Here is a 576,716-nt window from a genome sequence, read left to right as displayed (position 1 = left end):
AGTTTTGCAGAATGAACTATTTTTGTTTTTAATAGTCAGTCTCGTGCGCGCATCGCTAAGCGAAGTACGTGTGATCGGTTGCCGCCCTGTGCGCGCGTTGTTGATAAACAATGGCGGAGAATTTCGTAAAATGTAGCAGCTGTAACATTGTTATTAGTGAAGTTCTGGCGTTTATACAAAATCAAGCTGATGTGATGAGCGAAGATAGTATTGTACGGTTGTGTGTAACGACTTTTTCTTTGCAAGAAGTGGAGACTGCGAAGAACTTACTTTTTGGGTCTGTTCAGACAAATGAAAAGAAGGTGAAGCGAAAAGGCAAATCGGATCTTAAAGTGCAGCGGGATCTGGAGGATATTCTTTCTCTCATTAAAAGTACACCGGCAGAGCAACTTCCTATTTTCGTGGCACGAGAGTTGCGGCGCTTACCACCTGTCACGTTCGACCATCTGGACGCATCTAGGCTCCTTAAAGATATAATTCAATTGAAAAATGAGCTACAAGATGTTAAAAATCAATGTGCGACCGTTAAACAGTTGAATGATTTGAAAATTGAACTTAACAGTCTTAAGCAAGCGTCTCTGATAAATTGTTATGAGAATGCTAATTTTGTCAACACGAACAGAAGAGGAAACCATAATCTAAATATTGGAGATAGTTACGAGACAAATAGTGGCCCATTCGGCATTTTAAATATAAATATGGTGGAGCAAAATGAAGCTGAGCGGGTACCTTTGAAATCAGCTGATTACGTCAAAAGTCCGTTAACTTCATGCGCGCAGTCAGAGCCTGCAAACACACCGTCTCTTTCGCACATGCAAACCCCACAGAAGGCTATTACGCTCGCACAACCGGCTGCATCTCAGCCGGGGAGCTCGAATGACAATAACAACAAGGTGGAGAGTACGCAGGCACAGGTCAGCGTTCCGAAGCGGCCGGCTTTAGAAATAACCATTGCGGCTTCGAAGCAATCTAAAACTTCACCTCACGTAACAAATGCAGCATTGGATACTGAGCACATAGAACATACCTCGTTTGCCGCCGTTGCTCGGCAGGGTGGTGAATTTAAAATGACTGATAGAAAGGATGATTTTAAATTAATTGAAAGAAAACGGTATAAAAATCGTTTTATTGGAATACAGGGACAATCAAAGGGCTGTAGCGGTAATTTTAAGGCGGCGGCAATAAACATTCCTTTGTTTATAAACAATGTGAACTTGGAGACATCGCCTTATGATATTTCGGAATATATATTGAGCAAAACAAATGTGTCTGTTAACTTAGTTGAGATTAAGATGAAACTTAAAAGAACATATAAGGCGTACAAAGTTTTTGTACCTAAAGATAAATTAAATATGTTTTTAGATGAGAATCTGTGGCCAGAGGGGATTACTTTTCGTCGTTTTGTCAACTTTAACGATAGTTCTCCTAGCAAGGAAAAAACAGAGGCTAACTTAATTATATCACATTAATGGGAGATATCAATTTTGTAACTTTTAATTGTAAGTCAGCATCAAGGTCAATAGAGGGGATTAGAGCATTATGCAAAACAGCTCATGTAATTGCGCTGCAAGAAACTTGGGTGCTGCCTCACACCATTAGTTTTATAGGAACTATAGATATGGACTTCGAGTACACAAGTAAGTCAGCTGTTGATACGACAGCCGGTATTCTGCGCGGCAGACCTTTTGGAGGAGTGGCCTTGATGTGGAAGAAGAACACATTCTCTTCAGTCAGCGTCGTTCCGTGTAAGAGTACCAGATTGGCAGCTATAATAGTGAGTGTTGGGGGTGCAAGTTCGTTAGTATTTTCAGTGTACATGCCTACGGACAGTGCGGAAAATCTTACGGAGTTTATCGAGGTTTTGAGTGAGATACACGCGGTCATAGAAAGCTATGAAATTGAGTCGGCTATTATGTTGGGAGACTTTAATGCACATCCAGGTGAACTTTTCTATAGAGAACTGGTTAGTTTTTGTGACGAACGGGAATGGCGCTGTGCGGATGTCCTTAAACTGGGTGTGACGTCGGCCGCGCATACATATATTAGTGATAGTCATAGTAACTGCAAGCGTTGGTTAGATCATTGTTTGGTCACAGAAGCTGCGTGGAAGTCAATTTCGTTTGTTAACATACGTTATGATGTGTACTGGTCAGATCACTTACCTTTAGTTGTAAAATTTAACCTCGGTAGTATTTCTGTTAAATATGTCTGTAATAGTACTAAAGCTTCTTTTAACAAAGTAAAATGGGGTGACAGGAGCGCTGATCAAATTATAAAATATAATGAATTATGTACAAGTAGACTAAGAAATATTGACTTCCCTATAGAATTAAGACATTGTGCTGATAATATATGTAATTGTATAGAACATAGAACAATTATTGACAATTTATATATTACAATAATTAATATTCTACGAGAGTCTGCCGCTTGTTGTCATGAAATAAATAATGATAATGATTATGCTAAAAAACGACGTATAATTGGATGGAACCGACATGTTAGGGAATTACACCAGGAGGCTAGGTTGTGTTTTCGATTGTGGCTCTCACAGGGTAAACCGTCTAGCGGCGAGGCCTATTCTAGGATGTGTGATTCCAGGAGGCGCTTCAAGTCCAAGCTGAAATGGTGTCAAGATAACGAGGAACAAATAAAAATGGATATGTTAGCAGCTCGCCATAAAGCAAAGGACTTCAAGCGCTTCTGGAAGCACACTAAGAACCTAGAGGGACCCCCGCGGGTACCTGCGAGCGTGGACGGCGTGTGTGAACCGGAGCAGATTGCTAAACTGTTTGCTAAACAGTTTAAAGTTGAGTCGCCTCTAGGACCTTCCCGGCAGATGTTTGATGAGGAGGTGCGACTTGATGGTGAAATTGTACGTTTTACAGTGAAGAATGTGCATGAGCTAATCAAACATATGAAACGTGGTAAGTCACCGGGTCATGACGACCTCAGCATCGAACATCTGCAGCATGCGGGGGTCCACTTACCTAGGGTGCTTGCTTTGTTTTTTAATGTATGTATAGGGCACGGGTACCTTCCAAGAGATCTCCTAAAGACAGTGGTGGTGCCTATTGCTAAAAGTAAAACGGCGGATGCCTCCGACAGGAACAATTATAGACCAATATCCCTGGCAACTGTCATCTCAAAGGTGCTGGACGGTTTGCTTGATCGATGTATAAGTAAACATATTGCGCTAAATGAAGCTCAGTTTGGTTTTAGACCTGGGCTCTCAACTGAAACAGCAATACTTCGACTAAAGCATACCGTTCAGTATTATGTGACTAGAAACACTCCCATTTACGCCTGTTTTTTGGACCTGTCGAAGGCATTCGACCTCGTGTCGTATGATGTACTGTGGGCAAAGATGAATAGTAGAACCAGCATACCTAAAGAAATTATAAAATTGTTTCGCTTTTGGTACACAAATCAAACGAATATGGTTAGGTGGGCTGGTTCTCTTTCTGAGGAGTATGGGCTGGAATGCGGGGTGAGGCAGGGGGGGCTGTCCTCTCCTCGACTTTTCAACCTGTATGTAAACGACCTTCTCGAGGAGCTCAGCAGTGCCGGCGTGGGCTGTTCTATAGATGGAAAGTTCGTTAATAATATCAGTTACGCCGATGATATGGTGCTGCTGTGTCCCTCGGTAAGGGCTCTTCAGATGTTAGTGGATATCTGTGAGGGGTACGCGGCGGCCCATGGACTAAGGTACAATGTTAAGAAAAGTGAACTTCTCGTTTTCAAGGCTGGAACTAGAAAACTGAGAGCAGTGCCACCAGTAAAACTGCTTGGAGTCCCCTTGAAAAAGGTCACCGAGTTCATGTACCTTGGTCACTGGGTTACCGAGAGCCTCTCCGATGACGCGGACATCGAACGTGAACGAAGGGCTATGGCGATGAGAGCTAATATGTTGGTTCGCAGGTTTGCTCGGTGCTCACGTGACGTAAAAATCACATTGTTTAAAGCGTATTGCCAGACCTTTTACACCTGCAGCCTATGGACCAACTACACTCGAAAAACCATCAATAGTCTAAGAGTCCAGTACAATAACGCCCTCAGGATGCTGTTGGGGCTGCCTCGCTGGTGCAGTGCGTCGCGCATGTTTCTAGAGGCTAACACGGATGGCTTTAATACGATACTGCGGAAACGTGTTGCCTCCCTGATGCGCAGAGTGCGAGAGAGTACCAATAGCCTCCTGAGTGCTGTTATTGAAAAGTGTGAGTGCCCTGTTATGAGGCATTGGAACTATTTGCATACAGGCGACAGACCTCTCATTTTTAATGTAAAATAATTAGGAATTTAATTGTTTAATTTTGATTTTAATTTTAATTTTGATATATTATTATTACATGTTAATTAGTTTTGTGTCGTGGATATTATAATAATTATTAATTATTTTAATGTATGTTTAGTATGTAGGCACTAACTCTTAAATGTAAGTACTTGTAATACTAACAATTTTATGGACCTATGCAGTCTGAAATAAATATATTGAATTGAATTGAATTGAATAGTGCCATGTTATCGGCAAATTATGTAGGTACCTACAGTAAGTCTTGATGTTCTCCTCTACAGGTCGCAATTCTCAACTATTCGCATTTTCGTGAAATTTTGTGAGCAGGTTCTGTAGCTACATATAATTTTTCTGTCGTTTATTTTTTTGGAAAATGTTCAAAATGGTGGAAATTGTCATAAAGGACTTAAGTGCCATTAGAGTCTAGGGCGCCATTGTGAGTAGGTACGCTGTGATAATGAGTATAATGACTCAACGAAGAAGTAAGTAGGTATTTTTTGTTTTTACATGTTTTAAGCTTACTCGTGGAGTTAGACCAAGAAAAGTCTGCAGAGATTTTGATAGCCCACGCAGTTCAAGTGTCATTTTAAATGTCAAACTTCTATGAAAATATGACGTTAACAGTCTTTACCATAAGGGCACACGGGGCCCGTGCCCAGGGCCCCCTTCCTCAGGGGGCCCCGAAGGACAGACAGTAGAAGTATATTTGATTAGGTACCCATAATAAATAGAAGATCATAGTAGAAAAATGTTAGTTTAATTCGATTTCATTACTTTCCAAGAGGGCCCCAAATTCTTATCTGCCCAAGGGCCCCAGCATAGTTTAAGACGGCCCTCGGACGTATAGCTATACTACGCAGCGATGCCATTTTCCATAGCGCTGACTAGATATCGACGCTCAAAATACGCTAGTGTGGGGTGGACCTAAGCACTACAAAGAAAATAAAAAGAAACAGACATTAAATACACACACCTGAATGTTTCCTACCTTTAACTTTATATTTATTGAAACATAATCACGATCATAAAACGAATTTCAGCAAACGATGGCGCCACAAACATAGTCGCATTTAAAACTTATAAATGCAACCAATAAAACATCAGCAATCCGAAACGGGCTTACTCAAAACTTAATCACAAAACCAACATAACTTTAACGAATAACATTAAAAAACGAACCTTATATAAACCGCTATAAAGTCCAAGCAATCGACATATAATCTTCTTAATCAAATAACCAAGTTAAATTAAAAAATAATTAACAGAAAATCGACTTTAGGATAATAAAGTTAAGGTTCATAAGGATTGTATGAGTTTGTTGGTATTTCCAAGCCACCCAAGGGGTTTTCTTCGAAAACGAGCCGTAAAAATTACTGGACGTTTATTCCGCTGAGGGCATCCGATGAGAGCTAACTTAATTATCTGCTCGTATTATAATTATTGTCGTGTGTGAAACTTTAACGGGCTTAAATGTATATTCGTCACACAATAGTTGACCACGAAGATGCAAAACAAATATTGACCCATTTGTAGTCAAAAGTGGCTATCATTGTCTAATAGTTTTACATACAAGAGTAGAGATAATACCTGGGAGACCGAGCTTTGCTCGGGAACTGTGCTCGGAAAACATAATCATAAAAACTCAAAAATGCGCGTTTTCCCAGAGATAAGACCTAGCTAGATCGATTTTTCGCCCCCGAATATCAAATTTAGCAAATTTCATCTAACGATGAAATCTCGCTTCCGAGATCCCCGAAATAAATAGGTATAATTTATAAATATACAAGAATTGCTCGTTTAAAGGTAGGTATTAGATAGATAATGTATCTATATGTGAATCGTAACATCTCGACTTCGGTCCATAATTATTTTCACCACACCGGCTTGTAAAGGCTCTCCTGATTATTCAAAAACTGATGAGAAAGTATAAAGTTGCATTTTATCCACATATCCACAAAGTAATCAAATGCAAATTTTGAGTTATTTCCTTATGTTGGCTGGTACAATTGACTTTTAATTGATATTTTGAATTATAAATATATATTTAATAACATCCATTTTGAATTAATTCGCTTTGATTTTGTTTAATATTTTACAGTAAGCACATAGTATTTTCCTTGTGTTGGTGTGGTGCAAAATTTAGTGTTTAATTTAGTCGGTGGCAAATATTCCTTAGAAGTACTTATATTTCGTTAGCATAAGTGAAAATATAACTGCGCACAGAAAAAAAAACTTACCTTTTTGCTTTGTAATAAAATAAGATCAATCAATCGTTGGAGTGGTCCGCTATCCACCGACAGATGGCGCTGACGTAAGGAATTAGAGTATGGCAAACTAGAGTTCGTCTAATCTGAGGTAACATTGCATAGATTTGAATGAAACAAAGGGAAGTAATTATAAAAGTTATAAACGTCGTATTTTCATGAAAAATCGACATTAATAGACAGACTTTACCACGGTACGACTCTATTAAATTTCTCTTAAAATCTATTAAATTGAACATACCTAACGATATATTTAATACTTTATCTTATACTTTTTTTAATAATTTATATACTTTTCTGTTAATGTAAAAAAAGAGGCTAAATTTTACCGGTTTGTAAGTTACACGTATCAATATATTTAAGCAGGTATTTAAATAAGGTGGTGGTACTGGTATATTCAATCTGATATTCATAACTTTACCTAGATAGGTATACTATATTCAAATGCACTCAATGTAAAGATAATTAAAAATATGCAGGTACTTCATATTTCAGGGTGAACTGACATTTAAAAACATATCATGCTAGATACAACTTGCTAAGAAAGTTAATATTATCAATAAAACCTGTAAATTTTTAATGAATTAATCCGTTAATAAAAAAAATGTTTAAACAATAAAATGTCAATAAAATCTTGGTATTCAACTATTTGTAAAGTGTGTTCAATTTACGTGTCCTATCAATCCTATTATGTAAACAAATGTGACGTCAAAGTGTCATTCCAACAATACGATTCATAGACAATCTAGGCATCGTAATGTCAGATGTTTTTAAGGTGATCCGTTAGTTAATTAACTATGAAAATCTCATTAGAAATGATATTATTCAGTAGTTATTTGGTCGATTTCAATACTTTGTGAGTTTCTTTAAGTATACAACAACATTTCTAGTGATGATTATTGTGGAGTAATTCCAGAGAAAAGTGTGATAATGTCTTCGAGAAGTGTTTGTTTACTTGATACGAGTAGGACAAGAGTAAATATACTTTAAATACTTATACCTAAGTTTCGAACGTTTAGTTTAGAACTTTAGACCATACCTAGTTGTATTAGTGGACTATTTATTAGTCGAGTGGATTTTGCGGTACCTATTGGAACTTTAATGTCTTTCAACAAAGTGGTCCTTCGAACAACATTTTGGACGAAACTAACTCTACATGACCAGAGATCGGCGGGGGTGAGCTGTTTACCTTATAATTTAACATGTCTTACGTCATATTACAGTAGAATCCGCTTATAATGACATCGAAGGGAAGTGACAAATACGTCATACTAAGCGGATGTCGTATAAAGCATAGCTGATTAACTTCTTATTTTTGTAATTTTTTTTCAAATTAATTTCTAATTCCGTTGTGAGAGATGAGTTTTATTAACCATGTACCAATTATTAACTTGTCACCGAGAATTAAAACTAAAATAACTTAAACTCCACGCATGCACCAAACGTCCTCGCAGGGAAAGACGTGGGGACGGCCACGAAAACCAACAAATGTGTGAAATGTGTCAGTATAACCGGACATAATTTCATGAAAATAGGATTTGTAGGTCAGAGTAAGCGGTTTGTCACTATAAGCGAAGTCATCTTATCCGAATTTGTCCCAAAGAATTTATATGAAAACCAAACTTCGCACAGTAATTACGTCATAGTAAGCGGTTGGTCAGTATATGCGGAGTCATAATAAACGGATTCCACTGTATAAGGCGAATAGCTCACCCCCGCCGATCTCTGTACATGACACTCGCAACGAGAAAGTTACCTAAGTGTTAGCAATGTCATCATTAATTTCTAAAATAATATGACGTTAAGCGCCACTTGCACCATTCCACTAACCCGGGGTTAACCCGGTTAAACTTGGAGTTACCATGGTTACCAGTAGGTACAATTTGACATACGGTTTAACCGCTTAACGCCGGGTTAGTGGGATGGCGCAAGTGGCCCTATAGATTTCGATTTATTTATTTCATAATATTTAAACGATTCACTTTTAAAAATCAAATATTGAAGTATGTACCTACATTGCTCACTTAGAAAAAAAAAACTATTCAATAGATTTTTTTATAACTTACGTTTCCCAATTTATTTTAAGTAATTAGTAAAAAATAATGCATCAGTCAGTTCCATCCTCGCATTTTTCTCATGGCTAGAATACCATGATTGTCACAAACTCATGAGATGTGTCTAAAAGAATTTGGTTATGATGTGATTTGGCTTAAATTGCAAACAATCATGAAAAGCTACAAATAAGTAGAGCATGATTTTTGAAATTCACTATTAAATCTTAATTTTTAAAGATTTTTCTATGTGCTGAAAGTAAAAAGCTAAAAAACGCGTTTAACTGATTTGCAAGACCGAAGTGATCCCATAAGTAGGTATTCCGTGAACAAAGTTTTGCACGGAACACTAAAAAATTTATAAAACAATGTGTTGATCCCTATCTAATTAGATTTATAAATCTACTAGAGGTTAAAGTTGAAACAGATGCCTGCAATGCGAACGCTTTAACTATTTAAGTTAAATATTATATAATTTAAAAGTATATAAAATTTATAAGTAATAGGCGTAACAAATTTTCCTTTACGTCCGTAACTCTGCGAAAAATGTACGTTTTACACCGGCCGTTTTATTATAGGGGAGAGTCGGCTATATCGTACCGCCGGTTAAATCGTACGACCTCCAGTTTTCCCATTAAATAACCTAGTGCATTTGTAAGGCACCAAACAGTGCTCTAATGGAATTAAGCTCAACAATCTAATCAGGAAAAGGAAAGAAAGAGTGAAAAAAATCGATTTTCGTCGGACTTGATCTAACTTTTGTGTTTGTATTGTAATATTATAACTTGTGACGTAGATAAGTTAAAAATACGCAATTAATAGTATTTAACCACAAATGTAAACGGGTTTATTAAGTAGTTGTTAAAAATTGAAAACCTATTTTGTTTTCATTAAATCGAATGGCAATGTAAATTTATGAAGTCTCGCATAATAAACTTAGAAACTTACACTTAGAAAATAAAACTACACGAAAAGGAAGTGAGTTCTTATAATAATAAAATGGCAAACATAAGAACGTACATTCTTAATTCCTTATCATAAGGAAAAAGATCACAATCGAATTGTTAGGTAATTGCTTGTTGTTTTGATAAGCGTGATTGTGGTCCGCCACAAAGACACCGGGCTGTTTGTTCAGGCCGAGCTCGCGGCAGCAGCCAGCACTAGACGCACAAAAGATACAGCGAGTAACGAGCTCAATTGATGAACGAACGGAAACGTGTCCAATTAGAAGGAGACGGCGGCGGTGGCGAGTGTAGTGTGGTGTAGTGTCGCCCCCGCGTATTAACGAGATTAGCGGCGCGGGGCGCCCGCCGCCGCCCTCGCCGGTCGGCGCGCGAGGTGTGGCGGCGGCGGACACCTCGCCCGCGACGAAAAAACAACGCTCGTGGCGCCGCGGCCCCGCCTGCTGCGCGCGGGGAGCCGCTCGGCGCGCCATTGGGCGGGCGCGCGGAGGGGTGTCGGAGCCGGCGCCGCCGGCGGCCAGTCGTTTGACGCCTGCCGCGCGAGCGGGTGTCGCCACGAGAGCGAGTGACGAGCGAGCCGCCGGCCGGTTATGGACGTTGCATGAGCGGCCGCGACCGCTGGAGCCGACGGGACCGCTGGAGCGCGCGCCGTGGGTCCCGGGCGGCGCGGGCATGCGCTTCGAGGGCACTGAGCGGCGCGACGCCGTCGCGTTCCACCCGCTGCTGGTGCCGCGACCGAGCGATTTCTCGGTATCGGCGCTGCTGACGGCCGGCGCGCTGCCGCCGCCGCCGTATCTGCCGGCAGCCCTGGCCGCCGCCGCCGCGCTGTCCGCGCCCTGCCCGCTGCTGAAACCGCCGCCTCCGCATTACGCGCCTCTGCCACCGGACGACGACGGCGTCGTCGACGACCCGAAGGTGACGCTCGAGGGCAAGGACCTCTGGGAGAAGTTCCACAAGCTGGGCACCGAGATGGTGATCACCAAGAGTGGCAGGTCAGTACGGCCGTCGCGTTCCCGTTGCTCGTTGTGATCGTGTCATTAACGTGTACCAGTGATGTGTGTGATATTGCAAATGAAACCGTCTAAGCGTAACACGTGTATCGAAGAGGTAGGGTAAGTAGCGAGTGGCTTAGGCTAGGCATCAAGAAGTTTTGTTTTGATCGGTTACAAGCCGAGAGCGCGGATTTGTTTACCTACAAACTGGCGGAACTACTTTGAAACTGATAAGAAACATTTACTTAACTATTAACTTTTGCGCTAGAGTAATAATCAGAAACCTATCCAAAAACAAGTGACTTAATTTTTTTTTAGATAACTGAACTAATTATTATTTTTCAATTAAAATAAATTCAAACTTACCAGATAGGTATAGACGGTATAGTGGTCTGTGTTGAAACTTTGAATAATTTTGACTTAAACAACTATTTACCTATTCTCCTGGCTGTCCTCTATAGTTGTATGGAATACGCTTTCTAAATTTCAATTTAATTACAATCAAATATTAAAATTACTTCACATACCTACTAACTTAAACATGTATTTGTTTAATGTTTGTGCAGTACAAACACAAGCTTAAACGATGGGTACAATTATTTTAATTTCAGTCACTGTATTCATATGCAATTTCAAATGATAGTATTTTTCAAAACTTGCAACGCAAATTTCACCGATTTTCAGTAAACGAGCATATTCAAAACAAATGACTTACATGCCTCTTCTATTATTTTGATAAATTAACAATCAATTGAGATGAAAACATGTTAAACAAATAAGATATCCAACATAACCTAACCTTAGTTATGCACGCCGAATGAAGTGCAGGCGGCGTCCGTGTTGACAGATGCATAGAGTAGGCGCTTTTTTTCGCCAAAACACTGCACCGACGGGACGTGCATTCGCATTAATTACTCTCTGGATTTAGAAATGGCTTCGTTTCGGATGCTGAGAATTATGCACTAATTATTATTTTTATTTAGAAAATAGTCTATAGCGGTAGATTGATTGAAATTTACTTGGTTTGTTTGCATTTTTTCCTTTGCAAAGCAAATGCATTGCTCTTAGAAAAAGACTTTTTTCTACGAGATATAAAGTATTATCTTACCTTTAACGTAATCAAGGTGTGATAGAGAAATTGAAATTAGTGATGAAAATTGAACAAGCTAACGAATTAAAACCAGGTTTGCGTTAATAAATTTGTCATTGTTAGGTTAGGTTGGTACTTCAAAAAATTTGCACCTATTTAACAATAATATTGTATGTTTCTAAGTAGGTACTTACAATTTCTGCAACTTATAATTTTACATTGTCGCTTTAATACGCTCCTTTATCTTCAAGTCATGGAAAATATATTTCCATGTTTCCTTTTCTATTCTTAGTTAGGATTTTACGAATCTTTAATAAATAAAATCTCACAAACCCAGTATAATGTAGGTACTTATATTATATCTAGTAATTTTACAGGTTTATCTTATACTCTATTGTAAAAAAAACTTTCGTGTGTTTTTACTCATTTGTTTGTCAATATTACTAAAGACAAACGAATAAATAGGCCTCACACATGCTCGTAAAGTTCGGTAACGAGAATATTGCTTCGCGTTGCTGTTGTCAATATTTATTAAAATGTTCAACTATTTTTATTGTAAGGGAAAATCGACTTGCTTTTTTCTTTCACTTTTTATATCCTTAATAGTAACTTATTTTGTCAGTTTTCCGTACAAGAGACAAGAGTTTTGTATTGATATTTTAGGGCTTAGTAGGTAGTACCTTTACGGTACCTACTAGGTACCGTAAAGGTAGGTAGAGTATCGTGTAGGTACAAAAGGCAATATTATATTATGTGGTACGATAGGGCGCATATGAGCAAGATTTTTAACGAAAGAGAAATAAAAACCTGACATTTACCTATGTACAAATACATATAGGTATATCGGGTTCTTAAATTACCTACTTGTCTCATATTCTACAACATCAATACTATAATACCTATTTAATGTCGGTAAAGCACTAAGTAAAGTTTATTTTACAGTTCCTTACTGGGAATTATTAGGTAGGTATATTGTACATAATTGGGAACATAATGATGATGATAATGAAAAAAAAATGCGCTTTTAAATTTGGAACTTTAGACTTCTATAACAGTTCAAAACTCAAATTGAATTTGTACTTATACGATATTAAAGGGACAAAAATCTAAATAGGACACTTAAAACAATAACTACTATAGAATTTTAAAAGTTAGACAATTGCCAATCAAATACAATTTAGCTAAAGCTACATGTAGAATCATATAGATACGTAGATATTTTGAGTACAAACACTTCAGGGGTGCCGGTGCCAAATTTAGAGGGTAACAGAGATGAAAGAGCGGTGTTATAAAAAGAAAAAGTTCGTGAGAAAGAAAATAAAAGGGTTTCCGACGAACTTTTCTCGAAAATGATATTTGGTAGACAGTGTCAATGGAAAGGGGAAACACTTGACTTTCAATTATTGTGATTCGGTGAAATTTACACGAATTTTAATTACTTTTTAGAATTGAGTGAACGATTACTGAGGGTCCTACCGCAAAAACCGAAAATGTATCTACCTCCCTGTCACTTGCTTTTTAAGAGTTAGGTAAAGGTCGATTTTTAAAGGTTTTAATAGTATGACCAAACAAGGCAATAAAAAAGAAAGCTTTTTATAAGTACCAAATTCTTTTTTATCATCCTGTCGTCAATCAGTCTAATGGGTAGATAAAGATATCTAATAAGATTTAAAAAAAGTTCTCATAAGTTAGACTCAAACAAGAAATTTAAAAAAAGCACCTAAAATTTCATATCAATAGAATAGATCAATGACAAGTTCACCGATTTTACTTAATACTCGAATTTCTCTACCAAAGAAAAATAATTGTCTATAAATTGTGCAACAAAATCACTTACAAAAATATTGCAATGCTGAAAAACCAAAGTTTGCAAGTTGTTTCGCAATATAAAACTTAAGCAAAATCAATTGGAAAGGTTATTTCAGTTATAAATTACAAGCAGTTTTTATTGTGATAAAAATAATACGGGGAGCAACATGCCAAGAGACGGCAACCTACAATTTATCAATCGTGCTACCGAGTAAAATTCAATCTGGTTCGAAAATGAAGGTCCGCGGAACATGATGTTTTTTTAAGCCAAGCGCACTGTGGGGACCAAATTGGTATCCAATGAGTTTCGAATTAAAATTTAAGAAGGTGAGCTATTTTATTAAAAAAAAAAATATATTCTTACACAAATTTCAAAGTTGTTTTCAGGTTTTAATTTTAAGTTGGTAAATACTCCTTATTTTATTTTTTCGAAATTTTATGCTATTTCTACTCTGAATCACGATATCTTCCGATCGTTTTAGAAGAAAAAAATGTCCAAAAGTTTCCATAAATTTTTCGATCCTTCCATTCCGTTACAGTCATACAAAGACTATGAACAATAGTAACGGTATTTAAATAACAATATTGAAACACTTTTTTTCTCCTATTAGGATCGGAGACCTCGTGATTCTGAGTTCAAATAACATAAAACTTTTCTAAAAAAAAGTGTAAGTACAACTTTAAAAAATGGCCAGATATTTAGGTGTAATTTATTTTATTTGCAGTTGTTATGCTACTTATGCTTAATTAATTATGTTGTAATGGAAATAAAAACTTGAGTTTCCAGTAAAATAAAACGGGCACGAGAGCCAATTTCGGTATATCCTCCTAAGGCCCAAGGTACCTATAGTACCTACTTATTCCGTTCGATTTAATTTAAGTTATATGCAATTGGAACAGAGTTGCATTTGCTTTGTTTCGTTAAAATTTCGAACAAAATATATTTATTTCAAGAAATTAGCATTCCAAGAGAGACAGTACTACAGTGATCCGGGGACTAGGCTCAATTAGTAGGAATGTTGTTCTAAGATTATTTCATTTTCCGTAGAGTAGGTACACGTTCAACATTAGAACCTATCACGCGTGTCCTCATTAGCACTATCATTCATAATATCGCGCTTTTATAGTTAGTATTTTCGTATCAATAAAGTGTTCATTTTCGGCAATATTGTGAGTTATGTTAGTTAGTTATATGTATCTCCTTAGATAACACGGGCCTATAAATCCCGGTCTTTTGATAGGCTTGCGTGGGGATATAGATCCAACACGTAGAGGCCCTTTGGAGAGCTTAAATGTCATGTAGAACGCCTGCTGGAACCCGTTCACAGGCGCAACAATAGACACCCATGAACCGGTCTCAGCAGGCATTGGGACTATTGTAGAAAAAGTGAACAGTATGCCGGTCTATGGATTGATGTTTGGGTGGACAATGAGACTGGGCTATTGTAAAAGAGGTCCGGACACCTGCCATAACAATGTTAACACCGTCATCGAGGCAGGCGGTGACTCGCCGCTGACTAGATGGGCCCCTGAAACTGCCGTCGTAAAGACGACCAGGAGCAACACCGGTGTGAGCGGCTCAGGGGTGTCGAGAGGTGTGCGCCGCTTTCTACCCAGTGGCTGTTACCAGCCACTGTGCCAACTCGCGTCTTATGCATCTTTCACTTCCACCCCTGGAGCATATAGCTCTAGCGACTCCTCTCTGGACGGCCAATGAAGGCAAGCCAGAGCTGAGAGTCCTGCGGGTCCCCTTGGGGTCCACTCCGACCGACGAAGACACGCCGGAGACGGAGACCCTGACCGACTCTCGGGAGCACTCGGGTCCGTGGGGTCGTTACTCCCCAACAGCTCGCCACAAGCTGCCCTGCGGGCATTAGTTATATTATCATTATGTCAAGCAACCAACAGAATGTATATAATTGATGTATGTGACACTTGCAGCCCATACATCAATTTGGTTACCATACAACATTTATAGAAGAATATTTTTCTTGGTTAATATTTTCAAGTAGAATATGACACAACATGAGACAAAACGGGTTCCAGGGCGAATTGGATCAAATTTAAAAGTCTGCCGATGTTTAAAGGCGCCCACTGGTTAAGTCCGCCGGACGGTATCGGCCTGTCAGTTGTTCGGAACTGTCAACATTTTGTTCTAACTGACAGGCCGATACCGTCCGGCGGACTGTTAATCAGTGGGCCCCTTAAAATTTTAATATATATTTCCAGTGTAGAGTCGCACCAAGCTAAGCTTTCTTCCTTTCTTTCATTACATTTGCAATGGCAAAGTGTCGTGAATTTCTATGAAAATATGACTTTATATTTACACTTCCTCACCTTGCTATGTTCAAGACGGTACAGTTAGCTTAGATTAGAGATGGACTCTAAGAGGAGAGAGGAACAATGCAAATTTAGTGCTCATGCGTCATGCGTCAATGCAATACCTATTTTAAACACCAAAGGATTTTTATCTTTCTTCTTCTCATTTTTTCCCTGTGGTCCGATTAGCCTCGGTTTACCCTATGTTATATTATATAAAGCAACCTCGGTAAATTTCTTACCTATTTACTTACAACGTGATTAAGACATTACATCAATTATAATATATGTGGGTACCTATATAGTACTTATACTAAATTACTAGTTATTGAGCTTGAGGTAAAATCTGATCAATTTGCATACACTTGGTATATATTATTGAAAATTATTATGCGTTAAATATGTACTAGATGTAGCATGGTAATTATGAAAATCGTTCAGGTCAAGCCATACCAGAGTGTTTTGATAATCATTTACCTACAAGTTAAATTTAAATTTTCTGAGAAAATATTATAGTAGTTAATCGTACCTAAATAATTGAAAAACAAGTTTAATACGTCCTACCTATAATTAGCTATATCTAATTTAAAGTATTTCGAATATCAAAGGATTTTTATCATGTTCCGATTTGCCTCGGTCTACCCTCGGTCACTCCTAGGCCCAACATATATAAAATATAGTTCTCAGACAGCTTATCCGCGATTATATCTGTAACACTGTTTATTTAGCACATCATACGACATAGCCCAGGGCTTATCACTGTTAATTATGCCTAATTAACACATAACGAGAGCATTTTGTCACGCAAGCTTATGTAACTTATGTGCCTACGTACATTGTTGTGTTTTATTTTGTATTCGTGCCTTGCTTACAATATTTTTTGGATATTTGGTAGTGAAGCAAACACTGATGATTTTAATGAATTTGACCATTTTTTGTTGCATTTCCTAGTCAAGAATAATAATAGGGGCTCATCCGGTTTTGTCCTAGCCCTTGCATATGTTTATTTAATTTACTAATCAACGCTATGTGTATTATATATGGATTTTTATTAATCTGTAATAAATATTACTCATTTATTCATCCATTCATTCATAATATCATATTGGTATTGGATTTAGGTTTCGAAAATTGTTTTTAAATAGTTTTTTCTTAAGTTTTTTTTTAATCGAATTTAACCTATCGCGAGACTTAGTGAAGGCACTTTAGACTTACTATGGGCAAAGACATATGTAACTCCGTATAAGATGAATAAAGTCTAAGGAAAAAACGTGCCTCGGAAGACAAGAAAAAGTCATTCTCGGACAGATGGCGCATACACTTTTGGCCTATCCTCGGCTAGATGGCGGTGACGACATCGTTTCATATTTAACAATTTTAACACATAGGTATCAGTGAATGAACATGGGTCAAAATGATATAAAAATAATAAAATCATTTATCCATATATATTAATTTTTTGATAGTTTTATACGTTTTCATTTTGAGTTTTGGTCGTGTGTCGATAGATGGCAGTAAATTTACTGTGACTACAAAATGTATTATGACAGGACCCCTCTATACTATCTATTCTCTTTGCTATGGGTAATATTCCGTACTATTTCACTTTATAAATGTTTATTGTGTTTGTTACCGATGTTATCATAGGTTCAAACTGTTTAGAAATAAGACTACTTGAACTGTGGTATAGTCAATTCTAGGCGGTATTGAAATTAGGTATCAAAACGAGTCACTGACGTTCGTAAGTCGAAAATTGTCTTCGTCGCGTCGTCAAGCCTACGTGAATCGCTCTCGGTGAAGCTTCTCGGTATGGCCTCCTGAGTCCCCCTTGTCATTATTGCAGTTTTGAATTTGGAACCTTCTTGGATTTCATTTTAATTCGAATTGGATTAAATCCTTTATAATAAGGGCCTCCGGGACTCGGGAGGATAGAGCGAAATACTAGCAATTTTTGGCTTTAAAATACGAGTGACGTCTATGTGTCATAACCGTTTTCCTTCATAGGCAAACTGGGGGCCTAGTCAAGGTGACAATCGTTGATGACTCCAATCGAAACATAGATAAAATACGGAAAATAGTCACGTCACTTTCGTAGCATCTATCATTCCGATACATTTATTTCCATCTTTGGATAGGCCCCCTGATTATGTTCTATGAACGCTTCGCAACTATTCTAGTCATCATTATAGTCATTACTTATTATCGCTGTAAGTGTTTCAGTTAGCTCCGGTAATGCTTCTGGTCGTTACCGACATTACCAACACACGATTTGATCGTTATAGTCCTGTAAATAAGTACAAGGTTTTATAGTTTTTTCTTTTTAGGCCCACCTAGTAGGCGGTCACTCACTGTAGTGAGATTCTTGCAAGTCTTGCAACTCTTAATTGCGTTGCTGGTTTTGCAAATAAAATATAAATCCCTTTCCCCCCATTTTGATCTTCTAATTAGAATTTGAAATGTTGTCCCCTCATATTGGGAATTTTCCACAGTGAAAAAAAAATATATTAAATACGTCTGGGAACCTTGTTCATATTTATTTAAAATTTCAAAGCCTAAGTAGTTTTCGAAATAGACATACCTACAGACAAACGGACAGTGTCGCACCGTAAAGTTCTTTTTAGGGTTCCGTACCCAAAGGGTAAAAGGGGACCCTATTACTAAGACTTCGCTGTCCGTCCGTCCGTCCGTCCGTCTGTCTGTCACCAGGCTGTATCTCACGAACCGTGATAGCTAGACAGTTGAAATTTTCACAGATGATGTATTTCTGTTGCCGCTATAACAACAAATACTAAAAACAGAATAAAATAAAGATTTAAACGGGGCTCCCATACAACAAACGTGATTTTTGACCAAAGTTAAGCAACGTCGGGAGTGGTCAGTATTTGGATGGGTGACCGTTTTTTTTTTTGCTTTTTTTTGTTTTTTTTTTTTTTGCATTATGGTACGGAACCCTTCGTGCGCGAGTCCGACTCGCACTTGCCCGGTTTTTTTAACTTTTTGGTAAGGAACTCTAAAAACGGATATTTACTTAACGCGTAGGTATCTGTTAAGTTCAAGTATGACATAGGCTATGGTTAGCTATAATAGTTAAAGTTAGGTATTAGTATTACCTACTAAAAAACGAAAAAAAATGCTATTTTAATTTGTAACATTTTTGACACAACCTCCTTACCTAAGAGGTGATTTTTATTATTTTCACAGTCAACTAAAAAAGATGACTCTATTTGTTCAAAATGTTTAAGTAGGTAAAGATAAAATAGTTGGTAGCAAACAGCATAAGTAGATAATATTTTATTACATTGTTTTTATCAATTACTCGTTGAAGTTGAGATAAGGCTTTCGGACCACCGTGACGGATACTTTTAACTAACTATGAATTATTTCTCCACATGACAAACAAATATTATTGTGAAAAACTCTGTCAGTACAAATAGGTACTTATCGATTTTTACGGTACTATTTGATTTTGTTTGATTTTGTTCTTTAATTTATACTTCACCACAGCACTATGAAATTCGAATAATACCTACTAATAATAGTCACGCCTAAAGGAAGATACTTATTCGAATTTTAGAATTAAGAAAGAGAGAAAGTTAACAAATTGAGACTACATTTGGGAGCTTTTAGATTTGGGTGGTTAAATAGGTACTAGTAAAGAGTTTCAGATAACAGGTAGGCACATTTATATTCGAAATATAATATTCCGACTAATTATTTGACATGACATTTGTTCCGAGCACCAAAGATTCCGCTGGCGCTGCGGAGTCCACAGCCGAAAGCCTCAAGCGCCGCAAATATGCCGCACTGGGTAGTAGCTAGCTACATATTTGCGGCGTTTGGTGTCGAAACTTTGGGGCCATGGGGGCCAAGTGCGCGCCGCCTGTACAAAGACTTGTCGGCGCGCCTGATAGAGGCTTCTGGTGACCAGAGGGCTGGCCACTATTTCGCCCAGCGAATTAGTATCGCCATACAGCGGGGAAATACGGCCAGCCTTCTGGCCACCTTGCCCGTTGACGGCGATCTGGGCCAAATTTTTTATCTGTAAGTTTATAAGTTTTATTATGTTTGTTTTTTCTTTCTTTGTTTTTATCAATAACATTTTAATTTCAATATAATGTCACGTTTTTTTACAATTTTATTTTGACATTATTATTGATATTTAAACGAATAGGCATTTACGTGACAAAAAAAATAGTAAACTTTATTTGTATACAGGTTAAAGCGATGTAGGTAGGTATTCAACTGGCAAAATCGCTCGATCGAGGCACCTTTCAACGTTTTTGCGATACTAACAATTATCATCTGTAAAACGATGCTAATTTGTTGCGATCGGTGTACATATATGTATGTATAGGTAAGTAATATATGTACCTATATTATGAGGTGTTAACACACTTAATGCTAGTTAGAGATTATAATTTTCAGTCTCGATATACTTCATGATTAGAAACATCAGAAATGCATAACAGAGCCCTTGAGGCCTACTTGCAGAATATTTTTTTGCATTTGAAGTGAGAGTTAGAAGTCTTTACAGTGTGATTAGATGTCTGACTGTATGAGAACTGAGAGAGAGAGAAACTGTCGCCCGCGATATTTCCGGACCGATACGGCCTTCAAACCGTCAAGAAAAGAGTATACTCCCATCTTAAATGCAGGTGTCCATTGGCGACGGCAATTGCTTACCATCAAACAATTCGTCTGCTCGGTTGCCTCTTATATTGCATAAAATAGCATATCCGCAGCCTGTAAGTGCTGGCTGGACGTTGCGCGGGATGCCATGCGTGCCCATGGTCATACTCATACTAGAGGATCATGAGAGAAAAAACCCGGCCAAGTGCGAGTCGGTCTCGCGCACGAAGGTTTCCGTACCATTACGCAAAAAACGGCAAAAAAATCACCCCCAGGTCTTAAAACAATTAAATAGTTAAGTATTTTATTTTTCGTATTTGTTGTTATAGCGGCAATAAAAATACATCATCTGTGAAAATTGCAACTGTCTACCTATCACGGTTCATGAGTTACAGCCTGGTGACAGACAGACGGACACGGACAGACGGACAAACGGACAGTGGAGTCTTAAGTAATAGGGTCCCGTTTTTACTCATTGGGTACGGAACCCTGAGCAGTAGCTAAGGATACGTGATGCTAAGATGATAGACCAATACTCCACTCTCTGTAGGTGGGCGCGATCCTCTTCCAATACATTGCCGGCAAACCTCAATTACTGGACACGCAACAGCAATGTATATGCTAACTCTCGGATGCGTAACGCGTGTTCGCGCGTGAAATGCCCGTCTGTTGTCTATGGAGCTAATTAATTGCTGGTCCGCATGCCAGCTTGCTGCAAATTCGTCAATAATTGCCAATGAAGTGGCACTATTGGTATAAGATTGGGAGCGGGAATCTTTCAGAGTTGGACTGACTGCAAAAATAAGTAGGACCTAGTGAACGCAATAGTGTATCAATGAAAAAATAAATGATGGTGTGCAAAATCTGCATAGTGAAAAAGTCAAGCGAGCGAATTTTTGGTCTTTTGTGTGGTGTTGTGTGCTGTGGTAAATTCTTCACTACCACACAAAATAGAAATAAATCACTCCAGGGAAGAAGGAGAGAGGGGAGGTTATGAATTTGATTTGGATTTGTTATGGATACGATAATTGGTCAGTCTCGAAAGTGCCTTTTTTTACCAGAATCAAATCAAATTCATACAATAAGAAAACGTCTCCCATTCTTCACAGTTCGATTTTGAATATCAGCTAAAATTGTAACAAAACCTCGATAATCCGCAGATTGTTTACATATATGACGTGTCGCCCCGCCCACAAGATGGCCGACAAATTAAAGTTAATGGCTAGCCTAGGTCGGGCTAATGGACTCACCGTCTTTAGGGAAACCACTTGTGCTATCCCATTTCCCATACCAGTTTGTAGGTTGTCCAATTTACACTCTTGCCTATCTTAGCTAGAGTCTGTTCGGAAAGAGAAGAGTCGTGGGAATATATTTGGCCCCCATACATTCCACGACTCTTCAGTTTCTGCACAGACTCTAATAGTAAACCTAAAAGTCACATCCGCATTCAGATTGTGCCAGTTACGCTGTATATGCTACGAAAAAAAAAATATTTTTTGGTTGTGTTTGATTTTTCTCAAACAAATTAAAAATAGAGAGTTGGAATGGAGAGTTAAATATCAGAATGGACATTGTATAGGTAATAAATCCTTGTAAAATAAAAAATATATTTTAGAATTTTGGTAAAAAAAGAGTACTATGTACTTTTTTATAATGACAAATACGTGCGAAATGTGCATTTAAAAAATGTCGTCACTTCTGTTAAAATAAGTGGAACATTTAGCCATGTTTTATTTCCAAAATTTCATATTTTCTCTAAGCTATTAAGTATGTATTTAAAACTATTTAACGATTCCTCGAGATTAATCCAACCCAATAATTTGATTGGTGTGTTTAGAAAAAAAAATACATTATGGACAAACAAAATAAACGTTATTCCAACGAGTAAACCTAATATGTATTATATATGTGTATAATATGTATATATTATTATATTGCAGGCCATAGGTTTTAATTATTTACTTGCGTAATAATTGAACCATAGTTTACTTTTTTGTACATAGTTTTCGTTTGTCTATCATGTTTGTTTTAATTTACTCTCAATTGCTCAAAGGTTGACTGGAAGAGATCCCTTATAGGGATAAGTTCGCCTTTGTACATTATATATATTTTGTTTCATTGTAATTTAACCTGTCTTATGTACATCAAAGTGTTTACATACATACATACATACATACATAAACCTACGTTCTAAATTATTCCAGAAAAGTAGAGATTCAAAACCTCGATTCAAAGTTGACCGTGCCATAATCGACCATTAAGAACTTTTTAGTCTTATATAAGGTCATGTAATTAGGTAGTTGTTTAATTCTTGTTGTTTATTAAATTTTATAATGAAATTAGGTTACATAAATGTTTTGGAAAAATACATACCTACGTCATGCAAGACGAGCATTATTCCAAACGAAACCTACGTTCCCAAACTCAAAGTTGACCGTGCCACAATCCACTAGAATATTCCGGTAGCCCCATTTGACTCAATCACTTCTCATTGACGTGTACACGGCTCTGGTATGTCGTTTTTGCTGTAATGTAACTTTCAATGACTGCTATTCAGCATTATATACGGTTTGGACACGCGAAGCCAATAAATCAGTATTACTTGCCACCTTTCCGATTGTTCTAACTGCTGGCTGACATGAAGGCAATACTAATAAGTAACACTTGTAGAGTGATTTGCTGCTTAAGGTCCCGTACTACTTCACGAGCAGTTACTGATATTGTAATATGTTCTATAGTTCTATTGTATTGTATTATTTTAATTGTGGAATTTATATTTATTCGGCTCATAGACCTCAAATCTTTTGTTTATTGTTTATTTTGTTTATTGTTTTTGTTCTTTTCATAGCGACTGTTATAATTGCTGCACATACGGCCTTAGTTCCTTTAGTCGTTTTTAGGGTTCCGTACCCAAAGGGTAAAAATGGGATATTACTAAGACTCCACTGTCCGTCTGTCTATCTGTCACCAGGCTGTATCTCATGAACTGTGATAGCTTGACTGTTGAAATTTTCAGAGATGATGTATTTCTGTTGCCGCTATAACAACAAATATTAAAAAATATGGAGCCCTCGGTTGGTGAATCCGACTCGCACGCCCGTTTTTTTTTCTTTTTTCTTATATTCGTTTCTGAATTTTTGCATAAACAGGCCTAACTAATACTACGGCGCGTCAAAACTATTTTAAACAACTTTAGGAAAAAGTGCTCAACAATAGGCAAGCCGTTGGAAATCGAGTTCTGTGAACGCTCCGCCGTATTAAAAACAATTAGTTAAAAATGACATAATATTCTAGTATATCAATAGTATCGTAGGTACATATTATGAATTTTAAATCATTGTTTGAATCTTGAAAATGTGTTAGAAACACGTTTAATAATAAACTCGAGCGTCCGAAATCTCAAAAGACGCAAAATGGCGCTCTAAAAAGCCAAAGTCAATAGTAAATGTATGTAGCACGCTTCGTAAACGCCGTCCCGTGGTAGTCAAGGAGAATAGGTAAGTAGACCGTTTGCGGAGATCGCGACGCCTCCAGGCGCCGCTGTCAAATGTTTAAAAAGAAAAAAGAGTTTCGGCGGGAGGTGTTTTATTGTCCGTTCGCGAGGGTTGCTTTTGGTGCGTTTGATGTTGAGGTTTTTTATCGGGAAAATTTTGAAGTAAATGTGTTTGAATTATAAATTCAACAAGTTCAACAACTGATTTTTTCAGAAGCCTTTCGCACCTCAGTTTTATGAATTAAAATTAACTGTTACAAGGATTGAGAATACAGCAGATTTGCTGCAAAAAAGGCACATACCTAATTTTATTGAGTCACTCATTTTAAATTTGGTTTTATACCTAAGTATAAAATAAAAAATATTTAACAAGTCAATAAATTTAAATTTATAACAGGCATCGTACAATTTGGCTGTCTGGTTTAAAATATAGATTTAATTTGTTTGTTTTAAAAGGAAATCAAATGGCTAAATGAAACCCATCTGTCAATCATAACTAGACCAGGTACACTACAGCCACATAATCTATTGCTTTAAAGAAATGGTTCTGAGAAACTCAGCCTTCCTTTTAGGGTTCCGTATCAAGTTAGCCAGAACCCTTAGGTATAGTTTAGTCATATCCGTCTGTCGTGTACACTGTACAGCCTTTTGCTAGTATGACTGTTTTATATCGTATGAAGATACGGAACCCATCATGATGCTTGCTTGACTTGTTTTTTTTTTCTTATTAATAACTAAGCACTATATTAATAACTAAGCACTATATTAATAACTAAGCAACGGCTCCAGAATGTAGTCTGCCATCCACAGGCGTTAGCGGGAAGCGAAAAAACTCGCAATTAGTAACGTAGCTTATTCCTTGAAAGATGAATATTCATGCGCGCCGGCGCAGCCATAAGAACCGCGTAGTGACCGCTAACCTAGAAGGTCAATAAAGGTGCCGTTCGGATTGAGACTGCACCTGCGTTTTTGCTGCCGACTGCATTGCTGCCGACTGCATTGCTGCTGAATATGTCAAAAATAAGCAGCAATAATAACTTTGACATTTGTGGCAGCAATGTCGCACTGCAATAATGCAGGAGCTATGATGCCTACTGCATTACTGCAACAAATTTAGTATGTCTTTATAAAAGTCGCAATGACAAGTTTTATTTATTCTTTGCATAAATGGGTTTTTACATTACACATTCTAACATAATAAGCAACATATACACATATTATAATTAACTATACTTGTATCTTTAGGTGTTTAAATAAAAGTAAACAAACAATTTAAACATTTTCGGGTAGTTATAACATTTATTGGTTAACCAACCATATACAAAACCGCCTGGATCAGTCACTGAACGACCTGACTTTAACCTACATTATTTGATCATGTAATGTTTTCATCTACCCTCAACTGGCTTAAGGAGCCATTTGAGGGTGGATTTTGTTTACTTTTATTTAAATACCTAAAGGTACAGAGTATAAGTGCTGACGGCATTGCTACACTGCGAATGTCAAAATAAATGGCAACGGATTTATTACATTAGCGGCAGCAATGCCGCGCCGCAATACTGCACCAGCCGCTGGTGCAGTATGAACCTACACGATACCTTTAGGAAACATCGCGCCCGCGCTGAAAGGTCAATAATTATGTCAATTAAAATTATGATCAGCTATTTTATGGGAGAATTATACGGACATGAGCATTATAGTGTTAGTGCGGATAGAAAAAGTTGTGAAGAACAGAGTTATTAGTATGCCAGGTGGGAAATGTCAGATAGCGTGACAGATATACATAAAATTATGGTAAGATTGCTCATCACGACGTAGGGCTAAGATGGTCGCCTTTTTATCATCTATCACGTTCTAACAAATATGAATGTGCGAAAGTGACGCAATGACATAACAGGTAATAAAAATGCGATCATGACATTTGTGCTGTACGGATATGATGGTCGTTCTAGTCTACGTGACAGCGTGATAAAACGGTATCCGTCACTTTCAATCGCGCTCTATTAAAAAGTTCCGTACCCCAAGGGTAAAAATGGGACCCTATTACTAAGACTCCATTTTCCGTCTGTCTGTCTGTCACCAGGCTGTATCTCATGTACCGTGATAGCTAGACAGTTGAAATTTTCACAGGTGTATTTCTGTTGCCGCTATAACAACAAATAAAAAAAAGTACGGAACCCTAGGTGGGCGAGTTCGACTCGCTCTTGTCCGGTTTTTTCAATTGAATTTATAGGTTGCGGTTCCCACAGTTATCTAATAATCATTTAACGAAAACCCTTTAAATTCCATTACACTAACAGTGTAAGATTTGGCATTTGAGCCCCTAATTCCAGGGGCGGCCAATTAGGGGTTCCTACCGAGCCTTTAATTACATAGTGTGGATCCGTGGCAATTGGCGATATTTTGATAACCCTTTGATGTAAATATAATACCTTTGAATTATATTTAATTACACAAACGGGTCTACCGCGATATAATTTCATTATTTTTATCTTAAATTCCGACGTTTACTACTGACATTTGCTGGGACGTCAATCTTTCTGTGACCACAGGTGGTGCAACTCAGCTGAAACGTCGGAATTTAAGGTAAAAACAATGAAATTATATCGCGGTAGACCCGTTTGTGTAATTAAATATGTGTACAAAACGCGAGAGTTTACCTTTGAACCTTTGTTATTATACCTTTGAATTAATTTGTGATATGGGGTTTGCCTATTACAATCTCCTAGTGAGTATTATATTCTTTTTAGATAGCTAAAAATAAAAACAAACATCTTGGCAGTGAATTGGTTGACTGGTAAAGAATGCCTTAAGGCGTTTAGTTCGCCATTTGTACTTATTTTTATTGTCCAATAAAGTTTAAATAAAAATAATCATAATACTGTTTTTTTTTTTAATTATGTAAGTACTTGAATGTTCATTGTTCGAGTTTAACTTCATGGTATTTCAATGTAATTTTAAGACAAGAGTTCGATTGTATGGTGGCGTTTATATTCGTCTCACTATTAACACTAGGTACATTTTAGTTAAACTCACTTGTACTACCCAATACCCAACCCCAATACCCAACTTTTTATTAGGGTTCCGTACCCAAAGGGTAAAAACGGGACCCTATTACTAAGACTCCACTGTCCGTCTGTCTGTCTGTCTGTCACCAGGCTGTATCTCATGAACCGTGATAACTAGACAGTTGAAATTTTCACAGATGATGTATTTCTGTTGCCGCTAACAACAAATAGGTACTAAAAAGTCCGTACCTTTTAGAAACTACTATTACTAACTAACTAGGGTTCCGTAACCCTCGGTGGGCGAGGCCGACTCGCACTTGTCCGGTTTTCGTGTCAGGTACTTGTTGATAATGCTGTGCGGCTTGTGGTTTTAAGAAAACCTTTCTCACGTCAAAATTACAAATTTCACATCCAAAAACGTATTAAATATCTGAGACATCTTAATCACTTGCACTTACATTGTTACAAACACCAAAACACGAAACTGCACATCGATGGACCTTATTACAAAAGGCATAAAGGTCCACGATGTACAGTTAACAGTGTGGGCAATAAGTACCATACAGTTGCACTGTCGTGCAAAATTATAAGACAGTGAAACTTACATGCTTCTTCTACTTACACCCCTCTGCTTCTCTGCGGCGGACAAATAAAAAACCGGCCAAGTGCGAGTCGGACTCGCGCACGAAGGGTTCCGTACCATTACGCAAAAAGTGGCAAAAATCACGTTTGTTGTATGGGAGACCCACTTAAATATTTATTTTATTTTGTTGTTATAGCGGCAACAGAAATACATCAACTATGAAAATTTCACCTGCCTAATAGCTATCACGGTTCATGAGTACAGCCTGGTGACAGACAGACAGACGGACAGTGGAGTCTTAGTAATGGGTCCCGTTTTTACCCTTTGGGTACGGAGCCCTAAAAATATGCGGCTTGTGGTTTTAAAACCTTTCTTACATCAAAATTACAAATTTCATGTCCAAAAATGTATTAAATATCTCAGACATCTTAATCACTTGCACTTACATTGTTACAAACACCAAAACACGAAACTGTACATCGATGGACCTTATTACAAAAGGCATAAGGTCTACGATGAGTTAACAGTGTGGGCAATAAGTACCATACAGTTGCACTGTCGTGCAAAATTATAAGACAGTGAAACTCACATGCCTCGAGTTGAATTGATACACCCTTGGGCTTGTGCACAAATCACGCGAGGTTCGACAGGGGGAGGGGGGTCACGAAAAAATCACGATAGATCACGTTGGGGGAGGGGGGGTATAAGGAAACATCACGTGTATTTTCCTACAGTGAACGAAACTAAGAAAAAAACCTACCACATGAGTAGATACTTTTTCTCGGTTTCGTTAAACATAAATCTTCACTCTGCACTTCAAAATAGCGAGTCTATTTAACGAGAATAGAAAAATAAACATTTTCTATATACAATACTATTTATCTTAAAATTAGGTCGATGAAAAAATTTCAAAAAATACACGTGAGGTTGTGTGGGGGGAGGGGGTAGCCAAAAACCTCACCAAATTTCACCAAGGGGGAGGGGGGGTCAAAAAAAGACCGAAAATACTTCGCGTGATTTGTGCACAACCCCCTTCCGATTCTCTGCGGTACTGTGGCGGACAAATAAAAAGGGATACAAAAAGTAAGCGAATTACGTCTCCGCATCGTGTATTCGACCCGCGTCTTATTGATTGGGTCCCTCGTTACAAGTGTAAACTAACCGAAAATACCTACTGGCATTTTGTTGTACTTTTGATGGATGTACTGTGTATTGTCGGCATTTTGTGTGTATTCGTTGAAAAAACTTGGAAAATGTTTTATAAAAAAATCATTTAAAATTTTCACGTTTTACAATATACTTATTCATACTTTTCAGGATAGAAAGGCTGCCACCCTTTTATGCGACATACGTTTTATAAAACAGTCGATATATTTTTTTTTCTTCATATTAACAGGGCTAGAACTAGGTGAATAATAATAGGTGTAAAGTCGACCGGGATAAATACAACTATGGGTTTATTGCGTCTATTTGAGTTATTTACAACGTGAATTACAAGAGATCTCGTCATCTAGTGATAAAAGATAGATATTTGAATATAATATACCTAACGTAAATAAATTCTAGAAATAAAATTAGACGCCATAATTCTATAATTGCATTTAGCCCGGTTAACCTTTACCAAATAAATAGTGAACCAAAACGCCAGCGAGTGTTTGATTAAAAAATAAGTGTTCCGTGAACAAAGTTTTGTACGGAACACTAAAAATCCACTGGACGCAAACCCGCTGTGCCCTAAAAGGGCCCACTGATTAACAGTCCGCCGGACGGTATCGGCCTGTCAGTTAGAACAAAATTTTGACAGTCCCGAACAACTGACAGGCCGATACCGTCCGGCGGACTGTTAATCAGGGGGCCCCCTTAAAGTTAGGCCCAGTAGCTTTTAACCCTATATAATACCTACTATATATCTAACAAAACGGATGGTACGTAATTTTAACACAAGCCTACCTGTATTTTGATGAACTCATGTCACTATTATCAATGACAATACATTTGACAGTTCACCAATGACTTTGATGCATGATGTCAATTAATTTAACCTTCAAGGTTCGGTGACATTGCGAACGTAAAATTGACAGGCAGACTTATTTCCTAAAGGCATATAAATCGAGGCAGTTGGTGGACGTATAGCTGGTCAAGCAGATCTTGTCAGTAGAAAAAGGCGCGAAATTCAAATTTTCTATGAGACGATATCCCTTCGCGCCTACATTTTTCGAATTTGCCGCCTTTTTCTACTGACAAGATCTGCTTGACCAGCTATAGTAATTATGGATGTGGTATTAAATTTAATATGCCTTTATTTAACAATCTTATCAACTAGTTTTACAAAATATAATAGAGAAACATCTTATTTCTCTCTTATCTTAAAAAGTTAAAATAAAACTATAACATAGGTACTATATTTTCGCTGTCAGACATCGGAGTCAAGATTGTCTTGCTTTCCAGCACCAGGATGTGGTATTAGAGGAAGTTAAGAAAATTTTACTTTATAATATTTTATCGTAAAACTATAGTCCAATCTACAATTATGGTTCACAGTATCAAACCGTAATTGAGTATCAAAACCCATGTTATTTTTTGTTTTGTCTAAGTACTTATTCCTCTCATCTATGAAAATATCTTCCCTTAGAACTGCGTCATTCAAATAATAGTCAAGATGACACAATCATTTTGAACCTTAGTGGGGAGATTTTGGACTATTGTTGGGAAAACTATACTCATCCTTTTCTTTTGGGTGCTAGTACCAGTGTAAGACAAAGATAGTATGATTCTCTCTGTCTATGATTGAAATGAGACATTCCTTTGACAAACTATAGCTCATTATAATCATTATGATTATCGTATCCATATTTTTTAGTAGATCTTGTCAAGCCGCCATATTTCACTCCTAGATTGACGCCGTTTACGACCTCCTTGATTACTGCGACAAGACAGTTGAATTATTTAGCTCTTCTATTATATTCAGTTATTTATTTAACCACACAGAAAAAAATACAAATGGCGGACGGCCTTACTGTCAATAGGCTCTACCTACCAGTCAACTATTGAGACAAACAGGGACATATAATACCGTTTTTTTGTAATTCCCGGTCCGCTAATCTTACGTTTTAAACATTCAAGCCGGCCGTTAGCAGCCGCTACGAAAAGTGGTCACAAATTTCATTTGTAGTCTGTCTATTTCGCACTCATAAAATGTTCATACATCCATCGATTCCCTTTTATTTAACTCTAAGCCCTGTGCACACCGGATGCGTGTGCGTAGACGTGCGCGTTGTAGTATACAGATCCTTATGGGAGACGGCACACGCTTGCGTGACGTGTGCGTGTGCGGCTCCAACATTTTAACGCAGGCGCACGTGCACGTCACGCACACGCAGCCGGTGTGCACGGGCCTTTAAGCGTAAGCATCATTCTAGGTCTGTGCTAAAATCAACTAAAATGGTGCTTTATCCATACCCACGTATTTCGTGTTGCATCATATAACGCGCTAACCAATCACAAAGTGAATTGTTGACACCAGATCTCGAGTCTTTAGATTTGAAAACGTTCCAAAATCCGTTAGTGAGTTAAATAAGAAATCAAAAATTGGTGCCCACTTACCAGAGGGCGCCGAGGGTACTCAAACTTGACTTTTGGGGTGACCGAATTCGGTATTAAGAGTCAAGAGACCGAACGATCTAAGCAGGTGTATTCAGATTTATAACACACGATCTTGTTTTGATATTATTTATCTCGCCCGTACTCTTGTAAGTATTTGTGTAAGGGACTCGTAGGGCATATCAAATCTATATAGGTTTTTTAATTCTGCATACGCCTCTAAGCGACAAGCGCGCTCGAATGGTAATTATTTTCAAAGATTAATAATTGCAAGTTGATTTTGAAGTTGATATCAATATTTGTGAGACACGTTGCATAGTTATTGATTTACTTACTTTTAGATATGAGATTTTCTTTCTATAAACAAATGAAATTAATTGCATTTATATACCGCATTGCATATATATAAAGGCTTATATACTCACCGATTTTATTCATTACCTACAATTACAAGACAGCAAATTGATGTAACTGAATAGGTATATTAAACATATGTAAAGTAAACGTACTAGTGCTCGACATGCTAATGCCCAATAGATGACACCTTGCTCTCACCTCTATTGACAATGACTTAAGTTTCAAGATGACTTGTACTGAGACCGCGTCGAGCACCTGCATGCGTTTACCTTAAATCGTTTACCTACCTACATAAGTAACTTACAAATCTTTTTAGGCACTTGTCAATTGGGTTCCTAATTTGTATTTTTTTACCGTATTCTATTTTTGTCAACATGATAATTATAAGGAACAATTAGAAAATCTTACAATAAATCATCTTCATAATGTGACTGTCATAAAAAACAGGCGCCACCCGTGACCCGGTTCACATAATTCAACTCGACCTAATAATTTATCTATAATAATTTATAAGTTATCTTCCTAACCTTAAGGTCACTTTCAAAGCTCCTTTCATGCGCCGAGAAGGAATCCTTGTATCCAGTAATCACTAAGATAATGTCCACTTAAAAAGTACTAAAATTTTAACGATTTATGCACAAGAGTAAGATAAGTTTGAGTTATAGTTGAGTTCTTCATTTGGAATGTTTGTATGGATTTTGTTTTACTGCTGCTTTTCAGGGTTCAGTACCCAAAGGGTGAAAACGGGACCCTATTACTAAGACTCCGCTGTCTGTCACCAGGCTGTAGGTAACCGTGATAGCTATACAGTTGAAAATTTCACAGATGATGTATTTGTGTTGCCGCTATAACAACAAATAGTAAAAAGTACGGAACCCTCGGTGGGCGAGTCCGACTCGCACTTGTCCGGTTTTTATGTTTATCACTATTGAAATTATGTGAGAAAAACTTTACGACTGTGGGTATACGAGAGAAATATTAATATGGTCCTTCCTTGCAAGTATGTGTGTGTGTGTGTGTGTGTGTGTCTGTCTGTTTATTTAAGCTTTTTCTGCGTGTATTGATGATGATGATTGATAAAAACCATCCTATGTCCTTTCAAAGGCCTCAAACTATCGCCATACCGAATTTCGTCTAAATCGGTTCAGCCGTTTAAGCTTGAAGATCCGAGTTAACAGATAGACAAGAAATACTTTCGCATTTATAATATTTGTAGAGATAATAAAACCTATACTCATTATAAAATATGTGTTCAAAACTAAAAGCTATTTAAAAGGGTAATTGAACCAAGATTTTTTTCTCCGATACTTCCAACTCTTCTGGCCTCGGCAAAAACTATAATTAAGTTTATGAAAACATTTGCACGGCACCTTAAGCTCCCGAGGACGTGCCTAGACTGCAGACGAGACCTAGTTTTTGTCTAGACTTCTAGAAAAACCTGGTTTAATGACAGGTTATTAAAAGCTTTACGCGTAAAATTGTTTGAAGACAATGTCAGAGATGTTTAGTTTAGGAGCGGACTTTGTGCTAACTGCAAATATCTCGACGATGACTATTTTGAATTAATTGACCGAGCTTCGCTTACGGTCTCCGTTTTAGCTTGGGGCAAAAATGATTTCGTATGTCCGGATATTCTTCTCTCATCATCATCATATCAGCCAGAGGACGTCCACTGCTGGACTAGGCCTCCCCCAAAGAGTGCCACAATGACCGGGTCTTGCGTGGTTTATTCTCCTCTACAAGTTGCAATTCTCAACGAATCTCGAGAAATTTTTAACACATCAGTTAATTATTTTTTTTCAAAATGGCGGGTATTGGGTTTGCGAGGCCTACAGCTCACAGAGCCTCTAGTTATAATCTTAATAAGTAGTAACTATATACCTACCTTTTTTCTACGGCGTTTTATTGATTTACCACCCCTCTTTCTATTACTTATATAGATTTCAAAATTGACTTTTAACTCATGGGCAAAAATATTTAGGTACCTAGTACAGGAACTGGTGAATCAATACGTGCTTATTCCTTGATGAAAAGTTTTAAGTAACTCGCTTTCTGACATAAAAACGTCTTTTCGCAAATCTACCCAGGTACCTACTATAAACTCTGGTAAACTATATTATATTACTCATGCGAGTATGTGAACGTTTACAAAAATGAAATATTCCCGGCGCGTAGTGACAGCGATTACGTTGTCCAAACGTTGGATATATGAGGCGTCGATTGAAGAGCTCCAAGATCGTGACGGGAATGCGATCCTGCGCAGCACGGACGATCATATTTGGCAATGGAGTTACGGAAAATTTTTAAAAAGTTGGAAAAGTTCTCGGTAATTTCCAGAAAATTTAATATGAATTTCAGGAGACATTCATTTTGGAAAGTGTTTTTTTTTATCTCCAATGAGAAGTTTTTGAATTTTGTCAAATATGTCAAATATGGAAAATTCACAATTATGGAACAAGGTATTTTCTACGAGCATTCGACCGCTGCGCTTTCCCTTCAAATCCATCGTCACCATATTTATTAAAAGTCATTTAAATAACAAGATCCTCTATTTCGACCGCAGAATTGTCCCCCATAAATTATTCATTTCAAAAGGAATAATTTATTATTCCATTATTCCTTCGTCAATTATTTGCCAATATTCCGCATCCTACGAAAGTGAGATAGGATCGTACTTGACAGAACATGCGACTCGAGAATTGTTGGATCGAGCTCTAGCGTTTCCTGTTGTTAATAAAATATTAATATTATGACGAAAGTGGACTACCGCCTTGTTTCATACAAACGTAGTCCCGCATTCTCCTCTCTGGATATTAACATTATATAAAATATTTTGACACGTATTGATGTAGATTGTAGGTATATATAAAATTATAAACCATAGCTATGCCCTTTGGTTTGTTTTATTTCGAATTTGTAATTATTAAGGTGGTGGAGCACTAGTAAGTGCTCGACATACTAATGCCCAACAGATGACACCCTGCTGTCATCTCTATTGACAATGACTTAAGTTTCAAGATGACATGTACTGGGACCGCGTCGAGCACCAGTACCACCACCTTATAAGAGTTAGGAGCATTCAAGAGTAGGTATGTATGCATTATGCAATTTGTTTTTCGCTCCTTACTTATGTAAGTAATAATCAAATAATAAATAATAAATAAATATAAATAAATAAATATTATAGGGACATTCTTACACAAATTGACTAAACCCCACGGTAAGCTCAAGAAGGCTTGTGTTGTGGGTACTCAGACAACGATAAATATAATATATAAATACTTAAATACATAGAAAACAACCATGACTCAGGAACAAATATCTGTATCATCATACAAATAAATGCCCTTACCAGGATTCGAACCCGGGACCATCGGCTTCATAGGCAGGGTCACTACCCACTAGGCCAGACCGGTCGTCTATATATAGTCTAATAAACTCAAACGAGGGGGCATAGCTATTGTCAATATACACCAAATTGTGTAAACATACTTACTATAAGTAATCCAGAGAGGAAAATGGGGACTATGTTTGTATGGAGAAGCGGTCGCCCCCTTTCCTCTTAACAACCTAAGAATGATACATAAATAACTAAGATTTCTCAGCTTGTAATTCTAGAAGAACTGAATTGGGTCGTCCTATAACAAAATTTATTTCTTACTTTTATTTTCTACTATGATAGTTAGTTACAGAGTTGGAAGTTTTCAAAGTCCACAATTGGGTGCTGGCCAAAATAATGTTACTTGTATCTAAGGTAAAAGTGGGATAGTTGCACCACTTTTTGATATGTCTAATTATCATGCAAAAGTAAGCTTAACTTCTTAAAAGTTTGGTTTGTAACAAATAGCTTTCGCGCCTGTGTGAAAATGTATTTTTCATTGTTATATATTTTTCTTAGGTAGTAGGTACCTAATACGTGCTAATACGTACAATGATTAGGCTGTAAAATAATTTCAAATTCTAAATTCATAGATAGTGACATTCAAGCCTGACGGATCATTCTGGGCGTATAGGATCGCAGTTATAATCTTTGAAATAAAATAAAAATCTAGTTTAGTAGTTAGTACCTCCTTATTTCAAAGTCGGTTAATATCCAATGAATCATCCAATTCACACACCTAACCTACTAAAACAAATGACATGCTAATTCTCTTTATCTTACCTCATAGAACGCCGAAACGCGTGACACGCACACCATTACGTTTTTTCTGGGTTTTTCTCACAGAAAATTAGTATTCCGGAGTGATTGCCATGATTCTATACGAGGAACGCACTGGACGAATTTCTTGAAACGGAACCGGGGTTAACCAAATTAGCAGAATGATGTCTCAAGGCTCACTTCTCGTGACGGGACGCAAATAGAATGATTTAAATTCTTTTTTTGCGTTAATAGTGGATTTATCGCGTCTGGTGTGATTTGGGGGCTGCATACTAAGTGGTTTCAGAGATGGATTGCTCATCAACGCCTGGGTCACGGCCGTGAGACCTGAATATCTTAGTGCCAACACTAAGATATTCTAAAGAAATATTCAGAGTTTTTTTAGTACACGTACTATAAGATGATACCTAAATATTTAAAAATACACCCAATATTCCTATTCCTATTTTTCCCAAAGTTATCCAAAATTTGACCTGACCTTAGATATATAAAATTGGCTTGTAAGAGTATTATGCGTTATTTGGTATATTACTTAGTCCTACGTAAGTTTAAGCTTTTGTCATAAAAAATATTAGGTACATGTGTATTATCTTACGCAACATTTAATTTAAGAATGAATTTGATATCAAAATCAACTGTCAAATAAAGTAACTAATACTTTTATAAGTAACACGGGACTAAATCGCGTAAAACTTACGTTTATTTATGGTAAAGTAACTAAGTCTTTAAAATAATTAACGAAAATTGAACGGAGCCCACCATTAACAATCCGATTACTGTATCAACCTCGTATTTTATCATCGCGTTTTATAGAAAATTCAACTTTACTAACTGTAACTTTAAATTGCTTTTCCAATAACATAAATAAGTAAGATGTCAATAAAGAGTACGGCTTCGATCACTTTTATTTGCATCGTTTAACCACACGCGATTTTGAATTATTTATTTGAGTCGGACATGCTGTTATTAAAGGCTTTATTAAACCTCGTTTCGTTATATTGATATTTGATCCGACTACTCGAACACTTTCGATACTGGTTAACACTATACTATTTGCACGTCAGTCGTGCTAATACCATCCCTTTCAGTAGCGCTGGGTCTGAACAAGCATGAAAGAGGTAGAGATATGACTTCTGTTGCCAGTTGGTATTGCGGTTAGCATAGTAATAAGCGCAAATTAATATAATGTATTGTCTTGAACTTGAACTTGAACTGAGCGACGCGAGACCTTAACCCATGCATTTTGACAAAAGTAGTTTTCTTAGTTGTTCTAACAATTTTTTTTTTATAGGACATTCTTACACAGATTGACTAAGTCCCACGGTAAGCTCAAGAAGGCTTGTGTTGAGGGTACGCAGACAACGATATTTATTATATATAAATACTTAAATACATAGAACACAACCATGACTCGGGAACAAATATCTGTTATCACACAAATAAATGCCCTTACTGGGATTCGAACCCAGGACCATCGGCTTCACAGGCAGGGTCACTACCCACTAGGCCAGACTGGTCGACAATTATATCTACAAATAGGGTGAGTCCGGGAGACTTGCCGAGTTGATAAATCATATTTAAATAATCAAATGCAATTTATGCAAATAAAAGGGTGGCTTAATTTCCAATGTAACACTCAATTATACTATTGGATTATTTCTACTCAGAATCAAGGGGACTAACGATTTAAAAAGGAAAAAAAAGTAACCGCAAAAAGGGAGTTTTGTGACGCTTTCTCACTTACATTTTGTATATGACCGCCACAAAACTGACACCCAAAATTTTTATGATTAACTGCGGACACTTATTTTCTTTGTTTCGATCAATAATCCTCGCGATTCTGAGTCATACAAACCGATACCAAAAATTGACACTTTTTTGAAAACAAAGTTAATGGTACCTACACTTTGATAAACCTAATATACGTGACAAAACTCAGTTTAAAGTTTAAGCTTAAAAATATCTACGACACATAATAATTACCCCAAACCCGCACACCACCTCAATTAGTTAAAAATCAAGCCCATTTACATTATAGCCCGTCAAATGAGACAAGTTTTTTATGCTTTAAGGTCAATTTTCCGAATCGGCAGCCATCTCGGACAAAAAACGGAGGCTGTAACTCATAAGTTCATGTCGCGACGCATTCTTCGGGGCCAGTTCGATCTTCTATATCTGCCAAATACAGGATGGATTTAGACTTCGCAATTTTGTTTCAAATTTGATGGTTGGAAAACGTTCGGAAGAACTGGCATCTTTTATGTAGACATTACAAAAGCTAACGATTTAGGTATTTAAATTTAAATATGTTTGAGACTTTATCATACAACTTGTAAGAAATAAAAGGACATGTCTATAAGAATAAAGTAAGAAAATCAAGCGTTATAGTCAGTTTTTTATTATGAATACAGAATACAGATCTTTATTGGTAAAAGCAAATTTTACGGGTCACACACACATAACCAGTGATCGTACATTTTCCAGCCTTTTTGGTGCAGCAGAGGGTGTTAAAGGAATTGGTATAGATAATTTCAACGGAAATGGTAAATTAAGGTTAATATTAACGCTAATTAATCATTAGGGTTGAAATTATTTATACCAATTCCGTTAACAACACTTCGCTGCACCAAAAATGCTGGAAAATGTACGATCACTGCACATAACACAGAAAAGACACACATAACTTTAACTCGTACTAAAAATGTTTTTACCCAACCATTCCTACTCAATAATGATGTCGGAGCTTGCACGCAGACTGTAATAGGTAGGACCTACTGAATGTAGGAATGGTTTTGCATAGTATATCTTTAGAAGAGCGTAAATTGTATGAACATAAAAAATATAGATCATATGGGAATGAATCTGTCTTTTATACTTAACAAAAGATCTTGTGAATATACAATACATTGTACAAGGTACACCTTTAAACAGTGTATCTAGAGTAACTTTATTAAAACCCCTAAATTTACCACAACGATGAGTTTAAAATCGAAACATTATGTATAAAAAATAATGGCAAATGTCTTCATAGGTACCTATCTAAAAGTCTCGTTAACTAATTAGATCCTACCTAAAGGTATTTGAGCCAAAAAAGATCAAGGATTTCACCCCCTTTATTCCAGATGATAAAATATTCAAAAAATCCAGCGCGCATCATCCTGTATCCCGGTTTCGGTGGCGCCGTCCCGAATTCTCAGGCGGTCGCGATCTCGAGATAGGGACCCTACATGTATTATGTATAACAAATGGTAGACATCCAAAATAAAACAGGAGTCGCAGTCGGCCGAATTCGTGGGGTGAGCCCACGTGGCATTCTCTGCATTTCGTCGTGGCATAGACCGCCATTTGCTTTTTATTTTTGGCTCGCGACTTACTTAGAACTGGTTTTTATTTGTTACTAGGAACTAGGCTTTTTAGGACTTATAAGGTTTTGGTCCTTAGCTTCGCGATCGAAAACTAGTTTTGAGTCTTTACTCAACTTACTTTAGAACATTTTCTACGATCTGAATTTGCGCAATTAACTGTAAGTACATACTAAATTTCCAACATTTAATTTTTTATGTAGGTACTTATGTAGTTCAAAAGCTCCCAACTATTGTCCAAAATTAAGTGAAATATATATCGGATTCGGTGTTAATATTATTACAATGTTGCAGTTCTGAGGCAAAATATTTTCATAAAAGAAAGAAAAAACTTACAACAACAAAAAGAAGACTGGTTTTGATATTTAATTACCTTATGATAGTTATGATTTTCTACCGAGCCACTGTCCCCTCCTTGACCCTATTGTTTCCTAGAGTTGAAGTATTGTATCCCATTGCTGGGCAAAGGTTTTTCCACTTCTCTGTTAAACGTACAGTTAGCTACATACTTACATAGAGAGGTGACACCCCTGCATAAATTGATACACAGTCAGCAGCAGAAGTTGCTAAGCGGGCGAGGTGTTCACAAGTACCTTGACACGCTCTTATTAACCTTAACAATAAAGTCGCGTCAAGATCATTTTGAACACCTCGCCAGCTTAGCAACTTCTGCTGCTGACTGTATGCAGGGGGGGGTCACCTCTCTCTCAGCAGCTGACTGTACCACCCGTATAAAGATAACAATAGTGTGTTGCTACCTTTACACTTGCAAACTATAGGGAATATCACGCGAAACTCTGCGTAGGAGGCGCCACTATAACTATCCGTCACAATCTGGGGGTCTACTGCGAAACAAGAAAATCGAAATTTCGTTATCTAACCTCTCCATCACTCTCGCTTATTCGAGCGATAAAGAGGCAGATAACTAAATGTCGATTTTCGCGTTTCCCGGTAGGCCCTTGTTAACAAACCGCCTTGATGCATCATTGTCATATTTTATTGTCTGTGAAAATTTGACAATAATCAGTTTAAGGCACAGTATGTATAAGTTACTCTATGGTTTACTAGAGGAGCTAGTGCTGCACTCTGGCGGCAGAACATTGCAGTAATACCCCTGCTGCGGGTTTCCAAACCGTTTCTCACTCGTAGGCGTCTTTACCGACATAAACGACATTACTGCAAACTTCAACAGGTTATAAATTGCCATAATAGCTCCTAAACATAAATATTATTGTCCTCAAACATCATATAAGTCAAAGCAATAATATCGGCAACTGAATTCCCCTTTGCAATACTTTTTCAAGCTATTCTCCTTCTTATTATGAACAGTGGAAAGCCCAGTTTTGCCTGCCGTTATTAAAATCGGTGACATACCAACTTGGGTTGCAAAATACGATCAAATTAAATATTTTTTAATCAAACTTCGAAATACAATGCCATCAATAAGAAACGTCATCAGATCGTTTTGTAAAAAATACTCAAAAGTCTCAAAAGCGGGACTTTTGATCGAACGGATGCTGCCTTAGGGTTGACAAAGAAGCTTAAAATAAATAATTATTGACATATTTAAATGTTTACAGCAGAGAAATTAAGAAACAAACGAAAGGCCGTTTACGACAATGTCAAGCTGCCAAAAAGTAGTAGAAATAGACCAGGAAAAGTCTCCAGCGCTTTTGATAGCCCACGCAGTGCAAGTGTTATTTATACGTCATAATTTCATAGAAGTTTGACGTTTAAAATAACACTTGCACTGCGTGGGCTATCAAAATCGCTGCAGACTTTTCTTGGTCTAACTGTAACACAGAGACAATTACCTACTCGTACAGTAAATGTGTACAAAGGCGAACTTATCCCCTTAAATGTTGTGTTAGATTTTATATATCGTCACAAAATATATACATATATCCGATCAGAGTATAAATATTTTTTTATGAGATGCTTTAGAATAAGGTTTATTTTGACTATGGCAAGAGGAACAGAAGTTGTTAAATTTGATTATGACTAAATAAATTAACAAAGTTAAATTAATAATATCTGGGAGACTGAGCTTTGCTCGGAAAACATATAAAAACTCAAAAATACGCGTTTTCCCAGAGATAAGACCTAGCTAGATCGATTTATCGCCCCCGAAAACTCCCATATAGCAAATTTCATCGAAATCGTTAGAGCCGTTTCCGAGATCCCCGAAATATATAAATAAACAAGAATTGTTCGTTTAAAGGTATTAGAATAATACAATTTTTAAAGCGTCGAAAAATCTGTCAACCCTATATTCAGTTGTCTCAGCCGACAAGGTGTCGATTAGTAGCCGCGACAAAAAGTCGACAGTTACATCTTGTCGCTGTCACGTCCCTGATCTGGCGATAGCGGCCGAATAATTATTCAAAACGCTAACTCGTTCGATTGAAGATGGTTTTGATAACAGTTTGGAGATTTCTGGCTACTGTGTTGTTCAAAAATACCTATGTAAAAAAGTCATTGTAGGGCATTTTCGCTTAAAAGTGTACCAATTACTTTTTTTCGAAAATCCATCAACTTTTGGGTTATTTCTACTCAGAATCACGAGGATTATCGATTTAAAAAGAAAAATAAAATTGTCGCAAAAAATGACAGTTTCACGTACATGTTGTATGGACCGTTACAAAACTGACACCCAAAATTTGTATGAAAAACTGGGGACACTTTTTTTCTTTGTCTCATTCAATAGTACTCGTGATTTTGAATCTAAATAACCCAAAAGTTAATGGTTTTTTGAAAAAAAGTAAATGGTACCATTTTTTCTGAAAACTTCCTGTAGTAGGTATTCAGTCGACGAACGGCCTCCTAGCCTAGTAGTGACCCTGCCTATAAAGCGGGAGGTCTCTGGTTTGATTCCCGGTCACGGCATTTTATTCTCAGCAAAAAAATAGCAAAGTTTCTCAAAATCTCTCGTAAATCATGGGATTCTTCAAGCAGCGGGTATAGGGTTCTCAAGGGTCGGCAACGCTTAAGTGGCTCCTGTGATGTTGCTTTATGTCCATGGGCGAAGATGACCGCTTCCCATCAGGCGGCTCGTCTGCTCTTTTGCTATCACATACCAAACGCGTAGTTTGCGTTTGGTATAGTTTAAATACCTAAATTAAGTAAAATAGCCTAAAAACAGTATATAAAAAGAGGAGCCTATTTCTGCCAACAAACTGTTATACAGTTTGGCGGAGCTTGTACCTATCATGTAAAAGTATGCTGTTCCGTGAAATAATGGTTTGTTTATTTTTTGTTTTTACATAAAAAAACAACCACTATTAACCGATTTCACTTCAAGTCAACGACTCCCCGTTTTACCTCCTCGAGAAAGGATATATACCTACACTACTAAACTGAATACAAATCGGCAATCACAGCCTTACAAATCTTATGCACCTCACGTATGGAGTTTCGTAAATCCACTAAAGGTAATCTATCAATTAGATTAATTAGAACACAAACAATTAGTCGAAATGCGGTGATACACATGCGTGTTCTATTTACGTGAGAAGTTAGTTAATTGTAAGAAGTTTGGGCGTGCGAGAATTTAGAATGTTCTGGATCAATTCTATTGATTGAAGTTTTGATGTTTCAAGAATTGTTAAATAGGGAACTTGAGAATAGGTACTGATGAACTGTATATCTAACTGTTGACATGTAAAATATTACTTTTTTTTAGGGTTCCGTACCCAAAGGGTAAAACGGGACCCTATTACTAAGATTCCGCTGCCCGTCCGTCCGTCCGTCCGTCTGTCACCAGGCTGTATCTCACGAACCGTGATAACTAGACAGTTGAAATTTTCACATATGATGTATTTCTGTTGCCGCTATAACAACAAATACTAAAAACAGAATAAAATAAAGATTTAAGTGGGGCTCCCATACAACAAACGTGATTTTTGACCGAAGTTAAGCAACGTCGGGCGGGGTCAGTACTTGGATGGGTGACCGTTTTTATTTTTTTGCCGTTTTCTGCATTATGGTACGGAACCCTTCGTGCGCGAGTCCGGTTTTTTACCAATAAACGCTATCTATCTATCTTGTATCTGACTTGACAGATACCGTAATACCACTCAACTATAATAGTTCAGCAGGCCTATTATGGATGGCTTTATCCACCTGACAAAATATTCGTCACTTTTTAACAGAGCGCGATTGAAAGTGACGGATACCGTTTTATCACGCTGTCACGTAGACAAGAACGACCATCATATCCGTACAGTACTACATCTAGGGTCCACAAATTCAATACTTAAGTATCAATATCAATATGTTCTTTTAGTTTTTGTGTGAGTTTATAATATTATAAACTCAGACAAATTCAGAAATATTTTGCCTTAGCCATCTTGGCAAAGATATTTGAGTTAATTTTGGACCATAGTCAGGTGATTTTACGGTACATTTATTCTGCATAGCTGCCTTAGTAAATAGTTGTTTATATTATGCAGATTATGCCTTTCGCTTACTTCTACTTCCCTAATGCTAATTTATTTGCACTTGAACTTCCTTGACTTTCCACTCCAATTGACTTTCCACATTTGATTGTGCTCTAATCTCTCGAAATCTCTGGTACAAGTTTTTGTACATAACTATTCCACAAATATTTTGAACTTTTATTAGGTACTTAACTACACGTTCCAAATTAAAAACAAAAAAACTGCCTCTGGATCTAAGGAGCCCAAAAAGGTTTCTCTACCAATGGTTAAAGTCCGCTTTTACCCTAATAACGAACGGGGCGAAATCCTTTTAGAAAAGTGTATTAAAAATATGGCCAAATATGGTAACATTTACAAAGTATGTAGTCGCAATGTATGTTACCACCCAACACCAAACTTGTTCGTAATACCTTACGGTACCGAAATATTTCATTTATCAGAAGCTCATCACATAGCTATACGATTATCCAATTAGACGTACGCAGCGGCGATAAGTAGGTGATATGCATCCTATTATCACCAAAAGGACGCATATCATTGGCGAGTTATTGGGGGTTATGACGGTTCGGATCTGAGGGGTTAGATAGGACAAAGGTGGCGCCGAGAGCGGGCTTACGTCACGTCTCGGCTTATCTCTAGTGTGGATACAGTGGGATCCTGAATTATGTAGAAAAAACGGAGTTATTTAAAAAATATGAGTAAGTTCTGCCTGTAACTTCGTCTGCGTGCAATGATGGTAATGATTGATAATTATGAGGGAACAAATGAACATACATATATACATACCCACATACATACCGGTCAAAATCATAACCCCTTCTTTTGCGTTGCCGTAGTCGGGTAAAACTATCCTATGTCTTTCTCCGGGTCTCAAACTACAGCGGTACCAAACTTCATCCAAATCGGTTAAAGGGTGAAGAGGTAACAGACAGACACACAGACAAGAGTTACTTTGCATTTATTTATGTTAGTAATAGTATTTAGGGACTTACGTATTGCACCGAAAATTCACATTCAGATTCAGACTACAGGGATTTTGAACACTTGATAGCTATTTAAAGCTGCCGGCGTATTATGGATGGCTTTATCCATCTTTATCCACGTGATAAAATAACTGTCACTTTTTAAAACAGTGGGATAGAAAGTGACGGACACCGTTCTATCACGCTGTCACGTAGACAAGAACGACCATAATATCCGTACTGGTGATGTTAAATAAACTGTGATAAATGTGATAGCAAACTACACAATTTTGCAAGAGTGCCATAAATTTCCAAAAATAAAAAATCGTCTCCACAGCTTCCTTGTTCCCGCTACCTCAGACCACCTTAGATAAGGATTTTTTTAAATAGCTATTTATTTTTAACCTTCTTAAATCACGTTAGGGCTATTAGGAAAGCGGTGCCTTTTACTTAACGCTGACACTTTTTAGTGTTTTTTTGTGGAGCTTTGTTTTACGACTTTGACCTTAGAGTCAGTGGTTATTGAAGATGACATAGTGTTAGGTGATCATTCTTATCTTAAGATTTTTGAGTTGTAATTTTGGTGGCACTTGCTAGTAAACGTGTTAAAGATTAACCCCCTTATTCATAAAAATTTACGGGTCTTTTAGTTAAATTATGTTTTATCCCTTTCTTACAAATATATAAGTCAAAATGACAGATAAAGATAAACGATTATTAGCTAATTAAGGTTTGTAAGCCTAAAGGGGCCCCTTTAGGCTCGAAGGTAAAACAGGGGCCACAGGTTACCAGTTCACCGGACGATATCAGCCTGTCAGTTGTTCGGAACTGTCACCTTTTACGATTAACTGACACGCTGATATCGTCCGGCGAACTGGTAATCTGTGGGCCCCTTTAGAAATTTAGATGATACTGTTTTTAGTCGAATGTCGAATTGTCGATTTTAAAACCGTAAATACACAAAGCCTCGCCAAAACATTTCCCTCCACAAATCCCTGTATTTCTACAAGCTGTTGCCGTCACAGCTCGTTCCACCATTTTATACGCTAAAAGAATTATAAAATGCAGCAGTATTGCATTCCGTGCTACTTTTGACACTCCTAAAGTGTCTGTCGCATTTTGTTCTGAGTACAGTCGGCAACAAAAGCTCAATTCTCACCTTAGTATTGTTAGAGGGCTGTTGTTGCCGGGTGTATTTTGTGAGTTAGTAGGGTAACCTAGATTTCGTGTGGAATATTTTACAGTGTTATTGGAGTACATGCAGGCTTGCAATTTTATACAATTTTTTTATATTTAGTATTAGGTTTCTACCATGGACACACAGATAGGTATATCTGTTGTGTGTAGTTGAGAGCTTAAAGTAGTTACTAGTAAGCGTTTTTGTGCATAGGCCGGCAAACTTGTACGAATAACCATTGCATTAGCTTCTATCTCATTTTTAGGGTTCCGTACCTCAAAAGGAAAAAACGGAACCCTTATATAGGATCACTCGTGCGTCTGTCTGTCCCTTTATCTCTGAAACTACTGGGGCTAAAATTTTGAAAAAATACACAAAATAGTACTTTACCTATAGATGACAGGAAAACCTATTAGAAATGTGCAGTCAAGCGTGAGTCGGACTTATGTACGGAACCCTTGGAACGCGAGTCCGACTCGCACTTGACCGGTTTTTTTTCTCTCTGGGCACGTGTCGTTTTTAATTCCGTTATTACTTTTATTAATTAGTTAGATGGTGTCCGGTAGCGGAATTTGTGGTTATCTTTATAGTCGATCGCTCTACATTACTCTACGTGGCTCTAAAATACGGTAGAGCGTAGGACGCATGAAGTTACTTGGAAGTAGAGCACTGGAAGTGACTGTTCTGGTTACAATACTTTACAATCTATACATGTTATATGTATTATTAGTAAGTAGCCTAGCTCTTAAACATAATCGATTAGTAATTCAAAAACTTTTCTTATAAAGATAAAATAATTTCTAAAATTATCGCCAAAAAGCTGTTCAGTACGGATATGATGGTCGTTCTTGTCTACGTGACAGCGTGATAAAACGGTGTCCGTCACTTTCTATCCCACGTGTTAAAAAGTGACAGTTATTTTATCACGCGGATAAAGATGGATAAAGCCATCCATAATACGCCGGCAGGATTCTAAATAGTTCAATCTATTAAAAATTAAACGAAAAGATTCTTTAATTAAGTACCTACACTGTACTTACTTTTGAGGTTTTACCTAATGTATATTACGAGTAAGTATGTAGGTACCTATCGAACTATAATGAATCTATATCAATATAAAACATTATAAGAAAACAAAAAAAAATATTTTTAAATAATATACGTTACTTAAACAAAAAAAATATGCTCGGATTAGGCATTAAAAAGTATCTAGTTCCAGGTATGTTTGACTTACTTTGACTACGGCAAGTACTTAAGTAGCAAGCACATTGTGGTCAAGTCCTACTACACAACATTTACTGGACTAGTTTATTTATTCACAAATCCTGGCTATAACTTACAATTCCTATTTCAAATTCTAACGCGTTCGAAATCAACCGTTCTCCATCTGACACACCCACGCGCCTATATCGCTGGCGACATAGGTAACACAGAAGAGAAAAGACTTAAGTAAGAACAAAGTTATATCATTCTTGAAATTAAGAGGAACGCTTAATTTAAAAACGACTTAAGGGCCTATACCACTCGTGGCTAATGGTGGTCCTAATGACAGGTCATTTTTATATGGAGTAGCTGTAGAGAATTTATGTAGAAATTGACTGGACGTTCTTGGGCTCATTCTACTCAGAATCGACAGCATTCTCCATCCCACCATTAAAAAAAGATGTCCCAAAATGTCCATTCCATTACGTCACGTTTTAGTATGAAAAAATATTTCACTTGTATGTGCGTGACGTAGTGGAATGTACAATTTTCATACAAATGTTTGGGACATTTTATTTTATCATCTGAATTGAATATGCTAGTGATTCTGAGTTGAAAGAAACCAAAAACACCGGGATCTGTGAGAATCGGGTTTTCGATATTTATTTCTGAAAACGCCCAAAAACATATTTCTTCAATTATTTTTTTTCACAAAGCCCAATAAATGAGACTTGAACTGTCATAGGGGCCTTCATTCGACAGGAGAGGTAGCGACGGTAGAGTAAATGTTATGGTAGTTAAGTTGTTTTAGTTAGGAGATTTAAAGCTTCATGCAGCTACAGGCGCCATATAAAAATGCCAGTTGTTGAAATGGAACTAAAAAACCGGTCAAGTGCGAGTCGGACTCGCGTTCCACGGGTTCCGTACACTACCCAATTTTAAACAATGTATTTATTTATGTGGAAGAACTATTTTGTGTAATTTTTTCAAAATGTTAGACCCAGTAGTTTCGGAGATAAAGGGGGGGGGGGGTCATTTTTATGCTATTTTCTTAAATTACAAAAATAATATACTTATATGAGATTCTCAGAATGAGCTCTTTCATTTGTTTTGTAACACAACACCATATAGTTTAAAAAACATATTTTTTTATTTTTCTCATTTACCCCCCAAAAGTGGCCTCCGTGTTTAAAATTCATTTGTTTACGTAAAATGTCCGTCTTTGGGTCACGAATTTACATATGTGTACCAAATTTCAACTTAATTGGTCCAGTACTTTTGGAGAAAATGGGCTGTGACAGACGGACAGACAGACAAACAGACGCACGAGTGATGCTATACGGGTTCCGTTTTTTCCTTTTGAGGTACGGAACCCTAAAAATTCATTATAATCATGACGCCATGTTGGTTCGGAAAGAATTTTAATTTGGTAGGTTAATGTTACAATTTTAACTACTTAATACACCTGTTCTGTTAACTTGGTGTATGTCGTATAGATAACGCATGTTGATTTATGTGAATAAAATGTGTTTTAATTTCGGTGAAATTAATTTCACAATCACAATTAAGGTTCTATTTAGGCTTTCGTAGTTTACAAACTTTAAAAAGTACTAACATGAGACGTAGTAAAAAACAACGGGTTGCACTCCGGAAGTGCCGACAGAAGTGAAAACTCAATAACTAGTCCAAAATGTTTGCAGCACTATGTATAATTGACCCATCCTCCTTTCTATTGAAAAACTTTAGTTCCGAAATTGCTGGCCAGTGAACTTAAATTTGTAGCGTTAATTGTTTAAAATTCGAATAGAAATTGTAAAGTTACCTTGCAGACCTCGCATCTAAATATATTTGGTCATGATATTTTGAGTTTTATTCACCAGTACTAGAGTTCACTTTTATTAGCGATTTCATCAAGATGAGACTTTATTGAATTATTGAATTATATTGGAGTGATATAAAGTTAGAATGTAACTGTGAGATCCTCGTATTTCAGCCCGTACAAGATTAGAACATTGAGCTTCATTGCTTAATATAAAAGTCCAGTTTTAAATAATTGACCTGATTATGATACGTTATGACTAAAGTTCTTTGGTGAATAACATTGTCCGTCACACATGACATAAGTCACGCAAGCGCCCTGCGCCGCCTACATGAAACAGCCGGCTCAGGCATACATTTTCGCCGTGCGGTAGAAAGAGAGGAGAGACGCCTTCGCGTTACGCGTTACGCTGTCCCGAGTTTATCATTTTTTTCCCACCTCAAAAAGTGCTCAGCGCCGCTAAAGAAGTTTTCACTTCAAAAATGTGCCAAGTAAATTGCGAATCAGTAAAATAATCATTTTTGATTGTTGATACTGAAATGTTTAGGTATTCGCTATTCATAAATGTTTGTCAAATCTAACAAACCGTTGATAATCGTAAATAAATATAAATAAAGATAAATCCCTATGTCATTTTGACGTTTCTGTTTGTAAGAAATGACATAAATTAAGAGAGCTTTGTAAGAGGTTGCTGTTTTATGTATAAGACAAAACTAACTGATCTGCACCGTATTTGTTGTGACAAAGTGTGAAAGTGCCACAATAAACGTTTTACATATTATCATAGAAATTTGACGTTTATGCAACCACTTCCACGCGTTGTTTTTGTAAAGTCTGTTTCTGTGCAAACTGTAAGTCGGTACTGTACTGTAAGTGCATACATACATATGCACTGTAATCCATAATCACTTATATTATACTTTACTGAAACTACGGATTACTGTTCTGCAACCAAACGTATTACTTACATACACTAGATGTGACAATCACTTAATACCCGCTAATTCATACAAACAATCATCAATTCAGTTTTGCAAGCCGGTGTGAACCACGTTCGACGCCTCTCTGTCGCACTTGTAAGTTCGTACGTAAGTGTGACAGGGAGGCAACACGTCAACACTAGGTCCTCAGTTTTGCAAGCCGGTGTGAACACTATGGCCTCTGCTCTTACACTTCAATTAAAGTGTTATTAGCAAAATGGCCGGTCATTTTTAGTGTCCACAATTGTTTTGTCCGTATCAATCTAAAATGAACCTTATCTATTGAGTGCCAAAGTCTATTTTCAGTTAAACTGCTGCGGAAAACAGCGATTGTGATTCATTGTTCAAAAATATACTTTAGCTCTGTGTTTTAAGGTTTAATTTTCAGTGTGCTGCTCGAATGAAAAGTTCAAGTAAAAATGCAATGTTACATTGTGGTATGAAGGTTCTAAATCGTGTGTTTCTTAATAAAGTACATAGTATTCGGTAGGTATAGAAGTGGCAACCAGTCATATAATTACAAAGACGTTTAGCTGTTGTTTGAATACATAAATATAAACGCAATTGTATCGTCACTTTGTAACGTAATTTTTTCTTATTATAGCAAATGTGTTATGATCCTTTTTGTAACCGTTCATTTAATTGATGTACTACTTTAACACATATCTACAATGAATTTACAGATGTAGTGCGTAATTGTTTTCCATCGTATTTTCTCGGAAACGTTCGTTTTTGTCATGCCATTTCAGTCAACCTCAATACTTTTTGTACCCAGACTGACTGAAATAGCAAGCACGTTCGTACGTTTCCGTGAAAATACGAAGGAAAATAATTATGCACAGAGTCTGTAAAAGATTGCCCGTCTAATATCAAAAGTGCGACCAAACTCGGAATGATGTCTTGTCATTGGAAGTATTGAATTCAGGATATTGTATGTGATTGTGTAAATTATTCCAAGATAATAATCACTAACCGTAATACCTGTTCTGTCGCACTTGTAAATTCGTACTAATAACAAGGAAACGCACTAGGTCTTGAGTAAACGATTTATTCTTGGACTGAGTATACGACAATGCATAGACCGACGCTACCGTCCTTTCCGCGGGAATCCATCTTGACAGAGAGTGTGGGGATGACAGCTACGCTGTCAATACGCTGTCAGTTAGGGCACGTTCAAAACCCCGCTAACAGTACGTAAATGTGACAGGGAGGCAACACGTCGAACGTGGTTCGCGGACTTCACGGTAGGCCCTCTGAACACAGCTTTTACCACAAGAAGAATAAAATATATACTTAGTTCATTTAAAAATCAATCAATCTACTACTTAAGCAATAGGCAATAAGTCGAGTAAAACCTGCTAATCGTTTAAATCTAAACCCTAAGGTATTAGTACGGATTCTAACGTGTAAAAATCTAGATTGGTGAGTTCAATACGCTTGCAAGCTAGGCGTGTACTAGGTATGCTAGGTATAGAGATTCGTGTGAAAGGCGAGCCGTGTCGATGACTGACGCCCGGTGGCGTGGAGTTAACTGGCGGTTACAATCAGCGTTAATTAATGACTTCTGACTATGAAATCGCTTTAAAAAAAGTCCTAACAAAATTCTAGAAAAAACGAGACATTGTTATTATATTGCTATTTGCTAATTTTGTATGATCTTACAACTCGTTTGAACAATGAGTTGTCTAGTTCTATACGTTTGGTGATATGCTTCCTCTTTTTCCGTTGGGGCAAAACAGTTTTCACCAATTGGTCCAACAATGTACCTATTTAATAGAGTTTATTTTGGCGAAGTTACATAAGAATTTAATCAAATTCTAGTAAGATTATTTTTTGATGTTGCTAACAAATTAATGTAAATAGCAAACAAATAAAAATAAACAACATGTGTACTACACTAAACTATTCAATATTTGCTCAAGTTCTACACATGTCTGCTTAACCTTATAACAGGCATAAGGGTGTCTGAAATTATGCCCTTTAATTGAAACCTATCACTTTGCAATAAAGTTCAAAATCATAATGATAGGAAATATATTCCCTCCGCCTTAAGGCTTGAGACAATAATTCTTCTATCTAAAGGGGCCCACTGATTAATAGTCCGCCGGACGGTATCGGCCTGTCAGTTAGAACAAAATTTTGACAGTTCCGAACAACTGACAGGCCGATACCGTCCGGCGGACTGTTAATCAGTGGGGCCCTTAACCGTCGTTTAAGAACTGTACAACCGGGCGCTACCCGCCGAAGCCGCAAGAATGCGTCACCGCGAGCAGATGCGCCCCTCCCCCCTTTAATCACCCCCGTCGCTTAGCGAATTACCTCCTTGACCCCCCCAATTAAGACCCAATTGGTGACACTACACTTAGGATAGTTTTTTAAGATCGTTAACTGTCTAGTTGTGAAAAAGGGATGCTTTAATTTTTTTTTTAGTTATTTGTGATAATTAAGACCCAAGACGTGGCCCTCTCGCACTTTGTACACGTACAGTCAGCGGCAATATTTGCAGAAACAACGCGTCAAAAGTATCTTAAACCCTGGAATAAGACAAATCTCTACAGTTTTCTGTCCAAAGTATCTGTTACAGTCTAATTGTTTTACATACAGGGTGGCCAAAAAATAAGTGCATTCCCTTTGCCAGGGACGTTTTGGGATTATACTGAGCAACTTTTACTATGGGATCAACCGCGATAAAAAAATTTGGCTGTTTCATACATTTTGCCTGGTCCATTTTCTATAAACAATAATAATTTCAGCCTATATACGTCCCACTGCTGGGCACAGGCCTCCTCTCATGCGCGAGAGGGCATGGGTATAGTATTTTTTGGCCAACCTGTATAGAGAGATATCCGTTTTTGTTACGCTATTAGAGATATATTATATTATTATTATACATAGATACTTTTGACACCAACCAACTTACTAAAGACATTAAACTTTGTGCTTCAACTAGAAATATAGCTCCCATTAAACAGTAAGAATTCTTCAGAAGATTCCGCAAACCGAACAAATAAATTAAGCACTGACTCAAGCTAAAATGTTTCTTCTTTTTGCATAAAATGAACTTATCCAGGTTTTATGGTACTTTATAAAAGTATACCACATAGCAAAAGACGATGATTCTCAGTCGTATTAGCATGAGTTGCGTTTTCGCGCGCGACTCCATACATCTAGCGCGACTTCAAGTATATGGACTCGCGCGCGAGAACGCAACTTATGCTAGACCGCCTGATGTGTCTTTGTACTTAGTTGCGATAAAAAATGTTCACTTTTTCCCGATCATTAATCCTGCACGGATATTATGGTCGTGTATGGCTACGTGACAGCGTGATAAAAACTGTGTCTCTTTCAATCACGCGGTGTTAAAAAGTGACACTTATTTTATCACGTGGTGGATAAAGCCATCCATAATTCGCCTGCTGAAGCCTATTTAGGACCTCAAATACTACCTATAAATAATTCTAAAACGAGATGTTAACTTTAGTCGATAAATCTAATAGGTATAACCTGTCAAAGTGACTGTTCATTCAGTAAATAAAGTTAATTACCAGCAATAATCATACCCAGGCAAAACAATCGCATCTAAAGACGATACTTAATCAGACCACTCTTTGTTGTCAGTCAGATATATCGGAGCGGTAGAGGTGCTCAAAAATGTCTGAACACGCACTCTAACGACTTGACAATAGAGGCGTGTTCAGATATTTGTGAGCACCTCGGTCGCTACGGTATATCTGATCGCGACTGTATATCATAGAATCATTACCTACTTATTTCTTGACCAACATCTTATGATTCTTAAAGCAATTTGTACCTTCTAGCCTAGATCGCAAAGTCGCTATTGGAATGGAAATTTCTAATGCAAATCGGCTTAAATATTTCCAAACAGATACCTACGATAGGTCCTTCTCTACAATACAAAATAGTCTTTATCACTTATCACTTATAACTGTTTTATATGAGACCTTCTTCTTCTGAGCTGATAGTGTTATCAAGTAGTTAAAGTCCTGACAAAGGCGCCTTCAGTTTGAACGATTTGTGAAGCAAGCTCTGTCTTCTGATTGATGCCTTGTATTCTGTACAATTTATGAATTTTATGATATGTACATACGGAGCAGAACACTGCGCTGCATTCAGCGCGTTCACGCGATCAAAAAGCTTGTGTATCATTGTTAAGCAATTATGTGATTTAACTAAAATATCTGGGAGACCGAGCTTTGCTCGGAAAACACATAAAAACTAAAAAAATGCGCGTTTTCCCAGAGATAAGACCTAGCTAGATCGAATTTTCGCCCCCGAAAACCCCCATATAGCAAATTTCATCGAAATCTTTAGAGCCGTTTCCGAGATCCCCGAAATATATATATGTATAAATAAATAAATATACAAGAATTGCTCGTTTAAAGGTATAAGATAAAAAAAAACACCCATAAGAGCGTTTTCACTTTATCCAATCCGATATCGGATGTCGGATGACCTTTGAAGAAAAACAGCTGCTAGAAAGTGCCCTATGGCAACAAGTCCTTTATATTTTTGTATTAACGCTTTCTTTTGAACAAACCACAAACAATAATTAAATGTATAAAAAATATAAAAAGGAACTTTTTGCTTGTTTGTAATCGTTTCCGACATCCAATAACAGACGGTCTAGCATGAGTTCCTTCTCGCGCGGGACTCCATACATCAAGCGCGACTTCATGTATGGACTCGCGCGCGAGAACGCATCTTATGCTAGACCACAACAACGTATGCTAGACAATGTGAAAACGCTCTAAGAAGTCTAAGGCGTAGAACACAAGGTAATGCGTTTTCGCACGGTTTACTGACTCTGCGTGATGTATGTACCGGTGCGTGTGTAAACAGGTCGAGCGATTTGCCTACAACGCAGTCAGAAACGATAATGTGAGGCGACTATACAGCTCTATTCCCATCGGCTTACTAAAGCTCTATTTTCCTAGGATAGCGCTGCCGTCATTTAGCGGCCGTCTCCATACAAAATTATACGGCTAACTATGGATGGTGTAATATTTTGTATGGAGACGGCCGCTATATGACGGCACCGCTATCCTAGGAAACCAGAGCTTGAAGGATATGTTTAAAAATCTGTTTGCCATATCGTCTCTCATAGAAAGGTACGACTGCATATTGCTGTCTATTTATATTCTGTGTAGGTACACTGACGTAATCAAAAGGTAGACTAGTCAAACGATGTAAAATACTAATGGTCGTATATTGTAGTACAAATAAAGTACCTATGCAAGTAGAAACTTAAATATAACACGTGTCGTCCAATGTCAAAAAGCCCCTACACGCCTGACATTTACATGCAACCCGTTCACATGTCAGGTATCAACTTAAGTTGGCATATGTCATGTCGATGTATTAATTTATCATCTTATTCATGTTACAGTGACACCTTGCGGTTGTGGCTTGATACGTTAACTACGAACAGACGTATGTTTGTTAAGATTTGACTGTACATAGACTCTTTATTTGGCACAGTGTTTCAATGTTAACCACGGACGCAGTAAGGCTTGTATTGGCGCAGTTTTATAGCAAATAAACAATAGGAGAACAATTGAAACGGGTAACTTGCTATGAAAAATGAGTGTAATAAAGGAAATACATACTTGTCAGTTAGACATTAAGGCCGCAAAGCATACAAAATATGTTATCCGTCTTTAAGATCTCTTGCAAAAAGCATTAAATAGAGTGACAAAAAAGTTCTTCTGTAAACAATGTCATAAACACATAAAATAATAAGTCACTATTTATTGTTAGGTATCGAGATATTCTCACGCGTTTGATTTAAATACAATAAAAAACCTAATTTAAATCATCACGGTGGTAACCAGAATTTCAAGCTAATAAAAACAAATTCGGATTGTGCTAATGTTATACAAATAAATCGGCTTTTATAGGCATCTATAAAAGCTACACTAATGGCATTATAAAAGCATAAAACGCGTAAAAATCATTGACGCCTAGTCGCTTTGAATTCGAGATGGGATGTCGATGACCTGTCAACAGAAGGCTTAAGGCAAATAGATTTTTCACCACACCAGCTCGGAAAGGCTTACTTTGCACTTCAAAAACTGATAGCAAAGTTGCATTTTATTCACATGTGAGGCAAAGTAATCAAATGCAAATTTTGAGTTGTTTTCTTATGTTTGCTGGTAGAATTGACTTTTAAATGATGATTTTGGATGATAAATATTTAATAACTTTCATTTTAGATTTGATTTGGTTTGATTTTGTTTGATATTTTACATTTAATATTTGCTTCGGGTTGGTGTGGTGAAAAATTTTGTGTTTCACTCCGGGGCAAATTTTGTTTAACCCTCGTGCTTTGAAACCCTCGCAACGCTCAAGATTCCATTTATCGGACCACTCGCTATGCTCGTGGTTCAATTTTGGAATCTTTCGCTTGCTCGGATATCAATATTAGCACGAGTGCGGTTAATGCGGTTAAACAACAACTTTGCCCCCTTGTAAAACAAATAACTATTAACAGGGTTTATATCGTTACCTACTTAAATACTTAATTACTTACCAATGTTATGCACGTTAACCTAAATCTTAATAAATCAGAATTCTTATTGTGTAATATTAATTTGCTTCCATATATAGGTTTTTATTAAATCTTTTACTTTACTTATACATAACAATTCAGGTGCTACAGATAGGCAAACAATGTTTTTTTTCAGTAAATGACAGAAAAGATAATATTTTGTAGTAAAAAACATAATTATGTTGGCAATTAAATCCTTTGCCTTCAACGCGTTGTAGCTAATAAACTGAAAGTTAATTTTGATAAAAAAAACTAGCTTGTCTCAAAAAGTTGCATATGGTTGCCGAGAACAAAATGAATAAATATGATAATTCGCTATTTATAATATATTTATGTATATTATACAATAAAGTTTAATTAAATAAATAAACGCAGATTCAACTTTTTAAGTGCCATTTTTACACAAGGTCTTGAGCCTTAAGGCTCATTAGGCATCTTATTTATGGCGCCTACGTGACGACGGACGGTCGCTGATGGATGTCGTGTCTCGAAGTACGGGCAAGGCATACAAAACTGTTTGTTGACTTAAGTTAGATGACGTGATAAATAGACAGGGTCTAAACTTGGTGTTTTTGCTACGATTCTGATAGCAAGGGATTTTAAATGCTCGCAGGATCCTAAATTATCGTTTCTGGTCTTAAAACGGAATTATAGTAGATTACGAAAATAGTGACGATCAAGGAACCTGTTAGTACCTAGTGTTGAAGTTCTATCTTGCTTACGTGACACACACGCAAATGCTTATACATTATGAATGTCAAAGCAATCCTTCGTCACTCCAACAGATATAGGTCTTGTTATTCAGTAGGAGTGTACCTACACTATGCATATGATTTCACGGATGAACTAATGATAAGATAACAATAAATGTAATCGTCAGTTGTCGCTAAAAACTATTGAGCAAATCATACACAACTCAGTCTAAGTAAACAAACAAATGGTTCTACAAATGATGCTTAACTAACTAAATATGTAGCAATTAATATCGTGTAAGCAAGAGTAAGTGGCATAACCTCGTGCCTTGTGCAACGCCCGATGACATGACAGATTGCACTCTCGCACGTTTCTGGCGCAGAAAGCAGTTGATTTTGCATTTACACGAGACAGTTTACATAGCTGATGCTTCTTGGGCATGTTTTTCAAGTTTCTGTGTCATTTGAAGGTTATAGTCACTTGACTTGCCTATCAAACGCATTCAACTGCATGTATTTTCGTTTTAAAATAAAAATTCAAATGTGGCGCGAGACTGGTAAAAAAATAACAGGCCAAAACTAAATTGTAAGTCCAGTAACCTACAAATAATGGCTTCTTCCTTCATTTGCAATATCACACATCACTCAGAAATGAATCAACGAGCAACAAGGGTTTTTTTTAAATACTGTGTAATAAGTAAGTGTGTAAGTGTGTAATTAGAATAAGTGTGTACTTACCGCAGAAGTAAATTTTGTATCAATATTCACGTAGGAACTTCTTTCTTCCCAATATTTAACCACAACACATTGGCTCAAAGCATCGATTCTACAGGGACCATTTCCGATTTACAGACAAATGTTCCCTCAAATGAAGTTCCGCGTATCCGGATTGGACGCAAAGGCCAAATACATCCTCCTGTTGGACATCGTCGCCGCTGACGACTACAGATATAAGTTCCACAACAGGTAGCTTGCCTGGTCATCCATTGCCTGTACCATCACGACTTCACCCCGCCGACCAAACAACGCCACCGAGAACCTGGCGTTGCTACACCAGATTCTCGGAGCTATTTGACATTCACGTCGATTGAAGACTTACAAACACTTTGTTAGCTTAGCTTCTGGTCCCCACGCTACACTTAATCACCGTTCTTTAATTGCGGACAAACTATTTGATACGAAGCACGCTTAATTTTAAGGGCAACGACATGTCGGACAAGTGTACGATCCAAATCGCCCGACGATTAAGGATTCAACTCGCATCAGATGGGTAATATCATTAAAATATCTTTGTCTCAAACACCGCGGCGGTGGAGTAAAAAGCGAACCGGCCGACACCAGAGGTGAGAAATACCGACGCGACTCGTTGTGTTCTACTAAATTAAATCGAAATTGGAACTAAATGCGGCGACAATCTGGTCGGGAGATCTCGTTAGGAAAAAAATAGAGATCAACCTTCCGGGTCAGCTACGTGAGGATGCAACTGCGGACGTGTACCGAAGCGCCGGAGATCGATAATTATCGTAAATGATCGTGTACATTGTTTAATTCCCGATGACAAGAGGCGATAAGAACGACTCGTCCGCTTTACGTCAGTCCGATCGACGGCCAATATCAAAACCACCGACACGCGGGTTTGGCAAGTCGAGATTTGGCCGATAAACTCAGATTTAATATCCGTTAATTAATACGACCCGGGCATTCCGGCCGAATATGCGACTGTGATTCAGCCATAAAACGGTATCGAAGCCGACAAAAGCCTCCAGCTGCCTAACTCTGCTAATACGGTCATAAATTACTCGAAATCTGTGAGACTCATCGATTAACTCGCCATTACCATCGGGCCGTTCGTTTCCGAACTCCGTTCGATATGTCAGGGGACAAGTTTTTTGCTAGACGGTGTTTGGAAGGCGTGTTTTGAGTTACTGGGTTTTCGTTTAACACTGCATTTACTCACGTCTGGTGGTCACGATGTTGCGCGACGGCATAAAATCGCACAATGGGCGCGTACCTCGCCATTTTTGGTCGTCTGTGGCGGAAACACGGCCTTTTTGTCTGTAGCGAATACTCGGTAACACCTCATTGCGCCGCGCCGCTGATTAGAGCTCGCATTGATTCGTGAAAACTCCAAATATAGGACGAATTGCGCTTTGTTCTTCACCTTTTAACCTTCTCAGCTTAACTAGAGTGCAAACCTTATAGGATACTTGGTTACAATGCAGCGTAATTAGGACGGGTGAGACCATAAGCTAAGGCAGTCGTTTCTCGCCACTAAAAGGACGTAAAAAGTGAAACTAGTCCGGCGGCATGTCACACAATCGACGTGATGTCAAATCGTTGTCGCAAAGAATGAGTCCCAATCCATGTTTTTCTCTCGTATTGCTTGCAGACGTATGTTTCCTGCCTACAAAGTTCGCGTTTCTGGTCTTGATAAAAAAGCAAAGTACATTTTGCTAATGGACATCGTAGCTGCCGACGATTGCAGATACAAATTCCACAACAGGTATAAATAAACTGAAGGAATTAAATTAAAATAAGAGTTTACTGGTAGCGATTGTGTCGGGAGCCGCTTAACGGTCGGTAGCTGATCTTATTTTAATGTAATTCGTAATATTGAAAACAAAAGGCAAGAAGCATGCGTATTTATGTACTGATGTGAACCGATAGGGGATCTGCGCTTTGCTAAACATTATGTCCCTTTCCTTAGCCCGCGGCTCCGAGGGAGAACCTTCCAAAAATCGCTCATTGATTCTTAAATAAGGTAGCCCATTAAGCCAAAGGAAGTTCGCGCTTGAAGCTCTACGCACCCCAATTCTGACCCTTATCTTCTTAAGAATTACTCTCCATTCAGTTATTTGCTGCTTCACACCGCAACTTGCTTTGGTTTTGTACATTTTTTTGTTCCGCAGATCTCTTTTCACTCACATTAGGTTTCATGCATTGTTTATTGTTATACCATTATACTTAGTTAGTTGCTTGTTTATTGCCATTTAATAACCGCATTATGGGGGTTCTTAGAGCACATTGCGTGTCAATTATGCAGTTGCTTTCATTAATAAAATAAAAACTTGTCCATGCATGCGGTGTTGGCCGTTTTTTCGCTAGTATCGATTTTCATGCTTCAATACATGCATAGAATTAACGTTAGCTTTTAATTTAGTTGAAATGTAAACTATAATTATAACCGACCACCTGTCTTGAGCATGCTCATAAATAGTTCCCTCATAAAGTATTTAATTAAAACAACTTGTTTAATCGCGTTTAGAAATCTGTCAGTTTTACATTAGGTATAAAAAGCTGTAGTTTCAAATTTCATAAACGTCTTACTCACGTACTTTAATTTCATTTGTCTCTTTCTTTGCTTTGGCTTTGAATTTCCTCAATCAGACTTCTGTTTATAAATAAGGGGGGTTAAGGGTCCTCTCCCTCACTAACTAAGGGGGTTCTGTATCTTCTCTCTCTGTTCCCGGAGCCGATGGATGGTCGCCGGCAAGGCGGACCCCGAGATGCCGAAGAGGATGTACATCCACCCGGACTCGCCGTCGACGGGAGAGCAATGGATGCAGAAGGTGGTCTCCTTCCACAAGCTGAAGCTGACCAACAACATTAGTGACAAACACGGATTCGTGAGTACCGACTTTTCTTTGAGGTTTTGGTGTTGGTGATATTCTTTTTAGCAATCGAATTTTTATATTTTTTTAAATATTTTTGGTTAAGGCAAAGATAAAAGCACATTGGAATTATCATATAATCTATGAAAATTAATAAAATCGATACAGATGGGAATCTCAACATATTAGAACTGCACAAGGATTCAGGAAGGGAAAGTCAGTTCCGATTTAAAACATGAAAAGTCTACATATTGTATTCAGATTCGTGTCTGCAGAGCCCTGTTTCACCAGATTATCCAAAATGCCTTACTTATACATTATACTTATAAACTAAACACATCCTCATATTAATTTCCCCGGTGTGTCTCTTCGAAACACCCCGGCGTCCACTCTAAATTCCATAAAACCTCGTAAAAAGATATTTAATTTTGTGTGCCAAGGAAAAATTTTCACGCACCGTTCTGACGCCAATCAAAGAGTAAAAATTTATCGGGGTGACAGATGCGAACATAAAGTCACGTGATCATTTCCATACATTATTAAAGCTATTGCCGTATACCATAAACGATTCTCACTTAGTTAAGCCTCTTGATGTAATGATAAGACCGAAGATGAGTTAAGGTTATCTAAGTGTTGATTTTTATCTTTGCCTGTAGGTACTTCAATTATGTGGTCCATGTAATCCACAACCCATAAAGATTACGCCAACACCAAAACCCCCGCTTTTGTATTGTGTAACGCATTGTCATTGCTGTTCCGATCGACAAAACCTCGAGATTCCAAATAATGGGGCTCATGTCAAAACTGCAAAAAACGTCCCAAAAAGTAGCAGTCGAGTCGGAGCAAAAAGTTTATAATGTGGGTGATATTATAATTAAAAAGAGGTTCGTGGGTAGGACCCCTGTCGACGGCCAGCGGGGGAGCATTGTGCCTTTTACGGTTATTATGGCTATTTACTTTGGGCACCCATCAACTCGAGTCTTTGCTTCAATGCCGATAGATCGGCGCTTTCAACGGCGCCGTTACAAATTGGGAGTTTTAGACTACTACTTTTAATCTTTTTTTTTGTTTGCGTTGAAGTTTATCGTATGTTGAGGGTTCCAATACAGTGGAAAAATCATTTGAACGTCACCACAATAACTTATTCTAATTTATAATATATTTTTGATAAGATACAGGCTTGCTCGAGACGGTTATGGACCTTTTTCAAGCTGAACAAATCATATCACCGTCCACTATTAAGTTCGAAATCGATTATTTATCTCCTTGAACGTTGTCCAAGTACATTTTGAAGTCGGACACAAAATTTCAAGCACGTACGCCCGTAATTAAAGTCCAAAAACTTAATTAGAAGTCCGCGGCCCACCCGAGAACCCATGCCGATTGGCTATAACGAAAAAACGCAAAGCCCAGCTTCGATTTCAAAAACGCTACTGAAGAAAGCGGCCCTTTAAACATAATACACTTGAGCGCATTTACACGACCGCGATCCAATCATAGATAAGGCGATTGTTTTTTACTTTTTTCCGATGCGCGTTTGTTTCTTTTTTTATTTCTTTCGTGTCAGGTCTTTTGTCTTTGACGAGGGGTAATTGAAATAACGACGTCGCCGCGAGGTATGCGTAGAATTTTGACAACAGCTGACTTGGTACAGGGCGATGCGTTTTTATTTAAAAATTCAGTGGGTTATTAATTTTTATGTCTTCCGATAGCATTTACTATGATGTGGTAATAGCAGATGTTTGTTGGCTGTGCAAGTTTAATTACTGCATTTGATGCTATTTTCACAATAGTCCTCGACGATAATAAATTTAAAAATCGTACTATTGCTTAACTTTTATATTAGCGTTGCTACTGAATCTTCGTCTGCATATGAAATCACTATTAGTACCTATCATATTTATCACCAAACTACATGATTTATGAAAAAACAAGACAACGTTAAGTGAATAGAAATTGTAGAAAATTATTAAGGGCGCCACTTCCTGCGTAACTGTCACATTTTTGACGTAAAATGCTTAAACATGGTACAGGTAATTACAACACACTATCTAAACTTAAGCATTGTTGATTAAGTTTAGATATTGTGTTGTAATAACCTGAATAAAAAACAAAAAACAATTTAGTGAGTGGAAATATTTCAGTTCCATTTTACTTAATTTCTACTATTTTATGTCGCACTATAAAAAAACTTTGATAGGCGTTTTTAAACGGCTCGGCTGTCGACTAATTTTGTATCATAGGCGTACCGTGACAATATGTGATAACGATAAAGACCTTAGCGGCAACGAATAGCTGTATCTAACGATTAAAGTATTAGTTTTGATTACTTAATCAAGCCCTTTGAATAATTGATATGACTTGAGCTCTATTAGTACGTCAAGTTGCGTAACCTTCGGACTGTTTTGTTTTTGTCTGCGTTTTGTAAGTACCTTACTTACATTGTGTGTTGTAGAAATTTTCAATACAAATGACGATGTTTAAAATTTTTAGTAGGAAAGTACTTAAAGTACGTAAATTTGTATGTACATACAAATTGACCCATATCATATCAAACGGTGAAAATCTTGTTAGATTAAGTTAGATATTCAATATATTCATGCAGCGGCTTTTATACCCTGCATCATTACATTACTCGAGGGCTGCGCGGTCAAACCCGATAAATCAAGATATTTTTTTATTCAAATAAGAAACTCCATGTCACATAACATACCTATAGGTCGTTCTAATTTCAAAAACACTTATGCTCGAGTTACTCGTATCGGGTTTGACCACTCACCCCTCATACCTACTGATATCATGCATTTGACAAAGTGTGCCGTTGTTTTGTCATCTTTTTTGTCGTCTATCAAAATTATATTATGATAACAGAGAAACAGTGCTAGTCCTACTTATTAAACTAAATAAATAGTTATTTTTTAGCTGACCTATTCATTATAATTTAATTATGTACATACTTATCTATGCACGAGGGTTCAGATTTCGCTTTATCTAATCTGCCTGCGTTTTAATCAAAGTGTATTTCAAGAAAACAAAATAAGGTATTTAATCAGAGAACGAAGTAAATAATCCTCAAGTATAAATCAACCTTTTAGTTTAATTTTACAACGCGCATAAAATCCGCATCTAATTAGGGTTCAATGCAGAAACTATAAAAAGCTGACAATCCCAAATCAATCTGTGCGTTAGAGACTTTAGACTTTAATTATCGGGTCTATACCAACCTCACCCCTAACAGTGCTGCGACGTGTTAATTCAACAATTTATTCTGCAAATAGGCTTGTAGAGGGCTATTTTAAAAGTCTGTAAAACGTTTACATTGAGTCATATAGTGGCATGAAAAATACAGCAAATTCCTGGGTAAACATTTCATTATAATAATCTTAACACATTCACTGCCCCCGACGCACATTTGCGTCCACCGTCATACAAGTTTGTTCCTAGGCCACGCCCCCTGGCAGTGAATGCGTTAACAATAAATCAACTATGTACTACCTACAAAAAAACAGAGACGCATAGACGCGTAGTCTCGCGTAGTCGCGTGTGATTATTGTCTAATAGGTAAGTACCTACATAAAATTTGGAGATGTAAAAAGTTCCCAAGGGTGTTAATATTTTACTAACACTAGTAAGATTTGGAGGTTTAGAGACTCTCCAAGCGTCAAAATGAAATATATATGAAATAAATGTTTCGCGTCAGAAAACCAATGAAATCTGCACGCCATCAATCGCAGTTTTAACGCAATTCGGCTATGTGAGCACTTAGGTTACGTTTTTCGTGTACACAACAGTAGAATAAAGAAATCTATATACTCGTCCATCTACTAGTAAAAAAAAAGAAAACGACAGTGGCCTTTTCCAAAACTATAGGTATCTAGCCAGACCCCATCTGGTCTGTGTAGACCCGACTCAGTATTTACAGCGGCGCAGGAGTTTATGGACATGTTAATGGCGGATCGGCGTGTCTGTCGCCAAAGCGTTTATTAGCGTCCGTGTGGACTCGCGTTTATTAGCGGCGGTGTGGACTCGCCTTTATGCGGCTGTAAATTTTACGTGTGCCTTTGTTTATACTGCGGTTCTCGATGAAACTACGTTGCTTATATCTTAACTCATGTATATTTTTGCCTTGTTTGCTATATTGTTCTGCGGTATCGGTACCATGGTCGCGTTTTTATCACCTTTCATGTCATGCGTCACTCTCGCACTTACATACTTGTTAGAACATGACAGGCATGGTGACAAATGATAAACAGCCGGCCATCTTAGCCCTTCTGGATTTATTTTGTTTTATTCGAAGGAAAGAGAGGTACAGTCTAGTTCATAAGTATGTAGAGCCGTGGCAAAATGCCGGGACAACGCGAGGAAGAAGAAGAAATATGTAGAGTCAGTTTTGGCAAGCCACAAAGTGAGTAGTGCCACCATAGACATCAAATTCCTGAAAATGTGACGTTCACGTGGCGTTTGTCACTGCAAAGTTGGCGAAAATGAAGTTAGCTCGAAGCCTTAGACGAAGCGGAATTGAAAACTTCTGTGGTCGAGTCGGACTCGCAAAAAAATCACGCTTGTTTTATGGGAACCCCACTTAAATATTTATTTTATTCTGTTTTTAGTATTTGTTGTTATAGCGGCAACAGAAATACATCATCCGTGAAAATTTCAACTGTCTAGCTATCACGGTTCATGAGATACAACCTGGTGACAGACAGACAGACGGACAGACGAGTCTTAGTAATAGAGTCCCGTTTTTACCCTCGGGTACGGAACCATAAAAATCATTCGCGAAAACAGATCAAGGACTTTAAAATTCATTCCTACTCAACTTGAACTCAAAAAAACTTTTCTAAACTTTTTCTGTTCAAGAAATATGGGTCCCAATTATAAAGACATCAAAATGTTTAGTATCAATTACGAATAAAGAGGTACGGACAAGCATGAAATCCCATTGAAGGGAGGCGAACCAGCACTAATCGGACGGTTTACCAAAACATCTTGAGTTGGGGGCCTTCTGAATGCGGTGGGCTTACGTTGCCTCCGAGTCTGCATGTACCTCTATACTTGCCGTAAAACTAACTGCCCAATAGGGAATATTAGGCAAAGCTCTGCGTAGGTGGCACCTTTGTGGCACATACAGTAAACAAACCACATTGACACATCACACGTCACGTCAATCACATGGCCTACCGCGAAACAAGAAAATCTAAATTTCGTTATCTAATCTCTCTATCACTCTTGCATATTCGAGCGATAAAGAGGCAGGTAACTAAATTTCGATTTTCGCGTTTACCGGTAGGCCCTTGTTAACAAACCGCCTTGATGCATCAATGTCATATTTTATTGTCTGTGAAAACTTGTTAAAAAACAGTTTAAGGCACAGTATGTATAAGTTAGTCTATGAATTTACTGAGTCGGTAGTGCTGCACTCTGGCGGCAGAACATTGCAGTAATATCCCCTATTCGAACTTTAAGATACGTCAAATATTACGTCTATAGATACGATATGGATTAGATATACGTTTCTTCAAACAAAAACGTCACTTTTGACACTGACATATCTAATCCATATCGTATCTAGCTGTAATATTTGACGTATCCAAAAGTTCGTATCGGGCAGTAAGTGGCGAGTCAGGTCATAATGCCATCTCTTTCACTCCTGGTTGGTCTTAACAAGAGTAAAGGAGCATTATGATCTCAGTCGCCAGTTGGTGTTGCGGCAAGTATAGTGTAAATTTTATTCGATGTGTGACTTGACGTACGCGGTGTCATTTGTATGGGGTTTTGAGTTTCCAAAACGTCCCGCTTGGCGCGCTGTTCAAAATCCCATACAAAAATAGACATAAAGCAAAGTCACGCTATCGAATAAAATGTACACTAGGGGTACTGGAGCATTTCACAAAAAGGTCTAATTTGTCAGGAACGTAACACGTATGGCAGCTACATCCAGTACCGTCTTCATCATAAGGGCACACGGGGCCCGTGCCCAGGGGGCCATCCTCAGGGGGCCATCCAAAATAAATAGATCATAGTAGAAGAATGTTAGTTTAATTTGCTTTCTTTACTTTCCAAAAGGGCCCCAAATTTGTATGTGCCCAAGGGTCCCAGCATAGTTTGATACGGCCCTGGCTACATCAATAACCTGCAGAAATATGTATTAAGGAATTTATGTAGCGTTGAATTTAAAGCTAAGTTTTTTTTTTTTTAACAATATTGCACAATACATGAAAGTATAATTAGCGTACTTAATGTCTGAAGGCATTCTCTACCTGCAGTCAAACACGGGCTAAATCGAAAAAAATATTTGGTGCAGGGGTCATAACATAATACTTATATGGTTACAAGACCAAGAAAAGTCTGCAGAGATTTTGACAGCACACGCAATGCAGGTGTTATTTTAAACGTCAAACTTCTATGAAATTATGACACTTACACTGCGTGTGCAATCAAAATCTCTGCAGACTTTTCTTGATCTGACTCTAAAATAAAATTTAAATAGTCACTTAATGTAGCAGGAACGTTGAAACGTTGTTCTACGAAAAGTAACTGCGGTGAGGATGCACCTTTTGCCATATCGCTTAGTTAACTATAGTAGAATTTAAAAAAAATTCAACTTCATGAAACTAGTAAGCGGTGTAAGCTTACATTTTAAACGCCAGAGACGGCGAAAGCTTTAATTGTGAAGGGCTAATCCGAGGCCTGATTCCGAACAATTCCTACAGAGCTATTGTTCATCAGAATACAGCTGCGGCAAAAACTTCCTGTGTGTGTGTTGGGCCTAAACTGTAGGTATACACACTAGAGTTGAAGTCACGCACACAACAATTTTATGTAATGACAGCGAGATTTGAAAATTATACCTAGTTGGTCAAATTTGTCAGTCAGTAAGAACCACGAAAACTATACTCATCCTTTTCTTTTGGGTGCTAGTACTATAGTTCGTTTTTTTAGCATTAGATATAAGGTAAACAATCTTGATGTGTCTTTTAATTGAAAAACACATTTTAAAAATAAGTTACGGCAAATATGTAACAATTATGAATCTAATACGATCATTTATATTCTTCTGCTTTCATAAGTAATAGTTACTGATTTTTAAAAAGCGTTTTTCAATTAAAAGACATGTCAAGATCGCTTACCTTCTTTCAAGTTCTTTCTAATGCTAAAAAAACGAACTACAGTATATGGCATGGGCACTGTATGTCAAAGCAATATGGATTGAACTAAGAGGACTTTTCTTCATTCGAATTTAAGCCATGTCACTTTGACATAGAGTGCCCATGCCATATACTTGTACAGCGTCGAGCATTCGGACTTTTACCTTATAAGGTTTAAATTTTTAATTCAGTTTATAGTTACGTTATTATTTTATTATTAATTATGACGTAAAAAACCGGACAAGTGCGAGTCGGACTCGCTCACCGAGGGTTCCGTACTTTTCGTATTTGTTGTTATAGCGGCAAGAGAAATACATCATCTGTGAACATTTCAACTGTCTATCACGTTTCATGAGATACAGCCTGGTGACAGACAGACAGACAGACAGACAGACGAACAGACATACAAACGGCCAGACAGACATACGGACAGTGGAGTCTTATCTTATCTTATTGTTTTCGGGGGCCATTGCGGATACACTTCGACCCATAGGGATCTTTTGTGCAATTACCCCCTAGAGAAGATCCGTCAACTACTCAAGAGCTTTTTCCACCATATCCAGATAGTGGAGTCTTAGTAACAGGGTCCCGTTTTTACCCTTTGGGAACGGAACCCTAAAAAACGTTTTCGGAGTTGGAATTTTACCAATGAAAATACAAAAAAGTATTATTGTAGGTACTTACACTTTACAGTTACTGTACAGTTTTACCATGACGTAAAGCTGATCGAAGTATTTCAAAATTCGCAATAAACGAAAAGAAAAACAAACTTCTGTCCAACTTTTGGTAAAATATCACTTAGCCAACAATATCTTTAACTCATTACAAGGCTGCTTCTAAACTTTTTTCAGGGGCTTCAAATTATTTTCTATTTACGCCGATATTTGGCAACTACGCATTTCGCAATGTTTTTACAATTTAATATTTATTATGGTTTTGATAAATTATCATGAGTAAACGTAGGGGTATAAAATAAAAATAGGTTCTTTTTAAAACTATTTTAAGCTATAGATGTAGTGCATAATTGTTTTCCATCGTATTTTCTCGGAAACGTTCGTTTTTGTCATGCTACTTCAGTCAACCTTAGTACCTTGTAAGTTTCCGTGAAAATACAAAGGAAAATAATTATGCACTACATCTGTAATTAATAATTGAATGGGGCATTATCTATGAAAAGGGACCTTATTGTCGATGGCGCTTACGCTGCACAGCGTCGCGCGGCATTGTATTTATATCGGAGCATCGTTAATAATGGCGTAAGCGCCATCGACAATAAGGTCCCTTTTCATAGATAACGTCACATATTCAAGAAAGTTTGTAAAAAATAAAGTAAAGTTCAGTTTGGTTAGCTATATTTTTTTATATGCTGAAATTTGCCAAGACACAAATTCGATCGCGCCAAAGGTCGGCTAGGTTGAAACGTACAAAGCAACTCAACCGGTGCGCTTACCCAAGCAAGAAAGGGCATATGCCTTGTAATTTATATACAGTTATTGATCAAAAGATGTCCTTTTGAAGCCATCGGAGCGGGCAGGGTCGGTGGGGTGATAAAATCTCGTAAGTGTCTCCGAAGGGGTAATTATCGAATGGTGCGGTTCACAGGAGAGAATAGGGTCCTTGACGTTCATTGGGCATTGGACTCTGATTTGCTGAAGGGTGTCTGGAGGTTTTGAGATTTCGATATTAAGAAATGACTTCCAGTCGGTATAGCATGAGTAAATAGTTGCGTTCGCGAGCGCGACTTCAAGTATGGACTCGCGCGCGTGAACGCAACTTATGTTAGACCGCCGGTTTAGCTTAGTCAATAGAACTCTATTATTGATAGTGACTACTGCCCGATTCGAACTTTAAGATACGTCAATTAATAGATCTAGAAACGATATGGATTAGATGTGTCAGTGTCAAAAGTGAAGCGTTTTTGTTTGAAGAAACGTCACATTTGACACTGACATATCTAATCCATATCGTTTCTAGATCTATTAACTGACGTATCTTAAAGTTCGAATCGGGCAGATAGTGACTGTCGAATCATGACTATCGTGACGTGAAATCCTGAAAGGGCCCGGAAGGCATGTGCTATCACTACTATCTTACTATTCTTAGATTAGGTACAGTCATCTTGCAATATGTTACTCTTTGAAGGCCGCAAAAATAATGACACTTTTTCACTTTGTACTATGAAGTTGGTGCAAAGATAGCTTAGACGGATTCTAATAAGCCCTTAGGGCAGGGACCGAATACCGGTATATTTTTCATACAAATTAACCGGTATTTAATTTCGGTATCTTGGTTGTTTATGTATATTTTTGCACATAATTTAGCTAATCTGATCAATCATTATCCTTACCTACATACTATTGTATAATATCAAAGAAATAATGTCTGGTTGACGTAACTGGTGACCGAAGAGCTGGCGGCTACCTCGCACAACGTATCAGCATTGCGATACAGCGAGGAAATGCCGCCAGCATCCTTGGTACAATGCCTCAAGGGCCTATTTTAGATTTAAGCTAGTTATTAATTTCGTTTAGTAGTACCACTGTATATATATTGTATGTAAATAAATGTTTTAAATTTAAGGAACTTAAGTTAGTAATAAAGCTATTATGTTATGTGAAAGCTATGAGATATTTTGATTTTTAGTTATACCGGTAACGGTTCCTGCCTTAGGGGCACTCCACACTATAACTTATAGTGTCTTTTGTGCGTCAGCGTCTAGTCAACTCTACATATGCCTGCTGCTTGACGCAACGTTGGCGCAGTGACGCCATTTCCCATAGCGCTGACTAGACACCGACGCTCAAAAGACGCTAGTGTGCAGTGACCCTATAGTCTGTATCTTTAGGTATTTAAATAAAAGTAAACAAAATCTGCCCTCAAATGGCTCCATAAGCCAGTTGAGGGTAGATGAAAACATTACATGATCAAATAATGTAGGTTAAAGTCAGGTCGTTCAGTGACGGATCCAGGCGGTTTTGTATTTAGTTGGTTAACCAATACATGGTACAACCAGGTACCCGAAAATGTACAAATTATTTGTTTACCTTTATTTAAATACCTAAAGATACAGAGTATAATTATTTCTATCACCTGCGCAATACGGCTGCTAACTTTTTTTATTAATCCTAATTGAAAAAAGCCAGAAGCTCGCAAAAGCTCAATCCTTTAACACAAAAACTGATAACAGCCACCAGACAATGCGGCTTTTGTCGGCAAAGGTTCTATCCCAAGTTGGGTAAACTTAATCCTTTTTACGTACTTGACTGCTTGCTTTATACTTTTACTGAGGCGCCTAAACTGTAAAAAAAAGTAAAAAGGCCTAACAGGCATTTTGCTTGACTTGTTAATTTTTTTCAGTGTTGATAAAAAAAAGTTGCTATAAGAGCGTTTTCACATTGTCCAATGCGATATCGGATGTCGGATACGACCCCAAAGAATTTAAAAATTAAAAAGGGTCTTTTTATACCTATTTATTTATTCATTGTTTAAATGTTTATTCTTCAAAGGATAACAAATAAGAAGGGACTTGATGTCATAAAGCACTCTCTAACAGCTGATTTTTTCCAAGGATCATTCGACATCCGATATCGTACCGGACAATGTGAAAGGTTCTTAAAGATTGACTCACGCTAGACCGGGTCGGGGCCGGGCAGGAGCTTCGTTTTCTATGGAAGCACCACGTGATCACCGATCAGCCGTCATAGAAAATGACATGTCGGCAGTAGGGTTGCCAGATCGAAAGGTGCTTTTATCGGGAAAAAATATAAATTTTTCGGGATTTTGGGACTTATGTCGGGAAAAAAAAACATTCAAATTAAAGTAATTGTATTAAAAACAACGATATTTTACATTATGGGCACTAAGCTCGACGTGGGTCACTCGCTCGCTCGACGACAGTTCGGAACTTGAAATTATTGTTTTATAACGTGAAGCTGTTTTTCGGGACAGTTTTCACTTTGTCGGGAGTCGGGAACACATGCTAAAAATCGGGAGAATCCCGCCAAACGCCGACCATCTGGCAACCCTAGTCGGTAGTAACTATTTATTAATCTGTGATGTCGGTCGGACGCCTCGGCCCGGGCACGGCCGGTCTAGCGTGTGTCGACCTTAATTCGTTGCAAAAACTAAAGAATTTGCGTCTTAACAATAATTGGTTGCTTAACTGGTTCTTATGAGCCAACTACATTGTTCAAAGTACAAAGAATCAATTGACCCTAGTATCACCTGATGTAGTACAGTCGACGTCAAAGATATGTTTACACTTTTCGCCTTATTACAAAGGAGTAAGGTGCAAAAGTGTAAACATATCTGTACAGTCAGCATCAAAAGTAACGGATGAGACTACGCGTCAAAAATATCTACCATTCTCTAATAACTGTAATAAATAAGATACCTAGATATGTCACCATGTGTAGAACACTTAGATACTTTTCAACGCGAACTGTAGAGATATGTATACAGGGTGGCGTATGAAACAGCCAAATTTTTTTTCGAGATTTTGGGGTTGGTCACATCGTAAAAGTTGCTCAGTATAATCCCAAAACCTCGCTCGCGGGAATGCAGTTATTTTTCGCCACCCTGTGCATATATCTATTTGGAAAATAATTCCAGGGTAGCAGTTACAAATACCTCCTGGCTTCTTGTTAAGCTGGTGGTACTGGTGCTCGACGCGGTCCCAGTACACGACATCTTGAAACTTAAAGCTACTGTTACACATGCTGATTACTAGCACGAAAGCATGCCACTATTGAGCAATTGCTACTTAGTAGTATGTGTGTCGAAACATTGCTAATAATGAGCATGCTCATTTTGAGTTTGCTCAAAAATCAACGGTCGTGCGATTTTTGGTCATGCTACCTGCAGCGCGGGTGCCCGGGGGCGTGCTTTTAGCGCGTGTGAACGGGTTTGCTTATTGAGCATGCTAGTATCTTGTTTCTGTATAGCGCTTTCAACAGTTTCAACTTGAGAGAGTAAAAAGTCAAATTGATGCGGTAGCATCCGCAAATAGTTTTTATAACCCGCAGCATCTTCTACTCGCTTGTCTTCTAGATACCCAATCACGGACCCAAATCTTTCTCTTTCTTTTCTTTTTTTGCCGAGCTGATATAAGCTTCTGGATGCATTGCATTGCCAGCAAAAGGATGATCTTATTCAGCTCCATACGGATATCTGTTTGATTGTCCATGTCTTTGTTTGAACTGACAGAGAGCGAGAGAGCACGCTATAAAATAGCATGTGTATTGGAGTGTTTGCTTTGAGCATGCTTATTCAGGAGCATACTTAAAACTAGCATGCCTATTGCTAGCAAATGTAAACTGCTCATAAGCATGCTCGTATTGAGCATACTCAATAGCACGCTTTTTAGCATGTTATTTTAGAGCATGTGTAACAGTAGCTTAAGTCATTGTTAATAGAGGTGACAGCAGGGCGTCATCTATTGGGCATTAGCATGTCGAGCACTAGTACCACCACGTTAAATTGTTTCTAGTTCACATTTTACATATTCAAACATTCTTACCCTATACTAAAACACTAACTAGGTGTATTAAGCTCAATAAATCACCAAAATTCTGGTCACGCTTACAACTCACTCACTAACTAACCTAATCATAAGAATCTTTGATAAAAAACGCCGTCAAAAACCAATTCACATGACCTACATAGCTTCTAACACTTACCTAGCGTAGAACGGAACACATAAAAAGGAATAACACGTGAAACCATTAGTTTGGCACCCCTGCTTAATAATAGGTGATTTGCCCCCCCTTCTATGTACAAATAACCAGTTTAACGCTGAGCTCCGTACTTCTAACAACTGCGAAGGAGTGTTATGGAAATCAGGGGTAGGAATAAGCTGGTTTGTTTTATAGATGCGTGTCTTCAAGCCATCCCGGTGCGTTCCTCCTAGCGCCTCTTGTATCGGACCATTTTTATTGTCACACGCCGGCAGTTTCAGCTGAGTTGCGAGCTTAGTGGGAAGTAAGTTCCCAGTGACGGGTTTATAGGCTCTTAGGGCAAAATAAAAGGTTTCAAGTGGCTCAAGTTTACTTTATTTGCGTTTTGAGTGGGAAAGTTTTTACGCGTGAAAATGGGAAATACATAAATGCGTGTATTTTTTCCTTTTTTTTTGTTTCATAAAATATGTATCTCATCAATAATTTAATTAATGATTTACCTCATAAAGTTAAGAAATTAATTGCAATCAATTATCATATTTCTGGCAAATAAGATAATCATCGGATCGTAAAACAAATAGCCATTATATTAACTAAGTTCATATCAGCCATCAAAATAGTTTCCGAGAAGGCAAAAATACCGAAGTATTTAATAGACACATCAAACCTCGAACTTTTCTGACGTAGACCATAAAGTGGGATCATTATTGGGCGCGTTCAGTTTCGTTCCGAATTCGAATTTTCTTGTTCCATTTTTGAAAGGTGCCGAACTAGGAGCGTAGACATAAATAAACAGACATCCATTATGTCGTTTTGCCATGATTATTTGAGAAAAATGGCGTTTGAAAAAATCAACTTGTGTTGTATGTACAATGAATTTGGCTTTCTTTTCTAATTTATAACATCTGAATAGTAACAAAAGATCCCAACTATGAATCAAAATCAGCTTAAATATCTTCGTCCATGTGTATTTTACTAAATTTGAATTTTGTAGTTATAGGGCAAAATATGCCTATAAACGGAAAAAAACACTCAGACAAAACCTAAAAGAACATTGGTACAATTACCTACCTTTTGAACTTGTGGACTAATACATACAATATTGGTCTACAGGGCTGGTTTTACGGTGCCAAAAATTTATCCTCAATTATTCACACTGTAAGTCCATAAGATTCACGTCATTGGCTTTCTCCGGAACTGGTGCGAGCACGGCGCTCGTTTGCATACATTTGGAGGTTATACTTGGAGTGTTGTTTTTCCAATTTTCTGGCCAAAATGGCGGCAGTTAGGGCCGGTGCGACACGCGTGCCACGCACGCGAGGGTGCCGGATTTTGAATTTGGAATTATACAAGATGGCTGTGTTAGCTGCCAGTGCGTGGTCTTATCGTAGGTTTTATCGTTTTTTAGTTTGAAATTCGATTTATATAAGCATTAGAGCCGGCTATCGTTCTGTTAAGTGTTAAAACTGGTGCTCGAAGGTTAAAACGGTTTTGTTTATTTATATTATTGATGAATGATGATTAAATAACTGTAAAATAGTTATAAATCAGTCGCCGTATGGACAATGTGTTATCCACATTTTATTGACACTATTGATAGACTAAGACATTGTTTTATCGCGCTGTCTCATCGATAACGACGATCATCATATTTAAACAGTGCTAGCTGAATTAAGCTGCATTTTTAGAATTTCTCGTCATGATCCTTACAATATTTTACCTACTGTCTACAAGTGGGCGAAAACTGGAGCTGGACGAAAACTAGCGCAATGACCCTATTACATTTTTTGTTTATTTTACAGTTATATTCCAGTATTTTGTTCTATAAACCCTAATTCGTCTCTGGCTCGGTGTTGGTAATATACTGCCATTTCGACACTCTTACTAACTTCAGGTGTCGACCGTCGCCCGACACGCCACCCCACACTAACTACTTTTCTAAATGTTCACACTGCCTTCCTATACCTACTTTTTTGTATATTTGAAGGGCTATTATAGCTTTAATAGTTTTAGTTTATTAACGTTTGGTGTTACTTCAGTCATCGGTACAAAAAATATCAGTCGGTCTTGAAACTCTTGAAGCTACATAGTAGGCCTTAACCTAAAAACCGAGGTAAACATGAGTACAGTGCAAGACGATGAATAAAGTTTCATGTTCTTTTCTTGTATTTCATAAAGCTCTTTCAAAGTTTTCAATAATTAACTATTCGAAATACACACAAACTTCAACCAACATTTTATTAATAATCGGTCCCTAACCTGCCTTAAACGAGTTCTTAATCTTAAACTTAGGAACGTGCCTTGCTATTTCAGCCAGTCTCGGTACAAAAAGTACTGACATTGGCTCAACTAGCATGACAAATACGCACGTTTCCGAGAAATTACGATGGGAAAGAATTATGCATTAAATCAGTATAGTCTGACTGACTGTAGGTAGGTACCTACAATGTTTCTACCCTTTAACATGAACAATTGAACATGAGGAAACATAAAACGTCGAATTTAAAAAATAGCCCTCGGACACGTTTAAATAAACCCTACGATAAAAGCACATACACATGGCCACTCAAGTTCCATTGATTAACGGGAAATCAGACCGGATCAAACAGTGCCAAGTGCAAAACTCAAATATTTGCGCGCAAACAGCCCGGCGAAACAGCATAAGTATCGTTTGACACTTTGTCGGGGGACGGGCAAATACGGTAAATGGATTAGCAGTGTTGCCATTGTTTGGTTTAAATGTGTGTTACATTCGATTACATGTGTGTTGCTAGCTCAAAAAAGCTATTTAAGAATAGGTAAACTTAAGGGATCATCGGTGTTACGTTACCTATATTTAAATCTTCATTCACGGATGACTCTGGTATAGCTATTTAACAATAACGGTAAAAAATTAACATGAAAACTTTCCTGATATGTATCAAACATTAACTAATTACGCCGGAAATCTCTAAAAACCATATTTGTTAGGCACCAACCTTGAAAACTGGTTTTGGATAAATTAGCGGCTAATAAAGGGAAAATTGAAATCGTCCCTATGAGAAAAGCAGAAGAAAACAACTCGCTCTTTCTCAATTATACTTTCTCGCCATATTTCTAGCCTGAAATACAGGTCATCCTAGTTCAGGCACATGTAAACCATCACTATTTTTAAGTCTTTGTTTTATATGAATGTAACCATGAAATACGTGTTTTTAAATAAATTATGTTTAATTGTTTACGACCATCTTTTAGATCTTGGTCCTATGTTTTCAAGATTTAGGTACATTAGCCAGTCTATAGTGCAACATAAAATAGTAGAAATTAAATAAAATGGAACTAAAAAAAATCCATACTAAATTGTTGCCATGTTTAAGCATTTTACGTCAAAAATGTGACAGTTACGTAGGAGGTGGCGCCGTCAATAATTTTCTACAATTTCATGACGGACTATCGGCGCGATTCGGGAAATGAATTACTTATAGATTCACTAGATATGAAATAGTAAAGATATGTGACGTTCCACGGCAAAAGGTCGACGACGACGCTTACGTCGCATAGCGCCGCAGTAATATTGGAGCGGCGTTAATAAGTTAAGTTAGCGTAAGCGCCAACCGCCATAAGGTGCCTTTACCCGTGGGACGTCACATATCTATACTATTTCATATCTAGTGAATCTCTAATTCATTTCCCGAATCGCGCATATATATATATCTTGTGCATATTGATCTGTGCTCAAACTTACGCTTAATCAGGTCCAGTGGGAGTGTGAGATTTATAGAATAAGTAACAGTTACTCATACAGCTGTGTCCGTTCAGTACAATGGGTGCAATCGATCCCACTCGGCGTTCGCAAATATTTGGCCGTCCGTCCCGTGGGAACGGACAAGTGGTGGATACTTTTACTGGAAGAATTAACCGTCAATTAGGTTACAATGTTTTCCAATACGCTGAAATGACTTTTCCTGCAAGAATCGTGCAAAAAGTTAACCTCATTTAGAAGCCACTGCAACGTCGGCGTGCAGTTTCCATACAAATTGCAGTCCGTCTGTACTGGCCCTTAATGTCAGCACTTATAGTGCGACATAAAATAGTAGAAATTAAATAAAATGGAACGAAAACTTTCGATACTAAATTGTTGCCATGTTTAGCATTTTACGTCAAAAATATGAGAACTACGTAGAAAGTGGCGCCCTCAATAATTTTCTACAATTGCTTATCTTACTATATCACTTATATTACATAAAACTTAGGTACGCCAAGTATGGCGCTCCTATAGGATATGTAATAATATGTATGCGTTAAGTAACGCTTTGAGTAACTATATTCTGAGCAGAGCAAACTGTGCTATCGAACTAGAAATTATCAAATCCGTGTGAAAGAACAACAGTTTAATTGACAAACAAGCAGTTAGTTAAGTTGCAGTGGTTAAGACAGTTCTCATGACCCTTGGTTGAGAAAATATGTTGGTCTACTGAGTATAAGTACCAACCTACTTTTAGCGTGGAATAGGGAAGTGGGGGCTCAATATACAAACTGAAATTAATCAAACGAAATGCGGCATCGAATGTCACCGGCCTACAATCCTACATGCCCCAAAATTGTCGCTTACGTCACCCCTGACGTATGGGTCCCAGCCATACAACCTCATTTGCATGGATAACCCATAAAGCTGTCAGCTTTGACGTACTAGTCCGATATGACAGCGTTTGTGGGTTTTGGGTTTTAAAACTGCCTTTAGCTTGATGTTATGTTTATTTACTGGCCTATAAGGCAGTGTTGGTTATGAGGTATTCTAGCACTATAAAAACTGTAATGGGACAATAATGTAAGCTAATAAGCCTATCGTGATGCGAGAAATTACTAGTAAACATTGTAACGCAGTGTAGACGATACATTTGAGTTTTTGCCCTTTACAATTAATAGTTCAGACTTTTAAGAGCCAACGGGAGTGGTCATTTCTCCATACAAACGTACTCCTCGTTTTCCTCCGTGGTTTTTGAAGCTAGAGCAATGATTTTTTCAACACAGATTAATATTGTTAATATCTGTGTCGGACCGTTTTGCTTTTTTTGATATTTTAGTTTTTTAAGGCGCTAGAGCCCTTCAAAAATGGCCAAAATGGCCTAATTGACTATGCCGTAATGAGAGGCGTGGCATTCAAAACTGATATCAATTAGCCGAAAAAGCAAAACGGTCCGACACAGATAATTTCATAATCATTTAGATTTCCAAATTTGGTTACGATTGGTTAAGTTTTGGAGGAGGAAACAGAGGAGTACGAAACCTCGATTTTTGAGATTTTTACGCAGGATTTTTCGCCTTGTCCTTATCGCACTCCTTTTACGTGCCGCTTCCGTTAGCGAGACGGGTATATTTACCTAAAATATTTAAAACTCAGCTCCTGTTTCGTCTTAAGCGGTAGACTTGTACATAAAACTGCTATATCCCATATAATACTGTATACTAACAAATTGTATGAGTCATGTTACTTGAATAAATGAAATTTATTTATTATTTATTATTATTTATAGCAGTTTTATGTACGTATAATATAAGTAGCGATAAATACCATTGATATTGTATTCTTATAATATTATTATGCTTAACTTAAGAGATGGGTACCCTATTAGTATTTACGGGACAAAATTTGGTTTGCTTTCGTTGTTTATCTAATATAGTGTATATCGTCGGGTGACAAGCAAAAGTCACTAACTAACATCATTGAAATTATTGGACAATAAACCGTGTTACAAGTGTAATAAAGTGCATTGTTACTTTAATTGTTTGATAGTACTTAGTGAGTTTTGCTTGTCACCCGATGATATAAGCTTAGCACTAAATTGCTATACAATTACATAGAGTGCACTCAATTTATGTATAATTTTTGGTAAATTGTTTGCACATTCAATTCAATCAACAAAAACAATTGCTACCTACTCGCTAAAATAATCTCCTCAAGAATTCCAATTTCAAATTCACCATCGCGCCGTTATCGCGTTCTCACTTCGCAATAATATTTCCTTCAAATAAAAGAAATTCTTCATACGGTATTATTTTTATGACTCGTGAGGCGTCGGTATTTTCTTGTCGCGACACCTGTCCCCTCAATCGTGAAAACGCCAATTTTGACATTTTCCGCATACTTGTAACGTATTTGATAGGTATTCTGTTTGAGTGAATACGGAGACAACTACTGTTGTGTTTGCCCTATGAAATGGCATTGCAAACATGCTTATGCTTTCCTGTTATCTTTTAGCGATAATATTTACGCGTGAAATATTTTCTTCTATTTTGTTACGAAAGGTTAACAATAAACTCATATTTTTTTTAAATCGAGTGCAGTTTTATAAAGTAGGTACATAGGTAGGTATCTATAATTATAGAGTTTACAATCGGGAATAATTACAAAATATTGTTTATCATATTTTCAAAATATAATATAATAGTATCATTTTAACAGTTAAATAAATAGGGTGATTGCGCTAGTTTACGTCCAACTCTAGTTTTCGTCTACTTGAAGGATTTGAATAAATGTACCTTACTGCACAAATATAGGCTTATTGCCAACCCTGCGGGCTCAGCACGGTTCCATTTTTATCGACTATCACTATGCGCGTCCCTTTCGCACTTACATACTTTTTAGAACGTGACAGGCATGGTGACAAGGGATAAAAACGCGACCGTGCTAAGCCGCCTGGTGTCTAAATAATGGGTCTATATTAATTCGCATAACTTAATACTCCTAATTTAAATTGGCATAACGTATATTACGCATAACTTTGAAATCGCATAACATTATTCCGCATAACTAAGTACGTATAATGTTAATGCGCATAACGTAAATTATCATATCAATTACTTGGGATAAATGTAACAAGCATAATGGTACTTTGCATAATTATTAAATGGTATATAAATAAAAGGAAGAAAAGAAATGTTACGTACCCAAAAAGCAGTTCTATTTACCAATTCAGGTACTGACAAATAAATGTAATTTTGATTGTGTATATTGTTTTATTTTTATAATTAGATCTGAGGAGGTAATCGGAATTTCGTTATCTTACTCTTGCATTTTCGAGCGATAGAGTGGCAGATAACGAAATTTCGATTTTCTGGTTTCGCTGCAGGCATAAAATGTGAAAATTTATTGGGCTGTTAGAAAAAAATACCTAACATCGAACTGGACCTAACCTAACCGAGTTGGCTTTGCCCTGATCCATCTAATTCGGTTGCTTTATAAAATTATGCTAATTCATTTTGTGACAATTAAAGTTATAGTTAATAATGTTATGCATATTTCAATTATGCGAATTCATTGTTATGCACAATAAATATTATGCTTTTTAATTATTATACCTGTTCAATGTTATGCACAATTATGTTATGCCAAATCTGTTATGCGAATTCATATTATGAAAATTAATGTTAGGCGTATTAAGGGGCACCCCTAAATAATACATCTCATCTACATAAAAATAATATTTCGGAAGTAACGATTTAAAAATAAAATATATTAGGGAAGTCGTTTTTGTCTAGGTATCCAAACCAAATCCAAGGGCACCCAAAACCAGGGTAGCTTTTAAAATCTGCCCAGCAAACATTTTTGGTCAATATTCCGATAAAGGCACCTATTTGCGACCTAAAATAGGTGCCTTTAACGGAATATTGACCAAAAATGTTTGCTGGGTGAGGACATTAAGACCGTCGCATACGTATAACCTTTAGGAAAACAGCAATTCTCCAAAATGAAACCGTAAAGTGACATTAGTGTAAGTCGGGGCCGTTCCGCGTGAAATATGTCCATGTCGGGACCGCCTACAGGGCGTGTATAGGACGGGCGTAAGTGACAAATTGTGTCATACCCTAGTTATGTTCCTGTTGTTTGTGACTTTTGTGAGACGAACGTTTAAGCGACCAGTACGGTTACCATCAGTTTGTCACTGACATAAACGCCGACGAGAACGTAATTTACTTTCTATACATCTCGCTCGCACTCGCATATTAGTGCAAACGGGATGTATAGAAAGTAAATTACGTTCTCGACGGCGTTTATGTCAGTGACAAACTGATGGTAACCGTACAGTACCTACCCCTAGTGTACATTTAATTCGATAGCGCGACGTGACATACGCGTTTGCGTTAAGTGTCATTTTCTATGGGGTTTTGAGTTTCCTACACGTCCCGCTTGGCGCGCTGTTCAAAATGCCATACAAAAATATTAGACATTACGCAAACGCGAACGCACATCACGCTCTCCAATGAAATTTACTCTAGGGAGTCTAGGGGTTCGGAACTCTGATCCACAGAATTTTAAGGAGTGGAGGAGGGAACCAATGCTATTCTTTAATAAGGAGTAGTACTGCAATATTCTGCCGCCAGAGTGCAGCACTAATTTGTTTAGTAAACCATAGAGTAACTTAAACATACTAGGCCTTAAACAGTTTTTTGACAAGTTTTCACAGACAATAAAATAGGACATTGATGCATCAAGGCGGTTTGTTAACACGGGCTTACCGGGAAACGCGAAAATCGAAATTTAGTTATCTGCCTCTTTATCGCTCGAATAAGAGTGATAGAGAGGTTAGATAACGAAATTTAGATTTTCTTGTTTCGTGGTAGACCCTCAGATTGTGATGGATTGTGGTAGTGGCGCCCCCTACGCAGAGTTTCGCGTAATATTCCCTATTGGCATGTGTAAGCGTGCGTTCGTCTCCGGCGTGGCAAGCCAACGGAATACTGCACTACTACGTCCGAAATTGCCCAAATATAAAACCCTTTTAGCGAAGGGCGTATATAACGCATTTAATTAAGGAAGGGTTAACCCTTTGACTGCGGGCATGTCTTAGATGGTATTGTTGGTTTGTTATTGAATTCTCCGAGTTAAGTTTCATAATATATGTCTACCGTTTACCTGAGGTTGGTAAGAAATTAATAAGGCTAATACAAACTGGTTGATGACTTAATTTCATTCAAAAATGTACATTTCATTCATGTCTTCAAAATATTGACTTCTTGGGCTCACTTTAACTCAGAATCATTTGTACATTCACGCCTCATACATGAAAAAATGTGTCCCAAGACTTCCTTTCCAGATCGTCACATTTTTGTATGAAAAGTTTTTTTATTTGTATGAACGTGATGCACTGGAAAATATTTTTTCATACAAAATTTTGGGACAAATTTTTTCATGTATGAGGCGTAAATGTAATGTAATGTGAGGTGTAATGTGTGTGAGGTGTGTATGTACCTAATGTGTATATTCTGAGTAAAATGAGCCCAAAAAGTCAATATTTTAAAGACATGAATGAAATGTAAAAAAAATTTGGAAAACGCTCAAAAACTCTTTTAAAAAGTGTAGCGCCACTCTCCCCCCTTCTAAATTCGATCAGAAACTGTAAATATTGTCACAAACTCTGTCACATTACGTATCATAAAGTTATAGACGTCATAAAGACGTGATATAACTTTTTGACACGCAGTAAAAACTTTCCTCGATAAGCTTTCATATTGTTTATGGCTTTACAAGTCATTACATTCGAGTGTATTTGCTTTCGTTATCAAAAATGGAGGAAAACGTTTCGCATCCTTGATCAAATATGTGACGTTCCACGGGTAAAAGGAACCATATGGCGGTTGGCGCTTACGCTATTATTAACGACGCTCCAATATTAATGCGATGCTACGCGACGTAAGCGCCAACAGCCATAAGGTTTTACGGGTATAAATACTATAAATAGGTAAGTATATGAAGTAATATCATATTTCCAACTACGTAGGTAGGTATAGGTATGCTACAGATTTTGAACAAAATAATCGTAATTATCTCTACCGTATTATGCGTGTGTAAAACAACAACACAGCGTCATACGAAAAAGAACCTTATTAAACTACATAATACCTATTCATTTTGAAAATTCAATGTAAATGCCAAAGTAGAACTAGTACAAGCTTGTTTTGTTTTAAATTTAAAAGATGGTTCATTTGAAATGGCAAAAATAATACGAAGACAAGATGCGTAACACGGCAGCCTTGCAGAACCTCATCAAAGCAATTGTCAACTCCTAAATATCGTATTTACGCCAACGCGAACGCATCATATTAAAAAAAATTTAAAAAAGAACGCTCACTTGGTATAAACCAAGACCGGTAGCTCTTTAATACCGTTAAGATAAACTTGGATGTAATGTATTTAAGAGCCCTTATAAAAAACGAATTAACCCGAGTAGCGTTCCGTGTTTCGGCCACTACGTAAAGTGACGAGATATGGCAGAACGCCTCGGTGTCACCGCCTCGGTGGTCCGATTAAAAAGTTTGTACGTCAATTTATTGTTTATGGTTCACAATCGGACAAAAAGGGCGCCGATTTTGGAAGGCGTTTTCAATTAGGTGACATGCTTTTGGTTTATTTGGGGTATCAATCCTGTGAGACTTTTCTGGGCCGGAGAATGGTTAAATACGTCAACACTTATATTAAACATTTAAGAGATTATTAGGCTTGCCCCTTAAATACCTAAGAAATCTAACCATGGACTCGTCAAGAGTGAAGGAAAGACCTCTCTTTTAAAAAGTATATGAAGCAATGAGCATACATATAAATCAGAATGGCCAAGTTTCATTGCCTTTTCCTGGTTAACCAGGAGGCCAATTCCAACTTACCTACATTCCGATATCAAAATGTTCATTTTGTTATAATTCACGCGTGCATTTTCTCGGACTTTATCGTATATGAATTGACGCCAGCAAGACGTGAAGGATAACGAAATGACATCATTTCAGAATATTAGTTCGAATTGGCCTGGAGTCTTCAGTCTTTTAGTCTACCAGTTTGTACTTAAAGCAAAATGTGAAGTCGCATCTAAAAAGGCGGTTAATTCCTAAGTTATCGCATGTCTACCTTTATCGGAGCCTTCTAGTGTTGGTGTGGGTGTAATAGCCCCGCCGCGTGTGTGGGGGCCTTAAGACGCTGATAAGGCGTAATAAAAAATTGAATTTAAACACGTTATCGGCATCAGGTATTGGTTGGGCTTTGAGAACAGGAGTGGCGTGGAGACGACAAGGAAACTTGTTTTAAAAACTTTTTGTTCGCTCATTAGCATTTTCATTTAATTAATTAAATAACTACTGAATGTTTTATAATCATCCTTAAATTTTCATGCTTTGTCAAATCAATATTTACTTCCTTCATGATGACTGTGATATTGCATGGGTAGCTACTTAGGTAGGTATTTAAAGAAATATACAATTTAATTGGTTTATATAAATAGATAAGTGACAATAAATCAAGAACGTGTTACATTATTAATTATTATTCACTATCGAAGTGTCACTGACTTGCTATTTATAAATTATAATAAAATCTATAATAAGTTATGCGACACATGTCTCAGATAACAATAAATATCTCATATTTATTCGTTAGAGGTTAATTACGAAGTTCCTGACATTCCATAATGTCAGTAATAAAATTATGAACACTATAAAATCAATTATATACCTACAATTGACATATACCTACATCTCAATGTACAGTCCAAATGTCAACAATTCGTGTAGGTAGATTTTATTTGAGGTTCATAGTTAATAAAATTAAAATATAAATTGTACAATTTACACCAGTTATTATTAAAACAATAACTAGAATTAGATAGAAATGTTCAAGAAAACGAGAGGTATACTGAAAGCTGAAAATATTTGTAGGTATACATTTTCGTTATTGTTTGTTATCGTGCCAACTTTAATCTTTTAAGGTTTTGATTGGAGATTGGAGATTTGATTTGACTGTCCTATAGTCTTTTTTCTATATGGTCTTTATTAAAACGTGTAAAAATTAAATATAAACCCTAGTATTATGCTTTAGCCCCCAATTAAATTCAGGGAACAAGGCGTATATAACACATTCTAAAAATATAATACAGATATTAAATTTAAACATCACTCCCTGCATCCCCAGTGCTATATAAGTAGTCGGCGAGATGAAGGCAGCGATTGCGTTAAAACACTCATTTTTATTGTCACCGCCGGGCTACTGCGCGCGCTAATCTTGACAACTTTAATGCTATTGTTTTAAACTATAAAACATTCAATACACACACAGCTACAGGTTTTGATTTCGTAATTATTCCGCCCAGAATGAGGAAAAACTTCAAACCAGCCAAAATTTCCAAATGTAACGAAAAAAAAAACAACGTCATAATAAAACTTGTCCCAATAACCACTCCTGGCGTCTCCAGTGCTAAGTAGCCGGCGAGATGAAGGCAGCGATTGCGTTAAAACACTCATTTGTATTGTCACCGCCGGGCTACTGCGCGCGGTAATCTATACAACTTTAATGTTATTGTTTTAGATGCTTTTATGTGGACATTTCGGCTCGCTGGCTGCAGGAAGACGTTTCATATTATTTTATTACTAGCGTCCCGCCCCGGCTTCGCACGGGTTACCCTTAACAAATTATACAAACCTTCCGCAAGAATCAATCTATTGATAGGTTTCGAGATCTCGCACGAATTTTCGAGATTCAATCTCGTTGACAGGAAATCTAGATTTTTGTAATCTTGGTCGAGATCTCGATTAATATTTTCGAGATCTCGACCGAGATTAAAAGATTGATTCGTGTGAATTACTTTCTTTTAAGTAATCTTTTTGACGTTAGATTCATGTTGTTACGGCAGTGCTATTGTGTGGGGCCGGCTTTAGCTGACGATGTGAAAGCACTGTGGCGCGTTCTGTGCGGAATGTCAAAGTAGATAGCTATATATTTCATTTTTGTTTTTTAATAAAAGTTTATATTTTATTCAATGCAGATCTAATTAGTTCTTTTTATTTTCAAAATATAACATGACGTACCCTAAATAAGTTGTATGTACAGAATCCTTCGAGATTATTGATCAAAATAACACATTTTTAATTATTTTGTTAAATCTCGATGCGAGCCAATCTTGGTGCGAGATTGTATTCCCTATCTGCCCGTTTGCCTCCTATAATCATTAAAAAATACCTATTTTATGATGGTAGGTATATCACGAGCTCGCACCAATACCAATGAGTTTTTCGGAACTTACGTACAAAATATGTGACGTCCCACGGATAAAGGAACCTTATGGCGGTTGGCGCTTACGCTATTATGAACGCCGCTCCAATATTATTGCGGCGCTATGCGACGTAAGCGCCAGCCGCCATAAGGTACCTTTTGTCGTGGAACGTCACATATCATTTGATATTCACCAGTCGCTTTTCGGTGAAGGAAAACATCGTGATGAAACCGGACTAATCACAATAAGGCCTAGTTTCCCCTCTGGGTTAGAAGATCAGATGGCAGTCGCTTTCGTAAAAACTAGTGCCTACGTCAAATGATGGGATTAGTTTGTGGAGCCCAGGCTCCCATGAGCCGTGGCAAATGCCGGGATAACGCGAGGAAGAAGGAGGTACGTGGGGCATACTGAAAGTTTCTGGATTCTGATATATGAGAAGACTTATATTTTCTAAGTGGCCAGTTCCAGAAACTTTCAGTATGCCCTAAGTATATCACGAGCTTTGATTATAACATGTGAAGCCCAACCAGCACTTCAATGGAGTCCGCTCGCAATAACCGTACAAAAACACTTAAAGTCCCGGCCGCCGATATAAACCTTCCTTTTAATTTACTTAAAAAAATCGCTTTAATTTCTCTACGAAACCTGACCGACGTAACTTCCATATCAAAAAGTCGTATCTCCTTTACACGCTAAGAGAACGTAAGCCTTTTCGAAAGTTACTGCACATCGATATAATTTGAAAAGGTCGCATGACTGCAGAAATCGTAAACATTTTTATCCGTTTGATACGACGCAACTCTTTCATATTAAAAACTCGTATCTTCTATACACGGTAAGGGAACATAAACCTTTCCGAAAGTTACTTCACATCGAACTAGTTTAAAAAGGTCGCATGATTGCAGAAGTCGTGAACATTTTTATGCCGTTTGATAAGTGACAATTGTCGCTGCATTAATTGAATCGCCGTATCAGCGGTCTCTTGTACTACTATAAAGAGCTCTTTATGCCTAACAAATCGGTCTCCTTTGAGCGTACAAAGGTGCCGCCGGCGTTTGTCGAGGGCAGATGTGGTCGTATATAGTCCACGCTAACTTTGCATGGCCTTTGCGATGACAAAGTGGCAATGGCATTATTAATGTCTATGAAATTATGACGTTTAATCATTAGAGTATCATTATACTCCCCTACTTTGGTCTTCAAGTTGGTACAAAGTTAGCTTAGGGTGGTATTCCACCTGTCCAATTTCTTGGTCCAATGTCATTGCGTTTCGCTCTCTCATTAAGCAAAATGTGAGACAAAATACACATTGGACAGATGGAATACCACCCTTAAACAGACTACTATATTTTTTTTTATGTGTAGTATGGGTAGCACATCGTAACTGGTGAATTTCCAATGTAACTTGGAACTCCGGTAGCCGTTTAAGAAGTGTAACACTCTTAAGGTAGATGTCGCTAGGGTCCCCTTGACCCGTAATATGGTGGAAAGATTTGCTGGCTATGGCTATGGTCTTGGTGGCTCAGATGGCAGAGCGCTGGAGTATCGATCCAGAGGCCGTGAATTCAAGTCTCACCCAAGACAGTAATTTTTCCACTTTTAAATTTAGACTACTATATTGGCACGTCCAGAGCCTCTACCATCAGTTTTGACATTGACATAACGCTCACGTCTACGTAATTTACTTTCTGTACATCTCGCTTGCACTAATATGCGAGTACGAGCGAGATGCATAGAAAGTAAGTTACTTAAACGTGAGCGTATATGTCAATGTTAAAACTGATGGTAGACGTACAGATCTGTCGAATGCGAAATGCGACGTGTAGGACAGTAGTACAACTATATGTAGATATTCGCTCGCAAATGGCGAGGTGGCGGTATTCGCGGAGATTTCACCAATGTGGACGTACCTACATAATTGTATTTAAGGCTAAATATGTAATACTGTTATACTGGTAATTAGGTACATTATAAGTTATAAAATATGTAAGGTGCATTAAGGTAACGCGGGATAATTTTGAAACGTGCATAATTATATCCAGTAAACTAGAAGCACTTTCTACTGTAGCAACAGTGCAAGTACCTAGCTTAAGTGTTGTGCTTCATACTCTGGCCTAGCATAGCCAACGTGCCAAATTGCCAATCGTTAACGCTCCGTAGCATAGCGTCATCTCTCTCTATCAGTCTTCCATAGGGTTTGCACGACGGATCCGAAATGTATGGGAAGATCCGCGGATCCGGATCCAGATCCGGATAATTTCATACATTTCGGATCCGGATTGCAAACCCTAGTCTTCCATATTAGTGCAACAGAGACAGTTGCGTTTTGTTCGCTATGGAGCGCAAACGATTGGCACATTGGCTACGTACCCTGGTGTAGGTATTAGCGGTTTTTAAAATTATTCCGCTTTCGAAGTAACCTAATTGCACCTTAATAGTTGTACCTATTATAATACGTAAAAGAAGTAGACATAACAAAGGTATAAAACGATAGGTAACTCTCCAAACTTAGGACCTATTGTACAGACGCCATCAGATATATCGGAGCGGCCGAGGTGTTCATAATATCTTAACACGCACTCTAACGCCCTGACAATAGAGGCGTGATCAGATATTTGTGAGCGCCTTGGCTGCTTCGATATATGTGATGGCGTCTGTACAATCTTGATCTGAGACCGCCCGCATCCATCGGCCCGCATATTAGTTCGCGTCTTGTTCTTTCATAATGATCTTGTTTTTAGAATAAGATTTTATTCATTATTTTAATAATGTTATCAGGTTGAGTAGCTTCTATTAAAACATTCCGAAATGCCATATTTAACTAGTACTTGCATGCGGCCCTCGAGCCTCCGGCTATTTTGTATGTAATATTGACAAACGACAATGTCTGATAAAGTCATAAATATTAACAAAGTGCGGCCCGCGTCATCTTCGGTAACTACTATTTGGCCCTTGGCTGCTAAAAGGTTGCCGACCGCTGAACTAGTGTGTCACCGTAAAATTGTAAACTACTCGTCAGTTTATAATCTCGTTAGTTAAATTATAAACTGACGGTAGAGAGATTACAAACTAACCTAATCTACGTTAGTCCGTCTGTCCGTCTGTCCGTCCGCCTGTCTGTCACCAGGCTGCATCTCATGAATCGTGACAGTTGAAATTTTTACAGATGATGTATTTCTGTTGCCGCTATAACAACAAATACTAAAAACAAAATAAAATAAATATTTGAGTGGGGCTCCCATACAACAAACGTGATTTTTTTGCCGTTTTTTGCGTAATGGTAAGGAACCCTTCGTGCACGAGTCCGACTCGCACTTGGCCGGTATTTTAATACAGAACATAACATCGATCTAGACATCATTTTCATTGAAATTATCACAGTAAAGAGATTGGGTAACAACGTACTAACAAGAATACTGTCCGAAGTTAACCCTCTGTCCCCAGTTACCCCTTGACTACTATCGTATCTCATAACTTAATCGTCCAATCAAGAACATGTCGGGACCACCGGCGCTTTATCCGAGAATTTAATTGCTCAGGTTAATTGAGTCTCCTGCTCAGATTAGCCGATAGTCGATTTACGACCTACGACCGAGACGGCTCGAGCGTGACTTTCGATCGAGAACACTGAGTTACCTGTGTGGTCTGGATTCACTGCTTTAAGCAGGGGTGCGAAACTCCTCACTTCGGGCATTCTCGGCTTCGGCTCAGCATCGGCTCAGCATTACTCCGAGCAATTATTAGGGTTGGCATAACTTGACGTCCCTTTGCGTGCACGACCACAGATAAGATAATGGCTTGAATTTTGACAACCCTAAATAGCCGAAAGGGATAGTGCCATATATATTTTTAATTTTTTTATTCATGATACACTAAAATAGGTACATTTTATAAATTACATAAAACTCGCCAAACTGTGAAGTTTGATGGCGAGGTACGCTCTTTTTTATGCTAGTAAGCTCTTTTTTATATTAGAAAGGGACAACATGATTCGACCCTGAACCGCTGTCAAACTTCGGTTTTGTAGGAAGTTTCCTTTCTGGCGGTAGTACTTAGGTACTATTATTTATTCTGTGCTTTAAGAGGAAAGGGGATTGCTGCTTCTCCATACAACCGTAGACCCCATTTTCCTTTCTGGATTTTTTACATCATTTGATGTTATTAACTATACTCATAGCTATGATGATTATTGTAAAAATTAGGAGCGATTTCATATTAATTTTTAAATGTTCCTTGCTCTTATAATAGTTAACATTTCGAAAAAAACAGACACCTAGGGGCTGTCGTGAATATATAGACTATCGTTTATAATATTTCACTTACACCCATCCCCCCTCTCCCACCCCTGCACAATGTATTATTTCGCATGTTTATTGACAGGAACTAAAAATATAACTTCAGAAGAGCACAACTACAAACTTCCCACACATGTTCCTGCACAGAAATTCGCTTTCCATCTCTTTCCCTTGGCAAAAATGACATAATGTATTTTAAAATAGCGTATCTTCCTCCCTATTAAAGCGATTATTAATAAAAACACGGCTAAGCACTCATAATGCCCGATATTATTTAATAATAACAAAATGGCGACGAGGCAAGGCGTGACGTAATAACTTAAGCCCCTTTTACACTACATTTTAATCCTTCCTTTATCATAACACCCTTAGTTATAACACCCTAGTTATTTAAAGAGTTTTATTGAAATTTTAACTCTATGGACACTGTACTAAGGTGTTTTTTTGATATAATAGAGATTTAGCTAGTGTTAAGTGGACTATCGGTTTGTACCATCGATTTTTATTATTATTGGGGACATATTCACAAGTACTCGTACCTAAATATTCGGTAAACAGTGAAATAAAAGTTTACGACCATTATTACTTATTAGTTTTGCTCTAAAACTGTCAACTGTCAAAAAATTGAGACCTACAGCCTCGTGGCGGATTGTTTCATAACAATAAAATCTGGAAAACAAGACAATTAGCACTTTTAAATAACTCGTTCCGTGTGTATGTAAATATTTCAGTCATCAACTGAATCTCAAGGATTGCCTTGCCTCGTAACACCCAGGGCAATTTTGGAATATTCTTTTGTAGGTAAGTATCTATACCTACGGGTTCAAAACTAGAATAGAATGTGTACTTGTACAAGTTCGCGGGGACGTGGTCTTGAGAAATTGATTTCAAACAGATTCTAAGTGACTAAAACTGCAATCACAGCACGGAGGTGACATATCGTGGTAATTACCGATATCGGCACAGACTTAGCTATACAAATACACCGGACATGGGCGGGACATCACCGGCCAATGGCGTCACGCCCGTGGCCGATAGGTCACGGTTCGCTCATTCTAAATCATAGACGGATTGTCGTGGTCACAAAGGCACCATCGTTAACTGCTACAAGATAAAACGCTAAAACAAGATACTTTGGCAGAAGATATACCTATAATAACTGATATACAGTCAAAGGTCAAAATTATCGGTCCCGACAAAATAATGTGAACATGAACTTTGTTTTCAAAAGCGTAAGGATGTCTAAATATTAATTCCATGTGTGGATTTTTTTTTTATATTTTGAATAAACAATTCATGACTGCAAAACACAAACGCAACTAAAGTGTCATTCTATGGAACTTGCTAACTATGTAAACAAAAGTCACTATAGTAAATTCATCATTCTTTGACAATTTCAATATGGCGGTTTGTTTACATAGTTTGCAAGTTCCATAGAATGACACTTTACCTCATACAACACCTAAGACATATCTATTCAATAATCGTGTACCTATACTTACATAAACAAATATCACTCGCATCGCAACTCGCAAAAAAAATCATGATAAAAAGAAAGAATTAACTCTTGGAAAGAAAGCAATTTTTTAAGAAGTACAAGCGTAGGTACGTGACACTGGTGCCCTAACTTGGACTTGGCAATTTTTTTTATCTTCAACCTTTACTTCCATAATCCCAGTCTATAGCCAAACGCCTAGCCCGTAGCCCGCATTCCCCAGATATCTCGACCACGACTGTGGATTAGGCCACCGTGCCATAATTGGGCCCTGGCGCCCGTCTGCGCGCTTCTTTCCTTTTTTAGCCGCGAGCGATTTTCTTTTTTTCTCTGCTTGTTGGTTTTGTGAATTAGCATGTCTTATTACCATAACTGTGATAAGGCTTGATTGCTGTTTTAACGGCTACATGATCATCTTTTTGTGGGTTTATAAGCCATGCGGAACGCTGGTTATAATCGTCTTGTGGACTCGTTAAGATGTTATAAGTCTTCTATATTACTATAAGAGTAGTATGGTGACGAGTCCATAAAAAAAAACCTTTGTTTTGATGACTTAAAATGCCAATGAACGCATCAAAATGTTTAACTTTAAAAGCGCAATTTTATATCAGAATAAAGCCTTCTTTAATCTTATAAGAGTCGTACACGAATACAATCGCTCCCAAGCTGATATACCGAACATTTAAACGGTTAATCTTGAAACAATCGCACCGCTAACTTATAAATCAGCTGCCGAAGGGCACACAAAGTCCAAGATATCCACGATAAATGGTAATATTGTTAACATGGATAGTGCAGCCACACAGGAAACCAAAAAGAATTATGCATCATCTTGAGAATTTCTCAATAAGAGTTGTGCGCGTGGGGCCGTCGCGGGCGCCGCCCCGCGGCGCTCCGGTGGCGCCTCTATTGATTATTCCTCCATCTCTTTCCAATCTGTAGCCGTGTCTCGCTTGGGCTCGCGGGTGGCGGCCGACGCGTCACCGCTCGCGCACGACACCACTGCCAACTTCAAAACGAAAAGACTTTTCAAACCATCGTACTGTAAAAGATACAGCGTTCTGCTTTCGAGCCGATCTTTTAGCTACAAGCCGATTGTATGAGCATCATACATTGTTAGTTCGTTTTTCTTTCGTTTAAACACGGCGCTGGCTCGTATCATTAATCTATTGCGGTGTTTTTTCGTCCCGGCTAGTCGGTGAAAGGTAACGACATGGCGATATTCGGTTAAATATGTTGCTTAATTAGGCGGCTCCATATATGTCTAACTTTATTGGCCGATACGATATCTCGAGATCGGAGATTCAGGCTTGTAGTCTCTTAGATGTCAAGCTAGTCGTTTTTATAGAATTATCGTGACAATAGAGTTAGCTTGGAGCTGAGAGCTCAGGTAATTTGATTACGTCGCTCCGTGTCCATATTTGGGGTATAATCTGCATCGGTCCGGTTTATGACAGTACAGTCAACCGAGTCAACGACCACATTTACATGTTAGTGGACTTGATGTAGTTTTGTAACAGAAAATCTGCGGTCAACGATTATTTCCCCTCATGTTGATATTGATACGGGTTGAAAATATATTTCTCTCCGTTTTCATCGGCTACAACATTACAAGAAAACAATCGCGCTTAGATGTCATGATCAACTCCTTCCGTATCTCACCGAACATTACCTTACTATAATATAGGTAGTACAATAATTGTACACTCTAAAAAAAATTTGGTTGGCCCTATCAATATTTTGATAGTCGTAATCAAGCATCTTGATTCCATACGAGCCTAATAAGGACTTCGACATTTCAAATAAGGTAATTCTGATTGATTTTACTATTGCTATGTAACTGAACCAACTAAGATCTTGTTCAATATATACATGAAAAAGAATTATGCTAACTAATTGACCCTAGTAAAATCAACTAAGCTTGATATTTATTGAATCAACCTACGTTACATAATTATGTCAACAAGTTAATAATAGATGCAAGGTATACAATTGTTAGGATTAATCAATACCTACTTTATTAGTTCAATCACAGATACACTTATTGTTTTAAGTAATCAGCTTTCTTTGATTTATATAAGATCGTAATTGTTGTAATTAATTTAACGTCAACTAAGAAGAAACTGCTCTTAGTTGGTCTTCATTTTTTAGAGTGTACCACGATATTCTTGGATGGAATCTTGAAGCATTGTAAATTTTCTAAAACCCGTTGATTTTTCATTATTACTCACGAATATCTAGAAGTAGCCATGGAAAAATAATTTGTTACTTATTATATTCTCTTCCGAGTAAAATCGGCCTGGTGTTTCAGTCTCTGTGAGGTGAAGAAAACATGTCTTCCTTTCTCTGAGAATTCTCTGCCGACTGTACCCGCCTGGAGGCGCAGGCGCCGACTCTCATTCATATTTGTACAGCGACACTAATTGCGGCCTGCCCGACTCTCGCGTCGCTCCACGCTGATTAAGTTCTTGACATTATTATTATTTCCTCGTAAATCACTGTTTCAATTGTGGTTACGGCAACCGTTTTATTTGTTTAAAAGTATACAGTTTTTGTACTTTTTGTCTGACTGACCCCTAAAGTAGGAGTCGCCGAAACAGATCCAAGGAGGGAACAGGGATCGGTAGAACGTAGCCGTGTACAGTGGCTGAGGCCATATACGCGTACCTACATATATAGAGATACTGCAAATTTCAATCTAAGAATTCAAGCTACTGTAAACAAACTTTTAAGTCTTACAATTTAGCTATACAAAATTATTTGCTTACAGTATGGAAATTATTACTTTACCAACTACCTATTCTGGCAAGTAACATTAGACGTTTAGTTAATTTACGCTTTACTTTTAACCTATTTAACCTAACCTAATTTTGTTTTAATGGCGATATATGTATTTGTATACCAATGTCCAATACCGTATTACTCCAATTCATCGTAACCGACAACAAAAATCGTATTCCGTACATTTTTCATCCATTCTATTGATTTACACATCTAACGACAGCGACACCACATCATTACTTGTTTGTTGTGATTATTAGTTTTCAATTTTCATTCCCCCACCCTGTAGTCAGTAGATCGCTGGAATCCAAGACATTACTCGGGGCGTGCGACCAGCAATCTGCCGTAAACACAGCTCCGCAAGTTGTAAATTAAATTCTGATGTCTTAGAATTAAGCTGTAAAGCATGGTAGGAATTAGGGGAGTGCGGTTTGGATCATTTTCTCATGGCGCAATCTAAATCTGAACAATGCTTGCAGCACTACGAGTACTTAAAACACGGAATAATAACAGCGTTTTCAACGTCGCCAGTCGCCATAATAAGATTTGAATAACTTTGGCTACCTTCTAATTCCGAAATCACAGAAAGGCGGTTGAGCATTTTGTTGAATTCAGAGGCCCTAAGACGCCGAGAAATTTCGATATTGATTTTTCGCGGTAGGGCCAACCTTTAGGTAAGTTTGGTAACAACATTTTTTTGAAATTTGGCGTTTGATCTCAAATTATTTCAGTATATAGGTAATATTCATATATTTAGTAAATTCTAATTTAGCTAGGCTAATGTGCTCTGATTCCATCCGTTGGGATACTTAGGATATATTCAAGTAATTTGAATAAGCATATAAAACGTTGGTAGACGTTAATATATACTTACTTAATAAATTATCTATACCTAATCATATTAAATAGGAACATGCCCGCAAACGCTATTATAGCCAGGACTTTCAAACTTAATAAAATTAACTTTCTACATTTAAAATCCATACACATGGGTGGTCAAAAGTTTCATCTAGGTATATCTATTTTCAAACATGGCGGACCAATATGGCTGATAATCATCGGCTTACGACTCCAGCTCATTAAAGTACAAGTGCAAAGAAATTTTAATTAGTTTATATCATTAATTTATACTTAGTTTACTTACAGTTAAATTACGAAGCGGACTTGAGTTAGTTTAGTTCCCTTGAATGATTTATTCATGAAGCTAATTTAGCTTTAGGCCAAACGGCAATGCTCACTATATATGTGTACTCAAAGTACATACAGTATGTAAATAGGTAGGTAAGTAGGTATTAAATGCATAAACTCCAAAGGCAGGTCTTACCTGCTACTCTGCCTACATCAAGCCTTGTACAAAAAGTCTTAAATTACGATTTATAATATAAAAAATGTCTATTTTAATGTTATCCTATCCACAGTTCTGTTTTGTAGGTAGAAATCAAGAGTCTAAAAATGCGAAAGTTAGAAAGGTGACTCGTTCATTTCAGTTCGTTCAGTTTTAAGTCAAAAGTAAAATGAACAAAAGTAACGAAACTTTAAGGTCTCTTGAGAAACGCTAGTAAATAGCACGTAGCAAATGTATGTACTCGCAATAAACATGTGTAAACAGCAGATTCAATGTGAAGGCCAGACACACTTACCCGGCAGTCACTCTTATCCGTATGGAGCTTATATAAAAATATCAATATCTGGGAGACCGAGCTTTGCTCGGAAATCACATATAAAAACTCACAAATGCGCGTTTTTTCAGAAATAATACCTAGCTAGATCGATTTATCGCCCCGAAAACCCCCATATAGTAAATTTCATCGAATTCGTTAGAGCCGTTTCAGCGATCCCCAAAATATATCGTTTCCGAGATCCCCGAAATATACATATATAGGTAACTTATACATAAATAAACAAGAATTCCTCGTTTAAAGTTATTAAATAGATATGATTCCTAATACCTTTTTATAATCGTGTAATATGTACTTATATTATTAATAAATGAGTATGACTATGAATAATCCATAAAAATCCCACACAATTACCCAGTTCAGGTAGCAAGACATAGTACCTTGTACCAACATAAGTAAGCATCTGGTTAACCCTCATTGGGGACGGACTGGTTCGCCGCGCCGATATGCGCGCGTGATAAGTGCATATTATTCTGACAGCTGTATTAATGCCGATAAGCATCGATCATTGCCGTAATTTCAAGCTCCGGACCTTCACAGATCAATATAATAACAGATATATACTTTGAGGATTATGTAAATGAGAATAACGCGTAAAGGTCAACGCAGATGGCGCTGCTATTGCAAATGAGTGTTTTCCAAAAAAAATTACATTTCATTCATGTCTTCAAAATATTGACTTCTTGGGCTCATTTTACTCAGAATCATTTGTACATTCACGCCTCATACATGAAAAAATGAGTCCCAAAATTTTGTATGAAAAAATATTTTTCCAGTGCGTCAGGTTCATACAAATAAAAAAACTTTTCCTACAAAAATGTGACGATCTGGAAAGGAAATCTTGAGACACATTTTTTCATGTATGATTTGTATGAGGCGTGAATGTAAGTACAAATGATTCTGAGTAAAATGAGCCCAAGAAGTCAATATTTTTTAAGACATGAATGAAATGTACATTTTTTTTTGGAAAACGCTCAAATATATGTCTTTAAATTTGTCGAATTCAAAGAAACAAATTAAACAAACCACAGACGGCGGACTTTTTAGGTTGGTGAAAGACAGTAACTAATCTTTAGCGAGCACTCAGATTGTTAAATGAGCTTTCTGCCGAGTTTTTCTCGAGAGACTACAGTACGTTCAATAAAGGAGTATTACTACTTACTTACTTATATAGATACAGTCATACAAACATTGATAAGTTATTAAGGTAATTTGCGTTGAAAATTTCAAATATCAATAAAACTAAAAGCACTTCTGTGGGAACAGTTAAGCCCGATTTAGACGATGCGCGAACTCGCATGCGAGTTTCATACCATTGCGGGTTTTAATCAGTCGGTTGAATTGGACGCAAACAACAGTCCGCAATGTAACTAAAATCGCATGCGAGTTCGCGCGCCGTCTAAATCAGCCCCTGCATGAAGTCTTGGTAAACGTTGCAGTAGCTTAAGTGTTGCCAAAGATGAAGTGCTTCTGGTAGATATTAGATATAATTTTAAAATTAGTCCGATTTCTAAATGATCCCAATGCACCTTATTTAGGTACATTTGTTTGCCTTGCCATGCACTATACAAATGTACAAGTTTCCAAAACGTTGAAATATTCTCGGAAAATTCTGGAAAATTTCACAGGAAACAAAAGAAAGCTTTCCTTTTGGAAATTTAAAATTTTGATTCCTATACATTCCCGATTTTATAAACGTTCGTATTTTCTCAGAAACGTTCGTATTTGTCATACTACTTCAATCAACCTCAGTACTTTTTGTACCGGGACTGACTGTAACTGACTCCGTGTAAATACGATGGAAAATAATTATGCACTACTACATCTGTTACATCAGTACTTGCCACCATTTTTTTTTGCCACTATTATCATTATTATAAAAAAATATCGAACCATTTCAAAACTTTGCAGGTGCAATTTTTATTAACCACCTGTTAAACTTTCTCATTAAAAATTAATTGATTCATAGATCATTTTAATTAATAACTTATTTATGCGGGTATGGGGGTAATCCGCGCTTGAATAACTTTTCTTGAACTAAATTGAAAAGATATTAACAGGGTATCAATTAATAAAATTACGAATCCCTAATTTATGCCTTTATCAATGAATTATTTAGTTTTTAGTCATACTCACAACCTTTAACAGTCATAATGTACACTACTTATAAATGTTGTTTAAAGCAACTAAATTATTATTAACATTAACAGGACTTAATCGCTTATACTTTAGCTTTAAAATTACCTCCGACGTTTCGAGAACGGCATTATCCCTGTGACCTCGGAGAAAGACTGGTTACTTGACAATGACATCAACATCTAGCTGCGTAAGTTTTTCAAACTACCCACACTTGGTCGTATTTATCAACTTGAACGTTTTACCACAGAATAAATAATAGTACTAGGTACAGAAGACTCACTCTAACAAAACGCGTCTGTTACGATCAGGACAGATATGGCCGCTAGGTGGCGACAGCGCCACGCGCGGCTTATGGCCAGCCACCAAAATTGGTGTGAAACGGATGTACTTTTAGCTACCTGTAGCAAAGCGACGAAATCGCGGAGTGAGCCACGCCTGGTTCTACACACCGATGTCACTCGGTCGACAAAATACTAACGACATATACTCGTAAACAACCAAATAACGAAACTTAAAATCAAACACCTCAATTAAACGCCAAATCATAATTCAGACCCGAATACTTTAAAAAAAGGTTCCAAAACATAAATCAAAGTATAAAATGAGTCAAAGTGTTCTCTCTGCGCTCGCCTGCTCTGTCGACCGTGTTTGTTTTGCGGGCGCGAAGTTTGCTCAACCTATTATTACTGTCTCGTTATACTTTTTAACCAGTCAGCGGTTGCCAACACTCGGTTTGGAAACTTCTAAATGCAGGGGTTAGTTGTTACGTGGTACGGATTCCGGTACCGTAAGTTTTACCCAAGTTTTGTCCCAAATTTCTCAACTACAGTCCTAAACTAAACTAAGACGAATGTCTATGTTTAGGTGTGATTTTTATTTGAATCACGCAGTTCTGGCGCAAAATATGTTCATGAATGAAAGAAAAAACCCAGATAAAACCATAAAGAACATTGGTATCCCTACTTAATTACTATTGTATTGGACTTGTGAACCATAATAGTTGTAGTATTAGACAGACTACATATATATACCCAACTATGTGGGTGGTTTTACGTTAGCTAAGAAAGTCAGCTCTGTAGAAATTGAATTCGCTTTCGTTTGACATCGCTTTTTTATAGACGTGGAAAAAAATCGCTTGAGTTTGAATTTAGCACTTCCTTAATACTTAGATACAAAAGGTCAGAACGTACGTTATCTCATCAAGATTATTTCCTACATAAACAAAGATAAAAAAAATCTTAATGTACCTAGATAGTTGCGTAGTTGTTAAATACCCAAATTGTGGTGTAAGTAATCATGTTTACTAAACAAAGTGGAAACATAGCGGGGCCATATGCTTAATCACCAGATCTAAATACAGTCTTAGGTAATTTAAGATCACTTAGAGGATAGTTTTTATTAAGCCCTGTAATTAACTATCCATATAAACATCCATAATGTCCGTAAAAAATAGGGGAATTACGGTATCTGTTTTTATACGTGTTTGTTTAAGGAGTTAATAATGCTTAGCGGTTTTGTACAGTTGTTTAATTAAAGTGTGAATTTTAGATTCGAAGGTAAAATTATACCTACTCAAATGCATAACCTAACCTCTGTTATGTCTATTTTGTGTAACCTTGTTTATGTGCAATAAAGTGACATACATACATACCTTCAAACACTCGTAGGTAAGTACTTACTTGTATTGAATTTCTTACATAAGCAACATGCCCAATGGCATTTTTTAACAGTGAGATATAGTAGGACCAATCATTACATAAACAAAAAATAAAATCAAAAAATTATTTCGATGATTAAGAGAAATGTAAACTTGAACCAACCGTTACTTTAGTGCCTGGGGCCTAGCCAATATGACGATTAGGTATTGATAGAAAACTACAATCGAAACATAAATAAAACTTTGCGCAGAGGCAATATCGTAACCAATGAGGTTAATCCGAGGTGCGATTATTGCTAGTTGAAAACTTTACCAAGGGGCTATTCATAAATTACGTCATTTCAAATTAGGGGGGGGGGGGGTCTGGACATCGGATGACGGTAGCATGAAGTAGGAGGAAATGGGGTCATTTGAAGCATGATTTTTGGATGATTATAGGGGGGGGGGGGTCAAAAATCGTCAAAAATCGATGACGTAATTTATGGACAGCCCCCAAATAATATATGGAAACGGTCACGTGACTTCGTAGCATCTGCCTGTTTTTCGATGTACCACGTTTGTCATGTTGGCTAGGCCCCTGCTACCTATAAGAGCACGCACTCAAAGAAAAGTTTCTGAGCTCAGCTGTGAATGATCAGGCCAAAGGTTGTCGACTAGCGTTGTCCATATCCCGGCGCAGACGCCGCCGGCGCGGGCGCTGCTCGAAAAAACGTGTTATTATTATTAATAATCGCTCTTATTCAACTCCTTCGTCCAGTATCGGAGCTATGGGCCGTTCTGAGAACAGACCCCCCCGTGTAAAAACGTATAATTGTCATATATTTAATTGTAGCTGGGCTACAATGTAGGTTACTTACTTACAAGTACAACACCTGCCTATATAGACATACGTTTTATTTCCCTGTGACAGCTTTCCTTAAAAACATATTCTATTTGTAGGTATACTTGTATATTGACTAACACAATCTTACGTATAAGTGGTATAACTTATTATTTTTATCAAATATCGAAGGCGTTATTTTACATTCTTAATTTTAGTATTAATCTCCTTGTCATATTTTTTTTATTTCTATCCAAATTAAACTTTCGTGAGACATATTTTAAACTGTTTGTAATAGCGACTAAAAATTCAAGTGAGTGAAACCGCTGTCGTCTAACTAAACAGTTTATTTCTACCCAAATGCAAAGAATACACAGTTACACACAGTTATGTACTAAGCACCACAAAAAATTCACAGATTTCGTGCCTCACACGACTATCGAGCACATTGGAAATGAATCTACGGAATTCGAAAAAATATTGTCGCTGAGCGACGAGATAGTCTGGATAAGGAAAAAGTTACAAAATAAAACTACAACGTTGAATGATAATTATTTTATTCTTAGACTAACACAAGTATCCTGGACATAACGCATGTGAACAAACAAATTGCAAAATTTCCACACGCGTATCCAAGTTTGAATAATTGTCGCCGTGGCGCATAAGTATAGGTACATATTTCATTTTTCGATTAATAAGCAGGATATTAAATGTTCAAAGTACAAGAAAATTATTACACGGCAAATCCGTAGTCAACTCGAGAAGTGGTCATGGTATAATAATATACTCCGCCTGGTACTCCATTCCGAGATTCGCGTATGACCTAACTGACACGCGCCTACGTCATCATGCTGTTTACAGGTTCTCAAACTTTGAAATGTGGGAGAATTTTAACCAACGGTGAAAATTATTTTAACGGCATTAATTTTAAGTTATTCATGTAGAAACATAGTAAAATAAAACAAATCTAATGTATTAAATTAAACTTTATTTATCTATACAAGACAAACGTTTAAAAAACTAATTCACAGTTACACATTAATTACCAAGCTTACGACGTGAAAAGTTTGGAAAACACTGCGACTGCTGACACTGAGCGAGAAGGAAATAACAATTAACACGCGTTCGACAAGGATGACGGTCAGGGCATGAAGTTATCTAGATCCGAATTGTCAAATGTGCACAGCGCTATCCTGTGTTGCCAGTAGTATAAACAGAATTACCCGAAAGTCTGAAATTTCTTTCGTGAATCGGAAGATATTGCTAACGAGTAATTAAAAATGACGTGTTTTTGTAAAAAGCTAAAATACATATAAATGAAAATTATAAAATTATAAAGAAATATTTTAACTTATTAACCATAGGTATAATGTACCCATGTAACATGTTATGTTGAAATAAAGTGGCAATGTTATTGTGACGTAGGCCCGTGTCACTCTGGGAATGGAAGACCATGTTTTATTAGACCATGGAAGTGGTGATCGGCAGCGGCCCATTTGCTGCAAGATATGAAATTTTCTTGACAGCAGTTTGACGCGACGAGAGATGACTATAACAGCGTTTGTCTATGTTGCACCAAACCTGAGTTCCAATAGGTACTACCAGGGTTCAGCATCAGCTATCTTGGGTAATGCTCTACCATGTGCTCATCATGACGAATCGGGTGTCCAAAACAGCGTGTGCCTATGTTGCACCAAACCTGAGTTCCGCTAGGTACAACCAGGGTTCAGCATCAGCTCTATCTTGGGTACTACTCTCCTAAGTGCTCATCAAGACGAGTCGGATGACCAAAACAGCGTGTGCCTATGTTGCACCAAACCTGAGTTCCACTAGGTACAACCAGGGTTCAGCATCAGCTCTATCTTGGGTACTACTCTCCTAAGTGTCCGTGTTTCTCCCTCTCCCTCTCCCTCTCCCTCTCCCTCTCCCTCTCCCTCTCCCTCTCCCTCTCCCTCTCCCTCTCCCTCTCCCTCTCCCTCTCCCTCTCCCTCTCCCTCTCCCTCTCCCTCTCCCTCTCCCTCTCCCTCTCCCTCTCCCTCTCCCTCTCCCTCTCCCTCTCCCTCTCCCTCTCCCTCTCCCTCTCCCTCTCCCTCTCCCTCTCCCTCTCCCTCTCCCTCTCCCTCTCCCTCTCCCTCTCCCTCTCCCTCTCCCTCTCCCTCTCCCTCTCCCTCTCCCCCTCCCCCTCCCCCTCCCCCTCCCCCTCCCCCTCCCCCTCCCTCTCCCTCTCCCTCTCCCTCTCCCTCTCCCTCTCCCTCTCCCTCTCCCTCTGCCTCTGCCTCTGCCTCTGCCTCTGCCTCTGCCTCTGCCTCTGCCTCTGCCTCTGCCTCTGCCTCTGCCTCTGCCTCTGCCTCTGCCTCTGCCTCTGCCTCTGCCTCTGCCTCTGCCTCTGCCTCTGCCTCTGCCTCTATCTCTATTTCTATTTCCACCACCACAATAATGCATAGATTGTCGAATAGTGCGTTATCTACGCCCGTCTCAAACAGGATAGATAGAGTTAGACCAAGAAAAATCTGCAGCGATTTTGAAAGCCCACGCAGTGCAAGTGTTATTCTGCCGTCATAATCCCGATAATTCACAACAAACATCGATAACGAACTCTGCGAAACATGAAGTCATAAATGTCCTGTGAAAAATGTCGTTCTGACTTTTTGACTATTTTAAGGTTAGGCTACAGGGCAAACCCTTAACCCGATCGTCTTTGTTTTAGGCTCAAATTGTAGCTGACTAAATTGTCCAGAGCCGTTTTTTTCAAATTTTTGATATCATTCTTCGTTTCCAAATTATCGAGCACCAAAAAAAAAATTCGGAAAAAAATTAATTTTATTTTCACTATTTCGACCATAACTTTTTTGTTTTTGACTTTTTCGAATAATTATTTTTGCACCTTACAGCTCTCGTGATTATGCGTCTTTTGAGCCTATTTTTTAATATCATATCTTCACAACTTTCCGAGATATAAGGGGATCGCACTTTTTCGTGAAATCGGACCGTATACTGGAGCGAACGAAAAGACATTTCCAATGTCAAAATAACACATATTAATTAGAAATTAAAATACAGGAAGTATATTTCTTAAATTCAGTATTAATATGTTGGGATGATCATATACAGTGTGTTTTTTTTAAGTGGGACAGTATGGGGAAATCCCAAAGTATAAGAGATACAGGGAAACTGTCTTAGGAAACATTAGGTACTTTTTTGTGAAAAAAAAAATGGTATAGTCAAAATTTTGGTCAAGTGTGAGTTGTCCCTAAAAATGATTAATTTTGATGAAATTTTTTTTTGACGCACATCTACTCAGTTTCATGAGGGGATCATTTTATTGTATGGGAAGAAAAAAATCGGGACAGCAGAAGTTAGTCAAATTTAAGAAAATCGTTTTCATTTTTACAACCCGTGTAAATTGAAAACCACTGCCCACTGCAAGGTTTTTATTTAAAAAATATTGCCTATTCCAGTTTTACATTTGAATTTGGAACACTTTATTTGGTTTAAAAAGGATTAAAATACTTTAAGATATTCTTACGCGAGCCTTACCTTACAAATCTAATTTAAAAAAAAAACTAATTTTAAATTTGGAACTTCTTGAAACAAACAGTATTTTACTTGATATTTCATTGTTTAAAGTTAACATTATGTTAAGTTTTCGTCATGGAATTACCAAACTCGCATAAAGTAGATTTAATTGAAGCGTATTTTGTAAATTATCGTAGCTCTGTGAATGCGTTACAGTGGTATCGGGAACGTTATCCGGACCGCGATCAACCGGACCGCAAAATTTTTGACAAACTGGTGAAAAATTTAAGAAAGGGAGGCTGTTTTAAATTAAAACGGAAGAGACGAGCCACAGTAATAAATGAATTTACAACTATCGCAATCTTAGGATATTTTGAAGCCTACCCAAAAGCCTCATTGAGGGAAGCTGCTAACACTATCGGTGTGCATAAATCTACAGTACGAAAGGTATTGAAGGCTTACAAGTACAAGTGTTACATAGAAGGTCATCTTGTACAAGCATTGCTTCCAGGAGACACTGACCGGAGATTAGCATTTTGCCAGTGGTTTGTAGCATGCTCGATTAGAAACCCGTCTTTTCCAAGCCGGATTATTTGGACAGATGAATGCAATTTTTCAAACAATGGCATGTACAATAGAAAAAATAATCATTTTTGGGCACGTACAAACCCCTTCCGAACTACGGCAACCCATAACCAGGTCCGCTTTTCCTTTAATTGTTGGTGTGCAATATTAGATAATAAAATCTTTGCCATTAAAATTTACCATGGAACATTGAATAGTCAAAAATATCAGGAAATATTAAACATGGCTGTGGATTTAGTAGATATGGCAATTCCATTAAATAATTTGAATAATATCATCTACCAACAAGACGGCGCCCCTGCCCACAATAGTATCGCTACGAAACAGTTTTTAAATGAACATTTTCTTGATCGCTGGATGGGCACAAATGGCCCTATTAAATGGCCACCACGTTCACCCGATTTAACACCGTTGGATTTTTTCATTTGGGGGTACCTTAAAGGTCGAATTTATGCAGATACTTACAACTCGGTACAAGAGTTAAAAGACGCAGTGCATTATCATTTGAACAACATACATCACAACGCCTTGTCTAAAGCTACCAGAGGTGTTCTGAAACGCGCTCGTGCCTGCATTCGACAAGAGGGAGGCCACTTTGAACATTTACTTTAATGTAAAATTATTTTATTAAATTTACCTAACTTCTGCTGTCCCGATTTTTTTCTTCCCATACAATAAAATGATCCCCTCATGAAACTGAGTAGATGTGCGTCAAAAAAAAATTTCATCAAAATTAATCATTTTTAGGGACAACTCACACTTGACCAAAATTTTGACTATACCAATTTTTTTTTTCACAAAAAAGTACCTAATGTTTCCTAAGACAGTTTCCCTGTATCTCTTATACTTTAGGATTTCCCCATACTGTCCCACTTAAAAAAAACACACTGTAGAGATCGACCTAATCTCAAACAAAGCAAAGCAAAGTAGGTACTATTTAATAATACAGTTACTTAAATAGATACTTAGTCTTACTTACATAATATACCTGCAATATTTATCAAAAGGCACAATTCCATATATGACTATAAACAAAATAAAAACCATGGGACAATTTTACACACATCGACCTAGTCCCTCAGCAAGGCTTGTGTTATGTGTAAGTACTAGACGGATATGTATAATTATATATTTATATAAATAAATAAAATATAATAAATAAATATTAGGGGACATCTTACACAGATCAAACCTAGCCCCAAACTAAGCAAAGCTTGTACTATGGGCACTAGGCGACGATATACAACTTGTATAGATAAATACATACTTATATACATAGAAAACAACCATGACTCAGGAACAAATATTAGTGTTCATCACACAAATAAATGCCCTTACTGGGATTCGAACCCAGGACCATCGGTTTAGCAGACAGGGTCACTATCCACTAGGCCAGACCGGTCGTCAAATACTTAAATACTTATCTACAAACATCCATAACAAAGAAACAAATATTTGTGATAACAAATAAATAATTGTCCTCACCAGGATTCCTCCTGCTTCGTAGGCAGGGTCACTACCGACTAGGCTAGGAGGCCGTCAATTCAATATATCACCCACCTGAAAAGGAAATGCTATTAAAATAACAAAAATTATGTATCCCCCTAATACAGGCTTATGGTGCCCATTTCCAGTTACTAAAGTACTTGTTTCTCCTTCGTAGGAGCTCATCTATAACCAAAGTCAACGGATGTTGTCCAAACTGCTGTGGCCCAACCCGGCCCCTAGTGCGCCCAGAGACCCCCACTCAGATCATTTGGTTAGTAGACATTTTGTTTTATTTACTTATTTTTAGGCCATGAGGCCTGCGGTTTTGGGTGACTTAGTCTGGTGTCAGTTATAAATATGAATGGTTTTTTTTGTTTGTTTGTAATAAGTCTTAATTCTTAAGTATTAGGTTGATAAGTCGAGATATAGAATTGAAGAAATTTGAACTTAAAATAGAATTACATAAGGTACAAATTTCTTCAATTTTTTCCCGTCAGTTATCAACTTTTTCCTGCCGTGTACGGAATTATAAGCGGCCATTTACTTGGCTTTCTACTGCAGTTTTCAGGATAAAATTAATTGATAATACATCAGTCTACTATTATATACTAAACACACAGTGCGAAATCTTAAATACCTATACAATTCTTACCTATAATTATGTGTACAATTCTTACCTATACCGCAACTTAAGAACGAATCCTAATACGCTGAAGCGTAATTAATTGATTATTTACACATACGTCAATTTATCCATAATCTAGCATTTATATTTTACTGGCACAATTCTAGGTCTACCCGACTTTTAATTAGCTCCTACATTAAGATCTAGATCTGAACTTTAAAGTTCGCATTAGCCAATAAACTAGCCATCCAAAGTTAATTTCGTAACGGAAATTAAAAAAGAATAGCGCAAGAATAACCGTCAAAACACGTCTCCCGCCCCCAAGAGCCTGTACAAACTACAACTTTCGTCAAAAAAATTGATGATCCAAATCATAGCGGCAGATGTTAATGATTCTATTATTTATGACCGTTCGTCTACTTTTTTTGCCTTTTTTTCTTGTTTATGCTCGTTCGTAAACGAAAGGTTAGTCGGCCGTGTTATTTTCCGTTTTTGGGATGATTATCTTCGAATACGTCAATGTTACGGGTTTAATTCAATTTTGATGTGTAAACTTAAGCAATTGTGTAGTTTTTTTAATGATTAAAGGTCGTTAAATAAAGTAGAGTAGTATTTAGAATAAGTTTTGTCATGTGGCATATAGTAGAATTGGGATTTTATTTAGACGTGTTATTGAAAATTTTTCAACAAAACTAACGTAAAGCTTGAAATAAACCTGTGTTTACTAAAATCGTCGTGGGCGATCGAGGGGGCATAACTAGGTAGATATATCATAATTTCAGTCGTTATAAAATTCGGTAGAAATACTTTATGAACTTGTTACCCACCTGCTTGGGCCTCGGGCTACACTGGCTTGTTACCGAATCAGTAAAAAATATTGATAGAGATACCATACTAGCGTTTATTGGAAATTTAACTATGGTGACCATGATGAAATAAGATTTAAAAACAGTTTTATCTCTTTAATTTTTTTAAATAAAAAATAAAAACACAATAAGGCTGGAGCCCCACTGCTGTGCACGCTATGTAAGTACACGACCCACGTTCCTATACAAAATTTCGTGGGCTTGCCCACGGTTTGTATTAAAACATGGGCCGTGGATGTAGCGTGCGCAGCAGTGGGGCTCCGGCCTAACTGTGTTAAAATTAATTGCTGGAATTAAAATGCTTGCTATTTTCTTAATTGTACATTGTAGGTACAAGTATTTTAGAAATAAATTTAAGTACCCTACTTTATTACAAACACCCACATTTTTAAATCAAATAAAATATTGTTATATAGCTTCCGTGCTTGTCTGTGATAATGATAACCTTGTAGTTACCTATACTGTGAACTTAGGTACGTTCACATAATAATTTAATGAATAAACAGTAAATGTTTTGAAGTAAAATAATGACATAATGTTTATTATAAAACAGTTACATATACCTACTGTGGTGTTAAAAACTTATATAAACACACGCAATAAATATTGATTGATTGAAACTTCCTTTTCTGTAACCGCCGTTTGACGTTCGACAAGTCAGTAGTGTCAAGTAACATGACATGTTCATGGTTTAATCATGTGTAATGTACAGCACAGCCGTCACTCCCTCGTGTGGTATCGCCTATGATCTGTTGCGAGATGAAACATCAATTGATGCGTCAATAAGTATACCTACACCTACCTACTGACCTTCATATCAGATTTATGTCATCAATTCTATAATAGTCTTGCGGAAAGAAAGGAGTAGTGGATTATATGGGAACCAATACATTCAACGATTCTTCTCTTTCCGCACAGACTCGTTTTTTTGTGTACCCTGTTTTATAGTTCGTTTTTTTTAGCATTAGAAAGAAAGTAAATCACCATTGAAAAATAAGTCACACCAAATATGTTAGAATTATAAATCATATACGATATTTTACATTCTTTTGCTTTCATAAGTAATATAAACATTTTTTTAAAGCGTTTATTAATATTTTTTCATAAAAAGACATGTCAAGATTGTTTACCTTCTTTCTTAGTTTTATTACAATTCTATTAAGACTTTGTTTCCATATCAGAAATAATATATCGACTAATTGACAAATATTATAAATAGTTCAACAAAATCGTGGCTACTTAGTTTATATTTACTTGCATTTGATTACTTGTAAACTGGACATAAATAGATAAGTAAATTTCATAATTTATACTACAAGAAAACTTATTTTTTTACTTATTAAGGTTAACTAGCTGCTAAAGTTAGCTTTACCAGTATTGAGGGAAAAAATAATGTTTTCTCGGATCAAATATGGCTCTTTTCCTTTTATGTGTAATTTAATAATGTAATAGTATTATGTCGCATTATCTGCAGTATTTATCGAGTTAGCATTACTTAACATATATTTATTAGGAAGCCTTGACATGTCACTTTTAACTTTGTTTTACGATATTTGCTATTACATAATTGCACCACTTTTATAAGTCATTAAACTCATAAATCGCTTGAATATGACATTATCGATCTATCTCTACTAAAGCATTTATTTTATATATAAGTTCGTTTTTTGTCATGTATAAATCATTGCAATAAACGTATACTACCTACCATTTATTTTTATAGAGTAGATATTTATATATTATTCTTACTTTCTATTTGAATGTACACTTACTGTAATTTGTTTATAATTTATAATAACTAGATCGTAATCAAAACAATAAACATAAGGACAGAGGAAATATAAAATTAAAATGACAGTACTCATTAAAAGTCCTGATTTAAATCCCAAACCGCGGTCACCCTACACGGCCCAAGGCGCCAGTGGTCATCTCACCAAGGTGTCTGCAGCCTAATTATATGGAGGAAGAACACCTCACAAACTCAAATATTTGACCATCGCGCCTACTAACAAATTAGCACCTTACTCGCTTGAGATACGTTACATAATGCTTTGATAATGACTTGCAAAGAAAAAAAAAGTTTGACGATCGGAACAAGCTAGTTTAAACTTTATGTAGCTGCGTGATGGCTCATTTTCGATTGAAGTTGAGAGCGTAGAAAAAACGTAGAGTCGAGAATTAGCGTAAAAACGAAGTTAATTACAATATGATTAGGGGTTTGTTTCACAAAACTAACAAGCGTTTGTATTTAATTAGGGCAATAAATAGTTATATTGTCGTTAGACAGCTGGCGTTTTATAATAATATTATAAAACAGGTATGTTTGTTTAAGTTATCCTAGTTAGGAGTGACATGTGTGGTCATTATTCATAGTTTTTTGCATGTGATAATTCGGTTTCCGACTGTATCATTTGCAGTCATATTTATAATTACGGATGCGTTAGATTTCCGGTACTTTTTTCGACGTAAGCGCATGATTTATCGCTTTTGTAATAGATATTTCATTCATACGTCAATAGTTATTCGATTTATCATGTGATGAGTGGCCTAAAGGTGGATCAGAGACTAGTGAGTGAAAAGTACAGTCAATCTGTATACAAACTCTCGTTACTCCTCATGTTGTACAGTCAGCATCCATTGTAACGAATGAAACAACTCTCCAAAAGTTTCTAACACTCTCGAATAATTTTCCAAATAGAAATATTTTATGTTCTAATACTAATCAACAACGACTCATCAACAATCAATCGACGACAATTAAAATATTAAGGACTAAAGTAACCTTCAGACTATTTTTTTAAGGCGTCAACCGTGCGTCAATCTCATTCGTTAAACAAAGTATTTTAGACCTCTCATATAGGCTCACTAGATGGCGTTACGTAATATTCAGGGGCCAACGCTCCCATAGATTCCATTATGAAAATGCTCTTAACAATAGGTCTGGGGGCCGATTTTTAAATTTCGATCGCTCGATTTCGTCACTCGAAAATCGGTCAAAAACGGCGAATTGCTAATTTTTGAAATATGCTGAGCGATAGAAATTGGGAATCGAGTGGTATTGACCACTCGTTTTCAATTCTGTTAGTAGAATTTAAACGCCTAGTAGTGGAGATATTATTGAACGAAATACACGAAATCGAGCGGTCGAAATTCAAAAATCAGCCCCCTGAGCGGAAACCTATGTAAGTGCGGCCTACAGTCAGCATTAAAAGTTGCCTATCAGACTATGCGCCAAAAATATCTAGATACCGTTTTCTAACAGCTTAAGAGGGAAGTCTATAGCTACTTACAGGCAAAAGTAACTTTTTTCATACAATTTCCATTTCGGGAGAAAACGTTTTCCACTAACTAAATCTTAACATATCACTTTGATTTTGATGTCGATCGCTTCAGCATAATATATTCTAGGTTTATAGGTTTCGCTTTTTTTGAAAGAAAAAAAATGTTGTCCTTATTGCAAATTTTGAAAAAAGGAAAACCTATAAACATAGTTTTTCATTGTGTCAGTAACATACTAAAAAATCATCGAGAATGGAAAATATTTAGAAGTGGAAAAACCTTCAATTTGGAATCAACCTTATCGACAACCGACAATGTGGTACCTTTTGGATGAATACGTCACAAATATTCCATTATTTAGCATTAAAAATGAACTATATCGCAGTAAAACAATATCCTTTCCACACATGACACTATTAAACATATCTATTGCCTTCAACTAATGCATTTTAAACTAAAGCTAAAATTTCACAAACCTTTAAAGTCATCAATCACGGGGCAATCAATTATCTCCCCTCCCCTCCTTAACCCCTCCCCCCTTATCGCGTAACCCCCCTTACAACCGCGTATCGCGTATTGGCGATGTCTCACGGGATTTGCACTCAAAGAGCCGTACTTCAATTTTAAAAAATCACAACTTGAATTGATATTGATTTGATACGCTCGCAGTGCATCTCTCTCGTACTTATTTATTGATATGTGATGTACTACGAATAATATCGAATCCAGTACAGTTTTTCAATTCGAATCCGTCTCAATCAATTCATAAAGCATACACAAGCATTGTGGACTGACCATTTAGATTATAAATACTCATACGCTAAATTGTATGAGTCTAGGGATCTTATTATACTGCCGTTCTAGTCTAAAAGGCAGTTTTTCGACAAAAGCTAGTTTCGAGATAATCGCAAAAAACCAACCCAAACATCTTTCTTGAATTTCTACGAAACGGAAAAACTTTTTCCGTTTTTTCTTTTTGTATGTGGTAGGTATATATATGTACTTATTTTAGGTATTTATAGTATGTTTCTAAACAGCTCAGTTTTTTTTAATTTTATAAAAAACACTTTAGTTTAGTATTAAGCTTAAAAATGTGTAGGTCGTACTAGTCAAGAAGGCGGTAAACATGCGTTATGCGGCGTTCTAACTTAGTTACGAAGTAGAAACTAGGTAAAAACGCCGTATATGTCACATGCTGCCTTTTTGCTTAGTAACAATGAATAATTCCCACTTGAAATCCTAAGTTAAAAGACCTTATAGCAGCTATTCGGCCTTTTTGGTTAGTATACTAGGAAAAATTAAGATTTTGTCCAGATTTTCGACTAGCGTGCTAGTATAAAAAAATGTATACCACCAAAAACACCGAATATACGGTTTTATAGATTAGTATTTATGGAAGAAATGGGAATAAAAAATAGACACGTAGTTTAAATGTTTATTTATATACGAACAAAAAACGCCATACTACTAGGCTATTATTAAAAAAACGAGATCCAGCGATTACTTTTTGGATTATAATCTTAATTACCATACAAAATTAACACATAAATTGGGTCATTCCCACTAGTTACCATCAAGTTGTTACCAGTGGTAACTAATGGGATTTGTTTCCCAGTAGTTACCACTGGTAAAAGGTTGGATTTTTTCCCCAGTAGTTACTACAATTTTGTTAGGGTTCAATAAAGCCTCTATTTTTATAGTATTCTACTTATACTGTTTTTATTACTATTTAACTATAACAACTTGATGGTAACTAGTGGGAATCACCCGATTTATATGTTAATTTTGTATGGTAATTAAGATTATAATCCAAAAATAATCGCTGGACCTCGTTTTTTTAATAAAAGCTTAGTAGTATAGTGTTTTTTGTTCATATAATAAAAGACATTTAAATTGTACTGTAAAAAAATGTTGGTGGTAACTACTAGGGAAAAAATCCCACCATTTACCAGTGGTAACTACTGGAAAAAAACTTTCCAGTAATAACCACAAAACTGAGTTGATGGTAGCTACTGGGAAGAAAGGTGGGAAATAAATTCCCAGTAGTTACCACTGGTAACAACTTGGTGGTAGATACCTAACTGGTGGGAATAACCCATAATATGTACAAATTTTTAATGTGTACAGTCTTTCTGATTTTATTTGTATCATAGGCTAGATTTACTCGACTCTACTAATGACATTACATGTACTTCTAATGAGCATGAGCAACGAAACTTAAAAGAGTCCGCAATAAGCTCAGCCGAATTATTACTTCCCATAAAAACGGAGATTCGTACTCATTTTAAAACAACGTGTTGTATTGTAATAAATTGCACATACAATAACATAAGGTATATCTATACCAGTACCTAATTAGTTTATATTCCAACAAAACTAATGAAATAGAGGAAAAATAAGTTTTGTATGAAAAACTTATATTCGCTGTATTTTTTTTATTATGGTATCTGAAGCTGCACATTAATTACAGGCATAGATATACCTTATCCTTTAGTGAGTACAAAGTTTTAGAACAATCTACCTAATCGTTTTAAAATGAGAGCGTAACTACGTTTGTATGGAGATCCCAGCTTGCTGCTGACTTAAATCTTAGCAACCATCTATCTTTGTAGGTGAGCAGTTTTCGCATACACGTAACTCACAATAATACATAATGTTTTACCGAATTCGTGGCATCTCTAATAGTTATTTTAGTTTGTTATCAATAGGCATCGAATCATCGAGAGTTTCATCGCACGGTAAGACGTTAGCGAGTTGTGTAGTCTACATTAGCAATAAAATTAAACTCGTATTAATTCCTGCACATACTCTGTCATTTATTTAATTCTAAAACGCATTTTAGCGGTTGTACCTAATTAAAAATCAGATTCAAATTTTAATAAAATTATTTTTCTATTAGATTACAAACTCATAGCTTTTACTATTTTAACATACAACTATTACCTAATACACAAACATACCAACTTATTTTAAGATACATATTGTTTTTTTATAAAACCCACTTAGGTATTTAATGGCCTAATATATATATAACTCTCAGTTGGTTTTTGGATGGACCCAGGTTCCATACAAAGATGCCCATGGTCCTTTGTCCTGGTTATCTAAATACTTAGGCGGAAAATGTTATTCTGTCCATAAGAATTCTCATTAAATTTCCCTTTAAAACATTTTTGAATAACATTTAAACTCATCGTAATGTCAAATACCTACTTGGCTTATAGGGAATTAAACCCGATACAATTAGCTCTAATATAAATTTGATTTTATTTAAATAAAAGCAGTCAAACCGTCGAATGAAAAAATAAAACTTAAACAACGTTTGCTGTAGAAAAGTACGTATGAACAATTTCATCATCACAAACTACGCTAGAAAGACGTTTTTGCTGTCGAGCGTAAGTATTTGCGAGGCAATTTTAAAGTATATACCATGATAAAAATGATAATACTCGAAGGTACTGATTGTAAACACTACATATTATTGATAACATATGATGGTAATGTAATAATAAAGTATTTTTCTTACTTTGACGTTCGGTCAATATTTCGCGCGCAAAATGCCACCTCCGCTCGCATACCGGCAGCCACAAGCCTGCGCTTGCGGCTGACGGCTTTTACTTAGCATAAGGGTGTCTTTCGGCGCGCGGGGAGCATGACGAAGGTTGGAGCATATACTGCGTTATAGACTAGTTAGACGCACTTTCAACCATTATAAAAGTTTGTTTGCGTTTAATACGACGTCCATACAAAATAAGAAGAACGTATAACATTTATACGTTTCTAAAGACTATTATGGTGACGTAAAAAAGTTAAGTGATACTAGGCTTAAATGACGTATGAGACATTTAAACAAAAAAAAATACTATACGATTTTTTAGACTAGTATCAGATCTAAAATTTTGCTAAAGATCCTAATCTTAAAGCGCGTATAGCGTCTTTTACGTATTTTTAGCCTAGTTTTTGGCTTATACGTTATTTTAGGCTAGACATGGTGGATAAGATTTTACGCAAACCAGAGCGTAAAAAAACGTATAGCTGCATATACGTTGTTTTAGCCTGGCTTTGTCAAATAGTCGCTTTTTAGACTAGGAACGCTTAGAAAATTGGTGCAAATACGGTCTTTTGACGATATTTTTCTCGAAAACTAAGCCACTTATCGGAAAACGGGCCAAAGTGGTCGATGCATCTCGATCTCTACATTACGAATATCACAAAAAGTCAATTTTGGCAAAATGTCGAAAAACTGCCTTTTAGCTTAGGAGGGCAGTATACTGGTTACAGCCACAGTGGAGTGGAATGTCTAAGAGGGGTGAAATCAGGTATAAGAGGTATAAGAAGTTCAAATGCGGCTTATCGTTTTTAATTCGAGATGATCTTATTTTCAAAGGTTGCTTAGGTATGTGGTTTTCAAAACAGAAGTCTGCAATTAGAATGTGTTTTTTTCTTATCACTACACTTTATAAAACAAAGTCCCCCGCCGCGTTTCTCTGTTTGTGTTTATGTATGTTCGCGATAAACTCGAAAACTACTGAACGGATTTTAATGCGGTTTTCACTTATCAATAGGGTGATTCTTGAGGAAGGTTAAAGGTGTACAATTTGTTAAGGTTTTGTGAAACCCGTGCGAAGCCGGGTCACAAAAAGTCATAAAAATTAGCAAACTTTTACTAAATTTAGTCCCTTTCTAACAAACACAAATCTGAAAATGACGTTATGATAACTAAAACTCATTCCACGTTATATTATAGATGTTTTACTTTATATTAAAATCTCATTCTACTCTGTACTTAGCTAATAATTCAATAATAATATCAATGAATACCACCATTATTAAATGTTAAACGCATCAACAAAACTGTAGTTCTCCTATCCGATAACAGGTGGCGCTAATTGTAAAGTTTTACTGCCCATACTTAGCGCTCGTATAAATTGTCAGTTACGACCTCCCTTTGTACGGTAACGACTTTTACGACTCGAACACATCGATGATAGTTGCTTATTTAATACTTTATACCTGGGGAATGGATAAATACAAATACTACAATAGCAAATAGATATTTTATGGCTATTTAAAATACAGGGTAGGTAGTTATGAATTCACGCATTTAAAGGTAGGGGTAATATTACCTACATGCCTGTTTAGTCCGTGACCAAAGTTACCTAAATAAATAATTAAATTAATATTATGGGAGAATCTTACACAAATCTACCTAGCCTCACTGTAAGGCTTGTGTTGTGGGTAGTAGACTACGATATACATATATAAAAGATAGGTACATAGATGTTGATTAAATACTAGGTATATTTCTATTTGTGGAAACTTGTAATTGGCTTACTGTTTCTATGTTATTACCCAATTTGTTACTCTAGCTGTAAGTTTTCCTAAGAAATAAGATAAAATAAAATAAAATGAGTACTAAGTTCAAAATTCTTATGACGTCACGAATCATGTCCGTCTCTAACGCATAACACGTTCTCTTCCTCACACAATTACTGCTCCGAACAGTCGCGAGTCGCGAACCGATTGAGTGACATAGGTAGGTACTACTACCGGCCGGCGGCGGTACCTATCATGGTCGCATTTTTATCACTTGTCATGTCATGCGTCACTTTCGCACTTACATACTTGTTAGAACGTGATAGCCATGATGACGGATGATAAAAAACCGACCATCTTAGCCCTACTGTACGCATATGATGGTCGTTCTTGTCTACGTGACAGCGTGATAAAACGGTGTCCGTCACTTTCTATCCCACGGTGTTAAAAAGTGACAGTTGTTTTATCACGTGGATAAAGATGGATAAAGCCATCCATAATACGCCGGCTGGATAGATCATCGATCTAGTCAAGATCGCAGAAAATCCACCAGATGTAGTGATCGTCGGTCTATCTTGTTTGAAGTCCAAGTCTTCACACGGTGCGCTTCCCATACAAACATGAATAATATGTCTTTCATATCGACAATACCTATACTTCTATCCACTTGTATTTTACTAAAACCATTTGTAATGAAGCATGCATTAAAATGTGGAACAACTTCAAAGACAGTGGCGCCTCTTGCAATTACGGCGCCCATCTGAACCAAATACGACCGATTTAGGAAGACCCCTCGCTTCAAAGAATCGCTTCGCGGAGAGAGCTCCGAATATATTGTTTTAGAAATAATGGATGATTTTATACTTGAGGTAGAGCGCCTAGTATAAAAGGTTTTATAGTTCAAAACCATCACTCTACAATAGAGTTGCCTATGAATTGCTAGGGATGGTGGTGCGAGCGATTTTGGGTTTTAAGTAACTAGTGTTAGAGTTTTTATTTGTTTGTACTTTTGGTTTGTGGATATTCGTTTTATTGTTTCCCGGTTTTCAATAAGGAAGTAATGGCGTAATATGTGGTTTCTTTAACTCATCGTAAACCACTGAGATAGTTTTACATTAAAGTAACAAAAATGAGAGCTACTATTTTTTTTTAACTTTTTAAATATACTATCAAATTAACAACTACTTATAGTGCGACATAAAATTGTAGAAATTAAATACAATGGAACTAAAAAATTCCCATACTAATTGTTGCCATGTTTAAGCATTTTACGTCAAAATTGTGACAGTTATGTTAGAAAGTGGCGCCCTATTTTATGTCGCACTGTATGTTATGAGTTTTTAATTAAAATATTGCGTAACGTTGTATTGAATTTAAATGTTTTCATGTCTAGAGAATAAGTTCACAGCGCGCTCAGTGCGGTGCTGCCAATGCCATCTATCGGACCAGCTTTGAACTAAAAGTTTAACTTTGTACGGTATCTTAATTGAAATAGTTATGAGACTGTTATTAAATCCATAACGAGGTACGCATGTTTCCACGGAAATTACTCTCTAATGGCGCATTTTATCCAAGAAACACATTGAATAGACATTTTCGCACATAATAACAAAAACAAAGCTGCAAGAGTTATTCAGACATAATTATTTGAAACCCATGTAACATCAATTCAAAGTCCACGTAAGTCGCCTACGCCAGGCTTCGGCACGGTTACCAATCACAAATTAATCCAATGCGTTTTTTAAAACAGTTGATTTTTTAAGGGTCACCAATCTAACCTTAAATAAGTAAAATTAACGGTTTTGACGTGATAACGTCTTATAAATCGATGAACACCGGTAGCATGCACGAAAAAGTGTCACGTTGTGGACATATCTCCATGGTAACGTTGTGGACGGATCTCCATGGTAACGTTACGGCCACGTTTTCTTATGACGTTATCACGCAAAACTACCGTCCGTAAACCGACTTTACAGACAACCATATTTTTTGAAGAGAAATAGGCGTTCGGTGAAATGAAAATTTGTCTAATGAAACATCGGGCAAGCATACCTACTTCAAAGTTGAGATACTGAGAGATAATACCCTTCAGTAGTTCAGTACTGGAGTTGCCACACTTGCCACTGCCTAAAACATAATTAAAATTGCAAAACTTTCTACATGGAAAAGTCTAAAATTTGTTTTACTGTGACCTCATACTTTTTTAGCATACTTGCGACTTGAGTACCTAAAGGCCTAACTAAAGAATATAAGCGTTGCGTTTCCAAAAATGTCGCGTTTTGAGATTAACCTTACAAATCAAATGCGATTACATTTTGTTACGAATCCATTATCAAGAATAAAGCAAGCTACATTCCAAAATGTCTTAGAAGCATGGCAAAACAGCGTACATAGAGCCTTTAACTAACACAGAAATTCTTACACCTTTGTTACACGATAACAGCACTTATGTCTTTGATATAAGGGCTTTTGCAATTGCACTTAAAATGCACAAGCTAATTAAAAGTTTTCTCACACATTTAAACAATTACTTGTTTCTGTCGGGTTTAAAACACTTTTACGCGCTCGGTATTATATTGTTGCATTCCTAACTAATGATAATAACTGAGGGCTATGTCTTGAATCCTGGCCACAGGTTATCTTAACTAGTTGGTGTAAATAAGAATAAGACAACTCACAGTCACTACCCATCGGCGCTCTAATGCTAAATAAATATTTGGAGACAAGCTTACACAGATCTACATAGCCCCTAAGTCCCCTAACGAAGCAAAGCTTATACTATGGGTCAGATTTAAAAATATCTACAACAAAAATTGAGTTCTATGGGTACATACATACCATACCATACATACCATGGGTATACATATTATAATGTATTAATAAGACAGCTATAATGAATAAAGCCTGTATCTATTAAGGTCTCCCTTGACATGTTTTCATTGTTCGCTAAATTACATTTTCTGAGAACTTTTCTTAAAGAAATTTGGCAACTTCGGAAACTTTTCTTTGGTATAATGCTAGTAGCGCTGCTCAAGCCGTAGAATTATACGAGTAATTCATAATGCGGTGTCTGTGTAGCCTGTGATCCTGTGTAACTTTATATATTAGGAAAAATATGTCTTTGTGTGTTATTCCGCTTAGTGTGAGCTATGCGATATGTGAAATTTCAATTGAACAATCAGCGGAAGAGGACATTGATAATTTACTGACACTACCGTGTATACTTGAGTGCAATTAAAACTGGTCACCTTGTTTGGGAATTTTCAAACAAAATGTCTCTTTTATCCTTTATTCGACATTTACGTCGACGATTTTTTTTAAATACTTAATATAGGTTATAGGTTCTCGCGGGCTTGGTTTCCGCACCTCGACGTCATATTATTGCGCCTATTTTGCGTGGTGGGTTGGCGGCACTATTCTAGCCAACCCAACTCTACCAAGAAGCCTAGCAGACCCTTGACGTTGCCGACGACTTCTGGGAGAGACCCCGGTGAACCGAGGTGTTGTGCCCGGTATTCTGCCACCCCTGGGCATTCGAGAATGACGTGGGCGGCTGTCTCCTCTGCCTCCATGCATGCTCTGCAAATACTTCATATTCAAACCAACAGAAAAGACACCGGTGTAGTAACCAGAGCCAAACAGAAGTGTCAAGTAGGTCTGTACTCTGTACACAGCGCTCGCGTTACGTGGAAACCGATACGCACGCCGCCGACACACAAAACCAATTAACATTAGGTAGCTTTACCGATCGGTCAATACTTCTTTATGAATGGCTTTTAAAATTATTTCGTTTAAAGCACAGACCACACAGACACCGCACAGACCAAAAGGACGGTCAAATTGACAACCTCCTACTTTTTTGGAGTCACTTATTAAAAAGTTACCTACGGTTTGAAAGAAGAATGTAGTTTTCGAGCCGTTTGAGGGATCTTACTCATGAGCCGTGTGCGCTGGTTGATCGTTGATCGACGTTAATCGTCGTAAACTTTTTTAATTCGTATTGTATTTAAATAAAAAAAAAACCCTTTAACAAACATGATGATGATGGACTGTACCTACACGTGAGATTTCGTGATATCATAAAATAAATGAACGCGCATTCTTGCAATTATCAAGTCAAATTATGTATTTGCATGTATAAAAAGTATTTTAATGTTATTAACGGTGAATTTGCCATACTTATCGGTTCGAATTTTCGATACTTTCAGTAAGAAAATATGACCGAAATAAATAAAGGAGCATATGGAAGTTTGACCACACAAGTCGGTACAGTTATTATTGCCAGTACGATTTGACAAGTCAATTTAAGGTGTCATTCCATTTCCGAATGGAGGCAGTGACCGCCTCAAACCTTCCGCTGCGATCCAAATTTAATCGTAATTGTAAAGATATAAGTAAAAGGCTCAATTTAAAATGTCAAGAAAAGTAATGCGATCGCACGGAAATGCAACCGATAGCACTTCAAATAGGACCGTGAACCGTGTCTCTAAGGTTCAATTTCGAATGCGAATGATCAGAAATGCAATGTCACTCGTAACCTAAATTCGCGTGCATATTTTAATTATTTTTATGACGTAATTAGCAACCCTGTAAGCCATTCGGTTAGGCGATACAGATAATCTCGGCGTCGTAACTTCTGATTGGGTCGTACAACGAGGCTTTCTCAGGCCATCCGATTTGAGTTTGTAATTATTGTGTATAATCCTGCACGAAAGGTTTACATAAGGAGTTATATTTTCATTATAGAAGTGTAAAGTATCAGGCCTTGGTTGAAATCGTATAAGATTACAATACCTACTTACCCGACCCGAAGTGGATCTTGGCCTCCGACGCCATAGACCGCCATGTTTCTCTGTCTAAAGCCGTTTCTGTCCAGTCGACGGCGCGGAGTTGGCTAAGGTCTTTTTGCACTTCGTCTCTCCAGCGGTACCTAGGGCGTCCAGACGGTCTTCGGCCATTTGGTACCTTCAGGAGGGCGTACTCTATCTGATCTATAAAAACGTCCCCGTCTTACCATTCAATATTACTCTGGATATTTCATACGGCGGCATCCTAGAGTTTAGTCTTTCTTCAAATTTTGAGTGATATCCTCAAATCGGGTCTTGCACTTCAGACAATTCCGTGCCAGGTCGCGTAAGACGTCGTCTATACTACGTACAGTACGAAATAGTAATTAATTGGTAGGTAGTGCAAGAGAACTACCTAGTAACATGAAGCCTAACTAACCTTTTAAAGAATAATTTATTCAGTTATTCTATTAAGTTACTTAGATAATATTACCTGATCAAAATAAAACCAATACCTAACTTGTTAATAGTCATATCCTCTACTGTTTCATAGTTACTATTATTGTTCATTAGTATGTACTTATATTATAATAGATAAGCAGCCTTCCCATATTTAAAACCAAGACACGTATGGGTATCGTATATCATAGTAGGTACAGTGGTACAGACGGTGCCAATGCGCTCTAATTAGGACAAATTTATCTTATTATCCAAAGTTTTCTTTATAAGGACGATAGTACTACACTACTATTAAAATTCACTTAGAGTTAGACCAAGAAAAGTCTGCAGCGATTTTGATAGCCCACGCAGTGCAAGTGTTATTTATACGTCATAATTTCATAGAAGTTTGACGTTTAAAATGGCACTTGCACTGCGTGGGCTATCAAAATGGCTGCAGACTTTTCTTGGTCTAACTCTGTCACTCAGGCCATCTCTACGATATGAGTCGATAGAAAATGCAATGGGAGAATGGGACTAAGAAAAGAAGACATGTCCTTTAGCTTAAATGGAATGGTGTTAAGCAAAAATGTGTCAACCCACATTTATTTTGCAATAAAATGTCAACTTTAAGCGTCAGTTTTTTGAGTTGACATCTTATTGAAAAATGAATGCGGGTTGAGACATTTTTGCTAAACACCACCCGTACTATTTTCTCCATTTGGATGTTAGGTAAATCAATGCCAATTTTTTTTCTAGGACTGTGTCAGATGGCGGTAGCTTCCATAAAATTAAGTAGGTACCTGCGCTATTATTGATTAGGATCCGACCCTAAGATTTAAGGACTTAATCAAAACTAGATCAAAGATGAGGTACAATTTGATGTTGCTAGACCAGGGGTCGGCAAACGGTTTGAAAAGTAGAGCCAACCGCAGTAGAAATCATCAATTTTATGCATCTTAAAAAGCCATAAAACTTTATTTTAGTGTGGTCTAAGCCCTAAATGGTTGAATATTTTTGGTGTCTTAGAGAGCAATAGCAACTCCACGGAGCCGCATGCAGCTCGCAAGCGGTTTGCCGAGCTCAGAGGGCCTACCTCGAACTACGTTCGACGTGTTGCCTCTCTGTCACACTTGTAAATTCTTACGTAAGTGTGACAGGGAAGCAACACGTCGAACGTAGTTCGCGGTAGGCCCTCAGACCAAGACCAGGCGTGGCTCACTCCTCGATTTCGTCGCTTTACAACAGGTAGCTACAAGTACATCCGTCCCACACCAATTTTGGTGGCTAGCCATAAGCCGCGCGTGGCGCTGTCGCCACCTAGCGGTCTTATTATTATTGGGAGCCTATAATGTCCCACTGCTGGGCAAAGCTTTTCCAGTCCTCACCTTTTCCACTTCCCCACTTTTTCCAGTCCTCCCGATCCTGTGCAGTCTCTGGCCATTCCTTTAAAAAGGAGACTAACTCGTCTCGCCATCGCCGACGTGGTCTGCCAAATCCTGGTTTTGATCTGGGCTGCCATATCTGTCCTAATCGTAACAGACGCGTTTTGTTTGAGAGTGAATCTTCTGTACAGTACTATTATTTATTCTGTGCCTAGACTAAGAATTCCGATCGTCTAGCACTCGCGTGCTCGAGCGTACCGCGGCACCTGTGTCGGCAACTTGAAAGCGCCGCGCGCGGGCGCAAATATTTATTTTAATTTAGACCCCGGCGGCGATCGCTCGTTAATCGCTAATGGCCTCCTTGCGATTGTTTCAGTAGTGACGTCACAACTGTGACGTCAGCTGAATAATCCTATTGGCTAGAAACGCTATCATGTTTTATTCTGATTACTCATCATCTTCCTAGCGTTGTCCCGGCTTCATGCCAAGGCTTATTAGGGAATTCTGGTGTCCGATTGATTATTGCATGTAGATATTTAAGTTATTTAACTTAAGTAAAAAACCGGGCAAGTGCGAGTCGGACTCGCGCACGAAGGGTTCCGTACCATACTGCAAAAAACGGCAAAAAAAAAACGGTCACCCATCCAAGTACTGACCCCGCCCGACGTTGCTTAACTTCGGTCAAAAATCACGTTTGTTGTATGGGAGCCCCACTTAAATCTTTATTTTATTCTGTTTTTAGGGTTCCGTACCCAAAGGGTAAAACGGGACCCTATTACTAAGACTCCGCTGTCCGTCCGTCCGTCCGTCTGTCTGTCACCAGGCTGTATCTCACGAACCGTGATAGCTAGACAGTTGAAATTTTCACAGATGGTGTATTTCTGTTGCCGCTATAACAACAAATACTAAAAAACCGGGCAAGTGCGAGTCGGACTCGCGCACAAAGGGTTCCGTACCATAATACAAAAAACAACAAATAGCTATCACGGTTCGTGAGATACAGCCTGGTGACAGACGACGGACGGACGGACAGCGGAGTCTTAGTAATAGGGTCCCGTTTTAACCTTTTGGGTACGGAACCCTAAAAACGACACGATACATTGAGAACCAACCTACACCACAGAATAAATAATAGTACTAGGTACAGAAGACTCACTCTCTAACAAAACGCGTCTGTTACGATCAGCACAGATATGGCCGCTAGGTGGCGACAGCGCCACGCGCGTAGGGTTACCAGATGACAGGAATTTTCCTGACATGTCAGGAATTTTGGCCTTTTGTCAGGAATAGGGACGGAACACGAAAATGTCAGGATTTTTTTAAATTGATAGACTTTTTTATAAAGTACCTTTTTATTTACTTAAGTTAATGCAAATAATAAATTTAATACAACTTAAATTAATATAATGCAGCTATCGGCTCAATCGGGTGGCCATCGCTAACGGCTAGACACCCACCCCACCCCCGTCGTCGTCAAAAATATGAATGTCAGGAAAAATATTCCGAAATCAGGAATTTTGTCAGGAAATTTAAAATTTGTATCTGGTAACCCTACACGCGCGGCTTATGGCTTTCCCCAAAATTGGAGCGGAACGGATGTACTTTTAGCTACCTGTAGCAAAGCGACGAAATAGCGGAGTGAGCCACGCCTACACTTCGAAAAGTCGTGTTAACCTTCTGTCATTTTTCAGCAGGGTTTCAAAATTAGATAGCTTAATTTTAACTTCATGAGGCCTATGTATACCTATATATACTATGTGTAGGCCGCGGGTCGTCAGAAGGTTAAAACGAGTATGATATAAGTAATTGAATTTAAACTGTTGTGAGACATTCTAACATTGAATCATTTTACGGTTTAGACTCACTTGTTTTATTTAAGTCACTCGCGCGACTACTTTCGGAGAGCCTAAGGTCTCCTTTATCGTGCGAGATGTCGCGCGAGTGACTTAAAACAAGTGAGTCAAAACCGTAAAATTATTCAGAGTATGATATATAATAGTACTGTGCTATAGAGAGTTTCGCAGGCGAAAAGAAAACAACGCTTCCGTAAAAACTTTAACATACGTATAAATAAGTGTCAATTATTCTCCTAGACCATATAATTGCTTATCAATCTCATCCACAACAAGCTCCCAGCGTGTTTGCCCAAATATTTGCCCGCGCTTTTTGTGGTGAAAAGGGCATTAGTGAACCCTTCTATTGACACGGCTAAGGCGGTTTGCGTGTCAACAGCCACGGCAAATATTGGTCGGCGGCCTCCGGTTTTGTTCTTTTACACTTTAAAGAGATATCGGCTTCCTCTGTTTATGGGATTAATAGCTCACCTGCCGGCGTATTATGGATGGCTTTATCTATTTTTATCCACGTGATAAAATAACAGTCACTTTTTAACACCATGGGATAGAAAGTGACGGACACCGTTTTATCACGCTGTCACGTAGACAAGAACGACCATCATATCCGTACTGCTTTGCTTTGAAGTAGGTAAATTGTTGAAAATTTATTGTAAATTTTATTTTCCGAGTTAAAATTGTACGTGATACAATTTATTAAATAGCAAAACTTATAAACTATTATTCAAATTAAGTTTAAACCAAATAAATTAAAACTAATAAAATAAGTAAATAAATAAAACTGACCCATCTATCTTAGGTTCCCCAGATTTGTCCCCTGCGGAAAGGTGCCCATAATATGGCTGGTCCATTCCCACGCTTAATAGGTCTATTCTTTGGCCTAGGAATGAGCCAGCCCTAGGTCACCCGTGGTTTCAAACAGTATAAGGCCCTGAAAAAGATTCTGAGCGTCACGACTCCAAATGTTACTCAAAAGTAATTTTTACCAGAACCCCTAGTGAATAGAAATAGAATAGAAATACATTTATTATATAGTGTAGGTAAATTTCATTCCGTTTTGGAAACGGGACGTTTTGGAAACTCAAAATCCCATACAAAATGACACTTTACGCAAATGCAAGGATAACATTCCATTTCTGACCGCAGCTGCACTACTAGTACGAACGCGTCGGTGTTATTGTCAATTTCCATAGTAAAATGAATGGTAGTGCTGCTGTCGTTGGAAATGGACTGTCACCTTAATCCTTTATCATCGTATTTTCACGGAAACGCACGATCGTGTTATGCTATTTCAATCAGTCTCAGTACAAAAAGTACTGAAGTTGACTGAAGTAGCATGACAAATACGAACGTTTCCGAGAAATTACGATGGCAAAGGATTGTTCACTACATTTGTAACTCCATGGATACAAAATATAGTAGGTAGGTATCTGATTGACCGAATGACCAAATCATGTGGTTTTATAGGTACAAAATTAACACTAGGGCCACTAGGGGTACAGTTGGCATTGGCAAGACACACGAGCGTATAATCCATACATTTAATATTGAATCCCAGCCATTAAGTAGGTAGAGTTAGACCAAGATAAGTCTGCAACAATTTTAATAGCACACGCAATGCAAGTGTTATTTATATGTCATAATTTCATAGAAGTTTGACTTTTAAAATAACACTGGCACTGTGTGGGCTTTCAAACTCGCTGCAGACTTTTCTTGGTCTAACTCTAGGTATTTAGTTTTTCACTGGCTACCCAACCTACGATTGTGTAGTGTATGGAATAGGATATTTGACTACTACTCAAATCAGTTTCTTTTTTCGAACTGTCAAAACGAACTGCCTACTCTTTATAGTTTTATACGGGTTTTAAAATATAAATTGTGTCTAAAGTAACTGCTGTCTACGTTTCTCTATTAATCTTCTGGTGCTTTATTTCTTGCTTGGTGTAAAATAATTTATTTGAAATACAGTCAAATACCCTATTGACTATATTGATGATATGGACACACAATGAATGGAATTCATTCGTAAAGTGGCCATGCACTTTTGCAGCTGAGGGTTAGTCTTATTTAATGTTGAGGGATTATTATTGGTCATATAAAACATAAGGTACCTATTATTCGTTATACGAATGTGAAGAGTTTATAGAGTTAGATCATGAAAAGTCTGCAGCAAGTTTGAAAGCTCACGCAGTGCCAGTGTTATTTTAAACGTCAAACTTCTATGAAATTATTACGTATAAATAACACTTTCACTTTCATAGAAAAATTTGGATCTGAAGACGGCTGTGGAATACCCATCCTTGAAGATTAGATTTCTCTTCTTTCTACCGCACAACTGTATTGAAATAAGCTTAAAATTGTATTATTTAACGTAATAAATGTGTTATCACTTTTATTTACTTACTTTTACTTAAATACACGACGCGCTAGTAAAAAGTGACACTTTCACTGCGTGGGCTATCAAAATCGCTGCAGACTTTTCTTGGTCTAACTCTATCACTTTTATTTTTAGAGACCACAGAGTGGAATGTTTGCGATGATCAGACATCGGGTTTTAAAGGGCACGAATGGAATAAAAGTACTAAGTTTATTAACAACAAGGCTCTTTATATATTTTTTGGCATTACATTGAGGAACTACAATATAAACAAGCCTCTTAAACGAACAGATAAAAATATGTACGCGAAGACTCTTTTAATCAAACTCAAAAAGCAATCAGATTTAACACAAACACAGAATAACCGTGACTTATTCACAAAAAAAGCCTATAACTTAACTACTAGAAAATACTGCCGTTTAGTATCGCTTCGATATTCGAAATCAAATCGATACGATGCTTTGCCGAAATCCCGTCCTTGCTTCGGCGAATTCCAAACATCTGCAATAAAAAAGTTTTCCTATGGACTCGAATCACGTTTCAAACCGTTCCTCGAATTAAAATTACAAAAAGCGAGAGCGAGCGAGCAACTTATTCGCAGGTGTGTTGGAAGGAGAGGTCGGATATGCGACAACTGCAACGCCCCTGTACGAAGGAATAAAATTCAAAATAAGATTTGAAAGGATCTAAAAGGAAAAACAAACAGTTGGATTGGATTTCTCTAGGTTAGAGGGAGAGGGGTATGTTTCTGGCGGGTGGGTCGTCGAGATATGGAGTTATGCTGTGAATTAGCGAGTGTGGGGCGGAGATGAGCCATCGAGCTATTGATAAGCATGCGAAAAACTCTTCGAAGTTAATCAATCGGTTCTTTAAATAGTTTCTTTAAATCGATATTTCTTATTTTCCTACTTTATCATCACTAAATAAGCACACTTTACCCAACTTCGATTTGTATTTAAAAACGACTACCTACTATTTTATCTTTAGTTATTATTAATTAATTTTTCGAATATATTCATGCGGAATAATGACAGTTAGGTACCTATTAATATTATAATATAACGCCTGATAATGTAATGACAGCCAATTAGCATAATTGAAAGATAACTTTCGTCATTAAATTTTTTAGAAGTCGAATCGAATGTCAGCTTTACCAAAAAGAATAGATAGTATAGAGGGGTCCTGTCATGGTAAATTTTGTAGTCACTGTAAATTTACTGCCATCTATCGACACACGACTAAAACTCAAAATGAAAACGTATAAAGTTATCAAAAAATGTATATATATGGATAAATGATTTTATTATTTTTATATCATTTTGATCCATGTTCATTCACTGATATCTATGTGTAAAAATTGTTAAATATGAAACGGTGTCGTCACGCCATCTAGCCGAGGATAGGCTAAAGGTGTGTGCGGCATCTATTCGAGAATGACTTTGACTTGAATTCCGAGGCACGTTTTTTCCTTAGACTTTATTCGTCTTATACGAAGTTACATATGTCTTTGGCTTTACAAACGTTGCGTAGTAAGCTCTCAGATAGTGTTAAGACGTGTGACGCCATCTAGTGGTCAATAGCGGAACTTCACCATACGAAGTACGCTTTGTGGTACTGTTTTTTTATTTATTTATTATATATTGGATTGCGATGGTAACATTAATTTAGTTACTTTTAAATACGAACGTCGTAATAATTAAAGTTATTAATTATAGCACCTGTCACATTAATTAAAAAACAGTTATTTATATGTGACACAGAAGTCAATGTAAATTTATTAAGTACCCTTGAGACGTCATTTTTCACTTAAGTAGTTTGGTATTTGTAGGTTAGAAGTTGAACTGTATAGGTATATAGGTAAGGTTTACTCGGGTAATTCCGAATGTCGAAAACTGTCGGATAATTCCGAAAGAGACTTTTATTATGATGGAATTAAGGGTGATTTTCATCTGAATTTCGGAATTATCCGACATTCGGTAATACCCGAATACACCTTACTTTATGAAAATGTAAATATAGTGATCTATTTAAAATCTCGGAATTTACTATGTATGTACCTACAGGAACAGAAGTAACGTAGGTACGTTGGTTCTCTGGCAATAATAAAAGGTTATAGTATGTACCTTACCTACACACGATTGAGTCCCGTTTAAATAAACAATAATGTGTGAAAATTGGTGTAACTTTGAACATCACGAATTATGGAGCAATTCTACCACCTACGCTCTCCATACGCACAAAAACTGAAATGGAAATGGTGTGGCCACGTAGCACGCTCAAACAAGGAAAGATGGGCAAAAATAACCACCATAATTTAAATATCTGTACAAAATACTGTAATCTCGTAGAGAATTAATAAAGGCTTTTATTTTATTTTATTCTACCACCTAGGTATTCAATACGTAAATGCGTTTTTTGGACTTGAATGCATATTTCCATGGAAATAGCTCAGTCTTTTCAACAAAGTAATAAGCAAGGAAGTTCATATCCATACAAATGAGGCACAAATCTTCACGTATTATCTGCATTGTGGCCTAGAGCATTCTTGTATGCGTTTATGTACAAAGGTGGACTTTAACTCAACTGCATAGAAACTATATTTGAATGACCTCCGATTGTTATGTTTGACAAGGTATAGCAAAAATGCGTTTGTATGCAAAACATACATTAGTATTCTAAAAGCACGTCGTGAATAATACATCGGAAAACCGCTCTTATTGTTTAATGTATAAGGTCGTGTTGTATCAATATTCAACGGATTTGATTCATTTGATTTCGTTTTTGCTGTATTGGGAATAAATAATTTGATTTTGTGATTTTTATCTTGTTTATTGCAATATATACCTACCCCCTTATTCATAAAACTTTAAGGGCCTGATTTAGTTAAATTATGTTTTATGCCTATCTTACAAATACATAAGTCAAAATGACAGATTATTAGAATGATAGATGAGAAACGATTATTAGCTAATTGAGGTTTGTAGCGCGTTTATGTAAGGGGGTTAGTGACTAACCTAGCCGCCGCCAATCGAAGTTAAAAGCCTGACCAGGAATATATGATCACGCGCCATGTTGCGGAATTTCACTGGAACTAATTTTTTCATACTATACTGACCTGTCACCCTATACATGAGAATAACAGCGCCCTCTTGACAATGATCATATATTACTGGTCAGGCTTTACGCGTTCTATATTCCCAGAATGTTGCATGAGGCAATTGAGATTGAGAGATATCCAAACCTTTATAGGGAATATGGCTGTTCTCTACCACCAGCTTGGGATCCAGTGGTCCGTCTAATAAAGGAACAAGCAAGACCATAGGTACTGTAAGACCGTACTGTTCAATATTGTGGACATTTCAATAGTAATGTTAGGTACTTAAAATAATTGTAATGTATAACTAGCTTTATGAATCATTATTCGCATGTTTTTTTTTTAATTTATTTACACATCACAAAAACATAATACAAAGAACTTAAAACTAAGATGCGCCACAGAAACTTATGAAAGTTTATGCGACTTATAAAAGTATGTATAACTAGCCTTAAAATTTATTTCCATTATTTCTGAGGTGAGGTGAGGTTTTTCCTCATTCAACCGTTGACAACGAACGCTGTAAAGGGTTCGAAACGTCGAGATGTGTTTTAAATTCATTATAATTGAAATTCAAAGGTGTATGTGAAGTCCCCAATCCGCTTTGGGCCAGCGTGGGGACAATAGCCCAAGCCCTAAGAGGAGGCCTGTGCCCAGCAGTGGGACGTATAGGTATCGGCTTAATATTTTATTTTATAAGCGATATAATCCGTTTAATTCCTTTTATTTCATGAATAACTATCGCGAGACAATATAATAAATAGACTAACAATAACACAGCCAGCATATATCTCGGCCCGTAATTGCATTAAACATTTTATTACATAATTGCGTCTCCCCCATACAAATCGCTGCTTGATTCGTTTAAATTGTTTTAATTTTGACAAACCATTTGATTACGGTACGGCTTCCGTCCATTTAAACGGTGTTGCGTTTCTTATTGTGTATGGAGTGATGGTGGGAAAGAAACTTTGGTAAAAGTTGTTATACCTAAGGAGAATTTTCCTTCACCATGTGCAATAGGGTATTCTCCTAGTCAAATCAGTTTCTTTTTTAGAACTGTCAAAACGATTTTCAAATAAGGAATTTATCTTAAACTAATAACGCATAGACGGATAGTCTCCATACGGCTAACCTGCCAAAAGTGAAGCCGAAACACGATCGATGTGTGCGTGGAACGCTCGTGTTTTACGCTGAGCAAACACACACATATATACAAAATATGTTGCCAGTATTCATTTACTTCTCTCAAAGTAGGGGAATTTTAACAACATCACACTTGGTTATTAATAATTTGGAAGTGTGTAGATTCGATTTTGTAGCAAAAGCTTTTTGTTTATTTTGGGATTTGTTGCATTTCTGTACTTTGTGAAATAAGGATTAAATAAATAGCTGATAAGTTTTTACTATTTTTATTTATTTAACAAATGTGCATAAAATAATAAGAATAAATTTAAATAGGACAGAGCATATTCGACTGTGTTTAGTCCGTTTCCAATGTTTCCATATTGCGTCATTCCGATTTAGTCTATTTTTTTCCTTCCATCTCGCAGACAGAAGTAGATCAGTCAGAAAACTGAAACGAACATGACACAAAATAAAAATAAGAAAAAAGTAAATACTTACCTAAATAATTAACTTAATTATAATTTTCTATAATTATACAATGAAATTTAATGGAGCGTATTTATTTTAGAATGTAGACGTCATGTCCCATTTGGAGGAAAAAATATTCACTACACTGGCAACATTTAGAAGAAATGGCGGCTGACGAAAATTTGGATTTTTGTATTTACGATTATGTAAAAATATCACATTAAACTCGATACTTACGCGTGAAATGTAATATTAAGCGGTTTGTATTTATTATATGATGTGTTGTGACACCCATTCACTGTACAAACAACCATCTTTCCTGTAGTTTTTGATTTTTAAACGGGAGGTGTACACACACCGATTTGACTTTGAGTACTGCGAGGGCCGTTCGAATACGATGATGCGAGTGTGACGTGACGTCGCACTTGAAATGGCTTCACTGGGGGTGTACGAACTAGGAATCTATGCCTTATAAATCTATGGAATTTATATGAAACATTACACAATGACGTCACGGTCCACTCACCTACTTTTTAATCTTTTTATATTTCTATCGTTCTTCTTCCCCGCGTCATCCCAGCATTTCGCTGCCCCAATATTACAGGGTTCTATGTTACATTTTCAAGATAGTTTAAATTCGACTTAATGTCACTATGATAATGTTCAATTTTCAGTTCGATAAAAGTGAAACATAGAACCCTGTAATATTTTGCCACGGTTCATGAGAGCCTGGGGTCCGCTTGACAACTAATCCCATGATTTGACGTGGGCACTAGTTTTTACGAAAGCGACTGCCATCTGACCTTCCAACCCAGAGTTTTTAGAGTTTAATCCCACTGGAAAATAATCGAACAATACCCAATAATATCCATTCAACACTCGCCATTTCATACACCACCGACAATATGACATCACTTTTTCCTCTAACGAAGCGGCGACTTCATTCCAGCCAGCATTAAAATATAAATAATTACGAGTATCGTGATAGAGTTTAATCGTTCGGGTCTCATCTAAAACATCGTATGTCTTTTAAAGTCCTTGGCATTTAAGTCCTTTCAAAGGCACTGCTCATTCCTCCAATTTCTTTATTTTACGGTTGGACAACATATTAAAATGTAAATCGAGCGGCGGTGTGGTCCGCTATCGATGCTGAAGTATCGATTAAAAATAATCACTCGGTTCTTAACGTCGGAATGATTTAGAAGAATGATGAATAGCGGGACTAGTTTGTTAAATTTGTTGTTATTGTGATCTGATTTGTTTTATTGTGGCTTGTTAATTAGTTAAAGCAATTAAAAATACGCAGTAGGGGACAAAATTCAGTTTTACATATGTCACATTAATTTTATTCATTACCAATAATTAAATTTAATTAGGTATTCTTCTTGCAATGAACAAATGTACCTAATTTGTATAAAAGGACGTTAAATATTTACAAATCTTGACTATGCAATTGCAGTCCCGTCATATCCGGTGTTTTACATAAATAAACAAAATAAAATAAAAATAAAATATTTCAATATGTAAATAAACACAGAAACTATAGTTAGGTACTTACTTCCATTAGTTGGAACTACATAGTTCTCACACACAGTATCGATACTCAAAGCAATAAATAAATACATATTAAAGGACGTTATTTCACCCATTGGCTAAGCCCCGCAGTGATCTCAACAAGGCTCGTGAACAGTCTGTCTGGTCGTCTGTCGTTGTAATGTCTAATTTTGAATTTAAATGTCCATAGTTCCAAATATGTACATATGTCAGTCAGTCAGTCAGTCAGTCAGTCGGTCTATGTCAGGTCGCCACGGAGGTCGGAAGCCACGACAGCTCGTGAAGTCAAATACATAACTGTTGATAAATACTTAAATACATATAAAACACCCATGACATAAGAACAAATTATCTATGCTCATCACAAAAATAAATGCCCTTACTGGGATTTCATAGGCAATGTCTCAAAATTAAATTACCTCAATTATCGATATCTCTTCACCCAGCCCTAAGCCAATAAGACAGATTACGTGTAACTGGCCAGAGATGGCGCCAGCGTCGGCACTTCACTGAGCTTTCGATACGCACACGGCTCATAAAAGAATTACCAAACTTGTCTCTAATTAAGATGACGCAAGAATGAGTCAGACGCGGCGGGTTAGATGTTGGAAAAATATGATTTCATTTCATCCGATTTGGTTTAATTTTGCGCTTTTACATAGAGCTTTTATTATTGCGAGTAGCTAAATTTAAATTTTAAGTGAACTAAAATTTGCTAGAAAGATCACAGTGACATTGTTGTCGTATCGTTTTTTTTACTTTTGCATGTGGCTTAAAATATAACTACACTATACATTGTACTTGTAGGTGAGGTACTTAAACTTTTTTAGTATACTTAGGTACACAATTAAGTCCCGTTAAAGTAAAAAATAATCTTAAGAGTTAATTATGTATATCATAATAATTACAAATATTACAAGTAGGTAAGTAACATAAAAGCATGAAAAGTATTACAAATATTATGTATTTTGTAATTATAGTTTTAAGAAATGCTTAAGTACAAAAGATGAATGTGTTCCAGCTAAAACTAGCGCCATCTAGTGGCAAGTAGCATAGCTATTAAACTTATATATAAACAAACGTTATCTCTCAAAAAATATTTTTATTTTAACTTAAGCTTATTATATATTCTAGAAATCAAGTAGATTAACGAAATGGTGGCTATGTCATGCCCTTTATATGAGTTTTTTACTGAAAATTGTCTGTGTCCTGACCGAAGGTTTATTATTAGTACTTAAGTAATATTTTTCGCGAACGATACAGCATAATCGAAACCACGAATCTTAAGCACCACACATATTAAAGATTAATTTCACAAAAAAATATCTATATGCAACTTTGCACCCCAACACATCTTCCGTATTCCGCGTAAGTACATGACACTCCCAACCCTGTATTACGGCAAGGCCTAATGCACTATAATTTGAGCCACACCATCATTACCGAAACCGCCGAGTTTCGGACGTATTGTACGTAATACGCGGTGAATATTTTATCAGTAGTCAGAGGTTAGATAAAGTGTGGCAGGAATTAGGAATATCTATAACATTATGAAAACTACACCCGGCGCTTACGGAAGGGTGGGAAAGGCCCCACATAATTTTACTTTACGAGGCAGTTTTTCTTGTAAGTAGGTAGTCCAATTCAATAAGCTACTTAGGATTGTTTAACTTGATATTTGACCGACCCGATAACGTACAGTCGAGTTCAAATGACATCTTTACAATCCAACGTTCCAAAAATACATATATTTATAGTGCGACATAAAATAGTAGAAATTAAATAAAATGGAAATGTTTAAACTAAATTGTTGCCATGGTTAGGCATTTTACGTCAAAAATGTGACAGTTACGTAAGAAGTGGCGCCCTCAATAATTTTCTACAATTTCTTGTCGGACTATACACGCATCTTATGCAGAATTTTATGGTTGAACTATAGATTTTATTTATTTGGTCCGCTAAAGTATCATAAAGCACATTATAGATGCTTTCATGCATTAATTTCGTTCGACCACATGTAAAAAATATCGCTTTTGTAAAATAAGAATGCCTCATAGCATTAAGTCCGCCTTTTGTACTGTAAGGTTTTCTTTTGTGCAATAAAGGTTAAATAAATAAATAGTTGGGCGTGTATTGTTTGGTTAATTGACAAAGTTTCATTCGCCGTATTCGTTTCTTAATTAATAGCAACCTAAATACCAATGACAATCCAATCGATAACTGCAATTGGAAAGAAATTGCGATGCACTATAATAGGGCAATTAGGGCTAGCTTCCTATAACGGCGGCGCCGGCGGTAGATGGTCATCGCCTCATGTAACATTCAACAGCGTACGCGATAATCACCTTTAATAACCTGGGTGCTTAGCCAATATGCCAATCGTTAACGCTCCGTAGCGTAGTCATCACTTTCTATCTTAGAGCATTTAGTAACTGGAGACGTCATGGCTGTCATTTTCTGTCCGAAACAAGTCTGCCGATTTTTGCGCGGGAGGGGACGTCAAATGTATTGCTATTTCTACATGATTTGAACGTAACGTACAAATAGCCATGTCAGTCCATACAAAAGTTTGCACAATTGTGCAAGTTTTTCGGCAGAGGGGCATGCTCTTGAAGACGACTCCAGTTATTAAATGCTCTAAGCTCACTATCAGTCTTCCATCGGCCCAATTCGAATAATAACTGCTGTACGATACCGATCTGTCAGTGTGAAAATTGACGTTTTTGGTTGAAGAAATGACATGGACAGATCGTTATCGGACCGCAGTGATCTCTTAGAAGCATTGTTCGAATACGGCCGCATAAGTGCGACAGACAGCTGCGTTTCGTTCGCTACGGAGCGTAAACGATTGGCATGTTGGCTACGCACCCTGAGGTGCTCAGGGCGCCTTCGATTGTAAATTGCGATGCGGGTATTATAGAGATGTCTGTTAAGTTCGCGCATTATAATAATTCTCTCTATAATTATTAGAATTGTGAACATCTTGACAAGTAAAAAATATTTTATATCAGCCGGGCTTTATAATTGGTTCTCATTTTATAATTGTTTTTCAGTCTAGGACGGTATGTTACTTATTTTACGACAGGTGACATAAGACTTCCGTTTTTGTAGGGTGTCTTTCTACGATAAACATATCAATGGCCTCAAGCAAAATAGAAAAATTATGCAGAACAGCTCAGTCATTTTCAAGAGAAGTTGACTTAAGTTTTGCTTTGTCACTCGATTATTACAACAGCGATACAGGGGCCTACCGCGAAAACCGAAATTGCGGGGATCTTTCTCTTTTACTCCAATGAAGGCGTACCTAATTAGAGTGACAGAGAAAGATGTCCCCAATCTGCGAACTTCGATAGCCCAGACTTTCAATTTGTATGTTTACATGTAGACAGCTACAAAGTACAGTTTTTTGTATTACCTACATTAGTCACTTAGTATGTTTTTTTCTTTTGATATATTACTTCAGTGTCTTAAAAACATGAACACTTAATTTTCACGTCAAAAGCGCCCAACCACAATATTTCAATTATCACCCCACCCGTACGTTCGTCGTAAGTCAAAATAATCGCGCTCCCTTCACCTTTCCAGTGACGAACGGCCTTAAACACTGCAATTAATTAAAAAAGTAACATGTAATCGTCAGTTAAATAAAGTGTGGACTCACATGTACTTTTTTTTCTGTGCCCAGTTGAGTAGAACGCATAGATAAAGCCGTCAGTTGAAAAACGTAGTTAATGTATGAAGTTCATAAATGTGAAGTTTTGCGGCGTATTAAAAAAAAGAATTCAGGGGACATCTTACACAGATCAACCTAGCCCCAAACTAAGCAAAGCTTGTATTATGTCTATTGTGCTATTAGGCGATGATAAGTATACATACTTATATAGGCTGGCCAAAAAATAAGTGTATTCCCGATGCCAGAGAGGTTTTGGGATTATACTGAGCAACTTTTACTATGGGACCAACCCTGAAATCGCGAAAAAAAAATTTGGCTGTTTCATACTTTGGCTGGTTCATTTTCTATGGCAGGGTAAATAATTTTTCGCGATTTCGGGGTTGGTCGGTTGGTCCCATAGTAAAAGTTGCTCAGTATAATCCCAAAACCTCCCTGGCAACGGTAATGCGTTACCGCGTTGAATTGCGATGGACAGCCTTTGCACCAGGAAAAACCCGGAGCGCGGGTCAAGGTTCCTTTCTGATGATAATGATAATAGGATCTAGTTAATAACCAACCTCCTCTTTTGGAAGTAGGTTAAAGCAGTTAAACCTGATCTTATATTGAAAGAATCGTAGATATAGGTGTCTTGCCGACAGCTTTCCTTATATATCTCAGTAAATAAGACCAATTTTCGTCTCAAGTTATGTATAATTATAAATACATAGTGGAGGTAATTATAGTACACGCCCTCGCATATCGGCCACTTAATAGCCTTCGTGTGCGATCGAACGCAATTTGACGACGATTTTCAACTGGAAATTAAGTGTCGGTGATGAAATAAAATTGTAGGTGATCGATTATACACTGTCGTAAGGTTACTTCGTATATGGGTAGAAGTCGAAAGGTGTTATATAAGTATATTAACTACTAGCAGTACTAGCAACAGAACCCCTAGTGTAAATTTCATTCGGTAGCGTGACGCGTGACATGACGTCTGCATTTGCGTTACCTACGCCTCATTTTGTATGGGATTTTGAACAGCGCGCCAATCGGGACGTTTCGGAAACTCGAAAATCCCATGCAGAATAAGACTTAACGCAAACGCGTACATCAAGTCACGCTATCGAATGAAATTTACACTAGGAGTACAGAGTAGATGAAAATAACTAGAGCGGTCCATCATATCATTAAACAGAGTTGACATGCGAGATTTGTGTGGGTGGCGAGAGTTGGTGAAATAAAGAGAAATGTGGCAGACATCGATTATGTAGTGTTACAAGACTACTGCGAATATAGGTAACAGTCGAAACGTGTTATATGATTAGGTAGTACTAGCAACTCGGTGGATTAATATCATCATTCATCATATAAATACAGAATCGACATTCGTTAGTCAGAGAGACGTGCGTTGGCTGTGAGGAAACGTTTGAATTAGCTTTTTTGCAGTTTTGGCATATTTTAAAAACTTCAGTCCCAATATCTAACTATTAGGTATTATGTGATAATTTTGTTACCACTGTAATATATTTAGGGTATAATTAGTTATGTTATAAGCCACAAGAAAGGTTTTTGCCAGATATTTACAAAGAGCATATCTTGTCTCGTAATTTTTTGACAAAACATTTCATTCTATTTTAGTTTCTATAAATGGCCTCTTCGTGCGAAGCAATGCTAAAACTTCTAATAAATGAAATATCAAATTATACATTCCTAATCTTAAATTACATTTGATATCTAGTGCAAAAACCTATTCTCAAGTAAGAGACAGAAAAAGTCATACCTACCACAGAGGGTCTAGCCAAGATTACAATCGTACTTACACCGCCAAATGCCAAACGAAAAGAAACAATGTATCGGGATGGCAGATGTTACGAAAACCCACGTGACTATTTCCATACCTACACTATTTATGGCGTGTTCTATCAACGATTGTCATCTGGACTGGGCCCTTCAAAATACCACCTGTTCCAATTATAAGCCCTCCGATCAAGTTCCTAAGCTGTTTGAAGTGTGTCACGCAGACGATCCTGAACTCGATGCACAAGTACCAGCCGCGGTTCCACCTGGTGCGAGCCAACGACATCCTGAAGCTGCCCTACTCCACGTTCAGGACGTACGTGTTCAAGGAGACGGAGTTCATCGCGGTCACCGCCTACCAGAATGAGAAGGTCAGTTTATACTACTGTTTGAAGTGTCTCATCGTCCGTCGAGTGGAATGGGTCGCCTACGCGCTGGACAGACCTGGTAAAAGCTGCGACATAAACTACCATAGTCCTATGTTCCCATGACGTTGAAGACCGTAGCAACTGGCGGAGGGCTGCATTATCCTCAATGGATACATCACATGCAACCATGACCGCAGTGTCAAGAGTGAACGACTGAGGAAGTGTGTCACGCAGACGATCCTGAACTCGATGCACAAGTACAGCCGCGGTTCCACCTGGTGCGGGCCAACGACATCCTGAAGCTGCCCTACTCCACGTTCAGGACGTACGTGTTCAAGGAGACGGAGTTCATCGCGGTCACCGCCTACCAGAATGAGAAGGTCAGTTTATTTTACTGTTTGAAGTGTCTCATCGTCCGTCGAGTGGAATCGGTCGCCTACCCGTTGGACAGAACTGGTAAAAGCTGCGACACAAACTACCATAGACCATCATATCCCATGTCATATTCCTATGACGCTGAAGACCGTATCAAGTGGGGGAGGTCTGCATTATCCTCAATGGATACATCACATGCAACCATGTGATGTATCCACCGCCTACCAGAATGAGAAGGTCAGTTATGTTTTTTATCAAGCAGACTATACGACTATATTACAAATATTTTATTTTAAGGAAAATTGGGAAATATCGCCGCCTAATTGCGACCTTTTGGAACACCGGCCCAATTGCTCTTAGCTACCGAAGTCGAAGTTTCCATTTCCATTTTTCGTTGAATTTAAAAAAGCTTCTTTAAGCTTAGGTTTTTTTTTAAAACTTACATTAATTTAGCAATTTGAAGATCAGTTATGGTTAAACGTAACTTACTGAAAAAAACGACCCCACCTTGCACCAACCCAATTTGAATTTGGAATTTGTTGCACGAAAACACTGTAACCATTGGAATTAGTTTTACATCAGATGTAACTACAGAATTTACACAGGTGCGACTGAGGAAAGTTTAAATAAAGTTAAACAAGTTTTCGGAAATTTCAGGAAAACTTCATTAAGAAATTAAGGAAACTTTCATTTTGAAAACGGCACTCATACAATTACATAGAATTAACGCATTATATTACACACCTTAATAGGTACAGAACACAAAATAAAAGTAAAGCCAGATAACATAGGCAGGCTTACCGACTAAAAGCGATGTCTCCTAGACAACTTTTAGTCCTAGTACTAATATTACTTGATATTTTCAGATAACGCAGCTGAAGATCGACAACAACCCTTTCGCGAAAGGATTCAGAGACACCGGCGCGGGAAAGAGAGAGAAAAAGTAAGTATCTATCCCTTTCTACATGCTCCTTTATATAAGTACATATCCTGGGGGCTTAGTCAAGATGACAATTGTACATAGGTCACTAGATAAATTTTGCAATAGACAAATATTAAACAAAGAGGAGGCCGAAAGAGGAAGCAGGTGGACTGGTAGAGAATACATTTTGGCATGAAGTCCGCTTTACATGCGATAAGTTTTGCTTTTGCAGAATAACGATTAAATAAATAAATATCATATGCTCCTATAGTTACAATAAATAAAAAATTTACTTACTTACTTACTCCTCTGGCGCAGCGACCCAAAGTGTGTCTTGGCCTCCAACACGACTGCTCGCCACTGATGAAATAAAAAAAAACATATATGTATATATATTTAAGTGTTTGGATTTTATTCAGTTACTGCATGGACACGAGACTTAAAATTTTACCGGTATACATATTTCCGAAGCCAGTAGATATGCACCGGTTCCCAGTACGTTAAATAAATTCGTGAATTCACGCCGAATGCACGCTGATTCATCGGAGGTAAATTTTTCAGGCTAAAAAACTTATTTTTTTACGGATAGTACTTTTAAAACAGGTACCGTAAAACCACGCAACTATAGTTCAAAATATGCCAACTATGGTCCTAAACCAATTCGAATATCTTAGTTTAGGTGTGACTATTATTTGAATTAATGAGTTCTGAGACAAGATAGTTTAATAAACGGCATAACACCCCCAGAAAATATTGATATTGGCACTTCTTTAATAAATGTTGAACCTGTTGACAACAGTTCTTGGTCTCAGTTGGGTTAGTTAGCTACGGTATGGGTTTGATGCGATTGAAGTCTTTAATAAGGTATTATACTGTATTTAAAATAAATTATTTTACACCATGCATGAAATAAAGCACCAGATAATTATTAGATAAACACAGATAGGAGTTATTTTTAAACACAAGTTCTATTTAATAAATCGGATAGAAACATAAAAAGTAGGTGAATTGGCCGTGACGTCACGATCTAATGTTTCATATAAATTCCATATTAGCAAATCGTTTTGACAGTTCTAAAAAAGTAACTGATTTGACTAGTAGGAAAATACCCCATTGTGAGGTGGATACTTACTTTTTTATTTTGCCTTTGCTGTCGTGTTACTACTTTATCGACTATCGTCGTTTCTGAAAAACATGAAAAGCATGGTTTTAAGTAGAGTTAGTTATAGACTTCGTCAAAGAATTTGCTATGTTAACTTCGCTCTAAAAAGAAATAATGAATCTCAAAAGTTCTTAGAAAATATCATTAAAGTGATATATTAACGACCGGTTAGCACTTTAAATCGTACTAAATCTCAGGTTATCAATTAACGCTTTAATTATAAGCCCGTAGCCACGAACTTATCAATATATCGTGAGAAAAAACAGTCAAGTTTTATAAGATAAAGCTTACGCTATCTATCAGATAAGATAAACAGGCGAGGGGACACGTCGCATTAGAAAACACAATTACGCTAATAGCTATTCAATTATCAAAAAACACGGTAGGTGGCGCAACGCAACTAAAAGCTCACTGTAAGATTAATGAAGGCAAAAACCGCCGGCAGCTTAAGCAAAGTTAACAGCTAACGAAATTAGCCTCCTATCTCCGAATCTCGAATTAATTAGAGCAAGTGCCGACATTTCCGAACGCAGCGGCAGCACCAGCGCCTTCCAAATTCAAATTAAACCAATCCGGCGCCTCCTTATTCGTGTTCCGAGTTTAAACACGGCGAGTAACGGCTCAAAATGGTGGAGTCATTCGACTTGCCGCTTTTTTCAACCGTCTTTAGCGTGCAAGGGAGAAAATTGGATTTCCACGATAAAATCAGCTTTGCTTTTTTTCGCGGCGTAATTTACCCGTAGGATAGGTTCCGCGAACGTATTTGAATTTCGAACGAGAACTCAATTAGCTCTTTTGATGAATAGGTAAATCGGATTATGGGGTTTTTCAGTTTAAGCGAAAATGTGGGTTAACGCGGGCCGCGGTGCCCGCGGCTACTTGGCTAACTGTGTACCTGGTCCGCGTTGACCTAGTTTGAACTCATCCGATTGATTTAATTCTAAGAGATATTGGAATATCGGCGTTCAAAAGGTTAGCATAGGTATATTATGTAGGTAATTTTGTAAAAAAACAGTCATTCGCGCGTTACATTATACACAGCTCCGTACACTTTGCTTAGGCGTTCAGCTTTCAGTCACACTTCTGTATTTTTTTGGAGAATTATTAAGGAGTTTAGAGGTTTTCCTCTATCACATCCTTTGTTTGACGCTGGGATGTTCCGGAGTGTGTTATATACCACCATACATTATTTAAGAAAAACTTAGTTTTTGCATAGTTTGGGGCTAGGTTGATCTGTGTATGATTGTCCCCAGATGTTTATTTATTTGTCCCCCCAGATACTTAACTGCGAAATATATATCTGCCTGCAAACATATTTTACGGTAAAGAGAAGGCCGGATCTACCTCAGAGCGGGAATCTACCTGTAACTCTCATATATTATGTATATGATCCCGATGTCAGTTATACATATTGCGTATGTATTACTGTGTATCTGTTTATATACTGTGTAAGAAACTGGCTCGAGACATTGTCTCGCGAATTACGAGCGCGGTTAATGTTTATAAGCGGGCAGAACCAGTCGGGGGACTTTTATGGTTTGTGCCACCCGCGATATCTATTAGCAGGTTTTTCTAATTATTTGGTGCAATTATGGTCTGATGTGTACCCGATGCAGGTTTTACTGGAAATTCATTATTTTGACGTGTTTTGAATTAGATTTAATGACGTCACATAAATATATTTTTTTATTCACAAATGTGGGGACCTTGTCTATTTCTAATAACGTTGTAAATAATAATAATAAATCGTGTTTATAATTTCTTCTTTTTATTCAGTTTTGTCAGCCAAAAAACAACAGTAACAAAGTACATGTTTTAGAATGTACATCTAATTTAACCCTCAATTCGAAGATTAAAAAGAAAAAGTTGATCCACGCAACGTATTTAAGCCAATCCGAAAACACACCCCTATATCTGGGTTCGATGCCAAGAACGCCAAGAATAGGGTATTTGACTACAAGTCAAATCAATTTCTCTTTTCGAACTGTGAAAACGATTTTGTTACTATGGAATTTATATGAAACACTAGCATGTGACGTCACGATCAAATTACCTACTCTTTATAGTTTTATACGGGTTTTAAAATAGAAATTGTGTCTAAAAATAACTGCTGTCTACGTTTCTCTATTAATCTTCTGGTGCTTTAGTTCTCGCATGGTGTAAAATAATTTATTATAAATACAGTCAAATACCCTATAGCAAACCTTGTCTTAAATTGACAGGTATAGGTATGGCTAGTACAAATCTATATTTCAACCGCCTACGTTAGCTACACGTAAGGAATCTTTAATTCACTCACACATTTTGCACCGGACGCGCTCATGCCGCAGCTTCCGAATTAGAGCGGATGAGCCGGATGCCGGAAGTTCTTTTTTCAAAATGGCCGCCAGCCGGAAGGGCGGGAAACGTGAGCGTTTTGACAAACGCCGCGCTCGGAGGACACATGCCGAGCATATTTCATCGTCCCTTTGTGGCGGGTGGACGTGTGGGCAGCGCGCCGTGATGCCCTTTGCCAAGATGTTGGTGGTTATGGGTGCTTGAATATGGAACGAATTTATATTTTAATGGTTGTTTTTAAATTTTCATGGTACTTTTTTAACGAATGCGGGCCAGCCACTGTCAGTAAGAATGACATGAATGAATTAACTTTTCTTCGTTGCGTTGAATTTTTGCACTCGTATAGTTTCTATTGGGTTATTAGGCAAGAATTAACAAAGTCTATCAAGCGTATTTTCAAGACTTTTTATGTTTATTTATTTAAAAAACATTATGTTTCAAAAAGTCACCGTATCCGATTTGATCTTCTTAAAGCAAATTGAAATGATTTTATGTTTATCATATTTATTGACAAATGAATAAACCAAGGAAGTCTCACCCTAGAGAGAATCACTTACCACCCTACAAGGCTTACATTTAACCAATGATTCCCAACTTCACCAAAGATAATCAAATCCCTAAATTCATCATCCGAGCTTTAGGGATAAACTACAGGGCATCAATAAAAAAGCGAGGGGAACGGAGCGGGATGAAATTTGGTGAAATTACAAGGCGAGCCACCCCTAGAGTTTACATTGTAACGCGAACACCCTAATGCCGACAGTTTAACTTAGGGTTGCCACATTTTTATCATTTTTATCCGTCTTCTCAAAGCTTAGGTTCGCGTGACTAAATGCAATTGCTCTCCGTGCAATCTGATTTTACAACATAAGGAGCGCGTTTGGCAATCCGCCTGGGTTTGGGATTGTTCCTCGCGCGCTTTCCCTCTAAGATGTGTAGAGATTGACTATTATAGAGACAAGATCAAATATGTAGGTACTAGTAAGATTTTTGGTACCCAGTTGCAGCGTATATTGCATTAAAGCATATTGTGTGTAAAAATAACAATACATTAAAGATGACTGTGTTACAAAACCGAAAGACTCAAGTTTTTATTGCGAAAGATGTATGTATGACATATTTTATGAAGTTTATTTGTATGTGATATGCCTAACGCAGCATAAATATATTTTTTCATGCTAAATTCTAGAGCGTTCCTCCGTGGGGCTTAGGGCAATTTGTGTAAAAATGTTCTATAATATTTATTTAATTGACCGAAGCGAAGCGAAGGTCTACGTTTTGACTCGGGCATTTTGCTTTCGTATGTCCGGATGTTCTCCTCTACAGGTCGCAATTCTTAACCGATTCTCGTGAAATTTTGTGACCGAATTTTATGACTAAATAAAATTTTTTTGTCAATCCGGTTTTTGGAAATTTTTAAAAATGGCGGAGTCGTGATACCTGGCGCCTAAACAAATAGTCGTATCGATATCATAAGACTTTTTTCTTTTTGAAACATGTTTACAGAGTTAATAGCAAAAAATGCAGAAAAAAATTATCGCTGGTTTAGGCGGTATTTAGATATTTAATTTTAACTAATTTTAATTTGAGAAGGAGTAGCTAAATTTCGTCAACCCATCTAAGAACTATTTGGCTCAGTTTGTAAACGTTCGCTTTTTCTGTTTGCACAGAGGCTCTGGGTTCGATCCCCAGTAATTGTATGCTGGGATATTATAACTTTTTGTATTTTTTTACACATAAATTTCGTATTGTTTTTCTTTAATTTACTATACACCGTGTTTTTATTGAATTCCGTTAACTTCGGGGTATAGTTAAGTACGTTTATAAGAACTAAATGGCATAGTTAATTTTCAAAAAAAAAAATTTTTTTTGTTTTTTTTTTGTTTAAAAAGTAATTAAATGTAGCATATAGCGTTGTTGTAACACGGGCATTACATTTAACTCAACCAAACAATTGAAATCTGTGACATATCAATGTCATTTCGTACATCAATCGACCGAGATTGTACTTAAGTTTAGTAGCAAATGTATGAACTCATTCTAAACACTAATCAATATGTAAGCCGGCCCTAAGGCAAGTGTACACGCTTGTAGAGGCCTTATAGTAAAAAAATAAATTATGGATTATCTCCAAAATGGACTTAATTAGAACATCGGTGTCTTTGAGAAAGTTACTTGATTTAAGCTCAGGAATGCACCCTTGAAATTAACGGAAATCAAAAAAAACACGGTGTATTTAAAGCTCTTAGCACCATGTTATTTCAAGCTCTGCTCGCGAGGTCTACAGCTCACAGAGCCACTAGTATATTTATTTATTTAATATGAGGCCCCGAGATGCCTGAGTGAAAATAACCTAAGAAAATATCTCTAACTAATTCCGCTTTCTCAAAACAGTGTGGCTACCACCAGTTTGGAGGACGTAACTTACTTTCTATGCATCTCGCTCGTACTCGAATCAATATTAGTGCGAGCGAGATGTATAGAAAGTAAATTATGTAAACGTTAGCGTATTATGTCAGTTGTGACACGGTCAGTGACTCATGGTACAGAGCCTCTACCATCAGTTTTAACATTGACATAACGCTCACGTCTACGTAATTTACTTTCTGTACAACTCGCTTCCACTATTGCTCGCATATGCGAGTGCGAGCGAGATGCATAGAAAGTAAGTTACGTAAACGTGAGCGTTATGTCAATGTCAAAACTGGTGGTAGCCGTACTGGTAGAGGCCCCGAGATGCCCGAGTGGAACCTAAGAAAATAACTATCTCTAACTGATTCCGCTTTTACAAAACTGGTAGCTTTTTAAAACTCTAAAATCGCCATCGTCAACCCTAGACCGCAGGGGTGGCCCAAATTAAATTCTATCAGCGACAATGAGACGAGTTAATACAGGCGACCGCGGGCAACCCTAAAACAATGAGTTTGCCGAAAGCAAATCATTGTGCACTATTGTCATGGAAATTATTTTCAAATGTTTTGGGAGCGTTTAGGCGACTTGGGAGTACGGCTAACTAAACTACTTAAGTGTATGTTTTATGGAACTGATGCGTGCATAGGAATCACCTTTAAGGATGACTCACGTTAGACCGGGCCGTGTCCGGACCGGAGCTTCCGGCGCATCGTTTTCTATGGAAAGCGTCACGTGATCGCCTGTCATGTCATAGAAAAATAAGCGTCGGAAGCTCCGGTCCGGACACGGCCCGGTCTAACGTGAGTCATCCTTTAATTGTGTTTTGTTCGGACAACAAAATGGTATGTCATTCAACAGTAAATCTAACTGCATTTTACCAGAATAACGTATCTCGATACTTATTAGGTTAAAATTTTTAGATTTTTTAAATACATTTTTTACTGGATGCAGATGTATTTCCTCTAAAATAGTTTTGTTTGAAGTTTATTTGGTAATGGAGAGGTTTTTTGCTAGTAGTGAAATATTTTCGAGATAACTAGAAAACGATACCTTAGTTACCCTTAAATGCATGAGCCTTACCAGTCTTATCACGTTCTCGTTTAAAATATGTTTACAACAAGACATTTTTAATAAGATCCTTTAAAAACGCTAAAAATAAAAGCCCTAAACGCAAACTATATACTTAATGGTACGTGACAGCACCGCGTTAATAATTTTAAAATGACAGTGTGCACTTTGGGGGCGTCAAACGGTTGACATTTCGGTAATGGGCCGCAAAAGGTTAATCATCTCCTAATGACAGCGAAATTCGACCCAAGGCAATTTGCCCTTTCGCCGTTTTAGGGTTAAGAAAAATGTGCTAGGTGTAGTATGTTGAATATTTAAGAATATTATTAGGTTTGATAGCAATATTTAGGATGACTCACGCTAGACCGGGCCGGGGCCAGGCCGGAGCTTCCGGCGCTTCGATTTCTATGGAAAGCACCACGTGATGTTCACCGATCAGCCGTCATAGAAAATGACTTGTCGGACGCCTCGGCCCGGGCACGGCCCGGTCTCGCGTGAGTCATCCTTTACTATAAGATTATCAATAAATATTAGTGTCAATCGTATACAAACAAGAAGCAGAAAGTAGAAAAATCCTTTACTCGGACATTTATCTAATTCTTATTCCGGTTTTAGCTAGAACTCTATCCATATTTAGCCTATTGCCAGTGAAAAGTAACACTGGCATGCCGAGGGTTTAAAACTAACTGTGGTCAAAGTATATTTGTAGTAAAATTGTCTTCGGTTATCGCGATAGTTAGGGCTCATGTACACGATGCGAGAACTCGCGTGAGAGTTTCATTACATTAAGGGTTTTGATCGGTCGTTTGAATTGGACGTAACCAACAGTCTGCAATGTAACTAAAATCGTCTAAATGAGCCCTTAGCATAGGTACATAGGTTATACTAGTTAAAATAAGTTTTCTGTTATAAAATTTCGCAATGATAACACGAGTAGTCTGTCCGTGTACCGCAGGCAGGCGCTGCTGACGGCGCGCTCGGAGCCCCGAGACGAGGACGACGAGCGGCCTCTGGACGTCGGCGGCCCCTCGAGTCCGCCGGCCCCGTCCAGCACACACCACACCAGCACATGTGAGTAACTTCCTGCTCGTTTTAATCCAAAGAAATTTCGTCGGAGAAAAGCGCATAGACTCGTTTTAATGTGTGCATACTCGTATGTTATCAAAAGTGGCTACCCTGACACCTTCCAATCGAAAGGGCCTAAGATAGAACTTATTGGACTTTTATCTAGTGAGTGAGCAACTTGGCTGCTATTAAGAAGTCTTCGTGCCGCAGAAAACTTTCGAACTCTCACTCTGTTTCTTAACCAGTCAAAATATACACCAATCAGGATCAAAATCAACTTACCATTAAAACCTGATGGAGGCAAAATTCAAGGAATTAAATTCCTAACATATTTGTGATTTTCCACAACCCAATCTAACCCTAATTTGTTGTAGATAGCGATGGAATACTCCGGTATTTTTTGGGGCAATTATTCATAAACTTAAATAAGATTTTTTCCTGCAGCCTGGTTCAGTTCTACCGCGGGCGACTCCGGCGCCGAAGAAGTCAACGAGGCCGGCTCGGACTCGTCCTGTTCGGGCGGTGCGCGCGCCTCCTCCCCTCCCGCGGGCCCCTCCCGGCCGTCGCCCGCGCCCGACGTGTCTCTCGGCCCCCCTGTGCAGCCCCCGTTACTCCCCTACCTGTACCCGCCGTCGCTGTACCCGCCGCCGTTCTTCCCGACGCATCAGATGCCGCCGGGTCTGCTGTTTAACCTGCATCCGCTGTTGCAGCAGTACTCGCTGCCACCTCCGCCTGCATTGCCTGCGCCTCCGATAGGGAAAACGCACAGGTTTGTGTGTTAATGAGTTGTGGTTTCAGTGTTAGAATAAATTGTTTACAAAAAATAGAGGAAAAAATGTCCCACTACATTTTAAGGTAGCATCCAGATAGCGACTGCAGCAGCATCACTGCTGAAGCGATTAGAACATTCAATCTGTCACTCAATTTGTCAATGCGTTTAACAGTGACATCGCCAATTTACCGCTGCTGAGATTGCAATCAGAACGCCTTTATACTACATTTACTACTCTTTTCTAGGTAAATTATAAAGCCACAACCTTACAAACCATAAAAAAAACTCAGGTATAGATTTTGATCACTAAAGGCATTCATCTCTCACAGGTTCGCACCTTACGCTCTACCCGGCTTGGGCTCCGCGTTCGAGCAAGTCGCCCCGCGAGCCCGGAGTCTGAGCTCGTCGCCGGCGAGGCCGCGAGTCGGGTCGCCCCCCGCGCGAGCGGCCTCCGCCGATCCCCCTCCGGACGCCCCCACGGCCACCGCCACGGGCACCCCGCCGTCGGACCTGAAGAGCATCGAACGGATGGTCAACGGCTTGGACGTGGAGACGCAGGACTGACTCGGAAGAGCGTTGTAAATACCGTGTATTTATATCGATGTAGCTACGCCTGGTGCATTATTCGTGTCTTCGATGATAGCATTATACAACTCTGTCAAGCTATTTCCGTGATTAGAAAAGAGCGCCAAACTTAAAAAATTTAGGCGCGAAGAGTTAGTTATCGTCCCACAGAAAATTTTAATTTCGCGCCTATCGCTCTATGGTCGCCTGTTCAATTAACATTATTTTCTGAAAGCTTTATGAAACATTTTTAATATGTGTAAACATGACAATACATGAAATTAAGGAAAATAAATACACTAGTGCCACTCCAGGACAAGTTAAACAGTTTTGTTGAAACTTTTTTCTTATAACGTCTGTGTATTACCAATTTAGCCAAATCGTTATTCGTTTTTTTTTTTTCAATTAATACAATGATATCAAGTAAAGATGCCAATAGATGCAGCCAGGCGCGGCTTTTTTGTATCGTTCCTATTTTTTTCTGTCGAGTTCTATTCGGGTCGATATTCGTATACTGAATGTAAATAGTTAAGTTAGGTAGTTAGGTTATTAGACACCTGTAAGGCAGTTCAACGTGAACTGTGACGTCAGAAAACTGTTGACGGGCCGTTCACAATGCGCTTTTTAGACTTCTATGACAAATTGTAACCTTAATAAAGATTTACCCTCTCAAAAGACAGACTCCAACCCTATAGGTAAAAAGGAACCCTTTTTTCAATAAAATGTATAAATGAAATTACTAACGAAGTTCATTTAAACCGAATTCCGGATAATACGATAACGGACTTGCAATATAAATAATAATAGTTTTGTACATAACTACAAAATTTAAATTTTTGGTGAATTTATGTGCTGAGTTAAGCATCACAGTTATATCGAAATATAATATGTTCTAACGCTATGATATAACCGAATTTATCAAACAACACAAATATTAAAAGTTTGCTGTCTAATAGGACTCTACGAAGCGCATGGTATTTATGTTTCATTACCTTAGGGTCGACAATTTTTGACGGAAAAAATATGATTTTATGAGCGTCTTATGTGATTTTTACATTATATGAGAGCATTAAAATTTTTTTTTTATATTTTATATAGGTTAACAAAAATTATACATGTATTTTTTCCTACCCATTTAAATAAAATACAGGCCTGATTTTATTGTTCTTACAAGTAGCGTAACATTATTTGTTAAAAACCTTAAATTTTAGACTTTTAATTTATAAAATTAATACAATTATTATGGGAGATACTTGCAAAACCATATTTTTTCCACAAAAAATCCGACTTATCCCATAACATTAACATCGAACACTACACGTAGGTTACGCGACACACAATAGTAATCACTAATAGTTTTCCACCGGACTAGCAATAGGCTTAATATAGAAACCTTTCGAAGTGATGGATCTGCAGTTGTGACACTATACTTAACTGTTTTTTTTTACGTCTCTCGTATAAGTATAATTTTGTCTAAAGTAAGTAGGTATTGTACCTACACTTGCGAGAGAAAATAGCGAGAGTTTGGCACAAGTTGCCTGTCACTGGAGCATAGATAGTGAGAATCATACTTTATATTTCTTCTGCTAGTACCTAGGTGTATATACTTAATGCTAGCATTAAGCATATTACGCATTGCTAGTATTGTAATCCCAAAAAGGGGGACAAGTAGGTAATATAGTTTTTATTCTATTATTACTGGCATAATTGCTTTGTCAGACTATTTGACATAATTCAAAGTAAATCATACTTTGCGTTCAGTGGCGGATTTGCCCTAAGACACAGTAGGCCCGGGTCTAGGGCGGCAAGATATTTAGGGGCGGCAAAATGTGACAAAAAATTCGCTGATGATAACAAGAAATGACTCAAAATGTAGTCAATATGATGGGTGCTGAGAAAGGGGCGGCTACAGGGCCTGGGGCCTAGGGCGGCAAAGACTGCAAATTAGGGCATGCTCCCGGGATTTCCCGGTTCTCATATTCCCGGGAATTCCCGGGAATTTCATAGTGTCAAAAGAACCGGTACTGAAGACCCGGTACCGGTACTTCCCGGTTCTCAACATATGACTAAGTATTTATTCCCATTTCAATAGTAGTAATGTTTTAGTACTTTAGCTCGGGACATTATATAACATTTAATAATGGTGCTATGAAACGGGGGACTCAAATAACCCGACAATTAACCTAGTAAAGTAGACATTCGTGCAGGCAGGCCGTGCCGCCATAGTGCTGAGTGGATCGACTACGCTACGGCTACGGCCGGGCCGTGTGGCTCGGCCCAGGCGGAGGCAGTGTGCCGGTTAATTTGGTAAAATAGGTTGGAACGCCAATTAAGTGTTTGTTTACAATAAAATAAGTCATTTATTAATTCTTATGCAATTATTTATATGAAAATAAGTCATTCATAAAGATTGTACGCTAACACAAACAATTTCTTAAAAGTAGGTAATCAGAAGATGCCTTGAGAACCGGGAAGAACCGGGAATCCCGGTTCCGGGCATGCCCAGAACCGGGAAATGAAATTCTTGGTACCGGGACCGGTACTGCATACCCTACTGCAAATCCGCCACTGTTTGCGTTCTGTTAAATTACTTACAAAAAAGGCTATTAACTGATGTAGAATTTATTATTAGTGCTAATTAACATTATGGAAATGATGTGCAATTCAACAGCATTGTGTTTCGTGCTACAACTGCATTTAATCAATTCGTCCATCAATTCATTTAAACTCACCCTATAAAGTAATATTAAATACTTACATTGCTTTATTTTGTAAATACAATTTGTAAGGTATATATGCGTGTTTACTAATAGACATATTTTGAAAATATGTTTGTCAATTGTGCTGTGAGATTAGCGTGCGTTTAATTGTTGCTAATAATTTAAAATGTCAATTCAAATGTCACTGACAATTATTTTTGATAATAAAATGTAATAAGTGTTGTTTTGTTGCAAATACAATTTGATAATGATAATTGTCAAACATGTTTCTTACAAGATTTACTTTGAAATATTTATTTGGGCTCCAAAATATATTTTGATAACTTATTTGTCTAGAAATTATATTAATTTTCTCTTGCCCCAACAATTGAACGCGCGCGAAAAACGATTGATAAAATCTAACGTTAAGTTAATAAAAGTTTGTAATATATAGTTGATAACTATTGTAGTTAAAAATACAAAATATATTATCTATAAAATGAAAATAATTTTCCATGGAATTCATTAAATTTAAGCATTAAGAGTTTATTTCGATTTTTTTTTTGTAATAAGTACTTACAGGGTTTTACAAAATAAATGACTGTGGCGTAAAGTCGTCCCATCGTGCGTGTTACGTCACTACTTTATAAGCCAATCAGAGCACAGCAGAATGATTGTTAACCAATCAAAAAAGCGTATACACAGCTCACTTCGCTCCACTCAATTATTTTGTAAAACTCTTCATCTGTAAATTATAACCAGAGATTTGACATGCAATACATTCGTTATTTTGCCATTTTTACAAGCTTGCGGCGAGGTCTGTGAGCAGTTTGTCAGTACAGCTGTAATTGAGAAATTATTCATTAAAATATAATAGATAAATCTATTGACAAAATACTTATTGTTTTTTTTGTAAGAAATACCTTAATAAGATACCCAAATAGAAGGTAATTATCACTTACTCTGAAGGATTTTCCATGTACCTACCTACACATATTTATTTTCTAAGAAAAAGTCAGTGAACGTATAGGTACCACTTAGGACGTCTGCAACCTAAAGGAACATTAAATGAAGTCTATGCTGGACAACCCTTAAAGGGGCCCACTGATTAACAGTCCGCCGGACGGTATCGGCCTGTCAGTTAGAACAAAATTTTGTCAGTTCCGAACAACTGACAGGCCGATACCGTGCGGCGGACTATTAATCAATGGGCCCCTTAAGACTCTCAAGAGTAGGTATTTGAAACGAAGGCGGTGGAGTTAAAACCAAAAAAGTAGGTACCTATAGGCTTGAGTCGGTCCTGAACTAAGAACTATTAAGAATGAAATCCCATCAAGGACCGAAAGGAACTAAATCTTTTTGCACGCTCTTAATCGGTCTTTAGGTCCTTTAGTTCAGTGGGATTCGAGAGCGCTTGACTGAGTGAAACGTAAAATGGACGGAACGAAACGGTTGTCAATGTCGCTGGCACGAGTGTGAACGAGATGAAAGAACGACGTGACACTCCTAAGCCCGTAAAATATGAAGGAAAATCAAATATATTTCGACATATTTGATATTTTTTAATTATGTTATGGTGTTTTAATTTTTAATATCGACATATCGTATCGTACAAGTTAAATTGTATTCAGTTACCAAAGATTGGAAAGAAACCAATGAAAAATCGACTCCTATTCATTCCCGGCTCTCAACGACCGAACTGAACTAAAGGAACTAAAAGACCGAACTAGTTCGTTTGACCGATTGACCGAGAGCGGAGCGCTCTCTGTAGTGACCGAGCAGGCACAAGCCTAGGTACCTATAGACCGACCGCTTAAATGAGTCCTCGCCTGCGCGGTACGGGGGCGACGGGGTAGGACGACTAAGGGTGGCGGGGAAGGTGCGGGCGGCAGGCGTCCGGCGTCTATATAGTAGAAGGTTAGGATTAAGTCAAAACTTACAGGACTTAAAAGTCAACCACAATATAAGTAAGGTAAGGTGGGCTAAGACTATCACCGGGACAAGACAATCACTTGTATGGAATCCTCATACTGTCTGTCTTGCCCCGAGCAAAATACGCTATGTTCGTTTGACTCCACCTTATACTTTATAGTATATAAGGCTTATACAAAGACGTGTTAAGTTCTATCGCGCTAGACCGATCAGTAATTTTCACTTTTAAGCGCGTCGCTCTTATACAAGTTACCAGTACAATTTAAGTATGGAAGAAAAATTGATGTTGTCTCACATGGATAATGAGATTCTAAAGACAGATTTCTACGCTTGACTTTAAACAGGTAGGTCCGATAATTGACATTCTCCATGTAGGTATAGGTCACATCCTTTATTTAAAAGTCTAGGTAATGTTTACTAAAAAGTGAATCACTTATGGGTTATCCGTCTGTCAAATGCTTAATACGAGTTCATACATATTTTTCATCACCAATTTGAACATAATATGGGCCAAACATGAAACCAAAAATTGACCACATTCCCACAAAAATAGCTACCTAACTCTTAATTAACGCAAACAGCGTCCGTGTAGAATCTTGGTCACATCTCATTCTCGTACAAACATAATTGAGTGCGCGCACAATCTGAGCATCACCGAGGTGTCACGTACATAATTGGTGCTATCTGATGAGCGTTACTCAGCGTGGCGTATGCTAAACTAGTTTTTGTAGATGGAGACGATATGCTATTTCTAGTGGCGAAACTTGTATCTCAATCTGACAAGTCCAAAGTAAGTTTTTTCACATCACCAATTCGAAAAAGGGCTTTATCACGTCACCTGTTCGGGAATAGTAGTACAACAAGGGATCAAAATAATAATATATTTCCGTCAAGGGCGTACATTGAATCCTGAATGAAGCGATGGATTCTACAATAGAATCCCGAACGTAGTGCGGGGTTTCTAAAGTAGAATCCTGAGCGTAATGAGACTATGAGACTAATGAGGGATTCAAGTGTTAACGCCCAAGACGAAATAATATTAATACCGTGTGACACATACTGCTTTTCACATCAACTATGAGGAAATTGTTATGTTCCAAAATATGTATTATTTGACCAAAAAAAATAGATATAATCTTGCAGAAAGAAAAAATCGTGTCCTAGAACAGAAAAATACAACTTTTGATCCCTCCTAGCAGGGAAGAAAAGTGCCACGTTGATCCCTCCTAGCGGGGAAGAAAAAGCCCTTTTTCGAATAGGTGATGTGAAAAGGGTTTTTTCTTCCCGGTTAGGAGGGATCAAAGTGGCACTTTTCTAGGACATGTTTTTTTTTTGTATATTTTTTTTAGTTATATACTAAGTATTTTGAAACATAATAATTTCCTCATATATGATGTGAAAAGCAGTCTGTGTCACATGGTAGCATAATTATTTCCACTTTGGGCGTAAACACTTGAATCCCACACTAACGCAGGTTACTCACACCCAGTCTGTACATGTAGCATTTTGTATATTTGGATACACAATGATTACTTAAACCTAGGTATGTGGGACTCGAAATGATATTCAGAAACATCAACTGGGAAAACGATGGCATCAAAATAGATGGTGTAAGTTTAAGTCACCTCAGATTTGCGGACGACATTGCAGTGTTCGCTGAGAATCCCAAAAAACTCGAAAACATGCTAAACGATCTCGCAAGAGAAAGTAAAAAGGTTGGATTAACATTGAACGCGTCGCAAACGAAAATCATAACAAATGGCACAGAACATCCCATATTAGTAAACGAAGAAATAATCGAATATGTTAAAGAATACATCTACTTAGGTCAATCTATCTCTTTCGAAGACCTAACAGAAAAAGAAATAAACAGAAGAATAGCCATATCCTGGAAAAAATACTGGAGTCTCAAAGAGATAATGAAAAACAAGGAGATTAAAACAAAACTAAAAAGTAAGCTCTACGACACAGTGATACTGCCCTGCATCACCTATGGATGTCAAACATGGTCTCTACGTAAACAGGACGAAACTAAATTGGCTATTCATCAAAGGAAAATGGAACGTAGCATGCTAGGCATCAAGCTTTGTGACCGAGTGAACAACCAAACCTTAAGGCAGAGGTCAAAAGTTACAGATGTAATTAAGCGAATCAGAAGTTTGAAATGGCAATGGGCTGGACACGTGTGCAGGATGGACACAAACAGATGGGCCAGGAGAGTAACTGACTGCATGGTAACCAAGAGGCAGCAAAACGCTGGGAAGATATAATGCGTAAACTAGGTGGTCCTACTTGGAGAAGACTGGCTAGGGACAGAGAAGAGTGGAGGAGACTGGGAGAGGCCTACGCCGCAGAGGCAACTTCCATAAATATTAACTAAAAATAATTTTTAGATAACTCATTGACATTAATAAAATGCATGAAATTATGTGACAATATTAACAAATTATTAATTTTATTATAAATAACATGTAGAAACGAAATCGCTTAGTTATTATTGTATTGTTATTGAAAATTCATATTTATGGTAGAATAAAAGGCTTTTTTTTTATGTGGGACACACGAAATCGCAAAATGCCCACTCAAGTACTCAATGGTCACCAAAAAAGTCGCACACTTATATATAAGGTTAACGATAAGACAGTGTCTTGGAGCTTATGTGATAAATTGCGATGATACAGCCCATTCATAGCCTAGGTGTGCCAGGTGACATCTTTACACGTTGTATTGCTAAAAAACGGGTTTTAGTTTAATTCGAATATAACTTCCTTGACTATACTCTGTATCTTTAGGTACTTAAATAAAAGTAAACAATCAATTTGTACATTTTCGGGTAGTTATAACATTTATAGGTTAACCAACCAAATACAAAACCGCCTGGATCTGTCAGTGGAACGACCTGACTTTAACCTACATTATTTGATCATGGAATGTTTTCATCCACCCTCAACTGGCTTAAGGAGCCATTTAAGGGTAGATTTTGTTTACTTTTATTTAAATACCTAAAGATACAGACCATGGTATAATAATATACTCCGCCTGGTACTCTCTTCCGACCACGTGACTGACACAAGCACCTTACGTCATCATGCGACAGCGCTATACATAAAGTGCGCTATGCAATGTTATTGTGACGTAGGCTTGTGTCACTCTGGGAAGAGAAGACCATGTTTTATTAGACTATGATACAGACTTATAGGCAGCGACAATATGTAGTAGCAGAGCTACTACGGTACGGGCCTCCCCACACTAGCATCTTTTGAGCGTCGGCGCCTAGTCAGTGCAATAGAAAATGGCATTGCTACGCACTTGCGCCAACGTTGGGTCAAGCAACAGCCATAAAGTTAACTAGACGCCATCGCTCGGGAGATGTTAGCGTGGGTTCGCCCCGGCTTCGTACGGGTTACACAAACCCTAACAAATTATACACCGAAAACCTTCCACCCGCAAAACCACATGAAAATCCGTTCGGTATTTTTAAAGTTTATCGCAAACAGACAGACGCGGCGGGGGACTTTGTTTTGTCAGGTGTAGTGCTGACAGCTCGATTGGCCAATATATAAGTACCAAAGAATATAATACTCACTAGGAGATAAGTACTATCAATTCATCTGACAACCTAAAGTCAGATCATATTCGCGTTACGACCATACCAATTTTGCACAAAAATTACAAATTGGTGCAACCGAACTTGTTATTATAGTATCTGTGGTATAATAAGGTCTAAAATGTATATCTGATTACCTCAAGCCAGATCATAGTCGTAAACGAGCCTCGCATACCGTGAAAGATGCGCGATAAGCTGGTGTCGTGGTGCTAAAGTGATAAAGTGGGTAGATACGGCCATTCATACGAGGCCTGGGTGTGTAATGAGGATACTGACCCCGCTGACCTGATGATGAGCTTGCCAGCATAAAGAATGACTCACGTTGGACCGGGCCGGAGCTTCCAGCTTACTTTTCTATGATATGACAGGTGATCACGTGATGCCTTCCATAGAAAACGATGCGCCGAAAGCTCCGGCCCGGACACGGCTCGGTCTAACGTGAGTCATCCTTAATTGTAGGAAGGTAGAGATGTGACCATGAACTCGATTCAGATACAAATACTTTACGTTATGATTGTGAACTGGTACTCGTATTGATACGATATAAGCTAGCATACCGCGAAAAATGTGCGATAAGGATGTGTCGAGGCAATAAAGTGGATAGATACGGCCATTCATACAAGCATACGGCCTGATGGTAAGCAGTCTCAGTAGCCTATGGTCGCCTGCAACTCCAGAGGTGTTACATGGACGTTGCCGACTCTAACAGTCCGCACCCTCGATGAGCTCTGGCAACCTTCCTCACCGGTGGGAACACAAGACTAAGAGTTGAATGAATTGACAAGAAGATTCCCATGAGGTGTCTATTTTGAGACAATAGAAGACTTCATTTCATGAATTTCAAAGAATATATTTAGGTCACAGCTTTAGATCTAAGTACAATGCACCTATGGCTAAGAAAATACATCTTAGACAACAATTTATCTAAAGATTGAAAACCACAGTCAAAGTTCAAAGAGCATTTACTATTGAAACATCATGATTCTTTCTACAGACAGTAGCGATCAGTTATTGTCAACTACGAGTCAAGTATCATGGTAGTTGCACACCTAAACCAGCTGCGCTGACAGGCTGACACTGATCAATGCAAACAAATGAATATCGGCACGAGACGAGCTGCATGAAATATGTGATATTGCAACTACTACATTGTACCCACTGCAACTAAAACTATTATAATATGCCAATCAAATTAGATCCAAACAAAGCGTTTTGAGGAATTAATTCCCAGCAAGCTAGAAATCATTTTAATACCTTCATTAGGTCTACCGCGATATAATTTCATTGTTTTTACCTTTAATTCCGACGTTTCAGCTGAGTTTAACAATGAAATTATATCGCGGTAGACCCGTTTGTGTAATTAAATATGTGTACAAAACGCGAGAGTTTAAAGTGTTATACCTTCATTAGGTCCTAAATTCGTATCCGATTTTGCTCCATCCCAGGAGGTGTGGATAAATTTTGGGAGCATTTTACCTTGGATTGACAAAACCACTCGATGTAGAAGGTACCCACCGTCAAAATCAATGTCGCTAATACCAGCAAGATTGCTGTAAATCAGTCACTGGTAAAAAAATCGGATTTAACACGATTTATGTGGCGGCCATTTATTACGACTTCATATTAAGGATATTTTTTGAATCCTCAGATGTCAATTTTTATCATGGTTAGAGCAAATTTTCCGTCGGACGTACCGTTTTTGAACTACAATCAAAACACTGAAAAAGAGCAAAAAAATTTCCACGACTCCTGGAATAGAGCAAACTTGAATTACGCTAATTTAGAACCAAATGAAGGTATTAAGATGATTTCCAGCTTGCTGGGAATTAATTCCTGGAAAAAATCTAATTTGATTGGCCAATAAGGTCTGTGAGCTGTAGACCTCGCGATAAGATTAAAAAATGTAAAAATATTGAATACCTTTACTTCTTTGAGTTGTTACCACAGCAAAGTCACAATGGTCTTAAGCGCCATAGGCCCTACTGGCCTAGTATTTGTGCCAACTTCCGCTATTTTTAACATTTTCCAAAAAAACGAAACGACAAAAAAAATATGTACATCGAACCTACTCACAATATTTTACGAGAATCGGTTAAGAAATGCACCCTGTAGCGGAGAACATTCGGGCATACGAAAACATTTTTGCCGAAGCTGAAATGGAGACCTTCGCTAACGCTCGGTCAATAAGAGCATAAGAGTCCGTCTAAGCTAAATTTGCACCGACTTGAATAGAATGAAGTGAGGGAGAGTCATTAAAAACGCCGAATATCATACAAATCTTATAAGATTTGTATGATATTCGCCGTTTTTACACAAAGGTATACCTTTAAACGAGCAATTCTTGTTTATATGTATAGGTATATATATTTCGGGGATCTCGGAAACGGCTCTAACGATATAGATGAATTTTGCTATATGGGGGTTTTCGGGGGCGATGAATCGATCTAGCTAGGTTCTCTGAGAAAACGCGCATTTTTGAGTTTTTATATGTTTACGAACAAAGCTCGGTCCTCAGATATTACATATATTATTAGAATGAATAGAAAGTATTTTACCCTCAAATCAATATTCTAACTTTCGCTAAAGATCGATTATGTAAAGCTTGAGTCATTACCTATGTATACCTAATTATGCTTTACTAAGGGCCATTTCGTACATCTACCTAGGACAAGTAGTCCAATTAGGTAGGTCCAACTTCGAGAAAGAGGTCAACCGCCGAATCCAACTCGGTTGGGCAGCGTTCGGGAAACTTCGTAATGTCTTTTCGTCCGACATACCTCAGTGCCTCAAAACGAAAGTCTTTAATAAATGTGTGTTACAAGTGATGACTTACGGCTCCGAAACGTGGTCTTTCACTATCGGCCTCATCTCAAAACTCAAAGTCGCTCAATGAGCTATGGAGAGGGCTATGCTCGGAGATTCTCTACGTAATCGAATCAGAAATGAGGAGATTCGTAGACGAACTGACATAGCCCACCGGATTAGCAAGCTGAAGTGGCAATGGGCAGGCCACATTGCACGCAGAGAAGATGGCCGATGGGGTCGAAAAGTGCTCGAGTGGAGACCACGGACTAGCAAGCGCAGCGTAGGACATCCACCCACAAGATGGACAGACGACCTTGTTAAGGTCGCCGGAAGATGCTGGATGCGGGTCGCTTCCAACCGGTACGTATGGAGGTCCAAGGGGGAGGCCTGTGTTCAGCAGTGGACGTCTTATGGCTGAGATGATGAAGGGCCACTTGCACCATCCCACTAACCCGGGGTTAACCCGTTACACCGTTAACCATGGTAACTTCAGGTTTAACCGGTTAACCCGGGGTTAATGAATGATGCAAGTGGCCCTAACGTACCTATTTACCAAACTTTAAATAAATTAAACTGAACCCAGCTCACAGTCAATGGCATTACCAATTATACCCCCCATTATATTCTCAAATCGCACGGAATTTGTCTCCCACTTTATTTACGGCTTAACTCAGTTGTCAATTTCAAATTCAGCGTGAAACGGAACGCGAGAAATCCAAGAAAGGCAAAAGTGAAAAAATGTCGCCTAACAAGAGATAGAAGGCTTCATTATAATTAATTGGTTTAAGTTAGGTTATCGACTGTCCCTTTTTAGCTTATTGTTTTCGTGTATGGGCCTCTCGCTTGCACTTTAGCCGTCACAAATCATGGAGTACAATGAGACAAGCCCTTTGCGGTTTGCTATTAAAGGTTATTTTTGCCGCGTATTTAAAAATAGGGATATTGACTGATGATTATTTCACCACACAATCTACCTATATGCGCCACTTGCACCAACCCACTAACCCGGGGTTAATCGGTTAAACCGTTAACCCAGTGTCATATTAGACTGGTAACCAAGGTAACTCCAGGTTTAACCGGTTAACGCGGGGTTAGTAAATGGTGCAAGTGGCCCTATGTAAATTAAATAGCTTAATAAAAAGCTCACTATCAGAAGCAATTGATTGAATTGATTGATTGATTTATGAATCTGTCCTGCACCAACATGTATGTCTCTGTTTGCCCCAATGGTTGACTGGTAGAGAATGCCTTTGGCATTAAGTTAAAGACAATATATTGAAAGTTCTATTGAGTTAAAAGGGAATAAGTCCTTCCATAATCGTCAGTTTAAGATTAATACTTAAGTATTATATCCACCACATGTCGCGTATGATTAGGGTTGCCAACCGTACTATATTATATAGTATTGTACTATATTTTGGCTCTCTGTACTATATACTTTTGGAAAAATATATAGTACGCTAAAATACTATATTTCCGATTAAACGAATATTACACTCATGTTTAATATTTTATCTGAAAGTACTATATTTTTTTGGAATGTACTATATTTTTATTCCTTATTCTGGAAAATACTATATTGCACCAAAAAAAAGTTGGCTACCCTTCGTATGATGCATAAGAACGCAATAAGAACACAATAAAGGCACCCGACAGGTGACCGGTGATCACGTGATGCTGCACACAAGAATAACATAAGTTTCCAACATTTTTTTACAACATTAAACTTACCATAAAATTTGATTCGTCTTAACTAGATAATTACTGTTGGCCCAATATATGCTTAGTCCTATATTTATCATAAAATAAGTGTAAATATGTAGTTCCTCATCTCGCTGCTAGAATGTTATGCGTGTAATCTTGTCAGCACTGTAATGATTATTATTATCGTCTGTCTATCAATGTTAGTTTAGTATCTATTATCCTGTTATACCTCAATCCGATGACAATGCCACTTAAATATCCTAGGTTTACAAATCATAGTGGGAATTGTCTCAGGATGTAGGTTGCACCTACTAATGTATAAATCTATGTCCTCTTTTGTATTATATATCTGCCTATGTCTGTTTTTTTCCCCAATAAAGAAAATAAAATAAAATAAAACATATTTTAGTAATTTTTAATAGTACATAATAGGTGTACAGTCACCCGCAATAACATGTTACTCTTTGAAGGCCGCAAAAATATGTGACTAGCTATTTTAGCTCTACAAATAAGATCGTGTCAGATATTTTTGCCTTCATTGTGTAACATATTACTGCAGGTAGGGTGTATTCGGGTATTACCGAATGTGGGATAATTCCGAAATTCAGATGAAAGTCACCCTTAATTCCATCATAATAAAAGTCTCTTTTCGGAATTATCCGACAGTTTTCGACATTCGGAATTACCCGAGTAAACCTTATACCTATATCATTTCAAAATAATAAGGTTCATTACACCCAAAATCCTGAACCAGTCATATCAGTCAAGCTCATGTGTTCAACGATAATATATGTATATATATTATATACCTGCCTAATTGTCGAAGTGGAGTAGAGTGAAGGAAACGAAAGAAAGGCGGGATACCTCCGCGATGGATTACACGGGTTCCCTCGATATATCAGGTGGGGCCTCGTTTGTTACCTTTTTACTGAGGAGGCCTTATTCTGGGAGCGGAGGTACGACATAGCGCCGGGGTCCCTTTGTTTAACATAAAGTTTTAAGTCATATTGTATTGTTTGTCATAGACTTTTTCAGGATTTTCGTAAGGTTATCCTATAGATAGGTTAGGTTAGGTTTGTTTTATGGCAATCCTGAAAAGTTACGCGTTTCTGAACCAAACAAATTATGACTAACGAAAATGCGGACAAACAATACATTATGACTTAAAACTTTTTGGGAAACAACAGAGACCCAAAGGGGTCCCTTTGTTTCACATAAAGTTTTAAGTCATAATGTATTGTTTGTCATATTATCATTGGACTTTTCATTCGAAATAAATTGTTATTGATTGATTGATTGATTATATTTGTCCTAAAACCGTTAACTTTTCAGGATTTTCGTAAGGTTATCCTATAGATAGGTTAGGTTAGGTTTGTTTTATGGCAATCCTGAAAAGTTGACACGTTTCTGAACAAAACAAATTATGACAAACGAAAATGTGGACAAACAATACATTACGACTTAAAACTTTACGGAAAAGAATAGAGATCCGGCCAAAATCACATCCAATGTTACCAGAATAAGGCCGCGGCCCCGTCCGGTTCAATTGCAGCTTTTGCAAAAAAATGACAGTTATTTGAACGTTTTGGCACAACGAATTGCACAAACGCAAAAACTAATGAATTTTTGGACATTTTCGCCGCCAAGCGAGGCGCCGCAGAATTTTAACGAATGTTCATTGACGGCAAGCCGGATTTTGCCCGGTCGGGTTTTTTCTCGGGTTATTTGAACTGTCACTGCCTTTGTGTATGTTATTTGCCTTTGTATATTACGGTTATTGTGTTGTAGGTTCGATTGTTGATCTTACAAGTGGTTAAGATATCAAGTGTGTCGCTTGTCTCTAGTCTTTACGCATATTTCAGTATGCACTTCGGTTCAATGGAGTTTGGGCTGTTAATACAATACAATGCATAAAATAGCAATACCTACATTAATTCTGTTGATTTTTCAAACAAAAGAAAATCAACGCTCCTCGCACAACGTATCAGCATTGCGATACCTAACTACGAGGAAATGCCACCAGCATCCTTAATAATGACACAATGCCTCAATGGCCTATTTTAGATTTAAGCTAGTTATTAATTTAGTTTAGTATTTGTTTAATTTCGTTTAGTATTTGTTTAATTTAGTTTAGTATTTGTACAGTTACTGTAATACCTATCATATATATAAAATTGAAAAACCAGAACGGGATAAAAAACGAGGGAAGAAGCGAGATGGCGCCTTACAAATTTCTAAAAAAGTTTTTGACACGTTTCTCGAATACGACGCACGTATGATAAGAAAAAACTGTTCAAATCAATTATCTAAATATGGGAATAGAACTAGAACGTAAAAACTACCGCTTTCGACGCGTATTTAATTTACAAAAAGGAAAAGAAATTTTCATAACAATCTTTATTGTATGAACATTGGCTATTTCTCGGCAACTCTCGGTTCGTTTCGTTTCGGTGTAAAGTAATCTAAATTATGTTTGTCATGTTGGTATACAGTTATTCCTACGTGTTTTTATACGAAGTAATATAAAAAGTGATGTCAACCTCAACCTTAGTGTACGTCCATACGAGTGACTTATGCCAAATATGACATCAATCAAATTAATATTATCATATTATTAATAATTTGTATTTTGTTGTTTTAAATTTATTTTGAGTTATATTATTCGGAGTCAATTTGAATTCACAGTCAATCAAGTCAAAAAGATATTCGACTTCGGCAAACATTGCCATTCGTCCGGGGAACGGGCTGCCGAGATAGGCCAGAAATACAAAGTGGATACGTTAATATGAAGTCCATCAGTTCAAGGGATGACTTTAGAGATAGGTATACTTATCAATTTGGAAACTGTTTTCTCGCGTAATACGATACGACTCGACCAGGTAAGATTTTTCTTCTTGCTGAAAGTCACCATCAGATATATCGGAGTGGATGAGGTATTCACAAATATCTGAAGTCTGAACAATGTAAATTATAATGTAACTTTAAAGTGCATGTTCAGATATTTTTGAGCGACCTTGGTGGCTACGATATATATCTAATGGCAAGTATGGCAACTACACATTCATGAAGCCAATGTACAGTCAGTATGAAATAGATCAGGCTAAAGTAGCCAAATATATCGTAATATAACTTTGTTGCCATAGAAATAAGGATGTGTTCCGATATATTTGGGTATTGGAGAGACCAAAGCGGCTTAGCTTCAGTGGCTCGGACACAGAGAGAATGGGAGAGGATCTTGCCGTGAACAGAGCGTACTTGGGACAACGAAATGGGAGACACCCGATTGAACGTCCTAATAGGTACCGCAGAAACGACGTCGTTGCTCAAGACCTGCTCAACCTCGGCCATAGCGACTGGCGAGAGCTATCGCAAGACCGAGAAACATGGCGTGATCTGGTATCGGAGCCCAGGACCCTTTTTGGATCGTTGCGTCACCGTAGTAAGTATTGTTATGTCCAGAAAGGAAAATGGGGACTATCTACGTTTGTATGAAAAGGCGATGGTATATGGGCGGTGGTCGTCCGAATTCGTCTTAAGGCGGAAATTAATCTAATTAACATTTTTGCTGACTGGACTGGGCTTATAAAAATAAATAATAATTTTAAAAAATACAATCTTGCCATCATTTTATCTTATCAAATGACATCATTTATTGAGAAATTTGCGAATTAATTTATCCAAATAACGGTTACAAATAAGAAGTCCCTATCACAGAGTTATGAACACTGGCAGGGTTGAATAGGTACATAATAATGTCGGTAATTAACGAAACATAAGACAAACTCTTTATTTCATTTACGCGAGCGGAGCCGCGGGCCCGCCTAGTTATGTAAATAAATTTATTTAATTATTCAACATTTCGTACCAAATATGCTGGGCGTTTCGAAATTTAATATATGAATCAATTAAGTTTTAATAATTATGATAACCAAAATAAAAACTTTCGCTTCGCTCAGTCAATTAGATTAGAGTAAGAACTACGGGCGTAGCCAGGTTTTAGTATCGGGGGGGGGGGTTCAAGAAAATAAAACGACTAAAAGTACATAAAATAACCCTTACACAAGAAAAATATTAGAGACTAGCTGTGCCCGCGGTTCCGCCCGCGTGGAATTCTGTCTGGGTCAGTAAGCGGCTAATTTCTAATCCTAATTTCTCTCCCTCTCCCCTGGAGGCGGAACTTGAAGTAAAGTTGACAGATGGATATGTACAGTAGACCAGATAAAATATTTTAGGTACCACTAAATAAAACTACACTCCAAAATCAATAGTTTTTTTCGCCATTATTATAATTATACACGTGATTTTAACGACAGAGTAGGTGTATATCGGACGATACAGTAAGGTATACGCACGCGAGCGAAAGCGAAGCGGCCTGCCTGGCTAGAGCGCCACTCACCGTGCTCTTCTTCAGACTCCTGAGGAAGAGCGCATGCCGTTTGTAACCTCAATGCGTTGCGAGACTTTCGCGAATGATTCGATTTTTTTCGGGAAGGCATGGAAATGTGTATAAAATGCGAGTCCCAAATCGTTTGACTCCGCAAACGACCAGTGCCGGATTAAGATATTTTGATGCCCTAAGCATTTCTAGACCATGGTGCCCCCTCTCCCTAGGGTCATCAAGATTACATTGAATTTTTTTGGTAAATTGAGTGACGTTCATTGCAGCATTACAGCTGAGAATGGAAATCAGTCATATCATTTTATCACGAAAATTGACAGTGCCGTAGCAGTAACTTTGCAACAGAGTAATGCTGCTGCAGTCGCCACCCGAAAGTCACCTTTGTCATCATATCTTAGAAAGTAATTGAAAACGCGAGCGAAGCGAGCGCGAAAATATTTCGATATAAAAAACGCAATTTGATAGACAGTTGTACATTTTTATTTTTAGTATGGAAATCAGTCACATAATTTTATCACGAAAATTGACAGTGCTGCAGCAGTAGCGTAGCAACAGAGTAATGCTGCTGCAGTCGCCATCCGAAAGTCACCTTTGTCATATCTTAGAAAGTAATTGAAAACGCGAGCGAAGCGAGCGCGAAAATTTTTCGATATAAAAAACGCAATTTGATAGACAGTTGTACATTTTTACTTTTAGTATGGAAATCAGTCAGAACATCATTTTATCACGAAAATTGACAGTGCTGCAGCAGTAACGTAGCAACAGAGTAATGCTGCTGCAGTCGCCACCCGAATGTCACCTTTGTCATATCTTAGAAAGTAATTGAAAACGCGAGCGAAGCGAGCGCGAAAATTGATCGATATAAAAAACGCAATTTGATAGACAGTTTTACATTTTTACTTTTAGTATGGAAATCAGACACATCATTTTATCACGAAAATTGACAGTGCTGCAGCAGTAACATTGCAACAGAATAATGCTGCTGCAGTCGCCACCCGAATGTCACCTTTATCATATCTTAGAAAGTAATTGATGCGATCCGATAATCGACGATGGCGGAGAAATCCAAAATCCAAACCACCGTATACTATAGGTAATAGTTAGTAATCAATGAAATATGCCGCACGCCTGTTCTTATTTTAATTCTATGAATGTTAATATTCTGAACTATTCGGGGGGGGGTTTGAACCCCCAAACCCCCCCCCCCCCCCTGGCTACGCCCGTGGCTAAGAACTATGAATACATTTGAGTACCCTGTAACCTATAACACCACAAAGCTAAACAAACAGATCTCACCCGATGTCATCCCGCGAGATAACACGCGTCACGTGCGCGCTGAGATCGTGACGACTCCGTCACGACGCGGACGTGACCAGTTGGGTGCAGTTTCACATCATAAAGTGATGGAAGATTGCTGCGTGCCGTAATAGGTGGCGCTGGTATCTATGAAGAATATCTTGAGTTTTTAAAGTAACCCAGTTTTGATTTGTGGGTTTTGCGGGCTTTTAGAAGACAACCTTATTTGTAGGTAGGTACATACTGTAGATATCATCTTTAATACGATTTCCCTCGTAATAAACCATTTTACAGGGATCCCTGCTACTTTTGTTTTTTGCCTATTTTTTGTTTGTGCCGTTTTTTTCGTCAGATTTTGATAAAATTAGGTGAATAGATAGAGTTCTCTATTCTGTATAATATATACGTGCAATTTCACAGTTTTTCCTTTAAAAAATCTTCCTCTATGTTATGAAAACATACGGAACTTTTGTGACTCAAAAAAACGTAGATTTTTTTGTCCCAAATTAGGAATTTCGTGTTTATTTCGCCCAGAATGAGGATCTCTTTGAACACCAAATTTTACAAACACAATTTATACCTACTCTGTATCTTTAGGTATTAAAATAAAAGTAAACTAAATCTACCCTCAAATGGCTCCTTATGCCAGTTGAGGGTAGATGAAAACATTACATGATCAAATAATGTAGGTTAAAGTCAGGTCGTTCAGTGACTGATCCAGGCAGTTTTGTATAGGGTTGGTTAGCCAATGAATGTTATATTATAACTACCCAAAAATGTACAAATTGTTTACTTTTATTTAAATACCTTTAGATACAGACTATAGGCTTGTGACTATGGTGGTCCCAGTTTTTTCGTTTCTTAAAACGCTAAGTTTCTTATAAATAATGCATTGTACATTGCATTGTCTGCACAGGATGTATATCTAAATTACGCAGCGATTAGATTCCAAGGAACTATTTGATATGCAATTGAATACACTTACAATTTGGAGAAAAAACTGATGTTATTCTGTGCAGTGAATTAGAAGACGGGTCTTGGAATCACCATTTGAATTAAGAAAAGAAAAACCGGACAAGTGCGAGTCGAACTCGCCCACCGAAGGTTCCGTACTTTTTAGTATTTGTCATTATAGCGGCAACAGAAATACATCATCTATGAAAATTTCAACTGTCTAGCTATCACGGTTCATAAGATACAGCCTGGTGACAGATAGACAGACAGGCGGACAGTGATGGAGTCTAAGTAATAGGGTCGTGTGCTCCGCGGACCCCTAGGACAAAGCCTCTGTGGGGGCTCCGCGAGAAAAAACGAAAAAAAATCAATCCACAGTTAAGTAATTTGTCATAAGATTTTTTTTAAGTGAAAACTTCTTTAGCGGCGCTGTGCACTTTTTGTGATGGGGAAAAAATGTTAAACTCGCGACAGGTCACGTGACCTGATCGAAAAACTGTTACAATGTCATTGAGTTTTCACTTCTGCCGGCACTCCCGGAGTGCAACCCGTTGTTTTTTTAATTTGTAATTGTAATAAGTAAGTAATTGAAGATAAATTCCCACAGTAAACTAAATAGTGTAAGGTCCCAAAGGTCCGAGGTCGTAAATGTCGTGACTGGCCCACGGGCTCTATTAGGCTCAGTTCGGAGTTGTCAGATGCCCATGCGCGGACGAGATGTCCAACGAGTTAAGAGGAAAGGGGATGACGTCACGTCACCGCTTCTCTAACACAAAATAAGTCCCCATTTTCCTCTCTGGATATTAACATTATAGGAAATATTTTTACGCATTTGGATGTAGGTATATTAATTACAGCTAATATCTTGCACCATCCCACTAGCTCGGGGTTAACCGGTTAAACATGGAGTTACCATGGTTACAATTAGACTCTGGGTTAACGGTTTAACCGGTTAATCCCGGGTAAGTGGGATGGTGCAAGTGGCGCTTATAAAGTTAATTCGTTTCTTAATTTTAAATATGTATTATTATGTAAAAGATTTTTATGGTATCTACATATAATGGCTCCTCTACACGATGGGCCAGCGCCGGCCACTCCAAGGGACGCATTTATGCGTTAGAGGGAGCATGTGATATTGCTATCTCATTCTACCGCATGGCTGCGTCCCTTGGAGTGGCCGGCGCTGGCCCATCGTGTAGAGGAGCCATAAGAAGCAAACGAGCGAATATTTTAATGGTAAGCGATTATCGTCGCCCTTGGACACCCGCAACACCAGAGGGGTTGTAAGTGGGTTATCGGTCTTTGAGATGGGATTACGCTCTTTTCTTGATGGTTTGAAAGTCGTATTGTCCGGATATACCAGGCGACGCTGTCCAAGGCAGGAAGTTTACATTTTCCATAATGTCAATATACAGGGAGGAAAATGGATACATTTGTATGGAGTAGCCATCGCGCCCTATTGTCTTAAGGCGCTGACAAGAGCTAACTTCCCTCACTGACTTTTTGAATGAAAGGATAAGCCTTGTGTATTGTACCGATTAGTAGGCGACCAGCCGGCGTATTATGGATAGCTTTATCCATCTTTGTCCACATGATAAAAAAACTGTCACTTTTTAACATCGTGGGATAGAAAGTGACGGACACCGTTTTATCACGTTGTCACGTAGACAAGAACGACCATCATATTCGTACAGGTCGCGAAATCTGAAAAATCTAGGCTTAAGAACAGTTGTAATTGTTTTCTTAATTACGGGTACACTTATATAGGTAGAGGCTATCAATAAAAAAAATAAGTAAGGTAAGTGCGGCATATAACCGCCCGCCTTACATACCTAGTTTAGTACATCGCATCGATAGTTAAGCCCGCTCCACACTCGTGCGCGAATCCGCGAACACGAGTGTGGAGCGGGCTTTAGGTGCAAACGCACGGCACCCGCGGGTGGGTTAATCTATTTCCGAGAGCTCCCGAGAACTGCCGATTGCTGCCGACCTTATGTGCCACGGATCTAAAATCGCGCGAATGCATATACATATTCAATACAGTAGGCGCTCGGTAATGCGGCACCTTAAATTTTCCCTGTAAGCTTCGTTAGAACAACATTAGAACTACCAGATTATGGATGACTTACGCTAGACCGGGCCGGAGCCGGGCCGGAGCTTCCTGCGCTTCTTTTTCTATGGAAAGCACCACGTGATCACCGATCAGCCGTCATAGAAAATGACATGTCGGACGGTCCGGCCCGGGCTCGGCCCGGTTACTAAGTATTTAAGTATATGATCTAGGGCCCGCTAGAGCGTGAGTCATGCTTTACTGGTTTGTACGGAAAATAAAAGCCATATTATTTACCTATAGAAAATAAATTCTACATATCAAATGCAACCGCACTATAATCTGGCGTTCGGTTATATTAACTGCCGGATTATAGAGCAGGTGACCTGAGTACTAGGAGTGCCGGATTGGCGAGCGTTGGAATACCTGTACTACTACTGTAGCTGAAGTGTACAAAAGGGAGCCCACTAGTATGTTATGAGCATTTCATAAGTGCGAAAGTGACCTCAATAAATTACCACAGCAAAGATACTGTCGCGCGCTCTGGCTTAGCCTACAAGTCTATATTAGATCCATGTTCTGCGAGATCCGGCGATACTGCGCGATTAATGACGCTGCTCACCGTACATTAGTGTGTTTCTAAATGTACTGAGCAGCAGATAACGCCAGATTTATCAGCAGGAAGTCTAGTCTGAGCAGGCCCCGTAGACAACATGCCAATCGCTAACGCTCCGTAGCGAACGAAACGCAACTGTCACTGTCACACTAAAATATGTAGGCATAGAGATTTTTCTAGCACGAACGAGGCAACGCTTAGTGACTTCCGATATTAAGTTTACCTAGTAAGCTAAATTTCATATACAATGGCCACATTTGGAAATAACAAGAATAAACTAAATATCTGAAGGAAGTGAGTAGCACTGCCTCGTTCGTGCTAAGAAAAATCTCTGTCTACTAATATGGATAGAAGACTAACATGGGCCAACCACATCAAAACAAAGAGAAAAGAAGCAGACCTTCATTACAAGCGCCTGTACTGGCTGATCGGCCGACAATCACCTCTGACACTAACTAATAAAATGCTAGTGTATAAATGCATTATAAAACCCATATGGACATACGGGATTGAACTCTGGGGAACGGCCAGTAACTCAAACCTCGAAATTTTACAAAGGTTTCAGAATAATGTCCTAAGGGCTGTAACATGTGCACCATGGTTTGCAAAAAATACAGAGATACATGAATACGTAAATATTCCAACAATCAAAGAGGAAGTTAACAGATATTGTGTTAAATACAAAGAACGACTAAAAAAACATACAAACGAACTTGCAAGGGACCTGGTAAACACCAATGACAATCCGAGTAGGCTGAAAAGGTGGCAAATACTGCGGCTGGACCAAAGGCACTAGAAGATAAACTCATCAAAGTCAAGAGAGAGTATTTAATGGAATACCTCTCAAAACCCTCAAAACGACAGAACATCTGATTATGGCTAAAACAGCCGATTGCAGATAAAAGAAAGAAAAAAAAAAAACTAATATGGAAGAGTGATAGAGAGACACAAAGCGATTCGATGACGAAGCGCAAGCGATTGTCGCCTTGGCTAGGCCGCCAGGAATGGGACTCGGTTGTTTGTTTTGCAGTTCGATGATCAGAGAATGTTATTTGGGACGGACATATATCTACCACATCGCTAAATTATTTGCTATTATGTGGCGATGCCACAGCTGGCCCCGTAGACAATATGCCAATCGCTAAAGCTCCATAGCGAACGAAACGCAACTGTCACACTAATATGGAAGAGTGATAGAGAGCCACAAAGGGATTCGATGGCGAAGCGCAAGCGATTGTCACCTTGGCTAGGTCGCCTGAGCAGAGATGGGATTCGGTTATTTGTTTTGGAATTCGATGATCAGGGAATGTTATTTGATTAGTGGTTATTTGGTATGAACATATATCTACCACATCGCTACATTTGCTATTAAGGTGGCGATGCCACAGCTGGAGGCCTAGCCAAGATGACAAGCGTTTATAGAAAACCACGAACGAAACTTAAATAATGTATGGTCTTGATCACGTGACTTTCCGTTCGTACCAGTCATCCGGATACTTTTTTACTTTTGTTATCTTGGGTACGACTCCAGGGAATTTTATTTAGGGTGAACATATATCTACCACATCGCCACCTTTGCTAATTTTGAACTGTCTAATTTGGCAACAGTCTCGCCCTGTCTTTAGATTTTTCTTCTAATATTTTATAGTTCCGTACAATAGCGATATGGTAGACATATAGCTTCTTTGGATACCATATGGGATGTGACCACCATCAAATACTTTCTCGAGTTAAATATGGCCCACAAGCGTACTAAATCTTGGCAGGGTGAAAGTTGAGTGAATATGAGTGTAGTCCTCCGTAATCGAGTAGATCTGTTGGAATGGGTTGCACTTTGCACCACGGCTGTTGCCTTCGCAGCTACGTCGTTAAGGGTAAGGACTTATCCTTCACTCACAGTACTTTATTGGTGAAGATGTTTATACTAAAGCTTAAACAAATGGCGGATCAAAGTTCGATTTATCACGCGGCAGCCGTCCCCGCGTCGGCAAAAAGAAAGTAATTTTTAGCCCAATCAATCACTCCAAAAAACGGGCCATGCTCAACGGGTAATTCGCTAGAATTCCTCGAGAGATTTAGTACCACAACTCGTGCTAAACCAACGACGATATAATGAGGACGCCGGCTCATTGTCCGCGGCTAAAAAGAGGAGATAAATAACCAAATGAGAATGGAAAAAGGGCAAAAATGGTGAAATAAAGGAAGCTTCAATTGGACAAAGGCGCCGAAGGGGGATAATTCGTCGGGGATATGCACCAATTGTCACTGTTTTCTTCGTTTTGGCGTTGACAAGAGACGGCGTCGCGTAGGCGCGGGAACATAAAACTCTCAAGAATACCCTAAAAGGCACTAAGTCTCTTAGAAACGCAGTGAGACTTGGATCCTTTTTTAGCGGGCTCTCGGAATTGTCGCGCCGCTGACGCCTGTAGCGTTAAAACCTAACCGTTTATTAGCAAAGAAGCTAAGTGGAGCTATAAAACTCGAAATTTGGAACAAATTAATGGTCTGGGAACCTATTTGAATTGGCTAAGTAATTAGATAGGTACCTATTATGTTGTAAAACATAATAGTGTAACGACATAAGTGCTTATGTTACCTTGAGCCTACTTTTTTATGCTATGGATTTGTCAAACCATATTTAGGTTTTTGTCTTCAACTATATAGGTATTATATATACTCTTTATGCCATTTTCCTATAAATATTTTGGATGGTTTGATTTTGCTGCCAGTTTTTAAATAATATGATGCTTATTTTTTGAGGTAAATATACATTTATTGGCGCTAAAATATTAATGGACAGCCAAATAATATTATTATATGCTCAATGAATGTTCCTGTTTATTATTTTAGTTGCCCGAATAATTATAAGCCTTTAAGAAGTTTCACTTCTAACACACCCATCCCATCCTTCCCATCTGCGCCTGTTGGGTATGAAGTGTACCGTTTTATGGTCCCCTAAATACCACAGTAAAAGCAATTCACGCAAATCCACAAACACCCGTGACCAATGGAATCTTCGAGCCATCAAATAGAAACACCGTTTAATATTCCTCACCACCAGCGATCGCAATAAATGTCCAAATATTTGTCACAAAGCATTTTGGCAAATTCAAATAAAACCGTAACTAAGAACCCTACTAAATCCCTGGAGATGGGTCAAGCAATATCATTGACCAATGCATATAAATCTGGACTCTAAACTAATGCAATTAAGGTTACAATTACAGAAACATGTATTGGGAAATAATTCATACTTCCTGGCTCCAATTCCGTATGTTCCAAAGTCAAATCTTACGCCAATGCTATAGGACGTAGTTTCCTCTATCACAAATTCATAGACACCTCTTATCCGCGCTTCGAAATCGCACTGTTTTTCCATGATTTAAGGTGTAATTTCGCTTGTACGTTAGGTAAAGTGGACAATTTCTGTATGTTAAGATTCGCGACGGCTAATATTTCGCGGTGATATTGGCCAGTAGATGCCGGATAAGATTTATTCGTGGCGTCACGGTGGGTTTCATATCAAAATTAAATATCTGAGGAGGGGACGGGATGCGGGTAAAACGGTATTGACACTTTGGATGTTACGTTTTGTTGCTACAACTATGTTTGGGGAACAATCTTACACAGATCATCTTAACTTGCACTCATAACTTAACAAAATAATGCAACGTGAAAGTTAACATTTATTTATACGTATACTCAAAATAATATATATGTACTCAAAAACCACTAAAAAATAACTCGATAATTAGGAGTAAATAAATACTCGTACATTCATTTAAAAACTTAATATATCCACATTGGTACATAGATATCTTTCATAAATTAATTGTGCATGTTACGTAACATATCATGCATGGCCAAGGAAAAATAAATAAGTAACTAATCAAATAAAACAAAGTCACAAATAGAATTAGTATTAAAATACTTACACCTTACCGATCACGTCGATCACTCACGCTAGAACACGTCGTCCGGTCACGGCGTCCTCCGGCACTTCAATTTTCTATAGAAAAACGAGGTATCGGAAACCTCGGCCCGGACCGGGCCCGTTCTAGCCTGAGTTCTCCTTTACTCATGAGGAACCATGGTCGTTTCATTGTCCATGACGTAGTTATATCCAGTGACGCTCTTCGCCTGGTCGCTATTAGTTAGGAACAAAATTACACCGCCAATATCTTCATTCGTAGCTATGACACCTTGGAGGGTAGCGTCAATAAGCGCCTGACGTATAACCTTGGAATTGCCAATGTTATTGTTACTGTTAAAGTCATTTTCCACTGGTCCAGGCGGCTTAGCACGGTCGCGTTTTTATCCCTTGTCACCATGCCTGTCACGTTCTAACAAGTATGTAAGTGCGAAAGGGACGCGCATAGTGATAGTCGATAAAAATGGAACCGTGCTGAGCCCGCAGGATTGACAGTATTGACTCTAACTCCAGAAGACTGGTTAGATCATTTTCCCAAAATCATAATTTACCTGTAGCATAATTTCTATTCGCATTTTTTCCTATTCTTAATTTACACCAGACGCATTAATTCCTAACATGATTTTTCCATTCGCATATTTTCCCATTAGACAATTTAGCCACTCACAAATATTTCTTACGGCGTTTATTCTATAATCAAAAAATCGATTACCCCACCCCACTTTCTTTTCGAAAAACATTTAGTTCACAACTTAGCTAGACGGAGCCCTTATGGCCCTAGGGCTCCTATTTCTGGGCGGTTTGCCCTTCGGCCATCTGAAGCTACCTAACGAACCTAACCTACCTAACCTATTAATTTAGTGTGACGTCCATGAAAACATTACACTTTGGGGAAAAAAGTGTAGTATTAAAATACTAGGTTACTAGGTTAGGTTAAGGTTAGGGTATAATATTAGGTTAGGTTCGTTAGGTAGCTTCAGATGCCCGAACGGCAAACCGCCCAGAAAAAGTCCGTCCGTCTAGCTAAGTTGTAAACTAAATGTTTTTTTGAAAAGAAACAGTGCGGTGGGACCATGGTAATATTATCGCCTAAGAAATAAAAAGAATGCGAATAAAACGACTTGGAAAGTATTAATTATGAGAAAAATTTAACCTATGAATTAATGCGTCTGGTGTAAATTAAGAATAGGAAAAAATGCGAATAGAAATTATACTACAGGTAAATTATGATTTTGGGAAAAAATGCGAATAGAAATTATGCTACAGGTAAATTATGATTTTGGGAAAATGATCTAACCAGTCCTCCAGAAGACACTAGTTCTACAGCTGCGTAACGCGCGAAATGGTCCAGAGCCCCTTTTAACACAAAATACGGGAGCAACTCCGGATTTTTGCACGGACGCTTTGTCTTAGATAAAAGTGGCGCCGCCATGCTAGTCAACTGGATCACCGCCCGAACATTAGTTTTCATCACTACATCGTATGCCAATACTGTGCCTTCCGTCAAAGATCCCGCTGGAGATATCCCTGCGTTATTGACCGGCACGTCTTACTTACCGAAATGTTCTACAGTTTTAGGGACAACGATGGCAGTGTCAGCTTCTTTAGAAAGATCGGCTTGGATGATAAGAGGTTTCCTGCCGAGTGCCTCGATGCTTTTGGCGACGACGGCGAGCTTGGCCTGCGAGCGCGCCACGAGCGCCACGTCGGCGCCCTCCTTGGCGAACATCAGCGCCGTCGCCGCGCCGATGCCAGAGCTTCCCGTCACTATGACAACCTTATTCTTAAAACTCATCGTTACCGTAAAGCCTGTGTAAGTACATCGTTTCAACTGAATGCATATGACGTTTTATACCTAGTTTATCGATGCCACTCTTAGATAATGTACCTAGGTACATCTAGGACATAGGTACAACAACTTTTGCAGGTAGGGAGATAACGACCGACGTCCATAAGTGCATAGATTAAGCACTTGGTGCGTACTAGTTCAAGGTTTGTTTACACTACCTACATAATATAATATGTACTTACTACATTTTACCGAGTGTTTCACAATATATTGCAATAGACCGAATATTCGTCATTATGTATTAACATATAATAACGATTATTATCTTCCTAAGCATTCACGAAAATTGTATATGTATGTATAATATTTATAGAAAACAAGACAACACCCGTTAGGAAAAGCTTATAACTTATAAGATTATAACCTCCTTGGTCCTCCTGATACTAAAATGCAATGCTTTCTTAAGAGTAAATCGCTCGTGGATATCGCTCGTACATGTCTGTAAATGTATTGGCGCGAGCGAGACGCACGGGTGACTGACATCATTTTCATATCACAATGTAAGTTTGAATTGTCCTCCATATAGTAACGTGTGGGTCGATGAAGTGTCGAGGCCGGGAGCGACGCCGCTGACGCGTGAAACCGTCGCATTGTCGCGCGGCGACCGCGCGTGACCGCGCCGCGCCCGCGGTTCACCTCGCCTGTCTGTCGCTATTCACTGATGAAGATTGTTTACACCTATTGATCGTATGCCAATTTTAGCGATAAAGATAGTTATGTAACCCTTTAGCAGACAAAATAAAAAAAGCATCATTGTAGGATTTGTAGGTAAAAGTACTTACATGAAATAAAACTATGTAATCACTTGATCAGTAATCAGTAGGTATGTTTATTGCTTTCATAGGTAAACGGATTATATCACGTATAATTAATTTAAAATCCAGACGTTTCAAACTTCTTACAACTTTCGTGGTCAATAGGGGACTGAAGAAAAATATATATTCAACTAATTTTATTAAGGAAATTTACAGATACAGCGCCGAAAACAACAACGCCCCGACAGCAATGCAGCTGCAGTTGACATCCGAATATCACCTTTAGTCCAAAAAACATAAGAAAAAAAGTGATCATTTTATGCTTTACAAAAAAAATATTTAAATATTTAATTTATATTACACCACTATACCTAAGGTCAACGGGGGAAAGACAGTCTATCAGGTAAGACCGTCGTCGACTTTGACCTCCGAAATTCGACCGAATGAGCGAGCTTCAAACCTCCAAGAAAAGAGAGTATTCCCATCTTAAATTTCAGCAACGCACTTACAACCCCTCTGGTATTGCAGATGTCCATAGGCATCGATAATCGCTTATCATCAAATCATAACACTTATTGCGCATAATAATGAATCCGCATAATTTAAATATGCATAACATTATTAACTATAACTTTATTTGACCCATATTTACTGAATCAGTTTATTATGTATGTATCTGACAAAAAAGAGTAGAAATTAAAAAGTGGCATATATACTGTAGTGTCGTCCGGTTTTCTTATATACACAGATTGATTTGAAAGACACTATACCTACAGTATTGCCACTTTTTAATTTCTACTCTTTTTTGTCAGACTATAAAATGGCGGTACTGGTGCTCGACGCGGTACCAGTACACGGCATCTTGAAACTTAAGTCATTGTCAATAGAGGTGACAGCAGGGTGGCATCTATTGGGCGTTAGCATGTCGAGCAATAGTACCACCACCTTACCTTAACTCAAGTGATTGTTATCTGGTTAACGTTGATAAGATATAATATAAAAGCTCTTGTAAAACAACTTTTTCATCATAACTGCAACACATCAGCTGCAGTATTTCCATAGCGGCGGAATATAAGTAATAAGCGAAAGCTGTATTTTTTTAAGATGAGTTTTGCTAACAAAGTTGTGATAGTGACAGGAGCAAGCTCGGGCATCGGCGCGGCGACGGCGCTGATGTTCGCCAAGGAGGGCGCCGATGTGGCGCTCGTGGCGCGCACGGAAGCCAAGCTCGCCGCCGTAGCCAAAAGCATCAAGGCGCTTGGCAAAAAACCCCTCGTCATAGTAGCCGACCTCTCCAAGGAAGCTGACACCGCCACCGTCATCCCTAAAACTATAAAACATTTCCGAAAACTGGATGTGCTCGTCAACAACGCCGGAATGGTTTCAGAAGGAAGCCTGTTAGATGGCAAAGTGCTGCAAGCCTACGATGAGGTAATGCGGACGAATGTTCGGGCAGTCATTCAACTGACTAGCCTGGCAGCGCCTCATCTTGCCAAGACAGGGGGCAACGTAGTCAACATTTCTAGCGGGGCATCTCTGCGTCCGTCTAGTAAACCAACATTTCTTCCGTACTTTGTATCTAAAGCAGCTTTGGATCATGTTACGCGTTGTGCGGCCATGGAGCTAGCGTCTTCCGGAGTCAGAGTCAACACGATCAACCCTGGGCCAGTGGATAACGACTTCAACATCAACAATGGTCTTGGAGATCCGAAGGTTATACGGCAGGCGCTAATTAAGGCTACGCTCCAAGGTTACTTAGCTACGAATGAAGAAATTGGAGGCGTAATTCTATTCCTAGCTAGCGAGAAGGCTAGGAGCGTCACTGGATCCAACTACGTCATCGACAATGGCTGGACCATGAAAAACTGAGCTGGTATTATTAGGGCGAGCGAAGCGAGCCCTATCACTTTTCGACAAACTATGCATTCTTGTGGTACACTTTACGGAAAAACTATCGCACTTATAGGTTTGAAATTTAACATAGTAATTTAATTTCATGTCTGGATGTGTTATCAAACATAAAAATATCATTTTATAAACCTAAAAAAATAAAATAAAGGTATAACACTATGTATTACTACTAGCGCCATCTATTAGAAAAATGAATAATTAAAATTCGTGCTAATGTACTATGGTGCTAACAAAGATGAATACAAAAAACTGGTCAAGTGGGAGTCGGATTCGCGTTTTAAGGGTTCCGTACATCACACAATTTATAACAATTTTTTTTGTACGTGCAACGACGTGAGTTAAACGTCTTGAAAAACCCGAATTGGTCAGATCAAAAACCAGATGTAACATGAAGTGTTACGGAGCGGTGACCTATATCTCTGCAACTATGCAAAGTAGCTTGGATAGGAAGATTACATCCCGAACAATAGTACAACTGTCCAAATGCGAAGACTGAAGGCCGAGCTCCGCGTAGAGCTGAAAGCTCGGAGCGTCCGACGGGTTCGCGCTTCCTACAACTTCCGCAAGTGTTTTAAAAGCGAAGGCCGAAGAGAGGTAATACCTATAGTGCTTTCTTAAACACGTAACAATAGTAACCAAACCCATCAGTAGTACAAGTACCATTACGGCTGTGTGCCAGATACAGCCTAGTCGCATTTTTTGTCTTCAATCCGACTCACGCTTGATCATAAAGGCACGCCTCATCGGGACGCTTTGGGCCTTCGTTCTTATGCGGCTATCGGCCTAGTGCCTTCGTAATAGCTGTCTACACTACGTTTCACGTGAGCCATTGCGGCTGTGTCCCTAAAAAAGCCTAATCGCATTTTAGTTCTTAAATCCGACTCACGCTTGACTCTAGATTTTTATTAGGTTTTCCTGTCATCTTTAGGTAGGTAAAGAACTATTTTGTGTATTCTTTTCAAAATTTTAGACCCTGTAGTTTCGGAGAGAGAGGGGGGAATAGTCATTTTTTATCTATTTTCTTGAATAACTTCTAAACTTTTTATCCTAAATTTATAATATATTTGAGATTCTCACAATGAGCCCTTTCGTTTGATATGTAACACGATGTAGTTTGCAAAACTTTGTTTTTTAATTTTCTCATTTACCCCCCAAAAGTAGTCCCTATGTTTAAAATTCATTTGTTGACGTTACATGTCCGTCTTTGGGTCACAGACTTACATATGTGTACCAAATTTCAACTTAATTGGTCCTGTAGTTTCGGAGCAAATAGGCTGTGACAGACGGACAGACGGACGGACAGACAGACGCACGAGTGATCCTATAAGGGTTCCGTTTTTTCCTTCTGAGGTACCCCAACTAGCAAATCTATGTGCTATAAAAGTTGAGAGCACGTTTTTATTTTCGCTTTTTGGTGCTATAAACGGTGTAAAAACAGTCGAATAAAAGTCCTGTAAGCGTTTACTCAACGCGAAAAAGGCGCACTTATACAGACTAAAAGTGTTATAAAAATCGAGTAAGCGCTGTATAAGAAGCAAATCGATGCCGTAAGAGTTGAGTAAAAGTGGATAAAAGCGATTCTAGTGTTTTAATAGCAACGGTAGTATTTTTATTCGACTATTCGTTCTATAAACATTAGCAATTTACTATTACTCAGTGAAAGTGTTCTATAAAAGCAACCGCACGGCTTTTTCTCAGCAAAAATGTTTCGTAAAAGTAGCCGAATTGCTTTTACTCGGCATTTTGAACGTGTAATAGTGCAGTAAATGCTTTTATTCAACTAATATGTGCTAAAAACGTTCTCAGGTAGGCAATTATATTTCAGTTATTTGATTAAGTTTGAGGCCTAATCGTCTTCACCCAACTAGCAAATCTATGTGCTATAAAAGTTGAGAGCACGTTTTTATTTTCGCTTTTTGGTGCTATAAAAGGTGTAAAAACAGTCGAATAAAAGTCCTGTAAGCGTTTACTCAACGCGAAAAGGCGCACTTATACAGACTAAAAGTGTTATAAAAATCGAGTAAGCGCTGTATAAGAAGCAAATCGATGCTGCAAGAGTTGAGTAAAAGTGGATAAAAGCGCTTCTGGTGTTTTAATAGCAACGATAGTGCTTTTATTCGACTATTTGTTCTATAAACATTAGCAATTTACTATTACTCAGTGAAAGTGTTCTATAAAAGCAGCCGCACTGCTTTTTCTCAGCAAAAATGTTTCATAAAAGTAGCCGAATTGCTTTTACTCGGCATTTTAAATGTGTAAGAGTGCAGTAAATGCTTTTATTCAACTAATATGTGCTAAAAACGATCTCAGGTAAGCGATTATATTACAATTATTTTATTATGTTTGAGGCCTAAAATCGTCTTCACGTGTCTAATAAAACAAAAAGGTACTTAAGTATTTTTTTACTGCTGTCATCCATGACATTTATTTTTACCGTGATTGTGTACATAAGTTTTTACTGTCTGTAAGTACACGTAATACAGTAAAACCTAGCGCGAAAAATACTTTATTGATAAAACCAAAGGCACTGGTTCATATATATTCATGGGCCGTCTATTTTCTTAAATTTCAATAAAAAAATATTAATTAAAATAAGTAAAAATTTGCTTACACGATCTAGTTTCTGTTATATCTCATTAATTCGACTATAAGCCGAGTAACTGCGTCTACTGCTACACTTATAGCACATGATGTCGCCATGTTTATGGATTTATAGTCCGGTGGCCGACAGCATGAAACCCTACCTGATAAAAAAATAGAGTAATCCTACTCTGTGGGGGTAGCTGACTTTTAGCAGCTTCAACTGCTCTTGGACGGCCGTGGCTTAACTTGGCAAATTTTGCGCAAGTGGCAAAAAAGTGGTACAAATATTCATCAAAAAACAAAAGTGGTCAGCTACATCCTGTGTTGGCTGGTTCCTGTGTCCGACCGAATTTGTGGTACCAAGTGAGCTACAATTTACCTCATCGAAAAATAGAATGTCACTTGTATGGTAGGATAGCTGCCATTGACATTTTTTTTAATGCGGACGGACTGCAAAAGCTGCCAGGCTAAGGTGAGACCGACCAAGACATACGTCAACAAATTTAATGTAGGTATTACAATCAGTTTTTTTCATTCTATTTTTCGATGAGGTAAATTGTAGCTGTCACGTTGTACCACAAATTCAGTAGGACACAGGAACCTGCCAACACAGGATGTAGCTGACCACTTTTGTTTTGCTGTCCTCAATTCTATTATACGATGGGGTTTTTTTTTGATGAATTTTTGTGCCACTATTTTGCCATTTGCGCAAAATTTGCCAAATTAAGCCGCGGCCGACCAAGAGCAGTTGATGCTACTAAAAGTCAGCTACCCCTACAGAGTAGGATTTTTCTATTTTTTTATCAGGTAGGGTTTCATGCAGTTGGCCACCGGACTATATTGAAACGACAACATGGCTGACTTGTGCTGTTAATGTAGTTCAAAACTCTTTAAAAGTACTCTAAGCTGAATACATTTTGAATAAAACCTGTAAATACACTTCAGCTCCTATAACAGCGGTTTGAACCCCATTACCCGAATTATGATATAAGCGCGCTGTTACAGCAGCATTGTTGCCAAATGGTTATTGGATTGCTTTTAATAAGCTTTTATAGCAACAGAGAAGAGAGTTGAGTAACGGTTGTATTAAAGCGCCTTATTCAGACAATTAGCTATTCTATAGCTGTTATATGATTTTAATAGAACAATTATGCTGAATAAAAGTGATTTAGTAGCGCTAACTCAGCATTTATTAAAAGGTGGAATAAAAGTGCTAAAAGATAGTGCTATAAACGTTTATACGACATGATTATAGCACTAATTAGCGAAAATTGCTAAATAGTCGAGTTAACCGCTATTATACGATATATTGGTGTTTCAACAACCGTAACTCGGCTGTTATACGATTACAGGCTGAGTAAATCAATTCTTATACGACTAATTTGCTAGTTGGGACGGAACCCTAAAAAGGGTTAAAATTTTGGATTCTGACCCATCTCGCTTCGGTCGGTTTGATTCCCAATTTTGCAATTAAATTTCTGTGAATACTGGAACATTCAATCTTGCTGTATATTCACTGCGGAGGTCAATTTACTCGTATGTTCTGTTCTGTGACGCGCATGAATTGATCAGTCATGTTGTGTTAGCAAACTTAAATCGGGTATTTTAAGTTCGAGAAAGTTTTAGTGTTACTATTGCTTGAAACTGCCAAAATTATAAATTAAGATAACCATATTAGGCCGTCTGTATCGGCCCTAAATCACTCAGATTTAGGGCCGATACATACGGACTACAACCCGACTGCAACTTGTATGGAAGCTGCACGCCGACTGCACGCCTATTGCAACGTCGGCGTGCAGTTCAACAAAATGACTCAGAACCCTGGCAGTACCTAGTGGAACTCAGGTTTGGTGCAACACGTTTTTAATGGACAAAGTAAAAGCTGTAACAGACAGGCGTACGGGACAGCCACCGGGGTTCAATTAGTAGGTATATTTCTTTCTTGCTCTCACTTATAGCTGCGTCCTTAACGGACTTATTACGTACCCACTCGATCGAACATGGAACAAGCCTCGGACTGGATCAAAGTCGCGGTCCGGTACGTTTAGGTAGAAAAACTCCGCGAGCCCTTACAAAGCTCTGCTTTTTGCTAGTATATATACTTAATTATTTTATACTTTATTAACGGCCTCCTAGCCTAGTCGGTAGTGAAGTGACACTAGTGATCTTGCCTACGAAGCAGGAGGTCCCGGGTTCGAATCCCGGTAAGGGCATTTATTTGTGTGTAAATAACCACCAATATTTATTTTGTTTCTGAATTATGGATGTTATCTATGTATTTATTTATTCACCACACCAGCTCGGAAAGGCTTACTTTGCACTTCAAAAACTGATAGCAAAGTTGCATTTTATTCCCATGTGCGGCAAAGTAATCAAATGCCAATTCTGAGTTGTTTTCTTGTTTGCTGGTAGAATTGAGTTTTAAATGATGATTTTGGATTATAAATATTGAATAACATTCATTTGGATTTGATTTGGTTTGATTTTGTTTGATATTTTACATTTAATATTTGCTTCGGGCTGGTGTGGTGAAAAATGTTGTGTTTCACTCGGGGGCAAATATTGTTTAACCCTCGTGCTTTGAAACCCTCGCAACGCTCAAGATTCCGTTTTACGAACCACTCGCTACGCTCGTGGTTCAATTTTGAAATCTTTCGCTTGCTCGGGTATCAATATTAGCACGAGCGGTTAAACAACAACTTTGCCCCCTTGTAAAACAAATAACTATTATCGTCTCCTGCTACCCAAAGTACTTACAAGCTTTGCCTAGTTAAGGGCCAGATTGATCAGTGTAAGATTGACCCCAAATAATTATTTATATTTGTTTAACTGTAAGTGTATACTTTTATTTCACCCGTCATTCTACAATACCTTCTTCGTGTCTATTTAAATTTCACGCGAATCGGTTGAGAAATGCAAGCTGTAGTGGAGAACGACCGGCCAGCTGGACAGCCGGTCAGACAATTAAGACATACAAAAGCATGTGGCCAAGCTAAAACAGAATCACTTGAGCCCCTCCTACAGGTATTTTGGGTGTTCTGCCTTTTCGCAGGCGGAACTATTTTTGGCGGAATTTCATTTGGCAACCAACATTTCGCCGACGTTTCACTTTGACAACTAACGATTAGCAAATTTTTGTATGGCAACGTTTCAATTGGTAGAATTATTGTAAAGCAGATTATTACTAGTGGCTCTGTGAGCTGTAGACCTCGCGAGCAGAGCTTGAAATAACATGGTGCTAAGAGCTTTAAATACACCGTGTTTTTTTTGATTTCCGTTAATTTCAAGGGTGCATTCCTGAGCTTAAATCAAGTAACTTTCTCAAAGACACCGATGTTCTAATTCAGTCCATTTTGGAGATAATCCATAATTTATTTTTTTACTATAAGGCCTCTACAAGCGTGTACACTTGCCTTAGGGCCGGCTTACATATTGATTAGTGTTTAGAATGAGTTCATACATTTGCTACTAAACTTAAGTACAATCTCGGTCGATTGATGTACGAAATGACATTGATATGTCACAGATTTCAATTGTTTGGTTGAGTTAAATGTAATGCCCGTGTTACAACAACGCTATATGCTACATTTAATTACTTTTTAAACAAAAAAAAAAACAAAAAAAATTTTTTTTTTTGAAAATTAACTATGCCATTTAGTTCTTATAAACGTACTTAACTATACCCCGAAGTTAACGGAATTCAATAAAAACACGGTGTATAGTAAATTAAAAGAAAAACAATACGAAATTTATGTGTAAAAAAATACAAAAAGTTATAATATCCCAGCATACAATTACTGGGGATCGAACCCAGAGCCTCTGTGCAAACAGAAAAAGCGAACGTTTACAAACTGAGCCAAATAGTTCTTAGATGGGTTGACGAAATTTAGCTACTCCTTCTCAAATTAAAATTAGTTAAAATTAAATATCTAAATACCGCCTAAACCAGCGATAATTTTTTTCTGCATTTTTTGCTATTAACTCTGTAAACATGTTTCAAAAAGAAAAAAGTCTTATGATATCGATACGACTATTTGTTTAGGCGCCAGGTATCACGACTCCGCCATTTTTAAAAATTTCCAAAAACCGGATTGACAAAAAAATTTTATTTAGTCATAAAATTCGGTCACAAAATTTCACGAGAATCGGTTAAGAATTGCGACCTGTAGAGGAGAACATCCGGACATACGAAAGCAAAATGCCCGAGTCAAAACGTAGACCTTCGCTTCGCTTCGGTCAATAACGCCTTTGGGTATACTTATCATTTGTCAAATCTTTCACTTGGTCGAACAACTCTTGGACGAATAACGTTTCGTTGGAGCTACAGTTCGCTTTTCATACATTAGGCAAGTTACAAATAAGAAAAAGATACATACCAAACAATCAAAAATGGCCGAGTTGTTGTACTAGAGCTTTGCTCCCGCCTTAGTCTTCGAGAATATTTTTTTTTTCAACAACCCAAAAATTACACAGCAAATTTCGGGTCAAATATCTCGGCCAGTTTTGATTTTACAAAACAACCTTAAACAACTAAGTATATATTATGCCAACTAAAACATTCTACGACATAAAAAGTTGGCATTTTGAAAATTGGCATTATAAAACACAGACCAAACGTTTAGTTGGTAAGTGTGCGGTTGGCAAATGAAAAAAAAAAGATTTGAAAAGTTGGGAAATGAAAATTCGGCGAAATAAAAATCCGCCAAACGTGAGTTGTGAAGTGATAATAGGCCATACCATTTTCGGCGATAAATAAGAGAACCGTACCTAAAGATAAGTGCAGTCGGCGTTAAGCTTTCCTCATATTAAAGTTGTAAGTATCACACATGACGCTTGGAAAAGGTTAAACTACAACTAGGTAGGGAAGGAAGGTAACAATCATAAATAAAACAAGTGATTTATTTACAGTTACACTATTCCAAGTAATTAACAATCTGCTGATTTTGACTTTAATTTGGTAAATTAAGATTTTTTTTTTATGTTGTTTACATTTTCTCGCCCTTTGTATTGTTAAGAGAGAAAACACCATACATCATTAAATAAAGGATTTAATACATAAAACTCGGAAAACAGGCGTAGCTTCAAGTAAATCACACTCCGACGCAGTAATGGCGGGCGATGCTCTTCTGACAGCCCGGGTCGCGCCAGTCCTAGTGTCACCATTGACACCTACCGTAGGGCTGCGTTCGAGCAAACCACATAATCGTTTATCAGTTCGGCCTCCTGATGAAAAAACCTTCGCCCACGAAGGTCAGCATGTAGCACCACAGCACTTCCGTCTTCGCGCACCTCCGAAGTCGGTTAAAGGGAATCGTGACGCAGCCTACTGGTACTCAGCGACTCCGTTGACCGCGATGACTGTGCTACACATATCAAACAAAACACAAGCCAATTTGCATCTGTTACAGTGCCAAGTCATATTCTGATGTTGAGACCCCTTTAGGTCACATCAAAGTTTCCTATTTCTTAAAGTAAGGCTCTTTAAGCACTGTAGTGTGTATTGTAGATTTTATGAAGTTATCACGGTATTGTAAATTCGATCAACTCTCAAACAATGAGCAGTCGTCGGCTCATATTATATCTAACCGCGTACTATCTCTTTTTATTTTATTTTAGGAGAATTAAAGAATTATCATGTAGTCAAGAGTGACCCCTTTAAAGCAATTGTCATATAGACACATTACAGTTCTCAAATGAAACATGATGTAGACAATTAAATACTCAGCCTCTCAAGCAAGTATCAACTCCTGAAGGAAAGCATCAGGTAGACAAATATAAATTCTTAAGGCAAACATCTTGTAGACAACTGTGAGCTCATAAAGCAAACATCTTGTAGGCAACTGTTAGCTCTTAAACCAAATCTCAACCTCTAAAGGAAAACATCATGTAGACAAATATTCACTCTTAAAGTAAATATTTTGTAGGCAACTCTCAGCTCTTAAAGCAAATATCAACTTCTAAATGAAAACTGTATACTGTCAACCTTTTTTTTTTTAATCTTGTAGACAGTTATAAGCTCTTAAAGCAACCATCCTATAATAATTGTCAGCTCTTAAAGCTAACACCAAATATTAACTCCTGAATTAAAACAATGTAAACAAATATTAGCTCTTAAAGCAAACATCATGTAGAGTCTACATTGTAGACAACTGTCAGCTCTTAAAGCAAACATCTTGTAATAAATTGTCACCTCTCAAAGTGAATAACAGTTACTGAAGGAAAACATCACGCAGATGTCGTAGATGAACTGTCAGCTCTTAGCACACACACCTCAACTGGACTTTTATTTATTTGTTCAGCCCTTTGAGTAATTTTAAATCATAGGCTCTCTATAAGCAACTTTAATGTATGGGCTCTTTAAGCTAATTGTATTATAGAGCTCTTTAACAGATTTGTAACATGACCTCTACGAAAATTTATTACATGGGCTTTTTAAGCAGATTCGTAATATTAGCTCTTTAAGCATTTGTATCACAAGCTCTTTAAGCTGATAGTTGATACGTTTTATGGACTATTTAAGCATATTTGTAACACAGGCTCTTTAAGAATTTTTGTAACATAGGCTCTTTAAGAATTTTTGTAACATAGGCTCTTTAAGCATTCGTATCATGGGCTGGCTAAGCTGATACGTCTCACAGGCTCGCTAAGCATTCGTATCATGGCTCGCTAAGCTGACACGTCTCACAGGCTCGCTAAGCATTCGTACCATGGGCTCGTTAAGCTGATACGTCTCACAGGCTCGCTAAGCATTCGTATCATGGGCTCGTTAAGCTGATACGTCTCACAGGCTCGCTAAGCATTTGTATCATGGGCTCGTTAAGCTGATACATCTCACAGGCTCGCTAAGCATTCGTATCATGGGCTCGTTAAGCTGATACGTCTCACAGGCTCGCTAAGCATTCGTATCATGGCTCGCCAAGCTGATACGTCTCATAGGCTTGCTAAGCCTCCCTTTTTTTTGTGTATTTATATATTTGTATTTTTTTTTTTTTTTGTTAAATAGTTTTTTTTTTGTTATATAGGTTTGTATCGGTGTACATTTGTATCGGTGGCTCTTTGAGCATATAGATTAGTCTCGCTATCACACAGGCTGCCTCAGTCTCGCACCGCCGCTCAGGTGTGCAGACTCGCACCATCGGTCGGCGCGCAGACTCGCACCGCCGCTCAGGCAGGCAGACCCGCACCGTCATGCAGGCGCACAGACTCGCACCGCGGCTCAGGAAGTACATTCTGCAACCATAACTCAGGGCAATAACTGTGTCATAACAAATCATATTTGGATTCAACTTTTGAAATTATAGTTCAACTATCCTTGGCTCACTCAATATTTTCTAATAATTTATCAACATATTATTTGATCAGGATAGATTTAATGTCTTCCGGTGAAGACCTATTCCCAGCAATGGTACATTGCACAGGCGGGTAATAAAATAATGATGTTGGCATCAATTACATCAACATCCATCAAGATACACACACACAAGACATGTCGCATACTCTATTGAGATCCTTGATAAAGTATTGACACTATCCCTCATATAAAAGAGTTTTGTTAGACTAAGTTTAGTAATGTGAATAAAACATGTGGACAATTTATTACCTGTGGGCGCAGCACGGTTCCATTCCTATCGTCTATCACTATGCGCGTCCCTTTCGCACTTACATACTTGTTAGAACGTGACAGGCATGGTGACAAGGGATAAAAACGCGACCGTGCTAAGCCGCCTGGTGTAGGTATACCAATACTATGTGAGCTTTAGTAAGCCATCTTTCAATGTTATTTCTTCCCATAACGATATACCTAAGGTTTACCACCTTCATGACAATACACCAATAATTTATTATATTTTATCTTTTATAACACATATTATGTAATGCCATTATATTATTACCATTATTCTATGACCTTGTCAAATTTTTAATAAAATGGGATATGGATATAGTATTATTATGATTTGCTTGCATGAAACAGCCAAATACTTCAACTTGGTGAAACAAAGAACTTGTGTTGAGAATACTTAACTTCTCTCATAGTGGTACATGCAGCGTCCAACTTGGCAACTTTTAACATACTACCTGCAGTCATCTCCCACCACAGATTTCTTTCACTGCCAAGAATTCCTTGCACCATCCAGCCTGGTGAGGACTCCCCTCAAGCAGCTGCAGTAGCCATTTGTGAAGACATTTGAACATTCTAACAACACACAACATGCAATGCATTTAACAAACAACAAAAATATGTGATCTGTTTTCTGTCACATCTTATTCCACATTATTATTTGTCAATTAGATACAAGATTATTGCACTTTACTAAGTTTTGTAATAATGTCAGAGTTGTATAATGTCAGAAACGCAGCTACCACCGCGGGCTTTAAGTATAAATTAAAAATGTGGCTCATGAGCGAAGTGTTCTACGATTATGCAGAATACTTTAACCTACCTATTATGACATAATACTCGAATTTAAACTGTTGTGAGACATACTAACATTGAATAATTTTAATAATATTATTGATAATTTAATGAATTTTGTTGTTTTTACAGTGATCCTTTTTTATAATGAATAATTAAGTACCTATTTGTGATTTTATAATCGTAATTTAGAAGACATAATGTACAGAATGTACCCACTATCCCAACACGACCTGTAACTTCTTGTTATTAATAAAATATTTGTATTTGTATTTGTATTTTGACTAAATTTTCATGACTGACCAAGACTTAACTAGTAGGTCTCTTAAAATGACACAATTTTCAATCATCAACATAATATGTATATGAATAGTAAATAATTTAAATGAACTCTTTTAGAAGTATCATCACCATATCAATTGTTCTTATTTTATACTTATTTATTCACTGAACTGACTACATGTTAAAGTACAGTCAACATTACAGCTCCTTATTAACGGCACATGTCACTTTATCCTTTCCATTTGGACATCACTGGCCTTTAGTGGCTATGCTGACCTGTTCTATTTTATTTGAAACATATTAACACATACTAATTATTTAGTGTAGGTGCATGACAATTTGAATATGTTAGGAACATGCCTCAATCGCCGCTTTGAGTATAATTTGGTGTAAGTCAATTATATATCTGACCACTCACTTGTTATTATTTTAATTATTTTAACCATGCTATAACTACAAATTATATGTGAATATCGCTCACATAACACAACAATTTAATTTGGCCTTATCTTGTTCAATTTTGTATCGCTGATCATATTTCTTATACCGCCAAAACCTTTCACACAGGACAGTATTACTTACTCATTTGTGTGCAATCATTCTGCAAGCGCAAAGCTTCTGCGAGTATGCAGACATAAAGCTTGTTCTGGTAAACAATACCTCCTGCATAAAACACATTTATTCTGTGAAAATATAAATGAAGCAACAACTTTATATGAAATGACAATTATTACCATATTTCCCCATAATGTGATCATGCTGCACTCACACTCACACACAAACAACATTCTCAAAGGGATCATTTTAACATAGCTTTATAATACTATGTCATTCAATGACCCAAGAAAGCAACTTGGTCGATCTCGCATAAATAGGCATAGTAATAATAACACACAACATAAGTACTCTCAAACTATAGTACTTTTCATCTTAGCATGTTTTTTTTTTTTTAATATTAGTAACATAAAGCATTACTCAATGTTAAATAACCAATCTTTTATGTCGGTAATATGTAAAATACTTAATCCATTTATTTTTATTGCTAATGCTAATATTATCCATCATCAATCATAGACTAAGTGTTTAAACATAAACTTAACCATACACCATAAGCCAAACCACTATGACTGATAAATTTCATAAGCAATTTAATAACACCTTGATAGAACGTTCTGCGCTGAACATTCACCGACATTGTTCAACATGTACACGAACATTGTCTCTGTTATATGATTTTTATAAAATTGGCGTCCAGAATAAATATTACAGTGTGACTATAATGTCATTGCAGTAGTCTAGCTGGCATTCATAATCATAATGGTAATTTTGAGTATTGCCTTTCTTTGCATATTTTAAGACTAAATAATTATGACGAACGTTGTCTACATGATTATATGCCATTATAGCTGATATTTTAGGCTGTAAATTGTTTGCATATGTGCAATACTATTCTACACTAAGTGGATAAGACAACCTTTCACAGATTTTCCTTGATTGCATAATGATATTTAAGATTGGACACTATGGCACATAGTTCTTGGATTACTTACCCATAGATCATTTTTATAACTTACGTGGCTTGAACATCGTTCCAACAATTGAAACGACACGATATAGCTTACCAAATGTCGTATTTCAACTAACTTCTCGTATTGGACAAGAGTGGTTATGACGCCATGAACCACGGTGATGTACACCGTCATTAATAATTTTCTTCATCAAATATGCCTTAATAAGGCTTCACCAAAGATTTGTTTATATTATTCAATGATGAATGGTGCGAATATAATAGTAAAATCACTTGAACCGGCGTTCATTTGGTTAGCAACAATACGCGGATGAACTACTGGCTTTTTGCCTTTCAGGATATATTGTGGACGTAAATTACGTATCGCGCTTCTGAACTGTTAAGAGAGAAAACACCATACATCATTAAATAAAGGATTTAATACATAAAACTCGGAAAACAGGCGTAGCTTCAAGTAAATCACACTCCGACGCAGTAATGGCGGGCGATGCTCTTCTGACAGCCCGGGTCGCGCCAGTCCTAGTGTCACCATTGACACCTACAGTAGGGCTGCGTTCGAGCAAACCACATAATCGTTTATCAGTATAGACATAAAACATTTATTTTAAATGGTATCCATTGTCAATTACATAAGTAGAGCCAGTAATGCTCCTCGCCTTGTCACTCGCCAAGAATAAAATCACGCGTCCAATCTCATCGTTTTTAGCTATATACCCTAATGCAGTATAGCCTGTGAGCCTTTCCTTAAAGTCATCGGCATTGCCGAGCTTGTTGTTGGTTATAAATTCGTTCTCCACCGGCCCGGGGTTCACGGAATTTACCCTGACGCCTGAAGGCGCTAGTTCCAAGGCAGCGCAACGCGTGAAGTGCCCCAATGCCGCCTTTGACACGGCATAAAACATAAGCGTAGGTATCTTGCTGGGCCTCAGTTCTGCTACACTGGATATGTTGACCACATTTCCCTTAGTCTGGATCAGATACGGCGCTGCAAGGCTGGTCAGTTGGATCACAGCTCTTACGTTGGTCTTCATCACATCGTCGTATGCTTGTAGCGCCTTGCCATCTAGTAAGCATCCCTGTGAAGCTATTCCGGCATTGTTGACGAGCACATCCAGTTTTCCGAAATGTTTTATAGTTTTAGGGATGACGGTCGCAGTGTCAGGCTCCTTGGAGAGGTCGGCTTGTATTACGAGGGGTTTCTTGCCGAGTGCTTCGATGCTTTTAGCGACGGCGGCGAGCTTGGCCTGCGTGCGCGCCACGAGCGCCACGTCAGCGCCCTCCTTGGCGAACATCAGCGCCGTCGCCGCGCCGATGCCCGAGCTTGCTCCCGTCACTATCACCACTTTGTTACCAAAACTCATGTTTAAAAATACAGCTTTCGCTTATCAACAAATATTCCGCCGCTATGGAAATGCTGCAGCTGATGTGTTGCAGTTATGACGAGGAAGTTGTTTTACAAGAGCTTTTATATTATATATCTTATCAACGCTACCCAGATAACAGCCACTTGAGATAAGGTAAATACATAATAAATGGATTCAGTAAATATTAGTATTACTCGGGTTCTTTATTTTTCTTGGTTATTAGTTATTAGTATAGTAATCTGTTGCCGTAATAAAACACACAATTATATTTACTTGATATTGCAAAAAAGTGCATTTGAGTGTGAGTGGGAAATATTGGTATTGGCAATCGGCAAATAACATTTTAGGTTAGGAAGACCGTCATATTATAACAGGAACTCTCGTATTAGCTACTTACATATTTTGCTCAGACACGTGAAATTTTGTGAGCATGGTCGATATATATGTATAGAGAATGTTAGAGTCGACTCTAGTGTAGAGTAGACTCTAGTGTCGTTTCTGTTCTTCGTTTTTTTTTAAGATGGCGATACCATGGTGGTTGTCAAGTCGCAAGGTCTACAACTCACAGGGCAACGAGTGTTAGAGTTAAACCAAGAAAAGTCTGCAGCAATTTTGATAGCCCAGTGCAAATGTTATTTTAAACGTCAAACTTCTATGAAATTATGACGTATAAATAACACTTGCACTGCGTGAGCTGTCAAGATCGCTGCAGACTTTTCTTGGTCAAACTCTATTCATTATATCGATGACACGGTAGACGGTGTGTCAACAGTATGCGTCTGAGCACGACAATTGCGACAGCCATTGATTCGCACTTTTCACATGTTTTTACCGCGTGATACCGCATTCTAGGAGCAATGGAGTTGTTATTATTATCAAAATCTATACATATCTATACATATAATATAGCTGGAGACGGCCGAAAGTCTGTACATGGAAGATAATTGAAAAAAAGTTGTCTGGGGATACTTAGAATCGATAACAGAACACATTCCAAAAGTTTTTAGAATTTTTGTCTGTTTATCTGTTTGTCTGTTTATTTGAACGCGCATCACGTGAAAACGGCTGAACGGATTTTGATGAAAACTATACTACTCTGTCGAGAAAATCCCCGGCCAGGTTATAGGCTATAAAAATTCAACCCCTAAAAGGGGGGGTAGCCACAACACTCGATTGACTTAAGTTTGCCCCTGAATCTTATGGCGCTACTTAGGAAGGAGGGGCAAACTTTTTTCAAATATGTGCTACCACTATTGAGTACCCTGGTAAACTAACAGATAGCGCTGAATTTAATACGTTGTGACATGAATAAGCCACCGAAGAAAGATTTTGCCAAATTAACTCTAAGTTTAGAAGAGTGGGTAGTGTGGGTACGGATATCAACAAAAATAATTGAATAATTATGTTGATTTAATAAATTAATAATACAACAAAATTAAACGACAGTAACTTAATTGCCCCTCATTGCACAGTGCCATCTTTTGGGGAACTGAGTAAACATTAAGTAATCAAGAAAACTAAAGTTTACATAGTTACGTAGTGGTAAAATAAATACACCTATCAAAACGCGTATAATTGTATAATTATTTAAAATTATTAATTTTCTCCATTATGAATTATACCTAATCGTAATTATATCGCACCCATATCAAATCCATATTCATACGTATATATGGATTTACGTACGGCTGTCCATAAATTACGTCATCGATTTTTGACGATAGTTGACCCCCCCCCCCCTAAAATCATGCTTCGGATGACCCCGTGTCCTCCTTCGTCATGCTACCATCATCATCCGATGTCCAGACCCCCCCCCCCCCCCCTAATTTGAAATGACGTAATTTATGAATAGCCCCTATCGCCTCCTTTAAGCACTTAATAATGGCCACGAAGGTGGGTACTTTGAAAAAAAAAACATTGACCTCTGTCATTTGCAGTGCCGGATTAACCCTTTTAGGCAAAATAAGCACTTGTTTAGGGCACCACGTCTAGGTGGCACCAAAACCGTAGGCAAAATAAAGCGCAGGGCTTCATCAGCATTGCAGTCGTCGTGGAGTAGGTACCTACATGAAACTTTTATACGTGTACAAGTACCCATTACTCCATCCATCACTCATTACTCATTGTTTAATAACGAAGGGTCGTAGGGATCAAGTTAGAGAGTGAGGGTACGTAAGAACATCTCCAACGTAGGCTTTCGATTTGACCTTACGCGGAGGCCCTTAGTCTTGAAAAAAAATCTTGCTTTCGGGCTTACGGCCAGCCGATTTTTTCGACATAGGTTACCGATTTTATAGCGAATTTTGCTCTCTTGCACGCCAGATTTGTCGACCAAGCCGAGTTGCTCCTTAGCCGCGATCCTGAGACCTAACTGTCAAAGTGTTATAAGGGGCCCCGTGAAAGCCGAAAACTAAAAGCATCCTATCAAGTAGCGCTTTCGAGTGAAGCCAAAGAGCGAGCAGTAGAAGAGTCGTGATTACTTGCATAGATTCGATTTCAAGCGACTCTTTTGGAGTTCGGCGTAAGGTCTTATGCGAGGTCTTCTGCCTTATGGCAAAGTTGTTGATCTTCTGCCTTAATTACACTTGGGCGTGGATCCAAATCCAAGCTTTCCTCTTTCGCAGCTGGGCCTTCTACCTTGCTCACACTTCGCCAATTCAATTCACTTGGTCAATTCCAAGCTCTGCTTTCATGCATATTTTCTGTATGAAAACAACCTCGCTGAGACCCTAAAATGTCGAGCCCTATGCGAAGCTAGGCTGATAGAAAACTGTCCCATCCCTTGTCTGTATGAAATCCTGGATTCGCGCCTGGTTGGGACTAAAAGTAGAAATGTACAACTGTCTATCAAATTGCGTTTTTATATCGAAAAATTTTCGCGCTCGCTTCGCTCGCTTTTTCAATAACTTTCTAAGATATGGCGACTGCAGCAGCATTACTGTGTTGCAAGTTGCAACACAGTAATGCTGCAGCAGTAACGTTGCAACTTGCAACGTTACGGCTGCAGCACTGTAAATTTTCGTGATAAAATGATGTGACTGATTTCCATACTAAAAGTAAAAATGTGCAACTGTCTATCAAATTGCGTTTTATATCGAAAAATTTTCGCGCTCGCTTCGCTCGCGTTTTCTATTACTTTCTAACATATGCCGACTGCAGCAGCATTACTCTGTAGCAACGTTACTGCTGCAGCACTGTCAATTTTCGTGATAAAATGATGTGACTGATTTCCATGCTAAAAGTAAAAATGTACAACTGTCTATCAAATTGCGTTTTTATATCGAAAAAATTTCGCGCTCGCTTCGCTCGCGTTTACAATAACATTCTAAGATATGATAAAGGTGACATGCATTCGGGTGGCGACTGCAGCAGCATTACTCTGTTGTAACGTTACTGCTGCAGCACTGTAAATTTTCGTGATACAATTATGTGACTAATTTCCATTCTCAGCTGTAATGCGGCAATGAACGTCACTCAACTTACCAAAAAAAATCAATGTAATCCCTATGACCCTAGGGAGAGTGGGCACCATGGTCTAGAAATGCTTAGGGCATCATAATATCTTAATCCGGCATTGGTCGTTTGCGGAGTTAAACGATTTGGGACTCGCATTAATACGCATTAGGTACCATGCCTTCCAGAAAAAAATCCAATCATTCGCGAAAGTCTCGCAACGCATTGAGGTTACAAGGGGCACGTGGTCTTCCTCAGGAGTCTGAAGAAGACCACGGTGAGTGGCGCTCTAGCCAGGCAGGCCGCTTCGCTTTCGCTCGCGCGCGTATGTATACCTTACTGTATCGTCCGATATACATCTACTACTCTGTCGTTTAAATCAGGTGTAAAATTTGAATAAGGGCGAAAAAAAGTATTGATTGTGGAGTGTAGTTTTATTTAGTGGTACCTAATTGTAAAATATTTTATCTGGACTGCAGTCCTCTAGCATATACTCGTACATCAGTCAAATCTTACAAAAAAATGTCCTAAAAAAACAATGCGTGATGTAGTTCTATATTTTTTGTATGTTGTTTGGAGTCCTTGGAGGAATGTGAAACTATGTTTTGCAAGCAAAAAAAAGTTGTGCTCCCTGCGTAATTTGCAAAAAACTGCAAAAATTTCGGAGTTTTTTCAGTTTTTGCACTTTTATTATAAAACTATGGCTTTTTGGTCAAAACTTGCTATGTAATGTTAAAAGAACATTAAATTTGGAACAATTTAAGCCCATGTACAGCGCCACATGTTAAATAATTCATGAGATATGGAACTTTAAAAAAAGGGTATTTTTTTCCTTAGAATAAAGTTTTTCCTATATTTCAGGACAAATATCGGCACAACCGCTCATGCTATGAGATATATTGCGATGAATAAAGTTGTAGCAAATTTAATTACCTTTCATTTAAGCGCAAAAAAGGGTCAGTAAGTGCTACAGTTCTCTAGTTATCGTTATCGTTATCGTTTCGCCAACACCACGCCAATCACCGTGAACTATCGTCAAGGTCGTATCAAAACAAGAACTAATTCTTAAATAAGAATCGGTATCGTAGACTACAATCAATAGCTACGACCAAAAAGTGGAGCCTAAAAACAAGCCAAACTACAGTTTGCATCTTGATTTCATTACTGAATGAATGAAGTGCTTAAGAGGGGAGTGCATTTTAAAAATGGTTGATCTCTAACATCGCTCTGCTGCTATCGGAGAAGACCGGTAAAAGCTAATCGTAGATGTCACTCTCGACGATGGTACTGCCTTTTGTACGGATTTTGACAATGCCTTAAACAATACATTAGTTGCCTTCCTCATTATAGCAATTTCATTTTTTTACGATAACTAGAGAACTGTAGAACTTACTGACCCTTTTTTGCGCTTAAATGAAAGGTAATTAAATTTGCTACAACTTTATTCATCGCAATATATCTCATAGCATGAACGGTTGTGCCGATATTTGTCCTGAAATATAGGAAAAACTAAAAATTTTATTCTAAGGAAAAAAATACCCTTTTTTTTTAAGTTTAAAAATTGAATTTTATTTTCACAATTTCGACCATAACTTTTTTTGTTTTTGACTTTCTCGAATAATTATTTTTGCACCTTACAGCTCTCGTGATTATGCGTCTTTTGAGCATTTTTTAATATCATATCTTCACAACTTTCCGAGATATAAGGGGATCGCACTTTTTCGTGAAACCGGACCCTATACTGGAGCGAACGAAAAGACATTTCCAATGTCAAAAGTTGGCAGTGTGTAAAAACTTCACATGATCACATTTTGTCATTGTAAATGCCATGCAGAGTTAGCTTGATCCGAACACACACCGACCGACCGAACCGACACTCGAAATTGAAATAATGTTGACCGTATCCACACCTCCCCTGTGCTGCTTCACAGCAATAAATACAGTACAATTAGAGGTTATAAAACGTTCCCTGTCGGTTAGCGTTAAATGGGGATCAACAAAAACCTCCAGCGTTACTAGAAGCTACTCCCAACTCACTCGAAACTCGTTGCTACGTTTCCATTTCCCATATTTATAGACCGACAAGATATTGTAGAAATTAAAAAGTAGCAACATCGACAACATCGTAGTTTTTTTAAGGCGTGTCCAGACGGGGACAATTTTTCGTCAATCTGATTAAATTGTCCGATCAAATAAAAAAAAAAAAAAAAAATTTAAAAATTTTAATATTTAAACTGTTTATTATAATAAATTTTACAATATTTTCAAATCAGGCCGTGCCGCCAATTTTGAATTTGAAACCTTATATTCCATTTTAATTAAAAATTCCATTTGTATTAAATCCTTTATAAAGGCCTCAGGGACTCAGGAGGATAGATGCTATTACTTAGGTACTGTACTTTTTAAAGGTATAGTGAGTTGTCAGTATGCATGTTGAGGTCAATAGTAGCGCTTCTAACCCTTCCCCCGCGTTCACATAGCACAGGATCCTGCATTATGCTAATACACGGTTATTACTTACTGCCCACTGTTGCCTCTTCACATCGTGACACAGACCCGGTACAAATATACTAGTGTAGGTATACTGTTTGTCTTACTAAAATGAAAACCAGTCAAGTGCCAGTCGGACTCGCGCACGAAGGGTTCCGTACCATTACGCAAAAACGGCAAAAAATCACGTTTGTTGTATGGGACCCTACTTAAATATTAATTTTATTCTGTTCTTAGTATTTGCTGTTATAGCGGCAACAGAAATACATCATCTGTGAAAATTTCAACTGTCTAGGTCAATCACGGTTCTCGAGTTACATGCAGCCTGGTGACAGACAGACGGACAGCGGAGTCTTACTAATAGGGTCCCGTTTTTACCCTCTACGAAACCCTAAAAATGAGTGATGGATTGAGTGTTCTAATCGCAGCAGTAACGCCGCAATAGTAATGCAGCTGCCATCATCCGAACCGCACCTTCAGCAGGCGTGGCTCACTCCGCGATTTCGTCGCTTTGCTATAGGTAGCTAAAAGTACATCCGTTCCACACCAATTTTGGTAGCTAGCCATAAGCCGCGCGTGGCGCTGTCGCCACCTAGCGGACATACCTGTCCTGATCGTAACAGACGCGTTTTGTTAGAGGAGTCTTCTGTACCTAGTACCTACCTACTATTATTTATTCTGTGCCTTCAGACACTAATAGCCACCCGGTAGTGTGTCAAGCCAAGTTCGATTTGTGTTACGGGAATCACTATTAATAATTTCAACAGCAGCACGTATCAGACAAAAATGTCATGATTGGGAAATAGAGTATAACCCCCTTATTAATAAACGCGCTACAAACCTCAATTAGCTAAGAATCTTTTATCTTTATCTGTCATTTTGACTTATGTATTTGTAGGAAAGGGATAAAACATAATTTAACTAAATCAGGCCCGTAAAGTTTTATGAATAAGGGGGTAAATTTGTACAATAAATAAATATTATTGGACAGTCTTACGCAAATCGATCTAGTCCCACGGCTGCACAGTAAACTGATTCTAAAGGTTTGCGTTGAGGGTAGATATAGATAATACCTACTTCAATCGATTTTATAAAAAAATAAGGGTGTTTTACAAAAAGGCGATTACGCGACGTGTCCACCGTTCCGGATTTAAAAATAAATTACAGTTCGCGTCCAGTCGGGGCGGCGACAGATCGCGCCAATTTGAATATTAATAGTTGCAGCGGCGCGTGAAAACTGACACACGCACATATACAATACACTGCTGGAAGAGGTCATTTATTTATTAGGAATATTAGTTTACTTGTGGCTATGTGAGCTATGGAACCCCCACGACTCCGCCATTTTGAATAATATCCAAAAACTTAATTATTTGCATTTTTCATATTAATATCTAAACCTACTCGCAAAATTTCACGATAATCGATAAAGACAATAGAGACTGTAGAGGAGAACCGCCGGTCCATCAAATAATATTGTAATTTACATATATAATCACGCCTATTTCCCGGAGGGTTAGGCAGAGACCACGGATTTCCACTTGGATCCTGACATACCTCTTTCGCTTCCTTCACTTTCATAACATTCCTCATAGACGCTCGTCGGTTTAGGGTGCTCCTGACCTGGCCTTTTTTCAGGATTTCCCCGATCTGATCAGAGAAAGTCCGCCGAGGTCTACCCCTTCCAACTCCCACTTCCACTTCTCCCTTATACACTCTCTTTGTTAGCCTTCTTTCACTCATTCTTTCCACATGTCCAAACCATCTCAACATACCTTTCTCAATTTTTGTCACTACATCTACATTCAGTCCACACTTTTCCCTTATCACACTGTTCCTAATTCTATCTTGCAATCTCACACCACACACACTTCTCAACGCTCTCATTTCCACTGCATTCACTTGGCTCTGATGCCTCTTCTGTCATACCCAACTTTCGCTACCATACATAAGTGTAGGCACCAACACCCCTCTATGAACAGCCAACCGTGCTTTTTGCGACACCTTCTGGCTGCTCATAAAAGCGTTAAGTGCCCCATTCACACGATTTTCAGCATTCACTCTCCTTTCAATGTCTTTATCATGCTTACCGTCCCTAGTGAACAAGGTACCCAGATACACAAACTCTTTCACTTGTTCCACTCTTTCTTGACCAATCGAAATTTCACAGTTTGTCATATTTTCTTCCTTTTCAAATACCATTACTTTTCGTCTTGCTTACATTTATTTTCATTCCTTTCCTTTCAAAAGACCCATGCATTCCAGTAACCATCTCCTGCAACTCGTCACCCGATGACGCTAGCAATACCAGGTCATCGGCGTAAAGAAGACATTTGACGGATAACCCACTCATTCTCAGCCCACATTCATCATTTCTCAAATCATGCAAACTACTATCCATGAACAGATTAAACAGCCACGGTGACGCTACACATCCTTGCCTAACACCCTTCTCGTCATTTAGTTCCATAAAATTATACTTAACAGAATTTACCTACATTTTTTCAATAAAAGTATTAACAAATCAGTGATTCTCATCTCACAGTCACAGTGTTATTTTTTTTTTAATAGTTTACGTAATATGGATATTTCCTGATGTCGAATCCACACTGATTCGTTTGCCGAATGAAAACCATGCCGGTTTCCTGGCAACCTAATACTTTGCATTCGGACAGACCCGCCTAGTGAACGACCCAGTATAATTGCACGATTTACTTCTCTGTGCTAGGTGTTAGATTGAAATTGACAGACGATTGTTATGGTTTTTTTTTAAATATTACTATAAAGCAATACTTTTCATATTAAAAACTTGTAGAAGATTCGCGCTGGAACTGAAAGTCGCCAGCATTGCGCTGAGATCAGATGAGATCAGTTCGTGACAATTTCTCTATCCTACGTTTTTCTGTTTTGTATAGTTTTCTCATCAGTATTTAGGCTCACTATTAATGTTCTGTCCTGTATAAATAAAATGTCCTGAAATAATGTAGATAGGGGTTTTCATAAAAAATGGTAGGTACCATTTACTTTTTGTCTAAAAACCATCAACTTTTGGGATATTTAGACTCAGAATCACGAGTACTATTGAATGAGACAAAGAAAAAAAGTGTCCCCAGTTTTTCATTCAAATTTTGGGTGTCAGTTTTTTAACGGTCCATACAAAATGTATGTGAAAATGCGTTTCAAACGTGACATTTTTGTTAGACACAATTTTTTTCTTTGCATTCGATATAAGTCCTCGTGATTCTAAGTAGAAATAACCCAAAAGTTGATGGATTTTAGAATAAAAGTAAATGGTACACTTTTAAGAGTTTTAAGTGAAAATTCCCAGATAGCAACAGCGATGACGATGACGTCGATGACATATCCAGTGTCCATATAATGTGATCGGCCGCCGAGCGCGACGCGCCGCGCCTTCAGCCATTGATGGCATAAATCAAACTCTAATAAATAAATAACCCGTATTCGCTTCCTGTGGCTTTGTCCGTTTTTGAAAACGTTTTGGAACATTTGTCGGCTATTTGTCGCTTACGATACGGTCGGGAAAACATCAATTTGGAAGTGATCCTTTAACTTATAATTAAAAGAATATCGCAACCAACATAGTTTATTGTTTGCAATTTTATTTATTCATTTATACAAGGAATCTCTAAACATTTTATTACAAACACTCACAAATATATAAAAAGTAAGTTATTTTTTACGATGTCAACAAGAATGTCTTCTTGAAGGCGTGAAGGAAACATTTACGATTAAAATATGCTTTAGATAAATTCTAATTTAGAAATATTATGATTTAGATATTATAGTTAATTATGTTAAGTAAAATATAAACAGTAGGTAAAGTATATTATAAGGAATTCAAGAGGTACTCACAATATTCTGTGGAACCTTAGATTCAATGTTAATACTAGAAAAAAAAACCTTTAAATTGACACCATTTATTTTGACACCATTAGATTTGGTGTCAATTTCGAAAATAAGTCTGATTAGAGTGAACTTGACACGACAATATCCCTCTTATTTATAAAACATCTGTCCTTATCAAATAAACACAAATATGTACCAAAATAACATACTAGGGTAGGGTTGCCATACGTCCCGGTACGCCGGGACATGTCCCGGTGTGAAGCATAGTGTCCTGGCGTCCCGGCCGATAAGCAAATTGTCCCGGTTTAAAAATCATAGTTATTTAGTAGGGGGCTGGACTTGGTAAATAATAATATACCTACATTACCTGCAATAAACACGACTAACTATTAGGCTAATCGTACGTGGATAGAACGACGTAAGCACTGACACTTGTCCGTTCACTTTTTACGAATTTACGTCAACAGTGTCAACACATTTCGGGATCGCGGATTGACAGAGCGAGAGCGCACTTTGGCACACTATCGAGGTTATTACTATAACTATCAGTTAAACGGTAGATCTTAGCATCATATCTATGGGTTAATTCATAACTGTCAAATATGTGATGTTAGAATAATTTCACTGGAAATGTCCCGGTCTGAGTCCCCATGCTTATGGCAACCCTATACTAGGGCAACCGATTATCAAGGCCTACTTAGATTTGGCAGACGTGTATGAATAAGGCTATTAGTCGCTAAATACGACCGCTAATGACGACCGGTCTGGCCTAGTGGGTAGTGACCCTGCCTGTGAAGCCGATGGTCCTGGGTTCAAAACCCAGTAAGGGCATTTATTTGTGTGATGAGCACAGATATTTGTTCCTGAGTCATGGATGTTTTATATGTATTTAAGTATTTGTATATTACATATTTATATCGTTGTCTGGGTACCCACAACAAGCCTCCTTGAGCTTACCGTGGGACTTAGTCAATTTGTGTAAGAATGTCCTTATAATATTTATTATTATTTATTTATTATATGGTCATCAAGAATACAGGGTGTAATCCTTTGTGACCCTTCTAAGCATCCTGTGTAAGTACTACTTATAGACCAATAGTGGGACCGGATTTTTGCACTAAAAGTTTTGATAATTCTAAAGATGAAAAAGTGATACTTATCTGACATGGGACATATTTTTAAGCATATTTGTAAAATATGACGAAAAGTTAGAACGAGCGTTAGATATAAATTAGGTATTTATATATTTTTAGTAATGATTTTTTAATATTGAATTAAAGTGCAATGTTTAAGTTCCATCGTTTATAATATGTATGACGCTTTATAATGTAAAATTATTAGAAATTTTTTTAACGTGCTTCTTAGTCAAACTACAAATTAGCTTATTATTTTGTCGATATTGAATTAAAGTTTAATAAATTCACAACAACATATCTAAATTCTTAAGTTAATAGGCAAGCTAAAAATTTAGAAGAATAAGATATATGCTTTAGAATTAATATGCGTTTTTTGTCCTATAATATCTAATATTGAATTAGAGTCTGTAAAAATAAGTCTATTACTATAAAATAATATACGCAGCCATATTATGGAAAATAAGAAATTTCGGTGTGTAGCTTGCATTGTAATAGTAAAATATATTTAAAAAGGCGCGAAATTCATACATACGCCGCGCTGGTCCGTCAGTGTCGCCGGCGCGCCGCCCGAGACCCTATCATAGCCTACCTATACTTCGCCCCTCGCCTCGCCCCACCTGCCGCTCACAGCACTGTCTGTCTTTTCTTATCATTCATTTGTTTGTTTACTGTGGACATATATAAATTAGATGCGGACATTACGTGAAATTAAAGGGGTCCCTTTGTTTCCCATAAAGTTTTAAGTCATAATGTATTGTTTGTCATATAAGAACCTTCGGGCTCTCGAATTAAGGTTTATTTTTGAATGGCCTTAGTAGCAGTGTGATAGCGTTGACTCGGCTCGGAGAGTTGGCGAATTGGCGATTCATTCGCCGAGTTAGCGGATCGGATACCAAGTTATCAGTTAGTTTAGTGGCCGAGTTGATTAGGAAGAACATTTGAATTTCGAAATTGTAATAAAAATGTACATGATATTCACAACTATTTTTTACCATAGTTTGTCAAAGGACTGTCTCATTTCAAACATAGAGAGAATCATCATACTATCTTTGACTTACACTAGTACTAGCACCCAAAAGAAAAGGATGAATATAGTTTTTTGTTTTTATTTACTGACAAATTGGTTTGACCGACTATACCTATTTCTGGTTCCTATTGTCATGTCCTGTCCTATTCAACGTCAATATCATATTATGTATATTATAAACCAACTGCTCAATATTACACGTATACATATTGAATATACAATAAGGTAAGTGACCTCACCTTATTGTATATTCCGTGTCGGCCGTATATGCCTATATACGGCCCACCTTAAATTAAAATGTTTTTTTTTTAATAAACAGGATATTAAGTATGAAAAACTCACTCAAATAGGTATCTTATTTATTGAAGTTTCTTCATTATACCAAAATAGTTATAAAAATATTACGATACTCTTGGAAAATATACCTTTTATAAAAGTCCTATTGTGGGCCTTATTGAACACTAGCAGGGTATTACTTAATCCCGCAAAAAATAATAATTTTGACAGTAGACAATAACAGATTTTATTGTTTTTAACTTAAGAGTTATACATATACAAATAACAATATTTGGTACTTCACAACAAGAGGATATTTATAATAAGTTAAAAATAATTCTTTTGGGCCTTATTAACTAAAGATATAAAAATTGTCTAGTTTACGCGAAAATAGTAGGTAACTAAAGTCACTAAACATAAAGCTTTATTATTATTATGTTTTAACATCTGGGGGCACGGCAGTGCCCCCGCCAAGACGAGCAAAGCGCAAGGGCACTATCTACCTTTTCTCGAAGCGCTTCGTCGTTTTTTGGAACCCTCATAACTTGGGGTTGGATTATACTAGATAAACAAAGTTCTCGGACTTATTAAGCATATCAATTGCATAGCTCTTATACTTTAGATTTTATTCATATCTAAAAACTTCGATTTCGTCACTGACTCACTCACTTGATGATTATCAATACCTTTAGGGTACTTCCTGAAGTCCTCTAAGAAGCTGAAATTTGATATGTAAGATAGTTTTAGTACACAAACAACAAATAAATTCAAAAACTTGAATTTTTTAATCCCTAAGGGGATGATGAGGGGGTTTAATCTTGTATGGGGAATCAATAATCGCTGAACCGATTTAGTTGAAATTTGGTATGTAGATAGGTATTGTTATGGGGAAGGATATAGAATAGATTTCAACCTTAAAGTTTACCCTTACGGGCTGAAGGCAGATTTCAACCCCAAAGTTTACCCTTACGGGGTGAAGGGTTTATATGGGGAATCAGTAAGAAGTACATTGTGTAACAGATGCCCCCAGATACTTATTTCAGGATTTTTAATAGTAAATCACCCCCAACCCTTTAAATTAGAGGATGGAAGATTGTCATAAGCAACTTACAAAAAGAAGTGAAATCCCACCAAAAACATTTTGATGTAAAATGTTGCCCAGACGAAACCATAAGGCTCGCACTGTCAAAAAGTTATCAGATCTCTTGCCAAGGTTCTAACTCTACAAGCCCTAACTTCACTAGCTCTACACCTTAGTCAAAGTATGTAGCTCGGCCGTTTCGTTTCTACAAGAACTATTGTATGTATAATAAAAAAAACCGCCCAAGTGCAAGTCGGACTCGCGTTCCAAGGGTTCCGTACATTACACAATTTTTAACAATATGTTTTTTTAGTGAAAAGTGAGTAAAATGTCTTTTAAAAACCCGTAGGGATCGGATCAAAAACTAAGTACTTAAGTCCGACTCACGCCACAGATTATACAATAGTTCTTACGAACAGATACTTATCTCTCAAACAAAACGCAAGTACCTACCGTTTTGATACCTACACAAAAATACAATGGAGTGACCTTCAACGCGCCGCTCCCCGCACCGCGCGCACCGGCACAACGCTAGGGTTGCTGACGCTTAGAAATGATAAATAAATACCCACTTAAACAGAGGAGTGAAATAAAAGGAAAGCTAAATCTTAAATTATACCTAATATTCCAATTATGATTTAGTGTTTGCGAAATAGTCATTTTAAAAGGTCATATGTCCCTGCAGTAACCGCAGTGTTTACGCCGTTTTATAAACCGCGCAATAATCCCAGCAAGAATTAGTTTTAAAACTTCGTGTAATTTAAAACCAGATAGAGATTAATGTTACATAGTAAAGAAAAATAATAGAAACCCCATGAATAAAGGTAATGAGTAGGCACTTTCCGGTGTAAACTTACTGTCGTTAAAATAAACATTTACCAAAATAAATTAAAAATTTACTACCTATTTCAAATAGATAGATATCTAAATCTATACATTTGTCACAGTCACACCTTGGTGAGTCACACATATTAAACATTACATGTTTAATTAAAGAAATTCAATAGTAGGTAGGTACCTACTACCCACGCGATTCGAACTTTAAGATATCGCGCCGTTAGACTTCACTAGATATGAAATAGTAAAGATATGTGACGTTCCACGGGAAAAGGTACCTTATGGCGGCTGGCGCTTACGCTTATTATTATCGCCACTCCAATATTCAGTCGGGGCAATGGTACCTTTTGCCGTGGAACGTCACATATCTTTACTATTTCTTATCTAGTGCATCTCTAATTCATTTCCCGAATCCCGCCGTCCGTGTAACTATCGTAAAAATTGACAGTGCGGCGCGCGGTGGCGTGCGTACGTGAGCGCGTGTGGCAACCAACTGGCTTGCTTTTCTACCGTGAACGGGAGCAGATTCGTAGGTATTAATCCGAGCTCGCGCAGAGAGTTCCATAGGCCTGCTCACGCTTAGCTCCACATTTCTAATAGGTTTTCCTGTCATCTATAGGTAAAGAGCTAATATGTGTATTTTTTTCATAATAAAAAGACCCAGTAGTTTCGGAGATAAGGGTAATGTTAATTTTTTGCCTGTTTTCTTAAATAACTTCTAAACTATTTATTTTAAAATTATGAAAAAAATATATTTGAGATTCTAATTCTAAAATGAGCCCCTTCATTTGATATATAACAAAGATATAGTTTTTTTTCTTCTATTTATCATTCATCTCAAAAGTGACCCCTTTATTTAAATTTATATTACATATTTACTTTACATGTATGTCTTTGGGTTATAGACAAGTTTCAACTTATTAGTCCAGTAGTTTCGGAGCAAATAGGCTGTGACAGACGGACAGCCAGACACACGAGTGATCCTATAAGGGTTCAGTTTTATTCCTTTTGAGGTACGGAACCCTAAAAATAATGATTATAATAAGTTTTTCACCTTATGCCCATGTGGCGGTAGCAAAACAGCCAAGCCACATATTTTGACTAAGGTGTAGAGTTAGTGAAGGGGCTTGTAGAGTTTGAAGCTTGGCTCGACAAGAGATCTGATAACTTTTTAACAGTGCGAGTCTTAGGCTTATGGTTTCGTCTTAGCAACATTTTACATGAAAATGTTTTTGGTGGGATAATTTTTTACAGTATAAATATTTATTCGTAACAGTTAGTATTATCTTTTAACATGATTTTACTGTACATCTGGGCCCTATTTCACCAACGTGACAGGTGCGACATTTGTCGACATCACTGTTACTGACGTCACAGGCCTTTATAGGCTACGGTAACCGCTTACCATCAGACGAGCGGTGTGGTTGTTTGCCACCAACCAGTGTTGGGCGTAACTAATTACTCGTGTAATTTAATTACATGTAATTAATTACTCGTGTAATTTAATTAAAATGTTTGTAATTTAATTACATAAAATTTAATTACATGTAATTAATTTTTCTGTGTAATTTGCAATTGTGATTACATTAATTAGTAATTAAATTACTCAATTACTTTTCATTTACCTTTTTAATAATATGCAAATATGAACAAATTTACTTGTAGTAATTATAAAGAAAAACTTTTAAGAATTCCATTATACGCTGGATAACGTTATAACATATTTTTTATCCCTGGAATCATACCTTTACAGGGTACTATGTGACAAACCACGTTGAATATGGCGGTCGGCGCTTACGTCGCGTAGCACCGCATTAGTTTGCATGATGCACATCCCTGGTGCGCCGGGTGCGGGCCAGCCCCAACCCTATCCTGTGTGTGATAGCGGACAGACTTGACTGCCCGTATATGAGACACTGCTGCGAAATGCATGTTTCCAGCAGTGTATATATATTGTAATAGTTAATTAGGTACTAACATTAGGAACGTAAGTCTACTAACAAATCTGTATGAGTCCATAGTTGCTCGAAAGAAATATTTTTCATTTCATTTTCATTTCATTAGTATTAGGGCGCCGGTAATAATGACGTAAGTGCCGACCTAAGGTGCCTTTCGGGTTGGACTGTAGCAAAGGGGGGGCTGGGACTTGGACAATTGTCACAAGAAATACGACAGTTGTCACGAAATTCCGACACAGAACTCATTTACTGTCATGAATTACCGAAAGTTCTTTGAAATCTTGTGTCAATTGTCATCATAAACATCACAAGAAAGATACCTGTTTTTTGCCGATATAATAAAGTTTTTTTTTAATAATACAATGACAGTGACAAACAGGAATAAGGCCCGTCCGATGGTAAGCTATAACCGTAGCCCATGGATGCCTGTGACGTCAGCAACAATGTCACGTTGGTGAAATAGGGCCCTGGTGCTACATTACGACACCGGTGCTATAATAAGCACATTAAAACACTCCCATTGGCCGTGTTTTAAAATTCGTCATTCGTTGCAAAATTTCAATTTTTCGCACTTCTATCGTAAATAACCTATGTATTAATAAAAAAAGTTACCTATATAAGTAAGTAGTTACTGCCTTTAAAAAGTATAAGTGTCTAAATGTTATTAGACTTTTTGATTCTTTAAAACGTCTTTAGGTCAATAAAGCAAGTGAAAAATTATTAGAGTTAGACCAAGAAAAGTCTGCAGCGATTTGGACAGCCCACGCAGTGAAGGTGTTATTTATAAGTCATAATTTCATAGAAGTTTCTTCAAATTGGCCTTATTAATGAGTGATTAAAAATATTCTAAATTATCTAAAAATATTTTAATCTATTATTTCATCTCATACGTTCAATAAGGCCCGGGACTGGACCTTTTTACCTGCACTGACAGTGGATCTTCTTAGCAACAAGTACAAATTCAGAATAATAGGGAGCAACTGCTATTTTTGAATGCTGGGCCTTGTTACCCGCCGGGCCTCATATGCCTGCACCTCACCTACCTTATTTATTTGTTTTACAAGGGGAAAATTTGTTGATTAATCATGCTAATATTGATACCCAAACAAGCGAAACATTCTAAAATTGAACCACAAGCGTAGCGAGTGGTTCGTAAAGTTGAACCTCGAGCGTAGTGAAGGTTTCAAGGGACGAGGGTTGAATAAAATGTTCACTACATCAGCTCGTAAAGGCCCTCTTGATTGTTCGAAACGGATAAGAAGAGTGGCATTTAATTTGATGCAAATTTTGAGTTGTTTCCGTAGGTATACTCGTAAAGCTCAGTTGGTTGGTAAAATTGACTTTAAAATGATAAATATTGAATAACGTTAGTTTGAAATTGATTTAAATGATAAAGTAAATATTATCGGAGATATATATATCGGATATCGCTCTTAAACAAAAAATATATGTCACTAGTCATTTATAACCTAAAAGCGCCAAATTACGCAAAATTATATTGAAATGACACCTGTCTATTGAATTTGAAGAATACTTTAACAAGGGTGGTTATCTGTATGACAATGCACCTAAAATAATTTTCAAATGTATCTATTATTTCTATACTTAACACGATAACGAATTCTACGTAAACCAAACCGCGGGCAATCCCTAGTACATATAGAAATAAATAAGTGTAGGTAAGTTTCCATTAGTGTACCTACTATTAACAATATAACTATTTACCATTGATAATAATTTTATAAACGTTTTGCGTATTTTTTACGGGCACCGCGCTAATCGCTAGCCCGCCACCGTCGATCGCTGCCTCCTGCCACGCGCGAAAACGCCGCGCGTTTGAAATGTAACTCAATATAAGCGCGGAATGCATACTTACGTATCAGTATTTAGTGTCGCCGTGATTTTATATTTCTAATATTTTGTGTGGGAACTAAGATCTTTATTATGACCGTGTAATATTAACTCTACAAACTTTAATTCAATATTGGCTATACTGCTTAACCAGAAATCAATATCTAGACAAGCACATTGTCTACATTTCTAATTTTTTACAAGTATACTAAGTTGCTAGATAATATCGTAATTTTACAATATCAGCTACTTTAATTCTTTATTGACAAAGTAATTCGTGTTTTTACGTTCACCAGAAAGCAGCTGTTCCAGATTTCTAAAAACCGAATATTGTGAATAAATTAAAGTGTTATTGAACATGTTACAGTTTTTTGTAACTTTAATTTTATATTTACATAGTTATTTAGCAAAATTGAAATATTTAAATATGGCCGAACGCTTCACCTATAATTTTCTAATATTTTACATAAATGTTATTTAACATGCATGCAATAACATATCAAAAAAGAAAAAACTTTAATGTTATCAAAACCCATTTTTGTTCCACCGCTGGTCTATTATCCATACTCCGTTTGTCATCGAATTACACACTACAATAATACACACACAATCATTCCCATATTACAAGAATTGTCCGCGTTAATTTCATCATTAATTCGTATGCTAGCAACCCGCACACCATGACTGAAATGACAGGTTCCACAAATGACAAGTGTACCATCCACTCCGCAAACTATCAATTTTTGTACCTTATCTCATAGACATAAAGGCTATCTATGGTCAGTAAAGAGTGTCGCTGTTAGTACAGCCACGGAGTGTGACCAAGGTGTTGTCGTGCGTTATTTAACTAGTGCATAATAGCCAATTATGTCATTCAGGCAGTTATCGGCGGAAACGTTTAGATTTAGGTCGTTGATCCGTGGGACTTGGCTGTCCTCTGCCGTGCACCCTGTCATTAGGTGTCCGGTAAGCGGGGGTCGGTTGGTTCATTGTAGTGGTTTGCTGTGAAAATATATAATTATTATTCAAGATAACGCTTGTCTAGAAGATATTTTTTTTCTATTTAAATAGGTACCTGCTTATTTATTTATACACTTACCTAATGGGTTTTATTTTGCATCGTAATAGCTTATTTTATTGTCCAAATACTGTGCCAACTTGAAAAATTAATATTTATAGTATTTTAAGATACGATAAGCGCTGGTAGCCTAGCGGTAAGAGCGTGCGACTTTCAATCCGGAGGTCGCAGGTTCAAACCCCGGCTCGTACCAATGAGTTTTTCGGAACTTATGTACGAAATATCATTTGATATTTGCCAGTCGCTTTTCGGTGAAGGAAAACATCGTAAGGATACCGGACTAATCCCAATAAGGCCTAGTTTCCCCTCTGGGTTGGAAGGTCAGATGGCAGTCGCTTTCGTAAAAACTAGTGCCTACGTCAAATCATGGGATTAGTTGTCAAGCGGACCCCAGGCCGAGCCGTGGCAATAAAAAACCGTAAAGTATTATTTACCAAAAAATTTCTATCTGCAAGTAAAATAACTTTAAAGTAATACTTAGGGCATACTGAAAATTCCTGGAACTGGCCACTTAGAAAAAATAAGTCGTCTCATATATCAGAATCCAGAAACTTTCAGTATGGCCCACGTATTACTGTAAGTACCTACATACAAGTATAAATGTGTTAGGTACGTGGTGCCAAAAATTGTCGTGTGCTATTAAAAGTGTTAAATGTTTGATACAGCTATAATATGTATAAGGTACATATTTATTTTATTGACATTTTAGTAACAAAAAATCCCAACAACTTATGTATACAACTTTAATAAAATGACCCATAAAAATCCAGTGGTCACAAACAGTTCAGACAGACGCCGCGTGACGCGAGCACCCCTGACAGTTAAGAAATAGTTGACAGCCCGTCAGTCGCAGCCACCACAAGACCGCGGTTGACGACCACTGTCTATGACCTGTCAACGGCGGTGTTCGAATTTCAAAACCATTTGCGAGATTTAAAAAGAACCTACAGTCCGTCTAAGCTAAGTGTGCACCGGTTTGAATATAACAGTCTTAGAGCATTTAATAACTGGAGTCGCCTTTAAGAGCTTACCCCTCTGCCGAAAACCTTGCACAATTGTGCAAACTTTTGTATGGACTGACATGGCTATTTGTACGCTACGTACAAATCATGTAGAAATAGCAATACATTTGACGTCCTCTCCCCCGCAAAAATCGGCAGACTGTTTTGTACAAAAAATTACAGCCATGACGTCTCCACTCTCCAGTTACTAAATGTTCTAAGATAACAATTCATAGAAATTTGACATTAATGATGACATTTCCGCAAATTGTCATTGCGATTTGAATACAGAGTTATCTTGGCGCGACTCATTGTTTTATCCTCAGTTACAGGTATTTAGTGTACTGATGTAATTAATAATCTAATTAATTCGAAAATATGTGAAAATGGTAGACAATTTAGAACCTGTAGGTATTATATTTAAGAGACTTGTAAGATACTCTGATTAACGTCTTCTAGAGGAAAAACGTGCGAGCAGGAAACTAGTAGGTGCAATAATATAGATATAGATATACATACTAAGTATCGATATAGTTGGATGGTCACAGTCATTCTATCACTACCCACCCTTCGCCTTCAGTTCCATTCCACAAGAGCAACAGATTACAAACATACAGCGGAGCCATTTTACATTTGGACGTGGATGTCCAGACTGTCCAGTAGGATGGCTTTCCGCTAAATCAGACTGGCGAACTGCGATCAATACTGGTCTCCAGGTCTCCACGACTTCGAAAGTCCACGCCTCGAAGATCTTTGACGCTAAACGCATATTTCAAAATATCTCTGTCAAGGGGCCCACAGATTACCAGTTAGCCGGACGATATCAGCCCGTCTGTTGTTCGGAGCTGTCAAATTTTGCTTTTAACTGACAGGCCGATATCGTCCGGCGAACTGCGGGCTCAGCACGGTTCCATTTTTATCGACTATCACTATGCGCGTCCCTTTCGCACTTACATACTTGTTAGAACGTGACAGGCATGGTGACAAGGGATAAAAACGCGACCGTGCTAAGCCGCCTGGTAATCAGTGGGCAACTTGCGGCCTGTCGTGGACATTGCGCGACTAGCTTCGGCTAAGGCGAAAACGATAAGTGGGAACGAAAGGTCCGATCGCTGTGTCTCGCTCCAACCTATGGTTGTCGCCTTAGCCGAAGCCAGTCACGCAATACCTGTCGTGGCCAGGCCGTTAAGCTTTACGGCTCGGCCACGACATCGAGCGACTTGCGACCGACGGCGGCAGCGATAACCATAGGTTGGAGCGTGACACAGCGATCGGACCTTTCGCTCCAACGTATGGTTATCGCTGCCGCCGTCGGTCGCAAGTCGCTCGATGTCGTGGCCGAGCCGTAAACTGCTTGACTTGCGGCAGGAGGTTCAAAACAGAACTCGCGCGGTTTCGCAAGTCACGTTCGTGCCCATGCACGTCAAATTTACCAGATACCTCATTTGTCCGGGTGTCGCCGTCGACGGATACGTCTGGGAGTACATCATCATCATCACATATTGTGTATGAATGAATGAAAATGAATGAAATTTTTTATTTCAGGCAACCAGTAGCCCATACCATCCCATACATAAATACCTTAAAATTAGCATAAATAATATTATTCAAATATATTTTAAAAGTAAACACTACAAATCACATTATGGTTGCGATGCCTTACGCAACCTCGCAGTGTCTGGGAGCCGGCCTCGGAACCGCCGAAACTTGACACCCTTCGGCCAAAACTCCTCCTTGGTGAAGGTCGCTAGATGTTTAGTCGGAACGCTCCCAAAAACGAATTAAAATTCGCATCGTGTCGAGAACCGACTTCGCGACCCTCGGGATGAATCCGGTCTTCGCTTTCACATACGTATGAAGTGACTCCTCTGTACTCTGTGTCCGGTGAAGCGCGAGAGTCAATATGAGGGCGAGCCGGCGATCTGTTTGTGGCTGCAATTATATCGAGATTACATATTTATCTCCGAGACGGACAGATTTCTTACGGGGTGTGTTTTGGATGATTTCTATAGAGCTGGTAATACCACAACAGTTAAATCTTATGTTTTGTGGTCCTGACACTACCTTTCTAAATAAAACATTCGCGTTAATACTCGTAGATACGAATACACACAGCCCATATCATTGAAGGTATAGATTCGACGGTAGATAAAAATTATAAGTAGGTAAGTAGGTACCTATAGTTAGAATAACACAAAAGTTGATTGTTAGAATGACAAAATAAATCAAATCGAAATCATAAGGAAATCATGATCCAATCAAAGCCAATTGTTTTCTCATCTATACATATATTAAGAGCCATTGTTGTATCTATCTAGACTCTAGACCTCTAGAGGCATCGAATTGTGTAGTGTTAAAAAGAGACACTTATTTTATAAAGTAGATAAAGCCAACTATACACTGTGACTAAAAAATAACAGCATTCCCGTTGCCAGGGAGGTTTTGGGATTAAGTATGTATATACTGAGCAACTTTTACTATGAGACCAACCCCAAAATCGCGAAAAAAAAATTTGGCTGTTTCATACATTTTGGCTGGTCCATTTTCTATGGGAGGGTAATTTTTATTCGCGATTTCGGGGTCGGTCCCATAGTAAAAGTTGCTCAGTATAATCCCAAAACCTCCCTGGCAACAACGGGAATGCTGTTATTTTTTAGTCACCGTGTATAGTTGGCTTTATCTACTTTATAAAATAAGTGTCTCTTTTTAACACTACACAATTGAAAGAGACAAATTCAACGATCATAATTATAATATATTATCCGTTAGTCTGTTTATATTTCGGGGGATTTATCTCCTCTTGCGTATCCCATCCCCAATCCCAGTGATCCCCATATTGATTCCGGGATCAACTACTGATCTTATCATTGTTTTAAATGCCCCTTCTTACTGGATCCGAGAATTTGGTTCAGTGGTTTAACCGAGTCATCTTGGATTTGTTTGTGATTGACCGTTAGGGTACCTATGTGGTTTGGTGTTGCCACAGAATAAATAATAGTACCTACTAGGTACAGAAGACTCACTCTCTAACAAAACGCGTCTGTTACGATCAGCACAGATATGGCCGCTAGGAGGCGACAGCGCCACGCGCGGCTTATGGCTAATTGCCACCAAAATTGGTGTGGAACGAATGTACTTTTAGCTACCTGTAGCAAAGCGACGAAATCGCGGAGTGAGCCACGCCTGGTGTTGCAGTTAATCTGAACGGATTTTCATCTACTACTTTGGTTTTTAAAAACCTTGAACTTATATCTCTCGCGTCGAATGATGGTTTCTATGATGGTTTTATGAATCCAAAAAAAATGTTAACAGAGGTAAAAGCTCGACCTGCCGCGTAACTACAAAACACTATTTTTGGGTGAATTGGCCCCCAATTTATTACTTCCCGATTCCAAACCTAACGTTTTGTAATGAACAAGTAAATTCATGTGATTGTGGACCGTCCGTCGTAGCGCTAAGGTTGACATTCTTTTGTATCACTATATTGTACTACAGTTGGCCGTAACTGGTGATCAATTTACGCCGCTTTCTTAACAGTCACTATGGCTCAGCGGTAGGCGCTCAGACTAGTGAACGGAAGGTCTGAGGTTCGATCCTCGCCGTGGATGAACTTTTTCATAGTTTTAGTTGTTTATTTTTAAAGGACAAGTTTCTTTGTTTAGTTGGCGTTTGAATTCATAACCGACAGAATTGAAATAGAATTGAAACACGAAACACGTATCCTCCACTGGTGCAGTGATTAAGATTTCCGAAATAGCTTACCGAAATTTATGGTCATAAATCTGGATATCCCACTAGTGAGAGTGATTATCTTTTGGAAATTAAGTGCCATAATATTCCACAAAAGGGGTAAGTCATAGTATAAGTCTTGTAAAAATCAAATATCAAGTATAACATCGATTAGTTTTGCAGTTAGAATAAATTTAATTGTATTCGTTTTAGCGTAACGTAATGCCCTTTTTGATGGACGCACAACAGAGTGCGCATAGACTGAGCTAGTCAGAAAGGCAGCGGGTAGGCAGAGAAACCCTGTCGGACACCGGACAAAATCTCTCCTGGCGCCCACATAGTTTTAAGTCTAGGTTTAGTTAGTTAATAAACACTTAGTCTGTATTTATAGTCTACATTATTTTAACTCCCTCGACAACACATAACAGTTTTTAGTAGACCATTTCTATTCCCATTCCTCTCAGTGCTGAGCCTCAAACCAGCACAAACTTGACCTTTGATTGTACATAGTTGTTAAGGAGTTTTAGGTCACGATATACTGGTTTTCTGGTACAGTGAGTTATTATAATATCAGCTAATTCGAATTTCAAATACATTTCCGCAGCGCAGTCGCAGCGTGACGCAAAACCCACCCCACCTTCATCGACACATGAAAACTGCCTAACACCCAAACATCAGCTTATTGAAACGGCAACCTTTCGTTTATCCATTTAAGGTTGATATTAGGTAGACGTTTTGGTGACTTGTTACCTTTTTGAAAGTTAGCTGTGCGTATTATCATCGCCACATGTCATGAAAATCCATTACGGGAAAAAGGAACCTTTTGTATATAAACTTAAGGTTTATATTCACTAAGCGTTTTGGTGACTTAAGACCTTTTTTGTAGTTTGGGCTATTGTCATCGCCACATGTCATGGGAATCGATTACAGGCTATAAAGACACCATCGATAGCCATAAATCGTGTTGATTATAGTTTCTTTTATTTTTAACGGCGTACGCGCATGGGATGGGAACATAGACTAGGAATCCTCTAGACGGAGTTTAGAGCAATTATTTCATAAAACCTATGCTGCCATAAAAACGGGGGTGCGGGGGACGAGGTGAGATAAGAGATAAGATAAGATAAGAGATAAGAGATCTTTATTTGCATACCATAGTACAGATGTTATATACATGGACCCTAGAAAGGGTGTAGCAAAAATTTATGGTTCACAATTTCACAGTTTTGGTTATTATTACTACTGACTTATACTTAGGTTTCGATATTATAATACTTATACATTTTCTAAATTGCACTTTTAAGTTGTAACAGCCTCTTCTAACGAATACTTGAATCTTATTACCTATAAACAAGGACTACTACATTACGTTTTAAGTACTTATTACTGTTTGTATTAATATAAAATATGTTATAATATAATACAATTTTATTTATATTATATGTACAAGTTACTATTTATTTATTTACATAGTATCATCCTCCATAAATTCGGCTATTGAGTAGTAACATTTATCCATCAGCATAGTTTTAAGGCGGTTTATGAAGTTTGAGTCTGTTTTTAAATATGTGGGGATTTTATTATAAACATTTATGGCTCTGTAGTATGGTCCGTTTTTGTATATTTCTAGTTTAGGCTCCGGGAGTTCTATGTAGTGTTGACGTCGAGGGTTTTGACAAAATTGGAATAAATGTAAGTTTTTTCGGACAAATGTAGCTACTTCCAAAATGTACAGAGAGGGGAGGGTCAGTAAGTTAAGATTTTTGAAGTGTGGTCTACAGCTGTGGGGTGGATGTATATTTACTAGGATCCTGATACATTTTTTCTGCATGATGAAAACGTTTTGAATGTCGGTGCTGTGGCCCCACAAAAGAACGAGGTCCCGTGCCGTGATTGGTCCGTTCAAAGACACGGACGTCACACAAAGACACTTTCGACAACTACCGTATTTGTGGCAGAGGGGGTAGAACTACTATGCTCAGTCTGGAGGATGTCTTGTCTGTGGATGGGAATGATAAGGGAATTTGTAATGTCGAGCATTGCGATGTTATGTTGTATTGTTGACTGCTTTTCTAGTTCAGCAATTTGTACCAGTGAAAATTACATTGTAGTCAAGTCAATGAGGACTTACACTAGTTGAAAAGAGCACTATTATAAAATTTATATGCATCTTCGTACTTACCTGTATAAAATGTGGTTTTGTAGGTGCAAGACCGCAGGACACCCTGGACCACAAGGTCGATATACGTCACATCAGGTCGATCATACTTTTCACAACTTAGGTTATTTGTAATTTTAACCCTGCCACTCAAGAGCACTTATTTTGTATCTTCTTCTTCTACCTAGCGTTTTTCCGGCCTTTGTCAGGGTCCGCTTTCCTACTTGCTTTCCTTCACTTTGCGCGGTCCTGAGCGGCGTCTCGTGTGAGCCCGTTCACGCTCATATATCTGCTTTCACAACATCAAGGAAGTAAAACATGGAAGATATTTCGATTAGTTGATAATTCCCCGCAGTCGAAATTGTCCCCCTGCACCTTACGCCTGTCAGACAGACCGACAGACCGAGTATTTATCAATTTTTTTAGGATTAGTAGGGATAACGAATTATGTGACATGTGGATCGTAATATTTCCTATGTAACAATGTTTCCAAAAACAATGTGATATTACGCCCATAATTAAGGAGCATCCTACTTAACACCTCATTTAAATTTAAATCCCTTACTATAATGACGTCAACAACAATAATTCATGGCATCGACACATGGCGCACGTAAAATAAAATACGAAAAAAGACATCAAAACGGAAAGCACAAAATGGCATTACTCTTTAAACGGAAATCGGCTCATAAAATATTACACGACCATTTTCACCTGGCCGTCCGTGTGTGTCGAACGTCCCCTTATTGGTCGTATTTTCAGGGTGGTTACGGGGAAGGGGAGGTCAGGGTAAAGTGGTTATGGAGTGGCAGACGGTCAATGTTCAATTGATATTAATGGTGTTAAAACACCTGGTCGCTGCGAGTGTGACTTCGGGCTGGTTTACATGGATAATACAATTACTAGAACAATATTTCGCTCGGTACGGTAGTATGTATTTAAATTGTGTAAAAATAAGTTAACTTAGGCCCACTTGCACCATTCCACTAACCCGGGGCTAACCGGCCCCCTGACTCGGCAACATGCCTGTATCATATTTTGTATACATTATTAATAAAAAACTTTTACTAAATTTATAACAAAGGGGTCAGAAATATTACCTATACAAAATGTTAAGCTGCGTCTTGATTTTACCTTAAAACATTTTAGTTACCATTAAACCATAAACTTTTAATAACAACTTATAACTATGGTCCAAATTCAAATTCCAGTAAAATATGTACATATGTATGTATGTATGTACGGACACGCTAGAAAGGCGCATTATTACCGGGAGTGTCGAAGGACGAAAGAGTAGAGGGCGTGCAGCGTGCACTCAGTAGATGGTCAAATGTGGTCCAAAATATTACCCAGACTTCGCTCCAGGCAACGATGCAGATGGCCGAAGATCGAGAGGCCTGGAGAGCAGTGGTAGGAAAAATAACCCATAGGAGTCACATGAGGTCACGACCACGAAGAAGAAGAAAATATGTACTTATAAATATTTTTTCTAATTATAATGAGTAAGTACCTATCTAATATAGAAAACATTAGTATATCTGAGCAACAAAATAAATGTAACGAGTACTCAAAGAGGCTCCCCATACAACCATTTCCAGTCGCCGTTACGACGCGGTGTTGACACATCTTGTGTCGACACCGTCTGTTTCGGTCACAATTCCAGTCGCAGAGTCGTCGCCGTGTCGACACAGTTACCAGAAATGGGGAAGGGTCGACACATGACACAAAGTGACATAAAGTGTGGTCGCCGTGTGCACACATTGTTTCGGGTTTGCGACTACTTTATGCCAAAATCATTCGTTCATTCGTTCATTTTGTTCCTGTCAAATGGAAACTGTCAGATGGAAAAATACTTAAATAAAATAAGTGACATTAATACGCCATCTCTAAAACGGATTACAAGACGTAATTATATATTGTTTGCATTTATATTACAATAGGACTTAAATTATTATGGGGAATTAAACTGCTCGAGTGATTTGATAAACTAAGTGTAATATAATCAACGCGCCACCACATTGTTTTAGTTTAGCCGGAAATGAAATTGTTTACTTCTCAGTGCCTGTGTTCATAACTATATTATTTGAACCATTTTTAGTACTTCGATGCGTATACTATACTTAAATAACAGAAATAACGCTTTACATACTACGAAACTTGTTAATTATGATGTATAAATATGGTTCAAGGCTGAGAAATATTGCAGTCACAAAGTAGGTGCAATGTTTCGACTTTGTGTCGACTCTGTGTTGACACATGACACGCGCTGTCAAAAGTAATAACAAAGTTACTGGTATGTTACTGGATTTGCAAAATGGCTCCTTGTGTTGATTTGTTTTCAGATATTCTCAAAGTGTAAAAATGCCGTGGTCAGAGATGAGCATTAATCGATTAACTGTTTATTCGACTAATTAATGGAATAAAAAAAGTTAATTCTCAAATTTTAATCGCGATTAGTTTAGTCGACCTAACATAGATTGAAATTGAATTAATCTGAATATTAATCGAATAAATTATCGATTAAATCTCGATTGAAAGTTGACAGGGGGCCATTTTTGTACGTAAAAATAATAGAAATGTCTTGCATGCAGATGGTAGCAAAACACTTTGTCATAAAAGTCGAGATGGGTGTCGATATATAGGTTTTAGGGAGTGCCGATTTCGAAAATACTAATTACCATTTTGGAATCCGAAATGGCGGCCATGCACTATGCCATAAAAGTCGTCATGGGTGTCGTTTTATAGGTTTTGGGGGGCGCAGATTTAGAAAATGATAACCATTTTGGATTCCAAAATGGCGGCCATGCACTATGTCATAAAAGTCGTCATGGGTGTCGTTTTATAGGTTTTAGGGGGCGCAGATTTCGAAAATGATGACCATTTTGGATTCCAAGATGGCGGCCATGCACTATGTCATAAAAGTCGTCATGTATGTCGTTTTATAGGTTTTAGGGGGCCCCGCTTTCGAAAATGATGACCATTTTGGAATCCAAAATGGCGGCCATGCACTATGTCATAAAAGTCGTCATGGGTGTCGTTTTATAGGTTTTGGGGGGCGCAGATTTCGAAAATGATAACATTTTCAATTTAAAAATGGCGGCAATGCACTATGTCATAAAAGTCGTCATGGATATCGTTTTATAGGTTTTAGGGGGCGCAGATTTCGAAAATGATGACTATTTTGGATTCCAAGATGGCGGCCATGCACTATGTCATAAAAGTCGTCATGGATGTCATTTTATAGGTTTTAGGGGGCGCAGATTTCGAAAATGATAACATTTTCAATTTCAAAATGGCGGCAATGCACTATGTCATAAAAGTCGTCATGGATATCGTTTTATAGGTTTTACGGGGCGCAGATTTCGAAAATGATGACTATTTTGGATTCCACTTTTATGACAAAATACGTAGCCGCCATCTTGGATTATAAAATGATCATCGTTTTCGAATTCTGCACTCCCTAAAACCTATAAATCGACATCCGTGACGACGCAAGTTATCTTTATTTTCAGATCTAACAAATTGCTACAGAATACAAAGGACAAAAAAGAAGCGAGGAGGTAATGAAACAAGCAAAAATACAGATGATTCCTCGACGCAATTGGGTGATTCTTAAATTGTGTCCAGATTTTTTTTTTGTCATAAAAGTTTTTATTTTTCACATATTACTCTCACAAGTTCCGTGACATTTCGACCTTGTAATTTTTTAAGTAAATGTTTTTGTTTATCTATGAGGATCTCACTAGAATAGTATAATCAAGGTATGTTTATATTTGATGAATGAAATAGTAACGCAAAAAATATATATATTTGTGTCTTATATTCCTGCCGAAGACTTTTATTTTACCTTTTCCTTCTACACAAGTTTGGCCAAGTAATAAGAATTTAGGGCTCTCAATTTTATTTTGACTTCTACAACAGTAAAGCTACGAGGCCATGTTTGGTATCGTTTTCGTATAAATTCGCAGTACCAATTTAGTTAAGGTATCACATTGACACCATTCCGAAGTAAAAACATATAAACTTATTAAAATACTTTCTTTTAAACTCCTCTTCACGCTTAAACTGCTGAACAGTTTTAATTTAAATTTGGTACACATATATTTTGAGTCCCGAGACAGGATATAATAAGTTATCTCAAAAATCATCCTTTAAAGGTGTGAAATGAGGTGTAGGGGGAATTCAGAATTGACTTCTTGAAGTTAATACTGTTTAAGTTTAGGTTTGAAGTCATGTTTTTTTATCATTTTTAACTAAATCAAAGATGTATACCATCCCAAATTTCATATAAATCGGTTCAGCGGTTATTGATTTCCCGTACAAATTTCCACGCCACTTTTCACACCTTCAAAAGATGATTTTGGTTATAAGATCTATATATCCTATGTCCTGTTCCGGGACGCAAACTATTTCTATACCAAATTTCAACGAAATCGGTTCAGCGGTTAAGCGTCAAGAAGAGTTTCAAAAAAACCGGCCAAGTTCGAGTCGGACTCGCGTATTAAGGGTTCCGTACATTAAGTCCGACTCGCGCTTGACTGCACATTTCTAATAGGTTTTCCTGTCATCTATAGGCAAAGAACTATTTTGTGTATTCAGACGGACATACATACAGACGCACGAGTGATCCTATAAGGGTTCCGTTTTTTCCTTTTGAGGTACGGAACCCTAAAAAGATTTATTTTTATTTTGTGGAATGGTGTCAATGTGATATCTTAAATGGATTCAGCACCCCAGATTTATACGAAAACGATACCAAACACGGCCTAGCACCTTCACTGATATAGATATATCAAGATAAAATTGAGAGCCCTAAATAAACTTTCAAGAGCGGATATCTCAAAAACTATTCAACATATCGAAAAAATTGACTGAATAAACTTGTAACAAATTAAATTAACTTTCATTTTGTATAAGTGGCCATGTCGCTGAGATGCATAGTTTCCGAGATATAATCGAAAAACGGGAAAATGGGACCTTCAAAGCCCCCTCTCTCCGCCCCGCTCAAGGGCTACGACCGGGGACTTTTGATATGTTCACCTCCTAACTTGTCAAACCGAGTTACGGTGTCAAAAATTGTGTTCCGAGCATTTCCCTCTACAACTTTTGGAGCATTCGTTGCCTGACCTAAGTAGCTTATTGAATTTCTTTAAAAACTTTTCTGTAAAAGGTTGACGGGTGTTGGGTGTTTATATGGTTTCGGTCGATTATTATCATTTGCATTGCCCATGATGACTTACTAGAATTACGAGCACACGAGACACTAATAGTAGTTTGACAAACCTTGGTTTTCAAGAGGTATTTTATATTGACATTTGCTGTCACAAATTTGCTGTCAGATTTAGTCGCAAACCGCACGCAAAGTGCACACAAATGTGTCGACACCTTGTTACGGAAAAGTGTAGACACGGCGACGACACTTTGTTTCGAAACAATTCTAGACACATTGTGTGGACTCTGTTACGACACATCTGACATTTAGTTACCACTTTGTGATTCTGCGACTGGAATGGTTATATGGGATCATTGATGATCAACGTTAAAAACTGGACCATAGTTGTATTACAGGACTATATATAGTTACCTGATTTTACGGTACCCATTAATTTGGAAGACAAGCCTATACAACAGCTATTAGTTCACCGATCCATGTAAGCCCCCGCTGCAGATAATAGTAGTGCACCTACGAAATAATCGCGTAACCTCCGCACCGACACCTGATGCCTACCATTTAGTGACCCCCGCGCCACTTACACGACATTTACACTATTAATACGCGATCACACCGTTTTACTGCTACTTAAACTTCGCTCATATTGCTTTTTGGGGTTCCGTACCCAAAGGACAAAAACGGGACCCTATACTACAGGTAATGTGAATGTGTGTCTCTCTGCTAACTCTTCACGCGTAACCCGCTAAACCGATTTAGATGAAATTTGGCGTGGAGATACTTTGATGTCCGGGGAAGGAGAGGTAGCAAGATTGTGAGCTATGGAATATTAAACATAAATTACTATTACTTTTTTAAATAATTATATTTTACAATTTTGGGGTGACACCCACAATTTCCGCCCTGGGTGCCACCCATGCTAGTACAGTCGCCATCAGATATATCGGAGCGGCCAAGGTGCTCACAAATATCGGAACACGCCTCTTATTGTCAGGGCGTTAGAGCGCGTGTTCAGATATTGTGAACACCTTGGCCGCTCCGATATATCTGATGGCGACTGTACGTCCCTGATGGTAGTTATTATTAATATACCTTGCAGACGAAGTCGCGGGCAGAAAGTAGTAAGTATAGCTATAAGAACATAACATAACATAACTATAAATTGTAAATACAGATGTCAATCACAATGAAAAAACCAACGATGATCAACTCTGGCCAACGTGGGACTCGAACCCACATCCTTGGATTGCTGGTCCAATGCGTTACCTACCAGTTCCTTTCAGCTGACCATCCGTCAATCAATGCGAATTTTAGTCATTGCAACCGAGACTATTGTGTGGCAATGGGGTTGGCAACTGTCAAAGGTTTGCATAGATAGCGCCATGATATAGATGGTCAAGCAAATCTTGTCAGTAGAAAAAGGCGCGAAATTCAAATTTTCTATGGGATGATATCCATTCGCGCCTACATTTTTCAAATTTGCCGCCTTTTTCTACTGACAAGATCTGCTTGACCCAGTATAGCTTGCCCCTTTTTCTATGAGATTTGGCTTAAAGGGCCGGCATCCAGGGTATTAAAAAACAAAAATTTTACACAATTCTAGGGATTGACAGGGCGAGCTATGATAGCGCCATCTGCTAAAAACTTCCACCGGCCAACCCCATTGTGTGAGAGTTGATCATCGTTGAGCTTTAGCCTACGTATTCGTCTGCGTGGAACGCTGATGATGATTGATAAAAACTATCCTATGTCCTTCCACGGGCCTCGAACTATCTCCAAACCCATCTAAATCCGTTGAACGGTTAAGGCGTAAGGTAACAGATAAAGAGACAGACAGTCAGACAGAGATCATTTCGCTTAGGTATATGAAGAAGATAACACACCAACACCATACGATATCATACAGTGATATATGTTTATAACTATCACAACTATTAATATTATTGACTAGACATGACAACAAAACCCTTAGACACATCAAGTACTTAATATGTCTACTTTAGATAAAGAGATACATACAGTGATAGATATTATTCGATGACTCTTCACAATCAGGGTCAAAATCTTCCACGAAAAGTTTATAACACTTACTACGCTAATGTCGGACCAAAAAAAGTCTGCAGCGGATTTGATAGCCCACGCAGTGCAAGTGTCATTTATACGTCATAATTTCATAGAAGTTTGACGTTTAAAATAACACTTGCACTGCGTGGGCTATCAAATCCGCTGCAGACTATTCTTGGTCTGACTTTAATATCTACACACCCATGAACAAATTTAGAGGAACGCGAAAAAAAGGGTTTAATTAAAAGTAAGTACTAATTTTGAAATTTACCTACTCTATTAGGTGCTGGCTGTAATCCATTAGATAAACTTCTTTTTTTCGTTCCTCTAAATTTGTCCATGAGTAAATATAGAATAGGAAAAAATCAAACTGACAGTTTAGTTTTAATGACACAAATAATGTCCGACTGAAATTTCGGTTTCGGCATGGTATAATAATATACTCCGCCTGGTACTCTCTTCCGACCACGTGACTGACACAAGCCTACGTCATCATGCGACCGAAAATGCGAAATTTCAACTGCCTAGCTATCACGGTTCATGAGATACAGCCGGACGGACGGACGGACGGACGGACGGACGGACAGACGGGCAGCGGAGTCTTAAGGGGCCCACTGATTAACAGTCCGCCGGACGGTATCGGCCTGTCACTTGTTCGGAACTGTCAAAATTTTGTTCTAACTGACAGGCCGATAGCGTCCGGCGGACTGTTAATCAGTGGGCCCCTTTAGTAATAGGGTCCCGTTTTTACCCTTTGGGTACGGAACCCTACAAATCATGTTCGGTTTCGGCCCAAAAACTGCCAGAACTTTCGGCCCCTCTGACTGAAACTGTATTCTCAGCACTCGGCAGTGTCCGGCTCTGATGTTTCTGTGTTTCGGCAGGTTTCGGCCAAAGGTTTGGATTTGGCCGAAACGTCTCCTCAAGTGAAAGATTCTACAATAATTTAGAATGGAAACAAAGTGAATTAAAGTAATTCAGGTTCATGCCCTAACACTTGAACCAAATCACAACAATGCGCCAACGCCCTCGCAACATAAATTATGCGCTAATCGAACAGTTTGGACAGTTGATTCAATGCGTCGAATAGCTGGGACAGTTACTCAAATAGCTTCCATATATTCCGTGCATTGTGCTCGAACAATGCCGGTAGTTTAGTGTTAGTGGACAGTAATTTAGTTTAAAAGCTTTAAACATTGTTTGGACGCCCCCGAATTGATTATAATTCGAACACAAATGCTTTATTATAGTTTTAAAACAGTACCTATGGGTTTGGTATGTGTATATAAGTATATTTCTGTCTATCCACAATCGCAGGCATGAAAGGATTATAGGAAAGGTATAGTGTTTTTTCTATTTATGTGAGAAGATAGGTCAAAATATTACCTAATTATGTATCTACTAAAAGTAAAAACGGACGTTTCTACTGTTTTTCAACTGGGACGAACCCTGAAATTAGTAGGTGAAGAAATTTTCTATATCGTATACATACTATACATATTTATACGGCTGATCAATTAATGCAGGTATACTTATATGTTTTCAATGGAAAAATCAACATTTTATTCGTTATTTCGGGATTGGTTCCATAGCTAACACCGCTCAGTAAGACCCTACACAATCACCTCGAAGAATATGAGGGTTGAAAAAATATAAGTTTTATGTTAACAAATTGCTGTAAATGATCAGTTAATTTACCAACAAATGGCACCCAATAAGCGACACGTAAAAACTTGCGTAGTAATCAAACAAATCTGATATAAAAAGTTTACAAAAAAGTCTGAATAGTTGCGTGCGGCGACACGCTTACTATAATGAGGCTGTGATAGTTTTTAGGGTTCCGTAATTATAGGAGGTTACACTATTTTTCGGGGGTTACTTGAACTACCTATCCCTTACTGTGTTGGGGTTATCGATGCTAGATCGATGTAAATTGTATGACTAAGGTAATCAAACAAAGCAACTTTTTATTAGACTTGTACAGTTACTGCAAATCATATAAATATTTACTTATCCTGAGTAATACATAGTAAATATATTATTAGAAACCAAATCTTGCTCAGCACAGGGAGGACTGCAAAGGGAGAAGGGAGGCTTTTGCCCAGCAGTGGGACACACACATAGACTAATAAATAAAAAAAAACAGAAACCAAATTCTAGCTTTTGTTAGAAGTTGAAATGTCATTATAAAAATCTGACGAAAACAAACTGACAACTAAATAAAAATCGACCCATTTAGAGGTTGACAAGCCACAGATACAATCGGGTTTCCTTAAATTAAATATTTCGGCCTTCGAGCAACACGGAAGGGAGGCGGCATTCGCACTATTTCCCCTCTGCCGAGGTACAAGATTAGCGCGTCAATCTAATCTAGCGCGGGTAATAAAACTAGTTGCACTTGGATTTTTCACTAGACCGAGTCCAGACGCGCGCGTGAATACTGCTGCACAAAAATGCCTGTTTGCTCGGTTTTTTGTTATAAAAAGAGGTCGGGGACATCAAATTTACAAAAAGAAAGTGTTACATTTCACATGTAATATTTTTTTTTACATATCATACGTTTAATTACATTCAAACACAATTATTATATTTTAGTCTCATGTAATTGTTGGATTTATCGATTTTGCTCGCTCAGTACAAATTGCGGATCGGTCGAGCGACAAATCCGACTTCTTGTCTCTCAGAATACAATAACATACTTCAACGAAAATGTGTTAGTGTGCGTGTTGTGACACTTGTCACTCGTCCGTACACAAAAAGAGATCGAGGTTTGCAAGATTTGTCTTTGACGTGTGTCATTTTCTATGTATTTGTGTCGTCATTACAGATTGGATTTTGTATGTAAGTGTGTGAGAAGTGCGACTGTGTGCACCTTTCCCCCCGCGAAAAATGGCAGAAAGATTTGTACGGTGAGATATCGCTTGGGCCCCTCCCTTCCGATGTGTCGGAAGCCGCGCGGTGTTGCTCGAAGATTTCGGCAGACCAAATTAAATATTCGTAACCAATTATTTAAATGAATGATTGAATTGAGTTAGTTCTACAAAAAAAATTCACAGATTTCGTGCCTCACACGACTATCGAGCACATTGGAAATGAATCTACGGAATTCGAAAAAATATTGTCGCTGAGCGACGAGAAAGTCTGGATAAGGAAAAAGTTACAAAATAAAACTACAACGTTGAATGATAATTATTTTATTCTTAGACTAACACAAGTATCCTGGACATAACGCATGTGAACAAACAAATTGCAAAATTTCCACACGCGTATCCAAGTTTGAATAATTGTCGCCGTGGCGCATAAGTATAGGTACATATTTCATTTTTCGATTAATAAGCAGGATATATTAATGTTCAAAGTACAAGAAAATTATTACACGGCCCCTCTCCCTCTCCCTCTCCCTCTCCCTCTCCCTCTCCCTCTCCCTCTCCCTCTCCCTCTCCCTCTCCCTCTCCCTCTCCCTCTCCCTCTCCCTCTCCCTCTCCCTCTCCCTCTCCCTCTCCCTCTCCCTCTCCCTCTCCCTCTCCCTCTCCCTCTCCCTCTCCCTCTCCCTCTCCCTCTCCCTCTCCCTCTCCCTCTCCCTCTCCCTCTCCCTCTCCCTCTCCCTCTCCCTCTCCCTCTCCCTCTCCCTCTCCCTCTCCCTCTCCCTCTCCCTCTCCCTCTCCCTCTCCCTCTCCCTCTCCCTCTCCCTCTCCCTCTCCCTCTCCCTCTCCCTCTCCCTCTCCCTCTCCCTCTCCCTCTCCCTCTCCCTCTCCCTCTCCCTCTCCCTCTCCCTCTCCCTCTCCCTCTCCCTCTCCCTCTCCCTCTCCCTCTCCCTCTCCCTCTCCCTCTCCCTCTCCCTCTCCCTCTCCCTCTCCCTCTCCCTCTCCCTCTCCCTCTCCCTCTCCCTCTCCCTCTCCCTCTCCCTCTCCCTCTCCCTCTCCCTCTCCCTCTCCCTCTCCCTCTCCCTCTCCCTCTCCCTCTCCCTCTCCCTCTCCCTCTCCCTCTCCCTCTCCCTCTCCCTCTCCCTCTCCCTCTCCCTCTCCCTCTCCCTCTCCCTCTCCCTCTCCCTCTCCCTCTCCCTCTCCCTCTCCCTCTCCCTCTCCCTCTCCCTCTCCCTCTCCCTCTCCCTCTCCCTCTCCCTCTCCCTCTCCCTCTCCCTCTCCCTCTCCCTCTCCCTCTCCCTCTCCCTCTCCCTCTCCCTCTCCCTCTCCCTCTCCCTCTCCCTCTCCCTCTCCCTCTCCCTCTCCCTCTCCCTCTCCCTCTCCCTCTCCCTCTCCCTCTCCCTCTCCCTCTCCCTCTCCCTCTCCCTCTACCTCTCCCTCTCCCTCTCCCTCTCCCTCTCCCTAAAAAATTGAATTTTATTTTCACTATTTCGACCATAACTTTTTTTGTTTTTGACTTTCTCGAATAATTATTTTTGCACCTTACAGCTCTCGTGATTATGCGTCTTTTGAGCATATTTTTTAATATCATATCTTCACAACTTTCTGAGATATAAGGGGATCGCACTTTTTCGTGAAATCGGACCGTATACTGGAGCGAACGAAAAGACATTTCCAATGTCAAAACGAACCCTCTAAAACTATTTCTAACATCACCGTATCCACATACTCATTAGGGACAGTCCCAAAAAATGCGAGCGATTATTCAAAGAAGGGAAAAGTTGTGAAAAATTGGTGTCAGCGCGTAACGAGCCGTCAGTCAGAGCGCGGGCGAAAACGCATCGGCCATTAGCTTAATGCGGGCACGAAACTGGGACGTTAAAAACAAACTGTTTGTCTTGTCCGTACCTAATGTAATATAGTTAATCTTTTATAAGATTGTCATAAACGATAAACGATTTTAATGAGATATGTAAAAATAAAATAACTGCGAACACATAAAAATGCCAAGTGAAGCTAAATGTAAATAAGAAATAAGGGGTTTTGGTTTATTTACAACTTACGCTTGGGATAAGCTTAGATAAGGATAGCTTCGCACGGGATGACAAATTATATACCTAAACCTTCCTCAAGAATCACTCTATTGATAGGTGAAAACCGCATGAAAATCCGTTCAGTAGTTTTTGAGTTTATCGCGAACAAACACACAAACAGACAGACGCGACGGAGACTTTGTTTTATAAGGTGTACCGATATTAGTATTGGAAGTTGCTAGAACTATTCCAAATTTTAGCTACCTACGTCAAACGGTCTTTGAGAAAAACGCATTTATTCCGAAGAGATCCTATAGGTACCTAAAAGTCTCAATTGAAAATTTATGTGTAACATACCTACCTAATTTAAGTAATTTATAGGTATTTTTACGATATAACAAACCTGCAAACAAATTGTTCAAACATCTAAACACTGGCCTACAAAGTTGTGAATGGAGGCTAGATAAATCCAAGTTCAAGCGAAAGTGTGGAGCAAACACCCTGAACTCGCAAGTTGGATGCGGGCTCCTTCAGAACTTGGCTGAATAATCCCGACTCATCCTCAACTTCTTAGCGTATAAGCGTATCTATTGTAGTCTAGGTGAAAGTTGGTAATTTTAATCGTATATCTGTGTGAAAGTTATTACAGTTAGACCAAGAAAAAAGTCTGCAGCGATTTTGATGGGTGACATATATAGGTATAATATGGTATAATTTACACCCTCTTTTTGTATTTTTTGTAGTGTTTTTGCTGTATCAGGCGCTAGAGAAAGTGAACTCACTAGTTTTTTTTTGTTAATTTTCTAATATTAAGGTACAAGGTACAAGGTTTGAACCAAATGATTTGAACCAAAACAGAATATTTTACCTAACCAATCGTATAAATTAACCATTATACTTCTGCGGATTTTTTACATATTATAATCATTTGTTTTACCATTCTTGGTCTTGGAGGCTATAACCAAATGGAGACGCCTTGTCTGTAATTTTCTATACAAAACAGTCTGTCGATTTTTGCTTGGGATTGGCACGTCAAATGTATACGTAACGTAAAGTGGCCCACTGATTAACAGTCCGCCAGACGGTATCGGCCTGTCAGTTAGAACATTAACAGTTCCAACTGACAGGCCGAGACCGTCCGGCGGACTGTTAATCAGTGGGCCCTTATAGCCATGTCAGATAAACGTCATCGTCAGTACATACAATGTGTAGTGTATGACCGTTGGTCATAGAGTTTCGACAGAGGGGAACGCCTGTTAATGGCTACTCCGTTTGGTTAAGTATATCCTCCAAGGTTTTGGTAAAGGTATTTTTTTTACATTATATGTAAAATTTTACACAATGAAGCGTATATAACCTAACCCTCCCAATAAATTATTAACCATTAGTCTTCAGTAGAATATTCAATTCCTTCTCAATATTCAATTATTCATGTCAAATTTGCAATTAATGAATAAAATTTCACTTAACCCCTTAATTATCAATTATACCTACTCAAATGCAAATTAAAACAACAAAGGAATATTTTTATTGGACCTTGTGTTTCATTTATGTGTTCCTGCTTATGAAGCGGGAGCTCCCGGGTTCGAATCCTGGTAAGGGCATTTATTCGTACATATTTGCTCCTGAGTCATGGATGTTTTCTATTATATTTAAGTATGTATATATGTATTAAATATGACGACGCCTATAGTTCGTTTTTTTTAGCATTAGAAAGAACTTGTAAGAAGGTAAGCGATCTTGACATGTCTTTTAATTGAAAAACGCTTTATAAAAATCAATAACGATTACTTATGAAAGCAGAAGAATATAAAAAATCGTATTAGATTCATAATTGTTACATATTTGCCGTAACTTATTTTTAAAATGTGTTTTTTAATATTGCTTTTTTTAAATCATTTATTTACATACAATATATATACAGTGGAATATAAAAATAAAATAAAATACCAATATATATAAAAGACCTATCAAGATTGTTTACCTTATTTCTAATGCTAAAAAAACGAACTATAGTACCCACAACACAAGCGTGATTAATAATTATTTAAAAAAATACCTTTTACCGGAGTTGCCGGACATCGCGGTTCGTTTCCCGGACTATACCGAACCGTGGCGATTTTTTTTCTTTATTAGAGTAAATTAACATATTTATGTCACTTGTTGCCATGGTTTCGTTCCCCTGAACAACACTGAAAACCCTGTTTTTATTATAATTTATCAAAAATAAATTGTGAAAGTTAAAAACCATTGCCATAATGAGCTATCTACTAACCCCCTTATTCATAAATTTTACGGGCCTGATTTAGTTAAATTATATTTTATCCCTTTCTTACAAATACATATGTCACAATGACAGATAAAGACAAACGATTATTACTATTATTAGCTAATTGAGGTTTGTAGCGCATAGCAAGGGGGCGCAAGGGGGTAGAGTCAGACCAAGAATAGTCTGCAGCGGATTTGATAGCCCACGCAGTGGAAGTGTTATTTTAAACGTCAAACTTCTATTAAATTATGACGTATAAATGACACTTGCACTGCGGGGGCTATCAAATCCGCTGCAGACATTTTTTGGTCCGACTCTTAAAGCATCTTAGAACATATACAATATTTCTTCACCGAACACAACGACAAAAGTGTATATTGTAATGTACCTACCTATCCAGCCAATATAATTATGTACAGAATCTGACCAATCTAACTCTGCATAGCATTTATAATGACAAACTATGAAAATATGACACTCCCTCACTTTGTAATTTACACACCTGCTTGATGTCAACTCTCCAGACAAGACACTCAGCGAAACCTCAATAAGTTTACACGTAGGTAAAGCCAGGCGAGGCTCACTCCGCGATTTCGTCGCTTTGCTACAGGTAACTAAAAGTACATCCGTTCCACACCAATTTTGGTGGCTAGCCATAAGCCGCGCGTGGCGCTGTCGCCACCTAGCGGCCTTATCTGTCCTGATCGTAACGGACGCGTTTTGTTAGAGAGTGAGTCTTCTGTACCTAGTACTATTATTTATTCTGTGGTAAAGCCTAATTTATCGAAATAGCATTCCAACCGAAATGTCAATAGCTTTATTTTCTAGTCTTTCCTGTCTTTTTTGTACACATTTTCTAATATAAAATAGTTATTTCGACGCGAACGTTTTGAGCTATAAAACCGTTCATTGGACCGTATGATGGGTGACCAAATAGAGATAATTAACCCGATTAAAATATACAATTCCGATTCGTATCGTGAGACCTACAGGGGTGAAGCAGGTGTAATAACAGTCTGTTATAAAACTACACTTTTATGTGAAAGAGACGGACTTATACTGCAAATGCAGTCTTTTTCTTACGCACGGGTATATTTTCCATAAAAATGCAGGTTACAACGTAGTTGGTGCCTTCGTAGAATAGTTCCATTGCATTAGCTTTATACTTAGAAACGCGCGTGTGGTTACAAATGGCTAGTGACGACATTTTTTAAAAGGAAATTAAAACTAGAGCATTCTCTTTGAGCCGGTTTACTGATAATTGTAGTAAAAACAATCGAAGCTGACATTTAATTAATTGACATAAGTACAAGAGTTACAATGTAAGCGCACCTCAAAGCAAACTAGTATACTATAGAGTTGCCACATGACATGAGGGAGATAACTTAAGTACATAATGCGAAGAAATGAAAAACACCTTTTGATATTCCTGACAGTGACACTAATACCTACGTAATTTAGTCGTGTTCATTGTTGGTCACCAAGCCAAACCAAGGTTAATTGGGAACAGAACAGCAATACGTCTAAAGGCTCCTCTTCACGTTGGGGCAACGCCAACGCCAACGAGGGACGCAGCCATGCGGTAGAATGAGATAGCAATATCACTTGCTCCCTCTAACGCATAAATGCGTCCCTCGTTAGCGTTGGCGTTGGCCCAACGTGAAGAGGAGCCTTTACAGCTTTGACATGGCACTTAGGGCTTTTTAGAAGTAGGAAAAGATGAAAAGTGAGACTATGAGAAGGGTGTTTGTATAATAGCGTATTCTCTGCTACTCCTACTGAAAGTTCCATAAAACCATCTCGTTCGGTATAGGGAGATGCCCTTTGCCCCTTGTCACCTCAATAGTATTGTTCCTCTGAGAAGCGCACGTCTTCAACTAAGAAATCGACAATTAATCCTACTTAGAAAAGGCGTCAGCTAACGGAATTTTATTTTTTAAGAGCCCATCAACGTGCACACTAGCGCCACTGCTAAATAATCGTGATTATTTAAATTTAACGACAGGTATGCGTCCAAAGTTAAAACGGCCGTTTTTGTTTTGAGTTCCTAGATCGACGAATCCAGCAACATAAAAACTAGTTTGATGTATTCAAAAGTTACTTAAATACATATACACAATACAGTACGTAGCGGCCCCCTTTTTTAATTACCTGTCGTTAAATTTGAATAATCACGATTATTTACCAGTGGCGCTAGTGTGCACGTTGATGGGCTCTTAAAATGTACTTATGAAAAAAAATCTAACACAAACTGCACACTGAACTTAACGACAAATGTGTTCATAATATCCTTAGTTGATCTGCCTAATTACATTACATCAAACTCTAATGTAATGCTCTTACGATAGATGTCGCTAGGCAGGCGCCTAGGGAGGCCCCTAAGGCGCATATGAGTCATCGAGTGACCTCTCGGTAGCTCAGTTGGAAGAGCGATGGGCTAGTGATCCCGTGAGTTCGAGTCTCGCCACATTTTTCCACTTTTCATTTATTTTCAAGTTTAGTGGTACGTTTCTGCTTAATACAATAATCAATTCAAAGAATTGTTTATAGTGATCGTTTGAATAACCAACGATAGCGGGCAATCAGCGACTAACGGCCCAATTCGAACAATGCTAATAAGATGTCACAGCGATACGATACCGATCCGTCAACTGTGGTGTTAAAAGTGATGTTTTTGATTGAAGAAATGTCGCTTTTGACACTGGCTTATCGGTATCGCATCGCTATTGTTCGAATTCGACCGTAAAACGCTATCCAGACGGGATGATCAAATCGACCGATTTGATCAGAAATGAAATTGGCGTCAATCTCCAATTTAATCACCAATTTTAGATTTATGGTGATATTAGAGCACTCTTAATTGAAAAAATGCCCCAGAACGAAAATACTGGCGTCACAAATTGGTATTCTTGTGTCCGCACCTCATTTTATCGGTAATATCGGTCATTATCGGCGGTTGAATTCGGCGAGCCAAATTGGCGTTTGCGTCCGCACGTCCCGATTCGATCGGGCAATTTAATCAGATTGGCGAAAAATTGACTAGTCTGGATACGCACTAAAACAGTCCCGTGCTCCGTTCAATCTTGGACACTCGGCTTGAGCCAAGTCTGTCGGCGACATATGTCGGGGCCACCGCTCTAACGAAACGAAACTAATGTGGTAGCTGTTACTGTTCTAATTGTGAGGGATGCGGAGGGTGGAGGCACCTAATTAAATTGATGTAGACTATTTACTGCAGCGATCGGATTGTTTATGAATTGAAAATCAACACTGGTGATCGGAGGGCCTACGGGCCTACCGCGAAAAAAGGAAATCGAATTCATTAAGGTAGTGGTACCGGTGCTCGGCGCGGTACCAGTACATGTCATCTTGAAACTTAAGTCGTTGTCAATAGAGGTGACAGCATGGTGTCATCTATTGGGCATTAGCATGTCGAGCACTAGTACTGCCTCTATCGGTAGAATATGTAAGAGCTAATAATATGTGCACCCTTATTTGTACGATGTTTTTGACTACCGCTAAATTAACAATGGCACAGAATATATGGCACTGTATAATAATAGTACTAGGCACAGAAGACTCACTCTCTAAGAAAACGCGTCGGTTACGATCAGGACAGATATGGCCGCTAGAGGTGGCGACAGCGCCACGCGCGGCTTATGGCTAGCCACCAAAATTGGTGTGGACCGGATGTACTTTTAGCTACCTGTAGCAAAGCGACGAAATCGCGGAGTGAGCCACGCCTGGCAATGGGCAGTGATACCTACGGTAGTTACAATGTGCCTACTCTTTTTTCGTAAAACATCCAAATTCACATTCACATGAAACATTGTCTATTCAAAATCAATACCACCAATTTACCAAACGACACCCCTATGGTCCGAAAACTTAGGCTTTAAATCCAACAAAGTAACAAAGAAATTAGGCGGGCCACACTGGGGTTATCACGCACGAATGCTCGCGCAGAATGGAGTGATCGACTGGCTTGCCCGCTGCAGGGTGTGAACGGTTGAGCTGGCAACACTAAAGACGTTGGCGGTTTGTTTTGTGTTTGTTAAGGTCGGTGTACACGATGGGTCAAACTTGGCTAGTCTATGGGAAACTGATATAACTACGACGGAATGAAATCGCAATAACGCTTGCACCCTGTCTAACGCATAACTGTGTCCCGTAGGTTGGCCAAAATTTGCGTTCCGCTTTACAGGAAAGACCCTGACCATAAATCCATGTTATTCCATGGCATCCCTAAGTCACAAGTAATCTTCTGTAGCACATGCACATGCGGTTTCGTTCGTTCAAAAAAATAGTCTGGCTTGCCTGCCTACATATCTAATCATGTCTGTGTGACGTCACTTAGCTGTCTACACAATAGGCAGACAATATAAAAAACGTTTATTAAAAAAAGAAGATAAAATTACATAACTATATATATATATATTTTTTTTTTTAAACTGTTTCACCTCTTTCAAGTAACTTGTCATTGGAAAAATACAACTTATACAACGCTTTAAAAATTAATCTTCAAACATAATCATTTGTAATAGGCAGAGACCACCCTAACTCAAGCTTTGGATAACGAATTATGAGTTCCGAAGTAGAAAGCAACAACATAAATTAAGTTAGAACTACCATTCATTCTTTTAATCGTTATTTTATCAGTTCTTAATTCGAAGATTAAGTAGCAAGTTAACGAATGCAATAGAAGTGCCAAACTGCCGCGGAACTTGCCACAGATAACATCTAAGGAGCGATGGACTTGGGAATTGCAATCTGCCAGAAGTATTAACTATGGGGTGTTTCTTATCTGTACACTTAGTTTTGGTATTCGATCACTCAATCAGGATTAGGTACTCTTTTGGCAAACAGATGGCGTCACTTTCGCTCGATGTCTGACCAGCCATAGCAAGAGTAATTGAAATTAAAAAGTTTCGGTAAAGATTTTTTATTATAATTCATGACAGTTATGTATGTAATGGACGTAGGTACGGTTTTCCTAAAATGATATTTGGTCTAATAATATTTTCTTGGCCTCAATAATAAAAGCGATGTGGTCGACCGAATGCAATGTCCCCGTCAGATTTAACCCTTTGAATTACAAGAGCCCAAAAAGCAAGCAATAACTGTCAGAGTAATCTTCATGGTTTCAAGTCAAGTCACTTAACAAGAGCATGTTGGCGTGAGTGTAACATTTTTTGATATGGCAAAATAAAAGGCCTATTCATATAGGTACCTATTTGGAAATAACAACAACAGATAAAATAAAAAGTAACTAACTTTTTCATCTATAATAAGACCGTATTAAATGACTCTGATACCAACTTTTGCCATCAAATTAAGTAGAAACGCAAAACGGACAGCGCACCATCATCCCTGCATCTCCCAACACCTTTGACCATAAGAATTAAGGTTTAAATTAGCTTAGTTTAACAGTAAAACTGTGGCGTTGTATCGTGTGGAGCGACATACGTTGATAAAGGCGCCTCAGATAGAGGAAACGCAATAAACCATGTCAATAATTGGTAGGGACGCGCCACTGTTTGGCCGCGAGAGCTCCTGTGTTCACATTAGGTCACTTGAGGGTCGTAAGGGATTGAAATATATCATATTGAATTGAGAGGCCTTTACATCATTATATAGCAGTTTATTAAGGGTTAATTTTGGAAACGTTTTAAATATTTAGTTTGTAACAAGTTACCGGAGGTGTTTCGCGGTTATCAACACACTTAATATGATTTCCGTTCCGGAAGCCGTGCCGTGCCACTGCCAAGTGACGACCACCTTTATATTCCGACCGGCTGAAAATTAAACATTTCACCACGGTCAAGTAAATACATGTAAATTGTAGCCTAAATTCCAGTATCTACTTGATGAAAATGTAGGCACTTCTACATAATATTAGGCCTACATTTGTAAGCGTAAGTGTTGTACATTACTGTCTATTCAATGTAAGCAGTCCATATCTAAGTTATATGGAATGGAAATAGTTATTTGTACAACAAGAGATCAAAGTTTGATATTTCTTCGAGTGCTTATTTTGGTCCCGTGCAAGGGAAAGATCGCTACGCTCGTGAATCTAATTTAGAATCTCGAGCGTAGTACGGGACTCAAAACCGCACGAGATGTAAATAACTTTGATCTCGTGTAGTACCTACACAAAAATTTTCACGGGAGCAGTGAGAACATACCTATTAGAAAACTTGAAAAATGTCCTTCTTCATCACTTAATACCTATACACTCATGTTTTCTTAAGATATACATAAACAATTAAGTTTAATTACCGCAATCGAACACAAAAACAAAACGTAATAATAAATTTCAGTAAAATAATATGGAAATAACGAACAACAACTGAAACATCAATCGACAATTTTTTTTGTAATAAAAAAACATTGTAAGGTACGGTCCGAATTGCGGATACGTGTCTATTTGTCAACTATAGTAGAAATTCTTAAAAGTAAAATAATTAATTTTGCGTAATAACCTGTGTATTTTTTGAGTTCATTATTTTAATTGTACTATAAAATACCTAAAATATAGTATTTTTATCAGTTTTTATCAAATCTTAAATATTATTTTTATTAATTAATTATTAAGAATTCATACTCGTACGTGGTTTGGAACGATGCGTTCTGAATTTTTTCGGGGGTCTATTATAAACCGTCAATATACCGTTGAATGTCGTTTGAACTTTTTTTGTCTGTTTCTTTTTGCTAACAGCGTGAAAGGGATAGAGATAATAGAACTCAAGTATTTCGAACTTGTATTAGACCCCGCATGTTGAAATGACATTTGACTATAAAGGTCACTTGAATGTCATTTTGTCTCACTCAGTGAGCAAAATCGCATTTTGCTTCTTAAAAACAGTGAGCAAAATCGCAGCAAAGTACCCTTGTTCGAGCTGCTGACGTGAAAATAATTTTATGTCTACAGGTATGGTTGACGAAATATATTTTGCACCGATCTCTCGAACAACTAGTATGTCAAACCTATTGTTTTTATTTGTAATACAACCAAAAAGTGTACTAATATGGACAGCCAACCGAGGGGAGCCAGGGTTGCGTCTTCACTGTAATTTATGACGTATACCAATTTGTAGGAATCGTATTAAAAGGCGGACGCTAACTGTTGAATGGCCCGAAAAATGGGGTGACATCCTTGAATAAAGATGCGTTGTGTTAACACTGCTGTTTTATCTGACGGCTTGTCATAAATTAAATGTGGGTAAAAATAAAAAGTATATTCGGGTGAATACGAATATTTTGGACTAGTGAGATATCCTAGACGTTTTCACGAACAGATTAGAGCAAGATAGACTTTTGAAAACCAGTAACTTGTTAAAAAAATACAGTAACTTTATACTTTAGCGTTTGCGTAAAATCCGGTAGTTCTGATTTTTTGCAGACTTGTTTATGATGTTGGCCCATTGAATAATCCAAGTTTGAGACCTCGAGCGCCGAATGCAACTTTGTAGAAAATCGGAAAAACCGCGAAATATTTGTGGTTTTTTTTTAGATTTGGGCGATTAATTATAATCCTAAAGGACTGCTTTTTGATAGTACTTTCTAAAGACGTTTCTAAAGTAGACTAAATTTGCTACAATACGAGACTAGAATTATCTCTGCAGATTGAATAGTTTCCGAGATAAGGCCTTTCAAAATTCATAATGATTGTAGTCTTCTAATCTTGGCCCATAACCTAAGCCTCAATCTTAATTGTATTGTAAATACAAGCTTACGTCTTAAACTGTTTAACTTGTTATTTCTCGTAATGTGTGACTGCGACATTTCTGGCGCTAATTGCATCGACTAAACAGCGCAGTGTCGGGGTATAAACCAAATTATAACGCACCATAACCTCCGCTGACAACTCACTCGTGTAATGGCGCCCGTTTTGGCGGGAACGCGCTGCACCGAGGCGAAGGCGACACTACTATACAGCCAGTTGACTAATGCGACTGTGTTAATGGTGGGTGAACGATAAAATATATTTTATGAGTTTTTGTCATTTAATCATAAAATTTCCGTAGTGCAGCAATCTGTTTAGATTAATATGTTGCGTCAATAAAACCCGAGACGAAAAGTTTTCTTTTAAGTGTGTATTAGATTGAAGATTTGAAGAAATGAGTACAGAAAGAAACTCAAATAATGGAGTTTCTTTCTGTACTCATTTTTTCAAAACATATATACTTATATTACTTATAAAACTTATTTTAAGAACCTTAAAAATAAAGTCAAAGCAGAAACGGTGCTGGCAGGCAAGTAGTTGCTTACCTACCAAAGAATTGACTTCAAACGTTAACTGTCAATTAAATTCAGATTCAATACGATATGCCAATCTTTAAACCGGAACAAATTATCACTAAATAATAAGTGAAACATAATACCTACTTACTTACATAAATTCAAAATGTGTTGGCTAGGCTGGGCAGCTATATTTTCTCTATTCTCCTATGTATATAATGGTCCACTAGTACCACCACCACCAAAATAAGTATGTATCGTCATCACCAAAATAAAGTTGTACTATGTTTATAGAAAATTGTTTTTATAAAAAAACTCCTCGTTTATTCTTTTTATGTTCAATACACAATATTAATAACTAAATGGCTTATTTTCCACAATTATTAATTTCGTTTAGTAGTACCACTGTATATATATTGTATGTAAATAAATGTTTTAGCCGGTTTTCCACATATATATAATATGTACGTAAATTTATCATTTGTTTGCAGTTAATTGAATACCTACGACATTTGATTTGTAATACTTATTTTTCTTGCAGGTTTTAAAAAATGGGAAACACCACGTACCAAGAAAAAAATCAAGTGGATGTCTTGAAGTAAAGAATCGTCCCTCAAAGTGTAACTTTGTTGTAAATATTTTACTCGTATTTTAACAATAAAATATTATTATAAATATTTGTTTACATTCTTTATTTGAAACAAAAACTATGCAAATACGAAACGCATCGCCGTTTATTTTGACATTTACGCTCGAGCTGTCAGTGTCAAAGTCAAACGCGTACTGTCGTGTTTATCTGCCGATTGTTTTTGTGATAAAACTGCATTAAAACTACACAATTAAAAGGTGTTACAACCTAAAGTATCCATTTTTAAGTTATATGGCAATATTCTTGTGATACCAAAACGCTCTACCCTTACAACAAGTGTGTAGTATTGGCCGGTTTTTGTGCCCTGTACTTCTGCCTACAAATTTTGCCGCGAAATGTCTTCCCCGGTTGAGATATCCGATGATGACGATTGTTTTGAAGCCCCAGTACCTTCCAAGAGGATAACAAGGTCAGCTGCTGCGAGTAACAAGCCAGCCGTTGTGGAAGCATCAAGTGAAATCGATTCAGATAACACAATAGATTACAGTGACACAAACTTGACCTCAGACGATGATTCAGAGCTTCCCGAGGTTACATTAACTTCAAAAAAGAACGCTGTGATCAAAAATCTTTTCCCTAAAAGTGCTAAACCAGGAATGTCCTCAGGATCCAGCACAAAAATGCCCGTGTGCCTCAAACCCAGCACAAAAATGCCAGTGTGTCTCAAACCCAAAGTACCAGGGTTTGAGAGGATAATTGGTGGTGTCACTGTTAATTTACCGGTGGAGCCTTATGGCTGTCAAATAGCGCTGATGTTCAAGGTAAATATTTGTAAATTTTTATTTATTTATTTATAGCCTTATATCAGAAATACATTTTTATACTATATTTATAGTTTTCCTTAATCTACAATAACGGATTCTGTGTACCTTTGGGCTTTACCCAAATCCTCTCCACTCTTCCTTATTTTGCACTAATCTGGTCCATGTTTTAGTCCTTCCAGCCATGTCTTCTTCGATTTCATCGGACCATCTTTTAAATTGCCTAGCTCTGTTTCCTTTAGAGGAAATAAAAGAACAAAAAATATTTGTAAATATACTTTTATAAATATATGTAAGAAAAATTCGTAAGGTGAATAAGGGTAAATGTGTGAATAGACACAAAAGTAAATTATTTGCACTTAGTGTCCATATGTTACACTTACAGATAAAGACCGATCTTTGCTCGGAGAACATATAAAAACTCATAAATGCGCATTTTCCCAGAGATAAGACCTAGCTAGATCGATTTATCGCCCCCAAATACCCCCATATAGCAAATTTCATCGAAATTGTTAAAGCTGTTTCCCAGGTTCCGGAAATGTATATATATAACTAAACAAGAATTGCTCTTTTAAATATAAAGATAGTTTATTATTCAATTAGGCATATTACAATGCGCTTATGAACGTCAAATAAATCTAATGAAGTTATTATATTTATGAATTATTTATTTTATTGGGTGCATGTTGTAACCTAAGATATAAATAAGACCTACTGTAAACGCATGTATGCAATTAATGATATGAATATGAATATCATCATCATCATCATATCAGCCAGAGGACGTCCACTGCTGGACATAGGCCTCCCCCAAAGAGTGCCACAATGACCATCTTGCGCCACCCGCATCCAGCGGACTCCTGCGACCTTAACCAGGTTGTCAGTCCACCTTGTGGGGGGTCTACCCACGCTGCGCCTTCCGGTACGTGGTCGCCACTCGAGAACCTTTCCGCCCCAACGGCCCTCGGTTCTACGGGCAATGTGACCCGCCCACTGCCACTTAAGTTTAGTGATTCGGAGGGCTACATCGGTTACTTTGGTTCTGCTGCGGATGGCCTCATTTCTGATGCGATCACGCAGAGACTCCAAGCATAGCCCTCTCCATTGCCCTTTGGGTGACTTTGAGCCTTCTTATGAGGCACACAGTAAGCGGCCACGTTTCAGTTCCATATGTCATCACTGGCAACACACACTGGTCGAAGACTTTCGTCTTGAGACACTGCGGAATATTGGACAAAAAGATGTGCCGTAGCTTCCCAAACGCTGCCCAACCGAGTCGGATTCGTCGATTAACCTCTTTCTCGAAGTTGGACCTACCTAACTGGACAGCCTGTCCTAGGTATATATAATCGTCTACAACTTCAAGTGTAAGGAATATGAATATATGTTGTGTCAATCTTGTGTAGGTGATAACGGCAATCAACAAAGGACAAAACTGCTTGTTGGAGAGCCCCACGGGCTCCGGGAAGACACTGGCCCTGCTCTGTGCCGCCTTAGCATGGCAGCAGCATATGCGAAGTAAGTGCATTCTATTATATACAAATATCAATTCATTTATTATATATTGTAAAATGGTTGCTCTGACCGTATACCGATACAGGTGACACTCATACAATGAAAGTTACGTTCATTCCATTCGTGCCAGCTTTCGTGAATCAATGTGTACGGTTTGCCTTCCTGCGGTATTATGGCAACAATTTCGTCCTGCCACCTAGCTAGTAGATGTTCTCTGTTTCTAGAGCTAAAACAATTATAATTACAAGGTAACTGTAGCTAATATATTAGCTGTAGGTATACTGAGGGCCTACCGCTAACCACGTTCGATTTGTTGCCTCTCTGTCGCACTTGTAAATTCGTACGTGTGACAGGAACAACACGTCGAACGTGGTTCGCGGTAGGCCCTCAGGAAACACGGTGGATGTCTTGTAATATACTGTTACAAAAGCAAATAATTTACGCAATCACACTCCGATTTTGGTTGCCCTTTTAATATTTGACAGGCAATATTTTACATTGTTGACGACTGGTCTGGCCTATTGGGGAGTGACCCTGCCTGTGAAGCCGATGGTCCTGGGTTCGAATCCCGGAAAGGGCATTTATTTGTGTGATGAACATAAATATTTGTTCCTGAGTCATGGGTGTTTTCTATGTACCTATATAAGTATGTATTTATCTATGTATATCGTCGCCTAGCACCCATAGTACAAGCTTTGCTTCATTTGGGGCTAGGTTGATGTGTGTAAGATGTCCCCTAATATTTATTTATTTATTAGAGCTGTGGGTTGTACTGAATTCGTAAGAATCGAATCCTATGAACTGAACGCATAACCTTCTTCTTCCTCGCGTTATCCCGGCATTTTGCTACGGCTTATGGGAGCCTGGGGTCCGTTTGACAACTAATCCCAAGAATTGACGTAGGCACTCGTTTTTACGGAAGCGACTGCCATCTGACCTTCAAACTCAGAGAGGGGAAACTAGGCCTTATTGGGATTAGCCCGCTTTCCTCACGATGTTTTCCTTCACCGAAAAGCGACTGGTAAATATCAACTGATATTTCGTACATAAGTTCCGAAAAACTCATTGGTGCGAGTGTCGGATTGAAAGTCGCATACTACCACCAGCCACCAGCCACCAGCGCTTCTAACTGAACGCACAACCGTGCCGATGCATCTTATCCCGAACTAGTCACGCGAACGGTGACGTAATATATCGAGTTAGCGAACTTCGCTGCGAATTTTACCGCTCAAGTGCACAAAGTTTTGGTGTAAGGACATTTCGGCCGCGGGACGGGAACGGGAATATAGTTGTATGTGAGAAATTGTACAATCATCATCATTATGACAATCATACATCGACAAATCTTCTTCCTCGCGTTATCCCGGCATTTTTGCCACGGCTCATGGGCGCCTGATGGGGTCCGCTTGACAACTAATCCCAAGAATTGACGCAAGCATTAGTTTTTACGAAAGCGACTGCCATCTGACCTTCCAACCCAGAGGGGAAACTAGGCCTTATTGGGATTAGTCCGGTTTCCTCACGATGTTTTCCTCGATGTGTTCCTTGTGTGTTTGTGTGTGAATCGTACATCGACAAATGCTAAACGAAAAGTAAAAATGTATCAACGAAACGACGGTGCGAAAAGTCACGTGATTATTGTTTGAGTTTCTATTGTTTTCTATCAACGATTGTCACTTGGCTAGGCCCCCTGAACAGTTCTGAGCGATACTTCGTTGTTACAGACGGAAACACTTGCTCCAATAGTTAATGCGAAGAGCTAAGTAACATTTGCTCTAAACTTTTTTTTTGTGCTCTACCTAGCACAAACAGTACAAGCACAACCTAGGTTTGAACCCACGACTTCTGACCACCACACACGTCTTCTTCCTCGCATTTTGCCACGGCTCATGGGAGCCTTGGGGTTCGCTTGACAAATAATCCCAAGAATTGACGCAAGCACTAGTTTTTACGAAAGCGACTGCCATCTGACCTTCTAACCCAGAGGGGAAACTAGGCTTATCGGGATTAGTCCGGTTTCCTCACGATGTTTTCCTTCACAGAAAAGCAACTGGGCACCACCACCAGCCATATGAAAGGTTAAAGATTTGATAGAATACTTAGGCCCACTTGCACCATCCCACTAACCCGGGGTTAAGCGGTTTAACCGTCAGCCCAGTGTCAAATTGTACTGGTAACCATGGTAACTCCACAGGTTTAACCGGTTAACCCCGGGTTAGTGGAATGGTGCAAGTGGGCCTTAGGTATTTAACCGGACGCAGCTTGGATCTCACTCTCCCAAAGTTTTTGAGTGCTGGTGGCCTAGCGGTAAGAGCGTGCGAGAGTTCGCGGGTTCAAACCCCGGCTCGTACCAATGAGTTTTTCGGAACTTATGTACCTACGAAATATATATCATTTGATATTTACCAGTTGCTTTTCGGTGAAGGAAAACATCGGGAGGAAACCCGACTAATCCCAACAAGGCCTAGTTTCTCCTCTGGGTTGGAAGGTCAGATGGCAGTCGCTTTCGTAAAAACTAGAGCCTACGCCAATTCTTGGGATTAGTTGTCAAGCGGACCTCAGGCTCCTATGAGCCGTGGTAAAAAGCCGGGATAACGCGAGGAAGGTATGTTTCAGTTATTGTAAATTGATACGGTTTAAAACACGGTTAAATGTCACTAAACTGGAATCTCTTCATTGCAAAATTGGCATTAAATAATTCAACCCCTAAATTGCAGTTACAGTGCTATGCACACAAACATTGCATGCGGCAAATATATTCAGTATCGGCGAAGCGCAATTTTCGTGTTAGGCCGTTGGCGATGGTCGCGCGACAGACTCTATGATTTATGGTATTGTGCCGGTGTATACCGAAACGTTCGCTCCTGGCATCGGCACGCAAACACTTGTCTATGGACTAAAGAGGCATTTTGTACAAACAACTATGTGAATATAAATATTGGTTAGTTTCCGTCGTCAAGAGGTTTGAAAACCTGTGAAGGTCTGATCAAGTGATCACCCATAAAAATACTACTTACAGTATTAAAGGATGACTCACGTTAGACCGGGCCGTGTCTAAAAAAAACAATTGCTGGATCGAGAGAATAAGTAAGTTTACCCCAGCTGATAATCGCAAGAAAGGCACACTTACATACCTAGTGCTATAGCTAATACCTTCGTTTATTAATACCCTTATTACCTTACACTACAATAATGCTGTAAAAACAAAACGCCCAGTTAAAACCATTATCATAGTTTTCCGCTATCTCAAAATACACGATTACATTAATGGTGCAACGAACGTACTTATAATCAACAAAAAAAAAGCAATTAATCTTTTCACGTTGGCAAATTAGCTTGTTGCTATGTTAAAATACGTATCAATGCATAAACAATGGTGCCATCAAGTAGGGTAATTAATACTTAGCACCCGCCAAATTGCGCGCTTTTTGCCGCCAAGGCAATGTGGCCATGCCATACTATACCATAGAATAAAAAACCGGACAAGTTCGAGTCGGACTCGCCCACTGAGGGTTCCGTTGTTGTTATAGCGGCAACAGAAATATATCCTCACAACAACAAGGAAACAAGAAAACATATGCTCCTTGGCTGCAAACAAGGTAGAAGTACGTATAGGTATACAGGAGCCTATACCTAGGGAATCCGTGCACACTGAAGGAGGCAGTTAGCAACCTGAAGACCTTGCTATGTTTCGTGGAGGAGCTGGGGTGGTTAGGTGGGTTGGTAGGTACCTCGTTTCGCAAAATAGGCACAATGGATGTCAATTTGCGGAAAATGCCCAGAAAAACTAACTAACTACTTAACTAACTATAACGGCAACAGAAATACATCATCTGTGAAAATTTCAACTGTCTAGCTATCACGGTTCATGAGATCAGGGGTCGGAAACCGGTATTTGCTCCATACATAAATACCGGTATTATTAAGTTCTTTTTCGTTCTTTGGTTTATTATTTTATTTTTAATTGGACAATCTTATAATACAAAGTCTTTAGCCAAATATATGATTTAGTCTTACATAAAGAGCATAAAATAATTCAAAATATTAGTCTATTTCGGGGTTTTATAAAAATACCGGTTCTGAGCCCTGCGTGAGATACAGTCTGGTGACAGGCAGACTGACGGACAGTGGAGTCTTAGTAATAGGGTCCCTTTATTACCCTTTCAGAATCAGAATCAGAATCTTTTTATTTGTGAAAACATCGGTACAACTGTCGTGTTAAATGATGTACAGGTACAGGTAGGTTTGGGTACGGAACCCTAAACAGTAAAAGTAATGGAGTCTGACCGACGATAACGATTATAGAATGGTCGTTTGCGTTTAAAATTCCATTCCTTTTGAGCACATACGGTTTATAGGTAGCTTACCTAATTAAAATTCAGCATAATATCCGGTAGTATGTTCAGTCAGTAAAACTATTAGCCTTACTTAGCACCTTTGCATAGGTACGAAATAATAAAATGTTGTAAGGATTTCATTATACAACTTTTAAGAAATATAAGGTTTTTAACATGCCTACCTTTAACATAATCATAAAGTAAGAAAATTACATTTTAAAATCCGTTTAGAGTTAGACTAATAAAAGTTTGCAGCGATTTTGATAGCAAGTGCAAGTGTTATTTATACGTCAAAATTTAATAGAAAATTGACGTTTAAACTAACACTTGCACTGCGTGGGCTATCAAAATTGCTGCAGACTTTTCTTGGGCTAACTCTACGTATGTATTTTATGATATTGTATGGTATGTAGGTATTTTACAGAGAAGACGCCTTAACTCACACAAAATAAATTTTAACCTACTCACTCGTATTATGTAAACAGAAGTGTACCTACTTAAGATTGCGACATGCGACACGATAATTTAATAACTAATCAGGCGAAAATTTGATTTTAAATTCACTGAAAGTTAGACGAAAAGAGACATCATTATCTCTTCCACCCCTGTCAGTTTAAAAACGCCAAAAAGAAGAAAAGTATACTAATTCGAAATTCAAGTTAGGTGCCTTTTTAAAGCCGGTGAGAAACGATGTCCACAAAGCATATGGTTTTGACGGATGACGGCTACAATTTTTACTTCCATTTAAAAATTAGAATGGATGTAAGTGTAATTCTGTGTAAAAAGGGGTCTTAGACAAATTGGCGCTTTCGTTGGAAAACTTCGTATTAATACTAAAGCATTGTTTATAATAGCGTAAGCGCCGACTGCTTAAAGATCCCTTTTTTAGACAACGTCACATATTTTCTTTTCAACTAACTCCATTGGATTTTGGTAACGATAATTTCGTCCAATTTTCTTCGTGTCAACTTGTTTGACAAGTCAATCGTGAACGAATTTTGACTGTTCGTTCCGAAGTTTGGCAAAGTTTGGGCGTTCTAATGCAACCCATAAAACATTATCTTGTCATAAAAATAAGGACAAAACAATACAGTTGGAAATGACTAATGAAAACTGTGTAAAAAGCGATAAAATCTTTGACACTTAAGTATTATCACTTATCAGATGTTAAATTAAATTATGTTTTTAATATATTATCTCAATGGGTTCGAGCGCCAAACTACCTCGGCGGAAATGAGTGCCTTTCATCCCTTGGTACTACCTTCATCTGTACTTTGCCAGAGGTCACATGAATGCACTGTGTTGAATCTTAGCGGCGAGGAACGTTTTTCTAATTTGAATTGTCCAACAGTTACATGCACTCAAACAAACTCTCTAGAGTTAGACCAAGAAAAGTCTGCAACGATTTTGATAGCACATGCAGCATAATTTCATAGAAGTTTCACGTTAAATAACACTTGCACTGCGGGTGCTATCAAAATCGTTGCAGGCTTGTCTTCGCCTGACTAACTACCGACCGCATTTCCACCACCTACAAAAAATGCCACCCGTGTCCCAAACCTCAAATTTTCACGCATTCCCAAAATTACCTCGCCCTGTCATCACTATCGTTCACATAAAAAAGCAATCTTAATCGGGAACGCATCAATTACCCCGACGTCCCAACCCGCACGCGAGACGTGACACATCGCCGCCCCTAGACATGTCTTTGAATTTCCTTTTCCCCTCGCCTTTTACCCCGTTTTTAGGGACTTTTCGTTCCGCGTAGATGGCAACCCTTTGCTAAATTGAATTTGAATTCGGAACAGCGCGGAAGACGCGGCGCGTTTCTGTTGGTGACAAATGATGGGAAATCGTCATGGGATCATTATCTTTTATCTCTTTTTAACATCTTGTCTGTGTATGAATTGTATGATAGAGTCTGTGCGGAAAGAGAAGAGTCGTGGAATGTATTGGGCTCCATACATTCCACGACTCTTCTCTTTCCGCACAAACTCTAAGGATCCTGACCGAATTTCAAGTCATATTCTTGAATTTTTCGAAAACGTGTTTTTTTTTCTTTAAACAGTACAAACGAGGTATGAACCCACGATTTTTGACCACCACACACGTATGAAAGGTTAAATACCTTAGGTATGCTCATTTGCTCAGTTTTGCAAGAAAATGCATATACTTGGGCAAAAGTATTTTGGCACCTCAAAATTGCAAGCTGATGGCTTTTTGCAAATTCTTATTTTTTTAATTTTTTTTTTGTATTTTGTCTTGCGGATTTTTGCGGGGGAGGAGCACATCAAATGTATGACTATTTGTACATGATTTGTACGTAACGAACAAATAGCCATGTCAGATAAACGTTAGTTCATTCAATAGTTTGCACAACTGAGCAAGGTTTTCGGCAGAGGGGTAAGCTCTTAAAGGCGACTCCGGTTTATTAAATGCTCTAAGGTAGGTAAGTAACACAACGCATGTCTCATAAAGGAACCTTAAGGGTAACCTCAAGCTTTTAATTAAATTAGCACAAGTCTCATAGCAGTCCTGGTGACATCGAGATGTCCTTTAAACCCAGCACCGCCCAGCACCGCCCGCGACGCGTTAATTCCCACTCTTTAACTTACCAAAACTCTTATATCAGCCAATCTAATAAATTGAAACTGAACCTTGCCGTACTGTAAATACAGTCTAATTTAAAACGGAATGTTGCAGCTTGATGCGAATTTAAAGATGCAAATTTGATTACAGAGTCGAAGTAGCGTTAATTTCAAGGGTTTCTACATAATTTTCGCAAGCGTGTAACTGTTCAAACAACCCGTTCGAAACTGTGTCTTCAGACGTTGTAATTAAGGATGAAACTTAATTGATCTGACAAGGTTTGATAGGAGATGTATGTTGCGTTAAGTTGCCGCATCGTAAACGTTATTTACGGTCGCGGGCGATTATTGCCGCTCTTCGAGGCATTTGCATACAAATTTATACACGAGCGACGGTTGCTTCCGATATTCAAAGAGATGAGGGTGCCACAATGTAGTGAGGTGAGGTGCCTGTGAGGTTCAGTATTATAATAAGAGAGCACACGGCGACATCACAACGTTTTTTATGGACCGAGCGAATCAATTACAAAAATTACGAAATATTGTTGACATTATTTCTTAAACTAACCTAACATCTCATGTAATATATTTTACAAAATGTAATTAAAAATTAAATTACAACCATGAAAAAACCTATTATATACAGGGTCATTTTTGGACCGTTAGCCATAATATTGTGCGAGGTGATTATGATTAGGTAGGCCATACTGAACAACTTTTTCTACGGGACCAACTCCAAATTTTTTTGGCCGTTTCATACATTTTGGTCGAGTGGATGTCGACGTTTTCCATGGGAAGGCCAATTTTTTTTTTGGGATCCGAAATCCCATGTGGTTTGTCCCATAGAAAAAGTTGTTCAGTATGATCTACCTAATCACCTCGCACAATATGGCTAACGGTCCAAAAATGACCCTGTAGTATGTACTAGTAGGTATCTTTCAAAATATCCTCCTTTAGTTCTGATACAAACGCAAAGGTTTGTTACAAAATTATCAACAAAATGTCGTAATAAAAATATTTGTCTAATTTTGACAGGGTAGCCCAAAAACGTACGAGCCCCGATGCAAATTATTTCGTCTAGTTCCACGCAACAATTTTGTTTATTCTAATGAAATTTACACATGAACATAAAATGACCCAGTAATGGGAACCATAATAGTAATGTTTAATGTAGTTTATTTTGATCGTATAATAAAATTGCATGAGACTTTTATTGCTGAAAAAACGTACTTTTCAAAAACGTTGTCCAAATCGTATTGTCCTCTCCTACAGCACTGCTGCATGCATGGGCTCGAAACAAAATTGTCAGTACATTGGCAGATCCCTGTTGCTTTCCCTAGTAATAGCCCTTTTCACATATGTTGCAATCCTACCCGTCAATAAAAAAATAAAAATCGTAATTTTTTTTTTCTTCAGTACAAACGGTATTTCTTGTATTTGGATTCAGTTATTGCAGAGTATTAGGGCAAACCTTGGCTTATCGGTGATACTTGGTAATTCGGTGATACTCCGTTATAATCTTACACAGTTCTCACCATGAGGAAATGCGAGCTATAAAATCGTTGGCAGCCCTCAGTTTTGATGCTTGCAATCGGGTTGGCAGCGATTTCATTGCTTACATTTCAGCATTGTGAGCTCAGCGTAATTTAACAATGCATTATCACCGAATTACCAAGTATCACCGATAAGCCAAGGTTTGCCTACCATATAAAATTAAATTACATTAGTATAAGCATTAAATATTAGTAATTTTAAAACTAAAACATTATTTTTGAACAATCGCGAGAACCTCAAAAAATGGTCTCACTAGACGAAAACAAGTGCATCGGGGCGTATGTTTGCATGTTTAAATTAGCCTATTGTTACGGGTTTATTAAGATAAGAGTAATAAGTAAGATGAAGACGGAAGAATTGTAGGAGGACTTTTTATGTTTTTCTTATGTACCGACCTATTTGACAATTATGACATTTATTAAAACTTTCAAATAGATTAAATTTTTTTTAAACCCACAATGCAATGAAACGGGTGAACCGATGATTTTAATTAAACATATCATCTAAGAACCAGCGCTAGAAAACCTGCTTTCAAATGGAAAAAAACACTTCCAAATCGTCCACGGCGTCACAGACAGACACACATATAGCGGTCAAATAATAACACCCCTCTTTTTACGTCGTAAAAAAACCGAAGAAATGAGAGGCAGCGGTGGGTATTTGGGGACCAGACAACATTTGAGGAGTGTATTTTCAAAACGGCTTATTTCTCTATGAAAACCACACAAATATAAGCCCTTTCGGAAAGACACTCCTCATTTGGAACGCCTGTTTCCTGTCGAAAGCGCGTTGTTATTCAATAGCGCAATGTTAAACCGCGGAGAGTCCCGTGAACTGGCCATTTACATGCGTTCCTCGCGGTAATAGGCGGGCGTTTTTCTGCCAAACAACATCGGACGATATGAGACATAGCATAGGACAAAAAACGGTAAAAAGATTATACGTTTGACAAGAGAGCTCTGTTTAGGGAATAAGCGTACCGTCATGTGGGATGACTGGGGACAGACTGCAGGTAAATCCTAATTCAAAGATTGTAAAACGTACACTGCTGGTTGCCACATTGGTTCATATAATTGAAGAATATTTCCATTATCTAATGTTAACCCTCTTGTCCCCAGTGATGATGGAGACAGGAGGTGGCCTTGGGAACTCTATCATAAAACAACGTAAACTAATTGTGTTTGGGGTTGTTACAATTGTCTCGATGGATCTGTGGAAAGAAAAGTACAGTCAGCAAAGTACAGTTCCCTAAAGCTCTACGGGGTAGGTGGTGTTTTTGTCAATATACGCATTTTAATGTAATGTATAAAAGCGTTTCACCGTTGTCGATCGCACGTCGATTACCGCAGGTCGGAAGTCAGCGCCGTGACAAAAAAGGGTAGGCAAATTTCGAATATTAAACAGCCATTTACTTAAAAAAAAAGATTACGAGCCGATTCGATCTTTCGGTAGTTTACTTTTACATTATCGTAAATTTTCCGTTCCGGTATCTTGATTCAATTGTATCGATAACCGTTCGAAAACATTATCTCTGAACTTTCGATTGTAATCTACGCTTTACAATCAACCATGAATCTAGTATATAACTGGATCTGGAAAGGTGGGGGGAAGTGACCGAACAGGATAGTCTTACGTATCTTTCAGTAGGAGTAGCAGCGAAATAGCTAGTATTGTTTGTCCTTGTCACAGTCTCGCATATTTTTTGTTCCCCACCGTTTTTTTAGTATGGATTATGGTGGGCAACAAATAAATTCGACCAATCATAGTGTCGCATTGCGTATGTTTTGTCCCTCACGGAGGCACGCGTATACCACTTCTATAGGATCCTACCTTCTATGCAATCAACATATTCTAGGTAAATTAGGGTTGTGTTGTGTTGTGTCGCTCTCGTTCTCCGTTCTGTATGGTAAACGTTCTCGCTCAAGAATATTTCCCATACAAAGCGGTGAATCTTCTCCAGAACAGCACAACTCTAATGTAAGCTACTTATTTTCTATTCAATCGTGCACGTATAAAAATTGTAAACCGATATGCCTTTCAGTAATTGAAGGTATTATTGGGCTAACTGGCAATAAAAATACAACGTTATTTCAGTTATAAATGGCGTGCATGAAACCGAATTTAGGTATAATGACGATAAATTCAATGTGACACCGTCTTACAACTATAATCGCGTGTGTCTGATCCGAATACTGATTCTATAAAGTGAAACTGAGCAGTTAAATTCGTTTTAAAGCTATTGGCTGTGTCGTAAATAAGTCTTGGTGTCGCGTGATCAACTTTCCGTTAAGTTTTCTGCATTGGTTTGACTGTGTTTTGTTTTTAAACTATCGATACTCTATCCTGTTTGTATCGATGCCTTACCAGACGGGAGATTTGTACGATTCGAATTTCAAGTTTACGCAGATTTTTTTATTATTTTGAAATAGCAACTAACATCGTGCCATCCTCACTAAAGGCGGGATCCCACAAGTGTGCGGCAATGTGCGGCATAAGCATATTCAGTAAAAAAATGCTTGTGCCGCACAGTGCTGCACATTGGAGGAATCCCGCCTTATTCCCGCCTTTACTCATACATATTGCAATTCTTTATTTCCAGCCAGAGTTAACTTGCCGTTCAATCTACGTATTTTCATTTTTATTCATAGCCATGTCACCGCCATAGACAAAAACGGAAGTTCTTTTTTTTAACTAATAGATAGCAACATTTATAGCGCCGTTCGTGCGCGGCGGCGCTTACGCTATAATCGTCCATCGCCATGATCCTATTTGTCTTTTTTAAACGTTTTTTTTTTCTACAATCATATTTGGAATGGTAATTTTACAGTTTTGAGCACGTCAATGTATTAATGTGATGGGCTTTTAGACAGTTCGTGACTCGATTCAGATAGCTGTTTTACGAAAGAATTAGTATTGTCTTTTGGTTTTTTGTGGTCGTTTTTATTTTAAATTGGCCTCGGGGTGGTCGTTAATGCAAATTTGGTGGGGTACGGGAAGAATATTACTGATTGGTGATTTATGAGTTAACCCCGTTTATTTCTGTTTGTTTTGTATTGAATCGTGGCTTAGTAACAGTTTATTAGTTTTCGAGACAAGAATAACCGCGCGTGAACTAGGAAAAATGTCTACGATTAGGTAAGGTGCATTTGGAAAGCTGGGTAATTTTAAGAGGGAAGTATGTATAGCACGTGATCGACCATACAAAAAGAGAAAACGTTTTCCCACTTCTAAATATTTTCTATTCTCCATGATTTTTTAGTATGTTATTGACACAATGAAAAACTAGGTTTATGGGTTTTCTTTTTTTCAAAATTTGCAATTTAACTTAAAAAAAACCGAACCCTACCTATAAACTTAGAATATATTATGCTGAAGCGATCGACATCAAAATCAAAGTGATATGTTAAGATTTAGTTAGTGGAAAACGTTTTCTCCCGAAATGGAAATTGTATGAAAAAAGTCCCCTTTGTCAGTAGCACTTCCCTCTTAAAAATGGCAAATATCTTTAAAACCAAAAATTCGTACTTTAGTAACACATGCTACTGAAACGCAAGGCATCTTGCTCACTGTAGGGCTACCGCCAATACCGAAAATCGTCAATTGCGGGCATTTTTCTCTGTCACTCTAATTACGCCTTCATTGGAGTAAAAGAGTAAGATCCCCGCAATTTGCGAATTTCGGTTTTCGCGGTAGCCCCTCAGTTGCTATGTACAGTAGAAAATGCTTCTAGTTTAGATATTTGTCATTTTCAAAATTGAGCTACAGATACTTTTTTTTGAGTCCGTTAAAGCCAGAAAACCTCATCTGACGTTTAAGCGGACACCTCTACAATACAATTTAACGAGATCATAATATTTTTATGAATAAGTAAATATATTGTAATTCTACTCGTCATTTACATTTTACTAATAAATATTTTACAGTACATATGGTCCTCTTTTCCGCACTTGTATCGTAAATATCTATTACACCATGCATGAAATAAAGCACCAGATAATTATTAGAAAAACACAGATAGGAGTTATTTTTAAACACAAGTTCTATTTAATAAATCGGATAGTAATATAAAAAGTAGTTGACCGTGACGTCACGATGTAATGTTTCATATAAATTCCATGTTAGCAAATCGTTTTGACAGTTCTAAAATAGTAAATGATTTGACTAGTAGGAAAATACCCTATTTATCGATATCATAATATTTTTATGAATAAGTAAATATATTGTGATTCTACTCTTCATTTACATTTTCAATATTTCATCTTACTCCGTTAAAGCTGGTACAGACGGACTGTAACCCGACTGCAACTTGTATGGGAACTACACGCCGACTGCACGCCAACTGCAACGTCGGCATGCAGTTCCTATACAGTCGGATTGCAGGCCCTTAGATTTAGGATATTCAATATACCGCTTAATAGGAAATCTGTGACTGACTTAGAAACCTAGAAGTCCTACAACATATTATCCTCTTCTCAGTAGAAAATTAGAAAATATACTGAAATTCGAGCTTTTTTTTTAAGTCGATACAAATCTTAAAGGGTCTTAGTATAAAATATATTATCTTCTTCAATATATACAATTTTGTCTCATATAACTTATCAAAGCTTCAAGTAAAGTGCATACGAGCGCCATCTATGGTTCAGTAGCGGAACTAAAGTAATACTACTTGTTGGAACTCAAGCAAAAAATAGTAATATTTTACGGTATGTATGTATATGCAGCGATAGACCAATTTGTTTTATTAGTATTTTATTTTTTACCACACCAGCTGGAAAAGGCCCTCTTGATTATTCAAAAAAGTTGCATTTTATCCACACGTGCGCGTGTGGGGCAAAGTAATCAAATGGAGCATTTTGAGTTGTTTCCTTATGTTGGCTGATAAAATTGACTTTTAAATAATGATTTTGAACGATAAATATTTATTAACATTAATTTTGAACTGATTTGCTTTGATTTGGTTCGATATTTAACAGTTAGTATTTTCCTTGTGTTGGTGAGGTGAAAAATTTTGTGTTTCACGCGGTGCCATGGAATCTTTCGCTTGCTCGGGTATTAATATTAGCACGAGAGGTTAAACAACATCTTTGCTCCCTTGTAAAACAATAGTTATTTGTTTACATTTAAAATGTTGCCAAGACGAGAGACCACTCGCACTCGCACTGTCAAAAAGTTATCATCTCATGTAGAGCAAAGCTTCTAATTCTTCTACAAGCCCTAACTTCACAAACTTAACACTTTAGTCAAAATAAGTGGCTTGGCCCTTTCGTTACTACAAGTACAATAACAATACAAGTACAATAGTATAACAGAAATGTAATGTAATGATTGTAATGAACAGTCAGTGAATAATTTTTTCACCTTACGCCCAATTGACGGTAACGAAATGGCCAAGCCATATGTATATTTTGACTAAGGTGTTGAGTTTTAATGCTTGTAGAGTTAGGGCGTGTAGAGTTATTTAGAAGCTTTGGCTCTGGCATGAAATCTGATAACTTTTCGACAGTGCGTGCCATAACATAACGGTCTCATCTTAACAACATTTTACATGAAAATGTTTTTGGTGGGATTTCAATTATTTTTGTAAGTTGCTTATAACAATACTCTTTTATTTTGTAAATTTTTTTTTGCGTATTATTTGCACATCAGAGCTGTTTTTTTTTTCATAGGCCGCGTTCTATCTTTGCATCTCATATTTAATCTAACCTATAGGAAAACCCATTCAAACTTCCATCCCCTAATTTAAAGGGTTGGGGGTGATTCAGTAAAAATCAATTTTTATATTTAAACAATAGGTATATCAATTTTCATACCTCTAGCATCAAAATTTGCGGAAGACTCATACAAACTTCCATCCCCTAATTTAAGCGGCGGGTAAAAGTTCCATGTTTGTGTTGTTTGTGTCCTAATACTAGCTTACATACCAAATTTCAGCTTTCTAGGACATCAAGAAGTAAGTACCCTAAGAATTTTGATAGTATTGTTCTACATAAATGTAATATGAGAAAAAAAACCGGGCAAGTGCGAGTCGGACTCGCGCACGAAGGGTTCCGTACCATAATGCAAAAAAAAAACGAAAAAAAAAAGCAAAAAAAAAACGGTCACCCATCCAAGTACTGACCACTCCCGACGTTGCTTAACTTTGGTCAAAAATCACGTTTGTTGTATGGGAGCCCCATTTAAATCTTTATTTTATTCTGTTTTTAGTATTTGTTGTTATAGCGGCAACAGAAATACATCATCTGTGAAAATTTCAACTGTCTAGCTATCACGGTTCGTGAGATACAGCCTGGTGACAGACGGACGGACGGACGGACGGACGGACGGACGGACGGACGGACGGACGGACGGACAGCGAAGTCTTAGTAATAGCAAACAAAAAAAAAATAGATAGTATAGAGGGGTCCTGTCATTGTAAATTTTGTAGTCACTGTAAATTTACTGCCATCTATCGACACACGACTAAAACTCAAAATGAAAACGTATAAAGTTATCAAAAAATGTATATATATGGATAAATGATTTTATTATTTTTATATCATTTTGATCCATGTTCATTCACTGATATCTATGTGTTAAAATTGTTAAATATGAAACGGTGTCGTCACGCCATCTAGCTGAGGATAGGCTAAAGGTGTGTGCGCCATCTATTCGAGAATGACTTTTACTTGAATTCCGAGGCACGTTTTTTCCTTAGACTTTATTCGTCTTATACGAAGTTACATATGTCTTTGGTAATAGGGTCCCGTTTTACCCTTTGGGTACGGAACCCTAAAAAATTCGAGTAGATAACTTTACACGATTTTATTGTAAGTCAGAGTTTTTTTTGAATACCGGCATTATTTGAGCTACACTGTAAAAGTGTATACTTAATTTAATTTAATTTAATTTAATTTATTTATTTAAAGACAACAATGGCCCAAAATGGTTAGTAACAATTATGATTAAAAACTAAGTGTGTGTAAGTGTGTATATTATATGAATTATATCCTTAATATTCCAATGAATAACCCCACTACTCCACAAAAAACCGGGCAAGTGCGAGTCGGACTCGCGCACGAAGGGTTCCGTACCATAATGCAAAAAACGGCAAAAAAAAGACGGTCACCCATCCAAGTACTGACCCCGCCCGACGTTGCTTAACTTCGGTCAAAAATCACGTTTGTTGTATGGGAACACCACTTAAATCTTTATTTTATTCTGTTTTTAGTATTTGTTGTTATAGCGGCAACAGAAATACATCATCTGTGAAAATTTCAACTGTCTAGCTATCACGGTTCGTGAGATACAGCCTGGTGACAGACGGACGGATGGACGGACGGACAGCGGAGTCTTAGTAATAGGGTCCCGTTTTACCCTTTGGGTACGGAACCCTAAAAATACTCCACTAAACAATAGCTGATAATAGACAGTACACGAGTATAGAACGTAAATGTATATCAGCGCCACCTATGTCTTGATTATTGAATCACTAACTGCAGTTAGTGCGCACCATTCTTTCATTGAATTTCGCTCCATCTAACAGAGGGTGGGTGAACTACTTGGCGAAAGGGGTCTGCAAGCTTTCTACAAAATGAAAAGTGGGAGAATAGAAACGCACGACGTGAGGTTTGTTCGGAAACTTAAAATGCAATAACATTGCGATTATAGGTAGGTATAATTTCAACAAGCTAAATATATCTGTCTATCACACTGTTCTTATTATTAGAAAGGGGTAAAGCTGTGCAAACATTTGTGCACGGCACGTTCAGATTTGGCTGACAGTCAACGGCGTCCAATGAATGCAAAATGGCTACTAATAATATATTGTATAATATATAATAAACTATAACACACATAATAACACTTCCTTCTTTCCTTACACTGAAAAAAAGTTCTATTGGAATAACGGTAAAGGACGTTATGTATTTGTTTATTTAGTAACTTATTTGCACATCAAAGTATATCGTCAAACAGAAAAATGTCAAGGTGGGTGCAGTGAGAAACGTTTAGAAGCCAACAACTTTCTGAAATATCATGAACATTCAAATAACATCATCATCATTATTCTTAAGAGCCTAGCTCTTGTCGGTGGAGTAATAGCCATTCCGTTCTTCTCTATGCCACTGTTTTGAGCTCCTGATACGTCACTACGTTAATTTTCTCTAATATATCTAAATATATAAACGTGAAAGACCTGACTGACTGACTGACTTAAATCAACGCACAGCCCAAACCGCTGGGACTAGAAAGTCCAAATTTGGCAACTAGATTCCGTATAAGGTCTAGGGGTGCACTAAGAAAGGATTTTTCAAAATTCATCCCCTAAAGGAGTGAAATGGGGGTCCAAAGTTTGTAGGGGGAAACAAGATTAGTTAGACTATTTTATTCCAAATTTCACAGGAGTATTCCTAAAGATAAATAAGTAAACACGTGTTTCAGGTTTTTTGAAAATTGAATCCCTAAGAGGGGGAAAAGTCCCCAATAGGGTTGATATCTCAAAATATCAATATGGGTATCGTTTTCATAGTATTTTGAGACGCTAATAACAAAAATGGCATCAAAATTAAAATTAACGTAGCCGAAGTGAACAATCATCCCCTGGTGGGGGTGCAATGGGGTTGAAATTTCAAAATATCAATATGGGTATCATTTCCATGGTTTTGTGGGATTAGTTAGACTATTTTATTCCAAATTTCACAGGAGTATTCCTAAAGATAAATGAGTAAACACGTGTTTCAGGTTTTTTGAAAATTGAACCCCTAAGAGGGGAAAAAGTCCCCAATAGGGTTGATATCTCAAAATATCAATATAGGTATCGTTTTCATTGTATTTTGAGACGCTAATAACAAAAATGGCATCAAAATTAAAATTAACGTAGCCGAAGTGAACAATCATCCCCTGGTGGGGGTCCAATGTGGTTGAAATTTCAAAATATAAATATGGGTATCATTTCCATGGTTTTGTGGGACGCTAATTACAAAAATTACAAAAATGGGATCAAAATTAAAATATAACGTAACCGACGTGAACTATGGCCCCTGGTGGGGAATGCTAATTACGAAGATAGCGTAGACGGTTGTAACATACACGCTGATTTACAGCCACACGTGATCCAGACTTTTGAGAATGCAATCCCTTAAAGTAAATTTTTTGAGCTACAAAATTATAAGATTACAAATACCTTCTCTTAAATATATAATCTAAATATATAAACGTGAAAGACCTGGCTGACTGACTGACTTAAATCAACGCACAGCCCAAACCGCTGGGACTAGAAAGTCCAAATTTGGCAACTAGATTCCGTATAAGGTCTAGGGGTGCAATAAGAAAGGATTTTTCAAAATTCATCCCCTAAAGGAGTGAAATGGGGGTCCAAAGTTTGTATGGGGAAACAAGATAAGTTAAACTATTTTATTCCAAATTTCACAGGAGTATTCCTAAAGATAAATGAGTAAACACGTGTTTCAGGTTTTTTGAAAATTGAACCCCTAAGAGGGGGAAAAGTCCCCAATAGGGTTGATATCTCAAAATATCAATATGGGTATCGTTTTCATAGTATTTTGAGCCGCTAATAACAAAAATGGCATCAAAATTAAAATTAACGTAGCCGAAGTGAACAATCATCCCCCTGGTGGGGGTGCAATGGGGTTGAAATTTCAAAATATCAATATGGGTATCATTTCCATGGTTTTGTGGGACGCTAATTACAAAAATGGGATCAAAATTAAAATATAACGTAGCCGACGTGAACTATGGCCCCTGGTGGGGAATGCTAATTACGAAGATAGCATAGACGGTTGTAACATACACGCTGATTTACAGCCCCACGTGATCCAGACTTTTGAGAATTCAATCCCTTAAAGTAAATTTTTTGAGCTACAAAATTATAAGATTACAAATACCTTCTAATAATTGAACAGTACACAAACATCGTTTTTAAAATAATTATCATCTTAAACGGTTTGTTTACATTCAAAATACCTAAAACCATTAAAGTACATAGATTATTAAAAAAAACTCTCCTGCGCGTGCGAAGCCGCGGGCAAGAGCTAGTCTATTATATACATATTATTATCTATGTCCGGTACTACTTTTAGTTTAGTTGCTAGAATTTGTAATACAAATATTATAAATAATTTGAAGCGTGTAAATTTTACACACGAAACTTCTGCTCGCTCTAATTTCTTTGTACTTATTTAGAAAAAAAATTGGATTTTTAATTTCCTCGTTCAACTGTTACTCTGTTATACCATAACAAAAAATACATTCTCTTAACAAATCATGAGCAGGATTATAACTTCACGGTTCTCAAGGGGTAGTAATTTCAATTACACATTTTCTAGCACCATCAAGTACCTATGTCATTGTCAGCCATTACAAAGGCTTATTTATTTATAAATCCCAAGGCACTCTGTCATTGTGGATGTGACGTCCATCACAACATGCGACAACGCCCCAAACGTATTTGTGTTCCTAAATAAATAATATCCACCCATTTTACATGAACTTCAAAGACATGTGAGGTTGACACTAAGCGTTCGTGTGACATTCCCCTTTTGTCCCTTTTACAATATCTTAATTCACACCCCTGGCTATTCTCACACACCAATCCAGTTTAAACCTTATCATTATAAACTTAGAATTCAAAATAGCCTGTTTCTAAATTCAAAAGGTTCGCTTTCATATGCTAATTCGCGTAATGCTGATATTTAAAAGTCGACTTTATTACGATGTGTTTGAGTTTATTTTTGCATCAACTAGGGTTTCTATTTATTAAACGTGTGCGTAGTTAAAAGCAGTGTTAGGCTCAGGGTTGTCGGATGCTTTGTAATTAATAAGCACATAGGGTAGCGCCATTGATACGCCAGATTGCCGAATTCACAAAGGATTTAGAGGGGCACTTGGGATTGTTGTGCGATCCGACGAGTTTGTGATAAGTTTTCTTTTTGTATAATGCTAATTACGGGCTTTGGCGGTAATTATGTAGATTGAATGCTAGAATGCGCGATATACAACCACTTTTTTTCGGTTTAGCTTATAACTAATAATTACAAGAATCGGCAGTTAAGACTGCTGTTTCTTGCCATTGCTTTGAAAAGCGCATTGACGGCTTTGTCATGGGAGATGTAGAAGTCGATATAGTAAAGAAGAAATGACAAGGAATGTTAGGCAGATTTGATTTGGCTGGCAAATATCACCGGCTATTTTAGACAATAAATATAGCTTATTATGATCTAACTCTAACCTGTATCCATGGACAATAAAGCATGTAATTTTGTTGTCTATCGTTCACGTGTCAATGTGTGTATTTTTCCGTCTACTCACGTGCTATTAATGAGGCTACCTATGTGGTTGTTAAAGCAATTGAGTGCAATTATGTCATTATTTACAAGGATTCGCATGACATCACGTTGGTCCGATGCAGCGCGATGTCCCAGTCTTACCAGTGTTTTACTGAGATACAGTCGCGTAAAATCATGAGTTTTGCTAACAAAGTGGTGATAGTGACGGGAGCGAGCTCGGGCATCGGCGCGTCTACGGCGCTGATGTTCGCCAAGGAGGGCGCCGACGTGGCGCTCGTGGCGCGCACGCAGGCCAAGCTCGCCGCCGTCGCCAAAAACATCGAGGCCCTCGGCAAGAAACCTCTTATCATCCAAGCCGATCTCTCCAAGGAGGCTGACACTGCGACCGTCATCCCTAAAACTGTAAAACATTTCGGAAAACTGGATGTGCTTGTCAACAACGCAGGGATAGCTTCAGAGGGATGCTTACTAGATGGCAAGGCGTTACAAGCATACGACGATGTGATGAAGACCAACGTAAGAGCTGTGATCCAACTGACCAGCCTTGCAGCGCCGTATCTAATCCTGACTAAGGGAAATGTGGTCAACATATCCAGTGTAGCAGAACTGACGCCCAGCAAGATGACTACGCTTATGTTTTATGCAGTGTCAAAGGCGGCGTTGGGGCACTTCACGCGTTGCGCTGCCGTGGAACTAGCGCCTTCAGGCGTCAGGGTAAATTCCGTGAACCCCGGGCCGGTGGAGAACGAATTTATAACCAACAACAAGCTCGGCAACCCCGATGAGTTAAAGGAAACGCTGGCAGGCTGTACTGCATTAGGGTATATGGCTAAAGACGATGAGATTGGACGCGTGATTTTATTCTTAGCGAGTGATAAGGCGAGGAGCATTACTGGCTCAACCTACGTCATTGATAATGGATGCCTTTTAAAATGAATGTTGTATGGCAAGAATATTTTGTTTTTGTACAACTTTATCCTTAACACCTACCTAAAGTCAAAATCAGCAAATATGCAACTAATTGAAGTATTACTATTAGTATGTATAAATCACTTGTTTTATTTATGATTATTACCGTCTTTTCCTACCTAGTTGTAATATAATAAAATAATACTAGTGGTTCTGTGAGCTGTAGACCTCGGGAACATAGCTTGAAACTGAATTAAATTATGTATGACTCCACCGTTTAGAAATAAAAACGTAAAACTGAATGAATTGACATTAAACCATATAATCATCGAACCTGCTGACAAAATCTCACAAGAATCGGTTGAAAATTCCTACCTGTAGATGAGAACATCCTGACATTCGAAAGCATTTTTGGCCAATCTGAAACGGAGACCTTCGTTAATGCTCGGTCAATTACTACTAACAACATTTGCCTTCTCAATACTTATACTACTACATTTCGTTGGTACAAAATAAGGCAAATATAGGTATATTACCTACCTTCTAAAAACTTGCCCTTTTATATTATGTTTTGACAAAACATTTTTTCTTAAACTTTTCACAACTTTACAAAAATCACTAATCACATTAACCCAATCATCACTATCACAATTTCTAAAGTACGATCAAAGAGTTGTCCAATACCTATAGAACTTTAAAATGACACAATGCCTCCAAAAATCCAACAAATCGCTGACAAAGGAGCTCGAATAGTTTTTTGACATGTAATAAAGTTTAATCCGAAAATCCCCTCGGGCAAGTGGGGGCTGGGGGCCAATTTATTTGTGGGTAAGACAGGCAGGGATGGTTTTTCGAGGACACGCCGCGTGGAAAAGCTGTGGAGTCGCTGTTGGCTATTTGTTATTAGAATTTAAACATTTTTAGTGAGAAAATGAGGCACGTATTTATGAATCGCAAAAAAAGTAGATGCGTTAAAACTGTTGAAAATGTTAATTTATGGACAGCTTTATATTAAAATTCGAATCATTTATACCGCTTAGGTACACAGAAGAATGGCTCTGTATGTAGATATTTAGTACCTACTTATGTACTTATTTGTTTCCACTCAAGTGATTCCAGTTTTTTAAGCAGGCTGATTTTGCCGACGTTTAAGTTTCCAGATTTCGATGCACATATTGCAATTCCATTTTTCGTAACTGATTTTAAGTGACACGATTTCCGTCTAGTAAACGAATTTCCTTTTATAATTAAAAATTGAACGTATAATCGTAAACGTGTTTACTCTTGCTCTTAAACGCTCTATTGCACAATAAAGTTTTTTTTTATTTATTCAGGTAATTACAACACAAAAACTTAATTACAAAAGTATCATTAAACCAGTAAGGTTTGTTTCGATACTCCATCCGCGGTTGATTTTATGCAACAATAGAATATCTTTTAACAACAACTTAAGAAACTACTTGTATATTCATAACATGCTCAATTAAATCTATCATTTAAATTACAACAACCGACACCACTGCACTGAGCGCTAAATAAGTAACATTTTTCCTTATCCTATTGTTCTGCCGACTGCACTCGCCTCAGTACAAGATGCTCCAATTATGTTTGAATGAGTTTTTAATTATTTACGTATAGTTAATAATCCTACCAATGATTTCAACTTTTTGTAGTGTAATCTTTGAAATTATTTACTATTATTACTTATATAATAATATAAAGGCGAAGTTAACTCTGACTCTGTATGTCGGTCTGTCTGTCAAGTCATCACGCTCTAACCACTGAACCGATTTTGATGAAATTTCATATGGAAGCTATACGACGATAAAGTTGGTCAGTCGCGTTGAACATGTAAACAAAAACATAGCAAGTCTCAGGTCTCTCTATTCGTAACTGTCCTTTTTTGTTTGTCTATAGTTTTGAGTGCTAAAATGATACCTATAGTTCAAATCTAAAAATCTAAAACACCGACTCTATACCCGCCTCTAGTCTCCAAATCTTAACAAGATAAGAAACTCAAGTTTGCGCAAAACGCAACACAACTCTCGTCTTCCTGTTCCATTTTAACAATGCTAATGACAATGGCGTACCGTGTCATTCAATGCTTTTGTCGACTCGACTATCCTGACAAAAACACGTCATATTGGCACAAGTTCTAGTGTTACATCTTTTGTGTCAATGATTGGCACTTTAATCGTGACACGGATGTTTTTGCACTTCTTTTCGCTTTTATTGCGTGTAAATAAAGGTTAATTTACTAGTAATGTAATTTTGCAAAGGTAGAGATTATCGTGAAAGATTGTATTTTGACATTTTCATCCTATTTTACTGGATTGTTGGCCGGGGGCTAATCGTTTGTCGTCACGACAATGATATGGATTGTCGCATGGTTTTGATGTGAAATCGACCGCCGGTAATGTACCGCTCGCATTTTGTTATCTGATTTTAAATTGCTTTTCTACTTGTTGTTGTGCAAAAAATAGAGAAGAGCTAGTAATAATTTTAATTTAGGTAGTTTTGTATGTTTGCAAAGGTATATAAAATTAAAGTAACTGAAATACAAAAACATTTACTATACATATTTGTAATTTCGTTCTCTAAAAAATTCTTCGCTGATATTTGTGGTAAATCGTCTTATCGATTGATTGAAATTGAAAGTAATTTCACTGAATTCCCACAAACAATCCAAATGCTTCTACATTCGCACCGAAATATTATTAGTACATTACTACAGAGGCCGGGACGAAAGGGGTTGCCGGCCGAAGACATATAGACGGCCGAGCGAAGCGAGGCCGGATAGGTCTGAGCGCGGGCAACCCCATTTCCCGCCGAGGTATGTATAGTGCTTTTCTCAAACATGCAATGAAATAAATAAAATAAAAAATCCACGAAACCCAAGTTTTATTTATAGAAAAAACTAAAAGTAAACTACACCCAAAATATAACCAACACGTACCTATAAGATTATCACGCGTATGTTTTACACGAGTCGTGTATTTTTACTACCCGTATATTTTCATGTACATATCTTTGATTTTTTCGCCTTGTATCCGTCTGACTGTCGTTTTCGTCACATAAATTTACATAGTCTTTCATGTTGATATCATGTTTCACATACATCGTTGCTTTATGCATGGAGTAAATAAGTATAATTTCCACAGTGTTGACGAATTTGTAGTTACATTCATTTAAAATATGCCACAAAACTGTTTCTAATAAACTGTAAGCCATTTTTCTTAGTTTCTCAAATAATAAAATTGCCATAAGCAACCATATACATACTTCGTCATTGACTTGGCGGCAGAGGCTGCAAGTTATTAAAATCAATTCTGCTTACGCTGCCAATTCCAACACCTACGATTACAATTAATATTAATTTCATTATTTCGTCGGAACTCATATTAAAGTCAAAAAATCAACAACGCACCATAAATCCAATAAAACAGAATGAATATTTTTCAACTTTACCTCCATAACAATTTAAAAAATATAACTACGCGTGTTTGAGTAGACCTTTTTACCGCTAACGTTTAGATGAAATATTTTAAATGTTTTTATTTGTGTAGTTAAATTTATAATTTAAAATTATAGAATGTATTATTTATTAAGTTCATGTTGATTTTATACAAATAAAACTGCAAATTATAGCAAACATTGTTTTTTGTTTTTTTTTATAGGCGTAGTGGCAGAGTGTCATTACGAACCATAAAGCAAATACTGCCTCTAGTTTTTTTTAATGGATGAATGCCACGATGCTGTGTCACAAATATCAGTGAAATGAAAATTAAAAAAGAGGACTTTGCCGGCCTAGGCCTGCAAGATGTGTTTAGTGTTCTTGTCTAGAGCACTATTTATATGATAAATAATACACGGAGATAGCAATGATGAATATTTACATATAATGAGAGAATATTTACAATGATTAATTTACAATTGCATTTACAAATTCGATTTTAGCTTCCGTATCGTACGAAGGAAAATTTAGTTGTGAATGACATTGACTCGTTGTCTCGTTGACGTAGACGGTTTGTGGGCAGCCAGCATTGCGGTGCGCCACAGGACCCCCCTGGGAGAATCAGAGTCCTGCCTGTAAATGAGAAGGAAAGGTTACTTTCCGGCCAGACCGAGTGGTTCTCACCGGGACAACAGCTTGAGCAGGCCTAGCACTTATGCCTGTAGGTGAAGCTGTGTCGCTCTGCATGTAAGCTGGTTTGACGCGGTCAATGGAGACTGTCACTGGTCCTCGTAGTAAGTCCAGTGTGACGGTCTTGTCCGTTCTCTTTAGAACGCGATATGGGCCAGTGTATGGCGGTTCTAGTGATCCACGCAGTGCATCCTGTCTAAGGAAAACATGGCTGCATGAACTTAGGTCCTTGTGAACAAAGACTGACTTGTTTCCGTGCCTTGATGCGGGGACAGGTCTGAGGTGTGACATCTGGCGTTTCAACTGAGTGACAAAATCATCAGGCTGCAGGGTGTTTGAGGTATGAGAATGAAAGAACTCACCCGGGATGCGTAAAGGCTCACCGTACACCATCTCTGCAGCTGAGCATTTGATGTCTTCCTTCCACGCACTTCTTATGCCGAGTAGGACGATCGGCAACACCTCAGTCCACCTCGTGCTGTTGTGGGCCATGATTGCAGCTTTCAGGGAGCGGTGAAGACGCTCCACCATCGAATTGGCTTGAGGATGATTAGCCGTCGTGTGACGCAGCTGTGCACCACAAAGCTCTGCCAAGACCTTAAACATACGTGAGGTAAATTGACGTCCTTGGTCAGTAGTTACGGTTTGAGGACAACCAAAACGCGATATCCAAGTATCGTAGAATGCATGGGCTACCGATTCAGCCGTGATATCAGACAGTGGCTTTGCCTCGGGCCACCATGTGTACCTGTCAATGGCTATGAAAAGGTAACGGAATCCTGATGAAGGTGGCAATGGGCCGACCAGATCAATGTGAACATGACTAAACCTTTCTTCCGGTAATTTGAAATTTCCAAGAGGAGAGGAGGTATGACGTTGCACTTTAGCACGTTGACACGATTCGCATGCACGTACCCAGGTACCGCAATCTTTGCGTACAGATGGCCACACGAATCTCTGAGTAACAAGTTTGATTGTGGATCTCGTACCTGGATGACTCATGCCATGGATGGTGTTAAATATCTTCTGGCGATGCTGCTTGACGATAAACGGACGTGGCTTTGCTTGAGACGTGTCACAATATAAATAAACATTGGTACCTGGTATGGGTACTTTCTCAAGCTTCAGTGACGAAGATCGATTGGCAAGAAGTTCTTGTAGTTCTGGGTCTTCCTGCTGAGCTTGCGCGATGGCTTCGAAGTCTGGTGGCACGGAAATGGTCTCGATACGGGAGAGCGTGTCAGCGGTGATGTTGTCTTTCCCGGAAATGTGTCTGATGTCGCTTGTGAACTGCGAAATGAAATCAAGGTAATTGAATTGTCTCGGGGAACATTTCCTGTCTTTTTGCTGAAAGGCGAAGGTGATAGGTTTATGATCTGTATAAATGACGAAATGTCTGCCTTCAACCATGTAGCGGAAATGTTTGACACTTTCATATATAGCGAGCAACTCCCGATCATACGCGCTGTATTGCGTCTGTTGCCGTGTCATCTTCTTTGAGAAGAAAGCAAGTGGTTGCCACTGTCCTTGCACCAGCTGTTGTAAAACGCCGGCATGAAATTGTGTATGAAATTCCATTAACGACCTTTTGTCCTAGCCGCACCTGAAACGTCATACTTCGCAGCCTATTATAAGGAACATAACATCAATATTTCATTGCATGTTTGAGAAAAGTTATTTACGACACAAGTGCGGAAAAGAGGAAATTCGAATTACCTATTCGCACGTGTATCGTAATACAACGTTTTACAGTAGGTAAATATGGCCCTTTAAACTTTTGACATACGCACGGAAAGTGCTCTTTCTCGCACTAGGACCATATGTACTGTCAATAATATTATACACATTGAGACGATATTTATAGAATAACTGTAAGAGGCAAATTAGTAAAGCCCAACTAGGTATTTAGTAAAACCCTTCGAGCAACACCGGCTTCCTACACATCGGAAGGGAGGGGCCCAAGTGATATCTCACCGTACAAATCTATCTGCCATTTTTCGCGGGGGGAAAGGTGCACACACAGTCGCACTTCTCACACACTTACATACATAATCCAATCTGTAATGACGACACAAATACATAGAAAATGACACAAGTCAAAGACAAATCTTGCAAACCTCGATCTCTTTTTCTGTACTGACGAGTGATAAGTGTCACAACACGCACACTAACACATTTTCGTTGAAGTATGTTATTGTATTCTGAGAGATGAGAAGTCGGATTTGTCGCTCGACCGATCCGCAATTTGTACTGAGCGAGCAAAATCGATAAATCCAACAATTACATGAGACTAAAATATAAGAATTGTGTTTGAATGTAATTAAACGTATGATATGTAAAAAAAATATTACATGTGAAATGTAACACTTTCTTTTTGTAAATTTGATGTCCCCGACCTCTTTTTATAACAAAAAACCGAGCAAACAGGCATTTTTGTGCAGCAGTGTTCACGCGCGCGTCTGGACTCGGTCTAGTGAAAAATCCAAGTGCAACTAGTTTTATTACTCGCGCTAGATTAGATTGACGCGCTAATCTTGTACCTCGGCAGAGGGGAAATAGTGCGAATGCCGCCTCCCTTCCGTGTTGCTCGAAGGTAAAACCTGTCCAATTATATATATTCCTATTGAGCTAACTGCCCTATTCGAACTTTAAGATACGTCAAATATTAGGTCTAGATAGGATATGGATATGGCAGTGTCAAAAGTGACGATTCTTCAAACAAAACGTCGCTTTTGACGTTGACATATCTAATCCATATCGTATGTAGACCTAATATTTGACGTATCTTAAAGTTCGAATCGGGCCGTAAGTTCATCGAAAATATCGAATGCAACCATTCTCCGATATACGCTTAAAACATCCCCTTTCACAAAAAGTCGTGTCGGTTATTATTTTTTCAAACACCGCGGCCCAAGCCTTACAAATCTGTTCAAAACAGCAGATAATATGCAATGAAGGGCAAACGCCCGACAATGAACACAACAGGACTCGTTATATCTTCATCCTCACCGAAATAAGATTTAATAACGTTTTGTCAGAATGCTCTTTTAAATCTCGATTATTTGTTAACCGACCAACCTTACTCGGACTTTAAACGTCCTTTCTCGTTTTGGAATTCTCTTATATTGAAGTGTCACGGTAAAAGTTGAGAGGGCCTAGGGGTTTTGGTTGGTGGGCAAACTCCTTCCGTTCGGTAAGTTTTTGTTGTAAGCAATAAATCCGTAGAGCGTTGGGTGCTTTCATTGTGCTGTATTATGGAAATGGTGCTTATTTTGTTCGATTTACAAGCTTTGAAGAGCTTCGAAAGTTTAGCGGTCGTGGGTAAAACTTCAAGAGATTGATTTGGAGTACTTTTATAGATTTATGCCAGGTTTGAATAAATTATTATGCTATATTTGGCAAGGAGTTCGCTCTGTCTTACCCGACTACCTACGACAATCATTGTTATTTTAGCAGTCTACAGGGTGGCATAAAAATAACTGCATTCCCGTTGCCAGAGAGGTTTTGGGATTATACTGAGCAACTTTTACTATGGGACCAACCCCGAAATCGCGAAAAAAAATTTGGCTGTTAAATACATTTTGGCTGGTCCATTTTCTATATGGGAGGCTAAATTTTTTTTTTCGCCTTTTCTGCTGGATTGGCCTATCTGTCTGCTTTTGTATCTACATCTACTAGACTACTAGACCGACCACGCTAACTTTGCACAAACTTGGCATTTAGAATGGCATTCGGACTCCAGACAAGAGGGGACAACTATTTGAAGCTAGGGGTTATGCAGTAACTGATATTGTGGTTTTTCAATCGATATTGGCGGAACCCCTGTCTAAAACTGCGAAATTCGTATACGGTTTTTTTGATATCTAGTAACACTTATTGAATCTCTGTGATGCAGAGGCCCAACGGAGCCGACATGTCTCATTGATAAAGGCTTCTTTTAAATATGTAGATTATAAAAAAAAGAATGCATACATATACCCTATAAGCTCCATGTAATAAATAAATAAATAGGAATTGGCATGAATTAGTTGCGTAGTCCGACCATGGTCTAATAAAACATGGTCTTCTATTCCCAGAGTGACACGGCCTACGTCACAATAACATTGCCACTTTATTTCAACATAACATGTTACATGGGTACATTATAGCAATGGTTAATAAGTTAAAATATTTCTTTATAATTTTATAATTTTCATTTATAATGTATTTTATCTTAAATTTTACAATAACACGTCATTTTTAATTATTCGTTAGCAATATCTTCCGATTCACGAAAGAAATTTCAGACGTTCGGGTAATTATGTTTACATTACTGGCAACACAGGATAGCGCTGTCACATTTGACAATTCGGATCTAGATAACTTCATGCCCTGACCGTCATCCTTGTCGAACGCGTGTTAATTGTTATTTCCTTCTCGCTCAGTGTCAGCAATCGCAGTGTTTTCCAAACTTTTCACGTCGTAAGCTTGGTAATTAATGTGTAACTGTGAATTAGTTTTTTAAACGTTTGTCTTGTATAGATAAATAAAGTTTAATTTAATACATTAGATTTGTTTTATTTTACTATGTTTCTACATGAATAACTTAAAATTAATGCCGTTAAAATAATTTTCACCGTTGGTTAAAATTCTCCCACATTTTAAAGTTTGAGAACCTGTAAACAGCATGATGACGTAGGCCCGTGTCAGTTAGGTCATACGCGAATCTCGGAATAGAGTACCAGGCGGAGTATATTATTATACCATGAGTCCGACTTAAATATTTACCTTTCAATAAATACCCTACAAATGGAATTGATAAAGAAACTTCTTACTTCGCGTAACTCATTTCATTTGACCAATATTTTTACTTAAAAACCTTGATAATTTAGTAACCAAACGTTGTGCTTTAACGGACAGGAATGTAAACACAAATAAAAAAATACGAAATTTGCATTTAGCTTACTTATTTAAGTCCATTTGCTGTTCGTTATGAACTACTTTTGGAGACCAAACCCACATGTATAGCTACTATATGTTATAGCAGGATAAAAGATTCTATAAAGAAACAACTATAGTTTGTACCTTTAGGTATTTAAATAAAAGTAAACACACAACTAGTACATTTTAGGGCAGTTCTAACATTTATTGGTTAACCAACCAAATACAAAACCGCCTGGATCTGTCACTGAACGGCCTGACTTTAACCTACATTATTTGATCATGTAATGTTTTCATCTACCCTCAACTGGCCTAAGGAGACATTTGAGGGTAGATTTTGTTTACTTTTATTTAAATACCTAAAGATACAGAGTATAGGTATGTTCATACTTTGAGAGTTCTACTCCCAACTAAAACATTCAGTCTCATCTCCAAACTCAAATCTTCCACAATACCTCCAAACTTACCGAAGTGCAAATAAAACTTGCTCGTTATCAAAATATCACATTCGTACCAAAATTAGGCGCGAAATCGCTCACAAGTGCTCGCAAAAACCTTGTTAGCCGCCATGTTTGAGCGGCGACAGTAGGGGCGCGCCCTATGTACACAATCACAAACTTACTCCAACCATCTAAAAACTTCCTGGTGTCTCTTATGTCTTAAGAATAGAGTTTATTTTTGCTTGATGTTGACTTGGCCAAGGGTGAGGCACGTGTGAAGGGTGTATGCTGGTAAGGGTGTGGGTAACACACCCTCCGGTGTCGCGATTGTGACGCTATAGCACGAAATGGGTATGCAGCAGGATACGAGAAAGTGATATTGCTTTTGGTTTTTTGGCTTTGTTTTGTGGCCGGTTTTGTTTGAATATTTAATGTACGGACATGACCATAAGTAGTATAAAAGGCACGTACTCATTGGAGTAAACAGTCGGTTATCCACGTCTTTGTATAAATATATCTACTACAACACACGGAAGTTCATTTAACATTTAAGAACAGCTAGTGCAGTGATCTTCTGAAGGAAGTTATCTTTAAATTTACAACTTAAACATTAACATTTTCGTAAACCTGTTAATTGTCAATAATATTATTCAAATAAATTGATGTTTAAGCACAAGACAATCATCACCATCACCACCTGGTTACTCTCAATCAATTACACCCATGGCAAAATTATACATACATAGTTTTACAGAATTTAGATATTTTAGACACACTTTCCCTTGAAAAAATGTATTTGACAATACCTCACTGATTGCAAAAGCTTTTTCTTTGAACATCAGGCTTAATTTTGGTCCTATAATGTATTGTCGTGTCGATCAGTACAGTGTCCCCTCCGGCAGATCCCAATCGAAGCTTCCCTCAACGCAATATACCAAGTATTTTCATTGTTTCGGAGGAATTCTCTTTATTGCGCCTGTCTTCCGAAGGGGATAGCGTAGCGTGCTTTTATTCTAGGCTTACAGGCATGTCTTGTTTCAAAAAAGGATGTTTTGGCCTCAGTTTTAGGCTTTTTGAGGATATTGTGGCCGGGTCGGTGTGTCACAAATTTAAATAATAGGCTACTTCAACTTAATAAACATAAGTTATTTAGCAGGTAGTCTCCAAGTTTCATCAACAGAAAGTTAGAAAATCGTTCATGGGGAGCGTAACGTTTTATAAAAATACCCTTAGAGGCCTGCCCTATACTTCATTCAAGAAATACGTCAAAAATGCACTTCTCAAAGAAACTAAATATAAAATAGATGAATACTTGGGAGACAAGGAATCATGGCCAAGTATTCAGTCTCAAAAGCCGTTATAGTTTTGCTAGCAGTGTCCCGGACAGGCTTAGGGTGCTGTTGTTACTGGCTGTCCACATAAGGTTGATGTATGGTAAAAACGGGACCCTATTACTAAGACTCCACTGTCCGTCTGTCTGTCACCAGGCTGTATCTCATGAACCGTGATAACTAGACAGTTGAAATTTTCACATATGATGCTATAACTAACAAATACTAAAAAGTACGGAACCCTCGGTGGGCGAGTCCGACTCGCACTTGTCCGGTTTTTTACTATCGCCGATTCGTCTGCTCGTTTGCCTCCTCTATCATAAAAAAACCCAGAGCGTAGGCCCTCGACATTTTACTACGGCTACCAAATAAAAGTTCATAAGTGTGCACACTAACGACATCTTTTGTGAGCCCTCGCGTCACGGCGGAGTGACTCGCGAGGCTGGAGTGCACGTCACTCTTCATTCGCTGGCCTCAACACTTCAACCAAGGCCTATGGCTTAGTGCCATGCGCGTAAGATTCAGTTACTGTCATACTGTTATATATGTCCTCTGTGTTTTATGTTAGAAGTATTTTTAAAGAAATAACTTACTATTATTCACACTTATTCACACGCGTTTTCTGGCCAAAAATTATTCGTAACGAAGACCTATGGCGTATATGCCGGCAAACACCCATTGGTGAAGAAATCGCGACACGGAAATGGAGATGGATAGGACATACTATTCGAAGAGGGGAAACTAATAACGCAACCATCGCTTTCGGTTGGAAACCGCCGGACGGAAGCCGTGGCCTCGGGCGCCCGTACACTCTTGGCAGCGGTCCGTCACAAATGAACTACGAGCGGTCGGGTTGAGCTGGAGCGAGGCCAGAAGGGTCGCTGAAGATAGGAAGGAGTGGCGCGAGCTGGTGAAGGCCCTTTGCACGTCTGGGGTGCCGTAGGACAACAACAACAACATTATTCACACTAACGACATCTTTTGTGAGCCCTCGCGTCGAGGCGGAGTGAGTCGCGGGGCTGGAGTGCACGTCGCTCTTCATTCGCCGGCCTCGACACTTCAACCGAGGCCTGTGGATTAGTGCCATGCGAGTACGTCGTCATCACAAAATCATTCGACGCTCAGGTATAGGAATTTTGGTAAATGGGTAACAATTAAATTAAGTTGCAATAAAACCATAGCAACTCCCAACATATAACAACCGCCCCGCTCGCCACAGCGCCCCCTACAACTCGGCGTATCGTCGCCGTAATTGGCGCTCAAGTGGCAATTAGCCAGCTCTCGGCTGTGTCGCTCCCGCGAGCGCTTTCCCTTGTTGCACCGCGCGCTGACTGCAGTATGGCAACCTTTAATCCTTTGTGAATAAAGTACCTATACAGGGTGGCTAAAATAGCTGCATTCCCGTTACCAGGGAGGTTTTGGGATTATACTGAGCAACGTTTACTATGGGACCAACCCCGAAATCGCGAAATATACCTAAACCTTCCTCAATTATCACTCTATTGATAGGTGAAAATCGCGTGAAAATCCGTTCAGTCGTTTTTGAGTTTATCGCGAACATACATACACACAAACAGACAGACGCGGCAGGGGACTTTGTTTTTTTTATAAAGTGTAGTGATAAGTTACGCTACTGCTAACATCGTATATTACGACTTTGTGTTCCGTTACCTAAACCACTATTTGTGTCGACTCGCAGGTACCTTATTTATTTTATTTAAAGTAAAAAAAAACTTTCTTTGCATTATGTATGTGGTTGCAACGAGTATCCATAATACTTGCCTAAGTTTTGTTTACCTACGAGCACCTTCTTTGTAAACTGCCGACTTCTGGCGACTGTATTTGATGGTGCCAAAGCGTAGCGGGTGCTACGAATGCTACGCCGTAGATCCGCCCACGCCCATGTATTTATTTTAAGTAAGTATTTGTCGATTTTGAATGCTGTGATTTTGTGTAATTTTGAACTATTTGAAGTTCAATAGATGTTCTTATACATTGATTCTCGAGGAAGGTTTAGAGGCCCGATTCGGATTTTGAAATAGACATCTATTAGACATCTTTTAGACATCACCAAGATACGATAACGATATGTTTAAGATCTAACCTGTCAAATTTGACATTTGCGCGGTTCTTGAGATACTGTTGAACGATTTCCATAGGATACGACTTAGAGATCCAATTCACATCTAATAGATATCTTACTCTATCTAACGTAAAAGTGACATTGGTTGCCCGAATTGCGCTGCAAAAGAGAACTAGTTGATATCTAAACTATAACGTATCTAGAATGGATCTAGTACGTGTCGTCTCTTGTGAATATCTTGAAGTTCGAATACGGCAGTAGGTGTATTATTTGTTAAGGTTTTGTGTAACCCGTGCGAAGCCGGGGCGGGTCGCTAGTACCTACATAAACCGTACCTAAACACCTAACGCCAAAATCGCCCCTTCACCGGTGTACATTTCATCCCCGTATCCCCTGGCCCTTAGCCGAGGGGACGCATTAATACCAGCAATTAAAGAAGGGCTTAGCCGAGCCTCCCCGGGAATTCAATTATTGACGGCGATTCAACTTTATCGAGCAGTGTCCTCTGACGAGCCGAAATCCCAGAACAATTTGCTTCGTCATTTGTATTTGCGTGTAAACTTGTTCAACGTTCAACTATCATGGCTTGAGATAAACAATGAGGCAAATTCAAACATAAGGTACGTTGGCCATCAAAATGATGTCATTTAGTTCTAATTCGCCCGTGCCGTGCGTTTCGCTCGCGGTAATACATGTACCTACTGACAAATCCGAGCGAAATTAAGACGAAAGGGGAAGACCGCCCCAAAACCGCCTTTCCATATAAACGAAGTCCCCATTTTCCTCTTTGGATATTAATATTATTGAAAATATTTTTACACAAGTTGATGTAAGGTTTTTACACAAGTTGATAATTTCAACTAATCGAAATATCTTCCATGTTTTACATTAGACACACACAACACACACAACACATCTTTTTCACTATCTGTACGGCTACCACCAGTTTTGACATTGACATAACGCTCACGTTTACGTAACTTACTTTCTATGCATCTCGCTCGTACTCGCATATGCGAGCAATAGTGCAAGCGAGATGTACAGAAAGTAAATTACGTAGACGTGAGCGTTATGTCAATGTTAAAACTGATGGTAGAGGCTCTGGACATATATGGCACTCTACTTAATAATGTAAAACATGGAAGATATTTCGATTAGGTAGTTGAAATTGTCCCACTACACCTTATTATAATCATAGCTATTTCCGACTGTTTGATTTTTTTCGAGTTTTTAATTAATCATTATTATAAGAGTTAGGAGCATTTAAAAAATTGTATGAAACCTGTTTTGCGCTCCGAACTTTAATAATTATTAGAAAATCGAAAATACTACGTATGTATGAAGAATCGATCATCCCCTTAACGCGCGAATGATAACATACAAAACTACGCGTGGAAAGGTTGACCGCTGGTCGCGGTCGGTGCCATGTCGATGACAGGAACATTATTAAGCGAAAGGGTGCCGAAATGAAATTGTATATTGTTTCGGGCACTGGGGTTGGCAATATCACGCTATTGGATACGGGCAACTTTGTCGCTCGCTTTGGGGGATGAAATTTTAAATTATAAATGTTATAATATATACCTAAAGGACAGATAGTCTCGCTACTATGTTTTGGTTGTGTTTATTATCTAAATGAGGTGTTAAAAACAATTTTCTAACTTCAAATACCTCTATTATTTTAAATTTACCGAGTTATTTTTTTTAAATCTACCTAAATATTTGAATCTAGGAAAAACATCAGCGTCGTAAAAACGAATATGAGAGTATTAAATAATTAGTTATATTTCTTTAGAATTGAAAGTGAAGATAAAAACGCTTTGTCAGTCAATTGATTGCAATCCGCAAGTCTACCTGCGATCAAGGCGAAATCGTTCAGCCGGCTAATGCGATCTGCGTCATTGTAACATTTGTAACCTTTGGATATTCGGTCGATATTTGCTAGTATCCGACCGACATTTCGGTTTCGGTATAAAAATCTTGTTTCGATCAAAGTTCGGTTTCAGCCAAAAAACTGCCAAACCTTTCGGCCACACCGAAACTTTTAGTTTTTACTTATTTTATTTTGACTACCGGTCTGGCGTAGTGACCTTGCCTATGAAGCCGATGGTCCCGAGTTTGAATCCCGGTAAGGGCATTTATTTGTGTGATGCCACAGATATTTGTTCATGAGTCATGGTTGTTTTTCTATGTATTTAAGTATTTATATATCATAAATATATCGTTGTCTGAGTACCCACAACACAAGCCTTCTTGAGCTTACCGTGGGGCTTAGTCAATTTGTGTGAAAATGTCCGTTCATATTTATTTATTTATTAATTAGATAGGCGTGGTCTCCTGATAGGCTCTCATTATAAAGTAAGTATACGTACCTAAAGGTATAGGTAACTACGTACATAGGTAATTAATATTCACATAAAGGCTCACCGAGACTAAAAAGCTAATGACATCCATGTTTCAGACACTAAGTGGTACTCCATAACGTGTGAGTCCCCTCCCAGACAAATCCTACGTAGCGTGCGTTCATGCATTTACCTACCTGCTTCACTACATGAAGCCTCTAAAACTGCCTATTTCTTTACCCTGCGTATTCAATAACAGACTTTAAGTCTTGTAAATTAGGTTTATATTTGTACAACAGTCTTTATACGGGGTTGGGAATACGCATGTGTCGTTACTGAGGTACACCACTTGGAAGACTTGATTACTGCGTGTGAGAGGACATGAAAAGAAACGGCATAGCAATGCAAATATGTATCACATAGCAAGGTGGTCCTTGCACATAGTAAAGTGTAAAACTAAGGAAGAAATCAAATTACCTATTTTACTAATTTGTCACAGCTATACCTGTACGGTTACCATCAGTTTGTCACTGACATAAACGCCGTCGAGAACGTAATTTACTTTCTATACGTCCCGTTTGCACTAATATGCGAGTGCGAGCGAGATGTATAGAAAGTAAATTACGTTCTCGACGGCGTTTATGTCAGTGACAAACTGATGGTATCCGTACTGGTGGCCACCGGGAGGGCTTGGTCACTGTTGCTGCTGTGTGTTGTTGCTGTAGTAGTATAATATGTATTATCGTTTGTCTTTATCTGCCATTTTTAGGGTTCCGTACCAAAAGGGTAAAAATGGGACCCTATTGGCTATTACTAAGACTCCACTGTCCATTCGTCCGTCTATCACCAGGCTGTATCTCATGAACCATGATAGCTATACAGTTGAAATTTTCTCAGATGATGTATTTCTGTTGACGCTATAACAACAAATACTAAAATGTACGGAACCCTCGGTGGGCGAGTCTGACTCGCACGTGTCCAGTTTTATTTATGTATATCAAGAAATAAAAAAACGTAAATTAATTAGTTGTAGATTGTAAAGTTTTATGAATAAGAAAAAATTGAAAGTGTTACTAGGTATTCGTATATATTTACTATAAACACATCGTACCTGAGATACCCTCGTAATCTAAATCCATTACGCCTAACTAACCTAACGTATACTAATGTTGCATCATATTGCTCATTACCCACATTACGAAATCTCTTTTACCCTAACGAGACACGTAAAACAATTATCAAACTTACCCCCTATTAGTTGTCATTAAAATTCATCACCACGAACTATTTACCTAACTATGAATCGATCTGGCGACACTTATTTGAAATAACGACGCTATTTTGCATGCAAGAAGATTGAATTTCCTATGTCATAAGAGATCTTTCGAATGTAAAATGTCGAATTATATTTAATTACAGGATGAATACATGTAAGTATCCTGTCAATAAAGACTTTATGAAGTAGCAGTTAAGAGCTGTTTTCACATGGTTAAGTTGTAGTGATTTTGACTTGATGGTGACTGACTCAAGTGTACCGAGTCAGTATGAATAATAGATTTGCGAAATCACTTAACTAAGCCCCGAACGCATAGGATACGCACGTTTGTAGATAATTGGCAATTTCGTTTGTTACCTGTGAGTTTGCCTATGTGGGACTGTATATGCAAACAAATGAAAGTGTATCAACGGATATACATACTGATAGTACTGATGTTATGAATGTAGAAGTTTTACATGTAAAAATTCTAATTGCTCTATTTTCTAACTACATATATGTTACGTAAATGTTCACGCCAAGTTTCATGTAGAGATTGTAGAAGGTTTCAAGTGCGATGCCGTTGTGCATTGTCTATAAATGAGGATTTTTGGCCTTATAAAAGACACCAGTTGCCAGAAATAAGTAGTTAACATTATCGAAAAATAATAAACACCAGTTATACTCTGTATCTTTAGGTATTTAAATAAAAGTAAACAAATAATTTGTACATATTCGGGTAGTTATAACATTTATTGGTTAACCAACCAAATACAAAACCGCCTGGATCAGTCACTGAACGACCTGACTTTAACCTACATTATTTGATCATGTAATGTTTTCATCTGCCTTCAACTGGCTTAAGGAGCCATTTGAGGGTAGATTTTGTTTACTTTTATTTAAATACCTAAAGATAGACTATAGCTGAAATAACATTATCGAAAAAATACACATTGCCTACAGGAACGATGTCGCGCCGTCAGATCCTCGACTACCTACAACATAAACCTCACGCCCTAAACCCCCCTACCTCGTAATTAATCGGCAGGCCGTGGAGCCCCTTTATTAAATTTTAGCGCTTCGCCGGGGGGTACCACCCCGAACCCGAATGAATAGAGCCATCACTTTTACTAGGATTAGCCGGATGAATCTCGGCCCCTGGAGGGTTGCTGTGCAATTATGCGCTGACAAATTGCAAGTGCTGATTGTGCGTGTGTTTGTGCAGTGTAAGTGGGGTAGACATTTTGAATCTGCTGTGGGTTTATGTTAAGAAAATCCCACTTTATAATGTACAGTTACCTGCAATAATATGTTACTCTTCGAACGCCGCAAAAATATGTGACACGCTCTTATGGCTCTAGAAATAAGATCGTGTCAGATATTTTTGCGGCCTTCATTGTGTAACATATTATTGCAGGTGACTGTACTAGAAGATTGCCTGTCAATGATCAAAACGCGACCTGAATAGAAATGATGTCATGTTTTCAAGTGTCATTGGAACTTGGAAGTATAGTTATTTCAGGAATAATGTGTGATTGTGTAAATTATTTTCCTATATTCTAACTAAAGCCTTCCAACAGTCCAAATAGCGTGGCTGCAATCCAAAATCGGTCCGTGAATGTCAAAAACGTACAATGTTTAATATTAGGATGCCGTCCATTTGGATGAATCCATTGTAACGGCATCCATTTGGAAGGCTCGTCAGTGGCCACATTAAGGTATCGGCCCAACGTATCTTAAGCAGGCCACTGACGAGCGAGGTGGATTCATCCAAATGGACGGCATCCTAATATTAAACATTGTACGTTTTTGACATTCACGGACCGATTTTGGATTGCAGCCACGCTATTTGGACCGTTGGAAGGCTCGTCAGTGGCCACCTTTAGCAGCTTTTATATTTTTCAGATCACGTATCCCATTTGCACATTTTAATTATTTTTAAGCATACCTAAGCGTCATTCTTCACCTGTCAACAAACCTCTCCTATCCTGTGTGTTGTTTACAAACTCGGCAGGTCATCCCTCTAGACAAGTCTTTTCCGCAAAAATGTTTGATAACTAATCGTAACACGATATTCCTAGACTGGGTTAAAATCCCCTCCTTTATGCCAATTTCCGCCATTTTAAACTTTATCCAAAAAATCTATCTAAATTAAATGAAAATTAGACACGTTTTCGTGATTCTGTCGAAGGATTTGCTTGGAGTCAGCCCATGCAAATATAATCTAGTTTCTGTGTGATATTTTCATTGCATTTGCCTTTTTTAAAACGTTTAAAATTTATCGAACTGATCGAATAACTAAAAATCGAATTGGCCTGTGTATATCTGTTCAGCAAGTCATGATACGCTGAAGAGTCCCTACGTCCCTGGCATAATGTACATTAAGCTTGTCATAACAAGTTGCTTATGAATAATAGCTGCAGGCGTGGATTAATAAGTAAATGGCGAGGGGCCTCCACATCAACAGTATAGTGAGGGTAGATAGGAATAATTTATACATTTTACTAACGCTGAACTGTGAATATTGACCCTCAGATGCTATTGAAGCTATGAGAGAACAAATTATCAAGAGTAAAATATCTCGAAATTCTTGTAGCCATTATCATTCTTCCGTTTTTGCTAGTGCGAATCTTGACTCTATCATCATTGACATATATCTAAAGACGGCACTAAGAATGGTGCCAGTACCCAGTACAGCGGTGTCGCGCACACGAATTCGAGCTAATCGTGCACTCGTGCAGTCTAACGCCACAAGTGCCACAACGCGTTTGGGTGATGAGTTCGCATCACGGCGATTAGTCGCAACTAGTTGCGTTAGACTGCACGATTGGCTTTTGACTCGAATTCGTGAGTGACACTGCTGAACTAACACCATTCTTAGTGCCCGTAAGGCCCATCTTTAGATATACATATGTCAATGCTCTATATACTCTTGACTCAATACTGTCATATAGTGTTTAGTGTCCGACGAAAGTTATGGTTTCGGCTTAACCAGGTTTTGCATAAAAATCATGTTTCGGCCTAAGGTTCGGTTTCGGAGAATAAACTGCCGAACCATTCGGGCCCGCCGAAACTGTATTTACGATACTGTCCGGCCGAAGTTTCTGTTTCACCATAAAAATCACGTTTCGTCATAAAAATCGATCTAGCTAGACTCTAGACTAGATATTATCTCTGGGAAAATGCACATTTTTGAGTTTTTATATGTTTTCCGAGCAAAGCTCGGTCTCCCAGATATTATTAATAAAACGTTAGTGACCCATTTTTACTGTTTTCTTTCCTGTATTCTTTCTTTACTGTATTTGTTTCACTGTTTTCTTGTCTTGCTGTAAACCTCATTTGAGTGTTTGGGCGTTTTCTTTGTCTTATTAAAATTCAGTCGATTATTGCTTGAAATATTTTTAGCAACTCGCCTTAACTTACTGTTCTTCTTCGCGTTTATTAAACTTTTAAAATAGACAGAATTCATTGTATATTAAGTGAAGCAGACATTTTCTGCAAGCCCACGGCTATTTATCAATACGGTTTACTAAACAATAGTTTCACTAATGCATCTACATATCGGTAAATTTTTTCTAACGCCTCAGCTGACAAAAATAAATGAACTTGTCAATCAGTTTGTCTTCTTAAGGAATTTAATTTTGTTCCGTATTGTGTGTTTTACTATAGAACATGCATGTGGTAGGGTTGGTGTATGTAGAATATATGTGTACATTTTATCTTGTCTAGCAATTGGGGGGCTCCCGAAAACGTTTAAATATTATATTATGCTGCATGCATATTACTTATCTATCTTATCTATATTCTATCATCGCGCGCAGTCTACTATTATACTTATATATTACATAAAGTGAACAGAAAACATAAAAAAAAAGTTTGTTTAAGGTTGGGATTACTGAACGTACGGTCGCTAAACACAGGGCGTGATGAATTGATAATAACAGTGAAAAAAAACTCGCCACATATTCTCGCTCTAAATGAAACTTGGTTGAAATCAGGTCATAACTCGGGTGCACCACAAATTCCTGGGTACGTATTTAAGCATAAGCCTAGGGCGGGTGGCGGGCGCGGGGGTGGTGTCGGCTTTTACGTGCGGCGCGAGATGCGCGCGCGCGTACGTGCACATCCACGGGGCCCGCTCGAGCAAATGTGGCTAGAGGTGAGCCTGCCCGGCGCCCGCCGCGCCGCCGTCGGCACAGCATATCGTCCTGACGCCGTACCGGTACCGCAAGCCCTAGACGCCCTGAGTGAGTCTATTAATGCCTTTGCCTATTGTAATTTTATTTTTCTGTTGACTGATTTTAATGTTGACCTTATGCGACCGAGTAGCAACGTCGCTCAGGATCTAAGTGCTTTTTTTAGCGAAAATAATCTAGAACAGTTAGTGAAAGAACCGACACGAATGGGCGACACTTCTAGCACACTTCTAGACCTAGTAATAACCGATTCACCTCAGCTATGTACTCGAGTGGAGGTGCATCATAACCCATCAATTAGTGACCACGCTCTTATTGTTACGGATTTTAATATCGCAAGTCCTCAGCAGCTACCTCGGTTCTGCTATAAACGCGTGCTTAATAATATAAATGGTGCTGCCTTTACAAAAGATTTAGAGAGTATACCTTGGTCAGAAGTTATTCATATGGGTAACGTCAACAGTATGGTAAACCTTTTTAATCGATTAATAATTGAACTATTTGATAGACATGCTCCATATAGAAAAAAACGTATTCCAGATAATATTAGTCCTTGGATTACAGATACAATAAAAGAAATGGTGGCACTTAAAAATACCGCATTTTTAAATGCCCGTCGTACTAAGGCGGAACCTCAAATTGAATATTATAAAAGTTTGCGCAACTATGTTAACACGGCAATCAAAAAAGAAAAGCATGCCTACTTTGAATGCTATATTAATAAAAATAGAAATAAACCTTATACTATGTGGCAGCATCTTAAAAGACACACAGTGGTTGCTAATGCGGCCCCGCCCGGCATACCTCAACATCTTAATAGCCCAGATGACATAAATAACTTTTTCCTCAATCTGTCAGGGGCTTCAACCCTTGACCCTGATACAATAATTTTTTTTAGGACGAGTAATTACACTGAAAATCAGTTTCACATAGAATCAACTACCGAGTCGGAAATTCTGAAAATTATAAATGGCATTGATACGGGGGCAGCGGGTTTTGATGGTATAACGATCCATATGATACAGATGACCTTGCCGACTACTCTACCCGTTATTACGTACATAGTAAATAAATCTATAGCTGTTGGTGTGTACCCGGACGACTGGAAGTGCGCTCGTGTGAAACCCATTCCTAAAGGCTCCTCAGTGGAAGACTTTAAAGATCTGCGGCCAATTAGCATCTTACCTGTGTTATCTAAAATAATTGAAAGGGTGATATGTAGACAGCTCACGAAATATTTAGAAAACAATCGAATTTTGCCCTTAACGCAATCAGGCTTCCGTAGCGGACACGGCACGGCCACGGCGCTTGCGCATGTGGTTGACGACGTGCTAGCGGCCTCCGACGAGGGCTGCGGTACCGTTTTGGTTTTATTGGACTTTTCCCGCGCTTTCGATTGCTTGAGCTCTGAGTTGCTACTTGCTAAAATGCGTTATTATGGTATATCAAACACAGCATGTGAATGGTTTAAGTCGTTTCTAACCACTAGGACCCAGTATGTAGAAACTGAAAACAGTGACGGGGAGTTGCAAAAATCACAGGTTAAAGCAATAGAAAGAGGCACACCCCAGGGGTCAATTTTGTGAGAGTCAGGATCGCGGGTGTACCTAAATAAAAATAAACAAAAAGCATACCATATTTTAGTACCTAATTTGTACTATTTGGTACCTCCTTATCCCTTTGAGTCCGATTCTTTTCATCCTGTATACGGCGGATCTTCTGAAGTGTGTTAAAAATTGTAGGATACACCTGTATGCAGATGACACCCAGATCTATTACTCTTTCAAAAGCTGTGACACGAAAATAGCTGAAAGTTTAATAAATTTGGATCTAAGCGCAATATCGCGATGGTCGGCTAAAAATACGCTCGTTTTAAATCCATTAAAAACCAAATTCATGATCCTCGGAACTACCGGACAATGTATGAAAATTAAAGAAAATAATCCAATTATAAAGGTGATGATCAATTAATTGAACAAGTTAATGTTACAAAAAACCTAGGCATTTTAATGGATAGCGAACTACGCTTTTGTGAACATGTTAATAGTAAGGTTGGAAACGCATATTACCGTTTAAAGGCCCTTTATACCTTAAGGGAGCACTTGTCAGAAAAGGTACGGGAAACCCTCGTTGAAGCCTTAGTTTTGTCACACTTTAACTACTGCGATACAGTCTATGGGCCTCGGCTATACGCTAAGACCGCGCGAACTATTCAACGGGTACAGAACGCGTGTGCTAGATTCTGTTACAACGTGCCAAAGCGCGCGCATGTCACGCCTTTCTTTAATGAAAAAAAGTCCCTAAAAATGGCGGCGCGGAGGCAACTACATCTAGCAACACAGGTATATAAAATTGTTCAAACTCGCAGGCCTGAGTACTTGTTTAAAAAGCTTAGATGGCCGAAAAATAAAGACCGTGGAGTTCGCAGTATGCATGTTAATAAGTTAATTGTACCGAAGCATAAATTTATAGGGTTCCAAGGTAGTTTTACCTATCGTGCCTCGAAAATATGGAATGATTTACCACCCCCTCTCCGTACGAATATGTCATTACCGACTTTCAAAGCTAATTTTAAAAGAATTCTTTTAAGAGAACAATAATGTGAACGATGATTTAAATTAAATTTAAACTTAAAGTAAATTTTAACCGTTTGGGGCCCAATTGCTGGACAGGGATACGTGAACATGTATTTCTATATAAAATTGTAATTTAGATTTAAATGAGCACCTAAGTAAATGTTAATACAGGCTACGAAGGCATGTATTCCCCTATAGCTAGCAATTTTTTTTTTATACGCTTAGAGACAGGTACGGGCTGAAAAACAGCGCTGTGCAGTCGCCAGACTCGCGGCATAAGCTGAGTCCCGAGCCTATTGTCGCACTTAGGAATTAAACATTAACAAATAGTTCTAAATGTTATACCTATTATATAAATAGTTATTAAAAGATGTATGTCTACTTATCGCTATTCTGCTTTGTGCTGTAATTAATGCTTATTGCCCTTATATAGGGTGGTTGACTGTCAAGTCAAATCAAGTTCTCTTTTTTTTTGCGACGTGTCGGAACGGTTAGCGACTATGGAGTGTATATGAACGCACACACGACACGATGTCACGTTAAAATTACATTCTCCTTGTATATCTCGTTAATTAAATATATTACATATATTCTATATTTTATATACAGTCAACAACCCTATCGGACTTTAACCTTATAATGTAAGCTGTAACCTTTTTTGTTTTCTCTTTGTTCGATTTGTTGCTGTAAGTTTTGTTGCGACAATAAATGACTTTTTATTTATTTATTTATTATTTTTATTTAAATTTAGTTTCCATGCTAATTGAATGGCGAATAAATAGGTCAAGCATACAAATGGATATATGACGTCAATGTGCTTATGAAAATAGAAATTATCAATTGATATTTTGGGACGTACGCTATGTTTTATGAGTATGGGCACTTAGTATCGGCACATATTTACAGTGAGCACAAAAAGTTTTCCAAATATCTACAAATAAGTCTCTGCCACCATCTAAATGTTCTATTTCTATATTGTAATGCTATTAGGAAATGGTAGTTACTTTTGACGCGTCGTCTCATTTGTTACTATTGGTGCTGATTTATTTCTTATTATTATTACACAGCGATTCATGAAATATTCATTTAAAAGCTTTCATATTAATGACTACCAATGATTATTCATTAATTGATTTTTAAAGTACCTAAAAACAGAACTGCTTACAATGAGCCTACCCCACTATAAACAAAACTACTTAAAACCAACATTTTCTCAAACAACATTCGTCCCAAAACCCTTCACTAGACCTGAACTATCTCTTCCCTCGAACCGGCAGTATATCACAAAGCCAATACATAAAGCCCTACATGGCCAGTCGATTACGAAGCCCATTGTACCACAAACGCATGTGCATTGGCTGCCCCGGGGGTGTAATATTTTTCACCCCAATGTTACGGAGAGCGAAAACAGTACACGGGAACTCTTTTGTCCCAGTACAATGCGCGTTCGTTATTTTTTAGGATTCCGCCTGGAGCGATGGACCCTCCGTGAGATAGTGCATCTGTTTTGTGAATCGATTAATTCCCGACTCGTATAGCCTCTTTGAAGTCTCACTTAGTCAACATCATCGCTCAAACTCGCTCTTCTGAAGGTAGTCTTCGTTGTTAGAATATATTTAGGTATCTTTCATGGGAACTTAACCAGTTAATAGGTGCATTTTTATTTATGTTGTTCTGCACCTCACACTAATATGTAAAAAAAGCAAATCGCATTCTTATGCGATAGCAGAAGTTGTCTTGTGCGAATTGCAGTTTTTTCATAATCATTGATCAAGTCACAGATACTGCACATAGTAAGTAATTACTAAGAGCTCGACGTACGTAGCAATGCACGCACGAGAACTTTCCAAAGTTGCGAAACTTTCCACATGAGAATTTCTCGGTAACTTCTGAGAATGTTCTCGAGAACGAGAATTTATTTATTTATCGTAGTTTATACCATGAATATTCACGATAGTTTAGGTGTACTATCCTTACCCCCAGAAAATTCCGACTTTTGGTCTACCGCTTCCGGTCAGAAAAATGTATGACGGCCCGGCCAAACGGTCAGACCTAGGTGGGGGGTGCTCGACCAAATGTCATAGAGGGACCCTGGCAGTTTTTGACGCGGCCATGTTTTTATCAATATGACCGACTTTTTTTTTAATTTTTTCAGGTTTGTCCTAGCGCGCTGAAATTTTGGTCACGGAATCTCGGGGTCCCCTAGATACCTATGAAAAATGTTTTTTTTTTGGAAAAATGCTACAATTGCAGAAAAACAGGCCACTTCTATTTTGTATGGCAACTTTTAAACGGTGCGTGATAGGTGGGGGGTGCTCGACCAAATGTCATAGAGCGCCCCGAGACAAAACAAACTGCATTAAAAAAAATCAAAATGGCCGACTTTTTATTTTTATTTTTTCAAGTTGGTCCGAGCGCGCTGAGATTTGGCATGGCGGGAGATAGAGGCCTCTAGATTCCTATGACAAAAAGAAATTTGTGGAAAAAATCCAAGATGGCGGAACAATAAATTTCCATGTTGCAGAATGTTCTGAGAACATTCTCGAGAACGTTTCCGCTTTTTGGGAATGTTCTGCAATGCAATTTGTACATTGCTAGACGTAGGTATCAGATACGCAGTAAATAATGGTAATATCGAAAACCTGGAAAAGAACAATAGAACATACTTCAACTTATATATGTACTGAATCTCATAATTCACGGTCCAGTAGGCAGTACTGTACCGAGCGCCCCGCGAAGCCCGCGGGCGCCCGAGCACCGATCGGCAGTTAATTATTGACACATCCGTTTTTACCACCGCCATCCTGCATAACTACCATAACTATATTCGGAAACTCATTCAAAAACCAACCTTGTCATTACGCAATAAGGTAGGAAATAGATGGGGTCTCAAATGTAGTTACGTTAGTTATACTTACTAAATGTGGTTGGCTAATATAGCTCCCCGAAACTGCTATTTCCTTACCTTTGTAAAGACGCCTTTGTTCGATTCAATCGTACCTTTAGTGATTGTTCTAATTATTGGTTATCAATTTTCTCGGTGTATGGAAGGAAATATTCTATATAGAATTATGCCCTGTTCAGCGTTCAAATGAGGTTTACAGCAAGACAAAAGAACAGACAGTGGAAAAATAGTTATTTGATTTACAAGGGGGCAAAGTTGTTGTTTAACCGCTCGTGCTAATATGGAATCTTGAGCGTTGCGAGGGTTTCAAAGCACGAGGGTTAACAAAATTAGCCCCCGAGTGAAACACAAAATTTTTCACCACACCAACCCGAAGCAAATATTAAATGTAAAATATCAAACAAAATCAAATCCAAATGAATGTTATTAAATAATTATCATCCAAAATCATCATTTAAAAGTCAATCTACCAGCAAACAAGAAAACAACTCAAAATTTGCTTTTGATTACTTTGCCTCACATGTGAATAAAATGCAACTTTGCAATCAGTTTTTGAAGTGCAAAGCCTTTCCGAGCTGGTGTGGTGAAAATACATTTAATATAGACATTAAAAATGGGTCGACGGACGACGAAAGACGATGAATTTTGGTCCCTCTTTTGATACGTAATATTTAGACAAATAGTTATTAACATATACTGGGTCAAGCAGATCTTGTCAGTAGAAAAAGGCGCGAAATTCAAATTTTCTATGGGACATATCGTTTCGCGCCTACATTTTTCAAATTTGCCGCCTTTTTCTACTGACAAGATCTGCTTGACCCAGTATATCTATTTAGTAGATAAAGGTAGAATGCATGGACATCATCCCCTACGGTGGGGGTGCATTTATATGGAGAGTAGGTATTGGGTATAAACATCATTCACGATATCACACCAAAGTCTAACATTGCTAGTGTAATAATTCGCAATGCTGCTTCACTATTAAAATATAAACTGTACATTTTACGGAAAACCCATTACCGCGTGTTACTTTCATTTTAAAATTCGTTTTGCTTTCCATTTCACTGGCGCTAGTTGAGAACAAATATTGTTGTAAACTTACTGGCTGTTCAGTTTGTTATGTTAATTTACTGTAGTTGTGGCTACGGAATAGTTTATTTACGAATTAAAAATATTTTAATGTGTACCTTTCTCTAATAAATGCTAATATTTAGAGGTAATTTATTTGCCAAACCTTAAACCAACCGGTGGATAATATCTCACTCGTAAGCGAGATTAGTTGACAGTTTCTCACTCATCGATCCACATTTTTTTGTTAAGCTATCAGATAATGATAGATATTTTTGACGCATTAGTCTGATACGCTACTTTTGATCCTGACTGTAGGTAGGTACCTAATTACAGACTTAGACCACATCTAGCTCTGCCCAAACCCTAAAGCGGCAGCATCAAAGGGAGGCGGCACTCGGCCGAACCAAAGGCCGCGTGTAAATCAAAGCCTCGGTAAGACGACACCCACACAAGCCATACAGCGCCATACAATTCGGCAGCCGCAAAGGTTGTCGCCGCCAATCATATCATGTTGGATAAAGGGATAAAAAGACGCGCTACACCTGTGTTTTTGAGGCTTTTGAGGATACGCGTTTTACTAAGTTATATTTGTGATCTAGACGGTTTTAAGCCATGGTAACTACGAACATTTAAGATATTTTTAGAGGTATTTAAGCACTGGTTTTCAAGTAGAAATTTACTTAGGTTTGGAATAATTATATTATTAAAGTTAGCTTAGTTAGAGTATTGATTTCTTCAAATGAAGTTAAATGAAAATGCAATTTTTATAACACTTTAAACTCTCGCGTTTTGTACACAAAATTAATGCGATGTAAACGTCGGAAAAAAGGTAATATAATGGAATTTCTTACGGCGTCGCTAGGCGCAACTGTCATTAGCCCCTCATCCGTTTCACCTCATCTTCCTGCTTTATAAAAACATCCCCATATCGTAACATTCCGAAGCCCAAATTTTAATCGCAAAACAATCCAAAATGAACGTAGCGTGACATTTCACCCATCCCGTGATCGCCCCGCGTTATCGGAAAACGCTTTCGTGTCGTCGCGGTATCGTATAACCCTTTATCTAGATCGGGTCGCGTTGTCCCGTCGCCAACCTCATTACAGAAAAATTATTCATTATTCAATTATTCATCGCGATACCTCCGCATCTTGATAATCGGATCTGATTAAAAACCGGGTTGAATAAATATGAATGATGGTTTGTTTTTCTTTGAGGCGCGTTTTTAGATTAAATATAGACTTGGATTTCGTTGAGCGCAAAAAGGCGAAGTTGTTTTTTGATGCCTACTTATATTTATTTATGTGATCTCGTGTACGAGTGTCGTGTGTATAAGGGGGTTTTCAGAAAAAAATGGTACCATTTACTTTTTTTCGAATAACCATCAACATTTGGGTTATTTAGACTCAGAATCACGAGAACTATTGAATGAGACAAAGAAAAAAAAATTTCCCCAGTTTTTCATACAAATTTTGGGTGTCAGTTTTGTAACGACCCATACAAAATGTATGGGAAAATGCGTTACAAAACTGAAATTTTTTTCCCTCGTGATTCTGAGTAGAAATAACCCCACAGTTGATGGATTTTCGAAAAAAAGTAAATGCTACACTTTTAAGTGAAAATGCCCATTAACGAGTTATTTCTTATTAGAGGCTACAAAGAAACGTGTACAGTTCGGCAGAAGATGAAACTAGAGGAGGTACAAATGAAGAAAAAGAGTGTAAAGGGGCCCACAGATTACCAGTTCGCCGGACGATATCAGCCTGTCAGTTGTTCGGAACTGTCACCTACAGGCTGATATCGTCCAGCGAACTGGTAATCTGTAGGCCCCTTTAGAGACACACGACACGAACCCGTCGGCAAAAAACCGCTCCCATACAATGCATGTTACGCTCTCATTTTAAAACGACATGCTTATATTAGACGACCGGTCTGGCCTAGTGGGTAGTGACCCTGTCTGTGAAGCCGATGATCCTGGGTTCGAATCCCGGTAAGAGCATTTCTTTGTGTGATGAACACCAATATTTGTTCCTGAGTCATGGGTGTTTTCTATGTATATAAGTATGTACCTATATATCTATATAAGTACATATTATGTATATCGTCACCTAGCACCCATAGTACAAACTTTGCTTAGTTTGGGGCTAGGTTGATCTGTGTGAGATGTGCCCTAAGAAAAAAATAATAATATAAAATTACCTACACGACCAGTAAGTACATTATATGTTGGTAATTTTGAACATCTCGCCAACTTAGCTACTCCTGTGGCGACATCTAAAATGTGGCTTGTGCGATGGGAAAGTATGAAGACAAATATTGCTGACCTAAGTAACGATTTTCAAGCAAATGATCAACAACATACGACAAGTCGTCGTGCGCACATCATCGCTTGTTTATTGCTTAAGTACTAAGCTTGCGGGTAGGGTAGGCTCCACACGCAAATTTTGCACTGACTTGGCAGTAACCATGCATACTATATCCCCTAGGAATGCCATACTTGACGTAGCACTTGGCAGGAAAACTTTGCCCATGCAAATAAAGATCATTACAGTTTAAAGGGCTACCTACCTATTTGGTTAGGTACTGAAAGAACTTGAGTTGCTTACATAAATTCGTATAGATAAACTGTTTTATATCAGCATCGCCCTATTTACTTCTTTTGTTATCTCTTATTTTTATTTTCTAACATAAAATACCAACGAATGTTCATCAGAATTCCCCGAGAATAACAAAAATGGCCGTATTTCTTTTTTTCAACAACAAAACCCCGAAAAGCGCCATCCCAGGATTGAAACGGGACAATCGTATCCGAGAACTTTTCATGCCTAGCTAAACCCATCGTCTAATGGATACACGACAAGACTAATGTAACAACTGAAAACATTCCGGACGGATCTAACAAAGCATTCATTTTCTGATGGCGGTAATCTCGGCGAAGGGCGGCATTGTTCATCATTTTCTCTATTTTTTTTTTATTTTCTCGGAAAGAATAAAAATACTGAACGGTATTGTCGACGCCGCGCGTTCGCGCAAAAAGTCCCTGGATGACAACGAAATGACTGGAGCGGCCGCGGGTGGCCCCCTCCCTCCTAAAAAATGTCGCTGGTGGGGCGGCGGGCTGCGACAAGACGGCATTTTTACACGACACCGTGCCGAGAAAACCTACATGCCACGCTCACCAACAGCCAAAAAAGGACCCTAACATAAACCAGAACAGAACACTGTCGCTTGGCGAGCTCAAACTTGACTTTTTGAAATACGGTTTCGTGTTTGCTATAAATCGATAAGTACCTATATACACGCTAAGAGCAGAGGGTAAGTAGGTACAAATTGCATGGATTTTACAGTTCTTTATGTCGGGGAGGCGCGGTTTTGCCTCCACTGTTTTAGGAAATATTAAATTTTGGCGTTTATATCGAGTTTGTAAGTTTTTCTACGGATAACAATTACGAAACAAGTTTGGTAAGTTAGAGGGATTCCGAAGTTGTTGGGAGTTTCTCGGTAGTGGAACAAAGACAATGTTATTAATTGTAAGTTAAAGTTTCGATCGCTATGGTTTTTATTGCGAATATTCAGTGCCCATGGTTTTTATTTCCATTTTAGCTTCATTCTTTTCATTACATACAACCAGGCGTGGCTCACTCCGCGATTTCGTCGCATCGCTACAAGTACATACCTACATGCGGCCCACACCAACATCCAGAAAGTAGATGTGCCTACAAAGATATAACAGTAGATTGAAGTTTTACAAATGTACTTCTATTATTTGTGCTATTTCTCCTAGACTCGATGATTTCCTTAGATAAAGAGATATGCAAATATTAAATCAGGAGATTCAGGAGGTGTCAGAAGTAGACAATTAAATAGTCAACTCGTCCTTTTATTACAAGCTTTTATTTAACTTGCCCTGTTAGTTAGTGAGGATCAAATCTTGGAAGCTAAATTTGACCCACTTCCCGATTGCCGATCGGGCTGAAATTATGCATAGGTAGGTAAATATGTAAATCGGATGACAATGCAATATTATGATGACCTGAAGATGGATACAGGAGGTAGCCATGGGAAAACTGTGATAAAACAACGCAAACCAACTGTGTTTTAGGTTTTTAGAATTGTCTCGATGAGTATACCGCATGAGGAAAGAAAATTACAGTCAGCTATAAAAGCTTGTACCAAAAATGAAACTTGTGCCAAAAACTTAAAATTTTATTTTTGTTCTCAGATCGTACCGCCACAGATCTCGCGCAGAAGTTCCAAGAGTCGCATCCCCAGTTACGAGGGAAGGAGAACGTAGTCGAACAGATCGCGTCGCCGAAAAAAAGCTCTGTCGACTTGGGAAAACTCTTCAGCTTCAACAAACCCAGCTTCGGTAAGTATTCAGATTCACATTCAAGTATATTCCACTTTCTTTCGTTAGTTTGTTTGGTTATAGACCTGGCGCAGAAGTTTCAGGAATCTTATCCCCAGTTGCGAGGAAAGGAAGATGTCGTCGAACAAATCGCGTCGCCGAAAGAAAGCAATGGTGACTTGGGCAAACTCTTTAGCTTCAACAAACTCAGCTTCGGTGAGGTTTAATAAAAGTAGCTTTAGGTTAGACCCGGCGCAGAAGTTCCAGGACTCGCTGCCTCTTTGTGAGGAAAGGAGATTGAAGTCGGACAGGTCGCGTCGCCGAAAAAAAGCTGTGGCGACTTGGGCAAACTCTTCAGCTTCAATAAACCCAGCTTCGGTGAGGTCACTGAGGTCTAATACAAGTAGCTTATGGTTAGGTTAGAGCGGGCGTAGAAGTTCCAGGACTCGTTTCCCCTGTGTGGAAAGGAGAATGTCGTCGGACAGATCGCGTCACCGAGAAAAAGCTATGTCGACTAGGGCAAACTCTTCAGCTTCAACAAACCCAGCTTTGGTGAGTTTTAATACAAGTCTTTCATAATCCTCCCTTAGCATCTATGGTCATTGGTTATAGGCCTGGCGCAGAAGTTCCAGGACTCGCTTCCCATTTGTGAGGAAAGGAGATTGAAGTCGGACGGGTCGCGTCGCCGAAAAAAAGGTATGTCGACTTGGGCAAACTCTGCAGCTTCAACAAACCCAACTTCGGTGAGGTCTAATAAAAGTAGCTTATGGTTAGGTTAGAGCTGGCGTAGAAGTTCCAGTAGCCTTACCACGACTGTCTTATCAGTGTGAAACTGACAAATTTACGAACGTCTGCGTAACTTACGTTCTATACATCTCGCTCGCACTAATATGCCAGTACGAGCGAGATGCACAGAGAGTAAGTTACGCTCTCGCTAGCGAATATGTCAGTGTCAAAGTCGTGGTAGTCTTACAGGACTCCATGCCTGTGTGTGAGGAGAGGAGAATGTCGTTAAACAGATCTCGTGGCTGAAGAAAAATGTCGACTTGAGCAGGCTATTTAGGTAAGGTTTTAAACAAGTACCTTTCACTCTCTTTTAGTTTGTATGAACATAAAATTTACGCGGAACTTCCTGGACTTTCTTCCCCTTTAGTGATATATTGTGGGCTTTTGAAGTTCTCATCAGTACCATCAGAACCAGTTCCCAGTTTCATCTACAAAATTTTAACTCACCAAACAATTTGGATCCTCGATGTAATTTTACTTATTATTTCTCCATTCACCCGAAATTAAAACGGGTGTAACGGCCATTGTTGCCCAATCCGCTACCGTTAACAGTTAGAAAAAACGAAATCCAACTCCGGCCCGATCGGGCAGATGCGCGGGCGCAAACAAAAGCGCACAATCGTAATACGTACATCTAATTTTACACGAGGGAACAGTCGTTACAGTAAGAACAGTATGATAAGCGCAAGACAAAAATAAATGACTGGCATGGCGCCACTTTCTTCGTAACTATCACATTTTTGACGTAAAATGTTTAAACATGGCAACAATTTTGTAGGAAAATTGTTTAGTTCCATTTTGTTTATTTTCTACTCAACGCACTATATAGTATCATAACTCTTAATTACAAACCTCAATATTAGAACAATACTAGACTCATATAAGTATAGACAAACAACTGGCAGTATTATCACTAAAGAGTGATCTCTTCTAGGCCAGTCTTTACGTAACCCAATTGTCGTGAATAGCTAGGAGTCTTGTTATGTTTCAGTTTAATCTTTTAGTATTTTAAGTTTTACTATTTTTACTTTTGTGTGTATATCATGTTTTACTTGTGTTCGTATATTATGTTAATGAATTGCGTGGAATGTATGTATCTAGTTATAAGTCTAGGATCCATGTTCTTTTCATACGTGTTAATTATTAATGAGATTGGCAAAAATATACATTACTGACTCTGCATGATACACCCACTAGTTGAAAAAGGTACCTAACGGCCTCGTATTTTCCTATATAAACCGGAGCCGTTTGTAGCTTATTCAGAGATATCAGAGACATCAAGAGAGCTTCACTCATACCAGCCTGAACACTCTCCAGTAAATAAATCAAATATATGTGTTTTCATTTCACACAACACATATACCGGTAAATGGAGGTATAACGGACTTCGAGGCAGCAGCGACCGGCGCGTTCCAGATTGCCAGTTTCTACGCTTCACCCAACGAACCCCTCATCACTTCAAAGTTACAGTCTACACTCCACACCAATGCTGGGCACTTGGCTCCTTTCACAAGAGGGTTTCGACTGATGCCCTCACCCTAGCCCAATGCGGATTGAAGGAAGGAATCTTTGAATTCCTTCGCTGATGTAGTAGTCGTCACTTACACGAATGAAAGAGCACCTGCTCTTTCAAACCTCGATATAAAAAACAATACTAGTCAGATTAAAAGTAGGTACAGACAAAGAACTGACAGTGTTATCATTATCACTAAAGACTATCTCTTCTAGGCCAGCCCTCTGGATGGTGCAAAAGAAATTTATGATTGTTTTACACGTTCAGATGACTTTTGGTATACCATATTTTTTAAATAAATTATTTACCTCTGACTGACGGTTTACATTCGGTACACTGTATACTGTGCGCAAACCGACCACCATAACGCACTCGCTGATCGACAGCTCAGATAATTTGAATATGGAGAGGCATCGGCGCGTGAGCATTGCGCGCAGTTGCGTGCGCATTACAATACCAACTCTTATCTGCAACTAGTCACGCACTTGGTCCATTGACAAAGGGTTTATTTTTGTTCGATTCTAGTGTTTCTCTTCAGTGGCAGTTCTGCCAAGAAATCTGCAACGCTTGTTAAGATATTATTCAGTTACCAAAAGGTTTATATTTCTGTAATTTTACTGATTCTTTGTGGTTCTAACAAATCATTTGTACATCTGTGTCTTGGTATAGAGTTTGTATTTCCGCATTGTGTAGGTTTTTTAGTGAGTATTCTATGCTTTCTTTACGTGGCTATAGATAGGTTAACTACTCGTACACCTATACCTACACCAAAGACATATGTAACTTCGTATAAGACGAATAAAGTCTAAGGAAAAAACGTGCCTCGGAATTCAAGTAAAAGTCATTCTCGGATAGATGGCGCACTCACCTTTAGCCTATACTCGGCTAGATGGCGTGACGACACCGTTTCATATTTAACAATTTTAACACATAGATATCAGTGAATGAACATGGATCAAAATGATATAAAAATAATAAAATCATTTATCCATATATATATATAAATTTTTTGATAACTTTATACGTTTTCATTTTGAGTTTTAGTCGTGTGTCGATAGATGGCAGTAAATTTACAGTGACTACAAAATTTACAATGACAGGACCCCTCTATACTATCTATTCTTTTTGCCTACACGTTCGACTATTTCGGTATTTATTTATTCTCCTGATAACCTGCGTCCAACATATAGTACACGAAGTTTTGAATCTTTGTCAACTTGACAGTGTTAAAATTATGCGTTAAAATTTTGAAACCCAGTCGTCAGGAGGTAGGGGCCAGGGGGTTATACCTAGTATTCTATAGTAAATTGAATTGTATATTTTTTAAATTAATGCTAATGTTAATTATAAGATGTAATGTTTTGAAAAGATGTGTCCAATTGAGTTTTTTACGGGTCCCACATCGTGTAGGGCTAGAGCCGGCGTTGCTTTACTTGACGTTCATAATCGTATTGTAATATTTCTACTTGGAAAATAAAGTACTTTATCGTTCAAATTTAAACTGTTGTGAGACATACTAACATTGAATAATTACAAGTCACTTGTTTTAAGTCACTCGCGCGACATGTTTCGGAGAGCCTAGGTCTCCTTTCTTAAGCACTAACAGTGCAAGCAGCGTTCACGTGCCGTGTATCGCGTACTGTACTATAAGTGAGTCTAAACCGTAAAATTATTCAATACTTTATCGTTATTGACCGAGTGTTAGCAAAGTTCTCCGTTTCAGCTTGGGCAAAAATGCTTCCGTATCGTATCGTTTTTTTTTAGGGTTCCGTACCCAAAGGGTAAAACGGGACCCTATTACTAAGACTTCGCTGTCCGTCCGTCCGTCCGTCCGTCCGTCTGTCACCAGGCTGTATCTCACGAACCGTGATAGCTAGACAGTTGAAATTTTCACAGATGATGTATTTCTGTTGCCGCTATAACAACAAATACTAAAAACAGAATAAAATAAATATTTAAATGGGGCTCCCATACAACAAACGTGATTTTTGACCAAAGTTAAGCAACGTCGGGAGTGGTCAGTATTTGGATGGGTGGCCGTTTTTTTTTGCTTTTTTTTTGTTTTTTTTTTTGCATTATGGTACGGAACCCTTCGTGCGCGAGTCCGACTCGCACTTGCCCGGTTTTTTAATTTATTCTAGGCATGTTTCCTGTTTTTCCAAAGGTAAAAAAAACGAGTACCTATATTTACTACATGTTAATTCAAATTGTACACCCAAAGTCATTCGCCTAAAGACGAGTCGAGTACCTATAATACACCCACTTAAGTAGGTAAACTATGTTGGATTCAGTCTAAGTATTACCTGTATAGATCTTACAATCCTGAATTACTTTCTTATTTTTGACCACTAATACCCATTTTTGCTCTAGTCTATAGGTACTTATCCGAATGTTATCAAAAAATAAAATAAGCGACTTATAAAAATGTGTTCTGATATATTTGTCCAGTTTGGGCGACACTTACTCACTACATAGAGATTAGTAAGTAAACCGTATATAATTAAATACCTGCCAGCATCTACGGCACCATTCCGCAGGGGGATAGTTTGTAATTATTTATTTTTAGATTCGTTTTATTTATTTTTAGATTTTGTTTTTAAGTTTTGTAGGTTAGATAGTTATTTAATTATGTATTAGGTATGACTTATGGTATTATTTAGTTTCTAGGTATGTATTATATTAAGTTTGTATGCACTAATAAATGTTTTCCATAGATGGAAAATACCTGAAAGTTTCTAATATTTACCAATCACCAGTAAGCAGTTTTCCTCGAGTTACCTGTAGTCACGTAACTAATTTAATTATACTTACAAAAATTAGAAACATTACAAAATCAGAACTTTCATTAAAACTTCTGTACGCGCGTATTTGGATACATTTCCTTCGTTCGTTTTTTTACCTCAAGTTAACGTAATAAATTAAACAAAAATCGGAAACATTACAAAATCAGAATTTTTCCTTAAAATTCCTATACGCAGGTGCTTAGACAATTTACCTATACCTTTAGATATTTAAATAAAAGTAAACAAAAAGTAGATGAAAACATTTCATGATCAAATAATGTAGGTTAGAGTCAGGTCGTTCAGTGACTGATCCAGGCGGTTTTGTATTTGGTTGGTTAACCAATAAATGTTATAACTACCCGAAAATGTACAAATTGTTTGTTTACTTTTATTTAAATACCTAAATATACAGACTATATATAAGTATCTACAACGTTCGATCCAAGTATATTTAGAATCCTGAAAGTCCCCCATATTTTCAAACCGCCGTGGCTGTGCATGTGTGCGTGTCGCCGCTCGGCCAATCGTCACTTCTCGTGCGAATAGTGGGCGGGGCCCGACACCCGTAGCGTCAACTGCGATCGATCCGCGATGCTCATTTTGTTTTTGCTACTTGCTTCCTTCCCGGCGGTATTCGACTTTTAAAAACTCGAAGTCCCCGTGTACCTACTTCTTCTTCTTCTCAGTCGTGCATTCTTGTCAGAGTGGCCGTGGCTGTTTTGGATGACGGCTGGTCTTCATTTCCGGTTATGTTGGTGGACTTCAATCTTTCTCTTGCGATGTCTCTCCATTTCTGACATAATGGAGTCTCTCCATTTCTGGTTCATAGCGTGTAAGTAAGTACTCTACAGTCAAGTGTAAAAATATGGGTGCACATATCATCGCAAAAATATGTCCCATAGCTGTTATGTCAGCGAATTAAGAACTATGGGACATATTTTTGAGTATTTAAGTTATATGCATCCATATTTTTACACTCGACTGTACAAGTAAAAATTCGAGTTTTGAAGTTTTATACGAAAGTTTCGAATTTAGAAACGCAAATAAATAGCCAGTTGGCAATATTGTGACGTAGAAAAAATTTAATCTAATCCTTGAAGTAGGTAGAGTTAGACCAAGAAAAGTCTGCAGAGATTTTGATAGCCCACGCAGTGCAAGTGTTATTTTAAACGTCAAACATCTATGAAATTATGACGTATAAATAAGATTTGCACTGCTATCAAAATCGCTGCAGACTTTTCTTGGTCTAACTCTAATCAATAACCATCGGTGACGGGATGTCATTTGTTAAGCTTTGTCGATGAGCAAGCTGGAGCTAACTGCTTTTATTGACACCGGTAGAATTTAAAATAAGAGAACTTTTTTAAACTAGGAGAATAAATAGTTATCGAATACGGCAGAGCGCGTATGGCCCTCAGTTTTCTAACACACCTTATAAAACAAAGTCCCCCGTCGCGTCTGTCTGTTTGTGTGTTTGTATGTTTGTTTGCGATAAACTCAAAAACTATAATACTTAACGGATTTGTGCAAACTTTTGTATGGACTGACATGTCTATCTGTACGTTACGTAGAAATCATTTAGAAATAGCAATACATTTGACGTACCCTCCCCGCAAAAATCGGCAGACTGTTTTGTACAGAAAACGACAGCCATGACGTCTCCAGTTACTAAATGCTCTAAGGGACAACCAGAATTATTATATGTAAGTATCCTTAGTTTAAAAGAGCAAGGAGCTAGTCACCTGCCATAACGAGGTATGCCCGTAAATTGCCAGTTTTAATTCACTTTCCTCAAAAATATCTCCCGACATTGTTAAATAGCTTGGCTACTTTTTTATAAGTTAGCGCGTGTACTATGATAAAATTAGGTAAAGACCAGCCATTCTCAGCACTAATTAAAACGGTTGAACAAACTTTTGTCAAAAATTTCATTTTTGATACAAGCTTTTATAATATCTGACTGTACTTTTATTTACAACTGGCAAGTGTCACCGAAACGATTCTAACAAACCCAAACACAATTAGGTTGCGTTGTTTAACCACAGAGTTCACATGGCCACCTCACCTCCTGTGTTCATCATAAGATCTGCTCGACGGTAGCATACAATACAATACAATAATTTATTCATAAAATCAATACAATTTTACACGTCATAGCATAATATACAGTGGAATACCTCTTTAAGTGAGACAAATCTGCTCGTCCCTTGAAGTCTCACTTATCCAGGTTTCACTGTATATATTTTTTTTTTGCAGTGTCACCCAAATTACATTATTATGTACCTACTTATGTGAAATTTCACCTCAATCGAGTAATTGGAAGTGGGTCTAATTTAGCTTGCAAGATTTTACCCGAACATAAGTACATACATTGCAAAGTTTCTAAAAAACCTCTAAATAAACGTACTTCTTACTACTCACTTTTTTTGGCCGATCGCACAATAAAAAAAGTGAGTTTTTCGTCATTTTAGACAAAACGCGCCAACTATTTTATAGGACAAGCAGAATTATTATAGCCTGTCAAGCCGGATATGTCAGTAGCAATGTAAAGCAAACTAAAGTATGGTATCCCTAGGAAAGGAACAAAAAGCAGCAATGTACATCGAACAATGATGAAATGTAAACAAAACAGTTCCACAGATAAGATATAAATGACACGCGATTTTAGAACAATGCAAACGTAGTGTTGCTAACCCGCGATTTTTTTACCGCCTTTTTCTACTGACAAGATTTGCTTGACCAAGTATATATGTAAGTATCCTTAGTTTAAAAGAGCAAGGAGCTAGTCACCTGCCATAACGAGGTTGCCCGTAAATTGCCAGTTTTAATTCACTTCCCTCCTCGTTTTCCCGCTCTCCATTTCCCGGGAACCTTATTAGGCTGCCGCGGCAGAAATATCTCCCGCCATTGTTTAATGGTCTGGCTACTTTTATAAACAAGTTAGCGCGTGTACTGTTAGCATCACAAGCAGTGGTTCAAACTATGCGTCAAAAGTTTATCTCCAAAAAAAGATATGTCTCTATACATAGAACAATATTTTTTTCAGATACTTTTGAACGCGAACTGTACTTACTAGGGTGGGTCGAAAAAAATATTTGCTGAGCCAAATGCGCCAGTAGTCACTAAGCTTTCCAAGTCAAGATGTACTTTATTAATCTTGTTTAAAGTTACTTACTATGCCAAACATTGCCTAAATTACAGTCTTATTACTGTAAGTAGATATTAGGTTAATAAATATTATGCCAAACATTATCTGAATAATAGTCATTTTACGCTGTAAATAGATATAAGATAGGTATTCTTTTTCATAGGAATTCCAATTCTAAGAAGTGTAAGTAAAATTTTCTACGTAGTAAATATTGGCATTAAAGACCTCTCCAGAACACATTTACGTCGCTACTTCTTAGGCACACTCAAACATTTCAAAAGAATGCATCTAAAACTCTCTGAAAAGCACTCGACGGGCGGAGGTAAATAATAAAAAGTATAATAAAAAGTGAAACCGTGACATTTCCTACATTTAGGCGCCTAAACCGTTTGCAAACACGGGGCTCGGGTAATGAAGGGGGGCTGGGGTCCTAAACAAAAGGTGCGAGCTCCTCCCGCCATCGATCCGACCCCGGGGCGGGCGGTAGGGTCGCCATGACGGCTTGGACGCTAGGATAGTCCACAAGTCCACAATTCTTAGTCCAAAGAACTTCATTCACACAGTCATCAACAAATACTTAGATAGTGACGGCCGGCAAATATGGAACCGGAACATATCTTTTCTGGAAACCCAACCTCAATTTTTGGAAAAGCGATTACTACTCATGATGAATAGGGAATATTAGGCAAAGTTCTGCGTAGGTGGCACCACTAGCACATACAGTAAACAAACCTCATTGACATCATCAATGACACATCATGCGTCACTAGGTCAATCACATGGCCTACCGTGAAACTCGACAGTCGAAAGTTCGGTTTCTGCCTCTCTGTCACTCTTGCTTATTCGATCGATAGAGAGGCAGATAAAGAAATTTCGATTTTCGCGTTTCGCGGTAGGCCACCTGTAGGCTATAAACAAACCGCCTTGTCAAAAAACTGTTTAAGGCCTAGTATGTATAAGTTACTCTATGGTTTACTAAACAAATTAGTTCTGCACTCTGGCGGCAGAACATTGCAGTAATACCCCCTATTAAAATTAGGTACTATGACAATTTTAACAAAACTTAGGTACTTAAAAATCAACACAACATTTTTGATCAATATTTAACAGCGTGGAAGTATATCAAAGCTTTCGACTTGCGCATTGTAGATTGAACAATCCTTGTAATCACAAAACAGATTTTGCAAAATGACACTGTGCGCCCTAATCGTTTTTTCACACATTTTATAAACACTGCGTCTTGTCAGATCATCATTACTCATTAGGTATAGAAACTATCTTACCTACTCGTACTATTTGTTTAAAAAATAAAACATTTAATTTTAAACCCAGATATTTTGCTAGTGGGGCATTATAAAATAGAACATTTTGCAATAAAGTCATTTAGGGGAAGAGACGTTAAGCGACATATAGCGGTCGTGCTCTAGAATTCTAGATAGCGTTTAAATAAAAATCCTTAAATTAAATGAATACGATGATTGCAACTTAATTGATAGAGAAAATCGGTGTCATTCCTTAGGTTTTGCTACAAGACGTTGACCGCAGAAGCCTTGAATTTCTTATGTTCTATTTTCGAAATTCATGGCTCGTAAAGCTTCTAACGTTGTTATAAAATCGTGCAAAATTTCGACAGCATTGCCACCCCACATACAGGGTGGTTGTGCTTTTTTGCAGCGCGTGTCACTTGCGCGGCGGGGTGCGGGCGCGGCGGCCGACACTGCGGGCGTCGCGATCCGCTGTCCGGGCGCCGCGTTGCCATGGCGACGACACCGCTACCCAACCCGTCGCCACCCCACACCACACCCACCAAAACCTACCTTAAAACAACCGCACAAGGTTGAAAACTGTTTACTTATGTACAAAACGGAGGGTGATACACATAGGGGGTACATAAGACGATACGGTCAGGCGATGTAAATAACGCGAGATAACTTCGGGAGGGTCTAATGGAATAGGGAATCGTGTTTTGGAAAGTGCCCTGGAGAGCGTTCTGGTTTGCTGAGCCATGTAAAGTGAAAGTCGATACGGGATTAGGCCGAAATTTGATTATGAAAACGATTTAATAGTGGGCTTTCCTGTGTAATTTTTGGTGTAATCTAATATTTAATGGGCATAGGAAATTGAGAAGGGTAGGGCTTGTAGGTTGTTTGAAAAAGGAAATCATTGTTAATTTTGGCCAAAATTAAACTGCAATTTATGAATTCCAACGACATCTATTGAGATTATGCATATTTCGTATTTATATATATATTTCGTCTACGAAGTACAGTCCACTGTAAAAATATGGGTGTAGCCAACTTATTCAAAAATATGTCCCATAGTTCTTAATTGCTGACATAAGAGCTATGGGACATATTTTTGAGATGATTTGTGCACCCATATTTTTACAGTTGACTGTAGGTACCTATTATTTTTTCTATATGCGGGTTGTCACAGGTTATATAGCTACGGCGTAGCGCTACGAGCATAGCACAAAGAACATCTTTACGTAACAATACTGCCAGAATTAAAAATAAAAGAAAGTAAGAAATGGAACACAGAAAAAAAATATATGAAGGTTGCACTGCACTTTAATAAAACTTCTACGGCTAACAAATAAACTTTTACTACATTTTGCACTTAGTTATTTTATAATGCAAAAGTATTCAACATTTAATGTCAGTCTTCATAACAACTATAGTTCGTTTTTTTAGCATTAGAAATAAGGTAAACAATCTTTATGTGTCTTTTACATTTTAAAAATAAGTTACGGCAAATATGTAACAATTATGAATCTAATACGTTCATTTATATTCTTCTGCTTTAATAAGTAATAGTTATTGATTTTTATAAAGCGTTTTTCAATTAAAAGACATGTCAAGATCGCTTACCTTCTTTCAAGTTCTTTCTAATGCTAAAAAAACGAACTATAGCGAGCATTCTACTTCGTCCTCAACTTATCTCGAGGCAGAATATTTATATTTACAATAACAGTAATATAAAATCGATGTGATCGTGAAAATTGCTGGGACAACTACTCATGACAAATATGAACTAAATATCTGGAGTCTTTTATGAAGGCAATGATCTGGTTTTTTTTTCAACTGAGCAAAATTAAGAGTTGTTTTACGTCATTTGGTTTATAAACTTAGCGCGTATACGAGTAGATATAAGCTAGCCATACACGTACGGATTCGCCCGCCGGATCTACCTGAAAGATGTGTCTAACGGGCACATCCGTCAATGTGTGGCGAGAAATAGACACAGATTTGTCCGCCAGATGTCTGTCCGCTGTCCGTGCTAAAAACCAACGGATCGGGATGTGCCCGATCCGTTGGTTTTCGACACATCTTTCAGGCAGATTCGGCGGGCAAATCCGTACGTGTATGGCTAGCCATTGGGTAGGATACAAATTTAATTATACACCATACTTTTCATTAGGTACAGTCACCAGCAATAATATGTTACACAACGAAGGCCGCAAAAATATCTGACACGGTCTTATTTGTCTGAGCGTGTCACATATTTTTGCGGCCTTCGAAGAGTAACATATTATTGCAAGTGATTGTACCTACTTATTCTAACACAATGATTAAATGTAGACGTAGTTAATACAAGAAGGTTTACTTATCACTAAAATATGATCCGAAACGGGATTAAAATATACATACCGGTTTATTTCGGTAATGCTCAACTTTTTTGAAAACGTGAACGTTAGAAGAACTTTATTATAATCTAAATTTACCCGTTCGACAAGCTTGAGAATGGATGTCGGGCGACTAAATAATAGCTTAGCACCCTTTGTTTTGTGGTTCTAATTATCTTATTTCTTTCATCTTATTGTCCTGTGTGTTTTATGGAATAAATGTTTTTCTTCTTCTTCTATTTCGGTCGGCTTTCTTTTATTGCCAGTTTAAATGGTTCAGAACCAGTTAATAAAATAAACTTAACATCATGGTATAATAATATACTCCGCCTGGTACTCTCTTCCCGTCTTTTCGTGGTCACGTGACTAACACAAGCCTACGTCATCATGCGACAGCGCTATATGATAATATGCGATAGCGCTATATAAAGTGGCAATGTTATTAAGACGTAGGCTTGTGTCACTCTGGGAAGAGAAGACCATGTTTTATTAGACTATGCTTAACTTATAACTCCTCCAATAACCGGTTTCACAATAACGTTGTTTTGAGCGAAACCGAAATTTAATTTTACATAAAGTATATGATAGCGATTTGAAGATTTAACCGGTATGCGAGCCTTGGATACATTATGATTTATTTGATATAATAATAGGTATCATTTGACTAAAACATAGTGTCTTGTTGCAGTTTTCTCGGCACCATACACAGTTGTGAACGTGGTTATCTGAAATATAATAATAAGATCCATTAAATTGTACAATACAAACGGCGCGATTCGGGAAATGAATTAGAGATTCACTAGATATGAAATAGTAAAGATATGTGACGTTCCACGCCATAAGGTACCTTTTACCGTGGAACGTCACATATCTTTACTATTTCATATCTAGAATCTCTAATTCATTTCCCGAATCGCGCCGAAATACTCTTTATTGTACACCTCATTACAGAAAACAAAGAATACAGAAAAGAAGAAGAATCGTATCTTTTGTTCAAAAACAAACCTTTTCTCAGTTGTATCTTTATCAAACTGATATTGACAGTTGCATGCATTCATAATCCAAGCTGTCATATTACTGATAAGCGTAGCAGCTACCCAGAGAGTGTTCGTCACATGTACTTATTCTCTTGCTTTTATTCTAACGCGACAGACTATATGTTTGTTAACATATCAAGTAACGAAATTGTAGGGATATCCCTTTATTATAATAATATTTTGGTACTTAACCAATTTTGAAATGTAGGAAGTATTAGGGTACAAATTATACGGAAAATCCATCGGGTCCGGATCCAGTTCCGGATTGTAAATAGTAGATTGTTAACCAAGGGTGGAAAGTGAACCATTTCACCCGAGATATTTTGGCGCTTGAACAAAGAGAGAGCGCCAATAGTTCGAGGGTGAGATGGTTACTTTTACCCGAGTTTTACACTCTACTTTTCATTTCGACTATGAGGAAAGTCAAACACGAGAAATGTCATAGGTTTATTATTGGTAAGTATTTATGAAGTTTTTCAAGTTCACTTGATGCTTTGTATTCATCACTGATTTAAGCATAGAGTAATTGCTCCAAAGTGTGGAAGGTTGTAATGATTTAGACATTTCACTGAAATAAGCCAATAATACGTTTTCCGACAGCGACTTCACTTTTTTAACGCATGAAGTGCTCGTATGCCTTTAGGTATCTTTGTTTTGAAGATGCAGGTAAAAGATTATCAACCACTATTTTTGCTTCTTCTTTAACAGATTCAGGAGTTAATTCTATGTTTAAGTAACACGAATCACTTGAAAAATCCATTTTAAACCAGAGCAAATAATGTCTCAACAGTTTATTTAGTACCAATTAAATACCTATTCCCGCCTTTTCCTAAGTTTTTTTCTATTTTATGAAAATAAAAATGTTGCTACTGCCAAAATATTTCTTATTGTGTATAAAAATTATACTACTTGTATTTAATATTTAAATGTATAAAATAAACATAAGTATTTGTTAATAAATTAATATAAATGACAACGAATGTTTATTAAAATATTATCATTACATTACATTCATTCATTCAGTTTCACTTATTTTTAAGGCGCGTATACATTAAGGCCGTTTCAGACACGTCCCAATTTAAGATCGGATTGTCTATGGATTTAGATTTTTTTCCGATGAAAATATAAATGGCGCCAATTTCAGTCATGCGGAAGCTAATACGAGAGCTTTTAACTGAATAATATGGCATATATGGCTGTTAGCCGTTGCACGAAGTAAAAATTTAAAAAAAATACTTTCCACCCTAGGGTGGGAAATGCAATTTTCCACCCGGTTATCAGCCTATGAAAGGTGAACTTTCCGAACAGGAGAGATGAAAAATCATATAGTAAATCCGTCGCGTCCGGATCGCAAATTCAATGTGAGCGTGAAAACATTGACAGAGCAGCGTTATTTAAAATAGGTCTAACATTTTTTTAGACATGGCAGTAGGCCTTGCACAGGAGTGTCGCGACTGTATGTCGCCCGCCCGGCTGGGGTGGCTCCTCTTCTTCTTAGCCCTTTTCAATCTTAGAGATGTAGGTAGGCCTCCTTCAATTTTTGCCATTCTGGGTTCTGGTCTATTTTGCGCTCTACCTACCCATTTCGACTACTAAATGTCGATATAACTCTGTACTTCTCTCTGTTTATAACCAGGCGGCCTAGCCAAGGTGACAATCGGTTGCGCTTCGCCATCGAATCGCTTTGTGTCTCTCTATCACTCTTCCATATTAGTGTGACAGTGACAGTGAGTTGCGTTTCGTTCGCTACGGAGCGTTAGCGATTGGCATGTTATCTACGGGCACATAATAAATAATAGTACTGCCGTACAGAAAGGAAACTTCTTACAAAACCGAAGTTTGACAGCGGTTCAGGGTCGAATCATGCTGTCCCTTTCTAATATATGGCACTATCCCTTTCGGCTATTTAGGGTTGTCAAAATTCAAGCCACTATCTTACCTGTGGTCGTGCACGCAAAGGGACGTCAAGTTGTGTCAACCCTAATAATTGCTCGGAGCAATGCTGAGCCGAGCAGAGCCGAGTTTGGCCGAAGTCAGGAGTTTCGCACACCTGCTACGGGGCCTGTTTATATAACTTACCACTGTCATTGAGTCTGGTGAAAACACACGTTCGTGTTTTGAGATTCTTCCATTTTCCTCAGTCTGTATGTGGATCATTTTGTTGTCTTCTATTGTAATTAATGCTTTCACCTGTAACCAATATTTTATTTTAAGCTTTGATTTTTACCACTCGTAATTTGAGTCCTTCTTGGCTTAGCTCCTTCTTAGCAGTAAGTACCAGTTCAGTTATGACTAATGCATAAAGTCTTAATCTGAAATCCGTTTCTTACTGCGAGTTAGATGTTTTCGCTTTTTTTGCTGCCATATTCATTAGACAGTTAGAGGATTCTACTAATGTTCACGTAATAATTTACCTATTCGATAAATATAATTTCAGTCTTTTAGGGTGTCCAAAATGGTTATTACCCTCTATGTTTTATTAGCTATATGATCCTCTACTTATATTAGCGAATAACTATCACAGTTTGTGCTAATATCATGCCATTTAACCAGTCTAGTGGACACCTTACCTTAACACCATCAGGTCTGGTCTCCTCCAACTCTTCCCCTGACATCAAGGTTGTGGTGGCGCTGCCAAAAGGAGAGTGGAAGTGAATGTGTACGCTCCGGCATCATCCATGGTCAACCAGTTGTCTGGGCTTACCTTAACACCATCAGGTCTGGTCTCCTCCACCTCTTCCCCTGATATAAAGGTTGTAGAAGAGCTAGCAATATGAGAGTGGAAGTGTATGTGTACGCTCCGGTTTCGTCCCTGGTCAACCAGTTGTCTTGGCTTACCTTAACACCATCAGGTCTGGTCTCCTCCACCTCTTCCCCTGGTATAAAGGTTGTGGAAACGCTAGCAAAAGCAGAGTGGAAGTGGAATGTGTACGCTCCGGTTTCGTCTTTGGTCAACCAGTTCTCTTGGCTCAGGGAAATGGCCGCTTTTCTTTGGAAATAGTTTTTACCTGGAATTATACAACATGTTGACCTTTATTTTATACTTATTAATTCAACCAGACATTTTCTGTTTGTAACATGATAGTTTACTCGTCAAATTATTTAGATTTTTTCTTTTTTTGTGGCTTGTATCTCGCGTGTAAACAGTTTAGCCATTATACCGTTATCAGCGTTATATTATGGGGGCGTTAGTACATTTCTAATTTAGGTTTTCTATGTCATTTATTATGGTTACTTTACTGCCACCTAACAGGATCTACTAAAAGAGTGGCAAGGTATTGAAGCAAGCATTGATCTTTCGCTATAATATTATCTAACAACTTTATCGTTGTAGTACAGGCGTATCATAATAGATGGCACTAAAATTAAATATTGTGTTTGGTTTTTTGTTTGTTTACAATGTTTACATGATACGTTAAAAAAATCAACAGCTTTTTAATTTGGGTACATTTTATATTGTTTTTTTTTTACTCAGAACTTATTGTCTTTCTTAAGTTTTAATCATATTTTACACCATTTTCATCAGAGTTATAATTGTTTTTTACTTATTTGTAGAATGAATGTTTACTTCAGAAGAGTGTCTTTATATCTTTAATCATATTTTACACCATTTTCATCAGAGTTATAATTGTTTTTTACTTATTTGTAGAATTAATGTTTACTTCAGAAGAGTGTCTTTATATTTATGAGTTGACTTATGTTTATATTTTGAAAAATATAATTTCACTTACCAATAAATACAAGATATTCTTCAAAATTATCCGAGTTTTTCAAGGCGTATTTTTTCCCCAAAAACTCGTCCATTTCGACTAGCTCTCTATCACGTTCGTCCACAACACTTGAGTGATTTGAACTGTCATTGTCATGATCGCATCTTATCGTAATCAGACCGTGTACTTGTATTCTATTGATTACTGAATCGAAAAAAAACCAGGGTAACTGTGACCTCGACATCTTAGACGCAAGACCAGTGATCATTTCTTCATACAAACGTACTGTTTCCTCCGTAGTTTTTGACCCCAGAGCAATGATTTTTTCAACACAGATATTAATCTGTGTTGTGTGTGTTAGCGCTTAAAAAAAACGAAAATATCATTGATAATATTAAAAATCAAAGATATTTTCGTTTTTTTAAGCGCTAGAGTACTTCAAACATCGGAAAAACGGCCTAATTGAGGCCGCAAAGAAAAGCATATTCAAACCAGACCAGACCAGTCGTCCAGACCAGACTGCTTTGGTGGTTTTGGTCCATGTAACTGCGTCGGAGTCTCGGAGTTTGCCTCTACCTCATGCGTCTCCGAAATAGACGTGCCGCAATAAAGTGCTCAATAATTTGAACAGCGATTCGCTATCAAACATTGGGTACTCTTAAACCTACTTGGTGGTCTTGATTCTAGCTAGAGCAGCATTTCCCAAACTATGGGTGAATTTTTCTGGGCCCTGAATTGCCCTGATTGGGCTATTTCATGCTTCCTATTTAAGACGGCCAAGAGGTGGGTCCCGAATTTGTCAGTTTTTGTTAGGGGGGTCAAGGGGAACCACTTCTAAATAAACTGCATAATAATACATACATAATAACAAGTGCGAGTCGGACTCGCGCACGAAGGGTTCCGTACCATAATGCAAAAAAAAAAAACTAAAAAAAAGCAAAAAAAAAAACGGTCACCCATCCAAGTACTGACCACTCCCGACGTTGCTTAACTTTGGTCAAAAATCACGTTTGTTGTATGGGAGCCCCATTTAAATCTTTATTTTATTCTGTTTTTAGTATTTGTTGTTATAGCGGCAACAGAAATACATCATCTGTGAAAATTTCAACTGTCTAGCTATCACGGTTCGTGAGATACAGCCTGGTGACAGACGGACGGACGGACGGACGGACGGACAGCGAAGTCTTAGTAATAGGGTCCCGTTTTACCCTTTGGGTACGGAACCCTAAAAACGAATGAAACGAAGTAATAATAGTTATAGGCCGCCCGTATTGAAAGCGAGGACCTACAACTATAATAATAGTTAAAAAAAAAAGGGAACCACTGTTCTAGAGATCAGTGAGTGTTGGGAATAACAGTCCATTATTCTACAACATCAATTTCAGTTCACATTCAATATGTTTATCAATGTCGTAACGTGCCGCTCTTACAAAATTTGGTTTGAAGTTCAGTTTGAAGCGGGTGCACTGATAAACTGATTAGTGATTAGATATAGATACGAATGGAAATGTTTGCCGTTGTGTTGAGGCCCAGTTTATCAGGCGAAGATGATACTTTATCAGTTTGATATTACTTTCTTGACAGGTGTGACAGATTTTTTATACCTAGATATAATAATGCTGACCTATAACTTTCACTAACAAAAACAAAACACTATTTTTTTAAGTAATATAGGTACAGTCAGCAGCAGAAGTTGCTAAGCGGGCCAGGTGTTCAAAATGATCTTGACGCGACTTTATTGTTAAGAGAATAAGAGCGTGTCAAGATAATTTTGAACACCTCGCCCGCCTAGCAACTTCTGCTGCTGACTGTTATGTACAAGTTCTATTTTTTTTCTAGTAAGTTGCTAAACGCAAGCCCACAATATTAAAAAACAATTATTTACAATATTGATCATTATTTGCGCCATTATATCAATTAAGTTAATATGGTCTTTTTTTTCGTATCAAGCCATGATGACATTTTATCAGTTTGATTGGGATATTACTTTCTTGAGAGTTTTGACAGGTTTTGTATAGATAAAAATTTTTTTTTTTTTTTTTTTGCTAGCCTGGTTAAGTGTCCCACTGCTGGGCAAAGGCCTCCCCTCGCTCCCTCCACTCAACCCTGTCTTTTGTAGTTTCCCGCCAATCCAGACAAAATACGTCCAAGTCGTCCCGCCATCTCCTTTTCGGTCTGCCTGCACTCCGGCTAGCACCATCTATGGTGTTCCGTAGGTCCCACTCCGTAACCATTTTGGCCCACCTTTCAGGGTGCATGCGGCAGACATGTCCAGCCCAGTCCCACTTAAGCTTAGCGGTCTTGACACCTACATCTACAACTCTAGTTCTGAAGCGCAGTTCCGTGTTTCTGATTCTATCAGTCCTGCGAACACCCAGTATACTGCGCTCCATCGCTCGCTGGCAAACCTTGAGTTTGGACTTCAAAGCCTCAGTCAATGACCATGTCTGAGCACCATAGGTTAGGATAGGCAGGATACACATGTCGATGAGTTTGCGCTTGAGACACAGGGGAAGGTCACCCTTCAATAGCGCCTTCATGGACCAGAAGCTCTTCCAGGCGTTATCGATACGTCTATTGACTTCTATGGTTTGCCTGTTTTCGAAGGAAGCTATCTGGCCCAAGTAAATGTACTCATCAACATACTGTATATCCTGCCCATCTACCGTGACCCTATGTTTTGCTCTGTTGGTCATCAACTTGGTCTTCGCTCTGTTCATTGTGAGTCCAACTTCAAGGCTCGCAGTGCTGAGGTCTTGTAGCATGAGTTGCAGTTGAGATGCAGTGTGGGAGAAAAGGACAATGTCGTCGGCAAAACGCAGGTTAGTTAACCGTTTATTACCGACGACAATGCCCAACCCCTCCCACGAGACCGCCAGCTTTTTGAATATCTCCTCTAGGCAACTGGTGAACAGTTTAGGAGACAGCGGATCGCCCTGTTTAACGCCTTTCTCTATTTTGAATATAGGACCAGGTGCATGTAATTTAATGTTGGCTGTACTGTTATTATAGATTGTTCCAACGAGTTCAACATACGTCGGATCTATACCTTGACTTTGCATGGCGGAAAATATAGCGGAGTGTTTAACGCTGTCAAATGCTTTGCTATAGTCTACAAAAGCAAGGTATAGAGGCACGTTGAACTCGTTGGACTTTTCTATCAATTGATTTAAAGTATGAAGGTGATCTGTTGTGGAGAAACTAGGGCGAAAACCAGCTTGCTCGGGTGGTTGATGTTTATCCAGCAGTGGGGCAATTCTATTATCTATTACCTTTATGAACAATTTGTAAATATGAGAGATTAAACTATGAAGATGGGCCTGTAATTATTTATATCTGACTTATCGCCTTTTTTGTGCAGAAGTACTATATTTGAGTGGCATAATTTAGGAGGGATTTTACCGCTGTATAAAATTGAATTGAAAAAGTTCGTTAAATATGGTAACAATGTAATCTTTCCTGTTTGAAGTGCTTCGGTTGTGACACCATCATCCCCAGGGCTTTTTTGGTACTTCATGCTCTTGAGGGCGGCGTTGACTTCACAACCGGTTATAGGAGGGATATTATCTGGACAAGAGTGGCTATTATTGAGTGGCGATTGCAAAGTGTCGGAAGAATAAAGGTTTTTGTAATATTTAGTGCATAGATCTGTAATTTGGTCCCTACTGCTGCATTTTATCCCGTTTTCGTCTCTTAGGCTTGTTATCCAGGGTTTTTCTTTATTTATGCCTTGCTTGGCTGTTCGAAGAGATGATTGTGTTGCTAATGCTATTTCAACGAGTTTCGTGTTGAAGTTACGTATATCACGCCGGATACTTCTTTTTACCTGTTTATCTATGGTATTATATTGTTCCCTGTTGTGTTTGCAGTGTTCTCGGTCCTCTATCAACTGTAATGTGTCCTTTGTTAGTTTATTGTTATTTTTTCTGGTTGGTTGGATTTTGTTGCTAGCTGATTTAATACTGTTTATAATGGTGTCGTATTGTAGTTGAACATCGGGATGAGTATTTGTGTTATTATTAAATGCGTCAAAACTGTTTTTTAACTCTAGGTTGAATTGATCGTGATTAGAAATGAGCGTACCTTTGTTTAATCGTCTTATCTTTTTCAGAAAGAGCTGTTTGCGATGATTTTTGATATTAAATTTTAATTTTGCTCTTACTGGTCTATGGTCGGAACTAAATTTGAATTGGTTGATAGTGGATATGTCTGTTATTAAACTCTTGTCGGAAGATAGGATATAATCAATTTCGTTTTTGACGTTTCCGTTTGGCGCGATCCAGGTCCAGCGACGTTGAGGTTTTTTGAGATAGAAGGTATTACTAATGCTCATGCTTTGTCCAAAGGCGAATTGGATAAGCCGAGCGCCACGGTCATTTCTGCTACCAAGGCCGTGTGGTCCAACTATGTCGGTGTTATCCAATTCAGCCCTTACTCCGACTTTGGCGTTGAAATCACCGAGGACCATGGTCCATGTTCCTCGGTGCTCGTCGCAAGCTTTGTTTAGGAGATCGTAATACTCTTCTATCTCGTCATCACTATGTGAAGATGTTGGTGCGTAGGTCTGGATTAGCGTCAGAGTGTGATTTTGGGATAGACTTAACTTCAACACAGCTACCCTTTCGGAGTAACCTAAGAATTCGACAATGTTGTTCTTCCACTTCTTTTTAACGAGGAAACCGACCCCGTACAGACCGCCGGCTGTTCCGAAGTGGTAGAATACATTGTCTTCGCGTTTTATTGTTTGTTCGCCATTTCGTCGAACTTCAGATAAACCTACAACGTCCCACTTAACTTCTTTCAAAGCGTGTTCTAATTCTATGAGACGCTCTTCTTTCATTAAAGTACGAACATTGTAGGTTAAGACATTAAGCGTATCGGAATCCGTTTTTCTTGCTTGGGTCGTTATATTCATTTTGTGGGAAATCTCCGCCCGGGGATTCTTAGCACCCCTTTTGCCGGGCACTCGGGGCCGTAACGGGGAGTTGTACTTCATGAGGGGGATTTGGACCGTAAGCCCACCACGCTGGTCCAGTGCGGGTTGGTGGGTCGCCAGAGCCTCGTTCGTTATTTAGCAGGGTGACCACGAGCAGGGGAGGTTGGCTTGGGATCCGTGAGATGGAATTTGGACCCCTTACACCCCATAGATAAAAATAATAAAATAAAATAAAATAAAAAACATTTATTTCAAGCTTTCGCTCATATCACGGTTACATACTTAACATTATAAAATTCGGACAGAATTTGACATACACAAGTTAACATACTAACAGTATAATCAAATAATGCGGACCTAAAGTTTTCATTTCACTAACAAAGGCAAAGCAATATTTTTTAAACGTTATGTAATAGTTCTATTTTTACCAGTAATTTGCTATATGCAAGCCCAAAACTCTCTAAACAATTACCTACTTACAATATCAAACTAACATGGCCTTTTGACGTGATAACGTCTTATATTTAAATCGATGAACACCGGTAGCAAGCACGCAAAAGTGTCAGGTTGTTAGACAGATCTCCATGGTAACGTTGTGGACAGATCTCCATGGTAACGTTAAGTAATGTAATGGTAATGTTTTCTTATGACGTTATCACGCAAAATTATCGTCCGTAAACCGACTTTACAGACAACCATTTTTTTTACGATTTTTGCTTTTTAAATGCGAAGGATATTTAATACGTTCTATTCTAACTAATGTATTGTCTTCAGGTGAGAAGAGTATCTACGAGAAGCCGAGTGACCTGGACGCCTCCAGCTCAGGAGTCAAGCGGACAGAACCTCTATCTCCAGACACATTTGAAGGTACAGAACTAAAATCATCATCATATCAGCCGAAAGACGTCCACTGCTGGACATACTAAATGTAACATTGTATTGTATAGCTGTTTGTTATCCCTAAAATGAATAAAATAAATAAATAGGCCTCCCCCAGAAGCCGGATCTTTCGGAGATTCTTAGCATCACCCCTGACTACGCCAGTGCCCTGACCGCTACCATATTAGCCGCACCGGGAGTCGCCGGAAACTCGGGGCCGCGGTTTGGTTATGCTTATCATACTGGGGGGTAAATGCCATAATCGCCACGCTTGGCAGGCGGGTTGGCGATCGCAGTATAACTTACCGTACTTAAGGGATGCTGCTGCCCATCCTCCGGTGGACTCGGACGTAGTTTAAGGACATACCCGGGTCCTACAGAACTAAAATACTAGTCAAATAATATGTGCTGCTTGATGGCAGAGCGTCCACAGAACTCGGTTCCCTTCAGCTTGCCTATAAGTTTTAGCCGTAAGTACTTTTATTATGGCCCATAAAGGGGCCCACTGATTACCAGTGCGCCGGACGATATCAGCCTGTCAGTGAAATGCAAAAGGTGACAGTTCTGAACAACTGACAGGCTGATATGTAATACCGTCCGGCGAACTGGTAATCTGTGGGCCCCTTAAAGAAAAAACAACCAAGTTATAATCTGTATCTTTAGGTATTTAAATAAAAGTAAACAAAATCTACCCTCAAATGGCTCCTTTAAGCCAGTTGAGGGTAGATGAAAACTAGATGATCAAATAATATAGGTTAAAGTCAGGTCGTTCAGTGACTGATCCAGACGGTTTTGTATTTGGTTGGTTAACCAATAAATGTTATAACTACCCGAAAATGTACAAATTTTTTGTTTACTTTTATTTAAATACCTAAAGACACAGACTATATATAGCTCGAGCTTCCTTACGAATATTTCGACTTCGGCCCTTCCGCACTGATATCAATATCATATCGAATAGCAACCGCAGGCTTATCCCTACATCCCAGCGTTCGCTCAGCAATTCTTCACCAAATCATTAAACATGGCGTCTGGGACGATGACAATGACGCACTCGAGAGATTACGTCTCCCGGCCACTTGTCGACTCCGTTCCCCTTTCATTACAAGGGGGGTGGTTACGAACGCTTGCCAAGTACGGGCGAGGGGTCAGGCGAATCGTAAAACGCCAATCGAAACAAACTTGAATACTTCATGGAAATTGTCACGTGACCTTTCGTAGCATCTGTCATCCAGTCAGACATCGGATTCTATGGGGCAGAATTTATTGACAGCTAGGAAGTTCCTATATCGATAAATTAAATTATCGATACTTTTCCCTAATTCTAGTGATCGCCCCCAGTTTGTAAATGTATATTATATATAAGTATTATTGTGGGGTCGATGATAAACTTTACACAAAGCCTATTTTATATGACCGCTAGGCTAAAAAAAAATTACGATGAGTGAAGTTTCAAAAATCCTTTTAAAATAAACAAGAAGAGAATTTAGTTATTATTTTGTTTCATGCTAAAACTTTGAATAAAAATTTACTTTTAGAAACAAAACTTGGAGCGATCACTAGTACATGAGAGAAGCATCGATAATTGAGTTTATCGATATAGAAACTCCCTACCTGTCAATAAATTCTGCCCCATAGAATCCGATGTCCATCCTATTATAGTCTGTCCGTTTTGCTAAGATAATAATGTATGGCGAACTTGATCTTAGAAATCGGACAGGCTATACCCACAGTTTTTTTTTCGTTTGTCGTTTGTCGAGGTACGCCTTGGCCTAGCCAAGTTAACGATCGCTTGCGCTTCGCTATCGATTCGCTTTTGTGTCTCTCTATCGCTCTTCCATATTAGTGTGACAGTAACAGTTGCGTTTCGTTCGCATGTTGCCGATTATAGTAGAAGCTAATAAACTCTCATTGTTTGCTGTTTTGAGGTCACATTTACACTTTTCCATCAAGAATTTGGCTCAATAGAATCGTGAAAGCAAAGCAAATACAGGCTCAGTTTAGTCATAAACACCATCCAATAATAATACTTATCTCACCGCCGTAAGGTGCATTATTGTGTACATATTTAGGCCGTCGACTGTGCTCATTGCGTTCGTTGAGCAGGAGGGGAGTGATTTTGCTTATTTGCAAGCAAGTGGGGAGAAAAGTCATCAGAAAAGTAAGCTTTAAATAAATACATACATAGGACAGGTAACAAGGTACCATCAGCCGCAAAAGTGCATGGCGACTTTATCAAAGATTTCGCAGCTCATTGTACTTGTGTTCATGATAGTGTCGTGTGGGTTATTTAGGGTTTTTGATTGAAGGCGGTATTTCGATACTTTTCATCAACGACTTCATACAAGTCTTCTGAAAATAATAAATTTACAAAGTCATTATATATTAGGTACAATCGCTATATGATATAATGGAGTGGCAAAGGTGTTCACAAATATCTGAGCAAATCCTCTCTTGATACGTTAAAGTGCATGTTCAGATGTTTTAGACCACCTTGTCCGCTCCGATATATCTGATGGCGACTACTTAAATCTGTTTGATAGGATGCCTAACGAATTTATCGTTCCACGGTTTCCCCCGCTTGTCGTGGTCAGTAACTAGGGGGGTTTGACTCGTCTCTTAGTGCGGGGGGCTAGCGGCGATGACGTTCCGTCCTAAAACAGTCCTTTTACAATGTGCTAGGATGATTAACACACACACATGCATAGAAATAAAGGAATACTTAGTGGAAAAACTCACTGTCTCGGGCGAGACTTGGACTTGCGACTTCGGGATACCAGCCCGCCGCTTAGTTACCGAGACTTAACACATTCATTGCAACTAAGTGCTACTGGTTACGCTCGTAGCGCGTAGCCACGTCTTTTGCCGTATGGAGCGCGTAGTCGCTACGAACAGTGTAACCGACAGTCGGGTCCTTGGCGCTGAATGTGTTAACCGTTATTACTTATAAAAGGTGAAAATATTCGCTGTCAACGGATAAGTCGCGGTAGCTTTGGTAGAGCGACAGTCTGGTATCCCGGATTATATAGCGAGCCCGATTCTCGCCCGAGACAGTAAATTTTCCATTTTCCTTTATAAATTTTCCAATTTCAATAAGCATTCCCAAGAGACTCTAGGCTCTCTATCAGTGCTAAAAATGTACCTATCGTGCGTAAATTAATAACGAGATCCAACCCAATGATACCGTGCTTCGAAAAGGCTCTTTAGATTTTCCACGTAGGACTAGGTAAGTGTAGGTAGAGCACCTTTTTCCTCCATTTTTCTGAAATCCTAAAGAGCTCAAACCCTTTATGAATTCATTAAATATACCTAAATCTCAACACTATACTCTGTATCTTTAGGTATTTGAATAAAAGTAAACAAAATCTACCGTCAAATCGCTCCTTAAGCCAGTTGAGGGTATAATATATGAAAACATTACATGATCAAATAATGTAGGTTAAAGTCACGTCGTTCAGTGACTCATCCCTCGGTTTTGTATTTGTTTGGTTACCCAATAAATGTTATAACTACCCGAAAATGTACACATTGTTTGTTTACTTTTATCATGGTATAATAATATACTCCGCCTGGTACTCCATTCCCGTCTTTTCTAGGTCACCTAACTGACACGGGCCTACGTCATCATGCGACAGCGCTATATGATAATATGCGATAGCGCTATATATAGCGGCCATGTTGTTGTGACGTAGGCCCGTGTCACTCTGGGAATGGAAGACCATGTTTTATTAGACTATGACTTTTATTTAAAAACCTACCTAAAGATACAGACTGACTGACTGACTGAGATAAATCTTTTTTTAACCTTTTAACCGCCATAGAATTTTTCTTCTAGCATGCTCGTGGCGCCGGCTGTGCGAAGTTACACGAAGTTTAGTCTTATTTATCAGACCGCAGCGAAATGAGCCCGATTTTGTATGTCTTATATATCAGACTACGGCGGTAAAACTTCAACTTACGATTCCAAACGGGCGTCCTCATAATATCAATGTCACCAAAATTCAAAACCTTTATTTAAGTATATCTTACGCCTACGTTTCTCTAAACAGTATAAATTCAGGTCTTGTACCGTATAACATTACACGCGGCCGTAAATGAATATTTCATTACCGATCCTTGTCCGGCCTACGGCGGTCCGCTTGCTATTTACTCTATGTACCGTCTGTGCTATATAAGCCGCTTGTCTGTTCACATAACGGTAATAACAGAGGGGCCACTTTGTAACGATCCGAATAATATTTTCAAAGAAAATTTATTTTACACGGTTAGAGTCTGTGCGGTAAGAGAAGAGTCGTGGAATGTATGGGGCCCAGTACATTCCACGACTTTTCTCTTTTCGAACAGACTCGACTGAATATACTGAGAGTAAAAAACACTTTTAACAGGTAATAAAATTAGAGTTAAAGTCACGTTATTGGTAAGATACCTTTAGGCACTTTGAAGCAGTTCTTCCGTAGATACAACCAAGGGAACGTGTCAGAACGCTAGAAAAATAACATTGAGATCAGAACAGGACTATAAGCAGGTACCTATTAATCTCCATTTTGACATAGGTACAATATACTACGCATATTTTTATTAAGTTAATTCGTCAGTAACTGGCCACCGGCCAATAACTGGCCACCCTAAACTAAAAATGAATTCTAATCACCTATAAACAGAATATAGTCTAGCTAAGATATAGTCTAGCCACCTTATACTAAAATGAATTCTGTTTATAGGTGAATAGAATTCATTTTAGTTTAGGGTGGCTAATTATTAACAGGTGGCCAGTTACTGGCGAATTACCCTACTACGCATTTGAGATAATTATATACCAGTCTGGACACGCAACTTCGTCCACGTAGGTTTAAGCCGTTAAATTTCCGATTATTGACGGGAAACCTGCATATTTGAGAAGTAATTTATCAAGTCTCCAAGTTATACTTTAGGAACTGTAACCTCACCTCTCTTGGGAGTAGAGGGCTGTGCCCAGCCTGGCACTTAGTCCGTGATAAAATTGTAAACGTACGAGTACACCGAAGGATTCGTGCATTAAACGATTTTCAAATGAACTGTCCGTAATTTCGTTAGCTATGCCCGGAGGTTTGATGGCGGTTTAGTGTGTTGTTTTGAATATAGGCGGCAGGCGGTGTTTAGTAAATAGACATATTTATATACACCGATAGGTCATCATCATTCGCTTGCCTTTATCCCATTCATTTGGGGTCGGCGCAGCATGTCTTTTTCTTCCATACCTCTCTCTCGCCCGTCATCTCATCATTCACTTGCGTTCGTTTCATATCATCTCTCACACAGTCCATCCACCTTTTTCGATATAGGTACATCGATAGGTATTATTTTAATAACAAAACTTCCGTGAGACACAGACATATTAAATATACATATTAAGAACGGGTCACTCACGTATTTCAAGTCGAAAAACCCTCGACATGTTTCACTCCGTACCGAGGAGTGTCATCAGGAGCTTGCGTTGACGGTGACGGACGTGAGTCACCCGTTCTTAATACATTTAATATGTCGATAGGCATTATACGAATATTTTTTTGATATAAGAAGACGATATAATGACACAAGATAATATTTTATCTCCAATTACATTTAGAACGTTAACCTGGTATAAATTTATTTAAGTAACTTCAAATAAGCATCAATTTACATGGACTCATATTGAGACTCCTTTTCATAGATGGTTTATTACGGGCCAAACGCTAGAACTTGCCGTATTACTACAGAGCAAACAGAGTAACACAAGTTATAAGTATATATAAACTAATTAGGGTATTAATTAAGATTTATTCAATCTATATTTATAAATGTTGGTGTAAAAAGTAAAACTTATTCACAGAGTCATCGAGCAACGGTCTCGTAACAATCCACAAGAAGAGAAAACTGAACACTTCCGTCGATTCAGACTCCACGTCACCAGATATACCTTCCACTCCTGAGAAGACCACCGGCCGGCCACCTGAACCCGAAACTCCTAAACATGTCCGGTAAGCTTAGTAACTTGTCGTCCACGTAAAACACTAGCTGACATGATGGAGGTCAGACCAAGAACAACCTTCCACTCCTGACACCACCAACCAACCTCAAGTCGCTCCTACTCCGGTAACACGTCTCTACGTAATCTCCCACAAAACGCTAGCTTAATACCTTCGAGTTACACGATGTCAGGCCAACCTTCCACTTCTGACACCGCCAACCAACCTCAAGTCGCTCCTACTCCGGTAACACGTCTCTACGTAATCTCCCACAAAACGCTAGCTTAATACCTTCGAGTTACACGATGTCAGGCCAACCTTCCACTTCTGACACCGCCAACCAACCTCAAGTCGCTCCTACTCCGGTAACACGTCTCTACGTAATCTCCCACAAAACGCTAGCTTAACACCTTAGAGTTACACGATGTCGGACCAACCTTCCACACTCCTGACACCACCAACCAACCTCAAGTCGCTCCTACTCCGGTAACACGTATCTACGTAATCTCCCACAAAACGCTAGCTTAACACCTTAGAGTTACACGATGTCGGACCAACCTTCCACACTCCTGACACCACCAACCAACCTCAAGTCGCTCCTACTCCGGTAACACGTATCTACGTAATCTCCCACAAAACGCTAGCTTAATACCTTCGAGTTACACGATGTCAGGCCAACCTTCCACTCCTGACACCACCAACCAACCTCAATAGTCGCTCCTACTCCGATAGTACGTCTCTCCGTAATCTCTCACAAAACGCTAGCTTAACACCTTCGAGTTACACGATGTCGCACCAACCTTCCACTCCTGACACCGCCAACCAACCTCAAGTCGCTCCTACTCTGGTAACACGTCTCTCCGTAATCTCCATCTAAACTACACGATTGCATGGAATACATTAATAACAGTGCATTGTAAAGTTGCTATAGGGTATTGTGGGGTATTGTAAGTATACCCTACCCTAGTAGTATATGTGTGTAGATGTAACATATTTTAACTTTGTTGTATTTAGTGGAATCTATGGATTTTTTGTGGGATTAATAAGGCTGGAATTATGGTAGCTATAAATATAATGCTACTGAGACGAAGTTTTGACTTTAAATTCTTGCATCCTGGCATACATTCGGTACCTGAGTTATGCCATACTAAATATACGATGAAATAAGTTCGAAACTGTTGTGTGCTGTCTAGTTATAATGCATGAAATAGCATGTCAAGAGTGAACAGTATTAACCTGTGGCGTCCACCGGTGGAGGTAACCAATTACTCTATTCCAGACGGCTGTACAACCTCATCACGTCCCTTCAAATCCGGACATCCATGCTTGTTGATTCCAGCGTTCCCACCATCTACTACGGCGCGCGGACGCACAAGCAACTCCAGCAGGTCGTCAAGGAGTTCAAACGGACTTTCTACTGCGGGGAGGCGAAGATGACCATTCTGGCGAGTCGGGAGTACGCCTGTATAAGAGAGTTCGACCGGCAACTTTGGAAGACGAAGAATGATATGTGCAGGGGATGTACTAAGGTAAGTCCGTTCTATTAAACGTAGGGAAGCAGCTCCATCAAGTAGTGAAGGAGTTCAAGAGGACGTTTCTACTGCTGGGAGGCGAAGATGACAATTCTGGCGAGTCGGGAGTACGCCTGTATAAGAGAGTTCGACAAGCAGCCGTGGAAGACTAAGAACAACATGTGCAGGGGATGTACTAAGGTAAGACTTATTCAATAGCCATTCTACTAATGAAAGTGGAACCACGAGCAGCTTTAGAAGGTCGTCAAGGAGTTCAAGAGGACGTTCTACTGGGTGGGGAAGCGAAGATGACAATTCTGGCGAATCGGGAGTATGCGTGTATCAGGTAGTTCAACCGGAAACATTGGAAGACGAAGAATGATATGTGCAGGGGATATACCAAGGTGAAATGAAAGTGTAACTGTATTATTACATAGCTATCTGATTCTTTCACTTAGCGCTGTCATTTGTAGCAAAAGTGACACGTAAATTTTGAACAACTTTACTACTACGATTGACCAATAAGCATCTTTAGAATTTAAGCCTTAATTCAATTGAGGATGCCGGGTTCACATTCTTCTCATCACATCATTCTCAACTTACTACATATATCATTTTCAGACGCACACCGCACCTCCGGACGCGCCAACAAAAACGGCTACCAACTGCAAGCCCTTTGACAACCAGAAGGCCCTCCACCACGGCTCCCTCCCAGCTGCCTTCGACCTTGAAGAGCTGGTGGCCGTCGGGGAGTCGCTGGTAGCCTGTCCGTACTACGCGGCCCGCAGCATGGCGGCCGCGGCGCAGATCGTCTTCTGCCCGTACAACTACCTCATAGAGCCCGGCATTAGGAGCAACGTGAGTACCTTCGACAACCACATGGGCCTAAAGCACTTACAGTCTTCGACCTTGAAGAGCTGGTCGCCGTCGGGGAGTCGCTGGTAGCCTGTCCGTACTACGCGGCCCGCAGTATGGCATTCGCGGCGCAGATCGTCTTCTGCCCGTACATCTACCTCATAGAGCCCGGCATTAGGAGCAACGTGAGTACCGTCGACAACCACAAGGGCCTAACACCCTCTAACAGCCTTCGACCTTGAAGTGCTGGTGGCCGTCGGGGAGTCTCTGGTAGCCTGTCTATACTACGCGGCCCGCAGTATGGCGGCCGCGGCGCAGATCGTCTTCTGCCCGTACAACTACCTCATAGAGCCCGGCATTAGAAGCAACGTGAGTACCTTCGACAACCACGGCCTAACACCCTCTAGCAGCCTTCGACCTTGAAGAGCTGGTCGCCGTCGTTCTCTGGTAGCCTGTCCGTACTACGCGGCCAGGCGGGTCAGTGTACGTAAATCCTTGTGGTACAGTCGACGTCAAAAATATGTTTACACTTTTGCACCTTACTCCTTTGTAATAAGGCGAAAAATGTAAATAAATCTTTGATGTCGACGGTACCTAAGCGTCTTTTCTTTACTTACTCTAAGCAAAAGCAAATTAAACTAGTTTCAAACGAATCGAAAGTTTATAAAAGTGCCTGTGTTCGAACGCATTGCACTTAACCGTCCCTATGTATTGTCTTTTGCAAATTCTGATCTTACATAACTTTAAAAAATACACGATTTTATACATTTTGATAAATGTAATTATTTCAGATGCAAATAGACGTGCGCGACCAGATCATAATAATCGACGAGGCACACAACATCGAGGACATCTGCCGCGACGCGGCCACACAAACAGTCACTAGGGACGAAATACAGGCAGCGATCAAGGTACTAACTCTACTACACGTTCTAGCTGTTCCTTTGTTTAACCGTTTGAACGCGTAATACACCTAAAGTCGTCGTTACTAGTCGTGCCCACAGCGACAAGAACAATAGGGTATTTGACTGTATTTAAAATAAATTATTTTACACCATGCAAGAAATAAAGCACTAGAAGATTAATAGAGAAACGTAGACAGCAGTTATTTTTAGACACAACTTCTATTTTAAAACCCGTATAAAACTATAAAGAGACTAAAGAGTAGGTAATTTGATCGTGCGTGACGTAACATGCTAGTGTTTCATATAAATTCTCGGAGTAAATATCTATGGAGTAGAGACGCGCACTAATTTCTATCTGAAAAATTCTGTCATTTTTGGCGCGGGGGACGAGGTAACGCACACAAATAATGTTAACACTAATGCATTTTTAGCATGCGTCGCTACACACGCACACGACAAAATTATCAAACACTAGCAAAAACTATATTCACACAAGTACAAGAACAAACACAGACAACCCTGTCCGTGAACGAGATGACGTCAGTTCTAAGTAAACCTAGATAGTGCGAGGGACGCGCCGATAATATTGTCGATATTTTATTGACAATGAAGTTTATTTTCTGCTTTTATCAATTATAATAATATTACAATATCAAGTCTTTACCAGCATTTTACTAACTTTCAATTTTTGTATTGTTTTTAGATGTTGTTCTAATAGTTTGTCAATTTGTTTAGGGCGAATCTTGCAAGTTGATATAGAATGATTTTTTATTATCAGTTCATTAGTTAATATTTTACATGTTGGTTTACTTCTGGAAGCAATGCAATATACTATCGAGCATGCAGATCTGATGACAGAGATGGAACGCGTCCATAGGATGTCATTTAAGGGATATTGAGTAGGGGATAATTAGTATATATATCGGCGGTAGATCGTAAAATCGTGCATATGAGATATTCCTAGGCATATCATGAAACTCCGCCATTTAATAATCTGCCTTTTGCATTTTTTGCCACTGCTAGTGCTGCATTCTATGTGACATTTGGAGCAGAATGCGTAGGTGCTAGGTAGGTACTAAAATCATACGCTACCCAAACACGTACTATAAGTAGGCTGTCAAGCCATTTCAATGGTTATCATTTGCTAAAATATAGGCCATCCTACTTATTCGATATACCTAAATGTTGAGGTTTGCACGGTATGGCTGGTGATCACTAGTCAGAACATGACATGCCGGCGTTTCATGATCTGCTTAGGAATATCACACCTTGAAGTTAGCACGATATGTCTGGTGGTCACTAGGCAGATCATAATCTGCCTAGGAATATCACTCCTTGAGGTTTGTACGATATGGCTGGTGTTCGCTAGGCATCATGACCATCTGTATATTATTCATTATGTTTATATCGATTTTACCGATATTGGTTTTTATGGTGTCCCATCACTAATATTGGTACGGTGATACCAGAGTAATAAATTAAAAGTGCCTATTTATGGAAAGTGACAGCCGTAAATACCTTAAATTAATAAAATATTTGACATGTTAAATAAAAATATATAGCTGCGGGCTCAGCACGGTTCCATTTTTGTCGACTATCACTATGCGCGTCCCTTTCGCACTTACATACTTGTTAGAACGTGACAGGCATGGTGACAAGGGATAAAAACGCGACCATGCTAAGCCGCCTGGTCAAGCAAATCTTGTCAGTAAAAAAGGCGCGAAATTCAAATTTTCTATGGGACGATATCCCTTCCCGCCTACATTTTTCAAATTTACCGCCTTTTTCTACTGACAAGATCTGCTTGACCAGCTATATGTAGAAACTAAAGGAAAAATTAATTTTCAAAAAATAGTCTATCGGTAATTTTACGTTATTTAGGGGTTGTGCACAAATCACGCGAGATGTTTTCGACTACTTTTTGATCCCCCGTTCCCCTTTTCTTTATTCTTATAGATCTATTTATTTATTTTGATTACATAGATTAGGTTGATATGAAACTAAGGTGTTATATAAAAATAATGTGTTACATAAATTATATAACAAAAAGCAACGCAAATAGGGCGTATTACTGCAATGTTCTGCCGCCAGAGTGTAGCACTAAGCTAGCTAGTAAATTTTCTCTTTAATATCAATAGTGATAGAGAGGTTAGATAACGAAATTTAATATTTCTTGTTCCGCGGCGGACCCCCAGATTGTGATGGATTGTGGTAGTCGCGCCCCCTACGCAGAGTTTCGCATAATATTTCCTATTAGAAATTCTACTCGTACCTAAATAATATTTAGAAAGTCTTCTTTAGAATTACCCTAAATTAGATCTAATCCCACCAAAAACATAAATGTAAAAAAGGAGAGCCAAGTTCAATACAAAAATTATACATGGCTGTGGGCTTCGCCGCAAAAAGAATGGAGATCTAAATGAGTGCCAAGTTCTATGCAAAATCCAATTATGTATTTATAGGATCATAATAACATTATGAACAAGTATTAAACTCTATTTCTTTGCTTTTTTGGATACCTATAACAATTGCTGTTATCAAAAAAAAAATGTGAGATCTTAAAGTAGGTTAGATTTGACTTGGCCAGTTTTCATTACATCAGTCATTTTATAAAGTTATTCAACATATATACCTATATATATTGTAATTCTGATAAAAACTGGCCAAGCCAAATCTACCTACTTTAAGATCTCACATTTTTTTTTAATAACAGCAATTGTTATAGGTATCCAAAAAAGCAAAGAAATAGAGTTTAATACTTGTTCATAATGTTATTATGATCCTATAAATACATAATTGGATTTTGCATAGAACTTGGCACTCATTTAGATCTCCATTCTTTTTGCGGCGAAGCCCACAGCCATGTATAATTTTTGTATTGAACTTGGCTCTCCTTTTTTACATTTATGTTTTTGGTGGGATATCATTACTTTTTGTAAAGAAAACTAGGCAGGTATTGAGGTTTAATGTTTTTTCTTGCGTTTCCGCTGCATGGTTTACTTATATGTCAGTCACAATAAAAAATGTTTTTTTTGTATGGGGACCCCCCCTATTTTTTAACTTTTTTTTATTTTTAGATTTTTTCCTACGCTTACACACAATAACCGAGCTGGATTCCAAATTTCATCCTTCTAGGTCATCTGGAAGTAGGTTAGGTTTAGGTACTTATATGTCAGTCACAATAAAAAATGGTTTTTTTGTATGGGGACCCCCCCTATTTTTTAACTTTTTTTTATTTTTAGATTTTTTCCTACGCTTACACACAATAACCGAGCTGGATTCCAAATTTCATCCTTCTAGGTCATCTGGAAGTAGGCTAGGTTTAGGTACTTATATGTCAGTCACAATAAAAAATGGTTTTTTTGTATGGGGACCCCCCCTATTTTTTAACTTTTTTTTATTTTTAGATTTTTTCCTACGCTTACACACAATAACCGAGCTGGATTCCAAATTTCATCCTTCTAGGTCATCTGGAAGTAGGTTAGGTTTAGGTACTATAAGTCAGTCAGTCAGTCCCAAAATTTACGACTTTTTGACCTTCATATCTTTATAACCGTTTGAGCTAGCTTCATGAAATTTGGGCTTCTAGATGTCCTTATGGATATAATTAAACACACGTAGTTTTATGTGTTTACGTTAAATATGTTTTGAGTTATAGAAGGGTCAAAAGTGGCACCAAGTGGTTCGTGTAAAGATACACTCGGCGCTGGCTAGCCAGTTCCTTTGCTTGAACTTGGCTTGACACGCTGCCGCGTGTCTAGATACCATATCACTGGTATCACTGTCAGATTGACAATGTTTTTTAGTTATTTGCAAAGTTAATGCACTATTTGATAATATTTAGATGTAATAGTACCTACATATGATAAGAAACGTGTTATTTTTGTAGACTAGACGTTTTCGATCTCATTTTGAACGAGAAAACGCTGCAATTCGGCATTTTCGGCTCCTGTCATTCCGCTTAGACTGACGTTTGCTGAATGGCGTATGACGTGTGGCAACTAGTTTTATATAACCTCCTTGACCGGCGGCCGCGGACTTTTTGCAGAGGGGAACGCCTGTTAATGGCCGCTCCATAGATATTTACTCCGAGTATAAATTCCATAGTAGCAAATCGTTTTGACAGTTCGAAAAAGAAACTGACTTGACTAGTAGTCAAATACCCAATTATAGTTGTTATGGTGCACGCTGTCAAAGTAACCTTCATACTTTTAAGTAAGGTTTACATTAGCTCGCTTATGTCCGGGGCTTTGACGTTTAAAACATAAACTATTACGCAAATGCAACTGAATCTACTACCAGGTACGAGTATTTACTTTAAGTTTATGCTTGACATTTGGTTGGAAACATTTGATTTTTTTATTTGTTGATCGTATTCCAAGCATCATACAATTACGCGACGTACTTTAAACTTCATTTCATTTGTGAAACTAAGAACAAAGTGTTTCGTCTTCTCACAGGAACTGGCTCAGGTAGCGAGTTACCGGTACGCGAACCAGGACGTCATAAGTTACATAGATGTCCTACTAAAAACGTTGAAATTCTGGGACGATTGGTAAGTCTAACTAAGGTGCAGGGGGGCTACATAGACTGCGGAATAATTTAAACTAATCGAAATATCTTCCATGTTTTACATTATTAACTAGAGTGCCATATATGTCCAGATAGCGAAAAAGATTTATGTTGTGTGTGTTGTGAAAACATGAAAGATATTTCGATTAGTTTAAATTACCCCGCAGTCTAAATTGCCCCCTTCATTTTAAACGTTCTTCTCTATCTAATGTGCGTATTTTCACGGAAACGTACGAACGTGTCTTGCTATTTCAGTCAGTCTCGGTACAAAAAGTACTGAGGTTGACTGAAGTAGCATGACAAATACGAACTCGTCCGAGAAAATACGAAGGAAAACAATTATGCTCTACATCTGTAGGTATCTACTTCTAGGGACCGTAGGGTTCATTTTTCGAAATGTTATCTCCCATTTCAAATGCAAAATGTCTTTTGCAGTCAAAAATGCTGGCTACAATTTTCGAAGTCTTCCTTCTGCCGTGACCGGGCGAACGCAAAACCAGACATTGATTTTTAATTATCAAACTTGTATAACTTTAGAATTATGTTTACAGGTTCGCCAACCAGCTTCCTTTTTTAACCAACAAGCCGATAAACAACAACGAGGCAGTTCATACTTGGCAGGTCCAGCACTTTGTACAGACCCTCAACAACCATAACATCGGCATGGAGCATTTCAACGGTAACTAAGTATACACACTCTTAATAAATTACTACTATGCTCCATACTACTTGAAAATATTGACATTTAATATTATGATAGTGTAATAATAAAATACTGTCAGAGTTTCAAATGCCATCTGCACTAAATACAAATGAATGTGTCACAGTGGCGGTGCGTCCAAAATATTCGGATGAAAGCCGGAATTCATTTGGGTTCTTTTTTGAATTATGGGACAAAGTGATGCGTATATCTATTTTTTTTAACGGAAAATGGAAATTTCTTTGGATGCCCGCCACTGATGTGACGTGTGGCTTTAACGTGACCCACAGATTTTTGAAAATTAAATCTCACAAAATTACGCAAAATTTAAACGAAGTTTAAAATCAAGTCGAAAATATATTATCTCTGCCTTATAAATGCTTAATATTTTATTTGTTCTTGCTTCATTCGTTTTTATATTTCAGAGTTCAGCGAAAGCGCGGAAATTTTCTGCCGACGGCTACGCGAGACCCCAGAGTCTCTCTATGGAGTCACACAAGCCACGGGCACACTCATTGACACCCTGCAAATGGTGCTAGGTGAGTTAGTTCAGATGTCTGAAAGAGCTATATTTACCGATGGCTACGTAAAGATCCAAGCGCTGTAGAATCCGTCAATGCTAACTTTACACCGATTTGAATAGAACAAACCAGGGATATTGCGAATATCCGCATCCGCGGAACATCCGCATTATTTTCAACATCCGCATCCGCATAAAATCGATGCGGAGCTAATGCGGATGCGGATGTCGAACAAGTCGGTACAGGAACGTCTTAGCGGCGGCGTAGGTAATTTCGCCATTACCTATAAGGGGCTATTCATAAATTACGTCATTTCAAATTAGGGGGGGGGGGGGGGTCTGGACATCGGATGACGGTAGCATGAACTAGGAGGAAACGGGGTCATTCGCAGCATGATTTTTGGATGATTTTAGGGGGGGGGGGGGGTCAAAAATCGTCAAAAATCGATGACGTAATTTATGGACAGCCCCTAACGAAATCGTCTAGATCCAGAAAAGTCGGCCAAGTTACTGTTTATTAAATATAATGCACCTATATTCTTGCTCGAATACTAAACCTTTCGTTTCTTAAATAATAATTACTAATAATGTAATATTTGACGTTTTTTAAGTACCTAATCTTGACATCCGCATCCGCGGATGTGAGCCTTTACGGCATCCACATCCGCGGATGTCAAAAAATCTGCATCCGCAACATTCCTGGAACAAACAACAATAGAACTTTGGTTTTTGTTATTAAAAACATCAGTTTCATATTCATACAAATTTAACAATGTTATTGCAAATGGCATGCAGAGTTGCCTTGGTCCGACTTTACAGGGTTTTGCTTACGTATGTATATGCCGAAGGAAAGTTAACGTAATATCTAAATTTTATATATTAATGAATCTTCTTAAAGCATTTGATTGCGTGGAGCATGGAATAGAATGCTCATTTTGATATTAGGACACTATGGTCTGCCAGAAAATGCCTTAAATCTCATGTCCTTATACCTCAGCAATAGAACACAGTCAGTTGTTCTAAATGAAACCCAGTCAAGCGGAGCTATAGTTAAGTTAGGTGTGCCACAAGGTTCTATTTTGGGCCCATTCCTGTTTTTGGTTCATATTAGAAATGGCGAGGGCAAATGCTCTGTATTGCTTATTTGTGTATTGATATATTTGTTGTGTGGTCAAAACCATTGTGAAATAGTTATTTCTGTCATCATCACTTTTTAAGGTTGACCAGAAATCTACCGATTATATTACACTAATTGATGTAGTTAACTGATTTACTATTAACAATCTGCTACTTAATGCTAAGAAAACCAAATGTATTAGATTTTCTTTGTCGAATGTTAAACCAGTGGATGCTATGATACTTTTGAAAGCATTCATTGCTTAGAGCTGGTGGACAAAACACTGTTCCTTCCAAAGTCCTTTATACTGTGCATTTGCAGGGTTCCTGTTTCGCCAGGACGCCAAGTATTTAGACGACTTCGTGCCGGCGCTGGTGAAGACCGGGGGCGGGGATGAGCCGCGGTACTCGCAGTTCTCGCAACACACTCAAGTAAGTTTTACTTATACCACAGAATAAGTAATAGTATTATCATACAGAACCGCCCCGCCCCGACTCGCATTACCTCGCCCCGCGACAGGCCGCGACATGGATCTGGCGAACTTCGGGCGTCCTCTCAGTAAAGACTTACCCACACATACATAATGACGCGTGTACAGACTTGCCGCGCACACATATAAACGCAAATGATTTTTGATGTATGCTTATTAATAAATAAAACTCTTATGGCGTTATTCATAAACACGTTACTGGCCTGAATTAGCTATGAATCGTTTGTCTTTATCTGTCATTTTGACTTATCTATTTGTAAGAAAGGGATATATCATAATTTAACTAAATCAGACCCGTAAAATTTTCTGAATAAGGAGGTTACTCTCTAACAAAACCTAGGTATGTTTGACAGCTAAAGGTCACAAATCACATTGTCCCTCATAAAATGTCATCGTTCTATTTTTAGTTTTTTCTACTGTCCCTTAATTACTGCTAAGAACAGCTGCATGTTATTACATATCTTTTTAGGGCTCCGTACCCAAAGGGTAAAACGGGACCCTATTACTAAGACTCCGCTGTCCGTCCGTCCGTCCGTCCGTCCGTCCGTCCGTCTGTCCGTCCGTCTGTCCGTCTGTCACCAGGCTGTATCTCGTGATCTGTTATAGACAGCTGAAATTTTCACAGATGATGTATTTCTGTTGCCGCTATAACAACAAATCCTAAAAACAGAATAAAATAAAGATGTAAGTGGGGCTACAACAAACGTGATTTTTGACCGAAGTTAAGCAACGTCGGGCGGGGTCAGTACTTGGATGGGTGACCGTTTTTATAGGTACGGAACCCTTCGTTTGCGAGTCCGACTCGCACTTAGCCGGTTTTTTTTATACCACGTCTGTTGTCGTATATGCGCGTTGCCGACCCTTTAATAACCTGTAGAGTGTAGACCCTCGGGAAAACCTCTGCAGGGAGCGCACACGAACTGTCTGTAGTCAACGTGCCAAGAATTCTAAATAAATCTTAGAGCATTTAGTAACTGGAGACGTCCGTCATGGCTGTCATTTTCTGTACGAAACAGTCTGCCGATTTTTGCGGGGGAGGGGACGTCAAATGTATTGCCATGTCAGTCCATACAAAAGTTTGCACAATTGTGCAAGTTTTTCGACAGAGGGGTGCTCTTAAAGGCGACTCCAGTTATTAAATGCTCTAAGAAATAAATTAAACAAAAACACATACATAAACATGATTTAGAATAACAAAATTTTATACCCTTAAACGAGCAATTCTTGTATATATTTCGGGGATCTCGGAAACGGTCGTAACGATTTCGATGAAATTTGCTATATGGAAGTTTTCGAGGGCGAAAAATCTATCTAGCTAGGTCCCTGGGAAAACGCGCATTTTTGAGTTCTTATATGTTTTCCGAGCAAAGCTCGGTCTCCCAGATATTTTCATATGACTCGACGTCTAAAATTTCTTATTTTTATCCCTGAGCCTAGTTCTTATTATTTATTTTACAGGACAAGGAAACACTGTCACTCCGTCTCCTATGCATGAATCCAGCTGTGATTTTCGAGGGTCTAAAAGAGGCAAAGTGCATCATACTGGCTTCAGGCACCCTCACCCCTCTCATAAGTCTCCACTCCGAATTGGCTACCGAGTTCCCACTGCAAGTCAGTCCCAATCACGTCATCCCGCCGGACAGAGTGAGTTCAATATGAATGAATGAATGATTTTTTTTATTTCAGGCAACTAGTGGCCCATACATAAATACCTTAAAACTAGCATACATACTCGTATTATTAAAATATATTTTAAAACTAAACACTACAAATCACATTATGGTTGCGATGCATTACGCAACCCCGCAGTGTCTGGCAATATATTGATAAGATAAGTCGCTAAACTTCAAACTGGGATAAATCCATCTGTCAGATTATGCGATTTTGATATTATGCCTTTATAAGGCATAGGGAATATATTTCCCACATGATTTAGAACTTTATTTTAAAGTGATATTGTTCAAGTTTGCATAATTTTTGATACCTTTATGCCTTATAACGGGTTAAGATAGGATAGATATTTGCACGTAGAGACCGCGTCTTCGCTAAATTTGCACCCGAACTACTACGTCAAGTGCCGATCATACGTTAATATCACTTTCAAGTAAACTGAGAATCGTAGTTCAAGACCAAAATAAGTAAGACTTTTTACTAGCGCGTCTTGTATTTATGTAAAAATAAGTAAATAATAGTACTTTTTCAAATAGTAGAAGTAAAATTACCAATTAATAGTACATTATTGTCGAGGCTCGGAAGTAGCTACTTGCAGGCTGAGGATTCGTTTTAAACGGACGACCTTGGGAGTCCGTTTAATTGAATCCGAAGCCAGCAAGTAGCCTTCCAGCCGAGTCATATATAGTGCTTTTCTCAAAAATCGTGCAAGAAATATAAATATCATAGAAATATTTTACAAAAGCAACTTTCTTACGTATATATTTTCACAGAAAAAAGTAGAAACAATTGAAAAAATTAGCTTTGCCGCCTTTTTATTTTTTTAATAAAAAAATAGAAGTATATTTTTCTGACGAAAATACGCCAACCTATTTGAGACAGCTAAATAGTCGCGGTACTAATCATCTGTTTGGCTGTTTAATGGGCCTGTGCCTTCATTTGATATGGCCATTTCAACTTTTAAAAAGTTTGGAACTCGACAAATAATGGAATTTGTATGCAACATTGCAGTCCCAAAATCGAGACTGCAATGTTTTTAACTTTTTAATTTTTGACTGACCATAAACTACGCGCTTCGCAACCTATTTTTAAAACGGCAAAGTCGACTTTGCCGTCCATTTTTGAGAAAAATAAATTATCTAAGCGTGTTTATTTATAAAAAGGAATTTACTATTTTACTAATTTATTGCAGTGGCAACATTGTCTTACTTTTTTTGGTCTTGAACTACGATTTTCAGTTTAGATGCAAACTTAGCAAAGACAACTTAGCAAACAGAACTTGGACTCACATATTTACTGCTATTAATATTTTTAATTACTTTCAGGTCTGGATAGGCTCACTATCAACGTGCCCTAATGGCCGCCGCCTAGAGTGTAACAGTCGCGGCACGGACCAACCAGATATACAAGACGGCCTTGGCCAGGCCATACTTTGGGTAACACAGGTGACACCTAGCGGCGTACTATGTTTCCTTCCGTCCTACGCGCTTATCAACAAGCTGGTAAAAAGGTGAGTCTTAATACGAGCCTCGTGTTGCCCACCATACAAAATTATAGTCAAGGAAGTTAGAATCTTGTTGTATTTGGGTCATTCCACCGTTTCGGGTGTTACACTTGAACTCTTAAAATAAGGTTTTATTCGATATTGTAACAGGAACTAGGAGGTTATAACTATTGATTCATCTACTACTTTGATAATATTTTCTTTTCCTGTACACACATAATTAAAGTATAAGAGCAATAACGAGAGAATCACTAAAAAGTAGCTGTTTCGAGCGTTACAGGAATTGGCCTATACCTTCTGACCATCAGTACCAAAATGCATAATTTAGCGAATTTTGTCAAGTAACCTCCAGTTTTATTTATGTCAAGTAATAATAGTTAGTATAGCCTACTGAAACACTGAAGTAACACTTAGTATCACTTTTCAATTAATTTTAATAAAATAAATTACCTGTTTCGGGTGTTACTCATGGTTCGTTTCGGGTGTTACGAGTACGAAATTAAGACAGATTTATACGAAATTATGGCTCATTTTATTGAAATTATTGTCTTTTTAATAAATTCGATTAAAAACATAAGTAATAAATGCTGAATTATTATAAAATACATTAATCTTAACAATAAAAACTGTTTCTCGAAGATATCATAATTATTTTTCTTTCGATGCGAATATTACCGAAAATAATCACTTAATCAAAAAATGGTTGATGGTGACACCTATTCATTTTGAAAGATCTATCCAACGACACCCCACATCACAGGATTAAAGTCGCAAAAAAATTAAAAATATTTTGTACAGGAGCAAACCTAAAAAAAAATTCTATTTGTAGTTTTTGTGTTACTACTTTGTCGCCATGATTGATTTATGTATCCATGACAAATTGCAGCTTTCTAGCACTAACCATCACGGAGAAATGACAGGCGGACGATCAACACGTTTCGGGTGTTACACAACTTCAAACTTTAAAACATACGACTAAAGCAGACGCTAAAACAACAACTATTACACATTTGCATAGGTTCACATCATAGCCTTTCTTTGGCAAAACATGTTTGGCTATATTTAATTACGGGAAAAGTTACACATACTTTTATCTCTTTTTCGTTTCGGGTGTTACTTTGAGACCACAGTCTAGAATACTCTTCTAAAAACCGATTAATCCATGCTTTTTAATATTTTTAAAGACAAATTATAAAATTACGATATTTTACCTGAAATAACTGCGGGAAATTTGTAACAGTTTACAGTTACTTTCTTTTTAATTAGTCTTGCCAATATCGCTGTATAAAATTAGTTTTACGCCTATCATTTAAACGTTGCGATCAAGTACATGAAAAACATGTAAAAATTGATTTTTTTCCGGTTTTTTTTTCTGACATGAAGGTTTGGTATGTTTTCTATGGAAATAGGTTAGTGTTGACTTCTTAAACTATTTTTTGAACCCTTGGTAGCGTTTATTATGGAATGACCCATTTTCAATTAGGTTGAATTTCATTTGTTCGAAAATTTTACGAGACAAATGAAATGCTTATACTTTGTTTTTAATTAAGGTTGACATTCCATCGAAAATGAGTGTACATCCTACTGTACATTGGGCGGCACGAGGCTAGAGTATAGTCACAATACGCCCTACGCTCTTATAAATAAGTTTGTCAAACAGTGAGTTTTAATGTAACGGAGAGTAGTAAAGATTATAATTTCCACATTCTGCTCTCGTATGTTTCTTTTCTCGTAATGAATGTGTTAATTATACAGGATTTTGACTCTTGGAGACCCTATACATCTCTAAGGATAATTTGATAAACTATATAATCTTATAGTTCTGACACCTAGAGACATTTACACCTCTAAATATTTATTATAGATTTTACTTGTGTTTTTGTATCTGTATTTTTTTTTTATTATTATTATAGTTTTTGTTTATGTAATTCGACGTTAAGATACCATATACATCTCTATGTAATTGTAATACGTTAGTTTGAATTGGTAGTTGCAGTTAGTTGTATTTTATAAAATTGTTGATGTATTGTTATTAGTTTTGCTTGTATGTAAATTCAATGTTGACGTGTAAAAGTGCCCTTGTGGCCTATTTGCTGAATAAATGTTGAAGTTTGAAGTTAATTGTGACGTTTTCAACCAAAAGGTACTACATTGTCGGTTGTCGATAAGGTTGATTTCAAATTCAAGCTATATGGAAATAGCGCCTTATTGACAACCCACAATAAGTATCCTTTTGGTTAAAAATGGCACAATTTATTATATTATTTATATATGGTTAGTAATGAGGCCCGAGGCGTTATTTGTTGACATTAGCGCTATTCGTTATTGGTTTGAATACATTTAAATACCGCCTTAATAAATTCAAATGAAAACGCCTATTTCAAGTATTAAACAGGGTTGACACATATAATAATTCCGTTAACTTCGGGGTATGGTTAAGTACGTTTAAGGGTCGGTTGCACCAAACTGTTCGTATCGTTAATGTGTTCGCTAAATCTGTATGTATAGAATGTTTCATAGTAAAGCGCCGGGGCGCGCCGACTGACGTTAATCAGTCTGTCAAATGTGGTTGGTGCAACTGGCCCCAAGAGAACTAAATGGCATAGTTAAATTTAAAAATATTTTTTTTTTGCTTTTTGTAATAAAAAAATTAAGTTTAAAAAGTAATTAAATGTAGCATATAGCGTTGTTGTAATGCGGGCATTACATTTAACTCAACCAAACAATTGAAATCTGTGACATATCAATGTCATTTCGAACATCAATCGACCGAGATTGTACTTTAGTAGCAAATGTATGAACTCATTCTAAACACTAATCAATATGTAAACCGGCCCTAAGGCAAGTGTACACGCTTGTAGAGCCGTTATAGGAAAAAATAAATTATTGATTATGCCCGAAATGGAGTTAATTAGAATATCGGTGTCTTTGAGAAAGTTACTTGATTTAAGCTCAGGAATGCACCCTTGAAATTAACGGAAATCAAAAAAAACACGGTGTATATATCTTTATTTAGAAAACATAGTCATATATTTAACATTAGGTTAAGAGTATCTTATAAAGTGCGTTTTTTCAATGATTTCTACCTGAACTAGGAAAATCCGGTATCTCAGGTAGAAACATATTAATTACCAAAAGGAAAAACTTACGAGTGTGCATTTAGATAGGCATCAATTAGATAAGTTTACTTATAAAATTATTGCTAAACATTGTTTGAAACTTATTTGCAGATGGCGAGAAACAGGGTTGTGGATGCAACTGAGCCAAACGAAACGGGTCTTCGTGGAGTCCAGGAACGTTAGAGATCACAACGATATCATGGAGGTGCGTTAACAGTTGCTTATGCTTATTAGAGATGCACCGGATATTCGGTTACTATTCGGTATCCGGCCTATTCGGCCATTATTTTAATATCCGGCCGGATAGCGGATAGTAAAATTGCTTGATTTCGGAGTAAACAAATTGGATCTAAGAAACAGTCACGGTCATAATCGTACCCGTTTATTATTTTAAAACAATTTAAACATTCCACTTCACTTGCACGTGCACTCATTTCTAGGTATGAAATGAGTGCACGTGCAAGTGAAGTGGAATGTTAAGTACGAAACTCACCCGAATACGCACCCGAAAAACTGAAATGTATGTATATATAGTTCCGCCGGCCGAATATTCGGCGGCCGATAACCGAATATTCGGCCGATGGTCAGGCCGAATATCCGGTATATGGCCAAACAACTATCCGTTGCATCTCTAATGCTTATTACTAGATGGGTCAAATTTGCTTATAGTGTATGCCTATAACATTTTATTTGCTCGTAATTTTATGTTGCTGTTCTATTGTCATCATAATTGAAATCCGTAGCGACTAGTTGTAATAAATAAAACTAACTGCTATGTGAACCCTATTTTATTAAGCTACCTACATATTTAGAATCTTGCAGACGTAGGATCGGGATAGGGAATATTACGCAAAATTCTGCATAGAGGGCGTCACAAGCGCAATCACAGGGCCTACCGCGATACACGAAAATCGAAACTTTGATTTCGTCTCTCTATCACTCTTGCCTATTCGATCGATAGAGAGGCAGATAACGAAATTTCGATTTTCTCGTTTCGCGGTAGGCCACCTCTAAACAAACCGCCTTGATCCATCAATGTCATAGTGAAAACTTGTCAAAAAATTGTTTAAGGCCTAAGTTAGTAAAGTGTACTCTATGGTTTAATAAACAAACTAGTGCTGCACTCTGGCGGCAGAACATTGCAATAATATTCCCTATTGATACACACTGCCTCTTGACCAGTATTGCAAGATTACACCAGTTTCTTGTAGAGTGTATTAAGAAATAGTGCATAGTCCACACAACTCAAACCCTCGACTCGGTATCGCAATGATGGGAGTTGAGGGATTATTGTGAACCTAGAAGGGAAACTAGAGATTCGAACGAAAACCTTTAGATATTGAGCTTTCGCCACTTGGTATTGCAGGATTACTACAAGTACTCGGCGAGTGCGGAAGGCGCTCTGCTATTCGCAGTGTACCGCGGCAAGGTGTCCGAGGGTATGGACTTCAAGGACCACCAGGCTCGAGCCGTCATCACGGTCAGTATCCTGGTGTTGCAGGGCTACCACAAGTACTCGGCGAGTGCAGAGAGCTCTGCTGTTCGCAGTGTACCGCGGCAAGGTGTCCGAGGGGATGGACTTCAAGGACCACCAGGCTCGAGCCGTCATCACGGTCAGTATCCCGGTGTTGCAGGGCTACCACAAGTACTCGGCGAGTGCCGAGAGAGCTCTGCTGTTCGCAGTGTACCGCGGCAAGGTGTCCGAGGGGATGGACTTCAAGGACCACCAGGCTCGAGCCGTCATCACGGTCAGTATCCCGGTGTTGCAGGGCTACCACAAGTACTCGGCGAGTGCCGAGAGCTCTGCTGTTCGCAGTGTACCGCGGCAAGGTGTCCGAGGGGATGGACTTCAAGGACCATCAGGCTCGAGCCGTCATCACGGTCAGTATCCCGGTGTTGCAGGGCTACCACAAGTACTCGGCGAGTGCCGAGAGCTCTGCTGTTCGCAGTGTACCGCGGCAAGGTGTCCGAGGGGATGGACTTCAAGGACCATCAGGCTCGAGCCGTCATCACGGTCAGTATCCCGGTGTTGCAGGGCTACCACAAGTACTCGGCGAGTGCCGAGAGCTCTGCTGTTCGCAGTGTACCGCGGCAAGGTGTCCGAGGGGATGGACTTCAAGGACCATCAGGCTCGAGCCGTCATCACGGTCAGTATCCCGGTGTTGCAGGGCTACCACAAGTACTCGGCGAGTGCCGAGAGCTCTGCTGTTCGCAGTGTACCGCGGCAAGGTGTCCGAGGGGATGGACTTCAAGGACCATCAGGCTCGAGCCGTCATCACGGTCAGTATCCCGGTGTTGCAGGGCTACCACAAGTACTCGGCGAGTGTGAACATATTTCTATGCAGGGGAGTCACCTCTCTCTGCAGCTGACTGTACATCTGTCAATGACTAAGCATGAAAACAACTTATAAAAACCAGCGCTAGCCCAGCCAGCTAGCAAAATGCTGAGTCGGGATCATTTCGTGGCTTATATGTTATGTTACGTGTTGTTTCTGTTATGTCTTTTATTTTGCCATGAATAAAAACGCATTCTATTCTATTCTAACCTCCTGAGACCCAGAAGTAGTTGTTTTGATTTTGAATTTAGAACCGTTATTTACAAAATTCAAGTTCAAAAATTTGTACGCAGGCTAAACTAGCGACCCGCCCCGGCTTCGCACGAGTAACCAAAACCTTAACAATTTATACTTAAACCATCCTCAAGAATCACTCTATTGATAGGTGAAAACCCCATGAAAATCCGTTCAAGAGTTTTTCAGTTTATCGTGAACTGGGCGCGGCGGGGGACTTTGTTTTATAAGATGTAGTGATGTTTCAGATCGGTGTGCCGTACCCCAACACATTCGACATGGCAGTAAAGGAGAAGATGAAGTACAACGACAAATACGCCGCGCAAAGAAAGCTTCTGTCCAGCCGGGAATGGCTCCGAGTTCAAGCGTACAGGTAACATTTGTGCATTCATCTTTGAATAAAACTTCTGCAAGAAATTGGGCTGAACTGAACCTATCCGGCTCGAAGGACCAATGAAGATATTGGGAGCTGATTTGCTCATAAAAACGTAGAAGTCTTACAAAATACGTGCAATTTTATTCAATAGACATGTGACAGAGATTGGCAGAGAAAAATTATTAATATTAATTATATAAATATATAAAAAATATAAAGATCTGGCAATCTTAACTAAGGAAGAGTTTTCACTAAAAAAGCATTCCACGGGCTGTGACGTGCCAACGCGTTATATTGTGTGTATTAGGACTTATTTTTCTAGTCATACTTTTGAGTATTTGTCAGAGAAAAAGGAACTCGTACCAATCCTCATTAAATTCACGTTTGTACGGGGCAATGGTAGACAACTTCATGGAATACTCCTAAAAGGTGTCAAGTTCCCTGGTATCAAAATCATGAGAATTATTTTTAGGTTATTGTTTTACTCGTAGTGTTATCTATGGGTCTTAGCTGCCTGATAATTGAAGCGTTCTTTTATTAAATTGAGAAGAGATTGTCTGGTCAAATAAGGACATCTATTATAGTCCGACAAGAAATTGTAGAAAATTATTGTGGGCGTACGTAAAGTTGACGAAAATTATAAAGTGAGCCGATCTTATTCAAACATGTTTGAGAGATCGGCTTTACAAGTCATAAGGGTTCAGAAATATTTCAAAATTGAATTCTATCGCTTTAAAATAAAGTTCGAAATATATTCCCTCTGCCTTACAAATGGTTAACTGTCACGTTTTTGACGTAAACATGGCAACAATTTAGTATGGAATTGTTTTAGTTGTATTTTATTTAATTTCTACTATTTTATGTCGCACTATAAATGATTTCTCTTGTGTAATTTCGTCAGGGCGTTGAACCAGGCGGTGGGGCGCTGCGTGCGGCACCGCGGCGACTGGGGCGCCGTGCTGCTGCTGGACGCGCGCTTCCAGGCTCCGTACTACACCCACCACCTCTCCAAGTGGGTCAAGGGCTTTGTGAGTACAATCTATATATTTTTCACATCACCTAATCAGAAAATGGATTTTTCTTCCCTGCTAGGAGGGATCAAAGTGGCACTTTTCTGTTCAAGGACATTTCATTGCCAGTATAAAATATTAATATAATTAACTATGAACATCGTATGTGCAGCCTGTCAAAAAAGAATAGAAATTAAAAAGTGGCAACACTGTAGTGTCAACACTAAGATTTTTTATTTTCCTCATAGTTGATGTGAAAAGCAGTATGTGTCACACGGTATCAAAATTATTACGTCTTGGGCGTTAACACTTGAATCCCTCATTACGCTCAGGATTCTACAATAGAATCCCGAACGTAGTGAGGGATTCTATTGTAGAATCCATCGCTTCATTCGGGATTCAATGTACGCCCTTGACGGAAATATATCATTTTGATCCCTTGTAACTACTATACCTACCTCCACCTTACAGGAAACCGTAGGCAAATAACACTAGTTCGACCCTACTCAGTGTTGTGTTCCTACCGGTGAGACTCCTGTTCCTGACATAGGCTACGGAGACTGCTTACCATCAGACGGGCCGTATGCTTATTTGCCACGGAAGTAGTAATAAAAAAAACAAGATTTAATACGTTAGGAACACCCCATGTAAATATCAGCGTCATTCGATGAATTATCAACCTAAAACAATAGAAAACATGACGTCTGTTTGTCAGGTTCGGGTTGGTCCATTACAATAACACTTAAGGGGCCCACAGATTACCAGTTCGCCGGACGATATCAGCCTGTCAGTTAAACGCAAAATTTGACAGCTTCGAACAACTGACAGGCTGATATCGTCCGGCGAACTGGTAATCTGTGGGCCCCTTTAGAACGCTTACTGGAGCTAAAAAAATTAACCAATATTTCTAATTAAAAACTCCAATAACCTTGAACTGCATACGTATTACGTTGTTCGAACATTCTAGCGCGCGGTTGTTTTATGCGATAAACGCAGCGTTGAATGCATGCGTTAACGGAATGTATGAAAAATGACAATGCGCTCACCGCTTCGTTTACCGCGTAAAACAATATAGTGGCATTAGATTATCTGATATAAAATGTAATTTTTCCTACACTCCTTTGATCGCATGCGTTCAACGCTGCGCTTATCGCATAAAACAACCACACTATTTAATGTCAGCGTCAAACGCAGGTATTTTATTATATTTTTGTAAAAAATACTGCAATTAACTATAGTAGTTTGTATTACAATGGATCAAAATTATATATTTCCGTCAAGGGCGTACATTGAATCCTGAATGAAGCGATGGATTCTAAAGTAGAATCCTGAGCGTAATGAGGGATTTAAGTGTTAACGCCCAAGACGAAATAATTTTGATACCGTGTGACACATACTGCTTTTCACATACGTACACGTACTTGCTTCGGCAGTACATATACTAACTATGAGGAAAATAAAAAAATCTTAGTGTTGACACAATTATTATGTTTCTAAATATTATTCAAGCTAAAAAAAAGAATGCAAAAAATAACAAAAACGGTGTCCTAGAACAGAAAAGTGCTACTTTGATCCCCCCTAGCCTAGCAGGGAGGAAAAGTGCCACTTTGATCCCTCCTAGCGGGGAAGAAAAAGCCTTTTTCCGAATAGGTGATGTGAAAAATATGTTGTTATATACAGCTGGGCAACAACCACCACACGTACGAGAGCCTGGTCAACAGCGACCACAGCCTGGAGGATTTCATGCGAGGCATGACGCTGCGGGATGAGGAAGACTGAAACGCCCTTTGAACGGTGTATTCCCATTTGTCCCCGCCGGGCACAGACGGGATATAGGTGTTTTCATTAACCCCTCTTTACATGTTTTTTTTATTTTTGCCCGAAATTAATATTATGTGTCACGTAATTGTTTGCTGATTCTGGGAAAAATAGTAAAAAAAATTAACATCGATTTATAGTGCAAAATCAGTGCTAGAAGTTGCATAGGCTAAATCATATTTATGTAAATAAATAATATTCAGTAAGATATATATGAAAAATCGTATAAGACAAATACATATCGTATAAGAGATATATAAGACAAATACAAAACCCGAAAAAAAGGCCCAAAATCACATACTAAAAATCATTACCCTCTGGCTTTTTCCAGGTTTTCCGACATTTCGTCTTAAAACAAATGTAATTTTTATAAATTCAAATACTGCGTAAATTTATGTAAAAAATCAGAAAATGGATTAGTGTTGAAAGTTGACAGTCTTAAAAATAAATATCAATCACCTCCGAAAGCACCTTTATTTCATAGGACAATGTTATGATGGGAATTTCCATCACCATGCAAAGAAGGGTTAAATATTACAAATCATTCCCTTTGAACGACACGCCCGTCTGCGACGCGTCATCGTAAACCTTTTCGAAAACTGAGGTTTAGGATATTGGGCTGAAGCCGCGCGTGTCTGGGCATTTTCACTTAACCGTGTACCATTAACGGCCGGTTAGCAATCGTTACAAAACTGACGGTCAATGTCAAATCCCATACATTTTGTCAGTAATGTAACGGTTAGACGTTACTGAAACACGACTTAAGTCGCGCTTTAAAGTGCAAGTTAAAATGAAAATGTCCGTCTAATGATGTCTTTGGTGGTTAAAAATAATTTAAAAAGACAAGAAATTCTAAAATTGAAAACACTTTGCACACCAATGAAGTCACCATTGTGAATTCATTCAATTATACAGCTCGCTGTCCATTTTTTCGCGCCTTTTTAGTGGCTGAAATGGTGGGCCAGATTATATACGATAGTTACAATCCTGTAAACCTTAAGTGCCATCTTAAAACACCTACGGTCAATGTGGCTAATTCCGTCATAGGGACTATTCCGTCCACGAGCGTGTATTTCTTTGATTATCAATCGTAGGAAAAAACACCATTTGTTTTTGATTGCTGAAACTAAAAGCAATCGCTGCTTTGTCGACGAAATTATCAATGTTGTTCGTTGTTCGAGAAAAACGCTAATGGACGGAATAGACCCTATGACGGAATTAGCCACATTGAATTTACTTTAAAGTCACAATAGTAAAATAAGAGAACACGTATTGCGGTAACGTTTGTGAAAAATAAAGTTTCACAAGCGATCTCATACAAAAAGAATGTGTTTTCACGCAAATTTTCAATGTAGACAAATCTTTGTTTCAAATCAATTTTGTTTTTGAGTTGAATGTTAGAGGAAAAAATAATGTCACCTCTCCTAAAGAAAAAGTTAGGGTAATTTTGTTTTTTGAGTAGTTTGTTTTGTGTGTGCTATATAATAGCATACCTAAACATAATTTTAATTTTATAAAATGTAAATAAGGTACATAGTTGTAAGTTGATTGTAATCATTCAATGAAGTTTAAAAGTTGTAAACGAATTTTTATTACAATAAAACATGTTTTACATACATTGTTTCTCTTCCTATAAAAGATAGTTTTCAAACCCTGAATAAAAATTGTATACTGTGCAAAAAAGAAATCCATGCTATAAAACCTGAAATTTAGGTACTTAAAGAATGAAAAAAATATACATACTATATTCAAGTATATTTAATAGTCATAATTAATATTATATTAACAAAGGGCGTTATCACAGTATTGGTATTAAGTATAGTATTCCTAATTAAACTAGTGGAGCTCCGGAATCGTCATCGATGTGCGCTGAAAATAAATAAACGTGACTTGAAACTTGTTTCAGCTTTTCACTAAGTACAATTCTCTCTGGACTAACTCTGGACCGAAATCAGTGCAAATATATGAGCCCCACATCCCAACGGAAGGTAACAGGATAATAAGTTTTTGGCAAACATTTCAATCTTTTATCGCTGACTGTACTTTTCTTTCCACAGGCAACAGATACTCATCGAGACAATTCTAAAAACCCCAAACACAATTAGTTTGCGTTGCGTTGTTTTATCACAGAGTTACCATGGCTACTTCCTGTCTCCATCATCAGATCAGCTCGATGCCATCATATTATTGTATTATCGTCCGGTTTACATATGTATGCAAATTTTCAGCTCTCGGAAATCGGGAAATGGGTCAAATTTAACTTGCAATACTTGATTACAGACAGACAGAAATTTGCTATATGACGGTTTTCGGGGGCGATAAATCGATCTAGCTAGGTCTTATCTCTGGGAAAACGCGCATTATTGAGTTTTTATGTTTTCCGAGCAAAGCTCGATCTCCCAGATATTGTGTTGTTATAGCGGCAACAGAAATACATAATCTGTGTAAATTTCAACTGTAGCTATCATGGTTCTTGAGTTACTAGTAGTAGGGCTTACGGCGATATTTACATCGAAAGCTGCATTTTTGGCAGAAAGCAAGCCGCTTTACTCAGTGATACTAGGGACCAATCTGAATGATTTTATCCGAGGAAACACAGATTTCATTCACTAGAATTCAAGATGGCGGACCTTTTTCAAAATGGCGGCTGCAATATTTAAAAAAATTATAGACACAAAACGGCTGCACCGATTTTAGTGATTGATATATCGATCAATTCGTATTGACACTTGTAATCGAATAAAAAATATGGCATTTAAGAAATTAAAGATGGCGGCCGAATATTAAGAAAATTGTGTTTTTTTTCTTTAATTTTTTTCCTTCTAATGAAAATAACAACTAAATATTCTATAATATGTTCACATATTCTTACATTTAAATGAAACCTGATAATATTATCTGCAAAATAAAAAAATAATCTTAACAATCCGTTGAGTAGTTTTTGAACTATACGCATTTCAAAAAGCGCGTAACTGCCGTTCGAAACGGCCCGCTCGCGCGGCTCGCGTCAAAACTGAGAACTTTGATGATTTAAAGGTAAAAAAAGAACTGCAAACATAATTACTTTATTTATTGAGCTATAAATAAATAAATAAATTGTATTTCTGCTTATTATTTGTGACCATCACGGGAAAAGGTATAGCGGCTGGCGCTTACGTCGCTTAGCACCGCAATAGTATTGGAGCGGCGTTAATAATAGCGTAAGCGCCATCCGCCCTAAGGTACCTATACCAGTGGGTTCAAATTTATTCCTCTCTATCATCTTTGCCCGATGTGGTTGAACTGAAAGAAAAGAAAATTCATATGAAATCAGATCAAAATATACCTAATATAATTAAATTAAATATATAGAATGAACTACGCCAAACTGTCCCGCCCCTCCAATACTATTTCAATGTGTGTAGTATTGAAATAGTAATGGAGGGCGGGACAGTTTGGCGTGGTTTATCTATAAGTACCTTTTGTTTTTGCAAGTGCTGCATTGCACTGTGCAGGGTAGACCCACCCTCCGACACGTGCTGCGCATTGTTTTGCAGCCTTTTTTACAGCCGCAATGGTCCAGGTATGATAATTCACGCCACATCGCCCTAGCATCAGACCATTGCTATTCCCAACTGCCATTAGATGACTTCCAACCCCAAGAGGATGGCAATGGCACAGAGGCATCATCAAGAATAAGGGCATATCACCCCATAAGTGGCCTGCTTGATATGTGAGACGGAGCGCGTGTTTATGTAATGCTGCCGATGTTGGTGGGATGCTGGTTACCAATTTATTTTTAGTAGCAAATAGCTCCTTGCGTACCAAGTTGTCCGACGAATGTGATATTTGTGGGTCATATAAGTAGCAGGTGAACTTTTACAGCACAGCCATGATTTCTTCAGGAAGGCTTTGTAATGGCTGCGATATTTCTTTCAAAGTTGGTGTAACTTCAGGGTGTAACAACCACGTTTTGAAGCAAGACTTCTTTCCTTTTGTATGGAAGTAAGAAGTAGTGTCACACCCTGTAGAGGCGTTCACGCCACGAAGAGCGGTTGATCTGTCAGGACCCAAAGTATTTGCTATTTTATGAACATCGCCATAACGGCGTTTATTTGCAGTCCCAGTTAGTAGCCATAACTCTTGCAGGCCACTATCAATTGAAGATTGATGATATGATATCAATAACACCAAAACATCTGTATCGGAAGATCTAATCAAAATACGCCTAATTCCCTGTTCTGCCTGATCTTTTGCGTGAAGTACGATGCGGCCATCAGCTTCTTCCGCATGTGTTCCTATTCATAAGATCAGGCAGAACAGGGAATTAGGCGTATTTTGATTCGATCTTCCGATACAGATGTTTTGGTGTTGATATCATATCATCAAACTTAAATTGAGAGTGGCCTGCAAGAGTTATGGCTACTAACTGGGACTGCAAATAACGCCGTTATGGCGATGTTCATAAAATAGTAAATGTTTTGGGTCCTGACAGATCAACCGCTCTTCGTGACTTTCACGCCTCTACAGGGTGTGACACTACTTCTTACTTCCATACAAAAGGAAATAAGTCTTGCTTCAAAACGTGGTGGTCACACCCTGAAGTTACACCAGCTTTGAAACAAATATCGCAGCCATTACAAAGCCTTCCTGAAGAAATCATGGCTATGCCGGAAAAGTTCACCTGCTACCTATATGACCCACAAATAGCACATTCGTCGGACAACTTGGTACGCAAGGAGCTATTTGCTACTAAAAAGAAATTGGTAACCAGCATCCCACCAACATCGGCAGCATTACATAAACACGCGCTCCGTCTCACATATCAAGCAGGCCACTTATGGGGTGATATGCCCTTATTCTTGATGATGCCTCTGTGCCATTGCCATCCTCTTGGGGTTGGAAGTCATCTAATGGCAGTTGGGAATAGCAATGGTCTGATGCTAGGGCGATGTGGCGTGAATTATTATACCTGGACCATTGCGGCTGTAAAAAAGGCTGCAAAACAATGCGCAGCACGTGTCGGAGGGTGGGTCTACCCTGCACAGTGCAATGCAGCACTTGCAAAGGCAACTGCACTGCAAAAACGAAAGGTACTTATAGATAAACCACGCCAAACTGTCCCGCCCCTCCATTACTATTTCAATACTACACACATTGAAATAGTAATGGAAGTTAGTTTGGCGTAGTTCATCTCTATATATTTAATTTAATTATATTAGGTATATTTTGTTCTGATTTCATATGAATTTTCTTTTCTTTCAGTTCATCCACATCGGACGAAGATGATAAAGAGGAATAAATTTGAACCCACGGGTATAGGTACCTTAGGGCGGATGGCGCTTACGCTATTATTAACGCCGCTCCAATACTATTGCGGTGCTAAGCGACGTAAGCGCCAGCCGCCATAACTTTTCCCGTGATGGTCACAAATAATAAGCAGAAATAGAATTTATTTATTTATTTATAGCTCAATAAATAAAGTAAATATGTTTTCAGTTCTTTTTTACCTTTAAATCATCAAAATGAGAATTTTGATGATTTAAAGTTTTGACGCGAGCCGCGCGAGCGGGCCCTTTCGGACGGCAGTTACGCGCTTTTTGAAATGCGTATAGTTCAAAAACTACTCAACCGATTGTTAAGATTTTTTTTTTATTTTGCAGATAATATTATCAGGTTTCATTTAAATGAAAGAATATGTGATCATATTATATAATATTTAGTTGTTATTTTCATTAGAAGGAAAAAAATTAAAGAAAAAAAACACAATTTTCTTAATATTCGGCCGCCATCTTTAATTTCTTAAACGCCTTTTTGTTTATTCGATTACAAGTGTCAATACGAATTGATCGATATATCAATCATTAAAATCGGTACAGCCGTTTTGTGTCTATAATTTTTTAAAATATTGCAGCCGCCATTTTGGAAAAGGTCCGCCATCTTGAATTCTAGTGAATGAAATTTGTGTTTCCTCGGATGAAATCATTCAGATTGGTCCCTAGTATCACTGGGCAAAGCGGCTTGCTTTCTGCCAAAAATGCAGTTTCTTTTCGCTAAGCTCTATCACTATACAGCCTGGTGAGAGACAGACAGACGGACGGACAGAGGGGTCTTACGTTTTTACCCTTGGGGTACGGAACCCTAAAAAAAAGGAAGAAGGCAGGTAACTCACTGGTGAGTGCAGTCGACGGTCCGTATATGGCGCTTCAGATGCGAGATCTGCTGGAAGGCGCGCTGGCAGATGTCGCACGAGTACGGCCGCTCGCCGGAGTGGAACCTAAGAACATTTTGTTATCTTTATTATTATACTTAACGCAAAACTAAGTGGCGAGTCCGGTCATAATGCCATCTCTTTTACTCTTGGTTGGTCAAAGGAGAATATTGGTCTTAACAAAAGGAGATAGCATTATGATCTCAGTCGCCAGTTGGTATTGCGTTAAGTATAGGCTATCAACGTATTTTTGGCGTAGCTTCATCTGTTTGTGCTAGTAACGCCTTCAACGCAGAGTTTTGCGTAATATTCCCTATTGGCAGGGATGCGAAACTCCTGACTTCGGGCAAACTCGGCTCCGTTCGGCTCAGCATTGCTCCGAGCAATTATTAGGGTTGACACAACTTGACAACCCTAAATAGCAGAAAAGGATAATGCCATATATTAGAAAGGGACAGCATGACCCTGAACCGCTGTCAAACTTCGGTTTTGTAGGAAGTTTCCTTTCTGTACGGTAGTACTATTACTTATTCTGTGCTATTGGCCCTTACGGAATGCAATGTGAAAGCGAAGTTACTTTATCGAATCATAATGCATGTGAATATTTAAAGGGGCCCACGGATTAACAGTCCGCCGGACGGTATCGGCCTGTCAGTTGTCTGGATCTGTCAAAATTTGGTTCTAACTGACAGGTCGATACCGTCCGGCGGACTGTTAATCAGTGGGTCCCTTAAGGTGAAAGTAAGCATGCATACCTGTCATGTTTCTGCAGGTCGCACTGCTTGTAGAACCTCTTGCCGCAACCCTGTCTGTCGCATTTGTACGGCGTCAGCTTTTCGTGGTCGCGCTCTACGTGGTTTTTCAACTGCAAAAAATAACAGACATTAATAAAATAAATAAATATTATAGAACTGTGACGAAGCCTTTATTTTATAGTACATTACATACGTCTGAAAACTAATAAGCATTTAGTGCGCCCGAGATAACCACCAACCTTCCACGCCGCGTCGTACACCTTCCCACACCCCGTGCGCTCGCAAGGGACCTGCCGCTTGGGCCTGCGCTCGTGCGCGGCGCGGTGCTTGTTGAGCGTGGAGCGGTAGCTGAAGCGGAGACCGCACGAGCGGCAGCGGTGAGCACGTAGTGACGGGTTGTGAGTCGCTAAAACATGTAACGTAGGGTCAGACACATTGATTGCGCTCTTGAAAGCCTTTTAACGTTGACTGGTTGTATGTACTACATTCTATGGTTAAGGCCTTGGTACATTGCGGCTTTCCCATCTGTGACGTGATAAGAAGCATATGATATCAACCGGTAGCCAAGGTCTGTTTAGTCTTTAAATATACCGTCGAACCATAATAGATGAACAGAGCTCTCCATATGTTTTAGTAAAAAACTACTTAAGTAATCATTTGATTGTTTTGGCAAAATTACGATAAAATGTTAAAATTGTGATATGAATATTCAAATTAAATAACTTACCTTTATGCGACTTATAATTTTCCTTCTTTTTAAATACTTTATTACACGTTTGGCATATAAATAAAGTGCATTTCTTTATCTTTGGCTTTACTAAAACATTTTCCTTGTTATCATTAGGCACTTCATTATTGAGTACAGGTTCTTCAATTTTCACTACAATCGGCTCATCTATGTGATAATCAGTCTTATCCAGTTCCGGTACTTCTGGTGCTCTCTCTTCATTATTTTCAACTAATTCAACTCCTATATTCAACATATCCGTCAACTGTTCAGCATCTATAGCACTGTTTAAACTAATTATAAACGTGTCATCATCCTCCGTTGAAACGTAATGAACGTTATTCTCGCCAATCAACTGATTTAAATTAGCCGCTAGATTTGTACTGGCTTCTAAATCTACATCACTTTCAAAAATGGTCGCACATTCGTTAACTGAGACCGGTGGATTTTGTACAGGTTCAGTCTTAGTTGTCTGCGGGACTGCATCGGAGAGCACATTCATTATATCTTGATCCATACTTCTCCCGTTATCAGCGAAATCGAATAGAATCTCTCCATTTTTATCTCCGTAATCCATATCATTAGTATTCATGTTAAATATATGTGAGGCTTGGAAGTTGTCTAAATCTAAATCGTTATAAAACAGTTCATCATCAAGACTGTGCAACTGATTCATTGCTTTTAAGAATTCTACATGCATTAGGTTATCATTGTTATCTTGTATCTCGTTCTGGTTGTAGTTGAGGATGTTGTTGTGCGAGAGGGAGAGGTAGTCGTCCTCGGCGGCGAGGATGTCGTCGACGATGGTGTCGAGACGGTTATGGTCCATGGTGAGCTGCACGTGGGGCTTGTCGGGCTCCACCGTGGCGGGGGGGTTGGTGGCGCCGGGAGGGTTTGTGTGTTGCCTGTAGAAAAATATAGGAACTTATTTATTGAGGGTTTGTAATAAATGCCACCCTCGTAATGGCTCTCTAGTTAGGGTTCCGTACCCAAAGGGTAAAAACGGGAACCTATTACTAAGACTCCACTGTCCGTCTGTCTGTCACCAGGCTGCACCTCATGAACCTTGATAGCTAGACAGTTGAAATTTTCACTGATGATGTATTTGTTTTGCCGCTATAACAACAAATACTAAAAAGTACGGGACCCTCGGTGGGCGAGTCCGACTCGCACTTGTCCGTTTTGTTTATTTATTACAGGCACAGTTGGAATCTTGGTTAATCGAACCATATCGTAAAGTTAATGTTGGATTATAGAAAGCTACAAGTCACAAAAGAAAAAAAGAAAGAAAAAAAAAGTAGAAATAGAAGAATAAATAATAATAATATAATATAGTAGGAATAGAGTAGAAGTAGAATTTACAAGTCTCAAACAGCAACACTGCTCATAACGCCCCTCGCGTTTTACGCCTGTAAACTTGCATTTTGTAGCTTTATAAAAAGCAACCTGGTCAACATTTTACTCTGTAGGAATATTGCTATTATATTAAACGCAGCCATCAAACCACTGGCCCAATATTACAGGGTTCTATATTTCACTTTTATCAAACTGAAATTTGAACATTATCATAGTGACATTAAGTCGAATTTCAACTATCTTGAAAATGTAACATAGAACTTTGTAATATTGAGCCAGCGAAATGGAATAGGCCTTAGTAGGCCTTTTCCATTTCGCTAACAATAACTGAATAATGCCTGACATGTAATATTTAAAATATTATGAATAAATGTCTATGTCAATTACCTGACGCAATGTTCTAATAAAGCACTCTTGTACTGAAACATCATGCCGCACACTCTGCAGTGGTTCTTCCGGACTTTGGGGTCCACAATTATGTTGTTCTGATTTTTGGGGCACTTCACACTGTGCCTCTTCATGGATGCCAACTGAAAAATGTGAAATCAGTTTAATTCTACTTTTTCTAGCAACACAGTAGACCTTATGTGTTAGCAATAAGGGTTATGAGTCAGTTAAAATAGTGTGGACATTAGTAGGTTTTACCAAACATTATCTTCATAAGTCAAAAGTTGACATTGGCAAAATTCACTGGCATATAAGTATAAGCTAAGAGTAAAAGCCATTAATGGAAAAAATAGTAGGTTGAATAGATTACGTCACAAATCTAATATCTAATAGGGACTAGTGTTCTGAAAGTAAAATGACAAAATGTGAAGTAGGCTAGTGGCTTAGAGCATTTAATAACTGGAGTCGCCTTTAAGAGCTTACTCCTCTGCTAAGAAACTTGCACAAATGTGCAAACTTTTGTATGGACTGACATGTCTATCTGTACGTTACGTACAAATCATGTAGAAATAGCAATACATTTGACGTCCCCTCCCGCGCAGAAATCGGCAGACTGTTTCGTAAAGAAAATGACAGTGATGACGTCTCTAGTTACTAAATGCTCTAAGGCTAGTGGTAACCACATACTCTACCAGTCTACCTTAAGGTAGACTAGAAGAGAATGCCTTAAAACATAAAGTTCATTTTAAATATGATGTGTTTTCTTTTGTGTAGTAAAATTAAGTAAATAACAAAATAGTAATGAAAGTATCAACCGCAAACACAATATACATGATGAACCTTAGTGTTCAATCAGTAAGCTGTAATGAGCAGGTTTCATACCTGTTTATACCTATTGCCGCAGCCTGCACAGCAGTAGGGCTTCTCGTTGGTGTGCGTTAACATATGCCTCTTAAGATTACACTTGTCTTTGAAGTCCATCTCACATACTGAACAGGTGAATTTCCTTATATCTGCAAAAATAATTTATACATTTTACATTTAATCTTGTTTTTAAGGATGTTTTGTAGGTGTATAAAAAAAAACTATATTATAAACAATATTCTTACTGCTATGCATGTCTTTATGCCTCCTTAAATCAGATTTTTTATGGAAAGCTTTTTCACATTCATCACATTTGTGGGGCCTGAAACAGAAAAAAAATGAATGGGCTGATATCTGTTAAATACTTATCCAGTAAATAATATTATAGTATATCACCACAACACTCAATTGCCCTTTTTAGGGTTCCGTACCCAAAGGGTAAAACGGGACCCTATTACTAAGACTTCGCTGTCCGTCCGTCCATCCGTCCGTCAGTCCGTCCGTCCGTCCGTCTGTCTGTCACCAGGCTGTATCTCACGAACCGTGATAGCTAGACAGTTGAAATTTTCACAGATGATGTATTTCTGTTGCCGCTATAACAACAAATACTAAAAACAGATTAAATAAAGATTTAAATGGGGCTCCCATACAACAAACGTGATTTTTGACCAAAGTTAAGCAACGTCGGGAGTGGTCAGTACTTGGATGGGTGACGGTTTTTTTTTTGCTTTTTTTTTCGTTTTTTTTTGCATTATGGTACGGAACCCTTCGTGCGCGAGTACGACTCGCACTTGCCCGGTTTTTATTCATGAACTCTTAATATAATATCCATAGTATGTTTTATGTTTGTTAAGAGAGTTGACATAATAATATCGGTAAGAAGCTTATTCTAATCTTGGAAATAGAGTCTTACTGTTTTTACCTGTACTCCAAATGGGTGGAGAAGAGATGCTGCTGGAGCCTCCATAGGGCCTCAAAAGACAGGCTGCAGTGCTGGCATCGCCACACTCGCTCCAGGGGCTTGTGGCTGAGACTGTGCTTCATGAGGTGCTGCTTAGTGGCAAACTTCTGGTCCGGGCACTTGTCTGAAATACATGTCACACACAAATCAATGTTTATGGCTTATTAAAGTAATTTGTTAACTCATTCTCAAAGTGTGCTGCGTAGACCCCTAGGCAAAGCAAAGCCTCTATTAGGGCTCCACGAGAACCACTGTGTTAACTAATTAAATAGTTGTGCGTTCTGTTTATGACTTCAATTTCAAAAAACTAAAACAAACTGAGCCATATGTCTCTTTGTTCATCATCATTTTCCTCGCGTTATCCCGGCATTTTGCCACAGCTCATGGGAGCTGGGGTCCGCTTCGCATATGTCTCTTTGTTATTAGCAGGTAAACGAATCCAGGTAATTACATATATAGCAATAACGTACCACAGACCCAAGCATTGCCCTTGGAATGTATTCTAAGATGACCATAGTACTTCTTAGCATTGTCAAACTTTTTCTGACATATCTCGCAGTGCAAGGTGGCGGGGCCGTTGAGGTCGGGCTCCTCCAGCGGCTCGTCTGGTGACAGGAACTGGGCCAACACATCGTCGTGCCCGAGCAAGCCGCTGTGTGAAGGCAAGCTGGAGTGAAGCTCCTCATAACCACAGTCTGGATTCACGTTCTTGATATTTAGCGCCAATTCAGCACTCTCGGAATCTACAAACTGAGCGAGATAAATGTTATTAATGATGACTATATAGTCGATTGCATAAAAAGGAAACACTACTTACTGGTAGACTAAAGAAGGATAGCGTCGAATCCATAACTTATTCTTGCAGCCACACTTCGTTTAAATATATTTCTCCCTATGAAGCATATTACAGGTTTTTTTTATACACCACTTAATAAATAAATAGAAATAAATTCACAACAATACAACAAAAATGGTGACTGACTGACTGACCTGACCTGACTGCTGACACATATCAGTGAAAATGTTGCCAGATGAGCGAGCCCCGGGCATAACATAAATTACAGGTATAAAAGTTTTTTGCACGACCGTAAAAGCCGTAACAGACTACTGCAACGCACCATGACCGTGGTGCGGTCAAAATATATTTTTCTCGCTCTAACTTATAGCTATAGACGGTCAAGCTAATCTTGTCAGTAAAAAAAGGCGCGAAATACAAATTTTCTATGGGACGATATCCCTTCGCGCCTACATTTTTCAAATTTGCCGCCTTTTTCTACTGACAAGATCTGCTTGACCAAGTATATTATATCACGTACGGCGGCCATACCACCTTACACACTACTATCGTTACGTGAGATCGCGGTGCAGTGTAGTAGTCTGCTACGGCATTAACTAACGTAGAACATCGAGTAGTGTGTAAAACTCCTTATAAATTTTTTTCTACAACAACCATCCCTCTGTCACTAGTGTCACTATCAGCTCAATCAGCTGAGCAGTGTGCTGTTTGTACGATTTGTATTGTATTTGACGAATTCGCTGTTTATTTAGTGAATAAATAAAAGCATACATATAATGTAATTCCATTATATTACTGTAATAATTTGCATTTAACATTTATCAAACGACGCTATTTCCATTGTATTGTGCATCAGCAATATCTTTTGGCTTAGACAAAGGTAAATACCTAATGTTTGAAATTCAATCCCGTTATCATTACTTTACTTACTGATAATAAATATTATATTATAGAACATTATAACACAAATTGACTAAGCCTCACAATAAACTCAATAAGGCATACAAGTGTTTATTGTAACTAAATCAAGAAAGCTTCAACTCAAAGGTAATTTAATTGTAAATAATTAAGTTACTGAGAACCAGCTCACGTCGGTTACTTGTTTGAATTAAGATTTCTTATAACGCTGCAATGATACCTGGGATGCAGTATTTATCCTCTATATTTGGACGTTGGAGCAGGCCACTATCTCGACGTTTGCAGTGTCAGCTTCTGACTCCTTGTGGTAATAGCCTACTTGTACTTTGCAAATAAATGCATAGTGCATACGCATGCTTTGACCACTAACCCCTCTGGTGTTGCGGGTATCCATGGGCGACAGTAATTGCTTACCATCAGGCAATTTGTTTGCTGGTTTGTGAATAAACATTTATTGATTCAAATAAACCGTTTCAAGTTATTTCTGTTTATGTTTCAGCAAAAATGTGTATACTGTTTTCATACTGTGGTGATAATGATGCGGAGAGTGACTACCAGCTGATTGTAGCGGAGAACCGAGACGAGTATTATGATCGGTCAGCACTTAACATGTCCCTGTGGAATGACTCCAATGTTGTAGCAGGTAATCTGAATTGTTGAACTTAGAATAAGAACATTATTCTGAATAAATTAACATTTAATCAATTTATAGTATTGAATCAACAATTTCAATGCTATTTTTTTTGTGAAATATCAGTAATTAAAACATGACTGACATGTACTGTCCGCAGGTCGGGATTTGGGAGCCCCTGATGGTGATGGCACTTGGCTGGCCATATCTCCACAAAGGAGGAAGCTTGGGGTTCTCCTGAATGTGCCATATAATGACAGGGCAGATGCAAAAAGTAACTATCTTTATAATCACTATCCATAAATTGATTCTAACTATTTTGGAGTTACTTGCTCGTAATGCTATATAAAAACTTTTTGTGTTTTGCAGGTAGAGGCAGATTGGTTACAGATTATGTGCAATGTGATTTGTCTATTGAGGAATACATCAAGACAAAAGAGGACTATGTTAAAGAAACAAATCAATTTGTTTTAGTAACTTATGAGTTTGGGTATGTTAACTTACAGAAATGTATGTAATATTAATTAGACATCTTACCTTAGTGCCGATATATGGCCATCCTTATATGTTTTATTTAAGTAAATTGGCATTCATTGTCATTACTTACCTTCTAAAAACCATATGGAAAGAAGCATACTTAATATAAAATTTAGAGACAGAATCAAATTGTCCATAATCAAGGCAAAATCAAAAACAATGACTAAAATAATAAAAGAACAAAAATGGCGCTGGACGGCCTGTCCATATGATGAGAGAAAAAGAGTGGTATCCAAGATATAATAAAAGAAAGAGTGGTCCACGAAAATTTAGATGGTCGAATGATCTAAAAAGAATAGGAGGAGGTAAATGCATGCAAACAGCAAAAGAAAGAAACAAATGGAAAGCTATGGAGCAGGCCTACGTCAAAGGACGAGTTGAAGTTATAGTACATTACATACCTAGGGAGGTGAATTCGTAAATGCTCCAGATCGCAGGTGTTTGCATAAATATGCGATCTGGGGCTTTACGAATTACCGCCCGTGGTTTGTCTAAAGTTTTATATACGTCTTGCCTTGGCCAGGAAGTGAGATTTTCTCCTCGCGTAGCGTAGGGTGACGTAAAAGTTATGAAACCGAATTAACCTTTTGGACGCCAATGACCGCAGGTTCAACGCCAAAGACCGATTAATCGGTCACAGAGCAACATAGACCTACGTGCATATGCATAAAGTTCAATTTCTGTTTTGACACTTCGGTGACGTGGCATCCGCGTGACAGCTTTTGTGTTTGACACGGCGTCGAAAAGGTTAATACATACTATGTTAACTATGTACCAACTAACTAATATTATACAGGCTAATTTCAATACTTACCTTCTAGAATTGGTCCATTTCAAGCTGAGTACACAACCATCTATGCTTTATATTTCAGAAATAATACCAAAGTGAACACATATACAAACTCTACAAACCAACTGCAGACCTGGGAGAACACATGCCTGGGTTTCTCAAACAGTCTCCCTGAGAAGCCCCTAACAAAGGCTGTAACGGGCAGGAGGGCCCTTTATGATATATGCAGTAGGCTCAATAAGGTTGCGCAGAAGCAGCAGTTGGTAGAGGAGTTGCTTACATTGTTGAAATCAAAGGAACCGTGAGTAACTAGTTTCTTCAACAGTCATTATCGGCCTAAATAACAAAAATTGCTTGATTTGGGCACTATGGTGGTTTAAAAAAAAAGTAAACATATCTAAATAAAATTTTTATTTTCAGACATTTACCTGACCAAGAATTACAAAATAGAACTCCAATGTATCAACAATTGAGTTCAATATTTGTCACTATACCAGAGGGTAGATATGGAACAAGGTACGTAATTCATTTTTACGAAAAGTTTAGTAACATTAAAATTTGGACATAATCAACCATATATTGTTTTGTTTTACACAATCAACCATATGTTAAACTCATGTCATATCTCATCACATATGTGTGACTCATTTTGGGTCACTGTGCCAACCAAGTAACCATATGTTAAATGTTTTGTTTTAATTAACCATAATAATGTTTTATTTCTACAGGACACATACAATAGTGCTCCTAACAAAGACAGGGCATTTAGATATCATTGAGGTAAGCATGCAGAACCCGGTTGATGTTGAGAAGCCAAATTGGAAGAGAACAGAATTCCAGTTTGATTTATAACCAATATTTAAAATCTAGCTACTTATACTGCAAAACGTAATTCAAGACCAAAAAAAGTAAGAAATGTTGCCACTTTTTTACTAGCGCGTCTTGTATTTATGTACAAATAAGTAAATAAAAGTACTTTTTTAAATAGTAGGAGTAAAATTACTAATGAATAAATTATCTTAGCGTGATTATTTATCAAAAGAAATTTACTATTTTACAAACAAATTATTGCAATGGCAACATTGTCCTACTTTTTTTGGTCTTGAATTACGTTTTGCAGTATAGTAAACACAATGTATGAATTGTTATTCTATAAAATAAATTGCTTGTTTGTTCCTATTTATTTTTCAACTTTTCATTGACCAGTTCTCTATTCTAAACATGTCAGGAATTGAAAATTCCGAATCTTGTTCAAGAACACAGGCTAATAATTTTGGAACATTCAGAATTGTACCAGAAATAATGTGAGGGAACTTTGATTCCTTGTTTTCAGTGTATGTGAACATGAGCCTCTTGCTTATAAAGTCCCCACTGACAGAGATCTCTGCTACATTCACATATTTCTTCATAGAGCTTGAGTACATCTCTACTACTACTCTTAGTGATTCCCACAAGGCTAGTTCATGAGCTGGAACAAAGCCTATTCTGTAATGATAACCTAGTTCGGTGTAAGCATCTTTGAGAATGCCAATAATTCTGTCAAGGGAAACATCACATTCTTTAGCATCTTTTGTAACATTGAAGATTTGAACAACAGAAGCCTGGCTGACATGAAATAAGCTGTCTTCTTCAGTTGGTGATGGTATGTACTGACGCCCCATTGAAAAGTAGTTCAATGGCAGGGCTTTTGCAAACAAGACATTTTTAGCGTGATATGCAAAGAAAGAACAGAGAGAAGCCCCTCCAGTCAAATGCAGCCTGCCGTCAGGATTCACTTTAGTATCCTCATTATGGTGCAGAATAAATGTGGCATCCGGGTCTGTGTGATCTTCTCCGCAGCCTTCCACAATTACACTCTTCGCAAAATCAGGATTGGAAAACTGAATGAATTTGCTATTTCTTAGAACATTGTTAAAGTAAAATTTTGCCCCAAGTTCAAAGATTGCTGCATCCCCTGTAAGGTAGTAATTTTCATTCTTCTTGAAATTTATTAGGTTTTTTTCTCTGCCAATTGTCAAATGGTCTATATCATTATTTGGAGTGGTACTGTGACTATGTATAACTTGATATTCCTTAAGTGGTGTTTTTGCATGTAAACTATTTGGTAGTTTTAATACTTCAAGCATTACAGCTTCTTCAGCAGACCATAAAGGTACCTTTAACTTTTTAATGTTTTCTTTGACCAAATCACTTTGGATTTTATACTTTTTAGTAACATCACTGTCAGGCTCACTCTTTACTAACTTTCCCAATTGCTGGGAAATCTCAGTTTTCTTTTTATCATAATCTGATTTCTGCTTCTTTAATTCTTCATATATGGCCCAGAGGTTCTCCACCTTTTGGAAATCAATATTAGCTTGTCTATTTTCCAATTGTTCCTGTATTATAGACTTTTGTTTGATCAGTTCTGGTATATCAACATGGGGAGTCACAAAGACAAATGTCTCACTGGCTTTTGGGCCATTTATAAACAATGCAGACTTCCTCACTAACAACTGCTTACAACTAAAAACTTTACGAGACATAAATTCAATATTTTTACGTAGCATTTTCGTCAACTTTTTTCTTTTTATTCGGACTAACGTCGTCTAACACTGCGTCACCATCTTCGTCGACCTCCTTATCAGTGTTCTGATTCTGTGAAGTAATCTTCCTTTTTACTGGCTGTACGAAGTTACCGTGACCGGCCGCTCGCTCAGAGTCTTCAATTGTATAAGGCTGGAGTTCTAAAGCCTTCAACCTTCGTTTGTGAACTTTCGTCTTGAAATGTTCAGCCAACGCCTTATCATCGATAAAATACCGTGAGCAGTGAAGGCAGTAATGTTGCGCTGCACCAGGGAGATCCAAATCCACGTCCTGATTCAATAATTTTTCAGCATTCTCTGAAAACACAGAGCAATAAAAATAATATAAAGACAGATATGAGATAACCTATAAAATTGAAACCATGTGACAGGACTTATAACCTTACCTTCTTTGATGTCGTCGTCGATCTGATCGAGATCCTTCTTCCGATTTCTGACTCTCCAGCGCTTTTTTAAATGAGTATCACCAACGTGGTACTTTTTACGCTTGTATGTCATAATAAAATAAGGGAAAGGGGAAAACAATTCAAAACTAAATCGCTGTGTAGCTGTCAGTGAGCTGTCATAATAATGTATCTGTCACAATCGTGGGGTTGCCATATTATCGATATAATTAAATACGGCATACACTCTCAGACATTTCCCTTTTTCCTTCTAGACCACGTCCTAATGCCAAGCCAAACAATCCTCAATTTCAATTGGAAAACTGACAGAAGCTAGAACCGTGGCGCTGCGAGGATCCAGTCGTGTCCTATCTAAAGGCTCCTCTTCACGTTGGGCCAACGCCAACGGCAACGAGGGACGCAGCCATGCGGTAGAATGAGATAGCAATATCACTTGCTCCTTGGCATCAAAAATATTCTAATTCGTTTGGTTTTAGTGGCTTTGGAGCGGTCTACTGTCAAGTGTCAACGATCCGGCTTGTTTTGTGGTTTTGATTCAGATCAGTCAGACAGATTCGCTCAAAGAGTATAATAATATATGTATAGGATTCGCTCCTCACTACTTCACTCACTCCAAAAACATAGTGGCTATGATTATAATAATTATATTAAATGCTCTTTGACACGGGCTATAATCTTCATACATCGAAAACTAGCCTTAGTTATCTGTGGCGTTAGATTTGGTAGAATCGCATTTGACGTTTATTCCGCTCCCCTTGCCCCCGACCCTCCCCACCAACCATTCAATTTAAACCATTCAGCTTGCCGCTACATTTTGAATACATGTTGACGCCATTACAACATTACTGTTTTAGCCTTGGTCGAGTGAAGTATCGTTGATTTATATCCGAGCTTATCCTCTCAAGTTAAATCAGTAATAATTGTGGGACAGTAGTTATGTTTAATAACTATTAATATGTCGCGCAAGTGCTGTGTTGATAACTGTGCAAGTGTACGACAGGACGTTAAATTGCACCAGTTTCCTGCATCGGAGATAGGACTCCAAAAGTGGTTGCAGTGCATTAAAAGTGATCGGCTTTTTAACCTGAGTATCCAGGAACTACGTAAAGTATTTGTATGCCACAAACACTTTGAACGTAGATTCATCACTCGCAGAAACCGGATACAACTCGGTGGCTATCCCACTTTGTTCTCTCAAGAAGAAATCGAAAGCGGTGTACCGAGTCTCCCACAGGAAGCCGATCTAACTGGTAAGTTTTAATGTCCTTTATTACTCGTGTACTTTTGGTTATATTGTAGCTCCGGCCACGCTAATGAGATTCTTATAAAAATACCATGCTAATGAAAGTTCTCAAGCAAAGTTAAAAAATGATTAGTTTATAATAGAACAACGTTTTAAATAAAACTAAACTTATTTTTTGGAGAGCTAAAGACAGAATTCGTTTTGAAATAAAACTGCAAAAATATGATATCATTAATATAAAAATTATGTACAGAGATTCTACACACATAGAAAGATAAGACATAGAAAGTCCCTTTTGATACTTTTATTGCTGTAGCTCTAGCAAATACTTATAATATGCTAATGAAAAAACACCATGCTTAAGCAAAGTAAAAAAAGTTTAGTTAACAGCATGGTAATTAAATTAAACTTTTGGTCTGTGAAGAGCTAAAGTTAGTTTTAATAGATTTATTTTACCAAAACTGACAGAATCATTTAGTACTTATTTATTATTATGTATGTGATTACTTGTCATTGTAGTTCATTATCTGTAAAAAAGTAACGAAGTCATATTAAATATTATTGTACACATGCCTAGTAAATGAGTAACTATGTTGAGGACTTAATCATTGTGGGTATCATAGTGGGTAGTGACCCTGCCTATGAAGCTGATGGTCCCAGGTTCAAATCCTAGTAAGGGCATTTTTTTGTGTGATGAGCTGCAATATTTATTCCTGTCATGGGTGTTTTATAAATATGTGTATTAAGTATTTATATATTATACCCACCCACAGTACCTTCTTGAGCAATATTTATTATGCCCTTTATTTATTTTTCTTCTTAGGCCACGATTTTTACAATATGCATATAAAATTAAAATATAAAAACACTTACAAAATAATATCAATACAATATTAATATTTATTTATTATTGTTATATATTGATTACTAAAAACTGTGTCAGGTGGTGATCACTATATGCATATCGGCAATGTTTTCAGCGATAAAGAGATCCTGATACAGCCCGTAACATAATAATAATATGCAATATTTAAGACGCGAGTTGGCACAGTGGCTGTCAACAACCACTGGGTAGAAAGCGGCGCACACCTCTCGACATCCATGAGCCGCTCACACCGATGTTGCCCTGGAGCCGCTTTTTGTGAGGGCGAGTCACCGTCTGCCGGAAATGAAATTGCGTACCGTTTTATTAGGCAGGCGTCCGGTTTCTTATCCCATAGCTCAGTACTTAGTCCATCGCTTTCACCCAATAACCTAATAGTTCATTTTAGATCCCATCAACTCTCAATAGTCCTTACACCCTGGTGGGTGCTGCCTCTGTGTGCGTCCCATGACACGGGCAAGGGCAGCATTCGACCTTTGTACCCCTTACATTTCATTAAAGTGTCAAAAGGGCTTCTACGTGTTGGCTTCGGCTCCGTGCACACCTCCCAAACGTCCGGAACACCATTATTCCATGATGGGAAAGATATGCAATATTCATATTTTATGTCTTTTTTTTTTCAGAGCATGTAACGTTTGATCATTGCTATGATAGACGTCACCAGCATGAAGATCACACCTACTCTAAAGTCAGCTCTTCAGAAATTGCAGGTAGCTAATTATCCATAATTTTGCTTAATTATTCTAATAGAATATACTATACATATGTATACTAGAGCTTTAGTAGAGAACCTGCCCTGTGACCCTGCTTGTGACACTGACCGTCTGGTTCGAATCCCATAAGAGCATTTATTAATGTGAGGGCCTGAGGGGCACATATATTTTGTTCCTGAGTCATGGCGTGTAATTAAGCCTACTCTGGGATTAAGTACATTTTCAGTGTAAGAATGTATTTATACATTTATTTATTTAACTACTTAATAAATAGCAAAATATTATTTAAAGTATCATTGTCAACACAGTTAACTAACCATTTGTAAACCTTATTGCATTGAAGTAAAGTATACATTGGTAGACTAGCGACTCAAAAGAATATGTGCTGATATTGTCACACAAGATGATATTAAAATATTCCTGGTATTTAGTTTAAGCATTATTTAATTAACATTTATTTATTACAGGCTCATCACTGCAGCAACCACACACTGTGCCAGATTCACAGGTAGTGCCGGAGCAGCCTACTGCATCAGGTATTTTTTTTGTTTCTGTATTATTAAAATAATGTCGAAACCTTGAATTACCTATACGAGTATGTATATAAAATAAAACAGTAGTATTTTTAATTTTATACTCAGTAGTAGTATTTTTATTCAAATGAATAGGATGTATTTTACTTTTCAAGGCACATAATTTCATAACATTTTTTTTATTCAGGCTCACTGCAGCAACCACACACTGTGCCAGATTCACAGACAGTGCCGGAGCAGCCTAATGCATCAGGTAACGACTATTTTATTCGTTAGAGTCACAAGAGACCGCCGCTATAAAGCCTCTCTCAAGCAATAGAAGTTACGCTTTCATATACTTATATCATCTTCCTCGCGTTGTCTCGGCTTGTTGCCACGGCTCATAAGAGCTTGGGGTCCGCATGACAACAATGACAACTAATCCCACAAATTGGCGTGGGCACTAGTTTTTACGACAGCGACTGCCATCAGACCTTCCAACCCAAAGGGTTAACTTGGCCGTATAATTTGGATTAATTCAGTTTCCTCGCGATGTTTTCCTTCACTGAAAACCGACTGGTAAATATCAAATGATATTTCGTACATAAGTAACCGAAAAACTCATTGGTACAAACCGAGTAGTGACTATTCTATATTATCTATCTATGTCTCGTATAATATAATTGCAGATGTTAGAAATTGTTTTACAAAGAAAATAGAGCAAGTATAAGTTTTATTCATCCACAAATTCTTTCAGTATTATCGCTTAACTAACCTAGTAGTTAAGTAGCTCATACAGCTAGCTCATACACAGAATAAAAATGAGATGAACAGAAATTAGAACGCCATATGACTTTGACCCATGTTCTCACTGATATATTGTGTAAAAATTGTTAAATATCAAACGGTGTCGTTTACGCCATCTAGCCGAGAATAGGCCAAAGGTGTGACGCCATCTATTCGAGATTACCTTTTTCCTGATTACCGAGGCACGTTTTTTTCTTAAATTAAATAAATAAATATTTAATATTAGGGGACATCTTAGACAAATCAACGATAGGCGAGGCGTGCAAAGGGTTAAAATTAATTTTGTTCAATCATATATTTATTTAATTAAACATAAACTCATTTCAGGCTCTTTACTGCATCATCAGGCAGTCGTGCCAGATCCACAGAGCCAACCGGAGCCAATTACTATGTCAGGTAATTGGTTTTGCGCCGTAGTTATTAAATTAATATGAAAACCTTAAATAAAGCTCAACGCACACACACGCCGAGAGCGTGCATCGCGCTGCGCGGGCCTGGGCGGGGGCGCGTGCGCGCGTTTAAGTTACGTTAGTAAGGTCATTTAGTCTCAGGCGATGCCGCTTGGCACCATTGTTCCTTAGGCCAAACAAAGTTGATTTGGCCCGGTAGCCAGGAGATCGTACCATGCAGACTAGGGTGGAGCGTCGTTGTATGAAAAAAAAAAAAAATTAGATTATCAATGTGGAACCGGTACCAAAAGTTGCAGTTTGTCATGTAGATTATAGTGATTATATCAAGTTTCAAAATCAACACTACTTTTAGCCCTCTACTCAGCCGCTAAAGAAATTAATAAAGCTAAATTTTCATCAATTATTAAAATATACTATTTCACTAATATGTGTACATTTTATTGAAATTATATGATAGTTAATAAGCGAATAATAAGTTATTACCAAAATTTTACTGCATTTTTCAATATTTATGCAATATTATAATTTCAAAATTTCATATTAAACAGCAATTTCATCCAAAACATGGAAAATGCTACAGTGTTAAAAAAATATATGAGTTATTTTTTTAGACATTCTTGTGTCAAAGTAACGATGTTATTGATTACGAAAAGTATCATTTTACTGCAAAAAAAGGGTTACTTATATGTTTAAATAAGCGTTTAATAGGGCCCTTCGGCGTCGCTTACGCCCTTTTTGGGTCATGTTCACACGTATGTTACGCATATATATACTTATACTAGTATTCTTTTTATTATCTTATCATATTCAAAATAGTTTTCACGGTTCTGTTATGGGTTGTAAACTCCAATTTGTGCACGAGAGGTTAAAAGACAATTTTGATTTGATTACAGGTGCATCACTATCACTAGAGCGGCGGCCTGTTCTTCGGGAAATCCAAAACGTATCATGCCAGCCTTCGGTGTCAGGTACACAAAATCATTAAAATAAAAACCCATAAGCTATATGCTAAAATACCTTACTTACATCTTTTTGGAAAAGAGGTGACAATCCCTAAAAGGATTGATCGATTTTTATCAAACATAGCTAATAGCAAGCAAGCAAGGAGACTTGCTTTCGCGTAAAGAAAACCGTCGAAATCGATCCATCCGTTGCAGAGCAGACAGTCAGACATTTTTATATTAACAAGCATTTATTATAACAATCATAAGTAATACATAGGCAAAGGGTTAGATAATACATAGGTAGGGTAGAAAAGGGGTTTCAATCGATGTGTGGAAGGGCGGCACCGTCGTCGAACCAAAGCCACCTGGTAGTGGACTTAAACCGGTGGCGTGTGCCTCGGATACACATGCTGGTGGCACGTATAACGGCGACACTGATCCTGCATCTCAGCCAGCCCAGTATGGTGCTTAGAGAACGGTTCCACCGTTGAGATATAGTTTCTGCCATATGTTTTATGAAGGAGGACATTTGGGGTGCATAGACGCTGTCAACAGATGTTACAAGTGGGGTGAACGTTGCATGTCGCATTTCACAGGCCGTGGAATATTTTCTCTGTTTTCCGACAGTCAGACATTAGCGTAACACAACACCTCTTTTGTTTGCGTCAAACAAATTATGCCGGATCTCTGTCAGCAAATTACTGCATTGACATTTAAATTAAGAAAATTACGCCAAATGTTAACTGGCAAATGGTTCTAATTTTTAAGCTACAAGATTTAAACCCCTAAATAAATCCGACAGCAGAAGGTATCTGATTTATAATGTTAGTCCTTTGAATTTGAAGACAATTTTTTACTTTATTGCAGGTTCAACACCGAAGCCACATTCTTCAGTTCCCAAAGAAACCCCAGATCTACCAGACCAGACTTCTGTATCAGGTAATCATTCTCATAAAAGTCCATTAAGCCGTCGTATGCCGGAGCGCGCATCCGCGTACGAGTAAAATATTAGAAAAAAATACTCACGGCACACGAGAGTTTAACCGAATTGAGTTAGTGTGGGTTAGTTAGTTAGCTATCTTACAGTGAGACTTACAATATATCGATTATATTTTCAATGTCTCGTTTCATTTCTGTCTAAACTCTTTCAACTTAATCTACTTATATACACTGAGTTACAGAAATCGCATAACTTAAAAAATTGGGTGCAATTCGTGATACTAGCAATTGGTACAATTATTTTATCTATCAATTTATTTTGAAGTTTATTGTATAACATTGCATTTGGCGCTTTCTTGTAGGTAGGTACTTGAAGCAAAAAAAGACAAATTTTGCGCTTAGGTGGTTAGTACCAATACGAATACAAACGAATGAATACGTACATACGAATTTAGTTACATTGCGGACTATCGAGTCCAGAGCCGAAGTTTTGTACTATAGGCTACTACAACATTGATAACGGGTTTGTTTATCTAACTTCACAGCTGAATAAAATAATGAATCTGCAACCTATACCTACGTCATATTACAAATATGAAAAGTCTATCAAAACACATTACCTATACTTACGCATACAAGTAAAAGGGGTTTTTAGTAAAACAAATTTACCTAAAATGCATTACTAAAGTTACTATTTTGTTTCAGAAAACGAGTGTCGCGGAGTTTCTAACAGGAAACGTAAACATGATGTAACCAAAGGTACCGATTCCCAGCCCGAACAACGGAAAAGAATTATACCTAGAGTGGCAGATTTACCACCGTACTGTCGCAGAATATACGACGAATATAAAAAATCTAAGAAGCAGTTGGACTTCATGAAAAGAGCCAGGAGGGCTGTGAAATTTTCAAAAACACAATGTTTTGAAAAATTAGCTGCCAATTTAAATCCTTTGTCAAAAAAAATGATATGGATGCAAATAACGCAAAGTAATAAGAAACGAAAAGGCAGGCGTTTTACAGACGAAGAAAAAATGATTTCGCTGGCAATCATGAAACAAAGTCCAAAAGCTTATAGATTTCTGCAACAAATATTTATTTTGCCCTCAAGAAATACCTTGAACAAACTGACATCAACTCTGAATGTGCAGCCGGGGATCAATGTACAAATTTTTGATGCAATTAAGGATCAGGTAATTATTACTTATAATACTGTGAATAATTTTAATTTTTGTCACAATGTTTATGGCAAACGTATTAGTCCAGCTTGATATAGTTATTATTTCAAAATTTATGTAATTTATGTGATTATACTTTTTGTTACATTAATTAATTTATTCAATTTCAGGTAAAAAACTGGACCGAAAACAAAAAATACTGTTCCATTATTTTTGACGAAGTTAAACTTGAACCTGGATTGGACTATCAAAAAGGAATGGACCACATCAATGGATTTGTCCACCTCAATAAAAAAACGAACAATTTCGCAGATCATGCTTTAGCCTTTATGGTGAGAGGTGCCATACATAAGTGGCAACAGCCTGTAGCCTACTATTTTTGTGAAGGAGCGACCAAAAATGAAGAGTTACGGGTGATATTGAAAACGTTGATAAGTGCCGTGATAGACACGGGCCTGATACCCGTTGCAGTTATCTGCGATCAGGGCCAATCATTCCAATCAGCCTTGAAGGGCCTTATGGAAGAAACACGTAGCGACCAGATTAAAGCTGGAAATCCGACTGGTAAGTTCAAATTTATTATTAAAAAAAAATATGTACGTTAAGAAACTTAATATGTGTATCTTGAATCGACTCAGTGCTGATGCAATCCATCAATGATATACTAGCTAAGTACTCTTTGGTACAAACTTTAGTCATGTAGTGTTCCTTAAATAAAAATAACACCTGCATTACCCTACCAGGGCGCTATGAGTTTCTCTAATTTCATTGTTATAACTACAATTAACTAGTGTCCTCAAATTAACTCAAAGGGTTGGTAGGTAACTACCAAAGATAATTCATTGATTTTACCCATCTTACTCAATCAATGTAACTTTGGTAACTACATTATTCGCTAAGTACAAATTCTTATTATAATGTTGTTTTTTTTATGTTTCCAGATGATGTCATAACACTCAAAGGGCACGATATAAATGTTATTTATGATCCACCTCACCTAATAAAGGGAATTAGAAATAACTTCTTAACAAAAAATATGAAATTTGAAGGAAGCGTGTGCAAGTGGAGCGACATCGTCGACGTATACCAGACGGACTGTGAGCACACCGAGACCCGGCTGCTACATAAACTTAATGACACACATGTCATTCCCGAAAAAAATAATAAAATGAAGGTAACTATATATACTTTGTCACTTTTTTTAAATCACTATAATATTCATAATATATGTATGAATGACTTATGGGCCAAGATAACCACGGAGTGGGTGCCCCGTGAGTCGAACCGGGTATCCGGCAGACCTCGTCTGCGATGGCGGGATAACTTAGACTCCTTTTTGAGAGACTGGCCAGATGCAGCTCAAAATCGGGAGGAGTGGAGGAAGAGGGGGGAGGCCTTTGCCCAGCAGTGGGACACAATAGGCTCGCAATAATAATGTATGAATACCACCTGTTTGCATTAACCTTACGGTATATTTTCGGCAAAGTGGCCGAATACCGAATAGTTGCCGAATATTCGTGGTATCTCTGGTGTACTTACTGTAAATCATCACTCATCAAGTATAAATATTAATTCTCGATTAAATATTTTCAGGTCAAAACTTGTACACGAGTCCTGAGCAATACCATGGCGGCCGCCTTATCGTATACATCTAGATTTTGTGAGTTTCCCACTCTTTATATCTATAATGTACTCTAGCAACGCATGACTGACAAATTTTTTGAATAATAATTTGGCCTGAGGATGTAAATAAATAGACGGAAAAATAATATTCTTTATTGCAACCATGAAAAAAAAAGTATTCATACAGTTGTTATACATAATTATATTATACTCGTAGTATTCGCGCATGACGCGATTGACGCGGCGCGCACTATACGCGCGGCGTTCAAAAGGTTAACATTATTGAAAATATTTTGACACAACTTGATGTATATCAACCACATTTATGGCCGCTCGTTTGATTTTTTTTACATTTTTTTTAAGATTTAGGAGCTTTTAATAATTTGTATGGAATTCGTTAATTCGCTCCTAAAGTCTTATAAATCTTATAATAAAAAAAACTAAAAAAATCAAACGAGCGAGCATGTGTTTAAAATACATCAAATTGTATAAAAATATTTTCTAAAACCCAGCGAGGAAAAAGAGGACTACGTTTGTATGGAGAAGTGATCGTCCCATTCGTCCCCCTTCCTCTTAATGTCTTACGCGTGACACTTATACTTTATTTCATTGTTTTTCGTCATTGTGTGATGTAATATAGGCCATTACTTAATTTTTATTTGTCATTTTCTTTGCAGCCCACTACTCGGACGGCAGGAAAGTGAGTGACACGATAAAAAATACGTCAAAGGCAGTGTCATTTTTTGACGAATTATTCGATTCCTGCAACGGGGCCACACTTAATAACAAAGAAGCAGGTGGGAAACCTTTGAAGAAGGCGGTGACAGATGGGTCTCAACACCATGAATTTTGGCGTGAGGCTATTAAAAAATTAGAGACGATAAGGTTTATTGATGAACGACGAGGTGAAGTATCTGTGCCTTCAGTGAAAAACTGGATTATAACTTTAAAAAGTTATATAAGGCTGTGGCAGTTTTTCAAAAACAAAAATATTAAAATAATGCGGCCGAGGTATTTCAACTCGGACCCCATTGAAATTTTTTTCGGTCAGGTACGAGCGTACAATTACCGCAACAATGATCCCACTTGCCACAGCTTTATAAACACGTTCAAATCATTGTTGATTACAAGATTTATTAAATTTCACTCGGCGGGTTTTAACTGTGAAGAGGATTCTGGTTCTCAATTATTAAATATCAAAAAAATGTTCGAGCCTAAAGAATATAAGGAAGCAGTGTGCAGTAATCCTCTTGAAAACACAACCATTGAATGCGATTTAGAAGGCGTGCAAACACAAGTTCACCGTGAGCGCTTGAATGTGCACTCACGGGCATACACTGCGGGATGGGCAGTCAGAAAAATATCGCAAAAAATTAAATGCAAAAACTGTGTCACTGATCTAACCGCACCTCAAGAAGGATCTTGTCACGGTTGGATCGGTCGTACCCGTCAGAGTATGTCGTGAGGATGTTTGGAGACATTGTAAAGGAAACAAATGAATACCTGGAGAAGAAGCCCCACATACATAATATTTCAGAAAAAATTAAGCGGCATATCCTCTCCAAGTATTCATTTGATTTTCTAAAATGCGCGACTCACAAAACAGTTGTGCTTGATATGCTAGTAACCGTCAGTGTGAAATTTGCTATCTTCAACTGGTGCAACGTAATCAATAAAATATTAAAAGGCACAGATATTTGTCGATTACAAAAATCTTTACCCCAAACTCAAAGAAAAGCAATAATAAAATATAGAAAAAAGTTAAAAAATAAACAAAAATAATTATAGTATGTTGTTTTATTTCTAAATATCATTTCCCATGTAAAACCTTGGCAGAAATACATGACTTTACTCCTTGCACATTACTGTGCAAGGTAAGTGTCATGTATTTCTGTTTAGGTTTTAAAAATAATTTTCAAAGCGAAACCGGTACTACTACCTAGAGAGGCTCTTTACATTAGCCCCTTTGCCCAAATATTCACACACTGCAATTAAAAAAAAAAAAAGATAGTCCGATCGATTCCAACATGATCTTACGGTCTGCTATTGGCCAAAATAGCTCTATGGCAGTTGTGCGTCTGATACGTAGTATCTCTTATTAGTCTGTGCTCTTTGACTCCAATCATGTCGATGACGGGAAAAAAATGTCTTGGAAGCCAGGTAAATAAACCTTTCCTTATTTCAAATAGCGCTACAGCTGATGAATTGAATTTGTGTGATGATATTATAATAATACGTTTGCATTCATTTATTTTTCCTCGGAGCTTCGTCACTTACAAACTAAAACTTTTAAGCGCTCGATGTTCAAAAATAAACCTTTAATTACATGCACACACACGGAATATTGATTAAATAAAGACTCCCTTTCAGTAGTCGGGCTGATTGACTGTAAATTCCACCTCTCAATCTCATGTTAGGGGTTGTGCACAAATCCCGCGAGGTGTTTTCGGCTACTTTTTGACCCCCCCTCGCCCTTGGTGATATTTGGTGAGGTATTTGGCTGCCCCCCTCCCCCCACGAGTATTGTTTTGAAATTTTTCATTGGCTCTAATTTTAAGATAAATAGTATTGTATATAGAAAATCTTGTGTATTTTTGTATTTTCGTTAAATAGACTCGCTATTTTGAAGTGCAGAGTGAAGATTCATGTTTAACGAAACCGAGAAAAAGTATCTACTCATGTGGTAGGTTTTTTTTCTTAGTTTCGTTCACTGTAGAAAAATACACGTGAGGTTTCCTTATACCCCCCTCCCCCAACGTGATCTATCGTGATTTTTTCGTGATCCCCCTCCCCCTATCGAACCTCGCGTGATTTGTGCACAAGCCCTTACAGGTGTATGATTTTTGCTTATAGGGTAATTGCATCAGTTTACCGTCCAGTGTCAGTTTCCGTCCACTTGACGGATTAGCAAATAATACATTTCATTTTTAATTTGCTACTTGCGAAATATAATTTTTATATAGATAGATAAATTGTTTAGATATTAAGGATTGCAATAAGTCCAAATTTGTGCAGCAATGTAGGTTTATATTCAAATTTCGTCAAGTGGACGAAAACTAGAGCCGGACGAAAACTAGCGCAATGACCCTATATAAATTAAAATATTTGTATAATTTTTCAGGCCAAAGCAACCATTGCTAAGGTATATCACCATATAAAAAAAGAAAAAGAAACTGGCATTATAAATCTTACAGATGCTATGTGGCGAACTGCACAAGCTGTTGGTTTTAGTGAATGCCTTATAACCAGTATATTAAGTGAAAAACAAGAAGATAGTGAATGTACATCAACAGACACGACGGAGGAAACTACAACAACAACAACAAATGATATAAATTCACAGACCAAAGAAATAATTGCTAGGGTGTATCACCACATGAAAATAGAAGCAGAAATTGAAAATGTTAGATATCTTAAAAATGTTAAGAGCCCTAGCAGACGAACTGCACAAGCTGTTGGTTACAGTCAACGAACTGTATTCAAAATACTAAAAGAAGAACAACTAGCTTGTGCCAACACATCATTCATGGCACAGGACATAACATCAATATTTAAGCCACCATCCAAAAGAAAACGTGTTTGCCCAAAATCAACGATGGACAACTATGACCTATCTCTGCTCCGAAAAACAATTATTTCATACCAGACCAAAAATCACGAAATGCCCACATTAAAAGAACTTAAGGAAATTGTATCAGAAAAAACTGGTTTCAACGGCTGTAAAGAAACCTTGCGAAAAATTTTGTATGATTCAGGTTTTGAATGGTCTACAGCAGACAATCACAAATTACTTGTTGAAAGACACGATATTCAAATGTTGCGATTCAGATATCTTAAAGAGCTGCAAAAATATCGTGATGAAGGTAGATACATTGTATTTACTGACAATTACTATGTTGAAACATCAACACAGAAAAAAAAGAAAAAAGAAAATGGAACATCTAAAGGCGTCATAATTATTCATGCCGGTGGAAGTCAAGGTTTTGTCCCAAATGCCTGCTTAATATATGAGACAGACTCAGCAAGTGATGATAGTTTGAATTTCAACAACTATAAGCAATGGCTTACAAAGCAGCTACTGCCTAATCTGCCAGAAAATACTGCCATTGTCATGAATAATGAAAATTGTGTATTTGAAAATTGTCCTGATCCTAATTCAAGTAAAAGCTTTATGCACGTATGGTTGACAGAACGAAATATTGACTATGAAGAAACAATGAATAAAGTAGAACTGTATGATTTAATATTGAAAGGCAAAGGGACATTCAAAAGTCACAGCATTGAAGAACTAGTTAGGTCAAAGGGATTTCAAGTTTTAAGATTACCTCCTCATCACCCTGACCTAAATCCAATGGAACATATTTGGAGAGAATTAAAAAAGGATGTAGCTTTAAAGAATGTAGAGCAAGAATTGACGTCTAATCTGAATCTAATAAAAGAACGCATTGAAATGATTGAAAGTTCTTTGTGGGAATATGCATGCCGGCAAGGTGTAGACGCGGAACACCAATACATGAAATATTTTGATGATAGACTTTAAATTTATTCTTATAAGCTCCCACCATTGCTATATTGCATGCAAAAATGTATGACAAGTCATGGGAGTTTGGGGAAATGTAATTCCCCATAATAACGTTTATTGTACAGTCGACGTCAAAGATTGTTTACAATTTTTCAGTCTCCTCCTCTGTAATAAGTCGAAAAATGTAAACAAATCTTTAATGTCGACTGTACCTACTGGTATGCAGGGTGTTTACACGAGGCTAATTACCAATACAACCCAGCAAAACTATTGTATTGACTTTAATGGCTTAATGTATTGTCTTGAATTCCTGTTTTTTGAGTATGTTTAAATGGGCTGAAGGTTCATAGTCTGTACTCGTAGTGTAGTATTCTCTGTCGACTAAGAGATAAGCGTACATTTTAAGATTGGTTGGTCTGTACCAAGTCTGTACAACCCTGTATGTTTTGGTTTTATCACTTGCCTAAGGTCAAAGAGACAAATATGTCGAATTCATACTTTCTACTGGTCGGGGGAAAATGTAATTCAAAAACACAACTTAGTTTATTAATATTTATTTCTTACTATAATAAAATTCAGGAAAACATTATCATACATGAATAAATACAATATTAATAATAGAACAATGAACTTTCTTTCCACAAAAGTTTATGTTAAAGATGTAATATTACGAAAGAAATGAACATATAACAATTACTATTATTATTATCATAATGTGATAGGAATGATTTGAATGAATCATTTTAACATCAATGATTTATTTGCAACTCGCATTATACAATAAGTAACAACTCTGTATCTGAAAACCATTATTAGTCCAATTTAATACATTCTAGTGATTTGTCTTTGCGACTGCATGCCTTTGAGATACAGAATGAATTACATATGAATGCAATCTACGTATTCTAAGAATAATAAGGCATTTCTGGGGTCATTCCGCGTGAAACTGGGTAAAATATGAATCTCTCGAAATAATAATGTGTATACAAAAATGTAACATACATAAAAGGCTAAGGTTCCCCAGAATGCCTCGCGGGCCGACGCATACAAGCCCTACCAGCGAATATGGCGAAAGTAACCAACATATATATATATAAGTCGGCACAGGATGTTCCTAGGTTTAGCGCTAATATTCGCCAGTAGCAGCTAGCTCGGCCGCTTCATAAGAGATATATTTGACTTATCTAGCGAAGGCATCATTCCCAGTGCGATACGGACACAAGCGTGTTGTGTAAACCTCGCAGACGGTTCAACATTTTACTCAAAAATAACATCATACCACTAATTTCGCCTAAACTAAACCTAAACGTAGGTATCTAGAAATTAAAAACCGTTACGATACTCGTAACTTCAAAGATTTCCTGTAATCGACCAGTTTTGGCCGAGTCTAAACATGTGAAAGCATTATATACATACAAACACGTCAACTCCCGAAATATAGTGTTTTTGTACATTAATATTGAAGATAAATTTCGTGCATGCATTTTATTCGTTGGTATTTGGTTATAATATGATTTAAGTATTATTATTGCACTATTTTATAAATTATTGTTCGATTGGATTTTTTAGATCTGTTTATATGAACATTTCAACTATTACGAGTCTTTTCAGTAATATAAAAATAATAAATGAAAACTAACATACAATTTGATAATATTGATAACATTGACAAATAATCATATTTAAAGTATTCATTTCAATAATTTATTAATTTAGATTTCGGACGACATTCTACAGGTCGCGGCTCCACTCGCGTACACCTCAAATAACATATAACTTGGCCTTTCGGTTGTAAACATATCATGAATGAGTGACAATGTTACTCGGTGTCGATATTACGATACATTGAAAGTTATGCATATAGAGATAGATTCAAGCTTCGATGGATGTGTCATTGACTCATTATATAAGCTGAATGATCAACTATTAACAGTCCACCCTCATGGCAAACTCTTAAACGATTACACAAACCCTATAGTGCCACTTTTGTAACTCGCGGTGGTATGATCGTGTGCGCGCGGCCTAACGCGAACAACTTCGCAAAATCAACGGCCGACAGACCGATCATCTATTAAAACTCTCAATCTATTTTAAAAATAAAGCACTTTGTAGTCACGAGAGCTACTTTACCATCAAATATATTATAATTTTGTACAGGCCAACATTTTATATAGTTCTAGTCGTCAGCCCAACCGCTAATCTATTCGTAAATCTTATAGGTATCTCTATGCACTTACGACGTAAATAACTTTTTACAAAATGAGAATACTAGAGCGTAACTTAGGCCTCGGCAGGGGCGCGGGAGAGTTTTCACTTATCATACATAGCCAACGGTCGGAACGGTGTATCTCCGCTCGGAAGTGCATAGAGAGTGTATCCATTGCGTCTTTACATCGAGACCGCGGGCCCGGGACTCCATCGGAACTTACCCTATACGGACGTTAAATGACGATCGGTGAGTCATCTACGGCGCTACTCGCATTCGATTGCCATTTTCACGTCTTCACATATCTAGACTTACGATCGGGGACGGGAGATAAAATAAGAATGAATCCTATTTTCATCATATTAACGTTCAAATTTGTTACAAACATGACTAGTGTTCGGAAAGCTTACGATATTATGTACGCGTTTCGCATTTGACAAACACTTTAGGAGCTCACACGTTTTCCCCTGTTTTCTAGCCGAGAACAGCGAGAGACGCAACGTTTGCCTCCCATCGTAACTCTAGATATTCGGTCACTTTTATCAGTTTTACGATCATATACCGAGGGTAGCTTTCGAAAATACGTTAAATGTCACGTCAGTACAAACGTCACTAATATGACATCACGGACTGACATAACGTCTAAAGGATTTTGAATAAATTTGGGCGTAGAGCCGAGATAAAAGTGAATATCGGAGGACATGGGGGGTTCCTCGTTTCATCTGGGTCCCGTGTCGGGCTCGGGTGCTCAGAAGTGCCGGGGCCTCCGGCGCGGTGGCGGGTGCGACATGGTCGGGCCCTACATGCCGTAGCCGTGGTAGGGCGCGGGCGACGGCGCCTGCGCGGCGTACGCGTAGGGCGACGCCTGCGCCGGCACGCCGGGGTACGCCATGGACGGGCCTGCGGGAGGAGGGTATCAGTGCACCGCCGGACAATCATGTGCTACGGACTATACGCGCTTGTGGTTAACCGTGGCGCCGCGCCGCAACTTCGTGTTTAGTATGCGACCGTGCGTGATATGCTGCGACTTACAGTATGGAATTGCGGGGTTATTCCTACTAGTTACCACCAAGTTGTTACCAGTGGTAACTACTGCGATTTTTTTCCCACCTTTTGCCACCGGTAACTAGTGGAAAAATAATTCTCAGTAAAGTGTCATTCTATGGAACTTGCTAACTATATAAACAAACCGCCATATTGAAATTGTCTCTGAATTATGAATCTACTAGTAACTTGTTTACATAGTTAGCAAGTTCCGTAGAACGACACTTTAGTTACCAACAACTCAGTTTGATTTTGAGAATTATTTTTCCCAGAAGTTACCGGTAGTAAAATGTGGGAAAAACTTTCCCACACAACAACTTGGTGGTAACTAGTGGGAATAACCCGAATCACGGCACGCCACCGCGCCGCGGTTACGACCACAAATATGAGGGTGCCCTAAAACTTGCTTTAATCCAAAATTCCAAACGCTTCAATCGTTTTAATCGTTTGTACAAATCTTACAGGGAAACTGTTTTAACAGGGAATCAATCTAATGTATTATTCAACTGATTTGAAAGACCCCGTGTTTATTAATTTAATGTTTTTTCATATCAAATGATTAAATTAAACGTTAATTAGCATTAATTCTCTAATGGCCCAATTTTGGTTAGGTAATGCGTGCATTTCAACGAGACAATTAATTTAATTAATCATCAGTCAATTCAATTTAAAAGAGGAATGAGCGTAACACATTGCCATGAACACTTTATTAGGCATGCATGTTAGCCGTCGCAAACTACTCACTACAGGACCAAAGTATGTAGATGCTTTTTAAAGCCTGCCTTGTCTCGTTTGATTCTCATAGCTCGTCATGTCCCGTGATGTGGATTCTAAATGAAAGAAACTGCGACTAAGAAATACTTTTACAAAATTAAGAATATGTCGTCTGGGCATCTATCGTACTGTTACATTACTTTGCCGACTCCCAAATAGTCAGCGGAAGTTATTCGGGCCCAACATAACTAGCAATCATTTGATCAGGCGTTTAAAACAGACTCTTTCCTTCAGCCATACCCAACCAGCGGCCCGTCGAGCGTATTTAAGTGGCATGCCAGGTTATCCTGATATAGATACATTGCCTTGCCATCCTAACGTCACCTTTAAACTTTTCGACGCCAACGACGGATATATCCGAACAGCAGGTCCAACGCCAATGACGGATTAATCCGTCACAGACCACAGACATCAACATAGACCAATTTCAGTTTTGACACATTGGTGAGACGTGGCGTCTGAAAAGTTAAGCAAATTCATCTTGCAACCCGGAGCTACGAGGCTAAACCGTCTTTATGGCCCTCATAAAAAAGGTTGAATATGGCTGGCATGGCTGCTCGCTTTAGAATGGGCGTCGTCGTCACTGTTAACGGACTACTCGGAACCTTATTGTCCACGAGCTAAGGTCTAGTGTTGTATGAACGTGCACGTACCGGCGGTGAGCATGAGCTGCGGCTCCATCATCATGGCGGGCTTGGTGTCGTTCTCGGCGCTCTCGGTGCTGCGCTTCGCGTCCGCTTCCTCCAGTTTTTCTACTTTCGTCGTCAGTTCGCGGACAGTCTAAAATAGGCATACAGTAGTGGTATTAGTAATAAGCGGAATAATAGGCTACATTCCTCCTAGTCAAATCAGCTTCTTTTTTAGAACTGTCAAAACGATTTTTTTGTATGGAATTTATATGAAAACAAATATAGTGACGTCACGGTAAACTCACCTACTTTTTATGCTTCAATCCGATTTATTAAATACAAATTGTAAAAAAAATAGCTGCTATCTATGTTTTTCTAATAATTATCTGGTGCTTTATTTCGTGCACGGTTTGAAATAATTTATTTTAAGTACAGGAAACATCCCTATTTTTCTATCAGGCTATCAGTTATATATATATATATATATATATATAATATAATATATATATATATACAGGGTGGAAAGGCACGACGATCCTTCCCGGAAGTATTAGGTCGTTTAAGTGATACAGAGACTATTGGTAATGGTAAGAATCGTTAATTGAGTAAAAAATAAAAATTGCAAAAATACTACTTTTTAACTGTGGTGATAACCCTATAGCATGTGCACATGACGGCTAGATTAAGGATCTCCGTCGGGAAAGCTCGGGACTTTACACTTTTTTCCGATCGTTGACAGTATCGCAATGATGTATGAATGACGCATAAATGTCAAATAAATCAAATGCATGCAAAAATATTACAAACAATTTTATTACTTTCTTAGATAATTACTTTTTTCCAATATTTAATACTATCTTCTTTTCACATACGGTGTTCAAATGTACCTCCGTGTATTACAACGCCGCCGCAGCCCGTACCCGAGTATGTCGATGCACATGCGATATAGTGTATGCTCTTCGTCATTTATCCTCCGCAGAAAGCACCAATTAGCCTTTGTCTCATTTCGTCCGCAGTTTCACATTCCGTTTGGTTTGGTACACCATATCTTTTACACAGCCCCACAAATTTAAATAGCCACGAGCATCTAACATTTTTATTTGAAGAATATGACATTCAATAAGTATAGTTCAATGAAAATTTAATTTCAAACATCAGACGGTCTGTCTATTTCCTACCACGCAAGAAGGTTTGTTAGTTAGGTATTTAAGAAGTATTTATTCTTGATTTATTCTTAGTATTTAATTTTTGCAAGTTCATTTGGTGCAACTAACACAACCTACTTGTTATTTTTAATTATTTTAGATAGTTTCCAATTATTCGAAAATAATTTTGTGAAACGTGTTAAGAAACTAAAACCTTTTTATCAGTCAAGGAAACCAGAGATATTTATAAGACGATTGCGTACTTTTGAGTGGTTGTCAATGTCACCATTTGAACTGTCGTTGTAAACAATGTTGTGGTTAGTATTATTAATATTAAGGAATAACATAACTATTTCATTCAAGTATTGAACAAGTGGAACCACTAAGAAAGCGAAAATCCTGCAATGATTCTTACCGTGCTGTAAGCAGACCTAAAAATGGTTAGATGGCAACAAATTAGCATAATTTCCTGTCGAATACTGATTGTTTACAAGTAAGTTCATTGACCCTGTCACCTGTTAGGGTTAGAACAAAGTAGTTTTTTGCGTGGATGTTTAAAAGGTCATAATTTAGAAACGGTTGCCCATATTAACATAGTTTCTATGGAGAAAATATAGAGCTTAGGCTAAACTATCTCCCATTTCCGGAAAGGATCGTCGTGCCTTTCCACCCTGTATATATATATATATATATATATATTTCTGGTTTCTATACGCTTTTCTATACGCCAGTCCGAGCGAGACTAATACAGTGATTAGGTTGATGAATATTATTGCCAAAAATTTGGGAACTCAACTGACCTGGATGAGGAAAGGCATGGCGAAGTCCATGATGTTATGCCTCCACGCCAGCTCGATGACAACGTCGGGTTTCAATAGGTCGTAACACTGTAAAACAAATAACATATTATAGTAGAGGAGTTGTATGAAAACTTGTAGGTGAGGGTCAAAATAATTCCCACAAAGACGGGGTTTGATTTTTTTAGTTCTATGTTTGTATCTTTTTGACATACTAAAAATATATCAAAATATATGTATGCAAAACGCATTTATTGACATTTGAAATTTGAAAAATAAAAAAACATATATAAATCGTGTGTGGTATCAAATGACAGGAAATTACACGCTAAAAAGGGTTGTGAGGTTGATTTTACAAAATAACAATAAAAAACAGAGTGGTGGCTGAAAAACTGTTTCTTTTTTTCGATGTTAAAATTATTTCCTACATTGAAAACTAAACTAAACTATTATAGCTTTACACATCAAAATACATTGTGTAAAAGAAAAGAATATTTAATTCATGAATACCTATTTTTAATGATATTAATATACTTAATATGAAAAATATAGGCTCTATATGAATTTAAAAAGTTTTATCAATAAACTGAACGCAGATCAAAGGAGGTGCTTGGCAGAATATAAAAAACAAAAAAACTATTTTAAAAATCATATTCATATTTTTGTAAAAATCGATTTTGACTGGCAAATTATATTACTTTTTGGCAACCGGGGTTTTTACCCTAATTAGACCCCGCTTAATCCGAATTTGCTCGATCGAATTCTTGACCGGAAGTGAGATATTTGATATTAAAGGTCCCTTTTTTTAGTATGTCGTAAATAACTCTTAAACGGTGGCGCATAGCAAAAATATTCTTATACATAAGTAATCTGAATAAAATTGCCTACAAGAAAGATTCAGTACAATTTTTCGCTAGGTTCAATATTCAAAGAGATATTAACGCGGTAAAGTTAATTATAATCACTTCTTATGTCCCTTTTTTTTAGTTTTTCGTAAATAACTCGTAAACGGTGGCCAATATAAAAAAATGTTGTGAAATGTTAATAATCTACACAAAATTTTCTACAAAAACGATTCAGTACACTTTTTGCAGGGATTAATGTTTAAAAAGATAATAAAGAGGGAAAGCTAATTATAATAAATTATATGGTTCCTTCTTTATACTTTTTCGTTAATAATTTGAAAAGTATGAATCATAGCAAAATAAAACTTATACATAAATAATGAACATAAAATTTCCTACAAGAAACATTTAGAACACTTTTCGCTAGGATCAATATTTAAAAAAACAAAGCAGCGGGTAAGTTAATTATAATAAATTTTAAAGTATCTTTTTAGTTTTACGTAAATAACTCGTAAACGGTGTCCCATAGCAAAATAGGTTTTTATAAATAAATAATCCACATAAAATTTTCTACGTAAAACATATTGACCTATTTTCTCTAGGATCAATATTTGAAACGATATTAAAGGAAGAAAGTTCATTACAATCAATTCACATGTCACTTTTTTTTTGTTTTTCGTAAATAATTTGTAAAGTATGACCTATTTTGCTATGGGCCACAGTTTACAAGTTATTTACGAAAAACTAAAAAGGGACTTTTAAATTTATTATAATTAACTTACTCGCTGCTTTATTTTTTTAAATATTGATCCTATCGAAAAGTGTTCCATATGTTTCTTGTAGGAAATTTTATGTTTATTATTTATGTATAAGTATTTTTTGCTATGAGTCATACTTTTCAAATTATTAACGAAAAAGTATAAACAAGGAACCTTAGAATTTATTATAATTAACTTTCCCTCTTTATTATCTTTTTAAGTAATTATCCCTGCGAAAAGTGTACTGAATCTTTTTTATAGAGGATTTTGTGTAGATTATTAACATTTAACAACATTTTTTTATATTGGCCACCGTTTACGAGTTATTTACGAAAAACTAAAAAAAAGGGACCTTAGAAGTGATTATAATTAACTTTCCCGCGTTAATATCTCTTTGAATATTGATCCTAGCGAAAAATTGTACTGAATCTTTCTTGTGGGTAATTTTATGCAGATTACTTATGTATAAGAACATTTTTGCTATGCGCCACCGTTTTAGAACATACTAAAGAATTATTTACAACATACTAAAAAAAGAGTCCTTTAATATCAAATATCTCACTTCCGGCCAAGAATTCGATCGAGCAAATTCGGATGACTAGTCTACAATCGTTTTTTGTTTTTTATATTCTGCCAATCACCTCCTTTGAAGTGCGTTCAGTTTATTGATAAAACTTTTAAATAAATATAGAGCCTGTGAGCCTATATTTTTCATATTATAATAATATAATTAAAAATAAGTATTCATGAATTAAATATTCTTTTCTTTTACACAATGTATTTTGATGTGTAAAACTATAATAGTTTAGTTTTGTTTTCAGTGTAGAAAATAACTTTCAACATTGAAAAAAATTCAGTTTTTAAGCCACTACTTTTGTTTTTTATTTTTATTTTGTAAAATCAATCTCACAATCTTTTTTAGCGTGTAATTTCCTGTTATTTGATACCACACACGATTTTTAATATTATTTTTGATTTTTCAAATTTCAAATGTCAATAAATGCGTTTTGCATGAATATATTTTGATATATTTTTAGTATGTCATAAAGATACACACAAAGAACTAAAAACATCAAACCCCGTCTTTGTGGGAATTATTTTGACCCCAAAGGCTATATCCTCTCTACTATTAAGTCCCAGTCGGCGCCGCTGTCGAAGAAAGTTATGTTGTACAGTTACAACTAGCAGTGATATTTTATATTTTTCACCACTCGCTCAGTAAATGTGGAATTGCACGCAGGTTTAGCGGGAGTTATAGAAAAAGCGTTCTCCCTAGGGAGTTATGAAGTTTCTAGTGCCATAATTGACAGTTTTTTGTCTTTATACTTAATTTTTGTATTGCAAGTGTGATGAAAAACATTGTGTGTAATTCGGGGCGTAATAATATTGCAAACTCGAGTCTATAAATCGCTCCGGCAAGCCGTCGCGATTTAACTTACTCTCGTTTGCAATATTCAACTTACGCCCCATGTCGCACAATGTACTATTACCATTTGACAAGACAGAATTTCACTGTGATTGTAAAAAAGGTCTAGGGGCAGAAGTCCCAAACGTTGGTCGGACCAAATAGCGGAGGAACTAAAAATACCTGTCAGCGACGCACGACCCACTCCACCAAGCTACAGAACGGGACCGATGGAGACAACTAGTTGACGGAATCAAACGGAGTCACGATCCTCAGCAATGAGGGACCGATTGAAGAGAGCACTCTCTCTGTGTTCTGCGGGGTGGGCCGCGTCGAAGTAATCTTGGGAGCATATTGGATTCTGCGGCTCGCGAACGTTCCGTATGCTGCTTTCCGCCCATACGGTCGCTGCATGCTGCCGCTTGAGCGTCCGCTCTGATAGCACCCTAGAGTAACCAACACAGGTTCTGCAGTACACCCAGTAGTGTCATAGCGAGTCTGTACCTGGTAGAGGCAGGCGGAGAAGCACTCGTAGTTGTCGCGCTGCAGGAACCAGTCGAGCAGCTCCTCGGCCACGTCGGGCTGGCGCGACTCGGCCGCGTACTCCATGGCGTCCGCGTACAGGGCGTCCTTCTTGCACAGCTCCACTGACTGCTTCCACCGATTGTTTCCTGGATAGAAACATCGAAATTATTTATCTTTTATTTCCAAGTTCGGTAACTTGCAAGAGGCATACTATTTTGAGATTTTCTCTTACAATATGATTTTCAACGCAATCTGACGAGAAATCAATAAGGCGAGTCCACTCAGAACGGGCCGCCTTGCGCGGATATTGCCGCTCAGGGCAGCTCGGTTTCTGTGTCGTGTCTCACATGAGGCAAAGCACGTACCAAAGAGAATTTAAAATAGAGGAATATTGTCAAAGTAAATTATGTAGTCAGTACATTTACTGTCATCTTTCGACACAAATGATTAACACTTTTAGAACGCCACATGCTCGTACTCGAGAGTAGGCCAAAGGTATGGCGCCATCATTCGAAAAGAAGCCACCACCTTTGGCCTATTGTCTCAACTAAATGATGATATTTTACCTTTGTATAGGTACGCGGCGATTCTTCTGAACTCTGTGAGCTCGTGTTTCTCCAATTGCTGCGCGAGCGCGATTGTGTCGAAGTTGTCGAACGCGTCTATCGATGTCCGTAGTCCCTGTAAAATAAACAAGAGTTTAGGTTACAACCTCAGAAATCCATTGTTAACATGCCTATAACAAACAGCTATAATTTTTTAAGACTCCGCGGTTTGTAACCTGTGAGTTTTTTTTTACTAAGCTCTGATTCCCCGCAACTCTCTTTTAGAAGATTCTTTTAGGGCAGCGGTCGGCAACAGGCGGCCATTCACTTGCGGCCCGCGACCCTCCCTGCCTATTTTGTATGTAATATTGTCAAACATAAATATTAACAAAGTGCGGCCCGCGTCAACTTCGTTAACTACTATGTGGCCGTTGGCTGCTAAAAGGTTGCCGACCGCTGTTTTAGGGGATCGCGTTAAGGAACACTGTCTTGCTTGCTTTTGTTTAGGTTGCTTTTGTTTATTATTGCCGCGCTGAGGTATCGCTCGAGAGTCCACCGAATATGCCTCAGAAGTATTTTACCTGGTAGTCCTCCTCGTCGATGAGCAGCGAGTTGAGCGCCTCGTTGACGGCCTTGTTGTTGAGGCTCTGCACGGAGCGCAGGTAGGCCTTCACCAGCTGCAGGTGGCCGGCCTTGGTGAAGAAGCTCACGGCGCGAGTGTGGTCCATGCGCGGCGCTAGCACCAGTAGTAGGTCGTTGAGGAGGAGGGGTTTGTAGTCCAGGTAGAATTGGATCGCGCGGTAGTATAGCTCCATGTTTGCGACCTGGAACACGATGGGGTAATAAAGCATTAATTTGTATCTACAAATGCAAACACTTATGACTTTCTATGAAAATATTTTAATTTGTGTTTATTTCGGTTTAAAGGTAGATGGTTGTCGATGGAATATTTCATTAGATGGGTCCACACAGAACGAGCCGCCTCGCGAGAAAGTTGCCGCGCGAAGCAACTGGGTCTCTGGAGACGTGCCTCGCGTGCCGCGAGTGCGTTTACTTCACCCGAGGCACGTCTACACAGACTAAGCGGCTTCGCGCGGCGGTTTCTTCGAGAAGCGGCTCGTTCTGTGTGGATCCGCCTAATCTCTACCTTTCTCATCGTCATTTAAAACAAAAAGCAAAGCAAAAATATCTCTAAGGGCTTGTAAGAAATTAGAACTCATGATAATTGTGCTGTTTTTGAAAGTTTGATCGATTGAGCATATTAATATGTCTCTAGAACCGAATAGTACGTTTATCTGGGCAATTTCATTTTAACTTGTACTTTAAAGCGCGACTTAAGTCGTGTTTCAGTAACGTCAAACCGTCACATTTCTGACAAAATGTATGGGGTTTGACATTGACCGTCAGTTTTGTGACGATTGCTAACCGGCCGTTACCATATACAATGCCGTATACAGTTAAGTGAGAATGCACAACTAGAGTGGGTAGTTACTTTAGTGATGATGTCCTTGAAGTGTCCCTCCCGCCAGGCCTCGGTGGGGTGCTGCATCATGGTGAGCGCGGCGTTGTCGTACTCCTCGTACTTGTCGTACAGGAACACCAGCTCCGACCACAGGTGCGCGTGCTCGGCTGCGCGTAGAACCTGACCAACAAAACCAATAGTTACGAGATTTTTTTATCTGATAAATAACACCATTTTTACTAGATTTTAAACTGTTGTGAGACATACTAACATTGAACAATTTACCCATTGACCATTGTTACTTGCGGAAATGGCTTGGCTTCCGAGCGATAAGACCGCCTACTGTTACCTAGTAACATAGTTATAAGTTTCTTCTCCCATCTAGAGTTTGCTTTCTCCCATCCGCACCGCCAGGGCCCCGTTTCTCAAAAGCTTGTAACTTGTAATACAAGCGGATGTCACTTTTGACAGCTTTTATTAGAAAGGGACTTCCATACGGAACGGGCCCCAGTTCGCGCGCGATATTTTTTGTCACGTAACTAACAAGTAATTCGCGCAGTGCGTCTGCAATTTACCAGATGTGGACAGATCTTCACGTCTGCTCCATATTTTGACTTAGTATTAGAAAAATTAGAACTACCAATGTGGCAACAGTGGCAACCAATCAAGTGTTTGGCATAACGTTATAAACCTGCTAAAAAGACTCGTATGTCACCTTGGGGATGTTGACCCTGGACCAGAACAGCTCGAGATGCTCCCGCATCTTGGCGGGCTTGTACTTGGAGTAGAGGATGGCGAGCTCCGTGAACATGCCCATGTGTGCGCGCTCCAGGCCCAACGCTGCTTCTAGCAGGCTGATCAACTCGTCGAAGTGGCCTCGGTCCTGCAAATATAAACCAAGATCAGTTGTAAAAATTTCAACGAAAATAAGTTTTGATGGAAGAAACAAGCATTTTTCGATTCTGGATTACGGTAGGAGGAACTAAGCAGTTCACGATTTTACGAGTTTAATCATTATCTAGGAGAATAAGGTGATCTATTTTAGTAGGAAAATCCACACTGCTGCTTTTAATACGGTAAGGTATCGAGTATCGACAATAGGGTGGTTTACCCAGGTATCTATTTTTATATACTTATCATTGAGTTCGTTAGCAACTTATTTCCCATTTCCTTAAAAAGTAAATAAGTCAAAAGAAGCTAATGGCATTATTCAGAAGCGCTTGTCAAGTCTAAGGAGCCCGTGATAATCGTCGACGTCGTTTTAATTCGTCGTTATGTTTATTAAAAAGGGACAACATTTATCAAAAGTGCATACTAAGTTTTATATATAAAGGGGTAAAAATATTAGTTTATTGCGGGAGTACTAACAACGTTTTACTTCCTAATTCCCATGGCAGGGGACGGATGGTGTAGCACTGTAGTGTGTTATATGTGTGGAATGCAATGTGAATGCGGCAGTACGAGTGTGTACCTGGTAGTAGTTGATGAGGTCCTCGAGCTCGTCGGCGTGCACGACGATGTGCAGGCCGCACATCTGCGCCAGCCGGAACTCGCCGGCGTCCACGCACGCGAAGCACACCTCCTTCCACGTGCGTGTGGAGTTGGCCTTGCGCGCGCTGTCCACCGCGCCTGCACAACCACATTACAAATTTATCGCTGAGCGTATTAACCTAACTGAAAAATGGTACCGTAAGATTTTACTATTAGTGCACGAGCGCTTTTACGGCGTTATTTTTTATAGTATTACGCTGACATAGCTGGGTACATTGACGTAGATATATAAAGACTGGCCTTACGGGCAATAAAAATGAGGCATGAATAGGGCATACAGCAGTACGTCGCTACAATGCGATTGGTTGATGAGTTCGCATCACACGCGCGATTCGCGGTTGCAACTAGTTGCGTTAGACTGCACAATTGGCTCGAATTCGTGAGTGACACCGCTGAACTAGTACCATTTTTTGTACCCGTAAGGCCAGTCCTTAGATATATGTGAATGGCTGGGTACAGCTACCAGAATGGGTACACGTAAATAAACCTCCAGAGTCCCACGGTAGCGAAATCTCACGTGCGATCTCAATCAAAATATATGAAAAATCTAAAACGCGTGAGGCTTAAAAAACCTTTGTCCAAACTGCCACAAATCAAGGAATTAAATTTAGACCTAGATCTAGACCTAGACCTAGGTTGGGCCCGGAGATGAACTCCTCGAGGATATCACAGTGAACTCACCATGGAACTCCTTGAGGTGCACGAGCGTGATGGCGAGCTGGGCGAAGTTGCTGACGTTGTTGTACAGCAACTTCGCTGCGTTGTACATCTTGTCGTCGAAGCATCGTTCGCCGATCTTCTGTATGTCAGCGTGGTTGGGGCCGGAGATGAACTCCTCGAGGATATCACAGTGAACTCACCCTGGAACTCCTTGAGGTGCACGAGCGTGATGGCGAGCCGGGCGAAGTTGCTGACGTTGTTATACAACAACTTCGCTGCATTGAACATCTTGTCGTCGAAGCAGCGGTCTCCGATCTTCTGTATGTCAGCGTGGTTGGGCCCAGAGATGAACTCCTCGGGGATATCACAGTGAACTCACCCTGGAACTCCTTGAGGTGCACGAGCGTGATGGCGAGCCGGGCGAAGTTGCTGACGTTGTTGTACAGCAACTTCGCTGCGTTGTACATCTTGTCGTCGAAGCAGCGGTCTCCAATCTTCTGTATGTCAGCGTGGTTGGGCCCAGAGATGAATTCTTCCAAGTCGGCGAGGCGGCCGGTGCGGGCGTATGCGTAGATGAGTTCCGATTCGATGTAGGATTCGCGCGCCTTCTTGCGGGCCATCTGTAAATAGAAAATAGAATCGGTACGGTACGATAGAAAGTAAGACATGCCAGGTTACTTGGTCAAAACGTTAAGTGTAACCCGTTAAAACATCATGACAACAATAACCATTTTTAGGGTTCCGTACCCAAAGGGTAAAACGGGACCCTATTACTAAGACTTCGCTGTCCGTCCGTCCGTCCGTCCGTCCGTCCGTCTGTCACCAGGCTGTATCTCACGAACCGTGATAGCTAGACAGTTGAAATTTTCACAGATGATGTATTTCTGTTGCCGCTATAACAACAAATACTAAAAACAGAATAAAATAAAGATTTAAATGGGGCTCCCATACAACAAACGTGATTTTTGACCAAAGTTAAGCAACGTCGGGAGTGGTCAGTATTTGGATGGGTGACCGTTTTTTTTTTGCTTTTTTTTTGTTTTTTTTTTTTGCATTATGGTACGGAACCCTTCGTGCGCGAGTCCGACTCGCACTTGCCCGGTTTTTTTTAAACTGGTCTATATACTCCTAAGCCAAGCTCTAGGGTTTCTATTGAGATTATCTCACGTAACAGTGTCTACTACAACACGCATAAAAGAAAAAGGATGATCCACCTTGAATGCCTCTATGAGCTTCACTAATCGTTGTTGGAACTACTTCATCAGTACTCTGATCAATATGAAACATGTACTATCGCCCACACTGTGACAGCGGTCGGTGAACCTTATGCCTTTTGTAATAAGGTCCACCGATGGACAGTTAAGTGTGTTGCTGTTTGTACACATTTACCTGCAACTATCTGACGAGATCGTCCCACGACTGCTCCTGTGTGGCAGTGGCGACGACGTCCATGTATGCGGAGGGGTCATCGGCCTTGATGTACGAGTCGATGGCCTCTTTCACTAGCCCTTGTTGGAGCTGGGCCTTGGCGAGCTGCGACCACACGAGTATATCTTACCTGCAAGTATCTGACGAGGTCGTCCCACGACTGCTCCTGTGTTGTGGCGGTGGCGACCACGTCCATGTATGCGAAGGGGTCATCCGCCTTGATTTACGAGTCGATGGCTTCCTTCACCAGCCCCTGTTGGAGCTGGGCCTTGGCGAGCTGCGACCACACGTATATCTTACCTGCAAGTATCTGACGAGGTCGTCCCACGTCTCCTCCTGTGTGGCGGTGGCGACGACGTCCATGTAGGCGGAGGGATCATCGGCCTTGATGTACGAGTCGATGGCCTCTTTCACCAGCCCCTGTTGGAGCTGGGCCTTGGCGAGCTGCGACCACACGAGTATATCTTACCTGCAAGTATCTGACGAGGTCGTCCCACGACTCCTCCTGTGTGGCGGTGGCGACGACGTCCATGTAGGCGGAGGGGTCATCGGCCTTGATGTAGGAGTCGATGGCCTCTTTCACCAGCCCTTGTTGGAGCTGGGCCTTGGCGAGCTGCGACCACACGCCGGGCTCATTGCAGCGTTCCGCGAATTCGTTCGCGCGCTCGAGGTCCTTCACTTGTTCGATTAACACCTGGAAGAGGATTGAAGTTAACATATATTAATTTACAAAGTACTTCACAAGAGATTTAACGGAAGATATGGACATCAAAAGATGATTGAGAAGGATGAGTAATTAGCAAGACCATTTCGTGCTTCGATTTTGACAGGTAAACGAGATGCAACGCCATCTCGTTTACAGTTCCATAAGTTTTGCGGCAACATATAATCGTACCTGGATAGCAGAGGTGTTAACGTCGAACTTCTTGAAGATGGCGAAGGCCTCCTCGTAGAGCTCGTTGTTGATGGCGATGTTGGCGATGTCGGGCGCGTCGTAGTTGTCCAGCCGGTTGATGTACTCCATCACGCGAGTGCGGTCCGCCTTTATTGCTGTACACATACGGCTCATGTTAGCTCAGCATTTATAGGCATAATTCGGTAAGAGACTATACTTCATTTTTTTTTATTAGAAAGAACTCCACAGAAGTAAGCGTGCTGTTTTTATCAGACTCTTTAATTGTTAATAATACATAATGCAATTATCTAATGTGACATGTTCAATACTTATAATTAACTTCAAAATGTTACCATAAAAAGTGCCCGATTTGGAACCACAAGCTGACTTCTGCAAAGTTCTTTCTAATGCTAAAAAAAATGAAGTAAAAACCCTCTCAGGGACTTTGTGAGTTTACTTGACGATTGGCTTTCAACGAGTGATCAATGGTCAGATGGTCATACCTTTACTTAGTTTTCCTTTCCGTATTTGTATGCACTATACGGACAATGGATTATGGAATAATTGCTGACGATGCAGCTGAAAGGTGGCCATTAGGCCAGGGGACTTTTTCTGGCGAGGACAGAAAAACGCATCAACATCGAGTTTGGACTCGGAAGGTCTCGGAAGACTTGACAGACGCAAAGGACAAGTTTATCAAAAGAAATGTCATTTTTTGTGACCAAATGTATCTCACCTGTAAGGATAAGCAAGTTCTGCAGGTTCCTATGGTCGGAGAACACGGAGTTGTCGAGCACAATCTTCTCGAGCAGTTCTATGAGCTCATTAGGCAGATCTGCGGTCATGAACGCCTTCACTGTCACTGAGATGTCTTCTGGGTCTTGCGTTTCTGATAGAGCTGTTTGGACGACCTGTGGAAAAATTTAAAAATTAAAATGTAATTGTTTTCTGAACTTGAATGTTGTTATTGTTTGCTATATCGAAGTAGGACTCGGTACTGATAAGTAGCCATAGTGCCGAATCCCGGGGGTAGAAGCTACGCCATTGGATTACCAATAGATACTAGCTATATGGCTCAACTAACTTCAGGAGCGTCGAACAGATCTGAAGTTGAGGACAAAACATTGCCACTTTTTCTGTGGGGAGGCAATGAATATTTGAGTTATAGATGGTTGAAAGGTGTAATAATCGTAGCGGAAAACTTCAATCTACGACTTTTGGCTGCCTCTGCTTGCTACGCTGATCTGATGAAGATTGAGCGATTTTGGCTGGACAGGAACGCTATGGTGCATTCCGGTAGAGATCCCTGATATATGTCCAGCAGTTAGTACCAGTGGGGAGACACTCTTCACTTCGGGCAAACTCGGCTCAGCATTGCTCCAAGCAATTATCAGGGTTGGCACCACTTGACGTCCTTTTGCGTGCACGACCACAGATAATGACTTGAATTTTGAAAACCCTAAATAGCCGAAAGGGATAGTGCCATATATTAGAAAGGGACAGCATGATTCATCCCTGAATCGCTGTCAAACTTCGGTTTTGTAGGAAGTGTCCTTTCTGTACAGTAGTACTATTATTTATTCTGTGTTAGTACTATAGTCTGTATCTTTAGGTATTTAAATAAAAATAAATAAACAATTTGTACATTTTCGGGTAGTTAGAACATTTATTGGTTAACCAACCAAATACAAAACCGTCTGGATCTGACACTGAACGACCTGACTTTAACCTACATTATTTGATCATGTAATGTTTTCATCTACCCTCAACTGGCTTAAGGAGCCATTGAGGGTAGATTTTGTTTACTTTTATTTAAATACCTAAAGATACAGAGTATAGTTAAGGGTGACATACCTGGTCGATGAGCTGCCGCTTGTAGGGGTTGGACTCGGCGAGCACCTCGAGCCACAGCTCCTGGTCGCGGCGGCGCACGAGGTAGCGCGCCTGCGTCTTGAACAGCGAGTTGTCGTTGCAGACGGCGATCAACTCGCGGTCGCACTGCCCGCGCTCGTACGCGACGCAGGCGAGGTGCGGGTCGCGCTTCTCGCAGTACTTGCCGACTACGCGGGAGTCGTACCTGCATTATAAAACTATGTATACTTGTGTTCACCAAATTGTAACCAATGTATATTTTGTAGATTTCTGATAGGCCCCGACGGCTAATCCTTTATCTATTGTTAAGTAAAACCGCACGTGCTACTTACCTGTAAAAAAGGGTCTTAATTATTCTATTTGGCACCTGTGCGCGGGCTAGTCCAACGCTCAAAAAACCAGTGCACAGTGTAGGTACGCTCTCTGATAACGCGCCTTTGTTACGCATCTCGATGACACATTTTAGACTGGTTCTGTAGCGTTCGACTCGCCGGCACTCAGTAACCGTAGTACTGAGTGCCGGCGAGTTAAACGGACCACACACATCCTAACAAAATATTTATCCATTACTTCATTTTGAATCTTATTGCAATTTCCATAGGAGTTGTAATTCAATTACCTGGGTAAAGTGAACGAACGATTTTTTATGCAGGTGGTAGCATGAGCGGTTTTACTTAACAATAGACAAAGGATTAGCCGTCGGGGCCTATTAGAAATCTACAAACTATAACTATCAATTTGTCGAACTATCAAACAATTTCAGATTCTCATTATATTTTATCTCCTTTTTAGGGTTCCGTATTCAAAGGGTAAAAACAGGACCCTATTACTAAGACTCCACTGTCCGTCTGTCTGTCACCAGGCTGGATTTCATGAACCGTGATAGACAGTTGAAATGTTCACAGATGATACTAAAAACCGAAAAAAATAAATATTTAAGAGGGGCTCCCATACAACAAACGTGTTTTTTTTTGCCGTGGTTTGCGTCATGGTATGGAACCGAGTCCAACTCGCACTTGGCCGGTTTTTTCAATCCTATTATCCTTTTCTCAATAACCACTATAAATATTTTTGCAAAAATTCTTAGTTTTAATGTAGTAGTAGTAGTAAAATACTTTATTGTACAAAAAGAAACATAAAACATGAAAGAACACACATCATTAGTACAAAGGCAAACTTATCCCTTTCAGGGATCTCTTCCAGTTAACCCTTGAGTAATTATAATGTAGTAGCTTTAATAATAATTAATAATACATGTATTCTGTTAAATAATAGCCGCAACATATCGCTATTCTATATTTCTCTACGATTCCCACGTTACAGGCTCAGTCTAGTGTGGGCATCACTGTACTGCCTCTCTTGGAATGCTAATGTCTTGAATAAATATATTTTTAATTTGAATTAACCCACATAATTATGATGGTTTAACTTCAAGTATCGATATAAAGCGATATCGAGTCGGCAAGGGGATTAAAGGGAATCTCACCATTGGTTCTCCTTGACGAACCGCTCCGGGTTGTTGTTGGCGTCGATGTAGATCTTAGCGAGAGTGTTGTGCGTGGCGGGCTCGTTGCAGCCCTCGTGCACGCGGGTCTCCAGCCACGGCAGCAGCAGCTTCAGTATCGATATCAAGTGATATCGAGTCGGCAAGGGGATTAAAGGGAATCTCACCATTGGTTCTCCTTGAGGAACCGCTCCGGGTTGTTGTTGGAGTCGATGTAGATCTTAGCGAGAGTGTTATACGTGGCGGGCTCGTTGCAGCCCTCGTGCACGCGGGTCTCCAGCCACGGCAGCAGCAGCTTCAGTATCGATATCAAGTGATATCGAGTAGGGAATGCAAATCGGTTATTATTTGTATGGAAATAACCGCGGTTTCGGTTAACCCCTGGAACGCCGAACCGACAAACGTACTTGTACCCGTCAGATGCCTAGTGCCGGATCCGTCCCATCCCCCTCAAATGCCGGATAGGCTCGCGTACGTGCACCCGTCAACTGCCGCGATAAAAAAAAAGTGCTATAGTGCAAATGATATAAAACTCTATTTTTAAGTGTTTAGATCTCAAAATTGTAAAAATATAATACAATAAATTTGGTGACTGATAAGGCACAAGGCAGTTGAGACAGTTTGTACAGATCTGGGACTAGGCAGTTGACGGGTACAAAAATTGAAGACCCTCCGGCAGTTGACAGGACTGGTACGGATATGGCACTAGGCGTCCCAAGGGTTAATAACCGATAATTTCCATACAAAAAATAACCGAAAATAACCGATTTGCATTCCCTAATATCGAGTCGGCAAGGGGATTAAAGGGAATCTCACCATTGGTTCTCCTTGAAGAACCGCTTCGGGTTGTTGTTGGAGTCGATGTAGATCTTAACGAGAGCGTTGTGCGTGGCGGGCTCGTTGCAGCCCTCGTGCACGCGGGTCTCCAGCCACGGCAGCAGCAGCTTCAGTATCGATATCAAGTGATATCGAGTCGGCAAGGGGATTAAAGGGAATCTCACCATTGGTTCTCCTTGAGGAACCGCTCTGGGTTGTTGTTGGCGTCGATGTAGATCTTAGCGAGAGCGTTGTGCGTGGCGGGCTCGTTGCAGCCCTCGTGCACGCGGGTCTCCAGCCACGGCAGCAGCAGCTTCAGTATCGATATCAAGTGATATCGAGTCGGCAAGGGGATTAAAGGGAATCTCACCATTGGTTCTCCTTGAGGAACCGCTCCGGGTTGTTGTTGGAGTCGATGTAGATCTTGGCGAGCGCGTTGTGCGTGGCGGGCTCGTTGCAGCCCTCGTGCACGCGGGTCTCCAGCCACGGCAGCAGCAGCTTCAGTCTTGAATAAATATACACATTACCAATTACAAGACAAAACACCCACAAATCACAAGAAAGTCTATGTATTTTTAATGGCAGTCATCATCTTCCTCACGTTGTCCCAGCATTTTGCCACGGCTTATGGGAGTCTGGGGTTCGCTTGGCAACTAATCCCAAGAATTGGCGTAAGCACTAGTTTTTACGAAAGCGACTGCAATCGGACCTTCCAACCCAGAGGGTAAACTAGGTCTTATTGTTTAACTGGGGCTTAAAGTTGATATTTGTCTATGTATAAAATGAACTAAGTTCCATTTGTGTCATAATAATTTGTCTGTTACAGTGTTAGGTTTAAGCTCTGGTTTCCTAAGACAGCGGTGCCGTAATATAGCGGCCGTCTCCATACAATATACTACGACATCCATATTTAGCCGTATTATTTAGAATGGAGACGGCCGCTATATGACGGCACCGCTATCCTAGGAAAACCGAGCTTTAGTCTAAAATATTGCACCACTGGTTTTTAACTTTTTGTCCATTGGTTCGCGAACCACTGAAGATGATTAGAAGCACTAACGTTGGTCTGGATAATCATACAAAATTATTTCAATTTTCACCTGTTTCTCTTCTCGACCTCAGCCACGAGCTCGTCAGTGGAGAACTGTCCACGCACTACCAAGATAAGGTTCTTAATGATGTCCTCGGTGCAGTCCACGTCCAGCAGACCGCCCACCACAACAGGCAGACGCGACGGGTTCACCTGTAATATGTTTCTTTTAGTATCTAGCTTATTGATCTATTTAAGTATGTCTAATGGCTCCTCTACACTATAGGCGATGACTGGCGTGGACGATACGACGATAGTAGAGGGCATACTCGGTAGTCCCCGCCAGTCATGGTCTATCATCGCCTGCGACCCGTGAGTTGTCGGTTTTTGAGCACACATCAAAGGGAATGGAAATCGCCGGGTGGTTGCTACTACAGGCGATAGTGTGGATGCTTGCACGATGGTCTTGTCGATAATAGACGATGATACTATCAACGATCATCCCCGATAGTGTAGAGGAGGCAAAGGGTGGTATTCCATTGCGTATCACTCTCTCATTAAGCAAAATGTGAGACGCAAATACACATTGGACCACGATATTGGACAGATGGAATACCATCCTAAGAACCAACTGAGTTACGATATCAGAGTTGTTTTGTTCAGGTTGTTCACCAAGAAATTGAACTGACTGAAAACTGTCCACAAGTCAGCAACCGATAGGGAAATATCTTATGTAACAATAAGGGTAATTCATATCTTCCAACCCAGGTTAAAGTATTGAACTTTGTTCAAAGTTATTGTGTATAAAGGCTCAAAAGATAACCCTGTAAAATTGAGATTGTATGTAAGTTTAAACGCGTAGAACAGCCATATATTGAGGTGCCTCCATTCTGAACTTACAGGGAATCTTATCGCTAGGTTTAGGGTGCCGACACAGAATAAATAATAGTACAGTAGAGTCCGGTTAGTACGACTCCGCATATAACAACCAACCGCTTATAGCGACGTAAGTATAGGCACTTGTTTGGTTTTAGTACTAGCTACTATGAAAGTACTACCGTTTATTACGACTCCGCTTATAACGACCGACCGCTTTTAACGACGGAAATTGACACAAAATCCGTCCGTCAAGTCCGGTTACAACGACGAGCGACGTAGTTTTTACAAATAAATTGTTGGTAAGAAGCTTACTTCGTCCCGCGCACCCAGCTTCCCTCCTCCCTTTGCCTATACTCAGCAAGATGAAATAGTCATGTGACGTTACGGCTTGTAAGAATTGTCTCAATTGAGTAGGCATAAGTTGTTTGTTGAAACAAAAGTAAAAGTTGACTCAAAATGAAATGTTTGACAAAAAACTTATTTATTTTTTTCATTGTCGATGTATGATTGTCGTCTTGATTAGATCCCTAAGAATTACGACTTTTTATTTTACGGGGTCGAGTAATTTGCGGATGATGAGTGAGTACGCGTACCTACCGCTACCTACAAAAGTGGCTTCTTCTAAACACACAAAAGTTTCTGCATTTAAGACAAAGTGTTGTAATACTAACGTAAATAAATATTTTAGTTGAAATGTTTTTTTTTTCTTTGATTGTCACTTAAAGTATTAATAAATAGAAAATGATGTAATTATTTTGATTAAAAAAATATATTAAAATTGGCAGTTCGTTTAGTGCGACGTCCGGTTAGTACGACGTAATATCAGCGGTCCCTTGGGCGTCGTTATAACCGGACTCTACTGTACTAGGTACAGAAGGTTCACTCTCTAACAAAACGCGTCATTACGACAGATATGACCGCTAAGTGGCGCAAGCGCGAGCAGGCGTCCGTTCCGTAGCGGTGCGCGGCAACTACTATGGCTAGACACCAAAATTGGTGTGGGCCGCATGTACTTGTAGCGACGCGACGATAACGCGGAGTGGGCCACGCCTGGTGCCGATAAATTTGATTTGAGAAGAAAGTGGAACCATATCGGTAGGGCGATTTTGTCACTAGATTTGTTTGATATGACGTTACCTTTTGTACATAGATCTCGATGTACTTCTGCAGGCTGTTCCTGTACAGGTACAGCACGAGGTCGTGCACGAAGTCGAACCGGTCGCAGACGATGATGAGCGGCAGCTGGTCGGGCAGCTTGGCTTCCTTGAGGAAGTTCTTCACGCGCTCCGCGTTGTAGCAGTTGGACTCGCGACAGATGCGTTCTACCTCCTTGATTTGACCGGTCTTGCAGGCGGCCTGAGAATTAAGAATTACATATTGGTATTTTGCCAACACTATATCTTTAGGTACTTAAATAAAAGTAAATAAATAATTTGTAAATTTTGGGGTAGTTATAACATTTATTGGTTAACCAACCAAATACAAAACCGCCTGGATCTGTCACTGAACAACCTGACTTTAACCTACATTATTTGATCATGTAATGTTTTCATCTACCCTCAACTGGCTTAAGAAGCCATTTGAGGGTAGATTTTGTTTACTCCTTTTTAAATACCTAAAGATACAGAGTATAGGGATATGCAACTACCAGGGGCCCATTTCTCGAACGATATTAGTCTAATATTATTGGTGTATTGTCATGGCAACCCATACGATTTGACAGTTCGTGGACTAATAATATTAGTCTAATATCGTTCGAGAAATGGGCCCCAGTTGTAGTTGTACCCCCTTATCGGGCCTGATTTAGTTAAATTATGTTTTATTCCTTACTTACAAATACATAAGTCAAAATGACAGATAAAGACAAACGATTATCAGCTAATTGAGGTTTGTAGCGTTTATGATAAGGGGGATAGTCTTCAACTTAAAAAGTAAACATCATAATATCTTCAATGCTGTGGTAATGTGACTTATCTTTGTTAATTGTTACATAGGTAGAATAGAGTTTCAAAAAAATCATTAGAAATAAGACTTTAGACATAGTAAATGGATAAAACTATAAATCGAATTACAAAACGTCAATTTTTCAATTAGAGGACAAAATGAAGTGTATTGAAACATTTTTGGTCACAGATTAAGAACTAACACATCTAGATTTAGACCATATTGAAAATATAAATATTAACGACCATAACATATTGAATATGAACGATTTTTATTATTATTATTATATTGACGACCGGTCTGGCCTAGTGGGTAGTGACCCTGCCTGCGAAGCCGATGGTCCTGGGTTCGAATCCCAGTAAGGGCATTTATTCGTGTGATGAACACTAATATTTGTTCCTGAGTCATGGGTGTTTTCTATGTATATAAGTATGTATTTATCTATATAAGTATGTATATCATCGCCTAGCACCCATAGTACAAGCTTTGCTTAGTTTGGGGCTAGGTTGATCTGTGTAAGATGTCCCCAATATTTATTTATTTATAAATACTAACCTGAATATACTTGAAGTGGACTTCCGGATCCTGGCTAAAGTTCACAATGGATCCCAGGAAATAGAAGAGGCCCTCGTAAGTCTTGAAGCTCTCAAACAACTCAATGAGCGCCTTCGTGGTCAGCTGCTCGTGGTACTTGGTGGCGATTTGCACGCAGATCTGCAGGTTCTGACGGATGTTGGCCTGGAGCATGGCTTTGAGGCACTCGAGGGAATCCTCGACGGACAGGCTGCCGAAGTAGGTGACCAGCCATTCTGCTGAGAGCAGGTGGGTGTGAACCTGGAGAAGAAAACCGAATTTAAATGTTGCTGTAAATTCGAGTAGATTCATACAAAGTTTTGGTAACTCATTTCCGCTTACGACGTCATGCCCGTAGATATCGTTAAAACTTGTCATCCCTTTGGGAGTTGAATTCCGAAAAGTAAGAAAGGACTTTTCGGAATTCAACTCCCAAAGGCTTTGGTCTTACAAGTATTTTTTTTTAATTTTGATTGTTCTTGAGTCTCGCGGTATCTAAGTATAGATCTATTTTATATATATCGTTAGATGTTTGCATGGACGTTTGAAGAGTCCTGAGTTTACCTTCTGGCTACGATAATTGATTTCATTCAAAGTTTAGAAGCACACACTACTACACATAGCAAGGCTGTATTTAGCATAGATTGAGATCACCTTTTGCTATTTATACCATCGTCTCTACATTAATCATCATCAAAAATTGCTGTCAGTTGCATGGATAGTACCAGGAATACATGACAGGGTAAGAGTACTGACCACGGCCCGCTTGATGTCGTACAAGTCGGTGTAGTGCTCGAGCGCGCGCTGCAGCAGGCCGGCCTTCTCGCACAGCTGCGCCACGTGCGCGCGGTCGTAGCGCGTGAACATGGCGTTGCCGAGGATCGCGTCCGCTACTTGCGGAGCTGACATCAGATTCATCTCTAGCAGCCTGTGGAAAAAATATATAATAATCAATCGCTGGAAAACGAAACCTTCTTATACCTACTGAATTAGCGACCCACCCCGGCTTCGCACGAGTTACACAAAATCTTAATAAATTATACACCTAAACCTTCCTCAAGAATCACTCTATTGATAGGTGAAAACCGCATGAAAATCCGTTCAGTAGTTTTTGAGTTTATCGCGAACATACATACACACAATCAGACAGACGCGGTGGGGGAGTTTGTTTTATAAGGTAATTCAGCTAAACTTTCTTACAATGTCTATCTAACAAGTTGAGGTGCTTTCCATAAAATAAGTACTATAAGTAGGTATCCCCGAAATTGGTATTTTCTCTGATTGACTCAAGAAAGACCTGGTGAGTTAATGAATGATGACTCTTACTTGCAACTAACGCTTAACGCACACTGGCGAGTGCGGGCGTGCGCGTGACAAAGCTTGTTTTATATGACCATCAACACCGGCCGCGGGCGCGAGTCGGGCACGGGACCGGTCGTGCGCGGATCCACTTACGAAAATAGGTTGCATCTAGTGTCCGACCGAAACATGTTTTTTTGCCGAAACCGAAACCGAATGTTCGGCTTTGGCTCTAGTTTCGGCCGAAACCGAAACCGAAACCGAACCTTTTGTAGACTTGTTAAAATCGTTGAAAAAATGTCATAAAACCGGTTTTACACACATATTATGGGGCTGTCAACACCCAATGTCCTTGAAATTGATGTTACTTAAGCAGTTTTTTAAGAAGATTGCTAGAGTTAGACCAAGATAATTCTGCAACGATTATTTTATTTTAAACGTCAAAACTTCTATGAAATTATGACGTATAAATAACATTTGCACTAGTTTCACTGCGTATGCTATCAAAATGATTGCAGAATTTTCTTGGTCTAACTCTATTCATTCACCAGTCAAGCCAACATGTAGATACAGGGTCAAACAAAAACGCGAGCGCGAATTTTTTGTTGACAATATCACAAGGCCGGCTACCGATCTTCACCTGGGCCTAAACGTCCGAAGTGCCCCAGTGAGGCGAACTTTCATGCGAAGTCAAAGCCGTGCTTCAGGCTTCAGGATAAGTAGTTGAGCACAGACTCCAACCAATGTCCATTGTATTAAAAAGCGAGATACATATTTCCTTGAGCGCTGGTGGCCTAGCGGTAAGAGCGTGCGACTTTTAATCCGAAGGTCGCAGGTACAAATCCCGGCTCGTACCAATAAGTTTTTCGAAAGTTATATACGAAATATCATTTGATATTTACTATTTTCTTTTCGGTGAAGGAAAAACATCGTGAGGAAGCCGGACTAGTCCCGATAAGGCCTAGTTTACTCTCTGGGTGCTAGTGCCTACGCCAATTCTTGGGACTAGTTGTCAATTTGACCCCAGGCTCCCATGAGCCGTGGCAAAAATTCCGGGATTACGCGAGGAAGATGATGAGTTTTCTTATTATTCCTTTGCCCAGGCCCAGTAACATGCGACAGTGCTATCTCATTTACTCCGATACAATTAGACAGTGTGCGCGTTATAGGTATTAACAGCCTCTTAAGACTGCGTCGACCGTCTAGTGGCGCCCTCATTAGTGGAATTGTGTTTTATACAATTAATAATAATAATTAACCAATTAATTTCTATACCTATACATGAATCAGTATATGTAGGTATATATTATAGTAGTATACCCTATAATGGACACGGAACCAGTAATGGGACAAAAAAACACAATTCCTCTAAAATAAGTATATAAAAGTAGTTTATAAACACTGGATATATTTTTATCATAAATAAGAGTCCTAGAGCTGATTATGTTTGATTTTTTATTAAATTCGGTTATTTTTTAAGAAATGTGCGTCAACCCAAAAGTAGTCGTGCTACTGAAAAAAAATATCACTAAAAATTCTTAACAACTTCGCTAAGAGAGGTGAGTTAATTTATTAAATTTTAATTAATTAATACTTGATGAAAACTAGAATGTGTTTTGTTAATTGCATTTACCATGAGATAAGGTTGTATACCTATGTTGTACACTATGTTGTGACTCCACAGATGTAAAAAAATAGTGGTATTTGGCCCAATCCCATTATAGGAGCTGTAAAACTGCATACCTCCTATGATGGGACAATTGACATAATGATGCTTGCCATGCCATAATTTCATGTTTTAAACAATACAGAAGTAAAATGTAGTTACGAAATATGTCAACTAGGAGGTATTCTCGGACTTAGGATAAATTAATATAGTTATTCCAAACTTTTATTTAACTTGCCTTGTTAGTTAGTGTGGGTCAAATCTTGGTAGCTGAATTTGACCCACTTTTCGATTTCCGATTCAGTTGAAATTTTGTGTAAGTACGTATAGGTAAACCAGAACTTTGGGAGTATTGTCAAGAGGGCGCTCGTTTTGAATTTTATATAGCAACAATTTGTATAGTGGGGACAATGGAAATTGGCAGATGATTTTTGTTTTATTCCGACAACTTTAATAAGTGCGAAGTTTGATGTTTGGATATTTCTTCGCTTTTTACGCTATAAAATTCGTGAATTTTACGACGTATGACACATAAATCAAAATCACCCAAATCTATTTTCTTTTTTTTTAGGTTTGGTCGTTTAATTCCGCCCTTACGCCCTTCGCTAGCAATCCGTGATGCCGATGCATGCGATACACCTAATACACAAATCAAATTATTACAAGACATCAACCAAATCGTGACGACCTGACTATAGTGACATTTGTCCATAAGTTTGAAACTTACCCGTCAATTCAGGTGCTAATTTCGTTATGTTTTCTAATGGAAGAAATTTCTCTCCCGCACGTTATTTTTCCAATAAATAACTATATACACTATTTACAACTTTTTCTCTGTAAAATCTAAAACTTTCGGCATGATTATTGCAGTCTAATAATAATTCACACGAAACTAGACAAAGCAATGTTTACATTGTCAATATTGACAACTATCATAGAGGGTAGATGTTGTCTATTATTAAAATTGTTGCCATTGCTAGAAATTAGTACCAACAAATTTCCGTAACATGGCGCACCCTCAATAGATCCTGGTTCACCTATAATTAAGTATGCAAATCGGATGATAATGCAATATTATGATAACATGGACTTGATCTGATGATGGAGACAGGAGGTGGCCATGGGAACTTTATCGCAATAAACCCTAACTAATTGTGTTTGGGTATATTAGAATTGTCTCGATAAATCTAATACAATAATAATTGGCTGTGGAAAGAAAAATACATTCAGCGATAAAAGCTTATACCAAAAATTGATTTTTTTGCCATAACTTATTCCCCATTTCAATATTTTATACTGATAGAGCAATGTCCATTATAGGGGGCCCATTACTGGATCCACGTCCATTACCGGGGGCCCATTACTGGAGCTTTGGTGTCCATGACTGGAGAAAAAAAGCATAGTTTTAATTTGTTAATTATGTGGAAACTCATTGCAGTATCTTTGATACAAGACGCCTAAAACATGACAGACGGATAGGACTTTCATCTTTTAACACGCTAAGCGGAAGACCATTTACATGTATACATGTACAAGGGAAATATCATAAATACTCCAAATTTCCTCTTAAATGTCCCATGACTGGTGCTGTTACTATAATATTGTTGTCCTACTTATTCCCCAACTTTTGGTCTTTGTCACATAGTTTAGTTTCATAGTACGAAGTACCATCTCGTAAGTTTCGGCCCGGCCGAAAGGTTCGGCCGTTTTTTGGCCGAAACCGAAACTACAGCCGAAACATGATTTTTTGGCCGAAACTGGCCGAAACCGAAACCGAACCTTCGGTCGGACACTAGTTGCATCACACCTCTTCCACGGAACACACGCTTGGAGTATACGTTCCGTGGTCTTTGGGTTTAAATTTGTAACCGACCTGGTCTGCAGCGGCCCCTCCTCGGGCCGGTTGTTCTTCAGCGCGTCCAGCAGGAACGCGGTACACTGCTGCACCATGTTCTGCTCCATGAACACGTCCACGATCTGGTTGATGTCGGCCAGCGGCGGGTCCTCGGCGACCAGCATGCCCGCGAAGCCGGCGCCTTGCTCGGGGTTCGTGCGCATCACGGACCGCAGCAGGAATATGTAGTCGGGCGTGTAGCCGACCTGCGAGGGACACACACAGTTCATCAAACAAATTTATAACACTTTCGGTGCCGGGTGCCCAGTACAAAATGAACACACGTACGTATTCTTGGCAGTGAATGTGTTAAGGGAACAGTCACGTCGCCTCACGACCGCTTGAAATTATAATTAAATCAGATATAATACATTATCTTCTTCTTTTTCGTTCTCTTATTGCTGAGGATCGCGACCATATCTTATTTGTCTCCATTTTGTGCGATCATAAGCTATGTGGACTGCACGGTGCAGACTGCCGCCAGCCGACCTCTTCGCATGTCATACTTACACGTATATAAGACACGCAAGTTAGAAAAAGTAATTCACTCCCGAATGAAATGAATATTGCATGAATGGAATAACAAACAGCGTATTAGATCTGTCTATAAGGACGTAGCGAAAAAAAAAACATTTTTCTCATTTTGTAAAGGTGTACCAATTACGCGAAAACACCCAATGGGCACTAATTGTATCCCCATGGGCTTAAAATGACATATAAACTCACCTTCTTAGCATACAGCACAATTTTCTGGAACTGCCCGGTTTCGGCGAAACACTGGATGACCTTGCTAGCCACGTTGGCCCGCAGGTACACCGAGAGAGCCAGCGTGGGGTCAACCTGCTTCACCAGGTCTCCGAGCTCCTCGGAGCATTCTAGCTTCTCTTCCTTTAGCCACTTTTCCAGCAGCTGCTTGCGACCTGGAAACGAATATTTCGTCAAGATTTTCGTAATAGCTTATAGCAGCATTACCCAAATTATGGGTCGCGACCCATTGGTGGGTCGCGAACGAATATTGAGTGGGCCCTGAAACTACTTTGGACCCTGAGCGTTACTAATAATATTTTATGCCCCTTTGTAACACAGCCAAGAGGTGGGTCCCGCCCAATCAACTTTAGGAACCACTGCCTTATAGCACTCGTCTACTAGTTACCTACTCATATCTGTGCCTTAGGTGGTGGTGTGGGTAGCAGAACTCTTGTCTTTAAAAGGCAAGGACAAGATGTTAGATAGAACATGTGAGCCGTTTTGGAAGATTCAACTTGAACGCTATACTGTTAAAAGGCTAGTAGAATGGAGAGGTTCAATTCGAAGCTCGTAGTTAGGTACTGCAGCTCTGCGTATCTTTTTTTTGTTGGCGTGGGAATGGTGTTACGCATCGTCCCCCGGGCCGGAGGTGGGCCCATTATGGGGGGGTATGTGGGACTCTCACCTCTCGGCTCTTTCCATCGAGAAAGAAGGGGAGGAGCCTACCCACTAAACCCACACCGGCGTTTCCCACAATATGCCGTTTGGGGAGGCGTCCTGGGATCGCGAACATGTAGAATGTTCACGACGAGAAGTCAGCTCTGCGTATCAGCTGAAAGGCCCCATACCTTGCAACAAGACCGGCTTGCAGAGCTCGAGCGACTCGAACTTGTTAAGCTGCGCCTGGTCGAGCAGGATTCCGAAGTACTGGAGTAGGGGGGACGTCTGTCCAGGCTGGGTTGGAACTTGCTGGAAACGCTGGATGGTCTGCGGGGTGCGGAGTATGCCGCGCGGCGCCATTGCTGCGACCTGGATCAATCATTATTACGATTAGAATACAGATAATATGAAGTACCTTAATCTAACTACACTCATTCACTTAATAGATAGATAAAAAAAACCGGACAGGTGCGAGTCGGACTCGCCCACCGAGGGTTCCGTACTTTTTAGTATTTGTTGTTATAGCGGCAACAGAAATGCATAATCTGTGAAAATTTCAACTGTGTGACAGACAGACGGATGGACAGTGGAGTCTTAGTAATAGGATCCCGTTTTTACCCTTTGGGTACGGGACCTTAAAAAGACATTGAGCGGGTCCAAAGTCCTCATGTGTTGCGAGTGGACCTAGCCGCTTTGCGAAGCAGTTGTTGCTCGATCTAAATATGTCTTGCCAGGGGCAAGCACACGTCCCATTATTTCGAGTCGTTATGACGGCACACACTGCTCAACCTATATAGAAACCGGTATACACAGACCTTAGCGGCCTCGCCGTACTGCGCGTTAGTGAACAGCATGTTAAACTTCCTGACGAACAGCTCCTCAGCCCCCGCCAGGTTGTTGCGCACGGCCAACCGCAGCGCCAGCTCTGGGTTCTGCAGCACCGTGTTGATGTAGGGCACGATGGAGTCCTCTTCTACAGTCACGGAGAGGACTTGGCCTTTGCGGTTCACGCCTGTGGAACGAACATGTTAATTATTTGAGGAAATACAAGAAAGCTAACAAAGACTTTGACTGGTTCCCGCTTGCTCCTTTACTCTAAAATGAACTTTAAAATTACAATGTTAAGCGCCACTTGCACCATCCCACTAACCCGGGGTTTACTTAAACCGTTAACCCAGTGTCAAATTGTACTGGTAACCATGGTAACTCCAGGTTTAACCGGTTAATCCTGGGTTAGTGAATGGTGCAAGTGGGCCTAAGTGAAATTTAAAAGTACCCTGTAGAGTTTGGAAAGCTACGGTTAGCGTCACTGTCATATTACCATAGATAGAGTTTATGCAACTATCGTTACTGACAAGACAGCCAGCTAGTATTACGCTATGGGGCTGTCCATAAATTACGTCATCGATTTTTGACGATTTTTGACCCCCCCCCCCTATAATCATCCAAAAATCATGCTTCAAATGACCCCATTTCCTCCTACTTCATGCTACCGTCATCCGATGTCCAGACCCCCCCCCCCCCTAATTTGAAATGACGTAATTTATGAATAGCCCCTATGCTACGCTGCAAATAATCCATTCGGTGCCTTAGTGCCATATATTTATTCGAAATAATATTGGTCAATTCAGCCAACAGAATATTTGGCGTTAGCTCTCTTACTGGAATGTTTGTCATGTCCTTTTCCTTTGTGTTGCGAATGGGCGTAAGGCCATAAGGGGCGTGAGATCGTAAAACATAGCTTATGCATTACTTATTCTTGGTGTTACTTTGTTGACCCGTTTCAATACTTACTTGTCGTTCGACAAAAGCTTTATTTTCGAAGAATAGTTACAATAAAACTCTGTTTTATTATCACTCTTAGACTTTGTTTATAACATGAAATGTATAACCTTTTTGTTTTAGTATACCACTACGGATGCATTGCACGGTCGAGTTCAAGCCAACGTTACAAAAATATATTTACACGACCTTCTTGTCAGTGTCTTATAGTTCGTTTTTTTTAGAATTAGAAATAAGGTAAACAATCTTGATGTGTCTTTTAATTGAAAAACACGTTTTAAAAATAAGTCACGGCAAATATGTAACAATTATGAACCTAATACGATCATTTATATTGTTCCGCTTTCATAAGTAATAGTTACTGATTTTTAAATAGCGTTTTTCAATTAAAAGACATGTCAAGATCGCTTACCTTCTTTCTAATGCTACAAAAAACGAACTATAGAAACGCGCTATATTTTTTGAACGTTGGCTATTAGAGATGTTTGTGATCTGATTTGGGGCTATTCATAAATTACGTCATTTCAAATTAGGGGGGGGGGGGTCTGGACATCGGATGACGGTAGCATGAAGTAGGAGGAAATGGGGTCATTTGAAGCATGATTTTTGGATGATTATAGGGGGGGGGGGGGTCCAAAATCGTCACAAATCGATGACGTAATTTATGGACAGCCCCTTTCGTACAAAACTAGCATGTGAGTGATTAAGGACCTAAGTACCGAATTTATTTTTGAAGTATGATGAGACATGGTGGAGGCGGATCTGCGCGAACTTCGAGTCAACAATTGGCGAGAGGTCGCACAGGACCGAGAAAAGTGGCGCTGTCTTGTGTCGGAGCCCAAGTCTGATCTTGGGTCGCTGAGCCAACGGAGTAAGTAAGTATGCGTTATCGCCATAAAAATATGAAACGGTAATCTGTGTTTTGTAGTAGACTTATCCATTCGCCCACTCTTTCGATTCATCTGCGCCACTGGTGGATCGAGATACCGATAGGGCACGAACATTAATTTCCAAATTCAATACGGGCCAAGGCAGCTTCGCGCTCATCTGTATTCAGCCAACGCCGTAAGGCATTTCAGCGCGTCGGCATGAAAAATCGTTCTCTTGAACTTGCGGCACAGAACGCCTCAACTACTAGACTGAGCACATAAGAGAATCGAGTTCACCACAGATATCACTCCCGTGCAGATTTAGTATGGGAGCGCGACCTCTTTTTTTATTTGCGCCCACAATTACGACCTGCTGATGTAAATTGAAAATATTTACGAAAATTTAGTTTAGGGGTGTACAGTCAAGTGCGTTCGCGGTGTTCCACTTAGGAAAAATTTTGCTTGTTGTTATTATTGTATAAATTGGTAAAGAATAGAACTCAGATGTGCTGCTCGAATCGTAGCGTTTTACAAGTATAATTGCACCTAGATGCGCTGTTTTCGTTCTCTTTGTAAACTACAGTTGCCTCCAGAATCTCGCGAACTAAATTGACAGGTCAATGTGCACAAATGATACCACAGTTTGGCCAGTGCTGTTCATATCGATATTTAAAAAAAAGTTTGAATTAGAGAATATCGCGAGAGTTCACCACTAGGGCGCTACTGTTGCGCGGTCAGTTAAATGTATTTTTTTAAGTAATTTTGTTAAGTTATTTTCCAAATGTTACTTGGTATTTCGAAAATTGTGCAATTTTGTAGTAATAGAGACAAAGATATTGGATAAACATATTGTAATTAAATAAATATTTTATTTTTACTTATTTCGTTTTATTTGTTAGAAAAACTTACAGTAGAGTAACAAGTTAGGTGATAACATAGAAACAGTGATTTTGGCTCAAAATACAAATAAGGCCAGCCAAGACGGGGAACTATTTCGCACCATGTAATTAATTTTTCATTTACCTACATTATGTGGTGTGGACGCAAAAATTAAATTGTCTCAGTGTGATCGCTATTGCTTGACATTCAAGTTGACAATTACGCCAGAATTAAAGTAATTATGGGTCAATCTCATCTACCGGCCACATGTACAAAATTAAATCACCAATTTTAGATTTATGGCGACAATCGAGCTCTTGAAATAAACATCTTGCCCCCAAACCTGCATGCTAACATCGAAACTTGTCAATTTCGCATCCGCACCTCCTGGCTCCTATTTCACCAACGTGACAGGTGCGACAATTCGACAAGTCTCATAGTTGCTGACGTCACAGGCATCCATGGGCTACGGTTATCGCTTACAATCGGGCGGACCGTATTCCTGTTAGTCACCATCATTGTATTATTTAAAAAAACTTTATTATATTGGCAAAAACAGGTATTTCTCTTGCGATGTTTATGATGACAATGATGACAATTGTCACAAGATTTCAAAGAACTTTCAGTAATTCTTGACAGCAAATGAGTTCTGTGTCGGAATTTCGTGACAATTGTCGTATTTCTTGTGACAATTGTCATTAGCTTCGCAAAATAAATACTTATTAACTGGCGATATAGTGGAGTTTTTTTTTAATTAACATGTTGGTGGCAAACAACCACACCGCCCGTCTGATGGTAAGCGGTTACCGTAGCCTATGGAGGCCTGTGACGTCAGTAACAGTGATGTCGACAATTGTCGGACCTGAAACGTTGGTGAAATAGGGCCCTGGTTTGATCGGTAACGTCACAATCTTACAATCGAATCAACCACTTTTCTCGTCACATTCATACAAATCGAAATCGTTTGTGACCCTTAAACAATTATCAGATGGGTAGTTAGTGCAATATCTTACTTATCGATATCATTTTATCGACATATACTCGTGACTATTTTTTCTTTGTTATTCCTGGTATCATTTTATTTGTCAAACTCATGTCAATTTAGTTCGCGAGATTCTGGAGGCGACCTTAGCGACCCCGGCTTCGCACGGGTTCACAAATTATACACCTAAACCTTCCTCAAGAATCACTCTATTGATATGTGAAAACTGCATGAAAATCTGTTCAGTAGTTTTTGACTTTATCGCCAACAAACACACAAACAGACAGACGCGGCGGGGGACTTTGTTTTTTCATCAGGTGTAGTGATGCTGTATCTGTGTAGTCTGTGGCTCGCGGCTAATATTAGACAAGTTGTATCGTAATGGTGGTGTATAAATAGTTACAACCTTGTTATTCTAACGCTCGATAGCGGGTCAACGACTGCGGCGTGAACTTGGACATGCAATGTTTAGTACATTTCTTAATGAGATTCCATTTTAGCAAATATCGGAATATATTTTTGTTGTTTGAAATGGTAATGGGTTTAAAATGAAAAGTTATGACTGGCGGCTATTGAACCGTGCAATTCGTAAAATAAACAATATACAGTAGAGTCCGGTTATAACGACGCCCAAGGGACCGCTGATATTACGTCGTACTAACCGGACGTCGTACAAAACGAACTGCCAATTTTAATATATTTTTTTAATCAAAATAATTACATCATTTTGTATTTATTAATACTTATGCGATAATCAAAGAAAAAAAACATTTCTTTTAAAATATTTATTTACGTTAGTATTACGACACCTTGTCTTAAATGGAGAGACTTGTGTGTTTAGAAGAAGCCACTTTTCAAGGTACGCGTACTCACTCGTCATCCGCAAATTACTCGAATCCCGTAAAATATAAAGTCGTAATTCTTGGGGATCTAATCAAGATGACGTTGTTTTATCACACAGTTCCTATGGCCACCTCCTGTGTCCATCATCAGATCAGCTCGAAGGTACTTACCTACCAAAATATGTATTGCATTGTCACCCAATACTTACATAATTATGTATGTGAAGTTTAAGTTCAATTGAATAATGGGAATTGGGTTTTATTTAGTTTGCAAAATTACGAAAAGTCACATGACTATTTCATCTTGCTCTGTATAGGCAAAAGGGGGAGGGTAGTTGGATGCGCGGGACGGAGTAAGCTTCTTACCAACAATTTATTTGTAAAAACTACGTCGCTCGTCGTTGTAACCGGACTTGATGGACGGATTTTGAGTCAATTTCCGTCGTTAAAAGCGATCGGTCGTTATAAGCGGAGTCGTAAAAAACGGTTGTGCTTTCATAGTAGCTTGTACTAAAACCAAACAAGTGCCTATACTTTCGTCGCTATAAGCGGTTGGTTGTTATATGCGGAGTCGTACTAACCGGACTCTACTGTATATGTTGATGTTTTAAGTAAATGCTATTAGCTGAATTATTTTTCTTTGAACAGGTTGTCCGGATAGACAAATTAGGTATCTATTGCTATTGGTACATGTATTCCCATAAAAAAGTCAGAATATGGTAATAAAAAACTTGAAACTAAAATGTCTTATATTTCGTTAAGCAATCAAATTCTTATAACTTACTAGAAGACCTCATTTAGGTTTATATTTTATCTGTCAACGTTAGGCAATGCCGCCTAGACGGCGCTAGATTTGTTGCAGTGTTAGTTAGTTTATTTCGATAATAACGGGACCTGTATGTGCAGTCTAAAAACCAATCTTCCCGTCTAAAGGTCTGATGTCTCAGAACAATAAGAAGATATAATTATAGGTAATATAATAACTTACCAATGATACCGCCAGTAGCCTCGTGGGGAGCCGTCACGAAGATGGTGTCAGAAGAGATGCGGTTCATGTAGATACAGGTCCCGGTTTCGATGTCGTACATGTGGATGTACCTATTGGAATCGGGAATACAATTACAAACTTAATTTAGGTTAGTGTTTTTTGAAGGGTCTTTCAAATCAGGGAAAACATATTTCCCTTTTTTTTGGTGAACATAAGCCGTGTATTTATGTAGGTCGCTAACCTCACTGCGTGAATACAAATATTACTTCAAACAAAGAAAGGATTCACGCAAATAAATATGTATGGATAATATTTCGGGCGTAGGTATGTAGTAAAATTAAGGAAATACACAAAGGTAAAAAACAGTGGGGCTAATTCTTAATTTTAATGGTGCTAACAGTTTCATGTCGATGTCTTACTCTACGGTGCGTTACTTACACGGTTTGCAACCACTTTAGGCGAAGCTAGCACAGTTAAGATGAAGAGTTGAACGCTTTATATTGTAAAAAAATATTTGGTAAATAAACGATTTGTATTTATATGCTTTGTGATTTTATATTTGTAACGAAATGTTTACTTACCCGTATTTGGTAATGAGATAGATGACGTCATATTTGGGGGAGACCTGCATGGCGACGGGGAAGTCGTTCTGCGCTTCGGCGGGGAAGAAAACGTCCACGGCCTTCTTGGGAAACGGCTGGTTGCCCGCCGGCGTCTGGCCAACCTCTGTCCGGGAAAAATAACAATGAGTATATTGTCCAACGAAATACCTTACCTAAGTTGGCTTTTGCAAACTGAATGTCTTCCAATTTTTTTGTACAAAAAGGAGATTAAATACGCCACATTGCAGCAGGAATGCCAGGAATACCGATATATAGATATACACTAGACTGACGGATTGCTAATTTGTGTAAACATGATTTTGAACTGTCGGGTCGAAATATCTGTTCGCAACAGCGTCGCAACAAACTGTAGGTACGTAATTCGGACGAGTCCTTAGACTAGATCCAGCTTCTTCCGATATTCGTAAGTCAAGTAGGTACTGGAACATGACACCTGAAGATCGGGATGAGTGGCGGTGTCATGGGAGTCTATGTGTTCAGTTGACGTAGGTTGATGATGAAATGGATGGAATGGGTGTCCAGAAAAACTTGTCGACTTACCGATGACGTGGAGTTTGCCGCCCTGCGCGGTCCTCACGGCGAAGCAGAACAGCGTCGACGGTTCAGCGTTGCCTTCGGCCTTGAACGTGGCGAAGGAGGCCGCGTGACCCTCTATGGGCTGTGAGCACTTGCGCTCTACGGAGTAGAGCTGCATGGCGCCTACCACGCGGTTCTGCTGGGCGGAGATACCTGAGGAATAATGCAACATGTTAAAGCTGTATATTTGATATGTATTAAGCGCACTCAGGGATAATAATGACACATGGTACTTGGACTTAGCCATTTTATATCTAAGCTTTCTAGGAACTAGCAACTAAACTGCGACTTTGTGCAGCGATACAAATGCGCCTTTGAGAACCACGAGATTGCATCGCGACACCGGCCATATTAAAATTACCCTATTGCTACGTCATCAGGATTGTATGGCTGCAAAAAAGTCGCAAGTGTAAAGGACCTTAGATTTGTATCACGTTTTAGCGATAAATCTCTAGGTATATATATGTAGTTAATAATAATGAATACGGGTCATTTTGTTAGCAGATTTACATACAAAGGACTCATTGCTCATACGCGTATTCTCCAAATATATTATTTGTGTTTTTAAATAAACATCTTGCGCAAAGACTGCCCAAATAATATGAATGGTAAAATTGAAAGCAGATGTAGCGATTTGATATTGACACTACTTATAGCACCAAATTATCCAAATCGATCAAGTTTCACACATAGTTCGGACACTCCATTTATCAACAGTGTAATTACAGACGACCGAGCGTGAGTCAAACACTTAGGTTAACCAATTTATGATATCTCTAATCGCATTGTTGCTACGGTTCTCGGGGTTCTAATTAAACTGGTTCGTTTAGGCTCCACACTCGTCTGAGCTCAGTTATCAATTCAACCCGTACCCTGCCGCCACATGCTGGCAACTTGCCTTTTATTCACAAACCGTTTTGAACCCGATAATAAGTTCGTTCCTAGCATAGAAAGACCTCGCGATTCCAACCATCTTTGTTAAACTGGAGACCAAATGATACTGGTTTACCTTCAGTAATAAATTAGCCTTGTGATTAGTCCAACGCCGTGTTTTGTTTGTGTATTATCAATCGTTTCCGACGTTCAGATTACGCTACCATGCGACAGTGGCGTATGTTTTGGGTAAAATGCTTTTATAAATCAGGCGTTATAAATTAGCAGTGTTATCGTCTATTCATAAAGGTGCTAAAGCTTCCAAAATACTATATCAGTTGTGTTTCCACACTATACTATATTAGGGTGTATCCACAAATTGCGTTTTGAGATTTTCATGATTCTTTCCCATTCCGTTCTTGTCACAATTAATCAAAAATGTGTACGAAAACACTAACAAAGGAGGGGAAGGCTAGGCCTGACTTCTGGTGTGACGTCACATAAATCAAGGCTCGATTATACTAATCTATTATCACTACACCTTCTAAAACAAAGTCCCCCGCCGCGTCTGTCTGTTTGTGTATTTGTATGTTCGCGATAAACTCAAAAACTTCTGAACGGATTTTCATGCGGTTTTCACCTATCGAGAGTGATTCTTGAGGAAGGTTTGTGTATAATTTTTGACCTGTGCAAAGCGAGGGCGGGTCGCTAGTATTGACTATAATCTAAGCAGTTTGAAGTGGTTTATAATAATTTTCATGTATTACCGTCGCATTGGGAGCCGTTGGTTTAAATAAATATATAAATAAGTAGGGTAATTCCCCAGTAACTGGCCACTGTTAGTAATTGGCCACCAAATGAATTCTATTCACCAATAAACAGAGTTGATTTTAGTATAAGGTTTCTATAACTGGCCAGCCTTCAATAACTAGCCGCCTTATACTAAAATGAAACCTGTTTATAGATGAATAGAATTCATTTTTAGGGTTCCGTACCCAAAGGGTAAAACGGGACCCTATTACTAAGACTCCACTGTCCGTCCGTCTGTCACCAGGCTGTATCTCACGAACCGTGATAGCTAGACAGTTGAAATTTTCACAGATGATGTATTTCTGTTGCCGCTATAACAACAAATACTAAAAAGTACGGAACCCTCGGTGGGCGAGTCCGACTCGTACTTGTCCTGTTTTAGTTTAGGGCGGCCAGTTACTAAAACCGGCCAGTTACTTGCGAACTACCCTACCTTATCCTATAAAACTTTCACATAACATTACAGATATTTAGCTAGGATTTGAAGCTTGTTGATTTTGTTGTTGTATTGGTTTCCAAAAGACCTACGATTCAGTAGTATGATGTATCAGCATGCCACAATCACTATTGTATCTTAATTAAGTCGTATGCCGTTGACTGCACAACGTAACACAACATCCTGCTATTTTTAAAGGCAAGTTTCAAAATGGCGCACAAAGTAGTGTGCACCGAGACGTGAAACAGATAATTGACTTTCATTCACTCGCCGTGACGGGGGAGCCGGTGTTTACCTTTTTTAGGGTTAAAGTTTTTAAAGCAGAGGGCTTACCGCGAACCACGTTCGACGTGTTGCCTCCCTGTCGCACTTGTAAATTCGTACGTAAGTGTGATATGGAAGCAACACGTCGAACGTGTTTCGCGGTAGGCCCCCTGGTTTCCCCAACCTTTTTTTGCGTTGATCCGCGAGTGTGGGTGATTGATAATAGTAAATTTATGCAGGTCATTGTGTACGAGGCCTATAGTTCGTGGCATTCACGATGACGCGCAGATTTGTCAAATCTAACCTTTAATAACATGACAATACGAGTCAAGGCACGCGTCTTCGTTGAATGAAACGGTATATATTGTTACCCGTAGTTGAAAACTCGGATTTTTGTCAGAAGTTAACGTTTTTGACACAAAATTATACTGAAATGACTTGTTTTAAAGTTGTATTATTAAAAAAGGCCAACATAAGAGAGACATAATATAAAGCTCATTTTTATAAGCCTTTGGACAATAAAATGAAGTGTAACTCTTTTGACTCCTTTTTTAAATAAATTATCTATAATGTTCTACATTCGCGTTGTTTGATTTGATTCCATGATTCCGTCATCTTTACAACACACTAGGAACTAGCGCCACACCTGTTAAGGAACTCCTAGTACTAAACAAGAGATTACAAACATGTCTGACCCACTTTAGATATCGTCCGACATAATTCACTTCACCAACCCCCTTATTCAAGAAACTTTACGGGCCTGATTTAGTTAAATTATGTTTTATACCTTTCTTACCAATACAATACAGTACAATACAGTCCAATACAATACAATACAATAAGTCAAAATGACAGATAAAGACAAACGATTCATAGCTAATTCAGGCCAGTGGCGCGTTTATGAATAAGGTCATAGGTATGTCAATAACCGATATCAATAGCCTAATAAATTCAATCCCACCGTAGGCACAGGTCAATGAAGCTTGAAACCATATTAATGTGTTTAACAAGTCTCTTTACACGCTCGCGATGGCATTGTTACTTTCTCTTTCCAATTATAATGCCAAGTCTGATGCGTGATAGAGATAGCGAGCTGAGTTGAATAAGATGTTTCATAACTTCATTCGCGGGTCGCGACGGGTATTGAGTACAGTTGGAATGTGACATTGTTTATTTAACCAGTAGTACGTGCATGCAACGGAAGTCTTCGCTATTAAACTAGTCAACTGTTGACGAGTTAATCCGATTTCAAAGTCTATGGTGCGTCAATGAAAATGGATAAAATAATTCACAAAATGTGTAAGTCGTTTTTCTACTCGTCGACTGTAATTCTTGAATTAAGATTTCTTATACCAAACTGCAATTGGGTATTTTTAATGTATGGGCTCCCAACTCAACTATAATATTTATTTCGATACAGTTTAGTCAACTATAATGAAATAGACCAATCACAGCTCGCCGCGATCAAGAGGACGAAACAAAACCATAGCTCAAAATAATTATTTATTTTAGGTTGTATAGTAGAAACAATTGCTTCATAAGTCAGAAACGCGCATGTGACACCCTTAATATAGCAACATCCATAAACTACGAAAACCACTTAGTGTTGCTTGTTAGTCTCCATAGGCTACGGTGGCCGAAATCGAGAAAACAACTGCCTAAAAATTTAATTTAGCGCGGAGCAAGTACCAGGGCCTAATGAGTTACGAGAAGGTGTCGTTGACCAGCCCGCCGGGGCGCGTACCAGTATGAAGGTATCGCGGCTGCTCACGTATCTTTTGCTAGCTTTTGGTTTGGTTTGTTTGTATGATTCTACTAGTTTAAAGTATTATTTTTGTTGACGCGTAGAAAAAGTATTGTATACAATAGTGATATAATCAAGCTTTTCAATCTCGTACCTTACTTAGACAACTCAGCAAGCTTCGTTGTCTAAACACGGTACTCGACTGAAAAACTCTCTATTATATCACGATTGTATAAAATACTATTTTTAGACCTCCGTACAAAACTTTGTTCACGGAGCTCTTATAGGATCACTTCGGTCTTGTTTTATATTTTGATTGATACTGGCAGAGGACTCGATAACAATTTATCTTTATTCAATTCGTGAAAAGAGATGGTTTTTGACAAGTTTGATTTGCATTGACCAGTGGTACAGTCGACGTCAAAGATATTATGTTTACACTTTTGGACCTTAGTCATTTAGGTAATAAGGCGAAAAGTGTAAACATATTGACGTCGACTGTACACCATCTTGGTAACTAGGGCCAGTATATTCCAAGGATATCCACTGAGGTCTTTGATTATGCTAGATGAGACTTACCAACAAGCAGTAACCACTGCTGCTTCGGATCGGTCCTGTAGTTGATGATCTGACAGTCGGCGAGCGACGAGTGCCGGTCGAACATCTTGACGGGCGTGGAGTCGCCCTCCATGGACCAGTGGTACACCGACATCTTGGTCACCAGGGCCAGTGTGTTCAGCGATATCCACTTCCAAAACACCACGTCTTCTGTCATGGTGTGGGCCTTCATTTTGGACTTCATCTCGATGTTGAAGATTTGTAGTGTCTTTTGGGCTGTGGACAATATGGATAGTTTAATGGTTTGCTAGTGTAATTTAGGATGCTCTATTTTCGTAACCATTCGAGGATCCAGGCACAAAAGCCTAATCTAGCCTGTCTTTTGCAAGCGCTGAATTTAAACCCAGAGCCGCGTTATTTAACCTGTGTACGAATCTGGTAAAACCTTTTGTGCTTTGACATTAATATTTCGTCTTTTAGATGGTGCAAGAACTCCAGGTTATACCTCAGTTCAATAGTCGGCATCGGCAATGTATCTAAAGTCGCATGCAAGTTCTTACCCCGTCTATTAATTAAATTGATAATAGATATAGATTTGACATAATATATGGCAAAAAATATATATATATGGCATATATGGCAATCGTCGAAATGTTCATTCAGAATTATCTGTTTTCATTGATTTATAGTGCACCTATTTCAAATTAAGAAACTCATGAGGCATTTAATCAAATTCGTACATACGCAAAAGTACAGATTATGTACAGACTGGGTAGTTATTAGTTATTTATTTGTTAGTGAAGTTTTTATGTACATTCGCCCACTAGTTACGTAAACACAATGGTTTTACGAACGGGGGGGGGGGGGGGGGGGGGTAATGCCAAATTATCATATTCTACGCATGTTAACTTCTTAATGTTTACGAATTTTACGATATAAACATGTTTTATCTATGCCCTCGTTTAGGTATTCCCCGTTATTTCAGCTAAGACTCGGAATATGTGCTATTATGCTATGATATAATTACTATAGTTATACTTCGTTGGTTTTGATAACGCATGGATAATTGTGTGTAATTGTGAAGTTAACTTCTTTATCTCGTAATCGAAGGCGTTATCAACGGCCGTTTTACTATTTAATTACTCAAATAAAATCATACTATATATATAGACAGAAAATGTTCCTTCTAATATCGATATTTTCGAAAATAGTTGATTAACATTAAATTTAAAGTAGGTACAGATGTAGTGCATAATTGTTTTCCTTCGTATTTTCTCGGAAACGTTCGTATTTGTCATGATAGTTCAGTCAATGTCGGTACTTTTTGTACCGAGGCTAACTGAAATAGCAAGACACGTTCGTAAGTTTCCGTGAAAATACGAAGGAAAATATTTATGCACTACATCTGTGCAGCTTACTGTTCAAAATGATGTATCTGTATAAGGGATGTTGCGGATGCAGATTTTTTGACGTCCGCGGACGCGGATGCGGATATTTAAAGGCATCCGCGGATGCGGATGACAATTTTTGGTACTTAAAAAACGTCAAATATTAAATTTTTAGTAATTTTTATTAAAAAAACCCAACCTTTTGTATTTGAGCAAGAATATAGGTACGTTATATTTCATAAACAGTAACTTGGCCGACTTTTATGGAACTAGACGATTTCGTTATAGGTAAAGACGAAATCACCTAGAACTTATGCCGCCGATAAGACGTTTCTGTACCGACTTCTTCGACATCCGCATCCGCATAAGCTCCGCATCGATTTCATGCGGATGCGGATGTTGAAAATAATGCGGAAGTTCCGCGGTTGCGGATGCGGATATTCGCAACATCCCTGATCTGTATAAGGCCATACTTTATGTGACGTAACGTAATCCGTTGTTTACCCTACCCTTATTGTTTAAAAAATATCTGACATGCTTCCGTAACAATAGAGTTGAACCAAGAAAAGTCTGCAGCGATTTTGATAGCACACGCAGTGCAAGTGTTATATTAAATGTCAAACTTCTATCCTCCTGAGTCCCCCTTGTCATTATTGCAGTTTTGAATTTGTAACCTTCTTGTGTTCCATTTTAATTGAAAATTCGATTTGGATTAAATCCTTTATAAAGGCCTCAGGGACTCAGGAGGCTATTTCAATTTCAATTTATTTATTATAAAGATAACAATGATCTTATTTTTGTTAGTACAGTCTTAAAAATAATGTTAGTACTTAAAAGCTAAATTTTACTTTACATTTAAAATAATTTCATTAATTACAGGACAACACACATGATCAGCAATCATCTTTAGGATGCTGTTTGGGCTGTCCCTATGACATTATGACGTATAAATAACACTTGCACTGCGTATGCTATAAGAATCGTTGCATACTTTTCTTGGTCTAACTCTACAAATGTTAAGAATAATCACGAACAGAACGTTTTCACTGTACAATAGATATCTAAACATCAGATTTTAGAATAAACACTGAAAGTAAAGGTTACAGTCGAAAATGCCAGAACAAATAAAGATACTTTTAATACAGGCGTTTTTAACTGATCTACACCTTATTACAATTAATTAAGGGCTATAATTATTTAATTAAACATATCGTTTGCGTGACACGCACAGGCGCGATCGTCTTGTGTTGATAATTTGACAATGTTAATGACTCAGTAGGATTATTTCGCTTTGTATGAATTAATACGGAACCGCACAATTATCTGGTTTGTTAGTGCACGACACCTTGCATTTTGAGACTATGCGCTGAAACTTGGCACAGTTGATTGTTGGCTGGTCTTGAGCAGATACAGACCGGGAGCCGTCGAGAGCCACCTCTCATTTAGTGGGGGGGAGGGGGGAAAGAACGACGCTGCGGCGCTTCACTTGGAGCAAAATTTCTCTAAAACTATACCTATTAGGGCACGTAACGTAATACATCATTTTCGGATAAATTGAGGATGAAGAATCTATTTTAAGAACAAAAACAATGCACTTTCTAACAAAAAAAAGAATAAAGTAGAAAAGACTAAAAAACGTATTTTTTATTTTTTTATAATCACCATTAGTGTAGCAGGAATCTGAAAATTAAAAATACAGCCGTAAAGCTACACTTGTTACGTTTAAAAAAATATATATTTTATTATACAAAACTATTGATAAATGGGAGATAAAAAATAATATACAGCGTGAGTCAGAGTGATCTCAATACAAAATATTATTAAGGTGGGAAAGTTACTTACAATTTGTTCTACAATCGTTTTTTTTTTTTAGTTTTTCGTAAATAACTCGTAAACGGTAGCCCGGAGCAAAAAAATATCTTTTACGTAAATAATGTTTCAGATTTCTTATAATATAAGTGCTACTTTTTTTCGCTAGGATGAATATAAAAAAAAATATTGAAGGGAGAAAATAAATTCTAAGGTCCCCTTTTTAGTAATTCGTAAATAACTCGTAATCGATGGCCAATAGCAAAAAATGTTTTATTACATGAATAATCTACATAAAATTTCCTACAAAAAAGGATATTCAAACTTTTTCGCTAGGATCAATATTTAAAAAGGGGACCTTAGAATTTATTTTCTCTCTTTGATATCGTTTTTAATACGTTGTGGTCACGGAAAGACTGACGTCCCAACAAAAAAGACCAGAGAAGTCTTTCCGTGACCACAGCTGGTGCAACTAGGGTTGCCAGATGGTCGGGATTTGGCGGGATTCTCCCGATTTTTAGCATGTGTTCCCGATTCCCGACAAAGTGAAAACTGTCCCGAAAAACAGCTTCACGTTATAAAACAATAATTTTAAGTTCCGAACTGTCGTCGAGCGTAGTGCCAATAATGTAAAATATCGTTGTTTTTAATACAATTAGGTACTTTAATTTGAATTTATTCTTTATTCTTTATTCTTTATTCAAACACTATGTATAAGTTTACAGCTCCAGCCAAGGCACTTATACTGTTAATTAGGTACATATGTTGTCAGTATCAGTCAGTATCATAAAATTAGTAGGTACACTTATTGTATTACACACTTATCTTTATAATTTTTTTTGTTTTGTTTTTGTTTTTTTCCCGACTTAAGTTCCAAAATCCCGAAAAAATTATATTTTTTCCCGAAAAAAGCGCCTTTCGATCTGGCAACCCTAGGTGCAACTCAGCTGAAACGTCGGAATTAAAGGTAAAAACAATGAAATTATATCGCGGTAGACCCGTTTGTGTAATTAAATATTATTTTTTATCTCCCATTTATCAAGAGATTTGTATAATAAACCATATATTTTATTAAACGTAATAAATGTAGCTTTACGACTATATTGTTTGTTTTCAGATTCCTGCAACGCTTTAAAAAAAATTGTTATTATAAATAAATCAAAAATACGTTTTTTAGTCTTTTCTACTTTATGCTTTTTTTTGTTAGAAAGTGCATTGTTTTGTTCTAAAAATAGATTTCTCTTCCTTAATTTATCCGAAAATGATATATCACATGCCCTAATAGGTATAGTTTTAGAGAAATGTTGCTCCAAGTGAAGCGCTGCGGCGTTGAACTTCTCCCCCTCCCCCCCCCCCCCCACTAAATGAGAGGTGGCTATCGATGTCTCCCAGTCTGGATCTGCTCAGGACCAGCTAAGAACCAACTGTGCCAAGTTTCAGCGCAAAGTGCAAGCTCCCCATACAACGGTGTGCACTAACAAACCAGCTACAATGATGTTAATTAACTTTTGTCACTTTTCACAAGTTCACGTACCTTGTTGATAAAAATAAAGTGGACATTATATATAACAATTTTAGCACATAGCTCAACCTCGACAAAAACGGATCCCCTGGGTTAACAAATCTAACCAATATTTATGACAACTTTGTAATTGGTAGGTAATAAATAATTATCAATTTATGAAACCTTAGCACGATCTGAAAAGAACTTGTCAAGAATATCACAGTAAATTAAGTGTCGCAGTAGGCAAAATCTCCAGAAATCCTCACAGCCGTAACAAATTGCCCTTCGGAGACCAATTGCGTTTTTGTTACGACCTGTCCTAAATAGCTCGCCCACGTGCACACCCTAATCGATACATGTCTTTATAGTAGAGATGGGCCGAATATTCGGTAATTATTCGGTATTCGGCATATTTTTCAATGTTCGTATTCGGGGGTTTGGGTATATTTCGGTTCAAACTGCCGAATATTTACCGAATAAACAAATTCTTTTTTAAGGGCATCCGCTCAGGGCCGTCTTTAACTATGCAGGGGCCCTTGGGCACATAAGAATTTGGGGCCCTTTTGGAAAGTAAAGAAAGCGAATTAAACTAACATTTTTCTACTATGATCTTTTATTTATTTTGGGTAAACAAATATACTGTTACTGTCTGTCCTTCGGGGCCCCCTGACGATGGGGGGTATGGTAAAAACGGTATTGCATCCGCTAGCCGACGCGTGTGCGCTTCGCGGTCAGGCATGAGACGGTTCCTTTTCTTTTCATAAACATTCCCGGCCGGTCAGGTCAAAAACATGTGCGGAGTGCAAATCGCGGATGTTTTCAGCGTTTTTGGCAGGTTTAACTCAACCGGATATTCGGTTCGGTATAATCTGAACCGAACATTCGGCCGTATATTCGTATTCGTATTTCTACTTTATAGGAACACTTGTACCTACAGCCGCCATCAGATGTATCGGAGCGGGCAAGGTGCTCACAAATATTTGAACACGCCTCTATTGTCAAGGCGTTAGAGTGCGTGATCAGATATTTTTGAGCACCTCGGTCGCTCCGATATATCTGATGGCGGCTGCACTTAATGTAAAAGGTCAGACGCGGTAATAAAAAATATTTTTAGCCTTGGTTGTATAAATGACTAAATGTGAACATTTGAATAATTATCATTATCGACCCTATGTCGATAATGATAATTAGGTATTCGAATGTAAATCGTCAATTACTGGCCACCGGCTAATAACTGGTCACCCTAAACTAAAGATGAATTCTATTCACCTATAAACCATCCCACTAACCCGGGGTTAACCAGTTCCAACTCAGTGTGAAATTGTACTGGTAACCATGGTAACTCCAGGTGTAACTGGTTAACCTCGGGTTAGTGGGATGGTGCAAGTGGCGCTTAGTAAGGTAATTTTTAGCTATCCAAAGGTTTTCAAGTTAAGAAGGGCGGTGCAAAGGCCGCAAAGGGGGCGTCGCAGCAATTCAAGAGGAGGCGCGACTAAACAGGACGGCTTCCGCGAACATCGAAATTTGAAGATTTATATCTTTCTCTATAGCTTTAGCTATATTTGAGAGGGGCGTAATATATGACTTAAAATTTTAAATATTTACGCCCGTTTAGTTTATATATTATGATTTGTATTTATATGTTATATACAGGGTGAAATTTAAATCACTGGCCATATTCATTCCAGGCACTAGGTTACACTTAAGGAATCTATTTAGCGAAAAAAAAGAGTACATTTTTTTTTAATTTTAATTTTTCAATTTTTAAATACTTTCCACGAGTCGTGGTCACCCTATTACCACAAATGTAAACAAACCTAATAGTAGGTTTTAACAACAACATCAGCAAAACCCTTATCTGACCTTCACTAAACCTTATAATCGTTGCAATAGGGTCCACCTAGTTAGTGTTGGCGATGGTAGGCAGGTTTATCAATTTCGAGGGTAGTCTAAACCATTCCGCGCTAGCGGTAAACATAACGGTTAGCATAAATGATTAGTCACTCGTCACTCGCCAACCTTAAAATAATAATCGCGCGCGTACTAAGGTTTAAAAAAATGTTTTCGAACCGGGAATATTAGGAGATGGTACGGTGTTATTTATTAAGTGGTGAGTGTTTACGTGGTGCACAAAGATTATACGAAATGGAATCAGTTCCACGCCTTCGCAGACAAGGATTGAATCCAAGAGTACCATCTCGTGGGACTTTCGTTAATTGCGTCGACTTTTAATCAAATGTAAGTACATAAGATGATTCAATTTTTTAAATACGCCTGAATGCAAAGATTCCTGACCTAGTTTTTACTCATTGTTTTTAAGCCACGGACGTTTTGTTAATAGTCATTAGTCAGAAAGAATATTTTAGATTAAAAATGGGTTGCCTTTGCATTTTGACGGGTCTAAGCCCGTTAAAGTATGAAGGAAAAATTAGCAACTTATGTAGGTAAGCGTCTTATCTCGCTGCAATAGGGTTCATAATTGGTGACGCGATTGCAAACAGCGGGAGGGGCGGGGTGTCAATGACCTTAACTGATAAGAGAGAAGCGGGTGTAGTGGGTAGTTGTCGGTTCACCATAACGTACGAGGTTTTTAGGACAACTTGATGATGAGTTATTTCGAAAAAAATGTACTGAGCGGTATTAAAAGAAAAAACACGTGTTTAATATTTTTTCGAGTTCTTTCGGGTGTCTCAATTTGGCCAGTGAATTAAATTTCACCCTGTATATCGTTGTCTGAGTACCCGCAACACAAGCCTTAATTCTTTATCTTAGTGAGGGACTTAATCATTCTGTGTAAGAAAGTCCTATAATGTTTATTTATTTTATTTATCCAACTCTTTATAAGGGGCTATTAATAAATTACGTCATTTCAAATTAGGGGGGGGGGGGGGTCTGGACGTCGGATGATGGTAGCATGACGTAGGAGGAAACGGGGTCATTTGAAGCATGATTTTAGGGGGGGGGGGGGGGTCGATGACGTAATTTATGGACAGCCCCTAAGGCATAAGGGTGTCAGAAATTATGCAAAATTGAACCCTATCACTTTAAATTAAGGTAAAAATTAGATGGAAAATATATTCCCTCTTCCTAATATTTAAAGGCTTAAATGGTCAACATAAATGTTGCATATTTATCAAGTCCAACAAAGAGGAAATGCCTCATTTACGTATGGTCCTAATTGCAGGGTCACATAAAGAGTTCCAAATGCAAAGGTCAGTTCACGGGGCGTGTTGCCAACAGTAAACAATAACGAACACACAGAATTCCGGGTAATGTATGCGTGACTCACTACCCGGCCTGTTATCTTTATCCCGACAGGGCGGCTTCATGCATGATGTAACCAAGTTATTAAATTATTTGCATATTGGAACTGGTACTAGTTGGAAAAAGGATTGATGGATGATCGATTGACCACTCTGTTATATTTTCTTCTAATAGTTTCACAATACTCTATAATATATATTTTATTATAAGACATTTATTTACATACAATATATATACAGTGGTACTACTAAACGAAATTAATAACTAGCTTAAATCTAAAATAGGCCCTTGAGGCATTGTACCAAGGATGCTGGCGGCATTTCCTCGCTGTATCGCAATGCTGATACGTTGTGCGAGGTAGCCGCCAGCTCTTCGGTCACCAGTTACGTCAACCAGACGCTTCGCGATTTCTGCGAACAACTTATGCGCGCTGGGACCCCATGGACCTAGAGTTTCAACACCAAATGGTACAAAATGGTACTCTCTACCGAGGCTCTTATATTTGTTACGTTTTAGAATTTCGGCGCTTTCCGCCGCTTGCTCTTGCTTATTTTCTTTTTGTAGTGACAAAGTAATAAAGACTGAAATAAAATGATAAAAACTAAGTTGTTGTTGAATTTATTACAACTTAAGAGCCCATCAACGTGCACACTAGCGCCACTGCTAAATAATCGTGATTACTTAAATTTAACGACAGGTATTTAAATAAGTTTTTGGCAAAAATTTCATTTTTGGTACAAGCTTTTATTGCTGACTGTACTTTTCTTACGACAGACAACTAATACTCATCGAGACAATTCTAAAAACCCCTAACACAATTAGGTTGCGTTGTTTCATCCCAAAGTTCCTATGGCCACCTCCTGTCTCCATCATCAGATCAGGTCGACAGTACCATATTATTGTATTGTCATCAGAACTACATACAGCTGCCAATTTTCATGACGCTACGCTCCTTGGAAGATGGTTAAATTAGTTACCTTAGATTCCATTACATCAACCTAATAAAAGCTTGTTAAGGCCACCTCCTGTCTCCATCAACAGATCACCTCGATGGTACCATAATATTGCATTGTCATCCGATTTATACATGCATGCAAAATTTCAGCTCAATCGGAAACCGGGAAGTGGATCAAATTTAACTTGCAAGATTTGATTAAATAGTTACATACACAGGTCGACCTAATAAAAGCTTGTTAAAAAGGGGGCCGCTACGTACTGTATTGTGTATTTAAGTACCTTTTGAATACATCAAACTAGTTTTTATGTTGCTGGATTCATCAACCTATGCGTCCAAAGTTAGATCGACGGGTCATAGATAAACGGGTAAAATAAAATTACGAAAAATTCTTGAATATTTCCTAGTTTTGTTTGTACTCTCCTACATAACCCCATCCAAGCGCCACTTGTTTGTATTGAACCCACATCCATGACTGATAAAGATAACCACCCAATTGTGTCTGCAGGCAGATGTTTTAATAATAAGCATTTAGTGTTATCACTATGCTAAAGTTCTAATAATTGCTTCCTGATAATGACAGTGGGCAGTTAAGTCAACAAAAAGTAATTATTTGCTGTCTGTGCAACTAGCCTAGAAGCTAAACACTTTCAACCACATTTTCATCCACTGAGAGTTGGATTTCAAAACATCCTTTTCAACATTTGAAGAATATGTACATTCTAGGTCCCATGTTTTCTTTAATGATTTAGCCCGTTCATTGCATTGCATGTATACAGATTAATCAACATTTCTCAGTTGTTGTTTGGTCTCACAAGAAGATATTATGTTGAAAACATTTTACACATACAACATGTTTAGTTACACTAACAAGTTACAACCCATACACATAGACCTATTGTCGCCACAAAAACGCATTATTGTAAATTAAAATCCTATAAAATCACGAATTTAAGTCTCTTGTGCATATATATCAATTTTGTGTAGTTAAGGCTTATGTGGCAACTTTTATAGGTGTATAACCTGAAAAGGTAAGGGAAACTATGGCAACCAGCAATAACAAAAAGTACATTTCGTCATAAATAAATGTCTTACCTTCAACACCAGCCTTCCCCTTCAGCGCAATAACCTTGCTGGCCGGATTCATAATGGCCGAATCAGCACTGATAGGTCTCCGTATAGGATTGGTGGGGTCAGCCATATCGATGATGACCACCTCCGCCGTCTCCCCCACTTTCTCCCGGACACAGATGAACTTGTCCGATTCCATCGTGAGGGTGTTGAAGGAAATGGATGCTGGATTGATGCCAACATTTGTGAGCTGTAACAATTATATTAATTAATGTTTGACAGGCTGATTTATATCATATCTTAAAAGCCTTTAAGGGTGTAAATACTGTGGCAAGTAATGGTATTTAAATCCTTTTACTAGTAAAGCTACATTATAGCAATATTGATTAATAATATATGTGATATTTGAATAATTATGCTTATTGTTTGGTGGAAAACCCAAATCATTACATATTTATCAACTTACTAACTTATCAGTCTATTATTTATTTTACAGAAAAAGTTGTGAATAGTTTATAAAAAGACAGAATTGAAAACAAATATTTAACATTAAAGAGGGTAGCTTGAACTGCTGGTAGCTTGATACTTAGCACTTCTAGTAGGAAATACTTTTTGTAAAGCAAAACAAGTGCATCATTAGAGTATATCATTTAGAGTTTATATAAAAATACAAACAATAAAGAATAAAAGCTGTCTATAAATTGTATGTACAGAAGTCAATCACAATGAAAAAATCAATGATGATCAACTCTGGTCAATGTAGGACTCAAACCCACATCTTTTTTATAGATTGTAATATGGTACATCCCACAATAAAAAAGGAAAAAAAAAAATATTAAAATAAAAGCAGTATTCATTATCTTTATCTTGTGTATCAGATAATATTAAATTTGGTCTTTGTTAATAATACAAATTCTGTTACTATGTTCTCTTTCAGCAAGTTTGCTTTATTTTTATTGGATTCCAGTAAGATTAGAAAACTTGTGATTTCAAGAAAAATAGTAAGATGCTCTCCTGAAACTATGAATGAAATATGTTATCAATGAATGTGTAAAGTGAGTAAAGATTTTTCATTCAAAGTAAAAGTTGGCATGGAGCAATTCTATAAAATGAAGTGAGCGAAAGCGCGGTATTGACCTGGCTAATGTATTTTGGCAACGAATTGGAAACATATGATCCAGAGGTGGATGTGGAGCAAATCAATACCGGGCACCCACTCCCGACGGCCCGAGCAGGGGGTGGAAACTGTCAACCATCATTGCGCAATGTCACTACCAGGTACTATTGTTCCCTACACGACTTATTAATGCACTAAACATCCATCAGACACCCCCTGCTCATCAACTGAATCATCTATCACCCCCGTCAAGCCGCTATACGTCTATGTTCATCGAATCGATGGGCGTACATACCTGCAGGTGCTCTTGGAACCTAATAGGCAATACTTGCGCCATGGCTGCTAGATCTTCACTCCAACTAGACCGATTTAAATTACACGCGACTCTTCGAAATCGCAGTCTGAAATGATAACACAAAAAATTCTTTTCACTGCTGTCTCATCGGAAAACACTTTTGACAATCAACATGGCGTTACTTGAAAGCGAGAATGACAACGGCCGGATATCTATGAAATAAATTATGGATTTATAATGACGTAGCTATTTATTCACTCACACAATCGATTTATTTCTACATTAAGGAAAAATAGGGCTTGATAACTTCTCTAATATGTGGAGAAATTACGAAAAATTCTACAACACCCGCAGCTGCCACATATACAAATGAAATGGCAAATATCAGAGAGAAAAAGAAAGGTAGACTCGGCGATGAGTAATCGATGCATTCACAATCATGCTGTAATTAATGTTTAGCTTTTATTGATAAGCAGTCTACAATAAAATAAAGCTTAATTTCGTTAGAAAATAATAAGAATAGAAATTTGATTGGTTTATTTTCTCTAAAGAGAATTTTATGATATTCTCATGATATTCTTAAAACTTCTAGCAACACTTAGTTTAGGGATGTCCGCATAAAAAAATGAATGTGGACAAATCATGAATCTAGGATATACCCATGGAGTTATAAGAAGGAGTGAACTGTCACTTTTTTTTGTTATACTAAATTGAACCTTATCACAGAGCCAGAAAGACGTTCGTACCAGTACAGAGAAAACGGTCCACTTGAGATAGCAAAGGTGGGCCGCGGTGTCTCACTCGCACATGTTGCCAATGTTAAAAATATACCATTGTGGTAGTATTTATATCAATATACTACTAAAATTAAATACCTTCTTATATTATTTAAGTGCTATATTCAGAGTACGGTTCTGATATCTTTTAGGAAATTTGTAAATAATTATGATGTCAATATTATTAACTGATTTAACCAAGCATGTGCACAACAATAAAAAACACTAATTTTGATATGGTAGACATTGTAGTAGTAAGTTTGAATATTAATTGGTATCCCTAACCTGATGACATATTTACAAAACACGTGAATGCAAAATTTCTTAAAAATGGTGAAGAAATGCTGCGTTAAAGGTTGTGGGAGTGAAATAATTTCTAATTGTGTAATATCGTTTCACAAGGAAGCCACAATTATTACATTTTACGATAAAAATACAAGTTAGACATTGTCAAACTCATTAGGGTGACCATGATGTCGGCACGATGTGAACCAGTTTTACCATTTCCTTTATGGTTTTACACAATTCTTATTACGTACTTAAACGTAAGTTTTCATAAATAGGTATGTATTTATTTCGGCATGTTTAAATTGGTGAAATGAGAGCCAATACAGAATAAATAATTGAAATCCAAAGTCCTTAAACATTACAGACACATTTATAAATTGTTATAATAATAAAAAAACACATAGATAATAAAAGAAAAATAGAAGTTTATCGTAATTTACTGACTTTTGGGACGATACCAGGAACGTTACTGGGAATTTAGCCCTCATAAGCACGAGCGCTTTTTCAACGCGCGTTACAAAAGGGGTTGAATCCGTTCACACGCTAAATTCGATTTAACGACCAACGCTTAAAGCCGAAAAAAAAAAACAAGGCTTGATAAAAAGCGCCACCACCATCGTGTGAACAAATACACATGTTTCCATTTGTTTCATTCTAACGCGCTTTTTTAACGCGCGTTGAAAAAGCGCTCGTGCGTATGAGGGCTTACCCTCTTTGGAAAATTTACTGGGAACGGCACATCACTAGTTTCTTTACATTTCACGACTCTTCTCTTTTCGCACAGATGGCCTACCACCGTGAACACCGAAGTTCGCAAATTACGGGCATCTTTCTCTTTTACTCCTATAAAGGAGTAATTACAGTGACAGAGAAAGATGCTCGCAATTTGCGAACTTCGGTGTTTATGGTTTTCGGTGACGCCGAAATAATTTTTAGCTTGTAAGATTTTTACTATTGTACGTATGTTAGTTTGTAAGGTATGTATCTATGGGCCTTAGTCGCCTGATAATTGATATTTATTTTTTTAATTTAATTTATGCTCCAGTGATAAGCGTCCTAGTTAAAAACTATAACAAACGGGCGTAGCGGATCCACGCGACCCTGAGGCAGTGGCGGATTTGCTCTAAGGCCGAGTAGGCCCGGGCCTAGGGTGGCAGTCTATATGATGGGTGCTGAGAAAGGGGCGTCTAGTGCTTGCTACAGGGCCTGGGGTCTAGGACGGCAAATACTGTAAATCCCCCACTGCCCTGAGGGCCTACCCCAAACCACTTTCGACATTTTGTCTCTCTGTCGCACTTGTAAATTCGTACGTAAGTGTGACAGAGAGGCAACACGTCGAACTTGGTTCGCGGTAGACCCTCTGATTCTGTCACCATATCTGTCTCTCTATCTCTCTCACTCATACCCGTGTTCTTGACAGACGTTACGGCGGACCACATTCCTGACGATCCACCATGTTCGTGGTCCAGTGCGCCTATTAGCAACAGCTTTTAGAACAACTAAATTAAGTGCCTAAGGTTGTGTGAAGCGTTTTACAGAAGAGAAAAAAACTATATCCATCCCTTTTCAGGCCATAATACTAGTACAGCGAAAATACAGTATGATTCTCTATAACTATGCACGAATAAGAAAAGATCCTGGCCAAACTATATATTCAATGTTATCCTAATATCCCACATACATATGACTTATGGTCGCCCTAATTAGAAAGAGATGCAACGGCCCACCTTGACTTCTCATGTGGACACACTTTTTGGCTAATGTACTCTGTCCGGTTTACTCTCTAGGTCCGTGGATATACCTGGATCTGGCATGAGTGGCGGGAGTAACTGACAGAACGGGATAGTCTTATGTATCTTTCAGTAGGAGTAGCAAAGAAAGTGGTATTATTGCTTGTCCTTGTCACAGTCTCACTTTTTGTTTGTTCCCCACCTTTTTATTAGTATGGAGAATGGTGGGCAACAAATGAATTCGACCAATCACAGTGTCGCATTTGCGTATGTTTTGTCCCTCACGGAGGCACGCGTATACCACTTCTATGCGATCCTACCTTCTATGGGACAAATTAAAAAAATAAATCAAGACGTGATGGTTTTATAAAAACAGAAAGTAAATAACAAAGGTTAACGAGTTTCTCTCACTTTGTTGTATCCCTGCAAAGATATTTTCAGATATTTTAGATTTCTACGAAAAATGTTGATTTGCAATTTTTCTTGAATATTTTTAACTCTGCCAAGTCCTCCTTTGTGTCACATCAGCTGTCAGCTGTCAAATCGCTGTTTATTTTCTACTGCTAGATTGTGTGTGCATGATTTTGCAATAAATTAAAATATCTTTGTTTCTGATAAAGTAAACTTAATAAACAATATCAAAATGGTAGGAATTATAGTAGTTGTATACTATAGAATATGAAATGTTATTCATAAATAATTTAACATACACGTTTCAGTTTCAGTTTGGTTTCAACATGTTTCATGAAATATCGAGGCCTTTCAACATGACCTACAGATGCTTCTCAGTGTCCATGCTGCCAGGAAACGAGAGGCAGGATGTTGAGAGAGGAGGCAAAAGTTAGCGAATACTCAAATTGTTTTGGTTACAAAGGAGATATTCTTATCTATCAGTTTTTCATTCATTTCACTAATGTTGTTATATGTCTAGGTATTGTAGAAATTATACATCTACTGTGTAAGCAATATTAAAGAGTATGTACATAGTAGATAATAGCCATAGTGTCATATAATTTTTGACCAATTTTGCAAAAAAATATTAAAGAATTGTCTTTCTAACACATTCACTGCCAGTGACCTGCTAGGCGGGTTCTCTGTTCATAGGCGTTTTAGCTACTGTACTGGTCAAAAATATAGCACATTCAGGTTTTTACGGTAAACCTTTTTAGGGTTCCGTAATCAACTAGGAATCCTAAAAAGGTATGTTGTAAAACCAGAAGGTGATATATTTTTGACCGGTACTGTACATATGGTTTTTACCGTGTTATCAACTACGCTTGTAGCTCGGGCTGGCACTGAAAGTTTGAAGGGTGACACATGACCATACATCGGGGTTTTTGGTGTGGGAATGTTTTACACTAGCCAAATAACAGGTAAAAACTGTAAAAAAACGATACTAATTTAACATTTCTAAGCACATTTGGACCTTACTACCTACGTTTAATTCAGTTTGGTAATTACCATACAATAAACACAGTTATAAATACACGAAATCATTCCTGCACTGAAAACCCCGATGTATGCACATGACTATGTTAAAGAAATTGTCATAATCATGACATGGAAAGGGCAAGAATATGAATAAGATTCTAATTGGAATGTGTTTCCAGTAATCATGCCACCGTCAGCGCTAGAGCAGCTAACGAGGTTGAATATAGAGTATCCCATGATCTTCAAACTGACCAATAAGAAGTCCAAAAGGTCCACACACTGCGGAGTGTTGGAGTTTGTGGCAGATGAGGGGAAGGTGTACTTGCCACACTGGGTATGTTAAATTTATTTATTCAATCATGCTTGCAAAGCAAGAATAGTGTGCAATGGGCCAAGAAAAAATAGTCATGCTTTCTTGTATGCAAACAAATATTTTATTTTGCGTTCTTGGTAAATTCACAATCAAACAATATATTCATATTAGCAGTTCTATTTTGCACGAGAAATAATAGTTTTGTCTCCTTCCTTGGCAAAGACATATCTAAGGATTTGCTAAAAATCTCAAATATCCAGGAATCCATATCACGCTTGGAATGTGAAAGGTAATTTTTAAGAAAAATAAATTGTGCATTAATATTGAAATATTCTCATTTAAATATTAATGCACAATTTATTTTTCTTTAGCAGTCTATGATTTGGAGTGGCGGGAGTGTGCATTAGACAGAGACAAGTAGCGGGAATTAGGGGAGGCCTTTGCCCAGCAGTGTCCCACTGCTCTAATAGGCTAAATAAATAAAAAAAATCTGATAAAAGTATAAAGTTTATTATTTACAGATGATGGCCAATTTGGTGATGGAGGAGGGCACTCTGCTCCAGATTGAGAGTGTGTCCCTGCCCGTTGCAACATTCTCCAAGTTCAAACCTCTTTCTGAGGACTTCTTAGACATAAGCAATCCTAAAGCAGGTAAATTACACACATCTCCACTGGGCAACTTCACGCAGTAACTTCCTAGTGAGGGCAGTACCGTCTTTACCATAAGGGCACACGGGGCTCGTGCCCAGGGCCCCCATCCTCTGGGGGCTCCGAAGGACAGACAGTGACAGTATATTTGATTACCCATAGTGAATAGAAGATCATAGTAGAAAAATGTTAGTTTAATTCGCTTTCTTTACTTTCCAAAAGGGCCCACAAATTCTTATGTGCCCAAGGGCCTCAGCATAGATTAGGACGGCCCTGAGTGAGGGGGATAATTTATTTATTTATTCACATTTATGGTTTACACCAATTACACTTGCTATGCTAAGGTTAAACATACATATTTACAATTGGAACACTGGGTTAGAGTTACAGTGGTAAAACCAGCTCTACCTACATTTTACATTTTTATCAGTTTCTGTTTCAAACATAATGCTAGATTATTCAGCCAAACCTTTACCCAGGGGTCTCCAAAACCCTTCTCAGTCGCGAGCCCTTTTGCTTCCAGCCAACATCCGAAATCCTGGTTTGCTATAAAAATTGCCGTGAAAGATAAAAGCCAAAGTTTGAACCACACCACACTAATTTAGCAGTGCATTGTGGTTTGGACCTTCTCCTCACATGGTGTTCCCAATTGCCCTGACTGATTACTAGTGTCCGACCGAAGGTTCGGTTTCGGTTTCGGCCAAAAAATCATGTTTCGGCTGTAGTTTCGGTTTCGGCCAAAAAACGGCCGAAACTTACGAAATGGTACTTCGGACAAAGACCAAAAGTTGGGGAATAAGTAGGACAACAATATTAATACATATCTACATATACTGATTCATGTATAGGTACAGAAATTAATTGGTTTATTATAAAACACAATTCCACTAATGAGAGCGCCACTGGACGGTCGACGCAGTCTTAAGAGGCTGTCAATACTTATAACGCGCACACTGTCTAATTGTATCGGAGTGAATGAGATAGCACTGTCGCACGTAGCCGTTGGCCGAGTCGAACGATGTCTTTTTCGCTCTTATTCAGTCATCTTTCTATCTACCTCTAATGGCAAATTTTAAGCGAGGCTAAAGGCTACGCTCAACTCAACTAGGGCCGCAAAGTTGATTTTCTCAATAGTTAATATTTTGCGAAGCTGAACAGCTGACTATTGATTAAAACGAAGAAAAAACCCTTAAAAGTGTCCCCAGTACAGTTTTTCATACGAATGCTCGACCTTAGCCTCACTTTTTACCTCAATTTACCATTGGTTTGTGTTCCACATGTCCTCTACTTCAGCTTAGCCTTTGGCCTCGCTGCGCCATGCTCGGTCTGCGGTCTCGCTTTTTAATACAATGGACATTGGTTGGAGTCTGTGCTTAACTACTTATCCTGAAGCCTGAAGCACGGCTTTGACTTCGCATGAAAGTTCGCCTCACTGGGGCACTTCGGACTTTTAGGCCCAGGTGTAGATCGGAACCCGGCCTTGCGATATTGTTAACAAAAAATTTCGCGCTCGCTGCGCTCGCGTTTTTGGTTGCTTTTTTGGTTGACCCTGTATCTACATGTTAGCTTGACTGGTGAATGAATAGAGTTAGACCAAGAAGATTCTGCAATGATTTTGATAGCATACGCAGTGCTACTAGTGCAAATGTTATTTATACGTCATCATTTCATAGAAGTTTTGACGTTTAAAGTAACACTTGCACTGCATGTCTTATCAAAATCGTTGCAGAATTATCTTGGTCCAACTCTAGTAATTTTCTTAAAAAACTGCTTAAGTAACATCAATTTCAAGGACATTGGGTGTTGACAGCCCCATAATATGTGTGTAAAAGCGGTTTTATGAGATTTTTTCAACGATTTTAACAAGTCTACAAAAGTTTCGGTTTCGGCCGAAACTAGAGCCAAAGCCGAACATTCGGTTTCGGCAAAAAAACATGTTTCGGTCGGACACTACTGATTACATATATAATTACGCTTCTCAGTACTGGAGAACTGTCTACGTAACTTCTCATGCCTGACGACCGGTGACGTCATCGCCATCAAGTACAACTCCAAAGTGTACGAGCTGTGCGTGCTGGAAACCAAGCCCGGGAACGCGGTCATCATCATCGAGTGCGATATGAACGTGAGTAAAATTATTGAACGATTGTAAACCCTATGGCAAGGAGATAAGGTATACATTGGTCAGTTAAGTGTGTTGCTGAGTACTGAACGACTTGTCAAACAACCGACGATCCACGACGACCATCAAGTACAACTCCAAGGGTAATAAACGTGAATGCTATCGTTTAATGTTGACTGGCCTAATGGTCTAATGACGGGTCCACACAGAACGTTCTGGATCCATTTATTAACCTTGGTACAAGGAGATAGAGTTTGTGCGGAAAGAGAAGAGTCGTGAAATGTATGGGATCCAATACATTCTACGACTCTTCTCTTTCCGCACAGACTCGAAGGCATATTACATTAGTCAGTTGAGTGTGTTTCTGTTTGTACTGGGCAACTTGTCATTGTCAGATGACCGAGGTTCTAGCCGTTCTAGTGATGTATTTTAGTTCGCGGAAAAGGGTATTAATATTAAGCCTTTGTAAGAGCATTATATTTCCGAAATAATTTTGAGCTTTGTTTCAAAATGATAAAATTTTTCATAATTTTTGACACCCTTATGCCTTATAAAGGGTTAAGTTATATAAGGTAGCATTTGTCGCGATGTGGTTATTTTTCCCATGGATACATTTATCATTCTCATTTTGGTCCTCATTGTAAAGGTGTCTTAAAACAGCATATAATAATGCTATTTTGAAACCTAACAGGTGGAATTTGAATCTCCCGTCGGCTACAAGGAAGATGAGCGTCCAAGCCGCGAGACACAGGGCGAGGCGGAACATGACCCCGCAGCCCTCATGCCCGAGCCCAGCGGCTTCGTGGCCTTCAAGGGGGAGGGGAACAGGCTGGATGGCAAGAAGAAGAAACTGGTTAGCGAGAGCGACTCCGAGCCGGCGACGCAAAGTCGACAGGTAAGAGTTTATGATAAGAGACACAGGGCGAGGTGGAACATGACCACGCAGCCCTCATGCCCGAGCCCAGTGGCTTCGTGCTCTTCAAGGGGGAGGGGAACAGGCTGGATGGCAAGAAGAAGCTGGTTAGCGAGAGCGACTCGGAGCACGCGGCGCAAAGTCGACAGGTATGACTAGTGACATTATAAAACGTACCTTGAAATGAGAGTGAGAGTTTATGATTATATCTCCAACTAAGGTTAATAATATACTTCATAATATTAATAAGTATTTGACGTGAAACTTGCACCATTCGTTCCAGCCCTACGTCCGCGGCATTCCCGACTACGAGTACGAGATCGGCACGATCCGCTTCATCCGCACGCGGCCGTCCAGCGCGCGCGAGGACACGCCCGTCCAGCCCTTCGAGGCCTTCAAGGGGGAGGGGTTCACACTGCGCACTGCCAAGTCCAACTAATCATCTACAGCTTACGCCGCTGACGGCAACCGCCATTGGTTAAAACAACACAAACGAATGGCGGTCGGCGTCAGCGTCGAGTGTGCATGCTCAGAACATTCATCCGTTCGGGTTAAGGCATAGAGTAGGAATCCTCTAGACGGAGTTTAGAGCTATTATTTCATGAAACCGATGCTGCCAAAAATACGGGGGTGCGGGGGACGAGGTGAGCGAGGTCCCGTGCCGTGATTGGTCCGTTCAAAGACACGGACGTCACACAAAGACACTTTCGACTCGAAAATGGAGTAAAACTACCGTATTTGTGGCAGAGGGGGTAGAGCTACTATGCTCAGTCTGGAGGATGTCTTGTCTGTGGGTTAAGGCTACCTGTTAACTGGGGGAGCGAGGTAAAAATCGACCAATAGCCGGGTCCACATAGAGCGAGCATACGCGCGAGGTAATTTCCTCGCGCACAAAACGGCCAGTGTAGACCAGGGACCGGACAACCCTTTCCGCGATAAAAGCCTTTCAATGGGCGTCCCTTAAACAAGGCTAACACATTGTGAAGGCTTTCCCATTTGAACTGCAAGCCCATTAATTCGGCTAGCCCTTACCGAAAAGCTTAGCCAAACATAAGGCTAGCCCTTTGCAATTGCTTACTGCTAGCCTATACGCCTTGCAATCCCTTATTAAGGGTTACCCTTATCATTAAGCGCTTTTTATAAAGCTTTCCCTTTAGTATTGTCGTAGTTCAGCCTTGCGTGAAAGAGACAGGATTACTAAATTCCATCGTTTGGACGTTGGAAGCGCGCGAACATGAAAGGAACGCCGCCGCCGACGATCGCTCGGATTCGAAGTAATGTGTGCTTTATGAAGAAGCCAGACGATTTAAATTAGCACGTTTATATGCTAAAGGGAAGCCCTTATATAAGGGTATAAGGGTGGCCCTTATAAGCCATATGCGCAGCGGATGATAAGGGTTTTGTAAGGGTATTGGGCTACCAATTACTCAAATGGGCTAGCGCTATATAACGGCTTTAAAAGCAAAATGAAAGGGTTTCGTCTGGCAAAGGGTATGGTGAGTTAAGCCTTATGCAAAACCCTCTATAAGGGATAGCGGGCCGGTCCCTGGGTAGACGTGCATCGCGCGCGCGCTTTGTGCGCGAGGAAATTGCCTCGCGCGTATGCTCGCTCTGTGTGGACCCGGCTAATAGCACAAAGTGGATCGGAGATTTTACGCAATTTCATCGGTGGATTTTCATCCTCACTGCTCCAGTAGGCAGGCAGCCTGAGCTGGAGTGAGAGAGCTGGAGCGCCTCACTGCAGTGTGGCTTCGACACTCTGCAGTGAGGCGCGTATTATGCTTTCGATCCAGCAAGTGCAGGGTGGGGGCACCCTATAGTTTGCATCGCGCTTAAGCCTCGCTACAGTATGACGAAGCCTCAAGGCAGGTATTTGGATCCAGCCACGAATAGAAGCAAGCGAAACTCTCCCAAGACTTCAAGGGGGGTTTACACGGCGCACTGCCAATGTCTTATTACGGTCTTACCTAGTAGTAGTGACCTGCTAAATAACACAGGAAATTTTAGAGGGTCTGCAGAGGCGACAATCTGACCATTAATCTCCCACGAGGTGAAACATCATAAAAAAGTAACTTAACAGATATTGGTGATCAGGTAGGTTTGACTTGAACCTATTGAACCTTCAGGTCCTGAATCAGGTCCTGAAGTTTCTATTATATATCTACCACCATCTCTGCACTCAAATTCAAGAGTAATGGCTCATTTAGAGGGCTATATAGTGTGGCATTGAGGTTACATCAACTCAGCCGACTGATCAAATAACGCAATGTAATAAAACTCGCATGCGAGTTCTCGCACCGTCTAAATTGAGCCCTAATAGAGACAAAGAAGCAGAAACTAAGACATTCATGGTAGCTCCCAGGATAACAGGCTACTAGACTCCTTATATAATAGTCCAGGAAACAGTGAAGTGGAAATACTGTCTATAGCATAAAGGTCTCTTCGTGTCACGGTCACATAATATGTAATAGGGTGGTATTCCAACTAACCAATTTCTTTGTCCAATGTGCATTGCGTCTCACTCTGTCATTAAGCAAGATGCGAGATGCAAATACACATTGGACCAAGATATAGGACAGATGAATTACCACCCTTATAGCCGTAACACACCATCGCACCGCACCAAGGTCATTGTGCGACGCACCGATAAGTAAGAGCGAGAAAGAGATATCGCTTTCTCGCTCTTACTTATGGGTGCGTCGCACAATGACCTGGGTGCGGTGCGATGGTGTGTAAGCTGCTTTAGAGAGAACATAAGATACGCAAATAATTTGTAAAATAAAAGACCACAACTATCATGTATGAGAGACTTATTTCTTGAGCTATCCTTTCTGGCAATATTAATACCATTCCATGTTTGCATTATACTTATTGAAAAATAATAGTGATAGAAATAATTTGTCAAACATGTCTTGTGGCCTCATCCTAAGTAGATTTTATACATAAGCCTATTAATGTAGTAAATAAAGGTAGTGGACCCCGCAGTAATTCCTCAGCCAGAAAAAACTTTACAGTATGATAAAGTATCAATAAATAATAAGTATTGTATAAATATCCAAAGAATAATAATAATAGAATTAAAGTAAATACCTAAAGTCTCAAATCGTTAATATCTTTTTACAGAAAAATGCTCCGTTCAAACTTTCTTCACCGGACATATTCATGTAACGTATTGCAACAATATATGAAATATCCAAAAAAATATCCCAGCAGAAATACCAATATTAATAAAATATAATTTTTTGGTGTGTCTTGGACCGGAAAATTGCTCAGTCTAATTTTTTCACTGGAATGCCAGCTTATTGCCGTTTTATACCTACAAAATGAAAATCCAAAAAAATTACCATGTAACTATACTATTTTCAGAAATTGCCTTTTTACTCGCTGTGGAAAATTTCTCTATCCATTTTATTTATTGAATTAAGTTCACAGTTTTCTTTCCATTCATCTATAAAAACATCCAAAAAAATAACGAGCGCATTAAAAACGAAACATAACGGGAACAGTGTGTAGGGAGCGGAGTACAAGCGGGGTGCGTGAGCGGTACCGACCGCCGCCCGCGCGCGCCGCGCCTCGCCCTATACTACCCGGCGGTGGCGGCTTGCTGCTTTTCTATACTAAAAAAAACCGGGCAAGTGCGAGTCGGACTCGCGCACGAAGGGTTCCGTACCATAATGCAAAAAAAAAAAACAAAAAAAAAGCAAAAAAAAAACGGTCACCCATCCAAATACTGACCACTCCCGACGTTGCTTAACTTTGGTCAAAAATCACGTTTGTTGTATGGGAGCCCCATTTAAATCTTTATTTTATTCTGTTTTTAGTATTTGTTGTTATAGCGGCAACAGAAATACATCATCTGTGAAAATTTCAACTGTCTAGCTATCACGGTTCGTGAGATACAGCCTGGTGACAGACGGACGGACGGACGGACGGACGGACGGATGGACGGACGGACGGACGGACAGCGAAGTCTTAGTAATAGGGTCCCGTTTTACCCTTTGGGTACGGAACCCTAAAAACGTAATTCAAGACCAAAAAACTTACTACAATGTTGCCACTGCTGCAATATTTTTTTTGTAAAATATACTTGGTCAAGCAAATGTAGTGTAAAGAATCACACACTAGTGACAACGACAACTCCCTTCTTATGGCTCCTCTACAGCTCTACACGATGGGCCAGCGCCGGCCACTCCAAGGGACGCATTTAAGCGTTAGAGGGAGCAAGTGATATTGCTATCTCATTCTACCGCATGGCTGCGTCCCTTGGAGTGGCCGGCGCTGGCCCATCGTGTAGAGGAGCCATTAAGTGCAGGCTGCGGGTCACGCGGTCGGGTCGTACTAGAAGCACAAGGACGCTAATCTGCACTAAACTGCTAAAGGAAGACGGTACATTATTGCGTAACCGCGGGATGGATTTATCTTCGCTTCCAAAATTTCGGTGTCCTGGATGATATTTCTTTTGGATATTTTGGATTTAAGTGTATACGTGACTACTCAGTATATATTTAAAAAGAAATCAGGCTGAGAAATTTTCCACTCTCAGTTTTTAATAGTTCTAAAATACATAAATTTGGGTATGCATTTTTTTTGGATTTTCTTACCCTCTACGCTAAATTATATTCTAAGATCATATAAGAAGAAAAAATTGACAGAGCAATTTTCCGATGAAAATGAGCACCAAAAAAAGGAATTATCATAAAAAAATATTCTCATGTTTGACAAAAGTTTTTGATTTTTTTCTAGTATCACATGCTGATACAAATAACTTATTTGATAAAATAATTTTGGACGGAGGAATTACTCGGTTCAATATATAAACAGATTTGTATTTTTACGTATAAAAACCTAACTTAGGAGTGTTTTTTTTTTTGGATATTTCATATGTTAGTTTCGGCTCATACTATACAATAACCAAGCAAAATTTCATCGACTGAGGAATTAATGCATGGGTCTCCATACAACATCTTGCTTCGTTTACTCCACTATATTGTATGGCCGTATATTGTATTGAAAGATTCTGTGAAATAAAAATACGTGATCTCTACTTTGGACCAAAAGCTTTTAATTTCAAGGTGAAGTACGAATCAACCTACTGATGATGTTTTTGGGGCCAAGTTCTATCAAAATTTATGTGATCATTTTACATAAATAATTAACCTCCGACGCAAAAAGAGGGGTGTTATACGTTTGACGTCAACGTCTGTCTGAGGCCGCATAATTTACAAGCTATGAATTATAGATTTAAACTATACTTTAAAGATGGCGATTAGCACCCCTTGCACAATATCCCTATAACATAATAAGGAAGTATTTGCTACAATTACCTACTAACATGTGTCTTTTCCTGTTTCTAATTGTAAATTTACATACAATTAGCCTTTTATAAATGATAAAATTCGACCAGGAAAATGATGGTTGCTAGCAGTCATGGTATAAAAAAATATAGTTACAAATACATAACTTGTTTTATTGATTTCCAAGTCAAGACAAATAATACACAATAAAACTATTTAAATGAAATGAAACTTACACTAGCTTTCTGACCTTATGTTACAAATAATAATAACAAAACTAAATAATCAACGTATAGTCATAGTATATTTTTAAATTATAAAACTTAGCATCGAAAAGTTATACTTAAAATTCATTAATTTATTGCTCTTTATATTTTAAAACATTGTTTTCATATTGGCAACTTCAGTGTGTGTAAATGATTCATGAATATCAATCATTTTCTTAACCATGCAAGATTCATATAATGTGCTCAATCTGAAGCAAATGTGTGCACACATTCACTAGATGTGACGTTATCTATGAAAAGGGACCTTATTATCGATGGCGCTTACGCCATTATTAACGATGCTCCGATATAAATACAATGCCGCGCGACGCTGTGCGGCGTAAGCGCCATCGACAATAAGGTCCCTTTTCATAGAAAATGCACCAAATCTGAATTTGTTTATCCTTGCTTTGAACAAATTGTGTGTACTCTTGATATATCCAGCTATATTCTTAACTAAAAATATACTTTTAAAATGTTAGTGCATGTGACAAGACCAAAGTTATCCTGAAAACTGGCCTTATAGTTTATTTTATAAAATTTATATACCAGAATGTTCTTAACCCTTTGAACACTATGCATATAGTGTGCGGCGCATCATTGTAAACCTTGTTAGAAAGCAGAAAGGTTGATTTTGGGCTGTAGCCGCGCATGTCAGTTGACGTCTTTGTGGTCAAGGGATTAAGAATTAGCCGTGTCCACACAGAGCGAGCATACGCGCGTGGAAATTGCCTCGCCCGTATGCTCGCTCTGTGTGGACACGGCTTTTGTAATGTTCAATAAGTAGCCATTGATTTGCTAACATAATATACAATTATAATAAAATGCCTTAGATTAGGAATGAGTAGCATCACAAAGTTGGGAAAGCAAGTTACTGAATAAAATTATTTTTTATTTATAAATTAATACCATTATTTTAAGCACTATGTTTGTGTAAATACCTGTTGCTTTCACTTTCTATTTGTAAGAAAAAGACAAAAAAATTAAGACATAAGGGAGTATGTATACAGCAAAACCCTGTGGGACTAAACTTATCAGAGGAAGAGATCAGCTTAAATTAATATTTTATAAGTATAAAAAAAAAAAACAAATTAAAGTTGGATATTAAAATACCAAGCCTAGGTAGGCTAAAACATGACTGGCTCTGGATTCTCCCATCACAATACTGTTAAATGCTTGTGTTTAGTATTCAATTTAATATTTATATTAAAGTATTTGAACTCTTCTCAACATTTGAGCCAAGAGCCATCACTTGGTCTGTTAAGTAAACAAGCTTGCTTAGGCTTACACTTATTTCCAAATAATTCCGATAAAAACAAAGTAATATTTAATTGGCACAGATAATTTTTGCTAAAATTAAATACTGATAACTGGTGGCATCACTCCTGTTTGCCTTTGTTGTTTTCAAGTAATAAAACAATTACATCCTACAGGTTATGGGCCTCACTGACAACTAGGTATACTATAGATTATGGGCGTCACCAGCCATTATACCATTACAACCAGGGAAAAGGTGTAGGAAAAGATAAAACATATGATTCTGCATTTTGCAATGCTTTTTCCTTTTATATTTTTGGTAGCTTTCAAACTAAAATGCTACTAAATTCTTCCAGAGTTTAGTGGCCTTCTGGAGTACTTTGATACTTATCAAGCAACGGAACACAATGCTCATATGCAGTGGAATAACATCTTTCTGGCTAACATATTGCTGACCCAATATTACGGGGTTCTATGTTACATTTTCAAGATAGTTGAAATTCGACTCAATATCGCTATGACAATGTTAAAATTTCAGTTTGATAAAAGTGAAACATAGAACCCTGTAATATTGGATCAGCTATATATTGGGCATAAAGGCATCCCTTAGACTTTACCAAACATTATCTACAGGGTGGCCAACTTAGAGGTATACAACTTTTTTTTGCCACCATTTTATTTTGGCGGTAAATATGACAGTTATTGCATGAAAATTAGTTTGTGTAGATACGGCAAATTTATTATGCAGCGTATTACGACGGAACAACGTGTCACACGTCGTTACAATAGAAACATTAAAAAAAAAAACCCGGTCGATTAATTTCCAGAAACGGTGACATTGACTGGCCCCCAAGATCACCTGATTTAACAGCTCCTGACTTTTTTCTGTGGGGCTATCTAAAGGGACGTGTCTATGCTAATAGGCCAACGAACCTTCAGCAATTAAAACAAAATATTCGAAACACTGTCGCTGAGATAACGCCAGAAATGTGTGAAAAAGTGATGAAAAACGCGATGAAAAGGGTTCGCATCTGCCATGCTGCTAGAGGTTATATTTAACAAGGAATACTTAATATTTTTTATGTTTTATAGAATAAAATTTCAACAATAAAGTGTATACCTCTTATTTGGCCACCCTGTACATTAAACCCACAGAGCTTTGCTTGTCATGTAACATAAATCATATTATTGAATATAAATTAAGAATCACATCAGTCACTAAATTATCAAGTACCAAGTGCACCACAATAAGGCTTGTGCCTCACCCACATTTGAGCTTAATAGTAAAAGGGTGGGAACTAAGCTTGGGGCTTTGGCAGCCTCATCATAGTCTATACCAGTATAATCCACTTAGAAACGCTTCAAAAACTCCTCGGAACAAATACGTGCGCGAGCATTAACCGCCAGTTTCATTTCACTGATTTCCTTATCAATTTCTTCCATAAAATATATAACGAAATCCACTAATTTGTGCTTGAACATCTGCTCCGTGTGAAAGTTGGTGATCAGGAAGCTGATGTTGTATCCGTCGACGGGTTTCCGCCTCAAAACGATGAAGTTCTCTGCGCGCATCATCATGAAACGCATGAACTTTTTACACAAGATCTTCTCAATCTCATCGGCCTGTTTGATCATAATACTCACTCTAATAGAATTTATGGAGGACTCTATTAGCACTTTCTCGTTAGCATTACGAGATATGACGACGGGATTCAGCAAGAGTTCTTTACTCGTTCTAACCTCGACCTCGGGCTTGTTGTATCGCTCCACGACCTGCGATGAGAAATGCTCTAAGCACATCGCAGCAGTTAGTGTATGGCGCACGGCCGTTAGATATGGTTTCAGAGTCGCCGACATTGCTATATTTTCACTAAAAATGGCAGACTACCACACCTAAGTTAAAGTAAAACTTTTATCTATAAATTCTGACAAACTGACAGCTTAATTGACTCACCCCCTTGACGAAATCGTAAATATTTGTCATAAATAAGCACTATTTGCATCTCTTTCACACTAGCTGTATTTCACGCAGCACTAGCGCCAAATGACAGCTAACTTTATTTGTTTCAAACTTTTTTTCATCGATAAATTCTAGTAGTTTGAGACCCATTTAAGACTGTACTACACGGCTGGCATGCAGGCTACCGCACCGCACCGCGACCTTGGTGCGGTAATCTGTTACGGCTAAAATGATCGAAATTTACCAGTAGTCTCTTCAATCATAATTATACAATACAAAAATGACTAAATATAGTTGGTCAACCAGATCTTGTCAGTAGAAAAAGGCGGCAAATTTGAAAAATGTAGGCTCGAAGGGATATCGTCCCATAGAAAATTTGAATTTCGCGCCTTTTTCTACTGACAAGATTTGCTTGACCATCTATATTATGCAAATACGGCTACTTTGAAAGGTTTATAAAAATTTGATTATGTGTAGTGGTGTAGTGTAAAGGCCTTATGAGCAAGTATTGCCATAAATCAGTAATGTCATATAATTTTCCTAATGGTAATGACACTGAAATTAAAAAAGATAACAATGGCGGACGTATTGTAAAGTGACGCAAACGTAACGTCTTACGGCATGCGTTTTATTAATATTTTCAGAGTTCAAGTTGTGTTAAATCGTTTTTTAACGTCATTAGTGAATACATGACCATTTAGAGAGTTGTCGGCAGTACACCCGAACAATGGCGCGCGAGTTTGATCATCTTTTTAAACTGCTGATTATCGGTGACAGTGGTGAGTGGGCGAGGCCTCGTCAGTAACCGATTTTCCGTGTGATTTTGTGGTAATTTATGGCTCATTGCAATGATGGTGATGTGTTGCAGGTGTGGGTAAGAGCTGTCTGCTCCTGCGGTTCGCCGACAACACGTTTTCGGGTAGCTACATTACGACGATAGGCGTCGATTTCAAAATAAGAACCCTAGAACTTAACGGAGAGCGAGTGAAGCTGCAGATATGGGACACAGCAGGGCAGGAGCGGTTCAGAACGATAACCAGCACGTATTATCGAGGCACTCACGGCGTCATCGTCGTGTACGATGTCACCAACGGAGAGTCCTTCGCGAACGTCAAGCGGTGGCTGCATGAGATTGAACAGAATTGTGATGTAGTGAACAAAGTCTTAGGTGAGTACTAACAAAATATAATAACTTTATGTGGCTGCGGCTTCTCTTTTCCTCAATTCATAGGACCTTCACCTCTAAGCTCTAGGAAGCCTGAAATGAGGTGTTGTTTACGTGTTCCGCCCCCTAAACAAGTGGTATCTTATTGGGATTTGCCCTGACTAATATTTGAAAAATCCTGCATTAATGTGCTGTTAAGTTGATGTTACTTCTCATAGATTAGTTCCATTTTAAAGTTTCACTTTGCATTGAATCTATGGCTGATGTTCAGAAGCTACTTTTATATCAAATAAGCTTTATTTAAAAAAAAAGTTATTTAAACTTTCATACCATTACCTATTTAAACTTAAAAATCAAAACAGACATAAATGCTGACCTATCCTTATTACCATATCAGTGTTGTGCCAGAAATGATACATCAATAAGTTATGCTACTTGAACTGTGTTAGTAATCTAATTACTTATTTCCCTTTGCCAGTAGCACTGGTTTACTGGTGACTCACTGGTGATACCATGTTCAATATACCTATAGTCACAGGTCAATAAATGTTTTATCTTATATGAATGTACATGTCTGACCTTTGTCTGGAATGGTGTAGTTGAAGTTATATGAAATGGTATTTTCTAATTGGATTTTCCTTGACTTTAGTATCTGTGGTTCATTTGTAAAGAAGTCGTTTTTATATGAAGGTTTTTTAGCTAGTCATGTTTTTTTAACTGCTGAAGTATACAAACTATATTTTAACTGTATTTTGTGTACTTTTTTATCAGCAGATTATGAGAGGCTGTGTGTATATTTCCTGTTTTGGGTATATCTTCTTTTTCAATTTAATAGGTATCCTCTTGTTGGTGGAGTATTTTCCATTTCTCCATCTCGTATGCCATATCCTTGACCTCTTGATACAACACAATATGTATACTACTTTATTGTACAATACACAAAAACAAATATGGCATGGCATAGGCAGTACAAAGGCGAACTTATCCCTTTAAGGGATCTCTTCCAGTTAACCTTTGAGTAGATAAAAATTGATGAAGAATATTCTTATCTAATTTCTATCTAGAAAATCACTCAATCTTTAGTGTAATTAATTAATTATCTGATGTACAGAACATTATATTACCTTGTAACTATTATTTGTTTTTGCTAATTCATCATCATCTTCCTCGCGTTATCCCGGCATTTTGCCACGGCTCGTGGGAGCCTGGGGTCTGCTTGGCAACTAATCCCGAGAATTGGCGTAGGCACTAGTTTTTACGAAAGCGACTGCCATCTGACCTTTCAACCCAGAGAGTATTTGTTAATTATTGTTTAATAATGAATAGACATAAGATGCTTTATGTCAGACTTGATGTTTAGAATTACAGTTAAAAAATAGCTAAACTTTAAGCTGCGGCAATTAGTCAACCTGGGGTTGCAGCAAACTTGTTAAGTATTATGCAGTTGAAATACAAATGGGCACTTCCAGGTCACATATATGTTATCTGGAGCATAATATAAACATTATCAGCAATTTGCTTTTTTTTTATGACTCATTTGCCCAGTTTCCAGTTATGATAGTAAAATTGTTATTGGGTCTCTAGATCGAGATAAGAAAATTACTAGAAAGTTTTATTACAAAACTTGTAGCTACTTATTATGGCGTTATTAATAAACGCATTACTGGCCTGAATTAGATATGATTTGTTTGTCTTCATCTGTTATTTAGACTAATATGTATTTGTAAGAAAGGGATAAAACATAATTTAACTAAATCAGGCCTGTAAAGTTTTATGAATAAGGGGGTTAGAATCCCAGCCATTCATAGAGTCTTATCATTTCTGCATCCTAAAACTATAAATAAAAGCTCTTATCTTATTAACTGGGGACAAAACTAAATTACTGGGTTGAAATTCCAATTGATAATAAAATTAGTTATGACAATGGCCATGTTATTGTGAGTCCTGATAAGTCTGTAAACCAGTTTAAAGAGATGTTTTTTTTTTATACAACTCAAGCTGTGCTAGTGTTTTTGCCCACAGAGTTCTCTCCCTTTCCTCCAGTTTTCTATCTGCTAAATTTAAAATTTGATGTTGCCTATAGTCCGTTTTTTAGCATTAGAAAGAACTTGAAAGAAGGTAAGCGATCTTGACATGTCTTTTAATTGATAAACGCTTTTTAAAAATGATTAACTATTACTTACGAAAGCAGAAGAATATAAATGATCGTATTAGATTCATATTTGTTACATATTTGCCGTAACTTATTTTAAAAATGTGTTTTTCAATTAAAAGACACATCAAGATTGTTTACCATATTTCTAAAGCTAAAAAAAACGAACTATAAGAGTTATCATTTAAAATATTTTAAATAAATGGCTTTTCTTTTTGAGAGAAGTTCCAATTTTATTGACAGGTTTTTGCGGATTGGATTTTTTTCTCTAAATGACATCAATTGGTTTTTTAGTTTAGGCTTGAATGGCTTGATGGGTAATAGACAGATTTAAATAAATAGATTTTGATAAATTATTACAACACACTAACATCTTATAACAGTTATAACTATGCAGATAGATCTCATAAGGTTGATTAGCATAAACAATTAAAAGTGAACTACTTTCATTAACCAAAAACAAAACCCAACTGACCATGGTAAACGGGTCAGCATTTATTTTTCCTATTATGTAAGCAATGTTTATGTAATTGGCAACAATACAAATTCAGTTGAAATAAGTAGAACAATTTGATGATTGCTCACTTGTTTTTACATGTTTTTCATTTTTTATAACTCTGTTATAAACTATTGGAGCATTCTATAAAACTTTTATTACTGATACACACTTGGGATATATTTTAAATAAATATTAGCCAAATGAAAGTACTGAAAATTGAGTAGCTTGTTTTTAGGGTTCCATACCGAAAGGGTAAAACGGGACTCTATTACTAAGACTCCGCTGTCCATCCGTCTGTCCGTCCGTCTGTCTGTCAGTCACCAGGCTGTATCTCACGAACCGTGATAGCTAGACAGTTGAAAATTTCACAGATGATGTATTTCTGTTGCCGCTATAACAACAAATACTAAAAAGTACGGAACCCTCGGTGGGCGAGTCCGACTCGCACTTGTCCGGTTTATTTTTTTCACCTACACATTCTTGACTATTGGAGAATCATCTTGTCAGGTGTTTATGAATGATCAGTTAACTGCTTTGACAATGGTACCTAACCACAAATATACTCTACCTTTACAGTTGGAAACAAGAATGATTGTCCGTCGCGGAAAGTGGTGGTGACGGAGGACGCTCAGAGGTTCGCCAGCCAGATGAACATACCTCTGTTCGAGACTAGTGCAAAAGAGAATATCAATGTGGAGGAGATGTTTCTCACTATCACAAAAATGGTAAGTGATATTGGACAATGCACACTTGAGATTGAAAGAAAAAAAGCTTTATTGCGGGATTTGAGGTTGCCGTCTTAAGACCAACTTATGCCGAGTATACATACTGGGCCTATGTAGGCCAGTCTTAGGGACGTAGCTATATGGGGCATTATCTATGAAAAGGGACCTTATTGTCGATGGCGCTTACGCCGCACAGCGTCACGCGGCATTGTATTTCTATCGGAGCATCGTTAATAATGGCGTAAGCGCCATCGACAATAAGGTCCCTTTTCATAGATAACGTCACATATGGAGAAATAGATAGCAATATTGCGGGCTCTGTCTAACGCAGAACCACGACCTTTAGATTGGACTATGTTGGCCCTATATATGCACTCGGCATTATGAATCAACTATTTAGATGCTTCGTTGAACTTCATATTCATAAGTCATAACACTCATATCACATATAAAGTGTAAAGTTTTCGAATATAAACTGTTTCGAGTCATCGGACATTCAACTAATTCACGTATTTTTAGTTACTCGCGCGACATGTTTAAGTTTTCCTGGGGTTTTCCTGGTAATTTTATTGTTTATTAACCAACTTTTCATTATCAATTCCAGGTACTAAGATCAAAGCTCGAAATGAAGGAGAGACAAAACGTCACATCAAACGACACAGTCAACCTGAAGAATAGCCGCAGCAAAAACAAGAAGAAGTGTTGCTAGTGGTGAAATAGGGCACAGTGCCGGACACTAACGCTATGCTCAAATACTGTGTGTTGCACAACCCTAGCGGGACCTCGGACTACAATAAGCCCGCTCCACACTCGTGCGTGAATCGCGGCGCGAAGCAGCGAACGCGAGTGTGGAGTCGAGTTCACAGATCTGCGAGCGCAGATTCGCGCAAGATTGTGGAGGGGGCTATACAAGTGTTTCATTAGTGTCAGAGAATATTTTCCTATTTGGAAAACAGTCATACTGTCCAGTCACTGGTGCTAGGAACATGAATTATAGATTTGTTCGAAACCCGTTTTCAATATTTTGAAAATGGTTTAACTCTGTTCTCTCGTAAACAGACTTGATTGGGCAGTTTGGACATCATGAACGGTAATTTATAAATGTGTACTGCATTTTTAATGCGTGTTATAAAATGTTGATCTCTATTTGAAATTTTGTCGCAATTGAGTTGAAACTTAACTTAATATCATTCATTTTGGGATAATTATGGCCTGCAGACAGCACAATAGAATCATAGTTAGATACTTTGCATTGCCACATATTTACATGCATATAAAACAATTCTAAACTAACATTTCAAATTATTATTTGTACTACTAGGACATCAAATGTTAAACCACTGCATTCAAATTTCATAGTTATCTCTTAAGTCCTAAATTGATTTCATACACAAGAGTTATCTACTTTCTGGTGTCTTGGATCTTGGTGCATTGTAGACTTGTGAAGCATGAAAGGCAAGACTGAACAAAAAATTGAAAATTATCCTCAACAATATTATAGTTGTTTGTTGCCTACAGTATGAAATTAAAAGCGGCCTGTCAGTGGAAAAGCACCTTTAAAATATGTCAGGATTAAAGTCTATCGACACTGTGCAACAAGTTTGTATATCATTGTCAATATGTGGTTATTTTTCATTACGCTGGGTTGACACATGTGCACGGGGAGCGAGCATCTATATGGAAAGATTGACTCCAAAAATTACATTAGGCTATTATGAATGCATAGGTGTGTTTGTACTCCCAATATCTTTATGTGGTGGAGTGTGTATGATATGGAAATGTTGCATAGAATATATAAATGTATACCATTAATTTAATTTTTACTAAGGTCTATTTTGAGGGCAGGCATCGTTTGGTTTCATCACATGATTTTTTCATGGCTCAGTCACTTTTCAATGCAGTATGTTTATTAAGAACATATTTGTACGTAAATTTTGTCCTATTTTAAACACTAGAAACAATTTTGCCGAGCACAAAATGTAATAATTGGGGCATTATACATGAAAATGGACCTTATTGTCGATGGCGCTTACGCCGCACAGCGTCGCGCGGCATTGTTTTTCTATCAAAGCATCGTTAATAATGGCGTAAGCGCCATCGACCTTTGTCATAAATCCTAGAGGTCCTTTTTCATAAATAACGTCACAATTGAACGGTAAGTATAATTTGATGACCAATTGCCATTTTATGCATATAGCCGAGATTGTATTTTAGTTATATGAATGATGTTATAATCAGATATAAAATAGCAAAATATGATATGCGGGAAATTTATTGTGGAATAGGAAATACCAACTGTGCGTATTTCCTAGCCAAACGTTTTACAGGAAATGGCGAACTGTGATTGGGCCATATCGGAACGAATAAGGATAATTTTAAAGTAAATTAAACAATTGGAAAATGTATTATTATGATTATTTAAGTGATGGTGCGCTGGGTGCGATATTCAAGTGTTGGTACTGAATGACCAATTCATTTTAGGCCTTATAGGGGCTATATAAACACATCTGAAGAAAACTGTAGGTTTTGCTTTTAAAAAGTAACTTTTTTAACTCATGGCTGAAACGGTACACACATTTGCTGATCACATTTTAAAAGTATATTTTATTTTTCTTTGTCCTTAAGTCATATATATTTTAATATTTACATATCACTGTAAATATTGGCAAAGGTATTGTTAATGCCAAATTTTTCGTATTCTGTTTGGTTGGCAACAATTAAGTTGTTCATAACTAATTAAATAACATTTAGAATACTCGCAAAGCTCTGTGAAGTTAATGCAATTTTGTGCAAACATTTACCGTAATAATGAAAACATAACGACAAGTTGGTTGGTTGATTGATATTAGAGAAAGTGGAATAGGTACAGTAACTCAATAGAAAACTAAAATTCATCGTATTGTATCAAAATATATATACCTAAGTAAGTACTACTATTTGAGATAATACTGTATCCTTTGTCCCTGACAAACAAAGGTCAATTCAAACATCTGTTATTTTGATACGATTTAATGACTTAAATATCAGGTGTAAATGTATCCAAATGGCAAGTGCATGGTTAGAGTCCGTCTATGCTATTATTATTATTGGGGTGTTATGGGCTTATGGGCCTTGGAGTGCCGCATCGACCAGCATTGATCTAATTCTATTGTGACGGCCCTTTAAAGTTCATTAGAGTTAGACCAAGAAAAGTCTGCAGCGATTTTGATAGCCCCCGCAGTGCAAGTGTTATTTTAAACGTCAAACTTATATGAAATTATTACGTATAAATAACACTTGCACTTTTCTTCGTCTAACTCTACTAAAGCCCGTTACATCTAGAAAATTACAGATTCTTCCGTGTATGCTAAGTTTGCACTGGCTTGAATAGAACGAAGAGAATGAGTCATTATAAACGTCAAATTTTCATGGAAATTTGACATGATGACATCACAACACTTTGTCATTGCAAAAGCTGTGCAGTGTTAGCCTGGTCCGACTCTAGACTTATTTGTCGGGATGAAAGTGAATGAGTAGGTTATTTTGTAAAATTATTGAGGCAACGTATGTTTCATGTGCAGTATTGCAATTTCCATTTATTTGTGTTCCGTACAAAACTTTGTTCACGGAACACTTATGGGATCACTTCGGTCTTGCAAATCAGTTAAATGCGTTTTTCTCAGAGACCGTTTGACGTAGATACCTACAGTTATTATTTATTAAGAACCCCGAGCGGGAACCTATTGGAAAACATGGATTGATATTTTTGTAATATAGGTGTAATTTTTATCACTTATGAATTTATAAACAATTATTTAACCAAATTTCGGGAATTTTATTCCTAAGCCTGTCATTTAATCGCAGAACTTGGTTTGTTGATAAACGCACTCACCGAAAAAAAATATAAAAAAAAATATTGAAGCAATACTAAAATGCATGTCTATGATTTCCTGGAATGAATATAAGGGCGTCCCCTATAGTCTGAATCTTTAGGTATTAAATAAAAGTACACAAACAATCTGTACATTTTCGGGTAGTTATAACATTTATATTGGTTAACCAACCAAATACAAAACCACCTGCATCAGTCACTGAACGACCTGACTTTAACCTACATTATTTGATCATGTAATGTTTTCATCTACCCTCAACTGGCTTAAGGAGCCATTTCAGGGTAAATTTTGTTTACTTTTATTTAAATACCTAAAGATACAGAATACCTATAGCTGGTGCGGTGGCACGGAGAGGGGTGAGCGGGCTAACGAAAAATAGTACAGATAACTGATGCACTAGCATAATTATTTTCCAGCGTATTTTCCCGGAAACTTACGAACGTGTCTTGCGATTTCACTCAGTCTCGATACAAAAAGTACTGACATTGACTGAGCTAGCATGACAAATACGAACGTTCCTGAGGAAATACAATGGAAAACAATTATGCACTAAGTAGGTACATCTGTATGAGCGTTGCTAACTAGCGCGAACGCGTGCTACGGATTTAACTTACATTGGCACCCGTGTTCAGCCGCCTAAGAACTGCATCCGCCCACGCGCCGCGGACGCCCTAAAGCCTTATTTTCATCTTCTTTCAATCACAATCAGATTTCATGACACTAAACAACATAGGTCTCATACATAACTGTTATAAGTCACATTACATAAGCAATAAAGTGGAGTTCGATACAAATAATGTAAACATTGTAAACAAACCAATTAACCTTAATTACTTCAATGTCGCACTTTTTAGCGACCGACGCAAAAAGAGGGGTGTTATAAGTTTGACGCCAATGTATGTGGCACCGGTGGCACCGTACCTCTCAAACGGATGGAACGATAGCGATGCGGTTTTTTTACGTGGAAGTGAGTTTCCTTGGCGAAAAAAGTATTTAAAATTTAAAAACTACCCCTAGTGTAAATTTCATTCGATAGCGTGACCTGACGTACGCGTTTGCGTTTAATGTCATTTTGTATGGGATTTAAGAGTTTCCAAATCGTCTCGCTTGGCGCGCTGTTCAAAATCCCATACAAAAATAGACAACGCAAACGCGAACGCTGAATGTAATTCACACTAGGGGTTCTGACGGCGACGGCACATCAGTATTGCCGTATATTTCGGTCGGAAACTCTTAAAATGTTCACTTATTTATGTTAAGTGTACCTAAAACAAACGCCAAATTGGTTTAATTAATATATAATAGTGAAATATGTTCGGTTACTTTAACAATTATCATTCCGTTTAGTGGTTTGTTATTGTATGTGTCCAGTTCAGTACTCACGTTTATTTAACAAGTGTTCGTACCAGCATTTTATTTGTTTTCAAAATGTAAATAGACAATATATTTTGCCCATAGTAACTAAGCGTTTTATTTGTACGTACCAACTACTACGAAGCCGTACAACGCCATCTACATTAGCTGCATTAGCATTGGAAGCACGAATTTGTCTGTTTAGATATATCTAATTCAATCAATGAATATTTGCTCCGTAAATAAACATCCATGATAAAAACAGTTACTGTGACGCAAAATCATTATAGTACTTCATGTGACTGCTACCAAAGACATATCTAACTTCGTATAAGACGAATAAAGTCTAAGGAAAAAACGTGCCTCGGAATTGAAGCAAAAGTCATTCTCGAATAGATGGCGCACACACCTTTAGCCTATCCTCGGCTAGATGGCGTGACGACACCGTTTCATATTTAACAATTTTAACACATAGATATTAGTGAAGGAACATGGATCAAAATGATATAAAAATAATAAAATCATTTATCCATATATACTTATACATTTTTTGATAACTTTATACGTTTTCATTTTGAGTTTTAGTCGTGTGTCGATAGATGGCAGTAAATTTACAGTGACTACAAAATTTACAATGACAGGACCCCTCTATACTATCTATTCTTTTTGCTGCTACATAATGAAACGGGCTGACAGCGAGCATCATAATTATGTACAGTTACATACTAACTGCTTGATCTACTGTATTATATTATAAGCTCTATGATGTGTTCGTACCACTTACGACCGTCATTGCGGCATTTGAAACAAATCGATATGGACGTTATTATTACGCACAGACCAACCCATAGGCGAATTTCTGTGTTATTACAATAATAACATTTTCACAGATAAGAAATTTGTTCTAACAAAAAGTTTAACTTAAATACTGGCCGTAATTTACGGTTTTTGTACGCATCATCCAGGGTTTATGATATGTGTAGGTATATATTACTCTCTACACCTACTAGGTGTAGAGAGTGATATATTAAGAAATCCCAATAAGATTGAATAACAACAAGCTATCCTGGTGTGTAAACTTTATATTGAATAATACTGTATCCCTGCCGTTATGTTTCGGGTCAGTACCCAACGACAATAGCCTCCTCGTTGGGAATATTATTATATGCAGCACCTAGCTTGCCTTTACCTGCAAGCTTTTTCTTTTTATTTACAGGCTTATCTGTTTCAGGTTCTACTGACATCATGTCACTAACTGCTTCGTTTGCATTGACGTCGCCTGCTAAAACATTCCCTTCGCCAGCTTCATTATCAGAGACTCCACTATCAGCCACTTTTACATCATTGCCGGGTATTATAACATTGGCACTATCGCCGTCTCCAACTTCCATGTTCATTCCTGTTTGGTCTTCACTACCGTCATTACCGATCGGTCCTTGGTTATCGCCTTCAATTTTAACATCGTTGCCTGGTATTATAATGTGGTCTCCGTCATTACCGATCGGTCCTTGGTCATCGCCTTCAATTTTAACATCGTTGCCGGGTATTATAATGTGGTCTCCGTAATTACCAGGAGGGTTAACAGGAGGACATCCATTGCCATTATTTGCTGGTATGTCCTCTCCTTTAAGTTCGTCGAAACTGGCACATGTACGGTGTATAAAGTTGCCGACTAGGCGCTTCTTGCATTCGTGACTGAACATTTGTCTAATCTTCATCTTGTCTAGATGCGACAGTTCGTCAGAAGGCTCTACTTTCAATCCTGGAAGCTTTAGTAAAATTGAATGTATAATTTTGTTTAGTTTTTTTGCTTTAAATAAGCCATGGGGTCTCCAAACTTACTCAAAACGAGGGCCAGTGGTCAAGTTATCTGCACTTCATAGTTCTATCCGATTTAATATAGTTATTTGTACAACAAGAGATCAAAGTTTGATATTTCTTCGAGTGCTTATTTTGAGTCCCGTGCAAGCGAAAGATCTTGAGCGTAGTAAGGGATTCAAAAGCGCACGAGATGTAAATAACTTTGATCTCGTGTAGTACACAAAATTTTTCACCCTAAACACTGAGAACATAACATACCTAGAGGGACAGAGATAATAGAACCCAAGTATATCGAACTTGTATTAGACCCCGCATGTTGAAATGACATTTGACTATAAAGGTCACTTGAATGTCATTTTGTCTCACTCAGTGAGCAAAATCGCATTTTGCTCACTGAGTGAAACACACTCAGTGAGTTGCTCACTGAGTGAGACAAAATGACTCGGTGAGCAAAACTGCATTTTGCTCACTGTTTTTAAGAAGCAAAGTACCCTTGTTTGAGCTGCTGAGGTGAAAAATATAAATTGTGTCAAAAATAAGGCGTTAACGTTTTTCTAATATTATTCTGGTGCTTTGTTTCGTTTCGTGCATGGTGTGAATTAAATTACTTTAATTTCAGTAATCATCTCTATTTATGTAGGTACCTACACCATTTGTCAACTATAGATTTTGCTTTGAAAAGGTTCTAACTAAAGTAATAAATTTTGGGTAGGTTTTTTTTAACAGTAAAATAAATAAAGTCCACTATTTGCCCACAATAAGTACTGTTGCTACAGTATTAAGTGCCTCTTGTTTAAATCGAATTTGGAAATTTCAAAATTACCTTGCTTCCGAAGTTCCCTTACCCCAATGCACCTTAAGCCCGCTCCACACTCGTGCGCGAATTCGCGGCGCGGAGCCGCGAACGCGAGTGTGGAGTCGATTTCGCAGATTCTGCTAACTCGACTCGACACTCGCGATCGCGGCTTCGCGCACGAGTGTGGAGCAGGCTTTTGGTAGGTACAGGAAGGTTGAAAATAGATGTTTACCATAGGCATGATGGTGGGGTGCCCGTTGAGGCTGTAGGCTCGGTCGTGGAAGTGCATCACGCTCAGGGGGTCGTATTCCATGAGCCCGGCGTCGTTCGTCTCTACTGACTGGATTCGGAACATCGATCTGAACGCTGAAAATTTCATTAGTATTTTAGTGCCTTCTACGTTCAAATGTACAAAACTGTTCAAAAATGCATGGGCATGTTTCAACCGTAATGTTAAGGAATTATTACGGTCGACAATGCACAGTGTTTTATAGAAGCCAAAAAAGTGACATCCTCATTTTATTGCAAATTACTGAAGTTTAGATCATTACAAATGCGAGACTAAAACTCCCGCGTGTCCAATTTGCGTAGTTTTTGTGTAATATTTTTTTGAAAATCGTGTTTTAGGCACCCGGATATTACGAAAAACTTAAAAAAAATTGCAAATCGTTTTATGAACTTTCCGTTGTTTAGTACTATTGGATAAACCGTTCGGAGACGCAAATTTAGAGGCAATTGTGACATCTCTAGGTATATTGGTTACAAAGATATTAATGAATTTATTGTTTTTGGTTTTTATTTTTTTTCTTCCATGTTCCGCCGTAGTAGGAGCCCATATTTGTATGACAGCTTCATTTATACGTCTTCTATCTACACTATTTTTTACAAGACCTAATTCCGTGGAAGATTGAATTTAAAGCCAATTAAAATTTTCGGTCAGGGCTGCCACTACCAATATCCGGGTTCACCCTGATATAATATTAACGCTGTATACAGTGTATACACAGTATAGCACTTTTATGGGTGGTAAAAATAAACTTTAATATGTTAATAAAAACCTACACATATGAAATAATACGTTTTTTTATAGATTTAGTAATTTATTAGCTATAGATAACTTACGAATTCTTCCTCTTTATAATTAGGGTAGATAATAATATTTACATTTTGGTCGTTAGCTGTATGACAGTCGACTACAAAGAGACGTATACACTTTTGGACCTCATTACCATGCAGTAAGGTGAAACACTGCTATATATATCTGTTTTTAGTCGGCTCATCAGGTCGGGTCATCATTTTCTACGTCGAGGCTCTCTGCCCCATCTTGCACCTCGTAATAACTGTCGTCTGGACAGAACTCGGATGTTGGTGTTGGGATTTCCTCCTGAAATTCCTGTGCCTGTGGTGATTGCGGTGCTTTCAATAAAGCTACTGCGGCAGATGGTAGGGGACGTTTTTTAATATATTTTATTCTCTGTGACATCCGTTGTTCGGAAATTACTGGATCTGATGAGACTAGTGCTCTGTGAAACAAATCAGACATTGTTTTTATCCTATCCGATTTCCGAGTATGGTGTTCTCGATCGTGACGCCAATTTAATATAAATTAAATAAAGTTAGGGTCAAGTAGGAGTTGGAGTTGCACATTGAGGATCCGTGTCATCGTACACTGTATGACATGGTAAATTTTTTTTATACCCTTCGTATGCGAACCCGACTCTCACTTGCCTGATAGGTACTTACTAAATCAGTTCTCGAAGCAGTGGGATCACATTTTCTTCGATATGAACTCGAAACCAGATATCCCCAAGAAAATGGCGTATAAATAAAAATACCGAAGTGCCAACCCTAGCGGCCGGATAAACCGGATATAAAGTGTTTCGATGATTACTTGAATGTTCCACGGAATTAGGACTTGTAAAAAATAGGGTGGATAGAAGACATATAAATGAAGCTGTCATACAAATATGGGCTCCTACTACGGCGGAACATGGAAGAAAAAAAATGAAAACCAAAAACAATAAATTCATTAATATCTTTATAACCAATATACCTAGAGAAGTCACAATTGCCACTAAATTTGCGTCTTTGAATGGTTTATTCAATAGCACTAAACAACGGAAAGTTTACAAAATAATTTGCAAATTATTAACGTTTTTCGTAAAATCCCGGGGCCTAAAACACGATCTTCAAAAATTTATTACACAAAAACTATGCAAATTGGACACGCGGGAGTTTTAGTCTCGCATTTGTAATGATCTAAGCTTAAGTAATTTGCAATAAAATGAGGATGTCACTTTCTTGGCTTCTATAAAACACTGTGCAATGTCGACATCTATCCATGCACTTTTGAACGCCACTGTACCTAAAGATCTAAAATCATTATCTGTTTCTCACGCATGCATTTTCTGCCTCTCTATCTCTCCTGCATGAATGTGCAAGAGTGATCAATATTGCTCGAATCACGAAATTTCGATTTCCCGGATGGCTCTCTTGCGGTAGGCGGTAGGCGCCATAAGGGTTAGGCGCAGGCGTAGCTTAGCACTAATGAAACGGTTTAGAATAGTCTGTTTAGTACCTGGCTGTATGTTCTCCCACATGACCCTGATAAAGAGGTCCCGCTGCGGATGTGACACCTCATCCCGAAAACCGAGACCGTGCAAGACCGTGTGCAGAATCTCCCGTGGCTTCAAGCAGTCATATCCTAGCACTATTGAAACGGTTTAGATTAGTCTGTTAGTACCTGGCTGTATGTTCTCCCACATGACCCTGAAGAAGAGGTCCCGCTGCGGATGCGTCACCTCATCCCGAAAACCGAGACCGTGCAAGACCGTGTGCAGAATCTCCAGTGGCTTCAAGCAGTCATATCCTAGCACTATTGAAACGGTTTAGAATAGTCTGTTAGTACCTGGCTGTATGTTCTCCCACATGACCCTGACGAAGAGGTCTCGCTGCGGATGTGACACCTCATCCCGAAAACCAAGACCGTGCAGGACCGTGTGCAGGATCTCCCGCGGCTTCAAGCAGTCGTATCCTAGCACGAATGAAACGGTTTAGAATAGTCTGTTAGTACCTGGCTGTATGTTTTCCCACATGACCCTGACGAAGAGGTCTCGCTGCGGATGCGTCACCTCATCCCGAAAACCGAGACCGTGCAAGACCGTGTGCAGAATCTTCCGTGGCTTCAAGCAGTCATATCCTAGCACTATTGAAACGGTTTAGATTAGTCTGCTAGTACCTGGTTGTATGTGCTCCCACATGACTCTGACAAAGAGGTCCCGCTGCGGATGTGTCACCTCTCATCCCGAAAACCGAGACCATGCAAGACCGTGTGCAGAATCTCTCGAGGCTTCAAGCAGTCATATCCTAGCACTAATGAAACGGTTTAGAATAGTCTGTTAGTACCTGGCTGTATGTTCTCCCACATGACCCTGACGAAGAGGTCTCGCTGCGGATGTGTCACCTCATCCCGAAAACCTAACCCGTGCAGGATCGTGTGCAGAATCTCCCGTGGCTTCAAGCAGTCATATCCTAGCACTATTTTCTGAATACGACAAAAACATCGATTTAGTATTTGTTAAATTATGTGTAAGACCACTTAGGTAGATATATTTAATGATTTATAGGTATTTGAAGAAAATTTTACCTAGCACTCCGGTGGCCGGGATTCTTCTAGTCTAGCAACACCGGCTTCCGACACGGAAATTTCCACGTGGAAACGTGACAATGTGGGGAATGATAAGTTTCCAAATTAAACTTTCTTTAATTTGTTGTGAAATATGCGAAATTTTCTGAGAACTTTTTTAACTTTTAGGAAACTTTCCGTAACTTGCACATCTATAGATAATTGCAAAGGTGCCTAATAATAGTAATAATTTAGACTAGAAGTTGAAACGTCGGCTCAAACCCTACCTCGGCCACTGGACGGTCGTGGTTGGTCATTTTCTTTAGTACCTATAGGTACCTATTTCAGATTACAACGTACAATTTCTCCACTGTGGTCAACTCCCGCGTCGTGGACGCACGGCCGCACTCGGTCCGGATTGGTGAAGTGCAACCAGCTCCCAACCGGCTCGGTCGGTTTCTCTTTCAACTTCTGTATTTGGGGGCAGAGGGCATCAAGGGCTTGAAATTTGTTAAGTGTGTCCATCACGCGTCCCGCTATGCCATCACCTGTTGCGAAATGGGTATTGGATAAGGCTATATTTTTTTAATACCTTATTAATGTGTTTGTGGTTTCTTCTTTCAGATTACTTTCTGTTCACTGGCGGATTTGCCCTAAAGCCTCCTCCACACTCGTGTGCGAATCGCGGCGCGGAGCCGCGAACGCGAGTGTGGAGTCGATTTTCGCAGACAACGAAATCGACTCCACACTCGCGTTCGCGGCTTCGCCCGCGATTCACGCGCATAGTCTGGAGGGGGCTTCTGGCACAGTAGGCCCGGGCCTAGGGCGGCGAGATATTAGGGGCGGCAAATTGTGACAAAATATTCGCTGATGATAACAAGAAATAACTCAAAACTCAAAATTAGGCCAGGCAACGAATTCTCAAAAAAATATATAGAGGGAAATGCTTGGAATTGGAACACAATTTTTGACTTATCAAAAGTCCCCAGCCGTAGCCCTTGAGCCGGGGGGTTTGAAGGTCCCGTTTTTCGCTTATTATATCTCGGAAACTATGCGTCCTAATAGCGACATGATCATTATACATAATGAAAGCTGATTAAATTTGCTACATGTTTTATAGGTACAGTCGAGTTTTTTGAGGTATCCGCTCTTGAAAGTCTGTTATTTTGCATTAATTTTCCTTCAATAATATTCACGGTGCTCACCAGGAACCCGAAAGATACATTAGCTGTTAACGAGATTTTAACAGTGTATTCCTGATCATATTTAAAGATGTTTCTGTTAAGAGGGAAAGAGAAGAGAAAGAAGGAAAATATAGACAAAAATGGAGTGAAGCTAATTGTGTAAAACGTGATATCAACAAGTTAGGACGTTCCTTGGGACGTTTAACTTCATAATATTCATTTAAATGTTTTCCGATTTTTTTACACAGAGATTTGAAAATCCTGTGTCTTTGTTTGAAAGAGCATTCACTCATAGTCATCCTGGAGACATCGAAGGGACACCTAAAGGTTCCGTCACACAGGCGCGTTTTCCGGGCGGGGCGTGAGCGCGGCGTGAGCGTTTTATATGTAAAAGCGGCGCGCCCTGCTCACGCGCCGCCCGCAAAACGCGCCTGTGTGACGGAGCCTTAACCTTTTGAACGCCACAGACGGCAATTGATGTCAACGCAAAATTGTGAAAACGACGCCAAAGTCGGCATTTGACGTCGATCGTTTTTTGATGAAATTCTACTGAAAAACACTCCACTTTTAGGTTGGCATTATTTATTCACAAAACTAAATTTTACCCCCGCGTGGCGTAAGTGGCACGGCAAATGGATGCGCCGTTTGGCGTTCAAAAGGAGTGATCTAAAAGACGTGATGAAGATCATATTCCTATTTTTAATTTGAACCTTGTTGATTAGTAAATTGTGATGAATTTAGTTTGTTGGAGGAAGCTATTAAAACAAAAGAATATGATGCTACTTTATTTGGAAAGGTTCTAAGTACATATGTGACGTTCCACGGGAAAAGGTACCTTATGAGGGTTTCTAGTTTCGGAGATATGAAATGTTTTGTAAAGAGGTGAAAAAATGCTCAATTTTTTTTTATTGTGTGATCTGAAACCTTAATGCGTAACGTTTGTTTACCTGTTTTTATTTTTGTTATAAGTTAGTTATAAGCCTAGTAATGTCGTCTCAGAGTTTAGTAGAAAAGGTACCTTATGGAAAAAAGATTGAAAATTCCCAAAAAAACTAGTCAATACGGGAAAAGAAGTTTGGTAGAGAACTGTATTAGCATTCTGCAAAACTAATTTGATAATTTCAGTTCTGGTTGGGGCGCCTCGCAAATATTATAACCGTACATCGACCGACATCACAAATCCAAGTAGCCTGCTATTATACCAAAGTTACTCTCGTCAAGACTTTCTTAACTAGAATAATCTTCATTTGGTTTGGTCACATGCAGTAAATCAGCCATTGGTTTGCTGAAAATTGCCAATACCCGACGCATTACCTTATGGAATATCTGAGGTCATTGAACCTCAATGCCGCTTATCTTCAATAGCAACCGAAATATATTATTGATAAGAAATAGACGATTTATACCATTACCAAAATATTATTAGTTTATCCTAACTGTTCCATCATCATCATCATCATGCCTCATCATGTAACTTAATCACAAGGTACCTTTTCATTACATACAAATTATTGGTCTTTTTTAAGATTATTATGACGAAGAACTAATTAAATTTGGGGCAGTTTAATGTAAATTAATATTTTCTATTCATAAAAGATGAACTGTAATATGATTGATATTTTGTAGTGATGTATTATTAGATTTATTTCCATAAGGTACCTTTTCGTAAATGTATGGAACCAATACTGTTATTGTTATGTAAGTTTAAAGTGGCATAAGGGGTTAAATATAGTATTTAGTTGGGGTTTTAGGATTTATTTCATTTGAATGACAGAATTTCTTTCATATGTGCTCAGAAAAATTGATTGTGTGTCACATTAAAAGTAAAAATATTCAATTTTGTGATTTTATATGAAAAAGTCAGAAAATACATTTTTACCTCTAAATCGGTATTGTTTTTTGCTTAAACTGTCTGTCAGTGTCGTTTTCTAATAGATAAAATTTAAATCTTGAGAGCTCATTGCAATCAATCGTGAAAATGAAATAAAACTTTATTTTCAAGAGATTGGTTAGTATACACATAAATCAGTCGATATCAAAAGTTTCTATTTGCATTACAGAACAAGTCGCAATAGTTTTTTAATCTCAGATATATAAGGTATTATTATTTGTAGTCAACTATGTAACTTACTTCAGGAACATAGTTTTTTAGGCGGCTAAACTTAAAACTTCTCTATCGTAAAGTTGCTCATTTCACAACATTATTTTCAAAAAATCATATCTCTGTAACTACGCAACCTAGAAGGTTGATCTTTTGTGTTATCGATAGCTTATTTATTGTAGATTACTGGGGTATGCATAACTCCATACCCGCCATAAGGTACCTTTGACCGTGGGACGTCACATATATAGAAACGAAGTGTATTACATTTTAATGCACTCTGCGCCTAACGAGGAATTACACACTGTTTTGTGAAGTCGTTTTTTTTTGTCAAAAGTTATAAGTTCGTCGGGTTTAAAAACCGGTCAAGTGCGAGTCGGACCACCATTTAACCATGTAGGTACCATTACGCAAAAACAGTAAAAAATCACGTTGTATTGGAGAGCCACGCTTGAATATTTATTTAAATCTGTTTTTAGTAAGTATTTGTTGTTAATAGCGGCAACAGAAATACATCATCTGTGAACATTGTCAACTGTCGATAGCTAAACCGTGCAACCGTGATAGAGGTTATCACTAGCTATCACTGCCACTCACTGCTATCACGGTTCATGAGATACAGCCTGGTGGCAGACAGACAGACAGACGGACGGTGGAGTCTTAGTAATAGCAAAGACATATGGTAATAGGGTCCCGTTTTTACCCTAAAAACGAAGCAAGCTATTTACTTACCATAAGAATCGCTGTCGATATAGATTTTGATCTCTCCGTTAGGCCATCGAGGCGTTCCCTCGGGCCCCAGCGCCCATTGTGAAGGCAGCAGAGTATTTATGCCAGGCGGCCTTTTAGCTTTCAAGGTTTTTATAACATGCGGATCTTTATCTCCAATTAATATTTTTTTTGCATTTGCTGATGAATTGCCGAGTGGTACTAAAATAAATAAATATTAAAAGAAAGTAAAACAACAAGTCAATTTAAATCGTGGCTTTGGGATAATAGATATAGTTCGTTTTTTTAGCATTAGAAAGAACTTGCAAGAAGGTAAGCGATCTTGACATGTCTTTTAATTGAAAAACGCTTTTTATAAATCAATAACTATTACTTATGAAAGCAGAAGAATATAAATGATCGTATTAGATTCATAATTGTTACATATTTGCCGTAACTTATTTTTAAAATGAGTTTTTCAATTAAAAGACACATCAAGATTGTTTACCTTATTTCTAATGCTAAAAAAACGAACTATAGGTAGGTACTTGTAATAAGGCGACGACCTTCCTATCAGGACGAAATTTAGAGGGGATCGGACTGTTGAAATCAGAGGGTCTACCGCGAAAACCAAAATTCGCAAATTGCGGGGATCTTTCTCTTTTACTCGAATGAAGGCGTAATTTTAGAGGGCTTCCTACCACGACGAAATTTAAAAAGGGGGTCGAACGGTTGAAATCAGAGGGCCTACCGCGAAAACCAAAATACGCAAATTGCGGGGATCTTTCTCTTTACTCCAATGAAGGCGTAATTAAGTAGAGGGACAATTTGCGAATTTCGGTTTTCGCGGTAGGCCCTCTGCCCCATAATTAGGCAATGAATACTATTTTTTCTGAGTTTTGTCTAATGGAATGCTCTTGATGGATCAATACATTTTAATATAATTATTTTGAATCATATTTTAATTATAGGTATTTATATTTACGTCCATTTACGCATTCATTCATTTTCATAAAATAATTGTTTAATGTAAAACGATCAACCGCTTAATCGCCCACCAAGCCCCAATAATTTAAAATAAATAACATACTTAGCTTAATTTGACCATTGCTAGTGTGGTAAAATAAAAATAATATATAAATAGAAAGTCTCCACAACATAGTCACAGTTTACGACCTATTCGACTCAAGTAGATTTCACTACTTCTCAATGTTGTTGCGAAATAAAAATGTAATGTTGGTTCGAATTTCGTAATCGCATGATTCACAAGATTTGCATACTTTTATTCGACCCATTCCGACCTTTCTAATACAGAATTTAACAACATCTCATAAAATACCATAAGAACTTGGAAATAATAGATTCACACTTTTATTATATGTTGAAATACTGCGTCAACCGCATATGAAGCCGGGTATTCATTAGGCAACTTTTGTTAATAAACACTGTTTAATGACTGTTTATAAACAGTGTTGCACGATGTTTCATCACCTCTGTAAACATGTTTATAAACAAGGATGATGAAATATTGTTGCATAAACATGTTGCTGTGTTCCCCACTCTAGGTGGAGAACAAGACGAAACATTCAGTTTATAAACGTTTATAAACAGATGTCATCGAGTGTGGACGTGTGTGACGCAAGTTTAGAAATATGGAAATAGTACTACCTCCTCGGGCGACATCCTAGCAACAACTAAACTAGTGTGGACTGCTAAGTTTCAGAAACAGTGTTTATGGTAAACTTGTTGCAAAACATGGTGATCAAATTTATAAACAGTTTATTAACAAATGTTGCCTAATGAATACCCGGCTTAACTGTTGTAACTAGCAGCAGCTGACTGTAACTAGTCTAATTGTGTGAATTGTGTCGCTTAACTTCATAGGCATAACCAGGCATAACACTCGGGATAATAATCGTAAATAATTGAACATGTCTATGTTTATAAAGAGAAAGCATCAGACAAAAAACCGGCAGCTGAATCAAAATGTAAACAGCAGGCAGGTTCTCGATTAGGGATATTGCGGATGCAGATTTTTTGACATCCGCGGATGCGGATGCGGATATTTAAAGTCTCACATCCGCGGATGCGGATGTCAAGATTTGGTACTTATAAAACGTCAAATATTTTTAGCAATTTTTATTTAAAAAAACGAAATGTTTAGTATTTGAGCAAGAATATAGGTGCATTTTATTTAATAAACAGTAACTTGGCCGACTTTTCGGGATCTAGACGATTTCGTTATATATAGTGACGAAATTACCTAGCACTTACGCCGCCGGCGCCGCCGCTAATACGTTCCTGTTACCGACTTGAATGGTCGACATCCGCATTATGCGGATGCTCCGCATCGATTTCATGCGGATGCGGATGCAGGTGCGGATGTTGAAAATAATGCGGATGTTCCGCGGATGCGGATGCGGATGCGAATATCCGCAACATCCCTATTCTCGATCACCCAACTATATTTTTAAATACTGCGCCTTATTTTAGTGCCGGAAGTTTGCCAGATTATAAATTAAAAATAAAGGCTTATTTCGTTATTCGAGAACAAAAGAGAGGCAGATAACGAATGTTCTTTTTTCATTGACACTGTTGCGTGCTGTTTGGTGCTGCCCATCCTTCGACGATTATATTTAATCCGAACGTGTAAACTAGGCTTATTTTGTCTTTGGTTATTTAATGGCACCGTGGCACGTATGGCAACCCTTTTGACATTTGCGTTTATCTTATCTATGGCTGTCTAAAAAATTTTGCGAGACCTTTCGACGTGCGAAAAGAAATTTTCTTCGAAAATGTCTGTCTTGGCTACGCTAAACCGTACTTTGTTCAAAAGAACATCGACGTTCTTCTTGGCCGTCGCTGCCGGTACTTTCTTCTTCGAGCGAACGTTCGATGTAGTATCAGTTTCCATCTTCGAGAGTATAAACAAGGGAGTGAGTATTTAGTTATATAATTTTTGTCTTGATGATCCTAGTTCTCTATTTAAAACAATTCTGTTTGAGTGTTAACTGCGATGAGTTAATTTACTTCCTGATTAAAAGTTGGTAAGAATAATAGTCTTAATATTACATATTGCCAAAAATCTGCTGAAAGTATCCTTGAGGTTAAGAGTTACATATCCAATAACTTGTTAGTTCTAATTCTTGTAGAAGCTATACCTAACGCCTATCTACTGAAGCCCACCCAAACGCTGTCTATCATATAAATAGCTATTAATTATGTTGGATAGTACAGTTGGACATACATACATAGTTATGTATGTACTGACTTACCAGTTATCAATTTGTAGTACTAATGTTTTGTTTTAATACACACTGTCGCTTTCAGTATGGGTCAAATGACAGAGGACCATTAAATTAAACATTATGTATGTTCATTGTATATCTTCTAAATGTCTCCATAACCTTTTGTAACTTGATTAATTCAAAAAGTTGAATATTCCCTCACAAAATAATAGCCAGGAGACCAGAACTCCTACACCAGAGATTTAGGGAAAGAAGCACCTATATAGCTTCTAATAACTCCTGTTTTTGTTTACAGAAACTCTGGAAGGACATTGAACACAAGTTCAAGCAATGAAAAAGTTCCAACATCAAATGGATTAATTTATTAGATAATTTTGTTCAGAATAATGTGATTTAATTAAACATAACTTAAAAATAAACAAGTTATTTCATTTGTCTTAGGATATATTCATGTCATTAGAGTTAGACCAAGAAAAGTCTGCAGTGATTTTGATAGCCCACTCAATGCAAGTGTTATTTATACATCATAATTTCATAGAAGTTTGACATTTAATATAACATGTGCACTGCATGTGCTATCAAAATTGCTGCGACCTTTTCTTGGTCTAACTCTATTACTCAACAATAATGTCATGTTAGATGCAGTAATATGATTTTAAATGTCTCAATACACTTTAAAATGACTAGATTAGTAAACATTTCCTAAATGTCTATAAAAGAAAATTACGTAAATAAAGTGCACACTAACATGACATCTACACAAGTGCTTCTCAAAACATTTAAATTCCTTTGTGGTACAGTCGACACGTCAAATATATGTTTACACTTTTCGCCTTATTACAAAGGAGTAAGGCGCAAAAGTGTAAACATATCTTTGACGTCCAATTATAATCAATTTGGATGTCAACTAGCCTTAGTCCATTATCTTGAATGGGAAAAGAATCTGTTTAACCTTTCGTATGCCTTGGTTGTCCCGTATCCGTCCCAGACAATTTGGACTGTAATTTATGATTTCAAAGTTATTAATTCAGTAGCAAATTTTTGACAAAGGCATATGAAGGGTTAAGCTAACGTTTCTGCACTAATTACAATAGAACAAAGTGAGGTGTGTCATTGTGTCATATTTTTATAGAAAATTGACATTAATGCTAACATGGCCACACTTAGAAAGCCAAAGATTAGCTTGGTCTGATTCTAGCTCACCACAAATAAGAACCTACTGGGACATGTTTTGTTTTGTTAGAAAAAGCTGTCAGGCCTTTTTTTTGCCTTCTAAATAGTTATAATTAAATAAGTCCCTGGAACTATTTTTGGCACTAAATGGGTGTCATACCCAAACAAGTGACTTTTTGATGCATGAACCATTACATCCATACAAACACCAGTATTAGAGAGAAAGCAGTAACATTTGTGATATTTAAACAGGTATGAAACATCTTGTGGCAGTCCATACCTCTCCTAAATATATTGGTATGATGACCAGGCGTTACTGCTGCCTTCATAGTACTCTTGATAGAATTTAAAAATGTGCATCTATTAACTTAAAAAAAAAATGAGTATGCTGCCATTTTTGAAAAAAAAAACAACAATGTTTCAAAATAACAGCTCATAAAGGCGCAATCAAAACTAGCACTAGTTGTTAAACAACAACTTTGCCGCCATGTAACAAATAACTATTTTTTTAGGTGTGTATATATTATAGTTTGCTAAAACTTTGTGTAGTAATAGTCAAATTGAAAACGTATCTCCTATAACCGTTAATAATATAATAAATGCAGTCTTAGCTAACAAATACAATACATTGCGTATCTATATGTATAGTAAAGTTACATAATTAAGCTTTATAACAAAACATATCTTTCTTTTCACTCTGAAATTAATAATGTTCTTTTTTATATACAAATCAATTGTGTCAATAACTTATAATAATATATCTAATAATTGACTATGTATAATCAAAACTGTTGCATGACATATAATTTCTATAGAGTACAAGGACTCAAAGCCCCATTCTACAATTCTTGTATCATGCGTGCGCAGCTGTGGACTCCAAGGACGTCTGTTCAGTTCAGTACGGATATGATAGTCGTTCTTGTCTACGTGACAGCGTGATAAAACGGCATCCGTCAAAAAGTGACGGATATTTTGTCACGTGAATAAAGCCGTCCATAATAGGCTTGCAGGCCTAACTACCAATAGGGGATGGTCCGGTTTCCTACAATGGTCCTTATCAGCCGTGTCAGCGGACGAGACCGAAGGGAGCGAGCCCGACTGTGGAGTCTCATTATCTAATGTCTAACTAAGAATGTCTTAAGTCATAGAGAAATATAGTGAGAATAGAGAGCTCACTTCATAGATACATCAGTTTTGGTACCAAAACGACTATTATTTTCGCAGTCGACATCCAGCATCGAGTAGTGGAATTTTCAGTACCGCTACTTGATACTAGAATTCTCTAGTGTCGCGACTCACTCGTTCGTCGGAACATCTATTGTCAAGTAGCAGTACCTACTGATAATTCCGCTTCTCGATGCTAGATGTCGACTACGAAAATAATAGTCGTTTTGGTATCAAAACTGATGTATGGAGCAGGGATGTTGCGGATGCAGATTTTTTTAAATCCGCGGATGCGGATGCGGATATTTAAAGCCTCACATCCGCGGATGCGGATGTCAAGATTTGGTACTTATAAAACGTCAAATAGTACATTTTTAGTATTTTTTATTATATATAACGATTTCGTTATATATAATGACGAAATTACCTAGCACTTACGCCGCCGCTAAGACATTCCTGTTACCGACTTAGTCGACATCCGCATCCGCATGAGCTCCGCATCGATTTTATGCGGATGTGGATGCAGATGCGGATGTTCCGCGGATGCGGATGCGAATATTCGCAACATCCCTGGTATGGAGTGAGCACTTATGTATTTTTTTTCTCTATGCTTACGTTCAGTAAGCGCGGCTGTGGACTACATGAATGTCGGTTTAGTTCAGGCCTAACTACCAATAGTTGGGATGGTCCTTCCTCCTGTGGTCGTCGTCGGCCAGCGTGTCGGCGGAGGAGGAGGAGGGGAGGGAGCGCGGCTGCGCGGGGAGGGGGGAGTCGGCGCGGCGCGCGGTGGCGAGCGCCACCACGATGTCCACGAGGAGGGGTTGGGGGAGGGTCTTTATGGACTCCTGGTGGGCCAGCTGTGGAGATAAACTTTTGTTAGCGTGTTTTTTAAACAATTTGAAAGTTAACAGTTTTCGTTGTGTAACATATTATTGCAGGTGACGGTACAAAGCTGTATAGCGTCATCTATATCAGCACATCAGTAGTCATGCGAAATGAGATTTTTTATTAGACTTTACTATTCTTCTACAATTAATTTAAATTAAATGCGCCCCCAAGTCATCTGTCAATCTCCAACAAGAGTGCCAATATTGCTAGTAAGTCATCTGGTGACATGGCTCACCTGGTAGAAGTTGTGCACGATCATCTTGAGCGCGTATTCCTTGATATCGGCGGCCCGCATTCGGTCCGCCGCTTGCAATATTGCCAGTACGTTGTCCGGGGTGACATTGCTCTGTAGATTGTGCTTGCAGAATACTTGGAGACGGTTATTCGTGAAGCCTAAAAAAGGGGGATTGGATTTAGACGTTTTTTATTGTTATAACTGCTGTCACTCCCAACCCAGAGGGAAAACCGGGTCAGGTTGGAATAAGGCCAAGTTAATTTCATTATCAAAAAGCTAAGGTGCACCGGTTTTTTATAAATTTTACTTATCGCCGTGGTTTTCGAACTTTGGGGAGTGGAGCCTCCTGCAAATATTTATGGCGTTATTCATAAACGTCTTTTAAGAGTAGCATTTTGAATTTGGTGTTTGCTAGAAATGGTCAAAATTTAACAGTAAGTAGTTTGCTATTTTATGAATAAGGCGGTTAGTTAAAATATGTATAGTAAGATACAGTCACTTAGTGATGATCATTACCGTAATAAATGGGTGCTTGGAACAAATAGAGCGAATCTTCAGTGGGCATGTTGGTGTCTCCGTAGTAAATGTAGCGCAGCAGCGAGTCGAAAGCCTCCTCCGAAGGCACCGTGTCGCATATTTGAATCTGTAGGGAAACGGGATGTCAATGTGATGTGATGTGGGAGTCAATAAGTATGGTCGTTTTTAGTACATTACCATATAAGTGCGAAAGGTAGGAAATTCGCAACGAGTGGCGATAAATTGAAACACGACCGAAGGGTGCGAATTACATTTTCGCACGTGTATTGTACAACGTTTTACAGTACTTATTACTTAGTTATCAGTAGTTAGTTATTTAAATTTAACGATAGGTATTTAAAAAAGGGGGCCGCTACGGACTGTATCTTGTATTTAAGTACCTTTTGAATTCACCAAACTAGTTTTTATGTTGCTAGATTCGTCAATCTATGCGTCCAAAGTTAAAACGGCCGTTTTTGTTTTGAGTTAATAGATCGACGAATCCGACAAACAAAAACTAGTTGGATGAATTCAAAAGGTTCTTAAATGCAAGATACAGTCTGTAGCGGCCCCCTTTTTTAAATACTTATCGTTAAATTTAAATAATCACGATTATTTAGCAGTGACGCCAGTGTGCACGTTGATGGGCTTTTAAATTTTCGACATACGCACGTATAGTGCTAGTTACCGCACTGGGGCGGTAAAGTGTACTCACGTTGACGGTGTTGTCCGTGGGACAGAAGGAGCGGAACATGGCCTCGAAGTATGCGGCGCGCGCGGCGAGGATGGAGCGGTGCGCGGCGCGCCACGCGGCGCCCACGCGCAGGCGCACGTCGCTCAGCCCCAAGCCCGAGCCGCCCACGAACACGGACATGTCTTGCTCGAGGGTTGTTCCTAAGGGATAAAATATGTACTTTTAACACTTTCGCAACCAGGCAAAATTTCAAACAATACCCCAGAAACCGACAGTACTCGCTAGTCGGGCAACGACGTGCAACTCAATGTCGCACGCCGCGAACCCGCTAGTCGGGCAAGCGGCGGACGCTCAGGGCTGTGCCAAGTAACTTTCGTATAAGTACGTGGATAAAATTAAATCTGCTGTCTCATCTGTTTAGGCTCCCCGTTTTGTTCTTCTCCTAATTCTAACTCCCATTGATACATACCCGTGTATGCAATTTCACGTAACCAACTAATAAGAATTTTTATTTTGTAATCGCATTAGGTAAAGTAAATAAAAATACAAAGTGAAGTAATAAAATATAATAATCAACTGTACCAACTATTCGACCACATAATAATCAGAAGACTTACAATTTTTTCTGTTAGTGGCAGTGGCAGCCCTGAGGTAGTGAAGATGCAATGCTTGCCCGCCTGTCGGGCACTTCGGCGTCGCGTGTAGGTTTATAGCTCTTGCCCGACTAGCGGGTATGCCGGCATCTGAGTAAAGTTTACGAGTGCCCGAGAGTCGGGTACGCGGTGTCGAATGTGTTAATAAAGATATCAAATCGGTATCTTCAGAGGCAGGTATCATATTGACTTTTGCTTAAAACTAGTGATGTTCCGACTATTGATTTGGCCGACTAGCCGACTAATAGTCGACTAATAGTCGGCTAGTCGGCCAGATCATTAGTTTCAATATTCGTCGCGATATTCAATATATTATAGAAACGCAAAAAAATTAAATTAAGTAAATAAATAAATCTTAGGCTATATTTCATACGACAACCGGACAATCGGACATAAAAAAGCGACCACACGGTCAATAATTTGAAAAGCAACAACAATTCTTAAGTTTAATAATGTAATCTATCATTTGTAAATAGTTACCATTAAGTAGTATTAAGTTTATTGCAATGCCCTAACGGGGTATCATGTACCTACTTTTCACAATGTTTTATACCATCCTCTGTAATGAACATGATCGCAATAAATATATGAATATGAACAAAAGTTTTCGTAAACACCCTAAATAGGAATTTGGGTAAAATAGGTGAAAAGATTATGGTGAATATTTTGCCATTTATTTCTTTTTGTCCTATTTTTCTGTCACTTATAACTTATAAAGTGCCGACTAATCGGCCATTTTTGCCGACTAATCGCCGACTACAAATGAGGCCGGATAGTCGGCTTTCCCGACTAGTCGGTACATCCCTACTTAAAACTCGTTAAACCCACTCCCATAATTACTTTTCGACCTTTTACTCCTTTAAAGAAAAATAGTCAAGGATAATTTGTGTTTCGCGGTTATTACGCAAAGAAATAATGCAAACCCGTTGAGTTTGTATTAACAAAATTTATTCTACAACTCTTACTGGCCTACCAACATGTGACCATTTCCACCAAGACTCTTTTCTTAATATGGTCCTACACAACAACATTTATAACACCGCAATACTGACCTATAATATCTTCGTCGCTCTCTTGCAGCGCCGGGGGTTTGTCCTGTGGTCGGTGCCGACGACGGACAATTTCCACCATGAGACTCTTCTTCAAGTATGGTCTTACACAACAACATTTATAACACCGCAATACTGACCTATAATATCTTCGTCGCTCTCTTGCGGCGCCGGTGGTTTGGCCTGTGGTCGGTGCCGACGACGGATCATTTCCACCATGAGGCTCTTTTCCATCGTTTCGAATTCTGGTGACATCACTATTTGCGTAAAATTGTAGTCCTTTACTAGAAATCTGCGAAATAGATATAAGACTTTTTACAGAAAGAAAATAAGTCGATCTCTCCTAAATTAGTAGGGTATAAATGTCTATATATAAGGTATTGTAACAATTTTATTTTGTTGATATTTGTAATTTGACACAAGTAGAACTTATAAATATGGAAGCGGTTACGGTCTTACAGATTCCCCTCCCTAGTATGAATTTTTAAAGAAGCTAGTATGCCTCTACTCTCAAGTTGGACTTTTACCCCGGCCAAATACTCGATGAGTGGCATGGGCAAAAAGGCAGAGACGTACTGTGGCCGCGGTACTCGTCATCGGCCGCCATACTGCCCTGGCCCTGCATACTTACCTCACTACTTCCCATACCACTCGTCGAGTGTGTGGCCGCGCCATTAAAGGTAGTGCGCCGCGTAGCCAATATGTCCAGACGTAGCATACGTAACACATATAGACAGTTATGTGCAGAGGAGAGCTGGCAACACGTTGCTGTAGCACAGGTCTCGAGAAAGCGCGCCGCGTAGCTGATATACTTTAGTTTAGTTTATTTATTTCATAATGATAAATTACAGTATAAATTATTCTTACGCTAATCTATATGAATTTACATTATGATCGTCAATAATTTAGCATACAGCCGTACATACCTGAGACAGTACTCCTTGACGGAATGAACCTGGGCGTGGTGCGCGGAGCGGAGAGCTGGCAACACGTTGCTGTAGCACAGGTTGGCCTTGAGGGAGCGAGCGCGTAGCCGATATGTTCTCCCGTAGCACATATTACCTGAGACAGTACTCCTTGACGGAATGCACCTGGGCGTGGTGCGGGGAGTGGAGAGCTGGCAACACGTTGCTGTAGCACAGGTTGGCCTCGAGGGAGCGAGCGCGTAGCCGATATGTTCTCCCGTAGCACATATTACCTGAGACAGTACTCCTTGACGGAATGCACCTGGGCGTGGTGCGGGGAGTGGAGAGCTGGCAACACGTTGCTGTAGCACAGGTTGGCCTCGAGGGAGCGAGCGCGTAGCCGATATGTTCTCCCGTAGCACATATTACCTGAGACAGTACTCCTTGACGGAATGCACCTGGGCGTGGTGCGGGGAGTGGAGAGCTGGCAACACGTTGCTGTAGCACAGGTTGGCCTTGAGGGAGCGAGCGCGTAGCCGATATGTTCTCCCGTAGCACATATTACCTGAGACAGTACTCCTTGACGGAATGCACCTGGGCGTGGTGCGCGGAGTGGAGAGCTGGCAACACGTTGCTGTAGCAGAGGTTGGCCTTGAGGAAGCGGGCGCATAGCCCGCGGAGGCGAGGAATGTTCAGGCGGAGCGCTAGGCGGAGGACTTCCATTACTTGCAGGATGGTGGAGGGCTTTTCGGGGTCCTCATCTGTAGGAAAAGTTATTTATAACAATAGGCCTGATGACAAATTTTGAAAACCCTTTTAATATCGTCGGTACACTTGTATTAGTTCCGAAAAACACTATATTTCAATTATACTCATAAGATTTAACATAGATAATTGCATTTTATTATAGCTAGTTTAAACTTCGCGCGAAAACGCCTCGCATGCCATTTGTGACGTCATCATTTAGTTGGTGGTAGGGTGGTATACTGGGTCAAGCAGATCTTGTCAGTAGAAAAAGGCGGCAAATTTGAAATATGTAGGCGCGGAAGGATATTGTCCCATAGAAAATTTGAATTTCGCGCCTTTTTCTACTGACAAGATTTGCTTGACCATCTATAGATATTGTTTACATACTTACAGTTACGAATTTCCCTTGAATCCGAATGATATTGTTAATTCAGCACCATATATTACGATTAGGGATGATAAATACATTACAAAAATTTATCACAATAACTCATTTTACACAAAAACTCTCACACAATTGCAGTTTAAGATGAATTATTTAGATACATGTAAACTTTGAGTGAAAATCACCGAGCAGGGTTTTACTTTTTCATTTTTCATTTTTTCTAGTTACGACAGCCAACATGGCAATGATAGTTCCATTCAGCCAAATAATTAAAAAAGTTTGTTGTTGAAATATCGTATTATTTAGAATTTTATTTAAATAATAACAAATAGATATCTACTTTATATCGTGTAATAATATTTTTTGGACGTAGTAAATGTTTAGTGGCAAAATAACATTTTTTTGCACCTTTCGAACTCTTTGGTGCCCACGTATAGATTTCGGTCAATGAGGTTGTCTATGTTTCTCTAAGACATATGTTATGGATTGATGACGTCACTGTTTAGGACGTTTCTGATTGGCGTTTCAGTAAAAATGGCCGATTGGAGAATTTTGCACTTTTATTTTATTGAATATATTAATAATCCTTCAGTTTATACTGAGATTGGGCCATTTTTTAGAATCATATTAACATATATGTTTCGTTGAAACCATTATTTCCATGATTCTTTGTTACTTGCAACAGGCCTATTGTGGTGTGAGTTTAGTAAGTGAGAAATTTTCTTCTTCCCTTCCCCTCAGATATTTTTTTTTATTTAAGCCATTTAATTCCTTAATAAAAAATATACATATTTCATTATTAAATTAAATAATAATACATTATTAAATGAAATTAAATAATATCAAACTAAATAATGTACATGCAAGTTTAAATTGTAAAATCCTATTCAATAATTTAGTTTTTATTATTAAGGACCTCTTGACGAGTAAAGGCCTCCTCCATTTTACTCCACATTTCCCTGTCTTGGGCTATTGTTACCCAGTCGTCGCTGGCAAACTTTTTTAGGTCTTCTGTCCATCTTCCCAGTGGGTGGCCTGACTTTCTTTTACCGGGAGGTCCCGCCCATGTAGTGACTCTCTTAGTCCATCTTTCGTTATTCATTCGTGCCACGTGGCCCGCCCACTTCCATTTTAGTTTCTTGCAATGTGATAGACTCTATCTATCAGATAGAGCGTCGATAACTTTAGTATTTTCCCTTATAGCCGTATGACGTTGTTTGTCTCTAAGTTTTAAGTGTTCATGATGCTCCGCTCTTTGACAAGTTGTAATTTTTCTTTTCGTATGTGCATTATATATCCATGTTTGGCTTGCGTAGGAGCCACCCCTCAGATAATAGGACAATGAAATTTGCATATTAAATGCAATGTAATAAGCTGTTGCTTATTACATCTAAACAATGATATATGTACCTAGAAATGTCGCTGGTAATATAGAATTTTGGTGTTCGGCCCTCCCTGAAACTCTTGTCGGTGTCTCGCTTTTACTGTTGAAATAACTTACATTTCTCTGCTAGCATGAGTTGATTTCTCGCGCGCGAGTCCATACTTGAAGACGCGCAAGATGTATGGAGTCGTGCGCGAGAACGCAACTCAAGTTAGCAGGTCTGGTGTGGCTTCAGGTAACTTTAGCGTGAGCCGCGGCTTCGCCTTATAGTAGTACTTCCAGATCTTACGTAGGTACACTTGTCGCGTCTCGCTCTAACTAAGAAAAATTCACATTTCTCGCTCGGGTCGATCCGGTCCGTGTATATTGTACACGCCAGATGACGGTACTGTCAGAATGCCAGGAATGCACAAATAACCCACACACGTTTGCTGTTAATCATAGTCTTTAATGCACTGAGTTTGGTGCTTAATACTAATACAGTAGATTGAATAAATAATCTAGGTCGCGCGTGTGCGCATATTTGCCTAAAGGCATTGCTACAGTGTACGCTATACCTACGCTGTACGATAGCTAGATCGTACATACTGCCACTTATAAAGCAAAAACACCGGGAAGCAACTTAAGAGTATGCAAAATAATAAAAGTTAAGTAAATTAGTAAAAACCATAATGTCAATTTAACAAGGAAGTGCTATAAAGTAGTAATGAGTACGGTAAAAAAAAGGTGAATGCTTATGTTTCTTCATTTAAGTCCCTAAAGCTAACTTTTCTTCTCTGCTGCGGCGTCATTGGGATGTCTGAGAAGGACGTAACTTGCTGTGGCAGCGGTGTGCTCGTCGTTAGTTCAGTGAAATTAGCTAAAATTACGGCATAATTAATAGAAGACTTTTTTTAATTGAGATATGTACGTTGTCGACCGAGGTTATTTTTCATCAACCCTCCCCTCCCCACCCCCCTCTGCGTCACTCCCCCACACCGCCGCAAAGGGTCCAAAACCTAGTTTTTCTAAATTTTTAAGAAAACTGTTCTAGATACAGAAAAAGGGTGTAGGAACGAAGTGATCCTTATTAAATTTTCTATTTATCTCTTATACACACTATATTGCTATCACTTATAGTTTTTGCGCAATACGTCACGGAAGATGCTATTTTTAGCATTTTCAGTGTTTTTTTTCTTCTAATGACTTTTCTCAAATAGCACTTACGATATCTTTCACGCTTTTAGGGTTCCGTACCTCAAAAGGAAAAACCGGAACCCTTATAAGATCTCTCGTGTGTCTGTCTGTCTGTCCGACCATTCCCCCCCCCCTTTATCTCTGAAACTACTGGGCCTAAAATTTTGAAAAAATACACAAAATAGTACTTTACCTATAGATAATAGGAAAACCTATTAGAAATGTGCAGGCAAGCGTGAGTCGGACTTATGTACGGAACCCTTGGAACGCGAGTTCGACTCGCACTTGACCGTTTTTTTTTATTTAAGTAAATAGTTAATATGTTATTTAAAATGGGTATTATTTATTGAAAGAGTTTGTGTATCTGGGAACCTTGTTCACTAGGGACGGTAAGCATGATAAAGACATTGAAAGGAGAGTGAATGCTGGAAAACGTGTGAATGGGGCACTTAACGCTTTTATGAGCAGCCAGAAGGTGTCGCAAAAAGCACGGTTGGCTGTTCATAGAGGGGTGTTGGTGCCTACACTTATGTATGGTAGCGAAAGTTGGGTATGGCAGAAGAGGCATCAGAGCCAAGTGAATGCAGTGGAAATGAGAGCGCTGAGAAGTGTGCGTGGTGTGAGATTGCAAGATAGAATTAGGAACAGTGTGATAAGGGAAAAGTGTGGACTGAATGTTGATGTAGTGACTAAAATTGAGAAAGGTATTTTGAGATGATTTGGACATGTGGAAAGAATGAGTGAAAGAAGGCTAACAAAGAGAGTGTATAAGGGAGAAGTGGAAGTGGGAGTTGGAAGGGGTCGACCTCGGCGGATTTTCTCTGATCAGATCGGGGAAATCCTGAAGAAAGACCAGGTCAAGAGCACCCTAAACCGGCGAGCGTGTATGAGGAATGTAATGAAAATGAAGGAAGCGAAAGAGGTATGTCAGGATCGTAGCAAGTAGAAAACCGTGGTCTCTGCCTACTCCTCCGGGAAATAGGCGTGATTATATGTATGTATGTATTATTTATTATTAAACTACTTCATTTGACGATCCTATGCCATTTTTGAAATACATTGCCTTCAAATATTTTCAATGTCAGCTAATATCGTTATTAACCACTTGTCTGTATATGAAACGGATCCTGACCGAAATTTATAGGTACCTACAGCCAGGGTTGGGCAAAATACTGGCTTCCACGTATTTCAAATACAAATTACAAAATACATTTTTAAAAGTATTTGAAATACCAAATACAAACTACTTTGGTGACTGGTATTTGAAATACAAAATACAAATTACAGTGTTTAAAATAATGTATTTCAAATACAAAATACAAAATACTTTTATTATTTTTTGTTTAATCATTTAGTTTTTTTTAACGAATATCCTTTCCTAAAACTTATAGGGTCATTGCGCTTGTTTTCGTCCTTCTCTAGTTTTCGTCCACTTGACGAAATTTGAATATAAACCTACATTGCTGCACAAATTTGGACTGATTTCAATCCTTAGCTAAACAATATATCTGTCTACATATAAAAAATATATTTCGCAAATAGTAAATTAAAAATGAAATATATTATATGCTAATCTGTCAAGTGGTCGAAAACTAGAGCATGGACGGAAACTACTACAATGACTCTATCCCCTGGCTGTTGACGAAAAGTTCTGCGCAGAATAGCTCGCGCAATGTACCTATTTGCGCTCGTACAAGTCGTGCATTATATTTAAAAAAATGTTCCATTTTAGGATCATAGAATTTAATAAAATGTATTTTGTAGAAATGTATTTTGAACCTTGAAGTATTTGAAATACAAAATACAAAATACATGTGAGTGCAGTATTTGAAATACCAAATACAAAATACTTTTCCAGGTAGTATTTGAAATACAAATACAAATTACTAAAATGTATTTCAAATACATGTAATTGAAATACTGCCCAACCCTGCCTACAGCACAACCGAGGGTGAACCCATGATTTTTGATCACCACACACGTCTTCTTCCTCGCGTTAGTTGTCGCTTTTCGGTGAAGGAAAACATCGTGAGGAAACCGGACTAATCCCAGTAAGGCCTAGTTTCCCCTCTGGGTTGGAAGGTCAGATGGCAGTCGCTTTCGTAAAAACTAGTGTCTACGTCAAATCATGGGATTAGTTGCCAGCGGACCCCAGGCTCCCATGAGCTGTGGCAAAATGCCGGGAACAACGCGAAGAAGATGATGAACTTTTCATGTGTGTGGTGGTCAAAAATCGTGGGTTCACCCCGCAGCACGGTTCCATTTTTATCGCCTATCACTATGCGCGTCCCTTTCGCACTTACATACTTGTTAGAGCGTGACAGGCATGGTGAGGCAACATAGAGGTACAATAATAGAGAGGAAACGTGGGAGGGGCCAAATGACCGAACGAGATAGAACTTTCAGTAGGAGTAGCAGGAAAGCGATACTATTGCTTGTCCTTGTCACAGTCTCACTTTTTGTTTGTTCCCCACCATAAATTTAGTATGGGTTATGGTGGGCAACAAATAAAAAATTTCATTTCATTTCAATAACCCGACCGAAATACGTAGATTATTGTTTTTGGTATATTGTCAGGAATGTTAAAACGTGTTTTTAATATTGTCGCATTGCGTATATTTTGTCCCTCACGGAGGCACGCGTACACCACTTCTATAGGCTACCTTCTATGTGAGGCAAGCTATAAAAACGCGACCGTGCGATCTGTTTCACAGTCAAGTGGTTAATAGTAACGATCTTCGGTGAGCTTAAAAATGTTTGAAGACGATGTATGTTCAAAATGGCATAGCATCGTCAAATGAAGGAGTTTAATAATAAATAATACACCATTTTAAAGAACATATTAACTATTTATTTCAATTAAACAAAATTTGGCGATATCGTAAGTATATTTTGAGAAAAGTTATCTTACAAAAGAAAAAAAACGTAAATTCTAAAAAAATTGCATACATGGTGACAGATTTAACAAAAACTATAAGTGATAGCACTATAGTGTGTATAAGAGATAAATAGAAAATTTACTAAGGATCACTTCGTTCCTACACACTTTTTCTATATCTTGAACGGTTTTCTTAAAATTTTTGAAAAACCGCGTTTCGAGCCCTTTGCGGGGGTGTGGGGGGGTGACGCAGAGGGGGGAGGGTTGGGGAGGGTTGATGAAAAATAACTACGGTCCATAACGTACATAACCCAATTGAAAAAAGTCTTCTATTAATTATGCCAAGTTTTCCATATATTTTTTTCCAGAAGCAACGTACTACGTCGCAGGAGCGGCCGTAGGAGTCAGTGATATTACTGCTTGCAGTGGGGTGTCAGGTTGAGCAGGCTTCGACTTGCGTTTCAATTTGCAGATAGCAAGCGTAATAGTGATGATTGAAGTAATACCCAATGCAATGTAGATTATGACGTAATGGGTGGTGTCATTTCTGTCAAAGGTGTCCAAATTTGCTTCTTTAATGGCCTTTAATTTTTGGCTTATGTCAAGAAATTCTTCGTTATGATCTTCTGTTAAAATAGGAATATCTTTCGGTAAGGATGTTTTTATTACGTCATTGATCGGTGATATTTTCGGAATTTCCATGTACGAGTTTTGTACAAACATTTGACTCTTGTAGTCATGTTGTGAGTGTATGACGAAGGACTTTCCTCTTATAACGCATCCTGAAGGAATCGTGACCAAACCCGAGTCGATCAATTTCTCAGTGGATACGCCGTTGTCACATATCACGCGTATCGGGTGCTCTTGACAATAGGAATACAGCCAGGTGTCCTGTGCATGTAACTTGATCCACCTGTCGGCGCATTCCTTGGCGGTCGCTTGGCAATAAGGCTTGTTATTGTTGTTTAATAGTAATTGCATGTCACAAATAGATTCACCGACTTTCATTGTGTATACAGGGTGATTTAAAGGACAAAACATTTTATCGTTTTTGTGAGCGCTGCATGCGTGAATGTCAGTTTCTGTCATTGGAATTACGGTGTCTTTCTTGACGTTGATTGCAATGTATGTCGTTGCAGTGGAGATGTAGATGGCGTTGTCTCCGTTTCTGCGTGGAATGTCAATAATAGAGTCTAGCTCGAACTGTTCGCGGTTTAATAATGGTAGTCGTATCTCCATTATTAAGGTCTTCCGAGTCACTTTTACGTGAATGTGGAGCAACCCGTATAGGTCTTCAGCGCTGTCAACTGGAATGGTGAGGTCATCCTGTATGTGCCCCGATATCAGCTCTAGCTGTTGTTGGATTTGCACAGGGGGTAATAAATGCACGTTTAATCGGCCATGGTATATGTCAGTGACGGTGTCAACTAGGGTATCTTGAATTCTTCGTAAATTTGAGATGATGACATCCGCCGCTACCATAGATGAAAGTAGCGAGAATGAATTCAATAAACGTAAACTCGTCGAGTGTGCTTGACTCACATCTTCGGTTAGATTATGGACGGTCTTTGCAATTGCGTCAAATTGATTTTTCATAATATAATAATCTCGTGCCGTTCTTGTACAAGTTGAAGATGTGATCTTCTCGCTTCGTAATTGTGTCAATATCCTTTTCATATTTTTCTGCAAATCGATCATCTAGTACGCCAAATAAGGTATTAGCTAAATAGCCGACTCCATTAACCAGACCTCTTCGTTGGCGATTTGTTTTTTTTTTTTTTTTTTTTAATTTATTTATCATAAAGTACACAACACTTTTATAAACATTATATTCCTCGCCAAACTGCAATTGCAGTTTGTTGGCGAGATCGCGCTCATCTTCACAGACATACATATTATGCTATGCACTAAATACTAAACTTAACTTAACAACTAAATTCAGGTATATTTTAGTACAGTTTAAATGTTAGGGTATATTATCCAATAACGTATTTTTTAACTCAGTTTTAAATTTAGCCCTACTACATTTATTTTCTTCCCTTAGGTAGTTAATTTCGTTATACAATTTTGGTATCAAAAACAAATCAGTTCTTTTGCCATAATAGTTTTTAGCAGTATTTTGTACAATTTTTTTAAGCCTTATGCTCTTTGTTCTATATCTACTTTGTTTCAACACCTTAAATTTATCATCAAAACAATTTTCTACTGCTATCAAGTATTGCACCTTTTGATGTATAGGAAGTATTTTACATATCTTGTACAATTTGTCGTAATTCCCTTTAAGCCTATTTTTAATTTTTTTATTAACTAGGTATTTCATAGATCTTAACTGTATTTTTTTAATTTCGTCTAAATAAGTATGAAAAGTTCGACCATAAACACTTAGACCATAATTAATGATTGAGTCCACTAACGCGTAATAAACAACGAGCATTGTCTTTTTATTAATTAATCTATTTAAGTGATATAACTTGCTTAGGACTGAACGGAGTTTAGAACAAACTGCAGTAACATGTGTTTTCCAGTTAAAATTGTTATCTACATGCATACCTAAATACTTGTATGTACTAACATATTCTAAAGGTTCACAGCTACAGCTATAGATATTATTTATTCGGTTGTGCAGACATTCGTACCCGTGACCTATAATTCCATACTCATTGTAATTAACAGTTTTCGCCTTACGATTGTATGGGGAATATATATGCTAACACTTCGTTTTTGATAAATTGATAATTATACCGTTATCGTGGGCCCATTTCACTATATTGTCAAGGTCACTTTGAATGTTATTATGGGCTACCGATATATCTGTATCTGAAGCTAGTAAGCACATATCGTCCGCGTACATAAATACTTTACATTTGCTCACGACGTTTACAACACTGTTGACAAGCATTAGATAGCCGACAGGGCCGTACACCGAGCCGGTCGGCACCCCGAGCGTGACGTCACACTCCGCGCCCGTGGCGCCGGCGATGCTCGTGCGTATGGTCCTGCCCGCTAAATAGCTGCGGAACCAGTCGTTGACGGGGCCAGCAATGCCACACTCACTCATGGCCTGGAGTAGCACTTCATGGTCTAATGTATCAAAAGCCTTTTTATAATCTATAAAAAGTGTGAGAACTTGCTTACCGTCGTTCAAACAGCTGTTAATTTCATCTGAGAAGTGTGCCAGAGCTGTCCCCGTGCTTCGACCTCGCCTGAACCCGTGCTGCGCGTCCGTAAGTACATTGTGTTTCTCCAGAAAACCTGATATTTGTCCGACGACCACCTTCTCAACAATTTTATTAATTACCGGCAAAATTGCTATAGGCCTATAATTCGTGTATTCCAAGTGATTTCCATTTTTGTAAATAGGTCTTATAACGGATTTTTTCAAGTTTTCTGGGTAAACACCTTTTGAAATACACATATTAACAAAGTTGGCCAAAATGGGGCATAATTGCTTTTTAATATATTTAACGTCTTGTATTCTAATTTGATCCATTCCTGGCGCCTTATTCAAACTTAAATTATTTATAATTTTTTCAATGTCATTTGCACATACTTTTTTAAACCTAAGAGACAAGTCTAGTTTCTTAACATAAGTGTTGCGATCTAAAAATTTTACATTACATTTGTGCTTTATGTTTAATATTTCTTGAGTAAATGTTTCAGAGAACCTACTGCATATATTATAAATATTATCAAATTTTCCCAAATAACGCATGACCACCTCGTCTACATTTAGTTTATGTCTACCTAACCAGCTATTAATTGTGCTCCACATTTTTTTATAATCATTTTGACAATCTTTTAGTTCCTGTCTACGATACTTATTCTTGGCAATATTTATTAGTTTATTTACCTGGTTTCTACACTTAGTATAATCTAACCTCTTATTCATATTATTTGGTGACGCCTTCCAAACTCGAAACAAATCGTCCCGCTTAGATATCATAGCAAATAACCTTTTATCTATCCATGGTTGAGTAATCCTATTTCTTTTAATATTTTTTTCAACCTTACTTTCACTATAAATCGATTCAAATACATTACATAGTTTGCTATACAACAACACAGGACAATTTATCAGCAGTAATTGTGACCAATCGAAGTTATCTAATTTATTGTTAACGAGTTTATCATCTAAAACAAAACGCGTACCTGTTTGCAATGTACTTTTAAAATGCTCACGGTCAAGGTCCAAACGTATGCCAATCATATGGTGATCCGATATTCCGCACTCTATCACACTCGCAGCCGCAGGGTCATCGTGCACTTGTTGCCGTTTCGCTCGCACCCATACGTGGTCTATACACGATGTCTCCAGACGCCCGTTCACAATGGCCGCCCGCGTTATCTCCGAGCTAGGTATGCCGCACTGCAGGCCGTATCCACACAAGGTGTTTTTGTAGCTGATAACAGTTGAATTCATATTTTCTCTTGATAAGTCCATATTCATGTCTCCTATAATTATCAAATCTTCACAGCTTGGTACGCGTTGAATACATAGTTCCAATTGTTGTGTAAATACATTTTTGTTTTTATGGGGTGGTCTATAAATAGACAAAAGGTGAATTTTTCTGGTCTCTAGGCGTATAATTCCATATAGTGACTCCATACTGGGATAATTTACTTCTTCCAAAGTAAAATTAATTTGATTTTTAACATATATTATTATACCCCCTCCTCTTCCACTTGGTCTTGTCTTTGAATAGGTGCAGTATCCTTTTATCATGTAACATGAAATTTCATCTTCCCTTATATTAACTTCAGATAGAATAATTATATCGATTTTTTTTTTTTTTTTTTTTTTTTTTAGGGTGACTTGTCAGCAAATCGTTGTAGTGACGAAATTGTAGAGAGGTAGCGTTTACACCGCCGGAAATGATCCAGCCTAGAAGGGTCTGTTGGGCAATGGGCTGCTGGTCTGTTCCTCTGATGAGACCTCCCATTATAATTCTAGAATAGACCCTTACATCGAGCAAAATGTCAATCGGTTTCGAGATATTGTAATCTGGGTCGGCCAGTTGTAAGTGTTGAATATGTTCATCGTTTTGCTTCTCGAATGAGTTGCTAGGCAGGTTATTGATAAGTTTCGGCAAAATTAGCGCATTGGTATCGAAGGCGAAGTCATCATGAATTGATTTGCAGTCGAGTCTGACCTTCCCTTTGACCTTCCTTGTACTTTTGCCGATTCCTGTAACTGATGCATTTAATTGTTGGCGGGGTAGTCCTAGCCGATGCATAGCATCTTGACTGATCAGTGAAATCTGTGAGCCTTGGTCTAAAAGGCAACGAAGTGTCACATACGCGTTGTCATTCGTTCGTACACGTATTTGAACAGTTGTCAACAAAGATTCGCCATCGTCATCGGCAACGTGATTACTTGACGATTCCCGCTTATATTGCTGACGCTGTTGTTGCTTAGTGGCGGGCGGCGACCTCGATGTTTGTCCGGCGAGTTCATTTACTGCGTCATGTAATAAAGTATTATGCTTTTCATGGCAAATTTTGCATGCTTTTGTAGAATTGCATACATTGCGTTCATGCACATAGAGACAGTTTTTACACATTCCGTGTTTCGCAACTGTTTTTAATTTTTCGTCCGGTGACATCAATTCAAACTTCTTGCATTGGTATAATGGGTGGTTGATATTGCACACTACGCAAACGGCGTTAATATTGAAGTTGAATGAACTTGGCTTGCCGGGCGATGTTCGTTTGTATGCCGGGGAAAATGTATCCTTGGGCTTGAATGTCAATTGTTTAGATGATGATGATGCTGCAGGTTCTCGATCTTTCCTGTTCATAGGTTCCAGTGCGAGGAACTTCGTTTCCAAGAATGCGGTGAATTCATCTAAAGTCGGCAGCTCTCGTGGCGCTTTACGAGACTCCTTGTAATCAGCTAATGTCAATGGGTCCAACTTTTTAGCCAAAAGGTGAACAAGAAGTGGGTCCCAAGTAGTTGTGTCTATGCCAAGGTTGTGTATGGCATGTACACATTCCATAGTTGTGTCATGCAGCTTCTTAATGTCATGAGAAGTTTGCTTGTGGATTGTTGGTTGGTTTAAAAATATCTCTATCTGCCGGGAAAAGAGTAACTGATTATTGTTGTAGCGATGATACAGCAAGTCCCATGCAGTGAGATAGTTGTCAGCAGTCACACTGAGATGCTGAATGAGTCGCAGTGCCTCGCCTTTCAGCTTCCCCTTTAAATGTTGCATTTTTTGTGCTTTTGATAGCACAGGGTTGTCATGGATTGCAGTCCTATACAAATCTATGAATGTAGGCCATTGAGAGTAGTCACCATAGAAGTTAGGTATCTCCATTTGCGGAGTTGATTTGTGTAGATGAGTTGCAGCAGAAATTTTCTGGTTTAGCGCCCTCTTTGTCAATCGATATTTTTTTTTCATACACTGAGTATCTTTCTTCGTAATCCTTATCCGAACCCTGGAGCAAGTTGTCAAGTTTCAGATGCAAAGTGTCAATAGTGTCCCACCGAGTTTGAAGATTACGAAGTTCATCCTCCATTTCCCATTTCTCAGATATCTTGTCAATGTCAATATAGTTCAAAACCCTTTGAAAAGCTCTGAAGTTAGTTTTTTGCTCACTAAAAAGCTCATTAATTTTGATAGTTTTCTGCTGCTGTTGAGAATCTGTGGCCTTAGGTGTCGATGGCTCCCCAAAACGGTAATTTGAAAGCATCGTACGAATCTTATCAGTACGAACCTGCATTTGCTGGTACACATTATCCACAAAATACTCCCCAGTTTGGTCAGGTGCGTCATGAAGCTTCACGTCATTCTTCTCAAATTCTTCCCATAACGTGTCTAAGCCGCTAATTCTCGTCCGTAAATATTCCTCGTTTTTCCTGGAATCAGAATCTTTCTTGAAGTTCGCTTCCACCCGCTGAATGGAATCGATGATCTCCCTCTGACGTTGCAATATACGATCGTAATCACCCATGGCTCTTCAAGTAGGTATGACTATGTCAAATGTCAAAATGTCATAAAATGTCAACAGCAATAAAATGTTAAATGCAAAAATGACATAATCGATATTAGCAGAATGTCAAATCCAATAGCTTGTCACAGTTTCTTAGTAGGTATCCTTGAAATTCATTGTGCGACGCCACGTCTTCTCAACTAAGTTGGTGAGACCCGCTTGTGGGAGGCCAACCGAGTTGAAACGGTAACCGCACTAACTTTCCCTGAACACCATCACTAAGTTCGAAGGACCAACATGTACACGCCAGATGACGGTACTGTCAGAATGCCAGGAATGCACAAATAACCCACACACGTTTGCTGTTAATCATAGTCTTTAATGCACTGAGTTTGGTGCTTAATACTAATACAGTAGATTGAATAAATAATCTAGGTCGCGCGTGTGCGCATATTTGCCTAAAGGCATTGCTACAGTGTACGCTATACCTACGCTGTACGATAGCTAGATCGTACATATATGAAGTTGAGCCCCATGTCGAACGCCTCCGGGGTGGCTTCAGGTAACTTTAGCGTGAGCCGCGGCTTCGCCTCATAATAGTATACTTCCAGATCTTACGTAGGTACACCCGTCGCGTCTCGCTCTAACTCTAAGTAAACTCACATTTCTCGCTCGGGTCGATCCGGTCCGTGTATATGAAGTTGAGCACCATGTCGAACGCCTCCGGGGTGGCTTCGGGTAACTTTAGCGTGAGCCGCGGCTTCGCCTCATAGTAGTATACTTCCAGATCTTACGTAGTCGCGTCTCGCTCTAACTCTAAGGAAAACTCACATTTCTCGCTCGGGTAGATCCGGTCCGTGTATATGAAGTTGAGCACCATGTCGAACGCCTCCGGGGTGGCTTCAGGTAACTTTAGCGTGAGCCGCGGCTTCGCCTTATAGTCGTATACTTCCAGATCTTACGTAGGTACACCCGTCGCGTCTCGCTCTAACTCTAAGTAAACTCACATTTCTCGCTCGGGTCGATCCGGTCCGTGTATATGAAGTTGAGCACCATGTCGAACGCCTCCGGGGTGGCTTCAGGTAACTTTAGCGTGAGCCGCGGCTTCGCCTTATAGTCGTATACTTCCAGATCTTACGTAGGTACACCCGTCGCGTCTCGCTCTAACTCTAAGTAAACTCACATTTCTCGCTCGGGTCGATCCGGTCCGTGTATATGAAGTTGAGCACCATGTCGAACGCCTCCGGGGTGGCTTCAGGTAACTTTAGCGTGAGCCGCGGCTTCGCCTTATAGTCGTATACTTCTAGGGGCTTTTCGAGGCCCTCGTCTATGCGTCGGGATAGTTCTTCACGCGCTTCCCTGCAAACAAAATGTAGATGGTAAGTGCTTGCACATGGTGCATGTAGGTGGAGCGAATAAATGCGCGGGCGATTAGCAAGCGTAGTATGGAAAACCAAAGTTTAGTATATAGCTTAATCATTCGGGCACGCTTGACGAGTGCTTAAAGCAGTAATTTAGGCAGTCTTAAGAGACAGACATATGATAAGAAGGTAGAACATGGTATGTGAATTTCCGTTGCAAACCTCGGTTTCTTTAAACAGTGAAAATGATGTAAGTACTTAGTGTGAATCTATCCTGTGGCAATGGCGACCAGGGCCATGTTGCATAAACTACAACTAATATTACAAGCGGAACTCCTTTTCTAATTTCACTAATTAAAAAAGGAGTTCCGCTTGTAATATTAGTTGTAGTTTGTTATGCAACATGGCCCAGACCACAATTATAATGGATACTTACTGTATCCTAGCACGTAGATATGTGGACCTTGCAGCTAACAGCGCCTGGTGTGCTAGCACGCAGCTCTCTTCGTCTCCCACCAGGACTACCACGTCGCAAAACTGCTGGGATTTAAGTATGCGGCCGAAGTCGTCGTGGAGCGTGCAGCGCGGGTAGGTGGACAACTATAACTTACTGTATCCTGGCACGTAGGTATGTAGACCTGGCAGCTAACAGCGCCTGGTGTGCTAGCACGCAGCTCTCTTCGACTCCCACCAGGATTACCACGTCGCAAAACTGCTGGGATTTAAGTATGCGGCCGAAGTCGTCGTGGAGCGTGCAGCGCGGGTAGGTGGACAACTATAACTTACTGTATCCTGGCACGTAGGTATGTAGACCTGGCAGCTAACAGCGCCTGGTGTGCTAGCACGCAGCTCTCTTCGACTCCCACCAGGATTACCACGTCGCAAAACTGCTGGGATTTAAGTATGCGGCCGAAGTCGTCGTGGAGCGTGCAGCGCGGGTAGGTGGACAACTATAACTTACTGTATCCTGGCACGTAGGTATGTAGACCTGGCAGCTAACAGCGCCTGGTGTGCTAGCACGCAGCTCTCTTCAACTCCCACTAGGACTACCACGTCGCAGAACTGCTGGGATTTAAGTATGCGGCCGAAGTCGTCGTGGAGCGTGCAGCGCGGGTAGTCTGACAGCTAAAAATGGATTTACAGTTAATTTTGGGTATGCTAATCCTAATTAATCCTATATAAACCAAGCTATACTTTCAAGATTAACAGATTATTTAGGTAGATTTATCTGCCAAATTCTATCAGTGACATTTGCTCATGATTGTGTTACAGTAGCTTCGAGACGTTAAATCTCGTAAAAGCATTTTAATGGGTTGGGTCCTGAGGACCAGTCCTGCCAAGGGAAATCTCTTGTTCACGCAACGCTGTGGTTGACCTTTTTATGCTCTGAGCACACTCAACTATATGAATTGCCTCACTAAATTATATTTGCATATGACAATCTCATTACCCATGTAAATAATGTCAAAAAACATGTATATAGTTAGATAATAAGAAATTATTTCGTACGCCAAAAGGCACATCACGGCTGTTCCTTAGAATATTAAGTTATCACCTATTTATATGTACCTGTGATGAACGAATAAAGAATTTGGAATATATAATAACTATAAACGGAAAAGTAAGGAAAAATTAAAAAGCGATAAACAGCAGATGTTGGCGTTTGAGACACAAGTGTGCCTGAGGGAACCAAAAAAAAACCCAATGTCACTTGCTCTCATAAAGAGTTATATGTCAGTTGCGTTATCAGGCACGCTACAAAACAATGTATGGCGAATTTTTTATCCTTGTTTTATTTTGCTGGGGATACCGCTCGGTAAAGACGCTAACCTTAAGGTGCCGTAGGTTTAGAGCGGAGTTTTGCGGCGGAGAAAAAAAATCACGAACATAGGTCTAAAACGCACTTTAAAAAATCGTAACAATTTATGCACAAAGCTAAAAATATGAAAATAGCTTCTAAAATTCGCATTTTTTTTTGAGGGAACTCAGCGATTACTTTATCCTTTTTTTTAATTTACAACAAATTAAAATTCAAAAACACGATATTAGCGGTCCCGAGCACACACACCCATCTCGCTCAGGCTTACCCTAAGTGAGAGTGAGAGAAGAACACGAACCTAACGGGGTGTTAAGTGTTACAGACAGACCTGGAAGCAGAAGAGCTCGCCGCTGCGCACATTGTTGTCGACGGTGCCGCCGAACACGTACAGCGCGTCGCCCACCACGGCGCCCGCGTGGAACAGCCGCCCCACCGGCACCTGCGAGTCGTGCGCCGGGTGTACCACCGACCTGGACACATTTATTTATTTAAACTTTATTGCACAAAATATATACAACAATGTACAACCATCCATAGGATAACCTAACGAAAATCCTGAAAAGTTACCGGTTTCAGTTTTAGGACTAATAATAATATGACAAACAATACATGACTTAAAACTTTATGTCAAATAAAGGGACTCCTACACGTACCACATCTGCGTGTCAAGGTCGAAGCTGTGCAAGTCACTAGGTAGGGTACTGTCGGCGGCGCCTCCGAACACGTAGAGGTGCCGTCCGTGGGACACCATCACGTGTCCGTAGCGACGCGCTGGCGCCGGACCTGCGCAGCGGAGCAAGTGCTCTGTGCAGACGCGGCTCCAACTGCAAAAAAATATGAAGTTTACGAATTAATTGGCTGTCAATAGCCAACGGCCTTGAGAATTCAGGTCTCTGCGCTCACTGCCTTTTTGAACGGGAGTTGAGAAACACTGATAGTGAGCGGCCTACATTTGTGTAAGTTTGATCAAAAGCAACCTATAAAAAAGTATTAGATACACGTATGATTATTTTATTTTAGAAACAAAATTACTATCCTTTCACTCGACAGAAAGCTTAGACAAAACAATATTAAAACGTGATGTATAGTGCGTGTAGTGTGTACAGTTTATGTTTACAATTTAGCTGCTGTTATTTGATGTGTGCCGCCCGCAAAACTTGATACCTGAAGAACTAAATCGCAGGCGGAGGCTAGGACTTCAATATAAGCAATACATCTTATATAAAAACTTTTTACAAAAAATATGAAATCGACTTCAAAAAGGATGAAATAAAATATTATCCTTTTTTATGTCTATTCATTACCAACTGATATGTTTGAAGTCGGTGCCAAGCCAAATTTTGAAGCATACCATGACTTTGGTGCGATTCGATAAGGATTTACCTACGTTGGATTGCCTTACACGACGACAATGAACGTACTTTCTGTAGGTACAGTCGACGTTAAATATGTTTACACTTTTCGCCTTATTACAAAGGAGTAAGGTGCAAAAGTGTAAACATATCATTGACGTCGACTGGACCTAAGAATACACCTCAGAACACACGATCGAACCTTCTTGGCGCAGTCCGTATCATGTTTTTCGGCACATTAGTGTAAATATAAATGCATTTTTTTGCCGTCGTATTATTATTTAAAGAGCATTTCTTACTAATGCTCGAACAGTCTATAGCACGCAAGTGTGGGATTGGGACTGAGTTATTTCCCGTCCCTTATCCAGAGGACTACATTTCAAAATATAAAACAATTCAAGGAATTTACCTTCTTGGCAAATTTCACCTGAAGCGGTTCAGTTGTTTAGCCATGAAAAGGCGACAAAGAGGCAGACAGAATTCTTTACACATTTATAATAATGATTAGTACAGTTCTAAGGGGATTTATAGCCATAAAGCTGATTATTTTTGACTGGTATTGTTACTACTTGGCTTGGCACCGACTTCAAACATATCAGTTGGTAATGCATAGACATAAAAAAAGGATAATATTTTATTTTATCCTTTTTGAAGTCGGTTTAATTTTTTTTGTAAAAAGCTTTTATTTTACCATTTTTAGTTTTAACGCATTGTTAAGAGCGCGACGCATTAATGAAAAACAAGATCATGTTTAACACTAAATTCGTGTACCTATTACTTTAGTAAATATGTAATCAGGAATTTTCTCGAGTCCGTCTGGGAAATTATAATTCCTGTCAACTAAATCCATCCGCCCGCCCCGCCACTGACCCAATTCCTCAGCCCCCCGATCACTCAACCTCACAGCACATCAACCCCTGATCCAGGAACCCCTCGATCCTGAACCAGCAACCCTTCAACCGCCATTCCCCGACCCCTTAATCCCTGACCCCTTAACTCCTAACCCTAACCCCCGATCAGTAGCCTTACCAGCTTACCACGAGTTTGACATTGATATATTCGCTAGCATGTGTGTAACTTACTTCCTATGCATCTCGCTCGTACTAACCTTAGTGTGAGCGAGATGAATAAAAAGTTACATTTAGACGCATAAGACGTTAGCGAATATGTCAATGTCAAACTCGTGGTAAGGCTACAGTTGCAGTACATCAAATTGGTGGTTTTCGGAAGCAAATGCTCGAGTTACTTTAGAAAACCCCGAAATCACTTAACACGTGCCTTTAAAAATTGAGGAGTTCCCTCAATTCCTCATGGATTCCATCATCAGACCAGAACCAAAAATTATACGGAAACACCTTGGAGGTAACTTCTTCCAAACAAAAAAAGAATTACTCAAATCGGACTACGGATGTCGGAGTAATCGGTGAACGTGAACGTACATAGAAAAAAAAATAGCCACAACCGAATACAGAACCTCCTCCTTCTATGAAATTGAAGTCGGTTAAAAATAAAGTCCCCCGCCGCGTCTATCTGTTTGTATGTTCGCGATAAACTCAAAAACTACTGAACGGATTTTCATGCTTTTTTCACCTATCATTAGAGTGATTCTTGAGGAAGGTGTAGGTGTAGTTGTATAATTTGTTAACCCGTGCGAAGCTGGGGCGGGTCGCTAGTACAGTGGCGGATTCGCAGTCTTTGTCGCCCTAGGCCCAAGACACTATAGCCGCCCCTTTCGCAGTACCCATCATATTGACTACATTTTAAATTATTTCTTGTTATCATCAGCGAATTTTTTGCCACAATTTGCCGCCCCTGTTTTCTTGCCGCCCTAGGTCCGGGCCTGCTGGGCCTTAGGGCAAATCCGCCACTGCGCTAGTAAGTTAAAAACTCACGTGTGCGTCTCGAAGTCGAATTGGAAGAGTGCGTTGGTGATCTTGGCGCCGCTCTGGCCGCTGAACACGAACATCTTGCCCCGCGCCACCGCCACGGGGAAGTTGCAGCAGGTGGGCGGTAAGTTATAAACTCACGTGTGCGTCTCGAAGTCGAACTGGAAGAGTGCGTTGGTGATCTTGGCGCCGCTCTGGCCGCTGAACACGAACATCTTGCCCCGCGCCACCGCCACGGGGAAGTTGCAGCAGGTGGGCGGTAAGTTATAAACTCACGTGTGCGTCTCGAAGTCGAACTGGAAGAGTGCGTTGGTGATCTTGGCGCCGCTCTGCCCACTGAACACGAACATCTTGCCCCGCGCCACCGCCACGGGGAAGTTGCAGCAGGTGGGCGGGCATTGACCTTTCTGCTCCACACGCTCCCATTGGTGGTTGTCGCCCTGGACACAAGATTAGATTTAAGTAAAAAAATTCTTTGTGGATTTGACAACTGGACTAGATGGCTCTTTAGGTACTGCCATCATATACATAGCTAGGTTGTCAAGTCGACTGCTAATGTTTGATAAAACTGTCACCAGAAAACGTGTGGCCCAATCTACTTCAGTTGACAAAAGTCAAGGCCAAAGAGAATAGAGTATATAGAGTTATTGTCATAGTACATTTTGTAGTCGCAGTCAATCGCTCGAAAAGATGGCGTCATACCTTTGGCCTATTTTCGAGTAGATGGCGACATTTTATGATATTTAACAAATTTAACACCTACCTATCAGTGAAAGAATAAGGATCAAAGTCAAATGGCGTTCTAAAAGTTTTAATCATCTGTCGAAAGATTGCAGTAAATTGACTATGACTACAATACTTACTTTGAAAATAGGTGTCTATTTAAATTCTCTTTGTAAAGACTAAAGGCTTTTTTACTGACTAATTGGTTTATCGGACTATGGGTCATATCACACTGGCGATTTCCGAGTGAGTTGAAAGCGAGGCGAATGCGCAGCGACTTCACAGTGATTTTATTTTATTTGATAGGGATCGAAAGACTTAAGGGGCCCACTGATTACCAGTCCGCCGGACGATATCGGCCTGTCAGTTAGAAGCAAAATTTGACAGCTCCGAACAACTGACAGGCTGATATCGTCCGGCGAACTGGTGATCTGTGGGCCTCTTTACAAATAATCAGATTGTACGCACCACTAAGTTGATGGTCCACATGTCGTTGAGCCGCGCATTGCCGTCGTAGCCGGCGAAAATCCATAGCTTGTCATCGTAAACCGCTGCGCCGTGAGCTGACCGTGGCACCGGCTCCCTGTCAAATACAACTCTCATAAAATTTGATGTTAGTATGCATGAAGTATAGTAGCTCGATTTGTAGCTGGCCCCAACGGCTAATCCTTTGTCTATTGTTAAGTATAAACGCACGTGCACCTGCATAAAAAATGCCTCGGTCACTTTAACCGGTTATTGAATTACAACTCCTATGGAAATTGCAATAAGATTCAAAATGACAGCGCGTTATCGGAGAGCGCACCTACCCTCCTAAGACCCGGAGTTATTTTTGCAGTTTTGAATTTGGAACCTTCTTTTACTCCATTATAGTTCCAAATTCGATTTTAATTTGTTCTTTTTAATGGAACTCAGGACTTAGGAGGCTACACTGGTTTTCTGGGCGCTCAGGTGCCAATTAGAATTCTACGACCCTTTTTTTGCATAATAGATAAAGGATTAGCCGTTCGGGGCCAGCTACAAATCGAATAACTATAGAAATTGTTTAAATATTGTGTCATTTAATGATTGTGTTATGATTGAACCCCAGATGTAGGCAGATGTTTTGATGCGACTTTTCTTCATACAAATGTAGTTCATTTTTATCCCGGAATTTTGCCACGGCTCATGGGAGCCGGGGGTCCGCTTGACAACTAATACCATGATTTAACGTAGGCACTAGTTTTTACGAAAGCGACTGCCAGCTGACCTTCCAACACAGATGTATTTTCTTTTTATTAAGTCCATCATTACTTACTGTCCCTGGAACTTCCACTGCACCCACTGCGCGCTGGAGAACTTGAACTCGAAGAGATCGTTCTTGTTGGTGAGGTTGGAGTTGGCCAGGATGTCGCCCGTGTAGCCGCCGAACACGAACATGGATGAACGGTGCACCTACGTACAAACGTTGAATTATAAACACACAATTCCCATTAATGAAAATAGCACTTAATTTTTATTGAATTTATCATACAATAAAACCAATTGGAACAAAACTACCCTTGGCTGCAATTGATTTATACAATAAAGGTTAGCTAAATTAATAAATACCATACCTATAAAATGCATTCTCAAAGTGCATTTGGGACGGTTTTTATTTTGCTTTTTTTTTCGTCACATTTCGATAAAATTTGGTGAATACAAAGAATCCCTATTTTATCCCTATGTCCTAAATAGTAAAAACCTTCCAATGAGTTCCGAAAAAGTATGGAATCTTTGTACCTCAATGGCATACATTTTTTTTGTCCCTAATTGGGATTTCGTGTTTATCTATTCCACTCAGAATGAGGAGTTCTTCAACTTACTAAATTTTATCAAAATTAGACGAAAAAACAAAAGAACAAAATACAAATCAAATAAACCGCATTTAGAAAATCCACACTTACAACAGCAGAGTGGTGGTATCTTGGAGCCGGCGGGGTGCCCTGGAAGCCCACTTTGGTCCAGGACATCTCCCAGATGTCAAACCTGACCAGGTCGTTGAGCATGAACTTGCCGTTGTCGCCACCGAACACGTATATCGCGTCTTTGTAGGCCACCGCTGTGTGCTTGCTCCGTCTGTGAACAGGGTATGTTGTTAACCTTTTGATTGCCAAAGATGTCAACTGACTGAAGCAAGGTCACGGATGTTGTAAAACGCGTTGAAGTGGGAATGGGCTGGTCACATAGCACGAAAGACCGATTTGTGGAGTAAACGACTACTCGAGTGGCGACCATGGGGGGAAGAGCGTCCTCAAAGTAGACCCAAGATGCGTTGGGACGACGACATCAAAAGGACTGCGGGGAAGAAGTGGCTCCAGGTTGCACAGGACCGTGAGTAATGGCGCAAAATGAAGGAGGCCTACACCCGAAGGGAAGAAAAAGGCTAAAGAGAGAGAGTCAACTGACATGTTCGTTTACAGTGTAATATCAAACTTTGTGCATTCCGCTAAGGTTTAAAATGGCACATTGTATATGCATCGGGGTTTGTATTGAATATGTTGTAAGCCTAGGGTCTAGAAGGATTTCTTTTAGGAAATAATCTTTACTTCTCTTTTTAGAATATTTTTTTTTAAATATACTTAAGTCCAGGAGGAGTACCTACCCACTTCCATGCATGTGGTGTCATTAATATTATTTTGAAATTATCATTGAATAACAAAAAACGTCATAATTCTAGATATTACATTAGTGTTTTAGCTTATTGTAGTATAATGATAAAATGCAATTTTTAAAGTAATCTTACTTGGCTCCAACAAACTCATAGCACTCTGACAACTTCTTCCATTTGTGCACCGTTTCAAACGGACCAAACTCCATCCGAAGGCTGATGTCCAGCTCATTCGGATTCCGCAGCTGCTCCGTTATCATCTTCTCCCTGCTCTGCATTCAGGCGGCCTTTCCTTCAAAAAACCCAATTGTTATTTAGAATAGAATAGATTTCACTTCACTGTCTAACACAGAAAACCTGTCTAATTAAATGATGTACCACTTATTGTACACGGGCCTCAGTGTCCAGACTAGACGGCGACGCTAGAAACCCACTTTCTTAAATATCTATTCCGGTAAAACAGGAACAACTCCTAAAATAAACGGGACGCGGAAATAGGTCGCTAAATACATGCATCCGCAATTTAGTTATTGTTTCATATATCTTAACCAAACCACATAATTTATGACTGTTCAGTTTTTTAGTAAATGGAGTTTAAACTAGACTTACTTTTAAAACCGTATTCAAGAAAACTACCTATCTCCTAAACAATAGCCGTGATACAAACAAACAAAATTTATCAATGAAATCCGTGTGTAGTATGCAGAGATTGATCAGAAACGTCAAAAATTTTACATTCATTTAGTTGATATCATTTTTTTTACAGTATCGTAAAGCAACAAGGTTCATTTTTATCCGTCTTTACAAATCAATTTCAGGTGTTTTTTTCTACAGTTCACGAATACAAGGAATTTCGCAATTTTAGACATTGTCCGCAGTGGTTCGATAGTGTGAAACTGCTTATTTCGTTCATTAATTAAAATTGATTATGGTTGCCAACCGACAAACGTTTTCTTTTGTTTACACGGATTTTCTGAACGATTATCAGAAGTGACTGAAAGAACTCACGCAACGCAATTGGCGATTTTTTTGTTATATTTTCATTGTATCACATCCAGTTTCGCTCAAAACTCGTAAAACAGTGTTTACATTGGATATTCGTAAACTATATACTATACGACATTACTGTCTATCGTTTTAAGTTACTGGTTAAAAATGTCTTCACCGGTAAGTTTTATCAGTATCATTCAAATTTGTAAACGGAAAAATTAAACGGATGGGAGTTTTCTTTTTCAATAATTTCCGGCCTTAGTTTGGTTTCAGCCTTTAATTCTTTAAGTTTGTTACATATATGTGTTTGTTAAATTTTTAGACTGAAGAAAGCGTTAGACGAAACAGTGAGAGCGAGGGAGGCGAAGTGGAAACCCCAGAGCATGACCCCCATTACGACCCCATAGTGTCCCTGCCGCTGGTGGACGTGCAGACGAACGAGGAGGAGGAAGAGGAGCTGGTGAAGATCCGGGCGCGCCTCTACAGATACGACACAGCGGATCATGAGTGGAAGGTCAGTTCCTTTGTCTCCACAACTGTGACACAAACTGCTCATTGTATTACCCGTTCTTTAAAAGCTATCATTGTTCTAAGTATAACTTATAGCTGCTATTCAGTCAGCTCGAGGATCTTAAACATTTTTTATTGGTTGTCTTAATAACTGGGCTTTTTCTTTTAATATTGTTATTGTTGAAGAAAGGGAGCTTTCTTTCTATATTGTTAATATATTATAATTGCTTATTTAATCATATGTATGTTCAAATCTTTAATTACTAGCCTTTGTTAAGCCTGGATTATTATATATCAGCAAGCATGGTTTTTTTTAGGTTATCTCATACAAAAACATGTTTTTTTGATGTATTTTTTTTTTCATTTTAGGAGATTTATTAATGTTGTGCAATCTATTGAACCTCCCCCCCCCTATGCAGCACTTTAACCCCCCACCCCCCCAAAAAATCAATATTATCTATACTAGTATATTTCTCTGTACCTGGCATATTAATGTTGTTACGATTTACACCATGTATTTAAAAAATAGTTGTTTATAAAGATATTGCAAAGGATATTTTCTGAAAGCGTTTAATATAATCCCTTCAAGTAATAAAATTTGAATTTGAATAATTGAAATAAAATCAAAATTCCAACAACTCAAAAATTACGTATACTACTTGAAGAGATCCAACATTATTACCAATGAATGGATTTTCATATGGTTTTCACCTATCAATAGAGTGATTCTTGATGGTTTAGGTGTATAATTTGCTAACCTGTGCGAAGCCGGGGCGGGTCGCTAGTTACTAAAAGGTCAAATTATTTTCTACCTATTCTTGTGAGTGCTTTGGAAAAATGCTGGTCAGCAGCTGATGGACTCTATCAAGAGTCATGAGGGCTGCTTTCTACATGTAACTATAAACTACTATGGATAGGACTTGCATCGACATACTATCAACTTAGCCAAATCTTACGATGGCTTAAAAAAACACTATGGCCTTATTTTCCCTCTGGATTAAAAGTTCAGATGGCAGTTAATTTCATTAAAACTAATGCCTGAACTAGTTCTTACGTAGGGTGCTAAATCTCACACAAACTCATCTCTCGCTACGCATCCTCGCTATCTCTGGTTGAAACGCAGTCTAATAGGCATAATGGTTGTCGATTTGCGGAAAATGCCCAGCAAAACTAACTTAACTAATAACTATCCCTCGTCTCCAGGAGCGCGGCACTGGCGACATCAAGCTTCTCCGGCACAAGGCCAACAACACGGTGCGCGTGGTGATGCGCCGCGACAAGACGCTCAAAGTGTGCGCCAACCACTTCATCACGCCCGACATCCGTATGAACGTGCACTGCGGCTCTGATAAGGCCTTCAACTGGTCCGTGTTTGCTGACTTCGCTGATGAGACCATGAAACAGGAGCTGCTGGCTATCAAGTTTGGAAATCCTCAGAGTAAGTTTTTTAAGTGAATCGCAGCACATATTACGACACAACAACACACTGAGGTATTCTCATTTGGATACTGCTGCGGTGTGCGTGATACAGTATATGCTCCTGTATTTCCTCCCGTGGACGCTCCGGCTGCGGAATGAGCTGCCGAGGTTTTCCCGAGGGTCTATAGTGTGGGGTTCTTCAAAAAAGGAGTGTAAGGTTTTTAAAGGGTCTGCATCGCGCATGTAACACCTCAGGCGTCCATAGGCTACGGTGAATGCTTATTTAAAAAAAATTGAGAATTATGTTCAAACTAATTGACAGATACACTCTTCAGATTTATTAAGTTGAGTTGAGAAGGATTGAATAGTGTTTTTCTTTATAACATAAAAAGAATACAAAAAGGTAATACTAATGTATCTGTTAGATAATACTGATTTACATTTTTCCATTTCATATATTTTTCTGATTTCTCATTAGGATACGAAAAAGCAATAATCACACCACGTAATAGTTCCGTACTCATAGCTTCCTAAAAACTCGACTACCATCACGCACGAATCTTATCTAACCAAATACTTTCTAATTACAGATGCTGAACTGTGGAAGGCGAAATTTGCTGAAGCACAAGAAATAGTCCGGACCAAATGCAGCCTCTACACCCAGGATCTGTCATCTGATGATGAAAGCAGCATCACTCGGAGCGAGGACACGGACACTCCGGAGCCAAAGAGTTCCGACAAGGCAGAAGAGAAAACCATGGACAAAAATGATAAGGATTCAGAAGGTGTAGTTCTCAAGCTTAAAGAGCTTACAGTGGATAGTGAAAAATCTGAATAAGTTAGTTTAGTCTCTAGTTTGTTAGTGTACTGTAACATGTAATGTTATTATAATTAGTAACATCAAAACTGCCCCAGTAGGTAAAATATTGAATGGTGAGTTTCTTAACCTCGCATTTTACTCTTTTATTGAAGGGTTAGAAGAAAAAGACGATTTTTGTCTTGCTCTTTTAAATTATTTGCTGTATGGCCTTAGTTCTATTTAGAGCTAGATCAAGTTGCGACGCAAGGTTATGAAACAAGTCAATGAAACAAGAAAAAAAGCTGTAAGTGATTTCATTTTAACTAAAAAAATACAGTTAAGTATAGGTCCAAGAGTTACAAGACTAAGTAAAGTAAAGTGTTCCTAAGGCCTCTGAATCACACAAATAACTCTGATAAATATTATAAAATTGTTAATGTGAAAGCATGCGCCTTTGGGTACCACGCAGTGGCGTAGCGTGAACTAATCTAGCCGTGGGCGAAGTCGCATCTGCGAGGCCCTTTTCTTTCACTGTGTCTGATGAGGCCTTGCGCGAGGCTCCTCTTGAGGCGCTGCCACTGGCGCCACGTTTGTACAAAATAGCACGAATTTAAACTTATCAATGCATATAGGTGTATTTTATACTGTGATGTCACTTGTTTAAGACAGTGGCGGTCAAAAGGTATCCTGATCCTGATCTAGTTTGTGCTTGCTAGTTTGCGTTCATTAATCTACATGAATCTAGTATATAACTGGATCAGGCATCATGGGTGGGGGGAAATGACCGAACAGGTTAGTCTTATATATCTTTCAGTAGGAGTAGCAGCGAAAGAGCTATTATTGTTTGTCACAGTCTCACATTTTTTTATTACCCACCGTAAATTGAGTATGGATTATGGTGGGCAACAAATAAATTCGACCAATCATATATCGTTGCATTGCGTATGTTTCGTCCCTCACGGAGGCACGCGTATAGCACTTGTATAGGATCCTACCTTCTATGTTAATGTAGGTTAAGTTACCAGTTTTTTTATTCAAATGGAATAGCCAAACACACATATTTGTTGACAAATTGATTGCTAGCTCTATTGTCATACTATAAGCATTGGAGGTGTAGAAATATAGATTTGACTCCAAAACTATTATTGTTTGGTGGATTACACAGCAAGCAAATTTATGCTATGGCTGTTTCGAAATATTAAAAGGCAACACCACACAGGCACACGTGTTACGGAATTACAGAACAGATAACGATTATATTACGCAGAGGCTACTCAAAGCGAAATCCGTTTCAGGCGTCCACAACCCAAACATAACAAATAAGATTGCAGAATAGTGATCAAATCTAAAAATACTGCTTGGAAATGGTTTCTAGGGAAACATCTCTCTCTCTCGCTAAGGATGATAGAAATACTCCTTAGCTATTATTATTCCCATCTGATTGTGACATCTACTTTTCTGGTTCTTTCTTCTTCTTTCTTTTAGGTACACATCTATGTGAATTATAATTGTTCTATGTCAGGCCAAAGCGCCTCATAATATTAGTTTGATATTAGTAAAAAAAGAGTGGTAACTCCATACATCAGTTTTCTTACCAAAACGCGCGTTATCAGAGTCGACATCTAACGTCAAATAGTGGAACTATCAGTACCGCTACTTGACACCAGATGGAACAAGTGTCGCTCTTTTTCTTCTGTAATAAATTCACAATTTAGTTCAAATATTATCCTTAACGCTTATTAAGTTTATTGCATGTTACAGTATCTAATCATTGTTTTAAGTTGTTAAAATAAAACCCTAACTTGTAGGCATGAATGTCGTGATATTTGGATTTGAATTTCAGATTGAATACAAGATAGAATAAGCAATGTGTAGACCCCGTTACCATGGATAGTATACTTGGTCAAGCAGATCTTGTCAGTAGAAAAAGGCGGCAAATTTCAAAAATGTAGGGGCGAAGGGATATCGTCTCATAGAAAATTTGAATTTCGCGCCTTTTTCTACTGACAAGATTTGCTTGACCATCTATAAGTCAAAAACTTAAGGCTGATTTAGACGGTGCGAGAACTCGCATGCGAGTTTCATTACATTGCGGTATTTGATTGGTCGGCTGAATTGGATGTAACCATAGTCCTCAATGTAACTAAAAATCGCATACGAGTTCACGCGCCGTCTAAATCGGCCCTTATGGGTTAGGAAAGTGTAAGAGTTTTTTCTTATTAGATTGCGTATGTCTATGGATGGATGAGGTCCAAAAGAATTTGATTAGTATAATGTTATTCAACCACGGCACGGTAATGGGGTCTATTAATTTACGTTTAGTGTTAACCATGCATTTTCCAGCTTTTTTTAAATGACGAAATTTTACTATCCTGGCTAAATGAATTTTGTAGTTTCATACGATTTGGAATACAAATTTAAAATTATGAAGTACGTGATTTTATCGTATTTACCGTACACAGTATGGCAGTGGTGTATTCAAGTTGTAATGAATTGCATTTTTAACCGAACATAGATGGATATGTTGATGTGATATATAGCAACAGATTCATTTATGCATAATTGGATTTGAATGTTTTAACCCTTTTAATGTCACGCGCCGAAGCTGACTCGAATAATTTTAATTACTGTTGGGGTTTGTACCTCGTACGATCCATCACATGTGGCAGTGACAATCAAAGGATTAAAAAAAATAGGAGTTCTAGTAATCAAAAATGTTTGCTTTTACATTCCGTTGGTATCTTTTCTCGTGGTAGATTTAATTTTGTGACGGAACTTCTAAAGATGTTTTACGTGTTATTCAATATCGTAAAAATAAATGTAATTCGTGAAGAACGGTTTTTATTTAATCAATAAAGTGAATACGGGTAATTCCAAGAATGATGGAATTATGGGTGATTTTCGGAATCAGCCAACATTTTGAGTTGCCCGAATTCATACACCCTTTTAAATTAGGTGTGCCAGTTGGTGTAAAATTCTAAAATTTATCGATTTGTCAGGAAAAAATAAATTAGTCTTCCTCCTACATCCAGATTAGGGAATATCTTGATAGAGTAACGCCCAAAAATGTTAGGCTAGGTAGCGCCTGCCCTGAATTTCGTGGGTTCGAATCCCGGCTCGTACCATCTTGAGGAAACTAAACTAATCCCAATAAGACGTTTTCCCCTATGTGTTGGCATTGGCAGTCGCTTTTCCTAAATCCTTCCTTATGTGTAGAACGGTCTACTTGGGACGGGAAAATAAAAATCATAAAATTTCACACACTAATGTATTTCATACATTCATCACACATTGTGCAAAATTAAAATGATACAAGCAAGATTGCAAGTACACAAACAAGTACAATGCCGAGCAATAACAGTTCAATTCGGCCTATTGTGAAACTCGATTGACTGGATAAACAATAGCCAGGTTTTATGACCGGCGAACCGTAAAAAGGAGGCAATTATTTCCACGTTACAAAACACGTGTATGATTTAATCCAATGCTCATATTCTGGTAATCATACATGTGATACATGTATTAACCCTTTGAACGCTTTATGTCATAAACACAAACATCACTCAAACGCCAAGATCCCAGTCGCAATCGAACTATTGTAAACCCTACTCGTAAGTGTGAATGTTACTTTGACAGCGTCCGCCATAACACTTATCTAGTGGTCCTTGGCGCGGTGGGCACGACTAGTAACGACACCTTTAGGTGTTCTTGGCGTTCAAAAGGTTAAAATGTGACGTTCCACAAGTAAAGGTAAGGCGGTTGGACGTCGAGTTGCATCGCATTTACCTTTACCCGTGAAATGTCAGATATGAAGCTGAGTAATTTAGCTGTAATCATGAGTCATAAAGGAGTCAGGGCTGTTTTAACTCTTCAGTAAGAGAACAATAACATAAACATACTTAAATACAGTAGGCGCTCGGTATTCCGGCTATTAGTGACTCAGGTGACACAACCAAACACCTGATCACAGAGCAGTTGCATTTGATATGTAAAATTTATTTTCTATAATATGCTTTATTATCCATACAAATCTAATAATCCAGCAGTCCAAACAATATGGTATAGGTGAACATTTCAGGAGGCAGATTACCAAGTACCTACTGTATAACAAAAGAGTTCTATATAATTTGAAAATATATATTCAAGAAATATTAAACTTCTGAAAGTTGATTAAGTCTGACACACACTGGTGTGATTTTTGTATTTTTGTTAATAATGAATTAGACTAATTTATTAGAGGGTTTAAGATAGGCCCACACTCAGTCAAAATGTGAAATACAAGTTTGTTGCTATATTAACTTATTCCTATCTTATGCTAGTTGCGACTAACCCATTTTAAAAAGTTCACCCATTGGGCTAGCACAACAATGTCAAAGTCTTGTGACACAGTATGTCTGTCTTAATAGGGTAGTAAACGAAGCAAGTTGTTGTATGGAGACCCATGCATTAATTCCTCAGTCGATGAAATTTTGCTTGGTTATTGTATAGTATGAGCCGAAACTAACATTATAAATATCCAAAAAAAAACCGGCCAAGTGCGAGTCTGACTCGCGTTTCTAGGGTTCCGTACATAATTCCGACTCACGCTTGACTGCACATTTCTACTAGGTTTTCCTGTCATCTATAGGTAAAGAACTATTTTGTGTATTTTTTTGAAAATTTTAGACCCAGTAGTTTCGGAGATACAGGGGGAATGGTAATTTTTTGGCTATTTGTATTTTCTTAAATAACTTCGAACCTATGTATTTTTAAATTATACAAAAAATATGTCCATCTTTGGGTTACTAATTTACATATGTGTACCAAATTTCAACTTAATTGGTCCAGTAGTTTCCGAGAAAATAGGCTGTGACAAACAGACAGACAGACCCACGAGTGATCCTATAAGGGTTCTTTTTTTTCGTTTTGAGGTACGGAACCCTAAAAACACTACTAAGTTAGGTATTTATACGTAAACATACAAAGCTGTTTATTTATTTAACCGAGTAATTCCTCCGTCCGAAATTTTTTTTACCAAATAAGTTATTGGTATTTCTGCTGGGATTTTTTTTATTGTTATGTCATATATTGTTGCAATACGTTACATGAATATTGTCGGTGGAGACGAAAGTTTGAACGGAGCATTTTTCCGTAAAAAGATATTAACGATTTAAGACTTTAGGTATTTACTTAAATACTATTACTATTATTCTTTGGATATTTATACAATACTTTTTATTTATTGATACTTTATCATACTGTAAAGTTTTTTCTGGCTGAGGAATTACTGCGGGGTCCACTACCTTTATTTACTACACTATTAAGATGAACATAGTTTTTAAATGACAATACCTAACTAGCAAGATCAGGTGTGTTACCCATTTATGGCTTTAAATAGTTTCAAGTTACCTAGTTCATATAGGAAATAAAATTACATAAATATATTGTGCAATATATTACTTTGAATTTGGAATGTCTTGGTAGTGCAAAAAACACAAAAAATCATTTAAAATGACACCCTGTATAAAGTAATACTAGATTGTTCCGTTACTTCATGTCTTATTTGTATAAAGAGGGAATAATTTATATTAGTAGGAATTTAAGTGTAAGTTAAAAATTAATAAAATCACAGCTCTTCTTTATCCACTTTGGTCTCATGCAACTGGAAAGTCTGAAGGATGTTGATTCTCTGTCCCATCTCCTTCTTTTTCTCTTCCGACAGTTTCCCGTTGAGCAGCTTGGTGATTCTTTCGTGTTCAGTCTTGACAAACCCGTCACCTTTCTCAATGATCTTCTCCAAGATAGTTTTGTAGATCTTTGCAGAGTTAGCTTGCTGAAAATTATAGGAAATATTTTATTTATTGCATGATAATGCATTTTAGTTGATGGTACAAAATATGCCGGAAACCTTCAGAACATTTACTATTTAATTATCCATTCAAGTGGCACACATTATTTATTTTTAGATTTGATGCAATTTTTATTTTTGTTCAATTACCTACATTAATTTCAAAAAGACATTCCTGCTGCAGAAGTTGACCAAACAAAGGGTTATTCAAAGGTATTTTTAACAATTGTCAAGAAATAATCTAGAAAATTCAATTGATGATTCTAACTTACCTTGCTAGGCAATTTTTTGAAGGTATCTTCACCATCTTCGAGAATTTTCTTCCTGTCTTCATTGTCAGCCTTCATGAACTTGACGGCCAGCTTATCAAGGCTCCGCACGCAGCCCGGCAGGCTCAGGTGCACCCCGGTGTGTTCTCGCACGAAACGACGAAGCTCATCGCTGGTAATCTCTTTATCCGGGTTGTAAGTGATCGGCTCCTTCTTCCCCTTTATAAATAGCTTCACAACCGGGAAATTGTCCTTCGTAGCGCCGTACTTCTTCGCCAACGCTTCGTTATCCCTGTCTCCGTAATCCTTCACTCCCACTTCGGCGATCAGAAAATCGTCCTCTTCCTTCGCGTCCTTTGCCAGTGCGGTGTAAGCGTCGTGCTTGTCGCCATAGGGGAACGCCACATCAAACTTTACCAGCGTAGCATCAAACTTTTTGAGGATCTTATCAAAGGTATAATCGTTTAATTCCACCGTACCGCTGAGAGAATTAGAGTACGCTGGTGGCAGGAGAAACACGAGGCATAAGGCAAGCAGGTACCACTGCATCGTCAATGTCGATTAGGGAATAGGCTGTAGTTGTAAAAATAATAGTTTGCGACGTGGATAGACGAATACTGTATGAAGTTGATTCTTCAAATACAAGGAATAGTATCGGTCAGTCAACCTATTAGCATGAATTTATTGACAATGACAGCAGTTTGTTTTATATGCGCTCATTTAAAAAAATGACCAATCATAGCGGCAGTGTCATTTGTTATATCCATGTCATATCTTATTTCTATTGGTCGAATTGTTTGACCAAAAATCGTAAATTTTATTTCGTTTCACGCTAATTCTACTCCTTTTTCACTTAGGTATATATACTACTATTTCCCTAAATATATTTTGCTTTATATTAAACAATTCATCTAAATATAATGAAAAATATAGAATAGAATAAAAAAATTCTTTACGTATTCTTCTATATTTATGGTATTTTAGATGAAGGATGTAAAACTTTTGAATTATTTCGATAATAATTACAATGCGTGGAACGGACTATTTACTTGAAATTTCTTTTGACACATGGCCGTGTTTTTTTGGGATTGGTCAACGTAAATGCCGGTAGATATTGTTTACGTGACAGTTCTCATTTACAAAAAAAGTTCAATATGGTTTCAATTTGACAAGGCAATGTCTGATTAAAAAAAATTGTAAATTATTGGTATTTTTAAATATTCCACAACAAATCAAAACATGCAGCCTTCGAGGACTAGTGAAAAGGAAGTATTTATGTAAGTAGGTAAGTAAGTAACTGATTGCATTATCCAGCAGGTTTTTGGTGATCAGGTGCAACGCAGCAGTCGTGAGTAGGTACATATACGAAACCAGCTATTATTATAATTTTAAATGGTGGCAAACACCCATTCAGGACGCTTAATGGTAAGTATATTAATATCCCAAATGCGGAAGTAACTTTCCTTTTTCCAGTCAAATTACTGAACAGATTCAGATAAAATCAAGCATGTACAAAAGAATGCTTTTTCAAGGACAAACACCGGTGAGCCAAGACCACAAAGGCCGAATCCCACACAAACGGAGCCATGGGTAAATTTTATCTTATAGGTATAGGTATTTATGTAGAGAGCTACACGTAGAGTCCACTAGGTATGTTGAGCCACAGAATAAGTAATAGTACTACGGCACAGAAAGGCAACTTCCTACAAAACCGAAGTTTGACAGCGGTTCAGGGTCGTATCATGCTATCCCTTTATAATATATGGCACTATCCCTTTCTGCTATTTTGGGTTGTCAAAATTCAAGCCATTATCTTATCTGTGGTCGTGCGCAAATGGACATCAAGTTGTGTCAACCCTAATAGTTGCTCGGAGCAATGCTGAGCCGAACGGAGCCGAGTTTGCCCGAAGTCAGGAGTTTCGTACCCCTGTAGAGAAAGAGCTACAGCAGCGGAAAAAGATACGCTAACGTTTGAAACTCCTGTTCCCACTAATCGTTTCAACAGTCAAGTTTGTTGTCACAATATTTTTACAACACTACAATAATACTTAAGATGTCGTTCAGTCAGTCTTTTTGGTATAAGTAGGCAAATAAGTTACATGGAAACTTATGAAGGGGTGCACAACTGTACACTCATAACTCAGTCAAGCATCAGTCACGCATCAGTACCCCTTACAATTCTTCAAATCGTCGAAAAGGCCTCTAAGCGTAGGATTCAGCTCTTCGCATGCCTCCTTATAGATGTGCGCAACACCGGGAACACCATTTTTCCCTATACGAGAAAGACTTATTATTTATTAAGGTAAATAAATAAATTAAACAAGTTTATTCAACTCTCACTATATTCTCTTGAACTTTATCAAAGTTTCTTTTTATTTATTAAATCAGCCATGGCTTTCTTCCTCGCTTGGCATTGCCCGAAGTACAGCAGGTTCAGTTTCTGTACATCGATTGAGCTCAGGCCTTGCCAGTGACCCATAGCCCAGCCGTCGTTCTGAAAAATATAAAAAAATTAGGCAAGTCTATAAATGACTAAACGTTATGAACAAAATGGGGAGCCTAATGCTCTGGTTTCCTAGGATAGTGATGCCGTCACATAGGGGCCGTCTCCATACAAAATACTGTGACATCCATATTTAGCCGTATTATTTTGTATGGAGAAAGCCGCTATATGACGGCACCGCTATCCTAGGAAAACCGAGCTTAAGTCAGCGTTTAATATGTTGTGTCATCCATTAATTGGTTTAAGGCCCCAGTACACAATGGGCCATCGCCGGCCACTCCAAGGGACGCATTTATGCGTTAGAGGGAGCAAGTGATATTGCTATCTCATTCTACCGCATGGCTGCGTCCCTTGGAGTGGCCGGCGATGGCCCATTGTGTACTGGGGCCTTTAGGTGTTTCGCACCAGCGCCGAAAGTTTTTCTTAGTCTATCGTCGCGGGGCTAGCACAACCATATGTCAAGTTTTAAAACGTGTTCAATATATTCGTTCCTTCCAAAAAATACGAAGTGCGAACAGTTTGGTATGGTTTGGTTTACATAGACAGACTCATTTAAAATACCTATTGCTTATTGGAAACGTTATTAGATCCCGCTTTAAAGCTACAAGTAGATTTAATAAGTACGTAAAAACCATCGCCAATCGACAAGAAGCATCTTACTATTTGTCAAAGCATTAATGCTCATGACCTGGTTTAGTCACAGAATAAATAATAGTAGGTACTAGGTACAGAAGGTTCACTCTCTAACAAAACGCGTCTATTATGACAGATACGAGTATGACCGCAAGGTGGCGCAAGCGCGAGCAGGGGTTCCGTAGCGGTACTACTGCTAGACACCAAAATTGGTGTGGGCCGCATGTATTTACTTACCGCGACGAAATCTCGGAGTGAGCCACGCCTGGTTTAGTCCAAAAGAATATGTAGGTATTCTCACCCATATAGGATACATGATGCTGGTGACACCATTAGTGATGTCTAGCCAGGGATAGTGCATCACGCTCTGGTAGTCGTAGGCGAAGCCAACAGACGCTGCCGGCGGTAGCTTGGTCTGCATTTCCATTTCTAAAGCTGCGGAGTTTAAGTTGTCTTAGTACGGTCAAAAGTATTAATTTATGACCCATTTCGTACCTAGTCACAGTGACAATCAAAATGAAAGTCGCTAGAGACCTCATACTATTGCCACTGTGACAAGGTACAAAATGGGTCATAAATTAAAACTATCGACTGTATCACAAGTATCTCAACTGAGAGCTGCTCCAAGTATTAATAGAGTTGACACACAGCACAAGACTCATCATCATCTCCTAGCTCCGTTAGTAGAGTCACAGTATAATAAATAAATAAATATAAATAAAAATAAAATAAAAATAAAAATTATTTATTTTCAGATTCCTGAGATCCATAGATTGTTAGTTACAAGACACTTATAAAACTACATTAGTAAACTTAAAACATAATAAACATACTTATTTTCTAGGTCGTAAGACATGAAGGTCGGTATATCGCCGGAGAATATCCGAGTCCCACCTCTCTGCTATCATTCTCAGGATGCTATTTGAGCTCCCCCTCATCCGCATCACCACAGATGCCGTCTTCTTCCTTACTATGGCATAAAAGTCCTCTACGCTAGCATCGCCAAACATCCCAGAGGCGCTGCAGAATCGAGGAAGCCCAAACAGCATTCTGAAAATGTTATTATATTGGATACGCAGGGTATTATAGGTCTTCAGCTTGAAACTGGCCCACAGGCCACACGTATAAAAACTTTGACAGTAAGCTCTAAATAAAGTGAGCTTCACTTGGGCACTGCAGCGTGCGAACCTGTGCGCCAGCATCCCGCCTCGGACCGACAACGCCCTGCGCTCCCGTTCGATATCGAGATCGTCTTTCAGGTCCTCGGTCACAATATGCCCAAGGTATTTGAAATGTGTGACACGATTCAAAGGGACTCCGTTCAACATTATTTTGGGCGTGTAGGCTGGACACTTTATTTTACCCCTGAAAATCATGAACTCGCTTTTGGCAGCGTTGTATTTCAAACCGTGCTGCTGCGCGTACATCTCGCATGTATCGATTAGCTTTTTTAGCCCTGATACTGATGGGCTCAACAGCACCATGTCGTCGGCATAACTAATATTATTTACACAAACGTCATCAATTCTACAACCGGCATGAGTACTGCTGAGCCCCTCAATCAGTTCATTTATGTACATACTAAACAGTCTAGGCGAGGTTAGCCCCCCTTGCCTCACCCCGCACTTTAGCACATACGGATCCGAATATTCTTTAGCCCATTTTACCATGTTTATCTGCTTGCTATACCAGTGCGACATGATTCCCGTCACAGCCGGATTTATGCCTGTCTCCTTCAATTTTGACCACAGTATATCATACGACACGGTATCGAAAGCCTTAGAAATATCCAAGAAACAGGCATAAACAGGCGTATTTCTCTTAACATAATAGCTTACTGTATGTTTTAAGGCTAATATTGCACTTTCCGTAGATAGTCCTTCACGGAAACCAAATTGGGCATCATTTAATTTAACATGTTGGTTTAAACAAGTGTCAAGAAACCTATCTAGTACCTTAGCGGTGACTGTTGCCAAAGATATCGGCCTATAGTTACTTTTATCCGCGAGATCTCCTGTAGAATTTTTAACAAGGGGTACGACGACAGTTTTCATCAAATCAGGAGGTAAATATGTGTGTCTCAAGCATAGCGTGAACAGCATAGATAATAACCGCTCAATGTGCGAACCCGCGTGTTGAAGGTGTTCAATGCTGAGCCCGTCGTGCCCAGGAGACTTACCTCTTTTCATATTAGCTATAGCTAGTCTAACGTCTTTAGCGGAGACTACAATTGACGTAATGTTCACATTGGACTCAGCATTGAACCCCTCCCGCACGGGTTGATAAGGGGGCTCCACCTTAAAATAATCCCTGAACATGTTAGCAACATCTTTGGGTTCACTAATGCCATCTACACTAACCGACAAACTTGGTTTACAATTTAATTTTTTGGTGCTTTTCCAGAATTTACTAAACTGTTTAGTCGCATGTTGTGTTGCTAATATGTCAAACTTAATCTGCTCTTGATTGTTTTGGCAGAACTTAAGCCTAGATTTAAAAATTTTACGACTAGAGCACATTTTTTCATAAATAGGACCACTCTTGGGTTTCCCATGTAATACATATGTCAAAAAATCTACCCTAGCTTGCTTGTGACTGTTTGATACATGTTTATTCCAGCCCAAAATGCTTTTACGTTTATTTTTCCCATATGACTTATGTACACTACTTTCTACAGATGCTCGACTTAGCGCGCCCATTATGTCACAGTATAGTTGATTAATAATACTTCTGTGTGAAATATCCCGACACATATTATCCGCACAGTAGTGAAGTTCCTGCGGAAAATCAACTACCTTTAAATAGTCATTACATAGCTCTGAGTATTTAGCAATCTGTTCAGGGCTTCTCACTCCCCATAACACTTTATTACAAAATTCACTCTTCTGTAAAGAGTACTAACTAGAGCTCCCGATACACGTGTTACACGCTGACACGGGTACCCGTGTTCTTAAGCCCGCCGGGCTTAAGAACCCGAACTACACGAACCCGCCCGGATTCGGAAACGTTTACACGGGTACCCGTGTACACGGGTACACGGATACACGAAATAACGGATCTTATTTACCCGCCGGTTCGACCCTTCACTCTCGTGTAGCGGAGATTCGTGCTATGAAGACATACGATTGAATATGTGGAAGGTTAGGAAGATTCGATTACCTACTTTGCAGTTTTACTGGATTGATTTGTAATGTCAATAATATGTAGGTAAGTACAATTTGTTTCAATAATCATAAGATTAAAATTAACAATATCTCAGTAACCGTTGACTTCATTGTTGGTATTTCAGTTTCTTCATTGATGTAGTTTTTTGATAATTAAAGTAAACCTAAATACCACCACCACCATGTTACCATTTGTTGGGACGTCAGTCTTTCCGTGACCACAGCTGGTGAAACTCAGCTGAAACGTCGGAATTAAAGGTAAAAACAATGAAATTATATCGCGGTAGACCCGTTTGTGTAATTAAATATGTGTACAAAACGCGAGAGTTTAAAGTGTTATATAAACCTAAATGATTATTTAATACAAAAGTAGATAGTTATGCTTATGCTTACTGAAACCAGAGTTGGGCATTATTCGAATCATTTTTAATCTAAATAATTATGGTGAGATTAATATTCGCGAATAAACCATTCGTTTAGAATTTCGAATAAGAAATGAATTATTCGAATAAATTACACGAAGGATTTTTGTAATACACACTCAGATGGCAAATCTGAATAGGTATGCAACTGCAGCGTATTTTAGAGCCAAGGAAAATTTTGGGAAAGGCCCCAACTGACCGTCGCCATCCATGGTGGGGACAAATGGGAATTGTTTATATGCAGCGCCTATTCCCATTTGTTCCCGGCCGGGACAAGTGAGAATACATCCGATATTTGTGTAAAATATTATTATGTAGGGTCTACCCATATGTTCCCCGCGGAGATAAATGGGAATTCACCCATTATTGGTAATTATTAGTAATATGGGAATACACCAATAATGGGTGCATTATTGGTGTATTCCCATTTGTCTCCAATTCACGTGACCTACGCCATGCACGAGGCGGGGACAAATGGGAATGTTTATATAAATTTTGGTGTTCCCATTTGTCCCCGATATTGGCGTTGCCATTTGTCCCCACCTCAAAAGATTTCTATGCAGCGTCTTTCCCCATAAGTTTCTCGCGGGAACAAATGGGAATACACTCTTTATTGGTGTATTCCTATTTGTTCCTGCCCTACGTGACCGCCGCCATACGTGAGGCGGAGACAAATGGGTACGATTTATATGCAGCACCTATTCCATCAGTTCCCGACGTAGACAAATGGGAATACATCCGAAAATTGTGTTCCCAATTATCCCCACCCCAATAAGGTGGGGAAAAATGGAAAATATTTTTATGCAGGGTCTTCACATATGTTCCCCGCGGAGACAAATGGGAATTCGACCATTATTGGTAATGACGGGTGCATTATTTGTGTATTCCCATTTGTCCCCGATTCACGTGACCTACACCATACATGAGGCGGGCACAAATGTGCATGTTGTATATGAGTTTTATGTTCCCATTTGTCCCCGATATTGGTGTTCCCGTTTGTCCCCGAGGCGGAGACAAATGGGTACGATTTATATGCAGCACCTATTCCATCAGTTCCCGACGTAGACTAATGGGAATACATCCGAAAATTGTGTTCCCAATTATCCCCACCCCAATAAGGTGGAGAAAAATGGAAAATATTTCTATGCAGGGTCTTCACATATATTCCCCGCGGAGACAAATGGGAATTCACCCATTATTGGTAATGATGGGTGCATTATTGGTGTATCCCCATTTGTCCCCGATTCACGTGAACTACGCCATACATGAGGCGGGGACAAATGGGAATGTTTTATATGAGTTTTGGTGTTCCCATTTGTCCCCGATATTGGTGTTCCCATTTGGTGCCGATACAAAAGATTTCTATGCAGCGTCTTTTCCCAAATGTCTCTCGCGGCGTGGACAAATAGGAATTCTTCCGAAAATGGTGTGTTCCCATTTGTCCCCACACCAATAAGGAGGGTACAGATGGGAAATATTTATATGCAAATCCTATCACTTCTGTACCCGGCGGGGACAAATGGGAATACATCCGAAAATGGTGTGTTCCCTTTTGTCCTTACAAAAATAAGGTGGGAACAAATGGGAAATATTTATATGCGGCTTCTTTTACTATATGTTCCCCGCGGGGACAAATGGGCATACACCCATTATTGGTTATAATGGGTGCATTATTGTTGTAATCCCATTTGTCCCCTATCCACGTGACCTACGCCATACATGAGGGACAAATGGAAATGTTTTATATGCAGCGCCTATTCCCATCGGGGAACAATAAGAATACACCCGTTAATGGTGTGTTCCTATTTGTTCCTGCTTCAATGAAGTGGGGACAAATGGGAAAGATTGTTTGTCTTTTCCCACATGTTCCCGAAGGGGACAAACTGGAATACCCCCATTATTGGTGTATTTCCAGTTGTTCTCGCCCCACGTGACCGCCAATACATGAGGCGTATTCCCAGTTTCCACACCTCAAATCAACCAACCAGATAAACCGATAGAAAACATTTTCTTTTTACTATTGGGATATAAAACAGCTAAATAGTTATTTTGTAAGCTAACTATTCGACAATATTATTCGCAAATAATTTATTCGTGGGCTATTTTATTCGCCGAATAAATTATTCGCGAATGAATTGAACACGAATGATCATTCGAAAAAATTATTCGTCATTCGCGAATGATTTGGTAATTCTCATTCGTAATTCGTCATTCAAATGAATTTTGCCCATCTCTGACTGAAACTACCACGAACGGAATATGTTATATTTTCCTTTAACAAAATCGCATTTTGCTCACTGTTAGCAAAGTACCCTTGTTCGAGCTGCTGAGGTGAAAAATAAATTAAATTGGTACAACACATATCAATCACATTGAACATCCATATATACATTACTACAATCTCCGCTACACGCCAAGGACGGGTTAGGCCCGCGTGTATTTAAGGTCCGTTTCGCCGTGTACACGGGTACACGGGTACCCGGATACACGGATCTTAATTACACGTGTGCACGACTACACGTGTAGAACGGGTCAGAAAACCGTGTACGTGTAGTTCGGAAACGGGTACCGAACACGTGTACACGAAACCCGGACACGACCGCGAGCCCTAGTACTAACGTACAGTATGGACACTCCCTGCCTCCCGTTGAAAGTGCCGCCCACCCGCTCTCGGTTACCTCACAGTTACCGGCTGGCAAGGACGCGACGACGCGGTACGCAGAGCGGAGGCCACGTAAAATATTGAAATATTAAACAAAACCTATCAGATCACACTGAAAACAACACAATATCTATATGAACAAAAAATCATGTTTTCAACTTACGTAATATTTTGACCGGTGGCCTGAATTTCCTTACAAAAATTTTGTTACTTCGTTTATACTGATTCAAAATAGGAAAACTATTGAATAAATCGAGCTTAGATACCCACCTTACAGAATAATACGGTTCTTATTTCTTCCTAATACGCGCAATGAGTTTTGAGTCATTGAGGCCATCGAACTTGACAACAAAATGGCGGGAACCCTAGCACGTCTTATCTCACTCACACAAACATGGTACGCGTTCACCTACACGAGCTTAGACTGACTGCGTAGGAACGCGTTTGTTTCATACATTTGATCGCCAGTGTCGGAGGTGTGGTAGAGTATCCATGGCATAACAACGCCGGAATAATGGAGCTCTTAACAAAATTTTGTATTGAAACTCTGTAATGTAGAGGCCCAACGGAGCCGACATGTCTCATTGATAAAGGCTTCTTTTAATTATGTAGATAAAAAAAAATTGGTTTAGCATATATAAAAACAACAAAGTTATTAATTACAAGTAGCATATGTCACTCAGCATATTATGTATTTTATTTATTATTTATTTTATTTATTCTGAACACATACAGTCACACATGATACATACCTAAGTCAGAAGTGCATAATAACCACATAAATCTTTCTACTAAAAAGACCTGTAGATATGACATTGAATTCAGGCCATCAAAAATAAAATCTACTTGCTTTTAACGTAGCCCAAGAAACTCACTCTTAGACACGTTAGCCCAGTTGATAGCGAGGAAGTCGTCTCGATCGTGCGAGTTGTGCTGATGGTCCAGGCCGAGCACGTGCACGAACACGTGCAGCAGGTCGTTAACGGAGTTGAAGCAGTCCGCCGTGATTACCAGCTCCTGTGAAAGGTATAGGGCTGATTTAGATGATGCGAGAACTTGGATGCGAGTTTCATTACATTGCGGGTTTTGATCGGTCGGTTGAATTGGACGTAACCACAGTCCGCAATGTAACTGAAATCGCATGCGATTAGGAGTCGTAGTCGTGCGAGTTGTGCTGGTCCAGGTACGTGAACGAACACTCGATCTCTCTGCTCGTCTTGATGCTAATCTCATCCACTGCATATTTAGTCGTTCAGATGATATCATCACACCATATTACGCCATTATTAACGATGCTCCGATATAAATACAATGCCGCGTGACGCTGTGCGGCGTAAGCGCCATCGACAATAAGGTCCCTTTTCATAGATAATGCCCCATATAGAAAGCTATTTTCTTTAGAATCAGAACCGTTCGGTTATGATTATTTTATTATGTTTACATCATACTTAATTGATACTTCCAGGCGTCATCCCAACTTCTCCACCATCTCTTGTAATACGCATACCAGATATGATTTGTTTGGAGTGGTGCACCTTGCATGGCTCGTTTTCCGGGATCCGGCCTTACACATTTTACACACTGTAACGGAATCCGCGCGTCACTCCAGCAATGTCATATATGACTATTTTAACATATTGCGTCTGGACGCTTAATGTTGGCCACCTCATAGTCGCTCACAACTGATGGCTAATTTAAGCAAGACAGCGCTATGCTAGTATATAGCGATGTTCCGCTCGAATATTAAAGGGGATCAGCATCCAATGGGAAGATTGCCTTACCTTATTCGCGCTGGCACGGCCAGGCTCCGGACACCGACAACCCGGTTCCGGTGAGCGGGTCAGCACCAACAGATCGTCGGCGTGCCGTCGCGCCGGCGATGGAGGCGCGGCTCTGCGGAAACGTTTGCTTTCTGAAACATATACGCCCTTATTAACTAGTGAGATGAAGATTTTGCAAACCCCCTTTGCTGCGCCATGATTTTTTAATTTCCAAAAAAAGATTCGACAAAATTATTGAATCTGCTCACAAAATTACTCTGAAATCGGTTAAGTAAAGCGTCCTGTATGTGCGGATAAGCCTGATATACGAAAGCATTTTATACCCAAGACGAAACGGAGATGCTTCACTAGCATTTCGCGATTGCTTTAGTTTTAATTTGCTTGTCCTTTTCTAACATATAATATATCTGATAAAGAGACAAAATACGTACAATTTAAGTATCACATGTAATTTAAGTTTTATTTCAAGGGTTAATCATCAATCCTTTTTCAGTACACTTTCTGCTAAGAGGGAGAGAGAAACGTATAAGTTAATTCCTTGTCCCTTTTACAGCAGCAAGATAACTGAAAGTGTCAGACGACAAGTTGAATATACTCGTTATAACCCTTTTTGGTGGGAGAGTTAATAAGTTCCTCTGCCTTTATGTTTGTCCAAGTACTGTCTCATTTCAATCATAGACAGAGAGAATCATACTATCTTTGTCTTACACTAGTACTAGCACCCAAAAGAAAAGGATAAATATAGTTCTCCTGGTTCTTACTGACTGACAAATTGGTTTGACCGACTATAACTAGTCATAGGCTCTATTTAACCCATGCTATGCACCCACCCGATGTCACAACAACCTATGTATTGTACCTACTGCCTGTTTTGTGTGCAATAAACTTATTTTATCTTTATCTTATATAGTCTTATAAACAACTTTGTTTTCTCTTTCTGTTTCTTACCTGACTCATTGTTTTGTTTAGAAGTGTCCGTTCTAGATGTCTTGTCATTAACCGGCTCTACATTATTGTTAATAGCATTTTTTCTCGTCATATTAGCCCATAAACCAACACCATTATTCTGTAAGACGGTATTATTGTGAGATTGGTTTTGTGAGAGTTTATCGAATTCTACTGACGTGGATGACTCTGATGAACGTGATGAATCTGATTCCTTTGATTCTGACGAGGCTGAGCTCTTATACAATCTGTTTGCTTCATGATTCAGTAGTTTAGCGTCTTCGTTCTTCATTGGTATTTGATTGCCGTCATCGGCCTCAATCACATCATTATTTGCATCATTATTTGTGGTTGTATCGGCTTCGTCGTCTTTTGAAAAATCTCTGAATTCAATACAGGTTTCTTTTTCGATATGTTTTATTACTTCTTCGATATTTTGTCTTTCTTCAATAGCTGTAATTTAACAATTTATATGTTTTTTGATTTTAGATCTAGTTACGATTTTAGATTGAATTTAGTTTTATTCTTAGGTTTATTTAGTTAGGTAATTTGTATGCCTAAGCTGAAAAGGAGACCGTTGCTTCGTACGACCAATAAAACGACGCAATCTCATTTAAGTACGGGTTGGTTAAATTCGTCTGCGCAGGAAGTCTTAACTGACTTCCAGTTATGAAATTAAAGTTTATTAGTTAGTGTATCTAAAAATTAAGTTAGGTATATGAGTTATAAGTGGAATACGTTTATTATGACTCCGCTTATACTGACCAACCGCTTACTATCACGTAATTACTGTGCGATGTTTGGTTAATTTTCATATAAAATTCTTTGTGACAAAGTCGAATAAAATGACTTCGCTTATAGTGACAAATCGCTTATTATGACCTATAAATCCTATTTTTATGAAATTATGTCTGGCCATCCCCACGTCTCTCTCTGTGAGGACGTTTGGTGCGTGCGGTGTTTTAGTTTCGATTCTCAGTGACAAGTTGATAATTAGCACAAGGTTAGTAAAATTCATCTCTGACAGAAGATTTTGAGATTAATTTGGAAAAAATAACAAAAATAAGAAGTTAATCAACTATGCTTTATATGACATCCGCTTAGTATGACGGATTTGTCACTTCCCTTCGATGTCATTATAAGCGGATTCTACTGTATGTCAATAATTAACGTTTTCCACCCAGAGGAGATAAATCAAGCAAACTTACAGAACTCAATCCGGTCTTTGAGTTTATAGTTAACTATTCCGTACGGCCATAATCTGTCACGGAAATAATTATTAATATCTCCCTGTGTCGCTTTGTTTGTTTGCTTCTGTAGTCTCGAGGCGATGACAGTAGGGCAGGTGGTTTCCAAGTAGTGCCTGTTTCGATCTATGCACTCGCCGCCAAAGATCATTGATACCTTTTCTATGTCTATCTCACTTAGTCCCACGCGTTGACCAAAGTCAATTCCATTCTAAAATATATAGAGCAGAGTCAAGTTTAACTAATTTTACGGAATGTTAACCCGTTTGGAAACAAAAAAAAAATCTCCGATTTTGGTATGGTCCCAAGAAGTCCCAACTTCCCAAGAATACTGAAGGTATTAGCCCTTTGCAGTGCCAGATTCGGCCTCCGAACAAAAAAGGAACCGCTTTGTTGTCGCTAGAGACACCCAATTATAGTTCTACCGTTTAACCGAGGTGGTTGGTAAGAAGTTATTATGATAAGCTAAGAATTGGTCGAAGGATTGGCTGCATGAAGCTTATTTTCTTGGTTAACCCTTACCAGGTTAAGGGATATATACTTCCCACATGCGGCACTTAAAAAATGTGTTCCATTTTCGAAGAGTAAGATTGACATATACGAATGTCGTTTTTGAAATGTCACCCTGGTAAAGGGTTAAGTTAGTAAAACTGAAAAATACATATGTATAAACCCAGCTACCTTCTACACGTAAATATGATGAATTCTCTTGTTACTAACCTCGGCAACAAGGGTGAATTTGCCATTTTTGGAGAATGCTCTTGGCGGGTAATGTAGAACACTCTCGTAGTCGTAGGGAAGAGAAGACAATATCGCTGGACGGTGCTGAATCTCGAAGAATTTCTTGTAGCCTGGACATTCAACCAGTATGACAAATATAACATATAAAGGCTTATGCCGTTGTATTTCAAAGATTATACCGTTTAATTGATATAAGTGCATACCCATAAGTATTTGAAAGCTGAGTCATTAAGTGTGTAATGTATAATATCATTCACCAGCAGCCACCATGCAGTACATTAATCCAGAATGGTCAGCAATAAATTTACAGACTAATGGCCGGTTGCACCAACCACAATTTACGGACTGATCAACATCACTCAGCAGATAACTATGAAACTTTAATGTAATAAAATTTTGCGAACGCTTTGACGTCTACAGACGGTTTGGTGCAACCAACCCTACAGGCCTACACTGTCGGGAAAAGTGGCAATGGTAACAATCTAATTATTATTGGCATTCGGGTTGCTGAGCCTATATGACCTACAAACTTAAATGATCAAGAAACTTGCCTGGTTTAATATTGTCCCACATGACAGTGAGATATTGATCACGGTCCTCGCGCACGTGCTCGTGAGAGAATCCCAGGATGTGCATGACTTCGTGCATGATCTGGCCTTCGGACATACAGTCGTAGCCGAATACTACCCACTGAAACATAATCACAGAATAAGTAATAGTATTATCATACAGAATGGCCACGCACCGCCCCGCCCCGACTCGCATTACCTCGCCCCGCGACTGGCCGCGACATGAATCTGGCGGACTTCTGACGTCCTCTCAGTAAAGCTACTTACCCACACATACACAGTGACGCGTATACAGACGTGCCGCGCACACATATAAACGAAAATGATTGTTGATGTATGACGTGTCCGCCCTGTGACATAATCGTCAGTTAAATCCATAAACTTTTTTGGAATGAGCACATTTGAGAATGAAGAGCATAAATTCTTATCGGTCAGAAATCAAGTCGTGAATCAATAATTAACGCATGCTATTATTGGGTCGGTAACCCCTGATATCGATGGTTTGAAAAGATAGACACACATCTGTGTAAAGTCCAAGCAAGCGACTGGCGAGAACTCAATCAAAATCAGGATATGAAAATGAATGGCTGATAACATGATTCAAGCACACACATTTACATAACATAACATTTGTAGACTTGATTTGACCTGATTAGGAGACCTGTCTTATGTACAATAAAGTGTTTACATACATACATACATACATTTGTCCCATATGCTGGAAAAAGGAGTAATGTGTGTGCAGTGATCGATACATTTTTTTCATGATAGTCAGCAAACGAGCAGACGAGCTGCCCGATCAGAATCGGCCACCGTCGCCCATAGACCTAACACATTTATTGCCACCCAGCCATACAAGATATCCGCGCCAGGCCACAAACATTTAGTCATATATAGGTGAACGAAATCATAAAATACCCGATAGTCGGGTTTTCGGCACTGAATGTGTTAAGCAACATAGGAGGAGTCATTTATGCGCTCTTCTTGAAGAACCTCATGTCGTAGCCCAAAAGAAATACTTCAGGAGAAGAATAAGAAATAAAGAAACGAGTGAGATGCTCTAAGCGAGTATTCTTGATGTGCCAAAGTATCTAAGAAGAGGGAATAAGCTTTGCTATTTTGGCGAGAGGTACGGTGATAAAAGCGAGACGATGGCACTGATTTGACCATAAATGCCTTAAAAATGCCAGAGTACCTGAACTCCTGAGATAGTTTTCATCTCGTTGCTATGCACACATTGCCGAGTGCCGGAAGGGTTGGTGATGTAGAGCCATTGGACGTTTTGTAAAGATGCTTTATCCGTGGGCCTCTCTCTCAGTCGTTGTAAACGTATGCAGGTACTTTGCTCGAAGGTGTCGAAAGCTTTCGTTATTTTTTCGGCTAGGAACGTATCTGTAGAACAATATTTTAGTAATATCGCTGTGAACTAACAGCAATTAGTAGACCTTATGTTACTGCAATAAGTTTTACTAATGGTATGTATTGACGATGGAACATTATTAGTTAGACGTAGAATACCTAATTGAATTGCCGTAGTTTTGGTTTACTTTATATAATTTATAATTTATTCGGATGAATTCGTGAAGTGACTAATTATGGTTGTATAATTGCACATTTTTACTAATATTTTATTTTTATCATATTGTGATCTAATTTTAACTCAATCATTTTACAATACTGTAATCTGTTGGGAATCATTATAATTATCATCTTTGACATGTAAACCGGTTTTATCAAATAAATGACTATGACTATGACTATGACTATAATCCGAATTTAGTCTGCGTTGATTACCGTATGTGTTCGAGTCGATGAAATACGGGATGATGCCGTGTTTCCAATACTTGTGCCATGGTACCGGAACTGTTTTTCCGTCTAGCGTCACTTTGCTTTCTTTTTCCTCCAAAATATTGACATCCAAAATGGCTGGAGCGAAATCGAACCTTCTTCCGGATTTCTCTGCCTAAAAGAAAGTGATTTTTAACCCGCCTGATTTTAAGCAGTCACCGCAGCCTATGGGCGCTTGCAATTCCACTCCAGTGGAGTCCCATAATCGTTGCCGACCCTACAAACATACCTACAAGGATTCTAGACCCTAAATACTCACTGGAAGTCCCTAATAAGTAAGTGAGGTATGAGCTGGGAGATTGGTGGCATTTTCGATTCAATTTTCTATCGACTGAAATGTATGTAATCGTGTACCGTAAAATGTGCCTACTTTACCCCCCACTGGGTAATTGTACTCCAACATTTTTTATACATTATTAAATATATCACAACCTAATTTTAATGCTACAACCTGTTAGTAGTGATGGTTTACTTAAAATCAGCATAATATAGAATTAACATACCCCAATATAAATGTTAAAAAATAATAATTTGATTAGATATATCTAGGTATACCTAGGTACCTAAGCCAAATAAATTACAGGTAGGTACCATATTTACACCAGAGCCTCTACCATCAGTTTCAACATTGACATAACGCTCACGTCTACGTAATTTACTTTCTGTACATCTCGCTTGCACTATTGCTCGCATATGCGAGTACGAGTGAGATGCATAGAAAGTAAGTTACGTAGACGTGAGCGTATATGTCAATGTCAAAACTGATGGTAGACGTACAGGCATGTAACAGGTAGAGTTTCAGTCCGTCTTTGAGCTTCAGTGTGACAGATTAACGTCACTCGTCAGCAGTGAACTATGAAATTTTCCATACGATAAAATTTAGCAAACTCTTAACGGTGACAGACGGCTTGGTGCAACCGACCCTAACTATTATTATCATTTTAACATTAACTAGAACTCAAGAACTATGTAAACAGATAAGGGGGTGCTACGTGTGGAATTTCTTTATATGACCCTTTATAATTTTTCTTGAGTTTATTCTGGCTAGCCAAATTATCAGAAAATTTAATTCTATTATATCTAGTGAGATTTATTTTCTTGGGATGTCCAGTATAGTGGTCGTTATCGATTTAAGGGTTGTAAGTACTGTACCTCGGGCTTAGCTGTAGTGGTTCGATTTTTCTTTCTGTACTCGACCTTTTGCCCATCCTCTGGTTCATCGTATAGTTTGTCGACGATGTTCTCTACTCTGTCTACAGGATCCACCGCCGGAGCGGCTCTTTTAACTCGATTGTGACCCAGAAGTTCACTTTGCACCTTATCGGTTTCAACGTTAAACATTTGACATAGGTCCAGAGTGTTCTGTCGTTTTCTTGCAATTAGCTGTCGGTTAACTGTGAAATATATTTTTTTATATTGGAAAGACAGGACATTTAAGAGCGATAAAAGCTACTTTGATTATGTAAGGAATCAGCTTAAATCTTAAATTCCGCTGTCGAGAACTGCTAAGCATAAGCCTTCTTAAGCTTGTTGTAGCGGTCTTGGCCCCGTAGACAACATGCCAATCCCTAACGCTCCGTAACAAAACGCAAAGTAACTGTGTCACTGTCACACTAATATGGAAGAGTTATAGAGAGACACAAAGCGATTCGATGGCGAAGCGCAAGCGATCGTCACGTTGGCTAGGCAGCTGAGCTACTCGTAATTAGGGCTTGCAAATATTCGAAACTTTCAGGTATTCGAATATTCGACTTTTTCTGACGATATATTCGAATATTCGAATAATTATTCGAATATTTAAAAAAAATAAGAAAAGGAACGAAAAATCGGTTTATTATCGTTTTATTCAAAAGCTTTTTTCACATATTGCTAAAATTAATGATATTTTGCAGAAATCCACTTATTGACTAGATTTTATCATCCTACTCTGAAATACCCACGTTTATAAAAGCAAGTAAGTACCTAAAACGCAAAAATTAGACATTTCCAATATTTCTTGATAAAACTTTTTATTATAAATGCGTCGTTGCGTGAATTAATATAACTTTAACCATCCAAACACGTATGTAAGAGAGAAAACATTTTAGTAGGTAATCACTAATCATTTTCTGATTTAAATTAACTTCTTGTCGTTAAGAAGCCTGTAAAATGGCCTTTAATTCCATTGTATTTTGAATCTTTATTGACTTTATTAGTCTTGGCAAGTTTAGTTTTGATTCCTAATGGTCGGCTGTTATATAATAAGTTTGGTATTGGAATATTTAAGGGAAAAAGTTGGCTGACTACGGGGTGGATCATTCGTTATAGCTAAAGGTGCATGGTTAGATTACCTAGTTCGGTAGGTTTGGTATGATCAAATTCGTGAATTGCGATAAAGGGCAAGGTTTAGACTTCGAATATTCGCTTAAGGTACGCTTTTACTCAATAAACAAAATGACCCTTTATCTTAAAACTTACGTAAAGTTACTTGTACCTAGAAAAAGCATTAGCCGCACCGTAATAAAACATACTTTTTGATTTCGTTTCCTTTGAAATTGAGTTAGGTTCTTAGGTTTAACTGTATTCACGAAGCCTATTGAGAGGAATACAGTAAAAACATTATTTCCTTCGCATTTGGGTACCTACGGTTCCTCATTCACTGTTAATACCCGGCAAAATACACAGAAACTGTAACTATAACGGATGAAAATAGATTTTACCTAGTAATAAAAAATATTCGAATATTCGAAACCTGAGCGGCCGAATATTCGAATATCAAAACAGGTCGAATATTCGACATATTCGAATATTCGAATTGCAAGTCCTACTCGTAATCTCATGCAGACGTGACCCTCAAGCGATTCGACGGCGAAGCGCAAGCGGTCGTCACGTTGGCTAGGCAGCTGAGATACTCGTAATCTCATCCAGACGTGACCCGCAAGCGATTCGGTGGCGAAGCGCAAGCGATCGTCACGTTGGCTAGGCAGCTGAGCTACTCGTAATCTCATCCAGACGTGACCCGCAATCATCCGAATATCTATATTAATATATATATATATATATATATATATATATATATATATATATATATATATATATATATGTCGTCCACCCAATATCTATATTAGTAGAAAAGTTACATTAAACTAGCTCTTACCGTTGATGTTAACACTTTATTAAGGTAATTATATAACTTTATCAATCAATAGATAAACAAGCATATGGTGGAGCTCATTGTCGATGTAACCTATTATTAATTCACTAAGGCATATTTGGTGAAAGGTCCGACGTGTAAAGTGTAATGAAACTAATGAAGTGTGATAACGAGCGAGCCGTGAAGGTTTCCCCTTATACGTGCTCATTATATACCTACCTTACTGTAATCCTGTGGTTATAATCTTTCGTGCACCTATCAGCGATCATATTATGTCTAAATCAAAAGCTTAACTGACTTTACAATTAGAATACCGCTCCTGCGTTATATGGTTGACATCTCATCATCTTCCTCGAATTATCCCGGCATTGTTATAAACTAAAATCCTAATTTGGAAAAACGTTTTAAACTGAGTCTCTGAAACTGTGGTAGTAAGTACGTGAACTCCTAGGGATTTGCTGGTGATTGTAAAGGTTCTCGAAAACACAGCATCTTACGAGAAACCATTGAAATAAATTGAAATCGGGTGCTTTTATTTTAGTGTAAGGTAAGCGTATTGGTGCTCGATGCGGTTCCAGTACATGTCATCTTGAAACTTAAGTCATTGTCAATAGAGGTGACAGCAAGGTGTCATCTATAAGGCATTAGCATGTCGAGCACTAGTACGTTTACCTTACAATTTCTATGTAAAATTGATTCTTTTCCTGACATTAAGTCAGGGGTTTATTAAACTGTGGTTCTTTTATAATTGCAGCATAAATAAAACATTCACTCATTTTTCATAAATAACAGCAAAAAGTACGAAATCAACATCCTTGTGATATAATTTATTTATAAATTCATAAAAAGTTGAGTTTTACTGGAGCTAAGCTTTTTTGATTTAAGCTTACAATGTAAAATTAATGTAAATACTTAGTTACATACGTTTACGGACAGATAGACTTCCTGGGTGTGAACATTCTACTAATATACTTGAAAAATAAAATAAAAATACTGTTTTGAAAAGACTTAACATTATGAAAAAGTTACTATTATACTAACATTTTATGCAGTGTCAAGATATAAAATTGTTGTGAAATTTCTCGTCTGAAAATGAGATTGCGCATTTTATAGTTTTCGATTATGTATAGCAAGTAAAATATTATTGGTTTTGAGTAAAAGAATACAGAAAAATACTATTATGCACCAGTAGTAGCCGTTAATTGACAGCTTCCTAAATATAGGCTATTAATTTGGTTGCATTTTCGGTATATTGAATTTTTTCATATGAAAATTTTCAAACCTAGCGACTAAATCAGCTGATTTTTAATTTCATGGTTATAAATCTCACAATTGTCAGGACTATAGGTACATATTCTTCTAAATAATTGATATACCTAAATAATATAAGTCGGATATTGATAATTGGCTGAATCAAGACTATCATCTGGTTCTACACAAAAGTTTGTATGACGAGAGATAATAACGGACTAACCAGCAGTGGTGGGACTCCCGTCTAAAACCACTAACGAATGCCAGCTGCTTGAGGTCGCTATCAGCATTCAACCTCGTGCGCCCCCACGAGCTGCCCAATCGTGGGGCGACAATTGGTCAGGCCTTTAACGGCAGGGACTCCCCAGGAGCCTTGCTTGGCCCGTTGGCCACGGCGGCGAAACAAGTGCGCTTAGTGCCTGGCTTTGTCTCCAGACCATCGCCGGCGGAATGGATGCACATCATCAGGTTCATTCTAGCCGTGCCCAATCCACGGCTCACACAGAGAAGGGAGCTTGCTAAATTCTAAGTGCCATACTAAATGCCTAAGGGCCCCAGGCCGCGTAGCCAAGATGCCGATCGCTTACGCTCCGTAGCGATCGAAACGCAACTGTCACTGTCGCACTAATATGGAAGAGTGATAGAGAGACATAATGATTTTCGTTGTCGAAGCGATAGCGATTGTAACCTTGGCTAGGCCGGCGAGTCTCTAAATCCAGGCCTGGACACAAAAAAGTAGTGAAGTGTATTTACTTAATCAATAATCATGAATGTCTAATATTCAGCGTAGGTATACAATGCGCGCGTGTAAACATGTCAAATACCTAAGTTTTAGCTTAACAAATGAGGGCAAGAGGCTACGTGATCCGTGGCCTCAATTGTCTAGTCTAGTAGATTATGTGAAATTGCAGAATTGCATACATATTAGTAAGTACTTGAACTATTTTTCTCAAATATAAATAAATAAATATTAGGACATTTTTTACACAAATTGACACAGTCCCTCGGTAAGCTCAAGGAGGCTTGAAATATGTTTTTATTTCTACTTCCTTTTCTTTCAATTTAAACACCACTTCTGGCTAGCTTAACACCGTACTTCTTGTGGAAAATCTCTGCAGGTTTATTAGTTTATAATATTGATTGAGCTTTTTAATTTGCCATTGCGTTCAATTAAATAGGTACGCTTTTCTGCCTGTACATAGGTATTATGTTTGTTTGTTTTGTCGATAGATGTAGAGACTGTACATTTATCTTGGATTCAATTCTTTCGCCTTTACTTGGCAGTTAAAAGTTTTATTGATCGTAATCATCCATTTAACTAGTGTTTAAAACGGCAGAATTTTTGCTGTGAACGCCGTAGAATGCTCTATCGATGATATTTATCATCATCAGATGCTGGCTCTCACTTTCACTTTTATTGATATCTGGTTGAAAAACTGTTAAGGCTAATATTATTCCAAACTGTAGTAGGTAGGTACTAAATTAAGCCTAAATCCACTACTTTCTTGTAAAAGCCGCCATCTACGGTCGAGTTACCGCCTCACCTGTTCAACGTATTCGCGAATTCAAATTTAGAAAGTTAACTTTTTTATTCCATCACAAGTTGAACAAGGTTCGAGTGGCCAGTCGCGGGTTGTGTGCCAGTGTGTACACACGCACCAGCCTCCTAAAGGTTCCTCACGAGTGCACTCACGCCCGATTCGCGCGTCTATACGTGATTTAATTAACCTAAGGATTTTCATAGACACGGTAAGTTTTTTGTTTACTTTTTTTATTAAGCACTTGAACTAATTGTTTACGTTGTTATTATAACTGTAAAAAGACACGTCGTATCGTCTTTATAGAATTTTAGTCACGTAAGCGAAATGCCGATGCCGCTAATTTTGCAAGAGCGTCCTGTCCTATTTAAAGTGCAGGGAGGGAGGTCGATTGATAATTGATCCCGTCTATTAATTCAAGATACCGTCACTCAATTTATCACTTCTCTGCTTAAGCATTAATGGGTAATGTCAGTTCCTGTATTACACCTTTTTTTGCATTTCATAAAATCTCAGTATTCAACGTGAATACTAACTGTGAAACGCTGAGCGGTATATGGTAGAATATAGTAAAATAGTAAAGTTACCTCGCGTGACATCTTAACGGTGAGAAAGTAAGCAAACTGAATGAATGACGCGACTTTCGTAATAATGTACGTTTATTTAAGTTTTTAGACACTTCATCTGCCCACATGCGTGTCATTCTTACGTGTATATCATTCATTTGTAGGCATAATTACTATAAACATAATTATAGGTCTAATATAGGTACTTATTACCTACATTACGATTTATGAACCTCTTACTAAGTAAGATTAGTATAAAGTTATGTTACTGCATAAATAAAATAGCCAAACCAAATACACATTAAACAAGTACCTATGTATAATTTGGGTGTAAGTAACGATGCTACCTATGGATGGTAGATACGAACGTGTTTTTAAGGTTAGCAACGCTTTGGCTTCTATGATGTTGCTTATGTCCATGGGCGACGACGACCGCTTCTCATCAGGCGGTTCGTCTGCTCGTTTGCTGACTATCACATATTTTTTTTAATTTGTTAATAGAATAATTTACAACATAACTAAATTAAATGCAGTCCACGTCCAAAATTGTAAAACAGGAAAGTACCGTAAACCGGGGTTACTTTGATTTGCGGGTCGACTTTGATAACAACTTCCCTCCGCTACTAAAGTGCTTGTTTTAACGAATTGAAAAATACCTTCGCAGTTATTTTTTCTTTTTTGGCAATACTGATAGTTGCTTAACCGCGTAGTAATCGGATGCGAGTGTAATTATTAATATTTCGTGTAGAAAATAAATATTAATGGCGGGTACGCTTTTCTACCTGGTTTTCTTGGTTGAAAAACTTTGACTGTATTTGTGCCAAATGTATTAAACATGTAATTTTATAGTGTCTTAGGTTAATCAGTGTTTATTCGTGAGTTTATAAAAAAATACCCGAATTCGACAACCTACACATGCGCACGTAGCCGGGGAATCCATGGGTCGGGGTGTCTTTGGTCACTTCTACGTGGTGAAATTGATCAAAATATTAAAGTTACACCATGAATTATTTTGGCAGCTTACGATTTTTTAATGTATATTTTTCAATAGTTATATAATAAATAAGTATCGTTTGAGTCAGTGCAAGAGGAAGAGGATGTAAAATTATAAGTTTGTATGTAGGAGTTGATCTTCGGAACTGCTTATCTGATTTAAAACATTATTTTACCCTTTTTTATTGTAGGTAATTAACTTTCTGGGTGGAAATTGGCTATATTTTATCCTGCGGCTTTGATTTAGGTTTTTTATCATACGTGCATGAGGCCACCAGCCCACCAGGGTATTAATTCTACAATAAATAATAATGCATATTCTTTTATAGAAACAATGCCAGAGATTACAAAAAAAAATCGAGACTACAAAAAATACCAAGAAGATCAACTCAATGATGCACTTGAAAAAATAGTGGCGGGCTTAAAATCTATTCGTGCGCCATGGAAAGCATACAATATTTTATATAGAACTTTATACAATAAGTATAAAGGCAACATATCAAAGGCACATACCAAATTTACTGAAACGGAAAAGCTTGCAATTCAAAAATCTGTTGCTAAGTGCGATGATAAGTTAAACCCCTACGTTATTTATAGTAAATGATCTAATAAGCGCTTAAAGTGATTAATTTGTATCATTTGGTATGTTATCAAAGTAACCCCACACCTTAAAAATATATATAACTTAAAAAGTACTTAACAAATTTTTATTTTTTTATTTTTTACGGGCTTATTAGCGGGTCTACTTTAGATTGTCAGCAAAAAAAGTAGTGGTTTCAAAGTAACCCCATTCTCAATATAACTTTGATCACGTTGTTTTTATTTTTTTTCTGAAAAAATTATAAGTCGTAATTTTTTTTTATTTGGCAGGCTGAAAGAAGAGAAAAAACCGATTATTATATTTTTATTTCATATTTTTACGTATATTAGGATCGTCAAAAACTGGTCCCAAACTCTAAAATTGATCAAAGTATCCCCGGTTTACGGTAGCGACAATGCATTTCGTCCGGTCAGTGGCCCACAGGCCCGGCCGAGTGTAAATTGTATAGTCCAGTCAGGGCCGTCTTAAACTATGCTGGGGCCCTTGGGCACATTAGAATTTGGGGCCCTTTTATTTATTTATTTATTTATTTATTTGCATAGGGAAACAAACAGCATATAATTACACATATAGTTAAAATAATTAAGTTAATACAATTGCCAGAACAGTTTCCACTTGTGGGTAACACAATTATTGCTCTGAGAGAAGTAGCATGCACTTATATAAATTAACAAGGCAATTACAAACTAAACCTAAAGATTATACAATTAATGACAAAGGACTACAATGAATACCAAATGACAAGACTACAATTAATGACAAAATGTATGGAACAAGTTAATTAATTACAACATTCAAGAAGAAGAAGCGTTTTATACAGATTTGCTGCATTAAAAGTTAGTGATCATTGTTTGATAATTATTTATTATTATTATCATTTGTTTTGTTTTTTGTGGAACTTTCCAAGAAAAAGAAAGCTAATCAAACTAAAATTTTTCTACTATGATCTTCTATTTATTATGGGTAATCAAATATACTGTTAATGTCTGTCCTTCGGGGCCCCCTGAGGATGGGGTCCCTGGGCACGGGCCCTGTGTGCCCTTTTTATGGTAAAGACGGTACTGAGTCCAGTTCAAAAATATCTACACAATCACAATTATGCACATTAAGCCATCATAATAAGTAAACATAAGAGAGACGTTTTTATGATGACTTACTCAAAATTCATGCACACTCATTTAATGATACATGGCCCAATCGTATTCTCTTTTAAAATGACAAGAGTATTTTTATAATAATGTGTTTTGTGGAGTTGTCTTCATCATTATGTAGATTGTATAATTGCATACCTACATTTATTCAAAATAATAATTGAGTCAAAGTTACGCAATTTAATTGGATTAAATTAAGCAGTTGATGCGTGTCTTTTAATTACGATAATAATATTAAAAGTTAAATGGGCCAAAGAACCCATAGAAAAATATTTACCGAAACTGTGTGCGTTGCTTGAAGGTAAGATATTTAAATGCTGATAAAATTAATGGTGTCAAACGATATCCGCTTACGTATTATTACCACTTGCACTTAGTATGGAATCATAAATATATTAATTTTAAATGTATGGTACGTATTATTGGTATTCATTTAAAAATAACTTTTAGACGTTTAAGGGTTTTACGGCAAGTTTTTATATAAAAAATATATGATTAGTTACTAGTTACGTATTTAAAAAACGGACCAAGTTCGAGTCGGACTCGCGTACGAAGGGTTTCGTACCATTACGCATAAAACGACATAAAACCACGTTTTTTGTATGGGAGCCCCACTTAAACATTTATTTTATTTTGTTTTTAGTATTTGCTGTTATAGCGGCAACAAAAATACATCATCGGTAAAAATTTCAACTGTCTAGCTATCACGGTTCTCGAGTTATAGCCTGGAGACAGACAGACAGACGGACGGACAGACGGACAGCGGAGTCCTAGTAATAGGGTCCCGTTTTTACCCTTTGGATACGGCACCCTAAAAGTAACGTACGATTTTACTATAATGTAAAGCAGGTACTTAATTGGAACCTAAAACTTAAAAGATAAAATGAACAACGTCATCATCATGTCATTTCGTAGACAAAGGCCTCCCCCAAGGATCTCCACAATGACTGATTGTGCGGTGGGCACAAAATGTTGCTCTCTCGAGACATCATGTACCAACCCTTATCGTTATCCGCCAATACAATAGGCCCGTTCAGAGGTTAAACATGTTAACTTCTTCTTGTCTTGTTATTGCTAATGATGAGGATTTGATACGACCCGCACTGCACCTCGCCCCTTTCATTTTCCAATCTCTAGGGCTTGTTTAAACCAGGGCTCGGAACCGGTATTGAAATACCTGTTAATATAGTTCCCAAACCGTTATATTATTTCGTTCATTAAAAAACCGGTTAATTGATGGAACGCGACCTAAAAAAATACGTTCTCTCTCCTAACCAGTAAGAAGAGTGAACTGAATTTTATGGTTCACAAGGAACGATATAATACCGGTTACGCTTGGCTTTCGGAGACTCTCGGTTAAACTCGTTGTCATACGTGTGAGATAGCAAGCATACTTATACGTTCTATCTCGCTTCGATATTTTCAATTTAACTGGTTAATTTCATTCCTTAATACAACAACAGTTCTTTAACCGGTAACCGCAAAAGGAAACGAAATCATTTTCGTTCCCGGGTGAATGAACGAAACCGGTTTGAAAAATAAAACGGTTCCCGAGCCCTGGTTTAAACCCATCTTTTGACGACCGACCGACGACAGACTATGACGGTCTGGCTGGCCTAGTGGGTAGTGACCCTGCCTGTGAAGCCGATGGTCCTGGGTTCTAATCCCAGTAAGGGCATTAATTTGTGTGATGACAGAGATATTTGTTCCTGAGTCATGGTTGTTTTCTATGTAGGTACTTAAGTATTTATATATTATATATATCGATGTCTGAGTACCCACAACACAAGCCTTCTTGAGCTTACTGTGGGACTTGGTCAATCTGTGTAAGAATGTCCTATAGGTTATATTTATTAATTTATTTATTTATCTTTGAATAAACTGCATAAATGCGTATAGTTTATATTGGTATTAAATTTTCTTTTTAAAATAAGACCCCTAGTTTGTGTCAGGATCATCTAGCCGGAAACGTTGGCCCTTTGGCAAGAAGTGTAAGCACACGCGACAGTGTCCTCAAATTAGGGCATCTAGACGATATTATCAGTGGTCACGAAACTACCACCAGTTGCTGACCGGACAATGTCATCATTTGCATGTGCAAGAAAAACAAACTGTTCAGTAATCTATTATGCGGTATCGTATGAATCAAGTTTAGAAAACTGTCCAAAAATCTGTTATACCTAGAAGAAGAAGAAAGACATTTATTGTAAAAAACATTCTACACACAGCGCCACTTCAGTTACTTACAAAAAGAACTTACTCACTAAACACTTAAAGCTAGATACAAGGTAATTGTTAAAGTAAATGTTACACAAAAAAAAATAGACAAGTCCACCAGCAGCGTGAAAAAGCAAAGAAAAGGAGTAAGGTAACTATGGTTACACTGATATGATATCACTTAATGCAACACTCTCGTCGTGCTTTAGTATTTAACTAGCGACCCGACCCGGCTTCGCACGGGTTAACAAATTATACACAATCTTTCCTTAAGAATTACTCTATCTATAGATGAAATTCCGCATGAAAATCTGTTCAGGAGTTTTTGAGTTTATCGCGAACATATTTACAAACACAAACAGACAGACGCGGCGGGGGTTGTTTTATAAGATGTATATAGTGATTCTTGTTACGGATCCCAAGTTCACAAGTCACAATACGCTGGTCGGCCCGAGAATCACGTCTCCCGCGCTCGCTATCAATGTCTGTCAGTACACGGCTAGGTCGGAGCCTCGGAATCTGTGCCGATGATAAGGTCCGACCGGTGACCCACTGGAGGTAGATTTATTGACATCGATCGCTCACTCATTCATAAGAAAATGCTTTCGCTCGAACAAGAGGCGCAATAAATTATTGCTATCTATTCTGATTATTGATGATTTGTTGGCATATTATAATGAGGCGTAGTAATTTTTTATTTTGTATAAGTGTTATTAAAATGTTGTAAGCAAGAATCTTGGTCTTCAAGGTAAAGTATCTTAATAAATCATCAGATCAGAAACAAAAATATTACGGAAACACCTTGGAGGTAACTTCTTTCAAACAAAAACAAGTAGTTATTTTTTATTTTGTTTAAGTGTTGTTAAAATATTGTAAGCAAGAATCTTGGTCTTCAAGTTAAAGTATCTTAATAAATGTATCCCGTTTTGCTGCGACTTCTGTTAAATTTTCACTTATTTTTGATCAAAGCAAAACTATAAATAAGTTGGTACCTATTGTCTGGCAAACCATATTATTAAACGGTATTTTGGCAGATGTAGGTACTTATCGCGCCTACATTTGTCAACATTTACCTACATTTGCTTCCTTTTGAAGACATTTAGTTTCGCAGCCTATATTTAATAAAAAAATGTTACTTTTGCATCAGTTGAGACTAGGGCCAATCAGTGGTCAGACTGTTATAAAAAAAATAAACGCTGTTGCCGAAATACAAGCCTACAGCGGTTGTTCGCAAACGGGTCCATATTTGCATGTTAATAAAATCGGAGCTGAACGAAATTTAGCAGTTGATATGTCAGTATCCAGTTAGAACCATCTTCGTATCGTGGTCATTATGATAATTACTCTCGCCGATCGCGTAACCTGATGTAACGTAGGCGCGGTGCGTGAGTCTAGTCACGCAGCGACTTCAATTTTAAAACTGTGCGATTGGGTGGACATCAGGCGATTACGGGTTCGGGCGTATATTTGCTCTTCGCAAAAAACCGGATTGTTGTGCTCACATTATATGTTCGGGACCCGGCTGGCTTGGATTTTCTTGCCGAAAGGCGAAAAGGTTACATTTTTTAGGGTTTCGAAAGACACAACCCCTAAGTCTACGGTTTCTCTATAACAATTTATTAAAATTAGTAGGTGTTTTGAATATGTCGTGAGGATACTAAATTATGAAAATGATAGGCATTATTCGCATATTTTTTACAACATTATTTTTTATAATTATTTGGTGCTTTTTGAACATCTGAATATATGATTGTATTGTTTGTTATTACCTATTCATCATTCGCTTGCTCTTAGCCCATTCATTTGCGCCGGTGTCGCATGTAGAAAAAGTCTTCCACACTTCTCTGTCGCCCGTTATCTTATGATTCACTTGTTTGATTAATTACTTATATTTTTTTCTGAAATATGCATTTAAATACAAAAAATTTATTAATTCATTATTATACACGTCAAAAACACAGAAATACAATGTCAAAAATTATACAATTAATAATAAATACATACCTAAAAACTAAGAAATAAGCAATTAATTCTAAAACAATAATATACAAATTAATTAACATATGTAAATCATTAATTCGATGTGAGTTTTTTGGCCGTTGTATCTAAAGCACCTTTTAAAGTTTATTTCAACCTCACGTGCTTAATTATTTACTAGATATATCATATTTATTTAAAGTAATTGATTCAAGGCCCAATGTGCCCTTGTACCAAATAACATTACTAACTTTGCAGCAACTAAAATTACTACAGCCTAAGCACTTCCCTCACCATGAGTTCTACGTGGCCTTAAAGGCCCGTGCACACCGGCCTGCGTGTGCGCTAAAATGTTGGAGCCGCACACACACACGTCACGCAAGCGGTGTGCCGTCTCTCATAAGGATCTGTATACTACAATGCCGCACGCACACGTGCACGTCACGCACACGCAGCCGGTGTGCACAGGCCTTTAACGCTAGCGACTGCGTCAATTCAAACGCACTGCATCTCGCCTGCACCAATGTCAGCACGAGGGAGATGCATTGAGAGTTAGTTTACGCAATCGCTAGCGAATATGTTCATTTTAATCTCATGGTAAGGGTACAAGTGCCGTTGCAATTATATAACAAAGGGAAATGATAAAAAATTCCGGGATAAAGTTTGTCTTATGAGAGGCTTATTATTAAGATAACTGATAACTGGATCCCCACAATTGTGCGTTAGAGGGAGCAAGCGATATTGCTATCTCGTTCCGCTATATAGCTGCGTCCTTTACTCTTATCTTGATCTATACGATATCCCAGTATGTGTACCGGGCATCGCATTACTACATTTTTCAACTAAGCTATGAACATATTGTCACTATCATATTATTAACTAAACATCGGCTAAGATAGAAAAGAGATACTTATACAGTCGTGAGTCATCTGTCGTAGAATGCTTTGCCTTTGACCCATATGAATGCGTAAAGACCTAAAGACGCGTTTACCTATATACTTGACTGACCACTTGCCGTTGTTGAGGTACCGGCGCGTGCGCAGGTTGCGCTTTCTCATAGAAAGCGAGTTATGTCAGATCATTACGCGGCTGCAAATAAAGGCCGATCTTAATTGTACAATGCGATGATTATACGTTAAATCATATCTTATCATTTATTCAGTAATAATCATACATTGTCATTGGCGCTTAAAAAAAGGAGTCTATGTTTAATGCCTTATCCCTTTGTAGGTTAATTAACCTACAAAGGGCTAGCTAGCTAGGGCTACGAGCATGTGACACTGCCGGCCGGTGCAAGAATGCGTCGAGTAAAGGTTTACACTTTTGCACTTTACTTAAAGGCGAAAAATATTAACATACCTTTGACAATGCCTTTGATTTCTTCGCATTGTCAGACTACCTCGTACCTGCCCTGCCCCGATCAAGTGTACCATTTATCTGGCCTAAAATAATATCTTGGAGACCGCTAAATTATTGTTTCCGAAGAAAAAGCCCATATTTCATGGCATGCTGTAGAGTGCCGTGCCGTTCCGAGTGGATTGTACTTATGGTCTGTATCTTTAGGTATTTAAATAAAAATAAACAAACAATTTGTAAATTTTCGGGTAGTTATAATATTTATTGGCTAACCGACCAATTACAAAACCGCCTGGATCAGGCACTGAACGACCTGACTTTAACCTACATTATTTGATCGTGTAATGTTTTCATCTACCCTCAACTGACTTAAGGAGCCATTTGAGGGTAGATTTTGTTTACTTTTATTTAAATACCTAAAGATACAGAGTATAATGTTAACGAAGGTCCATCTACTCTTAATCGGAATATCATTCCATAATAAATGTCTTCGCCTGTACTTGTCCTAATTAGTGAAAGAAGTTAAGGCGTATCCAGACTAGTAAATTTTTCGCCAATCTGATTAAATTGCCCGATCGAATCAGGACGTGCGGACGCAAACGCCAATTTGGTTCGCCGAATTCAACCGCCGATAATGACCGATATTACCGATAAAATTTGGTGCGGACGCAAGAATACCAATTTGTGACGCCAGTATTTTCGTTCATTTTTTCAATTTAGAGGGCTCTGTAATATCACCATAAATCTAAAATTGGTGATTAAATTGGAGATTGACGCCAATTTCATTTCTGATCAAGTCGGTCGATTTGATCATCCCGTCTGGATACAGCTTAATTCGTGAAAGAAGTTACACTGCGCAGTGCATGTGTTCCGCTCCGCCGCCGCCGTAACCCACTCTGAATTCGGCAAACGATTCCCAACCAGTTATTGCGCACGAGTGTACGCAACACGGATATTTATCGAGTTTTATATGCCTTTGTAAACCTAAACGAGGAAAACTCCAGAGTGCCTATAAAGATGGGTTTAAAGGTGCAAGGATGCTATAAACGGAGATATAACAATTCTGCTGTTACCTATGGTCATGTGACAAATGATGAACCAAAGAATGGTTTACAATACCCTTCTCTTAATCTTATTTTTATCGTTATCGCAGAATAGTTGTGTTAAAAGAAGTCGGGAAAGCCAAGTTAAGGTGAAGTGATAAATTAGAGTACATAACATTAATGTGGCCCCTTTTAAGTAGACAGAACATTGTAATTTCTTGTATTTTATTATTAGGTATAACTCGACTGCGCTAAGTACCATGAAAATGAAAACTTTGTTTCGCCTAAGTATATCGAACTATGTTAGCACAATAAGAAAAAACCGGACAAGTGCGAGTCGGACTCGCCCACCGAGGGTTCCGTAGTTTTTAGTATTTGTTGTTATAGCGGCAACAGAAATACATCATCTGTGAAAATTTCAACTGCCTAGCTATCACGGTTCATGAGATACAGCCCGCTGACAGACGGACGGACGGACAGCGGAGTCTTAGTAATAGGGTCCCGCGTTTTTACCCTTTGGGTACGGAACCCTAAAAACTCAAAAACATTTTTTTTGTATTAGTGTGAGGTCCTGGCAGGGTCGCCATATGAGGATTAAGACAAACAACTGCTTGCTATGATATTGGTATAATGCGCCGCAAATAATACATGTGTACCCTTAGGTATATGTATACTCTAACACTGCATATGTATGGGTAAAGCACACACTACATTAAGATCGAGAGAGCTCGAAATTCTGAGTAGAAATATATGTTATTTCTAACATAAAAATTACAGATAAAATTACATTTGAGTCGCTTAACTGCAAACTCGGGTAAATCCATCTGTCAGATTAAGCGATTTTGGTATTAAGAAAAAGTAATAGGGTAGATATTTGCTGAGAGGGTCGAATGGATTTACCCGAGTTTGAAATTAAGCGACACATTTAAGACAAGTGGCATTTTTTAAATAAATTCTCAACAGAGTGAATAATAATTATTTTATAGGTAGGTACAATGACAAGATCCCTTTAGACATTTATTTTTAGATCCATAATTCATCAATACTACCTACTACAAAACTGCAGCACCTAATTAATACGAGTGACTATGAAAAACAGCTAAGTAACAATAAAGCTGCAATATGCAATTATGAGTTGTAGGTAATTAAGTATGCACAATGCAAGGTGGGCCAGCCGAGTCATGGCATTCTTTATTGTAATGCTTAACCTTATGGCACCGAATACGCGTTGGCACGTAGCTATATAATATTTACACGTAAATTGACTGTATAGTCAGTCTTACAAATAGACTTTAAGAATGTGTGCTTTGCACAAAATCTATAGCGCATATGACGTCTACCCTTTGTTAAGTCATTCTCGAATGGGGCCGGTGTGTAGGGACAGATGCCACGAAAATTGACGTGATGATGGAAATATATTGTACAGGATTAAACTTTTGTTTGGCTTTTTCTATAAACGATTGTTACTTGGCTGGGCCCCCTCTGATACTCTACTCTATGGGCACTCAGATTCCAATGTCATGGGTGTAAGCAAACTTTCTTGAAACCATGAAGGTTACATCGGAAGATCAGCGCTGGAAGCCACCAGCAACATGCTGAGATGGGGCCATTTCGTGGCACTTTAATCTTATTTTGTGTTTTTTATATAATGTATTGTACCGACTGTTTGTGCTTACGAATAAATCAATTCTATTCTATTCAATTCTACATTGACAGCGTACCTGCTCACCTGTACTGGTATACTAAGCTTATCCTCTAGCGTCCCACGGTCATAATACTCATAAATCACAATACTAGTACAAATTACCTCCAATTAAAATCATTATTTAAATGGAACAGAGTTGCTTTTGTTTGCTTTCGTTCGGTTTTAAAACGAATTCAATTCTATTTTCTAATACCATTGATTCAAATTTGACTGCCAATTTTGAGCTGCCAATTTTGAGCTGCTATAGAGGTTATAGCTGTCGTAGTGCAGTGGTGGGGGTGATTACTCAGGCAGACTAAGCGTTCTTGACGTCCAACATAAGCCACTCCTTAAACTTAAAATTATAAATTCCTAGTAATTTCCACTAGTCAATCAAACAATATTATCTGTCGAACAACCGGAAAATCGGATGTTTCTGCTTTACTCCTAATTTGTATTAGGAGGGAAAAATATTCAGTGCGAAATTGAGCGTTTCCTCGGCGAACAGGACGCTATCGAAGGACTCAGGAACAAGCCTTATCGATTTCTTGTGAGATTTAGTTTAAGGACGCACTTAATGGGCACAATCATGCAGAACATAGTTTTGTTGATCGCACCCGTTGGTGTTTGCCGTCGAAACTTGGAATGACGCGGTGGCCAGATTTATAGAAATTACAATAGATAGATAATCCAAACATACCTATGCCCTGGCCCAGGCTCGAACATCTCACAATTTTATTTAGGAAGTACCTAGTAGGTATATTTAATATAATACGTAAGTTGTCTGGCATAAAATTATAAGTCAATTATCAAATCTAGAGACTTATGTCGGTGGGTTAAGATTAAATTTTGTGTAAGCATAGGTTTTAAGACTGCCCCTATTGAATTTACGAGCAGGAAACCGCTTTGTTTATACTTTCTCGTGCCTTTCTCTGATAATGCATCCTGTTCTTGAGTAATGTGAGCCAAGTTACGTGATGCTGTGAGATCCTTCAATCTGTCCTACTTTTGTTTATGGTCATTTGCTTCGTGAGACGCGCACTAGTCAAGTATTAAAATGGCTATAAATATTATAGTGATGGCTATAAATAGTAACCATTTGCCCGGTTTGCAAATTTAAATTATGATACGACACAAAATCCCTACTGTAAATATGTCATTTCTAAAGACCTTTCTTTAGATTAGGTAGACAGGTAGGTATCTTATATTTTTCTTCTTGCTGTTATGTTGTTCTAGTTATTTTGTTTCTTTTTTATTGTTGTACGTTTGTTTTTAATCTTCTCCTACCCTAAGGTTGTTTGGAAGAAAGGAGCCCTGTTGCTGCCTTTATTTACATTGTAAATCTGAATTAATCTGTTATTAATTAGTGGTGCAATTAAGAATTATATTTGTTTCAGAAGGTGGCGTGAGGGCACGCTTCCAAGATGGCGGCGACCAAGTACTCGCACCCCTTCATGCAGGGGCTGAAGTCGCTGCCCCAGGAGTATGAAGAGGAGATACAGCAGATCAGAGAGTGGTAAGTACGATCATTGCATCAAGTAGTTACAGACCGGTACCTGTAGTTAAACAACCTTTCTCACAGATCAGGAGCGAAATTTAAAATTCGATCTGGTTTTAACATCACTTGCAGCTGTAACAGGCGTCACAATATGTAATATAGGGATGTCCAAATGGGTTTATTTGTATCCGGTAATTAATTAATACCAATACGAAGAATGTTTAAGTATCTTTTATTGTATTTAGAAATGATAAGAGTAAGTACATCCTGCTATATTACTTACATAGTATGCTGTCTATATCCCAAGAGAAATTTGGGAAATGGAGCAGACAGAGTCATGCAGTGCATTACTCTCGCGCCAATAAGAGTAGGTACCTATAATTAGGATGATGACACATGTTGAATTTTATAACAAAACCATGTTAAATAGATAAAATTTAATATTATTTTTATCTTGACGCGTCACGATTGGATACCCGTTTAGTTAGGGGCGGGGCGTTTCGTGAGTAGATTACGATTGTGACTTTGATTGTCATTTCTGACTTTTGTATTAAGTACTTCAATGTCATGGGTCCCATCCCATTTGATCCTCAAAACAAACCGGATTGACTGATACCATTAGATAATAGGTACATTACCTTGTTATAATTATCCTATTATAAGTTAGCAAGGTGCACAGCGAACGATATAAAAATAGATAAATTAGGAACTTAAAATTAAAATCAGGCAACAAGGCTCATATTACAAATATCTTACAGACTAACATAATAGATGCATTTTATAAACTTAAACTAAACACTATTTAGGCGAGAAAACGGCGTGGCTCCGTTGAATCGTCTGGTGGTCCTGTGTGTGTAAAGATTGAACATGGTAGAATGTTTCATAACAATATCCTATTTTCAGCCAATAGGAAATTTTAGACAGTGAATCTAAGGAAGCATTGCAACGCATCCACTGCGCCAATTTACACAACACAATTAGTTGAATGTTATTGATTTCAGCATGAATTGGACCGTGAAGTAATTACGTACAAGACACAATTGTTTCTTTATACGTATACTTACGCGCCAAATTCACCTGTTATCCCCTAGTCATCATTACGAGTAATATATCAATTTAAGGTACTCAAGATAAAAAAATATTCAATTAATCCAATTTTGTATTTTATTTACACCCATACAGATGGTAGACGCAGATTTCAAAGGCCACGGTATCAAAATAATTAATACTTATCTTTAACCAGATTTAATGATCTTCACCCGTGTTCATCTAATATCAAATCAAATCCCACCGACAATTAAATTAATTCGAACCTGTGTTTTATAGCTCAATTAATAAGTAGGTTAGAGGGTTATTAGTTGGCATTAATTTGGTGGATCGCGATACCAATGCACTATTATTATATTAGTATGTAATTAATTGCATGTAACCTGATTCTTACATACAAATAAAACATTGAACATGAGCAATGCATTATTAGTAAGATACTATTTTACTAAATTAATGTTTTGCTAAATAAATGTATGGTTTAAGGCGCATCCAGACGGGGAAATTTTTTCGCCAATCTGATTAAATTGTCCGATCAAATCAGGCCGTGCGGACGCAAACGCCAATTTGGATCGCCGAATTCAACCGCCGATTATGACCGATATTACCGATAAAATGGGGTGCGGACGCAAGAATACCAATTTGTGACGCTAGTATTCGCGTTTGGGGGCATTTTTTAAATTTAGAGCGCTCAAGTATCACCATAAATTTAAAATTGGTGAAAGTGGCCAAATTGGCGTTTGCGTCCGCACCACCTGATTTGATCGGACAATTTAATCAGATTGGCGAAAAATTGTTCTCGTCTGGACAGGCCTTTAGGAATCACAGGAATCCGCTACAAAAAAGCGGCTTCCATACAATCTTTCGATGACAAAAACTATTATACATGCAAAGAAAATAGAGAGAGTACCTAAAAGTTTAGTACCTATATAAAATTTCTACTCGCTCTGATTTCTTTGTATTTAAATTTCTAGCAACGAACGACAAATAATTAATAGACGCAATAACCCCATAGTTGCATTTAAACCGGACTTTACCCTATTTTATTTCGGTTCTCTAGGACCTCTAGGTATTGGTATAATAACAGTAGTTTTCTGAACTTATTTCACGTATAAATAAAAAAACCGGACAAGTGCGAGTCGGACTCACCCACTGAGGGTTCCGTACTTTTTAGTATTTGTTGTTATAGCGGCAATAGAAATACATCATCTGTGAAAATTTCAACTGTCTAGCTATCACGGTTCATGAGATACAGCCCGGTGACAGACAGACAGACGGACAGAGGAGTCTATGTCTTTGTCTTTTTTTGTTATCTATCAAAAAAAAAACTATCAAAAAACAGATTATCTATCTATCTTTGTAGGTAATAGGGTTCCGTTTTTACCCTTTGGGTACGGAACCCTAAAAATTGTAAAATATATAGTAGCAGAGGAGACGTTATTCTACCACAAATGCTTGTATTACTTACTTATCATAAATTTCCTTGTTGACGAGTTAGGAATAGAATAGATCCAAAAATAACGTGATGTTTTTGCTCGTCACAAAAAACTTATATGCTATAAAATTTACTCCAGAAATAGTTCCTTGACTTGAGTAGGTACTTTGAGTAGCAGGCATATATATACTCGCACATTGACAATTTGACACAAAAACGTCGGATATGTGATATGTCGAGTATTAATTAAGTTTGTGTCATGGTATAATAATATACTCCGCCTGGTACTCCATTCCCGTCTTTTCTAGGTCACCTAACTGACACGGGCCTACGTCATCATGCGACAGCGCTATATGATAATATGCGATAGCGCTATATATAGCGGCCATGTTGTTGTGACGTAGGCCCGTGTCACTCTGGGAATGGAAGACCATGTTTTATTAGACTATGGTTTGTGTGAAAAGAACTGGTTAACTCAGTGACTCACCGGCGGCGGCGGTGAGAGTGTAGCTGGGTAAGTGGACAAAGTGAAGAAACGTCATGTCATATGGGTTACCTTGTTTTTCTTGTTTGAATTTGTTTGAATCTCAACTACTGCAAAAATATCCCACCTATAAGGCTGCGTAAAAATAGCTTTTATAATAGCAGGCTCTTAACTTTGCGATATTTAGGAAGGTACAGGAAAAAAAAAGACGCGAATGAATTAACCATACGATAAAATATTGTATGACTCGGATATACAGGGTGTAATCGTTAAGTGTAGCCAGGCGATAAATCCGTAATATAACAGATATCAGAAAACTTCAAATTGATATCGAAAGTGCGTTACCCAATGAGTAAAATTACATTAATAACTTTTTTAAATAAAAGCAGAAATAACCCAAACATTAACTTCAAACCCTCCCATACATTTAGTACGCCGTTCGTTTAAAAAGACTAGTTTACGGTCTAGTCATTTCCACCAGCGATCTTATTGCCAAAAATGAAAAAAAAAAACTTGGAAGTTAGGCATAGAGGTTAGGTTAGTTAGGTAGGTGCATAATAAAAAATAAGAGGGGGCAATTAACCACAAGCACACACATGTTTACAATATTGGCTATGCAGGTATGTATCCCATGATTGTTAAATAAATAACTTTTAAGGCGATAATACTATCGAACTGTCTTGCATATAACTAATACAAATATTGAAGATAAGTACTTCCATAATTGACGCCTTGATTGTTTTATAGGTTTTCTGCTTAGCTGTCGGCTATAATTGCTACAGGACAATTATTATGAGTACTTTACTCAATACTATCCTGTCATAGTAGCCTAGTACTAGTATCCTAAGCACACACACACACACAAACTCGGTTCTCCATACCAACGTAGTTACGCTCTCATTTAAGAACGACTAGCTAGATTGCTCTGAAACTTTTTACTTTACAATAGGATAAGTATCTATGCCTGTAATTAGTTTATGTCATTGACGTATATATATCTATGGACTGGACTTACGGGCACTAAAATGGGTCTAGTGTTACTCACGAATTCCAGCCAATCTAACGCAACTAGTTGCGGCCAATAGCGCGCGTGATGCGAACTCATCAACCAATCGCGTTGTACCGGTGTCACACCGCTGTACTGGCCCCTGTCATGCCTCATTATTATTGCCCGTAAAGCAAGTCCTTAGATATCTATGTCAATGGTTTATGTAGCTTCAGATACCATAGTTTAAAAATACCGCGAATTTCTGTTTTTCATATAATACTTGTTTTTGCTCTACCTATTTCGTTTGTTTTATAAGCTTTTTTTGTAAAACTTTATTGCAAAGATATAAAGTCCACCGATGGTCAGTTACAAATGTTGCTGTTATAGTAGACGCAAACCAAACTGACGTCTGGGGTCGTAAAACTTCTCATTCCCACTCACGTGGCCGTAGGCAGGGTGAGAGAGATAGTGAAATGGCTCCGGTCGTCAGTTTGATTTGCGTCTACTATAAATAGTACATAGATCTACACTAGTGTACTGTACTTATAATATTTTTAAAATAAAGTACTAAGGCATGTTTTACTATTATTGTGCATAAAAAGTAGCATGTCGTGTCGCTCTAGCAATAATGACTGTAATTTTTTGCAGCCACTTGGTACGTGTGTATGCAGAAAATAACATAAGATTAGCAGTTTTTCCACAAGTAAAATATATGTTAAATTAGCTGAGTAATATACAGGATGATTTAATGGCTCTTCAGGAATATAGTAGGGTTAGTAATGAGCACAAATGTATGGAGCAGCATGCACTTTAGTCTCAGGTGTTGCCGCTTGGCACGATCATTCCTTAGGTCAAACAAAACTGATTTGGCCCGGTAGCCACGAGATCGTACCGTGCATACCCCCCAAAAGGGGGGGGGGGGGGTGAAAGGGTCGGCTCCCCAGGTCCAATCTGTGCTATATTTATTCCTGTTCTTAGCAACTAGGGCAAGTTATATATCATTTTCGTATAATTTAGGGACGAGGAATTCATTTTTTAAATATCAATTATATATACCTTTCCATACAAATAAATAGATTTTGGTACAAAAATGAAAATGTTATGTAATTTTTTGTGACTATTTTTATGCTGTTAAGCCGGGTACTCATTAGCGAGCTGTAACTGTAACCGTTGCATGTACTGTAACCAAAAAACATAGTGTGTACGTGGTTCGCAAACCTGCTGCGAGCGGCTCGCAGCGAGCCGACGTTTACAACGTACTCATTTCTGAACCCGTAACGTTGCACGTAACTGTAACCGTTACTGTTGCCAAAAACATAGTGTGTACGTGGCTCGCGAGCCTGCAACGAACGCTACACGAGCGACTCGCAGCGAGCCGACGTTTACAACGTACTCATTTCTGAACCCGTAACGTTGCACGTAACTGTAACCGTTACTGTTGCCAAAAACATAGTGTGTACGTGGCTCGCGAGCCTGCAACGAACGCTACACGAGCGACTCGCAGCGAGCCGACGTTTACAACGTACTCATTTCTGAACTCGTAACGTTGCACGACTTGCACGTAACTGTAACTGTTACTGTTGCCAAAAACATAGTGTGTACGTGGCTCGCGAGCCTGCAATGAACGCTACACGAGCGGCTCGCAGCGATCCGACGGTTGTCGGTTTTTGCCGCGAACCAAAAAGGACGCTTGCACTGCGCTCGTGGACGTCAAGATCAGTTGTTGCTAGCCGCTGCGAACAGCTATATATCGAGTATTTCTTCGTCATGAGTGAATGGTCAGAGGATAAATGTATTTTGCTGATCGCCTACAGGGAAAATAGTATACTATGTAGTACTAAGTATTCTTTGGAACTACTTTCCCGATACATTCTATGAATCCCACATCTTGTTGGCCGTTTATGATCATCGAGTAGGCATCTAGTATGTATTCTGCACAAGCGAGAAATACTCGTCCGACATCGTGGAGTTACAAACCAAAACTGCGGAGAGATCCAGTTTGTCAGTGGCCTTCTCGTACACACTAGAACCTCGTTACTGTATCTGTTCGGTTACAGTTACAGCTCGCAAAATGAGTACGCTCGGTGAATGCGTTCCGGCGACGTCGCGAGCCGAAACTGTAAGGCCCCATTCGCACGACAGCTTAAAAAGCGTTGCGTTAAAACCCGACGTTGGCGCTTTTTTACCGTTTCCAATATTTGTGTTCATATGAACGCTTAAAAATCACTTGTGAGTCGTACTGCCACGCACGCATCTCAGCAAAGCCATACTTTATTTGCTATTACGACGTATTATTTGAATATAGCTTGAATATTTCAGGAATTTGTAAGCAAAAGTTGACATTTTTAAGGTGAAACTAATAATAATCTTGACGATTGACACCAAAAATTGACACTTGACAGCCAACTGACAGCAGCGCCGGCGCTTTTTTAACGCTTGTGAGAACAGATACACGGAGTTCCGTCTGCTCTATTCAATTTGACGCCAACGCTCAACGCCGAAAATCGAACAGTGCTCGATAAAAAAGCGCCGCGCTTAAAAACCGCCTTCGTGTGAATACATACATGGTTATCCATTTGCGTCATTCAAACGCTTTTTTAACGCGCGTTGAAAAAGCTGCCGTGCGAACGGGGCCTAACACGCGTACACACTAGAACCTCGTTACTGTATCACGCATGTTCGGTTACAGCTCGCTAGTGAGTACCCGGCTTTACAATCACAGTGTGGCGATTTGCACTAAATAAAAAATTGGACGATGTAGCCCATGTATTCTTCATTCTGGGAAATATGATTCAGTCCTTAACTGTGCATTTCTCCAAAAACTTCCTGCCCCGCACAGCTAAGCTAAGGAATGAACTGTCTGCGGTTTTTCCGGACCGATATGAATATAGCTAAGAATGATCTAGACCGGCGGTCGGCAACCTGCGGCCCGCGGGCCGCATGCGGCTCGTGAAACTGTCACTTGCGGCCTGCGAGCCTCTCTGGCTATGTAATATTGAGAAACGACAATGTCTGATAAAGTCATAAATATTAACAAAGTGCGGCCTGCGTCAACTTACTCATCGTTAACTACGCTACTAAAACTACGCAAAAAAAGGTTGCCGACCACTGATCTAGACAGATAATAATTTCGGGAAAAAAAAACACACATTGATTCATCTGTTTGAGAGATATCTCGGAGTAATTAACAATGGAGCCGCCATTAACAGGCGTTCCCCTCTGTCGAAAATAGGCGGCCAATGGTCAACCACATGTCAACCATATGTATGGACTGACGTTTATCTGACATGACGTACCTATACATTTGGTGTGCCCCTCCCCCGCAAAAAACGGCAGACTATTTTGTACCGAGAATTTTAGACATGGCGTCTCCGTTGGTTATATCCTCTAAGAGAGATATCTACGATAACCCAGACAGATACAAAGGCCACACTTATGCTCGTAAAACCTCTTTTTGCGTCTAGGGGCCCATTTCGTGAACGGTATTAGACTAATATTATTAGTTCACGAACTGGGGCCCATTTCTCGAACGATATTAGACTAATATTATTAGTCCACGAACTGTCAAATCGTATGGATTGCCATGACAACACACTAGTAATATTAGGCTAATATCGTTCGAGAAATGGGCCCCAAGTCGTATGGGTTACCATGGCAACACACTAATAATATTAGACTAATACCGTTCGAGAAATGGGCCCCAGAATTAAGAAATTGGTATGAAACCTTCAAAAATAATATTAGTTTTGAACAGAGTCCATGCTTGTTTCCCAGGTTGAAGAGCCAGCCGCACCTGCCATACATCTCGGACGAGTACATCGTGCTGTTCCTGCACTCCAACTACTACAAGGTGAAGGAGAGCAAGGAGACCATCGAGTGCTACTTCACGCACCGCAGCAACACGCCCGACCTCTTCAGCAACCGCGACCCGCTCTCGCCTAGGAACCAACAGATATTGGATATTGCGTGAGTGGTTTTTATACAAGAACATACATCTCGGACGAGTACATCGTGCTGTTCCAGCACTCCAACTACTACAAGGTGAAGGAGAGCAAGGAGACCATCGAGTGCTACTTCACGCACCGCACCAACACGCCCGACCTCTTTAGCAACCTCGACCCGCTCTCGCCTAGGAACCAACAGATATTGGATATTGCGTGAGTGGTTTTTTTACAAGAACATACATCTCGGACGAGTACATCGTGTTGTTCCTGCACTCCAACTATTACAAGGTGAAGGAGAGCAAGGAGACCATCGAGTGCTACTTCACGCACCGCACCAACACGCCCGACCTTTTCCGCAACCGCGACCCGCTCTCGCCTAGGAACCAACAGATATTGGATATTGCGTGAGTGTTTTTTTTACAAGAACATACATCTCGGACGAGTACATCGTGCTGTTCCAGCACTCCAACTACTACAAGGTGAAGGAGAGCAAGGAGGCCATCGAGTGCTACTTCACGCAACTCACGCACCGCACCAACACGCCCGACCTCTTCAGCAACCGCGACCCGCTCTCGCCTAGTAACCAACAGATATTGGATATTGCGTGAGTGGCTTTTTTTACAAGAACAACTAGCGACTGGGCCCGGTTTATAGGGTTCCGTCAGTTCCGTAGGCAACTTATAGTTTCGCCAAAGGGATGGGCTGTCAAACCCGATAAGTCGTGCAAATGAGTTTTTGAAATTAGACCTATATGTGACGTGCGTAGAGTTCTTATTTAAGTGACAAAATATCTCGACTTATCGGGTTTGACCACCCATCCCTCGCCATGGCCGTATGTCTGTCCGTCCGTGGCTTTGCTCCGTGATCGTTAGTGCTAGTCTACGCTGACAAATTCGTAAAATAAAAAATAGCAAAAAACAATTTTTTGGGTGGCTCCCCGAAACTTGGGGATGATTTTTTTTTCTCTTAACCCTGTAGTGTGGAGTGTCGTTGGACAGGTATTTCATATTGTCGTTGGATAGGTCTTTCAACGAGTATATTTAAACGATATGGGTCTTCAAGAACCATTTTCTGATAAACAATATTACTTTAAGAAATAATTGGTGTCCCCCAGCCAACCTTTAATTACATCCCAAGTGAACTAGAACTTGGCACCCATATTTATACAGTCTCCACATCCATACGAAAATTCTTAAAATGCATTCGCAAATCATCATTATCATCAGACAACCCCTCACAATTTGAATCTTTGAACAATTTATTTAGAAATATAAATCAGGCAACAAGGCCCAGATTACAAATACCTTACAGACTAACATACATATATTTAGTCGACAAAACGGCGGCGGGGATTATTGTGGGTTGGTATATTTTATATTTAACTATAACCTGAAAAACTAGTTTTTAATACCTAGCACAACAGGTAAATATAAATATCATATCATACTTTTAAATGAAACAAAAATGGCATCCTTGCTTGTTTGCTTACGTAGCATCAACACCAATAAATTGTTAAGCCATAGTGTGAATAGTGGTTCCATAAAATTGGGTTTTGATGAGTGTGAAGCGCGTGGGTGAGGAGGGGGGATAGGGGGGGGACTTAATTGAGTTCCAGTGCACTAATGGAGTAAAATTTGGCACAGCTCCCGGTTCCGACTCCATCCGGACATAGGATATGCTTTCGCTAATAATATATCTCTTCTGTACTTGTTATGCGGATTCACTAATTGCCTGAATAAAATATTTAAATCTTTTTTTATACATCTTCTTTGAGCGACGGGGGCCAGATAGAATTTGTGGAACAATTTTAAGAGTCGGTATATACAGTTTAAGGGAAACGGTCAATTAGCTGCAAATGATTTTACCGCTTTCTGTAACTGAATGGAATAAAAAACCGGGCAAGTGCGAGTCGGACTCGCGCACGAAGGGTTCCGTACCATAATGCAAAAAAAAAAACGAAAAAAAAAGCAAATAAAAAAACGGTCACCCATCCAAGTACTGACCACTCCCGACGTTGCTTAACTTTGGTGTAAAATCACGTTTGTTGTATGGGAGCCCCATTTAAATCTTTATTTTATTCTGTTTTTAGTATTTGTTGTTATAGCGGCAACAGAAATACATCATCTGTGAAAATTTCAACTGTCTAGCTATCACGGTTCGTGAGATACAGCCTGGTGACAGACGGACGGACGGACGGACGGACGGACAGCGAAGTCTTAGTAATAGGGTCCCGTTTTACCCTTTGGGTACGGAACCCTAAAAACTAATGATAGTGTGGCGTCGCCTCTAGCTGTCACTGCCAACGTCGCGCCATAATAATCGAACAGATGGCGTTAGGGAGCTAGAACGCAATTATTATGAGACCTACATCGCGCTTACGGAGTTATAACGTCAGTTGCTATATATATAACTTCCGACCAACTCTCAGCGGACTTCGGTCCCCAGGCATAACACCCGCCTGGAGAGAGTACTCTCTATTGCCTCTCTACCTTCTACATTGGTGACCTTCCGACATTGGACAACCATGAAGACCTCAAGATCCTGATGACGCCGCCTCGCAACAAGCCATTCCTCTCTCTTTCTCTCCGCTCGCCTCTCTGACTCTGAGCAACTGCGCTTGTCACACTGGCTCTGAGCAGCTCCGCTCGCCTGTGACTCTGAGCATCTTCGCTCGCCACACTTGGTTTTGCTGCACACTTCATAAGTCGTCGCTGACCCCTCCGCTCAAAGGGGGGCTGATGTGGCGTCTCTTCTAGCTGTCACTGCCAACGTCGCGCCATAATAATCGAACAGATGGCGTTAGGGAGCTAGAACGCAATTAGTATGAGACCTACATCACATCGCGCTTACGGAGTTATAACGTCAGTTGCTATATATATAACTTCCGACCAACTCTCAGCGGACTTCGGTCCCCAGGCATAACACCCGCCTGGAGAGAGTACTCTCTATTGCCTCTCTACCTTCTACAATAGTATTAAGAGTGGGCTGGTTAGTCAGCAAGAAAATCAATTTAATGGGGATGACGGCAGAATACATGGGTAAGATCGGCAACTTGTCGGAAGGAACGATAATGGTATAGGTAACTACATATTAACTCTCATTTATACATTTATAGACGGTCGGTAAATAAAGATAATAAAATAAATTCGCGATAGACCCGTCTATAAATGTGAGTTAATATGTATTCAAAACGCGAAAGTTTTAAATATTATAATGGTATAACTGCTTGCTTGCATATATCTTTTCTTAATCGAATAAACGGCCATAGGATACCATAATTAAAGTATTTAATATGCATAGGTATTATTATATTATTGAGTGGAAAATCCCAGCTTACCTATTTAAATGTAACCTGTTACTAGTTATTACAATAATACATCATCATTATTTACTCCATCAACGTCGCCAGGGATTTTACGGTACATCTGATATGGCAGTTATTGATCTAACGTTTAATACTGATGGCTGATATCCATCCCGCCTTGTTATCTACGCCTCACATCTGAAAGGGGTAGTTTTCTGTGAGACCTCTGTTACATAAATACTCAATTTACTCATGCCAACATGTTTTGTTCATTGTTATAGCAAGGCACTTGACACGAACTGCACCATATCAAATACTGTCTGGGCTCATGTCATGACAACCCATACGATTTGACAATTCGTGGACTAATAATATTAGTCTAATATCGTTCGAGAAATGGGCCCCTGGTTTACGTCTGACGATACAGGGTGTGTTTTTGGAATAAGAATAAGAATAAGAATGATTTATTGCAGTACTGTGTACATTAAATTTTGTGGATGGTAATCATGATACAATTAGTTTCAACAGTGGATTCCGTTAATTTCGGCATATTACGTACACTACTAACTAATTGAATCACCTGTACGTGATTTGATTACACCTAGTGGCTTTATTTATTGGTCAATTTATTGCTACGCCGCTTTATTTATTCTTACTCTAAAATCGACACAAAGTACGATTGTGATAACTCTTGTTAGGAAAAAGATGCAAAAACAGGGTCAAAGATTAGAGTATATAAACATTAATAGAAAATAAGAAAAGGATTAAACTTAGAAGATCGTTTGGGTCGTGGCGCGTGGTTAACTTAAAAGATGAAGCTTTCTGTTAAGTGTGCGTAATGGAGCGTCGACACTGTCATTGCGGTCAGCATTATAGCTGTAATGATTACTACGGAACGGTATAGTAATGACGTCAATTACATCTTGTGCGTTCGGACGTGCCTTGCCTTTAGAAAAGTACTTTGAGTCATGCAATTCAATTGTAAATTAATAACTACCTGAAAGGAGATAAACATTTTGAAACGAACGAAGAATATATTCGATTGAGTTACTTTTAAGACAAAGGAAAGTGTTAAGCTAATAAATCTTATAACACATCGGTTGTTTGGTTGGTAGATACTCTGAAAACTTCATTCTAAAATATATCTATATCTAGGATGTATTATCATTATGACGTGCTCATCAAACACAGTTAACACTCCGTTCCGACAAGGAGATGCAGTTAGATTATATAAATATGATATAATTTTTTATATTAAGCTGAGTCCATCTCTCTGGCATATGAGTGCGAGCGGTGCACTGGGATAAATCAAAATTGATCATCTGATTTTTATAACATTTGAATGTTCCTCAAGGTAAAGCGGCTACTAACCTCTGCTAGCCTAAGGCCAGGGCCACTCGAGTCCGCTTCATTCTTATTTTACGAGTCGCAGATAAGTTACGTAACTGTAAACATGCACGTGTATTGTGCAGTCCAAAAACAAATAGTGTTCGTTTATATAATAATTAGGTACAGTGGCGCAATATCAAATTCAAACAGGATTGAATTAGCCGAATGATTTTTGTCTAGTTAATTTGATGAACAGGATTTGAAAATACCTCCTAGTCCATTTTTGATATCACCGCACCAAGTTGATTAAACTATTTTCACCCCAAAAAAATAGGTAGGTAGCGTGCGCATTGGGGGGTCTTCTACCTTAATAACTTGACATTGATGGTTCCGTCCAATAAACATAAATGGCTCCCTACAACTCACGTATTTTTCCTGATCTCCTTAAAGGTCATGTTGGGTAAATAAAACATTGGGGGAACCCTGTTTCCTCACGTTACCGTAACAAGGTCTTGCAATGTTTACCGGTCTTAAAAATATTAAATTTATTGACCAGTCGCGCTTCGTGTCCTACCTTGTCCGCAATATTATCAAGTGGACAAGCTTGTTGAATCGACATAGTTTAAAAAATGTTATATGTACGTTTGAATTGCCACTGCCAATCGTCCTTACATTAATGTTGAGAAAATGAGTGGTTATGTCAGAATACGGGCTAGTATACGGCCGTTACTTAACAACTGCTTACTGCACGTTTTTAAGTGTATAAGCGAAATTCACCGCATAATCTGTTTACCTAACAACTGAAATACCGGGACAATTACCGGTAGAAAGTTTGGAGTTACAGAAAGATTTTCTGAAGCAGATCTATTAGGTTAGAATAAAATGTGAATGGTAAAATTGATCATTTGTACAATATGAAAAATGCCTCTGTTCTGATCAGCTTCGGAATAGATAGATAGAAATATTGTCAAACAAATAAAATCGCATAAAAGAAGTGACGATACAATACACGGTCCAAGGCAAGCTACTACTAGTCTAGATTAACCCAGTTTAGAAGAGAATGAGCAGTTGTTGAGTCTGAAGTTTGATAGTAAAGCGTAAATATCTTAATGTGCAGAGTCAGGAGTTTTTTCTTTATAACTCACGTTCATAATCATAATTATAGGCTTGCTCCAATTATGGTCACATTATTCGGTATCTTGCCGTGATCTTAGTAATCGGGCGTATTTCCTCGGTTTTTACCGGAACAGTGTAAAAACTAAAATGATGAATTCGCTTGAACTTAAGTAAATCTTTCCTGTTACAGCCACATGATCGGCCTCCCGAACAAGACATCCGAGGGCTACCACGTGCTGCTCTACCGGCTGTCGGACTTCGACTATAGGTATGCAATTTTGTTTTTCATTACCTACTCGTATGTTTTATTTTTTATTTTTTATTTTTTTATTTTATTTATTCAGAACACATACAGTCATATAAGATACATATGTTAGAGGTGCGTAATACGCACATAAATCTTAATACTAAAAAGACCTGGAGGTTCATAAAATATACATGTAACTGAAAATTGGTATACAATAGGTACAAGCATAAGCCCAAGGTAGGATACATACAACAAGAAGCAAGAATAACTCAATAATACTTACAGCAAAAAGTCGGAATAATAATAATAATTACAGCGAGGGTCAAGAAAAGAAATATAGAAATTCTGAAAATAGGAAGCGTAGTACAGAAAAATAGATAAAAATCAAGGAACAATAGCTATCAAAATAAAATCTCAGAGAGTAGGTAGTTACAGCAATAATATTTTTTCCTTTAACATGATTTTAAGTGTAGTAAGTGATTTGTGAAAGGGATCAATCCTGCCTAGATGTCTATTACAATAGTTGGGCACTCGTCTGAAAAACGTATGCTGCGCATATTTCTTGCGAGCAAAAGTAACGTGAAAAAGGGGCCTAGAACGTAAGGGGCGGTGCGGAACACTAAAAAGCACTTTTTGTAAAAGATTAGGGCATTGGATTGCATTTTTACAAATTTTGTAGAAAAACATAACATCCAAATACATCCTACGATTACTGAGGGAAGGGATATTGAAGTACTTCGCAGCCGTCGAGGTGTCATTGAAGTGAAAACCTGTCCTATAACTAATGTATGTATGTAGAGTTAGACAAAGATAAATCTGCAACGATTCTGATAGCACACGCAGTGCAAGTGTTGTTTTAAATGTCAAATTTCTCTGAAATTATGACTTAAGTAACACTTGCACTGCGTGTGCTAGGTATTAAAATCGTTTCCAGACTTATCTTGGTCTAACTCTTGGTATTTATTTTAAAATAATTGTCTAGCCAACTTATAATGTCTTTTCGTAGTCAATATTATTGTGCTATCTTCGATAAAGAAAAAAAAAAGTGGGCTATTTCTTACAATGTCATTGATGTAAATCAAGAATAACGAGGGTCCCAGTACACTCCCTCGTGGCACTCCATACTTTATGTGTCTACGTTCTGATCTGTATTTAATTGTGATTTCTCATAAATTTTGCAATGGACTCTAGTATTTATGTACGGTAGAAGACACTGACAATGCCATATTATGTTACCATCGAGTTAATCTGATTCTGTCTGATTTATAGAAGAACGCAACTTCATTGTGTTGGAATAGGGAGTATTACTGCAATGTTCTGCCGCCAGAGTGCAGCACTAATTTGTTTAGTAAACCATAGAGTAATTTATACATATTAGGCCTTAAGGGGCCGGTATATGACGTTTTCGATTTAGACCTCACTTTGTAACCATAATTTGTTCAATAAATGTTTAATAATTGCATTAAATTACACGTAAATTTGTTCACGAAGAAACCGCGTACCGACTCTTCATGCCATTGTATTTTTAATTTGCTGTTATTCTCTACAAATCGACACTAAAAGTATCAAAAAAACAAAATATGGAGTTCCGTTTGAGACAGAAGCAAAACAATTTTGTCTTTGACAGTAATTGAATTATTGTATGATTCTGAAAGCTAGATAATTCAGCTACCAATTTATTATCGATTTATATTTTTACTCACAAAGACAACACAGAAATTCAATCTCAAATGTAAACTTTCGAACAATTTCCATACATTGACGACATCACTCAAAATTCTTCTTCAAGTCAGATGCCCGTTGGGGCTACACCGGAGCACACGTGTACTTCTTCAAATGAAAATGACAGCTTGATTTTCTTGCTTTTGACAATTATATTGACATTAAAATATATACGCACACGAGAAAGTATACCAGTAGATAAATTGTATTTCAAAAAATAGGGTACATAAATATCAGCTCGCGTCTCATTTAAATTTGATTTGCTGTTATAATGGTTGAAAACCGCAGTAAACTATCTTAAAACAATACGATTACAGTCGAATTTAAGTATTATGTTCCTTCAAAACTCGCTTAAAATGAAAAAAGTTTAAAGACTCATCTTTACTGATTGGGATCAATTTTTATTATGCTGGTATCATTTTGCGTCAGTTTAAAAACGTATTTGACTTCTGTACGTCAATGAATTTTGATGACAATTGTAATCTTGTATTATATTATAGAACTTTTATCTTAAAATAATGCCTATTAACAGAAAGAGTTATGTAATTCGTATAAGTAATACCTGAAAGTCTTGTACCTAGATCTGTAATACCATGGATTGCGACGAATAAATGATAATGATTATGCGGTTCGTTCCGTCTATATGTATAATGCGTGTACGTGCTGTTCTCTGAAAATCTTCAAGAAAAAATAACGGCTAGACCAGCACTAAGTACTAGCGAGTTTTTGCGGCTTTGGAGACCGAGATGAAGCTTACAGGCCAATAGCGCTCTAGTTATTGTTATGTATACCTATGTATCGAATGTTTTATAAATTACCTATAAAAAGCAATGTTTTATTTCGATTAGGTCTACATTTTGTGCATATTGCATATCTGAAGTATTTTCGTACTAAACTTGAAACTTTCGTTCAAACTAAATAAAATAATTATTCCAAATGTACAGTCGCCTGCAATTTATGTTACACAACGAAGGCCGCAAAAATATCTGACACGATCTTATTTGTAGAACCATAAGACCATGTCACATATTTTTGCGGCCTTCGAAGAGTAGGTACCGTCATTATCACCAACTTTGCCCGCTTATTTTTTAAAACGAATTTCTCAAAAAACATCACATCATATGACTTTTTTTGCTCAGCACGTCCATTGTGATCAAACGCATCAGTTTATTTAAAAGAAAAAATATTTTTTATCATGTTTTTACTCATTTTTTTGCGTTTTAGAGGGCGGGCAAAGATATCCGGGGTTTTCGCCAACATTGCCCACGTCAATTTGGTATTCAAATACAGCTCGTATGATGATGATGTCTAAGGATCACTTAAAGGTTTTGGGCAATCCTACCATTCCCTGTTAATAACTTAGCGATAAGTGAAAAAACTTAAAAAAAAAATTGCTGGGCAATGTTGCCTACCCGTTTTTGCCCATTTCCAAATAAGGCTCGCCTAAGCATTTTACAAAGGCTAGGGTTGTCACTTTTGAGAAAATCTGTTACAATAGTTTAATGGCCAAAAATATGATTTTTGTTGTGTTTTTCATTCGTTAACGGGATAAAACATCTAAATAAAGGATAGATTTAGATTTTAGATAGATTTAGATATTTATTCTCATAATATTAAATTACATTATAAATTATGCTAGACTAATCTACACGAATTTATATTATGATCGTCATTCATATTTACATAATATTATTTAATACATACAAATTAAAAAAATGTCTTGCAATAATTAATCTTATGTCAACAATTAAATTTATCCATTCATGTCAAAACAAAATACGGTAATAACTTAGTACGAGTATCTCTTAATGATCGTCATGTTCTAAATAAAATACTAGGTACATATTACAATATACATAAATCAATAACTGAGAACATGTCAAATTTATACGATTCAATTTTCAATTTAAAATGTCAGGGTCATATACTCATTTACAGAATAAAGTGGATTATCCAATAAAAGGACTCTCAGTTGACGTTCAAATGTTTCGTCAGATGTTTCCGTTCGTAATTCAGCGGGTAGACACTCGTAGTATGTCGGGCCGATTACTCGCGGGTTTTTGCATGAAAGTGCCATGCGTCGCGGCACTGTTCTGAGTCTCCCCGTGGATCTGATTATTTTGCCCGTGACAAATTAAATACAGTATATATTTATAAACTTATTTTAGTGTACAAACATAACCTTCTTTTACTTGCGAAGTTGGGTAAATTAGATGAAAGTGACAACCCTAATCCGTTTTTGGTGGTGGGCAATGTTGGTATAGATGCCAAATTACCGGATTACTTTGCCCACCGCTAAAACTTTTGTGTATTTAGGCCTTTTTAGTTTAAATCTCAATAGACATAATCTATGCTTCATGTGTTATAACTCAAACCCGGAAATATTTGTCAAAGGGTTCTCAATTTTTTCTACTTGCATTCATTATTTATCAATTTTTTGCCCGCCGAAATATACCCTATATTAGACAACTCGCTCAAACTCTAAATTCCCAAGTCAAGTTATGCACAAGTTTGGTATATAGTTTTGTCAGAAATATAACCTATTTTCTACTAAAAATAGCAGGGTGGCCATAACTATTATAATTTTTTCTACATTAACGAATTTGTTTAAAATTGTCGTGTTGGGCAAAGTTTCCCTGGAGGCAAAGTTGGCGCTAATGACGTAACATATTATTGCAGGTGACTGTACATAAATGTTTCGGTGATTTTGAGATTATTTTTCAGGTTAGTTTACTAACAATCAAGTTATGCAGATACCGATTTCGTGAACGTATAAGTAGTAAGGTACCGCTATTGTTTAGCGATACCGATTATTTTTGAAGGTAAAACTATACCGGTTGAAATATAAAGATATTAAAATTACAGCAGGGACAACCATTTTTTATAGGTGTACCTAAACCATCATTGGCCGAGCATTAGCAAAGGTCTCCGTTTCAGCTTGGGCAAAAATGCTTTTGTATGTTCTCCTTTGCAGATCACATTTCTCAACTGATTCTCGTGAAAATTTGTAAGCAGGTTCGATAGAACTATTCTGTTTCGCTTTATCCGCCAAAATGGAATTGCCACCCTGCTGAAACTTTATTTATTTAAATTCCTATTGAATGGATTTTGCACCTTATGAAAAACCGTATAGAGTAGTAAATAACATTTTACATCTGACTTAATGACATCTAGTTTTATTCGCTTTAATTGTACAAAAGGCGTATCTCGACAAAGCAATATTAGGTAGTAAAACAGTCAACAATCAAATTAATTAAATAGGTAAGTACGTCACGTGTGACATGAACAGACAAGGAAAGCAAGATTAAATGCATTGTTTCTCTTTCATCTTTCAATGGAACGCTTTTACCCTCAAAGGAGGCTAGTGGTCAATACTAAACTAAAAGTCCAATCTTAAAAAAAACATGATGGGTCACTGACCTGTCCCAGTAAAGTGAGGTAGTGTGCGTGAAGTGCGCTTGTGTGTGAAATGGGGTAAATTGACAGAATCTGAAATTTTACCCACCGCTACCGTCGCCTTAAACAGTTTTTTGACAAGTTTTCACTATGACATTGAAGCACCAAGGCGGTTTGTTTACAGGTGGCCTATCGCGAAACGCGAAAATCGAAATTTCTTTATCTGCCTCTCTATCGATCGAATAAGCAAGAGTGATAGAGAGGCAGAAACGGAACTTTCGATTGTCGTGTTTCACGGTAGGCTATGTGATTGACCTAGTGACGTATGATGTGTCATTGATGATGTGAATGAGGTTTGTTTACTGTATGTGCTAGTGCCGCCACCTACTCAGAGCTTTGCCTAATAATATTCCCTATTGTTTCGATGAGTATTAGTTCACTATTGAAAGAAAAGTACAATCAGCGATAAAAGCTTAGTATCAAAAGTAGGTACATTTATTAACAAAATACATATTCTTTCAGCAAGCTAAACTTCGCGGACGCCGTGCGGGTGTTCTGCATGTTCAATGACGTGAAGCTTTCCGAAGACAGGCTGTCGGACGGGTACATCGTCATCTTCGACATGAAGGGCTGCAGTCTCGGCCACCTCACCAGGGTCACGTTGCCGGCGCTGCGGGCGTTCATGGTTTACATTCAGGTCGGTTTAACTTGTGAATAGGGATAGGAATATTTGACAGTATTTAAAATAAATTATTTTGCACAATGCAAGAAATAAAGGACCAGAAGATTAATAGAGAAACGTAGACATCAGTTATTTTTATTTGATCGTGACGTCACATGCTAGTGTTTTATATAAATTCCATAGTAGCAAAATCGTTTTGACAGTTCGAAAAAAGAAACTGATTTGACTAGTAGTCAAATACCCTATTGAACCCATCTCTTGGAATGTCACTTTAACATGTAGGTAGATAGTTTTACGACATTGGCACTTAACCTCTCGTGTACCACAAGTATTTTTTTCAAATAGTTTCCTCGTACGCGGATCCGCGTCCCGGCGGCATTCGAGAACTTAAGTATACCTACTCAAACACGCCCAAATTGTCAGTAGAAAGAGGTGCGAAATTCTATTTTTTATAGAGAAATCAACCCTTCGCACCTACATATTTTAAAGCCACCTTTTTCGACTGACAAATTGGCTGTGCCAGAGTATAACTTCGGTGACAATGTAACTGTATATTACCTTCAAGCTTGTCTGTTAATGGGGGCTGAAGATGACCAGAGGAACAGTAGGTTAGGTATAATTAATCGATATAATCTCATCGAGTGTGGACTTATTCGAATGGTCTTGACGATGGCTGATGTACCTACATTAAAAAGTAAAATACGGATGGAATTATCTGTCCGCTTATTTTTAATTTTAGTTTTGTTTCTCGAGTTTAGTTTCTATTGTCAAAGCAATCATTAGTGTTCCTTTAACTTTTTTTGTTGTACTTTCAGACCGCGCACCCGTGTCGTCTGAAAAAGATTCACGTGGTGCATACAGTCTCGTTCATCAACCAGGTGATGTGTCTGGTGAAGCCTCTCATCCACTCCAACCTGCTCAATCTGCTCAACTTCTGCTCCGAGGGCCCCGCCGCCGTCGTCGACAAGGAACTCCTCCCGGAAGACTACGGCGGCCCCCTTCCCCCCGTCAAAGACTTCCACGCCGAACAACGCAAAAACATGGAGGAAACCTACAGAGACTGGCTTATAGAAACGGAGGTGTTCAAGGTTGATGAGAAGAAGAGAATCAAGAAGCCCAGTAAAGGCTTGTTCGCTAGCTTGACCAGCAGTTTCAAAAGTTTAGACATCGACTGATGCTGCGTACGTGATTTTAGGGACCTGAACTCTTGTAACTGTTAAATTCTTTATGGTGCTGACTTGCCTTTTTCAGACGTTTGGTCTTCCGGTACACTGTCTTCTCAAATTATTTACAATCACAATAACATTAGCATTCAAAATGCTTTTCAGATCTGTCATAGATTTTTATTCACCTTATGTTCTTTATCATTGGTCAAGAAAGTGTTACCAGTTAATTTACACATCTTCCTGTCAAAACATAGAAGCACTGTTGTTTTAAACCAAACAGAAAACTAAATCAGTTTCTTATTTTGTTTCTTAATCTCCGTTAAACCGTACTAAATGTATGAAATGTTTAATAGAGTTGAGACCGTCTACCGACCGAGTATCTGAATTAGTTTTATTTGGGCCATTATTTATTTTCATAAGTCCGTGACTGGAATTGGCACCCCTCTCCGAATTACGTAACAGGGTTTTATCGTGTTGTTTACTAGTTTTAGGTAAGTTGCCAAAATACGTAGGATTTTTCCTTTTATCGAGCTTGGACAATTGCTCAATATCTTACTCTTAATAAATCTATTTTTCTAGAAATTCTATTAGATCTTTTAAATGTTGGTGTTATGCTTTGAAAGTCTTATTTTATGAGATAATTAAAAAGGTACATGTGAACCTTATAAATTAAAACCTGTTGAACTGAGGTCCTTATAACTCGTTTTCAAATCTTTATATGAAATTATATCTGCACGTCATTTGTTAATCCTCTGGACGGATTTTGCTTTATAATGTATCTCATGAGGCCCTCATTTCACAGGTTACTGTCTGAATTGTGTTGTTAACAAATATCAATCTTATCTTGAAAAGATTGGTTTGCAAATTCAGGGTATATTAAAAAATTGTAACATTTAGGCGTCCTGTTTAAAAGTTACCATACCTACTTTTATTAAATATTAATCCTTATAATCATGGTTGTACATATCATTGTAGTTTAGATGTATTCTGTTAAGCTAAGTTTTATACTACGCTTATATTATAAATAAATATCACTATATTTTTTTCCAGATGAAGGGACTTTACGTTTTGTAAGTAATCTCTTCAGAATGTATTTGAGCTTTAAACTCATTGATAATTTTGTAGTTGTTTAACATTACAATCATAGTCAACTCCTAAAGTGCCTAATACTCTACGCGGAATATATAAAATCAAAATCATTCTTTTAAAAATCACACTGGCTCCCTAAACACCGCGTATTAAGCACTTAATACTTAGACATCGGTTACACGCTAATCCTGGCGTCAGTTCAGCCCATCAGTCCATTCGAGTTTTGACTGATGCCAGAATGATGGAAAATGAACACGGTTACATGATCAGTCCAGACTGACAACACGACAAAAATTACGACACAGTCGCCGTTTGGACACAGAACGCAACACAGTCATTTAGTCTTGTCTAATATGGTGACTGACGCAAGAATGACACGATCAGGTTACAGGATCAGTCTCCTATCAGTTTTCTGTCATTCAAAATGGACTGACGAATATTATCTAAAAATTTAAATTTTCATCAGTCCAGACCATCAGTCCGCGTGTTACACGATAATTCTCCCGTCAGTCTGTCCAGACTGATGGACTGAACTGACGCCAGAATTAGCGTGTAACCGATGTCTTAGAGTCTGCGCGGGAAGAGAAGAGTCGTAGAATATATTGGATCCCATATATTCTCTTTCTTTTCCGCACAGACTCTATATAACCTGTTTAAGTTATTATATTCAAATGTTGCCAATTATAAAGTTTAATGTTTTAAGAAATTTTACATTTTTAGAAAAAAATATATCAATGTTATTGATCAAACCAAATCATCGTTAAATACATACATGTATTTGTAAATAAAATAATAGTCAATAAATGTGTTTTGATCCTGTACCATGTCCCAATTTTTAAAATTTGCCGATAAAATAATACTTATCCTTTTTAACCGACTTCCAAATCTCAATTAAAGAAGGAGGTTATCAATTCGGTTGTATGTTTTTTTATTTTTTACGTTTGTTACTCCATATCTCCGTCATTACTGGACCGATTTTGAAAATTCTTTTTTTGGTTGTATGTATGTCGCAGTCAAAAGTGTGAACTGGTCAAAAGAACTTTTAACCGACAAAAACAGGCAAAACTGCTTTTGACTGAGCATGTTGGTCAAAAGTAGTTTTACCTGAAAATCATTGGTTAATAGTAATTGTGACTGTTACTATCAGTCAAAAGTACTCCCAGAAATAGGTAGGTTAGGGTTATTTTTTTTGCTACGCCCTAAAAACGAAACTGTTCCCAGAGATAGGTAGGTTAGGGTTATTTTTTTTTTGCTACGCCCTAAAAACGAAACTGCTGCCAGAAATAGGTATGATTTTCAGGTAAAACTACTTTTGACCAACATGCTCGTCAAAAGCAGTTTTGCCTGTTTTTGTCGGTTAAAAGTTCTTTTGACCAGTTCACACTTTTGACTGCAACATGTATATGCATACAGATTGGTCCCGTTTTTGTCAAAACCCAATTCTGATGATGGGATCCATGAAGAATCGAGGGAACTCCTCAAATCTGAAAGGCATACATATATAGTGATTTTTGAGGTTTTATCAACAAATTAAGCATATACATCCAAAAAAGTGACATTTGATGAAGTGGAACTGCTGATGATGATCAGAACGGAACTCTTCAACGACGCATAGTTCACGTTTGGCGATTTGTAGTCTTCGTTATGTTTGTTAAGAAAGTTAAGTTTTTAAGCCACATTTTTGTCAAGATCGAGATTTTTTTGTATTTTCATCATAAAATCAAGCATTTACATTAAAAACTGTCGCATTTGATGAAGTGGAACTGCTGATGATGACCAGAACAGAACTCTTCAACGA

The 576,716-nt window shown here is 38.4% G+C and overlaps 23 protein-coding genes and 1 non-coding gene across 32 annotated transcripts in view; 13 read left to right on the top strand and 11 right to left on the bottom strand.

Moving 5' to 3' along the window:
- Positions 1-180,848, top strand: part of LOC134800248 (uncharacterized oxidoreductase TM_0325-like) — a 220,776-nt gene extending 39,928 nt beyond the window's left edge. Inside the window, exon 2 of the mRNA XM_063772755.1 lies at positions 180,062-180,848. Coding sequence (XP_063628825.1) covers positions 180,077-180,841 — 765 coding nt within the window. The 5' untranslated portion in view covers positions 180,062-180,076 and the 3' untranslated portion in view covers positions 180,842-180,848. The remainder of the gene's footprint in view (positions 1-180,061) is intronic.
- Positions 10,086-150,458, top strand: LOC134800282 (optomotor-blind protein). Its single transcript, XM_063772792.1, has 10 exons — positions 10,086-10,563; positions 57,665-57,778; positions 59,202-59,315; positions 60,285-60,438; positions 106,887-106,982; positions 139,543-139,701; positions 140,940-141,016; positions 148,912-149,045; positions 149,484-149,808; positions 150,141-150,458. Exons 1-10 carry the CDS (start codon positions 10,244-10,246, stop codon positions 150,373-150,375), a joined length of 1,728 nt encoding a protein of 575 aa, XP_063628862.1. The 5' UTR covers positions 10,086-10,243; the 3' UTR covers positions 150,376-150,458.
- LOC134800415 (U4 spliceosomal RNA) lies at positions 100,542-100,759 on the top strand. Its single transcript, XR_010145536.1, has one exon. It is a non-coding gene; the product is annotated as a U4 spliceosomal RNA (small nuclear RNA).
- Positions 180,849-194,271: 13,423 nt separating the features above from the next.
- LOC134800250 (3-oxoacyl-[acyl-carrier-protein] reductase FabG-like) lies at positions 194,272-195,159 on the bottom strand. Its single transcript, XM_063772757.1, has one exon. The coding sequence runs from the start codon at positions 195,048-195,050 to the stop codon at positions 194,289-194,291; it is 762 nt and encodes a 253-aa protein (XP_063628827.1). The 5' UTR covers positions 195,051-195,159; the 3' UTR covers positions 194,272-194,288.
- A 49,278-nt stretch (positions 195,160-244,437) lies between these two features.
- Positions 244,438-351,415, top strand: LOC134800167 (Fanconi anemia group J protein homolog). Of its 2 annotated transcripts, none has more exons than XM_063772644.1 (19): positions 244,438-245,046; positions 246,453-246,564; positions 298,717-298,863; positions 321,155-321,247; positions 327,108-327,255; positions 328,523-328,772; positions 329,376-329,612; positions 330,401-330,520; positions 334,975-335,069; positions 335,638-335,765; positions 336,212-336,325; positions 337,745-337,854; positions 339,372-339,557; positions 340,910-341,094; positions 344,319-344,412; positions 345,574-345,687; positions 347,026-347,150; positions 348,055-348,181; positions 349,844-351,415. In XM_063772644.1, the coding sequence occupies exons 1-19, from the start codon at positions 244,621-244,623 to the stop codon at positions 349,940-349,942; spliced, it is 2,910 nt and encodes a 969-aa protein (XP_063628714.1). In that variant the 5' UTR covers positions 244,438-244,620; the 3' UTR covers positions 349,943-351,415. The 2 variants fall into 2 exon arrangements, with proteins under 2 accessions (XP_063628714.1, XP_063628712.1); XM_063772642.1 differs by lacking the exon at positions 345,574-345,687 and adding an exon at positions 345,842-345,955 and having other exon boundaries at positions 244,439-245,046; positions 349,844-351,414.
- On the top strand, positions 266,451-267,275 carry LOC134800247 (3-oxoacyl-[acyl-carrier-protein] reductase FabG-like). The gene has a single exon (XM_063772754.1). It carries the CDS (start codon positions 266,497-266,499, stop codon positions 267,256-267,258), a length of 762 nt encoding a protein of 253 aa, XP_063628824.1. The 5' UTR covers positions 266,451-266,496; the 3' UTR covers positions 267,259-267,275.
- LOC134800263 (fatty acid-binding protein homolog 6-like) lies at positions 311,064-315,616 on the bottom strand. The gene is made up of 4 exons (XM_063772773.1): positions 315,466-315,616; positions 314,573-314,742; positions 313,814-313,924; positions 311,064-311,422 (listed from the first exon to the last, which is right to left on the bottom strand). Exons 1-4 carry the CDS (start codon positions 315,536-315,538, stop codon positions 311,354-311,356), a joined length of 423 nt encoding a protein of 140 aa, XP_063628843.1. The 5' UTR covers positions 315,539-315,616; the 3' UTR covers positions 311,064-311,353.
- A 299-nt stretch (positions 351,416-351,714) lies between the features above and the next one.
- Positions 351,715-362,199, bottom strand: LOC134800172 (zinc finger and BTB domain-containing protein 24-like). The gene is made up of 11 exons (XM_063772651.1): positions 362,039-362,199; positions 361,692-361,971; positions 361,183-361,345; positions 360,506-360,582; positions 360,279-360,409; positions 359,397-359,539; positions 357,654-358,558; positions 357,166-357,332; positions 356,927-357,036; positions 356,133-356,237; positions 351,715-351,850 (listed from the first exon to the last, which is right to left on the bottom strand). Exons 1-11 carry the CDS (start codon positions 362,069-362,071, stop codon positions 351,838-351,840), a joined length of 2,127 nt encoding a protein of 708 aa, XP_063628721.1. The 5' UTR covers positions 362,072-362,199; the 3' UTR covers positions 351,715-351,837.
- Positions 362,200-362,707: 508 nt separating this feature from the next.
- On the top strand, positions 362,708-462,177 carry LOC134800238 (transport and Golgi organization protein 2). 3 transcript variants are annotated; one of them, XM_063772742.1, is made up of 8 exons: positions 362,708-362,897; positions 363,435-363,578; positions 363,727-363,840; positions 363,936-364,056; positions 364,976-365,194; positions 365,314-365,409; positions 365,622-366,028; positions 461,706-462,177. In XM_063772742.1, exons 2-7 carry the CDS (start codon positions 363,440-363,442, stop codon positions 365,743-365,745), a joined length of 813 nt encoding a protein of 270 aa, XP_063628812.1. In that variant the 5' UTR covers positions 362,708-362,897; positions 363,435-363,439; the 3' UTR covers positions 365,746-366,028; positions 461,706-462,177. The 3 variants fall into 3 exon arrangements, with proteins under 3 accessions (XP_063628812.1, XP_063628813.1, XP_063628811.1); XM_063772743.1 differs by lacking the exon at positions 362,708-362,897 and adding an exon at positions 363,042-363,064; XM_063772741.1 differs by lacking the exon at positions 362,708-362,897 and adding an exon at positions 363,132-363,242.
- LOC134800205 (serine--tRNA synthetase-like protein Slimp) lies at positions 366,055-367,442 on the bottom strand. The gene has a single exon (XM_063772697.1). The coding sequence runs from the start codon at positions 367,440-367,442 to the stop codon at positions 366,081-366,083; it is 1,362 nt and encodes a 453-aa protein (XP_063628767.1). The 3' UTR covers positions 366,055-366,080.
- Positions 367,432-368,031, bottom strand: LOC134800262 (zinc finger protein 593 homolog). Its single transcript, XM_063772771.1, has 2 exons — positions 367,865-368,031; positions 367,432-367,775 (listed from the first exon to the last, which is right to left on the bottom strand). The coding sequence occupies exons 1-2, from the start codon at positions 367,974-367,976 to the stop codon at positions 367,432-367,434; spliced, it is 456 nt and encodes a 151-aa protein (XP_063628841.1). The 5' UTR covers positions 367,977-368,031.
- Positions 374,265-378,848, top strand: LOC134799764 (uncharacterized). Its single transcript, XM_063772176.1, has 6 exons — positions 374,265-374,333; positions 375,039-375,523; positions 375,679-376,072; positions 376,450-376,682; positions 377,102-377,168; positions 377,809-378,848. The coding sequence occupies exons 2-6, from the start codon at positions 375,209-375,211 to the stop codon at positions 378,594-378,596; spliced, it is 1,797 nt and encodes a 598-aa protein (XP_063628246.1). The 5' UTR covers positions 374,265-374,333; positions 375,039-375,208; the 3' UTR covers positions 378,597-378,848.
- LOC134800200 (uncharacterized) lies at positions 379,244-381,714 on the top strand. Of its 2 annotated transcripts, none has more exons than XM_063772692.1 (2): positions 379,244-379,291; positions 380,253-381,714. In XM_063772692.1, exons 1-2 carry the CDS (start codon positions 379,256-379,258, stop codon positions 381,669-381,671), a joined length of 1,455 nt encoding a protein of 484 aa, XP_063628762.1. In that variant the 5' UTR covers positions 379,244-379,255; the 3' UTR covers positions 381,672-381,714. The 2 variants fall into 2 exon arrangements, with proteins under 2 accessions (XP_063628762.1, XP_063628763.1); XM_063772693.1 differs by having other exon boundaries at positions 379,268-379,291; positions 380,326-381,714.
- Positions 382,192-437,240, bottom strand: LOC134800159 (clathrin heavy chain). 3 transcript variants are annotated; one of them, XM_063772630.1, is made up of 31 exons: positions 437,098-437,240; positions 436,836-436,941; positions 435,448-435,673; positions 425,454-425,708; positions 420,712-420,900; positions 420,130-420,274; positions 419,549-419,658; positions 414,022-414,218; positions 413,395-413,575; positions 412,526-412,719; positions 411,779-412,005; positions 407,697-407,868; positions 406,923-407,201; positions 405,561-405,779; positions 403,615-403,757; positions 402,885-403,019; positions 400,177-400,399; positions 399,059-399,233; positions 398,323-398,477; positions 397,897-398,121; positions 396,379-396,619; positions 395,260-395,417; positions 394,504-394,671; positions 393,819-393,968; positions 392,908-393,150; positions 392,348-392,462; positions 391,761-391,927; positions 388,252-388,338; positions 386,331-386,457; positions 385,648-385,733; positions 382,192-384,759 (listed from the first exon to the last, which is right to left on the bottom strand). In XM_063772630.1, the coding sequence occupies exons 2-30, from the start codon at positions 436,875-436,877 to the stop codon at positions 385,675-385,677; spliced, it is 5,007 nt and encodes a 1,668-aa protein (XP_063628700.1). In that variant the 5' UTR covers positions 436,878-436,941; positions 437,098-437,240; the 3' UTR covers positions 382,192-384,759; positions 385,648-385,674. The 3 variants fall into 3 exon arrangements, with proteins under 3 accessions (XP_063628700.1, XP_063628698.1, XP_063628699.1); XM_063772628.1 differs by lacking the exon at positions 385,648-385,733; XM_063772629.1 differs by lacking the exon at positions 385,648-385,733 and having other exon boundaries at positions 436,836-437,215.
- Positions 440,162-445,927, top strand: LOC134800237 (ubiquitin recognition factor in ER-associated degradation protein 1). 2 transcript variants are annotated; one of them, XM_063772740.1, is made up of 7 exons: positions 440,162-440,275; positions 440,355-440,469; positions 441,240-441,394; positions 441,895-442,024; positions 444,004-444,146; positions 444,835-445,038; positions 445,340-445,927. In XM_063772740.1, the coding sequence occupies exons 1-7, from the start codon at positions 440,273-440,275 to the stop codon at positions 445,493-445,495; spliced, it is 906 nt and encodes a 301-aa protein (XP_063628810.1). In that variant the 5' UTR covers positions 440,162-440,272; the 3' UTR covers positions 445,496-445,927. The 2 variants fall into 2 exon arrangements, with proteins under 2 accessions (XP_063628810.1, XP_063628809.1); XM_063772739.1 differs by having other exon boundaries at positions 440,166-440,275; positions 440,349-440,469; positions 445,340-445,925.
- LOC134799957 (actin-related protein 2/3 complex subunit 4) lies at positions 452,288-453,834 on the bottom strand. The gene is made up of 2 exons (XM_063772386.1): positions 453,023-453,834; positions 452,288-452,515 (listed from the first exon to the last, which is right to left on the bottom strand). The coding sequence occupies exon 1, from the start codon at positions 453,728-453,730 to the stop codon at positions 453,224-453,226; it is 507 nt and encodes a 168-aa protein (XP_063628456.1). The 5' UTR covers positions 453,731-453,834; the 3' UTR covers positions 452,288-452,515; positions 453,023-453,223.
- Positions 454,384-462,177, top strand: LOC134800257 (ras-related protein Rab-35). The gene is made up of 4 exons (XM_063772765.1): positions 454,384-454,612; positions 454,702-455,001; positions 458,226-458,374; positions 458,979-462,177. The coding sequence occupies exons 1-4, from the start codon at positions 454,561-454,563 to the stop codon at positions 459,081-459,083; spliced, it is 606 nt and encodes a 201-aa protein (XP_063628835.1). The 5' UTR covers positions 454,384-454,560; the 3' UTR covers positions 459,084-462,177.
- Positions 462,178-464,665: 2,488 nt separating this feature from the next.
- LOC134800204 (uncharacterized) lies at positions 464,666-475,148 on the bottom strand. The gene is made up of 6 exons (XM_063772696.1): positions 474,925-475,148; positions 473,859-474,056; positions 470,202-470,389; positions 469,622-469,760; positions 466,449-466,582; positions 464,666-465,368 (listed from the first exon to the last, which is right to left on the bottom strand). Exons 1-6 carry the CDS (start codon positions 474,992-474,994, stop codon positions 464,721-464,723), a joined length of 1,377 nt encoding a protein of 458 aa, XP_063628766.1. The 5' UTR covers positions 474,995-475,148; the 3' UTR covers positions 464,666-464,720.
- A 1,409-nt stretch (positions 475,149-476,557) lies between these two features.
- On the top strand, positions 476,558-477,504 carry LOC134799762 (cytochrome b-c1 complex subunit 9). The gene is made up of 2 exons (XM_063772175.1): positions 476,558-476,770; positions 477,378-477,504. The coding sequence occupies exons 1-2, from the start codon at positions 476,630-476,632 to the stop codon at positions 477,414-477,416; spliced, it is 180 nt and encodes a 59-aa protein (XP_063628245.1). The 5' UTR covers positions 476,558-476,629; the 3' UTR covers positions 477,417-477,504.
- Positions 477,505-477,679: 175 nt separating this feature from the next.
- Positions 477,680-508,347, bottom strand: LOC134800280 (leucine-zipper-like transcriptional regulator 1). Its single transcript, XM_063772790.1, has 16 exons — positions 508,242-508,347; positions 507,768-507,924; positions 506,929-507,100; positions 506,301-506,437; positions 505,472-505,586; positions 504,557-504,720; positions 501,696-501,866; positions 501,371-501,512; positions 500,185-500,348; positions 499,046-499,221; positions 484,925-485,120; positions 483,595-483,746; positions 481,774-481,952; positions 481,059-481,185; positions 480,543-480,700; positions 477,680-480,276 (listed from the first exon to the last, which is right to left on the bottom strand). Exons 2-16 carry the CDS (start codon positions 507,908-507,910, stop codon positions 480,088-480,090), a joined length of 2,385 nt encoding a protein of 794 aa, XP_063628860.1. The 5' UTR covers positions 507,911-507,924; positions 508,242-508,347; the 3' UTR covers positions 477,680-480,087.
- Positions 508,348-508,611: 264 nt separating this feature from the next.
- Positions 508,612-512,896, top strand: LOC134799955 (ran-specific GTPase-activating protein-like). Its single transcript, XM_063772385.1, has 4 exons — positions 508,612-508,799; positions 508,945-509,136; positions 510,336-510,570; positions 511,142-512,896. Exons 1-4 carry the CDS (start codon positions 508,788-508,790, stop codon positions 511,387-511,389), a joined length of 687 nt encoding a protein of 228 aa, XP_063628455.1. The 5' UTR covers positions 508,612-508,787; the 3' UTR covers positions 511,390-512,896.
- A 1,705-nt stretch (positions 512,897-514,601) lies between these two features.
- On the bottom strand, positions 514,602-518,131 carry LOC134799954 (endoplasmic reticulum resident protein 29). Its single transcript, XM_063772384.1, has 2 exons — positions 517,450-518,131; positions 514,602-517,162 (listed from the first exon to the last, which is right to left on the bottom strand). The coding sequence occupies exons 1-2, from the start codon at positions 517,993-517,995 to the stop codon at positions 516,956-516,958; spliced, it is 753 nt and encodes a 250-aa protein (XP_063628454.1). The 5' UTR covers positions 517,996-518,131; the 3' UTR covers positions 514,602-516,955.
- A 1,639-nt stretch (positions 518,132-519,770) lies between these two features.
- On the bottom strand, positions 519,771-538,178 carry LOC134799953 (uncharacterized). The gene is made up of 12 exons (XM_063772383.1): positions 538,019-538,178; positions 535,114-535,355; positions 533,908-534,076; positions 533,309-533,505; positions 532,096-532,234; positions 531,524-531,654; positions 530,765-531,014; positions 529,560-530,009; positions 528,612-528,742; positions 527,706-527,847; positions 520,884-521,017; positions 519,771-519,940 (listed from the first exon to the last, which is right to left on the bottom strand). Exons 1-12 carry the CDS (start codon positions 538,107-538,109, stop codon positions 519,806-519,808), a joined length of 2,211 nt encoding a protein of 736 aa, XP_063628453.1. The 5' UTR covers positions 538,110-538,178; the 3' UTR covers positions 519,771-519,805.
- Positions 538,179-539,941: 1,763 nt separating this feature from the next.
- On the top strand, positions 539,942-574,011 carry LOC134800240 (clavesin-1-like). Of its 2 annotated transcripts, none has more exons than XM_063772745.1 (6): positions 539,942-540,094; positions 552,869-552,987; positions 560,698-560,889; positions 566,807-566,884; positions 572,504-572,678; positions 573,479-574,011. In XM_063772745.1, exons 2-6 carry the CDS (start codon positions 552,896-552,898, stop codon positions 573,836-573,838), a joined length of 897 nt encoding a protein of 298 aa, XP_063628815.1. In that variant the 5' UTR covers positions 539,942-540,094; positions 552,869-552,895; the 3' UTR covers positions 573,839-574,011. The 2 variants fall into 2 exon arrangements, with proteins under 2 accessions (XP_063628815.1, XP_063628816.1); XM_063772746.1 differs by having other exon boundaries at positions 539,956-540,094; positions 552,872-552,987.
- Positions 574,012-576,716: the final 2,705 nt, after the last annotated feature.

This window comes from Cydia splendana, chromosome 19 (genome assembly GCF_910591565.1).
Source record: "Cydia splendana chromosome 19, ilCydSple1.2, whole genome shotgun sequence".
Taxonomy (NCBI): Eukaryota; Metazoa; Arthropoda; class Insecta; order Lepidoptera; family Tortricidae; genus Cydia; species Cydia splendana.
The sequence above is the reverse complement of the archived record's forward strand: the minus strand, read 5'-3'. Positions and strand labels throughout refer to the sequence as shown.

Bases quoted from the DNA above. Each gene is read 5' to 3' on its own strand.
- LOC134800172 (XM_063772651.1), bottom strand. From the start codon at position 362,071: ATGGATTCGACGCTATCCTTCTTTAGTCTACCA. The intron at 361,972-362,038 runs GTAAGTAGTGTT...TATCTCGCTCAG, and splicing joins TATCCTTCTTTAGTCTACCA to TTTGTAGATTCCGAGAGTGC. The intron at 360,410-360,505 runs GTAAGAATATTG...TTATTTTTGCAG, and splicing joins GCATAAAGACATGCATAGCA to ATATAAGGAAATTCACCTGT.
- LOC134800167 (XM_063772644.1), top strand. From the start codon at position 244,621: ATGTCTTCCCCGGTTGAGATATCCGATGATGACGATTGTTTTGAAGCC. The intron at 345,688-347,025 runs GTCAGTATCCTG...GTGATGTTTCAG, and splicing joins AGGCTCGAGCCGTCATCACG to ATCGGTGTGCCGTACCCCAA. The intron at 347,151-348,054 runs GTAACATTTGTG...TAATTTCGTCAG, and splicing joins CTCCGAGTTCAAGCGTACAG to GGCGTTGAACCAGGCGGTGG.
- LOC134799762 (XM_063772175.1), top strand. From the start codon at position 476,630: ATGTCTGTCTTGGCTACGCTAAACCGTACTTTGTTCAAAAGAACATCG. The intron at 476,771-477,377 runs GTGAGTATTTAG...TTTTGTTTACAG, and splicing joins TCGAGAGTATAAACAAGGGA to AAACTCTGGAAGGACATTGA.
- LOC134800280 (XM_063772790.1), bottom strand. From the start codon at position 507,910: ATGCAGAGCAGGGAGAAGATGATAACGGAGCAGCTGCGGAATCCGAAT. The intron at 501,513-501,695 runs GTACGTGTAGGA...AAATGTGTCCAG, and splicing joins GACCTTGACACGCAGATGTG to GTCGGTGGTACACCCGGCGC. The intron at 480,277-480,542 runs GTGAGCCATGTC...TTATCTCCACAG, and splicing joins TCGTGCACAACTTCTACCAG to CTGGCCCACCAGGAGTCCAT.
- LOC134800240 (XM_063772745.1), top strand. From the start codon at position 552,896: ATGGCGGCGACCAAGTACTCGCACCCCTTCATGCAGGGGCTGAAGTCG. The intron at 566,885-572,503 runs GTATGCAATTTT...ATATTCTTTCAG, and splicing joins CTGTCGGACTTCGACTATAG to CAAGCTAAACTTCGCGGACG. The intron at 572,679-573,478 runs GTCGGTTTAACT...TTGTACTTTCAG, and splicing joins CGTTCATGGTTTACATTCAG to ACCGCGCACCCGTGTCGTCT.
- LOC134800282 (XM_063772792.1), top strand. From the start codon at position 10,244: ATGCGCTTCGAGGGCACTGAGCGGCGCGACGCCGTCGCGTTCCACCCG. The intron at 10,564-57,664 runs GTCAGTACGGCC...TCCGATTTACAG, and splicing joins GTGATCACCAAGAGTGGCAG to ACAAATGTTCCCTCAAATGA. The intron at 141,017-148,911 runs GTAAGTATCTAT...TAACACGAGTAG, and splicing joins GCGGGAAAGAGAGAGAAAAA to TCTGTCCGTGTACCGCAGGC.
- LOC134799955 (XM_063772385.1), top strand. The intron at 509,137-510,335 runs GTCAGTTCCTTT...CCTCGTCTCCAG, and splicing joins CAGCGGATCATGAGTGGAAG to GAGCGCGGCACTGGCGACAT. The intron at 510,571-511,141 runs GTAAGTTTTTTA...TTCTAATTACAG, and splicing joins CAAGTTTGGAAATCCTCAGA to ATGCTGAACTGTGGAAGGCG.
- LOC134800159 (XM_063772628.1), bottom strand. From the start codon at position 436,877: ATGGCGCAAGTATTGCCTATTAGGTTCCAAGAGCACCTGCAG. The intron at 399,234-400,176 runs GTATGTCACCCT...ATTTTTCCACAG, and splicing joins AGCGGCAGCTCATCGACCAG to GTCGTCCAAACAGCTCTATC. The intron at 393,151-393,818 runs GTAACTACCCAC...ATCGTGTTCCAG, and splicing joins TCAAGGACATCATCACTAAA to GTCGCAAACATGGAGCTATA.
- LOC134800237 (XM_063772739.1), top strand. The intron at 440,470-441,239 runs GTTAGCGAATAC...ATGTGTTTCCAG, and splicing joins TGTTGAGAGAGGAGGCAAAA to TAATCATGCCACCGTCAGCG. The intron at 444,147-444,834 runs GTGAGTAAAATT...GAAACCTAACAG, and splicing joins TCATCGAGTGCGATATGAAC to GTGGAATTTGAATCTCCCGT.
- LOC134799954 (XM_063772384.1), bottom strand. From the start codon at position 517,995: ATGCAGTGGTACCTGCTTGCCTTATGCCTCGTGTTTCTCCTGCCACCA. The intron at 517,163-517,449 runs GTAAGTTAGAAT...TATAATTTTCAG, and splicing joins TCAAAAAATTGCCTAGCAAG to CAAGCTAACTCTGCAAAGAT.
- LOC134800238 (XM_063772741.1), top strand. From the start codon at position 363,149: ATGATACCTGGGATGCAGTATTTATCCTCTATATTTGGACGTTGGAGC. The intron at 363,579-363,726 runs GTAATCTGAATT...TACTGTCCGCAG, and splicing joins TGACTCCAATGTTGTAGCAG to GTCGGGATTTGGGAGCCCCT. The intron at 363,841-363,935 runs GTAACTATCTTT...TGTGTTTTGCAG, and splicing joins TGACAGGGCAGATGCAAAAA to GTAGAGGCAGATTGGTTACA.
- LOC134799957 (XM_063772386.1), bottom strand. From the start codon at position 453,730: ATGTCGGCGACTCTGAAACCATATCTAACGGCCGTGCGCCATACACTA.
- LOC134800200 (XM_063772692.1), top strand. From the start codon at position 379,256: ATGTCGATGACGGGAAAAAAATGTCTTGGAAGCCAG. The intron at 379,292-380,252 runs GTAAATAAACCT...ATAATTTTTCAG, and splicing joins AAAAATGTCTTGGAAGCCAG to GCCAAAGCAACCATTGCTAA.
- LOC134799953 (XM_063772383.1), bottom strand. From the start codon at position 538,109: ATGTTAAGTCTTTTCAAAACAGTATTTTTATTTTATTTTTCAAGTATA. The intron at 535,356-538,018 runs GTATGTAACTAA...TATATTTCACAG, and splicing joins AAGTCTATCTGTCCGTAAAC to TTAACCGACAGCTAATTGCA. The intron at 519,941-520,883 runs GTGAGAATACCT...TATATTTTTCAG, and splicing joins GCATCATGTATCCTATATGG to AACGACGGCTGGGCTATGGG.
- LOC134800204 (XM_063772696.1), bottom strand. From the start codon at position 474,994: ATGTTGTGGAGACTTTCTATTTATATATTATTTTTATTTTACCACACT. The intron at 474,057-474,924 runs GTATGTTATTTA...TATTTATTTTAG, and splicing joins CAATGGTCAAATTAAGCTAA to TACCACTCGGCAATTCATCA. The intron at 466,583-469,621 runs GTACTAACAGAC...TGAAATTTTCAG, and splicing joins GTGGGAGAACATACAGCCAG to CGTTCAGATCGATGTTCCGA.
- LOC134800257 (XM_063772765.1), top strand. From the start codon at position 454,561: ATGGCGCGCGAGTTTGATCATCTTTTTAAACTGCTGATTATCGGTGAC. The intron at 454,613-454,701 runs GTGAGTGGGCGA...GATGTGTTGCAG, and splicing joins GCTGATTATCGGTGACAGTG to GTGTGGGTAAGAGCTGTCTG. The intron at 458,375-458,978 runs GTAAGTGATATT...TATCAATTCCAG, and splicing joins TTCTCACTATCACAAAAATG to GTACTAAGATCAAAGCTCGA.
- LOC134800250 (XM_063772757.1), bottom strand. From the start codon at position 195,050: ATGAGTTTTGGTAACAAAGTGGTGATAGTGACGGGAGCAAGCTCGGGC.
- LOC134800205 (XM_063772697.1), bottom strand. From the start codon at position 367,442: ATGCTACGTAAAAATATTGAATTTATGTCTCGTAAAGTTTTTAGTTGT.
- LOC134800247 (XM_063772754.1), top strand. From the start codon at position 266,497: ATGAGTTTTGCTAACAAAGTGGTGATAGTGACGGGAGCGAGCTCGGGC.
- LOC134799764 (XM_063772176.1), top strand. From the start codon at position 375,209: ATGAAAAGAGCCAGGAGGGCTGTGAAATTTTCAAAAACACAATGTTTT. The intron at 376,073-376,449 runs GTAAGTTCAAAT...TTATGTTTCCAG, and splicing joins TAAAGCTGGAAATCCGACTG to ATGATGTCATAACACTCAAA. The intron at 377,169-377,808 runs GTGAGTTTCCCA...TTTTCTTTGCAG, and splicing joins ATCGTATACATCTAGATTTT to CCCACTACTCGGACGGCAGG.
- LOC134800262 (XM_063772771.1), bottom strand. From the start codon at position 367,976: ATGACATACAAGCGTAAAAAGTACCACGTTGGTGATACTCATTTAAAA. The intron at 367,776-367,864 runs GTAAGGTTATAA...CTGTGTTTTCAG, and splicing joins CGACGACGACATCAAAGAAG to AGAATGCTGAAAAATTATTG.
- LOC134800263 (XM_063772773.1), bottom strand. From the start codon at position 315,538: ATGGACGAGTTTTTGGGGAAAAAATACGCCTTGAAAAACTCGGATAAT. The intron at 314,743-315,465 runs GTAAGTGAAATT...GTATAATTCCAG, and splicing joins AGAATATCTTGTATTTATTG to GTAAAAACTATTTCCAAAGA. The intron at 311,423-313,813 runs GTAAGTTATATA...ATTATATTTCAG, and splicing joins CACCAGACTCAATGACAGTG to ATAACCACGTTCACAACTGT.